The sequence below is a fragment of the Neopsephotus bourkii genome, unplaced genomic scaffold (assembly GCF_033783945.1).
Source record: "Neopsephotus bourkii isolate Nb327-2 ecotype Australia unplaced genomic scaffold, CSIRO-AGI_Nbou_v1 NB_1760, whole genome shotgun sequence".
Lineage (NCBI taxonomy): Eukaryota > Metazoa > Chordata > Aves > Psittaciformes > Psittacidae > Neopsephotus > Neopsephotus bourkii.
Window position 1 is genome coordinate 9,543,613 of NW_026902234.1, and position 576,716 is coordinate 10,120,328.

The following is a 576,716-nucleotide window of genomic DNA, read 5'->3' on the forward strand; positions in this document are numbered from 1 at the left end:
GGACCTTGCACGCACTGCATGGCTGTTGGGTTTATGACTAATCCTTTGTCATCAGCTGATTGTTGCCAATGCTTCTTCCAGTTCAGAGGCCACAGGAAGCTATTTCCACCAGGCCATTCATTTGTATTACTGACTTAATGTTACTTTTCTGACTAATGGTACCAGGTTATTCTGGGAATTGATGTATCAATTGACCTTTTATCAATGGTCTAAAATTCAGGTTACTTTCTTTTGTCTCCTTCATTCAGCAGCGGCCCCCAAACCAGTTCTTTCCTGGGTTCAGGGTCAGTTTTGATTACTGCAGTGGTAGACTATGGCTTGTGACAGGGAACATGAACAGCAATACCCCAAGCATGTCAGCAGCTCAGCTCAGTGTGACTGTAATACAAATGATTTTGAACTCGTGCTATGACTACTCAGGGAAACAGACTCTCCATCTCCACCACAGTACCTTCACAGCTCCTACAGCAAAGCTTTTCCAGAGGGTGAACGACCTAGGCAACCTCTGCTGTTTGAATTATTAGTCTTTGCAAGTATTCCTTGCTGTGGGAAGATTTCAGTTTAATTTGTGGATAAGATCATTCGTACTCAGAGCAAAGGTAGCAGAGCTGTATCCAAACAGGATACAGTCTTTACTTGCCATGGTATCACTGCAGTTCTGTGATGCTGCGGTTAGAGGGAGGGGGACTAAAAGTGCCATAGCCCTCCATTGGCATGCTGGGAATCTGTTCAGGGAGCGACATGCAGCCCCTGCAGCCCTCAGTCCATATCTCAGCGTAGCTGAGATCAGCACTGAACTGCAGGAGCGCCACTACTCCTCTGGTGTGCGATACCCTGAGCAGCTTGCAGCTGTAGGAGCCCTGGACACAGGCATTGGGCAGACTTAGGTTTCCCTCTCCAGGAGCAAAGCTGTTGAAAAAGCAACTGGCGAGACTGATCGTGAGTTCCTTAGTTCTTCAGAATTTAAGATTGTTAATCCGTCACTGAAGAAAAGCTTTCTTATTGCACCACATGACTGCTAGGTATTTGAGATTTCAGGTTGAGCAGTTAGAGAGCAAAGAGTAGTGGGGAAATAGTTAGAGACAGCCAATCTCCTGGACCTTCAGAGCCAAGGGGTTTCCCCTGACTCTTTGAACCTAGTTCATTTATTAGCTGCTGGGGAGCAGCAATAACCATGTGTCAGTGTTTGCCAGAGTTTGTCCCCAGTGCCCTTCTCCAAGAGGTGGGGCTGGCATCTCTGCAAAGCCATGCAGAGGCATGGTGTAAAGCTCTTTGGCTTTCCAGGAGCAATTCTAGGACAATGAGACAAACCAGCGCACTGTGGGGGCCCTCAACAACATGACAGGTATAGCACAAATTGCCCAGAATAACGGGGACCTGTACTGCACTGAGAAATTATTCTGTGAGGATGAACACCAGTGAAGCACAGGCACCTGGCTGTCTCCTGTCATACCCCTGCAAATTGTTGGGATTTAGAAGGTTGGAAGAAGCACCAGGGTGTTTCCTACGCCTGGGTGAGGGCAATCCCAGGCACAGCTACAGGTTGGGCAGAGAATAGATTCAGAGCAGCTCTGCGGAGAAGGACTTGGGGGTGTTGGTTGATGAGAAAATGAACATGAGCCAGCTTCAGTGTGCGCTCACAGCCCAGGAAGCCAACCATATCCTGGGCTGCATCAAAAGGAGCGTGGCCAGCAGGTCGAAGGAGGTGATCCTGCCCCTTTGCTCTGCTCTCGTGAGACCTCACTTGGAGTATTGTGTGCAGTTCTGGTGTCCTGAACATAAAAAGGATATGGAACTGTTGGAACAAGTCCAGAGGAGGGCCACGAGGATGATCAGGGGACTGGAGCACCTCCCGTATGAAGATAGGCTGAGAAAGTTGGGGCTGTTCAGCCTGGAGAAGAAAAGGCTGTGTGGAGACCTCCTAGCAGCCTTCCAGTATCTGAAGGGGGCCTATAGGGATGCTGGAGAGGGACTCTTCATTAGGGACTGTAGTGATAGGACAAGGGGTAAACGGTTAAGACTTAAACAGGGGAGATTCAGGTGAGATATAAGGAAAATTTGATATACTGTGAGGGTGGTGAGGTACTGGCACAGGCTGCCTAAGGAAGCTGTGGCTGCCCTATACCTGGCAGTGTTCAAGCCCGGGTTGGACAGGGCTTTGAGCAACCTGGTCTAGTGGGAGGCGTCATTGCTCATGGCAGGGGCTTGGAACTAGATGGTCTTTACGGTCCCTTCTAACTCAAACCAATCAACGATTCTATGAGCAGAACCCCAAATACGCAAGGGGACCCCGTAGCTGGGACCCCGGCAGAAGTGGGAGCGGTGGGTGATCACTGTTGACCCGCGATACGAGACTCTCCGTACAATACCTCCGGCCCCTGTTGCTGAGGGACCGGTGCTGCCACCTGCCGGCCCGGTGCCCTGTAAAGCCCGGAGGAAAACCCTTACACCTCCCACCAGATTTCCCTTCTCCCCCGATTTCTGCACTGCACAAATTATCCTATATTATCTTTTCTTTTTCAGACTTCTCTGGGACCACGCATATCCCAAGCATCCACACAGCATCCAGCGTGTTTTATCCTGGTTTGTAAGATAAATAGTAATAACATGTACTACACATTTAACCCAGCAGATTTTGGAGAAAATACATCTGAGAGAAATGGTAATTGCTTTTTTTCCATCTCAAGTGCTTGTTTTAGAAGTAGTGCCTCCAGTTTTTGGCTGTGCCAGTACTGTTGGGGCACATATACTGTACTGCAGTCTTGATTTTCCTACTTGCCCAAGTTTGCACCTGCCTGAGATTGCACCTGCTCCCTCCTGTTTGCACATCAGGTTTTCTTATATGTAGAAAAAGGACAGTGAAAGAACAGGTATGGTGCTTCAAGCATAACATCAAGACATGAGATTGTAAGCATCCAGACTTAGCAACAGAGAGATGCCCCCATGCCCTGTAATATAGTCCTAACCTGAATGTCCTATTGTGACTGGAGCAGTTTGCGTTTCAAGACATGACAACACAAATCCACAACACAAGCACGTACTTGTAGTATGAGACTAGATATCCAGGATGGCTTCCAAAAAGATATCTATCTTCCAAAGAATATCTTTGTGGGATAACCTCCACAAAACCCATAGAACTGCAGAAACTGGATTTTCTTCTGAAGCATTCCAAGGCTGGGAGGATGTAATTTCTCATCATTACAGAAAAAAGCAAGGATCACAATCACTGAGCTCCAATGATTTTGCTCAAAAAACTGTAAATTGTAAATCATCTATGAGGGATGGCACGTGTGGGCAGAGAGCTCCTGCTTTCTTCTGATGAAAAATATTCATAGTCAGAGAGAGTAAGTTGATGCAACACATTAAAAACCTCATTTCCTTAGCCAAAATAGAAACGGCAATGTGGGTATGCCTACATTGCAGCCAAATTCACTACTATAGCTCCAAATAGTTCAGACTTCACAATACCCACTCACAGGCTTCTGCTGAGTTAGCAATAGTAGAAGGTAAAGATACATTGACTCAGCCCTCATCTCTCTGCCATAATCTGGGTCAAATGAAGAGGATTTTTTCTTTGTCTTACTTATGGGAAAAGGTGTCAAGGAGAAGACCTTGAGCATTCAGCCAGGACACCATGGTATCATGTGCACGTGATTTAACTGATGTCGTGATTACTTGACAACTGGCAACTAATATCTTAATATCTTATTGTGCATTTTTAAACAAAAACATTTGGATGTTACAAAAGGAAGCATGGAGTCTCAAAGGAAAAAATGCAAAACAGATATTGACAAAACCCCTACTATGTTCACCAGACTTGGCCCACGATTATTCAGTATTTCTGATAACCTCATATAATCAGTCTTGATAAAGACTTTTGAAAGCCTGCGTAAACTGTGCAAGCTTTTTCCCCTGCTTAGGAAAACATCCAAAAAACTGTAATCAAAGAGGGAGCTTTTCCAAGGTGAGACTGCTTGGCCAGGCATCAGATAGCAAAAGCATTTTTATGGATCAAAGATATAGCTCATGAGGGGAAAACACACTAGAAATGAATTCCACATTTCTTCATGACAATATGATATGGCTTGATATATGAAATGAAGAAAGACAAAAGGTCAGTTAAAAGAGAAAGATGAATGAGGTGACTCTCACAAATGGTACAACACGTAGGACCCGTTTCTCTAACACTGGTTGTTTTACGATGCCTTGTCTAAGTGGGTTGTCTCACCCCACTTGGTTTGTGAGGCAAAGTAAATTGCTGTGGTGAGGTTCCCATTTCTCTTTACTGACCACAGAGGAAACCCAAACAGTTTCCATTCCCACTGCTTCTCACAGGATGTTGGGCTGAGGTGCTAAAAGCCCACCCACCGCCAGGTTTTTTGGTTTTGTTTTCTGCAAAAAAAGGTGGACTGTAACACAGGCTAGAATGCAATCCTGCTAATTCAGGTAAACCAGGTCCAAACTGGAGGCTGCACGGTTAGGCCCTCAGTGCACCCTGGGGAACAGTTACTTTTACTGCTACATTTGTTGTCATGTTGTATTAACACAATTAATATGCACAAACAGTAGATGCTAATCTACTCCTCTCTTAGAAGACGCTAATTTTTTTTGCTGCAATCAGAACCCCAGTTTGTCAAGGTCATGAATCATCTCATTCCTCAGCAGTAGCTGATCTCAGAATGTGACCAAACCAGCCTCCATTTACTTGTTAATAGTTAACAGTTTATTTCACGTGCCTGATAAATTCTGGGTCAGAACTCCTGAAAACATCTGAGGGCTCAGAGTTAATGTTTATTTTATCAGGGTGAAAATATGAACCACTCATTACTGTAGCTTCTTGTGATACAATTTTGTTTCCATTGCAGCCCCTTTCCACAGTCACCTCATACCCTGACTGCACCCCAAAGTCTCAGTATCCCACAGAAAGGACAAATGAGCCATCATTTTGATTCCCTGAAATGCCACAGCTTTTGGAGTAATATTTTAAAACAAGCTGACCTAAATCTCAATTTCTGTTTATATGTAACTGCAGTGGTTTGGGGGCTGCTTCATAAAACCATTCTTTTCACAAAGGTGAGGAGGCTTCAAGTCAGAAACTAAGCACGCATGCGGGAGCTCTTCCCTGGTAAATGCTGCAAGTGTCTGAGAATTAGCAGCTTTGGGACTTTCTGATTTCCATTAGTCTAACAGTTTTTTAGACTTCTGGCCTCCACAAGGAGAGAATCTCTAAAATGTAATCATGCACTGAGAAAAAACTATTACTTTCTTCCATTTTAAACCTTCTACCACAAGGTTGTAATGGTTACTCTCACTTTTGCTAGCTTTTCATCTTTTATAATGGCAATTTGAGGACAGAGGTGATGAGGTAAATGTTTTGTCTGGAGAACAAACTCCAATTCCATTCCCTGGACTGCCTAAATTCTTTCATTTGAAAAGGCCTTGAGTTTCAAGTTGTTACAGTTCTTGTGCACGTACAGAGGGTTTCTTACAAATCTTTTCTCTGTCATGATCACAGAATGTACTTATAAAAAATATAAGCACATTGCAGACTTGTGTGGCCTTATCCATCAAAACACAGGCTGTGACCTGAAGCTCAGTGAAATGGAGTGTTTTTTTTCTATCCACTCTGAAAAATGCAGCTCACAGGTGTTTGCCATAATTTCTCCATTTGTACTCTATTGGGTTTTATTTCCTTTTGTTGCTATCCATTTTCTGTACATCTACAAATTAGCTAATTATAACCCTAATCAAAAACTCATATCAGAATTTAAATTGAAGTCCACCCTTCTTCACTGAATAATTTAGCATAGGCTTCACTTAGATATGCTTTTAATTGTTAATAGTATTACTAAGTGCTAAGAAAATACTTCAGCACTCAGCTGACCAGAAATGCTCAATGTGATCAGGTCCCTACTTTGCATTTCACTGACAATAGACATCTTTTTCTACAGTCACTGATGTCTTCCTGTCTTCCTTCCCATACAAGAGGATATTCCCATTTATTTTTCTTCTACTCTCTTCCATTCTCATTTTCCATGCACCTATTCTATGATGAAGCTTTTGTTTCAGTATCCTCTCTCTTCTCTTTTGGTCAACCCCCACCTTTTAATTTCAATTATTTTTTTCCATTCAGTTTCATCTGTCTATAGTAAATTAATTTTCTGCTTTCTCTTTTTTTCTGATTTATGAATAGAAATCTTGTTATGTTATTTCGTTGTAATCTCATCTGAGCTTTAGAGAATGACAAGCTTCTTTTTTGAATTAAATAGGAACAAGCTCACTCCAATAATAATATCTTACATTGTCATCGCCAGTATGTTCTAAAGTGTTCTTTAGTCTGTTATTTTTATTCCTTAAGCAGACAAGCTTTGACATAGACAGGTGTTTGAAGTCAATTAGATTATATCATATTAAATCTGGAATGAGTTTCACCCAGCACTTCTGTTTAAATTAGGAATTTAGATTAAATATCAACAAGCACTAATAATTCCTGCAACTTCCTCTATCTCACAGGAGCCGTTTTCTCAGTATGTTAAAAGGACACATATAATTCACACTCTATGAAAAACAAAATCTCATAATAGACACTTTTTTCTTGAGCATTTCCATTCTTCCATCCTTTATGGTTCTGAGTTTTCTCTCTGATTTGAGAGTTTCTTGCCTGGATGTGAAGGAAGGTCTGGATACCTTGTACACAAAGCTGCTGGAACCAATCAATGATGTCAGTCCAAATACAGAACTGATTTGCTCCCGTAAGCAATTTAAGAAATGTTTTGGTGAAGTTGGCATAAGAGTAAATCAGCACAGAACATGGTGCTAAGTTTCTGCAATGCTCTGAAGATGAAAACATCCTGACAATACTAATTTATTACTGATAAATAAATAACCAAAGAAAGGCAATTTGTGGTTATGTTTACCTCCCGCTTGTCATTTCAAATGGAAAAAAAAAACAAGACAGCAATTCTTCAAATAATGTTTCTGGAGCTGAAGCCAGACCAGGAGGTACTAAAGCAATTACTTCAGCAGCTTGCTTTTATAAAGGGTATCACCAGCAAGAAGTTTCATTTCTAGGTAACTTCCCAGGCTTCCAAGAAACACGGCAGCACCTACAGTCCAGAAAGATGTCAAAGCAATACTGTGCAGTTCATAGCAGTTCAAGAAACAAAGTGCCAGAAAATATACTTCTTCAGCGAATACAATTTGCATCAAATTTTGCCATAACAGAATGACATGGAAGATAATTACATTATAGCAGGAGAAAGAAGCTTTCCTTTCAGCTGCAAACAGGAGACACCATTTGTCAGAGGCAATTTTGAAGTATTTTTGCTCTTGAATTTAGAGCAGGTTTATGTCTATATAATTAGAAGGGAGAATATTTCTTTGAGGTGGCTGAAGGTCAAATCCCATCATGCTTATTTATACCTTGGCTATGAATAGTTCCACTGATCTCAATAAGACTTCTGGAGGAGTACCCAAGGTGAGTAATGATGAAAAACTTGATTAATAAAAAAAGAAAGGGCAAAGGCAAAACAGAACAGTTTCATAAGATCAATCAACAGCAAATTTCTAAATACTGAAATTGAAAATGCACTTGAAAGAATGACACAGAAATTAATTCCCAGAACACTGTGATGTAAAAGGATGCACTGGGGAGTGGTACACTTTTTTGATCACAAATATATGGCTAAAGACACAGAAAAATAAATACTGAATGCAGCATCTTTACGTAAACTCTTCACAGGATGTTACAGTATGGCAGTTTTTTAAATGTAATGGTGTTGCTATTATGCTCTGTTCAAAACACTTTTAGTAAACCTTAGGGTTGTTTTACTGGGCTTTAGTGTCTAGATATAATGTCTAATATAATGAAAGACATAGTATGTAATACAGTGAATGTCCAACAGACTGTTAACCTAAATATGAAATACTCTGTGTTTTTTGTCTCTTTATACAAAGAAGCTAGGAAGTCTTCTTTCATATTCTAGGAGGGAAAGATTTTCTGTTAGAGAAGTAAATGTTACTAACAAAATCCTCATAGCATCCTTTTTTCTAGTTCTAAACCAGGACTAGAAAAGGATTTGAAAATTTTATACAGTAAGTTTCTAATCTGAAGACTACAAACTTAAGCAAAAATTTCCAGTATTACTCTCCAAATGCACGCTGGTATCAATTATATTTGCATATTCTAAATTCTTCTTTGATCATCCATTCTTAATCTCCAGGTCCTATCTTCATACATCTAAGTAAATAGTGACTGCCTTTATACTCCTAATTACATTAGAGTTTCCTTTCTGAGTAAGTTATCTGTTATCCACCAATAGCTGGTGCAACCCTCATGCAGGGGCCAGACATAGCCAAAAGAAATAAGAGCCCATGGAGGGGTTCCATGTTTTTAGGAGAAATCACTGTGATAAAATTAATTTCACAGTGATCAGTTTGTGCTTTGAAGGTTGCAATATTATCTTTCTGTAAGGGATAAAAAGAGGGCAGCTGTTCCTATTGCCAAATTCAGTCAAATTCTTTTGACCTTTGACAAGCGCCTGGAGGAGAAGTCCCACTTCTCTCTGCATACTGCCAGAGCGGATAGGGAGGAGTTCAAAGAAGAAGGAAAAAAGGGGATTGCAATGGCTCATTCAGCCAAGAGGTGAAATAAAGGTGTAGTAACAGGGCTAGAGGTAGGACAATGTGTAACTCCTGAATGGATGTGATTTTGGCCTGAGGCAAAGTTGTCAGTGACAGTCTTCAATGGCCTTTTCTTCCTGACCTGGAACAATGCTGACAAGCTTGGCACCATGAGAATTTCTTCATAAGGAATAGGTATGGATTACAGCCTAGAAAAATGAGGGTATAAAATGCAGAGTTTGTACACCTGAATGTCAATAGCTATGAGCTGCTCTCAACTGAAAATAGGTGTGTTCTGTACATGTTGCTTTTTTCTTAATGATTCACATGATGACAGTATTGAACTTACAAATAAAAATCAAGTTCTTTCAACTGTCACAAACCTGCATTGTGAAAATAACTTCACATTTAAAGAACATCACTTGCATTCATTTCAGCTCACATGTCATTATTAGTCACTTGGACAGTGTCAACTGATTCTGCCACACCTGCATAGATTTCCCATTGTGGGCTGCCGCAGTCCATAGGACTTCTCATAGATACATGGGTCTGTTTATCATGAACAAGAATCTTGAAATTCTCTCTTACTACCAGTTAACTTACTTGATCCCTTTCATAATGCTCAAAAGAGTGAAAACTTAATACATCTTTTTATAGCCTGTAATTCTGTAACTTCTTATAGGCATATAGACATCTGTACACATCCCATGCACAGTCCTCCAGGAACATGGTAGACTGGTAGGATAGCCTTGGGTTCTCATGTGTTGATGAAGTCTGACTGGACCTTAGAATGTTACAGTTAGTTAGAAAAAAATCTATGCAGAACTTACATTTTGTGCACTTTCCAGAACTTCTTTCACTGTGATCACATTGAATCGCATTTGCTTACTTTCTGATCAAGTCCTCAATCCTACATTTCCATGTCATTTGGTGAGTATGCCCACACTGAAATTCACCACCCTGAAATATAAGAAAAAACTTTTTTCTTTCATATAGCAGAAAGTCTAGAAAAAACTAGAGCACTGATACCTTCATACGGTGAAACATATCAATCTACCTAGGCAACCAAGGGACTTGGATGATTTCATGAATGGGAAGTACTAGAAAGGAGTAGAATTGAGCTGGCTCATGGTGTGGACAGGCAGGGCTGCTCCCTCCACATGGTGCCTGCTGCCAGCTGTCCACAAACTCGGATTCCTTGTTGAAGGAAGCTCATTGGAGTCCTTGACTCACAGTTGAGCAATGAATTCTAAAATAGCTTCTTGCAGAAGACCTGATGGAGAGTTCCTCCTGAGCCCCCATTTTCATCTGCATTGCTAGCACCTGTCCATAAGGAAAGAGTTTACTGCAGCTTGGTGCTTGGTGTCTGTATCTACAGCTCAGGTTGCCTTGTGGTTTCTAAGATTTTCTTTTCTGTTGCCTGTAACACACACAAATTCTATTCATCCAAGCCAGCCTTTTTTTTGCGATAAGGATGTTTCAAGCTAGTTGATTTACCTGTCTTGTTTTCAGTGCACTGTGATTTGAGCACCTACCAGGCAGAAGTAATACAGCATTATGCTTGTTCAATCCTGGTGAAAGAAACAAGTCCTACAACTGAGCTGCTCCAAGAGCTGCAAGGTTTGAAGAGGGACAGCAGAGTAGGGACACAGAATCAATCATAGAATCATAGAAACATGGACACATAGAGTAGTTTGGGTTGGAAGGGACCTTCAAAGGTCACCTAGTGCAATCCCCCTGCAATGAGCACGGATATCTTGCCTAGAACTACATCCAGCCTGGCCTTGAATATCTCCAGGGGTGGCACATCCATGACCTCTCTGGGCAACCTGTGCCAGTATTTTACCAACTCCATTGTAAAACATTTCTTCCTCACATCCAGCCTGAGTTTAAAACCATTACCCCTCATTCTGTCACAACAGGCCCTGCTAAAAAGTCTCTCTCCATCTTTCTTATTGGCCCCTTTTAAGTATTGAAGGACTGCAAAAAGGTCTCCCTAGAGTGTTCTCTTCACGCTGAACAACACCAACTTTCACAGCCTTTTCTCACAGGAGAGGTGCTCCATCCCTCTGAACATTTCTGTGGCCCTTTTCTGGACCCTCTCCAACAGGTCCATATTTTTCCTTGATCAGGACATCTAGGTTGTGAACTAATCTGTAGGGTGAAGAGGAAGAACCTAGTTTAGGATAAATATGTAGACACAGCAGTGGCAACGTGATGAATAGCTCTGTCAGGCTTTGTAGCCTGAGAGTGCACTGTAGTTAGGGCTGTCTGGAAGATGATGAGTGTAAATATTTCTGTTTAATGAGCATGCATGCTCATTTGCTCATTTAGAAGAAAGAAGTCATAAAGGAAGGCAATAAGCAGAAACAAAACTATAAATTGCTGTGCCTCACAAACTGCTACGTCTTCATAGCTTTTATAGTGACCTCATACCTTGCAAAGGGGTGCAACAAAGAAACCACTGGAGTGCCAGCACATTTTGAGGATGAGGAATAAGCCTCCCTTATTTCAGGTCTCTTTTGTTTGTAAGGTCTCAGCTAGGATTCACTAGATAACTAGAAAACAACATGCCTCTATTTCATGGATTTGTCTGTGTTTAAAAAGCAGCATGTTTTGTTCAGCAGTTTGTACCTCCTTTATCATTGAGGGTCCACTGAGGTCCCCTGTGGTATCTTCATAGTGCTCATCGGGTCATGGACGTTCAGTATGCCAGAAGACAGGAAGACAGATGCTGCCAGAGGAGGAAAAAGAGAGACAGACTGAGGTGCTCAGCACCAAGGCCACAGCTAACCTGTGGTATGTTGGGGGCAGCAGTTAAAAGCTGGCATGACATATAGGCATATACCTTCAGCCACTTGCTCAACTTGTCTCCAAAAGAAGATAACCTCAGCAAAAATCAACCCTGTTCTGTGACAAACATTTCACCCCAATGTGAACTTACAAAATACTGTTAGCCTGGAGAGCAAATGCGGCCCATGGGCAGGACAATGTATATAAATACCTAGGGAAGGCTGGCATGGAAACAAATAATCAGGCTCTAATTTTCTCCTGCAAAATTAGGTAGCTTTCATACTGTGTGAGACTAGAAAGATTGAGTTATCCTGACACCAGTACAGTCATTATTGGCTCAGGGTTTGGGCTGGCATCCAAGGTTGATATTCCCATTCTTGAGGGGGCTTTACTTTAGCACAGAAATTGAGAAGAAAATTTATGTGTTGTCCACCTCTGTAAGCTAGCCTGAGCATCTGAACTACAGAACATCTGGAGACCAACCATGGTGACCATGCCGCCACACTGTCAGAAAGGCTAATGAACAGCTTCACTGTAATTAAATGGTGTCCTCAGATGCTCTAAAATGAAAAACAAATGCACCCCAATGTGTATAGCCTGCATACCTGTGCTACCCAGACAGTAAAGTATTCTGTGTTCCTTCCACATTGAGCAACTTCTGACATGCTTCATGCCTATACTTACTGTGGTGGAGACCTCCTACTATAGACAACTCAGTGATTTGGGGAAATTATCTTGCAACAGGTCTATGCATCTGAGGGCTAGAGACCAAATTACAGGCTCTTAATGTTTTCCCAAATGTCTTCACATACACTCTGTTATTATCTATATTGCATTACAGGCTAGCTATCATGAGCCATTCAATTTGAACAACAGGCAACTTAAATTGCACACTGTACACTGGAGCGCATTTGTACAAGGAAACGTCAGCAGCAATAAGCAGACACACTGTGCTGTGCCTAGGGAATGTGCTCTCCTGAGGTCAGTGGAAGTTCAGACTGCTGAGGACTTGAGTCTTAAAGGGCTTACCTCAGGAGCACTTCTATATACCTGGAACCTGTCCACATCATCAGTTTCCTAAATTCTCCCAAGGATCTGAAACAACACATAGTACCATCCAATCACAGGTAGTCAAGGAGGCCAACAGCTGCCCACGTAGCCAAGAAGGTCAACAGCATCCCAGCCTGTATCAGAAATAGTGTGGCCAGCAGGATGGCAGGGAAGTGACTGTCCTCCTGTACTGGGCACTGGTGAGGCTGCACCTCGAATCCTGTTCTGGGCCTCTCACTGCAAGAGAGGCATTGAGGTGCTGGAGCAGGTCCAGTGAAGGTTAACAAAGCTGGTGAAGGGTCTGGAGCACAAGTCTGATGAGGAATGACTGAGGGAACTGGGGTTGTTTAATCTGGAGAAGAGAAGGCTCATGGAGGACCTTATTGCTCTCTACAACTACTTGAAAGGAGGATGGAGCAAGTAGGTGGCTGGGCTCTTTTCCCATGAGAAAATGGCCTCAAGCTGCACCAGGGGAGGTTTAGACTGGATGTTAGGAAAAATGTCTTCAACCAAAAGGGTGCTGAGGCATTGGAACAGGCTACCCAGGGCAGTGGTGGACTCGTCGTCCCTGAAAGTATTAAAAAACTGTGTAGATGAGACCCTTAGTGACATGGTTTAGTGGTGGCCTCGGCAGTCCTTGGGTCCTGCATATCAGTTATTAACAAAACCTAAAATCCCAGTTGCATTTTCACCCTGTTATTGAAACTGTTTTCTGGCCTATCTTCTCTGCATCAGTTAGAAACTATTGATACCGGTTTTGAGTGCCAGAAAGAACTACATTTCAGTAGCACACAAGAATAACTCAAATAGAGCAGAATCTTGGTAAAATACAGAAATAATTGTTGTAAGTGCTTTAACTGCTATGATTTGGTAGCAGTGTAAATCAATAAACATACTGAAGCTTTTGGGTATTTTAGTAATATGTGAACAGCAAATCAATGCATAAGGTGAGAGTACATGCATGGAGTATTCCTTTACTGGTCTAGATCTTCATGGTCAAAACTTTTTGATACAAGATTACTCTTTTCTCTTTCTGAAATTCTATGATTCTGTGAAATCGTGGCTGCCACTTCAAAAGGGTGTAACTTATGTTGCACATGGGAATTATGGTGCACAGTATCCATGCAAAGAGAATCTCTTCATATTTTCATACCAGGCACCCAGAAGAAATCTACTTGCTTTGCATTACTTCTGAGAAGCACTTTGATTGAATGAGTTTCTTTTCCCCAGATCTGGGATTCAGATGGGAATCCAGGTAGGACATGGAAATCTGAAGTGCCTGCACACACCACAGCAAAATAGAGCCATACAATAATGAAAGTGAAACACCCTCCCTCACGGAGTATTTCACACTGCCCTGAATCTCGTCCCACATAATGTTACTTTAGAGTCTCTTGCAAGAATTTTTTTTTCCTCCAAATAATTTAACATCCCCTCTCTTTGGGCATCTTTTGGGCAATGTTTGGTGGGTATCTGATTCTGAGCTGAAATCATGTATCACCAGGTACAGCTGCAAAACCACAAACCTGGGAAGTAAAAGCAGAATAAGCAAAATTAACTGGGCATGACTTGAAAAAAGAAAATACTTCTACACAGCTATTCCTTTTGAACAGCTAAGCAAAAATCATAGCATCTCATAAATGCGAAGCCTAGACTGGCTAAAGGAATCCCAACAGTTTCATCATGAGGCATGTGAGAGTGAGGATGTGTGTTCATTTACTATGAAAAATGCTGTTCATTTGTTATAAGAGTGCTGCAATCTGAACGCTTCCATGTGAGGAGGAAGAGGAAACAACCGGTCAGCTCTCTTCAAAATCCTGTAAGAGTTGTTTCTTCTCTAGTCTACAGATTCACCCTTTTCATGTTTCCCAGGGTCTACACATTATGCCTTTCATTGCACCAAATTCATAACATGTTTGTGTCCTATTAAAATGTTTTCCCAGATATGCTTGGTGCAAAGAGGATTGATGCAAAAACGACAGGTTAGATCTCTAGGTGTTTAAAATGATTTCAGTTCTGTCACCTGAACTGGAATTAAACGACAGCAACTGTGAAGGTGGGTAGACCTGCCACTTGGAAAATAATCCCTGGTTTTTGCACACAACCCGGCTTCTTTCTTACCAGGGTTTGACTGGCTGTCACAGCTCCGCGGAAGATCGGTGACTCCAGAGCAACTTTTTACCTCTCTATCTGCTACTGCAGAGGAGCCGGGAGACGCGGGCTTTCTGCCTGGGGACCGGGAGAGGCGGGTGACTCTGTTACTCCGTCCGGAGGAGCTCTGGCATTCTGGGGTGCAGCAGCAGCCTCCGAAGGCCCAGCGTGGTCGAGCTCCTGCCCGAGCAGCAGCAGCGCTGCCGCGGGGGGGAACGGGGCGGCCGGTACACGGCACACACCACCCGGCCGCTCCGGGGCAGGGCTGAAGCGGCGGCCCGGCCCGGGGCGGGGGTTAGCGGGGCTCCTGCCCGTCCCCTCCCCCTGGCGCCGGCGGAGGGCAGGGGTAGGAGGAGCCGGAGCTGGGTCCGGATCGCGGCGGCTCTAGCGGAGCCCCCGAAGTTTGCGCTGCCGGGGGAGGGCGGCCCTCGGCCCGCCGCTTCCGGGGCTCCACCGCGCCGGGCAGAGCGGAGCGGGCCGGCGGGCGCCCAGGGAAGGGGGTGGGAGCAGGCGGGCCGAGCCGAGCCGAGCCGAGCCGAGCCGAGCCGAGCGGAGCCGAGATGAAGAAGCCGGACGGGAAGGTGGTGCTGCTGGGGGATATGAACGTGGGCAAGACCTCCCTGCTGCACCGCTACATGGAGAAGCGCTTCCAGGAGACGGTCAGCACTGTCGGCGGCGCCTTCTACCTCAAGCAGTGGGGGCCCTACAACATCTCCATATGGGACACGGCCGGTGAGATCCCCGGTGCGGCGCGGCCCCTCTCGCGGGCTCGGTGCGGGGCAGCCCGGAGGGCACCCTCCCTCCCCGGGCTCCGGCCCCGCGGGCTCTCGGTGTTTCCCGGCGGCAAGGGCCCCATAGAAACTTGCGGGGCGCTTGCCGGGCTGCCCCTCTCTTATGGGTGCTGGGGACACCGTCAGTGTTTCGGTCATCCTGCGTGTGGTTTCCTTTTCCCTGATTTTGATAGGAGCTGTTGAGGGGACAAGGTTGGGTGACCTGGCTCGGTACGGTGGTTCGCCTCTCCGAGAACCGGAGCAGAGGAGATGGAGAAGCGAGCCACGCTCCGCAGCGGCGGAGGCGGGGTACCGGGAAACGTCCCTTGGGTGTTCGGGACTCAGTGCGGTGTGTCGAAGCTGCTGTAAAATAAGTCGGCTAAACTGAATGGTTTGGCAGTAGGACAGACTCTGAAAAGAAACACATTTCTGACGAACCAAAAGGGGCCTTACAGCTGCTAATCCGTAGTATTTTCGGATCTGCTTTGCAAAACGTGGATGTACAGAGAAGATCGGGATGCCTGTTGGCTTTCTTTAGCCTGAGTAGATGGCACTGACTGCAAATTCAGACAGGAGTTAGCGAGGTTACAACTTCTGCGCATCGCTTCTCGCTGCATGCTTTTAAATGTCCAACCGCGATCAGCTGGTGCCGGGCTCAGACTGACAAATGAGCACAGCTCGCCAACCCTTCAGACGTGGCTTGCTCTTTGAACGCAGCAAGAAGAGCTCGGCACATAAGGATTTAATGCATAGCGAACGTGGGCTGAAGCAGTTTCTGTCTGGAAGAGCAGCAAGGGGTTGTCTGGCCCGCTGTGTTGTGGCAGGCAGCATCTGCGGGATGCGGGAGGGAGCGCGACTTGTGGTTTGGAGCTCTGGAGTGGAGGGGGGTGGGAGAGCATGGGCTGGAGAAGTGGTTTGTGGTCTCAGTCATGTGAATATCTTGCTCTTGGTTATTAAGTCAGGAAGTATCATGTAGAGGGCCAGGCTACACTGAAGAATGAGGTCTCTGAATGTTCCTGCCTGTTAAGTTGCTTGTGGGAAAAATATCTTGTTTTCCTGTTCAGCCGCATTTTGTTGAAATTTTTTAGTGGCAACCTAAAGAATGTGGGTCATATATTCTTGTGAAACTTGGGGAGCTACAGCATCGTGCAATATTCCAGTTTCCTCTTGGTGACATTGGGGAGGGAACTTCATTCGCTGCGTCACTTCATGTCACAATCTAGTCCAAAACGACTTTTCCTGCGTCAGGAGTTGAGGAGGAAGGGGGAAAGAAACTGCCTGAAAGTTGCACAGAAACTTTTTTTTTTGGGGGGGAGGAGATGCTTAAGAACTTTGGCTTCTTGTGTTCCTTGATCTGTTATTATGATGAAAGCTCTCTACCAGCAGCCCTGGTTTAGATACACTTTCTACGTGCTTTGTTCTGTTCTTGAGAAAAATCTACTTCATGTAGACATTGTCATACCCTACTGTGGGGAGTCTCCTATGGGCAACTGCTGCTTGTTTCTAGTAAGGCCGTCCCATGTGAATCATTAGCAGTGGGCTTTATTTCAACAGAATTATCTTGGTGAGTTTGTTCTTTGGTGATTTTCCTTATGCCCTTCTGCTTTTTGTTTGTTTGTTTGTTTTTATCATATGTGATAAAATAAGTCTCTCCAAGGCCTCTTCTGATTTTAGAGCCTTTCAGTTGTTTATTCTTATTGTAGTATTCTATTCAGTGTTAGTTGAGGAAATACCTGAAACACCCAAGTGATACGTGTCTCAGGGCAGCACAAGGGTTCAGGGCTCATAGCCTTCTTAGCAGCCAAAGTTCTTCCTGCACTCTGGAGCAGGGCCCTGTGATGATTCTGCTGCTTGTTCAGTACTGCAGCAGAAGTTCTGGCTGCTTCCTAAGCCTCGACAGGACTTCTGTGACAGGATCGCTGAAGCCAGTTGAAAAGTGTTGTTGAGTTGCACTGAGGGCGGTGTAACACATCTTCCTCAACCTTCTCTGAAAGAGACATACCTGTTTTCTCCTGTCCTGGTGGAGGAGGAAGGGACCTTGTGGACACTACAACTCTAATGATAGGTCAACAAGGGCATTCAAAAGCTTGCATTATTTATTGTATTTTTTATTTAATTTGTGCAGACCTCACACTTTTGCTGGCCACAACATGCCTGCAGTCCTTGGTTTGTGGCTCTTATCTCTCTGTGGTGTCACTGTCTTATCTCTGCCAGGTAGCTACCAAGTAAGGTAGGGGTTTTTTCGTAGTAAGACTGAGTTTAAAATTTAGCTCTTCTGCCTGTCTGTTAACCTGGCATTGCTTACTGCTGAATGCATATGAAGCAGTAACGAGGTGATCAAATACAGATCCATTGTTTTCTCTAACTGTTTGTGCCTAAACTTATAGTGGAATCCAGAAAGAAAAGATTATCCAGGAGGTAAGAAATTATCTACTATGACAGAAGTATGGTTCAATGTTTTCACCCATCTTACCTACCTAAATACTGAGTGCCAACATGAGATGTCTGTCTTAATACTGCTGTAGTAAGTACTTCACAGAGTGTACAAAGCAGAGATACAGAAGATTTGGCCTAGAAAATGAGGGGATACCTGGTCATGACTACTGCACTAGTTCAGTACTCTGGTAAAATACACAAACATGCAAGAGTAACTGGAATACATGTTCTTTTAAAATTTTCTTAGTTCATGATTATCAGCATTATTTTGGGGACTGTTATCTCCTTAGGAGTCCCATGTATTTTTTTGTCAGTTCAGCTAGGATGGTTATTTGTTATTCTGGTCTGGGTTAGGAAGCTGGCTGAAACAGTGTAAGCTTCAATACACTAATGTAAACTACATTACTATTCCTGTAATAGAGTTTTGTTTTTGCAAGATTAGACTTTAGTGATTGATCAGTATATCTGCAGTAATGGTGATGGACCAAAAATTAAGTATGCATAGATATTAGTGCTACCTCAGTTTAATTGCCCATCTTCTGAATTATTTAAAGAATGTGTCATTTTTACCCATCACTCTGTTGATCTTGCATTACTTCTCACTCTGTTATTCAGAAAAATCTCACATTTTTTTCCAGGAAGAATTAATTTTGCTTACCAGAGCACTTAAAATGCATGGTTCTGTGTTATCACTCAATAAATCACAGAAGAGCACACTGGACCTGTTTTACCAAGTTAGGTTTGAAGTGCAAATCAGTCTAGGGAGGACTCTTCTCTTGGCTCGACCTTCGCTCCTCTTCTTATCTTGGGAAAATCAGATGCCTACTCTAGTGTAAATTTTTCATGTTCTTAGCCATAAGTCTTGTAAAATGGGTGTGCAGAAGTTGTCAGACTTGATTGTTTCTTCTGTAAATGCACATAGCAAATAATTCAGCATTTCCAGTTTTCCAGTCTGATTCCAATCTGAAATTGCATTCAAGTCAAGGAAACAAGCCACAGATGGAAGAACACTTGGGGCAAGTATCATATGCTTGCCATGTACTTTGCTTTGTTTTTTTTCCTAGCCATCTGCTTTTGACTGTTTCTCCATTGCCAGAGGCTTGGATAGTTGGTCTACTGTTGTATTCTTGGTGCAGAGGATTATTTATTCTGATGCTACAAATTATATTTGCTTCTTTCCTGTTTGGTCAGTTAATTCAAATGAATAATAATAAAAAAATAAATCCATAAACTATAGAAGAAGACAGGAACTGTAAACTTTTAGCCTGTTCTAAAGTCTGCTAGATAGAGACCTAGAAGCATCTGAGCTATGCTTTGAGACCCTCATAGTAGTATGTTTGGAGCAGTATTTTTCTGAACCAAGGAAGGTAAACAACAGTGTCAGCTAGAAGAATTTTCTCACATGGAAGTAGTGGAGGCTGGGATGTCAAAGCTGTATATATGTATATGTATGTGTGTATATATAACTTCTAGGCAGTGCTGACAGCAACTGTGTAGTAAACCAAGACTTCCTACTGGGTGTTGATGGCATGTGGCTCTGAGCTAGCACTTTTATCTCGGGTAGCGCAAACACATCCTGAAGTTCTGAGGGTCTCAGTCCTGCTCCATCATTAAACCTGGAATACTAATGCATGGTGGCTGCAGTTAACAATGTTGTGGGAGTTTTGGGTGTTCAGGCATATTTTCTGATGCCTTGGTATTTCAAAGGGAAAAACTTGTTTGTTTGTTAGATTCAGTCTCTTCAAGTTGACATTTGTTTATCTGGCAGATAAGTGGTGCCTCCAGCAGCAAGTTTTCTTAATTATTAGTGGTCCCCTGTGTTGCTGGCTTAGTGTTAGAGGAGGCAACTGGTAAGTTAATGACAAGTGTTTAATAAAGTTCACTTCACGATCCTGTAATTACATTTTAAGAAAGAGGCTGGGTTTTGAACTTCCCAACAGATAGTCATGCAGCATTATAATGGGGAAATATAAAGGTTAGAAGGGAAAACAAACTTTGCTTCTTTTCCTTCCTTCTCATCTTGAGCAAGCTGTCTGCATGCAAGAACTGACTTGACTATTTTCTTCTGTGAACATTCAGCTATCAGTCCATATTTTTCCACCCTCCACCCCTTCATTTTGCACCTGGATATTTTTTTTTAGTGGCTTTTTTATTTGTGGAGCTAGTAGGGACAAAGGAGATAAATATAGCCTGGAAAAGCCTATATGAAAGGCTTCTCTGTGACTTGGGTCAGCTGCAGCGTATCTGCGTAACAAGTGCTTACATTTCTTGTGACTGGTTTGCTGATGTCTGATGGATCAGTGCTGGTGAGCGTGTGTGAATTGCTCACAGTTTCTGATCTTTGATTGTCAGTGTTGTGTTGGCAACTGCCTGTGCTGAGCTTTCTCAGGCTACGTCTGAGTGTCTGGCTGGTAAGAAGTGTTAGGTACCTTCCTAGCTCAGTTAGGCTTTGAGGTTTTTTGGATTTCTTGAGAATGAGGTCGGCCCCCCAGGTAGGCTGGTCTGTCAGCTGCCCTGGAGGCCAATGCTCTCCTGCGTAGTGAACAATATACAAGTTTGCTGTAGGTCAGGAGGAAGTATGGTCCTTCATTGTATTGAAACAAAACAGAGTAGAATTAAATGGCGTATTTTCCTCACAAGTGAAGACAAGTAGTTACTCTGATATTCTGCTGATTTTGACTTTTGGAAGTAGAGGGTTACAACAGGGGAAAAGAAACTACAGATGGGATGATGAGGTGTGTTAGTCAAAGCCGAAGAGGACTCTGAGGCATGTGCTTCTGAAGCTGATGAAATAGGAACAGAGCAGCAGTTGGGATGTGTGAGGAAGTATCTTTAGTTGAGGAAGTTGCTTGTTGGAAGGGTTTAGAGGCTCTCACCTCAAAAAGGGGATAATCTATGAGGAAGGCTGCTGAGTGTGTACTTGTGCTCGAGAGGCAGGGACTTACCAAGATATGAGGTGGAAATTACAGGAAATAAGGTGCCTTAAGTTTGTTGCTGGTGAGTCATGGTTTTGTCATTTGTCACCCAAAGACTTTGAGTTTTTGCAGTTTGCATTTGAGAAGATCAACCTGCAGAATATGATGTTGGCCTCTGTATTAGTTGTTCATAGTTGTTGCATGTAAACCAACCACAGCTGAAGACCAATGCACCATACACAAGTAGTGAAACTTTCCTGGGATTACTGCGTACAGTTTTAGTCCCCACACCTTGAAAAGGAAATGATAAGAGTGAAGGTTCAAAGGAACAATATAGCTAGCTGCCAGGAAAAATCTCTTGTGTACCTGGGGAAAAGCCCTGAAGAGATTTCACTGTCGGCAAGCTCTGTACCTAAAGCCTATGAAGCAGTTTCAGAGGCAGGAATAAAGGTTTAGCTTTAAAGCATCCCTGGAAGCATGGTTTTGTTGTGTGAAACAGTGCACTGGATTGCCTTTTTGTTTTCTGCAATGCATCTTTCCTGGAAAGAGCAGAGTAACTTAAGAAGTGATTAAAAATATGGGCAGATAATGGATTGTGTGGAGGAAGTTTGATTTTCTCTGTCACACAACTAAGAAATACAGTGATACAGAGGCAGAGTCAAAGGTAGTAAATTCACTGCTGCTGAAAGTGCTTTTTGTATGTAAATGAAGTAAAAGTATAGAAATACCTTGTCAGAAGAAACTGTCAAAATTATACATCAAAAAGAAATGGGAAAAGTAAGACACTTTGTTTATTCACCTGTGGCTAACTTACTTTATTGAAGGAGGAATTTTGTTTCTGATATGTAGCTTTAGTACAAACTCTTGGGAAGGTAAACTAATGGGGAGGGTGAGCCACTTTATTATACTTGGTGCAGTCCTAGATAAGTGTCATGTATGAACCTCTGGAGTAATTTATGTATTCCAGCCTCGAGGTTAAATCCCCACTTTGCATGTGGTATTTAATAACAGAGTGCAAAGTGACTGAGCTGTTCTAACCTAAGTGTGAAACTACTTGACCATTTGGTGAGACTCTCTCTGAATATTATCAGTGACCTGAGAGGTCTATGTCTGGCTAAGGCTCTCCAGTGTTGTGCCATGGCATTGCGGCTTGATAAACATTAGCAGCTTTGGAGTCCCCAGTAGCACCTTAGCTTCTATAATAAGAGAGGTCATCTTTGCTTTCTAATTTTAGCATGGAGGGAGGCCCGAGTTTCAGAGTCTTGTTGTAAAAGGGGGGTGAGGGGTTAATATTGACCATTTTCAACTGCCTAGTCTCTCGTGTACTTGTTTTTCTGTGAAAATTTTGCTTCTTGGCTTTGGCTGATACAAATGAGTTTTTACAAGTCCTTGAATTGATTGAGTACATCTATCCCAAAGCCATGTTTTAAAGCCCCAGATCCTAGGTTGGAGCAATACTGAGAATCTTTACAAGGAAGAGTTCGTGCCTTTGGCATTGTATCCGTTCTTTCCAGCTTACTGAAGGTATCTCTTTCAAAATTGACTTGACAGCTGAAAGGTTAGTTTAAGTGTTGACCGCCTGCTTTGTGGCAATACTGAAAATATATGAGGGAGGGAGGCATGAACAGGAAAAATGGTTAGTCAAGCAATGTGAATGCAATGGCAAAGCTGCTGACAAAAAATTGCAGACATATGGAAATTAATCTTGCTGGTGAATCAGGAGCCGTAGGAGAAACTGTAGAAGATTTCAGAAGGGTGTCCAAGAGCTAAATTATTCACTTCAGTAAAACTGGTCTCCAGTTGGGTATGTACAAAGGCATAAATAGGTGTTCTGCGCAAGAAAACAAGTTATTAATGCCCCGTTGCACTCTTCAGTTTGACTTTAGGATTTGTGAAATGTAAACCTGAGCTGTCTAAGAAATGAACACTCTTTCAGCAGTGTGTGGGGAAAATACGTCGACGGGATGTGATGATTTTTCTTCCCTGTAGTTCTCTCTCTAGCTGAGTGAATAGCACTGTGCAGAACAGCAAAAAGCTTCATTAGCTGTAACGTGGAGGTGATTGTGTACAAAGTAACTCATGTTGACATAATTCTGGACATTTCTGGGTACTAGGCACATTCCTTAATGGAAAACAAGTAGCTACTTAAAATTAGTATTGTATGCTTAGGTAGCTGAACCCAGGTGGTCTGGGTTGAGATGCTTTTTTCTATTGACTGTGCAATCAACTTTTACTCCTTCCTTGGAAGGAAAGTCACAGTGGACTTAAAAGCACAGGGCAGGTAACTAGCTGTTAGCTGTGTGGTTTTATATTTGCTTCTTTGAGCACTCATGTATGGTGAGTACTTTTCTTATTTCATTTCACATGCACATACATGCTATAGTGCACAAATGTCAATGCCAGGGAGACTCATAGCCAGCTTCACAGTGCCTTGGCTGAGCTGCTCCTGATGCTTAAGTACCTTTACACATTCGCATCTTAGATCAAGTTGTTTTCATTGCTACAGTTACTATCTTGTGTTGAAGCCATTAGCCATATGAGCTTCCAAGCAATTTCTCCTGTGGCAGTCTACACTGTCTGAACTGAAGATACACTTAGTAATTCCTCATCTGTGTCACATTGTACTATTGCAAAATACCCAAACAAGTAACCTTTGTTTGGGTCTCCACACTGAGTCTGTTGCGGATGTATCTAGAGTCATTAAAAATTATGGAGCAGAAAGAATCTTTTCCTCTCCCAAGTCTGAATGATTTGCTTTCTTCCAGATGAACACTGGGTAGAACATCTGGGATTCCACTGAAAGGCATTAAACTTGTGATAAATTCCTTTTCCTGAGCCTGTCATATTAACTAAAACTTCTTTTGTAGAACTTGAAGATAAGCCTAGCACATGAGATTTTTAACTTGATGATTAAGCTTATGCAAGGGGTACTGCTGAGAGCAGAGGGTGGTCAAAGGAAATGAGGTGTTTTTTTTTTCTCTTAACTTGAATGAATTCTTAACTCAAGTAGTTTGCCATCCTTCATCACAGGAGAGCCAGGATAACATCCTTTAGGACAGCCAACTCAATAGGCATACAAGATTTTCTAATTTGACTATCCTACCTGGTTATGGAAAAAACCCAAATTTAGGTGAGAACTTCTTAACATCATTTTTAAAAGGATATAGGTCATCAGATGTGTTTGTGAATCTTCTAGTGTATCTTTCCATTGCTTAGGAAGCAGACTAGAATTGAAGTTGGCTTTGCATGGGTGGCCAAGGAGCCAGTTATGAAAGAGCTCTGCTGACAGCCTGAAGACCTGTGTAAGCTTGAAGTTAATGTTTATAGTGTTTTGGGTCCAGAAGAGGGCATTAAACGGTTTGGAGACAAGTCTTACAAGGAGCAGCTAAGGGAATTGGGGTCATTTAGTATGGAGAAGAGAAGCCTCAGGGGCAACCTTATCGCTCTCTGCAGCTACCTGAAAGGAGGATGTAGTGAGGTAGGGGTTAGTCTCTTCTCCCAAGTAGTAAGTGGTAGGACAAGAAGTAATGGCCTCAAGCTGTGCTAGGGAGGTTTAGACTGCATGTTAGGAACAATTTCTTCACAGAGAGGGTGATCAGGGATTGGAACATGTTGCCCAGTGAAGTGGTAGAGTTACCGTATGTGGAAGTGTTCAAAAACTGTGTAGAGGCCGTGACATGGTTTAGTGGTGGACTTGGCAGTGCTTGCGTAATGGTTGGACTTGAAGATCTTAAAGGTCTTTTCCAACCTATTTGATTGTGTGATTCTATGATTCTATAAAGCAAAAAGAAGGAAATATGTATTTGAGCTTTTGCCTGTTTACCAATTCCACTGGAGCAAGAATACATTTCAGTCTAGCTTATAGCATGGTGGAAACTTCATGTAGAGGATTCCAGGTGGAGAGACATTTGAAAATCTTTATTCTCAAGCAAGCGAACATTTGAATTAATGTTTCTATCCTTTGAGTTTGATTTTGTTCCACGCTTTCACAAATAGGGTTATTTTTTTGTTTTGCTTTTTTTTTTCTGTTATGAAAATACCTCATCATGTCCTCAACTACAGAGAATGTATTGTCTTTTTTTTCTTCCCTCCTGCTCTACAGGTTAATGAGTTGATGAGTGGAAGATTGGAATAATTTTGTCTAATAATGATTAAGCATCTGGTGTAGATACTTTTGCCTGTTCCCTCAGCCTCTCCTGTTGATCCACTGGCATTCTTTCTTTAATCTGTTACGTGATTTAATATTCCTAGCCACTGTTTTTGTGCTTCAGCAAAATCCTACAAAATAAGAGAAAAGATGATGTCCAGCCATTCAACTGCTCTTATATACCTAGTTTAAAAATGAGTCTTCAGTACTGCTGAAATAGCAGGATATTTTTGTTTTACATTCTGCAGCTGATGACTACTTAGGAATTTTTAGTCATGTATAATATTCAGCCATAGATATTTAAATACTTGAGATTTTATTTTTCTATTAGTTATATCATTATCTGTAAAATGAAGGATGGCTTACTTAGATCTTCAGGAAAATGTTCTTCCTGTAAAAATATATTAACTAGAATCCCCAAACAGTTTTGGAGGCATGGCAAGAGAAATGAACATGTGCTTCACATGAAGAAGGCGAAGCAAAAGTTAGACAGACTGAAATAACCTTTAAAACAAAAGAAATGCTTAAATGCTGTTCATTGGCTGGGTAATAATGAGGAACAAACACCCCTGTGTTTCTCTACACGGAGTCAACCAACTTTCATTTCTGCTTAAGCTCACGTTCTTAATCCACTCAATGACAAAAGTATAAAACATACCTGTATGGAGTTGTGCCCTGGTTACAATGACCTTCAGTTGAGCTCCTGCTTCCCTTTCCCTAGGGGATTTGGACTAAGTGACTTTCCTTTCTGGTTATGCAGGTTACTTCAGGAATGGGACTGAAGCTTCATGCAGTTAAATGCCTTATGTTGTGAAAATCCTCAGAAGTTCAGTGTGTCCATTCTTCATAATGGGGTCTGTGATCTGGACATACAAATCTGTTGTTGCTCTCTTCTTAATTGTTTGAGTTAAAAATAAGGCACTCTGTTGTATTTTAGAGTGTTTTATAATCTATTATTTATTTGTTCCCACTTTCTGGCTGTCACTTCCTCTCAAAAAAAATCCCAAACAAGCAAGCTTTTGGTTCATTTGGAAGAGGGAGAAATTACCAGAATCTGTAGTGGTTTATAGGGCTTTTTAATTTTTTGACTATGTAGTTGAGACAACATCTTCCAAGCATCATAAAAAGGCTCATCAAATTTTGTGCATTGTTGCAAGGGAAACATAGGTATTTTAAACCAAGCCCATTGGTATAATGAGAGTGACCCCATCACCCCCCCATCCTGATACTGGCTGTTGCTTACTTAAAAAGGAAATCTCTGATTTTTGAAACTGAAAATATTTCAGACTAGTCATCTCGTCCAGCCCCTGCCAGTATGGTTACTTCTTATTTTTATGAGGAACAAACACTCCTGTAAGATTGTCTTTAGGACATGGGGTTTTCCTAGCGCAGCAGATAGCTGTATGTATCACATTTAGATTGTTTCCCTTATATTGTTTCCTGTTTTAGCACCGTGGGCCCTTTCCACATTAATAATAATTAGTTTTATCTCTGAAAGAGATCACGGCCAATATACTTGGGTCCCTCTGTATATATTGTAGAGTTCCAGTGTCTGTGCTGAGCAAAGCTGTGCTGCTGCTGTGGAAGAAGAGGATGGTCTCTGGCTATGGGGAAGGGTGGGAAGGTGCAATCCCAGGCATATGTGAATGGATTGTGCTCAAAGTCTTCCAGGCTGATTACCAAAGGCTAAAATAGCTGTTGCTTCTGATGCCCTAGTGCTGTGTTAAAAGCATGCTGGAGATCCCTGGAAATATCTGCAGACTGAGCTTTTCTCAGTGTCTTAAAACTCTCTGGCTGGTGACCTGAAGTGGAATGCTGTGTGAGGGGAGGGAACACTGGGCTCTGTTATCCTGTTGCCACTGCTTGTGCTTCCCAAGTATTGACAAAAGATGGAAGGAAGTGTCATTGAAGTGGGGCTGATGGAAAATAGGTACAGCCATAGCTAACATTCTTGTAAGTGAAGCTCTCCTGTGGGTCTCTGAAAGAGGAAGCAAACTTACTGCATTATGATATGACTCTCCTTGGGTGTACACAAAAAAGTTCATAGCTGCATGTTGGTGGTTTGGTTTCTTATACTTGGGAAGAAGGGATTTGAAGACAGTCAGGCGGCTAAAATACGTATGATGTGTTTGGGGTTGTAGTGGTAACATGGAAAATGAGTGATTCTAATAGATTAGACCATTTAATTTTATTTATGGTTGATTACAGTCTTAATGCAAAGAAGATCTGCAATCAGTTACAATGAACTATTTTTCTTCTCTAAAATGTCAGGCCTTAATGAAGATGTTTATTAAGTTCATGGTATTTCTTCACTCAAAAAATGGTTGGTGTGTTGTATTGGTTGACTTGGTATGTATCTAGTTACTGTTCTGCAAAAAATCCCATGGGGAATTATTGATTTAAAAAACCCAACCAAACAAACAAAAACCGACTCCAAACCAAACCCCTGTAAAGAGATATCTAAGTCAAAACCAAAGTATCTAATGAGGAAGTTGAAAAACTTAAGTAGAACAGGAAGCGATTCTTGTCTGTGAGGGAACAGGCAGATGCTGATTTGCAAACTCTTCACTGGGACCTGGCAGGAATGCCAGAGAAGCAGTAGCATTTTGGAGTGCTTATTGAGATATGTTTAGGAGGGCAATCTCAACTAAGCCCAGCAAGCTGCTCACTCACCCTCCTCCAGTGGGATGGGGGAGAGAATCATAAAAGTGAGAAAACTCGTGGGTTGAGATGAAGGCAGTTTAATAGGGAAAGCAAAAGCCGTGCACACAAACAAAGCGAAACAAGGAATTCATTCACCACTTTCCATCGGCAGGCAGGTTCAGCTATCTCCAGGACAGCAGGGCTCACCCATAACAGTGAAGACAAACACCACTACCCCAAACATTCCTCCTTCTTTCCCATATATATATATATATGCTGAGCCTGAGACCATATGGATCTGGGATACCAGTGGTGCAGTGAGAGGCAGAAAAGGCCTTGACTCTGTGCAAGCACTGCTCAACAGTAACTGAAACATCTCTCTGTTACCAACACAGTTTCCAACACAGATCTAAAACATAGCCTCATACTAGCAGCTATAAAGAAAATTAACTTTATCCCAGCCAAAACCAGCACACCAGGTTAACTTGCCAGCTCCTTATTGAGCAATATAAAGCATCCAGTGTGCGTGGAGTGACCTCCTGGCCCTGCAGTGCCGGTTGAACTATGTTCAAATACACCTGGCTGTGCATTCCTGCCTGAGCTAAGGACCTGCTTCTTGGTTTGAAGAGCAAACTTTGGGAGGGAGTGTGGGCTTAGAAGATCTCTTTTCTGAGTGACTCTGAAGGCAAGGGCCTGATAAGAGCCTCTGCTTAGCAATTGTGTGGAGAAGTGGGCTCATCTGCAGTGCCTGTTCCCCTGTGGAAAGGAATTGTAAATTTAAGGAAAAAGTATCAGTTTTCAGGTACTGGAAAGAAAAAAACATCTGCTTTTAGTATTCATCCTGTGGAATATGAATTGCTTTTCTGTAGGAGGGACTTTTCTTTGAGGAGATGGATTGGTGTTCCAGTGAGCGTTACAGCTGAAAGGCTTTTTGCACAACCCAGAGCAAGGTGTCTCGCACGGATGAGGCTGTTCTACAGCCCTGTCCCGTAGCTGGCCTCTTTGTTACCCACTGCTGAGTGATACTTGACCGTCAAGCTCTGCTGCTGCAGTTAAGTGTTCTGTGCTATTGCTTCCTGCAGAACTCTCCACAGTAAATCCGAAGGGGCTTGGGTTTTCTGTCATAATTTAACTCACAAGCACCCTGCAACATTCTCTTTTCCATAGAGATGGTGTTGATGCTGGATTTCAGCTCATGTTCTGGTGGAGCATTGGCTTGTAGACAGGATGATAATGTCCCATAAATCTGGCATGCCCTCATTTCTTTTGCCAGACTTTGGTGTTGAGATAACACATCTTCCTACACAGCTGTGAGGTTTCAGAGGGAAAGTGGTCTTGTTTTTTTTAGTTTGTGTTTCAGATGCACTCAGGATATGCTTGCTGGTCTGGTGGGGCTATACTGAATTCTGTTTATCTTCTACAAGGTTCTGCCCTTCCAGACAGCTGAAAATACATGAAGTGCTTGATGCTTCTGGGGTATTTCCTTCTCTTAAAAATAAACACAGTACATTAAGAGACCTAAATAAAATGGGTAGTTTGAAAACAAGTCTTATCTAGCTAAATGAGAAAGTATGTTAGGGTTGTAGAGGTGTCAGTGGGATTTTTAGCCACAAATAGGTGGGGTTTTATCCCCCCCCCCCTTTTTTTTCTTCCAGTAAGAAAGGTTAAGCTAAATTCATTTTGGGCAACAATATATATTTTGCAAGGTCCATTGAGTTGGTAGTAGATGACAAACTGAGCCCTTGGTACCTCATGGTGTCCCACAACCCATGAGCTGTTCTGAAGAGTATACCAAGTGTAAAGAGGAATGAAAGTAGTGAAGAATTTCAGTAACCTCCTAGCTTTGGTGGGACAGTCCTGGTTATAGAATAAAATGGAAAGATTGGAGAAAAGAGCTACAGGTATGGTTAATGGTTTAGAGGAATCTGCTAGGGGCAAGGAGCCTGAATATGAAAAAATGTTGGTTTCTCTGGCCTAACAAGAAGGTGGTTAGGTTATACAGGAACACCTTTTAGGGAGGAGTGTTGAGTTTTTCTGGGTTTTGGGGAATGTGGTGGGGTTTTTAGTGGTGATGTTGGTTTCATTTGGGTTTTTTTAAGAAGATACTTCATGGAGCTGAAAGTCTACCAAAATTCAGAGTCTGAAAGCTGACCTATAACAAGCTAATTTGTGGGATATCAACTTTTCTTTCTTTGGGTGCTTTATAGAATATAAATTTCTCAGTCGCAAGATGAAGGCTGAGTGAAATTCTATCATCTTCATTACGCAGGAGATCAAGTGTAGTTCTCATTCTAGTCTTATCTCTGCCCCTGCTCTGTGACTTTAATTTTTTTTCTTTTGTTTTCTCTCTTCTTTCCTATGTTAAGTTGTTCTCTCCCTTCCCTTGAGTGTGTCTGAAGGGTCTGTCTTTGGGAACATATGGAATGAAAATAGACAAACTACTGTTCAGGGCTGGATTTAAAAGTTTCTGGGAAAATTTAAGCTGGCTCATGAGTGAGTAATAGAGGATTTGACAAGATGACTGATGTTTATTATAGTTCAGCTGTAGGTGAGTGAGTAATCAGCTTTTTTTGATACCTCTGTGACTCTACGTGCTCTGCAGGACATAACAGATCGATCAGCACCACCGTAAGCTGTTAGGCATCATTTAGTTTACCTGCCTTTAGAAAATTAAGCTTTAGCTTAAAAGCACATTTCTCCATATACTATCACACTTTTAACTGTCAAAACCACAGCAATTTTTTTACCCATGTTTCGGTCATAGATTCTTTAAAGGTATACTGTGAGTAAAGGCTGTGTGTCCTTTGAGTCATTTCTTCAGCACATCAGAAAAATGTTGTGACTAAGCATTTATTGTGGAGCTTCTATCAGCACATACCTTGGAAAATAAACCTCTTGAAGGATATGAAATAAAACAAACCCTGTAGCAAAAATACCCTCTATTTTCTGTTTTGCCATTTTTATTAGACAGGGTTTTCTGTGTGCCCTTTCGCTGAAGAAAAGCGTTATCACAACAAGCACGTATGCCAACAAGCCAACTTCTTCAGATAAAGCTCAGATGATCCTGTAGATCATTAACTACATCTTAGAGTTCAGCATGTGATGTGCAGCACATCACGCTGACATCATTCTTGCATAACCTCTCAGTGTGCTATTTGTCCTAACAATAAAGGGCCCATTTAAGTGAACTTCTTTGGAAGAATAGTTTTATGTGAATTGTGCCAAAGTATCACTTTTGGAATGTTAATTGAATTGTTGTTTTAACAGTGATTAAAGAGTTAGTTGAAACTGCTTGACCTTTTGGTATTTTTGACGTTTGACAAGGAAAAGTTATTCTCAGAAGGGGTAGAGGTGCCAAGGGGGTTGTTCTCCCAGCCAGCCAGGTCTTGAACAGGTTGTACTATGAGTCTAGGTGTACATAGCAAAGAAGAAAAAAGGGAACACAGTCAAAACAGAATTATGATTGCTTTTTTTCTGATGAAAACCATAAAAGGAGAAGCAAATTAATAATAGTTGCTGCTGTCATTTATTTTAGCTGGCTGTTAAGATGACTTTCCTTTTGCAAAGGCTGTAAACTAGGAATAAGCTTGAATCTGTAAAGAAATTTTGAGAGCATTACTATTAGCAGAATTGTTAATCCTTGTATGGGAAGGCTCATCTTTCTAGCCACTTCACCTGCCTTCTGAATTTTAGGGCAAAATCTTTTACATCATATTTTCTGGTACCTGCTGAAACATGCCCCACAAATCTTATTTATGGCATATCAGGTATTTTTAGTTTAGCTATTGTATTTAGATGGGAGGGGAAAGAAGTAGGCTAAAAGAAATTTGGCTATAGTTTTTTTTTATTGAATGTTTTACTATTCTTACTCATAGAGTATAGTGGATTTTCCATTTCCAGTAAGTAAATACCTGTTCTGGGTTCAGGACAGGTATTTAAACCACAACAATACCATATTTTTCTTTATTTCATACGCCTTCCAGTGATTCTTCTTGTTTGTAAAGATTCTGAATGGATTCCTTTCCCAGTCATACTGGTGGTGATTAAAACTCAAAAAAATTGAATTCATATGCTGCCTTTGCATTAGAACAAGCAGAAAGAACAAAGCCTCGTAAAGGATACAGGGTGTGGTGGTGTTTCTTTTCTCTCTAGTTCGTCTTTATGCTCTTTAAAAACTTTTCCATCTTTGTCCTGCTTTCCATATCTGTTTCCATGTCTGTTTGTTTTGGTTTTAGGGGATTTTTTTGTTGTTTTGTTTTTTGGTTTTTGTATTAGGGGCTAGAAATAAATGATTTGTGGTTTTAGTGCCCTCAACTCAAGCAAAGGAAGTAAGAATGAGTTTCTTCTCTTAATGCATGCTGGTAGTTGCTGGTGTGCACTAGCCTTCCAGGGAGCAGTCCTCTTCTCTTGGCAGAATGTTAATAGTTAATTTAGATGCCTGAAAGGATGTTGGCTTTGTTATGTAAAGGAATGGAAATAAAGGATGAGTTTCTTTTTTTTTCCTCCTTGAATATTGCATTGGAGACAGGACCCCCATTAATAGGCCTTGGTGCTTGGTAACGCTAAACATGTCATCCATTTTTTCTTGAATACTAGTGCAGTCTCTCCTTTTATTCCATGGAGAATACATTAATATCTGTTAAATATTCGTGCATAAGTTTGCATGGGACAAGTGGTTATCTTCTTAAGATAAAAACAGATTAAAAACTTATGCCTTTTGATGATTTTGTGTAAGAATTAATGATTTCAAACAGCTCTTCAGTTATTCATCACTGTGTGTTTTTCTCGCTCTTGATTCCTGTTAGAATTCAGGTTCCCTAATAAAACACATCCCAAAATATATGCACCATGTTATCCCAGCCACTTCTGAATCACTGATGGTAGTTTAGGAGACTTCTAGAAACAAAACAGAACAACACAACACACCAAAACCCAAAATAATTCTCTTTAATATTTGTATTTGCACAGAAGGGTACCCCTTAATCTCCCAGGATAAAAGCTGTTCTGGTACCATAACTCATAAATTTGGGATTATAGTGGCAAGACATGTCCTGTTTCATTAAGACCTTTATCTGCCTCTAGTTAGATAAGTAGTTGGATTTTCTCAAGTAACGTATCGGGCTGTTCAGGCAAAGTCAGATCTGTGAAATAGAATGTTTTAATATTTGGTCAAATGCTATTCTATAATCTGACAGTTGATTTTATAGGATTTCTGCATGTGAATTCAGCACGGACTATATTACAGTGACATAATGTAATGCCACTTTCAGATATCAGGAAAATAATCTTACATTCCTCCTGTATAATAGCATACTGAACTCTTGAGATCTGCCTTTCATTCAGGTGTCATGGCATTAAACATATTAGAAAGCACCTTCTGCTTCACTGTTTATGATTTGCAAAGCTTTCTCATTTGTGGCAGACAGTTAAATGTATTGCTGGTTCCTTTGGATCTGGGACTTGCCTCCATTTGAATATTGTGATCTTTTTTATGAGGAGATTATTTGTAGCGTTTGAAACAAATGTCCTGTATCCATTTTTGCCCCCCTGGATGCCAGCCTCTAGGGGAGGAGGAGAAGAGCTCATGCAGTATATTTCTTTTATCTGCATAAAAGCAGTAGTATAAATACCTAAATGCTGTCAGGCTTGGATCCAAGTAACTTTGGACATAAGCTTGTCAATAACCTCTATTATAAGGAGTGTGTGCATGTGTGCGTGTTGGTGAGACCATGTGTGCAACATGGTGGTGCTTTTTTGTGTGTTCATGTTTTAAATAGGAGTGTTAATTGTAAAAGTGTTTTTGAATAACCCCCACTTTCTAAGACCAGAACTGAGGGAATTGAAGTAATTAACAATTAATGATTATGCAGTGGGTAACTTCTAGACATTCTGGTCACTGATTTTTGTGTCCAAGGGAAACATTTGTTAGTGGAGGCATGGTATTTCTAGTATGATGATTAAAGCTGACTGAAGGACAGGGCTCAGTTTTATCAGGATTTCTTGCCTAAGTGAGAAGTGAATGATTACTCCTGTTCATGTGGCTTTCTTGCTCACACAGAATTGCTGTTTTGCAGAAGTAGATTTACAAGCCTAAAACAATTCATGTTTGTAGAGTGGCAATGTTTGCAGGGTCTTGGGAATTTCATATTCCTTCAGAACTCAAAGTATTTATTCATTAAGCTTAAAATACATAGATTTAAGGGAAGAGATGGTCTCTTTCACCTTTTTAATCTTTTATTATGAGATAGAGATACTTGCCTTAGGAATTGAGAGTAAGCTCTGTTTAGACATGGAGTGGGCTTGTCCCAGTTGTATGTTACATTGAGCCCATGTTCTTGACTGTTTCTGATGGTTTTTCTTTGGAGAGCTGTATTAAAGAATTTTCGTTTATTCATTGTTTTCTTAAACCATGTGGTTGTTACTTTCTTCCATGTGTAGCTCTTTCTACTTTAAAACATGAAAGTGAAGCCCTTTGGGTATAAAGATCAGTATTTTGCTATGTTTATGGTCTTGGCCAAGACATCCCTATATCTGATTTTTAATAACTTAAATAGAAGCTCCTGAATTAGGGCACAGTTCACACCTTGAGTGTTGATCCATATCTAAGTATAAACAAAATAAATGTTGCCTTGATTTTTAGTAGAGCTAGAGATATCTTGCATTCTGAAACTTCAATTACACAAATATCTTCTATATTGTAGCGCTGTGAATGTATAATAGTAGGTGAAGGTGGAGCTTAAATGAATTTTCTAGTTGCTCAACTTTTAATTGTTTTGGTGGTTGGGTTTTTTTGGGGTTGTTTGGTGTGGGTTGGTTTTGTGGGTGTTTTTTTTTCTCCCCTCCCACAGACTTTCGTTCTTCGGGGAATTTTGTCTTGGAGGAAAACCAAATGTTGGTGTTTTTCTAATGGATCAGGAAATCATGTATTCAGATAGCTTCTGGATATATAAAAATTGAGCGCTCCAGTGCTTTCTGGCTCATTTGTTTCAACTAATTCCTACTTATGTCCTCCGTGTTAATCCTTTGGGATGGAGAGCTTTATTTTTATCCCCAGGTAACCACAGGCATAGTTTGCTTCTTAATAAAGCTCCTGACTTCAAGGTAAATGTGATAAAGCCACCTAGAAGAAATAAATACCAATCTTGAACAAGGTAATGAAGAACTCAAACTTCATCATTGTCAGATCTTGAGAGCCTGACTCACTTCTGGGCAAGGAAACTTCTGAAACCTTTAAGGACCTTTATTGTTTGTTCTTTAGTAGTCAGTATATATCTTGGTGTACGTGCACAAATAGAAATCTCAGTTCCTAGCAAAGTTGTTTCCCCTAGTGCCCTTTAAAGGGTCACAACTTTACTGCTTTGTCTGCAAACAGAGGGAAATGTTGTTCCCTTTTTAAAAGGGAGCTTGTTTGTCTGCTCTTGTGATCACGCGGATGTTCCTGCTGAGGCAACTCAAGAGCATCAGGGTCACCCTTTGAACCTTTATCTACTGCAGCTGGATCCTCAACTCTAATTTCTTTCTAATACTGATTTCTGTGCTGTGTCATGGGTGTTATACTTTCTGTTTTCTTTCCTATTTTAGCAATCTCCTTAGGGCACAGTTCCTGTCTCTCTTCATGTGCACTCAAGTTCAGACTCTCCTATAAAGGAGAAAGAGAATTTGAAGGCAAAACCTAACTGATACCTTCTGTTTGTGTTAATTCCTCTCTACTGTCCAAATTACAGTCTTGCTTAAATTACAGTGGAAATCCTTGGAAAATACCTGATTTATAGACTGGGAACTTTCCGGACAATTTTGCTCTCTTGTTCATTTTTAATGCAATAGTAGTGTGCTGCTTTTGCTCACTTTTGTGTACTTTTCCACACTACATATTTACTTTAGGAACTCAAAATTTAGAACCCCTCTCAGACTGCAATATCAGAGTAACAATTTTTTTCATTACTTTCTGGAAAACCTTTTTAGCTCTTTAGTATTTCTGGTGTCTTATTCCCTCAAGACTTAAAGGAACATTCCATTTTGCATTCTTGTATGTGCTCAGCATCAGGAGATTTAAAACTTGTTCTTCCAGGAGAGGATTTCTTTAAAAGTGTGTGTGTGTGTGTGTGTGTGTGTGTGTGTGTGTGTGTGTGTGTGTGAAGTTACACTACTTAAGAAGTTGTGGTGCAAGCCTTTGAAGAGGTGGTGTATAAGAAACATTCAAATCTGGAGGAAATCTTTTGCCCTCCTAAACATCAATAGGAACTTCACAGGCTACTCTGGATACCACACTTAGGGATGGTGGGCAGGAAGAGAGCACCAAGGAGGAGACTGGGGCAATGGTTGGCACTGCTGCTTTCAGTGGGTCCCACAGCAAGGAAGGGGAGAGGATGCTTGGTCAGGCTGTGATCCCATCCAGAGAAAGCATTCATGTGGGCTGCTGTCTTCCAGCTAGGAGGCTGGGTGGACTAAAGCCTCAGCCTTAAGTTCAAATCCTTGCACACTTTAAATCTAGTCTTGAGTATTTATAAGGCTGGTCTCTTGCAAGGTCTACTTTTCCCTTCTTTCTCCCTTGGGTTTCTTATGAACCATCTGGTTCTGAAGTCTATTTGCCTCAAATTCTTTGATTGGCTTGTGGCAACCATCATAGGACTTCGAAAATGCTTGGTGACTGCACTGCTCCTGAGTGGGTGAAGTCTCCAACAAGACTTCAGAGACTTGCTGGAAGAGCCTCTGAAAAGCTAATAGTGCTGCAGGTAGAGATAATGCTATAGGGTAGTTGAACTGCTGTACACAAGGCAAGATACAAAGATGAAAAGAAAACTGGAAATTAGGTTTGGGTTGCTTGACTTCAAGAAATTTCCCTGATGTTGTGCCTTTTGTGGTTGATTTGATTCTTACACTTCCTTTGATAGCAAGTTATTTGACAGTTCTGGAGCTCTTCCTTGTTACCTTTATTTTTTGAAAGGGTGAAATCCTTTAATTCAGGGTTTACCATTTAATTTAGGTAATTGTGGAAAATGTATGTGGGGAGTGGTACCAGATGGGTCCAGGGAGAGAAATAACTGGCCCTTACGAAAGGGGTGGCTGTTCTCTTGCAGTAAGTTTTTCACCATAATGTCTGATATTATTTTGCCTGACACCTTAGGGACAGATAAGCTTTTAGTTTAAATACTTTGTGTAGTTTTCAGAGTTTTCCCCCACCTGGCGTTGTTCCAGCCCTTAAGCAGCAGAAGTGATGTGTACAAGGAAACTGTGCTGTAAAAATACATTATGCATGTTTTCTGCATGTAGATTGTGCTGTGTGGGTGAGCAGGAGGGACTATACATAATTCCTCTGACATAATTAATCCCTTATGCAAGGTAAATTCTTCTTACTGTTTCCTTCCCCCTTTCAACAGTATCGTAGTTGTAGAAGTAGCCAGTTTGTAGTTAGAGTTTAAAAGTGTAATGGTTTATATTATGCTGTGCAAGACTAGATTAGCATACAAATTCCATAAAACAAGTAATAGTATTGTTCGAGTACCCAGTTGCTGTAGCAAATCATTCTGGGTGCTGGATTTTATGGCTCAGGCATCTGAAGTGGGAGGATGGAGGAGGATATATGTTCCATTGTGGTTTCCAGACTGCAGTATAACCAGGGTTCAGATGAAAACAAAGTAGGTTGCTGCACAAACTCCTACTGAAAAATTGGAGACTTTTAAAGACTCAGTTGCAGTGCAAGTGAAAGCACAACTCTGAACCTGAGATTGGAGGAGAAAGTGTAAAAGCACTGACCCCTTCATTGTAACCCACTCTCTCTTGCCTTTACTTGTTTACACCTAAGCAAGGTCATATCAATTCCTCCCCCCCCCTTTTCCTACCTACCAGCTCATTAGTTAAAGTATTTCTTTTGATGGAGGGGGGAACAAGCTGAAGATTATACAAAATTGCACAGTAGCAGTTCTCACACTTTTCTGTACTCCGTTCATTGAATTTCTGACTTCTGCAATGTCATGTAACACTTACTGCCAGTTCTTCACTGTGTGGGAAAGTAAACTACACAAGGATTTTTATTTATTTATTTATTTATTTATTTTTTATTAATGTGAAATCCTCATTTTCTGTGTTATGAGAAAGAGTAAATAGTTGTTCCTGGGTTAATTTCTCAGTATTAGGTCTGAATTTAAGACATCGTTCATACCCTTTTTCTGTCATTCACCAGCCTGAGAGATTCCACAGTTTATGCAAAAGCTTTGCATATTTCTGAGCTTCTTTTTATACCTCCTTACAGTATACTCTGAACCTTTTCAAATCTATTTCTCTGGCAGTTATCAAAATTCCATTCAGTGTTAAAGCTATGGCGAGCTTTGAATTTCATGTTCATAGAATCACTGAATGGTTTGGGCTGGAAGGAACCCTAAAGACCATGTAGTTTCAAACCCCACTGCCATGGGCAAGGACATCTTCCGTCACGTTGCTCAAATCCACATCCAGCCTGGCCTTAAACACTTCCAGGGATGGGGCAGTCACAGCTTCACTGTTCTAGCTTGATGTTTTCCAGTTTTGTTTACTGATAACGATAAACACTTTGTTTTCTGGCCACTGAGTCCTAAAGTTTGCCAAAGGACTTACAACAGTTACTCAGAAGTTTGAAGTTCTGTTCCTGACTGGAGATAGGCTCTACGTTACTTTCACAGTGTGCATGTGCTGATGTGTTTTTCCAATATATGCTGACCTGTATTTTTCAGCATGAATTTCTTTTATCTTTCCTACCCCACGGCTATTTATGAGGATTTCACAATGCTGTAACTTGTACAGAAAATTACAGAGAAAGCTTTGTACAGAAAATTAACGTATCTACATCACTTCCAGATTTCCTGTAGATGGAGGCTCTCTGCAAAGAGGTTATAAAAGAAGAGCTGAGAAATGATGATTTTTAAATGTTTAGAAGAGTAATGTTGGGTTTTTTTCTCCCCTTGTTTAGTGACCTCAGGTTGACTTTGATGGCTGGTTGAAATCTAGCGTGTTCTGTCTTTTTCTCAGTCAAGTTTTGGGGAGTAAAGTGAACATGCTACAGTAAATTCTACATGTAGCAGGTATTTGGGGAAAGTTGCAGTTCTTGATAGCAAAGGAAACACTTTGTCTTCTGCTTGATTTCCCTTAGTCCTTTTGCAAGTACTGAAGAACATTGTTTGCTTCCCAGAATTTAAAGAAGAGTCAGTTTTGTCTTCCAAGGAGCAAAGCTGAAGGAGACCATCAAAGCTTAGCTGAAAGTGCTGGTAGATATTTGCTGAGTGACAAGGAGGAAGAAATGTTTGTTATTAACTGTTGGTTATTGAGTGATGGTTGGGGCAACGTAAAATATGAATTACTCCTGAAATGTAGTTAGGGTTCTCTATACTGTGTATGTTTAATATCCTTAAAAAGGGTGAGTACTTGTGATGGGATAGGTGGATATTAATACATACAGGCTGTATACAGCAGCATTAAAGACAGCTATTTTCCTCTAAAGTAAATGTACCTGAGAACTGTGGGCATGTAGTATAGGGCTTACAAAATCCTTCAAAACCTAGGAAGAAGTGGATTACTGAATTTCATCCAGATTTCTGAACTGGATATACTTGGAAGTGTACATTGAATTTATAGGAGTAATAAGATCTAGCAGAATTTGAAACAGTAGAACTTACTTCTTGTGTATAAATTATTAAATAGGTGGAATGAGCCATCTGCGGATGCAAGGGGGGTAGTTGTTAATGTGTCATAAATAAACTAGTATGCAGTTTAATAAAAAAAACCCCAAACCTTTTTCTGCTGTCTGCAACTGTGAATGTTGTGTCAGGCTTGCTCACTCGTCTTTACAGACTCCCTGATCTGCAGTTGAGCACAGATCTGCAGCACAGTTGCACTCTCAAGGGAAAGCAGAAGAAAAAAACTGAAAATGCTACTAATAACACTTTTTTTACCTTCACTGCTCCATCCAAATTGGCAAAATTTGCTTAAAATTCCCTTAACTCTCTCACTTAGTTAATAACATAGCTTGCAGCACACTGACTTATTGTTATGTTTAAACCTTTGCCAGGACGGGAGCAGTTTCATGGCCTCGGGTCTATGTACTGCAGAGGAGCAGCTGCTGTGATCCTCACGTATGATGTGAACAGCCTCCAAAGCCTGACAGAGCTGGAAGAAAGATTCTTGGCGCTGACGGACAGTGCGAGTGCTGACTGCATTTTTGCTATTGTTGGAAATAAAGTTGACCTCACCGATGACTGCGCTTTGCCACCGGATGAAAATAGACCTGAGAAGTCTGTTGCCAGCTGCAGCTCGAAGGTGCGAAAACAAGTCTGTGCAGAGGACGCGATTGCGCTCTATAAAAAGATACTGAAATACAAAATGCTAGATGAGAAGGATGTTCCAGCAGCTGAGAAAATGTGCTTTGAGACCAGTGCAAAAACAGGATACAAGGTAGACTACCTCTTTGAAACTGTGTTTGACATGGTAGTCCCAATAATTGTACGTCAGAAAGCTGAGGGACCTCCGCAAACTGTAGACATTACAGACTACAAGCCAGCAAAAAGGACAAAATCTGGTTGTTGTGCCTGAACCATTTACATGATGTAAGAGAAGGGGAGGGATTGTTCTCTCCAGCAAACTGAGGAGTGACAAGTGCTTGCAGTTCACCAGAAAGGAAAAGTCAAAGAATAAATAGACTAAAATGGTGTCTGTGGAAAAAAAGAAACAACCCAAAAAGCAACCAGCCAAACTAATCTGACCATTAAAGATTTCTGGGAAGCTCTGTGTATGAAAATGGGAAAGTGAGTGGAATTATAGAGGAAGACTTGCCAGTTTCCAGGGGAGCGGATCTGAAGACAAATGGTGTATTAGTACAATTGGTACAAATGACAATAACTTGAACAGTTTTGAAGGAGTCCGATTTTTACTGACTTGCCATTTCATGTTGCATGTAAATGATCTGTTTGTATACTCTCGACAGCTTTCACATGATTGTCATCCTTCCCTTCGCGATTCTGACTTTGAAAGATTGAAAACCCAGTACTTTTTTATTCTTGAAAAAAAAAAAAAAGAAAAAAGAAAATCCAGGTATAATTTATATTTGTAGCTAATAAATCAGTTACAATCTTTTTATGTCAGATGACAGTGTAAGACTCAAAAGCTGAACTATTAAAATCACTGTGGATACATACTATTCATTTGGAGACTTTATTAGTGTGAATTCCCCTTTCATAGTGGGCTTTCATGTATTAACAGGCAGCATCACAGCTCTTGCTGCTCTAATTGCAAGATGTAGGAGGAAGTTTTTCTTTCCTTTTTCTCTTGTAATTCTTTTTAATGTGGATAGCAAAGCTTTTTTGGAGAAGGAAGTGATTTTCTATTTGTCTGCATTTAGACCTCTTTATGGTGCCAGTAGAATGCCACATGTTGAATACCTGTGTTCTGTCTCCTTTCCAATTCCTCCTTCGTGTTGCTCAAGGCTGCAGCTTTGATGTTTAGCAGCTATGCATGACATTGCCATCTTCCTGGAGGGAAGTGAGGACTTGCATTTTCTGATGTGAAACTGGCTAATGCAGGAGGAAGGAAAGAGAAACTGCCTTTTGTGGAGTAGAAAGGCACATGAAGGAGCACTAACGAGGTACCTGGTTTCTCTCCTGACTGCAGTAAAAAGGAGAGGCTAATACTCAATACTGCTCCTAGAGTTTCCCGACTCTTGGCTATGAAGCAGTATGTGATGACCCAGGAGCACACACTGAGACGCCTTAACCACAGTGAGGAACTGCTACTTTCCACCCCCATATTTCCTCAAAACAACTCCCCCAAAACCCCAAAGATGCAGCTCACATGTTTCCATTTCAACAAGTTGTTGTATGGGGACTCTTTCATCTTCCTACGGATGATGTGGGCATAATTTTCTGAAACTAAAGGGTTGGTTGTTCTTATGCTTTCTCACTGACTTTCTCTGTCCCAACCAAATCACAGTTGAGTAGTACGTAGGGGGACGATTCCTAAATGAATAATGAATAAAATTATTCCTAAGAATATTAATTATTTTTTTTCCCCAAAGTATATCTTCTTGATCAACTTGCTGCAGAGAAGTAGGTTTATTTTCTGCTTTCAAGCTTATGTGCAGTAACAAAATTCTAAGGCCAGTGTCTAGTCTTCCCTTGGCACTGGGAAGAGACGAAGAGGCTATAACCTCAGTCTTGTCTGTGACCAAAGCGATTTGCCAACACATCTGGCTTTGCTGCATCTATTGAGAGCTGAACTTGCAGCACACGCGTGTTGTAAGGTCAGGCTTTTGGGTCATGTACAGCTAGAAGGTACAGAACAGGAAAAATATCTGTAAATATAACATCTAATACTTCTTAAGGTATAAATACTTGCAGCTCAGTTGCACCAGTGTTTGATTCGTATGAGATATGAAGGAATTCCTAGTCTTTCCCAAAGCTCCAACTTGGGTGTTTTCACTGGAAAAAAAAGAGGACACAGGAACCAGTCTTGCATGCTGTGCTTTTGCCCTTAGGGCTACAACTGTCTGGCAGGATGTTCCTGGCTTTTTAGTGTTACTGGCTATTGCTCCTTGAGAAATGCCTGAGTTATAGTGGATGTCACTCTGCCAGCCTGTGAGAGAGATCAGAGGGTTACACAGCAGAACCTGAGAGGCTGCAGACTATGCAGGAGCTGATGATGGGAGCTCAGGAGATCTGGATTGCTCGATGTGGCTAGCCCCATTTCTTTACTACTTGCAGAAGTCAGATTGTGCCTTTGAGCAAAACTTGAGGGTTTCTGGAGTTTGATGTAGGAATTTTCTTTTAATTATTTTACTAATTTAAACTCTGCTGTAGCTGAGTTCCACTTTAACAGCCCAGTGTTGATGCTCTGTCTGGTGCAGAGGTGCCTGTGCATGGCTGCAGGCACTATTGGAGAGCACAGTTCAACCCTCAGCACTGGAATTGCCTAGATTTGTTGTTGTTTTCTGTTTAAATGGTGCTTTTAATTTATTTATATTTTTTCACCCCCCCCACCCTCCCCCCCCAATATAATTTTATTGGAATAATTCAGCTTGGCTCACTGATGGGGAAGAGCAGTGAAGCTGCAGAATGGTCATGCATGGCCAGGACTGGCAATGGCAGGTGAAAGCAGCATCCCATGTGCTCTGCTTGCCCTGCCTGAGAGCGGGACCTTGTTTTACAAGTATTTGTTTCCCTTCACCTCCCTCAGTTATGTTTGTCTGGATTATGTGAAGTGTTTGAACAGTGAAATAGATGTTATTTTTGTCCACACTGGGTGAATGTGAGCTGTGGGCATGCTGTGCCTGAGATGATGGCTGGGCCGTGCTGTGACCTGAGGCGGATGGAGGGGTGGCGGGGTGAGTGGGTGCTGGGCTGGCTGGGGAGGCTGCATCCTGCTTCCTGCCCCTTGCGGGCAGCGATGGTGCGAGACTGCGGTTGCTGTTGGCTCCTTGCAACCCCAATAGGCTTCAAGTCTCATAGGTACCACCAAAGGAGCCTGAACCCCCCAGATGCTCATGAAGCAGGTAGAGCTGCTTGAGGCCACATGCTTTGACTTTAGATGCCCATGCCATAGAATTGTAGAATCAACCAGGTTGGAAAAGACCTTTAAGATCATCAATCCAATCATTATGTCCTGCTGGGAAGCACCACTGCCTGTTTTTACTTTTCTGCTCATGGGTCAGGGATTCAGTGATGTTACTTGTTCTCCTCATCCAGTGTGTCTTGTACCATCTGTGTCTAATCCCCAAAGACCATGAGTCCAGGCCCTCACTCACCCTGCTGGGTGTGGGTGGCCAACCCTGGGGGTGCAGCTGGTTCCCATATGGTTTATGGGTTCTGCTGCCACCTGCACGGGTACCATCAGCACAATATCAGTGACCTTCCAGCCTCTCTTCTGGCAGCAACCTACTACCTTGTTTACTGCTTGTTTGCTGATTTTCTGTTTCTGGCAGCCACAGGCAAGCCCAGTCATGTAAGGTGTGAATGAACTTGGCTGTTCTGGTCAACACACTCTGAGGAGATAATTGGTGTCAACTGACATTGATATACTGATGCAGTTACCTGCAGCAGGGCAATGTAATCTGATTCACCTTCTCCAGGCTCAGCAGCATGCTTTCAAACAGGGAAGTGTAGGAAGCAAACAGCATACTTTGAAGCAAAAGATTTGACGTGGTCAGACCCAGGCAAAACACTTGTGGTTTTTACATCCTAGGCTGGAGCACCGTAGTTTAGTAAAAAGATTGTTTTGTTTTGCTGTAGCTGAGTTTTTTCCAGTATCAAAATATTTAAACTTCTTGGGAATGGGTTCTGGGATCACAGAATCATCAGATGGTTTGGGTTGGAAGGGATCTTCAAAGATCGCCTAGAGGAAGCCCACCTGCCAGGGGCAGGGACATCTTCTGATCAGGTTGCTCAAAGCCCCATTCAACCTGATACTGGATGGGTTTAGGCCACAATAAGATCTTCCTGGAGCCTTCTCCAGGCTGAACAACCCCATCTCTCTGACTTTTTGTCACAGGAGAGGAGGTAAACCTGCAACTAAGAGGCAGCTTGAGTCAGTTCCCCTCATGCTGTGCTCTGGGTTAGCTCATCAGGTGAAATTCTCTGGCTGCTGCAAGTATTCCATGTGTTGGTGTGCACGAGCAACCTCCCCTTCTCAACACAGAGATTACACAGGCTTTTGAGAAACATGGCTATGGGAACACAGACCTGAGAACATGACGTGCACAAAGTACAGAAGTTCAAGTCCACTTGGCACCTTGTGGGGTTTTATGATTTGTTTTTTCTTGTACCATGCCCGTGGGTTCAACTCAATGCTGTGCTGATACTGCACTGAGCAACTTATGTGAGCAAGAGAAAATTAAGAGGCAAAACTGCTTGAGAGGAAGACCTACCTGCTAAAGTTTTACACTGGAAAAAATAAGCTGCATAGGAAGATTAGGCAATGTATTAGCTGTGAGAGTACAAATAGTTTGCTTCTGTTGTTGATGTAATTGGTTTTTCCAGATTTGCATAACCTCCACTTGAATTCTCTTAAAATACTGAATGTGCTGGAATGGTACGCTGTCCAAATCCCAAGTGGTAACTGTGTTCATCCCACAACCACTGATTTCTAGCAGCACCGAGCTGAGGTAAGTTGCTGATTTTTGGGTGTTTGTTACTGCCCTGCGTATTTAAAAGAGTTGGCAAGCATGGAGTAAATCTGGCTCAAGATGACTGCATTATTTTCTGTTCTAAGTATTTTATTTAGCTGAACAAATAGTGGTGTGATTACTTTGTTTGGGGGCTGCCTTTCAGAGCTACAGCGTAGCCAGAGAGCTCATTTCAAGCTTAGGTAATTTCTCTTTTTATGGATGTATCTCATCATATGTGCAACTGATCAAGGTTAGACAGTATGCTAGCTAAGAATTTTAACTTCATTTATATTTCATCTTTTTTTTTTGCAGAGGTAACACTTGGGAAGTTTTGTTAATGTTGGTTTTCTGAACATTGTATAGCATGAATAATACATTGCTTTAATCTGCAACATTGCAATTTATTGGCTTAAATTGTTCTAACAACAAGATGGAATACTATTGCAGTAGTTAAGCTTAAGCAAGCAGTTTTAGAAACACAGCTTCCCTCTTGGATCTTTTAAAGTGTCATGAAATAAACAAGTGTATTCCCGGTTGAACAGTTTGAATTTCAGTGGAAGGAGCTTTCTGGCAGTGTGCTTCTAATTCCTTAGGTGCAAACAAAGCAATTCAACAGAGCTGTCCATACGCATTGTGCAGAAAAGCACCATTTACAAAATGAAAATCATCAACAAATAAAAGTGTAGAAAAAAACAGGTTTTATTTATGATACAGTGAGGATGGAATGTAAGTACAAAAGCCAAAAGCACCTGAAGCAGGAGTGAGGTGAACTGTTGAAAAATCAATTGCCATTGCTATAACAATCTCTTCAATTTTAGGTTTAAGCATTCAGGTATATAATCAGACTATGCCAGCAGGAAACTTGCAACTGATCCATTCCCCCACTTCCCGGTCTCTTGCAGTGGTGACAGGTAACTTTGAGCTAAATTGTTTCTGCAGAAGGAAAGAGTTAGCCATTCTGGCCATTTATCAAGCCTGGCATGCAATAACCTGGTTCTCTATGGGGAAAGATGGTTCCAAATGAATGCTTTGCTTTCTCCCCCCTGGCTGTGTGCAAATCGGTGGTGGTTATCCCATTGCTGTGTGTCCTTAGCTGCCAGGACAGCATGCCTTTTGACAGACAAGTGGCAGTAGGGGAAGTTCTGTGTTTAAATTAAAAGTTATGTGGCATCGAGCAACTTGTTCTCCTGTAAAGCCCACCCTATGTGCAATAGGTCTTCCAGCAGTAATGGTTAAAATCTGTTTGTGATGAGTGGCTTGCTTTCAGAGGAGAAAAGCTGCAACTGAAAAGCCAACCAGTGTCACCTGCTATGTGGATAGTGTGACACGGATGGATGTCCACAACATAGCAAGGAGCAAGAGACCTTTGTAATGATGCTGAGGTATGTCTAGAAAAAAATTACCAAGCTTGTAAAATGAAATGGTGATCTTCATCATTTAGTCTCCTAACTGAAATAGGAAGAGTTGTATTTTGTGGTCACTATTTTTGGGAGGCCTGTGGGCTTCTCTGCTCTTGCCAGTGGTTAAGTGCCAAAGCATTGTTAGGCTTGGAAAAAACCAAACACAACAGAAAGATAATTGTTTTGGGTGTGTTTGAAATACCCAAGCATAAAATACTAAAATCAAGGTTAGGTTTCAATGCTGGACATGAGCACCTTCCAAAATAGTTTCAGTATTTTGCAAGAGTTTCTCTCTGTGAGCACGCTGTGTTAATTTATGGAACTGGAGCTGTTAGTGTTTACTGTTGTGACAAATACAGTAAATGTACAAGATACATATATTCTCTTAAAGTAAATGCAGTTGGTATCTGACCAAGGTAACCATTTATTACTGAAGTTTTTTGGTATTTCAAAGCTGTGAGTATTCGTAGCATTTGGCAAATGATGTTACGTTAGAATAGCAAAATGTATATATATGCTATATAGTAGGAGAACACAGCATTAGATCTGTGTGTTAGACGTGATTTGTGTTACACTTAATTTGCTTTTACAGACGTTTTTAAAAATTAACTTTCCATTCAGCTTTTGAGGTAATAAGTTAAAAAAGCACCAACATGATTTATTCAAATGTCTAACTATCACAGAAGGTTCCACTGTGAAAGACTTCTATAAGTTTTTCATACAGACTTGACATCTGCTGATATGGCTTCGGATCAGTCCTGCCTTTAGTGTATCTGCCGAGGGCTTGCTTTGGAAGGGCTGGTCAATCGTAGTGAGCCAGAAGCTGTATTTATTGGCGAAGTAGTGACAGGTTCCACGTGCTCCATTGCACTCGATGAAAGGAGTCGCTCTGAAATCTTCTAGGCAGCTCCCAGGAGAAACCAGCGACTGGCCTCCACCTTCATCACCAGCAGCAGTGTGCTAAACAAGACAAGGAAGGCAGCGTTCAGAGTACACCCACAGGCAGTGCTGTCAAAAACTTACATGTGAGAAAAGAGAAAAGCCACTAGAATTGCTCCTAATTCATAGAATCATAGAATGGTTTGAGTTTAAAGGGACTTTAAAGACTATCTAGTTCCAGCCCCTCTGCCATGGGCAGGGACACATTCCACTCTACCAGGTTCCTCAAAGCCCCATGCAACCTGGCCTTGAATGCTGCCAGGGATGGGGCTCTTCTCTCCAGAGCAGTCAGCTAATCCTGCAGCTAAGTAAGGCTTAAGGGTTTGGTTATGCTTTAGCTATGCAAAGGAGTAGCTCCTTGTGTTGATGCCACTTTAAAATCTTCTGGCAAACATCTTTTCTATAGTTAAGATTTTCACTGTTGAAAGTCTTAGCACTGGAGAATCATTTAGGTGGGAAAGGCCTTCTGGGGGTCATTTCAGCCAGTCCTGTGCTCAAAGCAAGGCCGACTCCAAAGTTGCCCACAGTCACTCAGGGCGCTGTTGAGTTATCAGTACCTCCAAGGGTGGCACAACCTCTCTGGGCACTGGTTTTCTGTTTGATTACACTCACTGAGAAAAGCTTTCCACCACACATATATCTAACTTGAATTTCCCAAATTAAAACATCTGTCTTACTGCATTGCACATAAGGAACACTGCGGAAACAAAATCACCTTTTACGCAAATAACTAGTTCCCTCTGTGGCATATTCTTTGTCAGCAAATTACACCAAAACCATGCATCTTTAGGCCACTCAACTGTTACTTTTGACACATACGGTGGTAATGAACTGAATGTTACTTTTCTTCTGTCAAAGGCACTGCTAAAAACCAGACATTTCCTCTGTCCCTTTTAGAGCTGTACAGCTACTTTTTAAGTGAAGCTGTCTCCTTTTCTGTTAAAACCTGAAGGAATTTGCAATATAAAAGAAAGCAGCTGGAAAATAAAGTTGCTAAATAGTTTTATAGATGTAAGGGGTAATCTGGGCACAACTACTATGTTTGCCTGCCTATGTCTTAATAAATACCACACTCTAAAAGTGCAAGCTGTAACTGATTTGGTTTGTGCTGCAAGAGGTCCGGTGTGTTTGTATAAATGAGTCAAAGAAGTGGCCACCTTTTAACAGAGTAAAGGACTGATCTCTGGCTGGAGTTACATGTTGCTGAGGTTTAGCTGTTAAACGGTTTAAAAGAAAACCCCAAACAACTCCCTCCCACCAGAACCCCTTACCCAGACCCTAGAACTGCAGCCTCCAGCTGCCTTACAAATCTACATGACTTGCTAGGCTATGAAAATCAGAAGCAAAATTGTTCTAGCACCCCTCTGTAAGAACGAAGTTGGTAAGGAGCAGCATAAACTATTACAGCTTTGAGGCCTTTGCAGTTGGAGCTGGAAAGCAGTTAGCAAAAACTGCACATGCTATTTGAGCCCTGGCTTGGGAGCAGACCCACTAGAGAACCTCAGGATGAGTACTGGCATTCCTCAGGGTACAAGCTCCAACTCTATGTCTAGTATCTTTTCTGGTATTGGCCATGGCCTTCCATCCTTCTGCAATGCTTATGCCACTGTATAGGATGTTCCTATACACTGATGTTCCCTTGCTACCTGAAATCTGGCCAGAGTCTGTGATGACTCCCTTTGGTACTGTACCTTCCTTAGGGGAAAGAGGTGACAAATGTAAGCCAAGGAAGTAAAACAGTACGTACTCTGAGATAACCAAAAGCATGCTGTACTTCTTTCATAGTTGCCTAAGAAGCAAAAATGCATTCACCAAACACTTCATTCCCTCCAAATGCTAGCTGGGAATACATGAACTCTTCTCACTCTGTGCTCCTTAGTGCCGGCACTTTGTCCTGGCAAAAGGTCTTGCTAGGGTGAAACTCTGCTCTTAACAATGCTTGGTGTTTACACAGGGCTTTGCAAACATTTAATTAATCCTTAGCATTCTTGTGAAGTAACTATGAGATTGGTATCAGGGTTTTTTTTATAGAAGCAAAAGAAAGGTCAGACATAGGGCTGGTCAAACATTTAACCTGCACTCTTAGGTTTTTTGGTTTTGATTTGGTTTTGTGTTGTTTTTTTGGTCTGTTTTTTTTTTTTTTTTTTTTGTAACTAAATGACAAATACCAGATTTCCTTTACCTTATTCTCTGAAAAAAAATAAATTTGTGGCTTTTGACAAACAAATGGTTTGCAGGTAAAAATTACTATTGTTATTCTATGATGTTTTCTGCCAGAGAAATCTAATTACTTTTTTCCTCAACCCTGTTTACTTCAGCATTTGGTCCAGTCTTTAATGGGTTAACAACATGGGCTTACTGTTGCAGATTTTGACTCTCCAGTAATGAATCCAGTCAGAAAAAAAAGCATCTGTCAGATCACTCACGAACATTCTAGCTGCTCTTTACCCTCCAGTACTTACATGACACCTCTGTGCAGTCTCGCAGGAAAAGCAGGTCAGGCACTTCAGCAGGTCTTCCACTGCACACATAATGCTAAGCTTTTCTATAACCTCCCATTTCTTAATTATAAGACCACAAGATCTAAGAGATCCCATAAGCCATGCGATATAGAGCTCAGGTCTTGTTGCCATTAGAGATACAACACTGAAGCTTAATTTTAAAAACAACAGGAGGCTGGTTTTCCACTAAGTGGAAACCTTTGGCTTCTAAATCACAGAATGGGTTGGGTTGAGATCAGCTAGTCCCAACCCCCCTGCCATGGGCAGGGACACCTTCCACTAGACCAGGTTGCTCAAAGCCCTGTCCAGACTGGCCCTGAACACTTCCAGGGATGGGGCAGCCAAAACTTCCTTGGGCAGCCTGTGCCTGTCTCTTACCCATGTATAGTACAGAATTTCTTCCTGACAGCTAATCTAAATATTTCTTTCTGTTTAATGCCCCCTTGTCCTATTACTACTTGCTATAAAAAGTCCCTCTCCAGCTTTCAAATCTTGGACCAAACATCAATGATTTTAAGTTTCCAAAAGAAGGCAAAAGGTTGATTTTTCTTTTTTGAAATACAGATCAGCTTTACTAGTGATGTACATAAGTAACTCCTAATCTTTAGCTGTGGAAATGCTTTGTAGGCTACAGTTGCACCTCAGTGCCATTTTATTTGTCAATCCATATCTGTCCCTATGTTCTGCTCTGAAGCACTATTTTGTACATGTAGCAAGGACTCTAGCTGCTGTTCTGACAAGAGGCAATTTTATCTGCAATTCACAGAAATTTTGTTTCGCCTCTTCTGCTTCCTAGAAACTAGGAAGTTTAAGTAGTTTGTAGTTCTCTGGCTCCCCAGTATGATGCTTGGTTTTGGTGGTGTTGGCTCTAAAACAGAGCAGCCTTCTTAGTATCTAAGACTCAAACACAAAAAATGACACTGGAGAACAAATACCATAAGGAAGGAATATCCGATCCACAAACTGCGCCAGCCTTCAGGGCAGTGAGGAATAGAAGCTTCTTGGCTATGGACAGCAATTGCCACAGCTGGGGCCTCGCAAACTGAGCACCGACTGATATATGGCTTGATTTCATCTTCTGCCACAGGCATCATTGGAAGAGGTGCTGTAGTTGAGAGCCAGTAGGATTTATCGTTTCGACTTGCATAGTAACAAATATCACCAGGGTTACAGTAGAGGAATGGCATAGTACTGAAACGAGCCAAACATGAGCCAGCCAGCCCTGTTAAAAAGGGAAGAGAAAAAAATAATAGAAATGATGGCAATCATTGACACAGAAGACAATGCATGTTTTCAGTTTCCTGCTCTTTCCTGAGTATGTTGGTAAAACCCTGAAGTCCAGACTGTTTCACTGGCTTTAGAGGTCCCCTTGAGCAACACTTGAGTGCTCAGGGGCACTTCTCATTCTGGTGTTTCCTAAGCCTGTCTGCTCAAGTCCCAGCTTCCTCTAAGAACTATTTTATTCTTTTGTTATTTTCAGTCAGAGACATGGAATTGAGGCTGCCGTCAGCAACGCCTGCCCCACGTACCTAGATCCTGGTTGTGTGCTTTCTCTTGTCCTTCAAAATACAGCAGGCTGTATCCACTCCAGAGTTTGTTCATGCCAACTGGGCACATTGGCTCCTGATCGGACTGGCTGTGCTTCACCAGCAGGTAGCCCATGCTAACGCTGCGACCTGGCATGCCTGGCAGCCCGGGGCTACCGGGGCGGCCTGGCTGACCTTAGAAGAAATGGGGAAAGAAATCATACAACTTAGTTTGTGCTCCCACAAATGCTCTGATATTCCAGTTAAGCTGCTGATGAATAAAACTTAATTGCATGATAACCCTTCTTATGGTAAGTTATTGTTAAAAGAGCTGTAGTTGTAGGATTACAGCAGTTGCTTTTAAATAGATTGGTGCTGGATAAGGCTCCCTGGTTTCTAAGGTGGTGTATTTTGCTATCAGATCCAGGAAAAGTCACATTATAACACCCTGAATTTGAGCATACTTTCTATGTATGAGCCTGTTTGTTCCTTAAAATGCTTTCTTAGTCCAAGATTAAGCAATACTTGTTTAACTGCTTGTGTTTGCTTCATATGGTTACAGCTATGCTCTGCAAATACTTTTTTCTCCGTGTACTTAGCTAATTAAGATAGTAATTGTTCTGCTCTTTGATTGGATAAGGACACAGGTATTTCTTCTACAAATATGTTTCTTTAAACATCATTTACACAAATATCACCTACCCAACCATTTGTTTTCATGAGTGTAACTGCTAGTAAAACACTAGGTGAAAATACTTAACAGAAAATCAATATAAAAATACACAGATTAAAAACCAATATAAAAACACAGATCAAAACAAACTCACTGAGTGGACTGACATCTACATTTATCAAAACTTATTGTGAAAATACTGCTTTAAGATAACTCTGTTAAAAGTAGTTATATGTCTCTTGTGAAGCTGTGAAGACAAATTTTCTTTCTCCTCTCCTCATCCCCATCCATTGAGGCAGAACTACAGAATGATTTATGGCAGTGACAGTGGAAAGAAGGAAGAAGTGCTGTGCAACATTTTTTACCTTCAAATCCTACTGGACCCTGAAACCCTGTTGCTCCTTGTTCACCTCTGGAGCCGGGAGGAGCTGGAATTCCACCCCTGCCCTGGAGTCCTGGCTCTCCAGGTGCGCCTCTGAAACCTTGCACCAACAACGGTTATAAGCACAGTGACTACACAAATATCAACATGCTATCTGCTTTGTTAACACATGCTCTACTTCTGTGTGTTTGGTCTTACATGTCATGTTTACCAATTTACGCTAAAGGCAAGATCCTGTGGTTCTTGCTCAGGCAAACAGCACTGACTTCATTGGAAAAAGTTCCTTGGATCAAGACTATATGAGCAGCACAACCCTGATCTTTCACTTTTGCTACCATCATGCATGTCTGATGAAGCTAGTAGCAAGGAGCGTACTGCGTTGGATCCACGTATCACTAATGCTACATACTCTGTGCTGATAGCACTTCCATAACGATGTGCACATTTCCATCAAAGAAGTTCAATCTTGATTTAAATGAGATCCACATCTGGTGTTGCTTTGGCTATGTGAGTGTTGTCAAAGTTTCCTCGTGTTTTGCTTGGGTTCTGAATGCTAGGAGGAGGAGGAAATCCAAGCCCTAGCTTTGAAAGACCAAAATTTGACTCTCCTTTCTGACTTCCGGAATTTAAAGTAGAAGAGAGCCAAAACAGTTCCCTGGTGACCTGACCTCACTAAGGGGATCTGACCTTTCACTCTGAGTGTGCAATTCCTACCTGGATCGCCTGGTGGACCCTGAGGTCCCACATCTCCTGGGCTTCCTGGAGGTCCTATATTTCCACGGGGACCTGGTGAACCTTGCTCAGCAACCAGCCTTGGAGGAAGAGGGGACAGCCCAGGGGAGCCTGGAGGCCCCTGAAAGCCTGTGATTAGAAACAAGATGAGACAGTTTGTTTAAAAAAACCCTAGTATTTTCCTTAACATGCTTTCATCCACAGATATATAATACACACATATGTGAGTAAGTGACTGTGGTCAGCAACCCTTGGACAGCACACAGATAAGCAGAAGGAAGTGAATGATGCCACTGCTCCCTCATTTATGCCACAGGAAGTTGGGAAGTTCCCCCCAGAGAGCAGACAGCTCTCTGAGGCACAGCACCATCTTTTGGTGGGCTTCAGGAGGCAAAAATACATGCTGATACAGTTGAAGGATTTTAAAGATATTTCTAAATATCCAGTATGTTGACTCTGGAGGCTTAGTTTAGATCAGGACTTCTGTTTTTTAATCCTGAAAGTGACTCTGATTTTGGAGCTTGTACCTCATACAAAATAAACTGATAAAGGCAAAAAGTTGACTACTCATGTTAAATTCAGGCATCTGCCCGCTGGAATTTGCCAGACACAGAGTCATGCAGGTTGTAGAAGACTCTAGAGGTCATCTAGCCCAACCTCCCACTCGAAGCAGGGCCAGTTAGATCAGCTCTGTGGAGCTGCAAAATGAGTAATTTAGAAAGGAGTCATGCATCTGATTGCACTTACCAGTTAGTCCTCTATCCCCCTTGGGTCCAATAGGTCCCAAATCACCTGGAAATCCTATTGGGCCCATAAAGCCGATGACACCTTGTTCACCCTTCCGACCTTGAATGAAAAACAGAAGGTGACATTACTACCTTTCAACACAGATTGAGTGTAAAAGTCATGTTATTAAAGCTGCTGTAGCATAGGAGGTTCCCCTGCTCCTGGCCAAGATCAGCATTTCCCATCCTTACCTTTTGGCCCAGGGTAGCCAGGAACGCCAGGTCTCCCTGATAATCCAGGATCCCCTCTACTTCCTTTTGGGCCAATTTCTCCACTCACACCTGTTTGTCCACTTTCTCCTTTGCTTCCTGGCGGAGCCGGTATTCCAGGCTGTCCCTGTAGTCCTGGATAGCCTATTTAGAGCACATATAGGTTGTAATCAGTTTACTCTTAAGACCTGGACACAGGGGAAAATAACAGTACTATCTAATTGTATCCCATCAGGTTTTATTTCCTTAATTTAAGTGGGGAACTAATGCTTAGCTCCCCAACTTATTCAGCACTCCTGCTCTGAAACTGATATACTCTGCTGCAGTGGCAGAGGAGTTAGAGCATGAATCTCTCACAAAGCAGTGTCATCTCAAGATGTCAGCAGAAATGAGGTGCCTGCTGAGATGCATCCTTCAATGAGCTCCTCCTTCCCCAGCAAGTTCCCCACTTCAATAGATGCATCCCTGCTTCATCCTAAATTTTCCAAGTAGCTAGAGAGAAATCAAAGAGCAGTGAGTGCCTGACTCAGTGCCAGGTGGTAAGTCAGCCAAGAACTTACTGTTCAGTGTATCTTAGTGCTTCAGCTGAACATCTGGATACAAATAACTACTTCATGCTTTCTTGGGAATTATGGGAACAGCTTCTTTTTCTAGAATTACTTATTGCCTGAAGCTAAACCTGGCAGGTTTCTCTTCAGTTACCTCTGCTACCTGAGAATACATTTGGACCTTGTTTCTGAAGAGAGAGGGATTTACTAACAAGGGTTTTGAGTAGGGCATCACTTGTGCTGCCTGTTGAAGTTGGACCAAATGCAAGATGCAGGTGGCAAAATAAGAACGAGCCATGCCTCACCATTTTGGCTGGGAGATGGTTCATGTTCCTGCTCTCCTGACTGCTTCTACTTTTAGTTTTAGATCCAACAACTGCCTGGGAAGTGGGAATCAGTATGAAGTGTTAGGCCAACTAACGTTTATTTTCCATTTGGAAACCTAGGTATTCTGTTGGGTTTCATTTGGTTTGCCTATTGTAGATTTTTGCCAAGTTTACATAAAAGTTTCCATGCATCATATAAAGATGGTAGTGTGACATTTGCAGCTTCTGCTACAAGCTCTTCACAGTGGCACTACAGTTTGAAATGAATGTGCAGTCCAATAAGCTACAGGTATATCAGCCTCTAAATATAGAGAGAGACAAGTGTCTCTTTCATATGTGTGGGAGGCAGGCTCATAGCATGGACTTGTAGAGAGAAAAGCTAATACTTCCTTAGTAGCTTAGTTTGCATGGGAATTTCACATAGGAAAGTTTTATAAATGATAAAAAAAAAATAATTCCGTAGACCTGCAAGTCTGCCACAGACCTCAGATTTTAAAGTAGAAAATTAGCATAATCCTTCGGAAAGTTGTTAAGAGAACTGTGGACAATTACAACTGTTTGCATGAAAATCAAACAATTCCATCAGGACAACCTGGAGGAACTGCCTTTTACTTTCAAGAGGTCTGTCTCTATTATCTTATACACCATTGAAGATAGGCTGAATGAAGATAGGCTGTATGAAGATAGGCTGAGAAAGTTGGGGCTGTTCAGCCTGGAGAAGAGAAGGCTGCATGGAGACCTCATATCAGCCTTCCAGTATCTGAAGGGGGCCTATAGGGATACTGGGGATGGACCATTTATTAGGGACTGTAGTGACAGGACAAGGGGTAATGGATTCAGACTTAAACAGGGGAAGTTTAGATTGGATATAAGGAGGAAATTCTTTCCTGTTAGGGTGGTGAAGCACTGGAATGGGTTTCCCAGGGAGGATGTGAATGCTCCATCCCTGGCAGTGTTCAAGGCCAGGTTGGAGGAAGCCTTGGGTGTCATGGTTTAGTGTGAGGTGCCCACGGCAGGGGGGTTGGAACTAGATGATCTTAAGGTCCTTTCCAACTCTAACTATTCTATGATTCTATTAGTTCTGTTCAACAATTATTCATGCACTCTAGTGTTGCATTTAATAGGGATATTTTACTGAATCAAGACAGAAATAACAATGAAACTACTGTTGCTAACCCAGTACTTAATCTTCTATTGTTGTCTGAGGGCACAACCTTGTACATAAGTCTTTTATTCTTGCCTGAGGGAAACAAGGCATGAATTACCTGGCACTCCATCTAGACCTGGGGAGCCTTTATCACCAGGATGTCCTGATATATTTGAAATCCCAGGAGGACCTGGAGGTCCTTCCTGCCCAGGAATGCCAAAGGGTCCTTGGACTCCTGAAAGGAAGAGAAGAAATAATCAGTACTACAAGGAAAACACACAATTGCAATTATAAGGACTCACCTCAGACTAAATATAAAAAATGGGATTTTCAAAATGGAAAACACCTGCATAGATCCCATTCTCTGGAATACAAACCTGGAACACCTCTGTCTCCCTTCTGACCCGGAGGTCCTTGGCTGCCTTCCACTCTGCTTGGCTCTCCTGCTTCTCCTTTGTCACCCACTGCACCTGGGAAACCTGCAGAGCCGTAACCATCCGGACCTGTTGTGGGGTTGTTAAAAATTAAAGAGGAAAGCTGAGATGTTTCTGTATGTAACAGTGTATCAGCAGCTAACATACGTGTATAAAGTATGTGAATTTACTAAGTACGTGAGGAGTCTGTAATGTCTAATTGTAAAATGCCTCAGAATGGGAAAAAAAAGACCTTGAGGCTTTAACTCAATAAGAGGAAAAAAAAATTTGATTTAAAGTTGAGTTCTAATCCATCTGTGTGGCAGCACATAGGGTATGAAGCTGTTTGCCAGAGCCCACAATACTGAAGAAAATTCCACATTGGGCTATGGAATACAGTTAAGAAAGTCACATTGCAAAGATCTCACTCACCAAACTTGCAGCCAACACAATGCTATGCCTATGAACAGGCAGAATAAGAGTCTTACTTACCTGGTGATCCTGGTAAACCCTTAGTGCCTGGTAAACCATGCAGTCCACTGATTCCTCTTAAGCCGGGCAAGCCTGTTTTAAAATTGCATTCATGATTATCTTAATAGTTTCTACGAGTCTGTATATATTTCTAGGCAAAAATTTCAAATCCTTGGATAAATACTATTCTGTGTTAAAATCTTGTGTATTATATGCAAATTAATTCATTACAATAAGCTTACTATGAAATACACCACACCATGGTTTTGCGATTAGCAAAATTATCTACTATCCAATATTATCCAAGTAATAAACAAGATTATTACTTTTTAAAATATCTTTGATCTGTCTGGTAGCATGTCATTAGTTCCATTCTTGCTGCCATGAGTTTTTTAATAACCATTTAGTTTTCTGAAATCCTCAAACCAAGACAATTATGGCATAATTTTAGGCTCTAAATGTGATTATAGTGAAGCTCTCTTCAGGAGAAATTCATTCTCTGTAATTAAAAAAAAAAAAAAACAACAAAACCCCAACAAACCCCTAACAAAATGTATAACAGCTCCTGCTGCTGTTACAGGTAAAATTTATCCCATCTATTTGTACCTGTCAAAGTGTTAAGCATGATGTTAAAGCTAGACAGGTACTTCTAATCAATGGCCAGAGCTCTGGAGGACAATTCAACCTTACAATAAATAATGTCTCTCTCTCTTTACTGTCTACAAAGGCATCCTTCATAACCATATTAGCTTAGATTTGATGCAGATTCAGATAGATGAATCCTAGTAAAAGCAGGGCAATTTCTGGCTATACTGTAAAAAAAAAAAATCTGCTTAATATATTAAGGAATTAGGTGTCAGCCAATGAGATTCTGTATCCTGTGAATCAAGCAGCTTCATCTTAAACTATCACCTGTATTTTGATAGCAGAATTCTGTCTGAGCCATAAGTCACTTATTCTTAAAACCAGACATTGGATCAATTCACGGTTTTTTATAATGACGCAGGATAAGCATATTGTTTGCTATCTAATGCCACATTATAATATTCTAATACTGTATATCACTGCTCTTGCTGCATGTAAAATATTTGTTCTTTCTTCCCAGTTGCCATGAAAAATGGGTATGTTTCCTGAAAACTGCTTTCCTGGTTGAGGGAGGTCATGAGCTGTTAAAGTGAGCTCACGTCCTTCAGAAGCCATAAATCAGAAAGCAGCCACGTGGGTCTTCACTAATGCACCTGGACTTTATGAGGAATAAATGTTTACTAGAGGGAACTCTGCCGCTCTGAACTGCAAAGAGCCCCCTTTCTTTTCCATCCCAAAGGAACGATAGCAAGTGCTCACATTAAAAAGACTGAATAGTTGAAGCTGCAAATACCTGCTTGTCCTGGTAAGCCAGGCCAGCCGGGAGTTCCCTTTTCACCTTGAAATCCAGTCATCCCAGGGCTTCCTTGCTGTCCTGGGGGGCCAACCAGTCCTGGCAAACCTGCGTGACAGTGAGGTTATTGCTCACGAGTGTCCTTAGAGCCAGCCACCCAAAACATGCACTTGTGCTACCTTCATTCTCCCAGGAAGCAAAAATAAGGCTTTCGTTTCCTAATGTAATTGTACGATACTGCGCTGCTTATCCAAGTGGAAGAGAACTAAAGAGAGTAAAGGTAGGAGAAGCAAGGTATAACAGAACAATTCATTACAAACTTTAGGTTTTTACAACCTTTCTGACAACCGCAGAAATACAACTGGCTCCTCCTATTAAAATGATAATTTTCTTCTATTACCAGTTACGATGAGTAATTTAATGTATGTGCACCTCAGCTGCCTCTTCTGCCACATCTGTTTTGCCTTTCCGACTGGAAAGCTGTTCAGACAACTGTTTCCCATTGAGGAACCTACTGAAACTGCTCCAGTCTTGGCTGGAGTTTCTAACCCCTCTAATTATATGAGAAATGTGGAGCAACTGTTCTGAAAGAGCATTTTCATGATCCTCTTGCAATAAGACATGTTCTTAAGCCCTGAGTTTATGATACAGCCAGAGCCAAATCTGACTTCAGTTCCCCCAGTATGCTTGTACAGTCAGCCAATGAGCCTGGCTTGAAGGCTCTGTAACTGGGTCCTAGGGAGTACTGGATTAATTTTTGACAGAAAAGGGTATTGAAAAGCCCTTTTTCTTGAAGTATTGGGACAGCATTAGAATACTTGAGTATGCCAGCAAGACAGTTCTTCAGACATGATTGCTGTAAAAACCGTATGAAGCAGAGGTAGGCTTTTGAAATTTCCTCTTAATAAGCTCTACCGTGAGTTCCACATCCTTTTCACTGCCCTTTACCAACTTACAGAATGATCAACATATTAAAAAAACATAATTATTTTATTTCAAGATAAAAGGTATTTTTTTTTTCTCCTCTTAAAAATTTTTATTTTTCTGCGCTCTAAAAAGAATATTTTACCTTCCTGTCCCACAGTACCAGGGAGACCCTGAGCGCCCTTCAGGCCTTCAATGCCAGGGAAACCAGGATCGCCACCTTCACCTTTTTGTCCTGTGCTTCCTCTTGTGCCTGAAAAAGCATGAAGCCAGTATATATTCTTTTAATAATCTCCGGACAATCCTAAAAGCTAACAAGCATAACGTGAAATTGGCTATCTAATACGTCCTGATCTTGCCACACAAAGACATTCTTCTAGTCAGGGTGCTTGCATAATCTGGGAGAATGAACAGTTGTCTACAGCATGCTGGCCAAACCATCATTAAATTTGTTTTTAAAAGTAATCCCCAAATTATGTGGAACATGACACTGATGTTCAAGTGTGCTGCATGTGCAGGGAAAATTTAATACATGACCTAACCAACCCAATCCAAAATTGACCTGGCTCTGCTATCCCATCTTCCATAATTATTTCCTCTTCAGGAGCTCTCACGAGAGCACAGGTTCAATAGGCACCAAAAGACTATGGTAACCCCCCCCTCCCTCCCTCTGCGGACTTCAGTATGAAAGAAGTAATACATGCAGAGCAAACTGTGAAATTAATACCTGTTAAGCCTGGCACACCAACTTCCCCTTTAAGGCCTGGCATTCCTGGCAAGTTTATAGTTTCTCCCTGCTCACCTATTTCAAGCAAAAAAGAACACATGAGTGTAATGCTTTAATTTAAACAGCATTTCCTGTTGTTCTGAATGAATTGCAACCTCTGAGGCCAAATTCAGTAATATTATCTTTCTAGAATAAAAGAGGAGTAAATTAAAGAAGGAAAAACATAAAGTCTCTAGAACAACCACCCTCCCCGCTATGGATGACTTCATCCACGGACAGTACACGTTGCATGAAATTAACAGTATTAAACTTTTCACAGCCTCCCACATCTACAATACCATTCTGTAAGACTGTATAAAGGCTCTTTGACACTGAAGACCCCCTAAGACTCTTCAGAACTTAATGCTGAGCATTTGATGAGCAATGAATACAAAGAGGGCTCAGATAAGAGAATTAACTCACCTATTTCACCATGTGAGCCAGGAGTACCAAAATGGCCTGAAATTCCTGGCATACCCTTTTCTCCCTGTCACGCAATTGAGAACAGGTATCAGTTAGTGAAGACGAGGATATATTCAACTTTCTAGGCAGCGCAGTTTGGAAATACTGAAAAAAGGTTATCAAATTTACCATTTTTGAGTTTCTAAAGTACTTTATAGAGAGTAATTTGGCCAAAGTCAGTTTAACTGAACCAGTACAAAACCAATGGACAAATCATATTTGCAAAGCCTTAAGTCTGAAACTGAGGACATCGTATTGCACATACATGGTAGTGAGTCCTTGTGCTGGTTTTGGCTGGGGTAGAGTTAATTTTCTTCATGGTAACTAGTATGGCTTTAGATTTGTGCTGGAAACTGTGCTGGTAACAGATGTTTGAGTTACTGCTGAGCAGTGCTTACACAGAGTCAAGGCCTTTTCTGCCTCTCAGTGCACCAGTGAGGAGGCTGAGGGTGCACAAGAGGCTGGGGGGGACACAGCCAGGACAGCTGACCCCAACTGACCAGAGGGGTATCTCAGACTATATGGCATCATGCTCAGCATGTAGAGCTGGGGGAAGGTTGGGCAAGGGCCACTGCTGGGCATTGGTTGGCTGGTGGTGAGCATTTTCATCACTCATATTTCTTGGGTTTTATTACTTTCTCATTGTTATTTTCATTTTCATAACTATTACTATAATAATTATTATATTTCAATTATTAATCTGTTCTGAAACCCATGAGTTTTCTCACTTTTACCCTTCCAATGCTCTTCCCTCATTCTGCTTTGGGGGAAGTGAGTGAGCAGCTCTGCAGTGCTTAGTTGCCAGGTGGGCTATTCCACAAGAGTCCTGCAGACCCTGGTTAGGAAGAAGTCCTACTGAAATCTAAGGGCAATGCTACCTGAGAAAGGAACACAGGGTTTAGCTCTCTTAAATAAATGATCTGGGTGAGCAGGCATTTTGGAAAAGTCTGTTTCTTCCATTGTAACTTATTTTGCATCCAAAGTGAACCACAGTGAATGATCCTCTAGGAGCTGAGATTCTTAGACTCTTTTACTGTTAGATGAGTGACAGTGACTTATTTTTGGAAGTGGTACCATAAGTCCCAGGAGAAACGGAAGAGCACGCTCAGCATTGAGAAAAATTTTACCAACAGCTACAGCAACAGCTAGGTCTGCAAGGACCTAGAAGGAACTGTGCATTGGCAAAAAGCTGGCACCTGAAATTTGGATGTCTCCCAATAGAAGATAAAGGACTCTGCTTGATGAACACTGGAGGGATCAAGCAAAAATATTTGGCCGGTTTATTAAATTTTTATTGCATTTTTATCTTTTCACTGTAGCTGTTCAGCACCATGTCAAGGGGTGAAAGCCACTCCCTAGAGAAGCTGCATGACAGCACAAGGACACCTTTACTCCCTCACAGGCATACACTCACCCTGATTCCCGTGGTGCCAGGGAAGCCTCTGATGCCAGGAGAGCCAGCTGGACCTGGATACCCTTTCAGACCTGTCAGCCCTTTCGCGCCAATGTCTCCTTTCACACCAGCCACATAGCTGGGATGCCCAGGGGACCCTGGAGTTCCTGTCTTTCCAGGAACACCTGGCATTCCCTTGCTACCTGCAGGCAAAAAAGAAGTAAAATAGAAAAGATGTAAACTATTAAAGCTGAGGAAGGCTAAGATGCAGTTGCTTGTAAGAAGCTTTCAAAACAAGTCACCATAATGTGTTACTACAAAAAGGGAGGCACACACGCACACAGCATAACCCCACAAAGCTTTCCTTGGCTCTAAACACAGTAAAATGCATCCAGGAGCTCAGCTTCTGCTGTCAGAGACTTTGCTGGGAGGGGCTGCAGCACAGTGGAATGATGAGTGGGGAATATTTAATATGGTAACTGAGAAAAGACACCAACCAATAATCCTGAATGTACTTGGGGTTTTTTTGCTGTGACCACTGACCTTTTAAGCCAAAGAATCCCTTTGTGCCCCTTTCTCCAACATCTCCTTTTTCACCTTTAACTTCCATCATCATGCTGGGCTTGAGCTTTGGGGGTTCTCCTGGGGGTCCTTGATCCCCACGGTCACCTAAGGGGTGAAAAACCAGCCATGTAACAAAAAGCTAGTCAGTGGCACTGTGGTGGAAAAAATGAGCAGAAGAGTAAATTTAGCAAAAAAGGGTTTAATAGGTAATTTTGCACAAACTAAGGAAAATCCACGTTGTATTGACCTATCTCAATACAATGTGGCATCAGCACAGTCAAGCATTAAAAACTCCAAGAAAACAGTTAAACTTTTGTACATGCAGTCCTGGGAAGCTGGACCCAAACTCCTTTGTGATAGATAATTTACCTCTCAGCAGTTCAGTTAGGTATCATGTGTTTATATGAAACCAAAAAGCACACTGGAGAACGCACAGAAAATTAGGTTAGTTCCAGTGAAAGGGAAACTCTCAGTCAAAATGCCTTGGGCAAAAGAAAGAGTTTGGGTTTGTTACCAGTTATTTTGTTCCTTTTCTTGATTTGAAGGTTACTGGTGACAACAGTAAATAATATTCTGAATAAAGGACCTGAAGAGACTGACTGCATTGATTGTCTTTAGTTCTTTGTGGGCTGGCAGAGACAGGCCATCCATCCAGACTTGTCTCCTATGATCATACACTGTCTTACAGTTCTTCACTAAGAAGTATATTTGCACTTCTCTTCGCAGTGGCTGTTTTCACACTTGCCTTTTGCTCATACCTCCCCTGAATTACTGGGAGCATTGTTTTGCAACATTTAAATTGCAGACTAGAGTTTCTTAAGTACCTATCTCAGGGTCCCTAGAAAGAACATTTTGGTGTTGTGGTAAAGCGCACAAAGAAAAGAGGACTCAGTTACACTTTTCATTTCACTGATGATGGTATCAGCTGAAACTTTACTGAATTTTAACTACTTAATTGCTTGTTTTTCTGAGTATTTAAATACCTTTACAGTGCAACTGGAGAAAATCTGAATCTTTTCCCCCAAACACCTTACTCTTCCTGAGAAAAGGCTCTGTTAAGATCTGCATATGCCCAGAGGTGCCACTATCTGAGATCAGCTGAATAATGAGATGTCTGTCTCCAACCTTAAACATGTAAAGATTCACAAAGAAGTAACCTTTCCCTGAGCCTAAAACTCAGGCCTCTCAGCCAGAGGCCCATGTGTGAAATAGGTGGAGGAATGTCTGAGCTAAATTTACCGTGTGAAAAATGTGTCTTCGTTATCTTTGTGTCCTTGTAAAATTGTTCTCCAGATGTGAAAAGCAAACACACTGCTACCACCCATAAGCAAATACCTTTAAAACCACGTGCTCCTTGTGAGCCTTTATCGCCCTGAGCCCCCAGTGGGCCAAATTCTCCTTTGATTCCCTTGATGCCTGGTCTTCCTTTTAGGCCTGTCATTCCTTTGAAACCATCAATGCCAGGTGAACCTCTTGCACCTTTAAAGAAAGAAAGGGAAGAGAACTGTTACCTCAATCAGATTTCTGCAAACTAAGCATCACATGACTAGAGTGGTGTAAAAACTGCGCAGCAGTATCTGTTTCTGGGCGCCTTGATATCTAGGTCAACCTGCAGCTCTGGGTCAGGCACCCAAGGTAGAGAGGAGCAGGGGCACATTGAACTGCCGCAACTAGCCAGCAGGAGACGTAGTAGAGATGATCAGAACTTAGTGTCTTCTGAAAGTTCAACCCCTCTCCTACATGTAAGCTAGAGAAAGGTACCTAGTTCCTTACAAGGTTTTTAGTCAGCCTGTTCTTCTACATGTAGAGACACAAATCTTGGGTTTAGGACTGGCTGGCCCTTTCTCACTACAAAATCCCACACTCCTTTTCTCCAAACAAGAGGATGCTGTTTTACACAGGGCATGCTAACATATAGATCTTAATTCCTCTCAAATGAGAGGTGATCAGTACTCCAGAGTTGTATTAGGAAAAAAACCTTATCTTTCCAACTGGTGAAATTTTAACATGCATTTACGGGCATGTCCCCCTCCTTTCCCCGCCTTTGACTGGGCTTGACATGGAGTTCAATACTGTTGAAAATCCCTGTAATCCCTGTGAAATGTAGACAACTTGCATTACACATAGCATTTCTGGGACTGGCAGGTGAAAATCTCACCTTCTTGATACTTAAGATTAGTATCCTGGTAAAAGTCAACATCAAGGCCTTGTGTCTGGCATTGCTCAGTATAAAACAGCTAGCTTTAAAAAAGTTCAAAGCAAAGGTTTGGGTAAAATCTCTAATTTCATTGACAGCCAGAGGGACTGGGACAAAAGAAACACTTCTGGACAGAGAACTGACTAAATACTGTGTAATTTTTAAAAGGAGAAGTAAAACAGCCACTTCCCTTCTGAGTAGGGCTGCATGTCAGAAGCTAGCATTTTTTGCCAAGCACAACACAGGGGATAATGGTGATTTTGGAATATATTAGGCACATGATCCTAATTCTTCCATTTTAAACAGAGGTAGCCCAGCAGAGAAGGTGTCTTGTTCATCTCAGCACACAACTGGTTTAGGCAACACTACTTTTTTCAAAGCAGCTGTGCAGAGCTCACCTTTGTCTCCTGGAAAACCATCCATTCCGCTTATGCCAGGGGGACCAGGCACACCAGGCACACCTTGTAATCCTGGATAACCTGTTTCGCCTTTGTCACCAGACAGACCTTTCATGCCCACAGGGCCAGGAAAACCTTGCTCACCATCTTCTCCCCTAGCACCAGGTGGACCTGTCATGTGAACATGCAAATAGGAAGATTAAAAAGTGCTTGGACATAAATGATGATGTTCATACAAGGTAGCTCAAGGAAGAGAAAACTGCTGTCCTACCAGCTTTGTGTTGAGGGGAGAACATTAGCACTTTTTTCAGAAAAAAAACTGTAGACATGATTACAAAGACAAAGCAGCTCCTCAATGCAAATCACACTCCCTACCAGCTTGGTCCTTTACCCACTCCCAATAGGACCTTTTCCTCCTTTTCAGGAATTAAGCATTTCTCCCATAACTACTCCCCCATTTGGTAGCTCCATTCTCCCAGTCTGCCACCAGCAAGCTCTGACCTGGCTTGGTAGGTGGCTGTATAACTAAAAGCAGCAGCTCTGCCAGCGAGGATCATCATCACCCCTACTTTCCACCTCCGATACCAGTACAGTGCAGACACATTCTCTGGCTGGGAATAAAAGCATGGCATGTGCCACAATCCCAAGCTTAACTTTCTGCTGTGGAAACCATACAGTTGTCCTGCCACAGAGAACTGGCAGGAGGAGGGACACAAGACAGGAATACTTCCTCACCAATAGGTCCTTGAGAACCAGGCCCGCCATCTGGCCCAGGGTTTCCTGGTGGCCCTGGGAACCCACGTGTTCCTGGAGTTCCCGGCAATCCCATCAAACCAGGGAGACCTTGTGGCCCTGGCTCTCCTTTGGGTCCTGGCAAACCTGGCATACCATCCGCTCCTAAAATACCATAATCATGCGTTAGAGAGCATAAATATCTAGAGAGCTTATTATCACCACTTCTGTTTATGCACTAGTCTTTCAGGGTATGTTTTTCCCCTGAAAATTCAGTGAGAGCAGGAAAAGCAAATAAAAGACTACTCATTAGTTTTAAAATGATTCACATTACCAATATTGATCTCAATATTTGTATTGGAAAGTTTGACTGGCTCTTTCAGAAGAATGGAAACAATCTGGCACTGGGCAGATATAGATGGGACAGGTCTCTTCCACTTTTAACCCCAGTAATTCTGTAATTCCTGATCTCTCTCTTTATCATATATATCTTTGTAATAATCAAATCAAGCAGCTGACTGAACCACTGAAATAATGTTCTGTATCTTTTCTAAAATGTGATAGGCAGGAATCAGAATATTTAAGGCAGATAGATTCTGTTTTGGGGTTATTGCTCAGAAATCTTCAAGTAAGGTCATTACAAGGCATTGTTAGAAGATTTGTACAAATTCTTATGCAAAAAAAGGCCTTGACATGACTTAGTGCACTTGGTGACAATTTACATCTCTATAAGGTAAGAGCAAAGGGGGTGTCCAAGATTTAAAAGCCAATTCCTGCTTTGTATTTAGATTGGAAATGCAGAAGCATAGAAGACCTCAAGAGTACATGGCACTTAACATCCAGGCTAAGTGAATCTGCTTCTCTTTATTCAGGTTTTACGTCAGTGTGGGTCCATTGCCTTGACTACAGTTAAATGTGCTTTTATAACTAAGGTCACATAAGGTGAGTTTTCCCAACAACAGAATACAAGTTTCACCTCTTTGTTCTGAGGGGCTAGTAGTACAAGTGGCATAGAAGATATAAAGGAAGCACTAGCCTCTTCATGTGAAACTAAAAACCCACATCACATACAAAAAATTCATATGCTTTTCTTCTGGAGTCATTCTTTCAGAACTGTAAAATAAATCAAGAAGAGACAAACTACTAATACTTTTTCTTTTATCCATGCTTACTTTTTGTTATTGCTGAAAATTTAGCTCTACAGAAATGCTTAGGAAGAAGGAACAAAGTCACACAATTTTCTTTCCCTTTCAATTCACATTTTACCTTGAGTTTCTTCCCCTTTTCAGAGTGATGTTTTCTGCCTTTTTTCAAACTTGCCAAGCGCAACAGACCTGTCTTCATCTTTTTTTCACTCTGTGACTCTACTGAAGGTGAAACCATTTCTCTTCACTTCAAACAATTTATGTAACATGACACTCTTCTTTGTATTGAAAATCATAAGAAAAGTCTCCCAAACAGGCTCCTGTGACAGACCTCCTTGCTTTGAGTTAGTCACACAATTACTACTCTTTTTCTCACTCCCACAACAGGGCAAGGAGGTAATCAGCATATTGGTAACACTTGATAGTGAAGGGATGGGAGATCATCAGGCACTGGGATTTGATACTGGGGTCATCAGTACCTCCAACACATCCTAAGACAGTCTCTTACTACTCTCACATTCCTATAATTGGCCTACATTTATATCATACTCTTACTTAAACATTTCTTTATTTGAAGTAGTTTTACCTCTAGCTCCTGGTACTCCTTGATCTCCTGGAAAGCCTTTCAACCCTGGGAAACCAGGAAGCCCAACATCCCCTCGGGAACCTGCTGCAGCACCTAAAGCATCGCCAGGTAAGCCCTTCAGTCCTGTGGCTCCCGGAGCACCAGATTTTCCTGTGAGGCCTGGGTGTCCCTGCAGTCCGGGTAGACCGTTTGGGCCCCTGTCTCCCCTGGGCCCAGTAAAACCTACAAATAAAACAGGGAGTAGGCATCACAGGGTTCACCATAAATGTTGGAGTTCAAATCCTAGGTGCACCATTACAACACCTTTTATATTACTGTAATTTCCCCTAGTTCTTAGCAGAAACATGCAGAATCAAAGTGTTTTTATATATATGCATACATGCTTTTAAACTACGTAGCATTTATAAGAACATTCGACCAAATGTGGAAATTGGCAGTTATATAGAAATAGTAATACTAGTGTTTTCCTACTTTCTGCATCATCATTCTGAGTATATTCCATTTGGAATCTGAAATATCTTGTTACTGAATTTATTTCTATGTGAATATCATGGACTTTTACTGACACATTCACAATTTTGCACTATAAAGCAGATTTTGAAAGATTTTGGTGTCTGTGTTATTTTTCATCATTACAGAAGTTGCAGGAAATCCTTTTGGATTTGAAAAATAGTGGTTTTGTATAATAGTTCATTGTTTGAACATGGAAGGGAAGATAAATGAAAATGTATCTGGAACCAAGTTTCTGTGTTCCAGTAACTGTAGTGAAGAGGTCAAAAGTATATAAAGAATGACAAGTTTTCAAGATACCTGGAGGACCTGGTAAACCTTCCCGACCTGGATCACCTCGTGTACCATTTAGCCCTGGGAATCCCATTGGACCTGGATCACCTGGGAATCCTCTTGCACCTTTTGCACCTAAATTATATGAAAGAAAGTAAGAAATTGTGTTCTGAACAAACAAATCAGAAATTGCATATAATATAAGAAAAGGCAATGGTAAATATCACCATGTGTTTCTGGATGCAAAGATGAGATATTTTTAATTTAATGGGACTATACCATAGCTCTTTAGCAGTATTCAAGTTCCCAAGACATGGCCAAAAATCTAGGCTGAGTGCTCTTACAAACATGGATTAACCTGACTTAAAGACTAATGATATGGAGACTACCAGATGAAAATGACTAGGCTCACAGACTTTTAATATTTTGTAAATTAAGGTTTTTATCTTGAAGTCAAAAGGCAATGTCAAAGAAGAATGCTCAACGGAAACAGCCGCAGATGAGATGCTGTAGCAGAAACAAATTTTTCCCCTTCCTGGCTAACCTGATCACAGAACAAGAGCAGAATGATTTAGATAACCACAAAACAGAAATGTAAGGCTAAAGGTTAGATCTAATCATCCTGGAAACAGAATACAAATTAACTACTCTACTTACTATATTTATGACAGTACAGATGTATAGTTTCAGTAGTAAAAGCAGGGCTGTGCCCTGTAAAAGTGTTTCTCTGTCACTGAACTCATGTTCATACCGAGTTACCTCCTGACAAGTAAAAGTAGACCTCACTTCCTTCTACTGTAGTATTTGACATTTTGGTAAGGACAAATATTAGTTTCTCAACATCTGAACACCTGCAAGCATTGCAAAAGATTCTTAAGTTTGTAAAATTATACATATTTATTTTTTTGCAGTAGTTTTACTACACAGAATCATAGAATAGTTAGGGTTGGAAAGGACCTTAAAATATCTAGTTCCAACCCCCTGCCATGGGCAGGGACACCTCACACTAAACCATGCCACCTAAGGCTTCGTCTAACCTGGCCTTGAACACTGCCAGGGATGGAGCATTCACATCCTCCCTGGGAAACCCATTCCAGTGCCTCACCACCCTAACAGGAAAGAATTTCCTCCTTATATCCAATCTAAACTCCCCATGTTTAAGTTTTAACCCATCACCCCTTGTCCTATCACTACAGTCCCTAATGAAGAGTCCCTCCCAGAATCCCTATAGGCCCCCTTCAGATACTGGAAGGCTGCTATGAGGTCTCCACACAGCCTTCTCTTCTCCAGCCTGAACAACCCCAACTTTCTCAGCCTATCTTCATATGGGAGGTGCTCCAGTCCCCTGATCATCCTCATGGCCCTCCTCTGGACTTGTTCCAACAGTTCCATGTCCTTTTTATGTTGAGGATGCCAGAACTGCACACAGTACTCCAAGTGAGGCCTCATGAGAGCAGAGTAGAGGGGCAGGATCACCTCCTTCGACCTGCTGGTCACACTCCTTTTAATGCAGCCCAGGATATGGTTGGCTTTCCGGGCTGTGAGCGCACACTGCTGGCTCATATTTATTTTCTCATCAACCAGCACCCCCAAGTCCTTCTCCTCAGGGCTGCTCTGAATCTCTTCTCTGCCCAGCCTGTAGCTGTGTCTGGGATTGCTCCGACCCAGGTGTAGGAGCTTGCACTTGGCATGGTTAAACTTCGTGAGGTTGGCATCAGCCCACCTCACAAGGGTGTCAAGGTCCCTCTGGATGGCATTCCTTCCCTCCAGCGTATCAACTGAACCACACAGCTTGGTGTCATTGGCAAACTTGCTGAGGGCGCACTCAATCCCACTGTCCATGTCAGCGATGAAGATGTTAAACGAGACCGGTCCCAACACCGATCCCTGAGGGACACCACTCGTTACTGATCTCCAGCCGGACACTGAGCCATTGACCACAACTCTTTGTGTGCGGCCATCCAGCCAGTTCTTTATCCACTGAGTGGTCCATTCATCAAATTGATGTCTCTCCAGTTTAGAGACAAGAATGTCGTGTGGGACAGTGTTGAACACTTTGCACAAGTCCAGGTAGATGACATCAACTGCTCTACCCCTGTCCATCAGTTCTGTAGCCCCATCATAGAAGGCCACCAAATTGGTCAGGCAGGATTTCCCCTTGGTGAAGCCATGCTGGTTGTCACCAAGCACCTTGTTGTTTTTCATGTGCCTTAGCATGCTTTCCAGGAGAATCTGCTCCAAGATTTTGCCAGGCACAGAGGTGAGACTGACTGGTCTGTAATTCCCCGGGTCATCCATTTTCCCTTTCTTGAAAATGGGGGTTATATTTCCCTTTTTCCAGTCGTCAGGAATTCATTGTCTTCCAAGATCAAGATTATTTGGTAAAGCTCTTTCTTTGAAAATAATTCCTGTGGAATGCTTTGTTTCCCTACCCTCCTGAGCTCCTCAAAAGTTCCCAGCTCAGGCTTGAAGGTCAACAACATGCTTTAGCATTTTAAATGTTGTTGCTTAGCATCACCATGAATTACAACTCATTTCTTTATTACACTGAAAGCAAATTTCTCTCTTTGAGAAACCAAAGAAAACATCACTTGAATTTTGATACTTTTCTCCACTTCAGTTTTCTGAATTTCCATTATTTAGCTATAATTTTTGCAGTTCTAGCTGTTATTTGTGAAGGGGAGAAGAAAACCTTTGAAAAAACCACAATTAAGGTGCACATAAACAGCCAATGCAGCATGAATAGCATTTTCGCAGTGCCATACAGGACTATTGTTCTCTCCCTTATATGAACAATAACTTCTCAGAAAGCAATTAAAAGGAAAAATCCTAGGCTTTCAGGTCTCAGTGAAAAATTCTAATGTACCTCTTACCAAAATAGCATCTTAGTCCTGTTTCCCATGTGTAATAACTGACTTCATTCATTCTGTTCGGTATTGCACTAATTAAAAAGCCATTCTAGAGAAAGAAGGCAGCAAATAGAGAATGCAACTACTGCTTACTGCATATTTCAGTAACTCATTATGCAGTGTTAGCTGCTGTTAACATGTTATGCCAAACAGTATTAGGAAAAGGTTTTATTTTAGACCAGTGTTTAGTTTGCAAGCTCTTTAGCTGTACCTTCAAAACAGAAAAACATTTTATTCCACAGCGGTCACATAGGTCTTGAGACTACTGAATAACAAGGATGTAAATTAGGGTGGGCTGTCTATGCTGCCAGGAATTTTAAAGAAACACAAGGACATGAGGGTGTGAGACTATAAAGATGACTCCTTGCTTGATATACTGGGTGCCATCAGCACCTTGTACACTGAGAGACTTGACTGCCTATAGCAGAGCTCCATCCTGGCTGAAAAAGCGGCAGGAAATCTTGTGGATAAAACCACATCACTCTAAGGAGACAATGAAAATAGTGTAAAGGAGGTGTTGGTGCTTTTGAGTCAATCCAGAGGATGTGTGTAGGAATAATGACGCAGGGAACGAGATTGACACAAATATGGCAACAAGAAGCTGTGAAAAGTTGTAAAATGTGTCCTGTTCCCACTGGGTTTCCAGCTTCAGGACTCACTCAGGCTGAAAGGTGGCTATAAACAGAGTTCTGCCCTGGGCTCAGCAAGGGATCTTTTCCAGTGTTTGGAGGGAAGAGAGGGAAAACAAATCTTAAAATTACTAGAACATAAAAGCTGACAAAGACAGACAGAGATTTGTTAAAGAGCTAACCAAAAGTACAAAATATAGACCACATGAAAACAGTGTCACTTGTTTTACAACAGTCTTACAGCTAGGAGTTATATCTGACTGTATTCACTGAGATAAAAACTGTATGAATGAAAGAATAAACAAATCATCAAAGTAAAAAAAAAATAAAGAAAACAATTACAAAGATGGCAAAGAAAACAACCTTCAGAAACATTGGTCCTAACAACAAAGTAAGGCATTAAGGACTAAGGAAACATAGGTTAGAGATACACATCATCTTTGAACAGAGATCAAATGTTCCCTTTTAGAATCCATTAGTCTGTGATAAATCGATCCATCAATCCATGCATGCCATAATAAACCTTATGCTGGAAAAAAACCCCAAACACTTGACATTAAAATTTGTAGCCCATATCTCTGACATTGGCTAAAGGCATGGAGACACAAGAATAGATGCATCAAGAATTTTACATTTACCAAGCTCTGAAAGACCCAGTTATAGTTTCTGTCAGTACCTTTACCAGCCGGTCATGAGAAGGATTTACTGAAAACCAGCTTTATTGCTTTGGCTGGGAGTACATAAGCTTATAGGAACTACCAGCGAAAGTTCCCTCTTCAAGGTCAATAGTTATGACTAATCAGCATCCTTGTCTGTGTTTCTCTCAATTCCATCTCACACAGTCCTTCAGACCTTGTCCCCTGCACCATTTCCTCATTCTTTTGGAAAGAGGTATGGAACCCTCAGTGCTGGGGAGGCCCAGGATTGCCAGATGGTCCCTCTGGGCTAGGATAGACCAGCTCTGCAAGGAAGGTGTGCATGGCGGCAAACAGTGCAACTGCATTGCTTCAGACAACCTGGCCCATTACACTGTGCTGCATTAAAGATTTCAGGGTCACACTCGCTGAAGGAGCTCTGTATATCACAAGGGGAGGAATATTAAGAAGGATCTGCCACAGCTCTCCACTGCAACCTTTTATCAACCTGCTCCCAAAAGACAGGAATTTCCATGTGAGGTGTCCAGTCAGCTCTGGGAGACCTCAGTATACTTTCTACCTATAAGCCTGTAGACTCCTTTTGTATACCTTCACTTACTTGCAGTGGAGGATAGCAAATGGGCTGTCCTTTCTGTTTTCATCTACTAATGGCTGACACTCATTAGCAAAGGCAGAATTAGCTCGGGAACAGTGCAGCCACCTGGGCTTCACACTGCTTAGGTCTCTCTGCTGGCTTTAAGTTAACATTGTCCTCCCTTGTAATTTCTCCTAAGGTTCAACTTTAATCGATCTGGCAAGATCTTCCTCAAAACATAGTACATGTGCAAAAGGAAGGTGAAGGCAAAATGCTACCTGTGGCTCCTGGCAGTCCTGGACTGCCTCGGGATCCCTGTGGTGGCCTCACACAGCCTGCACCTGAAAGCAAAGAGGGCTGGTTAGTCACACTGTATGTGCTCATACGTTGCCACTCATCAACTCTGTGCCTGCAGTTGAGACAACCTCATTAAAGCAGCTGAATGAAATTAACAGGCAAAACCCTAATATTAAAAAATATTTTATTCTCCATTAAAAAAAAAATGTAATTGGTCATGGGTGGCATTTTCCGGAGAGCTCTCAAGTTGCTCTTCTGCCTATTGCCCAGGGGCTACGGTGGCTTGCTCCAGTTAGACTGGTATGGGAAGGGTAATCAAACCTCATGGATGACTGTTTTTCAGAATAAGAGAGGAACTTTGTTTTCCTGTGGGCAACTTAGACTCCTGAAGCAGTCAGATAAATTTTGGTACAAATGAAGGGTTTTTTTTCTATGTATGTCAAATGGTACTGAAAACCTTCACTCAAAGTTCTTTAAAAAAAAGTTGTTTAAATTTTCTTGGGCATCTAATTTCTGGGACTGTTGTTAGAGAGTGCATGGCAACCATTATTTTGTCACAATAAACACTCAGGAGCAATGAAATAAAGAATTTCTGAATTGCACAGCTAAAACTGCAATACTTTTAGAATATGTTCAATTTAATTAAATTACTTTAAAGCTATGTACAGTATGTGCATGGATATTTGTGACCTGATGTTCAAATACTTTACAAATAAGAACATCCAAAACAATGACCAGAAAGAATCAAGCCATAAGAGCAGCATAAGACTAAATTTTAAAATATAATCAAGCAGTTTGTACGTACAGTACCTGACCATATTGGCTCAGTTCCATCTCCTCTAGAAAAGTCTTCAGTGACCTGCCCACAGTCTATGAGCAAAGAATGGTAAAAGGCAGTTATTATTTAAAAGAGAAAAAATGTAAAGTGCTCTCAATTCCAACCAAAATGTCTATTACAACATCAGATAATGTATTCACTTACGTATTATGCATACCTACAACACAAACTATTTGTTATAACATACTGGAACTCTCTATCCATGTATTAATTTGATCCAGGCCTGAAACCTAACCCTATCAGAGTTAGGAGGCTACATGCCTCATGCACTGTGTAGAGTTGGCAGGTGCCTGCCTTGGCTTGAATATTTTGCCAAGCATTTCAAAGTAGAGCAATAAAAGCATGAGCCTGAGTTCTTGTGAATGTACCCCTGGCATTCTTATGCTGGAAGCTGCAGAAGTACTATCAAGAGCTCTGAAGGATGGATATATGATTTTCTCTGGTCAGTTAAAAGATTATGCTGGATGGGGAAGACCAAAGAAAACCACCTGTGAGTACTCCAATAGCAGGATATTGCTCCACTGCCACCAACTGCTTGAAATCTGAAAGATGTTACTTGCTGGCACTAGCGCATTTGTTCATACTGTTTCAATACCTGACATGAAACTACTGAGACTTTTGAAGTACTTCCTTCTTTAATATTTCTGGACAACTAACACATGCGATCCCTTTTTACCCACATAACCCCCACCAAATGCTACCTTTTCAACAATGTGCTGTACAGATGCTTCACACAGTTCAGTAATTATCTCCCATGGCTCTCATGTAAATAACTGCGATTGATGTCTCTTACCTAGTTGGCCAGGCTCTCCTGGCAGACCGGGCAGACCTGGAGGTCCTGGGCTTCCATCTTGTCCATGGTCACCTGGAGGACCCCGGTACCCTTTTGGACCAGGAAATCCTTCACCTGGCAGGCCTGCTTCTCCTGGAAAGCCCTTTGGGCCTAATTCACCTGGATAACCAGGATCACCAGGGAAACCTCTGACAGCATCACCCTGAGGGAAGTGAATGGATGTGGTCAACCTGACATTGCTGAGAAACAAAAAAACCTCAAACGGTTGAACTACGCTCGTGAATAACATAAGCAGAAACTCCCCAAATGTTGCATCCCAGCTCTTTAAATCAACACTGCAACTAAAATTATTTTTTAAATAACCTGATTTTAATTTAAACCCCATGTCAGAAAAGGTATGAGAGAAGCACTCTTAGAGGAAGCATTTCTCTAAAAATGTTGGCCCATGAATGGCACTTGGGCAGTATGAATGAATCACTGCTGTGGAGAGGCCTACTGACCTTTCCGAAAAGCTGCAAGTGGATTTTGGGGAATCCACATGCATCACTAGATTTGTTCTGGTGTGCCATTTACTTCTGAGACCTTGAGGAAAGCTGATATAAAATTGTGCCCAAATGGGGGTATATTTTTAATTTGTCTGTTCCTTTACTGATATTTCTACACTACTGAATCTAACAAACATCACTAGAAAATGTTTCAATCCTCAAAGTAATATAAAATACTCTCTTTAGTTGTAGTAAAAAGTATTGTAGTCCAGATTGGATGATATGGCTTATCTTCAAATAACGCATAAGAGCAGTTAGCTAGCTGAGGTGCTATCAAGCATATATATGACAACACAACCTACATTTTGAGACTGTAAAATTGTATTAAATTTTGCTTTTCTTTAACTCAGTTATAACAAAACTGCTGAAGTTCAGTCACACAGAATCTCTCCTAGACAATGCTAGAAGGAGTCACTAATGAACCACTATTTATCACAAATAACAAGCTGACCTAAATGGGTCATACACTACTACGTAGTTGGTCAAGCAAAATGGAAAAAGAAGTGAAAGATTGTTCTAAAAACCCTGAGAGTAAACCTGATCTTGAATATATCAATAACCAGCAAAGCCAGTCTAGTTGTGCATCATTATCTGTGAGAGAAGGATAGCCTGGTGCTTGTAACCCCTCAGAATTAAATGCATTTGTAATTGAGTCTGGTGGAAATGATTTAGCTGTATTTGCTGCTCACCGGAAAGCCAGGCTGTCCTGGTAAACCATCTAATCCATCTCTGCCTGGAAAACCATCTCCACCTCTGATACCAGGCAGCCCGGGATCTCCTCGAATTCCTTTGGTACCTAAAGAAGACCTTCTATTGTGAGATCAATCTCTCTCATGAAAGGTATAAATAGTCGCAAAATACAGGTGATATCAGTTGTTTTGTTTTTTACTCTACCTTTAGTAGTTATGTATAAAGAATCTCCCTTTTCTCCTTTAGGACCAGGAAATCCAACTTGACCCGAAAAACCCTGGTGTTACATGCAATGAAATAAAGAAGAAACAGAACCACTTAAGAAACAGAAAAGCTTCTGTAAATTATTCCTTCTTTAGTAATCCCATGTATGTGCCTGAATGTTTATTAATACACTTTAACTAGGACCAAGGTCTTTGTGGCATGGTAGGGGAGCTTCTGCATGAGGACAGCCCTGGGAGAGCTGCGGCTTTTCATGACATGCAGTCCTGCAGATGACTGCAGCTGCAGAACTGCATTGGAGAATACTCAAAACATTACTATCTTGCTATGTGGAATGAAGGACTGAGTGGCCCACAGTTAAGCCATTCCACTTAATGCCTACTCATCCAAGTTGAGCAAGTTGTTAGTTTGCCCTCTCCGAAGTGCATGTCAGTGGGCTTTATTGCAGCTTCAGACATTCGGCAACATGAGGGCAATCCATATTTGCAGAGAAACCCTGACAAGATAAAGCTCCCTACAAAACAAAACAGAACACAATCCAGAAGACAAACAGATCCTCACCAACACCACTACTCTGGCTCCACACCCAGTGCTTGCTCTTCTCTGTTCTAGGACCCTCCTTCTCCAAACCCTAGCTGACTCAGATCCAGCCTCACAAGAGGCCTTGGCTTAACCAAACAAGTTAATCACACTATGCACAGTGTATCATCATTATTCCTCTACTTGCCTTTTTCCTCTTCCCTTTGAGTATTGGATAAGGAAGATCATGAGGGGAGAGGAGGGGCAGGAGTAAGGAGAGAGGGGCAGGCATGAGAGGAGCCCATGAGGGGCAGTTGTGAAGGGAGCTTGAGAGGGGCAGGTGTGAGGGGAGATCCAGAGGGGCAGGTGTCAGGGGAGCTCAAGAGGGGCAGACATGAGGGGAGCTTGTGAGAAGCAGGCGTGAGGAGCAGGTGTGAGGGAGGCTCGAGAGTGGCAGACACGAGAGCATCTTGTGAAGGGCAGGTGTGAGGAGAGCCCGTGAGGGGCAGATGTGAGGGGAGCTCAAGAAGGGTAGGTGTGAGGGGAGCTTGTGAGGGGCAGTCGTGAGGGTGCAGGAGAGATGGCCTTGAGGGTTGAGGGGAGATCATGAGGTGAGAACAGGGGTGGCCGTGGGCCATGAGGGGTGGCCATGAGGGAAGATCTTGAGGGGAGATGAAGGATAGCTGTGAGGGGTAGGGTTAGCAGCTATACACAGTAGGCCACTATGGCAGGTAGATGAGGGGTTCCTGTGAATGGAGATCATGAGGGGCAGTCATGAGGGGAGATGTTGAGGAGAGATGTTGAGAGGAGATGAGGGGTGACTCTGAGTAGAGATCATGAGGGGCAGTCATGATGGGAGATGTTGAGAGGAGATGAGGGGTGACTCTGAGTGGAGATCATGAGGGGCAGCCATGAGGGGAGATGAGCTTGCCCTCAGTGACATGGTTTAGGGGTGGGCTGGGCAGCTCTGCATAGCAGTTGGACCTGATGATCTTAGAGATCTTTTCCAACCTGGTTGATTCTATGATTCTACGGTAAATTGCTCAGTTTTAACCATTAAAGAAAATGCTGCAAGCAACTCTTTGGCATCATGGAAACAACACTGTTAAATTGACCTGCAATTCTCCCTGCCCACCACTACAAAAGAGGACATCCTCATAGCTGGCAGTGGATTGTGATTCACAACACTATTATAGGGCTGAAAATTAGCATCATCTTTAGATGTTCAGAAGAGCCTAAAGCACTAAATGAAAACATTATGTTTGCTCTGACATCTTTGTATAAACAAAATCAGTTTTGAGTCAGATTTACAAGAATTTTATTCTAAAACCTTGAGAGATGTGATTTCCTGAAGTTAGTTCCGACTGCAAGGAACCACAATGCAACTGGCATACCAAACAGTACAGCACCTCTCAGTGTAAGTAACAAGCAAGTGATTATAAGCAAAGCTCTTTTCTTGGGGTTATTGAATACTGGTTTTTAGGAAGACAATGTAATGTAAACAATAACCTTGCATTTCATCATTTTGATATAGTGTCTTATTAACAACCATAAGTTACTACTGGAATTATTACCCTTCCAGATGGTCAGGTCTTACTCAGTAGTACAGTAGCATTGTTTAAATGGGAAGTGGACCTTGGATTACGTGGAAATCTTTCACTTTTCCTAAAACTGCATATTTTGACTTCCATCCTAGCAATTCCTTGCTTTCAGTATTTTGTAGATAGCAATCTGAAAGCAACTGAAGTGGCATGGAAAGAAAGAAATCATACTTGTTAGCATTTTTCCATGGAGAATAGCCTGGGGTGTTTTCTTGCGTAGTTTTGGATTATTTTTTTTTTGTGTGTTTGGGTTTTTTGTTTTGGTTTTTTGTTTTTGTTTGTTTGTTTGTTTGTTTTCTAGTAGGCATATAAAACAATGCAATAAAGTGATAATTATCTCACTTTTGCTCCAGGGTAGCCAGGAATACCATGTGGTCCTTGATCACCAGGTTCTCCTTTCCTCCCAGGCTGGCCAGGAGTTCCTGGAAAGCCAGGAGGGCCAGGGGGACCAGTAGAGCCCCTTCTCCTTTCCTCGTCCAAAAGGCATGTACTGCAATCCCCTTCTTCACCTAAGGAAAGGATTGGAAAGAGAAGAAAGAATGGTCTGTCACCATGAAATGGATGTTCAGCTATATCCATTGTATATATAGACTTGAGAATACTTGAGTAGCTTCTGAAATACTTGAGAGAAATACTTCCTCTTTTTTGTTTGTTTGTTTTTTGTTACAAGAAGCTAACATAATGCTTCCTTGTGTTAGCCGCAGATCAAATTCACCAGTCCACAAGCATGTCATAGCTTTATAAACTCAGACTGAATACAACGGGAGCTTTACACAATGCTGCTTAAAACAGCATCTGTTACCTGTTATCATAACATCTATTGAGTTATCTGTTGTAACCTACCTTTAGGTCCTTTTTGTCCTCTTGGCCCAGGGAAACCTTGTATGCCAAATCTACCTGGTGTCCCCTCCTGTCCTTTTAACCCAAAGAGAGGACCTAGAAGTTAAATAAAAACAGCAATTGATCTACTGTAGATTTACTTTTATTCCCTTTCCTTCCTGTTCCTTTGAGCTGCACTGCATCTGCCCTTTTCTGTTCTCCCTAATGGAATTTACTGTCTAACCCAGCCTGTTATTATCTACCCCTTACTCTCTTCCTCTCTACCTCTTTTCACAGCTTCCCACACACTTTCTTAGCTACTTCCATCTGCAGTGGCAGATGATGCTTGCCATTCTTTCCTCTTTCTCACCTTGAATTCCTTGAGCTTCTCTCTTGCAGCACAACTAACTTTGCAGTACCACAGGCTGCCTGCACTGGATCACCTCTTGCACATCATTTTCTCTACTTCTGCTCTTGCACTGCAGTGTTGTGCTTTTCACAGCACAATCTCAGTCAGAAGCAGCCTTTGGAGGTCACCTGGTCCAATCCTCTGCTCAGAGTTGCAGCAAGTTGCTCAGGACCCTGTCCAGCTTAGTACTGAGTATCTCCTAAGACGGAGAGTCTACAATCTCTCTGGGTAACCCGTTCCAGTGTCTGACCACTCTCATGGTGAAAAAGGTTTTCCTAACATCTAAGCAGAACTTCCTTTGTTGCAGCTCATCACCATTGCTTCTTGCCCTGTTGCTGCCTTCCTTAGTGAAGCATTTGGTTTCATCTTCCCTATGACCTCCTGAGAAGTAGGGGAAAGTAGCAGTAAGATTCCCCTTAGCTTTCTTTTCTCCAGGATAAAAAAAAAGAAGAAATTCAGCTCTCTCAGACACTCCTGGACATTCATATCTTGCTCCCAGCCCAAAACAAACCTTTTCCTTCAAATTTCACCAGGAATGTCTAAAATCGATGGAAACCTTTCCTTCATTGAAGAGCACACAACACCTCTCCCTGTGCGTCCTTCCTGCCACACATTTCATTTCATTTCATTTCATTTCATTTCATTTCATTTCATTTCATTTCATTTCATTTCTATTTCTTTCATTTCATTGCCTCCATCTACTTTCTCACTTTGGCTTGCCAACCACTTTCATTAAAACAAGCACAGATGTTCCTGTAAGCTGTCATCTCTATGCACTTACCAGGGGCTCCAGCAGGACCAGGTGGACCACGGAGTCCTGGTGTGCCATGTTTACCCGGAAAGCCAGGCGGGCCTGCCTGATAAGCAGGAGATCCTGATTCACCTTTTTCACCTTTCGGTCCCATTTCTCCAGGTAAGCCTGGCTTATCCCCATCCGCTGGAACAGAAGCAGGGAAGAAGTTCAAAACAATTTCTTAACAACAGTGCTCAAGGAGCTGTAATGGAGCAGAAGGGAAAGTTCATGCAACTGTATCTAGCATGCAAGAAAAAATGGAGATATTTAGCACAGAGTAAAAATGGTAACTGCAGTTTTCACTTGAACAAATCTACAGGAGTTACTGAAGCAAGTTTCCATCATCATCTCCAGTTGTTTTGTCAGAGCTCCATCAAGGCTGGAAGAAAATGCTTCTCTGTTTTTTTGTCCCAGCAGTTAGTTATCTACCACTCTGCACGCATGATCCACAGTTCACACATAAACTTCCCACATCCCTGACAACGTATCAGTTGAAATTCACTATAAAGTTAAGCTGTTGGAACATCTGTTGCTGGGATATTACCATCAGAAAATCCAGGAAGACCAGGCAGCCCACGCTCTCCCTCTTCTCCTGGGTCTCCCTGTAGTCCAGAAACACCTGGAAAGCCTGGGTCACCTCTTACACCTGAAAGACATCGCCGTTTCACAAACCACACGTTAGTGTGATGCTGTTTGTGACCCATAAATGCCAACTTGTGTCACACTGCAAACTATTCAGTTCTTAAAAAGTAAAGATTAGGAAATTCAAGGACTTTAGAATATTAGAGTTTGCACTTGTTTCTTAAAGATAGTTTCAGAAATGCAAAAATGTGCTACCTCAGGCTGCCTAGGCGGAATAAAGAAATGAATTTGAGAGATTTTTGTAAAGCCCAAATATATCTGGGAGCTGAAGATGGCCTGTGACAGGAAGAAGAACATCTCTCAGCTCTTACTAATACTCTGCTAGAGCTAAATTGCTCCTGGGAAGCACAGAAGACCATCTCTCTATGATATGTGAGCTTTATGCTTTCCTCTGTTCCTCAGTAGATAAAGCATCTGCCTGGGCCTGCCTATTGCCTGTAGGAGGTATCATGCTCTTGCCAAAGGTCAATGACACTAGAGGACATATGGTGTGTCAGCCCCTTTACCTGTTTCCTCCTCTCCCTACACAGTCTTTCCTGCTCCTAAAAGCCTGGCAGGGTGTTTGATTTGAACAATATTTTGGGCCTCTTGCTCCCATTCACTGGGAGAAAGGGAACCACTCATTGTTAGGCTCTCTGGCTTTCTTCAACAAGATCAGAAAACTCAATGGTATAAGGAGAAAGGCTGGGACAATGGTCTATGATCATCTTTGTTGTTTGCTGGCACCCTCCCTGAAATAGTTTTCATCTTGGCAAACTGCTATCACCTTCTATGTGTTTCTAGTCTGGCCAGCCATGACTGTGTGGCACAGCTGACAGTAGGTGCTACAAATTTAGTGAAAAGGTCACAAAATCAATTTGTCAGGAAAAAATCCTCTTCTATTCTTCTTCTATTCTATTTTTTAATGTTGATTTTTTTTTTAAATTATTTCTACGTATTAAAGAATGGTCTCTGCTGTACTGCCATTGCTGCACTTTATTCAGTCTCTGAAACAGGATACAGAAGACACTCTCTCATTCTTGCTTTCCCTCGACAACAGTCAGGCTTTTTTGCTTGTTCTTCTTTCTGGACACAGGAATGCATGGATGCCTTTTGATTAGCAATCCAGCTTCAGCAGGACAGACAAAAAAGCCACCTGCCTGCAGAACAGTGATCAGAGCACTCTCTTGGAAGGCAATTATACCTTCTGGAACAGTTCAGCCAACCAGTCTTTTAAGGAGTCAAATCCTCAGAATTTCATGCTTTTGATCTATGTAGAAGGTAGTAAAATGGAGCTAAACAAGCAATCCAAGCAAAGAAGATGTACCTTTCCTTGGGATGTGGGAAGGAAGATAGGAATCTGGTCCTGGAAGACCAATGTCGCCTGGCTCCCCCTGTTAACAGAAATTGAAGTATCACATCTAAGCACATTATTCTAGATAATTCCTTTTAAAATGCCCAGGAAACCCAAAGAAACAAACTGAAATGACCTTTCAGAAATCTCTGAGATTTCAAGTTAACCACGTAACTGGTTCTACAATGATGAGAAACTCAATTCTTATTATATGACAGAAAAGAAAGCAAAATCACATTTGTTTTATTGCTCCTGGCAAATGAAAGTAAAGCAGTACCTTGCCTCCTGGAGGACCATAGCCACCTGGTGGACCATCAAATCCTGGAAAACCCTGTAATACACATAAAAATAATTGACTTTTCCTTATCAGAGAAGGAATAAAATTACTTGCTTTCTCTGATGTTAGTGTTAAAACTATGCAACAGAGAGGAGCAGTTTGTCTCCCTGTGGTCTGGTAATATGGGTAATACCATTAAGTTTCCTGTTTTGATGTTACATGTCTTGGACCAAGCCTAACTCCCATCAAAGGCCAGAGGGACCTGCTGTGGCACAGGCTCTTTCACCCCTGGCAGTGGTGCAGATGGAAGGAGCACCTACATTCACACTGTTCCATGGAGGCTGCAGGATGGGGGAGCAGAAAGGGGGATCCCTTCCATGCCAGCTGACCCTGAGACACGTGGGTCAGGCAGCCAGAACACACCAACCTGCTGCAAGAAGACTAAACGAGTCTGAATCATTAGGAGTGGACATATTTTACATGGAATGTAAACAGTGAACAGTGAAACAGCACTGAAGTGCACAGGTCCCTTTTACTTTTCCAGGCAGCTGGAGCCTGTTTGGCCAAAGAGGGATTTCCTGGCTGAATGAGAACTCAGGACCAGCCCTGAGACACCTTCATCCAATTCTCCCACCCCTGGGCATGCTGTACCTCAAAGGAAATTTTTCATCCCTACCTCAGCAAATGTTGTAATACTTAAGGTCCTGCCCACTTCATTCTTTTAAAAGTCTTGAAATCCAAAGCACGTGAATTAAAACACATGTAGTAAAGCACAGTACCTCCTACATGAGAGACTATTTCAGCTGCTGGGGTGCACAGAGCAAAGTGCAGATTTCAGTGGTGTTGATACAAAAGAGGTGATCTCTTCTGTGTGCCTTACTTGGCTCTTTGACAACTTTTGTTGACTCTAGAAAATGTTCATAGGTACTCCGGAAAAAGGCTAGTGTTTAAAAGGTAAGCTCTTAGAAAACAGTGGCCAGATCATCAACTCATATCAATTAACACAGTTTTACTGAAGCCAATAGATTTGTATAATTCATAGTAGTTAGATTATAAACCGGTTTATTTAAAATCCCGTATCTCCCAAATTTCACAGAGCTTGAACATTAGTAAATCACTCTGTAAGTCACTTAATGCAGTTTTAAAGCATTATAATACCACAGCTGACAGCAAGATGATCTTGAGGTCCTCTCCAAACCAAACCATTCTGTGATTCTGTGGTTCTATGTCACAAACTAAACTGCATGCTTCAAAGTCCTTTCCATAATGGCAACTGTACACCAGACCATGAAAAAAGGAATCTCTTCACTCCGGTGTAAAATCTCTACACTAGGTGGAGCTGGCGGTCTTAAAGTGAAACCAGCAACTTCCTAATTAAATGCAGCTTCAACTGTGCGCAGGTAGACTTAACCATCCTTCCTTCTTTCTTGAGAATCAAATTACTCAAAAAGAAACAAAAAGATGGTTGTTGTGAACAGCACATCTAGTAGGCTGTTCCCTCTTATTTTACAATGATACTCCATCAAAACCAATGTATCTTCTGCTAAAAATGTTGCCAAGATTCACCCTCAGTAAGGGGAAGTCACTGACCATTTCTGACTGGAGCATGAACCTATGTTAAGGTCACTCAATGGGCTTTAATGGGGTTTGCATCAGCTTCTCCACGTATGTATTACTGATAGCATATTCCCTTCCACACCAACAGGTTTTGTGACTGGACCAAATAGCTGTTATTTTTCACATTTCATGTACTTTCATGAACCATGTGCTTCATGTTATAATTGTTATGCCTTGGTGGCAGGACAAATCCTTACACAACTAAGTATGGAGAAACATGGAAAAGTCATGCATTTGAGTACACCACAGCTATTTAAATACCTCATGGAAGTGATTTCCTCCATCAGCCTTTTTCTGAGACCAAACAGAAAATATGAGCTCTTCTCTGTCTGACAGAATGCTATTTTAAATGTTTGGGTGTGTTTCCATGGAGACAGAGATTTATCTGGTACTTTTATCATTTTTCTTTTCTTCTTTCTCTTCTTCTTTTGTGATATTTAAGTCTAACCATAAAGCCCAACTGCTATTCAAAACAGTAAGTTTCTGCATGTCAGAATAAAATTACAGAAATCATGGTCACAGTAATGGGAACAATGAAAATGACACCTCCCTGTTGTGCTCTCAAAACAAACTTTAATTATAGGGCCATGTTTTTTTTTCACTGATGAGAAAAATAACTGACCCAAAACTACAATGATGGATGAATCCAGATGATATTTGTTAGGCTACAGCTGGTGTAATTACAGGCAGGGGTTGTCCTCTACAGTTTACTTTTTAGACAGATTGTCTACATATGTGTTAGAAAAACAGTCTGGTATGAGATACTCACTCTTTCTCCACCAAGTCCTGGAAAACCATTGATGCCAGGCAGTCCCTATGAAGGCACAATACAATTAGCATAATAAAGTGTCATCCTAACATCCTAACGGTGAAGAACCATTATTATTCCTGAGATAGAATAAATCTGACAGCTTGAAACTCCAACACTAACAGTCAGAGTTCAGATACTTTTTCAATAATATTCATGTATGGTGCAAACAGAAGAGGTCTGAAATCTAATCTGGTATTTGATTTTTATCTCTCAATCAATACATTGTAAATTGACCATGAAGATTTTAAAAATGGCTGAGATTTTTTTCAGATACGTGCTCAGTACTGTTTTCATGCTGTTTAAGTATTTTAGAAACACTGCCCCTCCAAAAGCATCCATTGATGCTACAAGGTAGTAGTATTTAAGCTATTTTTTTTTTTTCCTGGGGTCACAAGTAACCAGAACCAAACTCATGTTTGTTAGCCATGGTCTGAATAGACCTAAGATGGAAACAGTGGAGTAGAGTCTGTGCTGAGGACCAGCACAGTAGCTCTGGCTAGTGAGCGCAGCTTTACATATAAGAAGTGCACAAGGCTTCCCAAAGATGGTACAGGCATACCTGTGAGTCCCAGAGAGGCCTCCTCCCACTAGAATTTCAAAATGGCCCTTTTGCTTTCCTGTATCAGGTACAGGTGGCCACAACCTGGTGGGCTGAAGAACTATCATTTCTATAGTTTGTTAATCTGTGTTTTGCTCCTGAAGGCAAAGTCTCAGCTTGAACTTGCAAATTCATCTGGGTGAATTTTACCTTTAATGAGTGACTCACCCTTTGTCCTGGGAAACCTATTACCCCTTCTTCACCTTTTTCAGGGACACGAAGGAGTACACCCTAGGAAACATTATAAATTAGTTTAATGTATTTCTTCATTATGTGCAAAAAAATTGTAACACTGTTTTATGGAAGCTAAATAGGAACAGAACATCATTGTAACACATGGAGGATCTAATAATAGCTTAATGTGAAAGAACTGCTGTCCTTAAAATTAAGTGTAACATGCTTGCTTTATTACAACAGCAGGAGCAGGCTATTAGGGAGAAGACAGTGTTTCCCTCCTACCATCTCTTTATTTTTTCTGTTGCTGCAACTCTAGAAGAAGAGCCAAAGCAATTATTCAGCTATACAACTTCATCAAGCAACTCAGCTGATGCCCAAACTGTAGCTTGAGAGAGCTATTTGGCAAACATCGACATGCTGCTATCCATTCTATAAAAAAACCCCCACCAAACATAGAAGGAAGAAACACATACTCCCTTCTGCTACATCAGCATAAAAATCTACAGTTTTGCTAATGTAGCTGACAAAATTCTACATGTGTAAAATCTGACCGACAGCTGAAGAACTGGCTAGCAACTGCACATAGAGGGCATCAGGGCTCACACCGTGACCTTCTCCCACAGCCTTGTGGAGAAGCTGACCAGACCATCTGAGAAAATAAAGCTCTGCAAAATGCTCAGTGGGGCATCCTTAATTGGTAAAGACTGTATTTTAAACCACTCTGGGAAGTAAAAAGGCACCATTCAATGGCAAAGCTATTTAGACAGTCTACAGTCTAACTGAGTAAGTTAACTAAACCATTCAGTCAAGCCTGGTTGACAGATCTAAATGATACAGTAACACATGGGATTACTGTCCACTTACTCAACAGACTTATTGACCAATGATTCCAAAAGTCTGTATGTGGTAGAGAGTAGACTGAAAAGGATTGAGAAAATTTCTGTATATGCTTGTTTAATGAAATTTAGTGGAATTTTTAAACATAAAAGCTAAAAAGTACTTGAGGGAAAACCTTATTTTGGTAAACCACTAACAGAATGACCGATTGCACTGTGGAGTTCACTACATGTCATTCAGCTTTGCTAAAGCATCAGAACTGGTGTCTCTGCTTATGCTGCTCCATATCTATACTGCATCATTTCAATGAAGAATGCACCAACAGTAACTCAAATATTATCTGTTTTTCTTCTTCTCCCATTGACTTACTGGAATTCCAGCTTCCCCTTTTTGTCCAGGGTCTCCTCTTTCACCCTAACAATAAAGAAAAAGTATTCAGATATGTTAGGCATTCCCCTTTACATTTCAGTGACTTTTCTAAACCACAAAGTGACAAATGTTTATCAAGAGTGAAAAAATACCACTCCTGTCCTGTTCTTTATCCATACACTTGTCATATGAAATGCTTTTTTTCATAAGAAATTTTTAAAATTTGCTCTTAAAAAAAATATTTGATGTTTTTTCTGAAAAGTTTTCTAAAAATGTGAACACCTCAGGGGGTTCCCAGGCTTATCCAAGAGATGTCTGGGTGGTGAGTGCCTGAGTATTGCCTATAAATAAATGCATATTCTTCCATTTTTACCTCACAATTATCTATTAATTGTCTCATCAAAAGTAAGAGTTCCTGTTAGGATCAGACAAATCATAGCCTAAAGTCTGCTCACTATATTGATGATATCTCCACTGAATATAAAGGCTCTCTAAGAAGTAGCTCATATACAGACATTTCTGCTTAGTCATGGAAATTCCAACATATGCATTACTTAATGCGGACTGCAGACCATCAAAAGCATTTTTAGATTTTTCAGTGTCATAACAATTTACTTATCTTACTGCAGAAATTCCATGAGACAAATGGACTTTCTAGCTTCAAATTTGAAATGAAAAAGTACTGGTCTGGCTCTCATACACACACAGGGTATGAGAAACTCTGCTCCCAGCAAGAAGCAATAGATAAGAATAAAATACATCTTGCTGTTGAGAATTTCTCCAATATGTATGAATAAGCCTTAATTGTAAGTATACAAATCTCTGCATCACACAGATAAGCTATAAACAAACACAGTAAATCAGATAGCTTCCCTAAATATATGCTTCTTTTAAAGCAAGAAAATGTCACTCACTATTATGAAAAATAAGATATTAGATGATTTCTCACCAGGTATTGATGCTTGTAAAATGAGGAAATGTGAGTGATGGCCACTAGTCGCATAGTTAAACAAAAATAGTAAGTTTGCCTAAGGCACCTCTAGTCTGTGAAAAGTGCTTTCTGAATTACTTTAGCTACCACTATTTCAATAAATAGTTCATGATCCAAGCTATGGGAAAGTAGTAGATTTCTCTTTTGATATACTAAAGTATTCTACATGCTATATGTTAAAGCACAATTGTACAGTATTTCAGTTTTGGTACTGCAGAGCTTAGTTCCTTGTGTATTTTGGCAAAATACCCTGTAGTTACCTTGTGTTTGTCAGAGGGGACACCCATCAGTTCTCTTGTAGGAAGCCCAGGTGGACCTGGAGGACCAGGAGGGCCCTGCAGGAAAAGCATAAGAGTACATTTATTAACAGTTGTAATACCTTGCCAAGCTGTTGATCAGCACATGGTCTAAGGAACTGCAACAAAAGGAGCAATGCAGATTTGCCCCTCCTAGCTGTATGGTTCTAAACCTCTGAATAAATTGATGGCAAGATAAATTTATTTTGTGCTGGGATTAACACATAGCAATACTTGCTCTTGCCTTGTATGTTTCCAGAATGATGGTAAAGATTATTGTTTTATATAAAGCGGTCATGCTTTATAAATTTCAGAAATGTTCCCTGTGTTGGTGTAAATGAGGGCAAAGCAAGATCAAGACATGTAGAACTTAGTCCAGCTATGACATTCCTTACGGAGATTATCATCACTTTCAAAGATACCCGTTTTTCTCTTATAATTGCATGATACAACTGCAAATTAAGAGTGTATTTAAAATAGGTTCCTTTATAAATAGCAAATAACAGCAACCTGCCCATTAGTAATGACACTAATTCATTAGCTTTCCTTTACCTGTTCACCTTTTTCTCCATAGAATCCAAGGCCCCTGTTACCCTGCAAAAACAGTAAGTCAAGATTTACTTTACGTATGACTCAGTTTTCGAATGTAAAATTCAAATTTAAACATGCTTAAAGGCCTTTTCAGGCTTGCAAGTCCTTAGGACACCACTGAACTGCAGTAAAATAATAGTCTAGGTTCACTTTCAAGGTGTTTTATAGATTAAAAGTATTTTTTAGAAATAAACATTCAGAAAGACAACTTTAATTAAAATCTCATGCTACCAGTGCTACATAAAACAGCCTTAGAGTCATTCACTGAGTAATGTTGTGAAAAGATCAAGTATTTCTTTTGCAAGTTTTTTAATAGCACTGAATGTTAAATAAAAACACCTAAGTGGGCTGGAATAATGAACTCATATTTTTTTCTTTTGTGATATAGCTGAATACTGTTAAGACTGCAAGTGTTCTCTGTTAATGGGAAGCTGCTGTAATTACAGTAGCAAATTAAATGTGGCTCTAGATGTGGCTTAATCTCTTTAGGGTAGGCGATCCCAGTGTAAGATTAACTTCTTGTGGTATGCAGCCAACACAGAGAGTCCTGTGCTACACAGGCTTTAGTGCAGCCTGTGGTTCTTTATTTTACTGCTTTCAAGTAGGTATTGGATAAACCTCAGCAACACAAAATCAACATAAAAAATTCTGACACAGACTTACTTGTGGTCCTTGTGGTCCTGGGGGCCCTGGTGGTCCCTGGAGAAACACAATAGGGAAAAGCAAGTTACTTGTCAACTTTCTAATCAATGCATGCAGGACATCAGCTATTTTATGTCCAAAATATAAATATTTACTTCTCAGCTTATTTATTCCTGATCTGTATCCCTCAGCTTTGTGCTATCCTCTTCATATTAGCTGTGTTTACTGTTCTTAAAAATACCCTCCTAAGTCACATCACGATCTTCCCTAACAGAGTAACACGTCTCCCAGTTTAGACCTAATGAAATCCCATGTTAATTTCAAATAAGAAGAACTTGTGCTTTTGAATCCTGACCTTGTAACATTTTAAGCTGATACCTAAAGTTAAGCATGTCTTCACTGGACTTCACTGTGCTTCACTGGACTGATGCCCTGGTACAGCACCCATCTGTAAAGGGAGCTGAACTAACATATGCATCTCAGATTACCTATTTGGTATTGTACCCAATGAAATCAAAGGAAGATAGTGGGAAATGAAAACATAACATGAACAGAAGCTGCCAGAGTCTTACATGAAAAGCTGGAGGAAAGCCTCTAATTGGAGATACAACCTGCCTTGTTTCAGTCAGCTATGGCAGCAGGCTCCAAACGGCTCTGCACATTAAAACCTCCATCAGATGTAAGAAAGGCAAAAAAAAATTATGAAAAAATTACTTTTTTAATTAGTTTTGGTTAGTCAAGTAATCTGTGAGCTGCTGACACATCTACTGGGCACCTCTCACAGGTGAGTCACAGCTTTAGAGACAGTAAATATAGTTGGAGATATTTTGCTAAAAGCTGGAAATGGTGGGCATCCATCTACTTGGGAAGAGTATCTGAAAGATGGCAACCAGAGGGGTGCCATCATGAGCCTCAGAAAATGTATGGTTTATAGCACTCCGGACATCCAAGACAGCACACTGGGAATATGAGTTATTGCAGGCTGGGCTCCTGTATGGAGCTCATGAACGCTGTGGGTTCACCCTAGAGGAAGAGTTAATAAAAGACCAAGGAGGTCCTCCTTCAGGAGGACCAGAGGAGAAAGACAAGATGCAGCTTACACCAGACGATAACACAGGTCACTGCAGAAAACAACTTTGGAAAGGTTTAGCATGCTGTGGATGTAATCCTAGAAACATATGTTTTTTTGGAGGGGGGTGTGCCTGACAACAGCTGTGGAGGCTGTATGTAGAAAGCCCTGATTAGTTCCCTTTCCTCCCCTCAAATCAGTGATGTGCAGGTCTGAAGTGAATTTTGTCAAAATAAACAAAAAAGCAAATGCTATAAAGTTGTCTTACAGGAAAATAAAGCAAGTGTAAAGAAGATGAAACATATTGAACATCTGCTTCTTACCCCTAAAATTATTAACCATGGTCGTAAGAAAGGTAAAATGGTATCTGGAGAGAAAACAATCTTCTCTATTCAGCAAGAGTAGTCAACATCAATCTGTAAATGCTGATTTTGGAGAAAATGACTATAACTAGTTTAAAAATAAAACTGTATTCTAAATACTAATGAAGACTGTTATCTATCTATCCAATCTCCTATGGGAAGTATGGAAAGCTAAATATATATTCTTTATGATCACTAAAGATAATATATTTAGGTCCTGATATCTTTGATAACTGAGTGTGTGGGGGATGTAGACTGGATAGCATTGAGTAATCTTTACAAACAAGACCCTTTCAAGGAGGTTAAAGAAATACAATATAAATCAAAAGCCTCTGGCAATATGGGGTGAGAAAAATTATCTCTCTTTTTGCAATATTCATTCTTGTAGAATCAGTGTCTCACAACACTTTTTAAAAGGTTTTGCCTCCAAGGACACCTACCTGCTACTTTTAACCTGTTTCTCTATCCATTTGGTAGGTTACAATCCAACATAATGGAACTTGCTGAGATAATTCTTTTGTTAGGTTTTAATTTTCTCCAGAAGATATTTTAAATATACTTACTGGTCTTCCTCGCTCTCCTCTTGGACCAAGAGGTCCTTGAATACCCAGCGTACCTGGAGGTCCCTTTAAATAAAAAGAATGCCCAGCCATCAACTAATGCTCTGGTATCAGTTACTGTTGACACTTTATCACATTTGCTGTAGTACTACTTACTGGAAAACCATTGAACCCTGGCTCCCCAGGTTCCCCCTAAAAAAACAAAGAAGCAAAAATGTGATAAATGCTATATACAAAAATAAATTAAAAAAAATAATTTCTCACTATTTTTTTTCTCATTCCAAAAACTAACCATAGCATACAATGCTACACAAACCCTTACGCACAGATGCATTCAATTCGGGTGCTGAGATAACTGAATGTGGGCCACATGGGTTTTATGCTTTATATACAGAGCATATATAGTTGCATGTATAGTTGCATGCAATACAATAGGAGAATACAAAATTGGCTAAGGAAGGTATGGATCTAAACTACCAGGCTGAAATGGATAACAGGCCACATTTAATTCTATTTTGAAAAATCCTGTCTAATCAGTGGCTTAATTAGGGCTATAACCTTAGCTGAAATACAAGAACAGTTTCCTATTTCATGAGTTGCATGGGAATTACCGAATCGTTTTGATTCAATTCTGAGTCACTGAAAGCATTTGGAACACACTGTTTTCAGTGACCACATATTTTAACTGCAGTACATGTTGAAATGTTTTTGGAAATTGGACCCAAAACTGTTCTAGCACAAAGATCTTCCAATACCCATAAATAATGCGGCATTTAGTCCAGACGCTTTCAATCACTTTTAATAGCATCCTAGCTATCTGGTTAATTTGTATTTAGTTAACAGAACAATTTGTGGAACCAAATACTTTCTGAAATGAATACAGGTGTCAGTATCCACCCTTGGGCACAATATACTTGAGCAACTCTTAATCATTATTACTTAATTATTCCTTAATCATTCCTAATTAATAACAACTGCAGATGTAAAGAGTTTCTGAAAGCAAAAGAATTAATTAAAAAACATGGGCAACTTACAAATATATCAACAGAAAAACCTATTTTGGCATTCATCACTGACACAAAATAGACATAAACGATGTTAGCAGATCCCTTCTGTGCTGAGTACAGCTCAGATGTAGCTTTGTACATCAATTTGTCACAATTTATTCTCTAACACTGTATATGGCCCATTATCTTTACCTGATACCTTCAAATTATACAAGCCTATATATATGAGAAAAAACTACAAGTGATTACAAAACAACCGTAACGATTAGATACAGTAGGATTAGACCCCTAGGAATACTTTGGGTTTACTAATTAACTAAATAATATATTGAAGTATATTTTATCCTAAGTCAACCAAACTCCAGCACGAAAATTATAAAGAAAGGATGGTAACAGTAAACAGAATAATTCTGTGGACAAAATTATGACAAAAGAGTGATTTGCCATGCATGATATAAAGGTAGTCATTGAATAAAGAGGGCAACACTTAACTACAACACCAGTGCCTCTGCAATCCACCGGTAGGCTGGAATTCCTTGCAAATAACTGAGGGGACATTCCCCCCCCCGCCCCCCCCCCACCTGGATATCAGATAAGACTTTGTTGTAACCACAGAAAGCAGAAGCTGCCTTGCAAAGCCTACACAGAATCAAAGTGTGCCTCTTGTGTCGTGTCTGTCAGAGTGCAAGAAAAATTCACTTTCCACTGTTTGTTTGTAAAACTGTACTGAGCATGAATAACTCGCAGGAGTTACAGACATACCCTGTATCTGCTTGTGATATCCGGTGGCAGTATATAGGGTTCCCCCTTCTGGCCTTTTGGCCCTTGGACTCCCTAGAGGTGAAAAAAAAATAATAATTAAGTAAGCTTTCAGATCATATATGTTAACACATGAACAGCTAAGAGTAATGAAAAATATCTGTTGGGGTTTTCATGAGTATATACATACACCATTGTTTAGAGATGGAGACTATGCCCAGCTTTGGAAATTCACGGTTTAAAATCAAAGTGTAAGCCCTCACAGTACATAAGAGTGACTTTCCGATTCCATGGGAGGAATCCCCCATTACCTGGGAGTGGTATTACACAGTAGCACCTACTAGATAAAGCTGCAGCAGCAGCTCCCCAGGGGCTGACATGTGCCCTGGTAAATCTAGGAGCCCCTGCTCACCTCAGCATAATCTATGTATCGTGCCAGGAAAACCAGTACTTTGGCTATGGGACAGGGAAGGAAAAAATTACTTTCATCAAGAGTTGTCAGTTTAAGACTATTTTACCCCTGTTGGATAAGGATGTACAGGTTTTCCTGAAGTATTCTCCCTGCAATACCTACATGACAGATATAGCTCTGGGCAGACCTCCCAGCCCTGGCTACAATTCAGTAACTTAGCATAGCCCAGTGTGTCCATGGTAAGTCCGCATGTATGCTCTGCTGGGCCAAAAGGGAGCTCCATTAAGAGATGTCCCATTTGCTTCCAACACATGTGACTAAAACTCCCTTCAGCAATGATTTTACCTTCAGGTGCTCCCTTACTGCCAGCTACTTACAATGGTACCAGGGAAACCAGAGAATCCAGGAGTTCCCGAGTCACCAGGGTCACCTACTGTCCCGTTACAGCCATCATGACCTGGTTTCCCCCTTGATCCTGGCTGCCCTGGATGACCCTGTTGAGGGGAAAAAAAAAAAGTGTTTATCTATCCATCTGTTTCTAGTTTTCCTTTTCCTGTAGTCACACAGTATTTAGACATTCTCACATTAAGCCCAAGGCTTGGATCCATGGGAAACTATGATTTTCAAAGACAGAAACAGACAGTGCCTTTTTTTAATATAGCTGCAGCTTGAACCAGATGCCCCAGACAGCATGAAAAAATGAGTAGTGAAGGACCTTTCAGAAAGGGTAAGAAAGCTATGCTCAATGCAGGCTCTGTTAAGCAAGAGAGCTAAGCCAGATGAGGCTGCTGTACAGGGAGCCACTAAGAACTGGGATTTTTAAGCATTTTAGTCCTTCACACTGGAAGAGTGGGAAGAAAGGTTCCTCACTGACTTTGAACAGCTTCCAAGCCAGGAAAAAACAGTCAGAGATGCTTTTTGGAGCTAGTTTGAGTGTTGTGATGAGGATTTAAGTATGGAAGGAAACAGCAGGCCTCAAAGCAAGGGAGCGAGGTGCACTGCAGAACCTCCACACCTGTCTCAAGCTGGATTTTCATTGCTGTACCTATATTCACCTTAATCGCTGTTGCTTCTGGCTTGCCCTGAGGCTGATGAGAAGCAAGTATGCCCTTGATCAGCTCTTTGTTCCAAGGGATTCAAGTGAGAAAACCCAGAAACTAACATAGGATATTTTTCTCTTTCTCTTCTATATAGAAGAAGAGTTTTCTCTGCTTCTGCTCCCTTGCTTACAGGAAATCTGTCCATGTCCTTACGTAGCTCTAACAAGTTCTGGCATTCCTCACCTCAGAAGACACTGAGGCTTGCCACCATCCTCTCTTGGCCTCTAGCCTCACACCCTAACACCATGTCATTACAGTTCATACCTGTACCTATATCTACCTGCTGTCTGATGGTCAGTGTTAGTCTCGGCCTGAGAAAACTGGTTGAGTTTGGTGAATGCAAATTAGTGGGAAGGGCAAGGGAGCTTGGGGACAGGACATAGTGACCATACAGGTTCAAGTACTGTCTGAAGGTATTTATTCCTCACAGCGCAATGTGCAGAGGTTGGGAAGGCAGTGCTGAAAAAGAAAACTTGCTCAGGTAAGAGAAGTGGTCCAGCCACACCGAGCTGCACAGCGATTTACTCTCCCCCTGAGGATGCTTAGAAAAAAGTCAGTGTGACATGGTGAGATGAACAAGATCCTTTGCTTCAGGAGTGTTAATAAAAATGGGAGAGTCCTCTGCTTTTCCTCTGAGAGTGAGAAAGAGGGAGAAGAGAAAGATTGTGAGAGAGAAAGCCCTGAATCTCAATAGGGAACTCTTCTGGAAACAAACAAGGGTGAAAGCAGAGTGGATGTGGATGCGTGGGCTGCAGAGTGGGGCCCCGGTGTCAAGGAGCACTACAAAGGAAACCCAAGCCTGGGAACTCTGTCCAGGGATTCCAGTGACTCAGATTTCTTTGTTATTTTATGACACAAGATGTAAAGAAGTGTAAGCTGGGAAAATACTGTGCTGTGAACTTTACCCGGCTTTCCCCTTTGAATGTTTCAGCTTCACGGACCTGGTAAATTTGTTCAAAGTTTGACACTCTTTAGTATTCTGTAAGTTTTTTTAAGACTATCTCAAGCATGCCACATGAGCTATAACACAAATAGCAATGGTTAGTATTCTTAAAATCATTGGTCTTTCTATGTGCTTTTGAACTCTGAAATAATTACGGGATGACCCACTGATGTCCTTTGCTCACAAGCTTAAGAGATGTGAAGTAGTTATCTCCCAGCTCTTCCCTACAAAAGAACATACTTAGCTGGGTAACCTCCAGGGACACAGGAAATTTCCATCCTTTCTTGTCCCCTTTGCAAGTGGCTTTCTACATAGGACAAAGCAAATGGACCTTAATTATCTGAGGGAATGAGAGGAAGCACAGATCCTGAGCTCTTGTCTAGCTGCAGATCCAGTCCAACAAATGCCCTTAGCTTAAAACTGTGTATATGGCTGATGCAGAACTTAGCCCAGCTATTTCAATTAAAGTACAAAGGCTTTAAACTAGCTTGCAATATTTGCATTTGGTGATTTCTTAAAGATGAGGTAAACAGCTACTTACAGGCACACCATCTGCCCCGGGGAATCCAGTGACTCCTCTTTGCCCCTAGAATGAAACAGCACAATTAAAATGGTGCTCTGCCTAGTATATTGCTTGTTAGCTAAAATATCTGCCATTCAGAAGTTACCATTTCTCCTTTGGGTCCACTTATTCCTGGTTGTCCTCTTTCACCCTTGTGACCTTTGGGACCTTGCACTCCTGGGATTCCCATCAATCCTGGTGGACCAGTGAACCCCTGAGATCCAAGAAGTCCTGGCTGGCCCTGATAAGAATAATAAAAAAGCATTTATTTAGGGACAGACATGAAGCTGGATTAGTTATCGCTGCTACAATGGAGTCAATCTCTTGAAGACAAAATAAACACAGAATCCCTTTCCGTTCCAGTAGGTCAGACTCTTTGATGAATGTCATCTGGAAACACCACAGAGAGAAACTCCAGCAACAGTGCCCACACTGCACGTGACAAAATCAATGTGTGGAAATTCACACTCAAATCAAGATTCACTACTTGAATATTCATGGCCACTCTATGGAAAAAAAGTTTTTTCTTTGGAATAAGGCTTCTCAACAGTGATTCTCACTAACCTGCAACATAACCAATTAATACTCCAAGGAAGTAAAATATGCTTAACTGTGAAATTGCTTAGTGGCTGTATTTCTTACAACTGGAGTCTGCCTCTTTGGGGATGACATTTCTATTTATCATTGGAGCCTGAAAATGATTAGATGTGCATACATCCACACAGGTGGAGGAGCTGCATTCAGGGCTCCCTTGTCATTCTCCCTTCCAGAGCTGGTTCTGCTCTTGGGGACACTTCAAACATTATTTAAAAGTAATCCCCTGCTGACTGCCAACATCACAAGGCTCAACTGGGGAAAAATACTTTTGAAAGAACACAATGTTGGTTTAAGTAATGGGTTGTGACAATATGTCTGAGATCTGTGAACCAAAGTTTGAAAGCAGTTCCAGACGTAGTGTTACTGAAGGCACATATGTTTTGCATGCTCTACACTACACAATGCACTAATGACACTCAGTAAATTGATGCATTCTTTTCTGGAAAAATATGCTTCAATGAAGCAAAGCACCATTTACCGAGCTCTAATTAAGACAATTCTAATGAAACTATTTGTAAAATTAATTTAGATTTTTCACAGATTAGTCTACACCAGCACCAGTATCTCACAAAGCAAGAATTACAGCAAAACATGAATAAACAGATACCTATTTATACAAACAAGCTGACAAAAAGAAAACAACACTGTTTTAGTGCAAAATACTTACAGTCTTGCCCATGCCTGCAAAGAAAGAGCTAGAAGATGAATAAAATCCCTGTCCAGGAAGGATAATACTTCACTTAATGCCATTGAGGTGGGAGAAGTGGAGGAGGACAGTGTGGGGCCTTGAAAGAATGAATCTGAAGATACCCTTATTTCTTTTTATTCAGGAAGTTGCAGGACAGATACTGAGAAATGCTTTATTGACGTAAGGTGATTTGTTAAATTCTCATACTAAAGGATAAACCCATTTGAGACACACTTTCAAAACTTAATTGTCAACAATCTGTCTATAATTAACATTTATCTAGGCTACAGTTGTCTTGATAGTGCAACCCCAAAACCAAAAGAGTATGACTGAAACACAGCTTACTTCTAGTTTTAGACACAAATAGATTTGCCACACTGCTTTTGTGGAAAATGGCTGTCACAGCAGTTGGAGCAGGTTTCTGTATTTTAAATCTTACTGTATAACATCAAGCGAGTCCATACTGAGAAGCTGATGCAGCCAAAGTACAAAACTCAGTGTAATTTTTTTTATTTTTTTATTATTTTTTTTCTTGCAAGAAGACTTGGAATGAGCCTGAGCATGAAGAATGAACTGCACAGAGGTCTTGGGACAAGCCACCAGGACGGATCTCTTACATTATGGATCTTTTGCTATATTGTTATAACTATTTTGACAAATCTGATTGTTTAGGAGCATTGCTAAGGGACAACAGGGATTATTTGAGTGTTTGAGCTGTCAGCATGAAAGTGAACCTCTCCGAATACAGCCAAGCCCAAGTTTATATAGCATCCCTGCTTCTAAACCAAGCCTGCTCATGTGGATTCTCAGGCACTAGGAGGCCAATGCCTTTTCAAGCTAACAAACTGAGAAGCAACAAAGTTTATATTAACACATATAAAATATAATATGATTTGTGTTGGCAGGAGCTATATGCATCTGGTATATGCTCATTTCCTTGTATCAGCCATAGCTGGTTATTACAGATGTATCTTTCTCCACATCAGTAGTTTTCAGGTTTTAAAAAATCAGTAAATCTCTTGAAAGTAATCATATGAAGGTGCAGATCCTTGTCTAAACAGATTCACAGCAGACGTCCTTTTCTTAGTTACCTGACTCAAATGGAAATATGCTGATTAGAAGCACTAGAATGATGATTTAAGTCTGAGCCAATAATCATCAGTGTGAGCTCCAAGGTCAGGAAGATCTTATATCACAAAGAAGTCTTTTCTGGCATCATGTTTTCTCAACTTTTCTTACTGTGGCTCAGAATTTAAGTATAAAGGAATTAAGAGAGAGTACATATGTACATACACCATGAAAATGCCTTTTTTTTTTTTTTAGGGAAATAATAGATATTTCATCAATTTAAAAAAATTCACATTGTGTTCTTTATTGTTTTTTGTAAAGCAGTATCAATTCTTATGCAACTATCAAAACAAAATATTCCTTCTTATCATAAAGCCTTAAAACTTAATTAAATACTTAAGCTAGCTTGTTCTTCCCCATACATCTAAATGTAGAAAGGAACCTTTAAAAAGGATAAAAACATATCTCATACACCTGCAAAGAACACAGAAATATTATGCAAGTCCAACTGTAGAGACTTAAGTTGGCTTCAGTTTCAGTTGGAGATGTTCTGAAAACAAATGCGTCACTATTCCCACAAAGAATGGAAAACCTGGATTCTGTATCCTGAAAATGCTGCTTCACTTTTGAAGTACCTGAAAACCAAAAGAAACCAAATAAATTCCAAAAGCTACTCATAAATTCCAAAAGTGCCCATCTGCACCCCTTCTGTGGGCAGGAGGCTGCAGGCAGAAAGTGTGTAAAACATTTAATTGCAACTTCTGATAAAATGCTGGTTATGTTCAGAACTGTCAAATCTATGGATGGCTTTCTGCAGGGGCCATGAAGAATTGTAATACTTCAAAGGTGGCATTACATGGAACATGGTTACCTCTCCAATTCCTACACCAATTAACACTCTCCCACTTCCAGTCCCATTTTCTTATCTGGTGTGGAGAAAGAAGTAAAAAAGGAATGGAAAACACAAAGAGACTTAAGCAACACTGGCAGCCCGTTCCCCATGCTTTCCTGGTAATTATCTGGTCATTTGTTTTTCAAAAAATAGGGGTTATTTAATATTACTTGCAATAAAGACAAGAGCATTGATCCTTCTGTGACCAGTTTATCATGAGACTAAAGTCAGACCTTTCAGGGGAAGTACTTAATATCACGGCAATGTTCGTGTAATTCTTCAGCCCATTAGTAATTTGACTTTGTTAACCTTCATTAACTTGGACTTGCCAGCTTTTAATCTGCTTTCTTTATGTTAGATCTTTTGTTGAACAAGTATGGCCCTTTTTCATTAGTAAATAACCTAAGAATATTCTTTTGCAAAGGTCATTGAGGAGATTTAAGCAAAGACAATCAATTTGAAAGGCTCAGTCAAGTAAAGTATGACTCAATTATTATCAGTTACCAAGGATGCTGGGGAGAGACTCTTCATTAGGCACTGTAGTGGTAGGAAAAGGGGTAATGGGTTCAAACTTGCCCAGGGGAAGTTTAGATTGGATATAAGGAAGAAATTCTTTCCTGTTAGGGTGGTGAGGCTCTGGAATAGGTTGCCCAAGGAGGCTGTGAGTCCTCCATCCCTGGCAGTGTTCAAAGCCAGGCTGGACAGAGATTTGGGCGACAAGGTTTAGTGCGAGGTGTCCCTGCCCATGGCAGGGGGTTTGGAACTAGATGATCTTAAGGTCCTTTCCAAGCCTAAGTATTCTATGATTCTATTGGAGTCCCAAATTCCCCTCTTTTGAAACATGGTACTGCTCTGCTGTGCTTCTGGAGGGTCAGAAGTCCTAGCAAATTCTCCAGACCTGTGAAATTGTGTCTGGATTAAACTTCCAGATCAAAAAACCCACCAAAACCCCAATAAAAACCTCCAAAAGGCAAGCCTAGGGAAGCATGCTATCCATATCTGTCATATTTTAGACAACTCACAAAGACCTGTCTTCTGTGCCCCCTTCCTTAAATCATAAAATCAATGCTCTAGAAAGGTGAAAGGTGCTGTCTGGCAGAAGGCTTCCCATTTTGATGAGGTGAATTGGAATTCTTCCTGAATCCAGAGCAAGGAACGATTACTTCGTGTCACAATCATGTCACTGGATTTACAGGCCAGTGCTGAAGGGCTTATCACAGCATGCATGGCAGCTATGGCACTATGGCCAGCATCAATGAGGGAGCATGTGAAAAGGAAAGGAAAAAGTGGGCTGATGGAATATCCTGGACACCAAGAAGAAGTTTTTAATTTGTTCCAAGAAAACTTCCATAACTGTTCAGATGAATCACAAAGCTCCCAATGCCAGGATGCATTCCTAAATAGGCAGTCCCTGCTTTGCTCTTCCTGTGACTTCAGATGACTGGAAGAGGTCTCACACAATTCATGTGGCTGGCCCAGCCATTTGCAAAAGCTATTTACAGACAGGAGCAAAGGTTGGAAATTTAGGAAGCTGTGTGGAAATCTTCCCAGAAAGTATTTGTAATGCTGTATATACATTGCCACTTGTCCAGTGACGTGCATGAAAGAACATGCTGTCAAGGTTGTGACTGAATTTAATAACTGCGTTTTGCAATTAAGTCTCAGTGGACTTCAGAAGATCCTGAACAGCCTTTTAAATCTGTACTGAATGTTCATGCTTTGCAGCCCGTTCTTTTTCCAGTTCTTTTAGGATCAGTCAAATGAAAGAGAAGTCATGTTGCAATAGTTTCTTCCATCTAATTTACTGCTAAGTTTACAACAAAACTGGTAGAGGAGGTTGCACTAATTTTGAGATCAACCAGTTGTTTGAGGTGCCATACAAATAAAAATACAATAAAGGATAGTACTGGCTCCAAAGGTTTTAAATACAAGCACATAATCACAAATTGCTGAGAAATCCACGTACCAGCGTGGAGATACGAAGAAAGGAGAAAACTGTTGATTTGCAGTATAGAGGAGACAGGATCAGAATTAATTACTGGAAAGCTTCAGAGTCATTGAGCCCATTTCTCCGTATTTCATTACAGACTTCCCTTTTGCAACTGCTTCTGGTATATGGAATGTGATGATTCAGTATTCCCCACACGAAAGCGATCCTTGTAGGCCATCATTTATTTAATAGTGGACAAGAAGAAAGGAGGTTAATTCCCTGACATTTTTAAAAGGTCATTGGCGAAAGGACAAGTCCACTTCCTCTGGGAAGGGTGATCTGACTGTGACAGACAAGTGGGAACTGGGACTTTTTGTAAGTTGGCTCAGCCAGAAATGGTCCTTGTAAGAACAGATGAGGAAGGGATGTGACAGCAAGGACCTCAATCAGTCCCACTACAGGGAGACCAGCAAACGGAACAGAGAGCAACTCACCAGGGAATAAAATCAGTTATAAGGAAAATGAGCAACTTTTGAGCTGATTAAAAGGGCTAACCCAGGAAAAGGCATCCCTGCAGGCATGCAGGAAAGACACAGGGAAAGTTTTAAAAATAGTGCTGGCTAAATGTGGAGAATAGGATGTAAATGTAGGGAATCTGCGGTTCCCTAAGGTATCTTCCATGGAGGTAGGCATCACTGAATCCAACTAAAAAATGTATGAACTTAAATGCTCTCATCACCTCCAAAAACATGAACTACAAGCAACAACCTCAAGAACCTTGTTGTGGCACACTGAGTCAGACTGGTATGGGCATATCACCGGGCATTTCTCCTGGAGCGTAAATCCAGGAGTTAATGGATTGAACATATTAAAGGGGAATACGTAAGTGAAGGATTTGGGGTTTCAGCTCCATGCAATGTATGCTTTGCCAGAAATCCCTCTGCTATGGGGTTGAAAAGCTTTGGGCTGGGAGGCAGAGAAAAGCAGAGCACATGGAGCATCGTGCTGCCATAGCTGAACTAGGTCAAGTCAGTGACTGCTCCTGGCAGCCCAAGACTGCCCAGTATGGACAGATTTCCAGAGGCTCATTGCACAACAGCCCCTGGCTATTTACAGAACCAATCTCAAATCAAGTTTAAGACCGTAGGAGATCCTCTCCATGGCAAGGATACGTGTGCAGTCTTCCTTTCCTGCCAGCTCTACTAAGATAAAATTTTTGCTTACCCACACTTCCTGGTGGTCACTGGAATAAACCAAGGTTAAAACACTTTGCTTTCAAAGCTTCACTGGGTGCAACATCAGCCACCGACGAGCACACCTTCCATGACACAGAAGACACTGGTACATTTCCACACCATATATCATTATGCTGTACATTGATAATGTAGTCCGAATGGTTCCATCCACCCCAGCAACTCAAGAGTTCTGTTTTAGTTAAGATTAAAACCTTTTTGCACTTCCACCTGAAAAAAGTAGGTCAAAATAATCCACGGAATGGTAGAAAATCACAGAATCATTAGGATTGGAAGGGACCTCTGGAGATCACCTAGTCTAACCTTCATTGCCAAGGCAAGGACCACCTAGAGCAGGTTACATAGGAATGTGCCCAAGTGGGTTTTGAATGTCTCTAGGGAGGGAGACTCCACAAACTCCTGGGCAGCCTGTTCCAGTGCTCTGCTACCCTCAACATAAAGAAGTTCTTCCTCACATTGAGGTGAAACTGCTTGTGTTTTAATTTATGGCCATTGATCCTTGTCCTCTTGCTGGGCACCACTGAAGAGTCTGGCACCATCCTCCTGTCACTCGCCTTGAAGATATTGATATGCATTCATGAGTTCTCCTCCCAGTCTTCTCTTTTCTAGACTAAACAGGCCCACCTCTCGCATTCTCTCCTCATAAGAGAGATGCTCCAGAGCCCTGACCATCCTTGTGGCCTCCACTGGACACTTTCCAGTAGCTCCTTGTCTTTCCTGTACTGAGGAGCCCAGCAATCCAGATGTGGCCTCACCAGGGTAGAGTAGAGGGGAGGATCACCTCCCTTGACCTGCTGGACACAGTCCTCCCAATGAACCCCAGGATACTATTGGGCCTCCTGACAAATATAAATACAAAGGGTATAACATAGCTAATGCTAACCACTGGAAAGAGAGATTATATGGGAGAAAAAATCCTGAAGTTTGTGCAGGCTTGGTTGTTAAAACATATTATCACGTCACTTTATATTTGTGCCTTCAGAACTGTAGTAATGACTATTTTCTAAAAGACAGATACCAATCTCAACTTGCAGCTAGCATTCAGAAGCTCTTCACTAGATGGCATCAGCCATTGTTACTGCATGCAGCTCCCACCACCACAGGTGCATGTTTCCAGACCATGTTATAACTTCAGGAAATCTGATAAGGAGTTCAGGTATGGTTAAAATATCTTTGTGTGAAGGCAACAGCAACAAAAGCAAATGCCTGGCAGTGAGATAGCTGGGAAGGTACAAATGAAATGGGATGAAATTAATCATGCAACCAAGTAGCATGACTTCCTAAAGTGCTTGACTCATTGTTCACCCTTTATTTCATATAATAGGAAGGACTTGGTCTTCTAAGAGAATGAGAAAAACTTGTTTATTTCTTCAGTGGATTGCTAAATTTACATTTAATGTCACAGGCCTGCCTCTTCTCAAATTTATGTTCTGAATCTGTATTTACTGTGGGGCTGGCATTAGCTTCTGCTACCACATAGTTACCAGAGTTAGGAAGGGGTGGACTCCTGCAATCTAACTTGAATATTGATAAGCCAATGAAGCAAACCTTTCTCGTATGCCTTAAACTATGTGACAGTCAATTCTTGACAGAGTAGCACTGAAAGAGTCAGCAGTCTTAAAAGAAAAAAAAAGTACATAGCTAATGGTTATTTCTATTTTTAATTTATCTTTTGCTACTTTAGAGGTTATTTAGCTGACTTTCACATCCAGCTGATTTTCTCAGGAAAGACTTTCCTTCTTACTTGTTAAAAAGCTTTTATTTATGCCAAAAAGTTAGCAAAAAATTATAAAATTCATGTTAAGTTAAAAATAACTAAAAATTCAGGCTAGTTCAGCCTAGTGGCATGGTAACAATTTGCTGCTCTTTCAACTACATTGTCTGGACATGCGACATTTTCTCTCAGGACAGTGGTGACCAAATGACATTAACATTAATTCCAGAGCAGTGATTCAGCTTGCAGAAGTTTTGGGTTTGCTTTTTTTTTTTTTTTTTTTTTTTTTTTTAATTAAGGAAGGAATAAACATTAAATCTTCATGAAAAAAAAAGAACTATGAGAGGATTCTCTTTACCAGAAGCCACAGCCCTGTTCTGTAGTCAGTAAATGAAATAAGCTTGTACTGTTCCCTGTTCCCACGGTTTGATCTAATTCGTGATCTTCCAGAAAGCTGCTATGTCACCCAAGAAGATAAAACATGTGTAAAAGAAAATATACACTGGACTATAGGTCAAACACTTAAGAACCAGTTAAAAGTTTCTTCATGTCACAAAACACATAGGAGTATACGTCACAAGTGCTTTCTGTGCTTTGCAGAGCTGCTGTAGAAAGAATGATACCAGGACCACGGCAATTGTGTCTCAAAGAAAAACATCTGAAAGGGCAAGTCCAGACAAAACCTCACAAGGATTTCCATGTTAAGTCTTCAAGAGGTTATTGCATAGAGGAGAGCAGAGGAAAGAGAAGATGTGGGAAGGAAGTGCTGGGCAGAGGGGAAGGGTGGTTTTGTTTGCAGACTCAGTAAAGGAATAACTCTGAAAGTCCAAAGCAGCATCTCTGCTGAAGTATGGCTGCACAAACAAATTGAGAAATCTGGGATCAGAATTAAGCAATTAACCTGATCTCATTGAAGATGTGACTGCTCATTGCAGGGTGGTTGGATTAGATGACCTTTGAAGGTCCCTTCCAACCCAAACTATTCTATGATTCTATAACACATATATTAACAACTGCATCTGTCTAGTGAGCATGCTCTACTGAATTATGGACTTATAATGACTTGAAAGGCGGCAAGCATTTTTAAAGGATTTTTTTAATCTATATACAGTGTAGTCATTCACTACACTGTGATGGTAATATGTAATGGTATGATATATCCCAATGCACGTATTTAAAGTGGATATTCAAACAAATCCACCCTGAATGCACCCGTTTTTCTTAGCTGTCTACAAAAGGAGCTTAGGTCCCTCAGTCAAATGCTGATCTCCACATCTTTGCTTTCTAAACAATACCCCAAAAGATCAAGTCCTGGAATTGTGGATTTAGCAGTTAGAATTAATACTGAAATAAACTTGAGCATGAAAACTATTCTGCATGAAAAAGGAGCTGGATATAAATGCAATACATTTACTAAACTTGGCAGGCAGTACATGTCAGAACAGTTGCTACTGGTGGTGCAAAATAATAGGACTTTCTTGGAAGTTAGAAATATTTCACTGATCAGATGATAATCGTGTGTGCTCGAAAGTATATGCATTTATTCCAAATATATCATCTGGACTGTACCTTTCTTCCTTTTTGGCTACTCAGATAAATTTGCTAGGAGCCACATGAGTACTGCCACTCCTATACAGCTTCTTAGCTAAGTTTCTATAATTTTATTCAAGAAGTAACAAAATTTCTACCTACATTGGGCACTGCTAAAATTTTGATATGGGGCTCTGGTGATATGTAAGGGAATCACAGGGAAATCTTCAGATCTCAGAAACCTGCAGAGCTAGCAGAGCTGCAGCTGACCACATACTGTGCAAACTAGACAGATGCTTTGGGTTAGCATGAGCCGAAGTGCGATTAACGGAGCTACTCACTGTATGTTGGTTAAACTGCGAGTACCAACCTAAGATAACTATAAACCCAGAAAAAAACTATGTCTATTGATATGTAAATACTGTCCCTCTGACTTCCAACCAAATAGCATCTTTAAGAAAGAGTTAACCAGAATAACTTAGAGATGTTACTTTGGATCAACTTGAAGTTGAGATCATGAGCTAATGATGTTTCACAGAACACTAAAATGACATTGATTTATCCTTGCAAAACATTCATTACTATTTAATTAATTGGAGAAGGTTAGTTTGATAGCCAACCAAAAATTCACCAGAGAGGAAAATCATCTTGCCAAATTTGCTCTTACAAAAGACAAATATCAAGATGATGGGTGTGGAGCAAGGGGAAGCAGGAAACTCCCAGTTACCCGGTGATAGCTGCTGTATTATGTTCATGTAAAAGTGCAGACATTGGTGATGGTACCTATTAAATGTCTGACTGAGCATTTTGAGGAATGGTGAATGCCTCACAGGTTTTTAGCACAATGAGCATGTTTTCAGAACAGAAGAAATTTCTGTTCGTTCAGCATGGGTTTTGACAGGATTAAAAGAGCCAGACACTTCCCAGGACACAATACAATGCAGTGCAATCCTCCTAATCTGCTAGTATCTGCACCAAAGATCTTTTTTTTTTCATTCTTTCCATTCATTCCATTCATTTTATTACCCTCACACTATGTAAGACTTTTTTAAAATCCCAGTTCACACAAAATGCTAAAAACTTGCATAACACAGTGGCTCGGATATCTGTAAGCTTGCTGCTTGGCCAGCCAGGCTCCTCACAGCGAGACAACAACCAGCACCTGCTTGCTTTAGAACATTCAGTCATAGACTCAAAAGCTGATCTGCCAGCCCAACTGCTTTCAAATGGGTTTCAGTGGTGTGTGGGAGTGTTCTCAAGATCCTTAATTCAGGAAGTTGAACACAGATGTTTTCTGTCAGTAGGCGTTGGAGGCACCGATAGTAACATCTGTTCAGTTTTTTTGTGAGAACATTTTTTTTTCTGTCCAAGAAGGATTCACTGTTGAAACTTCCAAATTGTGCAACTGGCGAAAATGTTAAGCTCGTTAGGGTCCATGAGTTTAGGAGTACGTGAAAATTAAAACCCCTGCAGGAGTTCAGTTTATCCTATGCCAGGTTTTCCATTCTGTGCTCCTCTTCTGTTTAAACAAAAGCATAACTATTTTCATGGTGGGAACAGCTATCAAAACTGACTTGATCATACAAATATAAGTTACTACTGGCTGTTTAAACTGTAGAAATAATTTAATTCTTACAGAAGCACTAACTTTTTAGTTAGTTCTATAGTGAGATACACTCTCCATATGGGAGCCCAGAATACACAGTCTAGCAACATGTGCAAGGGACTTGGTGTAGACCTTAAACACCCTCATGCTCCGGTCATGGGAATTTACAGTTTAGGACAGTTTCCGAGTTCCCAGCAAGGCCAGATGATTGGCTCTAAACCACCAGGAGGGATGGGGGGCTTTAAGACACATGTGTGCAGCAATATGAAGAGTCATTGTTGATGCCGAATAAGAGACATCTTTTTCTCTCCTAACACTTCTGGACAGATGGGTCTCAAGAGCAGTGGGGTGCTGTGAGATCATCTGAATGGAGTTCGCACAGTTGTTTTCTCAATATGATTGGCTAATCTTGATGTTAGTATCATTGTGGATGCTCTAGAAATTTCAGCAACTGGGACTCTGCACCCATATGCCTTCCAGTGGATGTGGCTTGTTAACAGTGTTCTAACACAATCATTTTGATGGTCTTTAAACTGAGCCTGGCTTCATGTTGGGTTTGTCTCCAAAACCAACAAATAGTCTAAGTAATCTGTAAGAAGTCTTGCCATCTTCAGGTAATAAATAGAAATACTGAAACCTGACAGCAATTGTCTTTTACACAATACAATTAGATTTCCTGTCTTTTGTATGCAATGATTAACAGAAGGTTTTTATAATCTGACAGTGCTAGATCAAGCTGAATAATCTAGGCAATGTAAATGATCTGGGGAAAGTATTATAGCAACCAAGTACTTGTAGAAGTCTCTGTGATCCCACACAAGTCTATTTTTATTTTTTTTTTTTGGAAATCAGGAAGAAGGCAAGTAAAACTATTTTCCTTTGAAATATGAAGGAAATAGTTCTATGTCAACAACCTGAAAAGAAGTACTCTCTTGAATATAGCTTCTGATAAGAATCCTAAAGAGGGTTGAGAGTGGAGTACAACACTTGAACAGGAGTTATAGTTTTCCAGATCCATTATGAAAGATTTAGTTTTTCTGTTATACTCAGTTTGAAGTAGCAATAATGGGGGCCAGGAGTGCCCACACATCTGCAGCTTCCAAAATGTCATCACTCATGGGAAAGGATGTTCTGGAGAACATCAACAGCAGAAAGTTCCACAGCTGTGGAAGGAGAAAGCCTATTTATCATTTCAAACGTTGATTTCAAAAGCTACTGGAATTTTTTTAACCATTTATTGTAGTCAGTGTGGGCTACTCAGTTGCTTCAGCAGAGGGTTGGGATGAGAATCAGAGCAAAGAGTTCTGTTTGATCTTTTACTCCTTTTCATTCTGCAGAAAATGGGGGAGCAAAGGTACTATTAAACTGTAATGGCAAGTTGCTTTCACTTGAAGGACATGCCACTTGTCTGACAGTTTTTGACTTCCCTCTCCCCTTTCTCCATGAAAAAAATGTTTCAACTTTAACTCTCTTACCTCTCCTGCATCTGTGAGAACTTATCATTATTACATGGCTTCTAAAAAGCCAATGCTAGTTCTCCTATGCAAATAATGCATATATTTTCTATTGTGGTTTTTTTTTTGTCAAGAGACAAAGAACACTTGTTACATGAAAGTAAACGAACTCTGAGCAATATCCTTATTGAGCACTACAACACTCAATACAGACTAGGATAATGTGGATGGCTAAATGAGTCACTATAGAGTACAAACTGGTAACCCCCAAATTACCTGGACAATAACCAAGACTAACAAATATAAACTGCTCTAACTTACCCTGCTTGAAAAGGGGGGGATTGGACGAGATAATCTTAAGAGGTTCCTTCCAACCTCAACCATTCTGTTTTTCAGTGAAATATGGCAATACACCTAATGTTCAAAATACCTTAAGATCCTGCCATTTAGGTGTTTGCCAACACTATTGCTTAGATTTTTTTCCTCTCTGTGATGTCTGAAGGTTTTTTATATGTCTGTGTATATATTTATTCTCCCTCTAGTTTGCTGTCTTCAGATTTCTGTGTATCTAACACAAACCATAAAGCCATCTAGTTTCTTCAAAACATGTAAGGCGAGGAAGCCACTGACATTCCTTACTGGTAAAAACTGATAATTACTATGAACTATTCAGGAAAAGTTAGCATTATTAAAAAAAGCTACATGCAAGTTTATAGCTATCTGTCCGTGGATACGATAGCTGTGTGCTTGCCACAGACAGAATTGTGTATATGTGAGTTCTCCCATACTTTACAGCTTAGGTGGGTGCAGTATTTACAATAAAAGCCAGGCTTCTGGTTCTGCAACACTTTGATAACCTCAGCAAAAACCCCACCAGACAAGTCACTCTATGGATTCTACTGCTTTATTCAGATGTTGCAGTTCTGAACTAGATTGCTAAAGTTTCTGTTATTTGTTTCCACAGGAAAACATTAGTGAGCACTCCTGAGACAAACTTACTTTATTTTGAACACAGCCTGATACTTCACTACTCTTTGGCATGAGAAATAACTGACAGAATGTGGCTGTAAAAGGAGAGATTTGAAGAAAGAGTCAGAGAAAGAAAGATGATGGAGATGCTCAGCTTCCTGTGAATACTTCTGAGTTAGGGCCATACTTTTCTTCCTACTCCCGCTGCCACCTCCAAGAAACCCATATCAGACTTTGGAACAGATATATGAGAAGAATGTAAATGAATTTGTCTTAATAAGGCTGACAGAATTTTCAGAGGATAAATTTCCAGTAACAAGCACTGTATTAAAAATCAATGAAAATTTATTTCTAGTCATGCTGGTTGGGTTCGTGCAACATTAGTTCCATAAATGTTAAGCCAACTGCAATGAAAAAAACAGAAATCTGCCTATTTGCATGTTCCTTTGTGTCTTGATGACTCTTGATGATTTTATCTATCCAGTTGCTGCACATATTAGGTACCTTGAAAAGATAGAACCAATTCTAAAAGAACATAGTTTAATAACCACATGGGAATTACACATGTCAGGAAGAATTTTAACAAAGCATCATAGAGAAAGCATTTGCATTATTAACTATAATAGATTGTGGACAGAAAAAAAAATCAAAACTATTTCCTTTCAGCATTCAATAGAACTATTTTATTCTGAAGAGAAATATGGCTTATTATCATTCCCCAGTTAATTTTGGTTATTTATAAAGGCCTGTCTAGACACTGAGATACAGATGTCTTAGATTTTAAATTATCACAGAAATGTAAATACGTTTATTTATTTTATGCAAAGTAGTTATGAGATTTCTGTAGAAGTCCCTCCTAGACTGAACTTTCCTCAAAAAATTCAGATCTTAGTATGAAGAAAAGCTATGGGGTGGAGGGGGCTATGAAATGCATTTTGAAAATACAGGAGAAATGTTAAGGAAGGTATCTGGAAATACATTTCAAGATCTAGTAAAAGATCAGACTTAGTAGACTGTTTTTCAGCTGTTTAACTAGGTATCTTGCTACTTCATTCAACTTGTATGTTAGAGAACTGATGAGCTCATTACCCAGTTAATAGCTAATCCTTGAAATTAGCAGAAATCAGCAATGATTGGATAAAGTAGCTAACTGACAACAGGGCACTACATTCTCTATTGCACTGAGCACACCGTTGCCCTAGACTGCCACTGACATCAATAGTAGAACTAAATAGTTGAAAGTAAGAAATAAACACCTGAAAGTAGTTGGATCAAAGTAGGAAATGTCAGGGAAAGCAACAGCAAGAGTGAGGAAGACCCTGCCTCCACCAGCGTGGGCAAGGCAGGGATGCCCACAAGCTACATTCAGCCATTCCCTCCTTCATATGCTATTACTGCAAGGCTGTTTGGTTAACTGTTTCTAGTGTTTTTCAGTTTGTGCTCTTTATAAAGAACATTAATTACTTTCATTGATATATAAGATACACCTATCAATTTGTACGTTTTTAAGGAATACAGGTTTTGACTTTGAAAGAGAAATGGACACTAAACCCTACACTGACACTTTATTCACTTTATCACTTTATTCACTACAGATGAACAAGTCAGTAACATTAAGGGACCAGAAGAAGTTTCAGGAAAACAAAAGAAACCTACAAACAAAATAAGAAATCGTGGGGGCAAGAGATGTTTCATGAAGTCATGCTGGGGGACATCAGCATTTCTAAAGCATTGGCAGCCAAGTGCCAGCCAGTAATTCTGTTTAGAGATGTTAGAAATTATGTCTGAGGTGGAGGGCAGTTGGGAAGACATGTGAAGCTACACATAAAGACCCGGGAAGAAAATTGAGAGAGGCGGACTTGATGCCAGAACACCTCCATCTCCCACAGTGACAACGCTGCCAGGGAACCACGCTTCAGCTTCTGAAAAATACAGACTTCTGATGGAGTGTTCACAGGCTAAAAAAGGGAACTTACTGGAAAAAAAATAAGTATAGATAGCCTTTTTGTTTTGTTTTTGCTTTTTTTCCACATTTTCCCTAGACTAACAGTAGCCAAACTGTAACTTTGTTAAAGAACAAATGACTATAAAATTTATTTTTAGCTTAATGTTTGCTTGACATTAGAGTGACTGCAGGATAAACAGGCAAAACTACTGCCTTCTCATTCCTCAGAGTGCAATTGCATATAGATACTGATGCTGGTTTGAGACTGGTCTGCGCTAAGCTAACAGCAGTATCACTCCTATGCAGTGAACTGAAGATGGGAAGCACCTGTTGAGAACACTTCCCTCCAGTCAATGCTCAGCACCTCCTCAAGCTCATCTCTCTGAAGCCCACGTGAGTCCACTTCCACCCTTTGCAGAAACCGGGGTGGGTGTCACAGTCCCTATCTCACCTGAAGAGAGTTGCAGGTGTCAAAGAAGCCCTTCCGAAATTAGATGAATTTCTCTCAGTTTGCTATTTCCTGATTATTTTTATTAGACTGCTTCAGCAACAGCAGCAATCCTTCCATGCAGAAATAATCAGGACTTCTTTTACTTCTGAAGGAAACTAAGGAAGTGTCATGAAAGAACATTTCAGAAGACAGTTTTTGTGCAGCTGTTGGCAACCTCATAGAGGAAATGCAAAAGGTATGTGTTGGGATAATAATACACAGTGACAAAAATATAAACATGAAAAGCAAGGCCATGACTTAATTTAAGCCTTGTTCAGTCACGTACTAGCTAAAACATGTTTCCACCCTCATAATTAAAAAAAACACCCAGAATTTTAAAACAACTGAAGCCACACAGCACTAGGACTTCTTGCATTGTCCCAAAGATGTGTAGTGAAAAAAATCTCATAGTTAAATCTCTGAGATTAAATAGAAAGAGTTTCTTACATCCAATCTAAACTTCCCATGTTTAAGTTTTAACCTGTTACCCCTTGTCCTGTCACTACAGTCCCTAATGAAGAGTCCATCCCCAGCATCCTTATAGGCCCCCTTCAGATACTGGAAGGCTGCTATGAGGTCTCCACACAGCCTTCTCTTCTCCAGGCTGAACAGCTCCAACTTTCTCAGCCCCTCTTTGTACAGGAGGTGCTCCAGTCCCCATCTTCGTGGCCCTTCTCTGGACTCGTTCCAACAGTTCCATGTCCTTTTTATGTTGAGGACACCAGAACTGCACACAATACTCCAAGTTGAGGTCTCATGAGAGCAGAGTAAAGGGGCAGGATCACCTCCTTCGACCTGCTGGTCACACTCCTTTTGATGCAGCCCAGGATATGTTTGGCTTTCTGGCCTGTGAGCGCACACTGCCGGCTCATGTTCATTTTCTCAGCAACCAACACCCCCAAGTACTTCTCTGCAGGGCTGCTCTGAATCTCATCTTTGCCCAACCTGTAGCTGTTCCTGGGATTGCTCTGACCCAGGTGTAGGACCTTGCACTTGTCATGGTTAAACTTTGTAAGGCTGGCATCAGCCCACCTCACAAGCGTGTCAAGGTCCCTCCGGATGGCATTCCTTCCCTCCAGCATATCAACCGAACCACACAGTTTCCTGATCCCTGAGGGGCACCACTCATTACTTGTCTCCAGCTGGATATTGAGTCATTGAGCACAACTCTTTGTGTGCGGCCATCCAGCCAGTTCTTTATCCACTGAGTGGTCCATCCATTAAATTGATGTCTCTCCAATTTAGAGACAAAAACACTTTTACATTACTAATCACGTATTTTCCTAAATCTAATGGAAAATACATGTTAGGTTATCAATTAGTATCAGCTCCAGATTTAAAAAATTGATGACACAGTTGATTTGAAATTTTGGAAAATAAATTAAAAAATGTTATTGGAAAGACTAGATTCTAGCTGGAATCAATACACTTGTTCCACATCAGGTGCAGTAGATGGCGGGGATTTAAGCGCGATGCTCTGGGCAGACGCAACTATCAGAAGGGCATCTTGAATGTCAGTTTGAGTGGACACAAGTCAAAGAAATCTGAGAATAACTCCAGCACGTCCTCATAGCAAAGCTGATTATCAGAAAGTTACAAACCATGGGTACACCAGAAGCCACTGAATGGACTAAGTGAGACGTGAAAGATGGGCATTTCATGACCTTCAAGATAAGCCCCCAACATTGTCTATCTTTTCAGGTAACTTTAATACTGCATTACAGAGATTGTACAATATGATAAGGCTTTTCTGGCAGAGCTGGTGCCCTAGAAGTCAGGAAAACTGGCTACATCTCATTGCCCTTCTATTTCAGCCTAAAAAATGCCAAGTATGAGTTACTTCTGGTTAAATTAAGCTCATGCTAATTTCTCGGCTTAAGCTCATGAGTTCCTTTTAGGGAGAGACAGGTGTCATGCAGAGCAGCTGCTCTCCTTGCTGTCTTACCTAAGGACCACAGGAACCCAGTGGGAAGGTTGAACTGTAAAAAGAGACCAGTGACTTTTGGTGGTGCCGATTTAATGGGACTGCTCTAGGGAAGTTGTCCTAAACTGTTACCTGCTTCTCAGCATTTAGCAGAAAAGTTTCTTTAGCTTTCTCTGGGAGACAGAGATGGGACATACAACACAGCCCTCTCCATCCCACTCTCTACTGAGTGAATTTCCTTTTGTGAGGGTGGAGGGAGCCTTGAGCCTTGCCTAAGGGAGTCTTTGGTGCCACTCTACAATATTAGCTCTTCCTTCCATTGGTCTTCATGTGGACTGAGAGGAGGTGAAGTAGCACTCACTACTTGTACGCCTACAATCCTAGTCAGTGCTGCCCATCTTCCTCAGATAAAGAAGACTTTCCACCTCCATGCTGTTGATCTGCAACAGGCTTTACAAACAAATAAAATTAACAGCTTGCATGCAGTACCTGGTTTTCTTTAAAAGTTACGTAAAAACACTTGGATAGATTCATTTTAATCCCCTGCATGAAGACTACAGACTAAAAATGGGCATAAATACTATGAAAATTGAATGTCCCAAGGCAACTTGCTATCACAAGCACAAAATACAGAGCTCCTTGTCTAAGTTCTCCTACATCATTTCAATCCATTCTTCCTCATTATCTCCACATAAAGACTATTCATTCATGACAAGTTGGTTTGGTTAGTCCAGCTCATTTTCCATCACTGTTCACATGCTCTCTTCTGCTTCCTGCAAAATCACTTACAAGCTGCAGTCACGTCAACGTTTTTGGGTCACTCTCATGAACTTGCTGAAAAATTTGTCTGTGCTGCCCGACGCCTAAACTCACCAAAATAATCATCATAATGTCTGTACATGGTGCTATTAGTTACACATTTGGAGCTATAGCGGAAGAAATAAGGGCTAGAACTTTTGCTAGTAATTATAATCAGATGCCTACAACAATCACTGTGGTTTTGCCTGATCACCGAGTTGTTCCTCAGACAGACTATCCACGACATGAGCAGGAAATTCCCGTGAGAACAGACTGTGGAAATGAGGTTCAAACAGTGCACTCTATTGGTTTGAATGGATAAAATAAGTTGTTGTGGGTATTTTTGTCAGTTTGTTTTGACTATGGGGTAGCCAGAATAAACTGAATACACCCCGATAAATAACATACCTTTTATCACTGTAATGTATTAATTTTTGCATTACTGTACATTTTTAATATTTAAAAAGTTGTGGATAGAAAAAATTTATTGGCGACTGATACACACATACTAAGTAATTTTATCCACATTGTATTGGTAAACAATTTTCTGACACATCTGTAAGTAAACAGACTGTAAAATTTATCTCTAGACAAATATCAATGTAGATGGATAAACAGTCTGAGAGAGGAGGTTTCCAAAAAATCTCAAGCTGTCATGTAATGTTAACAGGAATACAGTGTGCTCTCAGCAGCACTACTCAGAGTGAAATGTTATGCCCATGGATGGTAAAGCAATGAATAAGCTGCTGTTAGTCCTGGTCATGAAGCACTGTGTTTGAAGGCTGGACATGAATGCCAAAAAATCTGTACAATTAAGTGCCACTAGTCCTACAGATCCCAAGTAGGCAACATAAGAGCTTATCATTCTTCTTGATGTGAAAAAAAAGGTGATACACAAGCTCAACTACTGCATACTTGCAGCTTTTCTAGATCTGCAGGGTTAAACAAAGCCGGGAACATAAAGCCACACAAGCCACCCATTCTGAGGGTGAACTCTCCAAAGACAGTTCAGCACTTGTCTTAAACCCAGAGCTGTTCAGAATTATTTTGTAGTTTGCTGAATGTTTTCTTATCAGAAAACAACAATCTGCCAGAAAGGATTTTTTGAATGGATCAGTTTAGAAGACCATGGAGAGGGAGGGGGAAAGGGGAATGACACAGAATTCCCAATTCCAAAATGGGAGTTTCAGTCAAAATGACAGAAGTCTTCTGTTAGTTCATGGCTATAGCTCTCACAGGAGGTGTGGGAAGCCCAGGTTCACAACTGGAGCACAGCTGCATTGCCATGTCTGTATTTCTTTTCCTAAACGTGTTTTTTCCATCTCAGTCCTTAAAAAAAAAAATAAAAAAATCTCAGTTTTGCCTTATTTAGGAATAAAGTATTGCAAGTCTTGAAAATATTTCAGGTCAGCAAAACTGGCTCTTGTTAACATTTGTTCTGCCATATGCTACCCAAGAGCAGGCTCCTTGCTTTTATGCTGCAGGACAGCATGTTTGGATCTTGCTGTCTCCTGCCTTTTACACCTGCTATGCTGTGAATGGAGTCAATGTCACCAGGCTGGCTCTCCTGGCCTTATTCCAGCCTAAGATTTCCTCATGCTGGAGGGAACCTCTTCAGCTGCTTTGACAGCACAGCTTTAATTCCTATTTTCTTTGCTGCAGTTTTCCAAAAAGGGGTTGAGCTCAAATTTAGTCTTCCTTATTTTTCATCTTCTTCCAAACAGTGCAGCTTCCGACCAATAGGGCTTTGATAACTAACATGAAGGAGGTTAACAGCTTGCTTACTCAATTAAATGAGCTTTTATTGTAACTTAACCTTTATTTTCCCTAATCTTCATGTGAATGGAAATGCAAGCGTACACGCTGCAAATCAGAACTCAGATTTAGATGTCTTTTTTTCTGAAAGTATTAGTGAAAAAGAAAAGGGTATTCAAAAGGTAGTACAGACTGAATACAGCACTGGCATAGGCCATTCACTGGCTTGCAGCAGTGGATGCAGAAAAGGTTTCCACTGCAACAAGAGACTGATCGTGGAAGTTTGCTACAATAAAGTTCCCTTTGGGTCAACTTCCAGCCATTTACAGTTTCTTTATGCTAAAATCTCTGATTCATAGATTTTTCTGCTTTTCACTATAAGATACTCTTAATTTGGAATTATTTTAGCTTTCAGTACATAGCTATAGCTGCTATTTAAACAGTATGTTGCAATACACTCTACTGCCTTGTCATCTCTTTCTAACTCCACTGAGTTCAGTTACACCACTCCAGTACTAGACCAGTGCAGCTGAACTGGGAACAAATTTGGGTCTAACATCTAACAGATGTGCAATGGGAAAATTTCCAATGTCTCATTTTTTTTTCTTAGAAAGCACTTTAGAGTAAAAGCTAGTTTAACTCCCGTTTCTCATAGCTCATAATCTCTCACAATAATAAGCTATAAGAATAACATGGAAATGAAAGAAACCACACTAATATAACAAGAGGGAATAACAGCCCTGTGTAAAATACAAACTATTTCACATGCTTGTTCCTATCCATATTATATAGAATCCTTCCGCTGAAAGCATTCCAAGAATGTGCCATTTACCATTAAATCAATGAAGTCAAAGAGCATGGGAATGTACTCTGAGATCCCAGAAGAATCTATCCAGATTGCACTATCAACAACCTGCCATGTAGTGCAAGGTTGAGACTGAGCCCAATACTTTGTCCAAAAGCTGGGTGATGATTCTTTCTGGAAGGATCAAATGCATGCATTTGAAGAGTATCATTTGTGACTGTCTCAGGAAACTTAAGCAAAGTTGGAAAACAGTGCTTTTTCTTTCAATCTATATGCAAATGTTTACTGCAAACAAATTATTTGAACTGTTCTAAAACAACCCTCTAAAATAAAGTAACTGAAGCTTACACAAATACACAGCAGAAGCAGGAATTTTGCTGAGTTATTACATACTCAGCTCTTTTTTTCCCCATGCCTCATCTAATGTTAGGACCCCAGCTTCTGATATAAATATGATTCTTGTATAAACACATTCTTTCCAACAATATTCATCTGTTTCTTTGTGTCTAAGAGAGTATGAAACATTACAGAGCTCTCAGCACTTCATTCTCTCTCTCATTCAGCAAGCAAAAATAAATCTTTTTCTGCTGGTGTATAAGATGCAGTGCCAGGAGCTGCAAAATCCTTCCCTTTTCTAGTATTGTCTACTGCACTCAAGAACTCATTGTTAGCCACAGACATGAAGAAATGTTAAACAAAGTTGCTACTGCATAATCACATCCTCTTCCATGAGCTTTTGCGAAAGGTTTAATATTCAGCTGCACTGGAAGAATATACTTAGTGAGATTTATGTAGCATCATAGCTGGACTGCTTGCGTAGTTTCATTTAGAGCTGCGTCAGCATCTAGCCAGGCTATTTAAAACGCTTCTTAACAAGGCAAGAAATCAGATTTTTCACATTGAATGCTCTGGAGTTTTCACAGGAGAGTGCGGAGGTCTCTACTGCTGCTGGTCTTTAAAAGAAGTCCTTATACATGCAGGACTGAATTCAGCTCCTCCTTTTCAGTTTGGGCTACATTTAAACAGAATGATCTAGCCTAGCTTCCCAGCTCCTGGATCCACATGCTTACCCCACCCATCTCTTTGCTGTGTATCAGAATGAGACGCAGGTGCTCCTTGCCTCGTTTTCCCCTTCCTCTGCCCCATATGCTACTGGAACAGCAGGAAGCTCATGAAGATGGAGGAACAGAGCTTGGAGGGGTACCGGCACTGCAGGGCTAGCTGCAAAGAGGACCTGCAGTATAATTCAATTTAGACACCAGTCTGACGAAACAGGTGGTATCAAATGGTTGCATGGAGACAAGAAGCAGAAATTAAGAACACTACCAAGATTCCATACTTAAGATAGCATATTAAAACTGCAGAGCTGAGTAGTTTAAGCCTCAGCTCTATCATAGCTTTCCTTCTTAATTCTAGCAAAGCTCTTACAGCTGCATCCATGGATGACCTCTGCTTTCTTCAAAGTCTCTGTCTCTGTTGCTTCAATAGGCAGCATGTTCTTCAGTGGCAAAACTTTTTATTTACAAAACTTCAGTGCATATATCCCTCTTTTCAGATTAGGAACAAGGTTTTGTGTGAATAATCATAGAATTGTAGAAACATACAATGATTTAGGTTAGAAGAGACCTTAATGATCTAGTTCCAACCCCCTGCCACGGGCAGGGACACCTTCCACAAGACCAGGTTGCTCAAAGCCCCATCTAACCTGGCAATAGAATAGCTGTAACTCAGTCTGTCATACTAATTTGGAACTGTTCATTAAAAAAGTCCATGATTATCTTATTTATTATTTAATCTTACAAAGGAAACTTCACTAAAATGATTTGCACAAATTACCTTCACAGTGAACTCATTATTAATTGCGAGAGAGATTTGTTCAACAAAAGCATGATTAAGCAGTCTTGTGCACACACACATACACACATGCACTTGGAAAGTTCTTCATGCCTAGCATGCAGGTGTCCACTTTTGTGGAGGAGGGGAACCACAGTTCTTTCACATTTGCTCATCATCTTTACTGTGTGCCTGCTGAACTTCACTCTCTGGAGGTCCACCTCCAGGGAGGGAAATGTGATACGGGCAGCTTTCTGTATTTAGATCCAAGAACAACTGAGAAGCCCAATGTTGGTTGAACTGAGCAGCTTTCTGTCTACTGCCATGCCTACAGCAGCCTTGAAAATTCACACTCTGCATAGCAAAGGGCCATGTTTGTTTAGCAACTACAAATCGGCTTATACTCCACTGCCATTTGTAGAGCACATCAGTAATACTGAGCCAAGAAAGTGTATAGATGAAAACCAGAACCTGCTCCACTAAAGTATCCTTTTCAGAGCTACATTGCTCTGCCTGCAATACAACGCTTTGCACAAAAATGAGGCTGTTTTTTTCTCTTTAGTAAGAAAAATGTACTTTTATGGCTGAGTTCTCCATCAGGGTATGCTTCTGACACAGGGAACTAAAAAAAAAAAGATCTTTTCCTGTTTCATTGTCTGTGTATAACACCATGTGCCAAAGGAAGTATGTTTGGACATTATTATGCAGCTTGCTGAGAAACTATCTTAAACCTGAGGTTTCTTCTTTCCTACTAGCCATTATGATTCCTTATCTCAAGCATTCAAACTATTTGCTAATTAGCCTCTCTGCTGTTGGTGTTTTTTTTGTGCTTTTTGTTGTTTTACGAAGTAGTTGCTATGAAAATAATGATAACTTGTGGACATGAACATTTCTGTCGATTTTTTTTTAATACTGAAAGGGCCTATCTTTATTGAGTAAGAATGTTAATGTATCTCTGGGAATAGCCTTGTAGAAAGCAGGTTGAATTTTGCTGTGAGACTGAAAAGTTGGTGCAACAAAAAACTAAGTAACCCTTCCTGTGACTAATTGCTACCAGCAGTTATTACTAAAGACTGATCTATACTATTAAAATGAGTAGAAAATAAACCCCCATCTTACTTCACATTATATAAATACATTAGGCATAAAGACTTCAATTATTTTTATTGCAAGATCTATTTTCCATTTATCTGCTATCTTGCTTGAGCCCTAAGCAAACCCCAAACATATTAAAAAATGCTTGGCCATATGTTAATGTATTTAGGGTGCTTTTCAGACATATCCTGTCCACAAAATTGCCAATGTGACTAAAAGCTGAGGAGAAAAAACAGTGTGACTTGTATGGGGGAACAAGAACCTTTGACAAGAGTTGTGCAGCATTTTGCTCTGGCTAGCACTAGCATTGCTCTGCTAATGCACAGCTGAAATTCACAACTAAAACATGGAGATGGACTGGATATTTCTTTTTTAAAAAGGTAGATGGTATCAAAACCAACTTCTAAAATCTTCCAACAGAAACATCTTTCCATCTGCTGCTATAGTTTCTTTATCCTGAAATTGTTCTCTGGAATTTCCTGTTTACTCTTAATCTCCTAATTTATAGATCACGTCCTTCAGCACCAATGGAGGAGTTTATGTAATTCCTATTCACTGAACTCCTTCATTATGCTCTTTTAGAACAAACTGTATTATTGCCTTAATGTGTGTAAGTTCAAGAGGTTTAGCATTTCTTTATAATGAGTATTTCTACAAACTTCAATTTAATTGCAAGTTTGAGCCTCTTACCAACAATTGCCTAATTAAAAAAGAAAATGAAATTAAAACTTCTGGAGTAAAATCTACAGCATATGTAGATTTAATGTCTCCTATTTATTTACCCTCTTAAAAAACCCTTCTCCTCCCCACTTCTGTGTCTGATCTCAAAGTACAGATCTGCCTGGGGCAGATCCTCCAGTGTGACACCTGGGAGAGCTTTAGGTGACCAACTCAGAAAGGAGAACACTGAATACTAGCATAAAAAAAAATTCCCTTTCATGGAGTCAGTAGGATAGGCAGCCTTTCCATGGGGCAAGCTTTGGGGCTCATCCCTGGCCATACAGTTGCTTATTGAGCAGTGAAGAACACGATTTGGCTGTTCTAATCCCTCCCCCTCTTACTCCAGACACACTTCCTTTACAGAAAGTTCTCTATAGCAAAGGACAGGCACAGAAATACAGCCTGTGCTGTCCTTCCTAGGCAGTATTTAAGGAGGATGGATGAGTCACATTTTCCATCTCACAGAAGTACGCACTTCCATCCTCAGCCTGTCCAGTGTCGGCAACCTTCCTGTGGCCTGGGAAAAGGGAGGAAGAGAGTCCTATATTCCAGTGCACACTGTTGCTCCTCTCTCTGTCACCCAGGAAGCCTTACAAAATCCACTTCTAGAATGGCTTTGGAAAATTGTGATTTAGTTTATTTACTAAAATAAGATTTATATCGTTAGGTCCTCACTGCATTTTTAAGTGGTCTGTTGAAAATCTTCCAGAAGTTCACTTGGGAACCAAACTCATTTTAGCTTAGCAGAAATGTCTTTTACTACAGTATGTAAGCAGCAAAGGCTATTTACTGCTGACTGGCCACACTCAAGATGCAATTAAATAATCCTCATTCCCCTTCACCCCAGCATCTCAGTCTCCTTCCCTGAAATAACATAGTAGGAAAGGCCCTCTTGCTCCAAAACACCACTGAGAGAGGGCTGGGTGCTCAGTGCCCATGGCAAGAGAGGCTGAAATGGCACTGAGATGTCTATTTAAACAGCATGGTGAGTGAGCTGGCCAGTGTTGTACTTTGCAGCCTAACCTGGCCCTCAAACAGAATATTACACTGACAATGTCCCAATTCCTTGTTTCCAGCAACTATATTCAAACAGAGAGACAAACACAAACACAGCAACTTCTGCTCCACGACAGCTTACTGAGGATCATATCCATCATGTAAACATTTACACAGAATGGACTTAAGTTATCCTCCCCTTGTGCAACCCTGAGTTCTGCTGCATTCAGACTACTCTCCTTTACTGCCCAGCTCACTGTTCCCTCCTGCTCCCCACTGCTCATCTCCTCTTCTGGCCTTAGTCCCAGCCATCTGCTGCCAGTTCCTAGACAAATCACATCCACAATTTTCCTCCGTCTGCTTCACCATCCACTCCCACACCCTCTTGATGCCTCTTTGCCAAATAGCCACTTGGCAAGAAGAGCATCTTCAGGTTCATCAGGTGCACATTCCTGGAGAGAAAAGCACCATCTAAAAGAGAAGGGTGTGGTTGGCATGGGGATAGCCAGGGAGGAAAAGAAAAACAAACAAGCAATGAAAGCAGGGTAGGAAAGAGTATACAAAGAGATTCCTTGGTAGCACGGGTGGCCACATGGGTTTTGGTGAAACTTAAAGAGTGAATAAACCACCCTGCCTTAATTGTACTTAATTACCTGGTCCTAAAAAAGTAGAACAAATTAAAGAACAACAAGGGGAAGGTGGCTGGAGTACTCTGATTTCATTTTTATGGGCTGCGAGATGCTCTAAAATCCGCCACTGAAAGCCAGCCAGAAACATGAAGAGCTAATCTGAAGACTTGCGTTTTTTTTTTTTTTCAGCAGAAGAAAGTGCAAACCAGACTGAAATCAAAACACAGCTAATTTTCAGGAGACACTGGGTGGTAAGAAGCAGTTGTGTTTTGTAAGAATAAGCCATCAAGAAGAAGAATGCATCTTACTTTGTTATTTTTTTTTCTAAACATGGATTTGAGGTCGATAAAGGCAAATGACCTCACCTCCCAGTAGAGATAAAATTCCATTCATACAACTGATTAGCTAGAAGACAGTCCTCATCATACTAAAACCATTCCAAACACCCACCACCCCCGAAACCTTCCCACAACCCCCCACACCACCCACAGTTCTCAGTGCATTGGAAAAGTAGCTGCTGACAAATGGGAGAGAAGACCGTCTGCTGAGTTTTCCAAGTGTTATGTTTTGGCTATTTATTGGCATGGTTACATTGCAAATGAACTTCTCACTTGCTGGTATGTTCCAGCAAAATTCTGACCTAAGCAAAGGGTGCCCAGTCATTTTGGCCAACTGGCAGGAGTTGATTAAGATCCTTGATATTTTTACTTTGTTTTGACTGGCTTTGAAAAGGCAGTCCTGAACAGGCTTTTCGCACTTTCTGGAACCTTAGGGAGTACAGAAGGTACCACACTGCACGTGTAGAAACTGCCAAGGGTCCCCCTAGTGCTGTGCAATCACAGGCTGCCACTTACGCATTAATACCTCCACACCCTGATTTACTACCCAGCTATGTAGACAAGATACACTGTTGTGCAAGCATTCCTTCAAAACTTTGACAAGGGAAACTATATATAAAAACCAAAGGAGTACACACATATTTCTGTAATTCCTGTGAATTCAATAATTTTCTCATGCTCTCCACCTTTTACCAGCTACAGACTGCAGTTTCTGGCACTTTGGTAAAAATATTTAGAGCCTCCTGGATAGTATGAGGTTCTGACTGCAGACAGAAGAAACCTTCTAGAGACAGAGGAAGGGAATTGTCATACTGACTGAAAATCCTTATAGCATTTGTTGCAGATAGTTGTATAGTCCATGCAATAATCCTCCACATCTTTGGCCTTAAATTCTTTAAGTATAGCTCCCACTAACAGGAGTTACTTGGCAATAAAACTTGCACTAAATATTGAGCTGCAGTTTCCAGATACATACACATTTATCCAATGTTAGATTCAATGTTAGTGAAAAGACATCACAGCAACAACATAATACACCATGGAAATGAACAGCTGTCTCATCTAATGACCTTTCTTGCCTCTGAGTTTTTGAAAACAAGCATATAGAGGCAGGTAGGACACATGAAGTAATGCCTATGCTCTTCTCAGTATTGATAAGCTCTGGGCCAGATGGTCAAAGTTCAGTTGTGGACACTGCTTTTCAAGAGTCAAGATGAAAACAATAAAGAATGATCTGTAATACAATAAACTTTTCCTACAAGTAATAAATGAACAAGTCATCTCTCCCCAGACTACAGGAGCAAAGACTAAGTGGGGCATAACAGCAGAGATACCAGCACATGCCCTTCAGATATGTTGACAAGGTTGCTGGAAAGACTGTGGAGTCTCCATCACTGAAGGTCTTTAGGAGAAAGTCAGACGCATCTCTGTTGGCAACAGTAGCAGAACTGGCATACCTTACAGTTTACTAGGACATAAACAAGAAAGAAAGTCCTGTCAAATGTAATCAGTGCTTGTAATTGTTGTGCTATCTACACAGTCTCAGAGATAAAGGCATCCATGTGAGAGGCACTCTATATACACAGCGAATAACAGTTTAGAGAGCTTTCACTGTAAATAAACAAGAGAGCTGAAGGAGGGAATTGTTGACATTTTCTTTACTAAGGTTGAGAACCTCAACAGTGGTATTAACCAAAAGACAAGAACCTAGTTTCCAGAAATACTCAGTATGAAAACCCTGGCTCCAGGCTCCCTAAGGAGCCCTCAACTCCCAGTTAGCCGCTTCTCAGTAAACAAGCGTGATGACCAAAAATGACGCACAATGGATAAAACTCCATTTCAAAAATCCATTTTACTTAGGTAACTAAAGAAAACTGAGCTCTTGAGAGATTCACCTTATATGATTAGTTTTCAGCAGACCAGGAGTCTGTGCCTAAGCCAAGGGAAGTAACGTTTCCTGAGAGCCCAAGGCTGCAAGAGGAAAGCTTGCCTGGAGGTTGCAGGAACTCCCAAACCTCGTTTCTACTCATGCGCTGGCTATGGGCACAACTCAGACATAATTAATGAACTAAGAGAAAGACAGACAGCTGGGCCAAAATCAGTCCTGATTCACTCCAGTAGAGTGAACTATGAGTTGAAGGATCAGCTCCTCCTTCATTAGCTGGCTTCTAATCCACCTCAGCAGCAGGGACAACTTAATATAGTGGGTATATGGAAGAAAGAAGTGCTTTTTTATGCCATTTTTTGGTCGTAACTTCTCACATACTCCCATGTTACGCAAAGCTGACACTGAGGCTGTCAACTGAAAACTGGATTGAAGTACCTTGTGTCCCAGCAGGCCTGGGAGCCCTAGAATAGTAAAAAGTGCATATCTGGTAATGAAAAAGTAGTACTTACATGTTGTCTAAAGAAATCTTATTTCTTTGGGGACAAAAAAACCCCAACAAACTATTTTGAAACAATGTTTCTGATTTTCATTTGTTTTCTGAGCATAGATCACTCTAAAAGGTGAACTGATACACTGTAGTAATGCCCAATTTCAACCTGTGTGTTCTTGATTTACATAGTTTATTGTAAAGTTTAAAACTGCTTTAGAAGAAACATGTGCCGGCAAAGGAATGAGGATGGAAGAGAAACTACCTACATGGCATCTGACTAAAACTGGTCCGAAAAGAGGAAGACATGGTGTGCAGCAGGTCAGAGAGTATTATTCCTCTCTTCCACCATGGAGCTTCACTGGTTCCTCTCCAGAGCACACAGAAACTACCAACACCTGTCATCTGTACAGCTCCCAGACCTCACTTCAAGCTCCTGAGTGGATGTCAGTAGCCCTCAAGTTTTGTGACTGCCTCCTGGTTCAATAGTGAATTTAGCAGAGGTGAAAGTGGACTCTACAGCAAAGGTCGCATGCACAAGTTCTACTGAGTTCACCTGAGTTTTGGGGGTTTTTCAGTTAAGAAATCAGAGTGGACAGTTTTAGCCTACAGGAGAAGAATGAGCTCAAGTCCAAAGTAACAGGGAACTTGTTTGTTTTCACTCTTTTTCTCAGTGTATCTTCTTGTTTGGCAGCACTTCACTGTGCACCCTAAAAATTGGAGAAAATCTGCCCTACTTTTGACCTGTGAGACTATAAATAAATGTAGACAAAACACAGACAATAGCAGACAACTGCATATTTTTACATATATTACATGAAATTATAGCAATAGTCTTCTTCACAGAAGTTATTTCTTCCCTTAAGCTCTTGATAACTTTCTGCTTAGTGAAAATGGTTGTGTGTGTGGCACTTTAATGACACAATCTGTAAGTACAATAGCCTAAGTTTAAATAATGCTTCCTCACAAAGTTTCAGACACACAACTAAAGAGTTAAGTAGTTTCCATGTTTATTTTTCCTGGATCCTGTTCTGAGACTATCTTCCATAGCTGGAAAAGGTCAACATCCTACCATTAATACAACATTATTCCCACAAGTTTCTACAACAAAAAGAAGTTTTCATAAACAAAAGCCATTTTTTAATGTGGTGCATCAAGAGCCATGTTTACTTGTGCTGTTATTTTGCCAGTACCTTATGGTTTAGAAAAGATAAGGCTATTAACGGAATTTAAAATACATATTTTTTGATCTTATTCCACATTAGGAATGAAAGAAAATGTTACTAAACTGTCCTCCCAACTTCCTCTCTTGAGAGGTCAGGCAACTTGGCAATCTATCACTTCTGAAAAAGAAGTATACATATGTATGTTTGAAGGAGCCATGGCATGTAAGATAAATTAATACAATCATTCAAAATTTTCTGAACTTTGAAAATAAATAATAATTCTATGTCATTAAGAAAACAGTTTGAAGTATTTTATAGCTATTACAGTAAAGCCCTACAAATCTTCTCGTAATCAAAATGCTCAGAGGAATTTTTGTACTTTGACTTTTAACTCACTTTGTTCCTATGCACTGGTTGGCAAACACAATTCATCCGGGAAATGCGCATACATTTATAGTATTCTCATTTCTCAGCTTTCTGTGATACTTCAAGAGAGTGTTCATGAAAGCAGTACCAAAGTACTTGCATGACATCTGGTTAAAAACATAAAAGGACAGAATATTGATGAGAAGTGAGGGTTTTTTTCTCCACATACAGTTTTCAGCTGTGGCACCTGTTTTAATTGCCTTTGTTCCCAAAGTGTATGATTCACATCCCTTCTCTCCAGAGAAATAAATCTGCAAAACTGGTATGTACAACCCAGAACATTGATCCTGCTATTTCGTCCCTTTAATCTTGTAAATCTAATGTGGAAAGAATGCATTGGAGTGCTGGTATCTGAAAATGAAGGTGTGGTGCATGGAATGAAGTATGTGACGATCTTGAACTCTGAAAACTATAAATTGTTATCTGTTAGTTTACTTGATCTGCCTCTTTATAGCATGCCCCCAGAAAACAATCAGTGAGCTGGCACATGGAGTCTAGTTTTAAATGAGAAATGCTCCTGTGAAGTTTTCTAACATGAGGGTAAACAGAAATCTGAAGAGCCAGGGGATTCTTTAACTCTCCTGGCACTGCCCACACCGTTTGTCTGTGCTGGTTCATGGTATAGGTCTGTCCTGGTCTCTGGGCCTGTCTCCTTGGGCACGTCTTTCTTTGAAGGTCTCTTTTTCCTCTCCATGATCCACTAAAGAACAGGATTTTGTGACAGGGAAGCAACTTTGTCTGAAATTTGGGTAAGTTACAAAACTTTGTAAAGCAGCACATACTCAGCAAGGGTTTTTACATTCTGACATTGAAACATGGTAATATCCCATTGCTTCAGAGTGTGCCCAAAACCTCACAGCTCCTCAACAGCACCAGGCTTAGTGAAGATGGAGCATCCCATGCTGGGTCTGTGGCATATCCCTGCCAATTCCTTATGTGGAGTGGTGTCAGCCTCACAGAGGCCTGGGTGAGTGCCCACCCCAAAGATGAGGAGCTTTGGGAGGACCATTCCTATAGCTCCTCTTCCAAACCAGCCTGGGATAGATATGAAAAATGAGAGCAGTTTTCCTGTCCCTCCTCAGTCAGCATTCAGGCAATGTGGAGCACGCCCAGGGACAGCAGGCTGGATGGAGAGGTCAGTATAGGCTGTCAGCTGGAGGTGTCGGAAAAAACAGAAGCAAGGTTGTGAAAATGACTGATAATGGGAGTCAGAGGAAAGATGAACCCTGCTGGCGCAGGAAGATGGGGACTCAGAGCACCAGCACAAGAAGGGGCTGATTTTTTGAAGACCGACCAACCAACCAACCAACCAACCAAACCAAAACCACCACCAACAAAAAATAACACCAAAACCAAACCAAAGCAAACCAATGGGCAACTGGTGAAAGAGGAACTTTATGGACAAATGGGGATGCAGATGGCTGTAGTTTAAGTACAGAATAATGCATAAAGGGAATAGCAGCTGGAATAAGTGCAATTTTAAACGTTTTTTAATGCACAATTCTGGATTACAACAGAGATATATTACACAGGATCGATGACTGTCAAGCAGGTTAAGATTTTGTACCTGAATTTGTGCTTCCATCTAAGAGTTATTCCTTCTGTGCTGCTGACTGCCCCCTCTTCTGAAGACAATGTGGAGAGCAGGTGAGGAATAGGTGGTGACTGCCACCTTAGCTGAAAGATATTCACTGGGTCTAATCAAAGGAGTAAGATGAGGCAAGTTCCCCTTGAGAAGCTTTCAGAAATGCGCTGCTCTTCTAATTTCTTGCAAGGGTCCCTAGGTATCTCATTTAATTGAGATACAGAATATTCCAACCAAAAGAAGAGGGGTAGAACACAGAGAACGATCTTGTAAGATAGTGATAAAAGTACCAGCATCCTGAAGTGGTTACAGGAACACACATAGTAGCACACAATGTAAAGTAAATTCAGTGCAGTTCATATTATTCAGGCTCCATATCCACCAGCCACAAAGTAGTAAAAACACGTAACACACTAACAGCAACAGAAGAGATTACATCATATAAGGGACACATCTGACTCTGGGTTTAAGAGAATCCAGAGGAGCACAAATGTTGGGCTAAAACCCAGTGAGAGCCAACAGACCATTACAAGCACCATGGCATAGTACAAAGGCATATACACTGTCCATAGACTGAACTGGCCTAAATTTAAGGATCATAAACAAAGCAGGGGACTGTTTCACAGCCCCCATCAGAGTTTATTCTTAGCATATGTATCTGCCTGAATATCCAAAAGTCAGATAGGAAGTAAATGAAATTCATCAGTCATCAGCTGGCCAATGCTCCTGCATCCTGGAGTGTTTACGGTTGTGCAACATTTCCTCTCACAGGGACAAAAATACTTGGTTACAAGACAAAATGTTTTTTTCAGTCACTGGTTCTTAACAACAGTTCATTGCTGAGGTTTCCATTGCTTTGTCTCTGCTTACCTCATGACACTTTAGCATATAAATATTAGTAGCTCGTTTGAAAGACTTGCCTTCTCCTTGGTTTAGATATCACAATGTACACTTCTGCAATTTTTCTTTCTGACTACCACCCTCTCTTCCTTCCAGCTCATCCTAACCAACTCAAGGAAACTTCTGCTTGTGCTATGATTACACCAAAAGCTTTGTGCCCATGGAAGGAGGCACTTCTAAGAAGGAAGTCTTGACGCTGTTTTGCTTTGTGGAGTAGTAGATTCATATCTCCGGATGGTTTTATCTCAGTTCTCCCCTGACAGTCAAATTTAAGCAAAGATGGCTATTTCCTATTTCCACTAAAAGAAACTGAAAGGTTCTCACACAAGGGTAAGCTGAACACTTAAGAATTTCCCTCCTGGACCTTCTGGAATGTCTTCGTTCCTGTTGCAGCTTTGATTTAAAACACCTGGGTCTTTCCCTGGTCAAACACAATAAAATCCATCTGCGATGTTCCTGCTTTCTTACGAAACACGCTTTGCACCTCTCCTGAATTCTTAGATGCTTAGTTAGCTCTTAAAAAGCCAAACCTCACTTCGCGCCAAATTTCAGCTCCAAAAGCTAATCCAACCAGCAACCACGATAACAAGCAAGCAAACTAGAAATGCCCTTCTTGCAGAGCTTCAACCAAATTGTGTCTGGTGGAAACTGCTGCCATCTCTTTAGGAAGCACACAGCTGGGGTGGGATGCTTCCCCCAACTTTTTATATGTGCCTGCTGCTAAAGGGATTCATTTGCAGCACATGCTCAAAGGGTATCATGTACTCACTTAAAGATTCTGGTTAATTGACAGATGTTCTACGATCCTAGGACTGACTTGCTTTCCCACTGAGTGAATTTTGAGGAAGTTCTTCCTTGAACTAAATGGCTATTTAAGGGGTAAGCCTAAGTTTGACTTATATTTCAATTCATGATAAGAATAGATTATAATACATGATAAAACACAAGCTGACCAGTCTTCTCTACGAAAACTGTGGTAGATGTTTGAATAAACAAACTGCAGGAATAGAAGAACAATTATAGACTAGGTACTGAATTTCATTATGGGAATGTTTTTAACTGAATTGCTAAAGAACTCAGACTCCACCAGACAGCCCTAACTGCATACACTTCCCGAGATCTCCAACAGAATTTGGTTTAGAGAGTTAGGAATATGGAAGAGATTTTACAGTATGAAAGATCTCTACATCAAAGATCTCCTCTTAAAGCAAAGGATTCACAAGTGGCTGCAAGAGTGTTCCAGTGATTGTAAATACATGGCAGAGAAGTATGTTTATCCCACAAAAATGAAAAGGATTCCTGTTGATTTAGTACACAGAGGCAGGAACGCATTTAGCTTTACAATTACGCTTATTGCAGGAGAGTTTATTCAGCCACCCAGGGCTCTGATTTACACACACAAACCTCTTTGAAGTCAGTTAAGTCACACAACATATATAAACCAGTATAGGTCTCTGTCTAGGACTAAGAATAGATGGAGAAGGAAAATCCTTACAGGGGAAGGCAGAATACAATGTCTGTGAGGGGGAGAGTAAAAAGGAACCCATTCTGCAGCTGTGTAAATGCACCAAGCCCACAGATTCAGCAGACAGTATAATGATGTGTATTTATACCAGAGTGTTGGGGCTTTTTAAGCAGATAAAAATAATCTCTTTTTTTTTCTTTTCTTTTTTTTTTTTTTTTTTTTTAAGTGCACTTACTGGGAATGGTATTTAGCGTTTATTTAGTTTTGGTAAGCATGAGAGGAAAAACAGTCACACTTAGGTAGGACACTGGCCTAAGCTTCTAAATAATTTCACAGGACTGAAATTATTTAGAGGCTTTTGGATGATTAAATGTATATATGCTTGATACATTTAGCAGTGGCTAGCACAGACTTTTACTTAATAAAACTATTACTGTGACAGCAATGGGTATCTCTGATGGCTATACTGACTTTACTAGAGAATACTCCTGTGAGTAGCAGAGATATGAGGCCCTCCACCAGGGGCTGGACATGCTGGGGATGGAAGGGACAGAAGGGTCTGCTTCCCCTGATGGGGAGGACCTCCACCCCCCTGCATGTTTCCTGTCCTGTACCATGTAACACAGTGGCACACAGGCTGAAGTGTCCTGCTAAGTTACCAGTGTTGGCTCCTTGAGGCAGTGTCAGGGTCACTTTTATGGGTGGTCCAAGGGCACCCTGATCCTTCCTATGGGTGGGTGTTTCCTGGTGAAGCAAACCAATCATCCTCCTTGGCCTTGGTGGTAGCCACGGATCCAGACTAAGCCCAGCAGACCTGTTCTCCACTTCCATGTACCCAGAAAAACTTAGACAGCTTCAGAGGCACGATGGGGGAGGATGGCAGGCCAGGGGGCATGAGAAGCAAGCCTGTTTTCTAGCACACTTGATTGCACATCAAGCCCCAGAGGTGCTGGATCTTGCCCTGCATCTTTAACATCACTCCAACGCATACCGTTCCTCTTCTTAAGTGATGCTTAAGCCACTGCGCCAGTCAGAAAATATGCCACTACACGCCTGCTGGGCGCTGAGAAAATCGCCCTAGAGGTGTAGGGGGTAGCAGATTCCTGCTGAGACACTGACCATGGCAGTGCCAAGGCCAGCAGTGGGATGAGGGCTGTGCTTCTGACGGCCATGGCATGGCAAGTGTTAGGTACCAACCTGGGGCACCACCATCATGTCTCCTTTTTCCTCTTCCCTTTCTGCCTGGAAAAAAATCCTTTCACTTCCCACTGTGGATGAGCTGTGGCAGTACCTCAAAATGAGTGAGCTGGGCGATAGATGGGGACTGAGAGAAAAAGAGAAGAGGAGGGAGGCAATGGCTGCTGCTGCCCCAGCACCCCTGCTACCTGCTGAGGACAAGAAGAAAGCAGTGGGGTCTGGTGGCCTCCTGCTCTGCACATGGACCTCGCTCTGTGTATGGACCCATCCATGGTCGTGGGTCTACAGGTCTAAGTGGTCTGCACTTTTGCCTACAGGCACAAGAAAACTCACTTTTTGAGCAGAGTTTTCTGTGGTGGCCAAAGGTCTGCTGTTAGCAGCAGCTATATTTTATGCTGACATTTTTCATATGGCTTTACTATTCACCAAGTGTTTTCTTAGACATGGCTCCTCTCCTCAGGCTGCTCTGCTGTTCTTCTGGGGGGTGTAATGTTTTTCTCCAGTCTCCTTTGATGATAAAACTCTATCCCCCTTTGAGAAGGCTTTGTGGTCTTTCCCCCTTCTCTGTTCTACTGAGTTCAGGGTCTCCCTCCATGAACTTCTCTAATTTGAAGGCCATTATTTAATTGCCTTATAATAAACTGACTTCTTCCATTTTGCATTTATATTTCATAGCACATCTGCAGCCTTTGAGATTCCACTGCATGGATGTTTCAAACCACACCATAGGATCTTGGCAGTTACACATGACTTCAGAGATTTTATACACATATATCTGACGTACAGAGGAAGTAATTAAACCATATGGACCTCTCCCATACAGTAGGAAGAACAGCAGAAATCTTCTCACTTGATTTATTATAACCTTATGTCATTTAGCAAAACCAACTTTGCAACTGTTTGAAGGAAAGAAGCCAGCTGAGGAGGAGAAAGGACCTGCACGGGAGCTGTGGCTCAGGCAATCTGAGCCGTTTTGCACGCCTGTGGCTGTACAGTGCAGTAAAGACCTTACTGGCAGCACCAGGTATGAGCTAGAAGAGTGCAAACTCTGCAGTTTGGTTTGTGAGGTTTTGTAACAATAAGGAAAACAAACACATCTCTCCTTGGCCTCCACATTTACTTCTTCCTCAGCTCTGATGGCAGAGGCTAAGGAGGAGGGGCTGCAGGGGACAGCATCAGAAACTGTCCCTTGTCACACAGGGGGAACCCACCCCTCTATCCTCCAGCCTCGCTCTGTGCACACAGCCTGACGACAGATGAGGCTGGGCTCACGCAATTTAGCCTGTCCTGTCTGCAGAGCACACTGATGGTGAGGGAATGGCCCCTACAATCTCTGCCACTGTGCAAAGTCCCTAGCAAACATAAATAAAGTAAAATAAAAGCTATGGGAAAGGGTGCAAGATAGTGCTACACCGCACATCTGTGCCAAGCTTGTGGAGGAGCGTGCTGTGTAATGGAAAGGGAGTTAGTCTCACAGCAATATAGTGGTAAGGGAATACTCTGCAGTAGCAGTACAGTCATATTTGAACTTAAGAGCTTCCTGTGGAAAGTATGTCCTAGCCGGAAACTCACATGCCAGGTCTTGCCCTTGTTAAATACCATAATAATGAGTATATATGGGTCCAACACCCACAGCACTGTGTGGTGCCTTTGGGCTCTTTGCTGTTGGAGTCCTTATCCCCTGGAAAGAAGCTGTCACTGTGCCCCTCTGCATACTGCTACCTCTGCCATTAATGTGGAAGTGCTAGCAACGCTCTTGGCACTGTAAGAAGAGACCACACAGCCAGCTCCTACCCCAAGGATCTCACATCCTAACACAGCCAAGCACAGCCAGCTGTGAAGACTACCGCATCCCGCACTGCAGAGGGAAGAGCATCTCACAGAACCAGCTTCTCTCATTCCCCTTCCAGGCCACCAAGAAGGGAATTTTCTTACAGGAAGCCTTCACCATGAAAAGGGTGGTGAAATGGCAAAGGAAAAGGTGTTATGTAAAAAAAAAAGGTGTTACTTGGAAGCAGATAACAGAAAGGTCATAAAAGAAATAGAGAAGAAGTAAAGGAACTAGAAACAGAGAAAAAGCTAAAAGCAAGAGGTGGTTTATAGGGGGAAAAAAAGGAGTATTTGGATCAGAACAGAATAATACGGACACATCCAAGCCCTTACTAGACTGGACAGAAAGACTATATTGGCTGCTGTACGCTGAATGGACTGAAGCAATATGTGTACTGGGGAGGACAGCAAGCACCAGAACTTTCTCCTTCTGCTTTGACAATGTCCTTGGGGCCAAATAAACTTGCTTTTAACGAAGTTATAAAACTTGATAATATCTCTTCAATCAGTGATATTGTATTTGCAAAAATCAGTGTTACTAATAAAATAAGCAATACTTAGGCATAGAATTTCATCAAAAAACCATGACCTATATTAAAAAAAAACCAACAACAACCCCAAAACACAAAAAAACCCCAACAACCCTGAAGAGCTTTTCTTTACTGGCGTCTATAACAGCACTAGACAGAAAGGAATCCAATAGATTAATACAGTCTTTCCATAGGCAAATAATTTTAGCTTGTGGGAAAAATAAATGCAGCATGGATGTTTTATTTGTGTTTGCAGCTTATTCATTATCTACAGCTGTTCTCCATGCCTAAAACACAGACTTCTATTCTTCAAGATTGTCTTTCTGCATGCTCCAAAAGTGAATATATAATTTTAAGATATTTTAATGCTTGTCATCCTCTTCCTGATGAATGTAATGGAAGCATTTACGCAGACTTCAACAGACCTGCTCGTTACACATTGAAAGTACTTGTAAACCTTAGTACAAACTGAGGTAAATAAGGAATATTTATTCTCTTTAAGTGTCAATAAGAAAATGCTGAGAACGGGCTTGGTCTGTCTCAGCAGATACTATTAATGATGACTGACTGCCCATTCCCACATTCCTGCTCTCTCCAGGTCAGACTCAAAGGATTCCACTAATAGTTTGGTACTTACCAAAGCAGACAAAAGGAAAATGGGTCAATGTTACTTGCTCCCATGTGACAAAAATACAGAAAATAGAAACAAGCACCATTTGAGAAACTTGTAAAGCCTTGGACACATGTCATGAGAAACATTTATGCTCTCTTGAGTGTAATTTCAGTGCTAAAAGATGACCTGGATTATCCTCCTTGGAAGCCAGTGTGAGCTACCCAGTTACAAAGCATGACTATCATGCACCCACTGCACGTTGTTTAAACTCCTGCTCTCAGTAAGCAGGAATTGCAAAACTTGACCAAAAGCACAAAGAATATTTCTGTGCAGTAGTTGCACTGTCCACCAGAAGCCAAAGCCTGAAGGTATAGCCAAATGGACAGTATTTTTGTCCTAAACCAATCTTAACAGCACATTTCATTTCTGCAATGAAGTGTAACAATATGTGAAAGCCAAACAAAAATATCAATGATACGTGAGAATGTACTGTACTTGTACAGTCTTGTTTTATCTTTTTCAATAAAATTGTTCTTGATTCCTTGATGTGATTTCTCTTACTTTTTTCTCCATCTCTCAATTAAATTTGTGATATGCAGATGGCCAAATACACTCTTAAAAATGCTGCCCTCAAAATGAATTCCTAAAATAACAGTGAAATACCCTCTCAGTTTATCAGCAAACTGCAGTAAGATCTGTTTTCTTAATTGAGTCTAACAAGCCCATAAATCAATAGAATCCGTAGGTAAAGCAAGAGGAATCAAATGTTTTCTTTTCAACACAAGAGCTGAATCCACATAACAAATAGTTAATCCAGCACATTTATTTCAGTCGTAACTTTGTTTAATCTACAACCTTGGTACTCATTTTGATTGATTACACTAATTCTTGAGCTTTGTCCAACACTTTTGAATTGTTCTCCCGTCACACCAGCTGAGATTGCAAACGTTTTTGACACAAGCTCGCAGGAGAAGAAACTGCAAAGATCTAACCTGAATCAATGGACTTTAGAGAGTGAAGTGCAGTATTTGCACAAATGCTGAAAACCTGTAGTTATTTTGGTGGAGATAATGTATGTAAATATATATAAGTTTCAAAAGATGAAGTTAAAAATGTAAGCAAAAAAATAGTGCATGTGTCCTTTTGACTACCTTTCAGTCAAATATAATTATTTTTCTCCTGTACAGTTAATTTTAACAGATTTTGGAAGAATTTTGCTTTCAGGGGTGGAGCAAAAGACAATTGCACAAGAGAGTGCAATCTGTTAGCTTGGGATGGGCTTAACAATACTGTAGTCCTTTAGATTACAAAAACCTACAATTTTTAAAGATTAGTTTAGGATTCAAACAATGGTTCTTATCTGTCTGAATCAGAAATGCTCTGCAAAAGAAGAAAAGAGTAAAACTGAGGGAAAAATAATTTTTGGTCAATGTATATTTTGCTTGATTTGAAAGAAAGACTCCATTTGAGTTTATTTTACCCTTTAAACATTCTTTATTGTATTCCGAATATTTACAAATGAAAATGTGATTTTGGTGTGAAAATTTAATTGCTTTCCTGCATATATTCGAACAAACCACTCTGCTTCTTCTTACATAGTTTGCATTTTTCATTTGAAAAAAATTCTGAGGAAAACTTTTCACAGACTCTTCCCACATCTCAGATTTTGTGTAGAATGAATATATGGAAGCAGGATTCATTGCTTCTTGCTCATGGGAAAGTTATCTAACGTCCTTCCACCAGTTCAAAAAGATCTCTGATGTTGATTAAACATGTATAAACAGAGCTAAAAGAAAAAGGAAACATGCATGCTTCACTCAAAAAAATGTCAGGACAAATGTACTGAAGAGCAGCGATTAGCAACCAGCATGAGTACCCCACTACACAGTTGACTGATAGTCAGCGTATCCCAGGTTAAGCAATTTTCACTAAATAAAACGTTAGGTCATAAACTAGTCAGTAAGTTTCAGACTGACTCAAGTTCAAGTTCTGTCAAGCAAACCTGTACCCTGCCTGACTTCAGTAGCTAACTCTAAAGATTATGGGCCTGTTTACTGCTAACAGCTCATTAAATTAAGCCTTTAGCCTAAGATTTAGATGCTGATGGAGCAATATCAAGACCTTAGGGATTCCTGTATGCTGGCAAGACCTTGTAAGACAGAGTTTTGAAAGTATAAATGTAAACAAAAGTGTGCATTTAAAACTGTACCCTCAAACATGTGTGTAAAAGGAAACTGTACTCTTGTATCTGAAAGCAGAAATTGGCTTCACAGTTAAACACTTTTCTATGGTAACATTCTTCCTGTCTTTTGTAGTCACCAGTAAACTGCTCTCCAGTATTACTCTGACTAGAGAATAAAGGAAAATTAAATCTTAACGTACCATATCAGACTTGATTACAGTATTGAAAAAAATGAAGGTTGCCTTCTTGTTCATGCATAATGCTTATTAGTATTATAGGTATTTTGCTTTTAAATCTGCTGCCATTAAAAATATCTCCCCTCTGAGGGCAGCTCCTCTTCCTGGAAATTTCCAGAGACTTAACCTTGGCCTATAAAGCAATGTGAAGTTTTGAAGCATCATTTTTTGGTACTTCATATCCATTCTAGTGCAGAATCTGACAATACTTCAGAAGACATGAATAAGTTCGCTCCCAAACACTGGAGAGCAAATAGGACACTTTTCAAACAATTTCTGTCTTGGGATAGTAAGAACAAAAAGACAAAGACAAGCAAGGGCAGGCCGCTGCAAGGCACAAAAGCTTTGTGAATTTTTTGCTTGCATGATCACTGGGTTTCTTCTGGTGGTGAGTTCATATTTAGTTGTTTGCTGAGTGGCTTCCTGGAGCGGATGAACTGGCAAGGTGGCTCCTTGACATTTACTATGTAGGAGCTTGCACAACAGAGGAGCTTACATCAGCCTGTATATAGAGGCTTAGGTCAGCTTGCCTTCTCCTCAAGACCCCTAAGCACATCAGTCAGACCAGATCTTCCTGTTGCTACTTAACATGGGTAGAGCAGAGAAAAGTAATCCCAATCCCCTTTCAGTGGAGAAGTTAGACTAATAGAAATATCCAAGAGCTAACAAATTGTAAGCTCAGGATGCAGGCAGATGCTGAGCAACAGAAAAGAGACCACTCTTCTGCAAAGAGAGTGAAAGGTCTGTTTTTACTGATCTGTAGAAACATAGAATAGCTTGTGTTGGGAGGGACCTTAAAGACTACCTAGTTCCAACTGCCCTACCATGGGCAGGGACACCTTCCACTAGACCAGGTTGCTCAAAGCCCTGTCCAACCTGGCCTTGAACTCTTCCAGGGATGAGGCAGCCACAGCTTCCCTGGGCAACTTTGGCTGGAGCTTGCAGCAGAGAATGGGCAAAATTTGTAAGTGCTTCTACAACAATGTTTGAGATCTAAAAACCAAGGTTACAGAATTATACTAATCGGCAACAAACAACAACCCTGCTATAACAGGCATCTCATGCTGGTGAAATGAGAAAAATCAGCGGCATACAGAGCTGCTACGCTGTCTAATTTACATGGGTGACAGAAAATACAGATACGGCCACAGCAGTGGCACAGCACGCAAAGGCTAAAACAAAGTGTAACAGAAAAAAATACTGAGGGCAATGGGAAGCATTAGGGAATCCTTGTGAGTGGAAATAACAGAAAGGTAGGATTTGGTTTATATTTAGGACTCCCCTGTTAAAGACACTGATCACAAAATACTCAGTGAAATTAAAGAAGCTGCAAAACTAGGTCAAGTAGCAATACTGGCAAATTCCAACTACTAATGTATTGTCAGGCACAACGCCTCCTCCCGATGAGATAAGGAGATAAAACTTTTGATACAGCAACTGGCCACTTAGTGGTGAGCTCTGGGACCCGTAAGAAAGGTTGCAGCTCTGGGTTTAGTCTTGAGTGCTGCACAGAACCTGCTTCAAGAGGTACTAGTGGAAGAACTGCTCTGTAAGAGCTTCACAATATAACTGAACTTAATGCTCTAGTGGGATGGAGTAAGCCAAATAAAAACCTCTCAGAGATATCTAATTCAAGAACGGGACATATATAAAAATCACAAAAATAGTAAACACCTAAAAAAAGCAGTCTAAAAGGCAAGAAGCCTAAAGCAACCTGGAGGATTTTCAAAAACACTGTATTAAAAGCCCTGGTAATCTGTGTGTCACATATCAAAAAGAAAGTAAAACAGTTCAATAAAATCCCTCCATAGCTCCTAAAAAAAACTAAGGAGGCTATTATAGGGAAAAAGGTTAGCATTTAAAAAAATTGCTGAAATGAACATGAAAGCTCATAAAAACCAGATCAAGAGTAAATGGCAACTAGGATGGCTAAAAAAGAATGTGAATATTTTGCAGAAGATCATCAAGATGATAGTAAAAAGTTGTTTAAAGGAAAGTAAGAAACCATCAAAGGAAATAGTAGTACCAGATGATGCCAAAGGCTTATAAGGGGCACTCTGGGATGATAAAGCCATAGCAGAGAAATTTATTGACCTCCTTGCGTAGGTCTTAACTGCCAAAGGTGTTTGAGAGGGTCCCAAATCCAAGCTATTTTTGAGCCAGATTAATTTCAGATAAATATAAAAGTACAGAATCATAGAATCAAATCATAGAATAGTTAGGGTTGCAAAGCACCTTAAGATCATCAAGTTCCAACCCCCCTGCCACGGGCAGGTACACCTCACACTAAACCATCTCACCCAAGGCTCTGTCCAACCTGGCCTTGAAAAAGTATTAGATAAAATAGAGATATATATATATATTAAATACAAAAGTAGTAGATAAAATATGCAAGGCAGGTGTTACTAAGTGAGTGAACAGGAGCAGGTGACATTCGCCCGTGAATTCTGAAGGAACTCAAGTGTGAAACTGCAGAGCTGTTGGTCAAGGTGTGTAACCCATCATTACAAACTGCCACTGCATCAGCGGGCAGCTGCTAACCAAGCTCCCATGTGGAAAAGAGAATCAAGAGGAGACCCTGTATATTATGGGACAGTTTATCTGCCTTTCGTGCTTGGAAAAGTTATAGTCTGCCTTAAAGAATACAATAACTGAGCACAAGGATAAGCACGGTAAAGCAGGCCCTAGTGACAGTAATGTATTTGGATTTTCAAAATGGTTTTGACAAAATACTTCACCAAAGCGTTTTAAAATAAGTTCCCCAAGGTTTGCAAGAGAGGTGCTGTTATGGACTGAAGGCTGTTAGAGGGTAGGAAGAATAGTGCTTGTGGTCACATTTCAAAATGAAGATGCAACAGCAGTGGGACCTCTCAGACATGGGTGCTGGAACTGGTTTTAGCAAAGACTTCAACAGTGATCAGAAGGCACTAAACTGTGAAAAATCCAAGTCTAACCTCTCTTAGATTGTTAAATGTGATGTTAAATGTGATTGTTAAATGTGATGTTGGTAATGGAGGATGGGGAGACCTAGTGATCTCCCATGCTGGGAGATCCAGAAGAACCCCAACAAAGTGGGTGGGCAGATAAGCTTCGGTGTTGAAGGGCATCAGGAATGGTACTGAGGAGAAAACAGAGGATGCCAAGTTGCTGCTAAGCAAGACCTTGGTGCACCCACAGTCATGTGTGCTGCATACTGTTCTTGACTCTCACAAAAGAGAGAGAAAAATAAAGGGACTGAGGAATGGAGTGTTGCTTTCAGAAGAGAACCTAAAAAGGCTGCCACTCTTCCTTTTGGATAGGAAAAAGCTGAGAGGGAATATGACTGAGATTTACAAAATTAGGGAAGCAGCTAATAAAGTAAATGCTGAGCTGTTCTTCCCAAAACTTACAGTACTAGAAATAGGGTGTACTTGATGAAATCAGAGGGAGATTCAATTAGAACACGTTGAACAGTGATCTTACCTTATTTGAGTAGTCAACCCTTAGTGTCACTGGAAGTTGTGAACACATACACTTACAACAGCTTCAAAAAGGAATTAAGACAAATTCAGGGAGAAACAAAGATACTGAAGGAACATACAAGTAGGGTGATCTTGGGTACAAAGGAAATGGACTGCACAAAGTTGCCAGACCTATGTGCTCCCTGTAAATAGCATCTCCTACTTCTGGGGAAACAGCAGTGAACTAGAGGAATTACTGATCTAATTTGAGAAGACCCTTCTTATTTTGTAAAAACAGTAAAGTATCAGATTTCATCAGCTATATCAACTTACACTAACAAAGAGTTACAAAGGAGCTACTGCCATTATACCAGCTTAGAAGCCAGTTAATTGTGATGTTCAAGAATTACACTAACAGTTGATAAAATAGTTTTATTGGATTTAAACATTCTCCTAAGATATAAAAATGGAATTGACTTAAGAACATTTTAAGAGCTGTATTTTTTTACTGTTTGTTTGTTGTTTTTTTGGGTTTTTTTTAATTATAAAGATAAACTTCTTCTAGATCTATCCCATGTGTTAAGATTTAAACTTGCATGGAAAATGCTCATAAGTAAAGATCAGACACTAGACTTCACAATTCTACAGCACCAAAAGCAGACAGGAAAGCTCATTAGTGTGAGCAATAGAACAGATATCTGTAATGGAATTATAATGAACCCTCATGTCAGACTTAGTTAAAAAGAAATCTTTAGGCATTCCCCAAAAGTGGCCTTTGTGGAGGGACTTGAAGCTGTCTTTTCATTTCACAGTTTGCATTATTCTAGCCCCTTGCAAAAACAATGGCTAAGTGGCTCAAGCACTGTTAGATGCTTGACTCAGACAGAAAGTATAAAGCCAGATTTCAATAGAGTGCATTTTCTCACTCTATAGAAAGATCAAAAAGATTTCCACTCACTTCCACTTTCTACAATGCCTTCTAGGTTGATTATGAAGTGAAGTTGATTATGAACTTCAACAGGTCAAACAGTTGGCCATTGTACTGGAAGGAGTTACCGTTTCCTACACAAGTGCATTAATGTTTAACAGATTCTAAGAATGCATATATTGTACCCTGCCCAATATATGGTTTGTAAAGAACTATATATCTCAACATTTTAGGAGTTGCAAAACACCAAACAAATAAAAAAAAAAACCCAAACAACCCCCAGAAAATAAAAGAGGAAAAAGAAACCAAAACAAGAAGTTTTTAGTTTGTTAGGGTTTTTTTTTTTTTTTGTTTTTCCTTTTAATTCAGGGTTTCTGTTTCATTCAAAGCAAGATTTCAATACCATATCAGTGCTTCCCTTTTCTCCTTTCTCTCTTACTCAGGCACCTGGGTATTCCTTACAGTATTTTCTCAACATGTAGCTTAGGGAGAGGTTGTCGGTTGTGATAGAAGAACAACTTAGAAGAAGCTGTCTTAGGAGAAAATGAGATGAGCCTGTCTAATCATAGGGAGAAGATAAATCTGTTGTCTTTCCATGTTTTCTTGTCATGTGGATTTGAACACTCCTCTAGGGGCTTCACTTCTTGATGGAACTTGGCTGAGCTTTTCGCCATCTGTGAGAAGGGGAGATGAGGGTGAGGCTGGGCCCCTAGCTTGACTCCTGCAGCCCCAGCTCCAACCACCTGCCTAGTTGCAAGGTATGACTAAATGGACTGGATATTTGTATCCAGCTAACAGTAAATAGCAGCTCAGTTAAATTAAAATAACTAGGCTACAGTGAAAAAACCCAAAGACTAGAATGCCATTAGACACTAGAAAAGACAGAGCTTATGGAAGAAGTTCCTTTTACTTTTTTTTCTCTGAAGGTGTGAACTGAAAATTGAGACAGGAGGTGGAAATTTCAAAGGGATTGGTTGTGTGTGGCCCAGGAAAGACATTCCTCAGAGAAACTTCCCCGAACAACAGCTCAGCATTTGCTGTGAACTATGAAAACTATGTTTGTACATGGTTATCAGCAATATCCTATGATTCTCTGAACATTTTCATTCGACCTGTTTTCCTCCTGGGAATGAGGCAGAATGTGCCTTTCATGGGTGTCCTCACAGCCCTGGGAGCAGCACTGATGAGAGGCAGGAGGTTGTAGGTTAGCTGCTGCCTTTGCCTTGCTACAGCAGCTCCCCCAGCACTACAGCAGGCAGATGAAGCTTCTGCTGTTTCATCTTCCTGTTCCCAGTGGATTTCATTGAGCTGTGTCTGAGCCTAGGGAAAGCCGCAGGGCTGAGCTCACACACCTCTTTCCAGTAGGCCTGCTAGATGCATGCTCTAATTCATGCTAGGTGCCTTTTGTCCCTAAAACCTGCCTGTTTGAAACAGGATTCAACTTTCCTGTGCCTTCGTGCCTAATCTTATCAGTCCCAAGCCCACAGCAGCGTAGACAGAAGCTCAGGGCTTCCACTTGTCCTGCATGTGAACACCTGGCACAAACTGCCAAAGCCTGGCTGAATCCTCACACATCTACACATTGCCTCTCTGTCTCTAGCGCAGATCCCTCAGAAGGTATCAGTGGGCATATTTTGTAAAGAACACTTTTTTAAAAACAAAAGCCACTGGATTAAGACAACAAATAAAGAGAAGCATCGTTATTTAAATATCTTTATTATCTTAAATAAAGCCTTTATTTAAATGCTGTATCTTCAGACTGTAACTGAAACAACAGAAAATGAAGTAGAAGCACATATAAATAAAAAGTAGGTATCTCTTCAGACCTTTTCTACTTTTATAGTTTGCAACTGTATTTACCACTCCAATGAATCTACTTTGTTCAACAGCTTCTGATATGTATTCAGTAGCAGCAATCCAAAGAAAGTGGTTTTGTTTGCCTGGTTCTGAGAGAATATCCAGGAGATGGTGGGGCTGACAGCTGACTGCAGACCCTCACAGTGCTGCTCCCACCCTAGCTCCAGATGCCCTGCAAGTGACAGCTTTGTTGCACCTAAGACAGTCATTGAACAAGCATGCTCTGACAGAGTGCTTCAGGCACTCCTAGAAGTGCAAACATGCAATATATCTATTGTGCATGTAATGAGTCACTTTGAACAGCAAATGTGTGTCATGCAGAGATTTTGTAGGACATTTTGTAGAAACAAATATTCCCACTGAGCATTAGCATGAGACCAGAAGCAAGACCAACACTGTTCCTTAAACCAGATGTTTAACAGAGGTTGTGACATCTGAAGAGACGAGCAGACACAGAATACATGCAGTGCATGCTGACTCAGAATGAGGCATATCATTTCAGAGTTAAAATACGATTTTTGAAGTGTTGTAAAATTCTTTACATCACTTTCCCCAATACTCCTTCAGATCTTGCACAATTAACCACAAGTAGCAAAACATAATTTATCTTTTGTAACATTCTCCTTTTCTCCTTTTTAGCGTCTATTTAAAGGGAGGCCAATGTGATTACTTACTGAGGTTACTTACTTCCCTGGAATAAATCAGAGTGAGAGTGGTGAGCAAGTACATAAAATCTGGCCTTATCTTTCAATCTAGATACTAAGCAACTCACTGGGAGCTTCTCGTCAGTGGCACCTGACTGGTTCTCTACTCTGGTAACTCAGTATTTTTTGCTTTTCTAAACTATGCATTTACTTTAGTTACGTCTTTTGTCCTGTAGACTTGGCAGCTTGAAGTTAAAAGTTATTCAGTCAATAAGGAATGTGAAAAATATTTCACTCAAGAAAGTTGTAGTTTTGCACCAAGTATTTTTACAAACCCTAACAAGTACATCCATGCTTTGCTTTTAGAAGTTAAAAAATTGACACTGAAAAGGCATAGCAATGTCATGCTTGAAGCCATTTCATACAGCATCAGCTTGTGACTTTTAGAGCCCTTGGAGGGAAGTGGCAGGAGGCACTCGCCAAACTTCATGTGTGGGATGATAAGGGTAAGGCAGTAACAGCTGGAGGGAGCCCCACTGGAAGCTGTCTCAGGGGAGGACTTGTTTGTCCTCAGCTTCATGAGTTTGCCATTAGCTTAAAATAATGGAAAGCAGACCATGAGAGGATCATGGTCAGGGGATGGGAGTTATCACCATTACAGTACTTATGGCATGGTAACCTCAGAATCATCTGACTTCCATGGAGACAATGGGACTTCTGCTGTAAACAAGAATGTTCCTCGTCTCCCACCTACACTGTCACTTTCTTACTACCTCTTGACATGGAGTCAAGCTTGAGGAATGCAATGGGAACAGGAACTGATGTTTTGCTGCATGGAGGGAAGGCAGAAAACTAAAGAACCTTATGAGGTTTATGACAGCAGAATGAGCATATGACCTGCCACCACATCTCTTGCCTGACCTATTCTTAGAGATGGGTGGATGGAAAAGGCTGAGTCACTCTCTCAGCTGCAGAAGACCAAGCTGTGCAGAAGGAGCCTGCCAGCCAGGGCTCCAAGCCATGCAGGATAAGGAACTGCCCTATTTCTTGGAGCTCTTTGCAGCAGGTGGCTAAACTCCTCCACCCCATATCCCTTCCTCTGCCTCATTCCTCACTATTCCCTAAAACAAAGAACAGACTTATCAGCAACAGCCTAATGCCAGTAGTCCCAAGCAGTTCCCTTCCAGCAGAGATTTCAGGTTTTGCAGGCCTGTCTCTCTTCCGCTTTAATGGAAATCACATGTACGTGATAGCTTTTAATGAGATGCCATTTTGTTAGAAAGACTTCAAGAACATTGCTGAGTGATTTTGTCCATATTCATTTAGCACTGTCACAAAATCCAGTGATACTGTAGAACATAACATCCCTAAAATTTGATCTGATCAGCTTGCTGTGGCTATTAGGTCCCTTGGCCCTGATCTTTCAGAGAAGAACCTGCCTTATTTCATAACATTGCAATTCTTCAAATCTACAAGCTCTTGAGAAAGTAAGACAAAAAGACAGTAACTTTTTCCTGAAAAAGAATAATTGTTCGAATACTCCTAGCAGACTGATGCAAGTCCACCTTTACCAAACAACATTGAACACTGAACATCAAGAATGTTTTACAGGAAAAAATGTTACTTACACGGCTTCCTTTTTCAGGGAAACACTGACATCCTCCACTGCAGTCTCTGCCTCCACATGGTCCTGTGTAAGTCTTTCCACCCTGCAAACCAGAACACACATAAAATGAAAGTTAAAAGATATCAGCTACAATACCTGGCACAGCACAATAAGCTTTGATTAACAGGCTTGCTGGGAACTTGCCCAAGCAAAGACCAGGATCAGATCTATGACTTCCAGTTGAAACTTCTTTAATCTCTGCTTAGAAGGAGCCGTGAGTGGCTTTCCAGTTCTTGGAGATCAGCATCAAGAAATATAATGCTCCTGTATTAATTTCCCTTCACATTTTCAAAACATTGCAGCTCCATGCTGAGCAGTATCTTGCACATCTTTCTGACACATGCAACAGATATCGTATCACAGAAGTGCAGCTGCTTGGATTCTTCAGGGACAAGGACTAAATCCTAGGTCACAATGCAGCACATCCTTCCATGCATGCTCTAAATCTTTTCTATACTTTAAAATAGTTATGGGTGGACAAAAGGAAGATGTAAGTATCAGGTTCAAAATCATAAGCCAAACTCCTGCTCTCTCCTCTTCAATGACTATCTATTCTAGAGGCACCTAAAACTTGCTAGCAACCAGCCACTGTGAAATAGAAGTCAGACACAGATTAAGTAAGATGGCTGCAGTTACACCTCTCCTGCCTGTCCAGAACCACCTTGGCCTGGCCTGAAAATACATGGATCACAAAATATGCACCATTCTATATAAATCCTTGGATGGTCTTCAACAGGCAGGACAGCTCTGATTACACCTAGCACACTGCCTGCATGAAATGCAGCAGCCACAGTCACTCTTGTTCAGAAACCTGAACAGCAGAGATGCTGGGAATGCTGTGGTGTGACTTTTATAACTGTAACTTAACCATTAGGAATACTGTGAAGACCAGCCTGAAGCCCACCTAAGCCCAGGGTTTTGAAAACCTGAAAGTGCCCCATCAGCCTAGTCAGTAAACTGGGAAAGGAGGAAGGGATTTCTTGTTGCTATTTCTAAGCCTGGTTTGCCCCACAGTAAACAGTTAATGGAGCCAGAAGGAAAAGAGAGAAGGATGTCTGAGAGGCACAGCCCCTCAGTCAGGGTGGCTGCTAATTTTCATGTGCATTGCTCCTTAGACAAAAACCCAAGGCACCCCAACTGTAAGATACAGGTTCTATGTGGCTTGCTCCACTACTGGATGGAAGAACCCTGAATCCTTTGTTGCACTGGGGCAGGAAAAAATGGTCCCTTCACCCTTCCTGCCCTTTCATAGCTTGAGCTGGAAGGGAGGTGACGGTGGTATAAACAAGCCCCAAAACAAGATGGGTGCTCTATGCTGTTGCTTAAATAGGCTCTGATGCTGCTGCTCCTGCCTGTAGCCCTGACTCTAGGACCTAAAACAGAGAAGGACCGACATTGCCACACTTAGCATTTTTCACGTCTCTTAGTAATCCCCTACTCAACACCTGGGGTTGTTGGATCACATTTCTCAGGTACCCACTCCTGCCACTACACTACCGAGAACCTGAAAACAGTTCAGGGCTTTGGATTTCTCCCTGGGAGCCAAATGAATAAAAGATATGGAGTAGGTACCAGGCATTGCCTAAATTCTCCTTTGGTCATATCTGCACAACAGACTCTGCATTACTGCTACGAGAAGCAGTAATACAAAGTTCCCAATGTAAGCTCTTATACTTGTCATGAGAGGGTTAATGTCTGTATCTGAACTATTTTATATATCAAAGTAATTTCATTTCAGCTTTGTATTTAATTCTCACATTTAACACTGGGCTTTTCAAATTGATAAAAGAGGTCCACAGAACTGAAACCACGGCTGCTATTTAAAGCTTAGGTGTGTGATTCAGAAAATTATTTCATGGATGTAACAATGCTCTACATCATGCTATGAACTCTGCTTTATGTTTAGGCTATTATTTAGAGGAAATCATAAACCAAGACAGTTTTATAACCTCTATTGCTTGCTCAGGTTGGTCCATTTTTTAGTTAAATATTTGGATGGTCACAAACTCACTCTCTCTCTCTTATGTTTTGGTGGGTTTTTTTCTCATTAACCTATTTGCAGATGAAACATGCCTCTCCGTGAGTATCTTTCATTTCACAGTTTCCCTCCAAGTTCTTTTTCAGAAATTAAGGATAGTTCTGTTCATTTTTACGGATGCCATGCAGATGTAAGACCTGTGTGAACATATTCCTCTGCAGGATGCAGGACTTCATTAAGGAACACTGTGTTAAGTAGTGCTGCCATTAGTAAGAATAAATTCTGAACTTTTAGAGATCTGTTTTGGTTGGAGCTGTAACAGCCTAACAGTAACAGACTGACAGATACAGTAATTTTACCATACGAGTTTTCAATTATACTTACTGAGAAAACAACAGGGAGAACAATAAGTTTATTTCTTTATTAATTAGCAGAGTGACTCTAAATTTGGTAAACTGTTGCTAAGGGGAACATAGAGTATGAGTAGGAACTATGGCAAGATTATTTGTGTACTTGTGTATGAAAAAAACCCCGAGGTTGCTAATGCATATTTCAACTGGAATAAGTTCAAGGTCTATTGTTTGTGTACTATCCACCATCCAACATTCTAATTTGTATGCCATAACAATACCGGCAGCTAATGTGGGGACACAATTGTTTTCTTCCACAATTTTAGGAAGTTTTTTTTTTTTTAATTTTCTCATTTTATGTCCTTTTAAGCACATAGATTCTTTAGATAATCGAGAGAAAAATCTGGAAGATTCCAAAGGTAGGGAACATAATGGGAAAACATTTGAGACCAGCAATAATATATCTCTTCTGGATTATACTTGAGCTCTCCTTATTGCCTAATTTCCACTTCTTTACTTTTTGACTGCTAGTGAGATGACCCTGGAGCTTTTAGTCACATGTAGTGTTTTTTACTTTATTACCTATGAATGTTTATAACTCCTTGAAGGCAGATCATTGCACTGCCATAACTGGGAAGTTACACTATAAAACATTATGGTTTAAAGGTTTGTTTACATTTAAAAAACAAATCTATTCAGAATCCTTCTAAAACTTCATCAAAACCAATTATACACATGGGCTTACAACTGAGATGAAGGGAAATCACATGGACATGCATCAGTCAGTAATTAGAATGCAGAAAGTCCAGTTTAAAATTCAGTGATGGACAATGTAGTTTTAAAGCACCAAAACTATATATGCCCTGAGGAAAACAAATTTCTGGGAAAATAACACCAATGGTGACAACCAAACGTGGCTCTTTTGATATAAGATGGGTGCCTAGACTACTGTTTAGATCAATGGGGAGAACAACCAGTCCTAGGATACAATTCACCCCGTCCTGATCCTGCCATCTAAACTGATAAACTGCACCCTTCACAGAAAGCGCCTACTACTTTCTCTGAAACTTAAGAGGTGGGTGGAGGTGACTAGCTTACATGCAGACATCCATGCCCTGTATAAGTCTGATGACAGGGAGGTGAATCTCCTGATTTGATCAATATGCAGTTAAATGGTGAAAGCTTAAAGAACTATTTGCAGCAGAATGGCGTTCTAAGATTTGTGCAACAAAGCTGGAAGACTGGCAACAGTCCCCAGTTCTGAAGTTGTCTATTGAGAAAACATTCAATTCCAGGTCTTGGTCATGTTTTGGATGATCCCAATTCCACTAATCTCAAAAAGTCCAGAATCTAGGAAGAGTCTAGAAACGGGGTTTATATAGTCTAATTTTAAATTTCTGCAATATAGGCACAACATCTGGCTGCTATTATAGACCATCCAGAGAATCTCATCAGGTCTATTTTAAACATCTGAGCTAAACCTCATCCTAGAAGGGTGAGCAGATTAGAAAGGTAGTCTAGGGTAACTGGTTGAGATGTGTTTAAAGTGTAGATGTTCAGCTTCACATGAGAGGGATCCTATGCTAAGTGTCCAAATCTCATCCTTAAAGCAAGCTATGGCCTCTGATGGAACACTGAGTGTCAGAAAATCAAACACATTCTTACTGCTGGGAAAGCTGTAACCAGCAGCCTGCAAATGAGGGTGGAATGCATGAAGAAAGGGAACAAGGAAAGCAATACATGAAAAAGGGAGAAGAGGGTTTTTTCCAACTCTCTTTTTAATATCATTAAAGAACTTTGCTGGAAAGAATATAAAATTGATGGTTCAGGAAATGTGAATACTGCTTAAACACAAGCAAGATAAAACATGTAAGTGCCATGTATGTTTGTAAAGCTTTTGTATTATTCCAGTGTAAATAACCCTCATTTTTATTTATATGAAATCGCAAGTGTAAAATACTTTTTTTCCCTCTTGCTTTCCCCTTGTTTCTTTTTTGTCACCAAACAATATTATTTATGTACTTACACATCTTCAGCTAACAAAAGACAACTTAATTGCAGTTTCCTTAAGCCAAACTCTTAAAAAACTCAAAAGCATATATGCCATTATCTTTAAACTTTTTCCCACATTAATGATTTATTTATTACTGATCTTGGCCACATCTGCGTAATCGTTATCTCTGTGTGCCTATTCAAGTACCTTCACTTCAAGGGTTGATATTCTGACAAAGAACAAAGGCAACAAGAGGACAAATCTCAAAGTTCTATGAGTACAGAAAGCCCAGGAAATATAAGCCACTTCCTTACATACAGCTCAAAAAATTAGGGAAATTATAATGAAAATACTGCAACCTGGAATCAAAAGACTCTGCACACTGACATCTTCTTTGATAAAGTTTTATATGTTGCACTTGTACACTAACTTCCGTCCTGACAGCCCCATTGTGTTCTTTCCATCAATCACAGCAGCTCCTCTGAGCCAGCTAAGCTTCACCAAAGGAAGCTTTAGAAGGCTTGGGAGCTTGCTGAAAAGCTGAACTACGACCAGGGGTGCTGACATACTGCATGCCTCTGTGGTGTGGCAACGAGCAGCATGTTTGGACAACTCACGTGAGACTTCAGCCTGGAAGTCCTGAGGGGATTCCTGGCATGCCTGCAAGGCAGCCCTCTATGTCACTGCCACGGAGAACCAGACCGGCCCACACCTCCAGTACGGACCTCTGTTTCCACGTCTGACCTTCAGCTGTCGAAACTCACATTAATTTCAAGTTTGGTTTATATGGCCCTGACTTAGAAACATTAATTTTCTGCTTCCTTTGGAAGAAAAGAGAAAAAAATAAAGTAGGAGCATGACAGGGTACTCCTGCTGTTGATGAACCAGACAAAAAAGAACTTCATTGGTTACAAATGCGACTGAACAGTTGTATTTGCTCAAAACCAGCATTTTAGTCTTTAAAGAGCTGAAAACATTTGTTGCCTGGATGCCAAACTTATTTCTCTAGAAACACGTATAAACAACCATTCAAAACAAGCATGGAGAATGCTGTCAGTGTGGGACGCCTGGACTGTCCAGTGTTAGGCTTGGTCTGGAAAATGCTCTGTCCTCAACAGTTACAATGCCAAAGAAGGAACCAGTCATCTGAAACTGCCTGCTCGTAATCCAGTAGCTACTAATGCACCAGACAGTAAGACCACTGTGAAGACCTTAATTGGTGAGGGAAAGGATTAATTGGCACATTCAGAGAGGAAGGAAAAGATGGGGGTGTGGATCCTCTCTCCAACTGCTCTGAGAATTAGTTTGCTAAGAAATAATTCTTTCTTTCATATTTGAATGGGAGCCAGAACCTTTCTAGACTGGATGCATGGCAACTGGAATAATTTAGTGAGTGACCTCAATATCATATGACTGTTTCCACTTCCCACCAAAAGAAGGGGGAGCCATACACTTACACATCCTTCACTGAAAAAAAACCCACCCAAAACTGGAGAAGGAAATCGTCCCCAGAAGGAACACCAGAAGACTTACTATCAGCCACACTAAGAAAGCTGGTCTCCTAACAACTGCCTAATGTAGTCTTCCTGATCAAGTAAGAAGAGTGATGCTTGTTGCAACCATTATGATTGGTGTGGAGTTTCATATGCCACCTACCTCTTATAATGGAATGCATAGAGAAAACTGGGAGGCAGGCTGCCAAGCAAACAAGCAAATAAGCAAGTTGCTTCAGTTTGAGTCCTGATGGGCATGGAAACATCAACAGAGGAGGAGTATCCAAAAGCAGCACTGCTACCAGGGACTGGGATGCCTGTGCTCAATGTTTGGGATGAGGGAAGGAAGGGCAAGAGAATACAAAGTCTCTGATGCTGAGAAGACCCCAACAGACACAAACTTGTCTTCTCAAGTGTGTCTCAGCAAGTATGTTGAAGCCAACAACGGGAAACATGAATTCTGTACCTCTCAGAAGTGAAGCTATAACAGACTTTCCTCTTATGGGCTGGCTTGTGGCTCTTGATTATATTAACTTTCTGGCACACAGCCTTGCATAGTTTCATTTCAAAGTGAAACTTCACAGCTCTACATCTTCACTTTATTTGAGATACTATTTACCATCCCCTCTTTAAATTAAAATGTTCCCTTGTTTCAATCTCAAGACATTGCTTTGTAACAACTGCAGAAGTCAGACATGATACAGTGTGAACTTATTCTTCACATTTTCATAAAAGCATTTCTAATTTTGTGGCTTTCATCCAAACACATACTGACCCAGCAAACCAGATGGAAGCCAGAAGGAGCTGCTGTTATATAGTACGAACAAAAACAAAAAAAAAAAAAAAAGGAAGGAAGAAAAAAGTAAGGTTTTTAAGAGGCTCAGTCTGAGAGTAAATCTTAAAAAGCTGCCTAAATATACAGTACAGCTATTTGAATAACTGTCCACGGCTCTTGCGCGCTTGCCCAACTTGAGGTTATGTGCAAACAGTACACTTCTGAGCAAGCAGTGTATGCCATGACATAGGTTCCTGTCGAGAAGCCAGTGAATGGGGTTCTCCTATTTTACAGATAATGAAGTTGAATTCAGGTGCTTTTTGCCTTTTTATCTGTCACAGAGATGACTATATGCTATCCTAAGAAAGGGATTAGAACGTAAGATGCGAAAATCCAGATAAAGCTTTTTGAAATGTGAAACAATAAAAAATAGTCACCCCTAGAGAAAAAATTATCACTCCTACTTATTTTTGAAGAATCTGTAATGCCATAGGAAAGGGTATCCTAAAAATCAGCCACAGGTCTCTGCATGAATGTGCTGTAGCTCTAGGAGCTACTGAAGGAGGGTTAAGATGCATAGGGCTTTTCCAGAAAAAAATTTTCATCCAGAAGAGGAAGAACAATATCCTCTGGCACTTCCGCATCTGAGACAGGTGACTTAGTTGCCTAAAGGAATGACAGTTTTTGTCTTATTCATCAACCAAAGCTTAAACATGCACCAGCAAGAGAGAAGTAATGCTGCAGGCAAGCTAAGCTCTTTGAAGAGTGCAGCAACAGTTAAAAATACCTCTTACATCTCCCAAAGGGACAAATGTTACATGGTCATCAACTGACACCTATGGCCCACAGTGATTACAGAAGGACAATGAAAGTGTTGCTCATGAGCACTCCATTTTCAGCTTTACCAACTTAAGAATCAGCTTTGCTTGCAGAAAAAATCTCTCAGCTACAAGTATAGTAAGAGTTTGAAGATGAAAATATATTAATAAAGGTAACCAAAGGTACATACATTAATTATTACTATTAGTTAAGGCAAGGATATTGGATTCCCTGATTATGAGAGCTCAGGCACCTTGTGAATATGTAGATGCCTGAATTTTGGTGACTTCATATATCAACTGACACTTTGTTCAAATGTGAATTTTTAGCTAAATCTTACAGGTAAAAGATGCAGAAGCATCTGAAGGAAAATCTGGATTGGTAAGTTAAAATTTGTTTTGATATCCTCTTAAACTTGCTTCTATTATTCGTAAATGTGTATTATTTTAATATATTGTCTTATGAGACAACAGACTATTCAACTACCATCCAACACATCATTCCTCGTCTAAAAAAATGGTGGTCTTTACAGTGAAAGTGCTCGGACATCTTAACATGAGCCTTTATTCACAACACCCCACCCCTAGAAATGAAGTGCATCTTCACAGAAACTACCTAGGTGTTTTTAAATAGTACTGCAGGAATCAGAAGAAATGTTTTCTAGTTATCAGTGATAACGCTCTCTGACTTGGCAAAGTAGATGTTATCACTTGTTAGGGAGTCTGTGGTGACAAGCTATGCTGGAAGGCACAGTTTGTTTCTCTTTTAATTTTTATTGCATTATTTTAGTTTATGTGAAGCACTGTGCATTTTGTATTTGATCTGCACAAATGTAAAGGTTTATGCAAGGCACAAGTTAGTGAACAGTATTATCACCTTGTATGTGCAGTTACACTGCACTGTGGATCAAAGATATTTTCCATAAAGAAATGAGATAAAGACACTGACAGCTCTTAATCTGAATTTGGCTTTTGTCCAATATGTTATATTACTGGAATAAAATATCCCTTCCCATCCCTAAGAACAGAAAGGCATTTGTTCACAAACTAGTAGCATAATAATGAAACACAGCATCCACTCATTAAAGTAGCAATTTCTATATTTAACTACTTTTAGTTTCCAAAGTCTAGTCATTTTCAGTTCTGGAAAGGCATCCAAATAATGATATCATTTGCTTCAAACAATAGAAAGTCTGGATACTATTCTATATATGGAGTTTTTTTTTTAGTCTATTTATAAACCAAGCCAGCTATTTGACCTGTCTAGTTTACTCACCTACGTAAACTGCCAGACTCAGGAAACTTACTTAAGAACATATTATTCTTAGTGATTGGCAGACTTTAAAAGTTTTTAAATTATATTTCAGATCTGCACCTATTACACTAAGAACACACCAACCTGCCAATGCAGGAAAGATTTTTGCTTTTGAACCAGCAGCAATGCAATTGTATTAGCCCTGCTTATGAGGAAGCAACTGACAGAAACCAGCCATACAGCTGTTTGCATGGCTCTATCATCTGTATTTGTTCAGTGCAGGGCAACAGTACCAGGAATCCCCAAAACGTAGAGCATAACCACTGAGATTTTATTCCAGTTTCATGTTTTCTATAACTATTCTAAAATGCTTGACTGTGTATAAACTGCATTTATAAACTGAATTAGTTACTGAGTTTTCCTCTGAAGAATAGCTGTTTACAGCAATAACCTCCTGACCTGGTTTTTATGCATTTAAGGATCCTAGGAGGGTTTTTTTTTCCCCTTGGGAGGGGTGAGGTTGGTGATGGCTTTTAATAGCCTTAATCCTGTTGTGACTGCAGAATCAAGTATAGTAGAGAAAGAAAGAGAGATGAGTTTAAGTTCTTCCTGCAGAATTATTTACTAAATTGTAATCAGAAGTATACACCAAGAACTGGAAGTATGGAGCTATCACTGAGAGCATGATTTGAAAGGAATAGATTTCCACACATTAACCAGTGATGGCACAGACTGACTGACACTACCTTTACCACACATGCTGATGAGTAAGTCTAGTCCAGTACAACACTTACAGACCCAGCTCAGTTTTCAGAGTTGGCTGTTAGACAAACGACTGCTTCCACACTATTAAATGTAGAAACTGGCTATGCAATTTTTCAGAACTGTTTCTTGAGGCTTGACTAGCATTTCCTTAAAAGTAAGAAGAATTAGATAAGAGGTTTGAAAACTGGAATAAGAATTGCATTTGATGATGGAATAATTTACTGCTAAGTGCTTGGTCAGATGCAACACCCACAATTTCCTTTCTATTTCAGACATTAAAAAGCCCATGAGAACTAGGTTTCTTACTAACCCATTTCATTTTCCACTTTAGATTTCAAAACTTAACCTCCTCCCTGAGCCACCTTCTCTCTGCTCTGAGTTGATCGGTGTTGCCACTGGTAAAAACCATGGCTTTACAGCAGGTTGTTACTACATAAAGAAGGTATATTAGAGGATCTTGCATATCAGGACTATGTGAAAGGTTCACTATTTGCAATGAGGTTGAGCAAGGTAATCTAAAATACAAAAGGAGGTGTTCAGAAGAAAGATTGATCTCTTCCTTGTGGGTATAAAAACTTATAGTTAACTATCAGTGATAAGGTCCTTTCTCACTCATACACTTTTGATTAGCAACATGTCTTAATATATTTTGTCATGAGAGAAAAGAAGGGACCTGTGAAATCTCAAATTTTATTTTTTATTTTGCAAGGATGTCCCAATGTGCATAAGAAACACCTGAAAAATTCAAACAGAAGCAGCATAGTAAATCCTGCTCATAAAACTTACATGAGGTAGTTCAATTCCCACTTCTACCAAAAAATAGTTTTAGTCGCTTACTTACTCAGAAGAAAAAAAATTCAATATAGGTTTTGGACAAAAGCTCAGTATTTTGTGTATTTGTATGAGTAGAAACCTGCAATGGCCAAATTAAATTCTCCTGGATAGTAAAAAATAAATAAGAGCCAGGTTTTTCTCTCATGTTTTGTTTTGTTTTGTTTTGATACCTTCATACCTTTGTTTTGCCATACCTTTGTTTTGTTTTCATCCTTCATAAATTTCATGGGAGGGTTGGGAAATATTTTGGTGGGGATGGTGGGAGATTCAATTTCCTTCAAAATATTCCATTCATTATACAAAAGTATTAGCCTCACAGCAAAATGTTGGCTCAGGAGAAGATAATGTAGAATTTACATTTATGCAGAATAAGAAAAAATAGCTTATGTTTCCCACATGTGCCACTGACCTGTGACTTACAACCTGCTTTGGTTCAGTTCCACAGCTGGGCTGATTTCTGCAGTGTTGCAGAACTGAGTTCAATGCACTTTCCCAGAGCCGCCCAATGAGTCACTGGTTCAGCACGGTCTGGGACCCAAGACCTTCAGGCCTTCCAGTCCATTTCCCTAACCAACAGACAAATACTGTCTGTATTGCTGCAATACTGTCTTGTGGCTCAGTCTCCACACCAAAAATGCTCTTATCAAAATACAAACAATGAATTGCTGCAATAAGTCTTGTGTCTCGGTCTCCACACCAAAAATGCTCTTATTACAGTACAAACAACTAACATACTGAGATCATAAACAACCAAATATCAAGCTTCCTTAAACTGTCTTAAGTGATGTCATTTAGCTTTCCTTTCAGATCCTTTTCCATTATATGCTTGTCTTTTTTGCAAACAGGTCTACAAAAAACTGGAAATGTTCATGCCTCGGCAGTATGGAGTAGAATATAGACAAGAATAAAGTAAGGAATACACCTATAGTTCACTGTATCAGAAATTAGACAGGCTTGACTCTTAAAAGAGATAGAACAAACCCTGCAGTGCTCATCAAGCTCTAAGATCTTAGCAACTGCTGATGCTTTATTCAGAAAGTTTCCTGTGTAAGTTGTATACCCTTCCTAACTCAAGAAGAGTAACTGAATGAGAACTCCAGCAGAGGCAACCAGCAGACTGGATGTATTATTCAACTTTGCCATAAGAAGCATTCTATGAAACTCCTCATATGTGATGTTAGCTCAAAATGTGGATTTTGAACCAGATGTCCAAAACCAAACAATGGATCTTAGAAATACTTTATCAGCAACGGTGTGGAAATAACCTGGGATTGCAACGCTCATGCCAAAGGGTCATGGTAACACTGCCCCCCTCCCCCCCCCCCAAATAAATTAAAAATTTCAAGTTCTATCTCCCTGCTTGCCTCTCTGAATCTTCACAAATTGTACCTCATGCCTCTGCCTGGAGCAAAGACCATTAATGAGGCTGCTGATGTTCTGCGCGGGTACCACATTATTAGGGCAGTGGTCAGGCTTCTCTAAGCTCCCAAACATAAAAACTCAGTGGCTTTTACCTGATATAAGATGCAAGACTCTGCTAAACTCTAAAAGCCTGGTAGAGGAAAATAGCTCTCCACATGAGGAATCAGGTCTCTAGTGAACCATTACCACAAGAATGCCTCAACCACTGTCAAGACTGTTCTCCAAGGTCCTTTGCTCTTACAGTCAAAGAAACAGCTTCATTCTCAGGCATCAGAAGGTAAAAGAAGAATCACATAGTTGTCTTGTCTTTCTTTTCCCTGATCATGGAAAAATTAACACCTACGCCACATTTTCTGAGCGGGACAGATCTCAAATGCAGTAAGTTTCTGGAAAGACTCCACTGTCTCCTGTCCTAGCAGAATCCTCTCTCCTTCATTTACTTTTATAAGAGAGACTCAATGCATGAACTGCTGAAAGCAGGGTAATGTAGTTTCATTACTGCCTCTTTATTAGATCTCTCCTTCTGTGTTCTTTTTTCCCCAGCCTCTCATAAATTACTCCAGCTTATTTTTGAAAGGCAGGTCTTTTTCATTAGAAGGTAACAGTACTGACACACAGTGGATCAGTAATGCGGTTTCCAATCCTATCACACTTTGTCAGCAACAGCTGCTGTTCATGGATGGATCTCACTAAGCATGCATTTGAGGCGCTGAGCACTGACTGTTCAATGCCTACAAGCTGCATAACTAGAACCCCATTTCTCAGTCTAATGAGATGAGCAACAGTCCGCATAAAATTCCCACTCTATTTATACTGCATGGTTTGTAATCTCTCCCCTTTTGTATCCTGAAAGGGAAGAAGAGGGCTTCCCTAGGTGTCAGATCCTGGAACCTGTTTAACTAAACTGGAAAGATGCTTAAACAAGTCTTGGAGGAATTTACTCCTAACCTCATCCTCTTTATCCCCTTAGTGTGCATTTACACACATCCAAGTGTAATTCATTTTCCAGGTGTGAAGTATAATAGTTTTTCTTCTTGGTCTTTTTCCTTACTTTTGTTTCTTCTGATGCACTGGCTTCCATTCAGGCAACAGCTTCTCAGTAGCAGGAGGCCTCAGATCAGCAGCTTTGATTAAATTTCAGTTTTGCTGCTGAAGCACAATCTTCAGCCCAGTTGGACAATTCTCTGCAGTTCACAGTTTTCATGGCACCAAATGTTCACACAGTCCATTCAGAATATTTATTCTGCAGTTCTCACTTCTGATAACCCAAGCATAATATTTCAATTTCCCCAGACTTTTTTTGACTGTTGCCCATTATCTTCTTTATGCATACACATGCTCTCTCCTCTCCGTACAACACTTAGGTCACAGATCATTTGGAGATCTCCTAAGTAGTAGATTATAGTCAAACTGACATTAACCCTTATTTTGTAGCATTAGTAATTCCTGCTGTCCACTATTATATAGAATGCCAGCTTTAGTAGCTTAGGAGAGTGCTTCTTCCTACTGGTGTTCCTGTACTTCTATATTATACACAAGCCAGAGTTTGGAATCTAGGTCACCACTGATACAACTGGTCAAGATACTACAAATATGGGCATGACAAAAGCAATCCTTGAAAACCCTGATATAGTAATAATAAAGCCCGCTTATGGATTTCCATTCTATTTACGGAGAAAGAGTATCTATAGCAACAAACTTCACCGTATTTCTTGCGACTTTCTGATGTCCTGATTCTTCTTACTCATCTAAACTATCTTCAAAAACTACATCTAAACTACCTTCAAAAACTACCCTGCAGTGCAAACAGCCAGTAGATCTGAACTCAGTTGTCCCACTAAATTCATCTGTATCTCTTAATCATAGAAACTGATCCTCTTGTTGCATACTGGAGAACTTCATCGCCATTAGAAAGCGTGATGTTCTTGGTTGTGAATTCCTGCTACTATGTGAACTGGGATCCCATGGCAAATGAGAAAGTTTTTTCTGCTTCTGCCAATTTTATTACCTTTAGGTAACTAAGAAAACATTAGTTCTTCTGTTTTCCTCATTAAATCACAGCAGTAACATAAAAATCATGTAAAAAAACTACTCATAAAATCTCCCAATAGCAAAACCACTCATCCTCCACACAAGTTTAACTCCTATAGACGCAAACCCCAGTAAGTCGATCTTTCTAAATAACACAACAAATGTGACTATTACCCCATGCTGGTAAGAGCCTCTCTCCTGTCATCTTTTCCTAGGAACAAGAGACCTGGATGAAACATGACTACATGACTGAAGACAACAGTTTATGTCAGATACTTAAAACAAAGCAATACAATGCATTACACAAAAAAATGCTGGGTCTTATATTTTGACCAAAAATACACATTACTAGCCACCGCTGCTTCCTGTCTTATGTTTTTTAAACAATTCTATCCTTTAAGGGGGAGAGCAGAACAGTGCTGTCATGTTTTGCTGCGTCTATATTGATAGGAGTAGCTGGCACAGCTGGCAAGAGGAAGGTTAACTTGTTTCTCACTTCCCCACTACTTCCACTGCCCCCCATCCCAGGAAGGCAGTAGGGAAAAGGAATTGTTCTTCTGAATTGCACATCTGTCCCATCTCCTTTTGGGAAGAGACAGCTATACCTTATCTTGGCTGTTTTACATCACCCAAATGTGAAGGAAGGGTTTGAAGGAAGGAAGTCAGAGAAAAGACAGAGAGACCTCTATGTTCCATTCAGAGCACTGGAGGGAACTGCTGTCTATGTACCAGAAGAAGGGTGGGGGAGTTGGTGGTGGTGGGGACAAGAATGCTGTAGGTAATGATGAACTAGAAAAAACCCACTGATAGAAAAATGAAAATTTTTTGATGAAAAGGTGATCTTTGATGTGTTATCTACTCTACACTCTTGAACAAAACATTGAAGTAAACTCACAGTATTTCAGCCTGCAAACTTCTTGTCAATAGTGATTGTCCTCTGAGATCATAAAGAAAAGATGTGGCTGTCTAAGTTATTCATGCCTTAAAGATAGAAAGGAAAGAAAAACATCCTTTTTTCACTGTTCTAGGACACACTGCCCCTGGAAATAGGGACTTATGTCTAAATCTAGTATAAATAATGTCATTTGGTAATACTTGAACAATTTGGCGTTCCCCCTGGGGATCATAAATGAACACATGGGTTCTCAGAGAAGACACAAAGAGATTTTAATTACCTTATTTCGAAGAAGCTCTGCTTAAAGGACACAGACTTGAAATACTTGAGGGGCAAACTTAAAAAGATCTGGAGTTAAAGATAAGCATGCAAAATGGAGAGTGCTTATCTAAAGCTTATCTGGACTATCTGATGCTCTGTGAAATGGTACCAGAAATCCTGTACCAGCAAGCCTTCTGCCATAATTTCAGAACTTCTTTTCAGGCTAGAAACTCGATCTGTTTGGTGGCAATTCCTCACCTCTGGACTTTGTGTAATGCTGACAGTGCAGCATGAGAACACAAACCCAAGTAACTTAAGAAATTCCTGTCACGGAACTGCTACCCAGGCATTTCAGAACTCAAAAACTTCTCATGCAGTAGTGGGGGCTTGGACACACTCAGCCAGTTTCTCCTGTGAAAGCAGATGGTCTGAAGAGTATCTCTTTCCCAAGAACTCCCATGGACAATAAGTCTTCTCTGCAACCTAGAGAAGGAGCTTCATCTTTTGGTATATGCTAGCAAGGGACTAATGGACTAGGTGTTATCAGGCTTCACCAAACACCTATTTTCTAGCATTTTGGGCCTTTGGGTTAAAAACAACCTAGTTAGAAATGTGGAAAATGGTGCATACAAACACATTTGCAAAAACATAGGCAACTTCCCTGCAGTAGACACTGCCCTAATAAACTGTGCTGGTCCCGAGAAGTGGTAAAATGTGTCTATGTGGGAAAACAGGTTCCAAGACTATTATTTCTTCCTTTCTTATTATCTTCAGTAAGGAAAGAGCACTTAATTCAGTAAACCTGTTCCATGTGGCTGGGGCTCTGCGCTGATCCCTGCACCGCTGCACTTTCTGTATAGGACCAGAAGCACCACTGTGACAGCTGAATGGTAGTTGGAGACACCAAAGAAGGGCGAGTCAGCAGGCTGGCTGCCAGCACAGCAGTCACAGTTAGCACCAGCAGAATCAGCATCAGCAGCAACTAATGGCAAAACCAGTAGTGGAGCTCGGCATGGCATGACACATGTGGGGATTAGGTCTGGAGCAGGTTTGGCTGCAGATAGCACCCACTTCCTGTGAGACCTGGGCACCCACCTCCTGCAGATAGAGGACAGGGAAATGTCAAGCCACTGCAGCCATCATTCCCGGCTCCTGGAGGACAGTGTGATGCTGTGAACATACTCAGTCATGGCAGTTTTGCCTCCTGCTGTGGATTACTTAGGTTTTCCGAAGTGACGTATGATTAATTGGGAGGAAGAAAGAACAGGGAAGTGTAAAGATTTATTTACTTAGGCCCTTTTGTTTGATTCATTGTTCCTGTGGAGGGAAGTACTGCTCAATAAGAGAGCGTAATTTAGATGCCAGATTTCTGGGTGGAGGTTCCAACTGGGCAGTTTGTTTGGCTCTGCAGGGTTGGGTTTTTTTATTTGGTAATGGAGAGCTAAAACTAATTCTGACCTATACTGCTTCTTGCCAGAGAGGTTTCTCTCACGCTGAATTCCCTGCTGGGTTAGACATCAGTCTACCTGAATGATGTGGGCAGATATGGACCTCTGAAGAACTAATGCAGTATGAACAGGTATCAAATCCAGAAGCCTAGCTATCTCATAACATAGATGGACGTGAAGTGTAATGTATCACTTGTATAGCTCAGCCAGGAAAGGCTGCTATTGCAGTCACACAGTCAAACTACATGGCTGCCAGTGGAATACCTCTATGCAAAACATACAAATATTTGCTTCACCTTTCTGGCTTTGTCTGTAACAGCTTTTGTCAGCAAAACGTATACGTGTAAACCACAGATGGCTGGACTGAAGACCTGGCTAAAGATTGCTTAAATAGACCCTTACACTTAGGAGACTAAAAGGATACAATTGATATGGCACAATACAACACTGTCTATTACTTCGCAGTAATAAGCTTATCTGCAAACATTAAATGCCATAACAATATTATTCAGGTACATGCTTAGATAGTGCATGTTTTTGAGGTTTTAGTTTTGAGTGAGATCAGCTGAATTATGCTAATTTGTTTTCTGTATTCATTCAGATACATTGCTTTTTATGTCTTGGTTTTCCTTTTTGGAAAGAAACATCAGTGAAAACTGAAATTCCAGAGGAATCAATTCGTTTTTGGGGTTTTTTTTGAGATATAGCTGTGAAAACATGCAGAATTTTCTGCTTTCCCATAATAAAACTTCCTTGGCCTCTAACACCAGAACTATTCATTCCTTGGAGAGCAGAACATACTAATAAAATATTTACCATCTAGGAAAGACATTGGCAGCGTTTTTCATACCATCTGCATTTTGACTCCAGGACTTCTCAAGAGCTGAGTATGGGTGCTGCTTGGACAGCTTTCAAAAATTGGGCAAAGAGTGCTTGACATGCCATGCGAGGTGAAGAGTCCGTGAGCAAAACTGTTACTGATCCTCACCACCCCAGTGCACCTTGCACCGCATCTGCAGCCTGGACATGACATTACAGCTCTGATCAAAGCATCCTCCCTGCCCATATTGCTACAGTAGGTCCAAAAGCATTGTTTCTAATTTGCAGTGCTGAAACTCTGTTAGTATGTCAGTCACTTTGTTTCATCCCGAAGAAGCTCTGTTTCCATAACATAGTACCTGTGGTAGGTGTGGTGTGTGGTAGGAGAGAGCAACAGTACCAAAGTACATAAAAGCCTTTAGTTAGCCAAGGCAAAGTTGGGTAAGATTATTTTGGATATATTATTGGGTACGTTGGGTAAGATTGTTCATATTGAATTTTCTGGTATTAAAAAAAAAGTAAACTTACACAGATTTTTCCCAACTTTTACATTTTAGCTCTATACACTCAGCTCAGAAAAAGTTACATGAATGCAACATGCTTTCAATGTAAATAACAAAGCATAGAAAACTCAGTATCAAAATGATGGATCACTTGTGTGATTAATTTATTCTGAGTAGGAAAAAAATAATTTTCAGATATTTTTTCATAAATATGCTTGAAACATGGCTTCCTTTCTTTAGAAAAAAAGTAGCTTCTTAAAAGTAGAACACACCTTCAGGAAAACAGTAGCAATAGAGAGATCAGGCAACTTTCTTTTCCAGGCCTCTACAGACTCAAGGCGCCTGTGCTCTGAGACTTCTCTGCCTCAGGGAGGCTTGCTCAGCTCTGCTTTGCTGGGTAAATCTGATAAGACTGTGGGTTGGATTGACAGGACTGCAGGCCATGAAGAGCAGCAAGGCTGTTCTAGCTGTCTCCCAAGCACAGCTGAAGACTGCAGACACTACTGTAGCACGGCCTTCAGCATCAGATTGCTAGTCAAAATCAGAGGAGCATCAATGGAATATGAATGGCAGTTTTGGTGTCACTTTGTCATGTGATCTTAAGACTACAGCCTTTCCATGGAGTACTTCGTCTTGTTTCACTAAAATCCTTTCCTGCACTGAAGTTTGTTCTCCTGGTACACAACTGCTCCCTTTCTTTAGGACATGGCAATGCCTACCACATGAACAAAACAGAAGGTACCTCAAGCAGAGTGTGGAGCAAGTTCCTGGCTAGCGAACAAGAACATTATTCACTTGCTTTCTCATCTGCAAAAGATTGACACTACTGAGAGCTCTCAAGCCTCTGTTATCTCTGTGACTGATTCCTGGTGAACAGACAGCAGCAAAATGAACTTTCCAGGGTGTCTGAATATAAAATAAATATGGATTGCCTAGACTAGAGAACAGTACTATTACTACTTATCTTGTTATGACAAAACAAGTTAGTGTATTTGTCATTCTTTACTCGATAAATGGAAGCATCATTTATCAAGAAGCCACAAGGGGTATGTAAGGACATAATTTTCTTCCATTTCTCAAAACCAGCAAAGCTAAATATCTTCTCTATAAGCAAAGCATAGTCTAAAATTAGAAAAACAAAGACTGCAGAAAGGTTTCTGGGACTTAGTTTTCTAATTAAATAATGGGAAGAATGGTTCCCTCCATCCTTCCTGTTCACCCCCATGTCTAACTGTCAGCAGGTAGATAGAATGACAGTTGCAGTTAAGAAACTGGTGAGTTATTTATGAAAGAAATGGAACTTCAATGTTAAAGTAATATAACATGGGGGGCTGTGTATGTCCCAGACTTGCTTGAATGATGGCAACATATCTCACTTTCACAAGTGGGTATATCCTCTAAATTCACAAATGAAATTGAATCCACAAATTCAAACCTCTGCAATCACTTTTTTAATTCTCTTCCATACACTTGCTCCCATAACACCCAGTGTCCTCAGCTGAAGCTGCAGACATCCTATTGCCTTCTTTGCAGTACATCCATGCTAGCGGCAGCAGTAGAAATAGGTACTTCTGATTTTGCCTATGGGCATATAGTGACTCAAGCGAGCAGACCTGGAAGCTGCCACCTCTGGCCAGCACACACATACCACTTTGAAGCAATATGGCTATATGGCTATTTCATAAAATAAAATATGTTATGTCCATTTGAACTGGAAAAAAACCATTTGGCTCCTTAATGCAGCCAAGTTAAGAAGAGGTCAATCCTGGTCAAACCAGCCTGTCTACAGGTTGAGCTTTGGTATAAGAGATCAGGAGTCCCGTAACCTGTGTTGGCCCATGAAGGGAAAATGTTCATCAGCGCGACTCGCGAGACTTATGTGTAGGAAATCCCCAACAATAAAGTAGACAATTTCCAACATTCATGCTACACAGCTATCATAAAGATGAGGTGGCCGTAACAGAAAGACTGGGCTGGAGAGAAAAACATTATGACTTCTAGAGAGCAGAATTAGGAAACCTAAAATCTCAAGGAGCACATTAAAAAAACAAAACACCTACCATTTGACTGCTACTCTGAATCTTCTGACTGTACTAAAAAAGTCACACAGACTTCTTTGCTGCTGCTTTTTCTTCATCAGAAGAATGCAAAGTAGCTTTAAACTTATCTCTTATCTCTATGCTTGCTGTATATGGAATTTTCCAGAGGAATTTGTCTAACAGATGTTTTTAACTAGAGTTGGTTATAAACATGATGAAGTCCCAGAAGGGAAAATAAATAACAATGTTGTGACACTAGGAACCTAATTGTCATCATTAGTGATGATAAAAGATAACTGCCTGCCCTGAGCTGGAGTGTTCTGGTGGTCTCAGTAAAACCTAAGATGGAAGAAAACAAGCTGGACCAAATTCAGGGAAGCATAAGTATCTGTTCATATACCTTTCAAATTACAACACGCCATGATCAGTTATTCACACCAGTCATCAGTATCAGACTTTAGGAGCACTTGCTCCTTTTAATCTGGAAAATGAAATATCTGGAAAAAGATATTGCTTCTCATCCAACTGCAAACTGAAAATGAAGGGTTCGGGTTCTTGGACCTTTAACATGGAAAGTATTTACCTACAAGTAGTTCTTAGAGTGCTGAAGATAGTCACAGGGCAGGGAGGAAGAAGGAATTGGGCTCTCTTCATTCTAAAAGGAATTTTGTAAAGAATTCCCTCAGTTTTCTCACAGAAGAAGATGATCTGAACTCTTAAAATAAATGCCCCACGAAGCCTCATGTGAACCAACTTGTCAGAAAAGCCTGCTTTTCTACAGGCAACACTCTTAAAAGTTCCTACGGAACAATTTAATATAATTAGTTCCATCCAATCTGCACCACTCCACCACTGATGTGCTGTTTTTGCAATACCAGAAGCAAAATTGAGCATGACTGAACTCTTTTCCTGCAATGTCATGTAGCTGTACAAATAGTAAGTGGCTTCAGGCTACAACATCATGCTGCCCTTTGAGTCCAGGTTAGCCTCTGTGGGGTGGCTGCACTCTCGGGCCTCTTTGGAGAAGCAGTGAATGGACACTGTGGGTGGTAGGTTCCCACAGTGCTAATGGTCACAGAAAAAAATGAAGCCAGACATAGGGCAGGGAAGGAGAAAAAAGAAAGTAGGACCAAGAAGTGGAAATCTATTATATGCCCTCAAAGCTCAAAGGGAAAGAATAAACAAAGGACTATTATTCCTTCTGTTGCTGCTTTTTTTGCCTTTTTTTTTATAATTCATTTTCTCAGTGTTGTTCTTTCTTTTTTAACTTTAACTTCTTTCTTCTTCCTGTCTCCTGATCTTTCTTTAGCAAAAAAAAAAACAAAAAAAAACCATGTTGAGATGCACTCGGGCTTAAAAATGATTAAAACAACCCCACTGTACTTGTCCTCCCAAGCGTCCCTTTGTGTGGCGACACTTCCCTGCTTCCCTGCTGACCGTGGACCAGGGTGTTGAGCCAGGTAGCAAACATGTGGCATGTCACACTTCACCTCAGCAGGCATGCTACCTCCTCCACTTGACCCTGAATCACCGCAGAGTGTGAAGCAGGGGTGTCACACATCCATTCTTCAGGGAGCCCTCAGCTCCCTGTCCCTGGCACTGGGCGAGGGTTGAGTGAAGCCTGCCTCAGGAAAGCCTGCAGCAGACACTGATAGCTGTGAGCAGCAGCTTCCCCCAGTGGGCAGCTTGCCCCAGAGATGCATTTGAGAAAGTGGAAGGTATTTCTTGTTAATGCATGTATGACTGCAAGGAAACACAGCTAAACTATGTCCTGCAGTTTCCTTACAAACAGAAACCTCACAGCAATAAATAAAAGTGCCTGGGGATTTAACACACTTGGAGGCAAAGACCATGCTAACATGCACGAGCCAGCAGTATTTTCTACAGAATAAGTGGCTATGGATACCCGGAAGATCAGGGGCACTGATGAAACACCTCAGAGGGGCCAATTTGGTACTTATTGCTGCCTGCGCAATGAGGAAAGAGACACAGAGATCTCTAGAGGACAACCAGATCCAGCTGTCATTCCTCTCTAGAAAACCAATGTGCAATGCCCATCAAGTACCTCCTCACGTGCCCAGGCCTGCTACTGAGCCCTTCCATGGCTGAGGCTGGGAGAGGGGAAGCCAAGCCTTTTGAAAACATGACTTCTCCGAAGTATCCCACTTTGGACATCTTCTCTTGGCAGTACTTTGACAATGATGAAGGGGAAAACTTTGTATGAATGAGTTTATCAGGTCAACAATTTACATCAGCAAGTAAGCAACAAGATTTTGAGGTATAGAGTTTGCTTTTTTCCTCCATGTGTGGAGAAATTCTTGGTTTAGCAGCCAGCAAAAGGAGGGACAGATGTGTGGCATGCATTCGGAGGTATGAAAAGAAACGCAAGGAGTTAGAAATGCATACCTGACGTTTCAACTTACTTGAGAAGTGTATTTTACTGTCTTAGAGTGCAGAATTAGTTTCTGCAGCAGTTTGCAGGAGATCCTATTATTATATCACAACCATTAAATTTACAGTACTTGAAGAAAGGCTTCCTTCTCTTCCTTGAGACACCTCCCAAGAGAACCTGGCACTGGAATGCTTGACTCAGTAAATACTTATTTTTGGTAGTATAGCCTTTTTTTCCAGCAAATGTGTGACCTTTGGTTATTTTTGCAAAGCAAGAAATTTGGAAATATCTATCTGCATGTTATTCTTTAATAAGCTTAAAAAAAAAAAATAAAAATTCCCTAAAAGGAGACTTTGAAAGTTACTAAATTTTGTGAGTTATCAGAGTATAATTTAAGAAATTCACAGAAGGGATCATTTCCACGTAGAATTAATGACATATGTTATACAAGCATGTAGATACTGGGAAAACTTAGTTTGATTAGCCCAGTAACTCTGTCCCATGCAAAATAACCTTTCAGAAAATACCTTTTCTACACAGAAAGTAGGACCTCAGCCAGAAGGTGGACTCATAAGAATAGGTTTAAAATAGTAAAACCAAAACTGCCTTTACTGTGTGCTTCTTCATGAGTTCAGACAAAGATGTATATATTCCAATATACACTAAAATAACTATCACCAAAGATATGGGTTGCATGATATTCTTATAACATGGAGCCATCAAACAAGCTCTTGATTTCAAAAAGTGTAAACTCAAAAGAGGAAAGAGCCCTCAAAACAACTGTATTCAGAGAGATGGACTTACTTTACAACATAACACATGCCACTGAATGGTAATATTAATTTCATCCTTTCAGTCCAAGAATGGCTGCACTTTCTGAGGACACTGATTGTTTCTTTGCATTATTTTATCACAAATACCCCAGTTAGAGTAACATATAATCTCTTCCTATTCCCACTGTCATCCTTTTAAAGCTTAATTTAAAAGCCTGAACTGAAGAGAATTGTTTGTAAACAACAATTATCTTCTTCAATGGTTAGACCTCTTTTCCTAGGTATCAAGTATCACAGTTTGAGTTTCAGTCTTCACCCTGTGAAGCTCCTGTTAGGCAACACTGAAGTAAACAATAGAAAGAAAAGAGAAAACTCCACCAAGCTCTAGACCAGCTTAACTTAAAGAATTTAACATAATCTTAAGTTAATTGAAATAGGGTGGTAGCTTTTCTGATTAGTCTTAAGAAAATACTGCAGGCTTCCCAGAGTACAATGCATTCCATCCCCAAACGATAAAATTTCAAATGAATCTGCATCCATATAAAGAACAGATGCTGCATTACAGACCAATTCTTAATACTTCCCACCACTGCAAATTTGACAGTGACCACCATGGCTAGCTGAATTGGATTTAGATTTAGGATTTTTCCAGTGGGTAGAGTGAAACTGCACTGACTGATGAAATTTTAACCTTAGAAATGTCAAGTTATACTGCCCACAATAACAGCATCTTGGCCCAACTCCACATGCCAAATAAGACAATGAAGTTAACAACATCAGGGTAATATTACATTTATGGAAACAGGCCACCTGATGAATGATATGTATCTGAATTTCCTCATTTCCTTCCAAGGAAGAATTCATTCTGAAATGTAAAAACATGAGGGCCCTATGTGAAAATAAGTAAGACTGTTCGTTAAATAATTTTAAATCACCATAGCTATCTTAAGAGAAAGAAGGCAAGAGAATTGACTGGAATCCATTACACTGTAAGCAGTGGGCACACCAATCTCAGGTTACTACTTTCAGACTAGTACACATAATGGGACAAGAGGGCAAAGGTAGAAATTAAAGAAAAACAAATTCCAGCCGTCAGGAAGCATTTTTCACATGATCATCATAAATGTTGGAACGCTCTGTCAAGTAAGGTTAATGAGGCTAACAGCTAGCAGCCAAGGAACATAAAATTAGATGGCATCATGGGTGGATGACAAAAAGGAAGTAATTTCATAATCATCCTGAAGGCAAGAACGCTTCCGATGCTCTTTGCATATCAACATACGTACAGATCCACATTTGCCCTTCACTTACATCTGCAAAAAACAACAAACATCCCTAGTAGAATTACACAGCATCAGTGACAGGATAACCTCGTCCATGGGTTTTATGGAAGGTATGTAAGAAATGAGAAAGGAAGAGTTATTTTTCCTTAATTGGCTGTTATTTTCCTTAATTGGCAGAAATTCATTTTTCTGATTTGCTGTACTTTGCAAATTTCTTATATTCACTTACAGTTTTATAAAATTAAGCAATACCTAGGGAAAAACTGTTCTTGAAACTTATGAATTTCACTGCATCACTTTGACTTGATGCTGCATGGCATTCTGATTATGAATCATGTAGAAATTTCCATGCAACAAAATCAACACAATATACCTTAAATGGGTTTAAAATACGTATTTTTACTGCCAGATGAAATTTCAGTTAAAGAGCTGTGGGCTTTTGGTGATGCCCCATAATGACTGACTCTTTAGCAGCTGCGTAAGTTACATGGAAGAATGCATAACATTTTCACTGACAAAGTTAACTGATGTCATGAAGATGGGGCACAATAAAATAAAGTAGAATCTAGATTAAATACTAAAATGGAAGAGATGAAAATACATTTTAGCACTGCCCATTGCAAATTCTTATCTATAAACAGAGAAACCTGGGGCACAGAGAGTAAGAGGGACTCTTCCTGTGTTACTTGGTTCTCTGGCAAGAGGCATAACAGGGCTTTGATAATCCATCAGTTCAACATGAAGTCCCAGTACCACACTTCAATGAGAAGAGAGAATACAACATTTAGCTGTGTAAACTGAGTAGTACTGGACAAAACCAAGGAGGTCACACAATTTTCTTAGGTAAGACTAATGAAGTGCTTGGTCAGTTGTGACTCACAATTTCAAGTACGAATGGAAGAAGACTTGGAGAAAAGCCATAGGGAATGATCAAAGACTTGTAAAAAAGGATTCCTCAGTGACAAATTGCAGGAAGCTGATCTATGTACCTTCATATGAAGAAATGGAGAAGGGGTTTAAAACAATTATTTCACCAGATACTGTCATCAGCATTGGTAGCAAACATCATGGACATGCCATTCTGCCAGCTCCAAGTCTGGCTTCGTAATGCTCCAAAATGCAACAAGACACATCTTTCTCTCTCTGAGTACCTACATAATGAAACCGGTAATGCTGAGCTCTTTTATCTACCTTGCAAAGGTAAAACAAAAGCTCAGAGACAGATTTTAAAGCTAGATGAATGTGGTCTAACATCTGTGTTTGCTTATTGCAAGAATAATCAGCTACTGGAACAACTTAGCAAGGGCTGTGATAGACTCTCAGACACTGGAAAAGCAAAAAATACAGATGGGACGTTTCACTAAAATTGGCACAGTAATTCAAACATTAATTAAATTCAGGAAATTCTCACAGCCTACATTATAAATATTAGTCTTGTTTTATACATTCCATGTTTTTCTTTACACCAATATGCCATGTGAATCAAGTGTACTCTATTAAACTGACTGTACTTTCAACTGGTGACAGGCAAGGACTGCAAATGAGAGATAAAAAACCTAACAGTTTAGTACTGTAAGTCTTACATAAGGAACTGTAGTGTGGTGGACTGTCATAGGGCTGAAATGAGAAAAAAAGTTCCCAGCTGGCTGCTCGTATGATCATTATTTAAGTCAAACCCCAGCCACAACTTTACTGGTTGATAAGAAATGTAGGTGACCAGTTGGGGATATAGTCTTAACTCATCCTTCTAAGACCCTATTCAGAACTTCTGGTTCCTAGAAATTCAAACTTGAGTAAAACATTTCTCATCTCAGACAGCGACGTGACATACAACTGCGAAACCAGGAAGGCCAAAAGATGTACGCAGTGTTAAGTCACTCATTATTACCTGAGGGAGGCTTGAAAAGCAGAACTTCACTAACGATTAACATGAAACTCCAACTGTCAGCACACATGGGTAGCATTTCTATTAATTGTTACCCCGAACATTAAATCCAGTCAATCCTATTGTGTTCTGCTGCATCTCCCAGCAATCAACAGAAAAGCCCGAATGCTTACAGACTGATCCAAAGCATGCTCAAATCCATTGATTTAAAGGCAGTTTCTACAAATGTGCTTTAATCTCATTTTAAAAACTGAATGAAAACATTAGACCATTTGATAGCACCATCTTAAATTAGAATTTTCTGCTGAGGACAACATGCTGTTCTGATTAAATCTGGTGGCACGAAATGGCTCTCATAACACTACAGTTAATCATTATAAAATAGTTAAGCCAGGAAATTATTGTGCTCTTCAGACACAATTATTTAGACTTAAAGAAACTGGTCACATGTCCTCAATAATTAGACAGAATCCATGTGATAATATACCAAGATCTCACACTGCTAAGTCTTTACTAAGCATGCTGAATATACTCTTTGGAACATGTGACCTTTTGGGGCACATCTAATGCAGCACATAGCAATATAGCACAGAGATTCAAAAAGCAAGTCTCAAATAACCCACCCTGAGTACTGTATCTGGCCTGAACAGTGTGCATTGCAGTGCATTTGTATAATTTGCTAGAGGAATTCATTAGGAAAGCTCCAGCTGCAGAAACACAGGGCTTACTGAAAGTAGCTTTTATCTTGGCAAGGTAGCCTTCTTAGTAACCTGCAGTGATGTAAATCAGCAAGCAATAGCATGCTACTCTGAGTGTGGAAGGATATAACATTTCTTTCCCTGCTATTTTCAATGTTGAGAGGTGTTACAGATAACGTAATGCAACTGCAGTACGGATGTGTGTACTGGAGGAGAAAACGATTAATGGCCTGCTTATAGCCAACAGGGAGAACGAGTTCCTTCTCCCCCATATGCTTGGCTAGGTAATATGCAACTATCAGCATCATGTAGATTGAGGCATGGCTTACCTGCATCATGGCTGCAGGAAGAGCAACACTACAGGGATGGACAGGCAGTGAGTCCTGACTCGCTCACACTCCCTAGTTAGTCAATATGGTTCTCATGTTGGGGTTATCTTTTATGATGGTATTTGTGGCTCTGCTGTTGTGGAGGCTGATGGACAGTCTGACACTTATGCATGGGGAAGGAGAGTTGTGTGAGTGTACAGTGGCCAGCATTTCCAGATCCCCACAGGCTTGGTTGTGAGCTCTGTCCTGCAGCTGGACCCCTTAGGGAGCTGCTGTCTGCTTCTGCTTGTGAAATGCTGGAGCTTCCCCTTTCCTCAGGTCTCCAAGTTTTCTGGTATTTGTCTTGCTGCTTTTAGACATGCAGAGATTTTGGGAACAGATCATCAGATCAAAAGGTCAGAAGTCTTTCCTGCTTGTGCTCTGGAACATAGCCTTTGTGTACATTGCTCATTTGAAAGATGTAAGGGACAGCTGGCGTTACTACCCAGGCTCCCTGCAAAGGCTAAGCAGACTATATAAAATTACATTTGGTTATGAAGTGACAAGCTATGGCAAAAGTGAGCAGGTTTTTTAATCCAAAAAAATGAAAGAAAAAAAAAAACAACAAGCCAACAACCTTGTACTTTTATTTTAATTCACAATTTTCCCATGTCCTTTCATAGGAAAGCAGTACCATCTTTTGACAGTAGGCAAACTTGGAAGTAGGAAATACAGCAGAAATTCTGAGACTGAACAGCAAGACTTCTGCAGCTGAAACAACTTCAGGGCAATCAGACCACCAAAAGGCTACAGAATAGTCCCAGGCCTGGCTTCTCAACTACTCAGGAATCGGACTTTCCTCAAATAAAAATGTACATCTGTGTTTACAGAAAAGTTGTGAAGAGTGGGGGACCTCAAGATGCGAGTTGACTAGTCTTAGGATGGATCTCATCCATCTTTAAATAAAAAATAAAAAAAAAAAAAATCCTGTTTTTTCTGTATGTATATAAATGGCTTTGAAGAGTTGACATTTCTGCATAGATGAACGGATTACCATGGGGTTGCCCATCATCCGCATGCAGCACTGTAATCTCTCTACAGACTATGTCCGGCTAGGTAGTAAAACTACTTAACATGTACATTTTCACACCCCTTTATCTCCTGAGAAGGTTGAGCTTTAATCTCCTAAAATTAATTACGCTATTCTATGAAGTCATGTGACCCTGCCTTAATGGAACATTTTTTTAAAATGCCTAATGAAAGATTGGTAGCCTCAAGGCTAGAAGTGCATGGCCAGGGCAGATCTCAGTCTACCTATCATTCATAATGAATGATGACTGTACTTCAGTTCCTCTCCCTGTTTACAAGTTATTTGCTTTATTGGAAGACAGTGAATGATACATGACTAACACTGAAATCACCTTAAATGAAAATTAAGTACCTTGAAGAAGTAGTAAAAATGACATCATCCCTAATTTGAGATGGTATACTTCCAATGAGGCAGATGACAAGTCTGCAGTCCACCTCACGGAAACTGGATTTGATGCACAAATTGTTCCCAACATGCTGGTACGACGTTTCTGAGTGCCTGCGATTTGGTCTTAGTAACTGAATGTTTTTCCTTGGGAAAAAAACAACAGAGCTGCTGGTTCAAAGCATGAAGCCCTATTATGCAGCACAGGATCATGCAAGCATGTTGCTGTAGGGCTCACAGGGATTCCTTACTCAGACAAATTGAAGACTACAGTCCCAACCTTCAAAGAGACTTATGATCTAGCCTCAAGCTACCTTACTAATCATGTATCTACTCAGTGGTGACTATATGTAGTACTGTGTCCCTAAGGGACAATACAAACCTCAAGCAAGAGATTAAAGTTGTGAAGCAGAGCCAGTATTTTCTTGAAGTTCTCCAACATCTTAGACATAGAACATACCTTACCAAGAATGGCTACTATCTTATTCCCCTGAAGGCACAAACAGGACTATCATGAATGAGTAACAGCAAAGAGAGCTTCAAGCTGCTCATCTTACACAGAAAAATAATCAGATTAGTATTGGTCAGGGAATGATTGGATAGATAGTGTGAGATGTTTGGATCTCAGTTTGGTGGCATAAATTCATAAAAAGAAATCAATATTAATGAGAAATTTATTTTTTTTCTCAATCACTTCCCAGTCCATCTGCCATATAAATTTATTTAAAAGATCATTCCTTGTAAGGGATTCAGGTATAGTTTGATGTGTGAAAATAGTACCACATTTCACACTCTTTAAGCCTGATTAAGTCTATTTACTCATAGGAAAGGAATACTGATTCCTACAGTCCCTGGGTCACTGAAAGAATGGAGTTCCAAGAAGTCCTCTCCTTATTCTCTAAGACTAGAGCAAAAACTAAGCAGACTACCTTATAGAAAGCTGCAGTATTAATAGCTTCATAGATAAGGCAGCTGGGCTGTGAACTGCCAAACAAATCAAAACTATTGCCATAGGCAAGGACTGGAATAGAAAAGTAAGAAAGAAATCTAGACTGGAAGCTGGCACTGTGTAACTGACAACTGACAAACCCCAGTTCACACCAAATGAGGACAATTAAAATGCTCTGCCTTCTACTACTCACCTGTCCTAGACTTTATTCTAAAATCAGAAGGTAAAAACACATTTTTGCCATTCCCCTGATATGAGTGACCACTCCAGGTGGTCTCCAGTGAGAGGGAGACAGTTCAAGAAGGTGCACTGCAGTGTTCACACTTTCCAAGGACAGACCAAAGTACAGTCATAGAGTGCACCATAAGCCACCAGGAAACAAGCACATAGCCAAGCGCTACATGTTTCAGCCACTGTCCTTTCATTGGGAAGGACTATTTTTCCTAGTGCTTAGGCATGACAAAGAGGACTAGTAAATGGTGTTTTGATGCCCCTGCTTTTGCAATTTTGTTTGTGACCTGTTGCCATTCACATGCTTATTTTTGCCCTTTTACTTATATGATGTAGATATCAACAAATAGGGCATGATAATGCCATGAAAGATCACATAAAGCTTAAAACAAAAGTATCAGGAGGGATTTTGGTTTTCCTCTGCATAGATTTCTTATTTGAGTGGGTGACATGGCAATACAGTTGCAAAGCAAGCCACAAGTATTCAGAATGCTAAGACAATTTCTGCACATGGCTGCAAAATAACTCGGTTCTTCTATTTCATCCCTTCTCAGGTAAAACTACCCAATACACTGATGGATGTGAGAAATGAGAGTGGGTCCTTACTTCCAGGCAGTTCCTGTCACAGTCTGAAGCACACATGCTCTACATTAGTGTATTAAGTCGCCCCTGCTTGACCATCTGTACTATTTTTGCTGTCAGAAAGGTCCTGTGCGTGCCTGTTGCTTGGGCTAGGAAGCTTTTGCTTGCTTTGCTTCAGCAAAGATGTTTTTGTGCATGATGCAGGAATCAGTATACTGTAAGGACCACAGGCAGCCTCTAAGGGGCCACCCTGTTTTGGAAACTAAGGAGGGTAATTACTGTTACGGTCATGGACAGACCATGCCAATTGACCATGAGGGCAGAGAATACACCTGGGACTCTGTGGTTTACTGTGAGGGATGCAGCCAGAGAGGAAGCAGGCCACAGGCTTTAGCAAGTTAAGGGGTAACAGATGTGCTGGCTACCTCATGGGCATGCACAGAGGATAGAAGATTTGAATCATAGAATAGTTAGGGTTGAGTGACTTTATTCCTATCCCTTTATACCTACACTTACCACACACCTGCAAAGCACGTGGGAAAAACCCATCTTCAACCCCACACTGCGAGGAAAAGGCTTAAGTTTCCCTGTTCACTTCCTTCTTCCAGCCAGTGTCACTTAAGATTTTCCAAGTGTCATGCAAAGATGTTTGGGGCTGTTTCCAGCAGACTTTCTTTGGCTGACGGCTTGGGGAGATATGCAGGCTTCCCATGCTCTGCGGCCCCAGTGGCTATTCCCAGCCCTGCACATTCCTTTCTGCCCACTCCCTTTGCTGTGGCTCAGCCTGGGACACGCCAGCAGCCCTGGTGAGCAGCTCCACTCTCCTCCCAGCACTGCTCCCCACTGTCTCCGAACACATGTTCGGGGTGCTGTGAGACTCAGACCAGGTGGCTGAACATCAATTACGAGGCGGGTCAGCGGCTCGAATGTAAAAATGCCTTTCCTCATCTGTTTGCAGCATGCCTGGGGACTGCACAGCAGAGCAAGGAGAGCCAGCACTGTGCCAAGAGTGAGGCACACATGAGCACGGCTGGGAAAGCCTACTAAGTTTTCCCAGGTTTCTGCCTTAAGATATTATTTTGTTCCCCACGTTTGCAAGTGTGGGCAGGACCTGACAATGGACACTCCTGCAGTACAGGCGGTGAACCGCTGATTTGTACAGATGCTTGTTTTTCCTTTTTCTTTTATCACCAATGAGGAGCAGGTTTGTTTCCAATCCTGCATTTCCACAGGATCCCAGGCCATGCAGCAAGGGGGTGAGCTTCCTGCCAAGCCAGAAGCTGTGGCCTCCAAGGGATGAGGACCAAGGACAGGCAGAAGGGCAGCCTAGCTGCTCTGCTGCCATGTCAGGCACCAACAGCCAGAACACAAATTCCAGGAGCTGCATCAGATGCAGAGACTCAGGAACTCAGAGCTGTGCTTTGGGACAAAGTTTAAACCTAAGGCAATTAGTTGTTTTCTAATAACACACACACACACAAAAGAATGACACCCCCATTTCCTCCCCCCTCAAAACCCGCTAACCCCATTTGCAGAACAGGACAAATGGAAGGGTTTGTGCTGTATTCAAAAGATTTCACTTTGCCCAACATCCCTTTAAAAACAGCCCACTTAGTCAGGAGATAACTTTGACCAGCAAAGAACCTTTAAAGGCCTGGTGAAATATAAAAGACAAGTATAGTTGGAATAAAGAATTTATTACTTAGTTCCACCAGCCAGTGGTGAGAGGAGGTGTGGGCATGATCTGCAGCTAAGACATGCCAAAAATAAGCCAAGCCCTATTTATCTGAATGATCTTGACTTGCTGACTTCAGAATGCTACTTCAAAATAAAGGTTGGGATCATTTATGAATAAATAGGATGCCTGGAATATCCCAGTAAGTGTACATTCTGGGTAACTGATATGATCTAAATGCTCTTCTAATCTTGCATGTCTAAAATAAAGATAGAACTCACTGGTAAGTTTAGGTTGAAAATCCATTTTTTTCTCTTGACAAAAAGTTCTGTTCTGACAAACTCTGTCAGAAGAAGAAAAGCCAAGTAATGCCGCCCTTTGGATTCACACAGAAGGTTCTGATCAGTTTTGAAATCCTCTTTGGGCCTTCCAGAAACATGCTGATCTCCCTGTAACTTCCACCGAACTTTAAGCTCATGTCTGCTTCTCCAGCACACGCGTTTCCTGTCCCAGCCTTCCCCCAGCACCGGACCTGCCGTCCGCCTCCACCGCTGGCAGTGCCTCAGGCCTCTCTCCCCAGCCAGCCCCAGGGGAGCCCCGGGGCCAGCCGGCCACCTGGGCACAGGGCCAGCTCCTGGTGCAGCTGCGCAGCCTCCCCTTGCGCTGCACGGTGATGTGAAATGAGCTGTGTGGGAAAAAGGCCGTGAGAAGTGGGGCTTCCCTCTCGGCCCACCAGCGGATCACTGAATGCTGGGCCTCGGTGCTGACATGAGCTGTGGTCAGCCATGGGCCACCCCGACCTTGACCTGTGTTAATATCCCAGTGTAACCTCGGCCCGTCCCCATCGCCATGGCCCTGCCCTGCTCTCCAGGGCTGTCTGACTCCAGTGACCACCCCTGCACTAGGAGGGTGAGGGCCCAGCCTCTATCCATGCCTCTTGTCTTCCCTACCCACGTGGGGCAGCAGCCTAAGGCTGGGTAAGTAACGTCTGCATCACACCTCATTGCTGTGACGTACAAAAGCAAAAGTGAAAGATGGTGCAAAGGCACATGTGTTCAGAAGATTCAGCAGCCTTGTCAAACACTAACTGTCAAAGAGGGGAAACCATGCTGCAAAAACATGATGCAGCTGAAGGATGTACAATTACTCATGAAACGCAAGTTCACTTTTCTGCAAGAGCCTCTTCCTTGCTACACATTTCTAGGGGCTGAAGACAGGTTGCTATGCTTGCAAAGCTGTGATTCACTCCAGCACCTTAGCTTACAAATGGACAAAAAAGGGCACATGAAAACCAATCACGTCAGTCCTCAGTCACTCAGAAATATCTGCATCATAAAAATCACATACATCACTGTGAGCTGAGTCAACTGCTCCTGTCAAGCAGCTGCTGCCATTTTAAAGAAAGTAACTGTTGATAAACACCAGGAAATACTGCAAACTTCACTGTGTTTTTGCTCCTTAGGAGCAAATGAGGTACTGTGAACAGCACAAGGCATTTGTTTCCTAAGGGAGAAGAGGTTAGAGAACACAAGCTGCCTTCTTTGGCAAGCAAAGATATCATAACTGTAAGCTACTAAATTAACTTTGAACTATCCCAGGTTCTTGGATCAGTATAAAATACAATATAAAGAATGCTCCACTCCTTGACCAATTTTTGGCTTGGAAAAACAAAAGCAAAGAACTGATGAAGTCAGTCTGGTCTCAAACAAGGAATTCGTTACTGCAAGAAGAAATAAAAAAGATCCACTAATACAAGCTGTGCTCTTAACTATGGAAGTAACATATTTATAACAGATATGTTTGCTACACTGTAACTGAGTAAGCCACAGCACAGCTTTACATCTTGGGTAAGGCAAATCTGTTTGGACTTACAATTTTTTTTCCCACAAAATTTGAAAACTACATGCAATGGCTTAGTACCATAATGCATAAAGGCTTCCTGTGGTGCAGCTACTACACAGTAAAACCCAGATATACTACTTTAAAAGCTCAAGGAACAGCGATGCTGAATCTTTAAAACTGCTTCAGCTACTTTCTGATTAACTTTCAGATTAACGTGACCAAAAAAAAAAAAAAAGATAATTCTGCTACATGATAGTTTACGTTGCTTTTGTCTCTCAGTGTCAACATTTTCACCTCTGAGAAATACGGGACACTGACAGAACTCTATATCTTCTCCTACCAAATGCAGCATGACTATATATCATGTAATAACTCTTAAAAACTATTATTGCACTCTGTGTACATTATTGTAGACATTCATTAAGCATGCTTCTGATCTACTCACAAGAAAAAGTCAGTAAAGAATCTATGAGTGGTTTTGCACTGGGAGATTAACATGGACATGTGCATGAACCTCCTCCTCACTAACTCCGGGGAGACACAAGGCTTTTAGTGTAACCTGTCTTTAGCCCTAGAATGAGTAACTTGGATCACTCTTAGGATATAACTGCATACAAAGAATAGTCTCTCTAATTGAATCCACACAGATATAGCAGAAATGGCTCTTAAAGAAATCTTCCTAGGAAGAATGATTTATTAATAAGAACTTAGGATCAGTCCTGGTTTCATAAGCATGGCAACAAAAAAGAATTTCAAGGAAGAATTTGAGGAATAGCAAGGGAAAGAGACACTTAAGGAAACTCTTACTGATGAATGGAGCAGACAGCACACTAGAAAGAAAGGACCAGAAACAGGATTTTAAAGCTATGGAACATGACCACATTTCCATGTATGCAATACTTGCATCATACGATGCCTGACATCATACAATGCTGACACATGAAATTCTGAGTCTCATAAAAAAAAAAAAAAAAGTAAAAATTCCATTTTGGCAGCCATTGTGCTGCCCATCTATAGCCTGATACACGCTGTGACCCTCAGCATGGAAACACCACTGCCAGACCAAGGCATGGCTGTTGGTGCTGGTGAAAGTGAGGGATTTTGCCTTATATAGCTATCTGGATGCCACTTTCTTCACTCAGCACTTCTCACAGTTCTGTATCAGAGATGCCCCATCTTCACAGCTCCATGACTGAATGTAGAAGGAGTCCTCTATGAACTACCCAATAATTATTTCAAGGTTCAAAGAAATTTTGAATAAAGTGACCAGATGTGCTGGACTCTCCCCAAAATGCTGGGTTTTATTTTGCTGTTTTTGCAAGGTGTCACTGTTCTGTCTGATTTTCTTACAGAGCACCACTCTTACCCAAAGATGAGCCGAACTGCACACTTACTTAAACAGGCATAAAAAAGCCATGTCTGCCAGTGTGGAAATGCCTCAAATGTTCTAAAACAGTGATGTTTCTCTTTATTGGGAACTCCTAGGGAAAATGCAGAGCGGTTTTTGAAGTAGTGCACAGGTAAGGAGTCTGATATTTTCAGGAAGAGACAGATTCACTTTGTATGCACTAAGAAATGTGGCAGAAGAAATTGATATGTCAGTTTGACAACTCATTCCTGGATTACCTGGGAAGAACACATGCTCTACTATGCTCTATTATATTTTGCACACTGTGGTACATTCACAGTGGACATATCCAGCAGGATGGACTCAGTGATTACTCAATCTTGGCTTCTTTCAGCCTGGAAATCCTGGGTTAATGTAAAAAGTGCTCCCCTTTCAGTGAGAGGGGTTTCCAGACGGAATGAAACAGGACACACCTGGGAAAACCTGGATGCAGGACAGCCACAGAACACTGACACATTTTAACTCAGAGCAATAATTTAGATACCCACGTCAGCAACCTAACTTCGCTACAAAGTTGATAGGAAGAAGTAGGTAGTACTTTTGGTCTTGTCTTCTCTTTTTAAGGATTGTTGCTTCTCCCATTTTTATGCCATTCCTACTAATACATCCCCTCACAGTGTCACAGAACACAAGAGAATTATATCCTGTAAACAACTTCAACTGTATTTTTATTTCTATATAAATCTCTGTATATATGCTCTCCCTTAAAAAAGTCAGTTGTGATCTGTTGTTGGTTTTACAAAAATGTTAGTCTAACTTATTCTCTCTCAAATTTTTTTTATTTATCTGACAGTCATTCCCTTCTTTTCTGGGATTCCATTGCTCCCAATGGAATATAGCTTGGGCAAACAAACAAACAAACCACAAAAAACCACCCCCAAAAAACCCCAAAACCCCTCCCCCCCCCCCCCCCCCCCCAAAAGAACCAAACCTACCAAAAACCAACCACAAAACCAAAGCTATTTTCATTAAGGGGAGTTTAAAAATTTATACTAAGGGGGTACCAATAAAGTAATCATGTCACAAAACGACTTATGAAGAAGTGTGCTTTGGAAAAGACAAAAGAAAAAATAAATCAGCATTAGCAGAAGATACATTCTATCTGAAAAGAAAAACAATAAACAATCCAAGAATTATATTTCGGATGCAATACATTTGCAGGGACAGAAAGAGGGAGAAGAAATCTGCAAACTTGGCTGATCTTTGGGGAGTTAACACAACTTAATTTTATCTAATCCGTATTAATTCTTAATTCTACAATTTAGACTAGTTCCAAAGTTATTTAAGGCCTTTAACATCACCAGCCAGTGTATGCCAAAGAGTGCTAAAGATAACTGGGGCCTGATCCACACTCTTTGGCTGTGTCTTCTAGTATTTCCATTCAGGAACTCCTCTTCCTTAATTTCGTTTAAGCCTGCAACTGCCAGCATCTCCTCTCGCCTGAGACACCATTTCTTCTTCCCCAGTCCTCAGATACACTAAACATCCTTCTTTTTCTTCCTCTCATTTCTTTCTCTGCAGAGAAACATCCATCTCCCTAACAGCTAACAGCAGCCTCCACTCAAAAGCTCTGAGTTCTGCTCTCTTTCCCTCCATCCTGGCTTTCTCCTTAATCTCATTCCAGTTTCTTCCTATGTGCAGTTTCACTCATTCAACACTTGTCTCCAGCAGCTTTAACTCATTCTCACATATATGGCTGTCAAACCCAGAAGCTCTGCTTGTCTCATTACAGGCAGAACTGTGACTTTTAAGATCTGGTCCCACAGACTTTAGTAATTCATAGCAGCTCTTTTTTTAATATAAGCTAATAAAAACATTTTATAAGTTCATCAGTACATCAATCTGTGTAACAAATAGTAGAAGATTCAATGTGACAAACAGGATTACAGTGTGAAGAATACGACTGCCAGAAACCCACCCCCAATCACTCAGGTGGTGGTGCTGCTTCCCCCCCACACATACTCTGTGCAAACACACTTGCCCAGAGCTGCTGTCCCTGCAAGGAGCAAGCCCATTCCCAGGTGCCTATGCCAAACCAAGTTTCTATGAATACAAGTGGTGACTTGATCCAGGCTAAAGTTAGCTTTCACCCTTCTTCTCTTTTGGGGTACTGATTAGTTTAAACGAGTAACTTTCCATGCAGTTCACCACAAAACTATAGAAAGACCTGTGCTGGCCAAGGGAAGGGAGTGGCATACGGGTGGAAAATGGGATAAATATTTTGGTGGCAATGCTGTTCTAATTTTTTTCATGGAAACATGACCAAACTTCCTCACTCACATTCACTGTGGCTTTTCATCTCCTGCACAGCAACCACCTTAGGAGCTGTTAAATCATGGAATTAAGACTTCCAAGCAGGCAAATTTGCTCTTCAAGAGACTTGGGGGAAAAAACAGCATGTCGACATTCAAGCAGCCATGATCAGACCACATCTACTAAACAAGGTAGCTCAAACACCTCTTCAGTATGCCCCTAAAATTAATGCCTCAGACTTCAGTCTACAAACAAGAACATGAAGGAGAATGAATTAACCTATGCTACAGCTAAAGCTCAGGTATTACGCTACACATACTACAGCACAACTTTATAAAAATAGGAGTCATACCACAACGGCTGCTTTTTTATGTCAACTGATCCCAGTGATTTCATTACCAGGCTTAAACCACCTGCATTATCATCAGCCTGCTCTGGTTTCAGCAGCACACGGTAATATTATCACCCATTTAGTGCTACTCAGCAGAATGATGTTTCTATCAAAACATGGCAAAGAAAAGTAGCACGTGACACTGGAGGTCCTAGCTGCTGTCCCTTCTCATGGGGCTTGGGGTCCCCAGCCTGCCTACACTTGCTCAGCCATGATGTAAAGACATCAAGGAGCCACGCAGACCAACGGGTAAGCTCTGCGTGCCAACTGCACATGTGGCACAACCCCTGCTGCAGAAGCCCTAACATTTCCCACTGCTTAATTATATCATCTTACCATGAAGGTGTAACTACATTAGATATCTGGAAGAAGTGCAGTCATAAAAAGGGGATGAAAGTTACAGACAGTAGGATTGAAATCTAAGTAGGGTAGCTTAAGAAAAAATGTAATCAAGGTCCCATTTGCCCATGACCACGAAGCTTTACCCATATGTTGGTGGTTGACAAATGCAGCCACAAGGCCTGATCCAAAGCGTACTGCCATTAATGACAATTTTTCCATTAAAATACAGTTAAGCTTTGCAACAGGCAAACGTTGCACTCCCATATACGTTATCTCTCACCTCTTTCACATCCCTGTGATGATGACCCCAGCCACCTTGACAGCACCTGACTTACCTATTTTGGTTTTACCAATTTAACTTAAACAATTTATTTATAAACATGCTTCTATTTGTGTAAGTAATAGCCATAACATCAGCTTCTCAGTCCTCAGATAAGGTCTGTACTTCACTGAAGATACTTAATTTGCAGGTTTACTTCTCCAAAGTACTCTCTGTTATCTATAGCACTGCATTTGCTTTTCTGACAAAAAAGAAGCAGCTGTGGGGCTTGCTTCACTATTGCTTTAACAAATTACCCAATCTGAGCAAAAGTAACAGTGGAATACTTCAAACAACCTGTCACTGGAGCCTTACGCTTCTCTGCTAAACATCATGTTGTTGAAGGCAGTTATCTGTAAGGCTTGCAGAGATGATTTGTCGGTTGTTTCTTTTAATGGCATGATAGATAAGCCATCTGGCAAAGTTCCTCACTTTCTGGTACCAAGGAAACTGCTTTTTCCTCCTCTCTCCTTCATAAAAATCATAAGGCATTTTACTTACGGCATCCACTCGGCCAGCTGACAGCACGACTTCCATCAGGACCAGCAGAAGCCCCAGATCCCTGCAGGGAAAGGTGAGTAAGTACGATATTATTGTTTTAAACCAGCCCAAAACAAGCACGTGACCAAACTCCGCCGCTGAAGGTGACAATACGACTTTTAAATAGTTATTTTCAAAAGCCTACCCAGCAGGATTACTTACTGACAAACAAAAATACGTGCGCAGGGAAGCTGCGAGATGTCCATTTTCGCTCCTTCTCTGCCCGGGGGCTCGTCTCAGGGCTTCCTCCCGCCAGACGGCAGCTCCTGCAAGTCAAAGAAGAACCCTAACATAACGCCAGTCCCAACGCCGGAGGTCTCCGGGCTCGGGACGCTGCTGCCGGGGTAAGGAGCGGGCCAGCCGGTCTTGGGGGCAAAGGGGAGGGGGAAGGAAGGGTGTTGCGCCGCAGCCACCCGCGGGAGCCTGGACACCGACGGGAGGGCAGCGCCCGCGCCCCAGCTCCTTCCCAGCCCCAGCCCCAGCCCCTTCCGCCGCCCGGCCCCGCGCCCGTTCCTCACCGTTGCGCGCCGCGCCGCCGTGCCCTCTCGGGCGGCAGCGGCGGTGCGGGGCGAAGGAGAGGCGCGCCTCCCCCCTCCGCCCGCCCCCTCCCGCCACCCACCCGCGGCAGGAGCAGGAGGAGCAGGAGGAACTGCGGCCAGTGGGGAGCGGAGCGGGTGAGGTTGCGCCCTCCCAGGCAGGGTCCCCGCCCGGGGGGAGGAGAGGGGGCTGCCGCCGCCCATCGGCTACGGCGCGGCGAGTCCCTCACCCCCGAGGCATTAGAGGCGCCGAGGCCGGCACGGAGGGGAGCGGAGGGGAGCGCATGTGGGGCCGGCACCGCAGAGCCCCACACTGAGCCGCCGGCGCAACGCCGCTCCAGGGACAGACGGCGCGGTGCGGTGCGCGGCAGCATGCGGCTCTGGCTGGGCTTCGGGCTGCTGCTGAGCGCCGAGCTCAGCGCCGTGTCTGCCGCGGTGAGTACGCAGACGAGGGATCTTCTCACGGGGCAGCGCGGGGACGGGACGGGGTCTGCCTAACGCCTGCCCGGCGCCTGCACTGTGCGGGGCCGCGGCTCTCGGGAAGGCGGAGCAGCCAGGTGGGCTTGGCGGGGATACCCGGTTGACCCAGGGCGCTGCGCCCGCTCGGCGGCCCTCCGCGGGTGCGGACAGGGGAGGCCTCCCCCCCCGGACTGGCGGCGGGGTCCCGGCTACAGCCGCGGGACGGGCCCCGCCGGCCGGTAGCTCTCCCACGACTCTGTTCGGAGCGCCTCTGGCTGGGGAGGGAGTATAAATCTCTCACCCACCCGCGGCTTAAGAGTACGAGTTGTGTGTACGCGGTTAAAAAGAAAAAGAGTTTTCATACGGAAAAAAAAAAAAAAAAAAGGGATAATAAATAAATAAATAAACAAGTACTTGATTGCCTGTATCCCGGTTGCCGTGCTCGCTTCCTTTGACCTCCGCGATGGCAGTAGTCCGGAGACCAGAAAGGATCCTGACGTTGTTAATGGTTAAAGTTGAGTTTTGGCACTTCTCCCGATGGAGCAGATTGAGCTACAAATTAAAATCGAAAGCATGCAAGTAGTCTGCAAGTTTTGCTAAGGGAGCTAATTTTATCGCTGAGATAATAGCTATCCGCTGTCCTTAAGTTAAAGGACTCTCTTTCCTGGTGCTCCTGGAGTGTTTGTGCTGTTCCGTGTGTACCTCTGGGTAAAGGGCAGTGACATAATAATTTGAAATGGCTCATCTTTTTGTGTCTCCTTGCTTTCTTGCATTTGCTCTAGGTTGGTCCTGTCCTGGTGAAATTTGGGAGTACAAGAAGCTCATCAGTAGGCATGGGCAGATGGATTTTTATTGTGCTTCCTGCTTATAGATGTAGGATCTTGTACTAGCATTTTAACCAGTAGAGAAAGTATGGGAAAAGTTCATATTAAAATTTTTTCTGCTATTTCAGATGAGATTAAGTTCTATAATGAATTATAATATCTATGTGGCCATGGGGATGGTATGTATACCTTGAATCAGCTGAAGAAATGCATTGAACTTGTGATGCCTGATACTATCAGCCTAGGAGCAACAGATAAGGCTCTTACTGTGGCTGCAGTAAATCACTTGGTGATGCACCTCTGACATGATTCACCCATCACTTGGCATTAAGCTGATTAAGCTGTATTCCTTTCAGGATATAATTAATTTTCATTAATTAAAGTCTTTTGAAGTAAATGATTCACATTTGCACTCAGAATTTGGTATTCCTGGAGGTATAAATACCTGTTTGTGAGATCTGTTCCCATCTTGAGCTGTGAAGTCATTGGGTAAACCATGACTGCTGGACAAAGACAGAAAACTATGTAGGGAAGAGGTGTTAATTAGAAGACAGTACGAACTTTAGAATTAGTTGTACAATTTCAGGTCTTCTGTAGTAACTCTGAAGAGGCTCTGTTTTAGAATTGTCCTTGTATGTGCAGGACAGGTTGTTTTACTAATGCCCCACCACTGGCAGTGTTCAAGGCTAAGCTGGACAGGGCTTTGAGCAACCTGGTCTAGTGGAATGTGTCCCTGCCCATGGCAGAAAGGTTGGAACTAGATGATCTTTAAGGTCCCCTCCAAATCAAACTGTTCTCTGATTCTGTGGTTAAAGATTCCTTAAAATATAATCTGGTGCTTTTAATTACATTATGAAGTTATCCTCACAGTTGATTATTTCTATGCTGTGCTGACTGCAGATTTACAGTTCCTATTCAGCACCACTGGGAAACACAAGTACACTGTGGAAGCTGAGCTCCTTGAAGTTTTGTTGCACTAGATAAACTTTCAGCTGTACATGGGTGGCCTTTCAACCAATGTAATTCTGTTGGTGTTGTCCCCAGCTCTATGCTGTTGGCCATCAGTAGCAAACACACTCAAGGTGAAGGAAACTACTGTTGGCCTGCAGCATACCAGGGGTGGGTGGTGGTTGAGGGGTTTCTTTTTGGCGGTCCTTAAGGTAGGCTGATGCCTCTGAGTAATTGTGGTGGGATGGTCTGATCGACTGTACACCTGGGCAGGACTTCTCACTTCTGCTTTTGGAGAGGTTGCAGAGCTGGCCCAGTGCTCACGTTGTCCTCAGACAAATGTGTTCCCACTGTTTGAATTTAAAGAGTAGTCGTGTTAGCAGAGGACTCCATGGTAGGCAAGGTTATATGCAATGCTACTTGAGACAGTCTAAATGGAGTGACCACTTTTCTTCTGTATAAAGTGATGCTGGTTCCCCAAAACAGCTTGTATTAGCTAGATTTTTTAAAAAAACTTGTATTTGTGAAGCCACAGTCTTGTCGTGCTCTTAATTCTTCTGTGGCCTTCATCACAGAGTCTCTGAAGCTGGAGGGCACCTTGGAGATCATCTAGTCCAATGCCCTGCTTAGAGCAGGGCCAGCTACAGCAGGCTGCTCAAGGTATGTCCATCTGGGTTTTGGATATCGTGCAAGGATGGAGACTCCTCAGCCTGTCCGGGCAACCTAGTTGGTAGTGCTCCATCCTGTCACAATAAAAAAATGTTTCTTCATATGTGCTTTGTGTTGTGCAGGGGTGACTAACTGAGACTTGAGACCATGTCTGTGAATGGAAATGTAGCAGAAGCAGCTCGTGCTTGTGTTGTTGGTGGTGATTCTGCAGTGTAACAGAATCGTCAGGCTGGCAGAGTGAAAAATTGGTTTTGTCGCTGACATATCTGTGATTAAATACATACAAGGAGATTTGGAAGGACTGCTCTCTCAGAAGCTTTGACGTAGCAAAGCCAGCCTTGAGCCAGCTACTGTCAGGATCACGTGCCTCAGTATTGGAAAGGGAGCTGCTCTCTTGCAGCTCCCACCGGTTGTAATCTGGCACTGTAAAACACATCCAGATGTGGCACTGGAAGCTCAGTGTTTTTTAAATTGACCAACTATAATTAAAATATTAATTATAGCCTGATGGGGGTTTGTACTGTTCTGTGTTCTTTTTAGGAGATTAACTTTCAAATTGTAAGGAGAATAGAGTAGAAGAAAGGGCAGTGGATTTAGATGTTCCCAGGTTTGGCTGCGAGACTGCTCCCATGAGATGGTTACAGGAGAAGCTTGTTTTGATGGATCTCTGCAGGGGCTCTTATTTCTGACACTCTTCAGGCTGCCATTTCCTTTGAAGAAAGTCCATTTCCTAACATTAGTAGTGCTTGGTTGAGAGATGACAATGCCACAGAAATCCTGGTTTCATGTTTCGGTACCTTGTCAATGCTGCTGCAGCTCAAGCCCCTGTGCTTCCTGCAACAGAGCAAGATCCTCCAGCTGTGCTTGAGCCCTGGAGCAAGTCATCTTCCACATAGGTGGGCTGGCTGCCATGTACCCCTGGGGGAATGATGCAGATGCCCTACCTGGGCTTAGCAGTCTCTCAGAGTTCCCAACCATCTCCCTTTCCGCTTTTAGTGTTGGCAAAACAGGAGCTGGGCTAGAGCTGAGAACAGGCTCTGTCCAGCGACTAGGGGAAGTCAGGCCAAAACACTGATAGAAATATGCATAATTTTTTCCACAAAGGCAGTGCTGATTCCACTAGTGCTATTTGTGCCGAGCCTCTGGTGGCAGCTGGGGATGCGCTGGTGGGAGGCCAGGAGGTTCCTGTCCCTGGGCAAGCCCTGTCTGGGGGAGTGGTGCCCTGTCCATAGCCAGGCAGAGGCAGCTCTGCTGTATCGCTCTCACGCCTTCCTCGTGTCAGGCCTCCTATTTTTAAATTGTATTTGGGACTGCAGTCTGACACACATAATTCTAGGCCTAAACAAGAAGAATAAATTGCTTTCAACTAATCTGAATAATTTTTTTGTTCCTTTTTCATTAAAAAATGTGGTTTATTGAGATGAAGAGGTACAGAACACATAAACCAAGAGCAGACAAAAAAAGCCCATAAAACCCCAAACCACTGGGGCTTTTGGCATGTGGCTGAAGAGAAGCCATATGACCGAGCCTGCATGACTGGCAGTTCTTCACTTAAGCGTGCTTTTACTAATGAAATAAATCTGCGTTGGGCACCTGCCTTCTGCAGCTATTGTGTCTAGGGCTGACAGCTGTCTTTGATGCTGAAAGACCTGTCACCTGAGGCCATTTGACATCTTTGTCCCTGAATGTCCTCAAGGGCTTGTCAATACCAGGAAGATGTCCAAAAAACCTTTACAGGTTTCAATTCAGGATGGAGATGAGGTCACTTGAATTCAGAAAATGTGTCCAGAAGGAAAGACCCAAATGACTTCCTGTAAGTTAAGCACCTGTCAGGCTTGAAGGCCTCAGAGGGGAATGGCAAATGTGTTTGGTTTTGCCTGCTGGACTACGGCAGGATACAGGAGGGTCTGAAGAAGTACAGCACTTCCCTTTATTCCTGTTGGAGTGAGGTGGCTTGGTGGGAAGAGGTATGAACCTGGGCTATCCAAGAGTGTACCCCAGAGGTCTATGAGAGCTTGGGCAGGCAGGTGGCCTTCTAGCCTGTAGGAAGGGGCACTTGCTGGGAGAGCAGTGGTTGTGGGTTTGTTTCTTCAGTCCCAACGCCTCCCCCCAGGAGAGTTTGATCAATATATATCCAGAGCAAAATGTATAGGCACATCTGGGAATGAAGGGGCAGGCTGGGTTACTCTGGGGAACGTCCTTGTCCTTGCTGTTCTTCCTATCCACTTCCCCTCTCCTGGCCACCTTTTGTACAGCATCATGCACAAGGGTACTGTGAGAGAAGTTAGGCTGCTTTGGGAGCACGTACCTGTTTCCCACTGACTGTGTTGGAGAATGCAGTTCGTGGGCTGCCCTGAGCAGTCAGTCCTGGCTCATCGCTGTGAACTTCGTTCCTGGAGCCAGCTGATGAATGTCAGCACATGCAAGTGCGTTCCGGGATCGTTATTGCAAGTAGCACAGTTTTCATTTCTGAGCATTTGTGTGTATCAGATGCCTGCAGGACTACTGCAGTGTTTTGTTGCAGCTCATCTGCTTGGCATATATAATCCTGGGGTACAATTAGGCTATGTAATTCCTGAGGTTATGCTGGATATACTGTCAGCTGCCTTGGTCAGGTAGACAAAAGTATTATAGCTGCTGCAGGCAGCTAAGACAATTGTTTAAAATGTCAGAAGCCATCTCTAGGAATAGGCTTATGAATATTGTTCTTTTTATAGAACTAGACTAAACAAAGGAAGATTCAACAACCTCAACATGAGAATAAATTGACTTACTTCATCAGTGTTTAAAAGTTGCATAGTGCTCCCTTCCCAGACTTTCCGTTGACTTTCCCATCACAAAGGCCCTTAACACCTTGCAACATTTGGTCAAAGGGAAGAATCTGGGCATGGACTATGACCTGATTTGAAGAGCAGCCTGTGCCTTTAGCAAGTAGTTGAGGGTGTGAAGTACTGCAGCAATTTAATGATGTTTGTGGAAAGATAAATTTTTTATTTCCTTGGATTGTGGCTGGCTGGAATTATTCTCAATGATTTAATACATCAGAAAAGTAAATGGCATTAGCCCTCCCAGGAGTCTTTATATAGCAATATCTTGGACAATGTGGAAGTAAAATACAGAAAAAGTTAAAACATTGTCAACATGTCAGTTGCTACTATTATACCATTCTAATATGAAGTGACTTGCATTAAAGGAAAAAGCAAATGTTCTTTATGAAGAGCATAATTAGATAGTGCAAAAAAACATGGTCTGATGTTACTCTGGCATGTATAAATAGATAAAGGATGATTAAAGATTTCATCAGAGAAAAATTGTGCCCATTATAGCTTAAAGTTTTTATTTAGTATTGGGAAAAACGTATGTATATAAGTAGGCAGGTTCAAGTAAATGTTTCAAAGACCAAAACCCATACTGTTTAATCTTCCTTTATCTCTGACATATTCTCTCACAAAAGGAGGAAATTGTGTGAACTTTCTAAACAGAAAAAAAGTACACTATTATATGTTTAAAAGCACTTTAGCTTCCAGTTGCTTGTACTTCTGCTATACTCTTTTTAGATCTGGATTTACTTATTACCACTTTGATTGATCCAGTGTCTCGAATATGGTTTTTTTTTTAGGAAACTTCTTACTTTGTGCCTGCTTCCATTGCATTTCCAACATGGGCAAAAAACATTGTAAGCCTTAAGGCTGTATTAGCTCTCCCTAGGCATAGGAACCTCTGATTTGCCAAGTCATAGAGTGTCTGAAAGCTTGTAAGCTTGTACTTCTGGGTTCCAGTGAGAATTGCTTTTATACTATGATTCTGTGATACTATACCTGTACTGGGGTGTTTCAGTGGCATTGGTGAAGTTGTGGTACAAGGTGCTGAGGCATGGGAGCAGGCGGCAGGTGCCGTGGGAGCCAGTGGTCTGGGAATCTGCTCGGATGCAGATGAGTCAGCCTTGCCTCACAGCCCACAAATAAAACTCCCTTTTTTTTTTTTTTTTTTGTGGCCTGGATTGCCTTAGAGTAACGTAATAAAAAAGCCATGGACAAAGATGAAATAAGGGAAGCCAGGGAAGAGCTGGAAAAGGATAGGGTTGGTTTGTTTTTTTTTTCATTTTTTCCTTATGCTACCTTCGTGTCAAATGGGTGCTGTCCTCACACATATTCTGAAATAAATGGCATAAGATTTTCCAACAGTGTGCCAACTTAATTCGTAGAAAATATAACTGTGTTTCTAGCAAAATTACTGATTTTCATGGAATTTTATGTAGGCTGGAGGGTTTCTTTGGGTGGATCCAAGAGAAGAACTGCTAAACATCCTCTGTTCCCCTCCTTTCCTCTGCCTCTTCTCTCTACGTGTGCTCCTGCTGCCTTCACCTTTACTGCTGCTGGCAGACAGCCTCTTGAATGGTCTGAGGAAGGGTGTGCATCTTCAACAGAACAATGTAAAGGACAAAACACAAAGTGCTGTCAAGTGTGTGGAGTAAACAAATTGCAAAGCAATAATTAATTTTCTTTCATCTTTTTGTGGCTTTCATCTGCTAGTAGTGATGACAAAGGTGGCATTTTGAGATGAAGGTTTTCAAGATGGCTCAGAGGGAACTGGAGGAAGAAATTTCACAGCTAGAAAATAAACACAAGAATTATTTTAATACACAGGGATTAGTAGGAAGAACTAGAATGTTTTCATTAAAAACCTAGTGAGTTAGATCTTTCATATTCAGAAGGGATACAACCTTTTACAGATAAAGCATGGGACAAACTATGCATTATTCTGGCTGTATGTGACAATGTATACCTTAGAGAACATTTCAAATGCTACAGCCGGGAAGCAGAAGTAAGGTCTTGGGTGGGTAAAGTTTGTCACCTCAGTGAAGAACCCTGTCCACCTGTTAAAGTTGGAGCAGAAAAGATGCTCTGAAGAGCTCGATTTTTCAGATTCCATGCTTCCTCTCTGAATAGAGGTGAGATAAAACCCACAAGTCAGTTCTAGATGTTGAACTGCTTTAAAAGGTGTCAGAGGTCTGGTGGTGTTCCCTAGCATTTGCTACAAGAACATGGCTTGAGGCAATTAACATTTCTTTAACATTTCTTGACATTCTTGAGGCAATTTACATTTTCTCTACCACCTTTAAAAAACAGTGTCCAGCTTTTTTTTTTTTTTGCCCATGTTTGTCTCTGCTGCTCTGGGATTTATAATCTCTCTGGCTACAGAGGAGGTCTGTGGTTTCACCAAGGTGCTCAACCTTCCTTCTAGCCAAGGTGTCCTCTCATATGTCTTCTATGCATGAGGATGTTGTCTTAACAGTGGTCGTGAACCTGGTAGAGCATTTCTAAATGGTTTAGTGGGTGAATGTGTTCTAGTTCATCAGTATAGTTGCTGCCATTCTTATGTGATGATTATTTCTATAGATACTCGTGTTGGAAATTCACAGTGAAGTATGTTATCATTTGTGCAAATAATCACTAACTTAGGGGAAAACAGTTTATTAGCTGGTTCTATTTTAACAGATAATTTATGGGGTCCTTAATTTAGTGTATGGCTAGCAGAATGAGACAGGTTTGGGTTTTTTTTTTCCTTGTTTTTTTTTTCCTTCTTTTTTCTTCTTTTGTCATGACAAATGTTTTAGTTGTAGCTAAGGGATAAAACAAATTAGCCCATTTTCACTGGATAGCTATGTGCTGACTAGATATTTGAAGTCTTTTGGTCTTATTAGTCCAGTTATTTATGTAGTGGAAGAAAACTTGTTTTCTAGTCTACTGAAGACTTCTGTTTGAATATTTGATAATCTAAAAGCATTGAAACAAATCCTAAGATTGTAATGAAACCCAAATAAGGCTGAAAAGTTACACTGGTATGGACTTATGGAGCTGTAAAGAATTAGAACAAAAGTCTGAGGAAAAATTAGTGCATTAATGGTTTGTATTCATAGTGCACATATTAAGGGAAAAATCAGCTAAGTGAGGATGAGGGTAGACTCCAACATTCCAGGAATTTTCGGGTTGTGCTTGAAGCTCTGTCCCTTTTATGGCAATGGTAGGTCAGTTATCTGCTAGCAGAATAAAAAAGGATAAATATTGGCTGCCATAAAGCCAAAAGGCATGTGCAAGCAGTATTCAGGGCCAAAACTCATAAGACTTTAGCTGTAAATACATGTGTAGCTTTAACAGTTTGTAAGAACAGGAAAGACAGACTAAAACTGCTTAAATGCTTGTAATATTGCAGCTTTGTTTGGGGAAATTATGATTTTTTTTTTTCACTGAAGCTATCAGATTATTTTTCTTTAGCTGAATTCTATTGACTGGGGCTGTATCTTTGTTAAGAAGAGTTCAGGTTTTGGAATCAGTGTGGAAATATTTGGAGAAAAACAAGGAATAACAAGAGGTATAAATGCAAGTGAGAAGAAAGTAAAAAGGTTAAAATCATCCTAGGAAATCTGTCGGTTTTATCCTTTCTATTTGTTTTTTAAATGGTACAGTGACTCTGAGGAGTTAAGGCTGCGTGACTTATCCCAAGCGGCTGGAGCAGAAACCAGGGTAGGAAGCATCCTGGAAAACAGGGATTAGAAGAGATTGTCAAAAACCTGGTATTACAAAAACAAGTCATGAGAGAGGGAAAGAGCCAAATGCTGGAGCCCTGCACTTAGTTTTGCTTAGCTGGAGCACAACTGTGGGAGCTGACTGGCTCCTAGCCCCTGTCACCGTTTGCGAGGACCCCCAGCCGGCAGTCCCAGTCTGGAAGGTCTTCTGCTGATCATTACTGGTAAATCCCAGCGGGGGGAGGACTCAGACATGGGTTCTGGAGCTCTTAATTCTTATGCAGTGTAATCCTACTGTCTGTGACTTTCTATTGCTATTTTAAAACTTGCTTCCCATTATGGACTTCGGTGATTCAGCAAATGTTGTACCATTTGAGTTAAATAATGTCTCAGCTCACGCCCTTGAGAATGCCAGAATAGTAGTCCAAATCATGCAGAAAAACAAATCCATCTTGCTGGGGACATGCCTTTGAACATGTGCTTTGATTCACACTGGTCAGACAAACAGTAGATGCTGAGTTTTGATGCATTTTCCAGGAATGGTGTGCTTGGTTGGGATGGAGCTTGTGATCCTGAACAGACTGGACACGTCATGAGCATAGAAAAGCTTTGGATAATAGCCCTTGGGACCTGCAAGCAGGCAACTACCAATCTCAGAGTGATTCTAGCTCAGTGCCCTCTGTCCTGTCAGGTGCAAAGTCATTTCCTCAAAGTTGCTACTGATTTCAGCTTCCATTTAATTCCTTTTAGAGTAGTTAAAGGGGCTAAGGATGTGGAAGGATTTTTCTTATATCAGCAAGGAGACCAAAGAAGATGATGGTGACAGGGCAAAGCCTGTAAGAAAACTGCTTAGGTCAGGTATGAGAGAGATTATTTTGTGAGGATGCTTCTGTGTGCCACGATTATAAGGCTCATGTTTTCTTCTGAATGTCTTCACATAAAACCCTCAAATGATCAAGCTTAGCAAGTGATTGCCTCATACCCACCAATGTCATCTTTGCAAAGGTAACATACACACCTATTATAAGGTGTCTGTTCTGAACTCCTTCCCTACATTCAGAGACACTTTCTCATGGGAGCTGTTGGTACTGGAATGGACTTGGCAATGTGAGAGCAAGAGGAGAATGTCTTTGCGATCCTGTAGGTAGGCTATTCCTGGATGTTTCCAGGCCCTCAGAAACTACAACTGCACAAAACTCATGTAGGATATTATCAAGCCTGACTGAACTTTTGTTAAGGCCTGAGCTGACACTTGCACGGTTCCCTGTGCAGCTTGAAATGAAAGCCAGCATATTATGATTTTGGTCCAGAGTTTGCAAATTACTAGTTCTGTGCACACTTTTAGTCACTTGTATGATGTGAGACACATCTGTGTCTTGATGGACATGTAAGTGTGGGCTCTATTTCAGCAGAATGCATTTTATATAAGTTTAATGTAGATATGTCAATACCGTTTATTTTATTAAATAGTCTCCTGATAGTTAAAGTTAAATAGAATTATCTTAGCTTATAAAAGAGAAGAGCATACAGACCTTACTGCAATGCCAAAACAGCCCATGTACTCAATGTCTATCTCCTATTCAGCTAGGTTTATTTTTGCTGGACTGTTACCCTGTACCATAAGGCCCACAAGCAGTTCTTTGTTTTTGTAAATCCCCATTTATTATCACAGATTAAAGTCTGAATGTTTCGTGAGCAGAACGTGGAAAGTTCTGCATTTCCCTCCATGTGCTTGCTCAAATGCGTGCCATGATTGCAACAGTAATGGGCAATTACGTGGGACGGGTTTGCAAATGGCACACTGTGTATCTATACTGTCCATGAGAAATGTGTGAAATATATTGATACGGGAAGATGCATATGTGGTTATGTCATGTCCTGTGTTGTTTTTGATAACACCCCTAGATTTCTAATAAATGCAGTTCAGCTGCCTAGAAAATTCACAATTCTAAATCCAAAGATATATAAATCATATCAAATCAGTCACAAAGATGGAGACTGACTTCCCTCTGAAGTTGCACATATTATTGGATAAAGTATTGCTGAAAAGAATTGAATGTTGTGATGTACTTAGAACTTGAGCCTCTTATATGAGTTTTTCTGTACCTGAAGACAACTAATGAATTTATGGAACGTTAGGTTAAATATAAAGTTTGGGTACAACTCTAGTTAACACAGAATGTATAATATTGCACATGAAGCGATCTGTTTCTTGTTGCTATTTGCTGTGTTAGAAAATGTAAAGTGCAGAATTCCTGTCCTTAGATTTATAGCATTAGATGGAAGCTGCCAAGAAAGCATTTTTAAAAACTAAATCACACCATGCTAAAGGCAGAATTATGATGTACCTTCATGATTAACCAATCTCATAGTTGTTGCTGGTGTTGGTCAGTGGTCTGTGTATTCCCCTTGGTACCAATTATTAATCCCAATACTAAGTATTAATAGCTCAATATCAAGTGAGGTAGTTCATAGGAATTAGTTATTTGACTGAATTTTGGTGCTGACTTCAGTGTCTGACTGGCTGCAGGAATTATTCAGTGACCCATTAAGTGTAAAACAGGGTCTGTCATGGAGAAGCCTGATCTTAGACAGGTGTCTGCTTCTTCAGATTGGTTATTTGCCTGCCTGTGTTTGGAGGGGCAGAAAAGGAATGGAGCTCTAGAAGAGTGAAGGCACTTTGCATATTGTGGTGAAATACTGAGGTATGAGCTGGGCAGAGAAATTACTTACAGGTATGTTGGCTGGGCAGGACCAACAGCCGCACTTAGTTGTCCCCCCATGCTTTCCCATGTGTGCTGAGCTCCCTGTGGGATAGGTGGCTTTCAGCCTTCTTACACCTGCTTTACTGTGGTGTGTGAAAAAGGCATATGGGTTTTTTCTTCCCTGGCTATTGCCTCTTGCATTTGAAGCAGGAGCGTGGCTGAGGGTTGGGCTTGCCAGTAGCAGGGGTGTGCTTCTGCAGGACGAGCGGCTATACCTGCTGCCCTTCATCCCACAGGAGAGGCAGAGGAGTGTGCATCAGCTGGTGGACTGCGCATCCCAAGTCAGACGCTTACTGGTCATACCTGCTTCCTGTGAGCCTGAGGATGACCAACAGGGATCCCACATTCTTGGGCTATCCTGCTGGGGTGAGAAAGATTTGACCTCCAGAGGAGCCTGAAGTGGTAGTGCTGCCCTGTCCCTGCCTGGTGTTCCTTTTGAAGCTGAATTCTCTGGCTGACTACAGTAGGCAGCAGTAGCAACTCCTGTTGCATCCCCTTCAAAACCTACAGGCAATGAGAAAGGTGAGGGAACAAGCTACAAAAAGGTGAGAAAATGTTAATAAGATCTATGAGTCTTTTCTTACTTTTAGGGTGTTTCAGTGTTTTGTTTATGGCAGGAAAAATTACTTCTGTTGCTGAAGAATTACGTGCAGAGAATTGGGCTAGTGGTTTCAGTCAGCAGAGAAAAAATTAGTTTTGTCAGCTTGGTTGTCTGAGAGTTATTTGAAATTAACAGATTTAGAATGGAGGAAAAAAAAAAGAGGCTGGTCAGAAAACGAGAAAGCAGGTCCTGTGCCTGTTTTCCTCTATTTCAACCAGTGTTAATCAGTTCCCTAGACTGAAAGTCCAATGTCATGTCTAACCACTTCATTTATTTCATATGTTTTGATGTTGGGACTTAGTGATGATGGGCTGATATCTAAATTTAATTTAAATAGAATATGTGAAAATATATGCTATTGTCCAATGCCAGGAAGCTGTTAAAAGCTTCTGGATGTGTTGACAATGAGAAACTACCTAGGTGTATCGATCAAGGTAAATTAGAAAGGGAAAAACGCCTCCTTATGCTCTAGGCTGAGTCATCAAAGAGAGATTTTTTTTAAATAATGAAGACATTAACCAAGAGACATCATCCCAATTGTTGTCAGAATACAAGGCAACTTTTTCTGCAGAGTTTGGTTTAGTATTTCTCACTGTTTAGTAAACACTTCAGACTAGCTTCAAAGACTCTGGATGTATTTCGTGGTACCTGTTTTTCTCCTCATTGTAACTCTTAACAGTGCAAAAGAGACAGTCTGGTAGTCTTTTAGTCCAGATGTGTTGTTAGGGAACAGGGACTAAGAGTGGGAGGTTGGCTGAAACCCATGAAGTTTTGTGGCAGTGACCAGCTGGTGTATTGTTTCTTTATTTAAGGACTACTGACGGTACAAATCACAGCATCTAGAATCTCTCTGAAATGCAGGAGGACATGTGTTTGGGGCAAAAAGCAGCCTAAAACGTTTAGGAATAAAAGGTGACATTTGTTTTTTTGGTCTTGTTTCTTTTCCCAGGCCTTATAAAATAAAAAATACAAGAAAGGAAGATTTTGGAAAAAAAATCAAAAGAAATGTAATAATGTATTTTTGTCTGAGAATAGGCAGTAAAATAATTGCTAGGCTAATGATAAAAACATTACCGCTGGACTTGTTTATCAGAATTCTTTCTAAAATTATAAATAGTTTGAATAAACAACTTCATTTTGGAGCCTGCAGTATCAGCCAAACACTGTTCCTGTATGCTGTGGTCTGTACTGTTCTCAGTCCTGTGCTGTGGTGTCTATATGTTGGTATATTATATTTCTTGACTAAGATTTTTTTCTCCAAAAGCATCTTCTTTATTTTTATTACAGAATAAAGTATCTGTGCACATGCTTGTTTCTGAAATCTTCATTTTTGTTTACAATTTAATGATATTGATGCTTTCTTTATCTCTTTCAGCATTTCTTTTTTTTCTTTTGGTGCCTACTCACAGAAGTATCTGTTAATAGAACCCCCTCAATATTACATGTAATATTCAAAGGTTTTTTTATAAATCATTTCATGCAAACATATATCTATCACTGCACACTCTTTTTAAGCCTAAGGGATGCATTCTGCATAATGTAGATAAAACCTCATTTTGGTAAGCACCTACCTGTTGCAAATATATATGGCTTTTTTTCCTCTCTCTGCCCCTCTCTCCCGTCCTCATTTTCCTTTTGTTTTTCATCAGGAAAAGTATGGGACCCCCCTACCCTTTCTCCCCAAACCATTAAAACCTGCGGGGACTTCTCAAATCTAAGTCAGGACCATGGATCTAGGTAGATAATCAAGGGAGAATGAGAGGTTCCAATGAAATCCTACCCCTCTACTCTGCTCTTGTGAGACCTCACTTGGAGTATTGTATGCAGTTCTGGTGTCCTTAACATAAAAAGGACATGGAACTGTTGGAACAAGTCCAGAGGAGGGCCATGAGGATGATCAGGGGGCTGGAGCACCTCCTGTATGAAGACAAGCTGAGAAAGTTGGGGCTGTTCAGCCTGGAGAAGAGAAGGCTGTGTGGAAACCTCACAGCAGCCTTCCAGTATCTGAAGGGGGCCTATAGGGATGCTGGGGAGGGACTCCTCATTAGGGACTGTAGTGGTAGGAGAAAGGGTAATGGGTTAAAACTTAAACTGGGGAAGTTTAGATTGGATATAAGGAGGAAATTCTTTCCTGTTAGGGTGGTGAGGCACTGGAATGGGTTTCCCAGGGAGGTTGTGAATGCTCCATCCCTGGCGGTGTTCAAGGCCAGGTTGGATGAAGCCTTGGGTGAGATGGTTTAGTGTGAGGTGTCCCTGCCCATGCAGGGGGGTTGGAACTAGATGATCTTAAGGTCCTTTCCAACCCTAACTATTCTATGATTCTGTGATTCTAATTTCTTTGCCCTTGCCAATGAAGTTGGCATAGCTGATATTCTGACTCAGTGGCAAAATACTTGTTTTATTTTTTTTCCTCTTCTTTCAGGTTAAATTTTGAACTTTTTTACTGTGCAGTAACTAAGGTTTCCCAGTTTGCTTTGTTCTGTGGTATGTTCATCAACCCTTTTCAGATGTGAACGGGACAGGACATTGAGCCCTGTCCAAAGGTAGGGTGTCTGTTTCAGAAATAAATCTGTATAACGATGCCCCTGGACATACACTGCCATGCCACAAAACCCTTGTGGGCTTTAAGTTTTTGTCTGAAGGTTCCAGTGTGATTGTTAGTTTTCCAGTTATTCCCCTCATGTTGCACATCCACCTGCTCCCTCACATACAGCAGAATTGTAGACAGGACTAGGTACTGCATCCTGAAAGGATGGGTCCAGCAGATTTGTAAGGAGCTTGTCCTAGAGTAGCCTTTTGGTATTCTTCTTTCTCTTTCCCCTTTTTCATTTCCCGTGTACAAGGAAGTGTTCTCCCTGAGCAGCTTTAGCTGACTGCTTAGTTACCCTGGAACAAATACCATGGATCTCTTCTCCATAAGGCTGCTCAGCTGCTTATCTCGTTCCACTCCTAGGATAAGGTTATCTTCTTGCTGCTGTGGGGGACTGAGAGAGATGCCGCAGGCAATATCAAGTCGAGCTGAAGGTGAACATCGCTGCCTGCATATGTGGGAGCAGAAATTCAGTCCTTATTTTGCCACAGGCTGCTTTGGCAGCCCTACGCAGTATTTTAGTTTTCCTGTGTCTCCCTTTCTCTACAGTGAAGTAAGAAAAACAACATCTTGGTCTTCAAAGTAGAATATAAGTCAGTTGTGTCATACACTGTGACCATACAAAGCCTGAAAGTATATAAGAAAAGTAAATTTGATAAAGATTGAAAATTATTTTTTTAGAATTACTAGCATGAGAAATAAAAGGAATGTGCATGTCCCAAAATTTGGCAGTGTACTCAAACCCATCACTCACCATGTAACTGTGTTGTCTAGCTTTTTCCTGTGTTGATCCTTACTGTTCTCATTTTTAGGTGTTTCTACAGTAACTGCAGAGACAAAAACTTTAAATAAAGAGGCTAAATATCGAAGTGGGAAAAAGGACAGATGATAAAGAAGAATTTTGTCACAGGGTTCAGGATAGTGCACCTGATTAGCTGTAAATTTTCATTTGAAGCTTTTACTTTTGGCTACTTCTTCATGGCACTCATGAAGAATAAAATTGTTCCTAACTTTACTTAGAGTGCATTTAAAAGCATATTTTCTAAATTGTTTCTGCTTATGACCCCAAATCAGAATTTTTTTATTAATTTATTTTTTACCCCCAAGAAAGACAAGTTTGCACAGAATTACTTGGAAGAGTAAAGGTAATGGATTTGAGTTTTAATATTCAGTGTAGAGGAAGAAAATGAAAGTAATTGGACAGCTTTAAACCCACACATCTTACAAGGCCTGTCAGTTTTCTAAGGTAAAATCAGCCAAGATCTTCATATTAAATTATTTTAGTGATTAAAAAAAGTCTTTTGGAAATGGAAATTTTAATTTTTTTTCTGTTTTTTTAATGTGAAATTTCTTTACAGTGAAAGAAGGGGAAATGAATGAAATAAATTGATAAAGGAAAGGCTTGGCAATGAATGGTAAGCTTTGGATTGTTATAAGTAACTACAAAAATTTCAGTTTCATAATATGAGAGTATGTTACCTGCTCTCCTCTTCCCCCACTGCTAATTGAAAATGAAGGGGGAGCGATTTAATTCTTCGTGATTAATTTTACAGCACTGAACAAGATAGGGAGTCGAGGTTGTTCTCAGCTGGATAGCAAACAGTAGAGCTATTCTTTTGGTCCAGAAGCCCTGACCTCGTGGGGAGAAGTGATCCAACTGCTTCCAAAATTGGCACATCTCTATACTGTAGTACTTTGTCTCTCAGGGATACTTGATGTGCAGTCCACCAGCCGAAGTATGGGTGAGATAAATGTGGAGTTCCAGAATAAAAGGCATTGAACTAAACCTCATCCCCAAAGTTTTAGGAATCTTTATATGTGTTTTATTTAGAAAAAGCTATGTCAATATATTTTAAGAAGTACAGCAGACAGCTTCTGTTCTTCATTCTTCTCACTACTTGTAGTTCCTGATGGGCACCTGAATACTTTACCTGTCTTAAATACACTTAAGGAGACTAAATCACTCAATTGCATCATTATGAAAGTAAAGTTTTCTGTATTCAGGTGCTGAAAGCTGAAATGGTGTTGGAAGTGCAAAGCAAGTATCCAGTCGGGTTTGCTTTATTCTTTTTTTCCCTTGAAAATGCAATGTGTTTGAGATATTCAGAAGAAACATTGAATTTAAACATGGCTATAAAGTTGAGGGGTGGATGTGATTTTACTTTTGTGGCACTAATTTTTCTTGTAGACAATTTTCTTTGTTGAGTCCAGAATACAACAGCTCCCAGCTGCTTGCCCCAGTAGTTTCAGGTAGCAGTGAAGTAAGTATTGCAGAACCTATTGAAGTGGAAATAGATCTAAAAGAGTAACAAGAAGAGGAAGCCTTCTGAGCAAACCTTCATTCAGCCGTCATAGTAGCACTAGGAGAATAGATTGATCACACTGGCAACATACTGGGGGTTAAGGTACTTGGTCTCTATTGCAAATGCTCTGTGATTAACTTAACAGTGTTGGACAGGATAGGGAAGCAGACTGGACTGATTTGCTGACGGATGCTAAAGAGACTGGATCCTGGAGGGCTGTCAAAAGAGGCATTTCCACTCCTTTTCCTCATGTACATCAGCGTCAGTGTTCATTTTGTTGTAAGCTGGAGCCTATTTCAGCTCGTCTGGTTCCCAGAGCTGGCTCCTGGTAAGGCTGGCTGCATGACGGTCAGTGTTAGCACAGGCACAGGAGAGGGAGCGGGAGTGGGGCCAGACCGCAGCTGTTAACAGCAGCAGGGATTTGGGTTGTGCTGCAGGAACTGTGTTAACCACAGCTTCAAGGTGTGGTTTCACATCAGAGCTGGACTGGCCTAGAGGAGGGGTGGAGGGTGAGTGCGGCTGACCTTCTGGTCACAGCCAGCTATTAACTGGCTTCCCAAAGCTGCAGCCTTGCTCCCACTCTTGTCTGTTTGCTTTCGGAGAGACGGTGGCCATTAAATATGTTTGCATGATGTATAGCCAAATGCACTTCCCTCTTACCACTGCCCCTATGCTGACATAATATTAACATAATTTCCCACAGAGAAAATGCTTAGAGTGTATTCCGTCTTAATAGTCAAGCTCTTGTGCAACCTAAATATGGGCCCCTTTTGCATCATACTAGCCTTTAATTGCTTGATGGATTTCACAGGATCCCATCTTGTTCAATACGCAGAACAGACTGTGCTCAGTGAGTGAGGGAGGACGCAGGGTTATATTTTTTGGATTTGTTTCTTAAGTTTAAGATCTCATGATCAAGTTGTGCTTTGAAGGCAGAACAACTGCCTTCAGCTTCTTATGAGCTTCCTATGGCTTTTATCACAATAATACCCTAATGCTTTAAAAAAAGAACACGCTGATTTTTAGGAGTGAGGCAGAGTATTGCTTCAGGTAGCCATTACACCCCATTTTGTCTATGTGATCCAGTGTGATGCTTGAACCATTCCTGAAGATCTCATAGCTATTTGCTTACTGTTTGTGAGAGGAAGCATAGGGAAGGTAGTGTCAAAAGTACCTCCTAATTAGCATGCAGTAGCATTTCATAGTTTGCTTTTAACACAGTAACTTCAGCTGAAGCCAGGTCTTTTGAGATCTTTGGTCTGAAAAAAGATCCAATGCCAGATGCATAGAAAATGGGAAATGTGTAATTAGTGATTGCCTGTGAAAAGTGTGGAAATGATTTGTGCAGTGCCTTCAAGGGATTTTGTGGTAGAGTCAGGGTCTGGATTGGGTTCTCAAAGGGACCACTCAACTGCCTTAACAATTGTCTTTGCAGTTGTCTCTTTGCAGTTGTCCATGTCAGCTTTCCATGTATCTTAAGTACCTGTAGCAACCAAACAGAAATCAATGGAAGGAGAAGGTTGTAAATCTAGAACCTTCAAAAATCATTGAAAGAATAAAGTGAATTGAAAAAAAAAAAAAACAAAAAAGGGAATAATTTTTCCATTTTGACTGTTTCAAGAAAGAAGGCTGTGAAGTGTAGCTCTGCCACAAGATCAGTTCCTTGCTGCTCTCAGTTATCCCATCACTTTCTCAAGGTGGGAGGAAGGTGTGGTATTTAAAATCCTTTCTCAAAGGCATCATAGTTATTACTGAAAGCAGTGGTGAAATGGAAATTAATTTTTCTATGTCTTATCCAGACTACTGTTTTGTGCCAGTAAAGAGACTGCACTCATTGCTTTTTTCTACTCGTTTTCTCAGCACAGTGTCTTTCCCCTGACTGTATTATTTTCCTTTACAGTATCTATTTATCTTATCTGTCATCCTGTTTTCCTGACTCTCTTGTCTTGATAGTCCAGTTCCAGTGTGTTTGACTATCACCTGTAGTCTTACCCTTCTCTCTTCTCATGAAGCCACTTGACCTTATATATATTGGCAAGGCTATGAGCTTTGCATGTAATAAGGGAGAAAAGTGTATGCAGCAAACCACAGGTTTTGATGTTAGCAAATTATGTACTTTAGCATTGTATGTACTTGAGTATTTTGCCTTTTAGCTGCTGGTGAGCAGGCAGCTGCCGGTTTACAAGCTGCTTAATTTGTTTGATTACATCAATGCTTAGTCTGTGCTCCTCTTTTGGTGTTCCTTTCTCTCTGTTGAACTATTGCCAGATGCAACTTGTATGTCTGAAAACATGGAAGAGTTGATGAAACAGTTGCCTTCCTTTTTCCCTGAAAATTGTTCAGTGGGTTTTTACTTTGGTGGGATTCTGTGTTGTGTTTGTCAGTGACCCCTTGGATGCTTAAAATTGCCATGAGAAAATTGAAATGTCAGATGCTGCAGGACTTCCTTTCAAACCTGCTTTCCATCTCATTACTATAAAGCTTTTAAAAAGCTTTAAAATATAAAATATAAAGCTTTTAAAAGCTAAAAGGTTTGTTGAAACAACTGGAGAATGATAAAATCTATGAATTCAGCTGAAGTAATGGTGAAACAGCAACACAGTTATTTTTAGTTTTTATGTACACACAGGTTTTTGCAACCTGTTTCAAATTATCCATGGTAATAGAAAAATGTGTATTACTATTAAATGTATAAAACCTGAAGTTCACCTAAGCACATTTCCCCTTAGAGAGTATCTTTCTGAAGATCAGCTTTTTGGCACCATGGCAAGTCATGTCCTTCTGCATATAGTCCCTTATATGCACTGTTGGTAGCAGGTAGTCCCAGCTGTCTACTGCTGGCAGTGAGCACCTCGAAACTAATTGTAAAGTCAATGTGCATTATAGGTGTATTAAATACACAAAGTATATTATGAGATTATTCTAATGATCTGTTTAAATTAGAAATATATATATATAAAAAGTCTTAGTTGTCCAAAAAGTTCATTATATGCCTTTCCTGAATAAAGTAATTTGACACTGTCAAGCTGGATAAGCATTGTGATGTAATTTTATATAGCCCTTAGGACAAAAAGAAAGGTTTTGTTTTCGATCTGACAGGCTGAGCGGAAATACAGTAGAAGAGAGAAATTACTAGGCTTGAGTATAATATTATGGCAGGTGTTTTATAGCTTGTACATGCAATAATTTCAAAGCTTATGAAGCTTAGAAAGCTCCCTATAGTTTTGGAGAGTTTCAGTTTAGGTCTTGAACATTGGAATTAGGGCTGTGCCAAGATTAAGAAATGAAGAAGGAAACCAGAAAAAAAACTGACAGCCAAAAGTTCATGCTCCACTGGAGTTCTGTGTTCTGATTTTGCTAAATGGGATCATTAAATATTGACAAATAATTGCAGGTAGGTATCACAGAGTAAACATAGAGTTTAGTAAGAATGACTGAAAAGTTTTTTTGGGTAGCTGCTTTAGCTACTGGTGGTGCTTAAATAAGAACTGTTTTCTTTTAATTTGAAGTGAACAAATATTAGAATTACATCACATGTCTTTTAAACATTTATGGGTGTCATGACTTCCCTAATGCATAAAACTGCAAGGAAAAAAGGTTGTTCTTTTTGAACAGCAAGATTTAAAATTCTCACTGTTGGTATTTCATTGGGATTTAGGACCTTATCTTTTAAAGAGTTTTGCTTTTAATATAAGTGAGTAATTGTTTTACATTTTCAAAGGAATAATAATGACATTGTGGTGCATTCTAGATAGTTCGGGGTTTAGGAATGTGACTTTTATTTTAAGGTTGCATGGGATATCCCCAAGGCATTTCGCTTTTGACCTTTAGATGAAATAAGTGGATGTTCGCTTTTTGTAGAACGGACAGAGCCTGCTGGCGGAGTGTAAAGGCATTTCTTATTTAGCACAAAGTCAAGCTTTATGTGGAGAATTAGATATACAGATTAAGCAAAATGAAGTAATGCAAATATAATGCCAGTCTTGTTTTCACCCTAAATAAGTTTACATTCTTAGACTCAATCTGCTAATGTATGTCTGTGTTATTAGCTATGCCTTTAGCTCCTTTGCTTCTAGTTTTTCATTCATAATTTCATAGCAATAGAAATGCCTGTGCGTGTATGTGTGAGCTGAGGGACAGGCTTTATTTATTCCAAAGTCATGTGGTTACCTGCCACAGGAGATAGTATGTATGTTTGTTTTCTAATTTTCACAGTAGAACAGCTTTGATTGTAGCCGATAGGAAATACAAAGATGCCTAGATTCCAGTGTCTGCAGTACATGTATCTTATCCTGTGTCTTCCTGTTATGGTGTCCCTGAAGGGACTGTATGTGCAATGGTTCTGTGTGGCTTTAATTTTTTAAATAAAGTACATGTGCTGTAAATTGATTTTATATGTTAGAGAAGGCAAAATAAAACAAGTGCCAAACACTTGTTTTTGCAGAAGATGGAGGGATTTATTGTGATGCTCTGTAATCTGCAGAAATTCGTTCCTGGATGCCATCAGCTGTGGACTCTTGCCAGGTGGTTTGTCCAGCTTTCCAGCAATGGGATATGCCACTGAGGGGTGGCCAGATTTTCTCTCGACAGCTGTGAGTGTTGCCTTGGGCAGTCCTGCAGATGAGCAGTGACAGAGGTTCCCTGTCCTGGCTGGGGCTGCAGCCAGCCCTGTTAGTTTTGCTTGAACAATGTCTACCACAAGGAGGAAAGGCAAACCCTGTTTCCATTTATTTGCAGCTATTTGACATACAAAATAGGTCAGAGTGATGTTGAAACATCAACTTCCATTTTCAAGCACTTGGTTTAGATGTACCAACAAGGATGACAGAGCTTGCCAACCTTCTTCCTCTTCATCACCTCCTCTCAGCTGGACCCACGTAGCGTGGGGGGAAGTCAAGAAAAAAATTTATACAGAGAAAGTATTGATCACTCTCCCATAAACTGTTACTTTGAATCCTAAGTGGCATAGTGTGGGGTAGGGTGTATCCCAAGGGCAGAGTGTGGCCTCAGCACTAAAGTGCAGTGCATTTGCTTTTTCAGGAAAGTTATAAATGAGTTTCAATATTTAAATAGATCATTGCTCAGTTAAAAATTTTTACAAATTTAGATCAAAATTTGAATCTTGCACAGGCCTAATTTCATTGCAAAACAGGACTGAGCCTGAAAGGGATTTCACAGAAGCAAGGTCTTTTGAAGAGCAGCTATTTCTAAAACTCTTGGAAGAGGCTTGAGCTCTGAATGGCCTGAGCTAAGTTCAAATGATTTCTTTGTTTCACTGAGCCTCCCCACCTCCCTAGTTTGAGCCCCAATTTGTATTTAGATGAAAGAATCGCAGAGAAAGTTAAAACTTGCAGGCCACAATAGTGCCTGCAGAGTTGCTTTTGTGGGTGAGAGATGGCTCCAGCAGATGAGGAGAGAAAAGAAGATGCCTTTGTGCAGGCTCTGGGCTTTGCGGCTTTCTTTTTGCTATTTGTTTTGTAGATGCACTCTTGAGCTTTAATGAGCTTTCTATACTGCTTGCTTCCAGTGCTGGGCTCTGGGGTTATGAAGAGAATGGGTTCGCAGCTCTTTCCCTTCTTTTGATTTTATCAAAGGTAGAAACAAGGGAGGGAGAGGCATTTCCCTTCCCCGTATCTTTTCAAGTTGTAGAGGAGAGGGTATCCAGGGTGTCCACTTTCTATGCTAAGAAAATTGGACTGGGCACCAGTTTACTCTTTGCTGGTAAGGATGCAGAAGAAGGTGTTTGTCCTATTTGTTTGTCTTGTGGGATTTTTTGTCTGGTGGTCAGTGATACTTCCATTTTGGAAAGCTGTGGAAATGCTTCTGTGCAGGTTTTCAGTCTGGTTTTGCTTATGGGAAAGTGGAAGGGGGAATACAATTGTAAAATAAAATTCTCACCAACCTGCTTCAAACTATAAGTGTATGAATTTGGAGAAAATTCTTTTAATGAAGTGTGCCTGTGTTAGAATAACCAGGTGGAAAATTGGAAGCAAAAGCATTGGCAGAGCTCCTTGCTCCTTCCATGGTGGGGGAGCACAGGGACCAAACCATGGCTGCGTAAGGGTGACGATGGGAAGCAGTGTGAATCAGATGCACCCAAAATACAGTTTCCTGTTTTATGGAAGCAGTGAGTTCAGCGATTCCCCTCTCTGTGCTGGCTGCAGTAAAAAAACATTCTTGTGCTTTTCCGAGTATTTAACCTGTAATCCAGTTAAAGTTGTGAAAATAGAAAAAGCTTGGAGTCCATAAAAGGAGATAATTTGAAGTTAATAGGGGCAGCTGTGTCACACAGAAATGGAGGAACACATGCCATTGTGAATTTCACTCTTGTGTTCTGCTCTGTTAGATTAATCTGCCAATTTAATTCATGTCTGTACTAAACAAAACTTTACATGACATAATAGAAATGAGCTTGTGTTTCTGCCTTGTTCCCTTGGCTCTTTCATAATACTGCAGCTTTCTGCGAGCCTGAGAACAGCAGGATGAGCATCCGAATGAGTTGTAAGGCAGGAGACTGAATAGTTGAAGCTCAGGAGTTGATTAAAAGCTTGGCCAGAATGCCCACCCCCTGCCTCTGCTGTGCTCCCTGATACATATTAACCTAAATTGGTTAAATATACAACTTGATTTACGAAGCACAAAATTGCTTTTGCAAGTGAAAGCTACCTAAACCTGTAGATGTAGGATATGTCATTGCCTTGATTTTTTTTTTTTCTTGAGTTAATAAGTTAGTGTATTAGTTACTGATTTTAATCTAGGGTGCAATAAATGAAATTCTGTGCATCTGGGTATGTTAGATGGGGCAGGAGCATCAAAATCAGGTGGGCCATGATTGCCCCTGAAGTTCAAGGCTGATGGATTTGACATCAGGGAACTTCACATGTGAAAAATTTATCCTAAGCCACTTGAAACAGAGATTAGAGAGGAAGCAGCAGTGCTTAGGTGGCTGACAGCCATGATGGAGCTCACCTGGGAGTCTGGATGCCCTTGGTGCTTAGTGCTGTGCTCTCCTTCCCCTGTGTTGGCAAGTGGGGGCATAGGGCCGCAGTCTACCTAGGATAGACCTGTTTCTGTTCAAAGGGGCTTCCATGTTTTTGGCTGCACACAGAGAGCAGCAGGGGACAGAAGTTAACCTGTGTTATGTCCCCTTGTTCCCTGAATGGGGATCTTGTTGCTGAAGTAGGAAGGAAGTTGACAGTGGGGAGGGGAAGTTGACTGTGATGGCAGTGGTCCTATAACCCTGTTTTTAGCACTTTTCCTCCAGGTTCAATGTCTCCATTGTTTTTCTGCCTTTGTGCACATTTTGTACATCTCTGCAGTACAGAGATGTTCCTCACACCTTCCTGTCCCTGAACTCTTCCACTTGACAGCTAGTTCTCCTCCTCACCAGCTCTCTTATCCCCCATCAGTTCCTATGCTGGCTAAGCTTCACACCCCCTCCTCTCCTTCTCCCCAGGGCTCACTTCTTGTTTCTAGAGGCTTTTTAAAAATAATCCGTGATTATCAGAGATCTACCTAGATAGGAGCACAATGTGAAGATATAATATATGGGAGCCCTAATATTTGCAGTCTCGCTATGCTGACCAAATGTGACTAATACTTGGAAGATTAATGGTCAGATGCCATCATTGATCTGTTAATTGAAGATGGCTTTTGTCTTAATCTCCTATATTGCAACATGTTGGAGATGTGCGTCAGTAGATGTTTACAGCTGAGGATTACTGATGTTCTTCCAGACTGCCTTGTGTATGCTCAGTTTTGAAGGCTTTGGCACAATTGTTCCACTGTGAAGTTTAGAAACATCTGTTCAGGAATGTATATCTTTCATATTGCATTTCTGCAGCTGCAAACAAAAACTTGGTACTATCTCTTACTTTAGGGATAAAGTAAAGAACGTGCTGTACCCATGTATGAGTCATGGTTCATTTATTTTCTATGAGAAATTTTAAATGCTGTATTGCATGACCTTTGTCATCTTTGTGTACAGTGGAAAAAATATACCAAGCCAGGAATATCAATGAAAGTCATCTCAATAACCAAAAACAGGCAAGTAAGTTCCCATTGGGTCCTGTTTTTTTTTTCTTCACAAATGGGTCTTTACTGTGGAACAAATGATGGTGACTGCCTGAGAATTTATAAGCTGAACAAGCTTTGAGATCATACAGCCTCCTTGACTAACCAGCATCCTCTGATCTTACATCAAAGAAATGGGTCTTTTTTGGCAAACTGAGTCTGGAGTGAATGTGTCTGCTTCTATGTTTTGAATTGAAAGTATATTATTAATTTCTGGTTAATACAGGTAATGCATTTATTGCAAGTGGTGCTTGTAGCTACACTCTGTTTGTTTGGTGCTGTGCTGAAAGGTGGTAAGAATTCGAAACAACTCCACACCTAGACCTGACGTGCAGCTAGGACATGTAAGAAAAGGTGCATCTTCCAGGTTGTTTCCCTCCCATGCTTCAAGTAGTGTTATTACCCAGTGCACTGTGTAATGCAGCAAGCATTTCTCAGCCAACCCCTTTCCCCACCAGCGCCTCAGTTTCTTTTTCATTGAGAGTTAATGTTTGGCTTGGTGCTAACGTAACAGCTTACTACAGCTTGTGCTGTGGAGCCCAGCATGCGTTGTAATGGATTAGATGCAGGTCTTTAGAATAAGAAGCATAATGTGTCTGCTGTCCAGGAATATTTGTGGGGGTGGCAGAGAAATCAGAGTGGACAGACAATAAGATGCTCTTTCATTCATGCCACAATTTTTGTGGAGTTTCATAATGCTAGTTTTTGTGAGTGCACATTTTCCTAGTCTGTGTTCTTGTCTTACAGTTTTTATTACTTAATACGCTGTTTATTAACATACATCCTACAAAAATGATCCCTAACATAAAGGTACAGTGATTGCCTGGTTTGGGTTTGTCATAGGAAAATAAGCAAGTCAAAAAGAGTATAAATCCAAAAAGGGAATAAACCTCTAGGAAGTATTTTAGGAGTATTGGTGTTTAAGATCTGATATTCTTAAAAAAAAAATAAATTTTTTTTGGAAGATGACTGTGAATTAAGAGTTTTCATAGTTTCTGAAAGGGGAAGAAGTTGAAAATGGTTGAAAGAATAAGGGTGAAGTTGTTTCTTTTCGATAGACTCAGGGATGGTTTGGCAGGATCCTGTTGGAAACAAGACTAAACAATTATTGTTGTACCTTTAAGCAGGATAAACTATACAACCGCAATGGGAAAACCAGAAAGCATAATTGGAAACTTGTTGAGAGCTTCACTGAAGAAATGGAATGAGTTGGAGCGCATTGCACAGAAAATGGCAGTGAGGCCGGATTATTTAGGAACCATTATAAATAAGTACCATGGGTATGTAGGCAAGAACTTGGAAAAGGCAGAATGTGATAAAATGAACTGGGGCCATAATAAAGAGAGAATACTCCTTGTGCTTACAGGCAGTAAGAGAAAACCAAAGGCATTAAGTTGTGCCTTAGTAATTGGAGCTGAAGACCTCATGATGAGTGAGGCTTATATGTTCAGGTGGTTAACACATGCATCATCAGGCATCTGAGCTATCTTGGGGAAGGAGCAGGCTAGAACCTACTTAAATTAGATGCATATTTTAAAATCATTTGACCCTCATGACTCAGACTCATGGCAAGGCTCACAGTCTAGTTTTTTTAAGCTGCAGAGCCATCAGACGAAGCAGTCTCTCTCTCCTGCTCCTGCCCACTCCCAGGAGCTTACTCCTACTCCTGAACTCTGCCCCTTCGTCTACTGCCATGGGAGTTCATCCAGTTACGTGGTAGAACAGGGCAGGGAGCTGATTTGGCTCAAAAACGTTGATGTTTTAAAAATCCTTTGCTATGTTAGTTTTTGAAAAACGACTTTTACCAACCCAGTCCCTTGTATGCTGGTAGGAGGGGATTGGTGAGAGGTCTACTTTTGATGGCTGTGCTAACATCGTGCTGGTGGACCTACAGCACTGCCCCATGGACTGAAGTCTGAACTTCAGGCTGTAAGAGCTACTGAGGTGTAGTTGTATGTTACACCTGACCCAGCTCTATCTTACTCCTAGCACTGTACTTCTGTTGCTTCTGTTCTTGCTATAAATGTTTGTCCTACTCTGAGCCAGTTCAACTCGGTAGCCTGTAAAAAGAATTATTCGTTATAAAATAGTCTTCTTTTTTTTGTGAGGAATAGGATAATTCCTTGTAGTAGCAATGATTGTTTGACAAATTGACTGAGACAGACTCAGCTTCATCTTTGGCGAGTAGGCTGTTGCAATCTTACAGTCACTAGCAGTTATCCTTAAGAAGTGATGTATGGACAGAGCAGCTGTGATATCTGCTTCTGTTTGCTTTTCTTTACAAGGTGGGGAAGGAATACCCGGGAACTTGATACAGACTAATCAGTTTTTCTCAAGTCCTAAAAAAGATCCCTGGCTAACTAAACAGAGTGGAAGCACCCATGTAAATAAACACCCACACAGCTCATGCTGGCACCATCCGTGTTAAATCAGTGCACTGGCTCGGTACCACAGTTGACAAGTGGTGAGTGGTGAAGCAGCAGATGACAGTGAATTCAGTAATGATTTTAATGTGTCTCATCTACTTCCTGATGCAGATGTCATATGCAAATGCCTAGTCAAATGATGGAGAGAGACAGTAGCATACAGTCCTCCATGGGAGGCTTGTGTATCCTGTCTGGAAAAAAGGGTGGGCATTGTTCCTCTGAAATGAGAGGAAAGAGAGAAAGCACAGGTCTTGAGCAGTATAAAAAGTTGTTGAGAAGTGGGTAAGAATAAACTCTCTCTGTCCTGTAGGTAAGAAAGGAACCATTAAATTGCTAGGAGAAGGATTTGGGTTGGTCATTAAATTGGTAAGTTTTAAGAAAAAGCAGACAAGCACTATGAGGAGTGGGTGTAGTTCATCCTTCCTTGAGACAGCAAGTGTAGTAGCTTCTTGGGCTCCTTTCTCAGATATTGTTTTCTAGGTTTTTAACTTAAAGAAACATTGCAGTTAACTGCTAATACATACCAGCAGAAATTCAGCATGTAGACCCTGTGCTACAAGATACCCTCAGAGAAATTTGTTTTGCTTCAGAGGAAGGACTGCTCAGCAATACAAGATGTCCTATAGTTGTCTCAAACAATGGCAATTAAATTCGGTTTCAGTGTGCATCAGTGAATACCTGGAAAACTAATCAAACCTATTCACATGCCATAGTCATGTGGTTTTCTGCTCCCCATCTCCCCTTTCATAGGATGCAACAGGGAAGTCCTTTTCAAAAACCCTTTTTCGTTTGTTTGTTTTGTTTTTTGTTCAAAGAAGGAAGCCATGGAAGATTGTTACAAGAAAGATGGCTTTGTTTGGGCGCACTTTGAGCTGAGTGAAAAATAAACGTACAACAGGTTTAGGGGATCTTTAGCTCTTCTTTTCGGGTTGTGCACCAGATGGAGAGCCTAGCTGCCTCTTCCTCCTGACCTTTGGTTTACATTTTCTTCAAATCTCAGCAAAGTGGAAAAAAAAAAAAAAAAAAAAAAGGAAGAAACATTAGCAAGGATTTTCCTTCACTAGAGAAATAGGAGGATTTAAAAAAGCGCTTCACAGAAAGGTCTTACCTCCATCTGATGCTTTTCTTTCTTTGTAGCTAAATTTACTATTTTCTCAGATTCTTATTTTTTTGTGTAACTGTGAATTCTTAATCATCTTTGAGCCTGGATGTGCATGGGAGTTATGAGGCAGTTTGAGAAACTGAAGTGAGTGTTAACTGAACTGAGTAAGGACTTGTTTAGGAGCGGGGTTTTAATATTTCTCAGGACCAGGGATGTGTGTTGCTAGCATGCCAGTCAATGTCAAAGGAAACTCCAGCATCTTTTGAAAGCTCCTTTCCTCACCCATCTTGCTTGCCCTCCCACATAGCACTGCTTCTCAGCACTGCCTGCATTTGCACAAAACGTATGTATTGGGGTAGTTAAGCAAGAAGACAGAGCCGATATATTGTTCTCCTTAATTCACTTAACATATGACCTTGCACGTATCTGTGACTTACATTAAATTGCATGAGTCGTGGGTGTACTATTTTGGGTGGGTTTTTTTAAGCAATCTATTTGTTATAAAGATAATGCTTCCCCTAGTGGGAAAAGGAAGACTGTATTGTTACAGTGACATGTCTTTGTAATTTGAGATGCCATTTCATTTCAGAGCTTAGACTTTGTGTATGTAATTATAATAGTGAAAAAAACAGATCTTTGTTATTCTGAACTGCAGGCAAGCACAGTCCAATAGGGGGTGCACACAATTATTTTATTTTTGTAGTAGTTTTCTTCATTACTTAGAAGCACCAAAAAAAAGGATGAAAACTTAGTCTGAGTTACAGCTAGTGACTCCATCTTCACCTTTCCTGAGGTACCATGGGTTAATGCCCTTGTCCTGGCAGTCTTTCCAGTCCATCCCCCTTTTTCACAGAAACAAAACATTCCCTCTGACTTTGAGCAATTTCCATCCTCCCTCTCCCAGTACGGAGAGCCTCCTGCGGACTTTGTTTGCTGCTGCTTTTCTCCCTCAGTCCTGCCTGGTTTATAGATTTGTTGCTTTAATTCCTTCATTAAAATACAAGTGTGCCATGATTTGTAAGTATCCTAAATATCCCTGCTTGATCGATATGGCCTTGTGATGACTTCACTGTTAAAGGAAGCTGTTTCTCACGCAATACTCCTAGAAATCAGGGGTCAAAAAGCTGTGTAGATAAGTGGTGACTAACCATGTTTAAGAAAATTTCACGGTGTCATTTGAACCAGCATGGTTAATACTGTGTCAGAGTTTACAGCATTTCCTGTTTTCAGTGCTCTGTAATTGTAATCTAATCTCTTCTGGTTTGAAGGGGAGATTAAATCATTGCCAGGGAATAATTTTCAAAAACTGAAAGTACATGAAAAGTCAGCTGGTTTTGCTTGAAAGTGAAAATACAAAGTGGAGTAGGCTTCTATTTTGAAGTGAAAGTAGAATGACAAATATAACAGTATTCAGCATAGTCACTTGTTGTTTAAATAACCTCAGATGCTATTTTTAATAGGTAAAGGCAAAGACTTTGCAGAAAATGCATTTATGTAATAATTTGTTTCTCTAATGCTATAGGTATCATGTCTAAGTCCTGAAAGTACCATTCAAGAATTCTGAAGCTAATGCCTGTAAATTAAATTTATTTTTTAGCCATTTTACTGTGGGATATGCACTTTTAGGAGTTATTATAAATGAAATAAGATATTTGATGCTCAGACAGCTAACATGCTGCCACCATTAATTTAGAATAAGTGGATTGAATTTGATAATCCTGATAATCCTTCATTAGACCTATATATGACTCTCCTTAAGTATGTGTGAAGCTGCTGTTCGAAGTTATTCTTACTCTGCGTTTTATGCCTCATCATATTTCTCTCAAGGGGTACCTTTGCTTTACTTGATAGTCATTTAAAATTAATTTACTACATCTTCAATTTTAAAGGTGGCTAATCTTGAAGAGCAAACTGTTTTTGCCTGAGAATTTGCTGTAGTTGCTCCTGCAAAAGCCTACCTGGGGAAGGAACTGTTGGGGCAGTGTCACTGGCTGCTTCTGCTCTTCCTTCCCTCTTGGGTTGAATCTTAAACCATTCAGGAGTTTACTGAATATAGGGCACACAACTGGAGAGAGATAAAATGGAGTGTATATGCAGTGCACAGAATGTGCAAAGGCACAAGCCTAGTTTATTAATTTCTCCCTATTTCCCCATGAAGCCCTTTTCCCTGTTCCTAAAACTTTGTATGTTCATTGGTGTGAAGGTGACAGAAGAGTGGAGGTCTTGAGATATTTTTTTGTCATGAAAATGAGCAAGGCCCTGCTAAAAAAGGAAAAATTAATGGCCATTATTCTCCTCTTAGATATGAAAAAGATGATAACTGCTCTAACTGTAGGAAAAGCTACACTGAGAATTGGAGCTGTACTGAGACATCTGAAAATGGGGTTTTTTTTGGTCCTTTTACTGTTGTTTTTAAACCATAGGAATGCTTTAGTGCCTGAAAGTTTTATTAGTCTCCAGAAAACTGGTGTAGTCTGTAAAGGGTACATTTCCCCACTCTTTCATTCTAGCTTTCATACACTGAGGGATTATAGAGGGGATGCTATTTGTACAATCTCTTCCAGCTAACTTCCTCCACCTCTCAACCATCAAGTTTCTTTTCAGAATTAAGCATCCTCAGGTTGGATCTAACCCATATCCTAATTTCGGCAAGACCCTGCATAGCATAGATCTGCATCACCCAGTGCAGATATGATTGTGGATCCCATTCGAGAATCATCCAAATACAAAGAAGTCGGGATTGTCATAATTGGTCACTAATGCACTTAGTATTATCATAGACAAGTGAGAAAACAGAGTTGTTAGTAACAATTAGTACAGACCATGTCAGAGAGAGAAAATGAACCATTTTTTGTAAGAGGAAATAGGTGTACCTAGTATGTTTCAGATGTTTAGGAAGGGGGTCCCATGGTCACAGTTTGTCCATTCAGGTGGGTTTGCACAGCAGAAAACAGCATCACCTGTTCCAGAGCTGGATTTAAAGAAGTCCCCTTTGTGGAAGGAGGCACAGTAAGTGGCTGGTTGCAGTTACAGAACCAGGCTGTTAGCTAAAAAGGTCTTTCCTAAATCTGCTCCTGATGTAGGAAATACGAATTCCCGTTCTGAAAGTGTGGTGCATATGTTGTATACATTTCTATTCTACATTATTGTGAGTGCCTGTCACTTCTGGGAGTAATCTGAGAAATTTCTAGCCATTTTTCTGAAAGATAGAGGTGAAACTTTCTCATATTTTTTCCCCCTTTTAGGAATATTTTCCACACATGTGTTTTTCTCCACTTCTTATTTTCAGAAGCAGGTTTTGAAACTGGAATTTATGATACAGCACCTCTGTGGTCTGAAATCTTATGATTGTGCAACTAGTGTACTGACATAAATCACATCTATGAGATGTGTTTATACATTATAATCCATACCACAACTTACTTTAAGAATGGTCATGCACTAAAAAACTAAGTAGCAGGCTCATGAATTCCCCATGCATTATTCAGGTTACTGGTCTTGCATTTACATTGGTAGAACAGCTCTTGGTCATCCAAGTGGTACACAGTTAAAGAATGCTAATTGGCAGAGTAGACCAAAACCCAAATGTTAATGGTGCTGCATGGCTTTGCAAGGTGCAACAAATCTGTTGTATTACTGTACTAGTAAGCTATAAAGTAAAATAAAGACTCCAGGGACTTGTCTCAGCGTGAAATATAGGACATGCTTTGTCAGGGCACACCACAAATTGACAAGAGCAGTGTTAGGATGTGAGCTGGCAATGTGTCTGTCTGCCTGGGTGTGAAAAAGAAGCCAACTTAAGGATTCTTCAGAAAATAAGAATTTGAGCATTTTACAGAATTACAGAGTCATTAGGGTTAGAATTGACCTCTGGATAACATTTAGTCCCATCCCCCTTGCCAAGGCAGGGCCACCTAGAGCAGGTTACACAGGAACGTGTCCAGGTGAGTTTTGTATGTCTCCAGAGAGGGAGACTCCACAACCTCCTTGGGCAGTGCTCTTCAGTGCTGTCTCACCCTCAGCGTAAAGAAGTTCTTCCTCATGTTGAGGACCCGGAGACCAGTTTGATTTGTCCTTGAACTTTTTCACTGCCATCAGTACCTTTAGGTCAACTTTTTACTGCCAGTAGTGTCTTCTCATCAGAAATAATCAAAAGCTTTTCATGCCCCTACACTTGTTTATTAAAGCATCTTTGAAGTTTTCCTGTGGTTCAGGTATATAAGATGTTTCAGGACAGGCTGTATACATATTAGAAGTCACACTCAAAATGGAAAAGACCGAAAGAGTTTATGAGGGAAGAAAAGTGTGTAAGTCAAGGTTCCTTCTGAGTTGTACATTAGGAAGAATTCTTTCGTGCAGTATTTGAGATTAATCACCATTGTTAAGAGAAAACAAAATATTCTTTATTTATATCAAGTATTTAATTTTGTGGTTTTTTTTTTTGTTTTGTTTTTGTTTGTTTGGTTTGGGTGTTTGGGGTGGGGTTTTTTTTTGTTTGTTTTTCTGTGTTTTGTTTTTTTTTTGTTAAAGGAATATGCTTTTTTCTGGATGAGGATGAAATATTGCAAGACCTGTAATTTTTTTTTACATTCTGTTACTCTTCCACAATGATTTAAAAATTCTGGAAATAATACAGATGATGTTTTTCAAAGATAAAATTCAGATTCTTTTTTCTGTACAAAATGGTAACACATAGCCATCTAAGAGGAAGGAAGGATGTGAAAAATAAGACCAAAGGAAGAAGGTAGCTATCCTAATGAGTATAACAGAATCTTCTGTGGTACTAATTGCCTAATGTTTCCATCTTCCCACAGATGCTATTTTTGTATAGAGTTTTTCCAAGGAATGAAATGGTGGTTCTGTGAACTAAAAAGTGATATGAATTACTGTTACATCAGGCCTTGATTTGAGTAGTGTAAAAGTATTCATATTTTTGATATGTGGACATTTTATGAAGACTATTTCAGTACATTCTGTGATGACCTGCTTCTGAGCTAAAAACAGATTGGGGTTTTTTGCAGTTAAAATAACTGTCTTTACACAAGCAACAGCTAACTTTGGTTGTGATATTTTGGCTCTTCAGAAAGTCTGCCAAATGTGCAGACATGAGGTGACTTCATAACATGCTGGTTTTAAGCAAGAATGTAACATTTTTCACACATGGAGGATATCACTGATACGTTGGATGCATATATATTAGGAATAAATACCAATGAAGAAAGGATCCTACACTGGAGGTTGGGGAATTCATGTTGGTCTTGTTTTATTTGGCCAGTTGAAGGCCTCTTAGTTCTTAAAAGCTCACTGACTGGAAAATTGGACAAAATCTAATCATACTAAATAAACGGGTGCCCAAAGTTATGCTTCTAGAGCCAAATCTAAATGAGTAACAAGATCTTTCAAACCCACCAGCACTTCAAAGTTTGTGATCATATTTTTAGGTGATGTGATGCATGTGACTGTATTGGAAGAACCTGCTGTGGTGGTTTGAATCTGCTCAGTGCTTTGTAATTTGAAGATTTTGAAGCTTATTTTGATCTCTACAGAGGAAGTACTATTACTAATATGAATGCTGTTGCTAAACTAAACTTTGCAGGTGTTTTTCTGTTCTCCAGTAGTGTTTCTCATGGCTTTCATTTTTTAAACTTGGATGATGCGAGTGTTGCTTCCCTCCAGCAGTATTCTCAGTTGCTCAAAAGTTGTTGGATGTTCAGAATCTCTTAAAGGCCTTTTGACTCACATGGCCTATTTGGCATCAGTTTTATCTCTTTTTTGAAAGAATTGTAGGAAGGAGTCAGATACTATGGGTGCATATCAAAGAAGGAGAACAGCTGTCTTTTCAGTCTGGGTGCATTTTTGGTTTTGGCAAACAGTATCCATCTTCATAGCTGTTCTGTTGCTGCGTACACTTTATAAATCCTTGTGGGGTATGTTCCTTCCAGGAGATGCAGTGGCAGGAGTGTATTTGTGACAACAGATGCTTGGATGCTGAATTCTGTTGAAGTTTGTTGATTAGAAATTAGTTCTTTTTTGTTTGTTTGTTGGTTTTGGTTTCTTGGGTTGTTTTTTTTTACGTTCAAATTTAAAGGAAAGCCAGATAGAATAAGATTGCAGTGTGTGACCTTAACTCTGTTCATGTGGAGATGCCTGCAGGTTCTGGAATCCAACTGTTCTCCTTCTCAGACCTGCTGCTGTTCTTTGTGCTGCTGTATTTGTCAACCAGAACTCCTAATCCCACATTTCAGTACCTTTTTCTACTTTGCTTTCTCCAATTTGAGTGTTCTGAGGGGTGCCAGCCTGGTGTGGTGCTTATAGTTTTGTTTGTGTGTGACAACAGGGATGCAAACTTTTCCATTTCTGATGACTGAGAACTGCTGAAAGTTGCACAGTGTAATTATTAAAATCCTTTTATATAAAGTAACTTCTGTTTCTTTCTAGCACTAAATAGACTTTGATGAGATGTTTTATCTTAATGGGGTGGTTTTCAAAGCTAAATTACTTTACTTGAAGATCAAGTAAACTGTTAGAGACAGGGAACAATAAATATTGTAAAAATGTAATATAAATAAATATCTCCTTTAAAGCAAGCACCAGTGAAATTAAGGGACTAATTCTGTTATAAGACTTCTGTTTACATTAAGTGTGGTTAAAATATGCTAATGGCAACTATCAAACAAACTGAATCTTCCCTAAAAGCTTGAATTATTTAATATTCGACTTTTTTTTTGTTTTGTTTCAACTTCTGAATTATATCAACTAAAAAATGACCCAGGAGCAAATCCACATTACCATTATCCCTGTGCAAAAAATGTGAGCTGAGCCCAAAGCGAGTGTGAGTTTGGCTTAAAATGAATGTGTTTTTTTTTTATAATTATCCTTCAGTTTCTTTTAAATTTATCTACTGTTTTTGATCTTTAGATTGCAGATTTCTGATCTATGAGGCAGTTGAGGGGATGGCACTTTTTCAGCTAAAAAAAAACCCAAAACAGACCCCCAAAAAACTTGTTAATATACATAAACTCACATAACTCCTGTCTAAAAAGAAGTGCTAAAAGTGAAAGACCCCCCTGGTACTCATGAATACTTGCAACACATCTTTAAGGCGGTACTAATAAGTTTAAGGTTATGTATAGGCAGCACTGATGCTGTTTTGGTTGACAAGACACTTGTGATAAGTAGATGCAGTGATTTTAATGACTTCAGTTTTCTGTAACTTTTCACACAGTGTAAATATGAAATTTTTGAAAAAGTGTTATTTAGATGTGTGGTTAAAAGTGTGGTCTGTTCTAGGGAGTGATTTGGGAATACATCTGGTGCATTAAGGATGTTGCCATGAGAATGACATGTTCTGAACTTTGAGTCTTAATATGACTTTTGCAGATGTGCTGGCGTTGAAAAGCAGTCTCGTGATGTGATTTTGGGTGGTTTTGCTTGCATTCATCACTTTTATTCCTGTTTTTTTGAGGGCATTTATTGCTCAAAGTTGCCAATATTTGCATTTCGTGGTGTATTGGAATTGTTAAGCTGAGCATTTTTTTTCATTCATGCATCTACTCGGACTATTCTGAATGAGCTAGGCAAATTTATAGTACACAAACAGCTTTAATTCCAGCTTAGTCCTTGTCAGTTAGGACTGTGTGAGTCTTCACAGTTATTTTGTACATGACTTGAGGTAAATTTTCATTACCTGAGGATAACTTTATTGGATTTATGCTTGCGTGTTTGTGTTGGGAACATACTGCACATTGCAAGGATGCATACTTAAGGATGCAGGATAATCAGAAACGTTAAATCTCTTTAGCAAAATTACATACTGTGTGTACTGCTAGATATACTTTGGATATGTCTGCCAGAGGAGTTCACAGGCTGGGAAGGCTCTAGGAAGGAGCCTTGGGAAGCTCCTTTTCAAAATCTCAGTTCCCTGAAATTTGCAGATTATGGCATAAGGCCATGTTAGTAGTGACACAGTGTGTGATCATTTTTTGACAAATAAGAAGCTTGGCTAAGCTTGCAGTCATATTACAGTTAACTGCTATTGGGAATTCAGCTAATATCCATAATGATGTGAAGTTGCTCAATCTATTTTGAAAAAAAAAAGAGGATGCTATCTTAAAAAAAAACTATGTGATTCTATGATTCTATATAAAATGGGATTATTAAACAGAAGTCATACAAGAATAGAAAATGGAAAGTATCTGTCAAATTTATTCAAGAAGAATTTAGATCAGCACAACTTTAGGGATACTTTGAGCCTCCTTTCATAATACCAATAAAAACTGAAGTGGAAGTTACGCTATCGGAGAAGGGAATATGATCAGTGATGTTTAATTTTAAAGGTGAAGTCTGGGGATCTCCATTTCTTTCTGTCACAGTAGCATGCAGTAGCTCATAAATATATCATTTATCTCAGTGCCCAATAAAATGGTGACTTTGCTAATTAAAGTACTTATGAAGCCTATGTCAATCTGAACCCCCATCAGACTGTTCCTGGATAGTTTAACCACTTGTGGTGCTGTTTGCATTGTTTTGCCCTCCGTTGTGGCAGCATTTTTCGTTTTACTTACCCCAGCATGAAGGTAATCTAAAATGGGCCATTAAAAAAAAGTGGGCGAGGAGGGAGGGAAATCACTGTATTTAGTCATTATGTAGGTTAATCGCGGGATGGGTTTGATGTGTGCTAGTGGCAGCGCAAAAGTAGGGCTAGGGCTGTAGAAAGGAGAGGACAAACCTGTGGCAGGTCCCACCAAGACTGGGCTCCATGGCTTTACCTGTTGTGAACCTGCCTTCCAGTGGGTTGCACAAGGAATGGCTTTTCATGAGTTCTTGGCCTTTGCTGTGTCCTTCATCTTGCTCTTTGGGTGCCTTGAGGCTCTTACTGGCAGAATTTCTTTTGGAAGGGCTCTGAAATTTATCTGAGCCCTCTTCAGTAACCCATGCTTATTGATTTCAGAAAATTTGTCTACATTTCTTTGACATGGAATGAGATCTTTAATATTGACCTTTTACTGGATGGGTGAACTTACTGGTTTTAATTCTAAATAGCAAGCAAGGACTTTGAAACCCCTTTTTGTCTGCTTGCTTTTTAGTAGTAAGTGTAAGAAGTCTTACAGCTGAACATTATCTGGCTGCTTCTTACTGTTTTTAAATAAACTCCTCACAAAATATTTACAGCTATATCTCAATGTTCATCAATGTTTGCACTTCTGCTGACCTCTACATGTGGAATGCAGGTTAGGCAAATGTTTAATTTTACTCAGCTATAGCTTTTCCATCACTCAGGAAGTTGCCATATAAAAGAATGGATTTTCAGCTTCTCTTCTAAATCACGTTATTTCCGTTTGTGCAATGAAAGCTATTTACTTTTCTTTTTGTACTTAATTAGTAAGGCATTTTTGTAAACTGTCAGCTATTAAACACTTCCCTGGATGCTCATGAAGTATGCTTTTATTTACCAAATGCAGTCAGCAACTGAAGTGGTACAATAAAAATTACATTGTATGCTTTACAAGAGGAAAAAAAATCAGTTTTTGTCAGCTTCCTGTCTAGTCAACAAAGAAACATGAAAGAAAGAGAGGACTGACAAGTTTGTTTCCTTTTGCGTCTGGCGAGTGCTGCACACTAAAATAATATTTCCTGTTGCTATTTTGCTGTAATGTTCCAACATTTAAATTTTTATTAAAACTGGATTTTCAAATGTCAAATTTGAAAAATACGGGTTTGATAAAATCGTGTCTGTTTTTCATTTGGGCCAGACAAGTAAATTGGAGTACATGTGGGTAGTACTGATTCTGCCTTGTGACTAGTTTTTAAAAATGCCAAAGGAATTTAATTAACTAGTCACATCACTAAAAGTGAGTTCCACAGCTGAAAAAGAAAAAAAAAAAAGCTGTTTGATAATCAGCCTTCGTTATTCTTTAGTTACTGATTTTTGAGACAAATTGCTCTTTAATAGATACACTTACTTGCAGTGGAACATGCATGTGGAATGTCACAATCCAGTTGTAAGTGAAAATGTTTTCTGGACTAAATTGCTGATTTGTACAGGAAAAGCTGATATTGTAGTTTCTGCCAGCATGGATATTCTGGTGTGTTTACGTAAGAGTTGAATTCAGAGCAAATTAGGGGATTTAGGCTCCATGACTTCATAGCAATAAAAGCTACAGTGACGACTTCCATGGCCTTTCTCTGAAATCCTTTATGGCATAGCTAAGAACTGGATTCAACATGAGGTGTAACCACCTCCAGTGTGGATTTAATGGGGCAAAGTGTGAGATTTAGAACATGTAATTTGCACCCAAGTTCCCTTTCCTTCCCATCTAAGTTTGATGTTCATTGGATGAAGGAGGAAGACAGCAACATCCCGAGAGGGATCCAATCCATCCACTCCCTATAAGCCTAATGCACAGTTCTTGAAAGTCACAGTATCAAAGTATGTTAGAGATTGGAAGGGACCTCAAAAGATCCTCTAGTCCAATCCCCCTGCCGGAGCAGGAACACCTAGATAAGGTTACACAGGAACGTGTCCAGGCGGGTTTTGAATGTCTCCAGAGAAGGAGACTCCACAACCTCCCTGGGCAGCCTGTTCCAGTGTTCTGTCACCCTCACCGAGAAGAAGTTTCTTCTCAAGTTTAAGTGGAACCTCTTGTGTTCCAGTTTGTACCCATTGCCCCTTGTCCTATCATTGTTTGCCACTGAGAAGAGCCTGGCTCCATCCTCGTGACACTCCCCCTTTGTATATTTATATACACTAATAAGGTCACCCCTCAATCTCCTCTTCTCCAAACTATAGAGACCCAGCTCCCTCAGTCTTTCCTCATAAGGGAGATGCTCCACTCCCTTAATCATCTTAGTTGCCCTGCGCTGGACTCTCTCCAGCAGTCATACAAGTCACTCCTAGCTTTTCCATCCCAGTGTGTTGATAGTCCTTCCCATCAGGTAGCAGAAGACATAGAATCGTCTCTGTAACTCCTAATTCTTAGAGTTGCAGTCCATAAATTAAGTTGTGGTAAAGCTCATCTTCATTCTTTTTGATGAAGTGAGGTAGAAGGGAGTCATAAACCATCTTAAACTGGGTGTTGGCTTATGACCTACCTATGATTTGAGGGTTGTTTCTCAATTATCTGTCAGGTTGCTGAACTCGACAGATGGTTTGACGATTGCAGACTGGTTTGGTATTTTTTCTCCTGTTTTCTTGTCTCTATACCATTTCTTAATACACACCATTTGGACAAGTCCCTGAGTATTACCACTTAGCTAGTGCTTCTCAGAGAGGAATAAGGAGGAAAGAAAAAATGTGTTTTTTGACCTTTAGTTGGTCTTTGTACTTCTGAGCAGTATTTGAGTCTTCGCTTCTTTACAGAGCAAGGGCTTTCATAAAACCGTGATCTTCGCATTTAAGATATATGTATCTCTTGCAAGTTGGGACTCTTGAACAGCCATGGCCATCTGAGGTCTTTAAATACGGAGTAATGCATTTGAAATGTAGCTAGAACTAAGTGAGGTGTTTCTGGGGTGTGCAGTCTTTAGGGGAAAAGATACTGTTGTGTCCTGAAGAGAAAGCAGGTCGTAGTCAATGGCATCCTTGAGAGCAGACGGAATTCTGTGGCCTGTTAATAAGGAGCAGAGAAAGCAATGCCTCCCCTTTTTAGCAGTCTAAACAGAAAAATGACTGATATTTTATTGCAAAAAATCATTAGTTTAAGTGAACTGAAGTTGTAAGTTGGAACTTAAGATGCCCACGTAGGTTGTTGACTAGTGATTTGTTAAAATATTGGAGATAAAAGCATAGGCTAAACTTCTGGTCTATAAATTGTGGTAGGGTTATAATACAAATATGCCCAGAACAGATTTCACTTTATGTAATACACTTCCAATTTTAGGCCTTCCTGTGATGCTGCAGTTTCTAGAACTGGCTGTCTGCAACAACTGGCTGAAATCTCTCACTAGAGCAATTAAATGCAGCTTTTTTACTGTAGCGGTGGTATTGCCATAGGATGAACCTGTTTGGAAGAGCTTTGAGATCTGTGGGGAAGAAAAATGGGCTTATAAAGTGAAATTTTGTGTATATTTTGGCTGGCTGTTAAGAAGACTAAACATGCTACATGCTTTTTAAATCCTGTGTTTGGCAAGGATTTTGAACTGCTGTGGTTACTCTGTGGTTACTGCTATTTCAGAATACCATAAGGTTCTTAAAATGTACCGGTTAACTGCTCATTGACAGTCTTGCTTGGTTGAGTCCGCTGGTCAGAGTGAGACTGTCACCTCCTCTTCTTTCCACTGTTACTGAGGAGCTAAGTGACCTAGCCTCCTATCTAGTGTTGTGAAGTGTATACAGTGTATTTAAAATTGTTTATATTAAGCATTATTAATTCATTATTTAATTATCAGAATTTTTGAGAAGGTTGAGGTTTCTTTTAAAAGAAAAGGTAACTTCATATGAAATGAGTGTTGATTTATTCAGGAAATAATTTAGACAGTTCTGATAAATTAATGCAATAAAAATTGCATACAGTCTAGTAAAATTTGATAGTGTTCAAATAAGCCATCTGACCAGAGTCCTTCTGGAAGGATTTTAATGACAAGTTGTATACACTTGCAATATGCCATGGAGGTCATTGTGGACTTCCCTTAATGCTTTCCTTGCAAAACCTGCAGCAGATCTTGTTAACAGAATGCTGCACCACCTCTCGTCAGATGAAGTTGTGCATTGAGGACGTTCACGCCATGCACGTACAGCCTCAGGGAGCAACCTGAGGAATGGCTGCCAGTGCACACGCAGAGTCCTTGCTGCAGGTACTGCATAGCCACTTAAAGCTACGTTGTTTCCTAAGCCATGAAAAAAATCAGGCTCTGGGAGGGCTGAAGGGTAAGGAAGTAGTGTTGTGGAGCAGAGGACTAAGAAGGAGTATATGGACACCATTCATGCAGGGTGTGTGACATGGAAACAGGCCTCCTGAGCAATATTGAGCCCAGGGTGATGGTGTTACCTGCATGTACACACAACCTTTTCCACTGGTGAGGAATCACACTGCAGGAGGGTGTTCAAACTTAGAAGTCTAGCTTCCTGTGTTTTTCTCACATCTTGGTGCATCATCTCAACTAAGAGGGTTTCACCTCTCCGTTTATTTAGTCTAGGCAAGTATGGCCAAGGAAGAAGCCCAGTGCTGTGTTGTTTTAAAGTTGTTACTTTTAAATTTATTTGTTTATGTTAGAGCTCATGTTTATCAGTTGAAGGAAGGGAAAGCACTGCTCATGGACTTGCTGTAAATATTTGCAAAATGGTTTCACTGGCTTCCTGCATATGCCTCCTGAGGCATCTAATTTGCCTTCAGGTTTACAAAACTGCCTTAAGGAGATCTGGAGTGCTGGAGGGCTGCATCTCCCCTGCAGATTTGCTCTTTCACTGCACTCCTCTGAGAAACAGGGTCTTGCAACAGCCATCCGAGTACTGGTTATTAAAGGGAAGACCTAGGCATGGCTGTAGTTTGTGTGGGAAAGAGATGGCCTCTCCATCAGGATGATGGCCCTGCAGCTGCAGGGATAGTCCTGGGTCCTTTGTGGCCCATGTCAGTGTGCACAGGCTGGCTCTGTGAGTGGTTACTGCCATGTCTAGGCTGCTGTACTGAGTGTAATGCTTGGTACCTAAAACAGTGGTTGTACATTCATGTCTTGCTAACCATGGGTGAGGAAGCAGGGCAGTTACATGGCCATTAAGAGGGATATTTTTTCTTCTCCACTTCCTGAGAATTTGTGCCACAGCAAAGCAGCTTTGCTTGTGGCCACACTGCTGTGGTTTGTCCTTCTTCCAGTGGACTGGCCTGTGAGCATGAGGGCTTGCTCTGGTTTTGGCAGCCACCTCTTCTTGTGTGCCTGAGTGCTACTTAAAGAGGGCTGCTGTGTGTGAGAAGATGGAAGGAGGGAGTCCCCATGGCAGTTTCCTCTTGGCCTGGTCTTGCTTCTGGCTTGGGTCAGGGGAAGTGCTGTAAGGTGTAGGTTGTTCAAGAGGGGTTTCATCGTTTGATGGGCTGGTGGCCAGCGCTGCCTCTCCCTCAGCCTCTGGCTAGTTTCTGTGGCATGGTGTGGCATTTTGCCTGCCCACTGGAGCATTTTGGGGCAGGCTTTTCAACCACATTGAGCATCCATACATGGGCTGTTGGAGCAAGTCCAGAGGAGGACCATGAAGATGATAAAGGGGCCAGAGCACCTCCTGTATGAGGACATGCTGAGAAAGTTGGGGCTGTTCAGCCTGGAGAAGAGAAGGCTGTGTGGAAACCTCATAGCAGCCTTCCAGTATCTGAAGGGGGCCTACAGAGATGCCAGAGAGGTGCTCTTCATCAGGGACAGTAGCAGTAAGGCAAGGAGTAATGGGTTTAAACTTAAACAGGGGAAATTCAGGTTATAACTTTCAGATATAAGGGAGAAGCTCTTTATTGTAGAGGGTGGTGAGGCACTGGAACAGGTTGCCCAAAGAAGTAGTAAATGCTCCATACATGGCAGTTGGCCAGGTTGGATGGGGCTTTGAACAACCTGGTCTAGTGGAAGGTGTCCCTGCCTCAGGGCAAGGGGTTAGAACTAGATGATTTTAAGGTCTCTTCCAACCCAAACCATTCTATGATTCTATGAACTTATTATGGGTACCCTTGTTCTTGTGAAAATGGGGATGTGTGATGAGCACCACAGGCACAGAGGCCAGAGAAGCTCTGAGGCGTTTTTAGAAAGCAGGTAATCCCTGCAGATGTGGGTTTAATGAGAGGACAGCAAGGAGACTGCTGCCTGGCCTGTCCCGTCCCCCGGCATCGCTGGAAACCACTGGCAGAGACGGCTGTTACGGGATACCATTATAATGACACAGTTTCCATCTTGCCAGGTTATTGCTGGATCCAGCCTTGTGCCTCTAGTACATGCTGGATGTGATTGTGAGGATCTGTCCTGGAAGGCAGCAAGAAAAACAAACTCTGTAATTTGTTTCAGAGTCTGCAATCTCTCTGCCTCCTGAAGAAGAATGAAGTTTGATGTTTGGTTTCCCTTTAGCTACTGCTAGTTATACTAAAAACATGCGTTAGTAGACAGTGTGTTTGGACCTGCTTAGTGCAGGACAAGGAGCAGTTTGCTTTGTACGCTCCAGAGTAGCTGCATATGAGGTGGATGGTAGGTTCTATACCAGCCACAGTGGCTCTTCAGCATATTTTCCTTAGATTTTTTTTCAAGTTAGCAAGATAAGAAAAGGGAGCTCCTCACCTGTATTTCCTGGATCCAGTGTGCCCATTCACAGAGTAGAATAAGGTGGGGATTATTTGCAGTGTTTCATAGAATCATAGAATAGTTAGGGTTGGAAAGGACCTTAAGATCATCTAGTTCCAACCCTCCTGCCATGGGCAGGGACACCTCACACTAAACCATATCACCCAAGGCCTCGTCCAACCTGGCCTTGAACACTGCCAGGGATGGAGCATTCACAACCTCCCTGGGCAACCTATTCCAGTGCCTCACCACCCTAACAGGAAAGAATTTCCTCCTTATATCCAATCTGAACTTCCCCTGTTTAAGTTTTAACCCATTACCTCTTGTCCTATCACTACAGTCCCTAATGAAGAGTCCCTCCCAGCATCCCTATAGGCCCCCTTCAGATACTGGAAGGCTGCTATGAGGTCTCCACGCAGCCTTCTCTTCTCCAGGCTGAGCAGCCCCAACTTTCTCAGCCTATCTTCATACGGGAGGTGCTCCAGCCCCCTGATCATCCTCATGGCCCTCCTCTGGACTTGTTCCAACAGTTCCATGTCCTTTTTATGTTGAGGACGCCAGAACTGCATACAATACTCCAAGTGAGGTCTCACAAGAGGGGAGTCCTCGCGTCATCCATTTTCCCCTTCTTGAAAATGGGGGTCATATTTCCCTTTTTCCAGTCGTTGGGAACTTCACCTGACTGCCATGATTTTTCAAATATGATTGCCAGTGGCTTAGCAACTTCATTTGCCAGCTCCTTCAGGACCCACGGACGGATTTCATCAGGTCCCATGGACTTACAGACCAGTCAGTCTCACCTCTGTGCCTGGCAAAATCTTGGAGCAGATTCTCCTGGAAGGCATGTTAAGGCACATGAAAATCAAGAAGGTGCTTGGTGACAGCCAGCATGGCTTCACCTAGGGGAAATCCTGCCTGACCAATTTGGTGGCCTTCTATGATGGGACTGCAGAACTGATGGACAGCGGTAAAGCAGTTGATGTCATTCTTGTCTCTAAATTGGAGAGACATCAATTTGATGAATGGACCACTCAGTGGATAAAGAACTGGCTGGAGGGCCACACACAAAGAGTTGTGGTCAATGGCTCAATGTCCGGCTGGAGACCAGTAACGAGTGGTGTCCCTCAGGGATCGGTTTTGGGACCGGTCTTGTTTAATATCTTCATTGCTGACATGGACAGCAGGACTGAGTGCACCCTCAGCAAGTTTGCCGATGACACCAAGCTGTGTGGTTAGGTTGGTACGCTGGAGGGAAGGAATGCCATCCAGAGGGACCTTGACACGATTGTGAGGTGGGCTGATGACAACCTCATGAAGTTTAACCATGCCAAGTGCAAGGTCCTACACCTGGGTCGGAGCAATCCCAGGCACAGCTACAGGTTGGGCAAAGATGAGATTCAGAGCAGCCCTGTGGAGAAGGAGTTGGGGGTGCTGGTCGATGAGAAAATGAACATGAGCCTGCTTCAGTGTGCGCTTGCAGCCCAGAAAGCCAACCGTATCCTGGGCTGCATCAAAAGGAGCATGACCAGCAGGTTGAAGGAGGTGATCCTGCCCCTCTACTCTGCCCTCGTGAGACCTCACTTGGAGTATTGTGTGCAGTTGTGGCATCCTCAGCATAAAAAGGACATGGAACTGTTGGAACAAGTCCGGAGGAGGGCCATGAGGATGATCAGGGGACTGGAGCACCTCCCATATGAAGATAGGCTGAGAAAGTTGGGGCTGTTCAGCCTGGAGAAGAGAAGGCTGAGTGGAGACCTCATAGCAGCCTTCCAGTATCTGAAGGGGGCCTATAGGGATGCTGGGGAGGGACTCTTCATTAGGGACTGTAGTGATAGGACAAGAGGTAATGGGTTAAAACTTAAACATGGGAAGTTTAGATTGGATATAAGGAGGAAATTCTTTCCTGTTAGGGTGGTGAGGCACTGGAATAGGTTGCCCAGGGAGGCTGTGAGTACTCTATTGTTGGCAGTGTTCAGGACCAGGTTGGACGAGGCCTTGGGTGATATGGTTTAGAACAAAGTGTCCCTGCCCATGGCAGGAGGGTTGGAACTTGATGATCTTAAGGTCCTTTCCAACCCTAACTATTCTATGATTCTGTGATTCTATGACTTGTGCACGTTCAGGTTTTTAAAATGGTCTCAAACCAGATCCTCTCCTACAGTAGGTCTAAGGTCTTCATTCTCAGGGTCCCTGCGTCTACCTTCCAAGAATTGGGTGGTGTGGTCATAGCCTTTGACAGTGAAGACTGAGGCAAAGAAGTCATTCAGAACCTTCAGTTTACCATAATCAGTTTAGCTGTTGGTACCACCAGTGAGTGTAACACCAGAGGATCGTACTGGCACCTGGAATTGTTGTCACTTCTTTGAAAATATAACTGGAAGTAGAGTTCTTAAATAGGAAAAGGATACAAAACCTACTGGACCAGTACTCACTTGGTAAATACAATGTTCTCTGCTTGCTGAAGGCTAAGTATCTGGCAGTCTGTGGAATTAGACCTCCTAGTAGATAATGTTGATGGGAGGCCGTATATTTTAATGATAACATAATTAGTTTTCACAAACCAGTTATCTGCTTTGAGGTGTGCAGAACTGAGTGGTATAATGTGATATTCTGGAAATTTTCACTGAGTAAGCAGATACCTTTATTGTTGCCAGAGCTTCCTGTAAAAGAATGTACGTAGAGGAAACAGTTGCTTTAAATGTCATTTATGTCCAAATATGGAACAACAGGAATAACTTTATATTTCCTGTGAACTGACTAGAAGCCCCCTGGATTTGCATTGCTTTGTGAAAATGATGTTCACATCACCAACAGGAAAGTCATGTTCACAGAGCAGCTTTCAGGGGACTCCCATGACCCTATCTCCAGGACAGACCCCCGGGGAATTTGGAAAAGAATGTCAGAAATGAGGTCCCAGCAACAAAACATTTCAGCTCCAGCAATCTGGTATTCTTTTGACTTAGAAGACGTGACTCTTTTGTAACACTTCACTTCTTTTTAGTGAAGTACGTCTGACTGATGCTAATTTACAAAACAAATATTTTCTGAAGTAATTAATATTAAGATTTTAAAAATTAACTAATACTCCCTTGAGTAGCTGAAATCCACTGGATGTCTCCGATAAGAATCTGTGGTCTGTCTGCAATTTTTGTATGAACATCCTGTATGATTCTGGTAATACTAAAAACAACAACAACAAAACAACCCTACCCTGTTCCCCCCAGCCAAAAGGAAAAAACCCTGCCAAAAACTACAAACATCCCCCATGTCCCAAGAGCATAATGATTTTTTTTTTAATTATATTCTGTAGAGCTTTTCTTAAAATCAGTGTATTTTCTGAAAATTGTACACGGCTTTAAAAATTGTTGTAATTAGTTCAGATTTCATCATGCAGAGTGGTATTTCAGACAGTAAGTTGCCATTTCTTTCAGCTATTATCTGTATGGTAATTTGAAACTCGATTGAAGTTTCCCTTGGACTAACAAGGATTCTTAGTTTATGCTCTGACATACTGCTGTCCATGAAGTGCCACGCTTTTCCACTGGGTAGGTTTGTTCAGAAGATGTTTCATCTGGTCTAGAGATACTTCTAGAAGGTTTCTTAGGAGAACAGCTCTGCATTGACAGAAATGAGTGGACACCACTTCTGCTTCCTTCTGTCCTTCTCGTGTACATCAGCCTGAAGCCAAAGGAGGTCTTCAGGAGAATGAGCATTTTAATTCTACTTATCTGTGCAAAGTTTGAACCTTTGGAAATTACTGGGTTGCACTTATTTCTGTTGCTTAAACAGAAGCATCTGGTGCCATTTGAGATACATACGTAGGCCAAGAAAATATGACTCTGGACGTAGGGGAGAGCCATTGCCACCCTGGCCTGGGACATGGAAGCAGGTGATATCCCATAGGTCATTTTGAATGCTTCTGTTCTTCTGTGCTCTGTGAATACTGGGCTTCAGAAAACTGAAATGACACAACCAAGGACTTTAAATAGCTACTACATGACAGAAACATCCAGAGGTTGCTGACTAGAGCTGACCTGAATTTGGTGACCTAGAGGGTGAAAGCTGTAAAACCAATAAGCCTTCCCTTGGTTCAGGGAATTCCCTGAACCATCATCATTGAAGTCTACCCATCATTTGCTGTGGAAAAAAAAAAAAAAGAAAGAAAAAAAAGATATTAAGATAAGCTACCAACTGGGTTTGGGTGTTTTGGGTTGTTTTTTTGTTTTAGGGGTTTTGTGTGTTTTTGGGGGTTGGTTTGTTTGTTTGTTTGGTTTGGTTTGGTTGGTTGTTTTTTGTTTATTTGTTGTTGGTTTTTCTTCTGGTGGGAGAGAAAAAAGATTTGGGAGAGAAGGAAAGCTCAATCTTGAAACATGACCAGAAGGTCAAAGGAGGTGATCCTGCCCCTCTACTCTCGTGAGACCCCACTTGGAGTATTGTGTACAGTTCTGGTGTCCTCAGCATAAAAAGGACATGGAACTGTTGGAACAAGTCCAGAGGAGGGCCGTGAAGATAATAAAGGGGCTGGAGCACCTGCCGTATGAGGGCAGGTTGAGAAAGTTGGGGCTGTTCAGCCTGGAGAAGAGAAGGCTGCGTGAAGACCTCATAGCAGCTTTCCAGTATCAGAAGGGGGCCTACAAGGATATCAGAGGAACTCTTCATCAGGGACTGTAGCAATGGGACCAAAAAGGGTAATGGGTTTAAATTTAAACAAGGGAAGTTCAGGTTGCATATAAGGCATAAGTTCTTTACTGTGAGGGTGGTGAGGTACTAGAATGGGTTGCCCAAAGAAGTGGTAAATGCTTCATCCCTGGCAGTGTTCAAGGCCAGGTTGGACGAAGTCTTGGCCAACATGATTTAGTGTGAGGTGTCCCTGCCCATGGCAGGGGGGTTGGAACTAGGTGGATCTTAAGGTCCTTTCCAACTGAAACCATTCTATGATTATATAATCATAAAATCATAAAATGTTTCCTTTTGTTGGTTATTTATTGACATCTGACATTGATGGGTTTACAAATGAAGTGAGAACTTTGCTCCATTTCTGTTCTTTGCTGTAAGTCCTGAAAAGGAAGGCAAGGCAGATGTTCCTTTTCATGAGAGTGGAATTTCAAATCATCAGTCCAGGACACCTTACTTTGTATGAGCTCCTATAGGGGAACATAACTGAATATTGCTAACTTGCTAAGGCAGTGTAGATTTTTTTTGTTACCCTCTTTGTTCTAAGTGTAAATCAGAAAATTTAGTTTTTTTTTTAAGTTGTTAATGGGATGCAAAATCAGTTAAGAAAAATGTTAAGGTGAACTGGAATAAAGCAGTGTTTCTTCTAGTGGTACTTTACACACAAAAGAGCAGTTTGACTAATTCAGTGCATTAATATCCAAAGGGTAAAGACAAGAATAGCAGTACAGCCAGGGAGCTATTTTGACATTCTGAAGAGAGAAGAAAATATGAGAGGAATGCAAGATAAGTGTCCTGCAGTTGGCATCACCTCCCTATTTCTGTATTTGGTGGGATGTGAAACTTGAAGACATCATTGATCTAGCTCTCTTGTTACAGCTACATGAGTTATGCATACGTGTGCTTAGGAAGAAGTACAGCATTTGCTACAAAGGGATAAATTTCCATTGGCTGGCCTTCCCTGTCCAGACTAGGGTAGCATAGGGGTGAAAGGGTGTGGATTTTGTGGAGGGAAGACACTGAGACTTGAAGCTGTCACTGTCAAACGCCCATCTGTTGGCATAGACATTCTTGGTGTTTCAACTTGAAACTGGTATTTGAATTCAGCTCAAATTGGGGTTCGAAATAGAGCAATGTGAATGGGTAATTTACAATCTTTAATCAGAAAACATCATCAGTTTAAGTGCCCTTTCTGAACAGAAAATGCCATTTTATGATGAATAAATCACAAGATGAAATATGTGTGATTACTTTTTGAAGCATTTCAGACGTGAATTAGAAACACTGTGAATAGTCACCATTTACCTGTTCACAGGATTTTCAGTCATTTGAAAGACACTGGATTTTAGATAGGAAAAATTGACTACATTCCCCAGAATGACAGTTTTAACATGGACAGAGTTAAGTGTACAGTGAGACTTTTATTAATTTTCTTGCTTAAATGTGTACTTTAAAGGGTAAGTTTTGAACTTGATTGATACCTATGCAATTAGTCTAAACTGGTAGCCAGCTCAGCAACTGAAACTCAGCAAGCAGAGCCTGAGCTGATGCTGTGGGAAAGAGAACTATGATTTGTCTTGAAAAATGCACTTCTGTAAGAGAGTGGAATGTCCAATAACTGACTTGGCTTTTGTGTTTTTTGGGAGATTTCTGTAGCCTCCCGAAATGGTGCATTTCCAAATACGGCAGTTGTTTGCCTCCTAGGCTACTCATCTGGCTGTTCCAAGCAGTAGTCCTCTAATGCCAGGAAAGTAGCTAGACATGGAAAAACAGGGCAAAATGCAACCAAAGTCTGCAGCTACGATCTGAGAGATGTCTTACAGGCTGCATTGCAGTGCAGAGTTTCTTCATTTTGCTACCACTATTAGAAGCCTTCTCAGCTCTGTCACTGACAGGGCTTAGTAACCCTAAAGCTCTGTACGTGATTCATAGAAGTTAGAGGTCTGGGTTGGGGTGCCCATTCATTAGGCACACTTTTTTAACTATAAGTTAATAAGATAGTAAATGAATAGACAAACACTTGGTCTGCATGTAGCACATTTGTATGCACAATGTTGAAGAGACATAATCTTTTTATAGTTTAATACTGATTTGCTAGCATGATTCACTAAGCTTATCAGTTGCAGACAGTCTGGGAGAATGAAACAGAACGGAAATGCTTGTCAAAAAATGAAGCCATTAGTATCACTAAAATGAGCTTCTGCTTCTGGGCTGAGTGATATTTTGTGGGTGGAATAAGATAAAATGAACTTCCTCAAGTATTATATGAGAGGCTAGCCTGTGGTGTAAGGAAGCTATGGCTATTTGAAAAAAGCTTACCTACTATGTAAAGTAGGTGAGGTATCAGGGTGCACCTGACCAAAATCTTTGGATTAGTCTGTAACTGCCTTCTAGACAAGGGATAAGGAGCCTGCCTTTTCACACCCTGCCTGCCCCCTGCCCCCCCACCCCCCCGCAGATTACACTTTCTGCTCAGCAACATTCCCCTTCTGTTTTGGCACTTGGAGGACAGCAGTGATTGCTCCAAATGCCAGTGTCTTTCTGGGGAAGACACTGTTTCAAAGAGGATGTCTGGGAGATAGGACAAAACTATTTCTCTCCCTTTGTCTCATCATTTCTAGTCATGTATGGCAAGAAATCATGAACTGAATTCTTCATAACATGAAACTGATTTTAAATCATAGAAGTTTAGAAATAAGCAATAATTTTGCATAGTTTCAGCTTACTTACCTTGTGATGATTATTTCTTCAGGGTGAAGTTTCCCACTTAGGACTTGATGTGTAGGGTTCTTAAGTCATTCCTAAGTGAGTACAAGAAACGCAGATCTCCTTGTTTGCAGTTCAAAAGATATTCAACTAAATTTCTAATGATTTCTGAGGAATGAAGAGCTATTGTTATTATCCCATCCTGCCTGTAAACTCTAGCCCTCAGATCCTCCCCATACACTTTTCATTTGTAGCCTTGTTCTTTTGCATACCCCATGCTCAATCTGCCCATTTCAGTCTCCAACACTTAATTCTCCAAGGTGTGCTTCATCTATATTGAAAGCAAACACCCAAAGTAGATGAGATGGATTCCAGCACAGAAGTGTGCATTTTTTTTGCCATTGAGTAAAGGGAGGCTGCAGTGACTGGTACAGATATTTGTACCTCCACTGGTTTAGGTGAACAGAGACCCTGATTCTTGTACCTGCTGTAACCATCTTCCTCTAACCCAGTATCATATTGCTTAAATGCCCCTTTGACCTCCTTAAATTGACCTTTGATCCACAAGCTTTTTGTAGTCTTGCCTTCCCATCTTCCCAGATGACCAGAAGGAAAAAGCTCTTATTTCATCCCAGTATATGCAGAATTGTATCACATCCCTCAGATTCAAAAGTACATTTAGTAGCTGAGGATAATAACCAGTAGTGGCTGTCATTGTTGGTCAACCTTCCATGTACTTGCAAAGGTTACAGTCAGTCAGTGATAGTGGGAGATGATGATAGTGTAAAATAAAGGCAGAGTTTTGTAGGGCAGGTGGCATAGCAGCACTAGCCTGAACATCAGGCCTTGTGCAGCTGTGGTTCCTGATGCTCAGTACCTTCTTACCTTCCTTGTCTTTGGTTATTCTGAGACTTAAGAAACAGGAAAAACAGAATATTACAGTGTCATTTTTGGAAGCAGAAAAAGAGACGGAAAAGCCCAAGTCCATTCTTCTGGCCATGCTAAACTTAAGAACAAACCCCAACTTAAAAATAAATAACAGGTTTTTGTTGGTTTGTTTTTTTTTTGTAAAACACTGCATGCTGAATAACAGGCTGAAGGAAATATGTGGGGATTAACTTGAAAACAGATGTTTATAATGATTCAATGACGTATTTTAATTACATTCCCAGATGCAATTAAAACAGACTTCTTCTGAATTTAAGGGATGTGTTGATAAAACTGATAACATTCTACATGATGATGAAGGAGGAAGAATGAGCTGCAAGCATGAGTCCTCCAGCTGTGATCTTATCAGGTCTGAAAAACTAAGAGAGGTCACACTGGGTCATTTCTTTAAACGGGAGGCCCAATGTTTTTCCAGGCATAACCATGTAGCTGCAAGGAGTAAAGTTGATTATTCAGTGGGTGGCACTTTTCCCTTCTGGTCCGTACTGAGTTGGCATTGCAGCATGAGTTGGCATAATTTTCTGATCTAATTCTCTTTCTGCAGTAAATAATAAATTTTCATCTTTCTGTGCATTTGTAATATAACATGGCAAAGTGCTGTAATAATGTAAGAGAGAAAATGTGGTTATTTTTATGTGAATGTGGAGAAAGTTTGACTTCAAACAACAAATTCAGTGAATCTACATTTAAAAGAAAAGTATCTCAACAAAAGCAACATTTTTTTCCAGGAGCTGGTACCTTAGTTTTATCGGACAGCCTTCAATTCTTTTTTTATTAATGTTGCTATATTATTTAACTTTCTGGAGTGATGATGCTTATTGGTCTCTCATTGGAGGTTTTCCAAATTCGGAATAGATTAGGCATATTTTTTTCTCAATTTCCCATAAGTACTGAGGTCCCAGTAGGCTGTGGAGCCTGCAGGTGTGGAGGGACAGGTGCCCAGCATCTGTGCTGAGAGCTGACTCTGAAGAAGTGCTGTCCCTGACTGCTTCCTGTTAATGGCTTAATGAAACTGCTGAATTATCTTGTGTGCGTTGGTGCAATATTCAGTGATATAAATACTTTGTTTGTTTTCCTCCCAGTTGGTTTCTGAGAGGCATGACAATAGCAAAAGCAATAGACTGCTGCGTTACTCACCAGTTGCTTCATGATTATGAGGAGGAAAAGTGGGGAGTAGCCCAGGTGCACTTAAGTGTACAGAAATACTTGGTAACAGAAAGTGACTGAAAGCTTTTACACTTGGATCAGTTAATCTGACTTCTCTCAGATGTTAGAACCTTTCAAGTTTTGCAAAAAAAAATAATGAGTGGCTTTTTATGTCACTGAAGTCATAGAATCATAGGATGGTTTGGGTTGGAAGGGACCTTAAAGGTCATCTAGTTCCAAGCCCTCTGGCCCTGTCAGGGATACCTTCCACTAGACCAGGTTGCTCAGGGTCCTATGCAGCCTGGCCTTTGAACATTTTCAGGGATGGGGCATCTGCAATTTCTCTGGACAACCTGTTCCAGTGTCAAGTTTCTCCAGTGTACAAAACGCATGAGGTGGTGCTGTTATAAGGAAAGGCTTTCAGAAAACAAGGATCTCTATAGTGTCTCCTGGAGAATGAGTTGGACTGGTTATGTTTTTATTGATGTTTTCTATGCATTCTCCTGTTGCAATGAATGCACTTTTACTTAGTGGAAGGTTTCCCATCATAATGACAATTGCAGTTAGTCATTATAGAGGGCAAGAAAGATAAAAGATCACTTGAAATGTGGTAAATGCAAGAAATAGGACCAGAACCCTGAAGTTAGATGTTGCCTGGCCAGTAAACATCATTAACAACTGCCTCAATATCTAATATTTGCCATTAGGAGTAGTTTACTCTCTGAGGGGCTGCAGTTTGACTTGATTTCATAAAGTACATCCAGGCATACTTCTTGATATAGTTTACTGTGGTAATTATACTAATATTTAACTTCCTGTAAAAACTACTTTTTTCCTATCTGAAGATTGGCAATTACTGAAAAAAATAGTAAATCAATATTAAGAAATCTCATGGTAAAAACCCAATGGCTATAGATGGTTTTTATATTTGGAAAAGAAACACAAAACATATTCTTCAGTTTGATATTTTTCTTAACCGTAGAAGATAAATCATGAACTGAAGCTTCACCATCCCTCTCTCCTCAAAGCAATGGCACATATTTATAGAGCTTAAGTATTCATGCAATATGCAAGCCATTTATTAACAGAGACCTAGGAGATGCTTCTACAGTTGAATTGATTTTGTTTTGAATATTCTGTTGGGCTTTGAATGTGTGACTGTAGTATGTTAGAAGAGAACCTGCTTCTTTTAAATTGAGACGTTCATATTGCTAGATGCAGAGTATGTGTGTATTATACAAAAATTAGTTATTTTTTAAATGGTGACCCTAAAGACAATGATTTAGAAGTAATATAAGTTTTCTATGGTTAAAAACTGTAGCAGGTATTTTTCCTCTTTTACAAAGGCATCTCTTATTGGACGTGGTATGAAACCAGAAGCGTACATCTATATAAATTTAACAGTGTTGCATTGGGCTTAAGTGAACATTTGCCGTGCTGACCAGCCTTGCACTCAGCATGGTACTGCTGACATCCCTGGCTTATTGTGATACGTTCTGCCTGTCATCCAGTTCAGACAATTAATTCTCAATTTCTCTTTCATTTTCAGGGTTGTTCCGGCTGTGGAAAATGTGACTGCAGTGGAGTAAAAGGGCAGAAGGTGAGTAAGTCAGCTCTCCCTTCTTCATTATCTTGCTTATTTAAACCACATAGTGTATTATCTACTGGGAGGCAGGTGAGCCATTGGTTTCAGTGAACACTCTGACACGGAGTGTTTCCAAGGTCAAGCCACATGCCCTTCAGCAGGATTTCTGAAAAGTGTCTGCAGCAGCTGAGGGCAGGAGGACAAAGGGTGGGAGATAGATGAATACCCTCACTGTGGGGTGAAGCTCCTAGTCCGGTGCTTGGCTGTGCCCTCCTTTTTTCCACATTTAGTGGGATGCTAACCTGGCACTCTCACCTTTCCTACACCTCACCTCCAGTCTTTTCAGTGGATAGCAGGGTTGACATCCTGAGCACCTCTGGAAGCAATGCTAGCAGTTTAGTTCCAAAATGCTCCCCTCAATGAGTTTTGCAGATTGCTCTCCAGGAAGTCTGTGATGCATCAGAAGCAACTCACCCTGACCAGGGTTAGGCCTGGGAGGCAATGACCTGGAATAGGAAGAAGTAGGTTAATAATCAACTTAAATACAGAAAAGTATTGCACGTCAAGTTAAAAAAATTGAATACTTAAAACTTTTTGACAGAACCTTGCAAATGAGTTTTAAAGTTCCCATTCAGCTATCCAAACTTTCTGTGTGTGAAACAGAAAAGGCACTTTAGAGGCTTCTTTTAAAGTAGTAAGAGTGAAGAAAAAATACAGTGTACTTAAGCATTCCATGAATTCCTGCTGTAAATTACCTGCTTTTGTAAATAGCATAGACATTCAATCACTCTCCTTATCTTTTCCAGTTTTGCTGTAGAGATTTCAATCTGCAATGTTTTCTGTTGTGCATGCACATGTATTGTATTATCTACCATTATAAATTAGTGCAATCCAAAGGTTTTATCATCCTGTGATTGCAGTGAGAACATTTTTCAGGTAAGTTGTTTAGGTCAGTCAAAGGAGTGTTTTGAAGATGTGGGGGTTTTGTTTGGTTTTTTGTTTTTGGGTTTTTAAATAAAGGTACAGCTGGTGTTCTACATTGTGTCACATGTGATAGCTGCATATTTACTGATGAAGGTTTTAAGAATGTTTGTTGTTGGCTTTTCTTTAGTGTTTTCTAGAACAAGGAATATAAATTACTTAATTGGAGACCCAAGCAAAGATAATTTTCTTTGTAACAGAACATGGATTAATTTGTGAGACAGATGAAAAGAGATTCAAAATTTCTTTTAGATGTTTTAAGGGCCCACTAGTATCTGTTTAACAAGAGGCAGCTATATATTAAAAATAAATAGCACAAAGATTTGGGTAAGGTCCGTAACTCTGAATTTATTCCTTGATGTCTTGATCTTGTTTTTCAGTAACAAGTACAAGTAAATCATTGTAGAATGAGAGAGAGATTACGTTATAACTCTCTTGTTGAAAGCTGTTAGTTTTCACTTCTTAGAGTATGCCAGCATCTCGTAACTAGATAATTTAAAAAAAAATGTAGTTTGGGGAAATAACTTGGCTTCATTTATTTCTGGCTGAAATCACAACTCCTTGCTAGAGCTGTTGCTGGCATTTTTCATTTGCATAGTCCGGAGTCTCAAAAAGTTCTCCTCGAAGTAAATAGATCCTTATCTGATATGCTAGAAGCCAAAACTACCTCAAATTAATGCAGGCTATTTTAAAATGTGGAAGAGAGAAAATATCAGTCCATAGCAACAGAAGTCACAGTAAGTTCCAGATTTCATGCAAACTTGTCCAACAAGTCAGTGTACGCCTTGCTCTTCCTAATGGGTTTCCATCAAAAACTTCTCTAGCTTTAAATGTGTGCGTAATGGTATATTTACGTATTTTCAGACTGTGTAGGAAATTTAATTATTGACATTAGAGACATTGAGACAGGTGAATAAATAGTTACACCTAGAAAACAATATTTAAGGGAGGTATTTGAAGGTTTTTTGGAGTGAATTTAAAAGTAACTTGATTCAGATGATAATGCTTGCTCATTCTGAGGCTTTCAAATGCATACTTAGGATTTTGAACAAAAAAATGACTTTTATCTAAAAATGTCCGCCCCTGCCTTTGTTTCAGCCTAGTGCAGCTTTTCATCCGATTCTTTGCATTTAATGCCTTTTTGGAATAAGGACTGCCTGGTACCCAGTCCCATGCCTGAAGACAGAAGTTGGTGAAGAAAGCAGGGGAAGCATCCTTCTTGCTTGCCACTGAAAAATTTCTAGAAATGGTTTTTCCACCCAATGCATTTGTCTTTGAAACCTATCTCTCTAAACACAGTTCCCATTAACGTGCACATCAGTACTGGGACCTGCTACCTTAGAAATATACATAAATGTTGCTTAATCAGAGAGGGATAGACTGGAAAGACTGATCCTTGCCAAGATCCAGGCCAGAAGAGGGCTGCCATGCCCAGCTGTTGTGGTACCCCAGGAGACCACATTAGGGAACATCTGCTCTCCACTTCTCATGTAGCCACTTGCGTGGGAAGTAGATATCCATCCTGCCCAACACCATCCCCAGCCAACATGTTGCCTACACTGGAAACCCTTTTGATCTGTCTTCCATGTTGTGCAGAACTGCACAAATGCTGAAGGGCCTTTTCCAATCCACCCACACTCTTCAGCAACGTAACCACACCAGTTCACTACCATGGGAGCTTTAGGAACTGCGGAAGTGGGTGCTGGGTTTACCCTTTAATGCCTTAATTATTAACATCTGGAGATACATTTCTTTCCACACACAGTGTGGGAAGAAGTTCCAGACCCTATGAATTGGGGGTGGGATTTAATTAAAATACAGTTAGCCAAATAATCATATTAATGATCTCACCACAAAAAGTGCTGAAAATAGTATTTGACTTAAAAGCTGTTAAATTCCCAAGAAATATTGCCCGTCAGCATTTCAGACATGGAAGAGTAAGTTATATTGCCATATTTTTCTCTCTCATTTGAGAATCTTTTAGTCAATATGACCATTTGGATGGCCATATTTAGAATACATTCAGTATGTTCTCTCATTAGACTGTTTCCATGAAAATTGTATCTCTATGCCAGACTCCTTTAAGATGAGTCATACTTTATCAAGGGCATATAATTGACAAAGTCTAAGGGCTTTTCATCCCTTTCAGAAAATTTCAGAAAGTGAGTGTAATTGGAACAGATGGTTCATATCCCATAAAGCCTTTATTATTACACTGAACATCAGGCTGTTATTTTAAGCTATATAGTGTCAAGTATCACGTATTTACTGAACAATAGGTGCAGAAATTTTAGAAAAACATAATATTGCTAAAATAATAAATAATACCTTGGTGTTTTTCGTTAGATAGATTAGCTGAAAACCTTCATTAGTTTCCTCTTACACTTTCTGTTTGGTTTTCTGCATAATAACTTGACTGTTCTTTCCAGCCTCACAAGTGTGAGATCTGTTTGAACTGGTTAGTTTTGAATGCTTGTCTACATTTTACTGAGTTACTCAGAAGCAGGCAGAAGCTGTATTTTCTCTTTTATGCCTACCTAGATTTTGAGAACAATTTCAAGCAGCTGTGGAGATAAGTAGTGCTAGCCAGTAATGTGTGTAGAAAAAGCATGTTAAGCATTTAATTACCATTTAGAACAAAGACTTTATAGAACCGAGTAAAATTCTCCATGCACTGGCTTTTTCCAGGAATGTTCGTTCTCTCATTCATGACCATTTGCACTCATTTTACTCCATATCAGAAACATGTATACACAGAGGCAACACTGGAACTTTGCTGTAACTAAACCAGAATGATTAATCTTCTAACACTTATCAGTTAGAATGCATTGAAGTATGTCTTCATTCTTTAATATAAATATTTTATGATGATTCTCCTGTCTCAACTTTCAATTATCCGTTGAAAGTTCAAGTCACAAAAATCTCAAATGTGATTTTTGTCATTGGACATGAAATATTGCACTTAAAAAAAATTTATATCTGCTGGGACATTCTGGAAGAAAATAGAAAATAAGAATAGAATTAACTCATGTAACTGCTGGTTTTGACATTTTTTATATGAGATGTAAGAAAACTTGTGCAAATGATTTATACTGGCATATTTTTGTTTGCCTAGTGCCTTGTTCTGAGACTCTGTCTGTATTATACCTACATAAGAATTACTTCTGTTTCCCTTGATGAGCGCATCATCCCTGTGTGGATTGACTGCATTGACTGTGGAAGTACACAGACTGACTTTGCTTGAGGTGTTTTTGGGCCTGGCAGCCAGGTGGCTCTGTTACTGGCTTAGGCTGACAGTTACTGTGACACCTCTGTGGTCACCCATTAACAGGATGAGTCTTTTCTCGCCTGTGCAATTCTACAGTCTTGAAAGTCATGCATGATTTTCCTGACTGCAGGAGATTGTGCAATGGTGAGTTGACTGTTCCAGTGGACTGTGTCCCTATATATATTTGGTTTGGCTTGTTTTTTTTTAAGGTTTCCCAGATTGGGAAGGCCTTCAAGGCTTTTCCTGTCATTTTAGGTGTCAAAATGTAGAGCAAAAATATTTATGATATTGATCAGTTAAATCAATAGAAAAACCCTTGTTAGAGAGAAACTCTGACAGTCAATGGGATAATCACTATTAAGTAATTCTGAGTTTCCTTTAGAATATAGTAAAGAGCAACGAATCAGTTCCCTTAGTGGAGCAAATCAATAATCACTAGATCTGTGCTTTTCATATTCAACCTATGCTGGCAGCATCAACCCTTTTTTACCAAGAATGTTAATTTTTCAATACTTTCCATTGGTAGTGTTTGGTTTTAATAAGATCTTCCATAGTTTTGCTCAATGTTTCTATTTAAGTGGCTGCTGTGGGAACTTAATCTCATTTCCAGCACTTGTTCGTGGGCAAATTGGAAAGATTATGAACTGAGGACACTAAGGCAACTACAGTTAAATAGTATACTCCAGAAAAGGTCATAAAGTTGACAAGAAGGGTGACAGTGGGAGGAAATATTGTGTTTGCAGCTTTAGTTTGCAGCTAGTAGTTAACATGAAGTCATCTAATGATTCCTGAAAGGGGGAAATCAGAAGACTGTAATAAAATAAGCAAATATATTGATCAGCTGCAGATCTGATATCCTACAAGGATACTTGTGGCTCTTGTTTTTGAAAATTCGGCCATTGTCACAATGTTTATGTCACTTCTGCAGTGACGTTAGTATATTTTTATTGATTTGCCCTTCATGCAGAGGAAAATAATGTTTTTAATTCAAATCAGGGAAAAAGAATACCTATGTTTCATGAAGAAAATACGTAAATAATGCTGCTATTCTTGAAAAGAATGAGACGTCAAAAGACCTTGAATTATACTGAGTGGAATATGCTCAGTATTGAAAGTTTTCTTCACTTTCCCAACTGTAAACTGCGAAGTGGATCTGTCAGATTTTCTTAGTTTAAAGTTGTCACTAGGACCACTTGTCTCAGTTGTCCAAATAGGACTGAATGTCTGTAGCAACATTTTCTATATTAAGATGCATTTTTGCACTCAGTACAGTATGTATCTTTGATTAACATGAACTAGTGGATTACACTGATGAATTTACCTCTTTGGAAAGAGTGCTATAAAAGTAGATATCCCAGTAATACTGTGTGATGGGGTATGCTCATATTTAGTTTTCAGAGCTGACTTCTAAAGGTTTTCACAAACTGGTATGTCAGTTGGCATAATATGATCTTTTAAGCAGCTTTTAAGTTGCCAGATGCATATCTTTGCTTGTAAAGCTGTTGTTATAATAAGCTCAGGCATTTCTTCATGAAACAAAACATGCTTTCTGACCTCACAGAGTTTGATTTTACATTTGTACAACTGTTACAGTATGCCTTCATTATGATTTCTTGAAGGATTACAAGGCCCTGTTTTGATACGAAGCATGTAAACCTCTGGTGAGGTCAGTAAAGTTTCCCAAATATGAGATCAAAGCAAGACGAGAAAAGACCTGTAGGTCACCACTTCTCTGAAATCCACATGCTCTGGAAGTGGAGCTGCTACAATCCCTGTGCAATACCCACATGTAGTTTGGAATCTTCCCCAATTTAAAATTTTGTTCATGCAAACAGAAGCACACTTCCATTATATATATATACCAACTACACAGTGATCGTTAAACTTACTTTGCAGCATGCAGTTTTTTAGTATCTGGTTGTATGCATGACAGCACCTGCAGTCGGTATTTGTACATCGTTCATCTTACTGCCCACTAATGTTCTGTGATACTGACAGGTTTTTGTGGGTGTAGATTACAGGTCTGGGACAGCAAATGGCATAGCAATCGGTATAGCAGTAGCAACATCTTGTAGTTTATCCCTCAGGCTTCTTTAAACCATTCTGCAATTCAATTTATATTGTGTTTGCTGGGGATCTCAGACCAAACAAGCTATTATAATTGATGGTTCTGTGATATGTCAATTCCCACACAAAAACTTAATACTTGAGGCACTTAATAATCAGTCTTTGCCTACATTTTCTCTGTAGTAGTATTGACAAGAATTATAGATAACATAGCAAAGAAAGTTCACCTAAATGGTGACAATAATTATTAGCTTTCAGTAACAGGCAAAATGCTCTTCTATATCATCTTTAACAGGAGAAGAAAAGCGAAGTTAAGGTAAAGCCAAGGGACAAGCAACTTAGACTCCCATCTGGAAAATCATGTTTCTGTCCCTTAGAAGGTTCAACTGTAACTGGAAAGGCAAAACCTACCCATAAATTTTGTAGCTGTTAATGAAAGCATGTGCCAGCTTCCACTGCAGTTCATCTGCAACATTTTAAAATGCTTTTATATGCCAACAAAAGTAATTCTTACCAAGGTTTGGGTCGAAGTTGAAGTATGCACAGTTAAAGTAAATACTGAGTTGAGTGGGTGAACACAGGCACTGGTATCAAATCAGATGTCCTTTCACTCTTTTTTCATTTGACACTGTTACTGACTGTAAGAAGATGCAACAAAACTATTTCATGGGTAGCTATCAGAATACTAAAAGCCTTGAGGGGGTTTGGTGACCCTTAGTTTTGTTAGAACAGTTTGCTTGCCTACCAAGCAAAGATGCTGCAGAACTGCAAAAAAAAATGGGTTTAATGGAGGAGAGGGACTAGCACAGAGGGGCAGTCTAAAGTGCCCTCTGACTCCAGTGTCAGCAGTTGAGTGAAGAAAAGGGAAGAATACCAAAGGCTGATATTGTGGAGCAGTGAACAGAGAAGCTAGTGCTGTATGCAGCACCTGTAGTGAGATCTGTGATTTAAGGATGCAATTGCAGATCTTCAACTCAAACTTCCTTTCTGTCTGAAAGTGTGGAGATGGAAGCTGCAGCTTCAGTAGAAACACACACATCTTCATGCAACTCCTCCAGACGGATCTCTTTGGGAAGCTTTAGGTATTCAATGCAATGAATTTATAGTGATGCCAGGGTGTGGGAACTAAGGGACACTGCTCACCTCAGGGAAAAGGTAGCATTTGTAAAAGTGAAATTCTCTAGATGCAGAAGAAGTACAAACTTTTGACAACAAGACTGTCTCTGCACCCTACCCCTCCTTGGGCAGGCGCGGTGAGCAGGAAGGGCCGGGAGGATCCGGATGCCGGTGCGGGTGGCGCTGGGGGGAGAGACCTGAGCCGTTTGGCTCGTATCATCCTTCATCCTGCAGCTGTGTCACTTCCCCGCTGGCTCCTCTGGGTGGCAGTCAGACATCACGGAATTCCTGTTCTCTGGCGGGCATCCTTGCCTTTTTCTTTTTTTTTTTTTTTTTTTTCCCCCTCTTTTGTTCTTGTTTGGGGTTTGGTTTTTTTTTTTTTTTCCTTTTTAGTCAAAAAAGGAAAACCTTAAGGCCACTTGCTAAGCAGGAGATCAGCTTCTGGTTGGCATTTACTGAAAATGACGCTGCAGCAATATCCTGCACAATATCAAAATAAGGAAAATATTTGTTTTCATGATTATTAATGATTACTGCATCCTTGTTAACTTAATTGATTTAGGCTGAAAAGCCTGGACGTACTACAAAAAAATAAATATATTGTAGTGTCTGTTCTGCAGTGGATGTGGTTGAGTAAAGAGACTCCAGAAATTAAAGTGAAGAAACGATGATTTACACTTCTGAGGTACAATGTTATCTGCCTTCTGGTATTTTCATAGAATCATACAATCACACAGTCCTTTAGATTGGAAAGGACCTTTAAAATCATTGAGTTCAACTGTAAACCTAATGCTGCGAAGTCCACCATTAAACCATGTTCTTAAGCTCTATATGTCCATGTCTTTTAAATACCTCCAGGGATGATGACTCCACCACTGCCCTGGGAAGCCTGTTCCAATGCTTGACAATCCTTCCAGGGAAGAATTTTTTCTTCATATCCCATTTAAACCTCCTCTGGTGCAACTTGAGGCTGTTTCAGTTGTAGAGGGTGGTGAGATCAGAAGCCAGAATATTTCTTCTAGCTTTTGAGGGAAGCAACTCTTTTGCGACATTAAAAATATTTAAAACTTTAGAAATGCCATTTCTAACCTAACCCCAAAAAGCAGCTAGAATATTACTGTCTCAAATAGTACTGTCTGTAATGTACTCTCTAATATGAGCTACTTCATTATGAGAACTTTATTGCCGTCTGTACTGTCCAGGACGAGCTTCCCGTGTTTTTACTATTTATGGAAGAGATTACTTTCTGTAAATATGTCCATGACAGACCTTTGCCAAGAGAATAAAACTTGCATGTAACGTCACATTTCATTGCAGGTCTTGGGTCTGAACAAAAATAAAGTAAAAAAACCTGAAAAGTTCAGGACCTTTTTTTTTTTTCCTGCTGTTTCATCTTTAAATGCAAGCCTTTAAACAGTGCCAAATGCAAACAAATGCTAAATAATTTTCACTAATGAATAAGGAAGGGTGTGGAGCATTTTTACCTCTTATATTCTTGGACCTTCAATGCTGGAAGTGATTTAACACAATGTGCAATAAAACAAAGGAAGAGTTACTCAGACGTAATGAGTTCAACAGATGATTAGAAGGGGTGGGAAATATAGCACCCTTTTGATTCAACCTGTTTCCAGGTGGTAGAATTTCCTTTTTTTTTTTGGGGGGGGGGGGTTGCTTTGCAAATTCATTTGTCCTTGAAACCTCCCCTTCCCTTATGTTTTTTTGAGGTTCTTCTATTCCCCAGGGTGGCTGTAAATGATGGGGAGGAGGCTCCTTGACCCAGATCTGATTAAAAGAGAAAAAAAGGTTTGGAAAACCCCATACGTACCTTTGGTAAAGGGTTTGTATGATTTCCTCCTGAAACATCATGAGAGCTGTATTTTTATTTTTACTTTTTTCCTAAAAAAAAATCAAGAAAAATTTAAATGTAAAGACAGTGAACCACATACCTTAGTGTTACCTTGCCAAGCTTTGTGCAAGTGGACTTCCACAGTTGAAAATAAAGTTCACCGCTCGTCTGTTGGCTTCTGCTGTCTTTTAGTATCGTCTTCATATTTGTCCTTCATATACCATGCTCTCAGTCTTCCCAGTCTTGCTTTGAGGTAGACCACTCCTGGCTTATAAAATGTTCAGACTAGAGGTCATACATTCTATCATTTGTGAGTGACTGAAAGGTGCATGTGCCTCAATAAACTTCAGTCAGTTTTTCATTTTTTTGTCTATTTTTTTTTTGTTTGTAATGGAGGGAAAACAAAATAATTTTCTTTAAGTACAAACACGTTTCTCCTCAGCATCCTGGCTACTTCTGGATCTGTAACTGTTTATCTACACTGGAGTCAAATATCACACAAAAAGTGTGTCAGCCAAAGACACTCACATATAAGGAAACACTGGGAGCTTAAGTGTGTGCATGGCTCAGGAAGTCCTAAAAAGTGAAATTTGGGCACCTCCATTGAAAAAACTGACTACTGCAGGTGGAAAATGAGGAATAACTATGGGGTGAGCAAGAAGAAGAATTAGATGAAGGAGGCTTGGTAAATTATGTAGAGAGGGGCTATTACTTATATCTGGTTTAACTGATATTGTACAATGCTGATAAGCAACCAGTTGCTTGACTCTAGTTAAATGGATGCTGAGTGTGCAGCCATGACTGGCTTTTGCATGTTGATTTTACTTCCCTTAGCTTATTTTACTTAATTTTCATCTTCTAAATCAAATTCACACACTGTATATCCACCGATTTACTTGCACACCAATTAAGCACATATATACTGATATGTAGAGAAGAGGATAACCAAAGATTGTTACTTCTATTTTTATACTCCTGGGAAGCACTTGGCAGCTTCCTGAGGAATGCTCTGTGCAGCCATGAGGTGACACTGAAATATGCTTTCAGCCTTAAGCATTCTTTTGTGTTTAGGAGGCAGAGGCACAGGCTCAGTCCCTGAACTGTAAACCTGAACAGCTTTCTAATTAAATGTTTATACAGATGGATTCACTATTTTTGGGTTCATTTTGTATCAAGCTGCACAGGTTCCCCAGTGTGGTAAACTCATGAGGCCCAGGAAAGACACTTTCATAGTAGGAAGAGTGATCTTTTCAGGGAGTGAGAGACCAGAGCTGGGTGAGATGCCATCATCTGGTGATCAAGAGTACAGCTTCTGCCCCACTGTATGGGGCTTTTGCACCATTAAGTTGTTGCTTCTCAGAGTTCCCACCTTGAAGTGCAGCCTGAGAGCTGGTTTAACTGACCGAAGGAGTCCCACAGGTGAAGGTCACCAGGGAGGGATCAAAGGGAGAAGGAGAGGGCAGAACTAGCATCATGTCAGAGCCTGCATGACTGGAGAGTGCTGTTCCTCGACAGCTGTTTGTCAGCATCTGCTGTGTCTGTGTGTAAAACAGAGCAACACTGTTAATGCTTGGAGTTGTGCAGGGGACTCATCCAGCCCACAGCTGGCCTGATTGTGGAGCTGTGCAGGTGATGTAGAACTGCCAGGGCTGCTCCTTCTTTTAGTCATGCCAAAAAGGCTGGACTCACGTTTCCATGCAAGTAAGTTTTCTCAGATACTTCCTGGCAATGCAGGAATCCAGATTTTGCTGAGTCTACCCCATCTTCCCCAAGCCCTCATGCCCCCTGATCCTCTCTTCTACTCTGCATACTGTCAGGAACACAGCCCCAAAACTTCTGGGTGAGCCAAGATGTTTACAGAACTCCTACACAGATTCTTTGCATGTCTTCATAGTTATGTTTGTGTAATTAGTTACTCGTTACTTGTGTAGCTCCAGAATTATATAGCTATAGTGCAGATAGACTGTAGTGCTGAAGGATGTGCTGTGGGAATTTTGTAATGCTAAGCATCCATGGTGCATTTGAGGACACTCTTGCTCTGTGAGCATATAGCAGTACTTCTGTTTGACTGATATCCACTTCACACTTTCAATAATATACTGAAAATGGTAAGTGCAGCTGAGGACAAACAGATGATATTTATCGTATGTGTTTATTTTAATCCTGAGAGATATTCAGGGCCAGTGCTCCCTCTGGTGGTTAAAAATACTGCTTTAATAAAGAATTGAATATTGCCCACCTCTGTCTTCACTGATGTAACACTGAACCAATTACAATTCTGTAACACATGCTTAAAACAGTGTGGATAAATACAGTGACTTCAGTGAGCTACTCGGATCACACAGCAGTGTTTCCCACTGTGCAGTGTAATTACTGGTCTAACACCTCAAAGCCAATTCACTTCAGCACTTGGAGTTATATCAGCTGAAGGAACAAATACAGAGCCTGTATTCACTTCTCATGTGGCTGGGTAGAAACCTCTGGGTAGAAACCACGTAGCGCATTGCAAGGCTGTTGTGAATCTCTGTAGATTTTACAGGGTTATATTGGATCATCAAGGCATGATGAATGATTTGGATGGTGGGTTTTCTTGTCAACAGTTGTGTCTGTGTCTGAAACTAATTTCTTTCAAAAGCAATGTTTGAGACTCTTTGTAAAATCAGACTTGAGGATAGGAATAAAAATAGAAAAGAATGCTGAATTTGCAGGCCCTATTTCTCTCTTTGGAAACTGCATCCTCAGCTTTCATCTTGAAGCGCTTGCATTTCTTTGGCATGCATGTTCTTGGTGGTGTTTCAGTTCAATGAACATTAGGTTTTGGGAAGAGGGGAGTATGTGTGTTTGTGAGAGAGGAAGTCTGCTTATAACTATGTTGGAGTCAGCGGGAACATTGGTCTGAAGATGGCTGTCCAGCAAGGTCAAGCATTTGTTGGCTCCCAGCTCAGCTTCCCTTGCAGTGAAGGCACAGCTGAGGAGCTCTGGTGGATGAACTCCAACAAACCCCACTGCGCTGGTGTGAGAAGCTGCTCTCGCTGCCTTTCCGCCCTGTGTCCTGCATCACTATGTCCTCCTTGCATCAGCTGCCTGTCCTGATGAGCTCCTTAGCTCCCCAAGGCCAGAGCAAACTTACTAGCTAAAGGAAACTGAGTAAATTTAGTGAGCTGAACTGGTACAGTGGAGGCTGAGAGAATTATACCAGGTGATGTAAAAAAGAAGGAAATAGCACTATGCCTTTAAAAGAAGAGCTACCTTTGCTGGGTAGATCACCTCAGCTGCCTTGTGGCATCTCTCCGTAAGACTTTTATGCCTTTTCAGCTGAAGGGCAGGCACGTGCCTGTCCTGCTGTCTCAGCTTCAGGGCAATTACTGGGAGTGGCAAATGAAGCATCTTTCAGATGGCTTCAGGAAGATCTGCACATTGTTATTCACCATATGCCTGAGTCTCTGAAGAGCCTGGGAACATTATATTCATATGGGCGCAGACACCCTGTGAGCCCACACTACCTAAAATCTCCCGGTCCTGCAGGCCCTAAGCAAAATAATAGCAGAAATAATTTATCATGGGATGGTGATTGTTTCCTCCCCCCCCCCCCCCCCCAGCATTTGATTTATTACAGCTGAATCTTCTGAAACTGCTTACTTCATGTGACTCTCTTGCTTAGAAGTCTGCAGTTGTTCCATGTGTCAAACAGCATTTCATAGCAAATTTTGAAGGGCAGGTGCCAGAAAACATATCAGCCCATGCTGTTATGCTCTTAACAGGTTCACCCCCATTTAGAAGTCCATTCAGTTGCTTTTAATTTGAACTATATTGAATGCAAAGGCATTTGGATACGTTTCACAAAAGCTGGGCTAACACAGGCATCTTGCTTACTAAATGAGTGCAACAGTGACTGGGTGCTTGCTGTCTTCTTACGTAGCACCTCCACCTTTTCAGCAGCTGAGTGGCAGAACATTAATTTTTGTGAGCTCAGTAATGAATTCTCCTTTGTGCTTTCTGACAGTTTGTATTGAATCAGCAGAGGTACAGATGACTTGCTTACATCTGTTTTAATTTTTGAGTCTCATGAATTGATTTGTAAGAAGCAGAAGCTCTTTCAACATTACTTGCCAAGATTTTGCAGCTGTGAATACTGGAACTTGAACAATACATAGCCCTTGCAGTCAGAGTCTCATGCTCTTCATGCATCACAGCTAGAAATCTCAGTGCTGAGGGAAAAATAAGTGAGTAGCAGCGGTGATCTGGTGCTTGCCAATTTATTCTGTGTGGATGCTTAATGAGTAGCAAACACTAGCTCTTGGGCTGCTTGATTGGAACACTGAGTGAAGAAAAGAACTGGGCAAGCAAGCAGGGAAAGGATGCTGCTCAAGTATTTCCTTGCAATGCAAGGCATTTTCAGGACACGCTTATGTCTGTATTGCACAGCATAATAAGCAATAGTTTCATCTGAGCTTGAAGTTCCAAATAAGATACTGGGTAGGAAAGCAGCAGTGCAAATGTTACTACCTCAGTGATCTCTGCGGGCTAATCTGCCGGCTGGCATTAGGACACATGGAGCTCTGCGTTCACGTGCATCTTTACAGCTCCTAGGTGGTAGAGTTTCTGTACTCTCTTGTTCAGTGTAGATACTTAGAGAGTGGTAAAATTTTACTGTAATTTAGTGTAGTTTCACTGATGCCAAGAAATGTCTTATGGTGGAAGTTGGTACTAACTGGAGCAGGACTACCAAAATAAGACCTTTGTTCATTAGCACTGCTTCTTTACTTACAAGTTTTGACACACTAGTTTTCTAAGACTGATAGAAGAAGGCCCTCTGCTATCTGGATTAAAGAAAGGGACTGGAATCCAGGGGACATCTCTAGGTCTGTTACAGGGTTGTGGTGAAATAGGTTGTCATAACTTCTCTAAGTTTCTATTGATGACATGGAGAGGTAAGGTCCCATTAACTGTGTAGCATGGGACTGCACAAGTTTGGGCTACTTATTCAGTACTTACTTTTGGACTGCTTACTCAAACTTACTTTGCAGTAAAATGAAATGGGAAGGCAGAGTAGAGGGAGAGGTGTAAGCAGGATGAAAGTCCATGTTCCCCTGTTAGAATAACTGGCTAAGGTTGCAGGTTGCATGCAGGGAGGGATCCAGCAGCTTTCACACATGCAGTTACCTTTATGTTTCCTTACTTCCCTATGGCTAATCAGAGGCAAAAAGATGAGCTCAGTTCTAGTATGAGAAACCATGAGTCTGCAGTATTTGGGACAGCACAGCCCTTTACAAGCTCAGAAGTTATGCTCTCCAGGCCTTGGGATGTCCAGTAACTTGACTGGATGTCCAGAAGTCCTGGACAAACAGCCAGTTATTTTTATTTTGGGCCAAGCAGTTCAAGTCAGTAAAGTAAAATGTTTCTAGGGAAACCTGGATGTATCTCTGCTCAGAGCGACTTGGTATGGTCTCGGCTCTGCTCCTGCAGCTATGTTTCACCCCTCACATAGGGCAGCCTGGGAGGTTGAAAACAGCCTTGAGAGAGCTGACTCTTAGTTGCCTTGGAAGCCCAAGTTTGAGTTAACCTCCTTGGCAAGCTGAAGTGGTCATTACCTTAGTGAGTGATTTACAGGCATGTTAAGGCCCTTTTACAGGGCCAAAACAGTCTTAAGGGAGCCTTAGACTAAGTGAAAATCCAATCTGTAAACCACAGTTTTATCTTTCCTTAAGAACGGACGAAAGCATATTTCCCGGTGTTTTGTTCGAAGTGTGTTGAAATCCTCTGAACTCCTGACTATAGAAAGTATTAGTTGAGGTACACATGACTCATCTTCTCTGTGGGTGTCAAAATAATCTTGTTTCCTTTTCATTTGCACATATTGTGCTTTTCTTCAGTAATGGAAAATCCTGTTCTATATACTTGAGTGTCTTCTTCCTCCTTAGTCCATCTCCCAGGAGGTCATGAGAGCAAGTGCTGAGGGTTCAGTGTGAAATCATGGTCTGAAGTGAGACAGCATCTGATTTTGTAGAAATACTCTTGTTCATGCAGTACCAATTATCAAACCAAAGTATGGGTTTAAGAACCTCAGTAATGTGTTTACTACTTCAAATAGCCTTCAGGTTTTTAATTACTTAAACATTTATCCTGGATCCTAATACATTCCTCCTTAAAATATTATTCAGAACAATTTGTTACTTTAGAACTTGGACTTTGTACTTCTTACAGCTGACCTAGAAATGTATTTCTTCAGCTGTTCTCCTGTTTGCCTTGTTTTGCTGTGTTTTGTGGTCTAACATATTGCCTCGTACTTGGGTTACTAGAAAACTTTATTCTCAACCATGACAAAGAATACTGGAGAGTAAAGAGAGGAGATCATGTCATTTTGGCACTTCAAGGAAAAGCTGCTTGTTTGCCTCAGAAGATACCTTTTTACTGAAAAATATATTTTTGTAGGAGGAAGGGAAACAGCAGGAGATTCTTTTCCTGGCAGGATTGTTTAATAAATGAGTGCTATTTTGATTTTACTTTCTCATGCTCTTATCAACTCAGCTATAGTTTTCTCCCCTCTTTTCCTCCTTGGCTCTACTCCTATCTGTCAGTCACCTCTCTTCTCCCCTGTCTCTTCGTCATCTTAACAAAATCCTTGACAAGGAGCTAAAAACATCAACCCAATAACTCTCATCTTCCAAAACTGTAACTTGCACCATGTCTGTAGGTCATCACTCAGTTTTATCTGCCGGCATAATACAACCTTTTCTTTGCAGGATGCCTGTTATACCTATATATATATAGGTATAATATATGTTATACCAGAGAAGTGAGATCTCCAAGACTTAGATGTTCTTTTCTTGTGCGCTCAGTCCTCAGGTGACCCCTGCAAGTTACCAGCATATTTCTGGGAATCTCTATCCTGAGCAAATAAGAGAAAAGTTTTTTGCTATTTACTATCCTAAAATCCAAATACCCAATTAGCAAATAGCAGTCTTATTTCTCTTGTTGTTTTGCAGAAAATACTTAAATATTTGTGTAGCTTCCTTTTGTTTTCCTGTTTATATGCTTTGAAAATTGGTCTGTTTTCAGTTTATAAACTATTAACAGGTGCCATGGTTTTTTTTAACTTGTATACCTTTTCCTTTTTGCCGTCAGTCACTAATATTTTATTCATCTAATGTTCCCACATTTTTGGTCAATGTGAAGTGTTTCTCCCTGTTTCACACCACCTAGAAAGGACAACTCTGGTTACTTCCTACATGGAACATTTGGCTTTTGATTTGCTGTTTTCAGGCTCCCCTGTGTGCAGACTTTGCAGCTTTTATTCAGGCAATGTTTCTCTTGATTTCACTGGGAGCTCCAGTATAGTGAATCCATAATAGCTGAAATATTGATCTAGAGCGTGGATTTTCTGCCTCTAGTTTTATCTAATTTAAATACTGTTAGAGACAGCACAGAAAACTCAGATGTCCCATACAACATTAAAGAAGAACCTAAAGGATGACACGTACAATCTGTAAGTTCAGCTTCTTGGGAAGATCCTGTATCTTAAACCACTCTGAACCACCCTGAAATTCAAGAATAAGTGACAAGCCTGGTGTCCTAAATCTATTGTTGTGAATGATGTATTAGAAGAAGAATTGTATCGGTATTCATACAGTAGTGACTGAACATTGATATTTGCGGTTTTCAGAAATTTTATTGCTGATTTGTGGTGTTAGATTTTCTACCAGGATTTAGTGGTATCTCTGTAGGAATGCAGATAGGTCTTATTAGAAGGAAAGTGTCCTTTCTGATCCCATGGGAATAAACATGTTATGAGCAAGAGCTGTTTGGGGAGACAGAAAAAAGGTTTCATTGACATTCAAAGAGTGTTTTTTTATTGTGCTACACTCAGCTTCTGCCAGCCTATTATTGAACCAGAAATTTGTCTTTGTTTATAATAATCCTTTCAAATACCAGCATAAAATGTTTGCTGTCACATGTTGATTCTTACCACCTAGCAGGTTTCTTGAGCACAGAAATGGGGAGTATGTGGGTTGCTTGAAGAAGTGGCTTCAGTTGTTTAGTTGCTAATGAGTTTTCTACTTCCCTAGGGAGAAAGAGGCTTGCCGGGACTACAGGGTGTGATTGGGTTTCCTGGAATGCAAGGACCTGAAGGTCCCCCTGGGCCACCAGGGCTTAAGGTAAGAGTTTAAGCTTTAGTATTTAAAACACTGATTTCTCTAAACTGTTGTCCCTAAGAAAGACAAAGCTATCTCTTTTACTTTGCAGGGTGATACTGGAGAACCAGGACTGCCAGGAACAAAGGGAACAAGGGTGAGTTCTACCTTTTTTTCAGTTCTGCTCTCTATGTGTTTATCTCTTTAAATTTTCATGGCTGCCTTCAAGATAAGGTTAGTCTTTTCTTTGAGTTAATGACAACCCCTTGTGCTGCAGTAATTTCAAGATTCTTGCATTTGCCTTTGAAGTTCTTTCTGTACTGGGCATTCAGTACCTTGCCCATTTGCATTTTCACCATGTACTTACCACTGCATGAGGAGCAATTTCAATACGTCTTGGATATCTTTCTGACATACCAAGAAGCTTTTTACAGCTTGAATATGAACCAACCTTATTATCTCATGCAAAATTCTTATTTACGTTTGCCATCTAAACTCCCTCAAGCACTCCAGCAGAGAAGCTGACACACCCATGAACATATAACATGTTAAAAATATTCATAAGATGCAGAGCCTGTTTAAAGCCAGGGACAAAGGACTCTTGACTTCGCTAGAAGAGGCTCTGAGTATATCTGTCACCTTCCCGTTGTCATTTCTGTTCAATGTGGCACTTACATAACACTTATTTTAGCACATTATATTAACCAGGGCCATGTCTTTTGGGGGTTTGTGAAGCGCCAACCTCATTCTGAGCATTTTCACGTTTCATAATGTGATGGTGAAAGAGGATTCAAATGATCTAACCAGTAATGATGCATACATTTTCAGCTATATCACCTTGTCCACAGATTTTCAAAATGCTGTCTCAGTTTTGTTCTGCGTTTGCCTGAAGATGCTGCAGCACATCGATTTTATTGAATCAACTGCCTTTTCTGAACTATTTCAGAGGGGTTATTCTGCTAGATCCAGAAATCCTTACTTCAGTCCATGATGTTCATGATACCCCGGGGTATCCTGGGTATTAATGTAAATTTGGCATCTCCTGAGAAATGTGTTTGTGTGCCACAGTGCAAGTAGAGTGTATTTTAGCAATTACAAAGTTCTGGAAGATACCAATATTCTATCTGAGCACAGTATTCCCATGCATCTTTTCAGCTGCGTAATACATGTATTAGAAAATACTGCATGATTGAATAAACTGGTAAGATGAAAATGATGTGCCAAATCAGACTCCTGATTCATTGCACTGAAAAGCTGTTCAAGGAGAGAGCTATCTCAACCCACAGTAGGCTCTTTGAGAATAAGGATGAGTTGCTACACTGATGTGGAGTATGAAGATAGAGAAGTGTTTTACAGTGTGTTAACAGCCTCTTCTGCTATGAAGAGGTGCTTACAGTAAATTTCATTTGGAAATGCTGGTTGTAAGAAGACAGCACCTCTGCATTTCTTTTTATCTGTACATAAGTCCCTGGTCCAGTTCCTATTGAAGGAAATCCATACTGCTGCTTAAAAAGTTAAAGAAATATAAAGAGTTGTTTTCACTTATTGATTACTTAGGTGCCGTATCTGAGAGGTTTTGAAGATTAGAGCTGTATTTTCAAGGAAATTTAAAACTATTACTGTATTTTGACTGCCACCACTGGAGATGAGACTTGGGCTGCAGCTTGTCATTGCTGTTTTATGGGTTTGCCATTTCAGTTCATGTTTTTGTCAATTGCAGGGTCCCCCAGGAGTATCAGGCTTCCCAGGAAACCCAGGCCTTCCTGTATGTATGAAGTATTTTTACAAAGAACTTCAAAGTTCTAATTGTGGCATCTGAGCTGGATTATTGCTAATATTGCTAATTTCTTTACTTCCTTTTCATGTAGGGAATTCCTGGACAAGATGGCCCTCCTGGTCCACCTGGCATTCCAGGATGTAATGGCACGAAGGTGACATTTACATATGTTTATAACAGTATCTCTGTTTGGAAATAAAAACATCCCTCAATCATATGTTCCCTAAACAAAACCAATTTCTCTGTTCCCCTTAGGGTGAAAGAGGTCCTGTAGGTCCCCCAGGTTTACCAGGGCTGACTGGGAGCATAGTAAGTAGATTCTTTCATGCCTGATTCACTTATTTCAACCCTTATTCTTGAAATGCAAATATAGCTATATGAAAAGCTATAGAGTGTAAGTTGTAAAATATGCAATACTGAAGAACAATAATATCAAATATGTCTTTTTCCACAGGGACCCCCAGGACCTCCTGGAATGAAGGTACATTTTACTCTGTGTTGATATCCTGCTTTTAGCAATAAGAATTAGGGTGAACTCTACGCCCTTGAAGACTAGCAGTCCTTACTTAAGGACTGAAAAGTTATACCACCATATTTCATTTTGTACTCTGTTCTGCAGTCCCATTAAACAAAGACAGCAGGGAGACCTCCAGTTAATAACAGTTGAACATATGTGTTGTTCCATGCAGATCTGCAATGTGTGTTACATAGATTACAACAGGAAAAAGTAGTACATATCATTAATTATGTGTAAATGGTATGTGTAAACTAGCTAACTAGGTATCTGAATGTATTTTGTGAGCAGGAGAATGAAATATTGAATGTCAACAGAGAGCTTCTTTAAAGTAAACAGACACAATTTGGAGCTGTGAGCTAAATGTGAATCTAAATTTAATCTTGGATTTGTAATGGCATGGCTACCTGAAGTTGTAAAATGCTCTTTTCTCTTTATCTGACATGGGAAGAACCTACTTTATAAGCACAGAAGTACTCAAATGTTTTTTTCCTAAGCATGTATGCATAGGTATGCAACTAATGAAAAAAAAAATCACAGTGTTGAAACCTTTCACAAAAATGCAGGAAAAAAGGGATCTTTTGCTGTAAAAAGAAGAAACGTAAAGAAGTGGATAACGGTCAGAATAGTTTTCTAAACTAAGACAAAAGAGGATGCCATAAATGGATTTTATGTCAAAATATGGTATAAGACCAAAGATCTTAGCCAGGAAAGGGGATTGTGAGGTTACTGCTTCTCTCGGCAGCTAGGTCAGATATTCCAGTTGTTTGGTGACACTGTAGTAGTGGTAGATTTAGCGGGAAAATCTTTACTATTACCCATTACAGTATAGGAAATTAAGGTATGAAGGTAGATTTGGTACTGGAATCTCTTCAGATGGCTTTAAAGGACATTTGGCAATTGAGGTCTTAACTTTAAATATCTCTTGCTATGTTTCAGCTGAATTTAAAAGAAGGTGACTTTTTTAAGTCAGCTTTCCAAATGATTCCAAACTTTGCATAGCTCCAACTTTCCTCTCATCTCAGTATTGGTGTCTTTGAATGTATTTGAATGGATCTTCAAGTATTACTGTTTTTCCTTTCTTATTACAGGGAGATCCAGGTGAAGTGATTGGTCTTTTACCTCCTAGTCTGCTAAAAGGTGATAAAGGCTTTCCTGGCCAACCTGGACTACCTGTAAGTCTAAATGTTGTTTGAACAGCAGTGAGCTTCAGTTAAAATTCTGTCAATATTATGGCATTTCCAAATAAATATCACTTTTTAATTATGCCATTTTAATTTTTCATAGGGTCCTCCTGGAAATCCAGGATTTCAAGGACCAATGGGGCCACAAGGGCCACCAGGAGAGCCAGTAAGTTTCCTTTCATGGTGATTTGCACTTTACTGATAGAGTTTTATTATAGGAAAGTTCTAGAAGGTGTGTATAGCCAGAGTTTGTTGGAATTTGGGAAAGATAACCTGTGGTTTCAGGCTTCATGTTTAACCTCCTGGATGCTACCATGAATAAATAGGTAACATAGGTTTTCAACAGCAGTTGCTCCTACAGTGATCTCTTCGCAAGAGGCTTGGAGGGTATTTGTGTGCAGAAGGGGTTGTAAACAATTATTCCTCTTTTCCCCTCTTCCCACAATTTATAGAAAATGAGCCACACTACTAGACAGATCTAAATCAAAATGTTTGCCAAGGTTGTACTTATGGACAGCTACAGTAAGCAGTACTGTGGAAAGCAGAATATCAACTGTCTGTTATTATGGAAATTGCCAAATGCTGAAGGCACTTCAGCTATTTGACATTTTGACAGGTCTAACAGATATAATCTATGTACTGGATGCAGGTAACTTTAGCAGCAATCAGTTATTTCTATCTGGTGAAAGTCAGCCCAGTGTTTCTGGCTATTAAATTGTGGTATGTGAGATTTGTTACCCTTCTGAAGAAACTGAAAGTGATATAAAGGAAAATGGTAGTGCAGTTCAGTCATAATTTGCACTTGCTGATGTGACAAAGAAGTTTAATGAAAGAAAGGTGAGGACTAATATTTAGCCTGCAGAGCTGGGAAAAAATAAAATAATCAGCAATAATTTTATTTTACAGTGTAGTGCCATGGACTTTTTTTTTTATTGTCTCTTGTCTAGGTGCTGAGTAGACATTACTAACTGCAAAATAAGGTGTGATGAGGTATCTTAGACAGATTCTGTTGGATTTTATTATTTGTGAGTTATGTACAGTAGCAGAAAAGGATTTTATATCTTGGTCTAAGGGAAAGATTTGCATTCTTACTCTCTTTATAGAATAAAGCATTATTCCACCTATTTTCCATTATATGTATGCTAAAATGTACTGTCTTGTAGGGTCCCCCAGGGCCACCAGGACTCCCAGGCGAGAAGGTAAGCCTTTTTATGATAAAGATTAAGTCTATTTATTTGTTATTTGGCATACCAGATCCCCCAAAATCTGGAAACTAATAGTCATAAAGGACTGGGTTTTTTACACTTTGGGATCTATTTATGTCTTAATGGACATCTGTTAACTCAGTTGGTCAAATCAGTAGTAATTACAACATTCTGTGATTATTTGACCTCAGCTAAGAATGTCAAAATTTTTACTAAATTGTTGAAGAAAAGAAAAAGAGCATACTGACAATAAAATTATTTGATAAATTTCTGTCTAGATTTTCACAAATTGCTGTGATACAGGACTTAAAAACACAGCAGGAGGTTTAGGAAATAAATACTTGGTTCACATGTGCATTTAAAAGACATATTCCACCTTTTATATCCTCTCTTTGCTTTGTGGTGTACAGAATATCTTCATATGTGTGTATGCATGCATGTATGCACTGCTGATAAAAACTGGCTAAGTACGTGTAATTTGTATTTTCAGGGCTATATGGGCTTGGGCTTTCAGGGTCCCAAAGGTGAAAAGGTAAGTCTCTTCGAAACTTCTAGAGAACAACTGTCAGACATATCCTATTACTTTGTTTAAAATAAACAAACTGTTGGAATCAATCCATGGAGAACACTGTAATTTTTGGAATGCTTGAGTAAATCTGTAATTTACACCTAAATGAACAAAAGTCATGAACAGTGAACGGTTATAGACTGTGTTCATTATGATGTTATAAGTGACATTGATTTAGCTCATTATCCCCATCTTCTTCCCGAAGGAGACACTAAAAAAAATTTGTGCTGTTACACTAATTAATTGAATGTGTTCCTTGTATTTGTATTAATAATTCTTCACCCTACCAGGAGATTCAGAGGTTTTTCTTCAGGGCAGTCTCTCTCTGTTATCCATTATATAGCTGTGTCTCCTATAACTGTGATGTAACCCTTTCTCTGACGGATTTTGCTGAAATAAGCATTAAAAAAAAAAAAAACATTTAGCTATATTTTTAAAAGTAAGTGGTAATTCTCTTTAATGTTATTATCGGCCTTAGTAATGTTTGTTCTCAGTGTCAGTACTGTTTTCAATGGACTGTCCTGGATTTGGTGTTGACAGGGAGAACAAGGGGTAAGGGGTCCCCCAGGCCCCCCAGGACCAGCACCACATATGAAAGAAAAAGGGAGTGAAATTATAAGAGGAGAAAAGGTAAGACCTTAAATGATTAATCTTGTTGTTTTTTTTCATTAAAATGTGACTGATAGGAATTAGCGAACTAAAGTAAGACAGGAAAAAGTATAATAAGTCACCTACAGCAGATTTTCAAATGCTTCTTCCTGGTTTACTTCATGAATGAATTTTGATTGTCTTTCTAGCAATTTCTCTGAAAAATATATGATAAATGCATAAATAACTGCATGAATAAGTAATGCATACAGCAGAGGACTTTCTGAGGAAGGAGGATTGATAAGCATAGTCCTGTAAACACCAAATATTCTGTAAATTTGAATTAAGTAGCTTGTCCTGGACTTTTCATGGGCAGAATCACATTTATGGAATCTGAGTGTTAATTAATTTTTCAGTTATTGAATTAGGCAGTCTAAGCAATATATACTACTACAATGAACTAGCATAATGGATTTACGTTTTGTGTTTCTCTGACTTGCACATCATACTATTAGGCATAATACTTGAAGTAGCAAACAGGGTTAAATGTGCTTTTGCTGACTCGAAGAGTTAGATGATTTGCAACCTAAATAAATAATGGTTAAGGTCTTGCTTACTAATCTACTTTTTTTTCTTTTTTTTATAATTTCATTAGGGTGATCCAGGTGAAAAGGGTGAACAGGGAGTTCCAGTGAGTATTGTATAGATTTAATTTGTTTTTATTACTATTAAGATTGTGAAGAATCTGATAATGGCCCTGAATATCTTTATAGCTGTTGGATAAAAGCAAATTTACTTTAGAATTTGGCAGTATTTTTAATCTGGTGTGTATTTATTTTGCAGGGATTGCCAGGTTCAGGTTTCAAAGGTGAAAAGGGTGAACCTGGGAAGCCTGGTCCACGTGTAAGTATGCTCAACTTTATCAATACTATAAGTACAGTCATTGTATTGTTTCCATAAGCTAATTTAACTTCATAACCGTTAGCAAACCAGCAAATCTGGTAAGTTTCAAACAGGCAAGTTTTGCTGTTGGACAGGTGTACAAGTCAAGGTAATGATAACATACAATAATGTATGTAACATGCTTTTAGATAAACAAAACCACCTAACAGTAGCTTGCAGTGCTGAAGGCAAAGGCAAGACTCCCACTGATCCCAACTGAAGCAAGATTAAATCATTCTGAAACACAAGGAAAAACAAAGTAAAACATATCACTTTGTTGGGGTGACTTTAGCTAAGTGGAACATGTTGAATTTATTGCAGGTCTCTTACATGTAATCTACAAAATAAGCCTGCTTAGCCTAAAGGTACTATTTCTTATAAAGAAGACAAATGGAGTAAAAGCTTTAGATGACTGGAATATGTTTGCTTGCTGGTTTCTAGCCTGATTGTAGATGCTTGAGGCCATAAAGTCTGTTACATTTGCCTGTTCTGATCTATAGCATAGTCTTATCCATAGAACTTCTACTTGAGTCATGCTGTATCTTTCATAGCTGAGCTGGTAGCAAAACCATACATTTTCTACATGCAAACATATTTAAAGTGTTGCATCTCAAATTGTGGTTCCTCATAAACTGTTAGAAAAGGACCAGCACATGTATAGGCGTTGAATTGTACTTTAATCTGAAAAAGAGAGAATCTTGCTCTCTTCTGTACTTCAAGGACAAATGTTCCATCATCCTTTCAGTAAAGATATGTGATGGGATTATCCTTGCTGTGTATGAACTTTTACAGTAAATCAGGGCTTGAAAGCAGGAAAAGTGGAGAAATGTTAGCCTAGAAATTGTAGAGGAAAACTGTTCTTTGAATTGTTCAAAAATACAGCCTTCAGTTTCTGCAGAGTTCCCTGAAAAAAGTTCCTAGGATATTTTGTATATAATTGTTGCTGTCCAGGGAAATCATAGCTACTTCTGAAATTGAGATAAGGTTTGAAAGATGAACAGATGAACAGACCTGATATTCTAGTTTCATGGAATGAAACTGTACGATTAATTCCAATCACAGTGAACATTTGAAGATTCTTGTGACTTTACAGCTCATTTTTTAAATTAGTTGTTTAAAATCACTTATAAACTTCTTTATAAGATACCATAGCTGCACACTTTGGTGGCCTGTTCATATTTGTTTTATCATTTTTATCCTTCAGTTTTATTGTTCCAGACAGAGTTTTTTGACCTAAACTGATGGGATTATTTTTCAGACTGAATTGCATGCGCTATTGCTTTGTTCATTAAGTATATACATTTTCTCGTTTCATGGGACATACTCATACTGTTTATGATACACATACAGTCTAAGGACTCTAACACTAACTGAAAGCCAACTTTTGGTGGATTAGGCTACAAACCTAGGTGTCAGTCCCTTCATGGTCCATAGGAAGAGGAAGGGAATGCTCAAAAGTAGGTTAGTCCATCTAGGTCATTTATCACTAATCTGATCTCCTCTATAGGCTAACACAGTGGTCTAATAGTGAATCATCTTGCTCTGGAGGAAGAAGTGTGGGATTCCAGGTTATCATATGCCTTGTGATTTGAAATTAGAGCTTTCAATTTGCCACTAGATTACCCGCTATCTGATATAGAACTGCTCTCCAAGCATTCTGCTGAAACTGAGCCACCAAATGTCTATGAATAAAGGTTTTGTGAGGTTGGAGAGTGTATGTATAGAAAGGGATTACTATGAAGGGAAATGTTTCTGGGTCTGGTTCCAGTTTCCTGTGCTGTTGATAAATTTTTTCTTGAATCCCCCTTGACTGGGAAATCCATATGTTAATTTCTGGATCTGGGAACAGATTTGCAGGATTTTATTTAATACTGCAGCTTGTAGGATGTTGAGTAACATAGGCACTAGGCAGGCACAATTTGCCTGCTTCGTACTGTTTGCAGTTATCTGCATTAGCACACTTTAATTATTGCATTAAAAGTGGTTGTTTTGTTCTAGTTCTTCACCTGCTGTATTTAGAAATTGCATGTGTGGCTGTCTGTTTAAGTAGAGTGGAACTTGGTGTTTTACAGGGAAAGCCAGGAAAAGATGGTGAGCCAGGACCTAAAGGAGAAGCCGTATGTATTTTACTGAATTTCCAGTACTGTTTCTTGTAGCTTGTGTATTATAAATGATAGAATTATTCTAGCCTTCTGAGTTGTTTACTTAAAGTTGTTGCTTTTGGTGAATTAGTGACTGGTTTGAAAATTTAAAACTTCGATGCTGCCAGGACTAAGATACAACTGCACTTGTCTTTTCTGATTTTACTGTCTTCTGCACACAGGGTTTGCCTGGTGGGTTTGGGATTCCAGGACGACCCGGGGAACCCGGTGCCAAGGTGTGTAGTAGTGGCCTTCACTTCCCATCACATAGAAAGAGAAGTTAAGAGCTTGTATGGCGCATTCATAGATGTGCATTAAAGCAATAAATGCATATTAAGCAATATTAAATGAATGTAACCAAGTTGTAAGTAAGGTCATCAATCAGAGTCTGAGAAAAGTAAAAATTAAGGTAGTGTAGGTATCCCTGGTTGAGATCTCTGACGCAAATTGATTAATGCAGGCTTTATTTTCATAAATTCTTTGCCCAGCCAGCATATGTACAAATGTACTTTCCTAAAAAATCCAGTTTCTCTTTACATAGTGTAAAGCAGTATAGGCCTCCAAACTAATTTTTTACTGCTTATTATAATGGTCCAGGTACTTACCATTTGGAATTTGCATGATTCTGTATCAAAGTTTTCATTAGCTAAGGAAATCCTATTTCATGGGGAAGAAAATCTGATCTGTATTTAAAATGTGCATTGTATTTTGATTTAGGGTGACAAAGGTGAACGAGGTTTTCCAGGACCTCCAGGAAGAGTAAGTAAAATAAATTATTGTTTTATTTTAAACTTCAATGAAACTGTAAGTTCTCTGAAAGCCAAAGAGCTCAAACAATGAGGAAATAGAGACTGTGCGTGTTCTGATCTCGTTCTAATCAATCATGTCCTAATTTTCTCTTAATGAAAACAAAAGTTGGATACAGTTCTTTTAAATATGTTTGAAATTTGGGAAAGGAGCTGTGAAAAATACGACTTTCAATTATTTTGTACTGTGAAAATAATAAGCATTGATAATCAATAGAAGTATCCAAAAGAGAATTCAAGAGTAAGTCTGTCAGCCTGCAGTCTGTAGTTTTTTAACATTTCAAATAAAAAATGGGATTAGTCAGCAAGAAATAGATTATTGATGGTGCTGCTTCCCCAAGAGGGGGGGAAATTCCCAACATCTGCTGATTTTATTTTAAAACTTATGCATACTTCCTGAATATTTTATTCTAAATATTAAGTATCCTATATGTCAATCTCAGATCAATGTTAGCAGAAATTACCAGAACAGAGTAATTTAAAATTAAAGGTAATACAAACCTAATGGATCAGCGCTTAGACCGCGCTGTTTCTTGGCATCATTCTTGTTCAGAAAGGTGCAATAAAGCTCTCCACTTAATCCTACTACTTATGTGAAGGACTTTTGGTAGAACAGGATATATTTTTCATGGTAATTCCTCAGCAGCTACAACCCACCCACAGCAGTTGTCACACGTCACTAAAATTGCAAATATACCAAATCTGTGCAAAATTATTAGTGCAGACCAAAATGGCCTCTGTACCATCAGGTCAGGAAGGGAGAGGTACAAATGAGGGCAGAGTTGTATGTTTCTAGTGTCCTAGCCTTTGTCCTGTGATTCAGGTTATAGATACTGGACCAGTAGATATGTTTGGTGAAAAAGGAGAGCCTGGACTTTCAGGTTTGCCTGGGCTGAAAGGTCAAAAAGGTGAAAAAGGTATGTATTTTGTCTTGTCTTTTTGATTGAGTTATGATTTTGGTTTTATTACTTAATTAAAATTAAATTAAATTAAAATTGCACAATTGCACATAGGAGCTCTGTATGACTTTATGTATGTAATTTCTTTCAGGTTATTACGTTTGATGGTAATTTGTAGGACTCTTTTCCTCATCATAAGTAAAACTGCCTTTCAGTTACAGATTGGAAAAAAAAAAACTAGGATCTGATTTTTATGGCAGTTAAATAATGCAGGGAGATTATTTAAGATGGAAATCAGTAGTAGCAAAAAAGAGGATAATAGAGAATCTTGAGACTTCTTTAAAAATGTCAGTAGCTAGATTTTAATCTTAAAATTTGGCTTCCATAATTTATAAAGTACTTCAGTAAACAGAAATTATCAATCACCCCCTTTCCCATTTTCCCTATTATAGACCTTTAGACTATTGAAGACAGACCAGTGGAGATGGGTCACAGCAGACCTTTTTGCCTAAATGTATTGTTTGCAGATATCTGTAGATTATTTAACTTAACCTTTGATTCAGGACATGCTAGCTTCTAATGTGTACTTAAATAACATGTGCTAAAAGTTCACTGATGTTGGTGTTTCTGACTTCATTGCCTAATTGAAAACCTCTCTTTCTAAAGGTTTCCCTGGTATACAAGGAATCCCAGGACCTCCAGGTATGAGTTTATGGCCACTGATCACATTTTTCCTGTGTTGTTCTTGGGTGAAAAGTCCCAAGAGATGTTTTCTGTAGCTACTGCCAGTTACTTGCCTGACTTACAGAATACCCAGGCAGCGGCCTCCAGATGTCTAATCATCCCCTTAGACCTTTCCTGTAGATTGTTCTCATGTCTCTGATGTTACCCAGCTTTACCCTTTGTGTAGAGCCGTGATAACTTCCTGCTTAAATTGAAGAAGTACTGTGCACAGGTCATAAGAGATAGCCCGAACAGTATGGCTTCACTGGGCAAGACTTATTAAATGTGAATATATGAGTGGGTATATGCATATGTACCTATGTATGCATACTCATATATAATTTTTATGCTCTCACTTAGCTCACTTAAGCTTTATATGTGGTTGTATGAATAGAATTAAAAAAGCTTCCCTGGGAGAAATAATGGCATTTATTTCATCAAAGTCATTCCTGAAAGCTTCCCACTTTTTTGTCAATTGCTTTAATAAGAGTTATTTCTTTTGCCTGCAGATGTTGCCAGTTTCATAGGCACCAATGCTTTACTTACCTGTCTTCCTCACATTAAGACAATGCTGCTGTTTTTATATATCTACATGTACCTGTGTTTGAACTGAACTACAATATTTGCTTTTTTAAGATCAAGCAAATCATCTGTGGAAACCTGTCTGTAGTGCACCCTACAGAGATACTGCTATTACTTCCTTTGCTTGCCTTTTCTGTCTTGACAGTGAGCTAAATATGAAATTAATGTGAGCCAGGGACAGATAGTTTCTAGGAAATTTTTCACAGTTTAGGAAGGAGATACTATATACTGTAGGCTGCAATAGTCTCTAAAGAATTCTGTATGACAAGAAAAGAAGAATGTTAGCTCTTAGTCTGTCATTACCCTGCAGAAATTGAGATTTGTGTGACTTTCACATCTTTCTGCAGTGTTGGAGAAGGCTGGAAATGGTTTAGTGTTCATGTCTAGTGATCAGTTATGAACTGATATGACATACTTCATTAAAGTATGAAGACCTGTGTGACAAACAGGTAAAAGGAGCTCTTAAGTAGGCTTTTTCCCTAGCTACTTAACTGCTTTTTATTGGCCGTTGTTTGCTTATTATTCCTACAAACAGTTTTAGTTTTAGCATTATTGAAATTTGCCAGCATTGTTGAATACTTATTTACAGAAGTTCCTAGATTTGCTGTCCCTTTCTAGGTCTGTTTAAGATTTGGTTTATTATGAGACAACAAGTGTGTAATAGTTTCTAAGTGTAATAGTTAAATTAACTCCTGTGTTGCCACTATTACTACCCAGCAAAAGTTGTTTCAGCTAAATCTCGGAAAGGCAGTTAGTACAGAATAAGTGTGTTTGTCTAGGGACCAAACTGAAGTGAATTATTCTGAGCTGTAGTGAGTATGTAATATCAATTTTTTATAAATCACCTATAGTAAAACAACAGTCCCTTTTTTATTGTGCACTAACATTTCTCCATTTATCTCTGAACCCTAATGGAGGCCAACGTGTTGTTAATGTTACTGTCTTTTCACTTGTCACTTCTTTCATATATGTTTTACTCTGTCCAAAGGTCGACCACTGCCAGACAGGGTAGGATCACCTGGTGTCCCTGGAGAGAGAGGTGAAAAAGGTGAAAAGGGTTCTCCAGGATTCCCTTTGCCTGGACCCCCAGGAAGAGATGGTTTCCCAGGTCCCCCGGGGCTGCCTGGCCCACCAGGTCCTCCAGGCAAAACAGGTAGGTAAATCATTCAGTTGCTTTTCACAATGAAGATCCAATAATGCACACTGCATGCACATAAACAGGAAAAAAGCAGCAAGATTATAAAAGCTGTAATCAGAATGCATCTACATCATGGAATAAATATATCCTAGCTGTTAATGGACCAAGAAAAAGCTGTTCCATGGTGCAGCAAGCTGCTTGTTTCCTTACTAGGACAAAGATTCTTTGCTAAACTATTTTTTTTTTAATTTCTTCGAAAGTTCATTGTGGACTGTCACAATATAACCAAATAATTGACCTTAATGTATACTGGTTTCCTCTGTGTCCTGATGTACCAACCTAGAGATATTTATAGATCTTCAATTTAAAAAATAACAGACACTAATATTGTTCTTAGCATGAAAGATAGCTGTTCAATATCACAATTTACAAGTCTGCAGTTCCAATCTGTGTAACAAATTGAACACGTGTAAAAACTGCAGCTTGAGGTACTAGCCTGCCAGAAATTTTTATTGCAAAAATTATCTTACAGGAGAGTCTGCACACGGTTTATAAAGGTAAATGAAAAGCTAGTAATGATATCATAAATGTGTAATAATTAGTAATAATAATAGCATTATACATCTATGTATAACTACGTCTGATGATGAAATAGAAAAGAGAAAAAAGATTTTTAAGGATTAAATTGTTTTGGTTTTGCTCTGCCACAAAGTAATGAAAAAAGTACATACAAAAGTGATCTGTGCTTAATAGCTCCTTACAACTGCTGTTTTAACTCTTTTATTGGAGGAAAACTTTTGCTATAAGTGATACTGATATTGTGAGTTATATCGTCATATCAGAAAGAATGATATACCTATTACAGTAGTTTAGGTAGTCTAAAGCTATAGAAAGGAGCATTAATCTCTGTGGAATTCCTAAACAAAAAATATTTTGTTCAAAAACAGTTGAAGATGCCCTGTTGTTGCTGTATTTGTTGATGAATCCATTTGCTAATGAATCCATTACCTAGAAAATGGAATTAAATACCTAAATCTTGCCTTGGCCTAAAAATAAGAGCAATTCCTGGTTTTCAGACAACATGTTTCTTTTACTACTTAATTCAACTCCTTCCCCAGACACCTGAGCTTTCTTCAAGTACATAATGGAAACAGTTTGTTTTCATTTAGCTGTTGTTTGTCAGACTTTATGTTAGCATTTTCAGTACTGGCTTTGGCCAAAATGATGTCATATTGTATCGGGTCAGAACCTGTGCCATATCATCAAACAGAAGCAGCACAATTTGTATTCTCATATCAAGTCTACTAAATATTCTTATTTGTTACCTTTCAGTTCCTAATATTACGAAATTTCTTGTTTTCAGGAAGCTTGATCAATGTGAAGAAGTTAAATAAATGTTAGCAAGCTGCTCTTTATCTAGAAAGTTTCCTAAAATATTGGGAAAAAAAAAAGTCGCAGTACAAAAACCTCTACTTAATGAATTTCTTCAGAAGTCAATATTCTCCATTCTCTTCACGGTCAAAAGAGCAATTTTCACAAACAGTACTCTTAAGTCAAAACTTAAAAGCAGATTGTATGTGAAAGTTGTTTGTAACCTTATTATGGTAGAGCCTGTCTTTTCTTTGTAATCCTTGGGGTTTCTTAAGCAATATATGTGGAATCAGAATACAGAATCCCAGTTAAATTTGTCAAAGTAAATAGAAAAGTAAAATGTTATCCTAACTTACCACTCTTCAGCTGAGCTATTCATAAATGCAACCCTATAATGGAAACTGGAACTTGTCCAATAATATTCTTCATTGTATTTCCATTGCAGATGGAATCGATCAATGCCAGCAGGGGGAACCTGGTGCACCAGGTAGTCCTGGACTTCCAGGAAGAGATGGATTTCCAGGAGAGATGGGAGAGAAAGGTAATACTATTTTAAAGTGATTGGTTGCAAATGCTCTGTACTCTGGAGCTTGGGTATGTAAAAAGGCTGAGCAAGTTAGTCTGGATCCAGAGAAAGCATGCTTGAAGTTAGTTAAATACTTCATGGACATGGAATACTTTTCTTGAGTTTCTTGTGAGTAAAAGAAGAATATTGTGGTTTGAATTGTGTGACACAGACTGCGTTTACATTTCTGTTAGCATACACATTGCTGTAAAGTGATAAAGGATAGTGCAGGGATGAGAAGGGAGCAGGGAAGAGAGAAAGGGTTGAGTATAGCCCCATTAAGTGTAAATTGAACTGTTCGTGGCAATTGAAGGTGTGAATTCTGAGATAAAGAAGTAGAGAGGGGCAGATGAGTTGGGAATGGAAATGGTTTATGAATCATTGCCATAAGTATAATTGAAGCTAAAATTGTAACACCTGTAAATAGCACTGTCAACCATGGGTTTTAACAGCATTGACTAAATGGACATATAAAAAAAATGAGCTGCATTCATTTACACAATGGTTGATCCTTCCTAATCTCATTCTGCTCACTGCTTTTCTAAAACTGAAAATTGTAGTTAATATTAAGGTTCTCCTTCTTCTGCTTTAATCTGTTTTTCTGTATGCAGTGTATATTTCTTTTTTTCTTAAGACTTAAGTTGATTTTCATTCCATTCCTTTAAAATTTTTTAGAAATTTGAATATAACTTTGCTTTTGCTCTTTGAAGGATATAACTAGAAGTAGCACATTTATTTTTATTCTTCCAACATGAAGTGTATTAAGTTGACATTTGCCCCTGAATCCACCTGCTTGCAGTTATCTTAAATCTTTTCATTGTTATTCATTAGCTTTGTGGTGTGATTTTTTTTTTAAGGTGACAAAGGTGAATCTTGTGCCTTATGTGATAAAGTAGGACCTCCTGGACTTCCAGGACCGCAAGGACCACCAGGGCCAGCAGGTAAAAACTCATTAACTACCTGAGAACTACACAGGCTAAAATCTAAAAATGTAGCATATATGATAAAATTAATTACTTTTTGTTCTACTAATCAAATTACTTGTGAAACTAATGAAAGGAGCATGGAATATTCCTATTTTGGGCCTGATTTCAAATTTCCAAAGCAATCAACAGTTACTAAGGAGGCAAAAATTTGCCACAGGGAGGGTCTTTGCAAACTGTGGCCCAAATATTTTCATAAAAGATTGCGAAAGTTAAAAATAATCTGGGAAGCATTTGCCCTGTGTGCCCAGGCTTGGCAGTGGCCCATGCATACATTCCAAATCCTAGCATTAAATTCTGTGGCAACAAAAATTTAATTTTTCTGCAATCACATGGGAGAAATTCCACATGCAAACATGTTTGTTTGTTCTAGTGGCTGTTGAGAAAAAATAGTACGGTTTAGGTAGTTTCAAGACTGCAGTGGTTACATGATAGGTCTAAGTAGTAAAGCAAATTCATTCCTAAATCAGATGAATCATCAACTTCTGAATTTATGAATGCAGACACATATTGCACAGGAGCATGTGAATCCGAACAAGCTCACTGACTTTAACAGCATTATGTTGATGTAAGTGAGATAGAATGAGAGACTTTGAGGATCACAAAGGATTCATGAGCCATTTGTAAATGCATGTAATAAATTTAACTGTATTTTTGTCTCTGTGATAAGGTTTTCCAGGGCAAGCGGGTTTCAAAGGTGACAGAGGCTTACCTGGACTTGACGGCCTTCCAGGGGTACCTGTAAGTAATGCCTTGCCAAATGCTATATGCCCTATGAGACATGTAATTGGAAAAACATGTGATCATCAGTGTGGAGGTATAATAGTTCTGTTTAAAAGCAGACCAGCACAGTGATATGATAAAATTGAGGAACTATGCCTAGGAAAATAAAATAGGAGGCATGATTGAGCTATGAGAGGAAAAAAGAGTGCTCAGAAATGGGTTATATTTCTGTGTTTGCCCATCCTATGAACTCAGCAGGGCACCTGAGCTGGCTGAACAAGCTAAGCAGTGGAGTTGAGTAAAAAGTAGGGTTCTTCAGGAAACCGACGTAGGTCTGCCCTGTCCTTCTAGTGAATCTTTGCAGTAATTCTTTGCTGTTATGTACATATATATTGAGAAACAGTGCCATCTAGTGTAGTGTAAGCAATGTAATATTCGCATGCAATATACTTTGGCATTTTGTCTGAGTTTTGGGAAATATGTGCAGTATGTTCCATAAAGTTTATTTACTTAGTTGGGAAGCTAAGTAGTTTTGAAGAAATAAAGGAAGTCTCTGAAAGTGGGTAGTATCTTGACAATATGATAACTTGTAAATTATGTAGATGCAGCACAACAGGACTCTTAGTGAGGAAGGCCAGATATCAGAAGCACAGCACTTGTCTAAAATGTAACACAAATTACTCCTAGATGAGCACTGTACTAGTACAACTACATTTGATCTTGTCAGAATTCACTTGAGTGTCCCTACGTACAGTGTGGTGTGCTGTCAAGACCTACCTTAGCATACACGTTCCTGTAGTATAACGTGGATTTTGACACCATTCCTAATGTAAGTAGACTGAGTTTGTCAGAGTCTTCCCAGACTTCTTTTTCCAAAAGCTTTTTTCTTCTTCCAGCTGATCACTTTTGGGAATATAACTTCTCAGCGTTATTCATGTGCACTAGCTTTAACACACAGGGGGGGATGCACAAGCTCTCCCTCTATCACTAGTGGTAAGAGAGAAGCACCTTCAGAAGTTAAACCAGCCCCTGCATGAATTCCTTCTTCAAGGAGTCTGCTTCTCTCCCTTGAATATGAATAAAGCCTAGCTTCTTAATTTCAGCCAATGAAAGTTAGCTAAGATGGAGTCCATTCTCTATTTCTACCATGATAAATAAGATGATGTTACTCAGTGACTGAGTTTACTATAATATCAATGGGATCCTTGAAAGAAACAGTGGAGAAAAATGAAATACATCCTAATATATTTAAATTTTCTTTTTTGTGTCTAGCATTTCTTCTCAGCACATGTTTTGCTACACCTTTATATTTTCCCTTTATTGCCTTTTGAGTTCTATTCATGTCTTTCATCAGACAAGGACTGGCTGCTGTTCTGAATTCTTTTAAGCTTGTTTTGCTCCACAGGGTTCAGCCAGGTGGTGATCCAGCATTAGTTTAGCTTGGAAAAACTGCATAGAGACCAGCCTCGCACACTCACATTGCTTAGAGACATGCCAGAGCCAGATTCTGATCCAAGACCCACCAAAACTAATGGAAAGATCACCTTTGACCGTGTTCTTGTTCAGGTTTAAGTGGAGGGCACACATCAGTCATAATCAGGGGACATTGCCCATGAAATTTGTGCTTTACTAGCCTAGTGAGTAGCTGTGATTCACTTGAAATTAGAGAGACTGTTTCTGTGAGAAAAGTTCATCTAAGTCCTAGAAAACATTTAGGGAAAAATTTGAGTTCTGGAAATCCTATAGGTATATTATTAGGTAGATAATTTCTTCCAGGATTGCTTAGAAAACTCTTTTCTGATCATGTGAGTAGTATTTTGATAGTACCTACTGACTGTGATTGTTAATTTTACAAAATTGACTAATGTTAGTAGTGAAGGGGAATGTGGGTTTGTGTCCACTAAATGTCATAAATAAACTACCCAGGGAGAAGCTTTTATCCTTCAATTAACCTTAGCTCTTGTGAAAATAATGTTTGAGTTTTGTGTAAGACAATCAAATTAATTTCATAGATAATCTATATATTTGATGAATAGTTAATTTAAAGGTTTTGAAAGAAAATAATAGAGGGCTTGTATAAGCAATTTAAACCTCTAAGGTTGGCTGAGTTTGTGTACTGAAAGTTTGTTATTTTCTTGTATTAGTACTACTTCTGCTGGTATTGTAAATTATCATGGAAATGTAGAGGTACATTTTTTGCATTTGTATCAGGGAAGTAGGTTCCGCAGTGTTACAGAATTCAGCATTTGAAGGTTGGGGCAGACACTTCAACTCTGAAAATGCCTTTTTAAAAAGCCTTATTTATGCCGATGCTGATATTGCATAAATACGCATAGCTGAAATCCAGTATTGAAAATTCAAAGTATGCTTTTGGTATCTTGGCCTGCAGGTTAGTGTAAGTGGTGTCAGTTTATATGTACTTTCTAAAATATGATATGATAAATGACAAAATGGTCAAGACAAGAGCTGCATTAATTTCTTATTCACACTGCTGTGTCCTAGATTATATTCTCATTTGGCCTTCTCAATTGAAAATGTAATGGTCTGCATGATTTGGATCTACTCTTTAATTTCTAAAGGTTTATTTTCTTTTGCATCAGTTGAAGGGTTGGTAGGGCAACTGATGACATCTGACTTTATGAAATTTCAGGGTCCCCCCGGCACTCCAGGACTTATGGGCAGCCCTGGGGCAAAAGGAGAACCAGGAGATTTTTCTTATGATTCTATCCTGAAAGGTGAAAAGGGAGATCCTGGTTTCCCAGGACAACCAGGTATTCCTGGAAGAGAAGGATTACCAGGAAAAGATGGATTGCCAGGTCTCCAGGGTCCAAAAGGAGCACCGGTATGTGTATTTATGTTTACATACTGTCCTATAGATTCTGTCTTTCAGATCAAAATTCACATGTTTCTGTGCCTTATACATGCTTTATGTTTATTTGCCTCATTTATTGTTCCACATCATGTCCTTACCTTGAGTAGTTCATTCTTTCTCAGAGGGAGACTCCATTTTCCCTGGAACTAGTGGGGAAGAAGGTCTTTCAACAGCAGACTATTTTAGATTTTGACCCTTTTTTGCTTGTCATGCAAATAAGTGATCTGACTCAGATGTATTCAGCATGGGGTTGCTACTTTCAGGACTGTAGAGCACGGATACTTCCTCCACAAGGTTGTGGACATAGATAATAGTTTTGTTCCATTCTCCCTTCTCACAGCTTAATAGAGAGAACTAATGTGGATGATTTAACTGATCCCTGGAGATGATTGAAGGAATGCAGTTATCCAAGTAGATTGTTAAAGCAGGGTTCAACTCTGTTCTAGCATACTTCCCTTCATGTGGAAACTAATGCTTCAAAGTCTTGCAGCTGATACGGATGTGGGGCTGAAGATGAAGCTCCCTGTGCTCCCAGGTCTATCACTGGGAACATACCCTCCATGGTCCAATTAATTGCATTGCATACTAGTTACAATTTCCATGTGGAACCCAGTTTCCACTGAACTCAGTGATAGAAAGTCCACTTTCTTTAGTATTACAGATACATGTGCTAAATCCAAGTTACAGAATATTCAGAGGGGATGATGTGTTCAGTCTTGGCGATCAATCAGACAAAAAGTACACTTATACTTTTTTAAAATTAGGGTACAGTTGGCTTGAAAGGAGAACGTGGTCCCCCTGGCCAACCTGGATTCCCGGGAGTACGTGGTGAAAGAGGTTTTCCTGGCCCTCCTGGGGTAGGCGCTGCAGGGCTACCTGGTGACAAAGGAGACAGAGGCTTTGCTGGAACCCCAGGTTTACCAGGCCTTCCAGGTAATGCTATAACATGCTTTAAAAAAAACCCCAAACAAATAAACCCAAACAAACAAAACCCAAAACCAGCATTTGTGCCCTGTAAGTAATACAACCTGCAGGACCACCAGCATTTAAGACTGAAATAAGAAAACCTTTTTAATTTAAATTAGTGTTTGCTTTCAGCAGGATAATTGCTAATCTTTGAGAGCAGGTTTCTTGAAGAATTTTTTTAGGCCAAATGGAATGGTTTAGCTTCATCTTAATTATCTATGAATCTTCTACAAAAAAACTTCCTAATAAGACAGTTATAATGGTATGGGTGGAGTACTATTGCTGGCTAGGTGAAACTCCCATGTTTAGTTTCATCAGTTTCTGTAGTTAATCTTTACATTACATCTTTACATCTTGACATTCACAGGAGCAAAAGGCGAAGCAGGACGAACTGTAACACTCCCCGGACCTCCTGGCGCAGATGGCCTTCCTGGGCCACCTGGTTTCCCTGGACCCCAAGGTACAGTAGCCTGTTAATCTTTGATGATCATAATGGCTCTGTTCCCCAGAAGCTGGCCTTTGTGTTAACGTTTGTCTTGTTTTCACTTGCAAAGGTGACAAAGGGGATCCTGGGCTTCCAGGTAGACCTGGCCTGCCAGGAGAAAAAGGGGCTGTTGGGCAGCCAGGTATAGGGTTCCCTGGACCTCCAGGACCCAAAGGTAAGATAAAATTATCCACCTAACACTGTTGTTATAACTGGAGTGTGAATGGAGGCATGCACTATCATTCAGCCATGGCTGCATGAGATTTGGGAGGTACAGCAAAAAACCTCCGTTATGGAAGTCCACAAGCACCACAATAAGCATACTTTCAACACACACTTGCTTTGCTTTGTGCAGTGATGTCCAGATACAGTATCAAGGCTACTCCCAGAATAGAAAGTGATATAGTGCAACATCTTACTTTGCAGCAACTGAGGTTGCTGAGAGATGAGATAACCTTTCTGAGAAATGAAGTACCATGTGTGGTTGGTCGAAAAACCATGCTGATACAACATTTTTGGGCCAGAGATAACTCTGCTGTCTTCCAGGTGGCTGAGAGTGGTTTGGTTAGAATACCAGCTTGTTCAGCACAACTTTAATCTTCCCTGCATGGCCATTGTCAGAGTATCCATATAGGTTAGAAGGAGTCTAAATGTTTTGTATTTTGGGGAGATGTACTTAATAGTACTGTTACTAATTTAGAACTGGATGACTGGGTGACGTGGTTTAGTGAGACGGAATCTTGGATGACATGATTTAGTGTGTGGTGTCCCTGCCCATGGCGGGGGGGTTGGAGCTAGATGATCTTTATGTCTTTTCCAACCCTAACTATTCTATGATTCTATGACTGAGCTTTCAGGAGCCACCTAAATCCCCAGGGTTCTTGTTTGTCTTCATTATTATTTCATTTATTTGACTCCACACACCAATGAACTGGGAGGATCAGGAAGACATAACAGGGAGAAAAAGCAAATCTTTACCTGTGACCACCTCCAATTCTTCTGGATTGGTGTGGAATGAGCCTGAACAGAAGAGGCCTGTTGCATCTGGAAAGGGATTGCTGAATGGTCTTTGATGCCAGCAAGAAAGGCATGGCATATCAAACATTTCTTTCAAGGACCCTTCCTTGAATTCAGCTCTACCTGTTGCCTTTCCTGGGGCTTAGCCTAAAAGCTGTATTTTCCACTCCCCAAGACCTTTGCCTGGGAGAGAAGCTTCATCTCAGTTTATTGAGCATATGCTGGTGTTGAGTGAATGGAGGATGTGAGTAGTCTCATTAAAGGCTTGAAGAAACAGCAGAGGACACTTACAAGCAGAGGCAGTAATGATGTGAGTTTTGTTTTGTTTTGTTTTATAGGTTTCCAAGGTCAGCCTGGCTCGCCTGGTCTTCCGGGGACTCCAGGAACCCCTGGCCTGGATGGCTTGCCAGGTGTACCAGGTTTACAAGGTCAAAAAGTAGGTGTCACCTACTGGTACTGCTATTTGTGACTGTCCCTGCTAAAAAGAGTGTGTGTAAAGATCCTGCTCTTAAAAAAAACAAGCCAAATCTGGCCAAACTGTCCTTCTTATGTTTCCTGCTATGCACACAAAGGAACAGAGTAGATGGATGAATGCTTGACATTAACACTAAGGGGCTTACAGCTCTCCCCTGAAGTCATGTTTAGTGGTTTAATAGCTTCTGAGTGATTTAAATAGTCAGTGAATGAATTCTTGGTTTTCATGTGTTGATTCCTAATGTGTTGTGTTTCTTTGGCTAGGGTGAACCTGGTGTAGGTATCCCTGGCCCTAAGGGATTGCCAGGCCCCCCAGGCCCAGCTGGCATCCCTGGAGAAAAGGGAAGTCCAGGACTGCCTGGTTTACGTGGTGAGCAAGGCTTTCCAGGCATACCTGGACAGCAAGGATTCAGAGGTAACATTGACAGAAATATATTCAGATCTGTAGTTGTATTTCTTTTAAAGTTACTCCCTCATAGATGCAGCAAAAAGCATATTCACTACTGAGATGTTCTGCTGGTATCTGCCCTTTTTTCTTCTCCTTATTTTCTTCTACCAACCACCAGCAACAAATGCTACCAGCAGAGAACAGCCCTTCCTCCAAGCAGAGACAAGGAGGCATTATAAGCTCAAATGATGCCCTTTTGGCCAAGTAGCTCCAAACACCTTGTCTAGCATCTTCAGCACAGATTTCAAATGACATCGGAGGACACTTGTTCTCTGTCTCTGTCTCCCCACAGGTGACCCAGGCCTCCCGGGACTGCAAGGCTTGCAGGGCCCTCCGGGAGCACCGGGACTGGGCCCACAGGGATCACCAGGACCCGCTGGGCAGCCAGGACCACAGGGACCACCAGGTGAGAGGAAAATACTCTGCTTAGGAGTGGGCTTTTGGTATAAGTAGATACTGGTGTTGGTAAAAGCATTGCTTGTGAACTGTTTTGTGGTATGAGGTTGGTGGGAGTGCATGGAAGGGCATGTTGGTGGGCTGCTTCTGTCTGGTCCAAAACACAGGGTGAGGCCTCCAGGAAACGCCTGCCATTTTGTTTGTTATCCTCAGGTCATTGGTAAATAATATATATACAGTTAGAAAATGAAGGCTATTTCTGCTGTCTGCCTTTGAGTCTTCATTCTTCATGCTGTGTAATTCCTGAACCACAGGTGGACATTATCAGATATTCTTGTTAACCATGTTGACCATGCTCTATTAAGGACTAATCCTGTATCTGCTTTTTTTCCTAGGGTTTCCTGGAATAAAAGGAGAAAGGGGCTTCCCTGGTATCCCAGGTCTAGATATGCCAGGACCAAAAGGGGATAAAGGTAGCCCGGGCCAGCCTGGAGTACCAGGGTCTGTGGGGTTACCTGGCCTGCCAGGTCCACAGGGGGCCATTGGACTCAAAGGATCAGCAGGTAAAGAACTTTTCCCTCAGAAACCATCCTCTTTGACTAGTCTTTATTAAGTTTTGGGATCATGCCCTTTCACTCAGTCAGGAATTGACCCAACAAAGAGCCCAAGCTTGGGAAAGCACACAGGCTTACATTAGTAAACCAGCTCTGTGCACATGTAGTTGAACTGCTGTTCAAGTCCTTTGGTGGGTCAAATCCAGTGACTTGCAGGGACTAGCTTTTAGCCTGTAATAATGAAAGAGGATTATTCTGCACAGTTTCAGTGACAGAATGGGAGTTTTAATAATGCTTTTCTTAATGACAGCATTGTTTACTGTAATAGAAAATTTTAAGAATCTATCAAAAAAAAATTACAGTTTTATTCTGGTTTTCATAACACTATTTTTTAATATTGTTTTCTCTATCAGGCTGTTTTAAATCATCTTCTATGTCCCATTTTTCCTTAACTAGTACAATTCCTAATATGGCAGAGAGTAAATAATTCTGTTTTGTGTATTTCTTTACACTGATTGCTTTATTTCTGTTATTCACTCTTCGATTTCAGGAGCCAAAGGAGAAATGGGAGTTATGGGAACTCCTGGATTGCCAGGAACTCCTGGACCAGTTGGAGATCGCGGGTTGCCTGGTGAAAAAGGTAAGAGATTTTCTAAAAATCAAAGCTGTAAATCCAATTTTCTTGGCAGAAGGCAAGTCTGGAAATCACCAAATCGCATATGCTTGGCCTAAGGAATGTTTTGCATCAAGTAACTTCCCTGTAAGTTAGAAATAGAAAGCCATATCGTAGGAGCAGTCATGTATTTGAGCACTGAGCCATGATTTTTTGATCCATTCTTCAACAGTGTAAGGGTATGCTAGGTGCTGCAGATATTACTCCAAGGAAAACACTGTATTTGAAATTATAAAAATCCAGAAGGAAAGTGTTATTTAAATTCTTCAAATAATCACAGAATCACAGAATGGTTTGGGTTGGAAGGGACATCAGAGATCATCTAGCTCCAACCCTCCTGCATAGGCAGAAACACCTTCCACTAGACCAGGTTGTTCAAAGCCCTGTCCAGCCTGGCCTTGACCACTTCCAGGGATGGGGTAGCCACAGCTTCTCTTGGCAACCTGTGTGAGTGCCTTATCACCCTTATAGTGAAGAATTTTTTCCTAATGTCTAATCTAAATCTCCCCTCTCTCAGCTTAAAGCCATTTCCCCCATCCTGTCAGTACATGCCTTTGTAAAATGTTCCTCTCCAGATTTCTTGTAGGGCTCCTTTAGGTACTGTAAGACTGCATTACTGCCAAACTCCTACCCCTGTTGTTTTCAGAGTCTAAAATTAATGACTGTGAGGCAGGAAAAAATATGTCAACTTTTTGACAGAGCTGTTGTGAAGCCCTGGCATAAAAGTCTTGATATTAGATAAATGAGATGTTCCAAAGCACGGTATTCGGTGCTTAAAATCTGAATGAATAGCTAATTTCATTTGTTCATGTTTACTGAATATTTTATTAATTATAAATGTTTATGCCACTATAATATTCTGTGCTATCCCTTTATAGGTAGCCAAGGTTTCAAAGGTGTAGTTGGACCACAGGGTGATCCTGGTGTCAAAGGAGATAAAGGTGAAGCCGGTCTCCCAGGAAAACCTGGAACAATGGACACCATGGATATGGTTAGTCTCAAAGGCCAAAAGGGAGATCAAGGAGAAAAAGGTAACTTTAGTTTCTAACTGTGGATAAGTGTAATCAACACTATATACTGTTAGGCAACAATGCTTTGAGTTCAGTTGTACCTTAGTTTTTGAAATAAGATTAAAGTATTTCATACAGCAAATGCAGATACGTTTCTGGTATCTTTCAACTCCATAGAAATGAAGATTAATCACAGACAGAGAAAGGGTTTTGGTTGGATGGAAGAAGTTCCATTTGCCCTTGTAAAGTCCTTTTTACCTCTTTCATCTGAATACTCTCAAAAGAAAGGAAATTTTAAAAGTACAAACCAGAGCTGATCAGAGAAAAGCTGTCTTTCATGTAAACATATAGTGGAAACACTGTTGTGGCCATGAAGACCAACTGATACTGTAAGAAAAAGTGGGTTGCCTTTTTTGGCATGTGTTTTTTGTGACCTCAAGAAATTTCAGGGAAGACACATCATATGCCACCAATACCAAAAGATCAACTTATATCACTTTAGAAACATCTGCAAATATGCAGGAGAAAGACAATCAACTTTCTATTTAGAAACTTAATGATGGTAGAGATATTAGGGAGTTTTAGACAATGCATTCTTCTTGGACTTTTATTTTCAGCATTACATGAACATTTAGTTGTTTAAGATCATTTTCTCTCTTGTTATTCCTTTCAAAGAAAAAATAGTGTATATTTTTTACATTTTTATTTTTTGTCCACTTTATGTTGTGATTTGCTTTTTATTAAAAAAATCCCGTAAGAGTTTTTAAATAAATGATAACTGTTTAGTTAAAATAGAAGTGTAGGGCTTAGAAGGGAGCTACTGAGATCATGAAGTTTTCCATTTCCCTCAACCAGGCCCTTCAGCCTTTCATTATAATTCATGTTTTCTGAAATCATGATCATCCTTGTTACCCTTTCTGACTTCTCCCCAGTTTGGCTGCATCCTTGTTAGAGCACACTTTGCTAAAACAAGTGAAGCACTTCAATTTGGGTCATGCTGAACTTAAATTTCCTTTTCTTGAAACAACAGCAAACTTAGTTTGTGATTAGTTACAATCCTTAGTCCTTTACTTCCGGACTGGTGCCTATGCAATTGTTTTTTATTTTGATACATACTTTTGACTTCTTATCATGTATGTGGTGTATTGCGTTTTTTAAATTTCATTATGTTGATTTCAACTTTAGCCCCAACTCTGCTGCAGTCAAATTCTGTTCTTTTTAAGGCTTTCCAGTTTAGTGTCATCCATACGTTTCATCAATTTATTCTCCCTTGGGCCTAGGACAAATCACTTGAGACTCCTTTTCAGTTTGGCAGTGATTCACCAATAACTGTTCTATGTTATATCTGAACTGTGGGAACAGGATGATTTCCTAGGCTATGTACCTTTTATGACTATGTCCTGACTACTTGTCAGAATGAGACCTGGGCTCATGTGTCCTGGTTGGGTCTCAGAAAAGCCTAGGCATGTGGATAGGAAGTGTCTCCAAGCTTGAACACCCTTGAACTGCAAGGGAGGGCAGGAGCAAGTATGGACTGCATCTGTCTCTAAGCTAAGATGCAGCCTCTAAGAGTATTTGGTGAGGCTCCCAGCCTATAAAGGTTTCACCTAGATAAATTTTCTCATTTGTTCCTGATCTTGATATATAAGGTTGTATGAAAAGCTTTAAACCAAATCCGTGTAGGTTGTTTTTCATTACTTTCTTATCTACTGCTGAAGTTGACTGATTGATAATTAGTTTTATTTTCTTTCCAGGAATCCAAATTAGGCACACTGGTTACATGCATAAAAAGAAGCCTTTGCTGAGAGATTCCAATGCTTGAGTTCTTTGGTTTCTAACTTCATCACTCCAGCACTAATAATGAGTGCTTACTAACATCTATGCTATACCTTTTCCTGGCCATACAAAGTCTAGGGATTGGCCTGGCTCATGCAGCGTGGAAGTTTAGGTTCCAAGCAGATCCCAGCCTTCTATTTTTGCCGCTATTCTGCCCATCTGATCATCTTCAACCCAAAGATATTTAGTACCAGTAGAGAAGAATAATCTAGTTATTCTCTATAATTTTATGATCTGCCTTCATCTCTCTAGGCATGAATATCACAGTAATGCTTTAAAAAGCTTCTAAAATACTAACTGTGCAGAAAAGACACAGTATTTTTATGGAAGACGATCAGTGATGTTTAATGAAAATAAAAGTTTTGGACATCTTGGGACCTTTTGAATCAAATCTGCTTCCTTAAAAAACACTTGATGAACTATTTTCAGTAACCTGTTGCCCTCTACTTATATGTGACACTAACAGAAAGGATTATGACCAAAAAGCATGGACCTTAAACCTAGATAAGAGGCACACTACAAAATAAGAGGTGAAGCTTTCTGAAATGATGAAGATGCTTTAATATTAGATAGGACTGAGGGAACAGCAGATTTCTGGCTGTGAAGTGGTTGTTTGCATGTATCTTTTTCAACAGCAGAACAGTCAAATCAATAATTTCTGTTAACACCTGAGTCTGGCACTTCTGAAGTAACTCATTAATCTGACTCAAACACATGTTCAATTGCAATTTCATTTAAAGATGTAACTTGCCTTGTAATTTGCACGGACACCTATAAAATTGTAGTTGTTTACCGCCTTTCCTCAGCACTGGTTTAGTAACTGGAAAGTTGTGTTTTACTCAACTGTGACTTTACTGTACAACATCTTAAGTTTGAATTCAGCCATTTCCTTATTCAGTAGAAAGAAGCAACAGTGATCAAAAAATAACTGGAAGGACTATTATATGGCATTACAGTAGATTTTCATAGAATAGAACTGACCTCACTGTGTTTGCTTTCTTGGTGTCCAGGGGACCATGGACCAACAGGAGAAAAAGGGTTACGTGGGGAATATGGAGAACCAGGAATTCCAGGGAAAGATGGTGAACCTGGTACTCCAGGACAGCCAGGTATGTCTGAAGCTAGCAACAGAGAGACTGTTCATCAGGTATTTGAAACCTCATTAATTAATGGGACTTTTAATTTCTGTGCTGTCCATAGGACCAAAAGGTGATCAGGGGCCCCCAGGATTCCCAGGGGATCCAGGAGTTCCAGGACAAAAAGGATCGGTTGGTGAAATGGGTTTGCCAGGTACTGACTGCTGGGAATTTCCTGCTATTGTTATCCACAAATTAATATAGAACATTATGAGACCTGTATAGGATATTTGTTGGAGTAGATCTACTAAATGGTTGCACTGTTTGCAATGTCTGAACTTTAGACTTTTGGGACACTGCTTTTTCAATCCTATTGTGATATAAAAATAATAGGACGGTTTCCTAAGTTTCTACATGAGAATCATTTAGCTGGATTTATAGGATTTGTGTATTTGTTTCAGGCAGGCAGTTTTCCAAGTGATACCTGTTTTTTCTGTCTCTGTCTCTGCTAGTATGTGAACTGCATTAAGCTTCTTGTGTAATTACCACCTTCTAAAATGTTTGGTGTGTTGGTGTGTACTGCCTTTTAACTACAGACTGTAGTGGTCTAGGTCATTGTGAAGGGGATTGGTAAAGAATAGAATGGAGAAGAACCTATATCTCAACGCGGAAACTTGGTCTCTATTCAGATGGCCTTGTGCCTAGATATTTAGGAAATCAAAGGTGGAAGACTGAAATGGTAAAGTGGGACAGAAAAATTTCTACAGCAGAGTCCCTTTGTTACTGTTGGCCTGTTAGATATTCTTCAAATCAACATAAAGTTTTATTCAAATCTTACTTTTAGCAAGAGCTCTGTTTACTCTGAATTCAAGATTATGATCTTCTCTTATGGGAAGAGCTTACCTTCCCATAAAAAGTCCCATTTACTGAGTGAATCTCAAAAGTTAATTTACTACCTATTTTTAGTGAGTTACATTGCTTTTCTACCTCTGAATGACCAAGGTAACACTGAAAAATCATTGTCAACAGTGCTAAGGTGACACTAGTTCTGATATACCTATTTTTCCTTTTCTCTTACTAGGAACACCTGGAGAAAAGGGTCTCCCAGGAGTACCAGGTTCACCAGGCACACCAGGGTTCCCTGGGCAAAAAGGTGAAAAAGGAGACAAAGGAGCACCAGGTTTTCCTGGAATTGGCTTTCCAGGGTCTCCTGGTGAAAAGGTATTTATACCCCTAAGGATTTAATAGTCTGTCTCTACCAGATACCTTATTTGAAAAGACGCTGTTGGTCGTATTTTCGGATGTACTTATTTAAATACCCGTTGAGAAACCTGAAAGGTGTACATATGTGCAGCTTTAGGTGCATTCTGTTTGATGGGACCACTGTCTCCAAGATTCTTGCTTATTCTGTCTCTTTGGAATAGGCTAATTTACAGTGCTAGAAATATGGGTGAGGGGAAAAACGTTTTAAAAATGCTAAGTAAATAAAGTGAAAAGGGCTTTTTACAAACAGAGCAAATAATCACACTGAAATAGTAATTCTGTACTTTGACAAAAATACTGGGAAGCTGAAAAGAACTCTAAAATGCTCAGATATTACTGAAGAGAGGACTGTATTAATACTGTCTCTAAAGTTAATCTAATCTCTAATAATGTCCTAACAGGATTCTCATTTGTTTCACATTCTTTTTCCTAGCTATACAATGACACTAATAATGAAATTATAGGTAATACAACTGTAAAAATAAAACCAATCTGGTAGCAAACTTACTGAAGACTTAAAGATTGTTTTGAACTGAACCCAGGACAATAAGCTAAGAGGCTAATTTGGAAGAGACTTTGTGAAAACTGTCATAATAATTCATAGAAAACTGTTCATTTTCATGAGTAATATGTGTGTATTAAGCAGTTGCTATAGAAGTCAGTAATTCTGATATTGGAGTCTCATGCCAAATTTAATCCTAAATTACTTTGTTTATAAATGGAAAAAATTTCTTTATACGTCTGATGGTTCAGAGGAGTGACATGTACCATTGCTAACAGAACGAGCTGATTCATAATCAATGTGTGGATTTTATAATGTGTATTGCTTCTTCTAGGGAGAACCAGGAAGAACTGGTAGTCCAGGTTTATCTGGAGATAAGGGTGAAAAGGGTAGTGCAGGAATTCCTGGAATGCCGGGTGCCCCAGGTCCCAAAGGATCCCCTGGCATAGCAGGATTTCCAGGCAAGTCTTTATGCTTTAATAAAACATAAATTGCCATGAAAAATTCATGTGAAACTTATATGGAATATACTGCATATAAACCTATGTCTTCTTCCTTTTCTTTAGGAAGCCCAGGCCGCCATGGAGAAAAGGGTGAAAAAGGACTTCCTGGTTTAGCTGGCATTCCAGGTTTAAAAGGAGAACCAGGTAAAAAAAGAAATATAAAACACCAAATGCTACTTAAATTATTGTTCACCTCCAGGTAGTGGCTGAAACAAATACGGTGACATCCTACATTTGTTTTAGCTCAGCTATTTCCTGCTACATTTGTTCATAAACAAAATAAGACAGCTCTGTTTCCCAGCTAAATCTGAGTCAGTGTAGTGTGGGACTAATACTTCTTTTACACTGTTTGTAGAAGACATTTTACCACCTTCCACAACACTGGTTGTTGCAATAGCAGGTATTTCTCTTGTTTCTGAGTTAATTTAAAAAACAATAAAGTTGATCCATGGGCCTAAACCTCGATCACCACACTAACATCATTCAACAGATGTTAAAGAGGAGTAAGTCCATTGCTGTTATGAATATAACAACATTGTTTAACTTGGAGTCTTATGTTCTTAGTTTACTGGCTGCAGGACACATCATCTCATTGGAAAATGGGCTGTGCCGTTCACAAGTCTTTGCTGGAGTTCCTGCACTTTAAACTCACTGAAATTCATTATAATTAGCTATATCAAAATTGGTAATACTTGAGACCTGTCTCAAACTGACTTAATTCAGAAGTAACCTCAAAGAAAAGTCACAGTGAAATCATCATGCAGCTTCTGCTTGGTCTCTGTGGGAGCAAAAGAATAAGTGAAGTTTTTCTTTAGAGGGATAAAAGGTGTAATAGAAAGTCTGATGAAAGTGAAATAAAAATGGGAAATTTTTTTTCAGGTGAACCTGGCCTTCCAGGTCCTGCTGGTTCCATTGGACAGAAGGGTGAGCCAGGTTATGATGGGATTCCAGGTGCAGCTGGCGCAAAGGGTGAACAAGGTACTGTGACTCTCGTATTAAGGTTATGGGGTTCAAAAATACACTGAGACAGGCTACACAAGAGTAGCTGGTAGGGGTGTGTGCTGGGTTTGAGGTACTTTGAATGGAACCTTAGAAAATAAAGTTAGTGTGATGTCTTGCAAGTTACTATCATCCATCATTGTAAAGACAATCATTTAGATGAGCAACTGTGTTTAGTCAGTGTAATCTTGTAAGAATTTATTTCACAAAAGCTGGCAATACCTCAAAGAATTAGTATGTTTTGGAATTAATTTCAGTCTTCAACTTTGCTGTGAAATGATGGAGCAGGCTTGACTTTTCTTATGGTAGGGTTTTCAGTCATATGGGACCCATTTTCCTAGATACAATACCAATATATAACAAAGTCTCTGCACTGAAAAACTTTTGCATAAACCATTTATTTAGATTTTATACTTGCTTAATAAATTTTTGTTCATTACATGTTAAATTTAAGTCTGTCCCATCTTGTAATTTTTTTCTGCTTCTCTATTACAGGTCTTCCAGGTAGAGGGCTTCCAGGATTTCCTGGTGCAAAGGGAGATAAAGGTAAAACATTTCTTTAAACAAGTAACAAACTTCCCTCACAACATAATATAAACATATTTCTGTAATTCAGACATACTTTCTACTTCATTCTTTCACATGCTGTACCTTTTCAGAGCAGGCAGAAACTCTGAGAGGTTTAAATACTTTCTGTTGCAGTGACAGCATCTTGGACATGAGTTAGCTATGCCCTAAAATAGGTAATTATTCATAGTGTGGAATTTACTGCAAGCTGTGCTGTGATGAGGTAATATAAATAACTCATGTATTTGTGTGCTGTGCTTTTGACTCCCAAGTATTCCTGGTTTTGTACTAATTTTGCAAAAATCAAAGTCTAGTGAGGCTGTCTGCACCAGACAGCTAAAGATAATAGTTTCATGGCCAGGATACTGCAGTGATTTTTTTACCTGAGTCTGTTGTGCAGCCCACATGCTATTTTATTCATTGCTAAAACTGTTATTCTGTATAGCTTGGTATAGCATGTCTAAGCTATGCATGGGAGCATGGTGAAGAGGTGCAAAAGGTAGCAGAGACCTGATCAGATCTTCCTGAAGATTATTACTATGTGGACTCTGGACTTACTAGCTATCACAATTTCAAGACCACTTGTGGTCTTTGCAAAGAGTGTCTACGCTACGCTGTGATGTGAAAACAGCTGATTGGCTTGAGTTAGTGTTTGCTCAAGCTGTCTGTAATGCACCATGCTCCATTTGGTGAAATAAGTACGTCCTAGACACTGGGCTGCAATATCAGAAGAAACTGTTTGAAGAAATATCAAACTGCTACTGATAAAGGAAATTGTGTACGATTAAAGAGTTTTCAATTTTTAAAATCCAGAAAACAAAAAGATTGAACTGGCCCATTTATGACATAAACACGACATGGCAGATTTTTTATAACTTACATAGCTTGAAATTCCAATACCCTACCTCACTCATTCTCCCTGTAAATACAGGAAACTTGTGTGGACAATCAGAAGTGGTAAACCAGAATTTTAATTAAATTACCATCTTAGAGCAATTAACAGCCATTAATTACTGAGAAAGCCTGATATTAGGGAACTTACTTAATAAGTAGATATTTTCTAATCATGGCTCAGTAAGGCATGAGGAATGCTAGATTATAAGAGCACTTTTCTCACCTTATCCATCTCATTTTGTCAGCACAGCTCATTTAAAAATATCTGGGTTCAGAGTAAATAGATATCCAGCTGCCATCATTTGTGTTCCAAATGTATTGTACTTGAAAATAAGTAAGTCCAGGATTTAAAGTCCTTGTTCTGTTTAGGCAAAAAGACAGGGATATTTTTCTCTATACATTTTATTTGTCTTATTATTGTACTTATACCAGCTAATCTATATTCTTTTTAATCATGGACTGAATTGCAAATTTTACCTGTTTGTACAAGCCTTAAAGTAAGGACTATGTGTCTAAATCTAGATGTTAGTAAAAAGAACATTCCATTTTCCTCCAGGATCAAGTCCTTTTGTGCTTAGTCAAGGAAAATATCCATTACTCATCTATGACAATAATAACTGTAGCAGAGTAAGGGTTTGAGGGCTTTATATTCCTATTGGAAAGACTGATAGAGAGATGCTGAATGTTTATCTATTTTTAGAGTGGTTTAAAATAGCCAGTGATCAGTTTAGCTAAGAAAAGGTGTCAGTCAGACTAGTCTTTTCCTTATGCTTTATGTCATAATGTGGAAAATAATTTTCCAAAGTTTTGCATTTTTATACAAATGTATAAAGGCAAGGTCAATATTTTCTTAAGGAATAAAGCTTACTGTGAGTGGGTAATAAGGCAGAAGATTTCAGTAATTGTGATCTTTTCTCTAATCATGTTTTATCTGTGGGTTGTTTGGGTTTTTTTTAAATCTTAGGTGCAAAAGGTGATGTGGGCTTTCCAGGATCCCCAGGAAGTCCGGGGATCCCAGGCCTGAAAGGAGAACCAGGGTATGCTGGTCCACCAGGCCCTAAGGGCAGCCAAGGTTTTCCTGGACTACCAGGAAGTGCAATTGAGGGCCCTAAAGGAGACAGAGGACCCCAAGGCCAACCGGGCCTTCCAGGTAATTCTTTTATCTTTGGTGTTAATGTACTGCTGTTAATCAAAGCTCAACTAATTAATTAATAGTATAATAAATATTGCATATACTTGTTATATCCTCTTCTCACAGGTCAGAGAAAAGTCCCCTTCATATTGGCATTATGTCCTAGAGCAGGCTGATTTCATGTCCTTAGGCAGTTGGTTTTATCCAGAAGTCTTTCTTCTAATGCTGAGAAAAGTGCCTCCCATTTCCATGTTTCCTTCTGGGCTTTATTTACTATTTTAAGGCTTCTATAGGTATATGTTCCTATATCCTGGAGTCTTAACATGTTTAAAAACAGGCCAGTGTGACCTTATTTTGACAGTGAATGGCTCTGTGCTAGAGGATAAGGAGGAGAGTAGAGAAGAGCTGCAGTATGTCTCTACCACTTGCATACCTGAAAACATATCATCTGTTTTGCACATACAGAAAGCTCTCAAGTATTTTCTGTCAGCCACAGGCTGATAAATGATGGGATGGGGAGTCATGTGGACATCACTGCAACAGATTCTCCTTCTTATTTTCCTGAAATGTCATGATAATTACTTTGATTATGCCCATTTGTAGATTGAAACAGCTTGTCCTTCATCAGGTACTTCTTTGAATGAATTTTGCCACTAAATAGTCTCTTCTGGTTTGTAGGTTTACCAGGTCCAACAGGGCCACCAGGACCCCCAGGTCTGAAAGGGGCCAAAGGAGAGCAGGGGAGCAATGGCTGGCCTGGGACTCCTGGGAGTCCAGGAGTCAAAGGTGATCTGGGTTTCCAGGGACTGCCAGTAAGTTACTTTCAGTACACTCCAGATTTTCTGAAAGCTGGTTCTTGTAATTAATGGATATATTAATCATAGATGTTTCATGTTCAAAATAACGATACTTTATGCTTAAAGTGCCTTTGGGACTCCCTGCTGATGACGTGAAGTCAGTTTGAAAACATTTCAATTCTCTCCTTTTAAAGGCTGCTTACCAATAAGCCCCAGTGAGCTAATGAACTTAATAGAAATTTATAGATAGTGAGTGGGAACATACAGCACCCAGAATATAATTTATAGTGTATTAACAGTACAGGATGGCTGCAGCACTTCCATAAATCCTGCAAATGCATTAGTAGTTAATTTTAAAGTTTTCATATTTCACGATAAATTGCCTTCTGAAAATACCTGAATTGTTTGGGTTTGTTATGAAACCTTTCAAATAAAGTGCACTTTTGGTACTGTCAGTGATGAAATATAGCTGCTGATTTAGAAATACAAACAGGCAATGCTATTAATACATTGTTGGTATATATTATTCATTTTCCCTAGTGTAAACCAGTCCCTTTAGTGTATATTAGGGAAAATAAAGTAGAATAGGACAGTTACCTAGAATAGCTGGTCTTCTATACTCTTTCACTTAGACTGTCTGCTGCCTTTTTCCACACTGAAAAATATGTCTATATTTTAACTTTTGATTTCCTCTTTCCTACTAAGAAAATAATAATAATAAAATTTATAGAAGAAGGAATAAGAAAGTAGGCAGATATGACTAATCAATTCCTGGCCTACAAGGAGAAGGAAGACTCAGGAATAAGGTCCTGATGTGAAAAGCAAGATACTGATAATGGACTTAAAATGTCAACATTATTCTTGTTAATGCAAAGATCTGCTACATCCTTTTCTGCATCCAGGATTCACTTTGTAGAGACATTAAGGGTTTGATTCAGTGTTCTAACACTAGATCTTGGCTTTATCTTTTTATCTTTGAGACCATACCATACCAGCTTTCAAGGCAGTAAATTTCAAAATAATGTTCCAGTATATTTCCACTGTTTTAAGAATTTGCAGTGCTTCTGCAGAGAGCCAAGTTTCTATATGCCAGAAAATTCTAAAGTTTTCATGGGTCGTTATTCCAGTCCAAGACTGTTTCTGAAGAATGGGAAATGCCAAAGGATTTTGACTCTGTGCTTTCAATCAGAAGAAAATGCTTTGCTGTCCTTGTGCCACAATGTATTGGGTTGTTAAGTCAGTGTGAAATGCTCCAGTGAGAGTTATTTCAATATTAAACTTCCTCTGGTGATATATACTATGATGGATTTCTAATGTCTTCATGCTCCCCAGTGTGACAGGCTCCTGCCCTGATTACAGTTCATTTGCTTGTATTGGTCTCCAGGTACATGGTAACCTATATCACAAAGGAGATTTTGTTACAACATGGGTGACACAGCCTGTCCAGAAATCCAATTTAAAAAAAAGTGAATGTGGAGATCAGAGCATGAAATACAAATCCCATGGGTTTTCTGTGCATTTTAAAGTTGAAATGAGAAAAGAAACGCTTTCATAATTTTAATGAACTGAAATAGTTTTCTTTTGTTTGGAACAGATCCAAAACAAAATGTTGTTTGCCAAGCTATATATAGTGGGAGGGGGAAAAGTTCAGGAATCTGCATACTGTTGTGGAAAATGTATTTTGTGGAAATCTTCCAATAAACTTTTCTTATAAATTATTACATTTTATAATTATAACCTAAAAAAAAAGAGGCTATTAAAAAAACCCTCTTATAGTGAGATTCTCTGACTAATGGCTGTCTTCTGAATGAATGTTAGCCCTCCTGTTCTGTGCTAGAGAAGCTCACATGTTATGATACAAAGAGAGGACTATTTCTTTAAACAATCCTATGTACTACGACTGTGTGGCTGAAGGAAACTAGGGAACCTTACTTCATTAATACCTCTCTTCACTGCTTCAGCAGTAGCATTTCTTTTGTTTAACTTCAGTAGACTCATTATTGACATCCATTTTTGAGCAAGTTATCTCCCTTTATAGTCAGTGGAAAGAGAAGTTTTTAGGGAGCCATTCTTCTCACCTTAGTATAAACATCTAACATATATCAAATGAAAAATCACTCCACTGTGTGTCTACCCTTTTGCTGTCCAAATATGATGAGGTGAACCTCATGCCATCGGTATCATTTTTCACTGAGTACTCAATTCACATCTTCAACCTCTGATCAGTGGGTTACTTAGCAAAGGGACTTTGTGTCTTTCCTCCACCTGTGTTCACATTTTATTAGATAGGGGACTGTCACTGCCATATTGCTTCAGCCAGGGAGAAACTCTAAACTAAACTTACAAGCTTTTTGCAGATGCTCTGCAACAGACAGAAGAAGAAAAGGAAATTGACTGTCATTTAAGTTACTATTTACAGTGTGTTTTGAAATATGGGCTTGGTTTTCCTTGAACTGAGGCTATATAGTGAACTTGTTACCATTAATTTCAGGAGAACAGTTTATAATAGTGAAGGCAGAAGGAAGAGTTCACATTGTATTTGAAGTGTTTAAGTCCTTGTATATTTTAGCCCTGTTGAGAAATAAAAATCTTCAGAGGATTATAAGTTGTTGAGCACATTCAATTTCATTCAACATGTGAAAGTAGAAGGTTTCAAATCTGATAGGGTCTAGAGTGACCCCATTCAATTATATGACTAGCCACTGCCTTGTGGAACTGAACTGAAATTAGCATTTTCTGAGCTTTGTGCTTGCTGATGTTTTTCATGACAATATATACAGTCTATGGTTGAGAACCTTTCTATTAGCTATACTGTTAGTGTGGCCTTATTCTGAACTAGTATCTTTGTAAGGCAAAAAATAGTTTAGTAAGAACAAGGTGTCACGCTTTTTCCTAGAAGAGAAGCTTCTTATCCAGTCATGATAGAGAATAATCATTCCTTAAAGTTAATGGCTTTCCTCTCATTAAACGTGCTTTTTATAGGTTTCTGAAAATATCCAGGCTATTTGAGAGTCATATCTTAATAGTGTAGGATAACTATATTTAACTTTTTCTTTTATACAGGGTAGTCCTGGTTTACCAGGTGATATTGGTCAAAAGGGTGATCTGGGACCTCCAGGAGTTCCAGGTGTTCCAGGTGAGAAGAACATTAACCATGTTCCTAAAAAGCATGTCAAGATGTCACATTCATATCCTTCCTCTCTCGAAAAAGATGCTCAAAAGTATGTCGACTGTTACAAATTACTGAAACAGAACATTGAAAACTGCATGAGGAAGCATACAAGAACATGGAGATTTTTCTCAAGGTTTTTTGCCTTTTGTCTGTTGTCTTGCTTTGTTAATTTTAAGTGTATTTAAAGGTATTATTAACTGAAGTAAGGCAAATTTGGTTTCAGTCATCATTTCTTTGGTTACTTAGTGCTGTTGTTTGTATCTTGTTCTTGCAAACAGTTAAAAACTACTTGTGTAAATAAAGTCATGGCCTTTATATGGGTGGTGGGGTGGTGACCTTTACATGGTCATGGGGTGGTACATGATTATTCTGCACATATCCTTCCAAATCAAGAAGATACTGGATTTTCATGTAAATATTTCCTTTGACTTCAGGTCCAAAAGGATCTCCTGGCTTCCCAGGCCTTAAGGGTGAACGAGGTGACCAAGGTCTCCCTGGATCTAAAGGTATAATATGCCTACTTGCTTTTTTTTATCCCAGATGTTGTTAAAATGTAACTAATAATGGTATCTCCTTCCCCTTTGTATTCAGTGTCACAAGTTAGAATATTAAACTATATATCATGGTATCAACATCTGAATCACAGAATCATAAAATAGTTTAGGTAGGAATGGACCTTAAAGGTTATCTAGTCCAACCCCCCTGAGTTGCTGAGAGCCCTGTCCAACCTGGCCTTGAACACTTCAAGGCCCACAACTTCCCTGGGCAACCTGTTCCAGTGACACATCATACTCTTTGTAAAAAAAAATTCTTAAGTCCAACCTAATTCTGCCCTCTTTCTGTTTAAAATCATTGCCCTTTGACCTGTGACTATAGACCCTGGTAGAAAATCTCTCTCCATCTTTCTTTAAGCCCCCTTTATATATTGAAATGCTTCGGTCAAGTCTCCCTGGAGTCTTCTCTTCTCCAGGCTGAATAACCCTGGGTCTCTCAGCCTTTCTTCAAAGGGGAAGTGCTCCAGCCCTCTCTAATCATCGTCGTGGCTCTCCTCTGGACCTGCTCCAACAGGTCCACGTCTTTCTTGTACTGGTGACCCCAGAGCTGGATGCAGTATTCCAACAGAATAGAGGGGAAAAATCACCTCCCTCCACCGGCTGGCCATGCTTCTTTTCATGTAGCTCAGAACATGATCGAATTTCTGTGCTGTGAGCACATATTGCTGGCTCATAGCCAGTTTTTCATCTATCCGCAAGTCCTCTGCAGGGCTGCTCTCAGTCCGTTCATCCCCCAGTCTGTATTGATATTGGAGATTGCCCCTACCCAGGTGCCGGACCTTGCATTTGGCATTGATGAACTTATTGAGGTTCACACTGGCCTATTTCTGAAGCATGTCAAGGTTCTGGTTCATGGCATCCCTTCCTTCTAGCTTATTGACTACACCACTCAGGTTGGTGTCATCTGCAAACATGCTGAGGGAACTGCAAACAACCTAAGGTCTCTGCAGCTATTTCATTCAGTCCTTGGGAGATCTGTTTGGATGGAGACATCAACATAGATAGGCTGTAGTGCTTCTGTTTGGGTTTCAGCTACAGCCTTGCAGTTGTAGATGCCTTTTTCATTCCACAGGTCACAGTCTTCTTGCAATTCTTAGAAAAATAGTCCACTCTAAAAATGGTAATTCTTTTGAATGATGTCATCCTTCTAATTGTAATTCCCTGGAGGCCTCAAGCTTCTGGGTAGGCTTGCATAGCCATCAGTTGGCATGACTGTCGGGGCTACTGGGGAGCAAAGCAGGGAGCAGCCCAGGAACTGGCAAAGTGTGAAGCTCTTCTGAGAAAATCGTTGCACAACCTGCCAATGTCGCTCCCATCAGATGCTACTCCCTGTTTGCACACCCTGGTCACAGAGCTTCTTGTCAGAGCTACATCTGTGGGCCTGCTCTGTCCTTCCTGGTTGGACATGGGAATGTAGGAGGTAGCAATATGATTTTCCATATGATATGTTACTGGAGGCTTGTCAGTGGCATAGGCCCAGCCTAGGCTGTTTCCCCCATTGCGCCTTGAGCTCTGTTGTCTTCTACCCTCAGTCGGTTTTGGGTTCGGCTCCTTAACAGGTATGACCCTGCTCAATGCATGTATAAAGTCTTGGACACACTGATATCTTGTGTGTATAGGTTTTGTCTGTTTTCTGACTCTAAATGGTGCTACAAAGTAACATTGTTTTCTCACTTTTTATTGTACAATACTAAATATGTGATTTCCTCTGTTAACTTTGGCAGGTTTACAAGGCCCACCAGGCCCACCAGGTGCGTTTCAGCTTGTTAAAGGCGATCCTGGCTTACCTGGCCCTGTAGGACCAGTTGGTCTCAAAGGATTCCCAGGACTTCCAGGTCCCAAAGGGCAGCAAGGTGAGAGTCTCAAACTTGAAGTAGAAACACATTTTAAGTAATGTAAAAATAGACCAGTGGTACGCTAGACACTAGAAGATTTTTTATATAATATTGCATAGCTTTTTATAAGCCACTTAAAATAGTGTCAGCAATGAGGAGGAGAGTCCATCATTTTGGAGCTTATCCAAAAGAGTCCCAGGAACAGATGTGTTCCTGGTGATTTTCGTATAGGCTCTCACTCTGCAGTCAGCACATCAGTATCTGAGATCAGCTGTAAGCAGAATGACTGGCGACACACTTCTCATCCGTTCCCCAGAATGTATTTGTTAAGGTATCTTCTGTCTTCAGTGTTGAATCCAAACTTAATTACTGTCTGTCTCTGGGAGAAGACAAGGATGAGGAAAAACACTTGGATCCTGGAGTGAAAAGTGCTTTCTTCCTGAGGAAGCTTGTTTCATAGTCCTAGATTGCAATTTTGTAAAGAAAAGGTAAACTGCAAAAATTAAAATCATTAGAGAATGAGTTTAAGAGAATAAATAAGAGAATGGAGCAAAGGGTAAGACAAATGAAATGCTAGCACAAGGACGCATGTCCTTCAGAATGACAGGGCATGGTGAGTAGGTGCTCAGAGGTGTTCTTAAGCTAGTAATATTCTGATGGAAATCTTTGGTCTTGATTGTTTTATGAGAAAATAATAGGGAATTACAGTGGAATATAACTAATATCTTGTTTCTGTTTAATATAATAGATAATGGAAGATTGCTTTTGAAGGTTTGGTTACAACTTTGTAACTGCCGTCCATTAAGAAATAGCTATGAAATAATCCCAGTGATTGAACGCAGCATGGGTTTGCTTGTAAGGGATGTCACTATTCTCTGTAGTCATTTCAATATGTGAACACAATATTGCTTTTTTTGAGTAATCAGGAAAATGACAGCTGTGCCTAGCTAAAGCGTGTCATGTGTCACAGAAATGTTGCTATGGTGCTGATGGTGTTAACTTCTTTTTCCCAGTCAGAGTTACTGAGTTTATGTAGGACTCAAAGCATCCCTAGAAATTGATAAAGGGAGGACATAATGTATGTCTGAAAACCTGTTAGGGAAGAAGCTAAGAGAATACTGTTTTTCCCACTGTTTCTGACGCAGCTTCTTTATGGTTTGTTTTAGTTTGAATCATATGATAAGCAGAGGGGGAAGAGATTGCTGCCCTTCCTTTTCATATTCCAGGAGAATACTAATTATTTTAGAAGCACACTCTCTTCTTACTTCTCTGTGCTTCTCTATTATAACCAGTTTGCCTGCAGTAACCCACATATGTGCTCTAGATATTGAAATATATGCACTGAATCTGCATGAGTTTAGTTTATGCTGAGGTGTGCCTGTGCTATGCTGAATAAAAAGGCAAAATGTCAGAACTAACAGGAAGTAATATCTAGTAATAATTATTCCTCGTTTTTCAACAGGGGTGACAGGACCTTCAGGTGTACCTGGACCACCTGGTAGTCCAGGGTTTGATGGTAAACCTGGGCAAAAAGGAGAAGCTGGTCCTTATGGTCCCCCAGGTAAATCCATGAGTTCTTCAAAGACTTGATTCCTTCATATAAAAATCACATAGGAGACTAGGTGTGAATGTGTCTAATTTACCTTATTTAGTTATATAGGCAGAGTACTGCTGTCCGAGAGTTAAAAGGAGACTCTCTGTATTGTAGGGCCCAGAGGATTCCCTGGTCCACCTGGCCCTGAAGGTTTGCCTGGGGCTATGGGCCCACCGGGTGCGCCATCTGTCGCTCACGGCTTCCTTGTTACCAGACACAGTCAAACCACTGAAGAACCAGCATGTCCATTTGGAACAAGGCTAATTTACCATGGCTACTCCTTGCTTTATGTACAAGGCAATGAAAGAGCACATGGCCAAGATCTGGGTAAGTAGAGAACAGATTAAAATTTAATTAGAATTAATTACAAACCAAATGTTTCTTTCATTTATAGAACTGTATTGAACAAACCTGTAAAATTACTCTGGGCTAGCTGGTAGTTTATTATGCCTTCTAGGTTGGTACAAATAATGGTTTGGTATATAGTGGAAACAGTGCCAGTTTACCTAAGAAAGTCTTTGTCAAAGCCTTTGATGTGGTCATCCATAGTATCTTTGTAGTCAAATTAGAGAGACATGGGTTGGCTAAGTAGATGATAAGGTCAGTGGAAAATTGATGGGTCCATCAGGTTCAGAGGGATGTGATCAGATGTGCAAAGCCTGAGTGGTGCTTGTTGATTAGTGATATCTCTCAGGAATTAGTACTGGGCAAATGCAGCTCAATGATTTTATTAATGACATGGGTAAATGCACTTTCAGCAAGTTTGTAATGTGTAATGCCAGACTGGGAGGAACAGTCGATTCCCTAGTGGACACAGCTGCCATTCAGAAGGATCTGGCCAAGCTGGAGAAAAGGGCTGAGAACCTAACAGAGCTTAGGAAAGGCAGATGCAAAGGGGTACACCTAGAACAAAATAACCTTGTGCAACAGAATAGGCTGGGTACTATGCTTCCAGTGGCAGCAGTACAGACTGCTGCTAGAAAGCTGCTTTGCAGAAAAAGACTTGGGAGTCCTGGTAAGCAACACTGAGTGTGAATTATCCATGTGCCCTTGCAACAACAACTACCTATTCCCTCTTGCCCAACTTACTGGCCTCTATTGAAAAGAGTGCAATCAGCAGATGGAAGGAAATGATTCTTCCCCTCTGTTTGGCAATTGTAAGACAGTTGTGGACCCAAGCACCTGTTCTAACTGGTAGGGGCTTGGGATAGGTGACTTACAGAGGCCTGTTCCAACCTAAGTTACTCCATAATTCTACAGGCAAGACTAGGCTACTCCTTGCCTTGCCCTGTTCCCTCCTTAGGAAGAGAAGTCACTTCCTCCGAGAGAACTGGTCTCTCCAGAACAAGTGAAATCTGCTTTTTTACCTGCTCCTGGAAATCTTTGCTTGGCAGTTGGGAATGGTTCAACAAAAATGGGTTAACAAGGAACCTTTCACTTGACATTTCAGGCACGGCGGGAAGCTGTCTTCGTAAATTTAGTACCATGCCTTTCTTATTCTGCAATATCAACAACGTATGTAACTTTGCATCAAGGAATGACTATTCCTACTGGCTATCCACTCCTGAACCCATGCCAATGAGTATGGCTCCTATCACTGGTGATAGTATCAGACCATTCATCAGCAGGTACAGTTTTAGTTCTGCTGTGTTTGTAAAATGAAGAAGCCTGTCAAAAGTGCGTATGGTACATTATTTTTTTGGGAAAGGCTTTTAATCTGTACATTTTCATTTCCTGCCTTTAAATTTAAAGTTTGAGTTCCTTTGATGAAGTGTTTCAAAATGTGCATGTTCTCAGTTTAGACTTTGATCAAAAATAAATCCATTTGGCGAGAAACCCAAACAAATAAAGTAGTTTATTTTGAGTCTAATGCAAATGAAAAGATTTACATTGAAATGTTGTTTGTAAAAGTTATGATGTACTTTGAATGAGAAAAAGTTTTGAATTTATTCACAATTCTTGTCCAAAACACTTCTGGTTTTTTTATTAGCCATAGCTAGAAGCTTTTCAGGGCTCAATTTTCTTTTGTTTGAAAATGGGAGCATTTTTATCATTCATTAGGCTGCCGGACTTCTTCCATTGTTTTGGCAACACTGCTTGAATACAACTATTGTGTGAATTAAAGGAAACAGTTGCAAAATCAATCATCTTTTTTTTTTTATAATTCAGATTCTTAGCTAGCATAAACTGTGGCACGTAACTGTTCTGCATCAATCCAACATGTCAAACTTTTGGTCCATTTTAAATTTCAAGACCTCTAGCAAAAACTATCCTGGCATAATATACCCACTGCTGAAGGCAGAGGTGTGAGAAGAGTGTGGTGAACTGTGCCACTGTCATTAGATAAGAATCTGACAAGGAATATCCAATCTATAGCTTAATTGATAATTGTTAGATATAGGCATTACTCTGATTCCTATCATTGCTTCTAATCTGTATCAGCTCTTGCTGATCCCTCTTCCGCCATGTAAAGTGAATGGGAGTGGAGATTGCTGTTATTGTTTTCTTGGGTCTGTATAAACCACGCAGGAGAAAGGACAATTCAAGTTATCAGTGGGTTGTAGACTTGACATCTTGGTATGTTCAAAAACTATTTGTCTCTACTGCAAAACATTTGATATTTATTTTGCATAATAGAATCCATCTTGTGTCTTGTACTCTGTACTCCATTTTCGGCTTAGTGCCATAGAAATTGGTGTGCCTTGAAAATGAGTAAGCAGATTGAGGGCAAAACTCTCAAGACAGGCTATAGTTTTTGTTGGTCTTATTTTTTTGGTTGTTCATTGGATGTGAAAGGAAGGGGCTTGACTTGCAGCAAAATTCAAATGGACAACCTCTGAAATTCATGTTGCTTTTATGCATTCCCTATCAAGCACCCAAAGTAGCCTTTCACAGTCACTTATGAAACTCTTTCTCAAGGAGGTACCCACCAACAGTTTGCCTTACCTTATGCAGATAGAGTAGCTTTTGCACCATAAAAAAGTATATGTGTGTGTTTTCATCTTTTAACCATAACAGAGAGTGAGATAATTGTAGTACACATTTTTAAAACCAGCAAGGAATCTGAGAAGGCTATTCTTTCCATTTATTTTATTAGTTGAGGTTTTTAAACCAGCAGCCTTCCCTGTCCAAAAGTTGAAAAGGTGTAGAAGTGTCACTTGCAGCCTTGGGTCATGGGACTCCTTTTCATGTAAGACCTTCCACTGAAATACCAGAAATCTCTTGAAGCAAAGCAGAGCTCTGGGAACAGGAGCACCTTTACATTCTTCTTTTAACTTACTCTTTCATCAATGTGTTTCTCAAAATAACTCTCTCGCTTCTGCACTGAAGATGAAGGCAGTAGGTATGAAAGCAGTCTTCACAAATCAGAAATAGAGGGCTTTAATTCTGGATTCCTTTGCTTCTGTACATTTTCCAGTATCCAACTTAATCCATTTTGCACTTGATTCTTTCCACTCCTCTGATAAACAGAATCAGACTGTTTAGTTCTGTTTTGAATTATTTTCATCATTGCTAACTGCAGTAGCCAGTTTAGGCGTTATTAAAAAAAAAATGGATTTTAGCTACCAAATTCTTTATTACCAGCTCCCATATTAAATTTCCAGCTCAGCTCACATTTGTTATGTTTCTCCTGTGAAGGCATGATTGGTCAGTGGATTATTCAGTAACATAGCAGTTCTGAGACACAATGAATTTGAAGTAAACTGGTGCTGCACATCTTTCTGGAGAGTTGCTTTCAGATTCATTGTTCAGTTACTTTGCTAAAAAATCTCTTAGTGGAGATAAACACACCACTGTAAATAAAAGCCACTTATTGGGAAGAGTCTGCATTAGATTAGATTAGCCTTGTAAGACATTTTCCAGAGAGATTGCTTTCTCTCTGGAAGTCACTCAGAGCTATGTTTTAGGATGGTGAATTGCTATGACTCCACTCTGATCACAGTGGACCGCTTTTAATTGATACTTGCTGAGTTATAACGTTTGTCTCTCATATTCATGACATTGAGCACTATTAGAAACTGCAATACAAATGGGACTAGAAAATACTTAAATATTCAGATAAGAGGTCTCTTGTTCTTTGCTCATAGGAAGGCTAATAGGAATAAGACTTAAACTGTCCCAAAATAGAAAAATGGTTGTTTTTCTAAATGAAACATTTTAATTTTCTTTTTTTTTCTGAAAGTGACAACATTTTCTAATACAAGATCTCTTTAAGAAAGTAAATTCTAAAAAAATAAGTAATATTAATCCTCCAGTGCATGTAGCTCATTCACGCCTTGGTCTTTCTAGATGTTCTGTGTGTGAAGCTCCTGCTATGGTAATAGCTGTTCACAGTCAAACAATTCAAATACCACCGTGTCCTGAAGGCTGGAGTTCACTTTGGATTGGTTACTCCTTTGTCATGGTGAGTGCACTGGGGCATACTCTGAGCTGAAGAAAAGCATTTGTTTCAGCATTTTATCTACACTCCTGCTCTGAGAAAGTTAATATCTGACTGTGCTTTAGGAGGGCATTAGACCTCTATCCTTTCTGGTGTCATTAATAAAGATTCTGGCTAATTACTAAATGAGAATGATACCGTGGCAATTAGTTGTTCACTTCTGGGGAAATGCACACAACTTGCTGGCTCGTTTGCAGCTCCAGGACAGAATCCAAGTGCTGAATAAATGAAGAGATAAGCACAATTTTCCATTGTCCTTTTACATTTATGTTGCACTAGCTTCCTAGAGTGGTAGCATGTCACTGTTTGTCCTCTTCCCATTTTTTTAATGAGTAGGCCTTCAGTTTTCAAATGGCATTTTTGACCTTTTATCCAGTTTCTTTACCTGTATCTATACTAGTAAAATAAATAGTGCTAAAGAGTGGCCTGGAAGAGCTGCTCTGTTAGTCCTTCATAGTGTTTTTTTAGCATGCCTGACAGCAATGTCATGCTCACAGCCTGTGTCAAGAGGCACTCTCCCAGGCAAAGCCTGGGCATGGTCTGAGAAATAACATGGATTCAGAGCTCTTACCAGTTGGCAATAGGAGAGAGGCCACTGTGATGTGGGACAGGAACTGGGTAAAGCTATTCAAATATAAACAGTACCAGTCTGTATGCCTTTTGGGCAGAAAGCTGTCCTTGGCCTGTTGCTAGCAGAGGTAGCTTGGGTCCTCCTAATAGTCTTGTAGGATTTCTGTGCCTACAGGTGTCCTGAAGTTGATTTTGTTGGTGTGTTGTCTTGCCATTAAGTGAAAGAACCTAATGCCACCTCTGGTTCCTTCAGCTCCACCTTCTTGCTTCTCCTTAAACTAGTAGTTCTCTGACTGATGCTTTTGCATTTTTCTAGCATACCAGTGCTGGTGCGGAGGGTTCTGGCCAGGCCCTGGCGTCTCCTGGTTCCTGCCTAGAGGAGTTTCGCAGCGCTCCCTTCATTGAATGCCATGGCCGGGGCACCTGCAATTATTATGCAAATGCTTACAGCTTCTGGCTTGCCACTATAGAAAGGAATGAGATGTTCAAGTAAGTTCATGATTTATTTATCAGTATTTGAGATTCAGTCAAGCCATGTCTGTGAATAAGAGAAGTATTGTTTGAATGTAATACATGGTTCAAGGATGGGTTGCACCCCAACCTCGTTAGTATATGCAGTTAATGATTTTCGTAACAAAAGAAATTGTAATAGCTTTTGAGGAAATTAATGACTGTATCTTCCTTTAGTGTTGTTTGTACCTGGATTTTGCTTTTCAGAGTAATCTAACAGTGTTTGCATTTCCACTATGTTGGATTGTATTCATGGAGTTGTAACTGGGGTAGGCTGACATACTGGTCAAAATTAAGTTAGAATACAGCATTCTGCCTGGTGAATGTTAACACATAATATAACCACTTGAAATTTGCACAAGTGTTGAACTAAGTGAGCTGCACAATTATTCACTTTCCCCTAATATTGGAGGAAGTATGTCTGAGTAAAATGCAGCTGAAGGCAGAGGCTTTAGGTATTTCTTCAGTCCTGCTGCAGTTCTGATTTCAGGAATTAAGTGGTAGTAGGCTTTGTTCTGGTCTCCTACACATAAGTATTTTTCAACACAGTCTTAATTTCTGCCGTATGAGTTTTACTATTATGTTAGCATATAGACCAGTTCCCAGGTCTGCACAGTTTACCCGATGGGCAGACATTCCTCTGGAATGCTGGCAAGCACCGTGTTCTGCAGCAGTCCAGCCTGTTGCTCCTGGTACCCTTCATCTGGTATCCTTCATCTCTTCGTGTCTCCTAGATCTATGAATGCTTCTCAGCCTGTCTCATTCAGAATGAATCGGGTTGCTTAGCCGGTTTTGACTATGTGTCTATGAGATAGCTGTCAACTGAGTAGAAAAATTGAGCACTGGGAGTGATTATCACTGGGGCTGTGATAACCTCATCAACCAGAAAACCTACTGAAAGAGTCCATTTGCCCATTTGCTTACACTGGGGTAAACACTGACTCCCTAGAAAAGAGGAAAGCTGGTCAGAGGAAAATTCAGAGGAGTCAGCACTGTATTCATTGAGTCCTATCCAGAGACCTGTCAACTTCATACCCTTTTCTGGAGACAAACTGTATTTCAAATTAATAAAATGATTTCAGATCAGGGGACCTGTCCTGCCATCATGATTCACAAATACTCATCATTTTCCTATAAATTCACCATCTTTTTTGAAAAAAAAAGTGTTAAATTTAAACACACTTGTGCCTGAAAGCACTTTATTTCAAGCTGCTAGGAGTAACTCCTTATGATAGATTAGAAAGTAAAATATTTTGATTTGTCTTTTCCATAGTATATCACTTACTTTGTCTTCTGGCTTTTCACTTTTATGTAGTCACAAGTTAGCAGAAACTCATGAAGAGTCAAATGTCTTCAGTTTCTTTGCCTATTTTTTTTCTACTACCTAAATTCCAGCATGTTCTTAAATTGCTGATTAAACAGGTAGCGTCTTCTGGTTAGGAAAATATGAAGCCTTGTTACAGTAATGAATTCTAAACTGGAAGTGGACGATGTTTAAGACTAATCTTATGACAGTTTGTGACCAAAAGTGAATATACATTGGAGAACTTCAGGACATCTTCTTGATTCAGCACACCTTAAAGAGGCACTTGGCTCCATGCAAAGTTTGTGTTGCCAGTTCTAAACTTGAAAACTGACTGTTGATATCAACAATTGCTAATGGGTCTTTTTATTTCTTTTTTTTTAATAGGAAACCTACTCCCTCAACTTTGAAAGCAGGGGATCTGCGCTCAAATGTTAGCCGTTGTCAAGTCTGTATGAGAAAAACATAATGACTTTTGAATTTCAACTAATTTCACACAATATGGTGCTATTCGTTTAACAGCAATGAAGCCTAGACATATATCATATGTACCTCATTGTTGTCCAATATGAAAACAGTAAAGTGCCTTTTAGGAACTTGCATAACTAACACACACTGCTTTACTGGCCCTGTCCTTGCTGAAGAAGAAAAGAGACAACAAAGATAAGCTTCAAACGTTGACATGCCAAATGGCACTTTTGATCAAAATATATGTATTTTTTATATAAATGCAATGCACTGATAGAATAAAAAGTCAGCATTTATCCAGAAAAAATGCAAAGGTGCTAGGAGGTATGCAGTTCTGCCATATACTGTTTGACCCCCCTTTCTCATTTTTGTATTATATATTTAGATACATTTTTCTTCCCCAGATAAGTTTGTTGTTACCATTATCTAGGTGTCTCAAAATCCCAGACTCTTGGGTATGTACTTATTGTTCCTGTACAAAGCAATACTAATGTAAAAAAGAGTTTTGGGATCACAGACTGTGGTTAAGCAACATGTAACCATCTTTTCACAACATAGAGTGCCATCCTGCAAACCTTTGCTTCTGTTTGTAGTCTTTAGTGCTGTTGGTTTTAACAGGACTACAGCTGTAAGAGATTGCCAATTGGTTTCCCAAATAGGCGAGTTAAGTGTTTCTGCCATGTTGGTACTATGCAGCTTCTTTATGCAGTAGAACAAACTTTCCTGTGGAATAAAGAATGATCCAGCAATGGTAAAAAAAAAAATAAATAAATATTTTAGTAATTTATATAGATATCGACCGTTAGGCAAATCAAGCTCTGAATTTATCATTTCAAAAAGAAGCTTGCCAAAGATTTCTTCTTTTCAGTGTCATAAATTAGGTGTTTAATGCCAAAATATGATGTGAAGTGTTCATTTTACAATAGGCCATTTCAATGCTGAAGTTGCAGAGACTGAACCCAGGTTAACAGCTATTTGTGTTTATTATAGTAAATCCTGCTTTAAGCTTATAGTCTTTATTCTGTATTTAATATTTTTCAGGGTTTTAAACACTACTCACACACTGAATGACTTGATTTTGAAAAGCATAAGGCCTTAATTTTGTTAATATTGTGCCAAAAAAATCTTCAAAGTGGCCTCAGAAATAATTCTAAAGAATTTCTATGCAATTATATCATTGTTTGAGCACATCTGTGTCCAAAAGTGTTTTAGAGCCTATTACCATGCAAATACCAAAGGATTCTTTACAAATGCCAAGGCCTTTGTGTAAATTCTTATATGTGTATTTCTTAAGAATTCAAGTTTGTAATAAAACTATTTCTGTAAAAAAAAAAAAGCAGAAGAAAAGAAAAAGTTTTTACTAATTTGTTATTAGCATTCATTTACAGCAATGAATTAATTTTTAATAAGCCACCAATAAATGCACAAGCTTGATGCAATCCTAGATTATTTTTGTTTTGCACATCTCTCAGATGTACAAAGCATCTTCCAAAGGGGAAAACAGGACACTGTATCAACACCTCTATTGCTATCTTCTGAGAACTGGTACTAATAGACAAAACAGGGGTTATGTGTCTGTTACTGAAATGTGCTTGATGTGACCATGTTACAAAAATCTGCTAACCTCATCCTAGCTCATGGGAAGCAATCAAGTTACATGCATTTTTCACTCTTTCCTGGAATTTTCATGTACAAAGCAGAATTGAATTATACAGGAGAAAAATTGAAGTATCTCATACAGTTGTGCTTGTTAAGTGGGCAAGGTGAATCTTGGCTCTGGTTGGTTGGAGAGGAAATGGTCTGTGATACGTTTTTCCTTGGCAAAGGCACAGAAATTGTTAATGTTTCATGTTGTTTTCCAAAAATTGTGAAGAGGCTGCTGCTGCTGTTCTGAGCTCACTTGCACTTAAAATCCTTGAGGATTGTCTGGCCAAATGGCTGAGGAAGGCCTCTGTATAGAAATTGGCCGCCTCCTTTGGCGCTGATTCTTTACTCTCATGGAAGTTTTGACAAATGATCATTTTATTTATAAATTAGCATCCTCACAAAAGTCCCTTACCATAGTACAAAGTACCAGAGTCTGGTTATGTCTAATCAGCTTGAAGCATGGTTTTCCAAAGTGCCACTTGTTATTCAGAAGAAGAGGAGAACACTATGCTAAGGACGACTCATTGTGGACTCCAGGAAGAATTAAGTATTCAGCCTGCTCTCAGAGGATCCAGGCTGCTGCTCAGGCTTTTTAATTGCACTCTACAACTTGTCTCATGGTCAGCTAAGGATTTAATTTTCTTGATTTGAATTGTTGCAGAACTGCCAGACAGTTGAATTTATAAAGTCCTTCATGTATGTCTAAATGAAACCTGTGCATAAGAATGCAGTTCCTTTTGCTAGTGAAGGGATTGCTCCCTGCAGCTGGTCATGTACTAACCTGTGTTTTCTCAACTAGAAGCCTTTTGGAAACCAGGTAATTTGAAAATGTTCAAAACCTGTTTGAACTATAGTTCGATGTCTTACTTTTATAGTAATAATAATTTATTCCATGACCTCCAGCTCATAAAAAGACCTAAACCATTGTCATGCTAAAGATGCTATTTCTACTTAAGTCAGTGAGTAAACGTTTCAGTGGTTATCGAATACCAATCAGATCTCTTAAGAATATTGTGAACGCTGGAGTCTGGTGCCCTGGGTGAGGAAGAGCCCATGTACTAATGCGGAAAAGAAGTGTGAAACACTTTCTTGCTTTCACGGATCTGTAACTACCCCATATTCCATCATTTATGGCCAGCATTGTGGCTATGTACCATTCATTGTGTGAACAGGCAACTGCAAACACATCATTTGTTAAAATTGCCTTGCATAAGATCAGATTTCAGGAGAAAGCTTTCCTAAAGAAGTACATCTTGTTTGGTAGGCCTGTCTGTTTTTGAATGCAGTACTTGAAGAATAACTTTCATGACCCAAATAAATACATTTCTAAACCAGGAGGTGGTGCCCTTGCTCTCTTTATGGTAAGATTGGAACTAACAACTACACTAACAAATGCCTTGTTCCTAATCCACTAAAATGTCAAGCAGCCTAAGAGTTCTCTGTTTTCCCAAGTCTCTGTCTCTTTTCTGACATGTTCCTTCTGAAATAGGAATGGAGCAGTCTTCAGCTCAAAAAGAAAAGAAAAAAAAAAAACCACCACACACCCTATACATAAACAAAATTAAAATAGAATATAATGGAATAATTCAATATATATTTTGACACAAATGATCTCTTAGCCTGTGTGTGTCTTTTCTGATAGATGTATATTCAGTTTATAATTGTATCTTTTGTCCTTTCCATAGCAGCAACTTCCTTGATGAAACACTTCTTTCTACGAAATGGTACTTCTGAGAACAATATCCCCTGAGTAGGCTCTTAGAAAAGTGGTTGTATTAAAGCCATGCCTTTATATGACTGAAATCATCAAGCTGCATGACTTCCTCATAATTCCTTTCCTACTTTTCATGTTTTACAAATCCTGGGTAATCTGCAATAACTACACAAGGCAGAACATCAAGATGTAAAACGGGCAGGCACGTGGGTCCCAGAATACCCACTTAAACCCAGTAAATAGGAAATCATAGAATCATAAAACCATTGAATGGTTTGGGTTGGAAGGGACTTAAAGACCATTAGCTCCAGCTACCACTGACAGGGAGACCTTCCAGTAGACCACGTTGTCTCATTCAACCTGGCCTTGAACACTTCCAGGGATGGGGCAGCCACAGCTTCTCTGGACAACCTGCCAACAGTCAGCCTCTGTTTTCAGGCTGAGGTAAGACTAGAAAGAATTCATTCCACCCATCCGTTAATTACAGTATAGTTTATTTAGTAAGATTAGTATTAATTGTGTTTGTAATATTGGGGGAGGTCTGTACAGCATAATTATAAATAAAATAATAAAATGCAAAGTTGTATCACTAACAGCTGAGCAAGAAGGACCACATGTTCTTTGTGAAAGATGTACTAACATTCAGAACAACCTCAAAAATTATTTAGAATCATAGAATGCTTCTATGATAATATAATTTCCTGAAAGTGTAATTTTTTGTAAGTATTCTCTTCCTTCAGAGTGTCAGAAGAAAGTCCTTCAAAAAATGCTAGGAGAGGGTGTGTGTGGTTTTGGTTATTTCTCTCTAGCAAACAGCATGCTTGTTGTGTTGCTTGAGGTGTTAATACCTGTGGGAGGATAAATCAGTATGACTTCTCATGAACCCAGAAAAGCTTCCTATGGTAAAGATATTTCACCCAGCCAGGCTTCCTGACACCACCTTCTGTCTTCATCTCCCACTGTAGAGGATGTTACTCTGAGCTGAATTTTCCTACTTACATTTCACTGTTGATTTGTAAAGATATATTCATTTCCAGCTTCTCACTGTCTTCAAATAAGACAGAGCGTTGCTTTTCTGTAAACAATCAAAAGATGTACAAATGTCTGAATCTTTTAGTTTTGCATACGTTAGAGAGCTGCCTTCATTTTCCTCTGGCTATATGCAGTCAGCTATATTTATTATAATTGGCATGCAGAGGACAGAAGACTTGACAGGGTGAAAGCTATAGATGGAACATGATCATTTGACGCTCTGTCAGCTCCCGTCTTGCCTTAAGAAAACATGTTACATTTAATGCAGAATTGTGACAGGCTTCATTTGTCAACTCAGCTCTATGAAGTATGATTTACTCTGTAGTAAATAAACATGTAAAATGACCTGGACAGGGGAGAAAGTCCTTGTAAAACAGTTTAAAGAGTATTGATCAATCTTTATTATGCTTAGTGCACAGCTATTAGACCAGTGTTACTCACTGTATGCCTCTGCTGTAACGTACCTCTCAGGCTTGCACCATAGTGGTCATTTCTCCCTCTCAGTTCCTGGAAGAGGTGCAAAGTGGAGAGTGCTAGCACATGCCAGGTGCTATCTTCTGCTATCAAAGCTTTTGTTATCTTTGTGGGCTAGTAGCTGGCAGTGGAAGGTGTTGCCCACTTCCTATTCCCTCTAAATAATTATATCATTTTTTCCAGCCTAATTTTGGACATGAAACTTTGAGACATGATCAAAGTGGCAGCAAAATTACAGGGACTTGAAACGCAGTCACAGGAATCCCATGTCAAGAATTGTTTCTGTGTACCGCTTTCAAAAATGTATCTGGGAATCCCCACACTAGCTGTGCTGTCAGACACTGACTGACTTCCCAGGCAGTCCCAGTGAGTATCAGTTTATAGTTCTATTGAGATCTATATTACCCTCCTATTACCTTAGCATGGATGTGCTGCAGTGTCTGCAGGAACTCTTGATGGGTGAGGAGATGAGCACAAGAAGTGAATGACCTCTTGGTAGCTCAAGAGGCACATCTACAAATGGAAGGACTGTTGCTCTCTTTCACATAGACTGACTACAGCTTTTTCACAGATTCTTTTACCACCCTTGATCAGCAATTGGGAACTGTTTACCATCTCTGTTCAAAGTTAATATCTGCCAGGCCCTGTAGCATTACCCTGAACTAAGGAAAGGATCTACCCCAGGGCAGTGAAAGATATACCCTTGTCCTACTCCCAGCCTTCTCTTTCCAAGTAAAAAATACATAGAAAAGAAGTGCTGGCCTTCCAATAAAAATACACTGCAGCTTTCATTCTCCTGTTTTCAATGGCAAATCTTACTTCAGGGATAGATGGTGACCTCTTTAAAATGGGAGGGAAAAAACTGAAATGGAAATTTGAGAAAATAATCTCTGGATTCTATATTCACTGTATAACAACAGTTGCTCAGAGTAAAAAAAGCAATATCTGAAATGCTATGAACACCTACAGTTATGAGGGAATTTGAGGAATTCCTTATGGGGATTTCTAAACAGGAAAGCTACAGAAGTTATGAAGACCAACTTAAAAAAAAATACAGAATCACACTGGCTAAGTTGAACATGACCTTATACGTTTGAAATAAAAATCAGCAGATTCTGAAGGTCACCGTGACTGTTAGTGGTGCAAACCAGAAGCACAGCACTTCCTAGAGGAAGGCACTGCAAGCTGGGGATCACAAGTACGAATAACTCTGCAGTGGGAATGACTGGGGTTCTGCTCATATGAGGTGCTCTGGAGCCCCTGCAAAGGTTCACTCACAGTCACTTGCTTTTTCAGAGACCTGACCTAAAAAACTGAGTTGGACATACTAGTCAAAGCCTGAGATTGTCTGAAGGGACATTTGTGAAGAGGATCTGTTAACTGTGGCCAAGCACTTGATTCACCACTACAGAAAAAATGAGCTCTTCTGTGCAGTTTTGGTACCACTGTTATTTTGGGTATTTTTTTGTCCTCATCTGTCATATCAGATGAATATATCCAACAAGAGTATATTCATAACTATTAACAAGAGGTAGATTTCTTTCTAGAAACACACAGTACAGTGGAAATTGTTTAACTTTTCCTTCTCTTTTTCAGGCAAATTGCAGAGAATCACAGAGAGAGAGAGAAAAATTTTGTAGTTGTTTGATCTTGCAAGGCACTGAATATGACCCCTCAGGAATGTGTAGGAGAGGAAATGAAAAGCAGACGTGGGAAGCTGAAAAAGCTGCACTTCTCCTCTATCATTAAGTATATAATAAGGTAGATTACATCAGTTGTTGGCCTAGTCTCCCTGGTGAACAGGTGTCATAGATACAGCACTGTCTAATCAAATATTAACTCATCATGTGGCAGCAAGTACTAGGAGAGGGAACATGTAAGATCATCTACCTCCTTTCACATGCAGCCAACTCTTCCATGAGGCACTAAGGTTCAGCAGAGGACATTCTTGTCATTCTTATGGAGTTAATCTAATTTTATATAGTTGCATAGACTTGTGACAATGAATTTTTTTCTGCTTCCTATAACAAAAGTATGTTGGATGCTAATATATGAAAAGCCATGAACTCAAAGGGTGACATTTATATATGTATCTATAAAGTTAAACCCTAGGAATACAGTAGTAACTGTCTCCAACCGTTAGTTAGAATAAAGTGACGTACAAGACTTTTGATTAATATCTTTCTACACTGCAAATAAATACCATAGCTCCCAGTTTACAAGCAGCAAAAATGGAAATGAAATTACATGTAGTTAGTTAGAAAAGAAGCCAGTCCTTAACTCCTGGGTTGGGCCTGTCCCTGCTGGATCATGGTCTGCCCCAGAGTGGGCATTCCTGAACAGGGGTGGAAAAAAGAAAGACTTGTTTGTTTTTTTGAATATTCCATTGCATTTTTTAGACTTTATACAGCTTTATAGGGAATCCAGAGGGTTGCAGTAGTTATAAAATTACAGCTGGATCAGATATGTGGGTATTGTACATAAGATATCAACCAACACAAGAGAAGGTGCCTAATGAGTCTGTCTTCCGAGTGACTTTCCTGAAGAAGAAAATCATTAATATATGGTATTCAAAGTAGAAGCAAACTAATGATAGATGAAAGGAGGTAAGAATTTTCTTTTCAGGAAAGACAGTGTATCACTTATTCTCTTTTCCTTTGGGGTCCAGGAAGAGTCAGGATAGAAGGAGAAATGATGGCTAGGAGACAATATTCTGGATAACTAGTGATCCTGACATGTGAACTCTGATAGGTGTCCTCCTCAATCCATTCTAGCTGTCTTTCTTCTGAGATCAGAAGCCTAAAATTGTTTCACACAGTTTCAAGGAGGGCATAAAAGCTCTCCCTGTTCAAGAGGGAAAGGACTTAGTAAATCTGGTATAAATTGACTGTAAAGAAATTCAGCCTGAAGAACCCTTTATAATCAACAAAGAAGGGAGATTTGGAGCCTGGGCTGGCAGAACTGAAGAACTAGGAGACTTTCCATCCCAAGCTTTGTTAGCACGTACTGAAAAGAAATGCACAGTTGTACCTGTAGTTTCCTATTATCAGATATTACTATTCTATGTTCTGGTGGGATTATGGATTATATATCTATATAGATATACATAGATATATATAGACACAAAATATATTTTATATATATATATAAACCCAAGAGTTTATATATATATATATTACATCTAAGAACTATTATCCCATTATCATATATCGTACTATTTGTCCAAAACATATTAAAATTAATGTGACAGAAAAGTGAACCTGATGTGTAAGTAGTTTTTCATTATTTAATGAAGGCAGGAGATGTGCCAAGAGCTGAAGAGATCCAGGTGTGAATTTTAGCTCTGAATCAGCTCCACCTTGAAGGGAGATACAGATGCACACCATTCCCTCTCCACTCCCCTTGCTTTTGGGAAGAAGCTCAGTGGCACAGGAAAGGGGGGCAAGCTAGTAGTGAGCTCCGTTGGATTCATGATATTGGCACTCAGTGACTTAGGACTGGTGGTTATGTTGTGGGGTAGATTTGCTCTGGGGTTGTGACATGGCCAAGGTGCATGGTCTACAAACACAACAATTGCCTCACTGTGCAAATACTGCTAGTGTCACTCTCCATCTGCTCAAGTCAATGTTAGTCCACAAGAGCAGAGCTGTTGAGGCTCGAGCACCTTGAAACACCCCTTATGACGTATTTAAAAAGAAGTGCTCAAAACAAGCACTGCCTGGCCACCTGCTGATGGCAAACCCTTGTCAATTTATTTGAGATTAATTGGAGATGTCTGTGTGGGTTCTGTATTGCATCACCTTCAACATCTTTTGGACACCTTAATGTGACAGAGCCAGTGAAAGTAAGCAGTCTTTGAACTCTCACTTCTGGAAAGGAGACCAGTAAGAGCTTGTCATCAGTTTTTATTAACACTAAATATTTTAGCAAGCTCCTGCCATTTTAAGTATTGTGGGGAAAACAAAGCAGTCATCTGCCTCCTCTAGCAATTTTCGTAACTCATGAGACTAATCGTTCCTGTCAGGTAGCTACATAGCTTTTTTGTGCTTTATAGCTGACAGCCTTTTTGCATTTGGTATTGAAAGTAGAGGCTTCAGCATTATGCTACAGAGACTATCCTACATATTTTAATCACTTCCTAGAATCATTCACCTTTTGAAAGAGGCACAGCTCTGCACTGCAAAGCACAGAAAGGACAGTGTTGAGTCTACAGATTTCTTACCCTCCGGAGGATTTATTGGCAGAAGTGTAATGCTCTCAGTGAGAGGCATTGAGAACAGGCTCCGGTGTGGTCTTGGTGAACTTGTGATCTTTACTTTTATTTCATTCTCAAGTGTGTGCTGTGAGTTGATCTAAATTATATTTTTTTATTAAATAACCAAATCATTGGTGGGTCCTGGAGGGCTTGTTACAGACAAAGAAACACAGAATAGGAATATTTCCTATTTTTTGTAAGAAGAAGTGGAGACTCACTGCCAAGAGATTCTGCTGCAGCAAACTTGTACTGGTGGGACAGGTTTAAGCACTTAATCCTTTTGCTGCTGCTGTTATAACAATACCTAGAATATGGCAGCACTAACAGGATGTTTTTTATAGAGATTAAAAAGGATTATTCATTTTAGTGACTCATCTCCAGCCAATCCATTGTTGAAAACTGCTTCTGATTGTACAAACGGTATGTTTTCCTGATAAAACGAAAGCAAACTGAAGAGACCTGTTCCTTTTCAGCCACCAGATATTCTGACTTTTGCTGTCTGTTAGAAATATAACAGTTAAAAATCCCAGGAAAGTCTAGTTCTCTTCAGTGTGTCACATGTGTTAGCCCAAGCATCTGTTTCTCCCTGTCCCCTACTCCTACAGATTATTCAGACACAAACACCACAACATCACATAGTGTCTACCCCTCTGTTTTGTTTCAGAGTGGTGTAAAGTCTGTGTGTCAGTCTGGTCTTGCTTAGAAGTTAATTCTGGGAACAATAGGCCCAAGAATATTTTCTGCAACAAAAGAAATCCTCTTTTGATAAGGTAACAAGAGCAGCCTGATGAATGCACAAGAGCGAGTAAAATGCTCCATCAAAAGATACAAAGGTATCTTGCTTTCTTACAGCAAGGCAGGAATTGTGGTGCTGAGTAAGGCTCTCTACTCTCATATTTCTCTACTACATATACACAGATTCTGCCCCTTTGCTAAGGGCAAACTATAAACTTCTGACTGACTTCATTTTCTGTCCTCTTAGTCTACTTGAAAGGGTTTAAATAGTGAGAACAAACAGCAAAAACCTTTACTTTAAAAACCCTACAGCTTGGAGTGTCTCTTTTAATATTATTTTTTCTGGCACAATAAAGGAGCTTCTTAACCTTTTGCTTAATAACAAGGGTTTCTCTGTGAAAAGCTTGCACTTCATTTTTTTCCTATGTGGGATACTCAATATGCTTTCTAAGCACTACTTCTAATCTTTCAGTTTTGTAGGTCTTCTTTTAGCTTGGTACCTGCTACTTTATGGATGTGAGTTGCCAGAAATCTTTTTGAAACATACAAATACATACATTCAAGATAACACTTTGAAATATATTCTCTAAGCAACTAATTGTACCCAGTAACGAAAGTAATTCCCTTACATGGTAAACACAATGGGCTTCAGTTAAACATCATGGAGCAAAAATTGCTTGGATGGACAATTTTCCTGTGAAGCAGGAAATATATGTTCTCTTGCCATCTTTGACACTGTGCATACTGCCATCTGGGTGTCCTGAGAAAGCACCTGGCTTGCTTCCTTACCTGCTGCTCTCACCCTTTCTCAGTGGCCACATCAAAGTGCACTATAAACACAAAAATGTCATCAAATGCCAAGCTTTCAACCTTACATAATGCCACTTGCTCTGGGCTTCTGCAATGTTATTGATCATCCCTGATTTGCAGGTGGAGGACCTGAGAAAAAGATGCCCAAGAGCCAGGGACTAGAGCTGGAGCCCAACTTCTTCACACACTCGGTGCTACTCCTAGGCCATGTCCACAACCCCTGCTGCCCTTGTGTCCACAATTACTGTCAATTACTGCCAGTACTTTACAGCTGTATAAAAATACTCCTTCTGAAACGTTGAAGCATCTTTAAAGATGATATGATAGTGCTACATTTGCTCAGCTTTCCAGTACAAGACAGACATGGAGCTTCTGGAACAAATCCAGCTCAGAGGTACTAGAATAAGTAAGGGTCTAGAGTATCTCTCCTATGAGAACAGGCTAAGGGAACTGAGTCTGTTCAGCCTAGAGAAAAGAAGGCCTAGGAGGGATCTGATCAATGCATCTAAAATCTGAAGGGAGGGTGTCAAGAGGACGGGGCCAGACTCTTCTTGGTGGTGCCAGGCAATAAGACAGGAAGCAGGGGGCACAAACTAAAACACAGGAAGTTCTACCTGAACATGAGGAAGAACTTTACTTTGAGGGTGACTGAGCATTGGAGAAGGTTGCCCAGAGAGGTGGTGGAGTCTCCTCCCCTGGAGATAGTCAACAGCCACCTGGACACAACCCTGAGCAATGTGCTCAGGTGACCCTGCCTAAGCAGGGAGGTTGGACTAGATGATCACCAGTTGTCCCTTCCAGCCCCAACTGTACTGTGCTTCTGTAACAAAATGATTCCCACTGCAGTGCTAACCCCAACTGAATCACTGCTAACATTAAAGGCATTATTTCTGCTCCACTTTCTTTCTCTGAGCCTAGGTAGCTGAACGCTGCTGAAGTGCCTGCTTTTACACATGTTATTTGAGAAGTGTCTGTGTGTAGGTCACTAAGAGTACATTAGGAATGCAGTGACATTTGTCATTCAAACCATCGCATCAACCAAGCCTCTGCGAGTGTTAATTATTTCACAAGTCGCTGCACTCAGTCATGTGTCTCAGGTTGGTGTGTTGCCAATGAAGCGTGATTTTTTTTTGTAATGAGTCAGAGTTTTCTTTCCTCACCCATACCCTGTTAGATGGGATCACGGTCCTCACATGCTTCCAGAGGGATGTGAAGACACACTGAGTAACAAACAAAAAGAGGTTAAAATTGCAAACTGCAGCTGTCCTCTGTTTTCTGTCAGATTGCTGGGGTTCCTGCTACACTGTTCAATCTTTCAGGAAACTGAAAGGCAAGAAGCTATTTCATTGCCCACAGGAGCTCAAGGAGTTTTGTATTATAGTCAAGTAGCAAGGAACCGTTTCAATTGGTGCTGTTGCCAGGAAGATCACAGTATAGTTTAAGTCTTTGTCAGGAATCCATGAGGTTTTTGCTTACCATAGGCTGAAGCGTGAACCGTAAACTGAACTAAAAATTGATATAATTTCATAATGTATTATAGAGAGACCACATGGGATTTTTCTAGAATTTAGGAACAAATCATCTGTAGATGACTGCTGATGGCTTAATCTCAATTTCATTCTGTGAACAACAGGACATACTGCCAGCTGGGGTTTACTAGATACTTCCAAAGCATCGTTATTTCCAGTTAGAAATGCTATCAGCTGTGAAGTCAAATCCCACAGTGGAGGCTGCTGAGACTTTACACTCTGCCAGAGTAAAGGCGCTACCCTGATCGTATGCAGCCCAACTGGAGCCATGGCTATGACAGGAAACTGAGCAGAGACAGGGCAGCCTGGAAACTATGTCCCTGGTCATTATGTTCGTTGCTGCTATAAAAAGACTTTAGTCAATTATGAATTTTGTCAGAGCATTCTAATACGGGTAGAAGGAGAAGGTCACTTTGAAATTAGCTCATATTTATTTGTCTGTCAATGCTCATAAGAAATTATACACATACACCAGATGCTAGACTGGCCATGCCCTTTGTTCATTACACAGGCAATTAAAACAAAAAGAAGAATGTCCAAGTGGTAGAGTTTTAATAATCCCAAAGATTAGCAACTAATCCCAAACCATAATGAATTTTCCATCAGCATGACTTGTAGGTCACTGTCACTATAAATCCAATCCAGTGAAGTCCATTACCCGAAGGAATGCTGATAGACTGCAGAAAAACAGAACAGAAGCCAGAGTCAGTGATGGAAAAATAAAAGTAATAGAACATTGCCCACAGGGTGCTGTATTGACAGCCCATAGATGGCAGTGTACTCAACTATGTCTCATACTCCACAAAGAAAATGATCATCTTTTCCATTTACATCACTTTCTGTTCTGTCATGTCTTAATAACACCAAGTCCTAGTACCACATGGCTACTAAATCCTTGTCTTAATCACAAATGTGCTTTGAATGACTGTTACGCGCATTGGGTGAAAAGATATGGACTTCTGCTTAAGTGCCTGAATTCTGGAAAAATGGTTCCACCTCTGTGACCCTATAGAGAAACAGCTGAATGAAGTAAAAAAAATCCCCTGGGCAGAGCATGCCTTTGCTCAGTACGTTATATGAGCTCTGCCAGCATAGCGTTAAGTACCAAAAAGTCTGTCTTAAATTGCTCTTAGTGACTTAGGTACCTGAGGCCACAGACCATGGAATTCTGAGGTTCTGGTGCGGGTGAAGTATCTTAAGACCAAACTGTGAACTCGAAATGTTTGTATAAAAGCCAGTTTATCTGGGAGGGAAAAAGAGTCAATGGGATTATTTAATTTATGTTGTGACTAAACTGACTGAAATGAAACCATGACCTGAGTGAGCATCTGAAAGGGTATCAAAAACATATCCATGTTAACAAATGAATATTTGACATTGTCTCCTGCAATGTTATAGCCTGTATAGGTGGGCAAGTAGATTGGTAAGAAACCAGTTGGGTGGTCAGCTCAGGGGGTCATGATAAGTGAATCATTTTCTGCCTGGAGCATGCAGCAGAGTAGGTACCACAAAGTTTATCCTCCAGCCTGTGCTGCTTAATGTTGTTATTAGTGACCTGGAAGAGGTCATGGAGCACACTCATCAGGTTTGCAGAAAATGCCAAATTAGAGGTGGCCAGCCAATACTCTCCATGGAAGAGCTGTCATTCAGAGGCTCCTAGACAGGCTGGAGGGGTGGGCCAACAGGAACCTTTCAACCCAAGAAGCCAAACACAAAGTGCTGACCTGGGAAGGAAAAATCCTTTGTAATGCTAAAGGCTGAGGACAAACTGCCTGGATAGAGAGTCTGAGGAAGGAGCTCTGGGGCAGTGAGCTGGGTGGGAGCCAGTAGCAAGCCCTGGCAGCAGAGACAGCCAGCAGCACAGAATCATACAGTGGTTTGGCTTGGAACTGACCATTTAGTTCCAACCCTCCTGCCATGGGCAGGGATACCTTCCACTAGACCAGGTTGCTCAAAGCCCCATCTGACCTGTCCTTGAGCACTTCCAGGGATGGAGCAGCCACAGCTTCTCTGGGAAAACTGCCAGTGCCTCATCACTCACACAGTAAAGAATTTCTTCCTAATGTCTAATCTAAACCTTCCCTCTCTCAGTTTAAAGTCATACCCCCTTGTCTTGTCACTACATGCCTTGTAAAAAGTCCCTCTACAGATTTCTTGTAGGTGCCCTTTAGGTACTGAAAGCTGCTCTGCGATCTCTCCTGAGCCTTCTCTTCTCCAGGCTGAACAACCCAACTCTCTAGGCCTGTCTTTATAGGAAAAGAGCTCCAACCCTCTGAGCATCTTCATGGACCTCCTTTGGACTCACTTCAATTTGTGATGCTATTCCCATCCAATTTATCTGGTGATAAATCCTGGCTGGGGACAGTAACCCAGACCTTTGCATCTTGACCACTGGCATAAATCAGCATTGATTATACAGACTCAAAAACGTTTAAATATAGCAGAGGCTGTTGTTCATTTTTTACTATGAATGGCAAATTTGTCAATAAAGTATTTCAACACTTCTTAAATATGGAAGAAAGAACCAAATTAAAGAGTTTTGGGTTTTTTTCCATCACTACCGTTCACCATCAGTATCCTGTAATGGACCTGAGTGTGACTTAAAGAGCATACTTTGTTTCTAATTTGTTCTTTTTTAAAAGTTCTCTTATAATTTCAAATTTCGTTGGTCATTCCCTGTGACTGGTGACATTTCACCGATCCCTTTAGCTACCACTATCTCCTCCCTTTTAAAGTTAAAATGTATCATTGCTGACATTTTTCTTTCCTTCACAGATTCTAAATATTTATTTTGAGGATTTCTTTATCATCCTGCATCTTTTTTTCCCCCTTCTTTTTAGTCCTCTGAATATTTCCTGATTGCTCAATCATGGTTTTTAATTTAGCATCCAAGAACTAGTTCTGAAGCATTTCCTCCTGTACTTTTTCAAAGCATTTCTCGCTCTAGATATGCAATTCCAGTTTACAATGTTGCCAATTAGTTCATACATTTAAAAAAATGCCAGTTTAAAGCTTGGTAAAATATAATGCTGATTAGTAGCAGTACTGCGGTCAAATAGGTTTAACCCAATAATGATCATTAATATACAGGCAAGCATAAATATTCTAAATAGCAGTGAATATTTGCTTGTCCATCAAAAAAATCTCTGACATGGCAACTCTCTTATCTTCACTTTCTATGGATACTTTAAGGTCTCCGTAGTTAATTTCCCTAACTCTTCACCCAACTACTTGCACTTTTTCATACTCCCATGAAAAATGTCTAATGTCATCCAGTTGTTGCCACCACCTAAAAAAATGAGGCCTTTCTCCTAAATATTCCTAAGGTAGATAGTTTCCCCAGTGCAGCTAACACATGGACAGGGTGACTTGCTGGGGTGCCTTCCAATGTCAATGTACTACTAATTGGGCTAATATCCTGCAGTACCTTCAATATCTACTTCAGCATTACCTGTTCTCACGGCTTCCAATTTTGTGAAACATCTACCCTGTCATTTTTAATTGCTTCTCACTGAATACATTATGGAATATAAAAGCGTGTATACTTCAAAGACTCTTGAACCTGGACAGCACCATCACTCACAGAAATGGGTTTCAGGTTTAGAAACACTATCTGATGTCTATAGCCAGTGGAATCCCATAGACCCACTGCTTTATACAGCAGTGCTGGTTCCACAGCCTTTCTGAGCCACTAATTACTGAGATAATTCTTGTTAGCTGGTGCAGCTCAGGTTCCTAGTTAAATGTAGAGCAGGAACCTTGGCAATAAATCAAATCAGACTCCAGAATGGAGAATCATAGAACAGTTAGGGTTGGAAAGAACCTTAAGATCATCTAGTTCCAACCCCCCTGCCATGGCAGGGATGCCTCATACTGGACCATGTCACCCAACGCTCTGTCCAGCCTGGCCTTGAACATTGCCAGGGATGGAGCATTCACCACTTCTTTGGGCAGCCTGTTCCACTGCCTCACCACCCTCACGGTAAAGAACTTCTTCCTTATATCTAACCTAAACTTCCCCTGTTTTAGTTGAAATGCATTACTTCTTGTCCTATCACACAGCACTCTGAAAAATGAAAACACTCTGTGAAGACCCTCCAACTTTGATCTCACCCTTCTAGCATAAACTTGGTTTAGACAGTGATACTGCACAATGTTGTCATTCCTTCCTCAGCCTGATTTTCTTTTTCTAACAGAACTGAGGTCCAGGTTGTACAACCCAGGGATCCTTTCTTCATCAGCTTTCCAGGAAAAAAGCATTGGAAAACACAGAGCATTGTTCCCGTACAGACACATGCCATATTTTGATAGCCCGTGATGTCTCCACCACACACCTGGGCTGTACCTTTTCCACTGGTTATGATGCCTTCAGTACTCTGTGCTTGAGCTGCTGTTTCTTCACCCCCTTCCCATCAACTACTTCAACTCACAGGCTGAGAAATTGCACTCTCAGCATTTTAAAATGCTCCAGTAAGTAAAATATAGCACGTGTAGTAAATCATTGATCTTCATTTTTATTAACTTGGTGCTAGAGGTTCGGAATAAGAGACGAGTCTTCTGAGAAATAAAAAAGCAGGGGAAGTAGGGAAAGGTGTGCTCACTCCATTACTGACTGTGTTCCAGAGACTGACACACCACTGGGTGTAACCCACAGCAGCTATAGGAACTGCTGTAATTTAAGACCATTTCTCAGGGATTTTCCACTGGCCTCAGATCCTTCAGACTTATGAGCTCTGCAGTTGTTCACTACTCTACCTTGGAAAACTTCTGTACCAGGCTTGTGAAAAGAGTTACCTATTTTGGCCCTGACCTACCTTTCTTGGGTTGAACCAGACCTCTGAGGATCATGCAAATTCCCTAAATTCTGCTTAATTATTTGTGTATATGTGGGAGGGGTGCTGAATTAGTCCATTCTAGTTTCTTACTTGTATGTACATAGAATCACATAATCATTGAATAGTTTGGGTTGGAAGGGACCTTAAAGATCACCTGGCTCCAACTCCCCTGCCATGGTTAGGAACATTTTCCACTAGACTAGGTTGCATGTGGTATCCATGGATGTGCAAGGATATGTGCATGTAGTTTCAATTGCTCTAAGATGCAGGTATTAAGCTAAGCTCTACCCAGTTGAGGGTAAAAGAAAGGAAAAATAAAGAAACAGTGGACTGGACTTAAGGGAAAATGAGCTCTCCAGCTGTGAGCCATCCAAATGTGTGCATCAGAGACTTCAGATTTTGCTGAACTTGTAATCAAGGTTGTGCAGATGCCCATGGTTTTGATGAACTGGACAATATGTGGTGAGCAAAGATAATGGTAGATGGGAGAAAGAAGAAAGCTGAAAAATTTCTGATCTCAGTGACAGAGCGTTGTTACTTGTGGAAAAGCATATGGGGTAAGCCCATACATTTGAAAGAATCATTGAGTAGCAGTTAAGATCCAGCCACACAGTGTCATGCTTTGAATAAAATTTTTAAGTCAGATCTTGTGGGAAAGAGAAGGGTGTCCTTGTAATGCAAAAATGCATAGGATGTGGTATCCAATGTAAAGGAAACCAACACAGACTGAAAATAAACAAGCCACCAAGCAAAAGACATAAAATGAAAACACCCGTACTGCCTACTTCATTTCAACAAGTAACATAGGCTGAACCTTACCTGAAGGATGCATTTGTAAGTGAGTGGATGCATTTTTAATGCTTTTATACCTCTTCTCGTTCAGAAGGTGCACTCCTCTTTTTCTGCAGTCTCTGAGAGCAAGTGCTTTCCCGTTCAGGCTCTCATTCCCAGCTGAGCTCTGTGTCTCACTGTTGTGCAGTCCTGTACACTTGTACTGCATCTAATGGTGAAACAGCAGCACAAAGGAGATGCCTGGCAGTGGCCTTTTACTGTGTGGCAGTGCTGTAAATTGCAGCAGAGGTAAGGAGTGGCTCTAACCTCTGACTCTGACTAGCTACCATAGAACAAAGAACTTTGTTTTGCCATTTAAATGCAGCATCTCTACGCTGACAAGCTTTCCTGAAGACTTTCCCAGTACTGATGTGATCTGGAGGGAAGATCCTAGCACCCCTTTGGGCCTACTTGCTTGTATATCTTCAATGTGTGAGTTTCATAGGAAAAAGAATATTGGCAAAGTTTTAAATTACTTACATAGGCAAATTAAAAAAGGCACAGAGAATAAATAAACTAAAGTCTGCCTACTGAGACCCAGCAAGTGTCTATCTTCGCTCTGACAAAGAGATAACCTGCAAAGCTGTGCCACCTGACTTAACTAATTTGCACACTTGGGACAATCCAGGAATGTACTAAAGAAAGACATTTCTCCAAGAGACACATCTACAGTGATAGGTAAAATATGAAGTTATCCCTATATATTTCATAAAATTGCTTGTTAACTCAAAAAGCTGCTGCATAAAGTTACTTTTGTTATTAGCTGCGGAAACTTGATGACTATCAAATGCAGTAACACAGTGACTTTACTTCTAAAATTGCAAGGTCCATATTGCTTGGGTCAGTCCTATTAAATCAGAGCTCTTATCAAGGGAATTTAGCTACACCTTTAATACTCCTTAGCATACACCACTGAAACCATTGTCCTTTATTATCCAGAAGCAAACAATGCTGATCATTTAGCTAGATACTGGACAAAGCACACGTCTGTCAGAGCCTTTGGCTCTAAGCAGTTTCTGGAAAAAAACCCAGACACTATCTGGGAACACATATTACCTGCATGAAACACTCCAAGTGGCGGAATTAAGTAGCTAAAACCAATACAGCTGAAATTTCCTGGAAATATGGAAGGCAAATGGCTTGAACAGTGCTTCATTCTGCATCTGCACTGATGAATCTGCGAAGTTTTGTCGTATATGCCAGAAAGAAAAGCCAAGTAAAGTGAAAGAGCCCATGCTGATGTCACAGAAAAAGTCCTCATCCTGGAGCAAAGGAGACAGATTTGTTTGTTAAGGAGCATAGGAGTGGAAAAGATCTCTGGATCTTCAGTATGCTGAATGGAAAAAAAGACCCGGGTCCTTGTAAAATATTACTGCAAGGATGCCACCTTCTTAAAAGACACTATAGCTAAAACAGGTGATTGTACAAATCAAATCTGCTTTTGCTTGCTGTGTATTTCACTAAGTTTTAAGTGAAACTTTGCCCTGGACTTTGAATCCTTTTAGTACTGAAAAGGCAGTACAGCTATGCAGCTGGACAGTGGGGCACAGTCCAGTGGATGTGAACTCAGGCAGATGGAAAAGATCATGTATTTAACCAAATAAATCCAGCTTGGTGGAGTATTGTGGAGCAATGGTTATTCTCACGAGGGCCTGCACAACCCAGGATTAGAACTGAGTGAGACAGCCTTGAACTCTTTCTGACTCAGCTGAGCTGGGGAGGCCTGGAGTCGAAGAAATGTAAGCAGAACGCTGAAACAGGAGCTTGCTGGCCACAAGGAATGCACCGCTTATCACAAGGCATGCACCCTGCTGTTGTAGAGATATGTGTGTAAAACTTAGCTTAGCCAATAGCAATGTATAGACAGGCGCGTGAAAGAGTATAGTGCTAGGTAATTAATACTGATTAGAAAGAGAGAATGGTCATACTACACACAAAACCAGCCTAAAATTATACTGATGAAGAATGGACTGTTCCCTCCTGCTACTTTAACAGACACAGGAATGGCTGCAGCATGAAAAACGTCTCCAGGTCACAGTGAACCTGGACACAGTGAAGAAAGATTATTTAAGACCGAAGGTTAGTAGATACTCCCACAGTGATGTTTGAATATGTGTCTAACCATGTAGTGAGCACAAACTTGCTTCCTATCTGCACTGTGTTGAAGACAAGCTGGGGGAGTGGAGGATGCTTGGGCTTGAATCGACTATGAATTTAGGCATAAATTTGCTCTTTACTCCAAACCCACCCAAACTGAATCAGGTTCTTGAGCTCCAGCTTGGGAAACAGGCTGAAAGTGCGCACAAACCACACACATGAGGCTGCTACTTAGATTCTTTAATAGACTGGTTATAAATATCACATTAGCATCATGTAATCGTTGTCACTTCTGTTATCCTTAACTGGGAAGAGAAAGTATTGGGAATTGTATTTTCAAGGGACTTCTCTGCACGTCAGCTGAAACTAGTTATGTTACACTCAGGCTTGTGTTAATGTGCTGCTTGTCGGCTGGAGCCCAGACGTGCAGTCAAAAAGACTTTGTCAAGCCCTTGGCTCTGATGGGGGAGTGAGGAGCAAGCAGGTTATTTCTAAACTTTAGCAGCTAGCCTGTGTTAGCTCACTTCTACGTGCAGCCTGAACGCTCCTGAAATGTCTGTCACAGGACATAAACATTTATGATTTTTTAATGCCAAATCCTTGGGCTCAGAACCAGTTAAGCCTAAATGAATACCAGCTATTATTCTTCACTATTTCAGCTTAAAGTAAACTCAGTATGCTTAGTTATTTAGCAATCAGTTACTTCATGCTTTCAGTCTGTGAGAGGACAATCATGCCTGTCTTACTGGTTCACAACACCCTGCAGACAATCTCAGCTCCTGGTGTGAAAGAGTATACAGGGGCACCCATATTGGCAGATGTGCCACTGATGTGTGACTTCTGATGAAATGGACTAAAAAAACCTTTCACAAAGGGAAAGAAAAAACAATTTGAAATAAGGGAATGCCAGAGGACTCTCATCCAGTATATTCACTGGTGTTAAGACCTGATTCTTAAGCTTTGGGTGTAGCTCCCTGCTCCACAGCCATGTCTTTCTTGCTTTCCCATTTGTTCTGGCTTCATGCCTCTGTTTCACTTCTTGCTTCTATAACATACTTGCATGGCATACAGACCCAATGCCATAAGCTATATGTAGCTACATGACATGAAGCAGCAGACCATTTTTCTGAATAAAGGCCATAGATTTTATTCTTAAGGGGCTTGAGATTTTGCTAAGGAAATAGCTTTGTTTAGCAAGGAGTTTGTGCAGCCAGTTTCAAATCACAGAAAAACTCTCAAGATATTTGTAACACCTTCTTTGCCTTTTGCTTTGCATTGGTATATTCGCACACATAAAATTATCAGCAAGAGGTGTTTTGTGTTTTTTTTTTCTTTAAGCCAGGAGTCTTTTCTGCATGACGTGTTTGGAACTGAGCCAAACTTCAGTGTTATAGCATCAGTGATTTTACTGGGGTAAATACCATCTATTTTCTTTTCTGAGAGACTTTAGATGGCAGTCCCACCCTTCAAGGCTGCTTCATGATCGCACCACTCTCTCAAAGAGGACAAGTCGGGTTACAGTGCTCACTAGATTAACCAAACATAAAATGTGAATGCAAGAGTTCACAATCACAATGAGTAAATGCCCTTGAGAAACAAGAGCTCCAGTTTAACAGAACAACAAATTAGCTTGTTATGAATAACATTTACAATAACTTCACAAGTAAAGCTGCCATTCTGTTCTGCGAACTGTATAAGACGCAAAGTCACAAGGTGAAACTACCAACTGCTAGGAAAGAGAATAAAATTCACTCCTTTGCATCAGTGCTGATTAGAGATAACGACTATTGCATTTCAATTGGTGTTCTTTTTAACCTGCTCTTGCTCAGCTAAAGGTCCTTTTCACTGATGACAGTTTTATAAGATACATCTTGCAGGTGCTGGACTGAATTCAGAAAGCACAAATCACTCTGTAGACTAAGAAGAAGGTGAACCTATTCAAGAACGATCTTATGGTCTTTTCAAACCTAAATGATTTTATGATTCTATAAGGAGTCTTTGATTTCAAATGAGAGCTGTGATATGATTAAATTTTCTCATATGTGTATCTGTTTGCAAGGTTCAACCTGAAGCATGAAACTTAATGCATGATTTTAAGAAAGAAAAAAGGAAGAAACAGGTTTTTGGTGAAAGAACAGAGGAAATAATGCCTTTTAATGCTTTACTGACTTCATATATCTTTCTACTTAAACTATGTGTATTGGTTAGTGATTTTTAATTTGTGTGTGTGGTGGAGCGGAGGTCAGAGTTGCAAAACCAAATAATGAATAAAAATAAGAAAGAATACATTTCATCAGGTGAGAAAGCATAGTGACAGAGGTGCAGAGTCTGGTGTTGAGAAGCATCCAGAAGGCAAGGCAACAGCAAAACTCTGCCTCTGCCAATTTTAGGTTTGGAAAGTGAAGGGACAGATTTTGAAAGCAGGATGGATAGCAGTTACATGAAGTCCTAAGCAAAGACACACAAGAGACGGTGGTCAGCAACATATTCTTCCCCCCTTCCTCACATTGTGATCTACTTCAGACAGCTTAGCTCAGAAAAAATACAATGTTTACTATGCTTTTGCATGGCTTGATGTTGTAAAAGCCACACATTTATATCAGGAGCAGAATATCTGTCCAGAGACCAGACTTCACCACATTTTCTGCATCTGTGTGCGTTGGCCTCAGACTAAAGAGACTGAGCTCGTCCTCTGACACCATTTCACACCTATGCAGATTCTGTTTTATTCTTGAAGGTCCTATTTGGAGCTGAAATTTGAACAATGCACAGGTCAGGAAGTGCGAGGAAAAAGGTTTTCTGAGATACAACTGAAGGGAAGGATAAGGCAAACTCATTTAAGCAGCAGCACGTCATGGTCAAGACAGGAAAAATACAGAGACTACAGGGAAAGCTATTAGATCCACAGGCACATGGTCAATCTGATCTTAGCACTCAAGAACAAATTAAAGGATGTAATGAGCCTCACCCTGAAGTGATAGGTGGGATTCAGTTTCAGTCTAAGATGCCCAAATTGTGGTTATGGTATGTAGATGTCACATACGGGCCACTTGTCTAAGTTCCTGCTACTGTCATCAGAAGTTTAGTCAATGGGATCTGGAGAGAAATTCAACAGACAAGTTGCTTGCAGCATGATTTAGCTGTCTAAACAGAGATATCTAATGCCAGTTGAGATGTCCTAGGCTGTGCCATCTGGCCTACAGCTGCCACTCCTGGAACAAATAGGGCAAACAGATCTGCCGGCCCACACAGATGTCTCAGATACCTGCATGCATCTGAAATGGATGCTGGGCATTTCTGTCTAAAGGTACATATGAACCAGGTGAATCAAGTCCTAGGCACCTATTTTAGAATGAACCTCTAGAATACTCTCCAGGGTCTCCTGAGTTTGTTTTAAACCTGTTATGATTACCACAGAGATGTTAATTTCAAGTTAGCCACTATCACTACCCTCTCAGTTGCACATACAAACAGGCTTCTACTGAAGCCAAGGCATGCAATCTAAGAATGATACTCAAGATGGTACTAGGGGACAGCTGCTGGTACTTTGACATACTGTTTGGTTTTAATCAACTACAAATGGAGGTAAGACTGAAAAGGTTGCACTTTGGTATCTGACTTTTAAACATCTAAAAAGAGGTGAAGTGAAACCCACCCTAGGGAACTAGTTCCAGAAGAAGAATCAACACAATTTAGGTCTGGTCTACACAAGAAAAAATATTTTCCATGTGATGCAACTTTATCAGAATGATTTCATACTGGTATGAACACTTTTATTCTGGGACCTTTTTCCAATTTAGCTTATATTGCTTGAGAAGAGGCTGAAGGAAACCAGATCCAGGATAAGTGTGCCTGTGTGGTATAGCTCATAACATTTCTCTCCAGAGAAAAACGCTTGGGGTAGAAGCAGAGGAAGAAGAGAAGGGCTGGTAAAACCAGTGTCATGGGGGAGATTAGTTAAACCACGGACAAGGGTAGTAACAGGAAGTCTCATTTAAGTTCCTTCTGATTGTATAATAGTGATGATAAAACGTGTTCTCCATTTGCTTTGTTTTTAAATGGTTTGTGTTTTTATACTTACTGGCTGTTCCTTTCATTGTGAGCCTTTTGTTTGATACAAATTGTTTCAGTATGTCTTTGAACTGAATGTTTGAACACACGGCTTAATTCACTTCCATTTTCAGGAAGAAAATATCCCAAGCACTCAAAAGCATTTAGAAATAACTCCACACTCATAAAAAATTAAAATCTTTGCAAGTGCCTGGAGCAGGAAATGATGCTGGTTTGTAAGATGTGCAGTCTATATGAAAGCCAATTGTGTATTTCATTTACAATGAAAGTATGTAAGAACAGTTTGTTGGTTTAAAGCAATTTTAACTGAATTTGTTCTTTTAAATGACTTCTATCCTCAAAGCTGCTAATTTTTGCTGCCACTATCAGCAGTCTCCAATCCTGCAAACACTTGTGCATGACAGGACAATTGCCATAATCTAATTTACTTCAGTGGAACAACATAGAAATGTTACGTCTGACAGTTTTTGCAGAAGCAGGGTCACAGTATTCCTGCTTCCTGACTGAGGGACCTAACTTCAGTTGCTTGCATGGTGCATTTAGGAACCAGATCAGAAGTTTTCTTATATTGGAAAACAGGTAAACTGATCTTAGCAACAGACCTTACTGTAAATGTTCTGAAGAGGTTTCTGATCTTTCGTCTTATTAAAATGTTTGTCAAACTTACTAGCCAGTTACTGCTCACTGTGAAGCAACCTTTCTTCTGAAAATGGCATGGATTGTGGTCAGATGAGAACTGATGTCATCTTATAGTTACAAGTATGCTTCAAGATGTGTATCTGTAACCATGCTCAAAACAAGGAATAGTTTGTGTTACCAAAGACCTGTGGCACAGTTACAGAAAAGGATTTTGTAAAAGGTATTAAGAAGGAAGCAGAGAAGACGTTCTTTCAATATCTAGTTTGCTGTGCCTTGTTTCATGAGCCCTTCAACTTTGCCACTTCAAATGAAAGTTGTCTTTGTATAGGGTTGGTTTTTTTTTTAACATATAATTTTGCTGACACAAAGCCAATCCAATTATTCCCTCCTAGGAAATGTCTGAATCACAGTCTTCAATGTGCAAACACGGGAAGCCTAAGTCACCTTTACCAAGGAATCCCTTCTATGGAAAGTCTGGAAACTTTAGAGTGTTATTTGCTATATTGGCTGAGGTATTCTTGTTCCATTAAAAACAGATGCTATTCCTTAGTATTAAGACAGATTAATTTCACAGATACAATGGAATCCCATTATACCAATCTGGTTTTGTTTTTAAACAGGCATGACGCCTGGTTATAATATAACTGTTTTGATGTGCAAATGGAAATCTGAGAATCTGACTTTCTTACACTATATGTAAAAGGTGGCTATATTTGTAGACTCTAAAAGTGGATTCAACTGTACAAGTGTTTGAATACATACCATCTGTGTTAAACATATGTTCTTTTTAGGCCTGAATTTGCCACTGCCATTATTTCTTTGAAATGACTATAATGCACTTCAAACAGACCAGGCATTTCAGAATTCAAGATTGACAGCCCTCTTGTAAAAACTCAACACCTGTTAATTGTAACTTGCTCTGAAATTAACGAACAAAACAAACAAACAAAAAAGGATTAATTGTGAGATGAGCCACTTCCCAATGCTGTGAGGACAACTTAGTGTGGCCCAGGGTAGAGCTGTGCACAGATTTGATCTTCAAAAGTGGCGAGAAAGGACCTTGGGAGCACAGGAACAAAAGGCAAGTGGAAAACGACGAGCAGCCTGCGGTATTGTTGTCACATCTGGTCACAGAGACGGGAGTGAATGGAGAGCTGTTTATAAACAGCTGAGCTGTGGCACAGTTCTCCTGCAGGCTTTCCAAATGAGGTAGGTTTTCAGTGAGTAGAGGCTTAGTTACGGAATTTAGTTCTCTTTCAAGAACATCTGTGGCTTGCTTTTCTAATTAGAAGGGCAGTCCACAAACAAACTGCTTTTTATGCTGGGAGAAGAAACAATGTCTCAGAAAGTAGCTCAGAGCTTTTAGATGCAACCGCTCACAAGGGGGAAGCATAATCAGGCAGCCGTGCTTTTCAGAACAACCACATCACTTTTTGATAGTGTCATGTCACTGAGCCCTGACAATTACATGTGTGATGTAAAATGAAATGTCAGTGGGTCTTCCATTTATTATACTCCATCATAATTGATAGCCTGAGACTTTCCAGCACTGACTTTGATCTTGCTGCTTGATTTATGTGAGCTGACTCTAGTGCCCTGGAAAACCTCGGTTGAAATCAGTAGGGTTGTGGAAGGGTATGTATATTTGCCCTGCAGCTCAGGCTGCAGGAGAAGAAAATAATTTTATAATACTGAAAATTGCTTTTTGGATTTGCTACTATGAAGTGCCTGGCTAATGTACTCAAAATTTTCATTTTCATATATGTGCCTGTTGGTGCATAACTGGAGAATATGAATCTCTGGAACACTGGGTTGGATCACCGAGTTCTTCCCAGCCAACTCTTCCCTGACTTACAGGGCATTGAGACTAATGAGTAGATACAGAGATCTGAATTTAGCCCACAAAAATATATAAAGGAGAGGAAACCAGATTGTAACAACAGCAGCAATAAAAAATAATAATTATTTCATATCAAATGGTTGAAAAAGTTGTCACTATTTTCCCAAAGTAGGGAAACTCAGGTCGCACCTCTCACAGCCTGTTCATATTCTCGAACTTCTTCCCTGATGCTTCTTTAAGATTTGTGGCAGCTTATCTCTTGGTGACTCCTTACTCAGAACAACACCAAGTTGTCAATTTATAGACAAGGATGCTGCTTGTAGGTCCTCCGAGCCCCAAGAGAGTATAAATTTATTTATTAAATTAAAATTTAAATTTTATTAGCTTCCCGGACAATGTCCCTGTATTCTTCCTGGCCTGGGAAGAATACAGGGACATTGTCCGGGAAGCTAAGGATCAGGTCAGGAAAGACAAGGTCCAGCCTTGCCAGGAATGTCAAAGGTGTTTGTCCATTTTGTATTTCTTTCCCTAACCATTCTTGTTTCCTGCTTTTCAGGAACCAGAATCTTCACTCTCCAATCTGCCCATTTCTACCTTTCCACTTCATTCCAGTCTTTGGCCAGGTCCAAATCTCCCTTCACGGGCTTGTTTTTCCTGTCCTTCTTCCCAAGATCTTTCCTTCTTTTTGCCTCTTCCCCCTGCCTGCAGCCCCCTTCCCACCCTCACCCTGGAGTCCTTTCCCTAACCTGGCCTCTCCTTTTCTGCTCTGTCCAGGTAGAACTGAAGTCTTGCTCTGCCCTCTGCAGCTTCCACCTGGAACACATGAAGAAAGGGTGGAATTTCTAGACAATCAGCTATAGATTTCTGAAGAGGTGAAACCACTGTTTTTCAAAGCCTTGTAACTGGACCATATTGGCTGGAAAAAAGCAGAAGTTTTTTTATGTGTAAGCCACTAATCCCCACTTAGATTTGTTTTCTGTGAACCTCTAGATATAAGAGCAGGCTTTTAAATGCACAAAAGGCTCACTCTCCCCCACACTCACTCTTGTGTGGGGCTGGACCTTGCCATGACAAATTTTCCACGGAAATTCAGTATCCAGTGTTTGCCTCATTCTGAAGTGTTTCACACATGTAGTTGGATGATGACAGATCCTACAATGGGAAGTCTTGTTCAGAGTATTCTAGAAAGTGCCAGCTTAGCTTCCTAGCAGGAGTTGCTACCAATCCCAGTAAGTATATAAATGAAAAGAAAAATTAAAAAATCTTTTTTTTTTCATTTTAAACACCAATTACTGAAAATTCTAGTAAAATATGTTACACTGACACTGTGTTTTGGTGTCACCTCACCCAAGTCATAGTTAAGGCAGCTCAAAAAACATACTGACTTTGATTATCTCCATAGCAAATTCAGACTGAACAAACAATCATAAGAGATAAAACTGATAATAAATATGACCAGCTTTTTATTATTTCTTTTTTATGTGAAATTGGAGGAGGGAGAAAATAACAGGCTGAGAAATGTTTCATTTCTTCTTGTCAGGGTGAAAGAAAAGAAAAATACACCCAAGATGGCTCTTTAAAAGTGCCATTTAAATGAGACCACTGTTGAAGGAGGTAATTATTTTTTTTATCATAAAAGCTTGACAGCCTCCTTTTAGGGTTGAAATGCAGAAACAAAATGAAATCTTTTGTATGATAGATTGAGTTTAATGCACAGCAGTTTTCTGAGTGGGAAAAACAGAGAAATTATTAGGTTATTTTTATTACTTTAGCTAGAAAGACTGGATACTGCTGCTATAACTAGTCACTGGGGTATAATTAATAGCCCATTTGCTAATAGAATATAGAGCTTTAAAGGCAGATGCTCTTTGGGATTTCAGTTATCTTGCTGCATCCTAGAGGGTTGCAAAGAGTGTGGACGTGTGTGGCAGGGACCCCGTTGTTTCTCCTGGACCCTACACAGTTAATTTGAGTTGCTCAGAGAGACCTCTGCTGTGCATAGGCCTAGGCAGAATATGGGGCCTGCCTGGCTGCTGCGGCTGGGCTGTGAGCCCTTTGGCAGCCTTCCCACCAGGGTGTGTGCGCTCGGCCGCCAGCTGTGCCAGATGCCAAGTCCCAAACTCAGCTCGGCAGTCGGGATAGGTGGGGCTGTTTTGCAAGAGGAAACGATGAACCATTTTGACCATCCCAAGCCAGATGGCAAGGGCTGGATGGAGAAGCGAAGAGCAACCCAAAGCCTTTGTTTGAGCTCTGACCTGCTGGTACACGGTAAAATCTGTGGGTGCCACAGATGGAGTGTGTCTTCATGTCACCCCATCAGAGGTAAACCTTCTTCCTTGTCCACTTGCATCCACGGAGGTGTTCTTTGCTGAGGCTCACCCAAGGTTAGCTGACAGCAGAGTAACTTTCCAGCACCTCTGAGTGTTGCAGGTCTTTACAAGAAAAGGGGTGCGGAAGGAACCTGGTCTCACTCCAGTTGCTTTGCATGCATGTGCTGGTCCAAAGGGAAAAAACAAGCAAAGTTAACCAGGAACTTGAAAATAATATGTATAAGAGACTCCCTGACACCTAGTCCAGTGCACGTATTATCCTGGTTTTGGGATATACATCATCCTTGCAGAGCCAGATTCAGGTTACTGTGAAGTTCAAGCTGTCCCAGTCTGTGTTGGAGATGGGGGTCAGTCTCCCATTAGGCTAAGAGTACAAAGACCAGAACCATGTCTCACTAGTATTGTCTCCTCTATTTCTTATTTTACGTGTAGCTAGGAATATGGACCCAAGTACTCATTTACATGTTCCTGATTAAAATGCTATTTACCACTGAAGGAAAGAACATTTAAGATAATGAGTGTGGGATATATTAAGAAAATAAGTGCAATGAAAGCTCTGAAGGCTTCCCGTTTTACCCAGAAAGGATGCTAAGAGGGTGAAAATGTAATCTGTTGTGGGTTCAGTGTAATCTTTGAAGATACCCAGTCTATTTCTCTACTTCTCTGACACATTCTGCAGGATTCCAGAAATATAAGATTCAACAGTCTCCAGACCTTTTTTCTATTTTATTCTGAATTGTTTGCAGCAGTGTAGATGTCCCTATATGCCTTGTATATCTGTTTTCAACTTTTCTCCCTGAATCCCTGAGACTGCAGTCAGCCAGGGAAAGGACATCCACATGAGTTCCTTTCTCCTGTCCCGTGCTGCCTCGCTGCTGTCCGTGTAGATGTTATTTCACAGTTTCTATTTACCTTTCAGGCCACACAGAGAGAGTAACGCTGTGTATGTGGCTTTTCAGAGCTACCACAGCACACTCAGACATACAGTGAGTTTAGTTTCCAGAGCTTAACAAATGACTGCACACCAGCGGCTGTGGTAGCTACTTCTGTACATTCTTAGTCTGGAGCAAATGCAAGATAATTCGTCTAATCTTAACTCTTTATTACTGCAGGCTCAATTAAATCCAATTATCTCACATTTGTGAGATTACACACACACAGAGGATTATTGCTGCTCAGCTGATGGTGGAGAATCTGACAACAGCTGAGCTCAGCCTAAATATTTCTTACTACTCTTAAGGGTAATTTATACTGCTGTCTGGAACTCCTCTGAGTTTGTTCCCATAAAGCTTTATCTCCAAGAGAAGGTGGTATGCTTCTAAATGCCAGCTTGTAGGCTAAACTGGTGACAGTGGAGGAAAAGACCAGGCTCTGCAGCAAATGGGAAGTCTTAGGCTCAGGCTTACATGATACTCTATGCATTGAAAGGTTAGGAAATTCCCTTACAGGAATCCCAGGCCTTGCACAGCTAACCAGAATTCATCAGAGACGTTTCTAGGGATGATGTCGTGCAATATTTTTCTGTTACTAGTTGATGTGTTTCAACAGGAGAGAAGTTAATGCTCCTATCTCCACAACATATTTACAGTTAAGTTTCGGAGAAGCTTACAGCTAAGCAGGTACACAGGATGAAAAACCTAACCAGAAGAGATGGAAGAATTCAAAGTACATGAAAAAGAATAAGTCCAGTAGGAAGTGTCAGTGGGGGAGAAGGGCACTACAGGCAATCTCTGAAGAGACAAGGAACTTTCTTAGAAAACTAGGCCAGAAATAGAAGGACCATTATAATATGGCATATATTCTAAGGCCTTGATGAGTAAGATATTTATAGAAAAAGAATTGCATACATGTGATGCTCTGCCATCTGAAGCTTAGTGACTCCCAGAAATCTGCTAGTTAGGCAATCCATTATTATTCACATGATAGGAGCACATGATAATGATTACAAAATGAGGTGCACACTCTTGTTTGGGTGCACAGTCTGGAGGGCAAGGTGAGCACAAATTACCTTTCCACATAAAACAAGTAGCTGGTGTTTCAGGTAAGATAGTAATGGCTTGTTATGGTATTAACTATAAAAAAGAGATCTTCATCTATTTCCCTCAAGCAGATTTTATGGCCTTTGAAGAGCTAATTTTGTATCGAATGATCTTGAGTGCCATACTGTTAACACTCCAGAAAAGTATTCTAGCACCTGCTCTCACACAGAATTAGAGCTACTTATACTCCTAAAAAGAAGACCAAGTGAATTATACTATCTGCTATTAATCATTTCACATATATCTCCCATGATATTGTAAATATTCAGCAGTTTCTAGTCATGCAGTAATAGGAAGAAGTAATACACTGCATTATGGATAACTTCAATTTCAGAATAAGTGGAGGACCAAATGTTTGATGTCTATACAACACAAAGTACTTGACAAATGTATGCTCCCACAGTTTTGGTTATCGTTCAGTGATAAAAACTAGACAAGAACAAACTATGGCCATGTGAGCTTTCTAGTAAAGCACCCTTTCTGAACACTGAGAGGGACTGTGAATCAAGTTGCTCGCTCTTCATGTTCAGTGCATACAACAGGGATTTCAATAAGGTCAAAATCACTAAGGTAAACCTTGAAAGCATTTGCTATTTATAAATCACTGAACTTCGAACAAGTACACATCATACACTGGAATCTGACCTTAGCAGAAATGTAGTCTAAAGGGGACTGAAACTCACACAGTTGTTATACCAGTTCTCACACAATATCATATTTAAAGCACATTCTCCTAGGAGCTTCTCCAGTGAATATGGTTTATAGGTCAAATAATTCAGCTTCATATATCATAGCCTTAAATATACAACTTCCTTAAATGTGGGTGGCTTTAGAGAAAAACAAATCATAAAGGAAGAAATTGGGAAATCACATTTATATCAAGGTAAGATCAAAACCAGCCTGAGAGGGATGATTCTGGGGTCCAGTATAGTCAAGTTACCTCCTCCAAGTGGCAACACTGGGACAGACAATTAAGATGATTTTACAGTTTAAATTCAATTCTATCAAGACTGAAATAAGCACAGTACTGATTCTTTTACTGTTCGTATTTACTTGTAAAGATGCTTTAACATAGACTTTTCCAGCTGAACTCTGGGAAGTGTCAGACATTCTGTGCCTGCTTTCTGTGGTTTTATATCAGATATGCACTGAATCTGACGTGCCTCATTAACTTCAGATATGATATAGAGTCACAAGGTGCACAGGTGATTTTAGCTTCACAAGGTGCACAGGTGATTTTAGCTACACAAAACTGTAAAAGTCAGGGCAAAGACATTTGAAAGTCTGTATTACATGCAAACCTTCAAGCTCTTAAGGCAGCCCTGGATAGGAAGGTATGAGAAGATACCCTTAATGCTGGCTGTGCTGTGATAACAAAACAGCTGGGAGGGAAGGGGAGCTGATATTGTCTTCAGTTGACCTAGATAGATTTGGAAGAGGACATATGCCTACAGCTTCAGCCCGGGGTTATAAATATGGGATTAAGTTTCCATTCCTTTATGCTACACTTCCATCTAGGAAAGCTAAGTTACCTCAGTATTTCCACATCAGTTGTGCACTACTGATCTTTGCCATAAAGGCTGAATAGCCACATTTTCTTTCCAGAGCTGTCTGTCTACCACTTATAGGTCACCCATTAAAGTGAAACCTTTAGTGAGTTTTTCATATAGTAATTGTATTTGGGGATCAAATCCTTTTGGTGGCAAACTATTATTCCTATGATTGGCACTCAGTAAATGAAAGGTATGTTTCAGATTTTGGAGACAGATGAAATGTTCTATGATCCTCTTAACAATCTATCCAAAATGTGGATAATAGATAAAAAGAGAAATGCTACAGCCATGGGAAAGATCAGTTAAGCTGCCTGAAAGAAGGAGAAATTATGGGAATGAAAGAAAAGGAACAGAAAAATATATTCTTCATGGGACTGCCTTCAATCTCTTAGCAATGTCCTCAGCTCTCTTCATGCACAGTATGAAGCCCAGCTGTTGATCAGCCACACAAACAGAATGGATGTGACTCTTACACCACATTTTAACCATGCCAAAGTGACTGTCAGGAGGCACACTCTACATAGTCCTATAGAAAGGAAAGAGGGACGAAATAAAAATAACACTAATTTAAAGATGTGCTCATATGGGAGATGGAAAACTGGTCACATTGGACACCACAGTGAACAATTAGATCTTGTGTGTTCATCTAGTGGCGAATCCTGGCAGCTGATGCATTCTTCTGTTTAAGGAGTAGCTGCTGAGTGACAGAAATCTGGGTTAAGATGCCAGAGTGAAGGAGTCATTTTACAAACTTGGCCAGTTAAAATGTAAGAACTCCCTACAGCGTATTTAAGAATCTTCACAGCCTTAATTTACTCCAGTCTTGCTGATCAAGTTCATGTCTCCTACCCACAGGTACTAGCTAGAAAGACAAATGTTTTGATGGAGAGCTGAATCAGGAACAAATCTGTTGGAGTTTGCTGCTTTACTGTTACCATGCAGGGAGCAGGCTTTGGGAGGATAAAAACAGCAGAAGAAACACTGACTTGTAAAGTATCAAGATAGGCTGAGAAAGTTGAGGCTGTTCTGCCTGGAGAAGGCTGTATGGAGACCTCATAGCAGCCTTCCAGTATCTGAAGGGGCATTATAGGGGTGCTGGGGATAGACTCTTCATTAGGGACTGTAGTGATAGGACAAGGGGTAACAAGTTAAACAGGGGAAGTTTAGATTTGACATAAGGAAGAAATTATTTACTCTAAGGGTGGGGAGGCACTGGAATGTGTTTCCCAAGGAAGTTGTGAATGCTCCATCCCTGGCAGTGTTCAAGGCCAGGTTGGACAGAGCCTTGGGTGGCATGGTATAGTGTGAGGTGTCCCTGCCCATGGCAGGGGGGTTGGAACTAAATGATTTTAAGGTCCTTTCCAACCCTAACTATTCTATGATTCTATGATTCTAAGATGTACCTTTGCTTCACAACTTGGCCATTGTGTCAAATTCTGTTAGAGAAACTAAAAGGACAGGGCAATCTTCTGATACTAGGCCACCTGTGGTAGATTTGATAAACACCTGAGGCTAAAAAGAATGACTGTCCATGCTGAAATCTGGAACCGAAAGTCAGGCAGTCATTTTATTAATGATATTCCAGGGTAAAAGAGTCCTCACATAATCTTTTTTTTATATCACATTATACTGTGAGCAATTGTGCTGAGATTCGGGAAAAGATGAAGTAATGACTATAACAGAGTGGATTTTGATTTGGAGGTATAATATGTCCTCTTTCCACTAATAATTTAAAGGGATAAAATTTACACTGATTTCACTAGGAATTTGCCCCATGTAGCATCATTTAAAGCACTCTGGGGTTTGAGCCTTGGACATTTGGAAGCACTAAGTTCATAGGGACAAATTAAGCTGTTCACTTTCCCGAATTTTGCTTTATTTCTGTAATTAGAGGAGTACCTGCCACCTCTGTCCCTCTTTAAGGTTTCAGTTTTCCAAGGTGATTATGTCTTTCAGAATCTGTGTAGAGGTGACCTACCACCTGAAACACACAGATATTATTTTTATACTGACAGGAGCAGTCTCTGATCTTCAATACTGTGAAATATTCAGTTGTGAAATGACCTATACCCTACTGACATGTGACTATATTTATTTCTCAGTCAGCTTTCAGTGTCAAATGCTAAATGCAGCATATAAAGACATTAGATGAATCTGCATTATTTTATGGAAGAATCTGGGTCCATAGCCTTTTAGTAGCTTCACAAACACAGCAGTAAGAGAACCACCTTGTTTATTTGTGTAAGATCTATGAAGTTACATTACTTGATATAAATAAGCCCAAAGTTGCAAAGGTGGCAAGTGTTCATAAATGCCCTAAATGGGGGCATACCGTGGAACAAGGAGTTCTCATGGTCAAACCAGGTCTGGATACAGTGACCCAGGATAGATAAAATCAGTTTATCCAGCACCAGGCTCTGAAGAAGCCCTAGTTCAGAGGTGACACTAGACCCTGTGCTGGGATGGAGTTGCACTGAGAATTCATCCAACTGTCACCTGGTATGACTGGTACTGTCTCATGCTAATATTACCCATGGCTTTTTGCTCATTTTAGGAATATGTAGGTGGTGTAAGTGCATAGGTTCTGATGTGTGCACTGCATGCACTTTTAATTCAAGAAATTTTTTTCTTTTCATCCATGTGAAGCTCACGATGAGCATGAACTAGTCCCTACCCATTCTATGGCATGAAGTGGGCACAAGCTTTCTAAGTGTTTCAGAGCTCTAGCTTCAAGGGAAAAAGAGCTGCCCTGATGTTTATAGGAGCTGCTTTCAACCCAGCAATGACCATTAAACAGGTAGCCACATGGAAGACGATTTGGCTGAGTCTCTCTCTCTAGTTCAGTAACCAATCCTCAGCCCAAGTGGTACTAGCCTTGGGCTGAGGATTATGTCCACCCAAACCAGGGCTAGCACTGGTTTAATAACTAGATGTTACCTGCCTTAGGGAGGGCAAATGAGAATCATTTGAAACAACAGCCAGGCAGTGGGAATGATCAGGTCTCCAGGAGCTGAACTGATTAATTTGTCCTTCGGCTGAGAAGCAGAGACTGTATTTGTGGCTCCCAAGAGGAGTGACACCTTAGAAGGGGTGGAAGGAAGAATGGCTCTGTCCTAGCCTTCTGTAAACCAACCTTCAGAAAAGAGCACAAAAAATATGTGCCATTTTTAGAGATGCCAGCCTTCCAGGAACTCCTCAGGCAGTGTTTCTTTACACTGCTCTTTTTAGGGAAGTCTTTATCCCACATGATGCACCGAAAGGGAAAGAAATATGCCTATTTGCCTTATCACACCAAGAGCTCAGAAGCATTTCTGGTAGTTGTGTATGCTTCTCGCCCCTCCCTGTGAGGCAGCAGAGCCTTACTGTCTAACCAAAAATGTCTGTGTGGGCATACTGAGCACCATCTTTGGCCCCTTCCTTTGGACACCCCAGTTTGGAATTGTGCCCTGTGCTGCAAAGACCAATTTACTAACACTCTTGGGTGTTTTTCTATTTTTGGACAGCTACAGAAAGTATTATGTTTGGGATTTGTTTTCCTCCACCACCACAGAACTGTGAAGTTGTTCTTTTGTTGTTGTTGACTTTCTACATCAGTTGAAGGAATTAAGCAAACACGCTTTATTTGTCAGTCTGGCAAATGGAAAGAAAGAGGAAAGAACAAATCCAACATCACAGGATGCTAAGAAAATTACTTCTATATTTAGCCTGGTACATTTTCAGACATGTAAACACCTCTGTTAATCGCAGCCCCTGTGGCAGTGCTCTAGGGATTATTGAATTGCTTGGAAAGCTGGCAGCCCTATATGGCATACCAGTGAAGGACTTGACAAGGCTAATTGTGTTCCAAGTTGTTTTCAGCACCAGTGGGAAATAAGGTCTGTGTCCTGGATGTACCGTACAAACTCAGTAGTACTGACGGAGGAAAAGAAGGTGGGAAGAATGAGGTGCTGAATATAGGTAACAGGATCTATAAGCATATGACATTTAACTAATATATTTGGCCTCTGGAATTTGAAAAGCAGTTGCATGTTTAAAGGGAGTGAGATATACTATCTAGAGTGCCTATGTTTCCCTTGGAAATTTTAAATGGCTGCTAGGTCTTGAGAACATCCTTCTACATCTCTTCCCTGTAACAGTAAGAATACAAAATTCATTATTAATGAAGTTTCCCCTCTAGACATGGAATTTTTTATATCCAGGGAAAATATTTTTTCTCCTTCATACACTTATGAAGTCTAAATTTTATGTCCACAAAGTTTCAAGCTCTAGTAACAGCACTTCAGGATTGTTATCACTTAGAAATTCCCAGTAGTAGCAAATGATTTGTAAATACCTTTTTACTTGTCTTTCTGTCTTCAAATGTGGACTTCCACCTAATCTATTTCTTGAGAGACTTATCTGCTGTCCTGTGAAGTGTTCCTTAAGGAGTACTTAATTCAAAACCTGTGCGAGCAGGTGAAACTTTTGCGGTGTTTACACCTGTTTATCTCACATTTAAAAGGGGTTCTGTCCATCAAATTCAATATATTTAATCAAACTATTTTCACAGCATTTGGAATGCATTCATCAACCATTTATGTGACCCTCTGGGTTCTGGTGGGAGGAGGCAGGTAACCTTTTATGGCTTACAGCTCCTGGAAAACTAGCTTGCTTTCTGTGCTGCAGGAACAAACATGCCATAAAAACACCTCATTGAAGCAGACTTAACAACATTTTCTCTTTTTATGAGCATAGCAGTAGATCTGTGCTAGGTCTGGCTTTGGTGCCTTGTTTTTCTCTGTCATATGTTGTTAAGCATACAGTCTCCTGCAGAAAGTATGCTGTTTCTTCTTTCCTAGGGCATATCTTCCAGTCTTACAGTGGCAATGCAATCTAAGATTCAGATCATACTCAACTGTGCTAGCTCTTCAGAGTTGGTGTTATGAACCCTCTCACTGAGGGTTTAATAAGAGGAAATTTTGGGGAATGCAGTCTCAAAGGGAAATTGTTGGCATCATGGGGCTCAGGAATAATCTGTCCAGCAGAATAATAAAAGGGAAGCCAGATAAAACGATGAAAGGACATGAGAGGAGAGGAGGTATGGAGGAGTGGAGGCTTGGGGAAAATAGCCAGGAAATGAAAGAAGGTCTGGAAGCATATCAGAGGTGTGATGGAAAGAGATTGTGAGGAAAACCATTTCCAGAATGGAGAAGCCTGGGAAAGGAGTATGAAGTGGTATTAAAAGGAGTGATGCATGGTCTGGCTTGGGGGCAGGAGCAGACTGAGGCTTCCAATGGAAGCACTCTTCTTCTAGCACTCTGGGCCAGAAAGCAAAAGGATTTTTCTGTTTGGCTAACAAGCAAACTATACGCCCACCTTCCTAAAGATATTATGCAGCCTATTGTTGGTACACTTAGAACAAGTTGGTAAGGGTGTTACTTCCCATCAAATTTGTTTAGTTATATCTGGAATGGGCAGGTCTTCAAGGATATATGCATGCCACTAAAAAAAAAACCCAAAAAAGAGTACAGTGTGTTCTCTGGCCCACCAAGCCAGTGTCAGTGAAATGACAGGGATAAAATCTTTCTTCTCTCAACTAAATAAGCTCTTCTTATCCATTGTTTCTACTGGAAACAGGCCTTTGTCTATGCTTTCCCCTGAATCATGCTTGAATATTGTCTGGCAGGAGCTAAACTATGTGAGGAAGCCTACCAAGAGTGTGTCTTGTCCATGGCTCTGTTTCATTTCCCTGCAAAGTCATAACCCCGAAAGAAGGATGTCTTGTTGTGGAGAAATTCTTGAGTAATATTTTAGCTCTGACAATGAATGTGAACTTTTCAAGGGATGTTCCCAGGCAATGTAGGTTTTCCTGCTTTCCACTATGCATGGCATAAATGGGATCAGCACTTAAAACCTACACCAGGATGAGCATAGGGCTGGTCTCTCCCCTAGCAGAGTGATGATGACCAATTGACAGGGGTGCCAAGTCACCAACAGAGCCTTGGGAAGGTGCCAACGACTATGATGATTTTTCAAATAAACTTGAAATATGTAAAAAAATGTTGATTTAGGGATGACAGATTCAATATAAGGATAGTCTCCTTCTGTGAGGATCCTGAATATTTAGAAATGAGTTAATTGATGACGGAGAGGGACTAGAGAGATTGGCCCCAAAAATGCTAAAGTAAAAGTTCATTATTATTTTGCTATACTATCAAGAAATTAATAGGTAATCTGCATTGGTGTCTGTCATAGTGTAACCTGCATCATGGTTTCCTGATGATCTAATCTGGTGTCATAATTGGAGAGTACATCTATTCCACATGCCCTGTCCTTTACATAGTCATGGGATAAAAGGGCAAGGAAAGTAAATCATGCATCTCTTTGCAAAACAGAGCTATGTTGCAGCCAAAGTACCTGTGCAAATCCATAAATTGAAGAGTACTCAAATTTTCCATTACATCCTATGCAGTTGTAGAGTATTTATTTTTGTTATTGTGAAGCTGAACTTTTTAAGAAAGTAATAATAAATAAGCTCATAGAATCTATTCTGAGAGAAGCTGTAACTATGAAGACCAAGAGCTGCTATGATTAGTCTGCAGACTTCAGCACAAAAATGGCAATATATTCTGCCAACAAACAATGTGCTGTTCCATTGCTGTAGGACCCAAATTGCCATCTGTGTCTCCTGCAGTGTTCAGTGTCCCATGTGGCTAATTAGCCGGCATATGCCATCATGTGAAAAAAGGAATTGCTCCATCTTGTTGGAGGGGGTTTTGTTCAGAATCTAAGTTATCTACACTTATTCATCTCAAAGGTTAAGTGTCTATTATGGGGAACGATAAATATTCTGAACACTACACAGAACAAACAGGACACATAATCTTGACTGTAAAGAATTTATCTAATTTAGACAAAAAGCTTAGGGGGCAGGTAGATAACTAATACATTATCAAAACTGCTTCAGACAGAAAACTGTTTTTTCAAGGAGAAACCATTCACAAGAAATTCTTGTTTTGAACTGACTCAATTTCAGGTAGGAACTGACCCCAAGTTTCAGTTCAGATATTCTGCTGCAGAGTCTTGCAGAAGTTATAGTTATGCTGTTTGGGGGTTTCTTTCTTCTTTGTATGTAATTAGCCTTCATAAACTGGACTGCAGTCCCACAGATGCAATCTTATCTCTTGTTAGTAGGAGACTATGTGCTCTTTCATGGAAGTTGTAGGCTGAACAATAAGCCATGTTTAAGGAGAAGAATATATAGCAAATCATCTGTAACTTCCAGTGGAATAGAAATATTTCACAAAAAAAATGATTCACAACAAATTTTTACAGGGCAATTTCATTTCATTGGTTTTGTCTGCCTTTGCCTTGTGGAAGGGCTCTGCTTTGATGCCAAATAGGCATCAAGGAGCCAGAAGGGTGGGGGATTTGTAGTTGAAAATATGAAGAGAGGAGACTGGTTTCTGAAACAGTTGGAGCTGACAATATAGCTAATAATGTGTGGCTGTTTCTTAAAGAATTATAACCTGGCTGATTCATTCAACTTCTGCTGAATCTAAAAGGTTTTTGAGATAAATACATGGTTGCTTACTTTAGCAGTACGAGTTTGCCTAAATAATTTTTCAAAACTTAGGGAAAGAGAAATTTGGCCTGAGACAGCTATTCTGAAGTCAAGAAGCAATGAAATCCTGTATAGATATATTAGCCAACATTATTATTGATAATTAATACATATTCATTATTATTATGACTAAACTCAGATCCAGCTATGGCTAAAATGCTTCTGCTGCTGGTGCTCTGGGATACAAACCACCGTTTTCCATCCAGAAGCTAGGGGCAGTACTGAGCCACTCCTGTCATACACAGAGGATCTGCTGAAAATGAATTCCAAATTAAGCCCTAAAGGCAGCAAGGAAGGTGGGATGCAGCAGCAGACCTCCTTTAGCTGCAATCTTCTTGTTACTTCGTGGAGTTAAGAAGCTGTTCCAGGAGGGCTGTGAGCTTTCCAGCTGAATCCCATACATGAAATAATTTCTATTGTTTGTGGTTTAGAAAGTAATTATTAGGCCATGCCCAGAGAAAATTCAGGATAGATGTGAGAACTCTTTAACAATTTCGCTGTGAGCAGAGCAAACTAGATCTCTGTGGAGATAACTTTAGGTAAGTCCTGCTGACTTTCTGCTGGGCTTTCAAGTGCTGTTTGCAAATTCAGAGCTACAGTAAATTTGTAATAATTCACCTCAGCAGCCCCCCTCAGGTGCTTTTATCCCAAGTAGTTTGCCAGCTTTCTTAAACATGCTTTACTGTATATTGACACTTCAGCTTTTTGGGTATTTCTGTTCTTTTGCACTAACCACTCCTTAAAATGGCCTGTTTCCCTGGCACTGGGAATGAAACTGGAACAGCTTGTCCTGGCAACTGTTGCTAGTCTACAGTAATTGGATGTATTAAAAATAAAAACAACAACAAAACAATTGTTTTTCCTCATTCCTTCCCAGTAGAAATCAATTAGTCACAGCCTTTATTTAGCACATGTGACATTTACCTAAGCAAAGGCAACTGGTGAGCCAGTTATGTGTAACAGTCCTGGGGAGCCCAGATCTTACTCATGCTTCAGGCTTTGCTCAGTTGTCCTGCTTGCTACCAAGGGCTAGTCTTATTCATGGCAGTACAGGATGTTTCTGGAAACAGGACAAACTGCTATGGGATCCTTATTGCCATGGATTTGAAGGGAATTGGATAGGGGAACCGGATATTTTACTTGCCATTGGGAGTACCCTCCAGCAACACGCCATGCAAAGAGCTTTCCCTTGTGGGCTTTATGCCAGGGCCACATCCTCAACATAAACTGCCACCTTCAGTGCTTGCTGGCTGCTGTCCATCAGATCTCCATGTGCTTCTGCCCATAAGAGGCCTTCAGCAATAAATCACACATTTGTTCCTCCATCAGGGGGTACCTGCCCCACTTCCTCCCCATCCTCATTCTGACAGAGCTTATCTTCAGGCTCCACAGAGAAGTGGGGGATCATTGTATTTTCTTGATAAACACCTGACTCATGACATGTGGATGCAATTGTCTTGGGAATACTGCTCAAGTCGGGTCAAAATTCAGCAGTGGACAAAACCAAAAAGGATAATCAGTAAAGCTTTGGTTTAGTTTGTGTGGTTTCATTGTGGTTGAGGCAAATCTCACGGAAGGCTAGGGGAATTCCTGCAGGTATTAATTTTACTTCTTGGGCTGAGGTCATCTGGAGCTACATCACCCACGTGTGACAGAAACAGCTTGACCACCTGGCACAAAGCAGATGACCTTTTGATAAAAAACATGCAGTTTTGACTCCCTAACCTGCTTGTATTGGTATGCATTTGGGCTGTAGTATAGTTGGGGTCTAGCTGCCTGTCCTGCCACAAGCCACATACCCTAATAACTGTTGAATTTCCTTCCCGCAGACTCCTGCCATTGTTGTAACTCCTGCTCATCATTTTCTTTGCATTTATTACCTACATCTAAGAGAAAATTTAGTAAAATTAAATGTTTAATTCAACTTTGAAGTATTTTCTCCAGGTTTCCCTTTGCTTCAATAAGGAATATTAAGAATAATTCTTGGTTTGTGGCAAATTAAATTGTTCTTTTTGTTTTACCACCATTACTGTCACATCAGACATTACCTCTGTATCAGTTATGACTGGCCTTCTATGTTGCCTGTGTTTTGTGTGTTGCCTCTGTTTTGAGGTGTGGCTTCTGTCTGTCAACTGTCTCACTCAGAAAAAAGCTCTTTCTTTCCTCTGACAGTATCTTGAATGAAAAATAATGCTTTCACCTCTTATTTTCATCTAGGCATCACCCTGCTCCTGCAAAGCAAGCTATTTTGGTGCATACATTCACATGAGAATGTTCTTTAACTCTATCAGCTGGTGATTAATCATTGCTGAGGTTCAGAATATATAAAAAAAATATTTTTAAAAGATACAGTGCTATACATAAAAGCCTCCAAGGGTGACTTTGAAGTCTGAAGATAATTATTTGGCAAGCACCGTGGGGTCTGCTGACAGGGTTGGTTAAAGAACATATTGTGCTAATTTGCAGTTACACTAACAGAGATAAGAAGCATGAACTACAGAACTGAGTACAATCAGGGACATGTAAATGGGACCTATGTTATGTCTGTCTGATCTCCTGAGGTTCTGGCTCTATTTTAGAGCATTTCTTTATTTAAAACTCCAGTGTCGGAAAGAGAGATGTGTTGAATGCTCCAAAGGAATGTGAAAGCTGGAAGACTTGCCAGAAAATGAGTTTTCCCTTGAATGCTTGATACACGATTCATCTATTGTTACCTGCTTTTCCTCTCCTGTCTAATTACAGAACGTATGAATTTTAGTTCCCATTTTAACACATCTATCAGTGTTAAAGACTTTATTGGATGAATTGATAGGTTCTGAACTTCGTAAAGTCTCCACAGGCAAGGGTGTAGGTCAGCAAATAACTGTAAGGACATTGGTCTTCTAGTTTGGCCTTACTGAGAGTACCCAAGATGAACTTTGGTTATTTGTGTAGGAGTGATTTAAAATACCTGCTCCATTTTTCTGCCAGATGTTATTACCCCAGCAGCAGAGGCAGCAGAAAGGGTGATATAGCCTTCTCTCAGCTACAGAGGTCATAGCCTGGTGTATTCAGTGAAACTACAGTAAGTCTTAGCTTTTGGGCAGTAATTTCTGGCCGTGTGCACAGGCAGCTGAGAGTAACAGCCTCTTAAATTATTCCAGCGTACATTGCAAGAACCCATTTACAGGTTCTCTGCATAATCTCGGGCCCATATTTGCTGAGGTGTGTTTCCCTTCATGAAGCTTTGTGTACAAGCTCTATGTTTGCACCTATGTACATGTGGTCATTAGGCTTCTCATCTGTGCATGAAACTGTAAAAAATCACACATGAAATTGTCTTGCATCCAGCATGGGAGGATATCCAGAGTGCCACTGATCACAGTAATGTCCTGGTGCCTTTAGAAATCCTGTTTGTCTGCCTTTGTAAAGTACCTGATAATGGCACCATGCTGCAGCAACCTGGCTGGGAACCTGAGATAGCAACTCAAAAGTCAGACATTTCTCCTTCACACCAATGGTCCACAACATGCCAAGCTTTGTATGCGTCATCTAAACCCCTTGAAGTTTCCCTGGAGTTCTTAGAGAAAGCAAGATGCTTCTTTTTCTCTCCCAAGAGCAGGGAGTTGCTGCCTCTCCCTGATGCTTGTCAGGACACCATTTCCAAATCCCCCCCCCCCCGCCCTGTCCTGCTGCATGCCACTCAGGAGCTCCCTTGTACCCCAGGTTTGGCATCTGTGCTGCTAATTCCTGCTCACCAGTGGAGCTGTACTGTTCAGAAATCAGTTCGATTACCAGTATCTTTGGAAAATCTCTCATGGCCTGAAAGTTTTGTGGGTTAGAAGGCAATGTCTATAAAACTGGGATATTTGTGACTTTGTTTTTTGTTTGTTGTTTGGTTGTGGGGTTTTTCTTGTTAAAGGGTTAATGATGTGCTATAATCCCATGTAATCATTATATTCTTATTGGAATTAGCTAGTTCTGTTGTTTGTGCTTACTAAAGTATAGTATGCATGCATGTGTGCCAGGACAAAGATGCAATATCAATGGAATCGCATATGAGGTTTAGCAAATAGATACCAGAATGAATAGTTAACAGGCATGTCAATCGTGACATGTGAGCCTCCACTCAAGTTCATATGTCTTGCAGCTGAAGTCACATAAAAACTATGGTTAATATTAGCCAATCTTGGTTAAATCTTAGTGATCGTGCATGTTATCAGATCAATTAAAAACCCAGTCTGAGCACATTTATCCTCAGGTTGGCATCTGGAACTTGAGTTTCCTAGCAACATCTGAGAACTTTGAGGCCAGTAATGTTAGAAGCTTACTTTAACCCATAATGACACCTCCTTATTCTTATGGGGATGACTTTTATCAAGTCTATTTTCTAGTTATGATTCTTTTCCTCAGAAAATGAAGACTATTCACAGGGTCCAAATACATACTCAATTTTGAAAGGGTTGATGTTTCCTTTATTCCATATAATTTTTTTGCTGCCTTTTCCTTGAAATGTTTCTGTTCCCCTCCCTCTACCCTGAAGAATTCTGATAATGGGTTTGGGTGAAGTCATAAAAAAATAAAAGTAATGAAACTCGTGAAAAATCAGAAGGGTGTCTGCTTTTTTTTTTTTTTGATTGCTTCCTTCAAATAAGGTCTGAAGCAATTTAAGCAAAACATGATCTTTTCTTCTTCCATTAGTGATCAGTTATCAGTGGGTTATATATGTGTAGAGAAGTTAGTTACCTTACCATAAATGCAATTTCCACTCTTATTCCTTAAATTTACCTTGATGATAGCCATGCTACACTGTATAATGTGTAATCATGACAAAAAAATTAAAATTATCTCTAAGCACAAGCTGTAGTTCTGATTAAATACCTTTATTACTTGAAGCTTTCAGCCCAGTTTATATTTGTTTCCCTTCTTCTCTTTCCAGATTGAAAATATTGCAGTAAATGAAGACTCAGAATCTGCATTTCTTCTTAAGAGCAATGATCTTATGAATGTTGTTGACTCTCTTCTAAGAAAGAGAACCAGTAGCAAGAAATCTGGTACTGAAGGCATTTTCCCTCATATCCCTTCCCCCAGACCTCATTCATTTTCCACTCTGAACCTGTTTGTAGTGACTTTTATACTTCAGTTCCATACTGGGGGATGTGTGTGTTTTCGATGTAACTGTCTATACAGAGGTAGGTATCTCGTGCCTGAGAGCATTTCAGACATACTGTTTCTAGGACTGCTGTATACCACCTGCACCAGTTTTCAGGGAAGCTTTTCATTGCAAGAGAATGTCTATGCTGCACAGTGGTCCACTGTTCAGAAAGCAAACTTGCTTTCTAATTTTCTAGCTTGCTAGCTCAGTAGAAAATTGGCTCTTGAGAATCAGTTAATGATAGATCATATATCTGAAGTTGGCACTGCATTGTGGAGTGCAGCCACAGCCTTAAGAGCCTTTAAAGGATGAGTGGCTATTACCGATCTATAAAACATTATTGCGTAGCAATTTATTCCACAAAACCAAAATGATACACGGAGAAACTGTATTCATTACATAAACAGCACACTTTAAAAAACACGGCTGACATTCTATAAGGAGCACACATGCAGGAATGAGAACTTTATAAAACAAATTGTGAAAGGAACAAACTGTTACAGTCTGATGTAATTTCAGTAATTTTGTAATTGAGAATTTCCACCCACTACGCGTGAAAGGAAAAGTACACATAGTCCTGCACACCCATTACGTTTTTACTTTTTTGATAGTGGCAAGCATGTTAGCTGGTGAAATGATGGCTTTGGGTCCTTTCCATTATTCCTTGATTGTTCACAGAGTTTTCGTTGGTTCCTAAAGTTCGGAAGGAGAAAATTTGAATTTTGATTATTAATATCAATTCTAATGGGAAGAAATGAAAATTTTAACCAAAACAAAACCATCTACTTAATTGAGGCATTTTTTCCCCCAGCAAGAGAAAATAAGTGTATTGGGAGGAAAACTGTATGATAGCTTACAGATTATTTCTTTCAGATAGCAGAGATCTAAACTGTCCTTTTGAATATAATTACATATGTGAACAATCAGTGAGACCTTCCAAGGTTTTCATTGTTGTAAAGTTAATCTTTCATCTTTTCAAACACTTATTTATAGATCCAGATCGATTACAAGAAGAATAACAGCAGCTATGGCCTCAGTTGTAGACATTTGAACTAACTGGTAGAAATGTGTACGTGTACATGTACCTATATATACAAATACACACACCAGTATTCCAGACACACACCAGAAACTTCTGTACAGCTAAAAGTAAAATCAAACTCATATTTTCCAGTTCCATTTTTGAACCTAACTTTTTATTATGTTGCAAATTTTACTGACTTACTAGGTTCAGATACTGCTTATCATTCAAATTTAAGTTATTCATACAAACCAAACCTGAACATCAGATATTGGAAGGTCAGTTTTTGGTACTGTACTTCTGGAAGTGTGTACTTCTGGGGTGTGAACCAGTTGGAAGGAATCTGGATGAACACAACAGGAATTAGCAGAGGTATAGAAAACATAACCCATAAGAAAAGATTGAAGGTACCTAGGTAGTTTAGTCTAGAGAGGAGCAGACAAGCAGAAAAAATGTTAATAGTTTCAAATATCTAAAAAACAGCTATACTTATTTATTTTCCAAGCTGATGGCTGAAAAAGCAAGAAGGAATGATATTAAACTGTGGTAAAGGAGAGACAGAGACACTAGGAAACACACTGTAATTGTATGGCCAGAGAAGCACTGGAATAGTGCTGAAATCTTGATCACCTGCAGATTTTAAAGAGTAGGTTAGAAAAACATCAGCCAAACACAGACCTTGGAAGGGCTGGAAGAGGGGCAGGGGAAGGAGTGAAAGCACTCTTTTGAGAATCTTTTGAAAACTCCCTGTTTCTGGGTGACATGATTTCACATCCTGGGCTGTTATAGTAGGGCATCACACTCCCTTCAGTATCCTTTCAGGCATCCATGATGGCCACAAGATACATTTCATTTTCTGGATCAGAATGCACCAGTGCAAAAGGTTACCACCCCATGTCGCTGCAATCATTTCTTTGTTCTGTCTTTTCAGTCAGCTTCAAGAGTGGCTTACATGGATGCTCCAAAATAACTTCCGTCAAAATAACTTAGTAAAGATCTATTTGAAGTGTGTATGTTAATCTGGCTATCTCATTTGGCTGAGCAGCTTCTGCTAGTAGGTTTCTAGCAAGATCAGTGATAAGGAGGAGGTGAGGCTGGGCTCTTTGGTCGAGCATATTTTACTTTGCCCTCTTTGGACTTTGCAGACATTTCTCTGACCATAACTGTCCCTGTTAATCTTGCTACTTTCCCACCTGCCATCCTTTCAAGAAACAAATCTCTTTACCATTTCCTCACATCCAGCTAATTTTTAAATAGTTTGTATTTTGTTGGACAAAGCTCATTGCCAACCTGATACATTCTCTAGAGAGGCAAAGGAAGGGACTGGGAGAATCTGCATGCTGTGGGAAAGATCAGGTTTGATATCATCTAAGGAAGGTGAACGTGCACAAGTCCCTGGGACATGATGAGATGCATCAGTGAGTTCTGGGGGAACTGGTGGATAAAGTAGCTAAGCAGCTCTCCATCATATTTGAGAAGTCATGGCAGTCCAGTTAAGTTCCCACTGCCTGGAAAAGGGGAAACATAGCTCCCATTTTTTTAAACAGAATAAAGAAAGACCTGGGGAAGTACAGGCCAGTCAGTCCCATCTCTGGGCCTGGCAAGGTCATGGAGCAGATCCTCCTAGAAACTTTGCTAAGACATGTGGAAAATAAGGCAGTAATTGGCGACAGCTAGCATGGCTTCACTAAGGGCAAATAATGCCTGACAAATTTAGTGGCCTTCTACAACAAAATTATTGCATTGGTGGATAACAGAAGAGGAACTGAAGTCATCTCCCTAGACGTGTGCAACGCATGTGACACTGTCCGGCACAACACCCTTGTCTCTAAACTGGAGAGACATGGATTTGAAGGATGGACCACTCAGTGGGTGAGAAATTGGATGGATGGTTGCAGATGGAGTTGCAATCAGCAGCTCCATGTCCAAGTAAAGACTAGTGACAAGTGGCATTCCTCAGGAGCTGGTATTGGGATCGGTGCTGTTTAGTGTCTTTGTCGGTGATATGGACAATGGGATTGAATGCACCCTCAGCAAGCCTGCTGAGACCACCAAGCTGTGTCGTCTGGTTGACATGTTGGAGGGAAGGAATGCCATCCAGAGGGACCCTGATATGCTTGAGAGGCAGGCCCGTGAGAAGTTCAACAAGGTCAAGTGCAAGGTGCCAATCACAAATACAGGCTTGGGCAGAAAATGGATTGAGAGCAGCCCTCAGGAAAAGGACTTGGGAGTTTTGGTTGACAAGAATTTCAACATGTGTGCTTGCAGCCCAGAAAATCAGCTCTATCTTGGGCTGCCTCACTATGAGGGTGGTGAGGCACCAACACAGGATGCCCAGAGAAGTTGTGGCTGCCAGATCCCTGTCAGTGCTCAAGGCCAGGTTGGACAGGAGTTTGAGGTACTTGGTTGTCCAGTGGAAGGTGTCCTTGCCAATGGGAGATGGGTTGTAACTAGATGATCCTGAAGGTCCTGTCTAACCCAAACCATTCTATGATTCTATGATTCATGCATCACGGTATGTACCTCTGACATTTTTTGCTGGACATGAAGATAATATATGTCAGAATAAGTTCCAGCCAGTGCAAGACTGACTGAGGTTGGAGGCTGTCATTGTCCTCAGAAAGAAATAGGGAAGGTAGATAATGTTTTACCATTGTTTTAAATATTATGCTCATTTTGATATATAGCCTTTCCGGCAAACAGGGTCCATTCTTCAGGAATTGCCAGCATGAAGCTGATAATACATTACACACTGCAAAATCAGTCCAAGAAGTTACAGTGGTAACTGGCAAGGCCTTTTCTTCTCAACTGCCTGTTAATATTTAGAGGATAACTTGGACGTTTCTGTTCTTTGCTAGCTGAAAGTCAGCTAGCAAAGCTTTAGATTCTAGGGAAGAAAACAGAAACTACTAAGAATCTCATCAAATGAGATTTTTGTGAGACAAATGAGACTTCTATGAGACAAATGAGACTTCTCAGACTTATATGCTGATAACCCAAAGGGTCTCAGAAGTTTTGTGCTTCACTTTTTGATGCCTGGATTCCTTTCAATGCCTAAATTTGAGTCAGACCAGCAGAGCCAAGCCAGGTGCAGCCCCTTTCTGTATTGTATTGGGAGAGCAAAGCACCTCAGAGGTGAAGGGGGTTGCAAATGCCTGTGAGCTGGGCAGAAAGCCACCCCAGGTGGCTGCTGGAAAATGCAATTGGTGGAGGTGCCCTGAAAAGCCTTGTTTTCTCCTCAGGCCTGCACTAGCCACTGGGTTGTTTGGAATGGTGTGAGGCTCATACAGATCTTCTTGAAAACGGATCTGAGTGACAGGCCACAGAAAGGAGATAGAAGTGAGAGGGCAGGCAAGGGAAGGAGGTCCTCATCAGTGAGTGAGGCCACGTGGGAGCTAGTGTGAGCCTTATAGTTGTGATATGCACCAGGGGGGCAGCCAAGTATCCCTACTGCAGGCAAAAATGTGAGTGCTTCTTCCTACCTGATGCCTCTGAGTGAATCTGTAGTTACCATACCGCTGTGGACTCATTTTGGCCAGAGTTGGAAAATACCTTCAGCCTTGTGTCTCCCACACCCCAGAGCTATCCCCTGTCTGTGAAGTCTCTGGGTGGAAAGAGGAAGTTGGTTCCATCACCCTCTCTTCTTCTAGCTACATCTGACAGGGGAAGAGTCCTCACCTGCTCTAGTTTTGAAACAAAGGTAAGAAAAATGTCCAGGAGTGGGAATCTTGAGGGAGATAACTGAACAGGGCACATACATCTCAGAATATAAAACAAAAGCCTTTCCCAAATAACCCTTGGTTGTCTTAGGTGTGTTCATACTCAGTATGTAAACTGGTTTAGGTCATTTTGATGTACTTGTTTGCAGTATTTCCTGTGCTGGCCTCTTCGGAGGAAGCACTGTTTTGCAGGACTGGAGGGAAAATACTAATGAAACAATTTGAAGTCATCGTATCCTAGTTAACTGCTGTGTCTTTTTTGAGACCATGTAAAAGAGAAGGGGTACAGCTGTGTTCTTGACAGTGATAGTCTTGGTATTACACAGGTATTTTGTTAGGGACCTCATGAAAGCAGACATGGTTAGCAATACACTGCAGACTGATAAGCTTGAGTGCATGGCTACTAAAAGGCTAAAATAACCCCAAAACTTTCTTCCATTTTTTGAGACCTTGCACCCATCTGCCGTATCTCTTGTCCTACCTAGCATTTCTGGACCTTCTAGACATCCCAGGTGTGTGTAAGCATGACTCACATAACCTCCATCTGCTCTGTGATCCATGTTGGGCATAAGAACCTTACATCACTGCCATGAAGCCAAAGGGCTCTCTGCAAACTAAACACACTCTTGGGGGTGGGAGGGTATAATGTCATCTTAAAAGGATACTCCCATCTGAAGATTTTATTGCACTTACATGTAACTGGATGATGCAAAGGTCTATAAGGGTTTGTATCCTTGTTAAAAATGAGTATGCATTCCAAGCAGCAGAACTTTCTATAAGAGTTCTTCGAGATTTAGAATTGTCGTAGAATTTAGCATGGCCCTGATCATTCTTGAATTAAAGATTTGAAGTTGCCCTTGTTTTTCATACAATCACTTATTTTATAATGAAACTTTGCTAATTTTACAGGAAACACTGTATCTTGGCCTATCTTTCTGTACTGAGTATCTGCTTTCAAAGGCAAACACGTGCCAAGATGCATTTCATTCAGACTAGTTGAAATCCCTGCCAGATACAGCATCACACTAATGAAGATCAATGCAATTTCCCTGGAGTGTTGGAAATATCTATAAAAACGGGAGCTAGTTTCATTCTGTAAGTCCTCAGTTTACAGGGTTTACTTACAATTTAAAGATTTACCTGCATTAATCTAATGAAACTTAACAAGATAGTTAAAAGTTTGTCCACAGTTTCTTTTAAATAGTTCTTTCTATCAGTAAAACAGTTCTGGAAACACAGTGTGAAAAGGTAGAACTTAGAAATCAATGGTAGAAAAGTGTGTGGCAGAGGAAGTAAGCAACACTGTTATTAAGAAGGACATTATTTTGCATGTATACTGGTCAGAATAAAAAGACATTTACCAGAGCAAAACCTACTATCTAGAAATACAACATTGCCTAAACCATTTCAGCAACATAGCCAAGGAGTAAGTGAGTTCAGGAAATGAGAAGTAGCTCTGGTTTAGCTCAGGAAAGCCAGCTCCTTTTCTTGAAACAATTTCATAACCCTTCACTTGCATATAAATTGCAAGTAATAAGAAGCTTGTAAGAGTTGTACAGGCATGCTTTGTATGATGATCAGCCTCCTCCCAGCTGCGGTTTTCAGAGGCAGGGGGGAGCAGTAGCAGCATTCTTCATAGGATTGCCATTCACACTTCAAACAGGACGTATATGGGAACTAGAATAACACTGGTGCTGTTCTGAATGTATATTAGAAAGTACCAAAGTGGATATAATTTATCCCTATGGCATCCAGATGCCATGGAAACCCACCTCATATAAGCCAGGATGGCTTTTTTATGATTTAAATTCCATTTCTTCTGTCCCACATGAAGCATATGAATTACCACCAAGGGAGAATTCGCATATAAACTACCATATGCTTCTTAGCAATTTCAAGCCTTTTCCAAAATGACAGTAAGATCATTTGTATGATCCCTGTGTACATTTTCAATCACTCAGTTGCTTCAAGAAGAAGCAGAAAACTCCTTAATGTAAAACTTTATGTAAAGCTCTCTCTGACATTTTAGTGTGAACACTCCTACACTCTCACGCAAAAACAGATTGCATTGTGCTTTCACTGGATGGAGAAGTGGCCAGGACATAGAGCCTAAGGAAGATACTATTTCCTTACAGAGTGTCTAAATAGAAGGACCTTAAAATCTTCCTTAGTGGTTTAAGCAACCTTTTGTTAATCTCTTTTTGTAGCATAGTTCTCAATCTTGGAAGGTTCCCACTCATTGTGAGAAGAGAAATAGAGGATTCATATACTGAAGAGGAGTGTAAGATAGCTCTGCTGTTGGAAATCAACTTTAGGAGCAAAGTTTAACCTGAAATTTTTTAGAATATGGACAAGCTGAATGAAAAACTGAATTTTCTTTAATATGCTTAAAGTTTACTGAAGACCAGCAGAAGACTTGGTTTTTTTTTCAGAGGCAAATAAGCAAAGTCATTAGAATTGTTTGAGTCCTCCCATGAAGTTTCTGTGGTTGAGTTCCATGTGTTTTCTTCATGTTGTAGAAGACAGATGTTATCTCTCAATCCCCATCTTCAGCTTCTTCACAAATCTGAAATGAATCTTACTGTGTTGAAGCTTAGAAAACCCTTTTCCCCAAAAGTATTTCTTGTTAGCAGATGACTATTCCTTGCTACCTCTGCCTTCCTGTGCTATTAGGAACATCCCCCCCGTATTGCCTGTGCCTTCCTATATCTCAGTGCTACAACTCTTGCATAGAATCATACAGAACCATAGAATGGTTTGGGTTGGAAATGACCTTAAGATAATCTATTTCCAACCCCCACCATGTGCAGGGACACCCCAGGTCGTTCACAGGTACTTTGTTTTTTCACGATCTACAGCAATCTGTGTTTATATAAATACTTGGGAGGGGAGAGGGGGAAGTGAGTGTCATGCTTAATGCTCTGGAAAACTTTGATAATGACAACTATATGTTTATTTTCTTTAAGATTGGTCAATAGCTATTGAAGGTGCAGTGGCGGACTGTCAGACCAGTTGAAGCTATATTCTACAATAGAGTTTATTAATTAATAAACTCATATTAGAGTTTATTTAATATTATTATTAAATATTTACACAAATATTTTCTTACAAGTTCTGAGACTAACGTGGTGTGTTGCTTACACTATATGTTTTGCCTCCAAAGACTGTTTTGGTAAGAGCCACTCTTTCCTGCTTTGCTACTTTATTCCCCTATAATTACAGAGGAGCACATGAGTAGGCTACTGGGTTAGCTTTGGATACTATCACCACTAACCCGTATGAAGTTATTACCCCAAAGAGGGGGAGCAGAGCAGAACATGTTCCCACACCTTGGCTGTTCCAGTTCATGCTTAATCTGCTGATGGCAGTGGATTCACATTAAAATGTCAAAGTACAAAGCATATGTATTTCTGCCTTGTTTCTTCTGTGTCAATGATGACCACCAGCAGAAGTAAAAGCATCTACAGCACAGAGGAGACCCATAACATTTTCACTTGCTCCAGCTGTTGAACAGTGAATGCGATTATCTGCCTGACTAACTGCAGCCAGAGATAATGCTGCAAGTTGTACAGATATATCTGAACATGCTTTGAAGTAGCTACCTTGGATACAGCCTGTGAAATAGCTGAGGTGGCACAGAGTCCAGTGCAAGCTATGTTTCCTGTTATTTATTCAGCTTCTCAGGTGGTTTGCATAACCCAAGCTGAGTTGTGCTGCCATAGCTACGTGGTAACATCACTTCTCCTAGTTTCAAGTCAAACTGGCCTTGTGTGCATGAGCTCGTCATGGATCCACACAAACAGACCAGCTCTGCCCTTATTTGTTTGTACAGTGGGGTTTCAACTCCCCAGTGGGACCTTCAGGCACTGCTGCAATAGAAATAATAATGAATCATTAATAACTTCTGCTGAATCCTATGAAAACTATTCACTGTGCAGTTTATGTTTATTTATTGCAGAATAGGTAATGCAACAAAAGTCAACAAACAAAATTAGCTGTGGACTGTTCCGCTCCAATTCATTGAACGTTTTCTTCTGGGGATAATTATATCTTAAAATGAAAGAAAATTAAGTGCATTTGCAGTTGGAAAGATTCCCCTTGCCTTCAGCAAATATCTTCTTTAAGTGGCTTTACTAGTCCTGGTATTGCTTTACTATTAACACAGTACTGATAAAGTGTCTGGAGAGAGGTGTTTGTTTTTTTCAAAATAGAGTTATGAGATGTCAGAACCAGTTATGTTCTGTCCTTCTGGTAGTATTTCTGCGTTCTTTTGGCACAAATTCACACTAGCCTCCACCAAACAGCTAGATGGAGCTATTTCCTCTCTAATTAACAGGAAACTAAGAACTAATTTAAAATGTTTAGACCAATACTTCCAATGAAAATATTCTCTTTTTTAAATAAGATAGCTCTGAGCAAGAAATATGTAGGAAGGCTTTGCATGATTAGACCCAAAGGCCTTAGCTCGAAAGATGTTAATAATGTGCATGTGAACAGAGCTAGTTCTGCAGTGCATGGACTATTGACAAAGAAGATAAAATGAAAGAGAATGAAGTATAACTTGAAGGTTTTCTGACAAGCAGTATCTCTGTAATTTATATAAATACATATACAAAAGATTGGATAGAATGATATAATGGTCTTTCTTTGTCTCTGATTCAATGAATCTAGACAGATGTCAAGTACATTCATTAGTGAAGATAGCTAAGATGCTGCTTGTATGAAGCTGTGTTGAAACAAGCCAGGTAGAGGTCTATAATCTTAAATAGCATGTCCAAGAGAAGACTAAACATTATCTTGAAAATGTACAAAGCAGGACAGCAGTCACAGATGTTCACGCTAGCTACTCTTGCTAAATTAGGAAAATCTACTCTAGTATGGATATAATTCGTTCTATTAACCCTCAGGAAAAGAAGATGAAGGAAAATGGAGAACTATTTGCCTTAAAAAATATACATAGTAAAGATATGCATCATTTATATAAATGTAATTAGGTATTACGGTTTTTGAAAAGTAAAGGTAACTGTAATAAACAAAAATCTGATAGTGTTTACTCTTCATTTTCCCTTTGTAATGCATACACTTCTTCCGGGATTGTACTAAAACCTCTTAGAATCAATGGAAGATTTTCCCACTGATTTGGGGGAACAAAAAAGAGACTACAGCACGTAATGATTTTCACACACAATTCATCAAATTTCACTCTTGAAACTGTGCTTCAGTCAGCAACTAAGAGATTCTGGTTATAGACAGAGACACAACTGAGCTGTCTGCTTCTGCTTTGTTCCACAGTCTATCAACACCATAATCTGGCAGAGGGAACAGAGTTGAAGTGATGCTTCGTGGCACCCACACATCATCTCAGCTTCAGAGCACAAAAATGTTTTCCAGAGGCTCCACAAGCTCCTGCTAGTTTTGCTAAGACCTGGAGCCTATCGTCCCAGGTGGCTGAAGGGTGGTGGGTATACCTGCTTTCTGTAAGTAACTCCACTGCCATGGCTGGGGATGGAGGACTCCAAAGTGGACCCTGGGATTTTCTCAGCTGTACATGGTACCATGGACTTGAAGGAGTCTGCCTGAGCTGTGCGATGCAGTCTAATGATGTTACAGTCAGTCACAATTTCTATCCCTCTTTGCCTGGTTAGCTCCAGCTAATAGTAGTTATTATTTGTTGACAAAAGCTCCTACTGGAAAGCTCTTCTAGGATCTCACTGAACCAAAGATTAGAAACCTTCTAATCTCCAGACATAACTTATTAATAGCCAGTTTATACTTACCTGCTCTCTTACAAGTATACCTGAAATCGCAGATAGACCTCCCTCCATGGTGCTAAAGGTTCATTTTGTGGCTACATTAACAAATTAATTTCAGTAATAAGACTGGATCGGCAGGCAGAAGCCATGCCTAACAGGCAGTTTACTTGGTATGTGATTTCTTCTGGTTGAATGCTCCCACTGCACACGTGGTTCAAAGCTTTCCAAAAGAAATCTGCAATTTAGACCTTTTCTTCTTGAATCTCAGGTTCCTCTCCGAAGTGCCACACCATCCATCTGTCTCATGCAGGTTCATACCACTGCTCACAGCAGTTTCAACACTGCTATTATCTGTGTAAGTTCAAACATATGAAAGTATCACTTCTGCTCTTTCTCATGCTGTTTTTGCATGACACCACCTGAAACTCCATCCACCTCCCTCCTCATGGTCTGCACAGTGCCCTTCTGCACTGTGTTGCAGGCAAGGAGTGAATCCTGTGGCTTCAGTAGGTACCCCAGCAGGACAGTGAGAGCAAACTGACACTTGTACTCCTGAAATTCTGTCTCTGTTCTGATTCTTTTGCCCAGGCTGGGTTAGTGTTGAGTTGAGACTACTGGGACTGCATCACCATTGGGATGACCAGTAGTAGGTATGACATTTCCCATTGCAGTGTAGAATTTCTCTTGTGAGCTGGTGCCAGGACCTTACCCTCCTGACATGAAATTTTTGCAAGCTGGTATCTTTATTCAGAATAGCAGCTGTAGCCTTATGGAGCCTTATAAACTTCAAAACCTTGTCTGTGGCTAACCACTGTGGGGTCACAAGTCCACCATATGTGGGATTCAGTGAAGCTCTCCAAGATGCTTCCTACATAGACTGCAAATATTAGCAAAATTGTTGAGACCTTTCCAATCCAGGGGTTGCGGAATTGTGTGTGCGTCATGGAGGAGAGGAGGAGGGCCCTTCTTCCTCATCCAATTCCCAGGGTATAGCAGCTATGATCACCTAAACTGAAAAGGGTATCATCACTTGTTGTTCAGGACCAAGGCAAGCCAAGATGCCTTGACAGAATTCACCAAAAGGGCTCAGGATACTCACTGCATTCTGCAGCTCTGGCCATGAAGTCAGTTGGGTTCTGGCACCATCTTTCCAGGGTGAACAAGGGTCATTCAGGGCACTCACGGTCTGTAGAGATGCTGCATATCCATGTATCACTTGATCATATGCTGAGGACTACACTACCAAGGATGGGAATGCTTCCTTACTTCAGGGGGCTTCTTACTACATGTGCAAGTCGCGTGCGTTTGGCCAACACACTGCAAGCTGGAGTACCGCACAGAGCATCAGTAGTGTCAGTGCCCTCCAAATTATGGGTGTCTGCTGTGTCCTGCAGGGTTCTGGGAGAGCACATTTTGAACTGAAACCGTGAGGGACAGTTTCTTCAAAAAAATTGTGCACAACCTGTTGTACTCTGCACACAAAACATCCAGTACGAGATGCATGCTTGGGATGGTAACTGCTCCTTCACTGATAGAGGGCATCTATGAGACAAGATGTTTAAATGTCCCTATCCTTTCCAGAAATGTAACTTCATAATGGTAATTAGAAGGTTTAAAAAAATAATCAAAAAAATATCTTTAAGTTTGCTTAGTCTTCCTTTTCCTCCAGGAGAGGCTAGAGGCAATTTCTATGTCCCTAGGCGGGGCTTCAGCTGCTTACTGATAGCACTCAATGCACTATCCCTTTTCAGCAAACATGTTAGCTATGTCTCCACCAGCTCTCTCTGCCTCCTATGTTTTTTTCTGCATACCAGTATGTCCTTTTACTCAATAATTCTAAGAAAACCACCCCCACCCTCTGTTAAGGCGAATCTCCTGCCCTTACAGGTCTTTCCTTGGAGTACTGCTCTGGGGGATGTAGCAGGAGAAAATACAGGCTGCTCAGGTGAAAGGGGCAGAGGGTGGGCATGGTTTTTGGTGCTCAGCAAAGATCTGACAGGAGAAGGGGGACTTGAGGGTGGTTTGCTTGCATGTGGCACTGCAGGGAGCTGGCAGCAGGCAGTGGTAGGAGGGAAGTTTGTTGAAGACTTGATTAGTTCAAGTTGCTTGGTGGATGGGGCAATCAGTAAGTGTTGGAGTAGAAGACTATCTGGCTCCGAGTGGCAGGAAGGAACCCCTCAGCAGGAAGATTCTCCTCCTGTGTCTGACAAAACTCTCTCTTACTCTTCCTTCATTCATTTCAAATTTTAGGAAAAAATCTCCCATCTGTTCTGTGCCTAGGCTTTTGCCTCACATGTTCGATTCACAGAGAGACTGAGCCTTCAGCCTTACAGGTTGCCCACATTCCTTGCCCCAGAAGGACTTAAAGCTGGAGTCTCAGACACTGTGCTTGCCCTTTCACACATGAAGCACTTAGTGGCTAAGCTTTCTGCAATGACACAGCTATTCAAGGAACCACTGCTATACTCTTCCCATGCTATGATGGGCCATCAGTTCCTACAACCCACACTTCCCTCTCCAGCAGCTTGCTCTTATCCCTTGCAAAAACTCCTGTACATGCTAGGGTGGCCCAGAGTTTTACATCAAGATGAAATACCTGTACCTAAGCAGAAATAGCTGAGCACAGGTGACTTAATCTCCTGAGCTTACAGGCCCTGTCACTTGTAAGGAGATCAACATGGCAGAGGGTGGGAAAGCCAATACGGACAAAAACTGCATAGGAGCAAAGACCAAGAAAGAGAGAGAGGGAAGACTCTGTGAATCTTCTAGGAGAATAAGTGGGTGTCTAATACTATGAAAGACAAGAGAAAGAATGAAACAGTGACAAGTTTGGGCTGGTGACCCAGGGGAAAGGTAATTTGCAAAAATAGCAGGGACATAGCAGTTGTTGATAAATAGAAAGGCAGAGATGGCATTTCTTCCTTTGCATGGCAGGAGAGATGCCTTATGAAGTTGTGGGATCTGTGGAAGTGTCAAGAGCCTACTCACAGCACAGATATTTCACATGACATCTAGTGGCAATGTGGCCCACACCCTGGCTTGACATCCACTGTCTTCATGGAGCATTGGAGCAGTTCTGAAGTGGCAATTTTGTTTTAGTTTCCTCCAATGGGGAATTTAACTTGTGCACACCAAAATCACTCTGCTGCTTCAGTCAAGATGCTGGAAGAGAGTCAAACAAGGATGTCTCTTCAAAACTTCATGGCTTTTTCAAGTCACAGTGTCAATGTAGACATTTTCTTACACTCTCTTCTCAGCCTTCAGATGGTGAGGGAAACAAGCTGAGACTTGATGCTGGTGTCCTGGCCTTGTAGCTGAGATGAGGCACTGTAGATTGGTGCAATATTGGTCTAGTTTCCATGTGTGCTTTCTCTTCTGAGGAATTCAAGTATAGTGATGCTTATTTACGTCTGACCCACTCTAATATTACAGTTATTATCTGGGAATTTGGAAGCATCTATAGGTCAGGAATATAGACACAACTTTTAAGCTGCCTCCCCTGAACCTACTATGTTGCAGTACAGCTGGATACCTCCTACTGTGTCCAAAAAGTCTAAGGGCAATGGCAAACCTACCTCTTTAATTATATGTAGAGGTTCTTTTTTTTTCTCATTTAGCAGGACACAATTCATACTTCCCCCAAATCTTATAGTATTGAAAAGATTGAACAGAAGTAATCTAAGCAACTTGGGACAGTAAACTTATCCCATTGGATCTATGCACTTTTTTCATTTGTCTCCTTAAGTGATACTTCTGGAACTGAACAAAGTGGAAAAAATGGACTGGATTTTTTATTTCACCAAAGTGTAACAAAGGACTGTGGTTTAAATCAATTCTGTTTCCTTTCTTTAGGAGAGAATGTGCAAGACTTTTCACATAATATAGCATAGTTTAAAGCAAATCTTTGCTACAAAATTATAATTATATATATTTAAAAAAACCCAAAACAAAACATGAAATCTTTCCAATTTGTTGTCTGGTATTTCCTCTTCACTACTGTGTATCTTCCAGTTGGATAAGCATCAGTGAATCATCACAAAGATTTTGCCTGAGGTTCAGCTGTGTGATCATGTTTAACTTTGTTCCTCACAACCTGAGGGATTAGCAGGACCATAAATTAACCATTTTATCTACTTCAGCCATTAAGCACAAATATCCAAGTTTTTTATACTTTCTTATACTTCCTGTGTTTTGTTCTTCTGATGCATTTCTTTGGAAACAAGATACTCCAATTTTTCAAGATGAGTAACGGCTGAGATTTTGCAGACTATCAGGCACCAAAAATCTCCTGAAATACTTGACTAAAGATGTTTACAATCATACCTGCTTAATCCTAAATCACTCAAGTCCCATTTCTGTATATGCTAGAAGAACCTTTGGTCTAAGAAAAGGGTGACAGGAAACCAGATAGCCAGGTATGTGAAGAAGGTAAGAAGGCATTAACCAGGCCTGATTGATGTTGTGTAAAACAAGGAAGAGTAAATGTCAGTTCAGAAGGACAGATGAGAAATTATATTACATATTGCCTGCTTTTTGCCCTGTTAACAGTAGGACCTGGGGTGAAGAGTCCCTGGAATACCCATAGGCCTTGCAGGAAGCTGCCAGCGAAGTCCAGCCGCACATGCACTGTGCAGGTGAGGCTCAGAGACTCCACCGTGAACATGAGGAAGCAATTTCTGGCATGCAGGCAGTCCTAGTTGATTGGTAGAGCCATAGGAGATATATCAAAGCAAATCCAATTTTAAAAACCCTGTGTTATGGATGCCCTGCTGTGCCGGTAAGAGTAATTTTTGGTGTCCTTATTTTTCTTCTCCCAATTTGAACAGCATAAAAACCACATTCCAATGTAGCTCATGAACCTGCCTGTTACCTGCTCCTCCCTACCTTCTACCACAACCCTAGCTTGTAGTGGCAGTGGGGATTCCTGTTATTGATTAGTCAATGAGAAATTAAGCTTCACTTGATTTGGATTCCTATAGTTTATCTACATTGTCATACACACAGAAACATTATGCTTGTCATCCTTCTCTTTCTCCTATTGTTTGTAACACTTGTGTTATTTCCTATGCTAAAATGTATGATGTTATCGGATGTCTGTGGAATTGAAGTGAGCATGTCTATAAAGGGATATTCTACATAACTAGATGCTTCTCTGAGGTGTGGGTGTATACTGACAGAACCATTTGTGCATCTGAGCCTTCTCTGGTTCCTTTCAGACCCCTTATCATACCCAACATGCTGCAAGTGCTAGAGTATTTTTGAATTTGTAGTTGAATACTAACCATTTCCTATTTCTTGACTTAGATAACATGGTTGGGGATCAGGTGAGGAAAACAAATGGTGAAGATACTACGCCATAGGGAAAACAGAAATTTAAAAAGATTTTAAAAGTTGTCAGACTAAAATGGGTCATTCTTTTCCAGGCAGAAGCCTATATCAGATACTTCAGGAAAGGTTGCATCTAATATCGACACAGCTGGTTTCTAATGCTGATGATGGGATTCTTTGCTGATCCATTAGTGATCTGAAAAATTTCCTGTCTTTGTGTGTATCTGAAAAAAGAGTCCTAGAATGGATCAGGCTGGTCTAAAATAGAAAAGCAGGAAGACATTGCTTCAAACAGAAATGTTAGGATTAACCTTTGTAATGACAGTGATAAAAAACAACAGCTGTGAAACATCACAATCAAACATACCTGTAAATTAACATATCTATACTCTGTTAGGGAAAGTATTCCTTTGTTTTCTTATTAATTTTTTTCTTTCTTCCTTCCTTCCCTGTACCCTCTCCACTCCTCTAAACAAGGGATCTAATCACGGTAGAGAGGGCAGGTAGGAAAATAAAGAGGAAGCAGCTAGTGGAAAGGTATGGCTGGGTAGTTTGGCAGGCAAATTAGCCAGGTGATGGATGATACTCAAGAATGTTTGCATTTTGCCTCCTAAACTACTCTCCCTGAAGTGGTGAACTAAAGAAGGGTGGGCTGATTTTATTTTAATTTGAATTGCTCACATGACCAAAGTTTAATTCCATCAGACTCTTTTTCTTGTCAGCTTGAGCTCCCTACGATTCTATCAATGAATATTCTATTTTTTTCCTTGTATATGTTTTATACATGTTGCTATTCAGCTTTTTGAATAATTAGAGCAAGTGTAATGACGGATGTAAAAGTGGAGAAAAATGTATGCTTACTCTTCTTGAATTTCATGCTACCTGCTAAAGTGCAGTACAAAACATTGTCTGTGTTATAAAATCCAAACATATCCAAGTAAATTATTAAAGGAGAACTCATGCCCCCACATCTCCATACACCCAATTTAAGCTTTAGGGAAGATCCTAGATAGACATTTGATATATACACTCTGCATTTGATACTCTTTTATTCCTAATGAAGGATAAAATTCAAAGCTGCCATTAGGTACCAGGTAAAAAGTATGAAAGAGCAGGCAGTGATGGGCATAGTCTTTCTTCCATGGAACAGCTGTAGCAGGCTGTAGATAGAGGGTTGCACATCTTTTCCCTACTTTCCATGCCAGGACTAGACATTTTGCTTACAGCCTTAAAGCCTGTGCCCTCCCTGAGGGGTTTCCTACCAAAGGGACTCACAGTGGAGGCTCTATGCCTCTAAAGTCAAGGCTTTAAGGCTAAGCTAGGCCAAGGGTATTAAGCTGCCTGCTCAAGGCATCCTCATTGCTCTTTTTGTGGACTGGAGGTGAGGATGAGTAGAATATGGTCTCTGAGCAGTTTGGCAGAGGCAGCGTGCTTCTGCTTTTTCCAGCTGGGACCTCAATATTCATTTGCACAAGTGAACAGGCCTTTGCCTATTTCAGATTGTGCAACGTGAAATGCATATTCAATGACAAAACTTGGATATTTACAGTGCAGTCCCACTTTGCTAATTAAACCTGAGTTGTGTTAAATTTATTTTGACAGTACACTTCTTCTCCCTGTTATATTTGTAACAGCAGGAATCCTACTCTTTGGCTAATAGTTCCACAGAAACATGCAATTACGGAAATTGCCTATCAGTCTTCATGTCTCTTGTCATGGCCAACATAGTGAAAGCACTGAAACTTATTTGTCCTGGGTGGGTGCCATGGAGGCTTTCCTGACCCTCCAGGCAATTGCAGCCAGCACAATTTGTGTGTCAGGGAGGGGACAGAGGCATAGCTACAGATGTTCTTAATGGCTGTCAAACTCCTCAATTCTATTTAGAAATATGCACTGTTCTTCCTGATCGCTTGAAGTAACACTTAGAGTAGACTTAACTAGTTACCTAACATAAGTGAGAAAGAGAGTAGGTGTATGGTGTGAATCCATAGCAGATATGCTATATGATTCACAGACTAGATGTTAGACAGGGTAGGAAGAAATTATGTTTCTTTCCATCTATCAGCTAACTGTGAGAATGTTAACCAGAGAAAATACACCTCAGTGGGAGAAACTGGAATCTACAATAGTTTATCCATTGTGACTCATTAAAGAAAGATATAAGCAGCAACATCTGGATGTGTAAAAGAGAAGAAAAGGATCATTGCTTTTGCCAGAAGAAAAGCTGACGGCTTCCTCCCATCCACATCTGTACCTTCTGTGTCTAGATTCACCACTCCTGGGTGCTCTTTGAACAATGGTCCATAAGAACATTCATGGAATTCACAAGATTCCAGAAAAATGTTTGAAGGTGCTATCTTTGTCCATTATAAACAACATTTTAAACTGCAGCTGAAAATACAATGCAAGCATTCATTAGATGCCACCTCACCCATGTGAGACAGGAAAGGGTTGCCTTCTCTATTTTGCAAAGAAACAATAAACAACAGCAGTTATTAATACTCAAATATAAAGCTATGTCATCTGTCACAATGGTTGAACTGTGACAAAAGGCTAAAATGCAGTGCAGCTTTCCTTTGTACAACTGTCATCTTCTTCCTTTTAATACATTTGCTATTTAAAAATGAATGAGGAATTCAAGCTAATAAAATACAGGAAATTATTCATGTAGGCTAACCACAACTTCATGAGGCCAGTCTCTCTAGACACTAAATGCAGAGAGTTAGGATGAGGTACCTACTAAGGGAGACATACTTTCTCTCTCCTTGTGTCCCTCTCTCAACTTTGGAACACAGGTGACCAACTGCACATGGCTTATAAGCAGTCTGGAGAAGACTGCTTGTAAGAACAATGCTAAATGCTTGAAGTTACACAGGAGCTGAGACCAGAGGTCAATGCAGACCTTGAAGAAGAAAGGCAAATTGCAGACTCCAGCACCGGGCTTTCACATCCCCTTAACACTCCACAGTGAAGCAATGAGATCCTTGGTCAAAACAACCTCCTTCCCCCTGGGACCAGCTCTCATGTTCCTCTTCTCCTTGGGTCTCCTGTGTATGTGGTGTGTACTTTATGACTCTTGGTCATGCAGATATGCTATATGGCTTCTACTAGCAGGAAGACCAATTACCCTGGAGTAATTTAGGGAATAATGCTAAAATTAACAGGGAGATGCCTTTCAGAGTGAGATAAGGTGGTTTTAAGTTATTTTTCATTTCAATTGAAAACAAATTCTTATAGTATATGAGTCCCTGACAACATAAGAATTAATCACCCAAGCACCTCTACATCTGTGGTTCCTAATCCTTGCTGAATATGCATTACCACCTTAGGCAAAACAAGACACTTGAAGGTTTAATGTTTGATATAAGCCCTCAGCTGACATTTATCAGAGCTGGTCAGGTGCCTATTCATTTATTTTTTTTTTCCCAATAAAAGTACTTCCACATTTTAAGATAATTATTTTAATTATTTCCTCTAATGAATTAGCTGATTACACAAGTATTTCACAAGGTTTTTTACTTTCTTCTCTGACTTGTTCACTTTTTCTGTGTGTTTGTCTTAGTGAGGAAAGAGAGCCAGGACATTGCAGCCAACATAAAACTGCAACCCTTTGTTTTTTTAGTATACAATGATTTGCTCAGTGCCCTGGAAATTTATTTCCATGACAGCCTTCTTGAATGGCATATTTGCCATTTTGAGTTTACTCTGCGTGTGTTTGCGTATGCATTTGTGAGTGTGCGTGTGTCCTGGCAGGGGGGTGTGCCTGCAGGACAATTCCCATTGACGGGAAAGGTGAGGAGGAGGTACTTAGGAGATGTTATGAAAGACCTACAAGGAAATAGCAGTGGTAGCTGCTAGAGCAGATTAATTGTTAATGTTTATAGCTTAAAAGTTTTCAGAAGCCCAGCTGTTCAGGGTATATGTGTGTGTACGCATGCGTGTGTGTACATACGCGTGTATGTTTATGTGTGCAAATATGAAGGTTAATGACTCACACCCTGTTTAGTCAATGAATGAGTAAAAGTGCCCAGGCTTCAAACAACAATTAGCAGAGATGCCTAAGAAAGTCCACCCTAGTAATCATCACCCAGAATCCGTAAACAGTGAAATTTCATTTGCTTGGGACTTTCTGACGTCCCTGATGTTATCATGGGTGCTTATGGGGTCCTTTATGATGTGACAAAGAGATGCACTGCTTCTTTCTTTTTTCTTTTTTTTTTTTTTTACAGTATTATCACACATGTTTACAGGTGAATGGTAATACTGCAGACAGCAGACATTGTTCTATTCCAGAAGCTGTGTAGCTGGTCTGAAATAGCAGCAGTCTGGTATTCCCAGAAATGACCTGTATTTAAGGAAACAGTTGCACAACTAGCCAATATTCAGCTTGGCATGAGAACTCGTTTTGTCTTAGTTTCTGAATAACTGATGGAAAAATTTCATATGGAAAAAACCTCCCTAACCGAGACAAGCAGAGAGAGAGACAAACAGTTAAAAATTAAATAAAAAAAAAAAAAGGCATTAAGACACTCCAGCTGAGCACAAAAAGAGTGTAATAAAATATTATTTTGCAAGAAAGAAAAGAAGTCACATTTGTTTGATTTTCACCCCTTCTCAGGAGCAAGAGTTTTCACTAACAAGCCAGAAGGCCTAGGTCTTATTCTTTCCTCTGCTTAAGTGATTTTGCATCTGGACCTCCAGCTCCACAAGTAGTGTGTCTGAATACTCTGAAACAAGTTATGCATTAACTATTAATATCAGTCTCTCTAGCTGAAGCTGTCCTAATTATATGGGATCCTGAAACATGCACTGAACCTGGTATATGAAACCATGTACAAACTCCTAAAACACCCAGGAATTTAGTCTTTCTGTACCTATGAGTATCTAAGCATTTGTCTATAGGGAGAGGAAAGGAAATATTTTCGGATGGAGGATGAAACTGAGCTTCACATTCCCACATCTTGTGTATCTGAAAAAGTAATGGAAGATATTTTCTTTCCATGTCATTTCGCAATCAATGCCTACATTTATTTTTTCTTTCCGATTCTCTCGTTGGTTTTAATTAACTTACTTGGAAATAAGCAAAAGTTTCATTTGTTCTAAGGTTTTGGCTTTTTCTTTTTCACTTGATCATTTCAACACAACAAATGGGATATTTTTATTTGTTCATATCACAGCATTCCCCAGCTTTTGTTCTCAAAAGCTTGGTTGCACCTGTTGCATTTTCCTTGCTTAAAACTGAGCAAACCAGTGCTCACTGCTGGCTGACACATGTGGTCCATGACTGTGTACAGAAAATAGTTTAGCCAACAGTAGCATCACACTTTTCAGAAGTGGCTGCGGAGAAAGGGCAGAAAGGACTCATCCTCAGAGCTCTGATGTCCTTACTTAGAGAAAGAACAAAAGCCAGACTAAAAGAATTTCAATAATTCATTGCTGCTTTTTAGCAAAAGAACTTTTATAATGTTAAGATTATATATTTATATAATAAAAATCTTAAAATCTTTGTATAATAAAATATTCTCATATATATACATATATATGAGAAGATTTTCAGTAGTCAGCAAACGCCAGCTAAATTTAGGTTTCTTTCTTCTCTGTCACTTTGCCAGGTTTAATCAGAGACTAAAGTTCTGACATCTACAACCCTGGCTTGAAAGGTTCATGCATAAGGAATTGTGGCAAGAACTGCAGGTTCTGCTCTGGCAAACTTGGCCACATGCACTCTTGAACCTGGCAAACCAAGGAAAGCACAGGCAGAAGGTTTGGATCTGAGAAGGCCCACTAACACTGCAGATGTAGAAACAGTACACTCAGGTAGTATGGAAGTGGTTACCACCCAGAATTTTAGTCCACCTGCAACATACCAATTGCTGTTCACAGGGGGATTAGGTATGGTTGCACATGAAAAGGTTAGAAGTTAAGAGGACGGTATGTTCCTATCAAATGACATTACCAGCTGCAGCTCTAAAACTTGGCTATGAGGGTTCTGAAGTCCAGATAGACAAGTTTTGTACTGCTTATATGTATAAGATACACAACATCCAGAAGTTCATCTTCCACTGTCTTTATTTCAGTAGTTCCACCTTCAAGCATAAGGACAACAAGCCAAGTGTCAGTGAATATGAAGTCTTTATGAGTTCCCTTCTAGAAAGACAAAATTCAACTGTAGCTTGTGCATGTGTGTATGTCTGTGTTTGTAGAGATGAGATAACAGCCACTGTCATTGTGACAATAAAGACATGCTTTGCTGAAATCGTGGTTGAGGGTAAAGGTTTATTAAGAGCTAGGGGAATAGGGCTGTGGGGCAAAAGCCAGACATGATGTGGAGAGGACAAGGCATTCCTCACCTAAACAATTTTCCTCAAAGCCTCTTTCCACACAGAATTTCCCTGACAAAACGTCAGAGCTGAGCAGCAGCGATGTACCACATATCACACAAGTGTTAAAAACCTAAAAGAAGTCAAACACATGTGCAAATGAAACCTACTGAACCCACATTCATGGAGGCCTCTCATACCAAATGGCGCTACCCTTGGAAAGAGGGAGATGCCTTACCCCTTATAGTCATAAATACCAGCTTCTGTCCTCATGTTTTGTCAAATAAATATTCAAAAATGGTAGGAAAATTTCTTCAGCATTCCTAAGTGTGTAGACTGGGTATGGCTGGGGCTTTGGGAGTCTACCCAGCCCATATAATAGATGTATTTGTAAAGTACTGACTAGGTAACTGAAGAGTCATGGCACACCTCAGGCTTTCACAGCAGTACAATTCCCTCTTCAAGCTGCTTTGTGTTATGATTACGCATATTATTTTGCTGTTAGCAAAAGCAAATTAAAGTTATAATAGGCGCACCTTCATCAACATCTGACCACCTCCAGACAGCCGGCAGCATGAGCCATGCATGCCTGTTGATCTGTAATTCCTTGACTCTCAGCAGCTGCTTGCCCTCCTCCCACCTTTTCCTCTCAGGGCACTTCCTACTTGAGAAGCACCTATGTCTGCGACACACTTTTGCTGTCACTACTATTGAGCTTGATTTGGAGAAAGCTAAGGTTCGTAATGACTTCACTGCCTCAGTCTTCACTAGCAAATGCTCTGACTACACCACCCAAGTCCTGGAAGGCAGATGCAGGGACTGAGAATGAAGACCTTGGGCCCACTGCAGGAGAGGATATGGTTCAAAACCATCTTAAGAACCTGAATGTGCACAAGTCCATGGGACCTGGTGAAATCCATCCATGGGTCCTGACGGAGCTGGCAAATGAAGTTGCTAAGCCACTGTCCATCATATTTGAAAAATTATGGCAGTCAAGTGAAGCTCCTGATGACTGGGAAAAGGGAAATATAACCCCCATTTTCAAGAGGGGAAAATGGATGACCCAGGGAATTACAGACCAGTCAGTGTCATCTCTGTGCCTGGCAAAATCTTGGAGCAATATTCTTCTGAATGGCATGAAAAACAACACACATGAAAAACAATGAGGTGGTTGTTGACAGCCAGCATGACTTCACTAAGGGGAAAGCCTGCCTGACCAATGTGGTGGTCTTTTATGATGGGGCTACGGATCTGATGGACAGGGACAAAGCAGTTGACGTCTTCTACCTGGACTTGTGCAAAGTGTTTGACATTGTCCCACATGACATCCTTGTCTTGAAACTGGAGAGACATCAATTTGGTGGATGATTCACTCAGTGCATAAAGAACTTGCTGGATGGCAGCATGCAAAGAGTTATGATCAATGGCTCAATGTCCAGTTGGACACCAGTAATGAGTGTTCAACATCTTTGTTGCTGACATGGACAGTGGGATTGAGTGCGCCCTCAGCAAGTTTGCAGATGACACCAAGTTGTGTGGTTCAGTTGATGTCCTGGAGGGAAGGAATTCCATCCAGAGGGACCTTGACACGCTTGAGAGGTGGGCAGATGCCAACCTTATGAAGTTTAACCATGACAAGTGCAAGGTCCTACACCTCGATCAGGGCAATCCCAGGCACAGCTACAGGTTGGGCAGAGAAGAGATTCAGAGCAGCCCTGCAGAGAAGGACTTGGGGGTGTTGGTTCATGAGAAAATGAACATGAGCCAGCAGTGTGAGCTCAGAGCCCTGAAAACCAACCGTATCCTGGGCTGCATCAAAAGGAATGTGACCAGCAGGTCGAAGGAGGTGATCCTGCCCCTCTACTCTGCTCTCATGAGACCTCACCTGGCTTATTGTGTACAGCTCTCCAACATAAAAGGGGTATGGAACTGTTGGAACAAGTCCAGTGGAGGGCCATGAGGAAAATAGGAGGACTGGAGCACCTCCTGTATGAAGACAGGCTGAGAAAGCTGGGGCTGTTCAGACTATAAAAGGCTGCGTGGAGACCTCATAGCAGCCTTCCAGTATCTGAAGGAGACCTACAAGGATGCTGGAGAGGGACTCTTCATTAGGGACTATAGCAATAGCACAAGGGGTAAAGGGTTAAAACTTAAACAGGGGAAGTTTAGATTAAACACAAGGAAGAAATTCTTTACTGTGAAGGTGCTGAGGCACTGGAATGGGTTGGCCAGGGAAGTTGTGAATGATCCATCACTGGCAGTGTTCAAGGAAAGGTTGGTCAGTGTCTTGGGTGACGTGGTTTACTGTGAGGTGTCACTGCCCGTAGCAGGGGTGTTAGATGATCTTAAGGTCCCTTCCAATCCTAATTAATCTATAATTCTGTATTAACATAGGTCACGTTTAACACAATTTTGTGGCTAGGTTTGAGGTAGTAGTTCTGAGTTATTTGAGAAAAGAAGGGTAGAAACGTGAAGCAATGTACTAAAGTCAGTTTCTTTACCAAACAGTGTGATGGCAGTAAATGCTGCATCTCTCTTTCAGAAATGTCATAAGGGATGTTCATGAGATCAAAACCAGAGAAACCAGTTCTTTAGTAACTAGTAAATGGAGCAGTAACCAAAATTTGAATTATAAAATGCCGTGGTGAATATAACATATAAAGGGCAAAAAAGTACTGCCTTTGTAAAGAAAATGTGTATTTGTGAAAGCCCAAGAGCAGATTGAAAGGGATGGAACTGGAAAAAAAAAAAAAAACCAAAGAAAAAAACAAGAATTGCATTTTGCATGAAAAACTGATACTTGAGCAGTTCGGATGCTGTCAACTCCTTTGTGAAATGCCAGGAGCTCCTGGAGCTCCACACACACATCAGTGGACTTCAGCACTCAGAGCACAGTCTTGAACCTTGGCACTCTCCACCCAAAGAAATAGCCCTGACTCTACAGGACTGTCAATCTACCTCCTTCCCTCCCTTGTTCTCCCTCTCTCTCTCACACACACACTTATTTTTGTCACAATTTCTTGTGATCTTAAAGAAAGATTCCCACTGAATGTTTCTCTAGGAAGGCATAACATTTGAAATAAAAACTGAGTTCCAGTATAAAAATGTTTTGTTGAAGATTTACAAACCATTCTTAATAAGAAGGCATGCAGCTCTGAGATCCAAAGTGCTTTTATTAAAGCTTGTCACAAAATTTTTATAACTGTAGCTACGTATGACAAATGTTACCTATTTTGGATTAAACAGAACTTCTAGGGATTGCTGGAATCAAAAGTGATTGTCAGCATGCAGCAAAAACTTTTTTTACCATCTGAAGTGTAACAAAAATTTCTGTTCATAACATCAGTAATAGAAATCAAATAATGCTAAGATATATAAGAAGATGGTTATGTAAACTGAGAGTATGCCAAATGATGGTAGTCACACCTAAGAACAACAAATCAAAACAAAACAGAGACTGAACTGTAGTTTTGTGGCAATGAGCTAAAATCATGAGGATTGCGCAGAAACCTTTGCATCATGAGAGTGTGAGATAGTTTGTACTAGGAAGGAGTCAAGAGGGACTGGGAGATAGTAAAATATTGGAAATTAAATAGAGTATATAAATTGGGAGATTCCTTTTATGGGTCTCGCAATACAATAGAAAGGGGATGACCTGTGAATTTGAGAAAGATGTTTAAACATGATTTAAAGGAAATGCTCTTTATGCAATGATAAAATGATAGAAGATAATTGAGGCAAAGGGCTTAGCAGGATTTGAAAAATGATTAGACTTTTATACAGGCAATAAGAACATTCATGGTTAATTAGAGAGGATAAGAAATATACAGGTTATACCTACAGTGTGTTATGGCATAAGAGAACTACCATTTACTGGGAGTTAGGTGGATATTTCCCCCCATGGCTAGATTATTCTGCCCCTGTTCATTCTGGGGTTTCTTTCACCTTTTTCTAAAACATTTGCTGTGAGACTCAGGGTGCCAAACCAGTTTGTGGATCAATGTTGTGTTGGCAAATGGTTATTCCCATGCCACAAAGGCAGTATGGTTAGGGAATTGTATAAGTTTAATTCTAAGATGTGGAACTGACTCTGGGAGAGATGAGAACTTGTACAAAACCAGTATTTTACTCTGCCCAGGTGTGTCTGTTCAGGCAATGAGCAGAGTTGTTGAGGCCCACATGATCTTGGGAGCTGAAGCTTTTTTGCCCTCTGCTGAGCTTGGACAAAACTGGCTGATGTCTTCCCAAAAAAGTCTGGTATTATCAGCAGGGGATGTTTTGTCTAAGAAAGGTTTTTTGAAGACGACAACCTGAGACTGCGTCAAATGAGTATTAGGTCAGGGCCCAGCTGGAACTGATGGATGTACTCTCTGGCTGCAGAGGTGATGATACCAGAGGATGACACCAACAGTTCACTGTCTTGTGGACCTCGAGGTCTTGGTTTCCTGAGCTCCCTTCCAGCCCCAAAACGCCAGTGCCTTATCTGTGAAAGCAGGGAAGAGAAGAACAATATTTTCCCACCCCTCACAGCAGAGCTGAGGTCTGATGGCAGCACTTACCTGGAACTGGGGATTGGGAAGAAATCACTGATCTGATAACATACATGGTCTCAGAGATGAACTGAATAATTAAAAAAGGATGAGGAAGTTATAGCCTGATTCACACCAAGAGATGAAATTCCCTGCTTCTGCAGCAGAAGTTTCTCTTAGATTTTCAGGGAAACATACTTGTAGGGAAGACTTTATCCATTGACCTCAGTTGTACAGCATGTACAGTGGTTGCTGTTGTCACAGTTCTGAGCAACTGATCTACTCTCAGTAATGGTAGGATGAAGATCCATTAAGGGCAGCAGAAGAATATAAATCTTTTTTAAAAAGCTGGGAAATAATTTCAGAGAGTGCAAGAAAAAGAAATAAAAAAGTAAATTACTATCTTTGCTAAGCCTGTTTATATTCAGTGTTGTCAAGCAGATTACAGTAAATATATAAGAAGACTGTATGCCTGTTTGTGGTCATTCTATGGGTCTTGCTGAAGGATGGAACAAGCTTAGATATGGTTGTTTTACCAGCAGTCTGTCTTCCCCTGATTTTAAGATTGTTCTTAGCAGATTATACAGGATGTGAAAAATTCAGACTGTTGTTTCTGAGAAGCTCTGTTCGCTCAATATTTCGTGTTTCTTTTGTGGTCAGGCCTAGAGAGCACTGTCTTCTGCAATATTCTGAAGAAAAGGTTTTCAACTCCAAAGTTCTTATGTCAACAAAGAATTTCTTTTGTCTTAAATCTGCACTGTAAAAGTAATGTTGATAGCAGATGCTTGACCTTAAAATTACTTAAATTCTTATAATAACTTTAAAAATGTGAATGTTCATGTCTTATTTATAATAAGTGAACTATGCTGATCCCAAATGTTAATGTAATACCATTCTCAGTTGTCGTAATAATTGGATACAACATTACAAATAATCTTTACAGCTTAAACTGTGTGGATACACAGTCAGGATACAGGTGGTTTAACCAAACTAACATAAAATGTTAAAATTAAATTGTTTGTTTTGGTATAGGATAAGCTGACTGATACCTACATATGGAACTGGTTATATGTGTAATGTATAATTTTTTATTTAGATTAAGGCTTAAAAATCTGACAAGAAAAATATTACATCTTGAAACGATTGAAAAGTAACTGTGATGTTTCTCTGCACATTTCCACAATACTATCGCATATTTTGAAAGTTCTGTTTTGTTTCACTGGGAACATCTAATTGATGAACTAGTTCTTCTGATACTTTCTTAAATAACAATTGAAATTTTGGGATGTGTATAAAAATTCACAGCTATTTTTTAGTAATTTGTGCTTTTCCAGATGAAATCCATTATTCCATGATATAAAAACTGTGTCAGAGATTTATTTTTCTTGCTTACATACTTTTAAGAGCTTTCATTGTGTGTCTATACAATTTATATGTTTCTGGCAAACAACATGTTTTGCAACAGGCAGAGATTTGAATATCTTTGCAACAGGATACAGAGATTTTTAATGATTCAGTTACAAACGATGTGGTTGAGAGATGTCATATCCCCTCATTTTTATTTAAAAGTAACTGAAATAGGGCCAAATTCAGAGGCAACTGTTTTCAGAAGTGATGCTTTCTGTTAAAAAGCAGCTCAAATACATCTGTAAAGGAATTCATTAAATGATCTATATATATCAACAACCACAATACCTTTTAGGCAAAATTTACACACTGGTATTATTTCCTATCAGAAGATATTATTTTTTTGTGCTTTCTAAAAAAAATGCTAGCAATGCTACTAGTCAGTTTTAATGCTGGAGAAACCTGTTAATAGTTCCAGGTTAGACCATGATATGGTCAGTGGAAGAAAAAGGGAATATACTCATGTTTATTAAACAGCCACTTGAGATAATGTGAAGAAATCCTCTGACACAATTCTGACCTCAATTACACTGCATGAAACCAGAATAATTCTGGAATTAGTTTTCAAATAATTCAAGGAAGTTCCAAATCAACGTCGCAGCATTTGGTGTAAAACTGTCCAAGACTTGTCCTGTCACTCAGCTTTAATCTTTCAGGTTGTTCTGAGGTTAAATAAATTCTTTTAAATCTCCTTGAAATTGCTTTAGAAGTTAAACTAAAGTTTATACTGTCATCACCACATTTAATAAGACTCAAGCCATTGCTTGTTCTTACTGCTCAAGTTACAATAAACGTAAAAAATCTCATAATCTGTGAGGAGTGTGACTTGTCTCACTGAATAAGATACTGCTTACCAGCAGGAAGGGTATCAGAGCTTTTATCAAAAGATTTTGATAATTTTCTAAACTATCCTTTTAGCTATTTAAAATGCTATTTTAACCTTTATCTTTTAAACACACTTTTTTCAAAGTCTTTTAACATCTTTGTATACTCCATTCTCATGATTTGTCTTTAGCGTTCGTTACCCAGACTAATGATCTTTCAGTGAAATGGGAGAATCTGAAAGGAGAAGAAAAGGTCTGGAGGGCAAGGGAGAGGGTAGCAGCAGCTCCAGAGAGTTGCAGTTACATGTTAACATTGAGTGAGTTAGTCTGTGTTTGAATGGTTTCTGAACCAAAGGTGTGGAGATAGATGATAATTTCCCAAGTTCTTTTCATACCTCTTCATGAGGGTTTGGCCATATTAATAGTAATTATACAAGACTGTTTCTGTGTATAAGGTTTAATAACAACATAATTACACACATCAAGCCATTCCTTCATCCTTTCACTGGTTAAAATATAACATGCTTTTCAAATCTGGGCACCTTACTTTGTCTCCTACAGAAACAAATGTGAAGAGTCTCTCAGTCTTCGTGAGTCCACCTGAGAGCCTTTCCTGATGAGAGCCCGTTCTTCCCCAGAAAAAAGGTTAATTGGCTGATCAGGTAAAATGCAACTTGCTGCCTTGTTTCAGGTTAATCCTCAGTGCAGCTGGCCTTGGCATCGCTGTGCAGCACCAGATGTGGTGCTCTGCCTTGCCCTGAAGACCTGCAACCCTGCAACACAGCAGCCTGGCAGCTGTAGTCCTGGAAAGGAAGGAGGTAAGGTTCCCATGGAAACTTCCAAGTTCTTTCTCCAGGAATGCCTGCATATCCATCTATGTGCATATACCATGTTATTTTTCAGTCTGACATATAACATGTCTGTTCTCAGTTAGCAATGACTGATGTCTTCATATTTTATTTTTTTTTTCAACAACAGTTATACGTGGCTCAGCTCTGGTGGTAATTCTGATAAAGATGATGGTGATAAGTGTGCTCATGAAAGCACAGTGAGAAGTAATGCAGGATATACTTTTTCTATTAGGTTGAAGGGAGGTAGCTCTCTCATTATATGACTCTTTTATTACTGCTCATATTGTGTAAACATAAATGCTTTCATGTCTGGTTGCTTTGTTCATCATGTGGCTGTTCATATACTTACACAATTTCTTAATTAAAAATTGCAAAATCTTTACAGTTTCACCTCCCTGGTCCTGTCTCAAAATTAACCTGATGAAAGAAAATGCTGCCATGCCAGCTGCATGCTGTACATGGACTTGAATAACTAATGTGCTCTCTGTTGCACTCTCCCTGCAAACTTGTAGAACAAAACAGGTTGAACAAAAGCATCCTCATTTGCCTATGATTTTTTTCTATTTGCCATGGAAACTCTGGTTTGCTTGGTGGTTCAAGCACCCAGTGCTGATACTGGAAACTCACAGGACAGTTTTATCTTAGAAGCAGCTAATTGGGGATCAAGAATTTCTTCACTCTTTAAATATCTAATACTAAAAAAACCAAATAAATATAAAAAATTAAAATTATGTTCCTCTGAACACTGGAATACTAAAGAGGAGGCAGCTACCATTTTCAGGAATTCAAACGTGCTCTTTTGATTAGTACTTTCTCTCCCCAGAAAAAAGCATTATTCACCAAAAAAACCTCTGCCTGAAGGCAACACACACAACTGGGTTTCTCTTTGCCTCCTGGCATTGTACTTACTTTCTGACTGTCTCACACCCAGGTGCAAAATAATTCAGTACTACCAGATCCTGTTTCTGCAAGCAAGCCCCTGGGAAACTTAACACTTAACATAGCTTTGGTTTTGCACCTTGCTTTGTTGGGCCTTATCTTAGTACTGCAGCTGCCACTGACCAAAGGATGTTTAATTGCTGCCTTAGTATACATTGAATGAAGGATGTTTACGCATTACCTTTAAACACAGCTATACCTGATGGTAGGTTTTGCTATCTTCCAGCTGGACTTAAGTCTGTTCTGTGCCAGTGTACAAGTTGCTACACATTAGTCCATGTGACAGGAGCTCCCTATACATTGGACCACCAGATCTGTAAGATCCCTCATTTGACTGTGTTGTGTGAAGGGAGAGGCTTTGATGTGAAGTTGAAGCCTGGGAGAATTTTACTTTTTCAGTGTATATTTGAGATCCTTTCTGTGTCTAGTACAGGACCAGCTGATCATAGAAGAAGCTGACCAGTTAATTTGGATAGAAGATAAACTGTGAATAAATTCGTGGTTAGAGCCTTTTTGGTGGAGAAGGTGGGCATCAGATGCTGGAATCAAATCAGACTTCGTGAGCCTGTACAATGGACCTCTGTGTTTCACTTTGGTAAGTCACCAGACGTACTAAATAAGTTAACACTTGAACACTTGCTTTATGCCATAAAGAAGTAATATTTCATTTTCACTCTGAACTGCAAAGAAAAGTCACCCTCAAAGATGCCAGGTATACAATAAAGTCTAAGTGACCATACAAAGGGAACCACACTTGGCTTCCTGGGAGAAACATCTACAGAAGAGATGAGGCACAGCCCTAGGCATCTCACCTCTTCTGCACTCTTCTGTGGGGATTCTCTCTGGAAACTGGTGAGCAGTTGATCAGTAGTCTTTCATTCTTACCTATACCAGAAACAATTGCCTACACCTCTCCAATCCTGATGTAACATTTACTGAAGACAATAAAAAAAGATTTGATTTCAGGCTTGAAGAATACATGCCTATCCAAAATTCTGTCTGGCTTTTACTGTCTGGTTTAATAAAAGGTATTACATATTCTCATCAAGGTTTGCCTTACGTAGCTTTTGGCTGTTCCTTCTATAGCAATACAATTAAAGCTGTGCTTGGCTTATAGAGACACAGGATTAAGGACCTATGCCCCCTTACAAGTGCTCCTCTTGGACTTGAGCATCTGAATGTCCATAAGCACAGCTAGGCTCTGAATGTGATATTAAGTGCAAGACAAATGGTGTCTAAATAAGTGGATAAAAAATCCTAGAGAAGCTCCTCCTCTGTTTCAACTGTAAAATGACTTCCTGTAAAGATTGTTCTGTATATCGCTTCTTGTTTTAAGTATGTGCTGTGAAACACAGAATTACATTCTCAGTGAATTTATATTTTAGCTAGAGTTCTGTCCCTAGTTTACCACACTATAATTAGACTGAGACGTATCATTTCTGTTTTCATCAACTAGGTTAACTATTAGCTGTCACATTTTCTCTAGAAATGTACATTTATATTCTATGTAACTACTCTCCTATGACAATATCACCAAGAGGAATTGTTAGAATTCATCCGCCTGGGATGCCAGCTTGTTAGATACCACCAGCCAGAGAACAGTGTAGGTTCAGCAATAGAAACCTTCCCTTTAAAGTCTGTCAGGTTCCCACAGGTTTCAGTTCTGACAGACTTGACCACGCATCCTCTGCTGACAGCAGAAATGCCACAGCTGGAATGCTTGGCAATCCCCACCACTGTCCCCTCTGTGGATGTACTTGTGCTACCACTTTTTACCCTGTTCCAGCTTTAACCTGGGTCATTTTGATGGATGTAGGTCAGGGACTGACTATCCAAGCAGCTCAGCAAGCAGGTCTCTAGGATAGTAATCGATAGTAGCCTGGAAGTGACAGATCTTAAATCTGGGCTTTTCACTTCTACCCCCTGCAGGTAATAGGAAATGGGGACATAATCATTGAAGGTTTTGGTTGTCTTCTCCTTATTTGGAACATTTTTGCCTCTGAATCCTCTTCAGCAGCTGGTAGTCTAGTGGCAACATGTGCTAAGGAACAGACATATGAATTTGTATAGGAAGGGATATAAAAGGAAATACTAAGTGTCAGAATATGGAGGTTTTATTTTTCCAGGCATTTATGAGATTATACAGCTACAGAGGAGGACTGTTTTCATGCTTCCCCTGAAATTCTTTTCTGTAGCTCACTGAACTGATTCATTCATTCTGTGCAAAACAGAGTGATTACAGAATTTTAAAGCCTCTATCTTTATTACTGTGGGTGTACTCTTCCCTTTCTTTTTTGTTGCTAAGATAAATGGGCAAAAAAGAATGATTTCTGTAATCTGTCTTTTAGTACAGAACTCATTATGGGCAAATATTAACCACTATTTCATAATTTTTAACAGACAAAGCTTTATCTTCTGAGGTGTAAAAATGTGTGTCTTAAGGAAAATGTCTTTCCTTTCTTTCTGTAGGCACTGTCACTGACATCCTGCTGCCTGGAGATCAGAGGGACCCAGATTTCTTGCTGCTTGACTAGCACAAGGGCAGACCTACATAGAGACTGGCAGACACTTCCTTGGGAGAAGCTGGCACCTCAGGCATAGTGGGAAGAGTGAAATGGCTGCTTACCACCTCTGTGTTCCATAAGTATAGTAAAAAAAGGGGGGGGGAATGAGTGGTTCCTAGAAGCAGCATTTTCCAGACCCTGCTACAGTGCTGTAGAGAAAAGGAGGTGAGTAGGCAGGTGGTAGCATGTGATGGTACCATTGGCCTTCTGTACTGAGGACTTACTGGGAGGTCAGCACAGGATGTCAGGGAAGGCGGCTTACTGGTGGCACTGGTTCACAGATGCAGAATATACTCTCTCTGCAGGTTTTCTACATCTGAAGAAAGGTCCCAGCTGGGTGAAAGGGAGGTACAGAGCTGACTGCTTTGCAGCAGTCTGATGCCAGCCACTTGAGCTAGAGCTGCACTGCCATGCCCTTCAGCTTTGGCTTATATTGGAGGAGAATGCATCAGAAAAGAGTCTCTCTTCATGCATTCTCATTTCTGTTTCCCTTCTCTGACCATTTCTTCTTTCCTTCTTCTTATGCCTGGTGGCTGTTGAGACAACACAGTCAGTGTTGGCAATGTCTTTCTCACTGAGGTTGCCTAGAAATCGTAATATATTTCATTATTTAGTGAAAAGTCTCAATGTCTTATATTAATTTTGAATTGTGTAACAACACTGAATACTTCACACTAGTTTACTATGTTCATCAGGGGTTCTCCAAACATTTTCAGTGAGAATGGCAGGATTTCTATAATTTCTATAATTTCTACTTCTCCTAATGCATAGCGCGGTAAACTGTGAGACATAAACATGGAATTTGTTCGTTTCGTTAAGCAGTTTGTTCAAGATCACACTAGGGTCCACAACCTGGATCACCTGTTGAGTCAAAGTTGCAGGATGATAATAGTGTTGCAAAATGGCATCACAATCTTTTTTCACTGAAAGCAGTCTAATGAAAAGTATGTAAATGTTTGACTTGTGCATCAAATTCATTGTCCTTTGGTAGACAGGCTGGGAGAAAAGTCACCATTCTGAAGCAGGAAGTCTGTTCACACTCACATCCACCCGCACAAACTTGTCTTACCTGTTCAATACCATGAAAGCATAATGCCACTGAAGCTTTCTGCCAACAAATATCCCCAGGATAAGGCTGCATACAAAGTCTCTGCCATTCATGAAATTCTCTAAATATTCTCTCTCATGTGCAATATTTCAAAGGCATAAGAGTAAGAAAACGTGTGCTATTTTACAAGGGTGAGTGAAATGCATTTCTTTTGCCTTGTGCTTGAGATGAAATGAAACCAGGCAATTAAATAAGGAAGTCTGGAGCCCATTTTATGGCATCATATGTGGCTGCAAAAGAGAGAGTGGTAATTGCCATTGGTGTGTGATATCCTTTAGCAACCTGACTCAGAGAATATCTCTGCATCCTAGAATGCCAGTGTTTTATAAAGCCTGCAGGCACATCAGTCCTCAAGATGAGAGCTCACCCCATTAAAGCATTTAAAATTAATTTTAATCCAGGGAATTCAACCCTGTCTTTAAGCCTTTACAAACAAGTTTAAAGCTGCCATGTACCATAAATTCATGGTGGTCTGCAGAGGTTTTTTTGTAAGCTGAACAAAGCATGACAATTACATGAGGGATTTAGCAGGGCCCAGTTGAAGTGTACAGATAATACACTTAGAGAGGAGTTCTTTCTACCTTTTATAATACCTACTGTATGTATGAAGTCTAGAGAAAAATGTCAGTGTGATAATAACTCTCCCTTAAGTTAGGCATGTTACAATGAAATGACAGTGCTGCTCCTTTATCTATATGACAATGAAAGAGCAAAGTAGGTATCCTGTCCCATAGCCAGTGCATTGTAATATATGCACAGTTTGCTATATACCAGGATGCTGAAATTTGTCCTGTTCTGATGTAAAATATGGGAAATTTTGTTGCTGCTTGACTTTATGTGTTCCTTCTTACTGAAGTGTGCAAACAAATATTGCATGCTCATAGCTCTGAGACGAAATATGGAATTTCATCTCTTGCCCATTTAATTTCACAGTTGCAAGACATTGTACTGATAACGGCTAATATGCAGGCAATTTTTAGCAGTCTTCCAGGCTGCTCAATTTTTTTTCCTATTCAGCCTCTATGTTCTTATGTAGCAAGCCAGTGTTGGATCCCACCTCCTCTTTGCCAAAGACTCTGAACTTCACTACCTGTTATGTTTCAAACAAGTGCTCTGTGCTCTCACTGCTGCTATTTCGTTCTGTAAACACGTCATGATTGGTGCTGAGACTCTCCCCTGGAGCCGGCACACTGACACTGCTGCTTCTTGAGCTGACCCTGGTGATGTTGCTGTGATGCTGTGCTCTTTGGCAACAGTGTCTTGTTGGAATCCCAACGGCAGCAATTCCACTGAGGGTCCAGGCTGAAGCACCATGTGCTCATGGGGCACTGCTTGCCATCCCACCAGGTTTCCTGATCAGCTCCCTCCAAGGTTACATTCCATCCCTGAAAAGTGAAATGGTCCAAGATAACAGCTCCCCCCAACCCTGAAGTAAAAATAGTGGTGGTCTTTTCAAAATGTGATCATTTTTTGACCCTAGAAAAAAGCATCAGAAACGAAAGAAGATGGATGTCTCTTAAACCTCCTTCCCTGGAGAAATCTTAAGTGAACCCTTATGCTCATTTATTTTCCGTTGATATTTACATGCTGACTCCAGTCATAATTAAACTGCAGCCTCCTTAGGGCAGAGACTAGCCTTTTGTTCTGTGTTAATTAGCAGTTTGTGCAACAAGGCCTCTGTGACTCCACTTCTGAGTGATGCAAAAGTCGATGTGTTCTATTTTTCAGGTTTGGGGGAGGCTCTGGCACAGAGAGAAGATTGGCAGCTGGTTTAGATTCATAATGCATGCACATTAGTTGAATGCTGCTAAAATGATAAACAGTTATAGTTCAGTTGATGCTAAGACTTGACTGATCATACTAAGCATTTTGAGTTAGTAGTCTTCTGTAGTCTAGTCACTCCCATCTCTCCAGACTTTATTTCAGGCTGTGTGCACAGTCAGTAAAGGAACTATACATTGATTTACTCCCAGTTCATGTTGTCAGTGTATTCTGTATTGGTTAGGTTTGGAAACATATTTATTTTCCTAAGTTAAAGCTTGGATTCCTGGGGGATTCCAATGGGCTGCTAACTTTGTAATGGCTGCCAGTAGCAGCTACTGACCAAGTCCCTTTGTCTTCCTGCTCAAGTCTCTGGGTCAATTAGAAAACAGTAGATATTTTCCAGAGAATTTTACAAAAGAGCTACAAAAACTTCTGTGAGGTTAAATAATAAAAAAAAAAAACAAACCAACAAAACCCAACAAAAAATCAGGTACATTTCAAATTTTCTGTGCAATACAAGAATTGTTTGATTCTGAACACTGAAAAGTTTCAGTTGCTTAACTGGTTGGTAATAAAAAGTGAAAGAAGGAAAGAAGGAAATATGTTATGTGAAACTTTTATTTTCAAAGTCAGTTTTTCATTAAAACTTTTAAATCATCTGTATTTGTGACAAATAAAAACCACATGGGAATTTAAGTTATTGTTTGTATAATGTGTCAGAGAAAGAAATTTAGAGCTTTTTTCAAGCATCAGAGAAATGTTAGGAGTTCCCAAACTGTCACCAGTCCCATTAATCACCCAGGATTTTTATGTATGTAATTCTAACCACGCTAAACAATTAAATCAAAGTTAAAGTCAGAGCTTCCTTCTGAATATGCATACACAGCATCCATTTAAGTCAATGTGGGGACAAAATTTAGCTCTTCAGCCTTTTAACTGATAAAGTCTTAAAATAGCTTCACAGGCAAGAATTTCCTGGCAAGACTAGAGTTTTGTAAATCTAAAAGCATGCAATCATATTTCAATGTAAAATAGCATATAAATATCAGTCTACATCTTGAATTGTAGCCAAATGCAACATTATATCAATCATGGCTCAGAAGTGCTATATACAAAATTAATGCTTTGTCAAGTTTCTGTATCAGTACATAACAAACAGAAATATGCACACACATATGTATCATTGTATGGCATTGGAAGCTGCCATTGTTCTTTTCGCCTCAGCTATAAGCTGTTTTGGTAAAAGCAACATAACATTCAACTTTTAAAGTCAGAGCAGGATGTAAGTGGAGAGTATTTCAAGGAGAATTTTTTGTCTAAGGACGCTTTCTGTTAAACTTCTTGCCACTGCATAGTGCTGTATCCCTCCAGCAGCCACATGCAGTTAATGGCTTCCTCTAAGAGTCAAGTTCTTCTGAGTTTAAGAACAAAAGTTTTGATAAAAGCCATTTAAACCACCCACTCCTTTGAGTAAATCTCAAAATCCAGTAAGAAGTCTTAACATGTCAGAAAGTAATAATACAATTAATCTTTTTTAGAACCTTTTCAGTTCCTATTTGGCTATTACACTCAGCCTATGTAGATCTGTCCTTATTTAACATTGCATACAATATAACTTTTCATTTCCTCTCCTAAACCTGATGTTTAGTGTTATGTATTGCTGGAGTGCCATCCTGGAGGAAGCTGCACTTCAGCTGTGGAGCAAGTGATTTCTCTATAGATGGGATCTGAAGACAAGAGCTTAGTGACTGATGCCATGGAGAAAGCAGAAGCCTTGTTGGGATGCAGCCCTGAGAATTATGTTGTCATAGTGATAAATCAAAGCCATCTCTGCAGGAACATTGTGAGCAGATGTTAGTGGCTCTTGTCAGGGCCAGAGAAGAGGGCTCTGAGGCAGTCAGGGTAATAGGAGCCCAGACTAGTGATTTACCTGTATGAATGAAAAACAACAGAAGGCACCAAATAGACGTGGGCTCTGAGGCTGAAGAGAGTGATGATGATAGAGTACCTACAGATAAGTAAGCTTTCTTTCCTTGACAGAGGTTATCTGAATATACATTCACATTCTGGGTCTGTATGTAAAATCACTGGAAATATTTTTTTCTCTCTGTGGTCAGTAATACCCATAAATGTCCACAGCTTGGGTGCTCAGAGTCCTGGAGAAAGAAGGAGGCAAAGACAAGAGATATCAGTGAGACCTTTCTGAGCTGTAACTGACTAGGAAAGGGAGGCATAACTGAGGAGACATAAAGAGATTCCTTCAACACTGATGCACAATCAGCTCCTTCAACTCCAGCCCACCCCTTGGTGCTGCCTCAGTTCACTGCTGAAACTTCTCAGGTAAATCAAAGCTAGTGGCAGCTACTGAGCACCACTCAGCAGTGTTTCCAGCATGGTTTCACAAATGGATCTGCTGCCTGTAGAGAATAAAAGGATAAAAGACATTGCAGGTTCCTGGAGGTAGTCTCTCCCAACTCAAAGCAAGATCAGGCCTTTGATTAATCAAACTTTGGATATCTCCATGGTTGGACTGCCCACAGCCTCCCTGGGCTCCTGTTCCTGTGTCAGGCCATCCTTATGCTGAAAATATTTTTCTTGTTGGGAATTGCCAGTGTTACAGCTTGTCCCCATCACCTCTTCTCCTTCCACCTTCCCTCTAGGAAGAGTCTGGCTCCATCTTCTCTATATCCTTCCATGAAGCAGCTGCAGACAGCAGTAAGGTATCCCATTTGTCATCTTCTATGGATGAGCAAACCCTGTTCTTGGAAGCAGCAGGGCAGAGGGCTGAATCTAACCACACCAGCCATCCTCAGCTGTGCCATCCCCACTAGTAAATCAGAGCCCATAATGATGCCAGTGAGGAAATAGCATTTTGTTTTCACTCTGTTCACTGAGATAGGACTTCTTGTGAGCCCTCTTTTTAAAATAAGTTTCTTATAACAGAAAAGGCTCTTGTATCTGTAAGCAGGTGCTTATTTTAGAGGCAACCGTTCTCAAGACACATATTACAGAAAACCTGCTAGCCTTTCCATCAAATAGTAGAAAAAAAAATATTCATTCTCATAATTCCTGCTATTTGATTTTTTATCCAGCAGAATGGAAAAACTGTCTTTCAGTGAAAATTAAGTTAAAGCAGAATTTAATTTGTGAGTGTCCTATTCTTTTCTCCTGGTACTTTTTAAGTTTTCAGAGGAGAGAGGTTTTTGCATTCCTGCTTTTGTAAAACAATATGTAGCAACACACCAAGAGCCCTAAACCACATAAAACCAAACTGGATTTTTTCCAGTTTTTCTCCCAGGTAAATTAACACTTCTTGAAAAAGCAGTATCGTCTTGAAAAGTCTTCCATCAAACACAATGGTCACGGTTGCATTCCATCTCACACACACGTGTATCTATTCTAGCATTCAATATTCAGAACACCATAACTTCCTTAAGCAAATTGAATTCATTTTATGGAAGAAATGCGAGTTCTTCTGTATTGATTAGTAAATCAGTTATGTTGGAAATTTGTCTGCCAACTGACCTCATTTTAAATACCAAGGCATGGAGGCTTTGCTTCATCTTTCACCAGTGCTTATTTAATTATGTTAGTTTCACTGAGGCTTTCTTGTTTTACTCTGGTAAAAGCAAGAAAAAACCCCACAGGTTTATTGAATCTGAATGCTTGAGAAAACAATGCAAACACAGATGACGATTCATGCCATTTATTAGTGTGCATATGCATGCACAGAATACACACAGAAAAGGGCTAGGGTAAAATTGCCTTTCAGTAAAGCCCAGGTGAGAAAAAACCCTTAACTTAAATAAATGTGTTTTTTTATTATTATACATCTTTGAAAAGGAATTTTCAGGAGGTTTAATAATTAAAGAAGCGATAGAGCCCCTGCATGCCAGTCCAAGCCCAGCTCGTGCATCTCCCCCATGAATGACTTGGGACATTCATAGTTTGTCACTGTTATGCTGGCACATTATCATACGCTTGCTGATCTTCTTTACCATTTAAAACCCCTGCAAATGTTTCTGAGAAGGACACTTCATAGCAGCACATGAAGCAAGCAAACCACTGCCCCCCCATCAGTGCTGAAGCAACAGTTACATCCCTGAAATAACCAAAGTTAGAGGGTTTTTTTAAACAACTTTCAAAAAATATTGGTGGGGTTTCATTTGGTTGTTGTTTTGGGGTTTTTTTAACCCAGGATGGTGGCTGCCACAGCTCCACAAAACTAAACCAACATAATCAAGGAAGCAATCAGTTATAGCTACGGGTCAGGAATAAGTAGCAAATGCAGGAACCTCTTAAATCAGCTGCCACCTGGAAAAAAGTTCCTGTAACTATATCATTGTGTGATGTGCTGGGGGAGTAGAAGAGTATTTTTATGAATATAAGTGCAGTGATTCATGTGTTTGGTGTTCTGGAATGTGTTGAGCATATGGTATTGCAGGCTTTATGTAAGTGACCTTGTGAGTTTGTATTTTTAAATCTATTATGGAACAACTAATGAATAGGTTCTGATTTCTCCTTCCTACTGGTATAAATTTGAGTTTCTGGTAAGTACACTGTTTGGGGCAGACCTGCAATCATTCCTGTAGGACAAGCATATGAGGAACGAGGAGTTCTCCACAAGAATATCTTTTGGGAGATTTTTGTTCCTGGCATATACTACCTTGTTTTTTTTTCCATGGGAAGAAACGATGTGAGCCATAATAGCAATGCAGAGATATACTGTATACAAAGTCTTATTTTCCAGGAGTGCAAATAAGCTAGGAGTTTTCCTGGTATTCTTGTTCCTTGTCAAAGATGTAAGGCTGTGACTATACTAGTGAGTGACACGCTGCCAGGGAGCATTAGTGGGTGAAGAAAATCCCTCATCCGTGATGCTGTGCTGGTGGGTGTTTCCACCATGGGCTTTTGGCCTGGCGTCCTGTGGGTGCTGTGCTGAAGAAAAGAACTTGGTCTGAACTTCTCAGTTAGTTTGGTGACCACCTCAGTAAAAACTTGGTACCTACACATCAGGGCCAGCTGAATCTTTCTACTGAGTTTTATAGTTTAGCAATAAATACCCTGTGTGTCACGGCACAAAGCATTTTTCATGGGGACCCTAAAGGCCCTAACAGTATATTGTAAGCAAATATATATCCTCTGTATTATGCTGAAATTCCTACACTAGGCATTTAATGGTTGCATACTGTGTTTAACTGGCTTATATATAGTGCCCTAGAAGTGTGATCTCCATTTTTTTTTCACTATAAATAGTTAATGTGAAATATTAGATCAAATACTGTTGAAGCCTTTTAAGTCAAAGGCCTCAATTAGTATTTTGTGGAGTTCTGGACTGCCTTTGGTGACACATATGGTCTGCAGGGCCTCAGATGCAGAAATTGATCAGAATAGCTCTTCCAAAATAATTATTCCTCTGAGCCATTCTGCAGGCACTAATCCAAAATGTAAATGAGCATGTTCCAGAATAATTACTCTACTTACAAAGCAGGGTAAATATCCTAAAATGAAATAATTTCTATTCCAAATTAGACTCTCTTTATCGAGGAGTCATTCTAGAATATAGGAATAGAATAAAATACGTAGACTGTGTTAAGATTTTGATTATTCATAATCCTGATGTTAGTCATTTTTCTAAAAATTCTTGTATTTCTACATGTATTTCAAGGACGTCTTCAAAGCTAGATGATTATTTCAGATGTATTTGTACCGAGTAAAAAGTAGGGTTTGATTTTCCAGGTTTGCATGTTTACTATGGAGATAAGGATTTTTTTTATAGTTTCAGTACAGCACATCCAATGTAATGAACTAGTTTACGTGCTTGAATGATAAATTGAATAAGGCCCCATTTAGATGAGCATTTATTTTTGTGGCAGAGCGAGTTCACAGGTCGTATCTCCTCATTCGTACGCTCTCCCATTGTACAGCTGCGCAGTGAACCAGGCTGAGAACTGAGAACCCAGAAAAACACCCACAAAAAAGTGCATCTTTATAATCTGTATTAATTCCTCACTCCACTTTGGTGCCCTGATTTGGCACCATACACAGTTGTACTGCACGTGGTGTACAAAGGGAAATGAATGGCAGGCTGGCAATAACAACCCATTTTCCTTTTATTTCCTTGGAACCTTCCATTGCTTTATCAAAATGTAGAAAACTTTCTGCAGCTAAAAGTGATAATGAATAATTTCCAAAGCAAAAATGACTGTGTGTGCTTATCCAGTTGCTGTCAATCAGTCCAAAGGCACAGTGTTGTGAAAGAGGGTCATATTCCTTCGTCAGATTTCAGTATCTATATTAATTAGTGTTAAAACTATGTTAGCTTATTTTTTTTCTTGATAAAGTACTATGCTGACTTGTCAGTATTTTAGTTCTTTTCCCAACAGCCTCTAAGAGTTTGGTTCAGGTCTCTACAAGTAGCATGGCCTGCTTGAAAGTGTATTATAACACCAGTTTTAATTATTTGCATGCAAAGTTAAAATGCAAGAGAATAATTATGCCAAAAATGTTCTCTTGTCTAGACAAAACCTTTTAAGGATGGCACAATGTGGAAAGGCTTCTGTACTTGTGTTCAAGAAACTCTGACACCCACCATGCAGAACAAGAATCCTGAGGACTATGCCTCTGGGACATGTCAGACCTGCTGGTTATCTGTATGCGTGCACCAAGACTATTAGTTTTTGACAGGGTCAGACTGACTGCTCACAAGCTACCAACTGTGTACTATGTGGAGTAAGGTCAACCTATCCTGACTTTACATTATACCTTACTTTTGCATCAAAAATGACAGCTGACTAATATAGCCTTCTTCAACTGAGACAAAAATTGTGAGTGGAAAAGACAACTGGTCTAGAAATCTACGGATATATCAGGTCAGACCCCACTGTAAACCTAATTGCAAGAGAAGCCTTTCAGATAGAACAGTCAACTGTGAAAAGAACCCTGAAAATGTCCTCTCAAAGGCATCCTGCTAATTAAAGAGCTGAAATTCAAGCAACACAACCTTAGGAAATGTTTCATGCTTATCTTTGTGCATGTGCCAGATTTCTGAATGCATAGCTTTTCCATTGCCAGGGATATGAACATGGAAATGTCTAATAAGTAAGCTTTGAGCCAAGCAGAAAGGAGAGAGCCAAAAAAAATCTGGCTAACCCAAGCCGCTTTTTGTTATTTCTCTCCAGAAGACATGTATAAAGCACTAAATTTTAGGACAAGGCAGTGTTAGCAGGAAGAGCACAGTAAAAAGCTGGGGCCAGTAAATAGTTATGAAAAATTGTTACTGAGCAGACACAGAAGCCAAATTAAAAATAGGATTATCATCACTTCATTAAGAGTCGTATTTTTTAAAATGCCTGCAAGGCAGTGCTTCTCTTACTTTTGCCCTAAGACCAGATTCTGGTTCTGCACACAGTTATCCCCAGACAAGCACACACACTTACACAGATAGCTTTATTTTAACATGTACATATATCCTGAACAGCAGAAATTGTACATGTCATATCTTGTGAAATGTATTCTGTCCACAAGCTTAAGCAGCCTTCACAGGAATGCAAATACAGGCTGTGTAGTTACTTCCATGATTGAGTTCCATGAACTGGGTCAAATGATGGGTGGCAGCAGGCCAGGGTGTGGAAGTCATGTGTTTGATGTGCATGTTTGCGGCCATGTGATGGGGACATCTCAGGGCACTGCAGATCCCATGGTGGGAGGGCATGAGAGAAGGGACGGCTGTACTACTGGTCTGTGAGATGCCCTGTGGAGACACGATGATAACTGAGTAAGTAACTGGCTCTCTTCCAGCTGATGAATGCCAAACAGCAGCTGTAGCCTGAAGTAGAAGAGTAACCATGGCACTGCTCTCTATATGCATCATGTTGTCTTGTTCAAGCAAGCGAGCATCCATGTACAAACACAGGGCTGATGGCTTCTGACCTTTAAATCATACCAGAAAATTCTGTTCCTGCTCTGTCCTTATGTAGGGAGTTTTTGAAGGGAGAAGATAACCTTATGGCCACATAGAACTTTGAGAGTGTGGACTTTGTTACAACTGCCTGAATATGACCTGAAGTGAGGAGGGCATTAGATTACCTAATGGAGAGGCCAATGTTCTGAAGGGAACAAGAGGTAGATCTTGAAGTTGCCTTCCTCCTTTGAGGATGAGATGTCAGTAAGTGACAGTAGAGAAAAAGGCTGAGACTGTATTTGGGAACCAAGGATCTCCCTAACAGATGCTGGGGCTGATTAACAGAGGTACTTTTTGGTCTTGTCTATGTGATGGCCCTCTGACCTGTTTCTTACAGTAAGAAGTGGGTCTTACTGCTGTTTCATATTTACTGAATTATTCATTGCCATACTTTCACAAAACTCTAGCCAACAGTAAGCATGGTAGAAACTTCCTGTTCTTATGATAGGAGCCACAAGAACACACCATTACAAGACCAGCTAAGCTGTAAAAGAGAATTTAGGGATCAGAACCCTAAAAAAGTCAAATGTATATGTCCAAACCTGCAATTTTAGATTACCATGTAGGTACTGCCTTGACTTGGACTCTCCTTGATGAGAACTGTGGATTTTCCTCTCACCCTCTGTGAACACTTCAGTTCTCAGAAGTGTGATTAAAATCTAGCTGCTCAGCTTCACTGCACATAATTACCCAGAGGATCCTAATCTATTAAGCATTATCAGAGCACACCTACAGCATACCAGCACCATAGGGATCCTCAAGCAATGTTATTGTTTCCATTTCTTAAAAATCTGGATTGAAGAAGTGTTCTTTCATAATTTGGTGGTGAGACCATCTACTTGGAAAACCTACTTCAGCCCCCTCAAATCAACATCTATCTAACCATGTCATTCTCTTCCAGCTTCTCTCCTCCACCAATTAAAGTTATGCCACTGTACAGGATTGATTGCAGCCTTACTGGGGGATGAGATGGAGAGACATACTTGTGATACTGCATCTCAGTGTCCATAGCACTGAGCCGAGAGCACGGAGTCCTTTGTTTTTCAAGGTAAGTTCTGTATGTCATCCAGTAGTTATTTTGTTTAAAACACAAAATCAAAGCTTGGAGAAGGGACTGGAATCCAGATATACTCTGTTGTGCCTTCAATGATAAGCCAAAGAGTAATCATTTTGTCTGTATTACATGCTTGGTCTCTAGCCCTGCTATTTCTGTGGTAGTCCCTTCTTCTCCATTCACTGCAAGGTGAAACTTATGATGGCTTTCATGGACACCAATACCAGTGATAGCTGAAAAAAACCCTGAATTAATCTGGTAGCTTCACAACTTGCCTTATGCTGCTGAGAAAGGATAGAGCATGTTCTTCCCCGCAACCCTCACACACATTTGGTAGGACAAAAGGCTTTTAGCCTGAACCACTCACAACTAGTGGGAAAGGCTAGGGAAGGAGTTGGACTGGAGAAATGATTGCAATTGACTTGCCTAGACAAACAGAACAATGAAACAGGAGAGACAACCTGTGCTGATGGAGAGGCTGTAGAGAAATCCAGAAAAACCAGTATGATAGCAGAATTTTCCCTGTTAGCTGTCCCTGAGCAGGTTTGCCTGAAGAGAAATTAGGTGAAAGTTACACTCCATCAAAAGCTGAAGAAGTGGAAAAGTCCTATGACACAATCATCTCAGAAGAAATTCTCCCTGCCAGCATTTAGATTGAAAATACTAAGAACAAAATGAGCTTGAGTTGCTGTGACTCAAAGAGATACCATAACTTGGCTAACTTTCAGTTGCTTTATGCCTTCATTGCTATCCTGCTGGAGAAGGTGAGGCACTAACTTGCTTGGATTCCTTGGGAAAAGAAGACATCCCAAGTGTTTGCACTGCTTACATGGGGGAACATATGGTGAGGTGGAAAGATGGAGCACAGCCATCCAGGGAGTACATTTCCAGGGGCTGTACAAGCAGTATCACATCACTGCCAGAGGGGCACATGCCTCAGGGCAGTTGAGTTCAGGTCATTTGCCCATATTCCCTGCCAGCAACCTTCTTTCCTTCTCATATCATGGGCGATGAAGAGCCCTGGTTCTGCAGAGATGACCTGAAGGGGCAGCCTGGAGATAATATAAAACTGTGTTGCTTCTGCTTTCTCTCACAGCTGTCATGGCTTGTTCCTCTATTTGCTTTCAAGCCAACAGCAGCCTCACCTGTTGTCAGTATTCAGGCTCTCAAGCTCTTTAAGCTCTTTACTGAAAGATGCTCCCTAATTGTCAGCTGCAATCATGCCTGAGCCACAGCAGTAAAGGTGCAACTCCAATAATAGTATGCAGAAATTATACTGAAGTGATAAATACTTGAATGATTAGTCATTGGTCATGTGATTGGCTCTGATAAACTGAGCTAGTATAGCATTGCTATCTTCATTCAGGCTTTGAAAAGAAGGAAACTGGTTGCTGCAGAGCCTAAAGACAAACAGCTGCCACAAAGCCAGACCCCTCCACTGGGTTTCAGGAGGCTCTGTCAGTTTGGCCTGCCTTCTGAAAGTGCTGGGGGGACACCTAGGCACAACCATTTCCTGGCCCAGCCTGGAGGTAGACCCTAGGATGTGTCATTTCTAGATTGCAAGGTAACCTGTTGCCCAGTGAAACTTGGAGCCCCACTTAGTTGTAACATTGTAGTTTTTATTCTCTAACAGTCTTCCAAAGTTATTGGAAACATTTTTTCTGTTGACTGCTCTGTCCGTGGATACCTCCCACAAAGCCAACAGAGACCTTGTAAATACAATGACTGTGCTAATGACCGATTAATGAAAGTGAGGGCCAAGTTACCTTGGCATCAGCTTTTGGGAAACTAGCAGTAGCAAATATGATATTTACTTCCTCACATTTCAGTGTGTACGTCCCGTTGGCTACTTAGATTGGTAGAGAATTGAATTGCATGGTCAGCTGGAGTATGTGGTCACATCTTCCCTCACTAGCTGCAGCAATCCTAAGTCTCAAACTTTGGTTAAAAAAAAGGATGCTTTAAGGCCAAATAGTGAGCACTTCCTTAGAGCTGTTAAAATGCTGTATTTCAGTATATACATGTGTGTGTAGGAAAATGTGTCTGTAGTAAAGACAATTATATCAGCACTGTAACAGGAAGGTAGATGGCCTTTCTTCTTTGAATACAAGTAGTCCTTTAAGTAATAGCATGGTTGCATAACAGCATGGAAATTTAAAGCTGATCTCTGTTTGCTCTAACAAATATAAGGCTGGCACCCTGTCAGTTATGACTCAAGTAACACATTATAACACTTCAACCATATTGAACTGTGCGTCACCAGAGGAGTTGTTTCGTAGTCTATTTTCTTACTTATGGAGGAAGAGCAAGTAGCAGAATGGATGATTTTATTTCTTTTGGTGACCTGTTGGTTTCCATTTGCTTTGACCAGGATGCTTTGTAATGTGATACGAGTGAGAGACTGACTTTCTCACAAAAACACCCTACTTGAGTAACAGTGTTGTTTCTAGAGAGTAACTGCACTTTACACTGTACTCTCTACTTTAAGCACTGGTGAGGTAACAAGGTCATAAAAATAAAAAGATTTAAGGGTTTTAGTTTCACAGTTGGCCAATGTGGAGAAAGTAACTCCCTCTGTTTTTCTCTCTACTAATCTGTAGAGGTCTGCAGTCACTGTTACTGAAGACCACTGACCAAGCGATAGAGCTGGAGCAGCTGTTATTTCATCCCCTCTTTACATGTGTTCAGTAATATTGCCCTATCCTTTATTAAGCTTTGTGGTACTCTGAAGCAAGTAACACTTGCAGTTTTGATTACTGTGTTGGTGTGGGGTTTTTTTTCCCAGATTCTATTTTAATCTTTATTTTCAGAATTAAGCAGCTTCTCATGTTAGCCATTTTATCTTTCCTTTGAATAGCAAATCTTTTTCATTCACTCACTTATTGTCACCATTTAAAAATCACTTTTCCTCTTTTATGTTGCAGGATACAATACTCATGCATGTCATAGCTGGCTGCTTAATCTGGTGTTCAGCTCAATATACAGTTAACCTCTTTTATTCAAAGAGAAGCTGAGTAGGTATCCTCCTTTCTTCTCCCTTTGGTCTAACAAAAGCTTTCGCTCTCCTTCTCTGTATATTTGAGATAATGTAGTTCCCTTTTCTGCTACCAGAAGATGCGATTGATATAAAAATGTTGTGATTTCTCCCTTGCTTAGCTGTTTGAAACAGAACTCTGTGAGCAGTGATATTCTCTGTTGCCCAATAGTTATTCAGCAAGTTCTCCTTTACTTATGGAAATCTTACAAGCAGCAACCTGAGAAGGTAAGCCAAACTACAGAACTTGTCCTAGGCATTAACAAACAGGTAGTCTTGTCTATAACTGCTTTTAACTAAATGTCTCCAGAAATCTCTTTTTCTGAAGTATCATGAAGGCTTGAAATCTTTAACCTCATTAAATTAGACATAGATGCAAAACGGGCAAGTGTTATCTTTGACAATGGAATTTCTGGATCATTTAGGTACTTCAAATATTTTTGTGTAACCTTAAGCTATAAAGGAGGCTACTCCAGCTTGTCAACAATATAGAAGAAACATATGTCTAAGATAGCTTAGTTTTTAATACTTTGGAAATCAGTGAAAGAATCAGCAGTTACAGTACACCACCCTGTTTTCAAATATTGATGCACTCCTTTACAGTCCCAAAGGTACTACAGGTAAATGATGATAGAAATAAAAGTCAGTTTTTGCATAGCAATCTGATGCAGAATAAATGTGGATTCTTGACACTACCAGTCCCCAGGTGTTGTGGTTCAGAGGATGTTTTTAAAATTGACTTCAAAACATTCGTAAGTGGTTGTTGCCGTTGCTGATAATGTGCAACAGTCTCTCAGTCACAAACAAGCCTGAAACTTATTAAGATCTCAATATGATTGACTCCACCTGAAGACTGTCTAAACTTTGACTCATGTTTAGAAAAAGATGTAGCTGGGATGTCCCAGCTGCCCATCCTGCTCAAAGCTCCAGACACAATACAAAAGTGGTTTAAATGGGACTGACATCCAATCCTCCACTGCTGCAATATCCAGCAGGATATATTAATGTATGATTAACATAAAACCACTACCAGTTTCTGTTTATGACTATAGGACAAACTGTAAACAGAGGTAATTGCGATATATGCCCTGCTCAGCCACTGCTGGAAAAGGGATAGAATAGTTGTGGGTGCAAGCTGCCTCAGCTCTCACAGCTGAATTGACCAGTAATGCAAGCCTGAGAGCTTTTAGGAGTTGTGTTGTAAGTTTATTCTACCAGAGCTGGAGGTGTTCATTTGTCTATCTAGAAGTTCCGCTCAAAGAGATCCTGAGTTCCAAGATCAGCAACTAAATAAGCCCTAATTAAGCTGGAATTAGGGCTGACAGTATATTTTAGAGGCCTAATTGTTACAACCCTTGTATAAAGCATACAAATGTATGGGGTGGGTTAAAAAAAAAGAGAAAAGAAAAAGGGCAGTGAAAGCTTTGACATCAGCTGAGCTTGCAGGTGACTCAGGTTTTTCTCCTGCTTCTTTTTATCTTTTCCTGGGGTGTCCTGTCAAGGCTGTAAGCTAGCAGCTTTGAGCTATGTCCTTTCAAATCACACCTACCACTCATTCCTTCCTTACTTATTCATTGCCTCGACACTCATTCCTTCCCATCTATCCATTCGCTAATGTCATTCACTACCTACTTCCAAATTATCTCCCCATCTACTCACCAAATGAGGGATTCAGATAGCTGAAAGGTTTTTTTTTTTTGTATTTTAAACTTATTTTTCCTATACTCTGGAGGGTTTCCTCTCAGAGGTAAAGCTGCAGAAACCTGTGGAACTTGAGAACAGTTTGCTTCTGGCACAGTCTTCTGTCCCCAGAAATGCCTCAGCGTACACAGCTTTTGCCACTCTCCATTTCCCTCCCTGTTGCAATTCAACAACAGAAACTCCATGGAAGCAGGATGAACTTCTCTGTTCCCAGGAGATTTTTCACTCACCACACTTACAAAGCATGTGCTGGGCTCTGAAATGCTCCAGACTAAATTACTGGTGAAGGTTAGTCACAAAAATAAAACACACACAATGCTTTTTATTAATCATAATGTTTGAGCTTAAACATTTTCTGCAGTTTATCCCCGTCAAAATTATTTTATAGACAAAACCCAAAACCTCCAAAATATAACTTTTTAGACTTTAAATCCCAACATCAGCATTTTATGTGGTAAAAGGTCCAAATTATCTCTTATCCCATAGCATTTTCCAGTGCTGAACTTATCCTGCAATTCCAAAACTTTAGATAATATTTCACAGAGCTTTGTAACACCATACTTTTCTTTAAACCATTTCCCTTAAATACAGACGAGTCTTCATCTTTTTAATAGATGTTTTCTAGCCACTATTGCTATAAAGATGCCCAAGGCTTTAAAACAGACATAAATGCAAAGAACTGCAAATTTATCACATGCAAAATGTGATCTTTAAGCCAATCTCATTATTTTTTTCCTGACTTATTATTCTGTCCTGCTGTGATTAGCAAAAGTAAATAAAAAGTCATTAAAACTTCACATTTTTTTTACTAGCAGCCTTGAAATGTAACTTTTTTTTTTCTTTTTTTTTTTGTTTGCTAAATACAAAAATCCTCTCAAGGTCGTGAAAATCTCAGCTGTGGCCCACCCCTCTCCACCTCATTTCTGAGCTCATTTAAAAATGATTTTTCATTTCCCACTTCCAAAGGACATACCTGGATAAAATGAACAGGGCAGTAAAAATATCATCTGGCAGCATATTTGACCTCGAGAGAAATTTTCCTGGAGATTGAAAAAAAAATGATAGCTAAACCAAATTTGAATAAAACAAAAGAGTACTAATTATGGACTTGCTGCCACCATTTCATCTTCCATGTGCAAAATGTAAATATAACCCCACCGAGCTGTGTAAAATATCACATCTGAATTACAAAACGGCATGTGCCATAACCTTTTGAATAATCATGTTTGCATAGGGCTAATGCATTGAGTGACTGAAGGCAATATGTCTGTCATTGTGAATGTAATGGTACGCCGTACATCTGTTGACAAAATGCATTCATGTTTACCGAGCTGGACCCTGGGTGCTTTATGTTTCTAGGTATAAAGTATATCTATGTTTACAATTCCCTCAGTGCATAAGTATGTTAATGAATCACATTCTGTGACCATGGGTAACATCTAAAGATGACTTACAGGTGAATAAAAGCAAGTTTTTTTTAAAAATGCCCTGGGAAAGGAAGAGCTAGATTCATTCACACCTTTCTGTTAGTGTGATGTCTGGGCTATGTTGCTGGACTTTGCTCTGGTCAATGGGCTTTTGCTTGCTGTGGAAGTTTCCTCACCAGTACTACCTCACACACATCATATAGCTGCCTTGGGTGGCCTAAGGGCAGAGAATAAACCTGTCTTTTCTATCTTCATCTCCCATACTCAATGGCAGGCCTCTTCTCCATCTGTTTTCCTCTACTCTCCACTGACTCTGTGACAATTGCGGTACTACACTATGTGCTTGCCTCTACAACACACATATTGGTGAGTATAGCAAAGCTTGTATCCAGCAACTCCATTTCCCCCACTGGAAAAAGATAAATCAAAGCAAACTGGCCTGTAGAATCATTGCACCAGGTAGGCTGAACTGAGCTGATCATCTTTTCCTTCAGGGATCACCAACTCGCTACCTCTGCTTACAGCTTTGCAAGACATGGGTTTTGACTTTGTCCTTGGACAAGAGCTGTTCTTGTCAATAAATACTAATAAAAAAAGTTCGCCAGTTTCTCATTTTTTTCTTGGGTTTCTTTCTTTGTTTCTTCTTTTCTTTTTTTTTCCCCTACTGGAACAACAGCAGGAGGAGACACTTTTCTGATAATTTCATTTTGCTTTACTTACCAGGCCTCAGTTACACACCGAAAACTTCTAAACCATAGGCTGAAACTTTGAGGCAGCGAAGAGTTTCGAGTGAAATCTATCAGCCTTTGTCAAAGAGCCCCAAGCAGACCATATGCCAACAGCCATAGGAGCCACATGGTGGGCTGTGCAGGGAGCAATATCCATCTGAAGTAACCCAAGCTCAGCACCTTTCTGGGCTTGGCCAGTAGGTAGGGAGGTCATTTTTAGCTTGCTGAAGGGAGCTACTGCTTCTGGCTGCTGGGGAGAGCCCAAGCAGGAGTCTTGGCTCTGCTCCCTGGCTGGACTCACTCACAATGAGCCCATAAAGGCTCTGCCAACTCCCTGCTGGTGTCTGGCTGCTGGCTGGCAGATGTAAATGGCTCCTTAGCTGGAGGGTGACCATGGTATTCAAAGCCAACACACATACACACACAATGAGTATTTTTATTCCCTCATATAAATTGTTAGACATTTGCTGCCAATTATTTGCTAGAAGTTAAGGCTTAAAAGCCCACTGCAGTCCTTTTCTAGTTGTTACCCCTGCCCTCAAAATACAGCATTAATCTTCTTTTGTCTCTGAGCAGTTCACATTTTATTACTTATATTTAAGGTGATAACTGGCTGCTGATACGTCATGTACATGGCAGGAAGAAAACGTTTGTTTTCCCAGGCAAATGTTTTACCTCTCACATGTGTTGTCCTGCTAGCAAAAGACGGCCTGATTCCCCAAAGAGCAGAGGTGCTTAGACCTAGCTTTGCTTGGGTCTCAGAATGAGCATGGTTTACACTTCGGCATTACCAGGAGTTTTACCTGAGACAAGGACTGCAGGAATAGGCCAAAACTTGTCCAAAAAGTGAAGAGAGCAATACTGTCCTTCTCTGGCACATCTTTTAATGCCTAAGGGCATTAAACATTATATGGAAGCTAATGTTTGGATTAATATTTTGTTGCTTGTAAAATCAGCCATTAGCAGGGACAGGAATTTGGATGTTTCCACTTCCCACAGAAAACAGTGAAGAAACCTTTAATTAATAAGACATTTTGCGTTGCACACAACATGACTACTGCCTTGTTTCCCTGTTTAAAAGCATCTCTCTCTACTCAAAGTACCTTTTCCTTTCTCTCTAAAATCTAAGTTATGATGTTTTGACAGAGCTTCTGCAGATTTCAGGAATTAATTTCCTTCAAGTTGTTCCTGTTCTTCTTGGCATTCTTCTAAGATGACAATTACAGAAGCCTTTTGTTTTTGTTTTCTTTCCTATTTTTGCTGTCAACATACCAGAATGCGGACAGCAGCTTTAGAAAGTATACTTAGTGTTTTGACATGTTAAAGATACCCACTCTTAGAATTTAAAGGCAATGGGTTGCTGAATCCGCAGCTAACTTGTAATTTCATACATAGTATCCTCAGGGTCTGCAGAATTTATTTCAGCTCGTATTTATTGATTCTTTGTTTTCAAATGTTTTGTTTCTGAGAGGGAAGGTGGCTTTCTCAATCTGTTTATAGTGCTACTACTGCTGTGAACTTACTGTCAGCCAAGTACTTAAAACAATACACAAAACATGCAGGCAAAGCTCACTGCAGGGAAAATATTTGATTCCAAGTCTGTGCAGACATGGAAAGGAAAAGGGACTAAACATTGCCAAATAACTTAGCTCTGTGCAATAATGCTGTACATAGGTGTAGTCCCTAAATGCAGGCTTCCTTGCATATGGTTTCTGTTGTTAGTAATCGAAGTGTCTATGTTCTCCAAGCAATACCATTTTTGGCTTGCATCAGAGGCTTTTGACGAATTTAATGTTTATCATTTTGTAGTTGAGTTAGAGATAAAACTTACTTCCAAAATGATCTTTTTACTGCTCCAACATAAATCCATACCTGTACCTCACAACTATTCCTGGGTTTTATGCTTTGATGTCACTCATTTTAAACCTGAAGATGCAGACAGTAAACAAACTTAGTGTCTGCTCGGTATTGCTGCTGAAGGCTTTTCACTGCAGAAACAAGGAGCTCTATGAATTCACTGTGAAAAGGAGGGGTTAATATATAATGGAAGAAGCCCTTTATTAATTTAAGCTCTGTATCAGTGTTCTGTGCTGTTTATACTGCCTGAGCTTCTTCTGCCTGCCAACCGTATCTTGAAGCTTTGAAACATCAGAAGGGATGTCCGTAACCTCAGTAGCATTACTCTCTGATGGCATGAGTGGAATGTTGGCCCTGCAGAGGGAAAACACGTCTCCCCTTGTTAAATCCTACTGATAAAGCAGTGCATGAAAGCCATGGATACATCTCATACATAAATGGATTTGATTTGTTTGAACCGGAAACTATCACAGCTCATTGAGCTTTGATTACTTTACCAACAAAAATGTGAAGAGTGGAATCTGTGAGCCAATGCACAGTAGAAATGGTACGCCCTCTTGCAGAACGTGTTGTAGAAACTTTTCTTTGCATTCTTTCATGTTGTCTGAAGGAAATAAATAAATAAACTAAACTTCTGTTCAATTATTTCACCAGCTGGCTTTCAAAGCACCTGCCTGTTTAAATGTGAATTGTAGATCTCTAACTAACGTGTAAAATTCTTGCCTACAATAGCAAAAAATATAAGAAAAATGTTCAGCCAGTTCTTCATCCAGCACACCTTGAACCTACTCATCCTACAGTTAGACAACTTGTCCAGAAGGATGCTGAGGGATAGTATCAAAGGCCTTAGTGAAATCCAGGAAAACTACATCCATAGCCTTTCCTTCATCCAGTAGGCAGGTGAACTTATCATAGGATACAAAATCAGTTAAACAGGACTTTCCCTTTGTGAACCCACATTGATTATGCCTGATGATTGCATTGTTCTTTAAATGCCTTTCAATAGTATCCAGAAGAATGGTAAGTTTCATGCCAATAGTTGGTCCATGGTACAGACAGTGCATGCACAATGGGTGGCTGCTGGAGGACCTTGAGCCCATGCTGCAACTGAGGTGCTCTGGTGGTGGCCCTCTGTGTTCCTTAAACCTTGATTCCCTCTGGAGGGGAGCTGCTCTGAAAACCAGTGGTGTGCTTGGTTATACATCACATCTCTAATTATAAAAGGACGGCAAATCCATGTCAAGACCAACCTCCTTTGGTACATTAAGTAACTAACGTAGAAGTACAGACTTCATTTTCATGCTCCTCAATCATTCCCTTATTAGCCTTACAAGCATGTCTATATATGTGATATAGTCCATTAATTTTCCAAAGTGTATCAATAATGATATTATAATATATGCCTTATAAATAAGCGCATAATAAATCATGCAAAATCAAAATTACACACCTGGTTCCTAGTTCATAGTAATGTGTTTACCTTTTCCAGATCTTCTAAAATTAGTACTGGGTCATGCTTCTAAAGTCATATTTTCACTGCAATGACAGATCATTCCACTATGTCTATGGGACTGGGTGCTGCTAGGTGGTAAGCACCATTGAAATGCAATCCATTGACTTCTTTCTGTTCATGACATGAAAATAAGATAGGGGTATTTTTTTTGCACCTTGTGGAATTTATTGTGCTCCTGTAATTGTCCCATAATTATGTAGAATATATTATTGCAACTAAGTAGTGGAAAGATCTTAGAGTTCAAAAGATAAATGGACATGTTTGTGGGAACGTAAGGAACAGGCTGTGTGATTTGAATGGCAATACTCAATAATTTATGATCTTGTAAGGTGATTTTGTTTTAGAGTTCAAACTCTCTTATTTTATGCCAGAAGTCTTTCAATATCATTATGTGTTCAGAAGCCTCTTAAATATCTGGAAGTTGCTGGGTTGAGGGGGTGTCAATTTGCAGAAAAGATACATAATTTCTTCTTTATTATTATAATGTCAGAGTTTAATACAAAATGTATAAAGCAAATAAGACAGTATAGCTGCAAGGTTTAAGTTTAATAAAAGTAGCATACAAAAACATTTAGCTACTCTAACATGAGTAGAAAGAAATCTATAGGCAAGAGACAATCTGTAATGTAGTATTTGACTTACTATGGAATGATTCACATCAGCTGTATGTGAAGTACAGATAGTAGATATTCCAGAGCAAAGCACACACTGTACCCTGGACTGTAAAATAGCAAGAGTCCTTAGGCCAGAAAGAGCTCATGAGATAGGCACAAATGCTTTAAACACTGTTACGAACAGGGGAGGACAACCATTCCGGATTTAAGCTTGCTGTAACAGTAGCCCCCATGCTCAGTGGAAACTGATGCCTCTCATGTGACGAGGGGTAACCTTCAAGACTCTGACATATGCCAGGCAACTAGATGCAGAATGTAAAGTGTCCCCCGTCAGCTCCTCCACATGATGTGTAATGTTGGTACCCTTTAATTGAATTTTAGTGATATATTTTGTTTTGCCACTTCTCAACTCCATGCATTTTTCCCTTCTAAAATCTAATGCAGAATTACTATCTTAAGGATATATAATTAGTTTTTTCTACCCAATGTGAAGTGAAATATTGATGTAACAAAGTAGAAATGCTCATCAGAATTCACTTTATCTCAATAATTTTTGTCAGCTTTTAGCAAAGAAACAAGAAGAGAGATAAAGCTTTCTCTGATGGACTTATGTGGCAGATAGCTAAAACACTTCCTAAAGAATAATTGAGTGAACTGCTATTTAAAATTTTTAAGAATATAAGCAGTAGCATTACAATAGCTGCTCAGCTCCAAAGACAGCAAATAAAATTCCTAGTATGTCAGCTACAAACTTGCTGGCGGTCAGGAGGAGGGGGATTAGACATTTCTAAGCTTCCTTGCAGAGATAGTCACTATCATGCAAACTGTTATTCAAGTCTTTGACCTTAAGACATCACTTCAATTTTATTTCAGGACAGTTGAAAATAGTCAGATAAGCTCTCTGTAAAATAAAACATTTTTAGATGGTAATCAGCAGTAGATGAAAATTATGCCACTCCTAGACTGTGTCATAAGAGGCTGCAGGAAATTGTTCACGTCTGGTTATTGGAACCATTTAAACTGCTTGCCATAAACCTTCATAAATAAAAAGTCATGGCACAGTCTGCAAATAAAATGTTACTAACAGAAATATCTGATCCTAACATTTTTGGAGCTCTGTTCTCGTATTTTCCTTGCTATTCTTTTTATTTGCCCAGATGCCAGTTTGAGAGCACAGAATATAAGAACTTACCCTCATATTTCAAGGCAATTTAGCTTTCTCTGTCTTCCTCCACTGAAACTGCTGACTCTGTTAACCTCCTTCTGCAGCCCTCCTGAAATGACCTCATGTATGAAACATACATACTTTTAAATACATTAATTTCTTAACAGTTATCCTTCTCATTACTCTTCATCACAAGCTATTTCAGACATGAAGCTGGTCTTGTTTCTACCAGCCACCATACTCCTACAGGATTCATTGGTGAGAAATTAGTCTTTGGCAACATACATGGGCACCATCTCCTTTCAAATATATTTTTAAAAGCAGTGAAAAACTACTTGTTTTTCTATAAGCCCACTCTTTATCTGAACTTATAGTTTTGTTGATCTGGTACCTTTCAGAAGACAATTTGTCATCCATGGGGAAGTGAACATAGCAGTTTGGTTTCCTAGGGCTTCTAACTGCTCTGCAGTAATGATGTTCTTGCTGCCACAGGACCCTATCCAATGAACTACACTTCAGAGAGAAACTGCCGAGTTAATCCTTGAAGACTGGAAAAATATTCTCAATAGGTAAGTCCTCAAGTGCAACAAAACATGGGAACAAAAATTCTCTTCCCAGAATTCCAGCCCTCTGATTCTAGATAATTTATATGTTTGTTTTCCCCACTCTTGATCACATTGGGTAGGTTCTGAATGTGCAGGTTATTTTGAGTAAGAGTGGATGGGAAGAGCAAGAATTTGTATGTAGACCCTCAGGGGAAAAATGAATTCACTAAACTGTTGTCTACATCTGTGTACTTGTATTTACAGCACAAAGTCTTTAGCAGATACAGATTAATATACAGTCTTCAAAACCTAGGAACTGTTCTGATTTACAACAGGCAGGTACCTTGTCCTTGAGCATCTTGTTTTATTTGTTCTCCTGGATCCTTACTAGTATGTGGAGATTTACTTTTAATTAATTTTAGTAATATGCAGTAATCAAAGTCAAAAATTTATCAATATGACTTTTAGCAAAACACACCCTAATTTTTGAGATACAGACAACCCTTAATACCTTACTGAAGCTGCTGGGAGCAAACAGCATAGCGTTTCATAAAATGGTCCAAGGTTTTTGAGACTAAATGACCCATTTTATGTCATTCCATATTTACTGAAAACTGTCTTACGTAGTTGCCTACTCAGTTTCATGACTTATTCTGGGGAAACAGACATACTATTCTTAACGGTTAATAAAACTGTGGTGAGCTTTTAACTGATACCTGAAGAGGGATTGGTGGTCCCCATTCAGTACATTCAGAGTTTGTAAACATAGCTTTTAACACAAATCTAAACAAGTAATATTACTTTGTGGTTAAGCAAAATATATGCATTTGTACAGTCTTGTTGATTTTTTTTATTAGTTATAAATTCAGAAACACAGGACGTCGTATACTTTATATGGATCTTATTAGTTTTAAAGTTGCTGGAAAACTGGCTTAAACCCACAGCTTCTAGGTATTTTAGAAATAGTTCTCACTGTTTTTCCATGTATAAGGGAATATAATTTCTGCCAGCTACCTCCACATAACAATTAATTTATTTCACAGTAACTTTAGCTGCTGCTTGCAATGACCTTAGCTATATCTTTAAAAGCTATCTGGTCAGGCTTGCCAGTAATGTTTAGCAGGTTTTAATTCCTTTGTTTTATTTGTGGAACCCACCACCCTCCTACAGAGTTTTTCAAGGCCTACAAGAATAAACTGATATCTATACATCAGAAAAGTTAATTAAAACAAAACTTCTTGCCTGAGACAGCCCAAAATCCATAAAGGATAATCTTTGTACTCCTTGGTTGGCACAACTTACCTTTAAGAATTAGACAAACAGCTCCTAGAGCTAAATATACTTTTTGGGTTTTTTTGAATGGCTTATGAATTTTGGTGTGTCAGTCTTTGGCAGCCTAGTCTGAACTGTTGTTATAAGGTACTAATGTTTTAGAAGGGCTTGTGTTTTCTAGTCTTGATTAGCCTACTGTGAGTATCTGAAAATTAATACGTTCATGGCAGAAAGTACTCCATGAAAACACTGAATGTAGGTACTCTTTTCCCTTTTTCCTCCTGTCACCCTGCTCTGTGACATGTGGCTGAGAGTAAACCTGCTCAGATCTGCTGAAAATTTCTTTGTGGTACCATGCTGTGTGGTTAAACATAGAACTGAAAGTCTTGCAGATAAAGTCTTTGTAGTGTGAAATCATGGCCCAGGAATCACTTGTCACTCTAGACATGGTAGGTCTTCCTATTCCAGAGTTTGGAAAATCATTCTGCTCTGTTGCTTCCATTTCAAAGACATTCATGGTCAGGGGTTGCATACTCGCATTGCTCTGCCTCTGATGCAGGAGGCAAAGTCTTGCACATCATGACATCTTATGCTAGAAGGCAACCTATTTCCTCTGCAGCTTCCCTGGTAAATTCAAGACTGATTAAGTATTTCTGGAGCGTCATTCACTATCAAATGTCCCCTATAGGAGGCAGAGTACATGAAGAATTACATAACGCTTTTAGCAAAAGATAGATAACACGTGGGGCATTAAATGACAGTGAAAATCATAACCTTGTTGAGAAATAACTTTTCCTTAGGTATAACTAAAGAAGAGTATTTGAATGACTCTGCCCACAAACACTACTTTCTCAACAGTGTTCACAGGCATGACGACATTCAGAGAAATCATAAATGTTGACTTCTTTTTCTCCATCGAATATGACTTTTATATGTTAACTTAGATATTGTACTTAGTTGTACCCTAGTACAGAACGGGATAGATTGCAGTTCACAACTATGTGTGGGTCTAAAGCTAGTAGAAGAATAATTAGCAAAAAATTAGGAAATGCTGATTTGTTGGTGCTGATTTTCTCCACAAGAGGACATAAGATCATATATTTTTCAATTAAAGAAAGTCACTTTGCTTCTAGTCATAATCCCAAGAGTGTTTTGCTAACAGAAGTCTAACAATATCCTCACTGTTACAAGTTAGCAAATTACTTATGCTTTTTATTTATGTGGATTGATAGGGCATCTGGGAAATGATTGTTCATTAGGAGAAAGCTGACATAAATACGTGAATTTTTATTTTAAGATATGACAAAAGCATTGTGCACGCTGATGACATTAGCAATGATTTTAGCAGCTATCTGATTAGTATATTTAATTACAATTTTACGTACTGTTGATACTTGTGCTATAAATAACGGAATTACATGTGGGTCACTCCAGTGTTTGGTTGTGGAATTGTTTACTTGACATACTGATGTCATTAAATTATTATTCCAGATCACTGGGTAATCATGGTGACTTTTCACAAGAAGGAATCATCTTGTCATTGACTCAGTTTCTAATTCAGTATCTGAATTCCTTTAGTTCCAGATCTATTTTGAGCAAAACATACAGAGGGAGTACAAGTGTATTTGTGTTGCTTACATCTCTTTGTGTGACATTTAAGTATGAATAACTTGTTTTGGCATTCCAGTTTTTGGATCCTGACCTAAAGCCCACTGAAAGCAAAGGAAGGGCAGTCAGGTTGCTTGATATTGAATAACAAAAGTGGGATAGGAATGAGTAACTGGCTTGAAGTCCATGTGTTTCCACTGACCTGTACCCACACTGCTTCAAGTTAGTCCCTCTTACATAAGAATTGCCTTGAATGAGCAAGATGTGACAGGCCAGTGCAGAACCAGTGAGTGAGATAGATAACAAATCATCTGTGGTGATGATTAAGACCAGGGCTAGAGCTTACTCCCTGGCTCTTGCTTATTTAGCCAGGTGTACTTTCACTGACCATCCTGAGGTCTGGGTTAGACATTTGCAATAGTGTCATTTGCTGATGACTCATTTGATATTGCATGAGCAATATATGTAATGGATGTAGTCATGACTGACAGTTCATAAACTTTTCATGAAATTTGTCCTCTTGTTTGTATTAAATGTTATGCGAATGAGAGCTCAATGTGACTAATTTGATTAATACTAGGTGAAAAGCATGGCTGTGTTAGCTAAAAGGGGAGTATGAATTCAGTTTCACAATAGCTCAACTTCAGTGGTAAAACTAGTTTACTGAGTTCTCACCCTTTCTCCTCCCCCCATCTCAGTCGGTCATTTTCTGCCCCCAGTTGCTCATTCCCATGCCCTGTCCCCTCCAAAACAAATGTTATTTTTAATCCAAATCAATTCAGCGATCCACTTTAGATTGCAGTTCCACAAACAGTTGTGTTGACACAACTGTGGAGGTGGTACAATATGGAAAGGCAGGAATGAATGGTTAGGGACAGCATGTTGTGAAATGACAGCTTGAAAGTGATACTTGGAACAGAAAGACTTTTTGGACCTATGGAACCATTATCATAATTACACATCAACAAATCAGAACATAAAGGTCAGTAGAGAAAGTCAACAAAATAAATCACCATGTCTTCGTACAAACCCGAAAGCTGGGGAGTTCTGGTAATCTGCCTTCCTCTGTCTTTAGTTCTGCCAAGCTGAAGCAATAGCTGAAATGCTCAAGACTGTCTTGAATTGTAAAATGGGTTGCATATGTTGTTGTTTTCCTCCCTTCCACTCCCGGGTGAGTTTATTTTTCACTTTTGAATGTTTATGTCAAACTCTGTCATTCTACTGAACATTTAATTCCTCATTCAGTTTTATAGTTTACCAGTAACTAGAAGCTATCACTGGGGAAAAAGCATATTTTAGTTATTTGATGTGATCCATATAAACGCTCCAAAAGTAGCAGTAAGAGAATTGCAAAGAATCCATTCTTATCTCAAATTCAAAATAAAACATTAAACTGTGTACCTTAGAACAAGTGCTTCTTCTCAAAGCCATCTCCAAACAAAGTACAGTGAGGTTTGTAATTGAAAAAAGCAAGACTTTTATTTTCTTAAAGAGTTTGAATGGAGGGAACTCAGGAGAAAGCACAATAAAGCAGGCAGCTGTATAATGGACAAAACAGATCCTTCCCACATCTCAGTGCTTCTGTGGACCAAGTTCTCCTGTTTAGAGGTTTGTACTTGGACATATCTGTTAGGAACAAGCTGATGTATAAATGTGAGCAAGTGTCTCCAGTTCCTCAGTCTTCTTTGCCACACAGCAACTGAGACATGGGCAGGATGAGTGGGAAATGGGCAGTCTGGGGATCAGGGCAGGCATGACTGCCAGAATGACCAGATGCTGCCCTTCAGAAATCCACTGCCTGTCCCTCTGCTGTGAAAGATGCAGACAGCTTTTCAGTCCTTCAGAAAATCTTCCAGTAAAAATGAGAAACTATTCTTTTAAAAAAACTATTCATACAATCAAGAAGAAGGGGGGAAAATATTTATCGTCCTTTTGAGTGCTAATAGCCCACAGAGACACTTGGGATAAGAGGGAAAGGCAAGCAAATAGAAGGAAACATATCAAACCCTGATTTTTTTACTCAGGAACGTAGTGGGAGCAGAAAAGAGACAGTGTCAGGCAAGCTTGAATGAAAACATATTTGTAAGAACTTTTGCCTCTAAAATCTTTTCTGCCACATATTAACAACAGAGCAGGCTCCCCTCTAGACAAGGCAAGACAAGGCCTTAAAATTTTCTTTTTCTATTGTGGTATGTTTATTGGTTGCAGTAATTCTATGATATCTCTTCAGTGGCTTAGAGGTGCAGAGTATGTTTTATTTCTGTATCAGTAGGATAACAAAGTGTGCTCAGCAAACTGCTGAACTGCAAATCTGCTAGGGTTTTTTTCACTGGAATTTCTTACCTAACCCATGGCAAATGAGTTTTGGCAGATCTATCATACAATGCTATCCTCCCTCACTCCATCGCTCCTTGACCTGACTCTTGGCCGGTCTCCAGGAGCACAGAGGACTTCCTTCCCCTGGCCAGCCCTGGAAGTCCCCTTACCTTGCCCACAGCCCAGGAGTCTGTCTGGCCCTGATTCCCCTTACTGGGCCTGATCCTGACAACCCCTGACTCTGTCTTCCCAGTCTGGGAATCACCTTCCTCTTAATTTCTGCTCATGTGATGTGTTGGCTGAAATAGTCTCTATTTTTCACCGTTTCCTTCAATGACTCTGCTGAACTTCTACTCTTCCTCAGAGGCTGTGAGCACCTAGTGCACCAGCTGAGCTACCCAGGTATCTCTCTGCAAAAGTAACCACTACCAAAGCTATCCATACTTCAACATGAGTCTAAAAATATTACCACTCCAATTGGGTAGATACCTCCATACCTATTGCCTCTGCCTAAAGGCAAGATACCTCCAGGATTTTCATTGCTGGGAACCCAGACACAGACTTAACAATTTCCTTTTGGCTGTTTCTATGCACTGTGTACAGAAACCTGTGTGTTTCACAAACTCCACAGGTTATGTGCTCAAGCTTTTGTCTGTTCTGTGTCAGTTATCTCACACTTTCAGGCTAAAGAGCTAGGCAATGAAAAGTTGTGCATGATGGAGGAGCAAAACCCTCTTCTGAATCAGAAAAACATTTTTTCAACTGGAAAGAGCAAAGTCAGCTGTTACAGGGCTGCGAATTCAGAAGCCAGGCAGAAAGCTGAATAGCCCATAAAATTAGGAACCACATAAGAATTTTGTTCTCTGAATAAAAATTCCAAAGTATTCTGTGATATCTGTGGATTTCATAGTTATGACTAAATTTATTGTCAAGATTTCTTTGCACCACAGGACTTCCATATCATAGAAAACAGGAGTTCTGGTTCTCCAGAGGAGGAATTAAAACATACAGTATCTAAGGATGGAGGTTCATGAATAATTTTCCCTCTGACAGTGATTCCTCTCTAGCCACTTGCTTCCATTTCCTCAGTGGTATTTAGCTCCTCAGTTCTGCCAGTGGAGACATTGATAAGATTTTCCTCAATATGATCATCAAAATGTCCTAAGCTAAGAAAAATCCTTCAAAACAAGAGTCTTTTCAACCCAGATTATTTCACTAATCTGTTTCAGAGAATGGCACAGAACACTCATCGTCCTGCAACATAGGCACAGCTAAGGAGGTGATAAATTGTGTTACAAGGGAGGGAATGAGTAACTGGGGTGAGAAAGGATGGAGATCTATTAAACTGGTTTTGCCACCAAAGAAAATGAAGTCTGGAACTATGCTACAGCCCTTGTCTGAGTAGGGCTGGACGATCTGAAGATTAGAAGGCACTGGTAGCTGACAGTGGCTCATCTATATAAGGATCCTGCAGAACATGCTGCAGATCCCGTGCAACAGTGGGGAATTTAAATAAACAAAAAAGTGGTGTTAAAACAAGGCTCCTAAGGTTAAGTGTAGTTTGGTTACAAAATTAAAACAAGTCTATCCTTCAACAGCAAATTGTCCTCATATTTTTCTGGTGGAAAAATAGAACAAGGATGGTCTTTTTTTTTTTTTTTAAAGAAGTATCTGTTTACACATCTAGGTTGGTTTCGCAAGAGATTTGTGAGAAAATCACAAACAAATAAGAACTGAGACCGATTGTGAGATTTTGAAGCTTTACAGGGAAAGTATTATCTGGGCTTGGCTTGAAGAAGGAGAGTTTTGTTTGGTATGTGTAGGTGTATGCTCTTAATGTATTAGATGACTCCTTTAAGTCTATGGTGTTTTCAGCGTAGGTGCTGATTAAGAGCTTAGACTTCTGATTACTTTATAAGCAGTCACGGCAGTTTAAGATGTTTACACCTGACATGTGGCTTGGTGGTGGAATCATCCTCCAGCACAGGTGTTGTGAGGGATCTTGAGATGTTTCCTAGTTACAGGTCTGGTCAGGTTAGTGCCCTTGTGGATGCCTGTGGCAAGGCAGGGGGAAACACTCCTGAGCTATCCCTGCTGCCTGCTGAGCTCTGGGGGCAAAGACCTTCTGCTGAGAATTAGTAACAAAGCTAATTATAAGCCCCAGTTAGACCCAGAAATGATTACCTCTAGCACTGTACAAACCAAATTAGCTGCCAGAGAGCCTCTGTGCTTCCCCTGCTCTTCTCGTCCCTTCATTACACTGAAGTGAAACATGATGGGATCTGGCTCTCATAGTTTAGGAAATTAGTGTACTGAATGCTAGGCTTGAACTCAAAAACTTTTAAATGTATCTGTGATGATAATATGTAAACCAGAAAGAAATTTCTGTGAAATAATATTAATACTTTTATAATATTAGCTTTGCCGGTGGTAAAGTGCATTCAATTCTCAGCATTTACACGGTCTCTAATAGACCACAAAATTGTTGATTGCTAGCTGAAAAGGAGCTTAAAATGCAGACTGATTTGCCATAATTTATTATTGGCCATTCTAGGGAAAAGCATGGAATTAGCTGAATACTTCTGTCACTAATAAAGTTATACTGAAATGGGATTCCATGGGATTCTGCTATCTTTCAAATAATATTAAACACGCTTTTAATAACCTTGCACTTTTAATAACGTTGTGCTGTTAATAACCTTCTACTGTTAATCTCTGCATGTGGAACTATGAATTAAGAAGTCTTTTCATGTACAGGGGCAGAACTTCATTTAAAGACCTTGATGGTGCAGCAAGCAGACTGAAATAAATCCACATTGCAAACAGTCAGCTAATGGACGTGGAGATCAAGAAGGACTTGTGAAGACAGAAGCAGTGCGTTGTCAAGTCTACTTTTTGCACAATTTCCTACAGAAAATATATGTATTAAAAGCAGGAGCGGAGCAATACATGAGAGGTTTGTGCAAACTAAAAAATGTAAATGGTAAAAATTATCAATGAGGTTGATGAAATAGAATTTGGTCAGATGGAAAATGAAGATTAATGAACTCTGATTAATCCCATATTTAATTGTGAAAATCTACTAGCTTGGTGATACTAAATATCCTATTCAGTATTTTTATCTCAATTTTCAAGCCAAAACTTATGCTGGTTTTATAAACACTGTTTGTTCTTATCTTAATTTACCATTCATGCTGATCCTGATTTAACTTGGATTAAACTAAAATCAGACCATGGTACTGGTGACTTTTATTCTAAAATTCTTCCTGCAGCTTTTTTCTTTTATTCTTAAGAGCAACACTGTTTTATTTGAATTGAGTAATTGAAACTCACTAAAATAATACGGCTCACTCAGCTAACACATCCAGTTGGTGTACCCCTGCCACACAGCATGGACAGATCGCAGTACTGGCAAAAACATTCTTCTGGCAGCAGTCCTTTCAGAAAAAAAAAAAAAGAAAAAAAAAAGCTTTCTTTTTTATTTTTATTTTTACAAGTCGGGGGGGGGGGTTACACAGAAAAAAGAAGCACCTGGTTTTGAACTACAAGCATGATTTACAGAGCAAGGTGATTATTGGTAATTATTTCATAATTAACAAAAAGTAGACTTTCTTCCTGCAAAGCCTTCTGTTCTTGTGTCTTTGGCCCATCCCAGTTACAGCACTATTACCAGTGTTTTCATAACAAAGTAGTAGAAGAGCATGTACTGTTCAATGCATTTATTTCAAGCCTGACACTACACAGGCAGAGCTGCGGAAAGAGGAGAGTCACGCCCTTCAGCCACATATTGGCAAGCCATTCTGTCTTACAGCAGGGCCTGCTCCCACTGCACAGCTCTGGAGGAGTATTTCTGCTAAATAAAGGGAGCAAGGTCCAACTCCTGCTCCTGAAGCCCAAGTTGCACCCGAAGGTTTATACCCTCACTACCCAGGAAGAGCTCATCAAGCAGGATGGGCGTCTGTGACATGAAGCACATTCTTCTGTAATCTCTGCAATGCTGTGGAGTCCAGGACTTAATTACCCTTCTTCATACTAGAATTTCTTTTAGAGGAAGAAGAGCCACCAATGTCTATGATCAGGGGCCCAGTGCTCAAGTTCTGTTTATGGGCCTGTTTATCTTGTCTATGGGTCCTTTCTGTCCTTAATACAGTATACACACGCCACTCCGTTCTAGTCTTACAGAGCTTGCTCACATCAGCCCGGGGCCTGGAACATTGCTTGAATTGGAGCTATTTAGATCTGAGGATATATGAAGCATCTAGCAGTGAGCCACCCAAACAGCTACAGATCTCTCAGCCAGGAGAGGAAATGGAGGAAGTGCATTCAGACAGGGAATGAGTCAAAATTGAACAGTGAAAAAGGCTCAAATCTTCTTGGTTGCAAAACATTGAAAAAGTGTGTCATGAATATGGCAGAAAACTTCAAACAGAAACATTTCAGTACCTGTTTTTAATTCATTTTTCTGCACATCCATCTAAATACACCTAGAGACTGCTCAGCTGAATGCTAAGCACTGATAATTGCATCAGAAGTGAACAGGAACTGTACTTTGACCTTATAAAGGCCTAGAATTGCTAAGTTCTCTGAAAAATACATCTGGAAAGCATATTACATGAGGGAAACAAAAGATTGGTTTTACTTTTTTCAGCATCTCCACTCACAACATGTAAGAGGAAGAAAATAATACCACTAGGGCGTTGGGAAGATAATTAGTATTTGCAGAGAAATAGAGTACTACAATGAGAGCACAACGGAAAAGCCCATGAGAAAATGAGTGATTCTCTCTGTTCAGTGCAGCATTCAGATGGTGTGCACTAAATAATGGATGGGGCACATGTTGAGAGATGAGTCTAAAAAGAAATATTGAACAACTACCCACTCACTGAGCTCTGTTCATCCTTTCCTGATCCTGTTATCTGCACCTCCCATGATGTATCTAAAAGGAAAATAAATGCTGTCTGACTTTGGAGCAGCTGGGTAGCCTTAATCACACCTAATTTTAGCTTATAAAATAAGGTGCCTCGTCTGTGCTTCACCTATAGTCAGTGGAAAGAGATAGGTACCTTAAGAAGCAATTTATCACACTACCTCTGACACCCATGTTAGAATTGGGTGATCACTGTCTGGTGGTGTCTATCTCTTTTCCTGGGCACACACTGAGGGAATGCAGAGAAACAATTTGGTTCAGTCCTCCAAGCACTGAGATGACTTCAGTGTTTAGATTAATCCCGCCCTAAATCTCAATCTGAACAGCACAGTGTGCCATCCCAAAACAAGTAAATCATTTTAACTGCCTTGTTTTCCTTCTAGTTTTCTATGAATCATGATCTGGTTTGCACTGCAAAGTAAAGGTGCTGAAATTTGCATTAGACTGTCACTGACATGGTGCTTCAAAGATGCCATTTGTGGGGCAGCTGGAGAGTGATGGAGTGATGCCTGATTAGATGTAGAACAGCTGCTCATGGTGACTGGTATTGATTGAAGAAGGATCCCTCCCTTTCCCCGTGTCACTGTATGTATAAGGTTCCTTCACAGCACATGAGACTGAGAAAAGTACATGATTTAGAAAGAGGTTGTTTTGCATTAGGAAACAAGCATTCTTTCTCATCCTGGAAAAACTATTTTAATCATTCATATCACAAATCTGACCTTTGTGTTATGCCAGGATGAGAAATCAGATATACTGCATGAACCTGTTAGTAAATAATGCAGACGCGGTGAAAAGAAAAAATGTATTTTGTGATTGAACATGTATTTAATTTTAAATCCAAGATAGAAGGGAAAAATAAAATCTCAAGGCAAACAAAGCTGGTTGCATCTAGATGGGGTGGGGGGGTGGGGGGCGGTGGGGGGAAGAGAGAATCTTCCAGGCATGATTTTTTAAGAAATTAATTTATTGCCTTCTTGTTATTCAAATGGAGCTCTGTGAGAACTTACCTCTGTATTATGAGGACAAGTGCCTTATAAGCTTCTGAGTACTGGGTTTCTAGCTTTGAAATGACAAATAACTAGCCTAGATTTAAATAGTGTTTGGTTTTCATTAAACCATTTCTGAGCTCAAATCCACTTGTATTATATCTGCTGTTCCTTCTTTTTCCTGGATTGCTATTACATGGCATCTTCTCTGAATTAAGATGATGTCCATATTTTTGGGGGGTTAAACTGAAAAGCTTACTTTAAAAGGACATTTCAGATTCTGTAGGAAAATACAGAATAAAGAGGTTAATTAATAGAATGCTCAACGATCAATCATCTTCAATTAAAATTTGGCTATAGTTAACACAGTCACCAGTCTGTGTCAGTCTCTGCGCTCCAGGGACAATCAAATACATAATGCAAATCCACCCTACTTCTCTTCATAACATTATTATTCATTCTATAAAATTTCCATGGTAGGTGAAGTTCTGCATTTTATTTTCTAACAGCAGCTCAAGATAGCAGTTTTATGCTGGTTCTTTCATTTGTTTTCTTCATTGACTAAACACTTAGGTTTCTTGTACCACTGACAGGTACTTTGCCACCTGTTTACACTGAGCAGTTCTACTGCATCTTATAATCAGTGCTGAAACCAAACGAAAAAAAAAACTGACCAAAGGAGACTATCAAAGATAGGTTTTTGGTGCTCACTGTTCACTAGGCTCTAGAAGCCACCTTAACAAAAGACCAGGCAGATTCCAACTGTCATCTCCAGTATCTCTAAGAGTAGAATTGCCAAAGATGTAAATTCTCTACTTTTAGCTATTGGTAAGACGTTGGGTTTTGCATTTCTGCAGTTGTAGATATCTCTTCAGACTGCTGAAGAAACACTTTCTAAACGCTGGAATTTGCTTTATGTCTTTCTGAAAGTCTGTGAGGTGTATCCTACCTGTTTAATGTCTAAAACATGTAATGGTACTCTCTATACTCTCATCTATCCACAGGTTTGCAAAACTGAATGAAAAGGCTTTTGTACAATCCTTCCCTCAGCCTTTATCTACACGTATTTATATTACTTTGCCAATTTATTAAATTACTGAGTTGATGCCAGATGTACGATGCAAACTGCAGCCTATGAACAGACAACTTCGTCTGGGTTTTACCATGCCTTACCACCATTGTAACACTGTCTGCAGAAGTACTCTTGTGAGTGCTCTTTAACTTCTCTTGAAGTCGGTCTGGATAATGCAAACCCCCAGAGCTATTTCTGTGGGTAAAGCTATGAGTAAAAGGCAGAAATAATGAGCTGAGGAAGGACTATCTTTGGCCAGGACAGCTGCTTGAACAACTATTTGTGGCTGCAGAGCATTTTAATGTGGAATAGTTTCAAGAAACTAAAGAGCTGTCAAATGTTGATACCTGTTTATACTACTTAGAATTCATTCAAGAAGTTTTCAATGTCTAGTATCTTCCAGGAAGGTTAATGGTCAGTCATCTCACTTGCCATCAGTAAACAAGTAACTTGATTGCTATTTGCAAACCTGAGGCAAAGCTTAGAGCTATATAATGTTTTGGTTTTTTAAACTTGCGTTTCTTAAATGTGGTTTTGATCAGTTCATTTTTTACTTCAGCTTTTGAGAGTGTAGCAGTGAAATATATGATTATTAGACATAGGGAGCACATTAGATTAGATTGATTTTAATAACACTATAGTTACTCATCCATCCTATCTTACCTAATACTCTCTTTCTGAAAGGTTGTTTAGAAAGTCAGATATTTTCATTTACTGGCAAGGTCTGGACTGAAGAGAAAAGTTGTCTTATGCAGCTAAATTTAACCAAAATTCACAATGCAGTAGCTATAAATCAAAACTAAGTAAACAATTTCTTTTTAGTGCATAGACATTTTTCTCCATGCTTCGGGGCCTTCATACTGATTTCTTTTATGTTGACCTTTGCTCTTGTCGATTGACTCTTCTATCACTATCTCCCAGTTTTCAGCAGCCGTTCATGCCACATATACTGTTCTTTCTTCAGATATTCCACAGTGTTTCTTTCTTCTCCTCAACTCTCCTTCTCTGAAAGCCTTGAGGAAACATCTGAATAAAACTCCAAGCTAAGAATAAGTTATCTTTTTTTTTTTTTTTTTGTCCCTTGAAAAGGCTTAGAATTTCTAGAATGTGCTCATTTAGCTTGCTTCCTCTGCTTTTCTTTTTCCTTCTTTTAGTTTTCCTTGCACAGTAGTCCATGTTAAGCTGCATTACTTTTTATTTAATGAGCTAAAATGTTGGGCCAGGTAAGTTGGGGACTTTAAGAAATCTGCACTGAATTTTCTGCATATATTAATTATTACTTTTTTTAAGTGTAAAGCAGGTGAAAGACAGCAGCCTTATCTAATTTGATAAGGATCTCTCCTGAAACAGCCAGGAAATGTTCCAGTTTTCACATCCTACCAAGCAGAACTCTGTGAAGTACCTCCTATTTTCCTGGTTTGAGCCAAAGTATGTTCTGAGTTGCTAAACAGGAGAATCAGTGTACAGCTAATATTATTCCAAAGTAGATTACTGAGTGACATTTTGAATTATGTATTCACACTATTGTGCCTAACCCCTTTCCAACATCTAATTGTGGTTCCCTTTTTGTGCATGTTATGTAGTTTTTCATCTTGACTGAATTCTAATTTTATCTGAACCTTTGCAAGTATGTATTCTAATTATAGAAAAAAATAATTTTTCATTCATTTTGAAACTAGAACATGTTTTCAGCAAAATGTTTCCATTTCATAAATGAGAAATTGCAACTACTCCTGGCTTTGTCACTCACAAAGATTTTATTAGTGTTATGGTTTTGAGTATATTTATGAGATGCACATTAAATTTATCACTTGTTTTCTGTAGTTCATAGTAGCACTATTGCTAATAAGACAAAAAAAACCTAAAAAATATATGCATAGATTTTTAATACAAGACAAAAATAAGATTTTATTCTAATGTTAAGGAATCTTTTCTGCAAAAATAGATTATTCCCATTATTAATTTATTGGAGCTATAAGATGTAACTCCATTTTCATTTTATATATTTTAAATGCTCCCACTCTACTTCTGATTAAACACATAATAGGTATTATTTTAAAACTAAAGGAGCTACCAAGAAGATAGCTTTCTAAATATTTTTTACTTAGTACTGAAAAGGAAGGACAGTGAAACACAAATGATCACTTGAAGATTTAAATGCTTAGTTATTAAATAATGGAAAATGTAAAGGAAATAACTAATTTTAAAATCAATTTGAAATCTAATTCCCTGTTATGTCATCAGTGATCCAGGCATACTATGATTTGTCAATGAAAAATTCAGCCTCAGGTTAGGAAAAAGAACTGTGTCATTAGTTGCTACACCTTTTTTACACTGGTTTTCAACAGAGACAACTTGATGCAAGCTGGATAGAATGCATTGTTTTGAACAATTCACAAGTTATTTAAGTTTATTACAGAGGTTTAACAATTAAAAAAAAGCTTTTGATGAAAGAATTATCTTTCAGTATGAGTTAAGAAATTTAGGTCTTGCTATTCCTACAGTTCTTTTGTAAACTTCACCTAAAGCTTTCTTATAACTAGAATTCATCATTTTCATCGTAGAAAACAAATACTGCAAAGTCTTCCCAGTCAAATGGGACAATGTGCTGCCGTTCTCCTGCAGCCAATAGGACCTCTGCCAGAAGAGTATTTCAATTGAGTCCAAAGCATTGGCAGCCTATGGAGATGAATAAAAGTAATGGATAGAAAACTACATTATAGTTTTAAGAAGGTTGGGGTTTGTTTTTTGGTTGTTGGTTGGTTGGTTGGTTCTGGTTTTCATCTGCCTGTGTTTTAAGGAATGCTGCCTCTGATTTATCCAAAGCAAAGCCTGGTAAGGTCCCTCAGATAAAAACTTCTTCCTCTTCTAAATGTGAAGAGAAAAAATTATGTGATGTTCCTGTTAAAGGAAATGGGTGGAGGAGCACTCCATTTTCATAATGAAAAATGGAGAAACCACTTGAAACATGTTAAATACGTCAGCCTAGAGGTGCCTACTACCTAGCCAACAGAGTAATCATGGATGGTCTACAGAAATATTTTTTTCATCATAATATTAATTTCCTTAGTGTTTCCCTGTCAAACCATATTGTGTAAAGGACACAAGGCTTGCTGTAATTCACGTTGTATCAACTGACTCCTTGGGGAGAAGAAATTAACATATTTTCTGCTATGCCTCAGATGTACAGCTTCACATTGCTATGGTTACACTGAGAGCAGAGTACCAGACCCATGTTCTGGCTTGGGTATGGCAGCACCAGCTGCAATAGCAGTAGCTGTATTTACATGCTATCACTTGGAAAAAGTATGTGATATCAGCTGAAAATGCAACATAGCAGCAAGCGAATGCTTTAAAAAGAGCGTAGTTGAGGAAACTTAGAATAGTATATTGCTCCTGCTGGCTACTCTGGCTGCCCTGCTTTTCTGGAAGAAATTGTTGCCCCTTTGTAAAGCTGAGAGAACAGGCACTGTGTCTACTCTTCAGATGCCACAGCCTCCAGCCTGGCATACTACCTGCAGTGGCCATCAATCCCAATTACACCTGATGGGCTGGACTGTGGGTCCGTGCGGCTCAGAAGCAAGCACCCTGTTTTTGCTCTAGGCAAGGTAACCTACACGGAGAGGTGCTGGGGGCACTACCTGCTTAAATTGTTCCAGCATGAATCACCACAGGTTTCCTGGAGGCACCCTCCTTTAAGGCACCTGTATGCAGTTCCCTTGCTATGGTTTATAAGGAAAATAGTCTTTTGCTTAACTCTTTTCTGAGGATGAAGTTAGCATTAAAGAGCCTGAGGTTTGGTCGTCAGTATTTCATGTGGCAAACAAATGGTATGTGCGGTGACCTGGACAATCAAATCACTTTCACAGAGTGATCACATGTATTTTCTCAACTCTTCTGTCTTTCAGCACCTTACCAGCACAATAACTCTTACGGATCCTCTTCCTGAGAAGGTTAGTATGTTCTTCTAAGAAGACCAGTAGTGTAAAAGGTCTATTGCATAGAATCATAGAATCACAGAATGATTCTTAGTAAATTGCTGAAAAATAAGACACAGAACAAAATTAAAACTGTCATTTTCTAGATACTCTTATCTAGTTCATTTCTTCTGGCAAATTAATCCATCCTATTTATATTTTACATTTCTCTGTAAGAAGTGTTACCTGAGTTGCCAATGTGGTCTTAATACTAGACTGTACAAATTCTGACTTGTCTGAGGTTACACTTAGAACCAAACAGTACACCTATTAAATTTGGGAAAGAAAAAACAAAAAAAAAACCCACTCATTGTTTCAGTGGGTGATAGCCCTTAAACCAAGATAATTCAAACTGGTTGATCTGCACCAGCATAAGTATGTCCTACATAAAGCTCTGCTCTCTAGCAGAAGTAGATGGGGGAGCTTGCACAGTAACTGTACAATGTGACTTAGGACCTCTACACAGTTGTGTGATGTCATTTAATCTTGTGCTTTCCATTGAAAACTAGAGGAATGGCAAATGAACTGTAGTGTTTAAAGAGTGTACCTGTAGCTGTTTTGTCCTTTATACTTCCTTTTTGCCCTGACCAAGGTTACAACTGCTTCAGCAGAATGGCACTACAGAACATGTGAGTGGCAGGGTCACTGAGCTCAGCATAAATTTTGATGAACTTAAAATAAACTGTCAGGTTTCAGGCTGACATGATAACACGTGGACTTGCATTTGATCCACCTACCTTCTGGCTTGGAGGTGGGTTTTCTGGCTGAGCAGTTGTACAGGTCATGACACTGCTTATAATGGACTTTGTTTTGTAAACAGCAGCACACTCTGATAATGTTTTAATCTCCTAGATCCGCAGTATCCTCTCAGGAGAGGCACCCCTCTGTTTTCCTCCATTACCTCCTTTAATCTTTCTTAGGTAAAACTGGCTTGGTTAACAGAACCTGGCAATACATAGCTATGGATCATACTAATTTCAGATACCACAGACAGACCTGGAGGAGGCTGAATTTCCACAAGCTAAGGTCTCAAACTGGGTAGCAAGAGTGGCCAATGTTGGGCAAGATAGAGCATTTCCCAGATGCAGTTCTCTGTTCCCACCTTTACTGTGAGGTGACAAAATTATGAATGAAGTTGCTAACAGCCATGAACTAAAGAACTGAGTATCACTGCTGGTTTATTTTGACAGGTCTAAAAACTTTGGTGTTACGGCTGCTTCCCAAAAGAAGTAGCCCATCTTGCAGTGAAGTGAGTAAACTCAAAAGAGGGGGAGAAAGTTAGACCAAAATGGATGGCTGTGAGCAGGAAGCATTGCAGCCATGCCAGCTTAAGCCATTCTTTCTCCTAAGTTGGAGTCCTGTGTGAGCATGAGTCAAATCCCCTAACTGTGGCAGTATAACCATGGAAGATACCCAGCTACAGCACCTTACTGAGGCTCCTAAGCAAAGCCTAGAGTACGAAAAACTCCTCTATTTAAAAATTAAAATAGCTAACAGAACTGAACCTTTTCAAACAGGAGTAAAGACAGGTTAACATCTAGAAAAACTGCTACCTTACAGCTACGCCTTAGTGAGGAAACCTATGTGAAGACTTTTTTTAGTAACAGTCATCTTTCCTTAGGTAACCTTTTTTACTTCCCCATACTCCCTCTGTGCTGCTAGAAAATTCCTAAAGTTCTTTAAAAAAAAAAAAGGCATCAAAATGTGCCTGGATACTGGCTTGTCACTCAGTGATAGCAGTCATTTCAGACATTCACACACTCAGGGAATTGCATACGTAAAATCTACTCACTCTAGTATGATGAGCAGAAAACCAAAAAGGAATGGTGCGAAAAAAAGGGATAGAAGAAATGTAGTGATTTCAGTAGGCATACACTGATTGTGTGCTCTCTGTCTAACATGTAAGGATAACCAGCCTTTTATTTTGTGACTGTGGGTCACCAAAACTTGACTGAGTTTTTCATACTCTTGTGATTCCGTTTTCCATATGCAAAACTGACAGGTCTTAAAATATACGTAAATATGTTACTTACAAAGACAGACCAGTCATAGATGTAATGAATCCAAATAGATTTAGCCTTAGCTCAGTTCAGTGTTATTTTCCAAGCTCCTCTCTTCACATTCGAGAGTCTTGCATTTAGAGCAGGCTGCCTGAGGTCATAGACAGGATTTAACGAGTGCAAGCCTGCTTAAGGAGGCCGATTTGAACTGAGTGGATACAGAGCCTTATTTATGACACAAACATAATCTGAATGAAATTGGTTTATGTCTTGTTCAAGTTTAAGAGTACTGTGCTGCCCTTATGCAATATTTGCATTGGAAAATAAGAGATTCGCATGGGAGTGAATCACTAAAATTATTCACAAGGCATTACAGGATTTTACAGTGGATCTTTCATAAGGGAATCAGGATGGATATTGTGGCATTGACTTAAAAATAAAATTTGGATGCTATATGTGAAATTTTACAGAAAGGCTGTCTCATCATCATTTTGAATATATAATATATAATCTCATACCTTTTAAATAATATCTTTCAGTCCAGAAAACTTGCAACCTGTCTATCTGCGTCACGGTGTTAGTGTAGGCATTGAACATGGAGAAACGATTTAGGCAGAATGAGAAAGCAGTGTTTGGAGCACATAAGGTCATCTCTTGAATAGGAGGATTTTCTGCTAGCAGCTGCCACTGTTGAATCTGACCAGTAACTGGAAGGCATCATGCCAGAAGCTGGGACATAAAAAGATCTTCAGGCTGGGGAGCACAAAATTGAAATGGAGAGAAGCTGATCAGCTTCTTTTCAAATTTTAAAGATAGGTCAGAGAGGTGAGTGAGGCAGTAATTGATGGGGTTGGCACTTCTGGGTTTGTCTACAGGGGAAAGCTGCACTGAGGCAAATTTAATTAGCTTTGAAGCCAGTATCGTTGTAGTGCCTGTCCATGTTATGTACCTTCCTGTTATAGGACATTTTTCATTTTCAACCTGTCAGAAATATATTCAAGATAAATGGGAGAAATCATTCTTACTCTGTCATAGAAGTGTACACATGAAAGTCTGCTCTGGTACAAAGTTAGGACCAAATCCAAGCTAAGAAAGATTTGTCAGAATAGACTTGCCAGGAAACTCTCTTAACTCAGGGACAGCCTATATGAGCAAAAGTGCTTTACCAATGTAACATGCACCAAGGCAAAAGTGCAAAATAAGCTGTACCACTTTGTGGCACAGTAAATACGTTTCTCCTTCGGCTTTTACCAGTATTAAAAGGATGCAAGACAAAGCACCTCACTGGCCATTTGTACAGCTGTCAAGGATACTTGTACCTTATACCTCTATGTCTACTTAAATTTACATCTAACTTATTTTATACTACTCTATTCTCAAGACTAGTACTGCATAAACCCACCATCAGCCACACTAACGCAATGCTGTGCCTATGCCATGATTACTAATGTTTTAATGCAATAGTGAACACATAGAAGAACACAGGTAACACAAGCTTTTGCAGACATACCATAATGGAGGTAACTCTATTGATTCGGACTTTTCTATACTGTTAAAAAGATTAACTATTTTTTTTAACCACAGAGAAATCAAAATGATTCTGCTCTCCTGTGCTAAAAACATAGTCAAGACAAGGTACTTTCATTTTGTGTGAGGTGAATTTCCAAGTTCAGTCCCAGGCAAGAGGACAGGGCTCACTTTCCTGAACTAACCTTGTAGTAAAATTAAAGTATCCAGCACTTGGCTGTGCTTCCAGTTTGATGTATCTGCCATATACTGGTGATTCTTATACAAAAATGTCATGCTTGCTTACAAAAGACACTGAATTCTATATTCTACTGAAATTCACTGTGGACATCTGTATCTAAGACAAGTCCTCTGAAACAAGGAGCAGTATGTCCAGAGTGTTTCATTATCCTCGGTGATGCAATTTGCATTTGGAATAATCATGTCTACACACTGTTCTGGAATTGCTATGTCTACACAGCTGTTACAACACTGCTGATTTGCATTCTTGGAAGATTCCACAGTTTATTGCTTTGCCCCTTTGTTTTTTTCTATGCTGGTTATTGTGAAAGATCCCACCAGAAGGTAGTGGAGTATTTCCCACAATTTCTTTCATTTCATCACAACATTCAAAGTGAGCTCTGTTTCAAAGGACTGTCAGGCATCAGGCAAGAAACACTGAAGACCACTGGGAGGTTCCTGGTGCTATTTGTATATCTTCAGGGATGGGGACACGTGCACATCTGAAGCTGAGCAGAGACAACTGACTAAACTAATGCATGAAATGGTGAGGCTCAGTAGTGATGCAGAACAGGAACAGCCAGCAATTTCAACAGGGTTTGGGAGTAATAACTTTCAAGAGCCTTAAATGGAGAAATTGTCCCAGAACTGTAAGAGTGGAATATGTCATAAGCAACTACTTTGGCACGGTGAAATGAACTCATCCGTTTTCATCTGAAAGCTCACCATTCTCATTTGGTAACCATTTCTGCAAAGAGAAATCCATAGGAAAAAATGGTCAGGATTACTGTGAAGGAGTTATGTGCAACAACTATAAACTGTCTGCCTTATATGAGTTGGAAATACACAGGTATTTATTGTTGAGTTTAAATATTTGAAGGTAGTTATTTGTCTTTATGTCATTAATGTGATTGATCAGGCTATTCTTACTTCAGACTGCACCTAACAGAAGGCAGCATTTTCTTTGTGATGTAGCAAAGACAGATGATCTCCATGGGAGACTTACTAATATTAGAACGATGTGATGGGTAGGTCCAAGAAACCTACATTTTTAGAAACACTGGGCTTTCTTCTTCTTTTTTTTTTTTTCCTTAAGGGCAAATATAGAAAACAATAGTGTTATGATTATCCTTGTTTGTCCAAAAGACTTAGCATACACATACACCCATGCTTCTCCTATTTATGAAGCCTTTCACTGGATGCTTAACTAAAGAAAGGCTCATTTATACCCAACCAAGTAGGGTGATTTTAGATAGCGCATTAACAATACTCAAAAACTGGATGCTTGATTGGTAATATTTGCCTCATTATTTCCTCTGCAGTGTTATGCAGATTCTTTCACAACAAAGTAAACAGAGAAACACTAAGACATTTCAAGTAGTAAAAAAAACAGTGATAGCGCATTCCTTCCTCTGATCATGAAGGCAATAGTCAGGGATGCCCTACAATTCAAATGAGCGAAATGAGTGCAGATTTGTGAACAAAATTGGTGCCCTCTTAGGACAGGAGTAGGGAAATTCATATATGTGAAAGGTTTCAATATATCATACACAGGGATTTTACTGAATTGTGCAAAGCTTTTTATATAGTCAAGAAATGTTACAAGAATCACTTCAGAAAATATAAGTTAGATAGGGCAAAACAGCAGGGAAAAATATTCTGTGCATCTCTAGAAATACACTATCCTGTTGGGTAGATAAATGGCTTTACAGGGTCTTACGCTATGCATGATTTATTTGTTGCTTTGCAATGTGGAATGTGGAAGAACAAACTCGTATGTGCAAATTGCTGTTAAAAGGTGTTACCTCAGTAGATACGTTGTTTGAGAAAGGCTAACGCAGAGAGCTTTGAAAAAAAGATATTCAGACTTACCTGCTCTCTATCTCCTGCAAAAGCTGTTTCTGAAGGATCGTGACCATTTTCCTCTACTCTCTCTCTTCTCTTAATCATGCTAAATTTAACTTTCTTTCCATTTCTCCATCTTTTTGCCACTTGCCTTGTGTACACAAGATCAGTAGACTTGCCATCCCTTGATTTCCTTTCCTTCTTGTGTAGATCAGAGAGTAAGCACTTGCGACCATGGTTGCTGCAATGTGTCATGGCTAGGAAAGATAAAAAGGAACAGGTAGTCATCGCCCAAGAAATAGCCTTAGTGCTAAGAACAGTAAAATACTGCTCTTTCCTTAACTGCACAATATCCATGTGAAAATAGAGCACTATCTTTGCCTGAAGATTTTTTTTCTAATACCTGTAGGTCAGTATAAATGAATCTGTTAAATAAACAAGATTCTGCACCCACCAAATATTAAAAATGCTGAGAATCTCTGTAATTATTGAAATATCTTTGTAGCCAGAGTTGGATGATTTGTTTTGTAACACATCAGTTCAAAGCTGAAGGCATAATGAAAATATGCCAGAAAATTTATTCTATCATTTTTTTCTATCCTGTATCTGCTGCCACAATAAACTTGCTTCCTACTCATTAAGCCCCACAGGGTTGCCCTGTTGGATACGTATAACTGAGGTACATGGTAGAAGGAAAGAGAAAGGGAACAATGATGAAGGGTTGTTCTGCAGACTTCGTTGGAGATTTGTTTCACATTCACAAGAAGTGGGTCTGAGGTCTTGTGCATTAAGGCACTTTAGTATTCAAGTCCAAAATGCTTTGCTTCTACTGTGAGATCGTCAGAAAAAAAAATTTCAGTGTCAACTTTCATTAATCAGTAGCAAAGATAGACACTAGCTATTCAAGGAAGATGACATTGGTGAGGAGGCCATATGTATTATAGAAGCAGGGTTGGATGGGCATCTTGCCATCTTGTACCATGATGTACATAATATCCCTTGAATGCTCTTACCTATGAAAGGTAAGAACAGTCCAGGTAATCCTGGAGGCCACATAGATGTGCAAAAGTCTCCTTGAAGACTCTGTATAAAATGGCAATGTACGTGGATTTCATAACCTTTGACAAAGCATCTATCTTGGTAGAAATGCTGTATATTAGATATAAAGGATTGTGTCTTTGTAAGACATGTCCATGTATTAATTCTTAAATGTATTAGCTCTTACCAAATTCGTTAGAAGAAGCAGTATGATCACAACCAGAACATGAAGGCTCCAGTGCAACCAATATTGAGAGAATCAGGAGTTAGTAGCTGTCTGTATAAACAAAAGAATTCTATCTTTTACAAATGCATCAACAAATTCAATTAATTTTGAGATCTTCACCACTCAGATAGGTGGACAGCCCTTGGCATAATGTTTTATGCTTGAAAGGATATCAGAGGTATTGAAACATTTGGCATAGCTGCATAATTTGTAACAAATGATACATGTCTAAAGACTTGCTGTTTGCTTCAAGTCCTTGGTTGTCAGAGATATGTCCACAACAAGAACCTCTGACAATGTGCTTGGTTAAGACTTTGCTGCTTTTATTTCAAGGCCTGCATGCCATGATTTCTTATAGATGGTGATAGGTAGTGAGAAAATTTGGCTTGTCCACAGTTTTGTTGGCATAAGCTGCATTAAAAGAGGGAAACTGGTCAATATTGCAAATGCCTTAAAAAATTTTATTTGATATGTTTTTCAATCCCTACAGCAGAGAAGCAAAAATCATCAATAGGAAAGGTATTTTCTAATACTGTAATTTCACTTAAACATTGTTTGTAATGTATTGTTATTTCTAGAGGTCTACTACTTGATGATCCAGGAAGAGTACACTCTTCAAATTACAGTCTTAATATCTGCACTGATGATTATGAGAAGAATTTCTGTAAGGCCAAGAGTGAATTTAAAAACCTGTGTTGCAAAACCCACTTTCATTTTAGGTTTTCCTGTCTCTTCACTAGAGCAGAATTCTCAAATGCAAAGGAAAGTATTCACTAACCCACTAACCATAGTCTTTCTGAAGCAATCTCTGTACGCAGCTAGTTATTTGTACCAAGTCAGTATGTTGAAATCTTTTGCCAGATTGATTGGTAGGTTAACATGAGTTACCTGAAAACAGCTTCAGCATATCCCTTTAGATAGCTCTCTTATGGATCATTCATGCCATTACAGTTTTCCTATAACGTAGAAGAAAACAAATTAATTTGAAACTTTAAGTTTTGAATACATTTAAAATCCTTAAAAATTTAAAGATTAACATTTTCAAGTGTAGTAAAAATAAAAATAATATTTAGCTAAAGCAAATAAAAGACAGCAAATTAATTTAATTAATAGTTATCTGAATTAGAGAATGCTGTCTTGATTTATTTAGTCTGACTCATATGACATACAGTAAACAAATATTTACTTATTATTTCAATGTAAAGTTGTTTAGTTAAGAATTTTAAGTTCTTTCATTAAATTTAACTAAAAATAATTTTTAAAAAGCCTCATAGAATCATAGACAAGCTTGTAACTCTGGTAAAGAAAATGAATAGTTTTAAATGATTTTTGTGTCTTGAAGATTCAGAGGCTCAGCTGCTGCTTTTCTTCATGATTATATAATCAACTGTTATTTATTTCTTTCTTATTTTCAGTTAGGAAAGGAAAATGCAGTGTGGATGGCCAGATGTACAAATCTGCAGTACAAGAAACTGGATCAGGACTAGTCATCCTGGGCTCCTTCTATTGCCTGTGGGCAAAAAAAAAAAAAAGAGGAGAAAAAAAAAAAGAGAGAGGCAGCACCTTAAGGCATACTTCATGCCATCCTAATGTAGGCATTTAAACCAGGTCAGGTTCATTGAGCTCTGAAATGCCTGGTTTCCTCTGTGGATGAGGGCATGGTCACCCTAGGTAATCACTACCTTAGATGTGGATATCTATGTTATCAACTAAGATGAGATGATTTCCACTCCATGTAACTTTTGTGACTAAGAAGAAATATCTATAAAGAAAGAAAATTGCTTTTATAAAAAGGCTTCTAATACAATGATATGGGCTAAAGTTCTTCCTCCACGTTCCCTACAATGCCCTTGATCCTCTAAAACTTAGACTGAAATTTCTATCACAACGGAAAGCATGTTATAATACTGTGTTATCCTTCATCCTGACTCATGAAACCAATTGTTCACTGAACTTAAAACTAACACTTGCCAAGAAGTACATAGCAGTGATCTAATTAACAGAATTCAGAGCTGGTTAGCATGTGTATTATAATTAGTGCATACAGCAGTACATGAGTGTATTAGTATATATACACATATATGTGTATAGACACATACTAACGGAATGCTTAAAAACAATTATATATAATTGTAATTAAGGGAAAATGAAAGCCACATTCATGCAAATTAATAAATGTCATAAATTAATACATGCAGTATATTGATATGCAAACTAATATATCTATGAAGGCATAGGAATAAAGACAATATGAACTTGTCTTTGTTTTATTCTGAATTTCTACAGGACTAGTCAGGATAATAGAAATCCTAGTGATAACACAGTTCCACTGATAGCTGTCGTAAACAAAAAGCTTTCATAGAATATTTCTGGTTTGCATTTAGAAAGGAAAACAGAGTCTGCATTGCCAAAGCATCATCTATTCTGACATTCTCCTGAGTGGATGGTAAAAAGCATCTATTAATTTTTATACTTTTTTTTTTTTAATTGGCAGGGCCAGATAACTTGATTTAAAGCTTTTAAAAGGAATGCTGTACTGCTGGTCATTGGCAAAAAGCTTTGGCATACTGTGGAAGTCCAAGAGGCTTGGAAATATCTAATGCCATGTGGATATTTCAACAGCATAAACAGGATGACCAGGGTAACTGTGGATGAGTTAATCTGACCTTGGTTCTGTGTGAAAGAATGGAACAGCTGAAATGGGACCCTGTCCACAAGGAAATAAAAAATTGTAACATAATTACTGCCAGTCAACATGAATTTATGCAAAACAGGTTAAGTTAAACAAACTGCATAGTACTTCTATGAGATAAGAATTTTGATCATTTGACTTAAGAAAGGTAACTATGCTGACAAAACAATGTCTTTCAGACTTGTGTTAAACATTGATACCACATGACACCCTGATTAAAACGTTAACATCAGAACAAAACCAAGAAAACATATATTAAATGAGACTAAACGGTATAACTCAGAAATTAAATGTGTAATTGTTAGCTAAAAGTTGACAACTGTTGCCACTGTGGTGCTACAGAGATCGTTTCATGTCTGAGACACTGTTATTCAATGGTTCTATTTATGGCATGAGAAAAACCCCCATAAACTAAATTCTAGTAATACCTCTAAATTATGCAAATAACAAAAGGAGGAGAGAAATTGTGAGGACAGATTACAAGCAGCAAGTGATTCAGACAACTTTCTATCTAAGAGGAAACAATATGGGTATTAATATTGCCAATTAAAGACCAGTATTTGGGGAGGAGAACATACAGATTGCACTTGCAGGACTAAGGAGTGTAATGCCTCTAAAGAAATGGGAAGGCGATGGCTGATGGAGAATTTTTTAGTGTTAAATAGCATGAAGTTGGTTAAAGTGATCCACAGTTTTACTCTGAAGGGGTCAGAGGTAGTCTTCTAATGGGTATAGTGGTCAGATCAAAATAAGATCTCCACAGAAAAGACAGAAACAATGAAAGCTACCACACTACAAACACCTATTGCTGTTTTGGATTATATGAACAGAGCAATTTCTCTGGGATATATTGCAAATACAGTAGATGAAGAAATGTTAGCAGGTGTTACATACATCTGCATAAGTAAGGCAAAGAAGAACAGCGGGGAGCTTGTGTTTGGGGAAGCAGGAGTTTGGCTACATTATTTGTAAATAAGTTTGCACAACTTCGCTAGCCCTTGTCCAGTTTTTGTTTGGTTTTGGTTTTGTTCTTGTTTTGGTTTTTGTTTTGGGTTTTATTTTAGTAAGCACAAAGCAAGTCTCAGCGTGAGAAAGCTTGAGACAGCACTGAAATTTTTGAGACCTTTAATGGGAAACCCATCCTGACAGTGTCCTACTTATTTTCCTGTCTCATGGCCCCTAGATATTTGCTGTGTGAGAGGTGGAATGCTCCTCTGGTTACCTCAGGAGCAGTCATCATTTGCAGGGGAGGACATAGCTCTCTGTCTACCCACTCCCACTCCAATTCCCCCCTATTACTCTGGTCTTCCTTCTCCATGAGCAACAGAGAAAGACACTAATTTTCCACTCCTTTTTTCCTTCCTGAAATGCTTTAAAAGGCAAAGACGACAAAGGATGTCTCTATGTCTCACCCTGCTCTTTCAGTCTCCAAACTACAAGAAACCATACACAAACACAGTTTGATGTTGACTTAAGAAGCTATAGCAGATCGCCTGCAGCCAGTCCCAGTCAACCCTGATCTTAGTCTTTTCTAGTCTCCAGGCTAGGGTTTCAGACAGGAAACAGGAAAAGGGGCCATGCATAGTTTCATTTCTGTATGGAGCCAGACCTGAAGTTTGAAGAAGCTGCTTGGGGTTTACTAACCTGGCTGGGTTAGGTAGGCTGCTGGAAGGAAGCAGAGATGAAACTGAAGAGATGTAAGTGGGGAGATGCATATCTGTTTGTATTCCTCAGTGCCTCTGGATGAGACAGTAGTAATGGCTGATAATGTGACTGGTGCATTAGGTCATCTGGTGAGGCAGAAGCCCTCATGCTGCCCTGCAACACAGGCATATACCCTACAAAACTAAAGGTGCAAAGTACCTTTGATGACTCACAATCTTAGGGTCCTGCACCTTTCCTCTCTGATCTGACATGTGATCCTGTATCTGATCAGTAAAACCAGGGCTTTGTCAATCAGCTGCACCAAGTACCTCAGTTCCTGGAGCAGAAGAGCCTGCAGCAAAAGCGGGTGAGATGTGGGCCAAATAGATGTGTCAGGCAGGACAAGAGTACAAATCTCATGGTTAATGCATGAGATTTGGGCAGACTGGGAACAGAGAGGCAAATGTGAAGCAGGACTGACATCAGGGCTGGAAGTCAAAAAATCACTTAATCTAATAATCACTGACATTTGCAGGGAATGTGAAGATCAATATAGATGAAAAGGGATAAAATGGATAGGTTATAAATAAAGCACTGATGAATAACAGCCCTGTCCCTCAGCATCTTCACCACCACACTAAGGATACCATAGGCTTCTGTTTTTAATCCCCTTTCTAAATAGCCAGTAATTCTGCCCTTTCTAAAACAATCACCCAGCAGCTGCTGTTTTCCTTCTTTCTCTACCATCATCAACACACTGGCTGTGAAGAAGAAGAGGGAAAAAATGAGATGTCTCCACTTTGCTCCCCCTTAGGTTTCCTTGCTAGCTGTGCCTGTCCCACAGCTGCCACACAGTGCTTGGCAATGAGCAACTTTAAGGTACAAATGTCTTCCAATTTTCTTTTTTTCAGCAAAATTGTCAGGGTTTTGCCCCATAATGCCTAACATATTTCCTCAAGTTTTCCAATAAATTCCAAAGTAGTTACATTGTATCAAGACAGGCAGGCAATCAAATGCATATAAGCATCTTGGCCATCTAAAAGAGAGGGGGCAAGTGCTCTAGTGTCCCTTTACAGCAAATGGAATGGGACAGTTATTTTCTAATTGGAAATATGTCATATATTTTTTTAGGCCATTGTTTTGTCCTCATTATAATACCAGCGCTACACACAATTGTACATAAGAGATATTAAACATATCTTGAGCACTTCTTTTAAAATTATTTGAATGTTTGGTTGAATGAGCAGAGCACACAAAATTGAGTCCATGCTGGCATTAAGGTTCTATGCTGCCTACTGAAGCTCTAAATACACAATGTCCTATTTTCTTGTAAAAAAAAAAAAAAAAAATTAGTAGTTGAAATTGTACAAATCAACACCTACATTGTGTGTCCGCATATTTTCTCCTCCAATATTAAGAGGAAAATGAACCCAGATTTGCTATATTGTGATGAAACCCACTGTTAGATTTAAGATCTACCTAAAGAAAGGATGAATAACTGTCCCTTAATCACTTTGGAGGAAATCTAGCAGCTAAAATGCATTACTTGACCAACATTTAAATAGGTATGGTTTGCTGAGATGAACACCACCTCAACAAATATGAAGGGAGATTCAATCCAGCTGAGTTTAAAGCATCCGTTCACTTACCCCATCAGTTATGGATATAACTTAATGGCCACTGATGGCCTGTATAGGAAAACTTCAGTATTTTAATTTAGTTCAATCACAAGTTGTGTCTGTGCTGCAGAGGACGTCAGATCAGTGAACTCTATACAGTTTCCTTTAAAGCCCATGCTGCTATAGCAAAGACAACTTGAGTTGTGAATAGCTACTCTTAAGTGACTTGTTAAGCCTGAGGAAAAGTATAAAATTTATGCAAAAACCCCTACAAAACAGAACGTGCTTGTTGAGAGAAAATAGGCCTTCTGGGTTGTGATGGTTTTCTACAGATGTATCATCACTTCTGGAAATGCAGAATACAGCTGCTGCATTCATGTAAAATACCTGTGGTCTAACCAGCACTAAAAAATTTATAACAAGGGGCAGAATACTTTTTACTGAAACTAATGAACTTGAGACGAAATATTGTCAGTTCTGCAGTTATTTTCAAAAAGAAAGAAGCCTCATCAATTGTGTGTTCCTGGGTCTTGCTGAAACAATTCAGAGAGAATGGTTTGTAAGATTTTAAGACTTTTTGAATTATTGAAATCCAACTAGAGGCAAGATACCTGTTTAAAGTGATCTGTTAATGTGATGTATGTGTGCAGCATGGTTACAAAGCTGAATGTGCACATGGAAAAAGCAAATCACAATTAATTATAGACAGTCTTTGAAAGTGAGAAACTGAGCAACCTACTTTCTTCCCCCAGCTCAAAGTAAAAAAGCTACTAAAAACAAGAAGTCATTAAATTGGGTTGTAAAATTATTTCAATATTATCAGTCTGAAGGACTGGTTATGTTATGGATGTCTGAGTGTGAATGTTTTGGAGAGTGTGATTTTTAACTTGTTGGTATTTCTTTAAATATAGCCAACACAGGAGGGTGGCAGACAACTGGGTTGTTTTTTTTTTGGGTTGTTTTTTTTTTCAACTTGCTTATCCTGCAAGAATTTCTAGATCACTTACCCAGAGGCATTTTTCAGCAAATGTTCAATTAACAGCTTGACAGCTAACTATCGACTTTAAAACTATCTGATCTTTCCACAATCAATAAATTGCATCTGTGTAATTTATACCGCTGTGAAGCAGTTACACGTTTAGCCCATTTGTAGTGCTTATGTGTTTCTAAACAAAGCAAAGAAGGTCATTTTGTCACAAAGAGGAACACCTTCTCAGAAAATTGTTGCCGAGAAGGCTGTTGGGTAGATACATTGGCTGGGAAAGGTAAACCAAAGGCCAAACTACAGTACAGCCCAGGGATCCATCACCAGGTCCAAGTGAGTTAGGCAGAAGACATCTCTGTTAGCAAACAAATTCTGAAATGAAAGGCCCTTTCAGCTCACTGGAGGCTGGAAGAAAAAGATACCCCTCAGGGGCTTCCTTTCTTGCAGGTCCTTATGCAACTCCAACTGAAGAAAGAGTTGTCTTTGCTTTGGTCACCATAAGATAGTGGACTAAATCTTAACTCACTGACCACTTCCATGACAGCTGCTTTCCAGAGATGACAGCAACTCTTGCAACATCTGCATGTGGAGTTACCTTTAAAAAATCTACTTCCATAGACTTGAAAGATTTTGCAAGTCAGCAAAAAAAATACCTCACAAGAGAACTGTTTAGAAATGAAGTGAGGCACCCAGAAACATTCCCTTATTGTATGATTAAATGCAACAGATGAAATTAAAAACATGTTCATTTGCCATGATTACCTCATTCTCTTCTGTTATATACACTGTTCCTTTGCTTAATCAGCAGTTTAACTGAAAGCACACTCTTCACTTGTATTTGATTTTGTGGTCTCCCACTTCACTAACTGAAACGTAATGTTCACATGAATATTTTATTAACATTAAGTGACCATTTTGTTGTGAGTCCATGAGCACTCAGCAGAACATGCATGAACCTTTTCCTCTTCTTTTTGTGGAAATTACTCAACAGGAATTCTTTCAGCAAGTTATTATTATTATTTAGACATATAAATTGCCTTCAACCACAATAGCACTTGCTACAACAAGGACCTCAGAGATACCCATGACTCCTCCTCCTACCCCACAATCCAGCCATCCATGAGAGAGTCTGTATCAGCAGGTGTGGTGTTAAGCCATGATGCCCACCAACTGGGAGGTTTTATTTAACCTCTCTTTCAGGCCCATCAAACTGTATGAATTTGTAGTGCTGACAGTTTCGTACTCTTGTTGTTGAACAGTTTGTACTCTTCTTGTGAATCTTAATCTTTCTGAAATTAATAGTTGCACCCAAGCTGTATGTCTGAAAAAACAGGCTTCCAAAAATACATTGAAAAAGATACTCCCCCTCTTCCTTCAGCGGACATGTTGCCTTTTGTGCTTTCCCCGTGCATATGAGCCCACCAAAATATGGAAGATTGACATTTTTCAGTTCTTCTTTAAATGCTGAGCATGCCTGCAGCATCCACCAGTTAAGCAACTGGCAAGCAGAAGCCTCTGCTTGTCAGCCACATGGTTCATGAGGCTGCAGAAACACCTTTCTCCTATTTGACTCCCCACATCAGCAATCTTCCTCAATCTATTGTATACATAAAATACATACATTAAACAAAACAGGAGGCCCACCATTAATTACTCATCTACACAATGGGAGCCTGGGACTCCAGTGGGTTTCCCAGACGCTGTCTAAATAGTGCAGATAGATGATAACTCTTCTTAAAAGCAGTGAGCCCAATCTGAGGGCAAGCCTTCCTCATTCAGTTCACATAAAACTTCCACTGAAGGGGTACACTGAATAAAGCAGGCAAGGTTTTCCTCCTTAGTGACTCTATTTCCCCAAACATCTCTTTAGCTCCCTGGTGGTCTTGTGCACAGATTAGACCAGTACATGTTTTGCGTGAATTGCACCGATAACTTATCCCGAACAGTAGTAAGTGGTGATTTGTAATTAGAGTTTTATTGTCTTTCTTTTGCACAATCTGATAAGCAGACAGAAAAAGAGACCAAAAAACAAAAAAAAAAAAAAAAAAGAGAGAAGGCTGTTTTTTCCCTTTCAGCAGTAATAAACCTGGGGCTATTTATAAGGTGTATATATAATCGAAATCCAATAAAACAGGACTGGAAGTAAACATGAGATCATCTAGGCTATCACACTGCCCTGAGTCAGGACAACTGTACTTGTGTCATTCCCGATAAATATTTGCGCAGCTTAAAATGCTCCAGTGATGAGCACTCTATAAAAATCCCTTGACAATCAACTCCAGGACTGCATTACCCCTGCTGTTAGGACAATTATCCTGATGTCAAGACAAATGACAGAGGAAGTTATGCTCCCTCTGAAGTTTAAAAAGAAGAAAGCAGCAGCAAGACAAAAATGAGTTACTACCTAAAGCAGATGCAAAGGCCAGCTGAAACAAAGACAAACAGCCAAACGAATTGTAGGGCAGAGGGGAAAGCTGAATGCCTGGGATTGTTTTGCTGGGGAGCAGCCTCTGAGAGCAGTAATAAACAAACAGAAGGGAGGCTGGAGTAACCTGCCTGGGGAAAACAAGTAAAACAATGTATTATCTAACAGGATGGCACCTGGAAAGAAACAGAGTCAGAAAAAGAAGACCAGAAAAAAGTCCTACTGTTGGAGTCCAACTGTGTTTGGGCAAGTCATCTGTAAATATTGCACCAAAGAAATACTGAATTCTATCACTGGTCTCTTCTTAAACAGAAATACCCTGAAGGACCCCAGATCTTGGCTATTTATGCTGGTCATGAAGGGAAGGGGCGCGGGGTGGGGGGGGAGAGGGAAGGCAAGGCAAGGAGATGAAAGAGGAGAAAAGGGGAAAAAAGGGGGAAGAGAGTAAGGCAGGAAGGCAGGCAGGCAGGAAAGAAGGAAGGAAAAGAGGAAAAAAAAAGAGGAAAAGAGCATCATTTGCTGTGCTTCTCAGACATTTACACGTTCTCCTCATATGCAAGATGTGTATAGGTTCTATCGCTTTATGAATACTTTTCTTTTTCTTCTTGTTTTTTTTTTCCTTAAGCCAGGATTGGTTATACTCTATCAGGTTGTGTGTTTTTTTTTTCTTTAAACTACAACATTTTTCAGATTCGTGACCACTCCAGAAGGAACGAAAGACAGCATTCCCCCCAAAAAAATCCCCCTCCCCAAATCAATCCACCCTCCTAATTCCCTCCCCCTCCCCTACCCTTCCCCCCCCCCAATTTAAAGGCTACCTTTAAAGCAGCCTAAAGGGGCTGCAGGGCAGAGGGGTGGGAGGAACAGTGACAGCGGGCATCGTCCCCCCTCACCGCCGCCGGCACGGGCAGCGCCGCCGCCTCAGCCGCCAGCGGGCGGCAGCAGCACTAGCGGCGTCCACCCCTCCCGGAGGGGTCCGGAGAGGGGGAGTTGTGGGTGCCCCGGGGCTATCTTCGCAGCCTGCAGCATCCCTATTTCCGCCGATGCGTTTGAGAGGCGGGAATTGGGGTGGGAAAAGACACCATCAATTCCAAAATAAACCCACCAACAAAAATAGATGTTCCAGGAAGAAAATCCTGGCTATTGCGAAGCGCTGACGCATCTCTGATCTCAGCCCTCTGTGCGTGATTTTTACACCGGCAGCGGAGGGGCGGGAGCGCGGCAGGAGCTCGAGGGGTTGTGACCCCCCCTCCCCTGCCTGGGAATGCCCCGGAAGGTTTAACGAAGGCAGTGATTTCCACGGGAGATGGCAACCGCGCGGGCGGGGGCTGGACCGAGGAATCCCCGTGTGATCCAAGTCTGTAGCCCGGGGCACCGGATGCCTTGGGACACGCTGCTGGACCAACGCGTGTTTCCAAAAAGGCCTTTTTTGGGGTACACCTGCCACACAAGGAGGAACTATCTTCCTCTTCAGGTCCAAGATCTTTTACTCAGTGTTTTCTCCAGCTTATGGGCTGCAGGGTTATGAACTTGAAATACAAGTTTTGAGGAAGAAATTATCTAAATGCAGAAGAATATCCCAAATCTTTCTCAAAAAAAAATAAACTGGAAATAAAGAATGTTTTAGGTTTTCTCAGCTTTATTCCCCTCCCATGTAAGCTTGTACAAGCTAATAACATCATTTGCAGTATCTATTTAAAATAATTAATAGAAGTGTTATTAGCCTCAAGAATTACTGAATATGCACAAAGCTACATAACTATAACCCCAATTTATTTAAATTGGAATTCTCTGGAAATTCTCTGGGGTGATATTCATCAAATCATATTAATGGCTTGGGTTGGAAGGGACCTTAAAGATCATCCAGTTCCAACCACCTTGCAATGGTCAGGAACACCTTCCACCAGACCATGTTGCTCAATGTCCCATCCAACCTGGGCTGAACACTGCCAGGGATGGGGCAACCTCAGAGTCTCTGGGCACTCAGGCAAGTAATTCCACAGACAAGTATTTTTTACTTTTAAAATAAGTATTTTCAGAGTCTATGGTTTCTGAATACCTTTCTCTCATGTACAAAGACACTCATAATTGTTTTCAGAAAATTGCCAGCCCCAAATTAAGGGAATAGGGCAACTGTAGCCCTTAGAACTACTCTCACTATAAGAGGGATAATCCATGCTGTTAGGAGTTACTACATTGACACACTATTTTATAAAACCATCTGGAAAGGCTGTCAGTCCTCCCCTCCACATAACACAGACTTCACAACTGGGGGGTAGCAGTCGTGGCACATGAGCACTCAAAGGAACTGAGGAAGGTGAGAGAGAAAGAAGTTGATGGCAGAGCTCTTACAGTAAGGTTATGAAATGTATAACCAGAATGACACTGTATCGGAAGTATGCAAATAAATGTACAAGGGAATAAACTGCCTTCACCTGTAGAAGTTCAAGGACATTAAAATATAAATCACTCTAGTTTGTTGGGACAGATAACTGTACTCCTGATAGTACAAGAAAGTGCTGCTGACGCACATAATCTTCCTCTACACTTTTTTCCCATGGCTTCCCTAGCACCAGCTCTCTGATCCTGGCAACAGGTAGAAGGCAACAGCCAAGCCAAACATCCCTTTCAACTGTTACTCCTTATCCTGAAACTGAAAGGTATTTCAAACTGAGATTTAGGCTAAGAACAAACAAAAATTCATTTTTAAAGGATTATGAAATTCAATCTACTCATGCATCCAGCCTCTCAGAAAGTGTTTTATACATAGCCTGGATGAGGCTTTGGGCAGTGTTTAAATACAGCTGCATATTCACAGGACCTGGTGCTCCAATCCCCCTAATGTGGTGGAAAAGATCCCTAGATCCTGTGGGTGCTCGGCTTGTAGAATGAAGCTCCCACAGGTAACTAAAACCAACTGGATGCCCCTAAAGGTAATACTTTTGTCCAATCATTTAGCTACTGTTCAGGTGAATAGTATTTCCAAGCAAAATTCACTGATGGCTTTGAGGAGTTTGTTGCCTGCAAAATATTGTTACTGGTCACTGTTTATCATTCATCCATATAATCCATTAATCAAACAATAAAGTTTAGATGCATTTATACATAAATGAAATTATTTTATTTTATTTATTTTTTCTGGCAAAGCTCTGTTTGATATATTAAGACTAAACTTCATAATTTTCATAAGCATAGTCTATCATTTTCTAGGCATGCCTCTGCCACTTCAGGGTGGACAGAGGTAATATTTTGTGATTGATATAAGTGACAGCAAATACCCCTCACATCAACAGTATATTTTGATAAATCTGGACATTACCCAGCATAGTTTATTTTTCTTGGAGGAAAAGGAGGTGGCTGAAGCTAGGTATGCTGGCAAAAGCATAGTTTTGCAGCCAGGAAAAGCGCTAGTATTAGCACTGCTTTGTTAGTCTACTTCATATACTAGGAACACATTCTCAGCAGAGACCTCGAATTCCAAGATCAATGTGGTGAAATAGAGATGGGGCAGGATGATACAGCAGAAGAAAGGGAACAGGAGAAGTAAAAAGAGATAACTTTTTCTTTCATCATGATGGAATTACTCTGTGGAGATCATTTAAGCAAACATCCTCTGGCAAATCTATTGCAGTTACTGAAGATGCTAGTGCCCTGATTTATCTCCTGCTATGTTCTGCCTGAAATTACCTGGTGAACCAAGAGAGCATGTGCTATGCTCCAGCTAACTGTCCAAATTCACAACCTGCTGCATCACTGAAAACCCACTTATGTCAGAAATTAAAGCTAAGATGCTACGTGTTGCATAGGAATGGCTGAAGCATAAGACACGCCAGCCTGTAGAAACAGAGACCTGTAGCTGAGAGGTGGGATGGACAAGTGGTGTTAATGCTTTCATTTCAATTAAATGTCCCTGTAATTACATTTAAAAAAAATGGAAAAAATTTCTAGGAGAGATAGTTTTGAAAAGCAATTCAGAGGAGTTCAGAGAAAATTCCGAGTAAGACAGGTCACCTGTGTAAGCTGGGGTCATTTGTTCAAGAGTGTCAGTCATGAAACAATAGTACTTTTTAATCTGTATTTTAGGCACACCTGAGTCCCACTTCTTTTGCTCTGTAACCCAGTTATGTTTCAAAAACAAACAAACAAACAAACAAACAAAAACACACAACAAAAAACAAACACCCCCAAAAAAATAAACACCCCCAAACCCCCTCCCCATAACAAACCAAAACAAACCAACAAAACCCAACCAAACAAATATAATTATGGGAAAAATAATACTTGTTATGAATTAGCCACTGCTAAAAATGAACTGCTAAAAATGCTCCTTGTATCAATGCCATACAGAAATAAAAAGTATGAATTCCAATCTTTAATTCTAGTCTATCCTAGTGCCTTTGTCCTAGAAATTGCTTGCAAACTTAGTTCTGCTGCTGTAGCCAGTGTATCAAATGTGTATTGCCCACAGAGTCAAGAGTAACAAACTCCCTTTGGTGTTTATGGGCCCAGATCACTCAGTATGGCAAGTTCAGGTATCTCACTCCCCTCATGTCTTCAGTGGCGTGAGTGGATAGGCTGGCCCACTACAGCTGTAGACAGAAAATCAACTATTCACAAGTTTTCACGAAACTTTCCTCACTGAGATCTCATTTCCTCATTAAGAATGGCTGGCCTCAACACCCAGGTTGGATGGGTGGAAAGTGTCCATTGCAGGGTGGCTGGAACTGGGAGATCTTTAAAGTCCCTTCCCACCCAAGCCATTTTATGATTCTGTGATTCTAAATGATTTTGTGATTCTATCTGTTATGCAATCATTACGTATAATCTAAACCTACATTCACCAATTCTCTGCATTTTTCCAGATACAGAAATCGAGGAACACTACCAGGACAGTAATGTAATTACAGTAATGTAATTACCAGTGCTGCTCCATCCCTGGCGGTGTTCAAGGCCAGGTTGGACAAAGCCTTGGGTAGCATGGTTTAGTGGGAGGTGTCCCTGCCCATGGCAGGGGGGTTGGAACTGGATGATCTTAAGGTCCTTTCCAACCCTAACTATTCTATGACAGTAGACTGTGAACATCCTTTTCTGTGTGTGAGGAGTTGCAGAGGTACAGACAGATCACAGGTACCCTGCTCAAGGTCACCCCCTGAGTCAGGGGCAGCTGCTCTTCTCTTGGTCCGGTGGAGGGGTCTGTGCCTCAGATCTCCAACTTCTCCACATTCCACCCCCCAAAAATAGTCAAACAAAAAAAACCACAGGTAACTACTACCTTGCATGTAAATGTTAATATTCCCGCATACGACCAAGGGAGGGGTCTTTCCAGCAAAGCTCCTCGATTGCAGCATACTGGTATTTACAGTGGACTGGTCTTTTCCAGTCACCCCCTCTCCCTCCTTCCCTCCCTCCCAGTTACAACCATTGATTTCTAAATGGTTCATTATGTACCAAACCGCGGTGAAGTTCAGGAAGGACAGAGTAAAGCGGAGCCGTGCGGTGCTAGCCAGGCGTGCGGGATGCGGGTGGTCCGCCCCGGTCCCCGATATGGGCACTGTCCCAGTCCCGTACAGCGACAGCTGGAGGCGTTGATTCACTTTCGCCCTTTTTTTTCCCACCCTTTTTTTATTCCCCCCCCTCCTTTTTCCTTCTTTCCCCCCTTTGTTATATCCTCTCTCCCCCCCCCCTTTTTTTCTTTTGTTTTCTTTTCTTTTGTTTTTTTTCCCTGCTGTTTCAGTTTCATTGCAGATCAACAAATGAAAGCGTGCCCGGCGGCATGCGGGGAGACAACGGGAGTGAGCGGAAGGACTCTTGTGTGGCCCCCTCCTCACTCTCCCTCTCGGCGGCATGTGCGAAGGGGCTCCCCCTGGCCGTTCCCGGCGATGTCGGTGACACACAGCCCTGGCTGGAAGTTTCCAGTGCAGCCTCTTCCCTTCAGCCTCTGGCTGTTATTATTGCTGCCAGCTTCGTGAGGAGGGCGCCGCTGCTGCCCTCACCGGGGGGCTACAGCAGGGCTTCCCAGCGCCGCGCTCTCCCTCAGCACAGGAGGATGCGACGGGCGACCCCTGCCCCGCCCTGGCTGCGGCCCCTTTCCCGCTCGCCGTCCCCCGGCCCCGCTGCCGTGGGTCGCGCCCCCCCCTCCCGTCCGCCGCCATTCCCATCGTTCCGGCGGGCTGGCTGTCCTAGGGGTCCCGGGTAAACAAGCACGGGAACCCGCGCACACCCCACGGAAAATGAGCAGGGGTGGCAGCGGGGGCCGCCTCCTCCGCCGTGCTCCTCAGCGCGGCCGCGCTGGTTTCGTGAGGAGACACGGGCGCTACCCCCATCCACCGCCACCGCGAAACCCCCGGATGAGCTGATGTGTTCCGTTAATCCCCAGCGCCGGTCATCCCCGCGCCCTCCCCCGCCTCGGGTGGCGTTCCTCCCTGCTGCGGAGCGGCCGGTAACCCGAGGGGTTACACACGACACGCGGCGGCTCCGCGGGTGTTTCGGGGCGGGGGAGCAACATGATGCTGCTGCGTGAGGCGGGGGTCGCGTGGGCGCCGCGGGCTGACACACCAGGTGTAGGAGCGCGCGTACGGGGGAACCGCCGTTGCGTGTGTGTGCGAAGAGGGCTGACGCACACACGCGTGTGTGTGGGTGTGCGGGGGGGAGCCGGCCGCACACGCGGGCCGGAAGCTCTGCTCTGGGGGCGACAGCACCTGATGGCCGCCACGGTGCCCGCCCGTGTCCCGCCCGCCGGGGCTACGATGGATGGCGAGGGACAGCACCGGGTGAACCGGCGCTCCCCGCCACGCCCGCGGCACACTTGGGGCTCCGTGCACTGAAAGCAGCGGCAAAGGAAAGGGGGACCACGGAAGGCGCTGCCCCTCCGCTTGAAGCAGGCTGGAGGCTGTGGGCGGGAGGGAGTCCGCCGCGGTGAGGCGGGAAGGGGGCGGGGGGGCGAGGCTCCAGTTGCCCAATGGCTTTGCGTCACTTCGCACCCGAGATCCCGCCCCGCCGCCCCATTGGTGGTCAGGGCCGTCCTTTACGCGGCGTGGGGGCCAATGCGGGGTGGTGCCGGCTGCGGGTGCGCTCCGCCCCGTCTCGGTGTGTGAGCGTCTCGGTGAGGCGGCTGTCACGTGTTGTTTTGCTCTTTAGTTGGGGCACTCGGTGCGCGATGTGTTACTTACGGCGAAACTCCCGCCGGCGACGGCAGCACCAGCAGCAGCGGCCGGGGAGCGGCAGCGCCGCCGCCGCCGGTACTCGAGCCAGGGAGAACGCCTGGCAGCCGCCGGCAGCACCCGCTGCCTAGAGGCGACAGCGGAGGACCCTGCTGCGGCTCCTGGCAGCCGTGCTCTTCCTGCGGAGGAATAACTTTATTTTACCCGCTTCTACTCCTTTCTCTCTCCTTTTTTTTTTTTTCCCGCGGCGCTCGGTCCCCAGCCCCGCTCGGCGGCAGCGGCAGCAGCAGCGAGAGGAGCCGGGCAGCATTGCCGCCGTGGGGTCGGGGATGGCGAGCCCCGCCGTGCTGGGGCTGTTGCCCCCCGTGAGCTCCCCACCCGGCCCCAACCTGAATAACAACAACAACAACAACCAGGGCGTGAGGAAGTGCGGGTACCTGCGCAAGCAGAAGCATGGCCACAAGCGCTTTTTTGTGCTGCGGGGCCCCGGCGGGGAGGAGGCGGCTGGCGCGGGGGGCGCCCGGCTGGAGTACTACGAGAGCGAGAAGAAATGGAGGAACAAGTCCGGGGCGCCCAAGCGGGTGATCGCCCTGGACTCCTGCCTCAACATCAACAAGCGGGCGGACGCCAAGCACAAGTACCTCATCGCCCTCTACACCAAGGACGAGTACTTCGCCGTGGCGGCAGAGAACGAGCAGGAGCAGGAGGGCTGGTACCGGGCTCTCACAGACCTGCTTAACGAGGGAAAGGTGGCCGGTCAGGGATCTCCCCACCGCCACCTCTCCTCCCCCTTCGCCGCTTCTTGCAGCGCGGCCGCTGCCTCCCTGGCCGCCGCCGGCGAGGACCTCAACTACGGGCTGATCACCCCGGCATCTGCTGCCTACCGGGAGGTCTGGCAGGTGACGCTGAAGCCCAAGGGCTTGGGGCAGAGTAAAAACCTTACCGGCGTTCACCGGCTCTGCCTCTCAGCTCGCACCATCGGTTTCGTGCGCCTCAACTGCGAGCTGCCCTCGGTCACGCTGCAGCTGATGAACATCCGCCGCTGCGGCCACTCAGACAGCTTCTTCTTCATCGAGGTGGGGCGCTCGGCGGCCACCGGCCCCGGCGAGCTCTGGATGCAGGCGGACGACTCGGTGGTGGCCCAGAACATCCACGAGACCATTCTGGAGGCCATGAAGGCGCTGAAGGAGCTGTCCGAGTTCCGGCCCCGCAGCAAGAGCCAGTCCTCCACCTCTTCCTCCTCCGGGGGGGCTGCCGGGCCCGGCGGCAGCGGTGCCTCATCCACCCACCCCATCACCGTGCCCGGCCGCCGGCACCACCACCTGGTCAACCTGCCTCCTAGCCAGACCGGCCTCCTCCGCCGCTCCCGCACCGACAGCCTCGCCGCCGGCGCCGGCACCAAGTGCACGCCGTGCCGGGTGCGGACGGCCAGCGAGGGCGACGGCTGCCGGGTGGGCTCTGTGGCCGGCAGCCCCATGAGCCCGGGCCCCGTGCGGACCCCGCTCAGCCGCTCGCACACGCTTAGCAGCGGCGGCGGGGGCCGGCAGGCGGGGAAGCTGCTGCCGGTGCTGGCCAGCGGCGGGGGCCTGCAGAGCAGCCGCTCCATGTCCATGCCTGCATCTCACTCGCCCCCCTCTGCCACCAGCCCCATTAGCCTCTCTTCCAGCAGCGGCCTCGGCTCCGAGGCTGCCCACCCGCATCACCCACAGCGCCCATCGAGCGGCAGCGCCTCTGTCTCCGGCTCCCCCAGCGACGCCGGCTTCATGTCCTTCGACGAGTACGGCTCCAGTCCGGGCGGCGACCTGCGGCCCTTCTCCTCCTCCTCCACCGCCAGCAACCGCAGCAACACCCCCGAGTCGGTGGCCGAGACCCCGCCGGTGCGAGACCCAGGGGGCGGCACCGATCTCTACGGCTACATGGCGATGGAGCGCCCCCCGAGCGGCCGCCTTTGCTACCGGCCCGGCCCCGACGCCGCGGCCGACAGGGGCCATCGGAAACGTACTTACTCCCTGACCACCCCGTGCCGGCAGCGGCCAGCCCCGCCGCAGGTCTCCTCTGCTTCCCTCGACGAGTACACACTGATGCGGGCTACCTTCGCCGGCAGTGCCGGCCGCCTCTTCCCTTCCTGTCAAGCTCCGGCTTCCCCCAAAGTGACCTACACCCCCTACCCCGAGGACTATGGGGACATCGAGATCGGCTCCCACCGCAGTTCCGGCAGCAGCAGCACCAACCTGGGGCCGCCGGCAGGGGGGGGAGGAGGAGGGGGAGATGACGACGGCTACATGCCTATGACCCCCGGCGTGGCAGCAGCCTTAGGGCAGGGAGGCCGGGGTTGCGATGATTATATGCCTATGAGCCCCACCAGCGTGTCTGCTCCCAAGCAGATCCTGCAGCCCCGGGCGGGGGCGGGTGGCGGGTCCCCCGGGAACAGGAGCAGCTATAAGACCAGCTCACCCGGGGAGAGCTCCCCTGATGATAGCGGGTACATGCGGATGTGGTGTGGCTCCAAGCTGTCTGTGGAGAGCTCGGATGGGAGGCTGAGTAACGGTGACTATATCAACATGTCCCCTCGGGACCCCCAAAATGGGCCCCAGGCTCCCTCCCTCACTCCCCCGGACTTCTTCTTTGCCCCTCCGGGACACGGTTCCAGTGAGCCCCCCAAGCCAGGCTGCTATTCGTACAGCTCCTTACCCCGCTCTTACAAGAGCCAGGGCCTGGTGAAGGACTGTGACCAGTATGTCTTCATGAACTCCCCAGGGAGGACGATCCCGGAGGAGGTGGTGTGTGGAGTGGGCCAGTTGCCTGCCAGCACCTTCGCCCCCTCCAGCCACACGGTGCCTTCGCCCCTGCGGCACAGCCGGACCGAGAGCTTCCTGAGCCAGCGGTGCCAGCGGGCGGTCCGGCCCAGCCGCCTCTCTTTGGAGACTTTGCGGACGATGCTGCCTAGCATGAACGAGCACCCTCTACCGCCCGAGCCCAAGAGCCCCGGTGAATACATCAACATCGACTTTGGGGATGCTGCCGTTTATTCTCCCCCGTCACTGCCTGCGGACAGCCCGGCCTCCTCCCTGGGCTCAGGCACGGGGCAGAGGCGCTCCCCTCTCTCTGACTACATGAACATTGACTTTGGGTCACAGTCGCCCTCGCAGTCCGGCATGGTCTCGGTGGGCTCCCTTGAAGCGCTTTCACCAGGCTCCTCCTCCAGCACCAGCCAGCCTGAGGGGCGCTACCTGAAGGCGGCTGTGGGGGTAGCTTGTTCATCCAGCCCGTCCGATGGTGGGGATTACACCGAGATGACCTTTGGCATGGCAACCACCCCACCCCAACCCATCGTTCAGAAGCCAGAAAGTGCCCGGGTCACCAGCCCCACGGCGGGGGTGAAGAGGCTCACTCTCTCTGGGGTGGAGGCTTTCATTCTCTCCAGCCCTCCCCCAGACCCAAATCGGGGGGCTAAGGTCATCCGGGCAGATCCGCAGGGGCGCAGGAGGCACAGCTCGGAAACTTTTGCCTCCACCACCACTGTGACCCCTGTGTCCCCCTCCTTCGCACACAACCCCAAAAGGCACAACTCGGCCTCCGTGGAGAATGTGTCCCTCAGGAAAAGCGAAGGCCTGGAGGAGGAGCAGGGTAGCAGCCCCATGTGCCGGGAGACCTCGGCTGGCTTCCAGAATGGCCTCAACTACATTGCCATTGATGTGGTGGATGGGACCCTGGCAAACTGTGACAAAGCCAGGTCGAAAACCAGGCATGTCCTGAACGGTGGCATCAACCGGGTGGAGATGAGCGCCTATGCCAGCATAGACTTTCTGTCTCACAACCTTAAAGAAGCAAGTGCTGTGAAAGGTGAGTAGCTACATCTGACAGTGCCTGCCATGCGTGTTTGTGCTTAGTGTTTGTTCCTCACTGCAGGGTTGTGTTTTGTTGGGTAGAGCCCTCTCCCTCCTTGCTTCCTTAAAAATCTCTTTTTCCTCCAATATGTCCTGTAATAAACAGTCTTGGAGGAACTCACTGGCTCTTTACATGAGAAAAAGTTTAATTTTAGGATATTTCTTCACATTTGAGTTCTGCTGTGCTATTATTACTACAAGTGTATACTTTTGGATACCCCAATAGAGACTAATGTTTACACAGTTACTATGTTTGGGCTGTACTTCAGAGTTTTCTTATGTAAGATTTTGGAAAGTGTTTGGAAAATATGACCAAAATAGTTTATGTTAATGCAGCTTCTAATACTATTTTAAAATGTAAAATGACTTAGCCCCCCCCCCCCAAAAAAAAAACCAAACAAAAAAAACCCAAATTAAGTCATTAGCTCTCTTGCTGGGAAGGTCAATCATGCCAAAATGGGAAGGATAAATTTAATATTTAGGTTTGGAAATATCTCTTGCAAAAGTATCAATAGTAAATCATGGTGAGCATGGAACGTGAATTAAAAATAAGTAATAATTCTTTCCAGAAGTCACTATATGCATGAGCTGTTGCATGTTGCATCGCACATTCACACATTTCCCTTCAAGGCCTGCTCTATGGTGGGCTGTAACTGTGTCCCAGCTGTCAGCTGAGCCCCAGCATGAATGACCACTTGGTTTGTTTTGCTTTTATACCACTGCAAGTGACGAGTGTTTCAAGGCAAAAGCAAACCAAAGAAATGGGGAGTTTAGGGTGAGAGAGAATTTAGATTTTAATTATGTAGCTGTTCCTTTGTGGAGGTGCCAGTTACGCTGTGAAGAAAAAAAAAAAAAAAAAAAAGAAAAAAGAAAGAAACAAAGAAATATGCACACACTCCCAAAATAGCAACCTGCCTTCTTTCAGGGAGTGAGAATTTGTGTGCAGCTGGGGGCTGGTTGAGGAAGGCACTAAAGAGCCAGCCTGTTAAGGATTAGAATGATGAGACGCTGTAGGGATTCTCTTTGCTCTTGAATTTATGCAAGACATGGTACTTCGACCCTGTATGCATTCATAGATGTGCTGTATGTTCACGGGGCTAGCTAGTAAGGTGACATACTCCAGGAAACATAGCTTCTTAGAGGTGGATAGTCCTTGCTGCTGTAGTCATGGTGCTGATGGGGGGCACCAATAACAGCCCAACAGCGACAGTTTGTAAGAACCACTCGCAGTTTGTTTTTTTTCTTCTGTGTTCTGAGTAGCTAGTTGATTTTGAAGAAGAAAATATTTTCTCTTTTGATAGGAAGTACAGGAAGATGGAAAAGATGAGAGAGAGAGAGAGAAAGAGAGAGAGAGACACCGTTTGCAGAGCAAGCTTTGCACCTAATTAAGGCGAGCGGATTGCTGAATGCAGTGTCAGTTTGTGAGGATGATGGACGCTTACTATGATGGACTGGAAGGGCTGAGGGCAGAGCATTACTTTGAGTCTGTTGCTTTTAGTTTTGCTGGGGTTGATTTTGGGCTTGACCCGGACTGATGTGGGTGCTTAGCCTTGGGCTGGTGCCCCGGGCACCCAGAAATGATTGTGCCCTTTGCTTTGCAAACTGAAATTTGTTTTTTCACAGAAACGAGGAGTTTTTCTTCAGCTACCTACAGCCCCAACTGCAAACCGAGGCCCAGGTTGGGAAAGAGCTATTTCCACAACATTCCCCAAACTGCTGACCTTAAGGAGGGGGGGAGAAGGGGCGGCGGGCACCGGCTACAAAGAAAACCTGGAGTGGATGAGCAAAAAGCAGGAGCGAAGGAGACAGTGGGTGGGATAAGCAGGGGCAACTGGCTGCTGTCCTTCCTTCCCTCCCTCCTTCCTTCCTACTTTCTTTCCCACCCAGTAAAAAGGAGAATGCAGTAAACACGGCCATGTTAATTTGGTACACGGTGGTGTACAGAGGAGGGGATTTAGTTCTGCTATGAATTTGTTGAAGGGTGGTTATAGGCTTGCTTTATTTTAATATTTAATCTGCATGCCTGTTTATTTCTCCTCTTTCCCGTAAGCTTTTAAACACAGAACACATCAAGGAGTGGTGCAGGGAAAGAAGCTGGTTGAAATTTCCTCTCTCTGTAGGAGGCAAGGCTGGCTTCTCCACCACCCTGTTCCCTAAGAAGTGTGCATGCCTGCTGGGTATACTCAGGGTTGGGGGACTTGGGGAGCAACAAAGCCAACGCGGGGAGGAGAAGCCTCACCCCAGCATCACACAGTATTAGGCACCAAAATCAAGGGGTCAGGTTAGTTGCACCTGTGGCAGGCAAACTGGAAAAGCCATAGCATGGGGGAAGGAGAAATGTATCACAAAGGACTCGATTGGTGTAAGCTGAATTGAGTCATTGACTTCTGCAGGTGTCCTAGTTTCTCTTTTGGTTTTCATTGGGATTTCACACCAAGGTTTGTTTACAGAAGGACTGTCTCCACTCCGTAAAAAGATCACTGAGTATTCTACCAGCGTATTTGAATTTCGAACATTGTGATTTGGGAGACTACAAAGAATGCCATGTTTTACAGAGGAAAACATATGCAATTTAAAGAAAATTGTATTTTGAGCATAGGCAAGATCATTTTAACACAGTAGTAATTCAGGTAGATTTGAGAGAATGTAATTTTGTAAAAATGGTTTGCACAAGAGATAGCTTATATATATAATCAGCATTGTTTACTTTGTTGTTTGCACTTTTTCAAATTTTGTTTTTAACTATATTAGCAAAGTGAGAAGCTTTAATTCTTCAGAACTTCTTCAGAACCCAAGAGAGGTTTCTAGCGATTGTAAAACATTGGAAAATTCACATACATTTTAATATTTAGAACAGGAGAATGTCAGAGATGCAGGGAATACAAACAGACTCCTTGTAATCACCTCAGCAAATTAATGATTTGTGTAAAATACATGTAAAAAACACAGTTTGAAATGTGCCTGAGGATCTGTAGTAGTAGATGTGTTTTCATGTGGGTGTTCTAAGGTAAATTATTTGTATTATTTAAAGGTGGCTGGCTTTCCCGTGTAGCTTGTTTCTCTGCTATCAGTAACTTGCCTCTGTGGTAGGGAGTGCTGTGCTTTTGGAAATATCTGTCCGTGTTATTCTGTCATGGCAAGAGCAAATGAGTGCATCCACAACTGCTGTCAAAACAGAACAATTAGAAGGTTGCTTGAAATTACTGGTTTGTTCAGTTTTACTGTGTTCTGAAAGTGTGCAAATGTTTAAGAATTGGAGAAACACTTGCCATCATCTGATGTGTAAATAAAGTAATGCTGTTACTGGTTGGTTCAGACTTGTTACTTGCTGGTAATTAGCCTTTGTTCTTAAATGATGACTGCTTTTTCTGCTTAAAAAACATATGAACTGTGTATGGTTTTCATTATTTATGGAGAAATTTACAGTAATTTTTCTCATATAGTGTAAATTATTTATTCCAGTATATTTATGACAGATTACACTTAGTAATTATGTGACTTTTTATGGTGGATCTTAGTTCTATTGAAGTCAAATGGGAGTTTTGTCTCTGGTGGGGTCAAGATTTTGCTCTTTGTGTAATCCTGAAATTCTTAAGTAAAATTCCCATTAAATTTAGTGGGTGTGTAATAGGGAATTTTTGCTTAATAGAAGACACCAGACTTGGGTGGGTTATCTTTAATTTTGTTTTCTGTTAACAAAATACTCTGTAACTTGTGAATGTTTCTAGCAGTTGATCTAGTTTTCTAAAATTGAACAGATGCTCTGTGTAATGGTGCAAAAGAACTTGAGGGTTGTTTTCCGCCTGTGTTAGTTTCTTTTGTCTTGATTTATTTAAAGTCAAAATCTGTAATACATCTACTTAAGATCGTAATAAGGTGATTTTTGATAATAATGACACCCCCCTCCCTTGCCTTGTCAATTAGCTCTTCTTTTGTGAGGGTTTTATGATTGCAGCTAAACAATAAAAAGCCTATCTTAAGAAATCTCTTCTGTGTCTTTCTAATGGCATTTTAGATTATTGAAGACATAACCCTTGTATTGTTTTTCTTTGGGATTACTTTCGCACAATGAATTATTAAGGGTTCCCTCCCCCTTCTCTAATATGCCAACTGTCCTGAAGTTTTGGTTCTCAGAGTAGCATGAGAATGTTTGTCTTTTTAACAAAACATGTATTCATTTTAAAATGGCTTCTTAAAAGTACTAGAAGAACTGTATGCTGTGTTAGAAAACTATACATCTTTTAAAGTTCTTTTTTTGAATAAAGTGGTAAATTCTGCAAGAACATTAAAATTAACAGCAGAAAGAACTAATACCCTAATACCTTACATAGTTTGATTTTATATTTATATGTGTATATTTAATTTTTTTACCTCTTATGCTTAGAATTAAAAATTTGAGGGTTTGAGGATTTTTTAGGTTGGGTGGGTTTTTTTGGGTTTGTTTTGTTTTGTTTTTGTGGGGTTTTTTGGAAAATTTTTTTTTCCCCCAACCTTGTGAAATCAACTTATTTTCTCTCAGGTTGCATTTTACAGCTAACCAAACCAAAATAGTTAGGTCTGAACCTTGAAGTGCCACTTGTGAAATGTAAAATGTAAGCTGAAGTTATCTAAAATTAAATGAAGCCTTTGATAGTTTAAATTATGTTTATTATATGGATGTCAGCTTTTTACAAGCAGATAGATTATTAAAATGTATAGCATCTATTAGACTTTTATTTTGCTTTATACTTAGTGTTTAGCTATACTGCTCCTAGAAAGAATGTCATGGTTGCTTTGAGTCATTTAAGATAAATTGTTATAGACCAAGTTGAATGGTGGGTTTGTTCTAAAATGAACCAGTACAGTCATTGCTCAAGGCAGAGGAAGTGCTTAGGTTGATGATTGCTTCTGATTGCTTGATTTCTTTCAAGATAGCTACAGAGGCTAACATTTGCTTGTAAGTAAAATGGATAAAGGAATGTCTGAGTATTAGGACATGTTTTATGTGGTGGTTTTGTTTTATTTAATAAAGAGAGAATAACATGGGTTTCTTTATACTTGATTTACTATTATTTTTAAATAGCATTAATTACACTGGAATGCTGAAGCAGTTTATCAGTTGAAACACAGCAAGCATCCACAGAAAAATTAAGCTAGAGTTTGTGTATGTAATCTAACTTCTCCCTATTCAGCAGTTCAATGGCAACATAGTGGGGTATTTTCTGTTTATATTGGGTTTTCTCTAAAACCCCATTAATATGTTTCTTTTAAAGTAATAAACACCTAGAGAAATGGCTGTATCTGGAGTCTTCTTTTCTCCCCCCTCTCCTTCCCCCCCCCCCCCCCCCCACCATTAGTTGAGGTACAGTATGCTTTTGTACTGGTTGTCCATATGTTTTCTCTGTCTAGGTGCGTTGTGTATTGGTCATTATGTACTTCATCAGAGTTTGTGGAAATTTTAATGTTATGTTGGTGTGTGTAATGGCAGTTTGAAGTGGGTGTAGTGACTGATGTGATAAATTAGGGCTTGTGGTTATAAGGGTTTCACAACTCTTTGTTTTTTTTGTTGTAGTTTCTTAGTGTTTGCTTAGAAGTGATCTGTGTATACATGGAAATCACTAGCATCCCTTGAGTTTTTAGAAGAGTGTGTAGTGACCCCAAAGTTCAGATATGTTTTATTTGTGTGTCTGTTGTCTGGCATGTGGCTATTTTTAAAGTTTTTTGTGTGTATGTATGTAGGGGGTCAAGAGTGGCAGCCTTGAAAGGCCAAGTTCAACTGAGCAATTGCCTTGGTGCCAGCTGTTGGAAAGGCTGGTTTTCCTCTTGCAGCTTTTCCAAAGGAAATATTTTCTTGTTGTTTTGTTTGTTGTTTTTTTTTTACACTTACGTTTGTCTCAACTGCATTTAGCTGGCCAGCATGTGAACATTTGGGGTTAGTCAGTCGACCAGGTGCTCTGGAGAACCAGCAGCAGTGTGCAGAACCGGCAAGGGAAAGATGTTCCCACATCTTTCAAATGCAAGTTACAAAGTAGCATGAATTTCCTCCCTGCATCTCTGTCTGCTACAGTGGAAACCAGGATTACTGGTTTAGATTGTATTTGCAGTTTCCACACAAATTTGGGTAGGATGCATCCCTTAGGTTGCAAGAGTCTGTATTTAAAACAAGTTTTTAATCCTTAGTTATTATGTGCCTGATCCAAAGCATGGATAAATTAATGTAAAGATTGCTTATGACTTTATAGAGGCTCACCTGAAAAATACACTTTATGGAGTGTTGAAGTGCTAGCATATATAGTAAGTAACATTTGAGGCTCACTGAAAGACAGCAATAGTGTGTAATCTCCTCTGTGTTGCCAGTTAGACAGTAATGTATAATTTCCCTGAAGAACAGGTGTGATCACAGTGACTAGTCCTGTATGTGCATGCACATTTGCATGGCATTGTGCTGTTGCTTGGTAGCTGGGGTGAAAAACTGGCCACTAAACCAGCAATGTTTAGGAAAGATGTGCAATCTGATCAGGAGAAATCCTTGTGAAAATAGATTTAAAGGGCTAAATATGCGGAGTTCTGTTACTACCCAGGTTTTCTTACTTTCACAATTTATTTTTTTTTCAAAACAGATGTTCTGAATTTATTATCAGTGATTATGACCCAAAATTATGTATAGGTGTAAACAAAATAGTGATTAAAAAGATTCACTTCTTGTGCGCAGTGAAGGGCAGTACGTGCTGGGAAGAGATATGTTAGAAGTTAGCAGTAGGGAAATACTTTCCAAAACAAACATCTTTGATACTAGACTGTGTTTTTGTTTGTTTTTCAAATCCAGATTTGCCTGCTTGAGTTAAATGGAAGTTATTTTAGAGTGTTTTTTTTTTATCTCAGTAAATCAGTCACAGAAATAGTTAAGAGAAAAAAAAATCAGCCCTAGCTTCAAATATAAGCTCCCACCTGTGGTAGTAACATCTAGATTGCAGAAAAGTAATGCAATAGCATGATTCCATAGATCAGGAGTGATTCAGTGTTTTGTTTACATTATTTGTCAATCTCCTCAGCATCCTAGAGGAGAACACTTCCTTCCTGGCAGATGGCAGCCCCAGGGCCATGCACCTGCCATTACAAGCACTGTGCACTAGTAATCTACCCCAGCACTGCTGTTAACAAGAGGCTAATGATTGGAGACTGTCTGCCTGACAGCCTAAACAAAATAGGAACATATTTGTCCTTCAGCAAGGGTCTGAGAGACCTTAGGAAGGACAGTCAGGACAGTATACTGGAGAACTATAACGGAATTTAATTTAGACCTGTTTGGTAGTGTTTGCAGTGTGAGCCACTTTTAAGATAATGATGCTGCAGAAAGTGAATGATGTCTCAAAGAAGGGATTTTCTGTTTCTCTGGCAGAGTGATAGCTGACTTAATAGCTCCATGTCAATGGGAGGAGGAAAGCTTGTGTGATTTAGCTGGCCCTGCCACAGTCCTCTGCAGCAGTGTGCCCTTGTCGGAAGGAGGGGGTCGGATATACTTGTGTAGGGCTCTGTCCTGTTCTGGCAAAGGGGGCATAAGCAGTGTTGGAAAGTCAGAATGTCTCTTTAATTGTTTGAGTGGTGTGTTTGCCACTTGCATAATACATTCCCATTTCAATAATTTGATTTCTGATATTATATGTTTTTATTATGTCATTAGACCAGGATCTCTTATTTTATCTGTTGTATGTTTCCCTTATAAGCTTGTGTGTTTGGTTTTCTTCCTTGAAAAGAGTGTGGGCGATATTTCTAGGGGATGCTACCCAAGGCGAGGGTATCTTTGAAGTAGGCCAGGATGTTCTTTGCTAAATTTAAAAACTACCCAAATATTACCCAGAGTTTGTAGAGTATTAAGCAGGATTACATGACGCACGGATTAGACATTGTTGAGCAGCCTGTTTTTGTTTGAAGGGGTCAGAAATGAAGCCACTGGGGCTTTAGTGTGATGCCAAAATAGCAAACTTGCTGATACCAGAAACAGCAGAAGTTTCTTAGAAACAGTAGAGCACAGTGGATAATTTTCCAAGCTTTTTCAAGTGGTGCTTTAGTAAAATTTGTTTCACACATGCTGTGATGACAAGTGTAAAGTATGGAACTTAACATTTTACATTACCGTTGGGTCTCAATTTCCAAGTCTGTTTCATAGGTACTTTACAGTAGACTAAGAACAACACTCTTAAGTGTGACTTAAGGCAGAGGACTGTGCCTCTGTTCTGTCAAAGACAAATCAATAAATCATTCCAGTGACAGTGGGGAAAATCATGTCAATGAAATAAGATCTAAGCAGTTTTAGATTTGCCTCTTGTGCTGTGTGCTCCCAACAGGAGCAATATATAATTTTAAAACAGTGCTTAAGACAGTCCTAATATTCAGTTTAACCCCTCATTAAATTGCATAGCAGTGGCAAGGTAATGTATGGAATGAGACTTTGGAATATTTCCTTTTTTAATTTTTTTTTTTTTCCCTTTGGAGCTAGACTTTTGCTTACCACAAGTCAGAAGATTGATTGAACAAGGCATCTGACATTCTTTTGGGGAAGAGTTAGGCTTAACTCTTACATAAGAGATGGTAGTGTTGAATAGGTGCTCTAGAATGAAAAAACAGCAAGTACGCAGGCTGCTCTGCCTTCACTGATGGAGATAACTGAGGCTATAGGAAGTTATTTACAATAACTGGTAATGTTACATTTTAGCATTATTTAAAAGAAGTAAGAATAGAATTTACAAGTGGATGCAAACTTCATCAGTTTTTTAGTGAATTCAAAACCCCTTTAAATCACCAAGTTTATTGCTTCTGCTACTGTGGTCTCTCCAGTGCTTGAGTTATTCAGAAGTTACAGTGTGAGTTTATTCTCTAGTCTTTCTGCCAGTTTCTCGAAAACTCCAGTGAGTGGCTTTAGATGGCTTTAAAAGAAGGCAGACCAAATGTCAGGTGACATGTCTAACCAAAATTTTCACTGATACGAACTTTTTACAAGGGAATTACAAGGTTTGGATCTGGACGGTGGAGGCAAAACCTTCCTGTAAGGCAGTTGCACTGGGTTGTGTTGTAATATCATTTGTTACTACAAAGTAAACATTTAGAAAAGTTTAAAGGAGGGTGGCTTGCATCTTTTATAGCAGGTTCCAGTCCTGAGCAATTATTTCTGCCAAATTAATGAAATATAACTATGGTTTTTTAATGTAAAAAAAAAAAAAAGTTACACTTTTGTAACAGTCTTGTACACAAAAGGGATAAAGATTTATGATGATGATAATATTAAAGTTTTTTGTGAACTATGAAAAGTCACTATATTACAATTATTTACAGCAAATTAGTTTTGATCTAGCATAAAGCTTTCAACATTTTTGTTTGGCTTTGGGATCAAGCTTGTATAACTTAATGCAAGGGTACATAATTCCCTCTGATGTTACGGAATCAGTGCTCATGACTTTAATAATAGTTACAGAGAAATGACTGTATGGTGGAGCATTAGGAATAAATATATAGATAGATAGATATAGATATATGATGCATAGGTACAGAATACTTGAGAGAATTGACCATAAACTTAAAATGGTTAGCACATAAGACTTTATAATCCCAACAGTGTGGCAGTTACTCTCACAGGTACCAGTGAGAGATTCTAACATGTATCAATGAAGGCTAAGATAATATTGCATTTTGGATATCTAAGAAAGGTAACTTACTACACTGTTCTATTTCAGGATCTAAATGTCAAATGAAAATCCTGTCAAGACAGGCTTTTAACTTTCACCATATCTGGTGTATTGTTAAATAAATAGTTGATTGCATGGGTTCTAAATAAATAAATCGGTAGTGTTGAATATTAGCCAGTAGGATGATTTCCAGATACAAATGCACCACTGTATTTCAGCACTGTGACTTCTGGTCCAGGTCCTCACTCATTTTTTTTTATTTATTTTTTTTTCTTGTTAGTATGAATGTTCAAGTGACAGTGAACTGAAAGCTTTGAAATGTATGGTAACATGACATAGTGCATCTGTTATTAAAAAAGTAAATCAGGACTTGATAGAGAAATAGCTGGACTTTTGTTATTGATTTGAACTAATGAACTAGAATTTGGCCCCCAAGAAATGAATTCATGTACTTTTATTTTCATAGATATATACTTGACTATGATAGACAGCGGGAACAGTAGACTTGGATCTTGAAGCTTGAGTGAGCACAGCGAAACTGGTGTGCCTGAATGCAGAGGGAGCTGGCCTGTGCTGTGAGTGAGCTATGTAGGATGTTTAGGTCCCACACTGCTGTTTGATGGACTTGTAGGAGGTCATTCAGAGAATCTTCTGCAAGTCTGAAATTATTCCCCAAGTCTTGACTTTGCTTCATCAGTCACAAACATGGCAAGATTTAATTTGCCATATTGGCCATGAGGATGCTATGTTGTCATGTTAAGAGAAAACACTGCAACATTTTCTGTTCCTCTCACTCCTTGGTGGATGTTTTCCATTTCCTTTGTACTCACAGATTCGCTGTTGTCACTTTTACAAGTTGATAACATTTCAACTGTGCCATTTAAAAAAAAAAATATATATATAGAGAAAAAGAGTTATTTACGTGATAATTTTGGTCATAAAGACTCAAGCTTGTATTCTACTTAATTTTACTTCGTCAAAGAGTACAATTGCATTGATTTTCACTAATAATTTCCATGTCATAGCACAGATTACTCTGTTTTCTTACCCTAAGTATAGGACAAGCAGAATGCTGAAGTTTGGTTCAGGATATTTTTTGTCTATTTGTGGTTCTGGTTGTTATTATTTGTAAATAAAAAATAAATAAAAATCCAACCACCCCCTCTTCATCTCCCCACTCTCCCCACCCCCCCAACCCAACCCAAACAAAACCACCCCCAAACCCACACCAAAAACAAACAAAACAAACAAATCCAAATCAAAACCCACAGAAAAGGTGTCTGGTACTTCAGAACATGTACTTGGAAATAGCAAACTCTTTTGGGTATTGATGCATAGGAGACAACTTTAGATTCTCCACTGTACTCTACCTTGAGTGGAATGAAGTGTATACATCTTGTCCTTAGTCAGGTATCTTAACTCTGAAGACGTTCTTAGTGTTTCCTATTAGTTTGTTTTAGACACGAGCCCATTTATCAGGCACTGATTTTTAGCTTGTCGTCTTGAGGCATTTTCGCATGCATTTTTGTAAAGGGCTGCCTGAGCAGCCGACTCTTCTCCATTTCACTCTGGAGGCAAAGTTCTATTGAGTTCTACTGAAAATGGCAGAACAGTAGACAAGTCCTCTATTGAAACTGTATGTTAAATTTCTAATTTGCAATCTTTTAATTTTTTTGTCATGTAAACCTGTTGTTTTATTGGAGTGTGAAATAGCTTTATCTTACTCATTAGTGCAACTGTGGGTTTGTGTTTATGTATGTGAACCTGAGCAAGATCTTAATTTTGCTTCTGTAGCCAAAGAAACACTTCACACTTTGGTATGTCTCAAAATATATTAGCTTGTTATTGCCTCAACTACAGAGAAAGCTGATTCTTACCTGGAAGAAGGAAATAAATTATATTTGATCTGTTAAAAATAGCACTGTGCTAAAAAGAATTATATTTGGTAGTTGTTAGTAAATTCATGAGCAGGAAACACTTGTCCAAATTTCGTGGTTTAGTTTAGGAAAAACACTGGAAATAAATGCTACCCAAATAAATGCTACCCATATTAGTACAGGATGTAGCATAGTGGGGCTTTGACTGTAACTGAGTGAATAACATTACTATTTGTCCTTTAAGTCTAAAATTCTGTTTCCTCACTGGATTAGACGGTACTGGAGGTTTTTTTCTCCTAGTATGTGTATTTCTCTTGGTGTATCTGGTGGCACCTTTCTTAAACTTCTTTTCTGCTTCTGTAATGCGGTAAATTTCAATTTGACAGAGGTTTCCAAGATTTTTCATGGCAGCTATGAGATACTAATAAGGACTCTTGGAACCATTTCTCTTTTTTCATGGATTGTCTTAGGTCCCATTTTCCGTCATTTGTGACCACATAATATCTTTCTGGAATAGTAATAATGAATTACTTCAATTAATTTTTTTAATGTACTTTAATTAAAAATAGCTACTGGATATAGGGATCTCTGATATAGTATTAAGTAGTCCATGGACTATAATTTGGAAAGCTGTAATGTGGAGGAACATTTACAGCCTGTTCATACTGGGTTTATTTTGTATGTGTTTTATGGCAACGGTTAAGTAATTGCCCTAGTCTTGTTCTTTCTGTATAGGAAAACATAAAGCGTCTCTGTGGTCTCTTGTCTCATAGGTTGAATTCAGATTCTTTTATTATTTCTTTTTAGTTGACATTATTTTATTATTTTTTTTATATGACACTTGGAGAGCCTGAGGTGTCAAAGTGGAAGACACAGTCAAAGTAGTTATGCCTTTTATTAGTGCCTCAGATTGGTTGGTTGTTTTTCTCACAAATAGGCACCGTGTGATTGCTACGGAAGAGTTTTGGTAGGATTGTTTAGCATAGATGGGATGGGACTGTTTCCAAGCCAAGGGAGTATATTCCAGAGTAGGCTATTTATCCTTGTTTTTCCTAATAGGTTTTGTGGAATTCATCTGTGCTGGGCTCCTATTTTTGTCTGATGGACACAAGAGTATAATTAAAAGGCAGAAATATCTTCATCTGAGGCTGTAGGTTGACCACAAGACTTCAAAATCTTAGGGGACCTTAATGTTGATGTTCTGAGTGAAGCTGCTTAATGCCTTTTGTGTTGCAAATATCAGCTCAGGTGTTATCAGTGTGTTCTAAGGGTCCATTTTCCTGGTTTAGGTTCCCACATGTGGTGGGTTTTTTTTCATCTAGCCAATGTTCTTGCACATTATGTAGAACGGAGAGGTTTGGCCCAGTCTGTAGACATCTCGTTTGCACCTTGTTAGTAGCCTACTGAAACAGTCCTCTTAAAAATCTGGCTTCCATAAGTAGTCACTGGAAGGATACAGGTATCTTTTAAGTATTGAAGAGACGGGTTAAAGCCAGACTTTGAGACTGGTGCAAACCTGCCTTCCCTGGCTATAGGGGAAGCCTATACGCTTGGCATAAATAAAACATCTAATTTTCAGAGGTGTGTGGCTTGTGAGATCAAACTTTGTGTGGAGTCTATTGTAAGCAGAAGGACTTGAAGTGAGACTGATACTCATGTGTGGATCAGCTGACATAGCTAAGTATTCCTGCCTGACCTGGACTATACTCTAGTTAAGTTGATGAGGTATTGTACTTGCTCAGTAAATGTGAAAGTAAAAGGGATTTGTGTTTTCTCTAGCTATGCAGCTGTTGAACTGTTGGCTGAATGATTTTCAATATATTTCCTGGTCAATCACAATATGTGAAATATGCAACAGAATCAGGGCCTTAGCATTTGGAAGCAAACTTGGGCTTTGAAGGCACAGATGTACTGGGCGAAGATGGCTTAGGCAAATATTGGTATTTTGCAAAGTATTTCTTCATGCATGTTGTCTGCAATCTTTCCTTCTCCATTCTTTGCAGAACATCCTTCCTGAGCAGCATCTTCGCTTTATAAAGCCTCACCTACTACACAGTATCCCACAGGAAGTTGCAGTTCCTTAATGCAGTGCCCTGAAGTGCTTATCACACTCATTGGAGGTGTCCTAAGCAGTTTTAAAGAGCTGGGTTACTGGCAATAGGAGAAAAATACACATAGGTCTTTATGTATTGGAAAATATCCCTGAAGTCTAGGGGAATTCTCTGCTGCACATCATGGGACTAAAGCCAAACTCTTACAAGTGACAAAGATGGTTTTTCATCTGTTTTATAGAAATAGTCCTGGTAATGTTACTGACTTTCAGAAAGATGTGACAATGTCAGTTATATAGTTGTTTGGTCAGATATATTGCTATAAGTACCATGTATATGAGGTACTGGTGAGCCTTGTCAAGGAAATTGTCATTGGTTGCTTATAAACATATTTATTGGCAACAAATCACCGGAGCCATAAAACAAAACAGACACCTGTGTGAGGAGAGTACTTGGGAGAGGAAGGAAAAACAGAACTGGTGAAACAGTAGAGTACAGCTCTGTGTAAATATTTACTGAGAGCTCTTGTAATTACAGAAGAAAGTACATCCTGCTCTGGAGTTAGCAATATTGCATATAAATGATAGTAATTTTTTGGTCTTTTTTTCTTAAAATCTCTGAAGCTTTGAGAAAAGTGCTGTGAAAGCACACTGTACTCTGACAACATAGTATCCTTCATGTTTTAATAATGTTTTATTTTTTATTCTCCATGGGGTAGGTAAAACTTTGTACTGCTGGTATCACTGCTGGAAAAAAAATAAATAAGTGCTGTTTTCTAAACTGAGATTTAGTGCAACTGATTTCCCATCAAAGTGTTACAAATGTTTTCAGGTAACATACAGCATAGTTTTGCTTCTTCCAAGAATCCTGCAGGAACTGCTGGCCAGCTGTACAGGGCTTTTCATCCCAGTTTTGCAGGGTTGCATAGAAATGTTTGGGCACTGTGTTTTTGAGCCTTTCCATTGTGCTTTCGGGTTGTAGATGAGAAATATCCCTATGGGGGAATTGCAGTTCCTGTTGCTGTGTGTCTCACTATATAAAGAAAGGGCAGCATTTGATGATACATGAACTGAACCTGAAACAGTTACATGGGAAGAAAGACTTCAGCTTTGTTGTGAGCATTAAACTAACATGTGGCAGGTTCAGAACAAGCAGAAGGAAATTCTTCTTGCAGCCTGTAGCTGAAGGGAGGTGAAGTGCAGGAGGTACTTAATAGGTAAATCATTAGAAACTAGATGAGAGTTTGGGGAAGCATCTCTGCTTCTTTGACCCACTTCCAGAGGAAACTGTATTAGAGACTTTAGCCTGCTTCAGTGCCGCCATTTTTTTTCCTGTATTGCTATTTCACTAAATGATTTGGGGGAGGTTAAGAGGATGGTGGTGTCTTTTTATCACAATACATGAAGTTTGCAACTTCTTACGTAGCTTCATCTTTCCCTCTGTCTATAACTGACTGATTCACAGTTAGCACACAATGGTGCAAATACAAAAAATTGCTAGAAAAGCATTGACAGAAATTGAAAATCATCCTTTAAAAATCTTCTATCTTACTGTCAGATGCTTATAGTTTTAAGTGGGGTGTGACAACGAGAGAAAGCAGCAGGGATCACATGGCCCTCCTGTGCATGCCAGGTTGTTCCTCTTAGCCTGTCCAGGCTTTCTTTTCTGTCCCTTCACTCCCTGTGTATTTTTTCTGTGGGAAGAAGCATCTGTGGACAAATCTCCTAACTTGAAAGTCCAAAAGCTGTAGCAGGCAGCCTCATGCTTCGTGTGTGACCATCCAGTGGGCTTAGATGGCAGGTTAGATGCAAAAGTGAATGTATGTAATGCCAGGGGTGTTTCAGTGTTCTTGGTAAGCAGTCTGAAAGTCAGTTTGCGAAACAGGCAAGTAGCTGACTGTGAAAGTTGACGAGAACCTTGTGTTTTAAGGCATTTCTGAAGGATAAATGTCTTCCTCTAGGACAGAGGAATGCTCCTGTCTCCATAAAGACTCTGTAAATCTGAAACTGTTTTGATATTAGGTGCCTAAGCCCTTTTGGCAATGACGGAGGCAGGGATCAGGCTTTCAAAGAAAGCCTGGATGAAGTGTTTCTGTTCCCCTGCTCACAATATTCACATGGCTGGAGCACTCATCCAGGACTGACCAGCATTGCCTGGCTGAAAAAAGTCTCAGTTCCGCCCCTCCCCCCGCCATCCCTACTGTGCCTTAGCCATATATTCTTTGGTAGAGTTGTTTAGTTCTTTCTTGCTGAAGCTGTTTTCATGGAATAATTAGATATCCACTGTAATGGAAAGGGAGAATGGACATGACTTCCCACAACTTACATGAGTCCTTATCTCTGTTCCCATTAATATTTAAATTTTTAATATGAATAATTCTTCAATTTAATCACTGGGAGAAATTGCTTTTTCTCCCCAGTGAGAGAGAGGAAAATGCTTTTAAGCTCTTTGAGAGCACTTTAACATTGCATGTTCAGGCATGCGGATGGAGGTAACCTAGTGGCTCAGAAAAAGCCATTGGACTTTGGTATTGGCCACTGATACCTAGAATGGCAGCCAGGTTCTTGCATGTGGAGCTAACCAGAAGAATGATAATACTCCCCCCACTATTACCTTCCTGAAATGAGTCCACCAACACTGATGGCTTTTCAGTGTGCAGTTATGTGAGCTCTTCATCCTTGTCAGACCTTGTTGCCTTTGTTAATGATTATTGATACATATTAGAATAGGGACAGATATGCCTGTGACATCCCAGTTCAGCAAACTTTAAAGCAGCTCTAAAGGTGTGTGAAAGGATTTGGTCTCTGCTTCTAAAATGAACACCAAGTTATACCTCAGAGGCTTGGTGATCTTTCGTAACTTGTAAACTTGTAAGACTGAATTTCATAACTTATTCATCTGAGCCTAACATGAAATAGAGCAGAAAAAATGTTGCTTAGAAGTGCCTGTTTCTTCTCCTTGACCGTAAGGAGCTAGAATGACTAGCTCTTCATAGGGTGAGTAGGTCAGAGATGCAGAGATACACACTGGGGGTGGCAGAAGTTAGCTGAGTATTGCCTAGTTTATGCTGCAGGGGCAGACAAGCTAATTCAGTTGTTTTTGTTGTGTCTCTGAAGATGAGGTTGGTAGATCATTCAGTGTATTAGTCACCAATCCCTTCCTCCCTTGCCCTTCATCACTTCTAAGGTGAGCATGTTGTTTTGTGAAAATATTGTCTCTTAAGCAACTTCTGGCCTCACTTTGTATGCAAAGTAATGTTGCTGGAGTTTGGGTATTGCTGTCAGTCTGTTCCTGGGAAGAGCTGCTTCTCCTGGTCATGTGGTGGAAGGAGGTGTAAAAATTAAGCCAGCTGCCTAATAGAGGCCACGTTTGCAGTGTTGGGTTTTGAATCTGCACTCATAAAGGAATGGTATGATGGGTGTAAGGTGGGAGGCAATTCTATTTGCATGAAAAGAACGTGACTTCTTGTTCCACAATGGTTAAATCCTGTGTATGCGAACTGTTGAGTGGCTCTCTGGCTGGCTGCCACAGACTAAGCTTTTCAGTCGCAAATTTTCTATATAGTTTCCACATCTGCTTCAGCTTGTGCATTTCTGTCCCCCTTACAAACTCCCAGTGGAAAACCGAAAGGATTGAACATTTTTTTTGTAGTATTTTGTTCGCTCTTGGAAAACAGCTTGGTTTTGTTTAATTGCGTTTAATGTTTTTGAATGGTAGTATACCCAATTTGCAAGGGAGAGGATAAGTGAACACATTTCAGATATTACTATACTGAGGGGTTTTTTGTCTAATTTATTTTATCCCTAATCATGGGATTAAATCACGTCTTTGCAAACTTGTTTAATAGTAGACAGTGGCTGTAGCTCTGAAATTAAGAGATATAATAGCAATTGTATTAAATTAATCCTGGAAAAATGAGCATGTCTAGTTTCTTAATTTTAAATTTGAAGTGCCTATTTTCATTATAATTGATATGGGAAATGTATTTCTGGACCGACACTTTAGCTATAAATTCATTATCATGACATTAGTAAGTTAAATCCTTTATTTTCCACCTAATTAAGTTTTAATGTTTAGTTATTCATACTACAAAATCTTAAGAAGCTTGACAAAGTGATGTGAAACAAATTATATCAAATTCTGAAATCAACTAAGCATAGCCCTCCTAGTCGTCTGTACTTCTGCTGTAGACTCAGCTGCTTAAACTCTAGTGTAAGTGTTGCAGGTAAAAGAAGTGTTAGTTGTATAAATATATAGTATCAAGTACAGATTACTTTGATTTTTCAGTACCTGTGGATAGAAGTTGACACTCATTATGAATTATGGAGATTTGTCTGTGCCATCAGATGAACATTTTAGACTCTCATGCATATGGTAGGACAAAAAAGGAAAAAGAAGTACTTGCAGGTGCTGACATGTACCGTCTTTTTCCAGATAATCTAGTGGTTTGTTTCCCACAGTAGAAGATAGTATCTTTCCCCATGGTTATCTTAATGCAATTCAAGATGTTATGATTTTTTAACTATTTGACACAAGAGGTTAAAGTACTGTCAAGCTCATTTTAATACAGAGAATTGTGCCCACAAAATCCCTATTTTACTACTTTAAAGACATTCAGTGATTTTTATTTTTTTTTTAGTATCAGTCATGAAGAATCTGTGTTGACCTGATGCTTGCTTTCCTAAATTCATAAGCCACCAGAGACGTATTTAAATAACAGTGTGTACTGTTTCTTAGTGGAAGAACATACCAGAAGAGCTTAGTTACTTGGGGCAGCATGTCTCCAATTGTGATCAACCATGACTTGTTTAAAAATATAATAACAACGTGTCTTTTTCATTTCACAGTTTATTTTTTTTCCCCATCAAATGTGGAATCATTTACTTTGGATGGATATTATTCATAGTCTTTGTAAACTGTTAGAGCACACTATGTTTTCCTGCAAAGTGTTGGTAAGGTGAATGCTTAAGTTGATCGAAACCTTTTCCTGTGATGATGGTCAAGCTCAGCTTTATTTGGTATGAGCAGTCCTGCTGCGCAGAGCTCAGTTTCCCTGGAATTACTTGTGGACAGCCATAGCTCAGCACATGAGTTCTCCTATCTTTAGCAGGGTTACCTATGTGCTTGATATTAAGTACAGTGTTCATTAAGTTTCTTAATCAAAGTCAGGTCAAGATTTGACTCCTACTGTACACCTCCCCAGTAGCATGCCAGGGAGCAGGCACACTGCATTTGCATTGGAGTGCTTGGCCAAAGTTATGACCTTATAATATGCATATGTGCATCCTACAATCCCTCCTGTAAAGAAGCCCTCAGAGATTGCAGTTCAGACCATCTCCTGTTGCTGTTGATGCCAGGCTGGCATGGGTTTATCACCATGGGACCCATGCTGTCCCTCCTCACCCTCTGCCCCTGCTGCTTACCTCCCTGCTCTGCTTATTGGCTGATACCAACTGCTCTGAGCATAGGGAAGGTGCTGCTGAGGTGCAGGGCTACAACCTGGGCAGGTACCTATAAGCCCATCTGCTGCAGGGTGCCAGGTATGATGCACAGAGCTGGAGGGTAGGGAAGGCAGTGCAGCTTTCTGATGGGGGGACATTTGTCTTTGCCCAGCCAGCTGCCTCACCCAGGACCCTGCATCTCTTCCTGAGGGAGGTGGCGGGAAGCAATTACCTCTCCCTATAGGTAGAATTCAGTTCCTTGGGCTATGCCATCTAATGGCCTGTCATTATGCCCACAGATGGACATGTTCTTAGCCTCCAGATTCAGTTGTGTCAACAGGATTTCTCTTCCAGGAAAAGTTAGTGGGATCAGTGCCTTAGTCAATCTGGGAGGCAGCATGGGGAGGGGAAACAAAGGGACAAAACTGCCGAGTGATTTTCCTGGGGTCAGGGCAGAAGCCTGTGGCGGAGCTGGGGATTCTGCATCCAGTGCCTGATCCGCTCTGGCAGTCACGCTACCAGTGGAATAAATTTGCTGGTTATGAATAACCAGCAATGTGTTTTGTCATGTACTATCTGTGTGCTTGTTAGCATATGAGAATTATTTTTAGGAATTAAGAAAATTTTTATTCATTGCTTGCTGACTTTGAAAATTAATATGCAGAGTTGATCTTCTTTAATTGACTAACCATCATGTTCTCTTTACAGAATGTTTAACAAGTCTTCAAGTATTTGGTAGTTTCCTAGCAATTTTTTTGTGTGTTTATGTATTCCCCAAGAAGCACAGGTGGAATCAGATGACTTCAGGTAGTTTTGGAAACTCAGTAATGATCACGGATGCTTTTCTTGATAAAGCTCAAAACCAAAAGGAAACTTGAGTATTGTCACAGTGCTGGACTTTGTATTTTGATTTGTGTGTGCCCATGGACAATGAGGTTATCAAAGAATATATTAATAACCTGTAGGAATTTTGTTTAGTTCCTGGGTAAAGACGATGTATTGGTAGTGTGACTTGTTGTGTAAGTGGAATGTTGACCTGAGACTTGAAATAAATAAAAGATACTAATCACTGAAGCAGAAATTAACAGCAGTATTGATTTCTTGTTTGTTTATAGTTTTTGGTTTGTTTGGGGTTTGGGGGTTTGGTTTAGGTTTGTTGTTGGTTTGTTGTTGTTGTTTGGTTGTTTGGTTTTTTTTGTTGTTTTGTTTGTTTTTTGATTTTTCACTTTAACGTGGAACTTGCGGTTTATTTCTTGCAAGTAGGCTTCCTCTGAAGCTGTCATTGCTATTATGTGGATCAAGTGGTAGCAGTAGTTATTTTTATTTTCTTGATTCAAAGCTTATTCAAAACCGGATTCAGAGTTTATTGAAGTCAGGAGAAAATGTTTCATTATTGAAAACTGTGTTTTGGGTTTTGAGTTCTAGGTCAGCATTAGAGACTCACTGGATGATGTGTTTATTGCATCATAAGCACTTAGGCTTGTGCCCATAGTCCCATTGTCAACTAGAAAACCCTGTGAACCAAGTTTGGAAGTGCTTTGAAGCATCGTCCACTTCACTTGCTCTGGTTTAATTCTGCCTGGAAAGTACCTGTTGTGCTGTAAGAACAATGGCAGGTTTACTCAGTTGCTAATAATCCTCACTGATGATTGCCCTAGGCTGACATACTTCTGGAAACATGCTTGTTTGTGTTTGCATGTACAAAAACATCTTCCTCTGATTCCCTATCTGAAATATGTATTTCTTTATTGTTATTTTTTTAACTTTATTTTGCTTTCACTATCATGTGGCCACTTCTGAGAACCTAAATTTAGTTGTCACGTTAGTACCCATGTGGAGAAGGAAAGCAGTAACACAGTTTGCCTATATGATACATTTATACTGCTTCCCTGAACAAAAGTTGAAACAAAGTGATTTGTTAGCTAGCTCTTCCTCAAATGAGGGGTCTCTGGTGCTTTTGCAAGGGCATCCGTCCTGCCAAATGCTCTTGCGCACAGCCTTACTGGATGGTTATGGCAGTTTTGGGCTCCCTTGATTGCATTGTAAGCCAGTTCAAGTTTTTAATCTGAAACACCTCCCAGCTCAAACAATGAAAGATCATTTTCTGAAGATTAATGATAGATTAATGGGTAGATTTGACTTGGCGTCTGATCAGAAAAGTGGCAGCAAATAAATGGCAATGAGTGGGGGAAATGAGATGCTCTCCTTTTGGTCTCCTTTTGGCCTTCTTTTGGCATGCTATTAATTCATCTCAAGCTGTGTCATGAAATAAAATTCTAAGTAATATCCTAATTATCTGATCATGTAGTGGCTCCAACTGATTCCAGCAGGACTAATTCCTTAAGTAAACCATAACTCTGAGAGATTCGGTGGCAGTTTAACAACTCTCAACCATATGCCAAGATGTCAAACCTTTGGTTTTGTGTAGACTTGAAGGAAAAGCCTTTGTATTGGTTTATCAGAGGCTTACATGGGTTGAAACTTGCACACGTAAGCACTATGCTTACTTTGACATCCAGGTTTTATATATATGATTTATTTTGGTTTTATGGTCCCAAAGATACTAAAAATACACAAGAATACCGAGTAATTGTATCAGTACTTTCAAAATAGATGGGTTATGTACTTTATAGACTTTACTAAGTAACAGTGTTAGCTCCCATAATGTTTCAAATAACTTCAATTTTTAGGAAAACCTGTGTAGTACATCTTCAACCATAATATTCGTCTAACTTGTAAATTGCGGACAACAACATACAACAAAAAAATATTTCTATAAACTATTATGTGAACTAGACATTGTGAATAGCACACAGTGTGAATGTAATATACCAGCCTGATGTTGTATTGGAATTTACCACTTAGTTGGCACCTTTTGAAATGAGGTGTCGGTGTTTTGTCATGTAAAATGTACAGTCACGGTGTTCTGTTCACTACTGTTTGTGAACAGGTCTTTCCAAACAGTATGTCAAACAGGAAACATCTACACCATAAGCAACATGCTGAGAAAAGTTTGATTTTTTTATTTATTTTTTTTATGATAGAGTTGTGAGTTCCTCAGTATAATAATGTCCTTTTATGGTGGTGGCACATACTATCCATTAATACTTTCCAGTAAAAAATCATGGAAGGAGTCAGCTGAGTTCTTTAAATTAGGGTGGGTTACTTTGTAATCACCTTGACTATTTAAAACAGCTTTGTATTCAGCAATCCGGAGAAGATTCCTTCCATTTGCACACCTACCCACTTTTATACTTCTGAAATAAAAGTTATTTAGTAAACCACATAAGTCAGAGATGGTTCCTTCTGTTCTTTGCTTATAGGTTTTTAGACTATATAGTCTTAATGTCTGGGAATAGACAGCTGACTAAAAAAACAGTTGATTTTGTGCCTACTTTCTGCAACCCCTCTTCTTTTGCGCAGGTGAACACAGTGATGGGCACAACTTGAACTGGGGGGGTGGTGGTTATGTTGTGTTTTCTAACCAATTGTGTCTCTCGTGGTTTGCTGGTCTGAAGAGCCACAGCCAAAAAGTTCCAAAAAAAGGAGGTGGTGTTGGATTGGGGAGTACACTTCTGCAATATCTTCTTATGTATACCAATATAAAAGCAGTTATTGCATAGCTTCTCCTACCCTCCCCCATGAAACCCATTCTAAACAGTCTCCCTATGGTATTTTTGGTGTTTCTAAGTTGTAAGTATGATTATTTTTTTTTCAGCTTTTATTGACTCTATTTCATTTTTCTTTTCAGAATGAAGGAGTTAGTTTTCTCACCATGACCTCAAACAACAGAGTACAACATTCAAGGAAGCTGCTCGGCATATACCTTTTTGTTTGTTTGTCTTGGGTTTTTTGTTTTGGTTTGGTTTTTGTAACTGAAGCTGCTTAAGGTTTACTTTTCATTGTTGTAGTTATTGTTGGTCCGGACAGTTGCTTAACTGTTGTGGACTAAACTGTGCAACAAAACCTGGGAGGAAGTGAGAGCAACCTGCCTAACTTATTACCAGTCCATGGCATCTACGGTATCATTTTGCTGCTGTTGCGACAGAAGTTGGAGATGCTCTTTAGTTCGTAGGAACTTTTCTGCCAGCCTCTTTAACTAACAGCCAATGCCTTCATTTCTTTTTTCTGCAAAGATAAACTGTATTTATTCTTCGGCATATTAGGGGATTCTGTAACACCTGCTGAAGCAGTAAGATCTGGTATTTACTGGCATAATTTCAAGCCTACCACAGTACTACCTCAGTTCAAAGTAAAGCCGGATTTACAGTGTTGGTGTACGACAGTTTTCTCCCTTATCTCTATGCTGAGTCTCTCAAGAATGGTCATCAGCCTTACTGAACTTGCAACGCGTACAGCTGCTGCTGATGGGTTGTGAATCACTGTCCGCAGGGTTTACTCCTCAGACAAAGCCTAACCAGGGCACTGAAAAGTCTAAAATGGGATGAAACGCTGTGGATCGGACTTGGACAGAGGATTCAGAGTAGTTAGAAAAATATAAAATGTGTAACTGAAGCAACGTAAGTTAAAAACATCCAACTGTATTGGGGGTATCTCTCTGTACCTTTGACACACTTGTTTAATCCTCTCTATGTAGGTGTTTATGTAGGTACTTCAGATTGCAAAAGCCTTTACTCCTATTTACAAGCTCACTTTTGTCAGCTAACTGTTCTTAGCTGCGTTTCTTGTAACCAAAAATCCACATAAGCATGCTAGGAATGCAGGGATGATAATGGGTATCGGGCAGATTCAAGCGCTAATATTAACACAGTATTATCTTGCCATTTAGAAAGTCCTGATATTTGCCTTTTACCAGGAAAGCACCATTGTAGCTGCAGGTGTTATTACAGGGAAGAAGAACCACTGCAGTCACTTACCTGAGTTCTTTTCAAGGCTACCTTGAAAATCCAAGTGATGTGGCAGCTACTGTCACAAATGTCACATACAACTGTTGCACCAGACTAGCAGAATGTCATGCCACCTTGTTTCTCCTTTGATAAGTTTGTTTGTATACATGTTAAGGGTACCTCCCCAGTGCCTGCTGTGATAGACATGTATTACTAAGTTATGATTGGGTGAGACTTTTTTGCTTTAAATCATTGTGCTAGGTGGAACCTGTACTTCACTATTAACAATGCATTTTTATTTCCGAGGAAGATGAGAGTCAATGTCTAACAAGTATAATGAATAGCAGTGTGGTCTTCCTGCTTACATGCTGAATTTTTAGAACTGAGGATTGTACTACAAGACAAAGATGAATGTAAACTAATTCCTTCCCTACCCCATGACACACTTTATTTTTCAGTGTAATTTTTGGGGTCTTAAATCACAGCAATGCATAGACTTATACAATATTAGATCTAAAATCAATTTAAATATCTGATCTGTTAGAATTTATTTTCTTTTTTTAATAACAATACTATAAATGGTTCTAAGACATTCTAAAATGCTGCTTGTTGAAGTCTGGAACCACAGAAAAAATCAAATAACCTTTGGCATTTTCTGTCTGATTTCCCCCATAGCACTGAGTGTGGTACCTGCCGAGTTCAATGTTCTGAACTTCTATTTTGAAGTAGCCCTCTGTATCAGTTAAGAAATCATGCCACTAAAACAAATAGCTGAAATGCATACAGCAACTTCAAAACAAAAACTTGACCGTATAGTCAATTCTTCTCTATCCTGTATCTTTCACAAAGGCATATGCAATACTTACATTCTTAATTTAGTTTACAGAATGGAACCAAAATGTATAAATGTTATGTTTGCTAAAACTTCACGATGTATATTGGGTCTTTGTACATTTTGCCTGACTTACCTTAAATTTAAAATATTTTTTGCTATATAACCTTAACAGTTATTAAGCAGTGTTTTCTTTTGGGGTACGTATTGTTTCTGGATATCAAGATGTTAAATATATTTCTTGCTATTGTGATATGACAAGAGACTTAACTTATCTTGCTGTGTCTTCCAATGTACACGCTGTATATAAGGATAAATGTGATGCTGCTGGAGACCAGAATAAATGGAACTAGAGTAGTGTACTGTATTTAGTCTGTATTGATCATGGATGCTCTCCTTAATAGCCATATGCAATAAAATACATTATTTATGAAAGGAATAAAGTATTTCTGTGCCTCTTTTCTCTAGGGGTAGGGTGGCTTTTTTCTGGTTGTTTACATAAAATCAGTTTATTCTCTTCTAAACAGAAACATACTTCTCTGAACAAATCTTACTGCTCCGCAAATAACTTACCTGCTTTCCTTTTAACATTTGTAACACATGAAAAGTCATGAAATAAGTTTAAATCTTGTTTAATAATAAAAAAATCAGTATTATAAAGGCAAGGTCTGTATATTTCAGGAAATAACTAGGAGCAGAATTTGGTCTTAACTTTTTAATTCCAGTTTTAAAAGTGGGTAGAAGACCATAGGAGTCCTATTTATAGACTATAGACTATAGCAGCCTATTTCGTGGGAACAGACTTGGTCTATACATGCTGTATAGTCACACTGGTACAAGGTGAATGGAAGCCTAATGCTCTGTTTGGTTATCTTCATCTGCTGACTTGTATTCAGGGCCTCCAGGGTGCAGTCATAGACACCATAGGGTCACCATAGCCTGACCTGCTCCTGGTCAGTAGGAATGTCCCTTATACATGTATAAATGACTCTTTTTCAGTGTTCCTTGTACCCAGGTAAATGACCTGTGTGAGGGTGCCTGACTTGTTCATGACAGGAATTGCGGTGATGAAGGGCAGAGGACAACAACAGCAGGTTCATATAAACACTTGGATGTCCATTCAAGGGTCTTGCCTCATCTGGCTATATCTACCACTAAGTGGGCTGGTACTTTCATGGTTTTCTTATGTTTGGGGGATGGCTGAAGGACTGTACTCACGCAACTTTGTTTTAGAAGGACAAAACGTGGCTCATTATGGCAAGATTAGGTTCTTTCTCTGAAAGGAACTTGTGTGGAAAAGAGCAGTTCTGCCTGTTGCTGCCATAGGATCATCCTGTGGCTGATGCAGTGTCCATATAAGCCACAGAGTGCAGATGTAAACCACAGACAATGTATATGCTGCTCAAGAGGGAGCATTCAGTTCCTTCTCTCACCGTCCTGTTTTAGCTGCAAGCTGAGCTAGGGGAAGCAAAATGATACATTGTGGATCTTAGGGTGCTTACATCCTTGAAGAAGAAAAGCAATTGCTTTAGTCTTTGAAATCGCTCTGGAAACATAGAGTATCTTCTCCTACTGTCAACAGGGTATGTGGGTGGGACATTATGATACCCCAGAAGGAGAATGATAAGACATCTGGAAATTCAATGTCAGATTCTTTGGTGGGTTTAATTTCTGATAATCAAAGCATAAAAGGAAACCTTTGGATACCCAGCCCACCCACAGCACAGGTTGGTGTGATGTGGGCTGCTTCCAAACAGAGCAGCTTGCACTGGCGTGAGTGGTGCTCAAGTGTCCTTGTTCAGTGACTGCTCTTCTCAAGAACCTCAAAGCAGTCCATGACTTTCAACCTCCTTTGGAATCTTGGTTTTCTTTTTGTGGTACAGGGTTCCGGGAAGGGTTGGTACAGGTCTCTTAACTTGAGCACTTACCTGTGCCCTGGTGCTTAGATGCAATGGCCTACTGAAGTAAGAGGGACAGAAAACTTTCAACAATATAGATCCTTGGGTTATGGGGTTTTGTTGTTGTTGTTGTTGTTGTTGGGGTTGTTTGTTTTTGGTTTGGTTTCTTTTTGTTTGTTGGTTTCGTTTGTTTTATTTATTTATTTATTTTTTATTTGTTATTGTGATGTGTCCAATCTTTACGTCAGACCAAACACGTTTTACAATGTTTAAGCTAGGGATGGGGAAACTATTGCCTGTGGGATGCATATGATACAGAACATTGCTTCATATGAGCTATGACCTCATAATTTTTTCCATATTATTAGGCAACACAGTGTCATGTGTTGAGCTTATGGCTGCCACATGTTTTTGCAAAGCCTACCTGGTCATCACTATTTCTTTACAGGGTCTGTTTGCATCTTCTCTTTGCTCCTCTGTTTAAAATGAGTAATAAACACTATCATAAAAATGCATCAGTAAGTGTTAAACTGAATGTAAAAGTTATGTCTAGAAGGTGAGGAGCACTACTGCCAAAATACTGGCTTTTATACAAGAAAGAATATAAACATCAGGCTATGTTTACATATAGTAAATGGAGAAGGCAGAAGATGGAATGAGACACACCTTGAAACATCCATTAATATGAATACAAGGAAGGTCTAGATAAAGGAACGTGATTTCCTGACTTGGAAATGTGTTTGCTGCAGATGGACCAGTCAGATTAAGCTCCCATGTTTGATAGGAGTTAAACATTAATATGTTATTCTGTCTCAACCTTTGAAATTTCTGCTACTGCTCCTAAAAATGCTTTTCCTTCTCTTTAAATAAGGGACTTGTCTGAAAATGTGGGTGTACCCAACAATGCAGTTACTACTTCCCGATTCATTCATAAGTGTGAGTAAGCTGTATTGCAGAGGTGAACATCCAGGTCTACCATTCTACCTCAGACAAATTATGATGTGGGAATTTTGCCCAAGCAAAAGGGTGCAGATTTAGTTCTTGTCATATGACTTAGATTTCCCTCCTTGAAAAGTGAACTGAGGTGTACCTGCCCTTAATTCAAAATATCAGATCAAATTATTAAACGTGTATGAAAGGATGAATTTACTACGTCTCCACCAGAATATTTTTGTAAGAAGTTTGACCTTAAAACAGTGGAGTTAATGCATTCTCCTAATTCCTTTAAAATTTTCTCTTTCACCTAGGCAGAATGGCTTTTTGGACAAATTTGTACACTAAGTGACTGTGGAGAGGTCTCCCAGGTATCCCTTATGAGGTCTCCAAGGCACAGTCTAAATGTGTGCTGCTACAAAACATTATGACCGTAATTGACGGAGAAGTTACCCCTGGGGAAAGAGAAAAAAAAGGGGATAATTTCTGTAACATTGTCCCTTCACTGGCAACTGACCTGATTTAGATGCAGGTGTTGAAGAGAAAGAAACTGATGAGACTCGTTACTCAGTTAAAACTCAGATCATTTGCTTGGGAGTCCTCTTTTCCAATTGCAGGTGAAACTCCTTATTCAACATGATGAATCCAAACTATGATCAACCTCTGGCAGTTACAGGCAGTATCATTTTGTATCAGGAGACACAAATGCTTTCCACTTCACAGGAGAGGAACCATCATGTGTGACTATCAACCCCCTGTGGGGCCTCCAAGCAGGACTCCCACTGCTCCTCAGGCATCAGGGGTGAAGCTGGTCAGTGTGACAAAGCAGCCTGTTGTTATCAAAAATGTTGTCATCAAACTTTTCACTTTCAGACAAGCATTGCCATCCTGCAAAAGGACCAAAAAGTGGGGGATGGGGATGTTATTATGCCATTACTTCAGCTGTGTGATAAATCTGGGTAAAGCTGTCACGGTTCATGTGAATGTGTATATACTTAAACAGGCTATGGAGATAGGGGAGAAATAAGGAATGCAGCAACACCACAACCATGTCTATCATTTTCCTTAATCTGACCCAGTGGTAACTGTGAGATGTTTACCCCTTCCCTACTGATCAGTGATTGCCTTGAATTATCTCACACTTGCCATGAGATCAGGGCGTAAACACAGAGACTGGGAAGTAAGTTCACACTGAACTCACCTTTAGTAGGGTCACCCAGATCACCTACGATGGACTCACCCGGTTGCCCTTTTACTGCTGCCAATTTGCAGTTTAAATATCACAAGCTGTTGCACAAAGATAAACCCTGGGGCCCCAGTTTCAGTGGCTGCAGATTAGGAATATGCCACTATTGCATTCATGGTGATTTACGGCAACTGGAGCTCTGACTCAGCATTGTTTAGGAGGTTGTTGATGTATTTTTGATATTTTGGTTTTTAAACCTTATGACCGCTGAAGGCTTTTCTGTGTTGTAGTATAAGATTACCTTTGAGCAGTACCTCAAGAAATATAGTCAGTTATTTACCATGTCTACCAAGCTGTTCCGTATAAATATATTGATTCCTAAGTGGGATACATGAAGAACATTTTTTTTTCCCCTAGAATGCCAAACCTCACAATGACTGCCCATTTTCTCAAGGCTAAACTGCTTTTAAATGACATGTTTTTTGTTCCTATTCAATGTGTCAATGCAAGCAGAGAGGAATTTTCATGCTAGTCTGTGCCTTTAGCCAATAAACCAAAAAAGCAAGCCAATATTCATTTCAGCTGCAGAAAAAAGAATGTTTCTTTAAAGGTTTCAGAACAGTAAAAGTTAAAATTTAATCTTATTTATCTAAAGAACAAATATGGAAGTGTTTCTACTTTGAGTAGAGTCTTTTCTCAGTAACAGACTTGACAAATGAGGAATATTTTCCTTCTCTGCCTTTGATGCAGCATGATTAATATCCAAGTGCTAGATTCTATATTATTTTAATAAAATAATGGTTTTAATATTTCACAGGAAATACTTGGACTGTATAAACATTTCATTACTTTATTGACTTTGTATTTCTCAGAACGTAACAGACCCCAGGATTTTCCTGTTCTAAAAGAATAAAGGAAATGAGATTTCTAATTGAGCAGCTGTAGTCTAATGCCTTCAAAACCAGAGATGTGGTTCAACAAAGAAATTCAGGACAGCATAATTTTCATTTTGGAAACCTGCTCTTTTGTTGTTGAACAAGCACACTTGGTATGTGATGTATTTGGAGGACTTCGTTGCTGAATTACACCTTGATCTTGTCTCTTCATTTACAGACATGCAGACTGGGAGAAACAACCAGGGGTCATGCTCAGAAGAGCCTCATTTATGTTTGGACTTGCCTTTACATTCTCCAACCATTAAACTGTCTGCCTTCTGACAAATCCTAAGCTCCAGCAATTCTGTTATTTTACACTGTTATTGCCCTCAAATTGATGGGTAAAGCAACAATATACCAGTGATATATCTATACAGTGTGAAGTGCATCACTGCTCTGTGGGTGAAGCTCTCTCATGCTGTTCAGAGAAATGCTCTGGTTCTCCTCTTCCGCAGAAGCAGCATTACATTTTTTACAATGGATACTGTGATAATGGCCTAATTATACTTGTTACTACACAACAAATCTCATGTTTTGTGTGCATTCAAATATAGTTTGACGGATGTTGGTGTACCAATTGACATATATTTGGAGGATGTTGGTTAGTTGGCTTTGTTTTGCTAATGAGTGGGTGACTTTTACTTCTCCTCTAACAGAGAATATTTGCAAGGTGAAAATCAGTTGTCCCCTGAATGAAATCAAAAATTCAAGTGGACCTCCAAATTATCTCAGCCACTAAGCCTTACAGCTTGAACTGCTGCTGTGTGCCTCTCTTGGCACATGCATTTATCATACAGTCTTAGAAAAGTAGAATGGTTTGGGTTGGAAGGGACCTTAAAGATCTTCCAGTTCCATGTCCCCTGCCCCAGTCAGGAACACCTCCCACTAGACCAGGTTGCTCGAAGTCCCATCTAGCCTGGTCTTGAACACTGCCAGGAATGGGACAGCCACAACTTTTCTGGGAAATCTGTGCCAGTGTGTCACCACCCTCACAAAGAAGAATTCCTTCCTAATACCTAACCTAAATCTCCCCTCTTTCAGTTTAAAGCAATTCCCCCTTATTCCACCACATGCTTTTGTAAACTGTCTCTCTCCAGGGAGGGTCTTGTAGGTCCCCTGAGGTTACTGGAAGGCTGATATACTGTCTCCCCTGGGCCTTCCCTTCTCCAGGTTGAACAAGCCCAATTCTCTTAGCCTGTGTTTGCAGGAGAGGTGCTCCAGCCCTCTAATCATCTTCATGGCCCTCTCTGGACTTGCTTGAGCAAGTCCACAGCCCTCTTACATTGGGGGCCCCAGAGCTGAATGCAGTACTTCAGGTGGGGTCTCACAAGAGCAGAACAGAGTGTGAGAATCACCTCCTTGACCTGCTGATCACAATTCTTTTGATGCAACCCAGGATATTCTTTTAGTGCAACCATACAGCCAATTCCTTAATCTGTGCGACTGAGATACAGTGAGGGCCAAAATCTTTTGAGCCCCAGTCTCGTGCATTAATCTGCAAGGTGGCTCTTGGACAATGACTGACTTGAGGAAAAGTGAGCCTTTTTGTACTTTCCTTTGCATTTCAGGTTTTTCTCGAGCCTTTCAAGAGAAGAAACAAACTTCCAAACAAGCTAAGGAGAGAGTGGTGTTATACAGGAGAGTGGTCCATTGTACAGGAAGCACCATAGCTTTTATGGTAGTGGATACAGAAGCAGTGTAGAAATGGATGCTGTCCTCCCCAGCCACTGGGACAGGGAGGGCTAATGGGATGGATGCATCATCTGCTAGACTCTGCTCAAGCTGCTTCCGCTCTAACCAGCCACACCAGTGGGAAATGTCACAAACCAACAAACTCAGCCTCAGCCAATTCTTTCCTCATTTATGCTCTTCCCACTGAGAGAGGGGCAAGAATGGAACCTTTGAGGTCTTTTAGCGGCTTCCTCAAAGGTGACTGGTGGAGGAAAGTAGCCCCTGGCAGCACACATAGCTTCCACAAACCAAGGTGGGCCACTCGCCCCTCTGCTCACCCCTCCTCTCCCTGTGTGTGTGGTGCAGCCATCTCTCAGATTGTGTCTGGCTCATTTAAGGCTTTATTGGCTGCTTTGCTGCGCTTTCAGGGATCCCTGGCTTGATTTTCATGCATGCCTCCTTGGCAAGAAGCCAGCATCTTGTTTACCTCTTAAAAGAAGATTCATTAATATGTTTTTCCTGTTCTAGTTTATTTGTGTGCTGTTTACCCTGTGTAGGCAATTTTGCTGTCCTAGTCCTTTTTTGTTGTTGCTGCTGGCTGGGGAATGGGGGAGGTTTGTTTTAATCATTGATATATTGGTGAGTTAAGTAATTGTTTGCAAAATGAACCACATACTGTTTGTGGTTTAAGGATTTCTTTTCTTCCTTTTTTTTTTTAAGTTTCTGAGCCAAGTTTTGCTAGCAGTTATTTTTATGCAGCTCCACTGAAGTCAATAAAATTGCTTAGTTATTACTGAGCATTGTATTACATCCACTGTAGTTTTCTCTCAGGCCTTATTTAAATGATATACCCAACACTGCTAGCACCAGAGGCCCTGCAACAGGACTAGATGCAGTGTGAACGTTAGCAAATGAAGTCCCATATTTCCAAAGTGCCAGGATAAAATTATCTGAGAAATGTAAAAGAAACAATACTGAAGATCTCAACCTGCATTAATATTTCACTGCTGCTCCAAAATCGGTGGTGCTATTTTAGCAGAGAAATCAAATTCAGGTTTTTGACAGTGTAGACAGGCTGATCAAACACAGAGGCGAAAAAGTAATAATTTCACAACTTTCACTGCACTATCCTACAGAGGGTGTAACATTTTTGTATCATTTTGTAAATGATGAGATGACAATGAATTTAGCAGAATTCCTTCCCTTTTATTACAGGCACCAAATGAGTTTTCAGGCTCTCTGTGGCCAGTTTGTATGTTCTGGAGGGACTCTGAAATGAGAAGATGCTAATGAGGGACTCTGCTCACAGTGCAGGTAGAATTGCTACTTTCAGGGAAGGGGGGTGGCTGGCTGGGAGCCCATCAGGTTGAGAGGAATCAGGGAGGCCAGATGTCCAACATATTGCAGGGGCTTACAATAGCCCTCACGTGGTTATTTAAGCATAGGAACTCATACAAAGCAAGAAGCGTAGCACACGCTTTTCCATTCCTCAGTCCCAGAGCTTAATTAAGTTTGTCCCACAAACTGTCATTTGGGGATGAAATTATTTTAATCATTTAATCAAATCCGTTCAAGGTCAGATTGAGAGAAGGAACTAATGAATACGCTTTGGAAGAAAGACACTTTATGTTCAGTGCCAGTCTGTAAGGGAATGTCTGAGATCAATTTCCTCTTCCTATAAAGCATAACATTGGGGCTTAATAGATTTATGTTTTTCAAAAAGATCTCCTCTTTTCAGGACAGAAAAAATATGATTGTTTGGATCCCTGAAAGAAAGGAAGTGCTTGTCTAATTAACACCCTCATTTGCTTTCTTTTAAGGTAAAGCGTTAGGCAGTGCTGTGTAATGATCTTTTGTTCTGTTTTCCTCCCCTGCTAGACCAGTGAGTCAGGGTCAGCAATGCAATATTTTCCACCAGCCCTGTGACCACAGCAAGGAGGATTTTGAAAGCCAGTTTCCACATGCCCTCCTCAGAAGAGAGACACGTTCCCCAAAAGTGTAAGAGCTCTTTGTCATCCTGACTACCTATGTTTCAAGTTTAAAACCTGTTTCCTTGGTAACTAGACTTGCTAGGCTAGTCTGCTCACACCATGCATGCAAAGGCCACTGCATACCATACAAAGCTTATTGAGCCGTTTAGCAAAAACATTTAATTCATTAGATTTTTTATACTAATTTTAAAGCGCTCCTAAGAGATAAAAGATAAACTCTCTCTGCTGCTTGCCTTGCTCTGTAGGAAATCTCTTGTGATGCCAGAAGGTATCGTGATGCAGGACATTGACAGTCCTTTCATAAGAGGAAAGCTGCTCTTCAGCTGGACTTGCCTCTCCACTGCAATTCCCTCCTGGATTCCTTCCAAGCATGGTCAGCTGCAATGCCACTTTGCCGTACTTTTTCTGTCTATGAATGCTGCTGTTACAGAAGAGATTCAAACTTGGCTATTCATGGCATATCTCTGTGCTGTCGTCACATATCTGTATGACGGGCAGCTACTTGGATATTCCTGACTGGCAATTTGACTCTCCACACCCAGACAATGTACATTCATAGCATCTTGGTTGCCTGCCACCCAGCCCATCTGCTGGGTTGACTCTTTGCCCGTTTAAAAGTCAGTCAGACAGGGCTGTAGTTGCCAAGAAAATGTGAATTGAGGAGTCTGCATAACACTGCTGGCAGAGCATCTTCAGCAAAAGCCTCCTCCTTTGTGGCAGCCATCACTGCCAGATGCCTCCCTACTGTAGGTTACAACTGCTGACATTTGCGTGCCACTAAAAGAATACACAAAGCAGAGAAAAGGAGGAAAGAGTTTTCAGGGTAGCCTTGGCAACTTGCAAGGCAAGCTGTGCTGCTGCAGGTATTCGGCTCTCAGTACAACTAACAGATGCATGAAGCTTGCAGAGCATTAAAAAGTTACTCAGTAGGAAGGAAAGCACATTGTCAATGTACTAGGGTGAACCTGAGGAAGCCCATTACATTTGAGAAGTGAGCCATTGACCCAACTGAGATGGCTGCAAGAGGCCAGTAAAGGTACTTCTCCTCCTCTTACATACAGATCTATAGAAGATTGTTAGCCCTGCCTAGGGAGCTTTCCTGAGTACAGAGTAGAGATTCAAAGATGAAATCCCTTAAGATAGATCATCTCTCTCAGCCACAACCGGGTTGTACACTGAAGAGGATTAACTCATCTATGTGTAACCTTTATAATCCAAATCTGGAGAGTATCAAGCACACACATGGTTACAACACTGTCCATAAATGAGTTTGTCATTTCAAATCTGGTTGACCAGAATTATTTAATCTGTGAGGCTAACTTCTGTATCTGTCTTCCTTGCTTGGACAGCCCTCTTTTTCTGCTGAAGAGGCATTACTCTTGCTGCCCCTTATACCAGCAAACAGGTAGCCTTTTTCCATTGTCATATTATACTTCAAGGTACGAAAGAAATGCCTTCAGAGTTTGTCAGTGGGAATCTGCCTTATCAGTGGTTGTGGATCAGCAGCAGCCTAGCTAGTATTTCATGGATAATTTTCTTTTCTTCCCAAACTTAAAACATAAATAGACATGTGGGGCTAGTCTGAACTCCAGAATGTTTTAAATAATTATTTTAAACTAAATACAACAATTATCCCAAACCATGTGAGTAACTATGAGTGATCTGAATTACTTTCTTACGTTTCCAGCTTTTGACTGGTTGGGTGGTTGGTTGGTTGGTTGGTTGGGAGTTTTTTATTATAAAGACATGGCTTTCCTAGCTATCCCATGAAATGCAGCTTGGCATTATAGGATCATCATTAGTGCAGAGATTACAACTCTCTTCTCATGAACCTAAAGAAGGAGTTTGTGGAAAACACTTGAAACAAAGAATTGCAGTCTTCTTTTTCAGGGCTTGCTGCAGTGAAAAGGTGAGCTTTCAGGTATTGGGCAAGACTGTTTTTGTGATCACCTAACTCCTCTTCCACCTTCTGTTATTTTCTCATTATGATTTCTTTTGGCCAATGTCTAATCCCAAGCAGAGAACCCACTTGTCTGGAAAATGTACTGAAGAAGTAATGCCCCACAAGTCGTGTCTGATGCTGTACTCTGCTTTCCCTGATAGCTGCAAGTAATGCTGAGGAATCTGGTGCTCAAAATGTTGTCTCTGAGCCAAGAGTGAGGGACTACAGCCTGAGGGGACAAGAAGCAGATTTTATGTGCCTACTTGTCAGTTAATAGTGAGCCTTATGTTGTACAGTAACCACTCTACTTGCTCACTACAAGGGAATATAAAAAACAGTTAGAAGACAATAAATATCTGAAACAATCATAACAAGTCTTTCTTCCCTCCCTCCTCCCCCATACCTTCCCCATTTCCAGAAGAGCTAGGCAGCATGCTGCATCTCTGAACGTACATGGTATCAAGTAGTATCGAAATTATTAGGTGCTGATGCTTATGTAGCCTTTGCAAGAGCAATCTGCTGTTCTGTGGTGTGCTAACCATGTGGCCTACCTTTAGTGCCTCTCTCCCCACCCTCATCCCCTTTGGTCTTATACCTTTTGAATCTGTAAGTTGTATCCCGCACAGTCCTCTACTTCATCATCATGAAGTAGATGGTTGACTGCTTGTCCCCCAACCATGTCACTGATCTGCTCTCCAGGAGGGTGTGGTGGGGATCTAGGATGAATCTTAATGGGGACCAGGGCTGTAGGGACAGAGGGACTAGTGGGGATAAGGTGAGCCATGTTTCCATAAGAAAACCGGAAAGCCAGGTTGAAAGAGTTCAGTAAGCCGTGGTCTGAGAGAGAGAAAGAAAGAGTTGTGGGGATGAAAGAGGAGGAGACAAGAAGAGAAAGCAATGGAGGTGCAGGTTTCATGGTGGTGCTTTCCTGCAGTGTCTGCTCTGGAGTGAAGCCTGCCAAAACAGTCCCATTGTCTGAAAAACAGGTGTTAATAAGGAGAAACCATACTTTTATTCTCACATAAGGCCACCTGCAACATGGCATTTGGTAGTATCTGTATCCTGAAAAATTTGAATAGCAATGTTTAAACCCAAGTGTATACCCAGCTAGTTGGTTGTTAACAGATCAGGCTGTCCTGAGTACAGGAAGCAACACAGAAGAACAATTAGCATCACAGAGGAAGTACTTAGTATTTAGTCTGACTGGTACAAGGAAATATGAAAGGTCTTACTAAGAACTGCAAAAACAGTCAGATAGTCTCCTAGTGTTAATGTGCTGCAGTCCAGTGAATAAAGTTCCAGTCAGTGAAAGCAGCCTTTTAAAATAGCACAGCCTAATTCCTCACTCTTCTTCTGTGTACTCTACAGGGACTCTTGCCAGCAGCCAAACTGCTACATTTTGGTCCCAGAAAAATATTGCTCCCCTCCGCCCTTATTAAAGACTACCCAGAACTTAGCTGAGAGAAACAAATAGTCTTTATTTAAACTGTTCGTTAAAATCAGATTAATTTCTTTGGCACGTAGTTTTCACTAGGTCTTTTTCAACAGAAGTTCTGGTGTATCTACTGGTAGCCATAGATCATGAAAAAAACTATATGATCAGTCCTAATCTAGGTTCATTTCCCATTTTGGATCACACATTGTTATGCCAGTGTTCATAAAATGCAGCATTTTGAGTTCCAGATTGAGATACTCAGCATTAAAATAGTTAAAAGCATTTATAAACCTGTGTAACACATGTATGCTGCATAATCTCAGCATTATTCTATTTTGTGTAGACTCTATGGAGTCACTGCAATAAATATCCCACATAAGTAACATCCTCTTACCCATTTACAGCATGGCACTGTGGAAGATGCACTTCCAAAAACTGGCCAGTGAATTTGGAGGGTATAGCAAGAAAGAATAACCCCAACACCACTGTCATTCACAGCTGAGTTAAACTAGCATGCAGCACTGCCAGTGGAATAAGCAGTCTTACTTTCTCCTTGCCCCTGTGCATATTGCCCCCTTGACCCTATGCCATACCACCCCTGGTGCCATGCAAGGTTTCATGCAGCTGCACAGTGCACTGGGCAGGGAAATCCATCCAGGAGAAAGCTATGCCGGGAAAAGGGACGTGGCTATCTGAAACACGGGTCTGTTCCCTGCTCTGGTCAGCTCTGCATCAACACACACCTTCTGATGCCAGAACAAGGGAGAGAGCAATGTTGAGTCAGAATAAAATGAAGGTGATGGGAGAATGGGACTGCTTCTTTTGGCCTCAGTGCTGGACCAAAATGTTTGTGGAACTAAAGCTTCTGGGTGCCAGGTCTGAATCTCTTGAATTAGTGTAGCTAAACCATGAATAAAATCTTATTCTGGCAGAGAATTTTCTCTGGCCTATGGTAAGCAACACCCATTGTTTATTTAGTCAGGTTCCTGGAATACAGGCAATAAATATATTTATTTTTTCGTTGAGGTTTTTTGTGGAAGTTTGTGTAATAATGCCTAACTGTAGCAAGTAATTTCCAGTCTGAGTCAGAATGCACTCCCTTTTCTTGTACACCAAACTGAGATATTAGGGACCGACACATACATTTTGGCATATTCTGGGGGACCTTCATTGTCCCCATGAATTGACAGTGCACTGAAGTGGTCTCTTCTGGGGTCTTGGGTATTTCCCGCTGTGAAGCTTATGGCATGGTGTGTCTGTGTGTGTAGTGGGCAGGAGACAACTGGAGAGCAGCAGAAACTACTGCCCTTCTGAAGGGTGCTCTGGCTGCTGCCCTTCTCTGAGTGGTTCCACACAAAATCATAGAATCATTAGGGCTGGAAGGGACCTCTGGAGATCATCTAGTCCAACCCCCCCTGCCAAGGCAAGATCACCTGGAGCATGTTACAGAGCAACGTGTCCAGGTGGATTTTGAATGTCTCCAGGGAGGGAGACTCCATAAACTCCATGGGCAGCCTGTTATAGTGGTCTGCCACCCTCAGCATAAAGAAGTTCTCATGATCTTCCACTCCAAAAGGAAAATGAGGCTAGTGTAAGGGTCTGCAGTAAAAGATGCTATGTGAGGTGCTTGGATGGTTATGATTCAGACACACTCTGGCTTTAGCAGTGGGGTGTACATGTGGGTAAGCACAGCTTTTGCCCCACACTGTTAGACAAGAGCTGTTTGCTTAATGCCTCTGAGTGAGGTAACTGTGTATGAGGCAAGGTCCAGCATGACCACTCCTCAGTGGAAATATCTGCAGTTTGGCACAAAAATGGAAGTCTTACAAATGTTGCACAATAACTCAGAAATTCCAAATGAAAAAATCAATCCAGATTTCCTATATGTTGGGATGGACTATGGGTTCTACAGCCTGGGTAAGGGCTTAAGAAAGTGACAAAGAAGTTAGTCCCTGTTCATAAGAGTGCATAGTGTAGGGCGCAGAGAGCCCCCCATAAAAACAGGCTGAGTGATGGGTAGGAAGGTGGCCCAGTGAAGTGCAGGCACTGCACATTCATGGAGGAAATATGTTTGAAGACATTGCAAATGGTCTTGGGTTCCTGTAGAAAGCTCTAGGTTGACTTACATCAATGGGAGGATGGCTTTATTCAGTAAGAGTGCATGGCTATCTTAGGTTGGAGGAAAACACTTCGATTGATATGCAAAATAAGGGCAGAGGATGAAAACACAAATTCTTACAAAGTGCACCAGTCAATGTTAGGGTTGTGAAACACTGGTAATAGATGTACTACTGAACCATCGGGAAATAAAAGTGCTTTCCCACCTTTACAGCCATTTCCACCCCTCTAAAACCCTCTTTCTATTTCTTTTCTTTTATAGAGTCATGCGTTCCCACCCCACTCCCACCCCCTGACCTTTTGTTTTACTATATTTGAGTTGGGAAGCACTTCTTTGGTTGTCAGTGTTGCTTTCATTTGCAGTTCTGCTTTGTTTTGTAAAATCAGTCAGGAATTTTTCTTGATCCAAAGACAATAGTCTGAAAGGATTTCAGTAAAACCTGTGAGAAAAAAGACATCTATTCTTCCCTTATTCACTTTCTCTATCATTTTTCTTGTTCTCTCCTTGCCTTTGCCAATGACCATTAATTTGTCCGTTTAGAATCCGAGGAAAAGCCTGCCTTTATACTTTCCGAAAAAGCCAGTGTTGTTTTCTGTTCTTTGCAAGATGCAACATGTGCAATTTCCTTCCTGCCTCAAGGTCTGAAATCACCACAACAATGCCTTCCCCCATCAAGGTCTCAGAGGCTCCTCTGCAGCAAAACACTTGAACGAACACTTAAAGTTAAGCCTTTGCATAGCCTTATTGAAGGAGGTGAAGAAGTATGAATGTACCTTGAAATGCACAGAATTTTTGTATAAACATTCTGTAAATTTGCATTCAAAAGGGAACTGATGGATTTTTTTAGACTAGAAGTTGCTTTGTACTTGAAATGGCTTTTCAGTTGATAGCAAAATTTCACATCATTCAACATTCCATAAGAAGAAAAACTCTAAACTCCTGAAAGCCAAGCTTCCAACTGGAATTATTTTTCTTTTTACTTTTTTTTCTTTAATTCTCACAAAACATGAACAATTTAAACAAAATGAACCTGAACTGCTTTTTGACCCAGGAAGAAAAAGTAAGTCCATAACATGAAAATGAAGATATTAAAAGAAAATCTTTGAGATTTTGTTTGTTTGTTTTTCCTGCTTTGTGGTATATAAACCAGCCGAAAGGTTTGAAAATTAGATATGGTGACTTCTGAGACAGAGTCCAATTCCCCATGTTCAGCATGTTTGAGTTTGATGTTCAGGTTTGTTCAGACTGTTCTCTTCGAAAGGACAGGTTGCAACCCCTGCTCTCTGGAGCTGTAATGACTGCGTAATGTTTAAAGTACTGGAAAACCCACCTCAATATCTGTTCATTTTACCTTAGCATAGTCAGGTGTTTGTCAGGGATTGCTGTACATCCCTAGAGTTGTTTCCAGGATCACTGTGCCATCAAGGTGTCATGAAATCAGCTAAGAGGCCCAAGGAATGGAGCTGCCTAATGAAGAACTGTAAATATTTGTATCAGACAAATGCACTTAGAAATAAAGGAATAGCCTGTTTCTGACACAGGCAATTCATTAGGAAGCCTTCACACAGAGTCTTAAAGACCAGGCCCTTTGTCATCTGGATTAAAATTTCTTTGTGTTGCTATCTGGGATATAAATATATTTATTTATATAAATACCTTATTTCTCTTGCTGAGGAACAGCCAATTAAAACAAATTGTACAAGTATTTTCCACACTAAAGAGATGTTTACCTCTTGAGCAGCTGTTGGTGTGTTTTGGTCGTGTGTAAAATCAAACCAAACCAAAAACCTATTTAATTTCACATTTGTTACCCTGCTTCAAATCCATTTCCACATAGTGGCTGCTTTGTTCATCTGGCAGCATAAAACCCAGGCAATTCGGTCAGAGAAGGACAAGTGCTGTTGTGCTTCATCTACCACCTTCCAGATGAGAAAGGAAAGAGAAGGGAAAGGGGTTTTTTTTCCCTTCTAGACTGGCTTTATGTGAGCTGTATAGAGACATCTTCTGTTGACAAGTCATCACAGGTCATTGTGTGCCTTTATCAGTGATATGGGGAAGAATCTGGCAGCCTCAGATAGCAGGGCTTTGGATTGATCATCTGTCTCTTGATATTAAATGCTGGAACAGCCATCATAACTTCATCAGGCATCTCCAGTACAGTGACTTTGAAAGTGCCTTCAGGATCAGGGACCTGGGATTGGGGGTTCATAATTTATAATCTAAAACAAGTTTCTGGACACCCAAATCAACTGCTCTGGTTTTCCAAAGAGAGGATCAAGGTCCTTATTTGTCCCTTAAGAATGAAATGTTAAGTGTCCTCCTTCTGGGTTTTTTCTTTCCATATACAGGTACACAAAACCCTCCCTGTGTAACTCTGATAGCCCAAGTACTTTAAACACATACAAGCATAAGGAAGAATATAGCTCTTTCTATCTTATTCATTTTGCAATTCATACAGGCCTTACAAGATTTTTTTCTTCAAAATTTGGAGCCTGTGAGCCTCATCTTGCTTAGCTAGTTCAAATCTGATCTGAGGAAAGCCACCTTTAGTTTAATTTTTTGTTTGCATTAAATGTCTTCTTGAACTTTGGTGTGTGGGGCTGACCTTTAGAATTAAAAAGCTGTACTGGTGCAATGCAGGTAGAAGCTTTAAACAAGTGTACTGACAGTTCAGTGACAAGTGACTGGCTTGGCTGAGGTATACCTGTCACATTAATACTGCCAGGGGAACTTGGTGCTCACATGTTTGTTTGGGTTTTTTTCTTCCCCCCCTCTATAAATCTCAATTGCATAAATTTGCTGGGAACATTTACATCTACAGCTCTGGCTTCAGAAGACACCCAGCATTAAATGCAAAGGAGCTCAGTTTCTTTTTCTCTGGAATACAGGATCAAGAGAGGGTTTACGGATTAAGAATGAAAAACTAAATCAAACAGCAGCGGCTTATTCTTTAAAGTAAACAGAGCAAAGGCTATCAGTGTCATCCACAGCAGCAGTCAGGTGCATGCTGACAAAAGAGAGTAAAGAAACTTTTCCTACCAGAGGAAATTATTGGGGTTTGTTTACTTTTTACAGGGGTAAAGTGATCTTTTTGAAGGATGCAGGCTGATCTTAATAATAATAACAACAGCAACAGCAGCAATCCACCAGAAGGCAGACTTGTTTGCAATAAAACCAGTGAATATTATCCAGCTTATGGCCTTGCTCAGAAAAGTGCGGAGGACCTCAGGTTCAAAGACGTCAGTAGAAAATTAGGGGATTCCTTCAGAATCAAGCCCAATGGCAGGATGAGGCAGTGGTTTAGGGAATGACTCCCAGATTTATCATTAATGGGCTGCAGGCTAGGAGCTCCAGAACCTTGAAAAATTTCACCAGTGGGTAAAGCTATTTTGCATAGTCATGATAAAAGACACAGTAATTTGCTGGCCCTGATGCTGTTTTCCTCGCTTCTTTGTAGGAACAAAGCTTCGGTTTCATTTATGCCTGAATTCTGTCATCTCTTCTGGGTTTCTTGATCTGATGCTAGTTAGTATTCATTTAACTTTTGCTCCATCAGAGAGCATTGGTTAACTCCAATGTAAGAGTACAAAAATGGAGAGTGGCAATGACAAAGTCCCTTCTATGAAAATGGCAAAAATCTGAAAGAATTCTATTTTCATATAACAGCAGGTACATATCAGACAGGTATTCTAATAACTTATCAATGATAAAATCTTATCAGTGAGAAGTCAGTGGCTTCAGGCCTCTTAATCCTTTTTCCTATGCAAGGCTGTTACTACTGCAAAGGGAAGTCACTGGTCTATCCTTATTTTGAATCCTGTAGGTAATGTAAAGGTGACAAAACCTGTCTGAACAGCAGCATTGCAGTGATTTCTTGCAATGGCATCCTGCTGTTTCCTCTGGCTTCAGTGCCATGTGCAACAAATAATGCTGACTTAAATGAAGGTTAGGAAGAGTTGAAGGCAATGTGTATGCTGGGAAGTTTTGGAAGGAAGATGAATCCCTGAAGGACGGCTTAATGTCATATATTTGTCTCTCACCTCCAAAAATCATGTCAGACAATGGACACATTTATAGCCTTGTTGCATCCCCTGCTCCGAAGTCCAGCCTGGCCAGGTTGGAATGTAGCCCCTTGTCTCTATCTGCTGAAGTGCCAACAGTGTGAACCAGCCTGTGGAAATAGCATTGCACAGGGGAATTTTGCTTAGTAATGTTGCTCCATTTCTGTCATTATAACAAGACACCTGACTGCAAGTGGATAATTTTCATTGATTGCATTGGTTATCTTCTTATTAGTGCTGCTATTTTTTCAGAGTAATGGCAAGTTTTCCTGACATGCTGAACCAAATGAATAACTGCTACTCCTGAAGGGGCAGACTGCATCCCACCCTTTTCCTTCTTCACTTGTTTCTTTTCCTTCCCTGGTTCTTTCCCACATCTTCTCATTTCTTTTCTCACTCATAAGCATAATACCCTTCCCTTCCTCTCTAAGCTAACTCCCTCAGTTGAAAAAAAAAAGAACCCAAACCCAACCACCCAAATACAACCACCTGATATTTTTTCCTGTTCTGCTGAATTTGAGTGTCATTTTAGCGTACTGAATTCACTAAACTTCTTGGTTGTCCCTCCATGCTGCCGGACAAACAGCCCAGCCTGGCACAAGCTAAACAGCAGACATGGATGCCCATGCTTTCTGTTTTCCAGTTATTTGGCTTATCTTGCTGAACAAAGCCATACCCTGAAAACTTCATCCCGGTAACGTTTTTCCAGCAACATTTCTCCCATCAGTAAAGCCACTTTAAGAGGTTCTGATTTTTCCCGTTCCTCTGGCTATTCCTACTCGGTAATGTTTTTCCTACTACGACAGCTAATAGTTGGTTGTGCTTATACAACGAATTTGTGGATACATGTTGCAAACTGGATCACTGAGATGATCAAAAAACCTCTTCAGAAGTAATTAAGGGAAAAAAAAAATCCCTCTGATCATTCTGGTGATTGTGATCAGAGCACAGACCAAAGCAGACCAAAGCAGCACCTACAGTGCTTTAGTTGGCAGAGCCGGGAGGGTACCGAGCTGCAGCTGTGAGCCAGGTGAGTTTGCAAAGAGGGGAACAAAGTATCCAGGGACACAGATACGACAAACTATTTTACACTGCTTTGCCACCAGAGAAAACAAATGTCTAAGTTACGTGGATTCAGCTTTTTTTTTTTTTTCAGTAAAGGCTGCAGTGAACACAAGTGGGTAGTGTACAGCACCAGATGAAGCATAACCGCAACCACTGATGTAAATACAAATTTTAACAGTGACTACAAAAGGCTAAGGACATCAAGGTGACAGCTGTGTTTTCAGCTTTGATCATATAAATACAGAACTGGTGCCAGCTGGGAACAGTTCAGTCTTTCCTGGGATCCAGCTTTAACAAAGAAGGTACTTTTGTCATGGGTGCTTGTGGGCCTTGCCTGTTACACCTGTCTGACGTGCACCTAGAGGATATATAATAAAAGAACATTTCCTACATTTGGAATGAAAGAAGTGTTCGTCATCATAGCAATGATTACTTGCTATAGGAAAATGTAAAGTACAGCATGATACTCTCCAAAGTCCAGATTAAGGAAACCTTCAAACCTACTATCTCCTAGTAGTTCTTTGTCTAGTACTACGTCCACCCTCAATTAACACCACATGATGAGCCACATCACGCTGTACTTTATATGCTTGTATAAAATACAGTTGTCAGCTCAGATGTTTACATAAGATACAGATTTTTGTTTGTAAGGGATATATACACTGAAAGCTGAATTCTTTGAACAGCAGGCAGGAGGGAACATTGTCTCCCCAGGGGGTGAGTGGCTTGTTTATATTAAATACAGAAATAGTCCCCAGCAAGTTTCTGTTTATGTGGAGAGGACTCCACCTGAAAGAGATATTAGTAAGTCTCAAAATTAGATGAGGAGGGCCAATAACCCTTCAGGAGAAGTGTCAAAATTATCACTGATTGCAGATCACAGGTATCTGTTCTGGAGTAAAGGTTTGAGTATGATCTCAACACAAGCCTTTTCCTTTAACAGGATTTTCTTCTGAGAGTGAAACAAAAGAGTTTCATTCTAAGAATAGTGTGCATGTGAGCATCTTAGCAGTATTTGAAGCAAAGAAGAAAAATGCTTTTGAGTGGATCTGAAGTGCATACATATATAATCATTCTTTTTTATTTCTTTAAATCTGAATTTAAACCAAGTTATCAGTCTATTTGACTGATGCTATTTGAACCACAGTAAACAGGTTTTTTCCATAACTGTTTATGCATCTACTTCTGTAACTATTTCTTAATGTTTGTCTTGGGTTAAAGTTGATTTGAGGGTAACTCAAACACCCTTCTTTCCTTTGGATGTGGTGACTCTTAAATCATGGATTATTTATCACTTTTCTGTGCCATCACCATAGTGAATGTGTTTTGGAGGACTGAAGAGTTAGTGTTCCTTCTCTAATTTATTAAAATTATTTGAAATATAGAGCATCATTACAAATAAAATCTCTTTCAATAAATGAGTATTAGCCAGAGTCCAGGTCATGCACTGGTGCAACAGAGTGCTTGTGCTGAACCCTAGATATAACTGGAAATAAAGATATACTTTATCAATATACTAAGGTCTATTAAAAGAGTTAAGATTAAATTCTTGATCTGTATCTGAAACTTAGCAAAATCTTTTCAGAAAGCTTCTGTAGAGGTTAGTATTCATTTTGTCCCTGTTTGAACAGGTCTGTCTATTGTGTAGAAACCAAGAGCTTCCAAGGAGTCATAATAAGGTTTGTAATTTTTATGAATAGTGGAACCACAGTTATGACATTGTAAAAGCTAAAAAAGATCAAAGACACATACTCTGATGCTTTTGGATCACTGTTATATAGGTGGGATTCAGAAAAAAAGGTATCTGCAAGGTTATTTTTTCTATCTTTGAAGCTCTTGAAGAATTTCTTTGGCTATTTCCAAATGTGCTGCTTTGAACTATTGTAGGCATTCTTGGGCTGTGAGGACTTAGTTCTCAAGCCCCAAGAAACATGCAAGTCATCACCAAAAGCTAGCAAAGATATAAAGTATGTGCTATCAAAACTTCAAAGCAAGGAGAAAAAAAAAAAGCACCTGCAACTGTGTGGTTCACAGGAGATTTATTTTCCTAATGCGATTGATTTGACAAGGAGAGTGCATAAAACACTAAGGCTGTCACTACTGACAGAGAGGTGTGTTTTTCCTACAGAGTTACCAGATCACGTTAGCCAGCCCTGTGCAGAAACGTAATGGAATCAACATTTTGTTGTAAGGCAAGTGGGGCATTAACTGTGTGGATATCTCCTAGTTACTTTGGCTGATATCCAGTTTACTATGGGATTTCAGCAAGCTCTGTAACTGGAGGTAATCTTGTAGGGGAGGAGGTGCTTGAAAGCTGTTCTAGTGGTGACTGGGAGATCTTTTGCTGATGACTGGTCACAAGCACATCTAATACTGCTTTCTAGTTTGTTCTAACTCAGATCTTCCTGTGTTTATAAATATTTCATGTTAAGCACTTTGCTATATGTGAAAGCTTTGTTTGTGAATATAAACCCCCAAATGAGATAAGGATAAAAAGATTTAACAAATAGAGGTGAAACTGAACATTCAGGAAATAAAAGCAAATGAAGGTGTGAGAATAGGAATGCAGAAAAATGTACCCCATTTGGTCACCCACTTGAAGAAGCTGTTCAGTAAGGAGTTAGCAGGAAATTACAATATCTTTTAAACCAGTCAAAGAAAAAATTGATTTCGAAGCTGGCTTATCTGTGGTTTTGAATTTACATCCGTAGAATCCTGCTGGCTTAATCCAGGGATGTAAATCATGAATGAAATGATCCATCATATTTCTCCTTTTAAAAAAAATGCATGATTTCTCAGTTTGCATGATACCCCTTGCATTTATTTTTATTTTTCCCCTCCCAGGGTCTAAAGCCTGTATTTCAAAAAGGTTTCTATATGTTAGTAGGACTTTGTCCTTTTTCCCTTTGCCATAACTCACAATCAATCCTGAATCAGGATCTAACTATAATTGGGACTGCTTAATGAAATCAATAGCAGTGTGTTATTGCCTGTTTTACTTGCAGGGCTGCTTTCCTTGTCCCTTACTGTGCTGCTGTCCTGTGATTTTTTAATTTTTTTTTCTTTTTAATTAGGAGACTAGTAGCCAAAGATGTAAATTGTCTTGTTGGTTCCTTTTCTGCTTTGTCAAATTGCTTTCTGCAGGTAACAGAAAGAACTTCTTTTATTGCTTCTGGGTAGAGAGGGTGGATGAAACAAATGAGCGCAGGGGATTTTCTTTCATTCAAGGTTTTGTTCCTCTCTCTGGATACGTGAACAGTACCCCATAATGAAAAGTCTTTACTGCTAGTTTACAAAGGACCTGTTTCTACATGTACAGAGCATCTCCTCTCCTGTAAGGTCTGAAGAAATGTATCAGATAGATATGCCTGAACTGAAATCAAGTCATAACTCTGGCAGTCATTGTGAATAGTCATTAGTTCTGGGTGTTCATCTTCTTAAAAAGTTGGGATCAAAGATACTTAAAATGACATAAGGGAAAATCTTGGCCTTTAAAAGTCCAAGGATGTTTTGCTACCAACTCGACTGCAGTCAGGATTTGACCTCGAATATTTAATCTATTGAATGCCTTAAGTTCCACTATAGAGCAGAGGCTTTCCAGTCTTTCTCTAGTGACTAATGTCCCGAGATCTTGTAGATCCCTCCTGAAAAACAAAATGGAATTTAATTTTATTATCAGTTAGCCTTAGAAGCATTTAATTCAAATTCATGACCCTGTACTCATGTATTGACATTCAATAGCTAAATCTTATTTTAAATAACAGGTGAAAGTCTTCAGATCAGGCATATGGTACCTATCTATCTGTACAACTAGTCTCCAAATGGATCCTTCCTAGATAATTAACAGATTTCAAGGCAGTGACAGTGATAATAATTCATTCTAGAGTTCAGGTACAGACTTGATTGACTTTAATTTAAATATGTTAAGTTAATAATAAATTCTATAACTCAGGCAGTGTAGGAGCTTAAAGGCAAGCATCAGTTTGTTCCACACCTCCTAGCAGATTAGTTTTCTAATATATCTTTTTTTCTAATGAAATTGCAGTGGTGGAACTGTAATTTGGGTTATCTGACAAATGTTCTTATGTCTATTTACATTAGGAGCATCAGCTGAAACTGACACATATTAGGTATTTCCAAAATACACACCAGATTTATATAGCAACCAGAGAATGAGGCACTTTTAATTTAATGTGAAGACTCCTGCTTATCAGAGAAGTCCTCCCTGTCATTTCATCACAATCAGCTCCTTTTAATAAGTATGAATAGCTGTATTGATTAAGTAGGATCTGAGAATATCGTCTCCTACCACAAGGCTGAATGGTCCAACTGCATGGCTGTTAAGAAAAAACCTGTGGACCGTTTTTTCTTCCTCTGATTAGTCAAGGAGGAAAGTGTGTGGGGAAGACTTTGGTGCTTAGGAATCTCCAGTCTTTGAGAGTGTGCCAGTCACCACCACAATGGTGGCTCCTCTAGAGATACGGAACAGAAACGTTTTAGGTATCTGAATAAGCTTTTACTAGCAAATGTGGATGTTCTCAAGACTTGTCTTAGGTGCACAGTGGGTCAATATATTGACCATCAAAGAGCAATTTTCTTACTTGTTTTTTAGGCCTAACCTGCAGTTTTATATTCATCTGCAATATGACTGGCAGCAGGTAACTCTTCCGCACATGCATAACTCACTGTTTTTGTCATCTTCTGCCTTTCATGCAACAGAAAGAGGTACTGTTTGTGTGCCTGCTTTTGGTGGTAATAATGTGGAGCTTGGCTCTGTGCCAACAACTGCTGCTGAGCATGATGTTGATAATGAGCACAGCTGGGTTTTTTAGAGCTGTGTCTGTCTTTGAATGCCAGGATGTACCTTCATGGAAGTTAAACAGCAAACTGTTCTGTTACTGTGGCCTCATCTTATCCCTTACCATCCCTCTGTATGCACTCCTACTTACTAGTCCCAGAGCATCTTCTGTAAGTGTACGCTGTCCTATACTTATATGGTGGGCACCCTTTGATAAATTTAAGGACTTGTGAGCAAGTGCCCTATAAAAGATTTGGAAAGTATTTTAGTTATTGACAAGAGTAAAGGGAGTAAAGATAGGTAAGCTGGGGAAAACCTCCAGAATATAGTTTAAGAAAAAAATACCTAATGATGGGATTTTTTTTATAAAGGGAAGGAAATGCATCAAAATTTGATTAACACTTCTTTCAGACTTCATGCTTTTAGAGAACCTTGAGTATGAATAATCAAAACCTTATAACAGAAAATAAATCCAATTAATTTTTTACATTAATAACAGGAAATTGTATGATTCTTATATGTGATTCTAGCTCTAGGAACTTAGTGAGGACTGTGTCTTGGGTTTTCACTTTGCACCTCCTGATATGACCTGAAATATTTAATGAAAAATATTTGATCACAAATATACTTGTTAAAACAAACAGACAAAAAACCTGCCATTATGAAAAGCCACACATTTTCCTCAGAATGGTGAACAAATTGAATCTGTTTCTGATCTTACTGATGTGGGGTTGAATGTGTAGAAATTCTAGTGAATTTCTAGTGAGGCCAGGGAACTGCATGTACATCCATGCAAAACCAGGGAGAGATCAGAATCAAAGATATTATCCTTTTCTCTTTTAGAAAAGATTGCAAATACTGTCACTATGTACTATAGTAGTAGTTCTGAGAATCTGTGCCTTGTTCTCCTGCCTTTAGTGATTATTCCAATGAGCTCAATTAAAGCAAAGAAAGTTATTTAGCATTATGTTTACTAAAAATAGATCTGATCCTTATGGTCTTAGATTAAACTATGATCCAGGTGGTGAAAGGACAGACTTCTCTGGCATGATGTCATTACTGAGCTGTTTCTCTCTGAAGCTAAACATACACTAGGGAAAAAAAAAAAAAAAAAAAAGAAGTGATTTTGTACTGCTCAGGACCTTAAAAAAAAAAAAAAAATCACTATTGTCACCTACCCATGTTTTCCTGTTTCTCTGTCCACCTTCTTACCTGCCTACAATGTGGAAAATATTAGAAGTGAATAAACTTTATGTCCCAGTTTTATAGATGATACAGTTTTGTTCTGTCTTCTGATGGCATGTCAGCAAGTTATTGCAATTATTTCAGCATAGATTTATTTTTGCACTCTACAGCCTATACTTAAAGAAGCAACTTCCACTTTTTTTGTTAAGAAAAACCTCTGTATAATTTTATTCTTGTTTTAAATTTCTAGAAACCCTTTCCATAGTATTTTCCGAAGAACATCAGTGTGCATAATGCTAGAGCTGAAAGCATCAGATTTCTCACTGTGACAATTAAGCTGCTCTGTGATTAGCAGCAGGTTATGCAATAGAATACAAGACACTGCATCTACCATTTTGTTTTTTATCTCTGGGATGGCAAAGTAACCTTTTATATCATCAAGGACAGGAGCATCTAGTAACAAATATAGATCTGTGTTCCTAGAGAAAATACAGTTACCATAACTACCATTTTTTACAGTAACTAATGGGTATGTAACTTATTACTCAGTCCAAAGCTCTTTGAAGTGAAAATCTTTTTCACTAGAAAACATTCCTGATAGCTCCTGTATATAAATATCTATTATCAGTGTACTACCAGTGCTGTGAAACAAGATAAAAGAAACTGGAGGAAGCATCATTTGAAGAAAATAGGCAGAGCATGGTTAAATTTATGATATTAGTGAACTAGAAGTCAAGCTCTCAAAGACATACAAGTGCTTAACTCCTAATGGTTTCAGTAGAAATCAGACATTCAAAAATGTATTTAGAATTTGGGACTGCACAGGTTCTGTAATGAGTACAAAGAAACAAAATACATTAATATTTGAGATGAAAGTTTTGCTTTGACAGGTTTATTTCTTCAGTAGGTATTTATTTTTCAGCAGTTTCGTCATGCATCGTGACCTAGCATGATACATGAGTAGGATATGGCTTTTACACAAGACTAGATACATTTGTGTCAACATTTCTTATTTTTTGAGGATTTTTGTAACTTTATTTCAGACCTTTCTTGGGCTAAGCCTTAAGTGAAATAAACCTCAACCCAGGAACTGCATTTAATTTTTAAAATACATTCTGAAGTAGCTGGATCTCCCCTTCCTTTTAGATCAAGTGGTGACAAGGTATCAATGACATCTCTCCACTAGCAGCAGAGCAAAATCTCTTCAGCTGTGTTACTTTCTCCTCTTACTCTGATACCTCCTCCTCCTTTTTCTCCCACCACCCCCTAATCTGTACCTCTGGCTAAATGTTTGCAGGTTAGGCAATGAATGAGGTAGCATTTGCTCTCTAACGCTCTGTGACCTGATTCCATAAATAGTTTCCCAGGCACAGAGTCCAGCCAAGATCAATGAGATCATTCACATAAGCAAATAAAGATTTGTAGGATCAGGCCCTTGATCGCCTCCTCTCTTCTCTTGGGACTAATGTCCTTTCCCAGCACCACCATAACAACACTCTTTGGCATCTCTTTCTCTTATTGTTTCCTGCCAGTTTGCCAATCCAATCTTTTATTTCATCCTTTAACTTCCTTGAAAGCCCCATCTGTCCTTTTCCCAAAGCCCCCAAAGGCTGGGGATTTTTAAACAGTGAAAATTCAAGTAAAATTAATTGAAATGGTTGATTCCTTTTATGTTAAATGCTGGATGGTGATCTCTTCTCTAAAGCCTGATGTGTTAGCACACGCTTTCTCCAGAGGCTTTCTGTCCTGCAATGATTCAGCTCCCATGATTGCTGTGCCACCAAGAATTATCATCATCCCTGAAAAATTACTCCTCCGTTTGTCTGCATCTACACACACCAAGCACATAATTTTTACAATGGGTTGCATCATGTGATATCAGATCTCTAAAGAAAACAATTTCTTAGTTGGAAATATAAACACTGAAGACCTGCTTCATTTGTCCTCTGACTTCAGTGGGAACAGAATTAGGTCCCAAGACTACAACCACACAGGCCCAGAGGGACTGATTTACACAAACACTTCTTATTAAAAGAAATAATAAATTCCCTAAAGTAGTACGCAGAAGAGCATATAAATACTTAAATGCTTCCCCCCGTGTCACCAGTACATTATGCTCTGTTGTCTCCACTTAGTACTTTTTATGGTGAGCTGGGAAAAGGAGAGACTTTCCACCCCCAGAAAATCTCTCTGACGAGAGGCGTTTTAAAATGAGGACCTTGAGAGATCAGTGACTAGGGGGTCACACAGGAGAGAGCTCTAGGGAAATTTGATGGAAAAGGTGTGGAGTCAGAGAATGCGGGGAGAGGGGGCCATGTATGTCACAGAGCAAAAGTGCTTCTTTCTATTTTGAGAATTAGAAGTTGGGGCTTGCCATATTTCCCCCCCCAGAAAAGCTTGCAAATGATACTCAGCTGTCATTTAGGCACCTGTAAATATACAGAACTTCTAGCAAGGATCTGTGAGGACCTCAAAGGCCTCCCACACTTGGTCTAGAAGACTTCTGAAGGGAAGGAGGTTCTTTCTCAAAGACCAGGTGTTTTGGTGAGGTTCAAGAGGGCTGTCAGCAGATTACCTTGCCGTTATGCCACACCTGAGCATAGGCTCAGTGGATAGGTTGTTTAGGGCTGAGATGGGTGTCTTCATGCAGACTATCAGTGACCATGTCAGCTATCTTAATCTGGCTATATGGTTAACAGTCAACCAGCTAGACTCAATACATCTTCAGTTAGAAAACTCCAGCAAGTACATCTATAGACTTGGCACAGGTATTTTTGTAGAGATGTCATATTCATCCTGAGATCCTTTATGTGGGAAAATAAGAGCTGCCTCCCTGAACAGCCCATCACCCTGTTAGGCCAGTATCCCAGCCTTGCTCTTGTTAGTGTCTGTGTCACCTCCTGTGAGCTGTTCTTTCCCTTTATGAATGGAGATGGGATTGGATTCCATGAATGCAAATCCAGTGGGGCTAAATACCATGACTGATAGATGAAAAATCATCAGATAAAAGCCACAAGCTTTGGAAAGAGCTACCAAATCTAGTCTTGCCATTTACCTTAATGTGTTATATTTTATTCTGTTGCATTACCCCTGAATTGCTAAGCAAGTCCATATGATAGCATTATTTGTTACTGTTGATTATGCTGCTGTGTTTCAGTATGGAGAAGTAAAAAAAATGTGTAAAAATTCTGAAATAGCTGTTCCTGGGCTTACAACCATTATATTCCCAATGGACATGTTGACAAAGATCTTAATGGTTGTGAACCAGCTATTTCTGTGCTCATGGCTATTAGAAAGTCTCCACTGAGAAGCCAAAGGAGTTTATAATGGTCATGAACCAGCTATTTCTGAGTTCATGGCTATAACAGATTCCAAAGAAATGCCAGTGAAGTTTATCATGTTCATGAGCTGTGTGTTTCTGTCTCACAGTAACTATAAACTCTGCTGAGAAAGTGAAAGAGTTTGTAATGGTCACACATGAGCTATTCCTAGGCTCAGTGCTATTACTAACACAGATATGAAACCAAAAGTTCACGAAGTGGTATTTCTTTCGCCCCTGTCAAACTCCTTGTAGAAACTGATAAAGCTACTAATGTTTCTCAGAAAACCACACTCTAATTCACAATAACACCTCTCAGAGTACTACAGTGGTGCAAAGTCTCTGCTCTGCTCAGAGCCACTGTGGCAACTTGCCAGGAGCCTGAGGGCTGCAACTCATTTATATATGCATTTACATAAATTTACATGAATTTTGTGTCAATTTGTATTCTGTCAGTGTTGCAATGAAACCTATACTAGAGAGAATAAGTAACATATAGCTAACTGGCTAACACTAACACTGTTTTTCTGTTTTTCATTGTACTTCTTTGACTCATTTTCTTTGTAGCTTTCTAATACCAGTTCCTTAGCTGGATTGACTTCCAATCTTTAAGACAGTGTGTTTTGCAGGGTAAAGAAAAACTCTGTTTCATCTGCATTTGATGGCAGGGAAGAGAGTTGTGGCTTCAGCAAATTGCTTATGCTGTACACTTAGCAATCTCCCCAGACACCAGTGGCTAATATACATATTAAAGAGGGCAGCGCTAGCACAGTCCCTTGCTGACCTCCACATGTGAAGCCTTCAGAATATTCATGAGAGTTTAAATATACACATTAAAATCCTGAAAATCAGAATTAATAGGTCTTTTTCTATGAAAATGACTGCTAAGGTAGGGTTTTAGAGATAAAAATAACCTAGTGGACTGATTTAGTCATTTGATAGCAAAGGTCCCTTTGTGACAGGATCTATTAGGAATCAATTGACTTTGATGCCATTATGTACCTTTGCTTTCGCTTAAGGATGCACGGTTCATATAATGCTTCTTTATTCTTCAGTGCAGCATTCAACAAAGGTCAGTATGACTTCAGATAATTATCTGTATGAGCCACAACCTCATATTCCACTTTCTGCCATCCTTATGAAACCACTAGCTTTGAGATGAGTTCCCCACTTGTTGCTTGAGGGTATAACAATAATTTAAAGTGGGGATGGACTTAAATCATGTGTGGTTTTGCCAATGTCAGGAATCAACAAATAGCTTAAAGACTCAAGATCCCTCTGCAATTACCTAGGACTCAAATGGCTGATAGCACTTATTTAGGAAGCTTTGCTGGGGTAGTAGAAAGTGGTGGAAGAGGCTACAACCAACTGCGATCCGCTTGTTTGTAGTTGCTGCCAGTGCAGTTTATGTTGGCTGGTTAAAACCTGTTTTAAAAATGTTTTCAGTTTTCTGCTGCTATAGTCTAGTTGACATGTAGCTTGTGTTGGTGAACAGCTACTGCAATAAAAACATTTTTTTAATAACATTGCTCATTTGAGTGACCAGGCATTCGTATCTATGCCTGTGTCACTGGACTACTTGTAATATACCCTTCATGAGAAGTGGAAGCTTTAAAATTGCGGCTAAAATTACCGAGAAAAAGCATTAAACATACTGGTTAAGAATTTACTGGGCTGTTAAAAACTCTTTTGGTCCAAGACTTTGTCTAGTGGCATGGAAGACTTTCAGATCTATTCTTCTTCAGTGTAAATCAACAAGAATGGATGCTGGGAATGGATGCAGAAGCAAAAGAAAAGCAATGTGGTTACCATACTGTGAGGATATAGCCAGGGAGCCTTTAAGCCAATAGAACATACATATGTCCATGGGACTGGATAGGAAGCACCCAGAGGTGCTCGTTCAGTTGTTTGGTGTCATTGTGAGGTCTCACTCTGTCATCTTTGAGAGATTATGGCAGCTGGGAGAGGTTCCTGATAACTGAAAAATCTGTCCTTGGAGATATTCATAACTCAGTGGTTTGGTCTGTATGTTGTGCAAGAAATCTTTTCCTACATGTACAATTCTGTGATTCTACGTGCCTGCACAGAGGCATGCTTTTGGGAGTGTCAGTGTTTCAAAACACTTTATAGGGTATGTCTGATTTATCACCTCAGTGTAAGAAATTCCACAGGCAGACAAAACCGAACTGTTTAATTGTAAATTACATGAAGAGTAGCATTAGATGGAAAATCTAAATGCGTCAATATGCAGTGTTAGAGACTTGTGCAGATATATCGTTAAACTATACCTTGCTCCACGTAAACTCAAAATGATCTGCAGATATTAAATGAGTCTCACTGTCATTCTGTGGGGAAATGTCCTGTTTGCAGAAACAGGTAAAAAGAAGCACCACATGGCAGTGTGACTGAGGTGGTGGAATTAAGAAGGTTAGGCTAGGTCAGTGAGGATGCCAGAATGTACATAGAAGAAGCCAAAAGCTTGTGTTACGTGCCTCTGTACAAAGTGCAAGCCATGATAGGGTCTTTTGCTGTAGTAGATGCTGGCAACTGTGAGAGAAGAATGAGAGGCTGGGTAAGAGGCCTCTCCTCCCAATCACTGGCAGAGGTTTGTAGGCTGTGAAGGCACACACAGAGCCAGCATGTCTTCTGAGCTGCTGCTGTAGCTTTCTGCTTATGGTATGGAGGCTGTTGTGCCTTCTTCAGGCAGAGTGCCCTCCAGAGCTCCAGCTGAGTCAGTTAGGGTGGCTACTAGTCATGTATGCCGAGAGACTGGCCTTTTCTCTTGAACTGGAACCTGCAGGGGACTAGCTTTCCCCCATTTTAAAAGACATTTCAGTGTTGCAGAGGGAAAGAGAAGATTGGATTAGTCAGCCAGATGATCAGACATTCATAGTGCAATTATAAGCAATATAAGTGTTGATTAAACGTTGCACTAAGTGCAAAATTCAGCCTGGAGGAATCATTTAGAAAAAATAACTACCAAGGTCAGAAGAAATAATGTTCTTCTTCTTGTGTTGTCTGAAGCTTACGCTGAATTGAATACTTTGAAAAAAATAATAATGGATATGCCTTCATGTTTCAGATTGCTGCATAAAGCACACTATTGCTTCATGGTTCTGCTTTGTAACCCATACAAGAAATTTTACACAAGCAAGGGAACTTCTGAAAGAGATTAACAGCTGTATAAAGAGCAAAAGGTAAAGGCACCCAGCTGGCTGAGGGTCAGTTATGAAGTGAGTGAGTACTGTGCACAGGGCAGAGTTTTGACATGTGTCTAGACAGCTCCTTCTGTCAGAGCCAGGACGTTTCAAGACAGGATCTTCACTGGAGGTTTATGGAAATCTCCACCTGGCTCAGTAGCTCATGGATGGAGCAGAACTACATCTCCTTGCCGGGTCTGGAGCTCTGGATGTAGCTGGAGAGAAAAATGGGTTCCCTATATCTCCAGGTAATGATATGCGGAGGGTGACAGAGGACAGGGATAAAATTTTCATGTAAAAATAGTGTGGTTGGAATCTCCCCAGTTTCCATACTGATATACTGCTGAAGGCTGAAAGATCTGGCTAGAGCAAGGTGCGGAACAGGGGGTAAGCCAGGGAGGTACTGGGAGTGCTCTCTGACTCAGAGCAACATTTGAGTGACTTGATCTAAGCTACTTTTGCTGAATGCCATTTCATTTATCAAAGCCACATTATGGCTTGAAATCAAGGTCTGTGTACATGATAACAGCCAACAGCAGTTCACGTTTTATATACTCCTTTAAAACAAACAAACAAACAAAATGTTATATTTCTTTGGAGACCTTATACAGAAATGATCAAATCATTGCTGAAACATGAAAAGCTAAACTAGAAATGTATTGCTCAGGAGAACTGTAACTAGAATTCCCCTCTATGCTCAGCTTCTGGTATGTGGATATTGCCCCTTTATGTATGTCTACCAGGCTAAAAACTTGCTGTACAGGAGCAACACTTGCTGCTTACTGTAGATGTAGTGTCTGGGATAAATTGGTCCTGTGCAATGCAAAAGAAATAGAAGTGACAGGGATCTGAGCCTGGGCTGAGGCACAGTTCTGCATTTTCAGTTGGCTGACTTCTTACAGTCTCTTGTGGACTGTGACTGACCATTGACTGAGTGGCCATGTTCTCACAAGAAGCCAGGGTCCACCCACTAAAAGGCAGAAGCTCTCACTTTGTGGAAGGGGCAAATAAATGATTTTTCATGGATCAGATAGCAGCTTTTACTGTAAGACATATCACAAATTATACAGAAGTGTCCCTTAGTTGCAGTAGACTGTCAGATGGAGGCCTGCATACAAATGGAGCAGATGATTAAAATAAGCCTAATGTGATTCAAAAAAAAAAAAATCTGAGGAAAAATGTATAGTAAGAAATATGGAATTAGAGTAAAAAAATTTTTTTGCAAAGGGAACAAATATATTTTCATCCATTGTCATGACAATAGATCATTTGATTGTGATGGGAAATAAGCACTGGCTTGATGAGACAATGATACAGCTTCTGGGATGAGACTTTTCATATTGCACATGATATTAGTGTCCTTTGAATTAAAAAAATCCCAAACCTAAAGATTTACTTGAGAGGTGTTTTTTTTCATTTCTCTTCCCCTCTGGCCATGGATGCTTCAAGCTGTGGAAATACAAGACTGTTACTGATAGTTCTCGTCCTTATGCTATTGATGCAACTGCAGTACCCCATCATTACAGAAACAGTCACATAGGCACAACCAGGGGAATAATGAGCTGTAGAGCAAGGCTGGGAACTATGGCCTGGGACAGGGGTAGCAGGGGTTGTTTCAATTTGTTGTCATGATTGCACAGAAACGTTAGGGCTTTTACAAATATATGCTGCAGCTGAAAGGGTCTCAGAAATATTTTCCATCTCAGTCTTTCGTTCCCTAGCAGAGAGTTGCCAAGTTATCTGTTCTTTATGAATGATACAGAGAAGATGTCTAGCTGCTACTTCTATTTATTTCACAAAACGCTCAATGTTATTAGCATTTTAAGTTGGAATGATATGCTTTGTATGTGACAAAATCTATGATAGGAAGTTAAAGAGTTGATAGATTATTTGGTAAGAAAGGTTGCTCTTATGTGAAAATAAGAACAAATAGAAAGAGATTGCTCTCCTGTGTGTATATTAACTCTTAAGTTTCTGATTTCCAATTTAGTTACAGCAAAAGTTACGTTACTCTGTCTTATCTATGATCCTTGAAAGGCTTTTCAGGCAACCATTAATGTTTCTGAAGGATTAATAAAAAACAGAGGAATTGGTATGGATTTCTGGATTTTAGGATAAATGTTTTGCTTTGAGAAAAGTTGCAAACTATGGGTAAGTACTTCAGGAGCCAGTCCAATATTCTACCTTCAAATTCCATTCACATAATTTTTTGAAATGGCTGGAATGTTTATTTCAACATCTTGTGCAGCAGAAGAAATTTTTGTTGAGGTACATAGAGTCAGACCTAGTAAAAATATTGAACACTGAGCCGAAATTAGAGCAAAATTTTGTACATTGAAAGAAATTTTATGAATCACTTAAAGTGAGATATTTAAATGTATTAATACTGGCCATAAATCCAGTTTGGAAGAACATGTTGAAACTAAGGATAATTGAATTGTATACATGAAGGCAACTTGAATGTACACTTAGAAGAGTGTGTTTCAAAATAACACTGTTTTGGTGGTGGATTTTCAGTTCATGTGTTTGCTCTTTAGTTATTTTTCAGCAGTGTGATTTACCTAAGTAATTATATTTGTTGGGGTATTTTTTTCATTGCAGAGATATTTTCTTTTCCTAGAAAATATTGTATGTTCTCTCTAACAAGAATTTACCATGTTCAGTATTTTACAGGATACTGGCAGAGTACAACAACCAGGATAGTTCTCTGCAGTTCATTACTGACAGTGCAATAAAGTGCTCTGTTCATACTAGACCTCACATCACACTTGTCTCCAAAGTATCTCAGCAGCTCAATGTTTGAACTTATCTCCCTCTGAAAAGGAAGATTGTTTCTTCTTATGCTTGTACTAGTGTTTTATCCAGGGTAGCTTGTGATGTGTCAAGATATGAAATTTCTGCTACTTCCCTTAGGAGACTGCTTTACCCTAGCAGATATCCCTGGCAAGTAGTTTTTGCCTCAGATGCAGGCTGAGTGATTTCAAGTTGATAGCCTGAATTGTTTCTTCTCTATTAGAAAGCTTTCTGGAAACCTCCTGTATGCACCCTGAATGCAAAAAATTCATTTATTTGGAGGAAAAAAACATCTTAAGCAGCATCTTCTACTGAATGCCCAACAACATTACTAGGTCACAAGAGTATGGAAATTCAATGAGTGGTGATTCATGTGCCTCTGAGCTCCCATTCTGTCAACAGTTTCCGTACTGCTTAGCTGATGTAAACAACAATGAATCCGTGCTGATTTACCAGAGGAGAATTTGAGACTGCAGTGTTTTTGTCTTCCTAGATTTAATATTAATTTTTGTTTGTTTTCTTCCCCTTCTGTTACTTCTTTTATCTGTTGTGCCTAAAATAAGACCCAGGATGCAGCTACCCAAAAGTAACTTCCAGGCAGGACAACTGCTGATTTACTCATTCTGAGGCACAGAAACACAAGAAATATAAACACCGAGGATTAGGGAATCAGAGCATGCTTCCCAGATCCCGGATTTAAAAACAGGATCTTGGCTCCGCACCAAGGGAAAACATGAATGAGTAGCATCACCTATGCATTGACAGCCAAGGAAATGAAAAATGTGGGCAGCTGAGGACTAGAGACCTGGGGAGCTCCGAGTCCCTTCTGGCCCTGTCCCAGGTAGCTCTGGAGCAGCCTCCAGGTCTGTCTTGCCCCTGTGGAAAGTCAGAAGCAGCAAATACTATTTTCTAGACTGGCCTGTGATTCTGGACATAAAGAAATCGAAGTAGAAAACTGGTAAACATGCTGCGTTGTTCCTATGATTGCATGTTTGAGCACATTCAAATGAGAGTATCACTGCCCTGGCATCACTGCTAAGAAGAGATCAGAGAGGATTACAAAGTATTTTGACATAATAATAGCTAATCAGCTGGGCAGACTCAGACTGCCCTGATTAGTAGGAAAGGTAATGAGATTACTATTAAATAAATAAATAAATAAAAAGAGCAGGATACTCTGAGTGCCCACAAAAGCAGCTGTCAGGCTTTGGGAACATGTGATAATATACTCACAATTTGTTTTTTTACGGATTTCACCATCTATTTGTCTGTGAAATCTGCGGAATGTGGAGATCAAATGTGGGAAGTTCTTGGGAACCGATAGTGTGTGCTTGTGATGAAATAAATCCAGTGATGCGAGCATACCATGCAGCAAACTGGTTTCAGTTTTCCTGTTAGTGCTTGAGCAAAGCAGGAAGTAAGGGTGTTAAATATTTGCTATTGATCATTGGAACTCAATCTGCTGAAAGTAATCTGAGCGGTCAGTCCCAACGCTGGCTAGATTGGCTGTCACTTGGCAATACTGCTGGCAGATGAGGATGTTATTGATTGTAGTTCATGTTGTTTATACGTTTCTCTGAAATGGTTAATTTTAGCACAGTGGGAAAAAATGTCTTGCTACATATAGGACAGTCAGAATGAATGGCTTCATGGAATTTTTAATTACTTTCTTTTATACCATCATCATATTAATAAATGCAGGAGAAGTTTTTCTACTGTCAGAAGACTCTTTCAGTGTTGTTTGAAAATTATGTCTTTAAAAGCCAATTAAAATGGAAACTTCTGTGAAAAAGTTTTTCTGCACCATAGTGTATACTTTTTTTCTTCTTTCCCTTCAACAGCGAATGTGATCTCTTTAGTGGTGCACTGCATGGGGTATTCCCTTTGTGATTTGAATGCACTGTAGCTCCTTAGAGATGCATTCTTTCACCCTTGTGCAAGTTAAAGCATGCTGATGCTGTTTAGGGTACTACCAAGAAGCTCTAAGTTGACAGTATTGCTACTCTCGATTCATTTTACAAGGAAATTTACAGTGTCTCTACTGTTAGTATGAAAACAGCATCTTATTTTTTCAGTACCTCTATGCCCCTGCTGCCTCTTCCCGTTACTGTTGTATTTCAGCACCTTCTGATCACCGCTATCTGCTCTAGTGAATGTTCTAGTGACCAAATGTTCTAGTGAAGTACCATGATCCCTGACAGAGAGCGGAGGTGCAAGCTCACAGCAACCAAAGTCCATGTCGTTAGTAGTCTGGAGCCTGCTTGTCCTGGTTAATTACAAGGGTACTTCCTGCCCTGGTTCTGGCCTAAATCAACCGTCATTCTTCCAGTCTCTGGAAATGGTTTGGGAGCTTTATGTCACTGGGATCATTTCCCATAGGCAGCCTGTGTGTGAGCAAGTTCTTCTGGAGGCCAAGAGCATTCAGGTGTATGAACACAATCAGTTGTATGAACACAATCAGTTGTAGGCTGGTTGGTCTCAATGACAGGGTACAGCTCATGGCATGTTTAATTCCCTGATTCAGACATGGTGTCCTGTCATACCCCTCAGACCCCTGCTCACACAAGGGTTCAAGTTACTACTAATGAAAGGGAGTGCTTGGGTAAATAAAAACCACTTTAAAGGTCCAACTACTGTTATAAATGAGGAGATAACTATTGACATTTGTGACAGTGACAAATGTCATAATAGTGTCTATAGGATATAAAAGTAATGTAATAATATTGCTAATGTAAAGTCACCTAGGTTACAAAACCTTGTTACTAAACTTCTTGCCCTGAGGAAATGCAAATAAATTACTGAGTAATGCAAATAAATTCTTACTGAGTTACCTAAAGACAATGCAGACTGTGACAATACAGATAAATGACAGATACATTCAATAATGTCTCTGCTCATGCATCTGATCCCACCAGGAAAGAGTGGAGACAAATACCTTCTAAAGCAAATAAGAAACCAAGAGGGTTAGGTTGCTGTGATTTAGTATGTTTTCTCCAGAACAAAGAGACTTTCTGAGGCTTCAGTGAAGTATTTAGACTTCTAAGTTCTCTGGTGGCAATTTGCAGTAGGGGCTCTCTTTTTCCTTAGTTGTTATACATTTGCATGAAGCTTCTTTCAATGCTGATAAACACAATAAATCACAAAATTATTTAAAACAGACAGGAGCTGAACAAAATGATGTCACAGTTGTTTTTGCAGATGGGATAATTGGTGAAGATAGATGTTAAATGGGTGTAAATTAGCTGATGTTTTGGTAATAAATTTCATATTTGCAAGGTTTAGTTTTCTTAGTGATAGTAATATCAATATTGATCAAAAATATACTAGTTCAACAAACTGAACTCTCCAACACATGAAAAGGGATTAGCAAATGAAATGATTTATGAGCTCTAAGATGTAGCTCCTTCTCTTACTGGAAAACCTCAGCCTCCCTTCAAACATCTACCTTCCTCAAAGGATAACTTCTACACATATCCTTTTGCTTGCTTTGCAGGGACTATATCACCTACTGTCTTCTCAGTGCTCACTTGTATGATCTAGGTTGCTTGATGGAGGCATCAGTGCTTGGCTTAGAGCTAAATACAGGCTGACCAGCTGCTCTGAGCACAAGGTGTAACTGGTATAAATATGTACCAAATATATGTGACATATACATGAACACAGATATTTCTCAATACTGGAAACTTCTGGTGCTATGAGAGCCAAAACAAACAAACAAACAAACAAACCAAATGAAGGGGAAAAAATCATTTTAGATACAGCCATGCCTCTTGATTCTTTACTGCACAAGCAACAACCACTGTTTACTGATACAGGTTCTTGCTGGATCTGAGCTCATGCATTATAAATATAGTTTGTGTAAGGATGTAAGGAATAAACTGTACTGAGACAGACCACAGGAGTCTGGTAGGCTCCCTATCCTAATGTCTGACACAGTTCAGTAACTCATGATGAGAGGGAGTATGAGAACAAATAGAGTATAATGAATGCTCCTTTACCTTTCAACAGCAGTGGGCTATGGCCCACCTGGTACAAAGGTAGTATCTTGCCTCTTAGTAGCTCACAATAGGTTTTCCTTCTCTAAGTCTGCACAGTCAGCTTTAAATCTATGTATGTTTTTGGCTTTCTACCATCCTGCAGCTGCCACAAGTCCCTTAGTTTAATTATGTGACACATAAAAAAAGGAAAAAGAAACTCACTTGTCTTGAAGAAATATCAGCTTTTGTACTACAATATTTCCTCCTCAGTCCTCTATGCCACTCTTGTCTCCTAAGACTCCTGTCATATTCTTCTGCCTCCTTCATGGGCTGAGAGGTCACAGGCAAGTCAATTTCCTCTCATGGAGCAGCCCTTCCATACCCTTGCCAGTCCCTGTCTCACTTCTGCCAGCTTTTCCTCAGTCACCTCATTATTTCTTAAGAGGCTGGCCTGGAATTGTACAGTGCTTCCAAAATTCAGTGGTGCTGTGGTTTTATGCTATTGAGCATGGAGGACATACAGATTTTTGTAGGTGCAGATCAATCCTCATGTGCAGATTTACCTGAGAGCATGTCTGCAACCCCTTTCTTTTCACTTATCGCCTATCCCTCTGCTGTAGCACTTCCTGATGTGGTGTTTGCTGTCTGAATCTGGCCCTAGTAGGGTTTATTAGATAGTTTATGTAGGCATTTGCTAAAAGAGTGCAAATTGCTTCTGCTGCTGACCCTGGTCAAAGGAGATACCTGGTAAAATAGCATGGCTTCAGTAGAGATGGCAATTCACCATGTTTTTTACCTTTCAACAGGGTGGATTATCCCAGCTCCTATGCCCTCAAAACCAAAGTCAAACCAGGAGACTGTGAAGGACAGCTAAGGGAACAGTGACTAGAAACACCTGAGAACTGTTTTCCTGATCTAACAAAGTCTACTTTGCACTGATAAGAAGTAATCCCTGCAGGGAAGTGGCATGTGAGGTTGTTTTATCCACTGCAGTCACTCTTGCACAGCATTCCTATAACTCCCAGTTTTTCTGAAAACCTAGCAGAAGTGGGATCATTAACTATTTTTTTCTGTATCATATCAGCTGATGTTATTAGCCTGCAGTGCATTTTTGAACACATGTCCATGGAAATTCCCAGAGGGCTTACAGGATCTCACAAATTCATCCCTTCTTGAAGAAATTTATTTTATTGTTTCCTCCTGGGGATGAGTTTTGCAGTGCATCAAGGAGCATAAAATGATGACAAAAGAAAGATGGAAAGAAGTATGCCACTGCAGATCACATTATTTTGTTCTTAGTGCTCTAATGCAACTGTGTAGTGTTTAATTGTATTTACTGATATTTCCTGATACATATTTTGTTATTCCAAATGCTTTAATAATATAAACAGAGTATTCTGTGACTGAAGAATCAAGAGGTGGAATATATGTGACAAAATACAAAAGCTGCCAGAAGTACTACACAAATCACTTTTTTTTTAATTGTGATTTACAAAGCAAGCATATAAGTTGCTTTGCTACAGAACCTGAACAGCTTCATTCAGCACTTTGGTGTGTTTAGGCTAATTGGCTATTCTGGTCTACTAATTTGATGTTAATTCGGAAGCAGGTTTACTTTCAGTTAATTAATGTAAGTGTATATGAATAGCTTTTTTTTTTTTTTCCTTTTTTCTTTTTTTCCCCTCCTGCACTAGGAAATGTTACTGAAAATAGGTGTCTGCAGGTTGAGGGAAAACAGTAAGTGCCTGAAAAACCAGTCTAAAGGTAAAAATGTAGCCAAGAGTTAAATCTCTCTGTAGGGTGTTTCTGTGACATCTACCATTCTTTCTTCCTCCCTAATGCTTTGAAATTCTTAGCAATTTCCAGCTCTCAATTGAAGTAGCATTAAGCTATTAACATATGCTCTGATAAGAGGACCAAAACAATTGTACCAGAGGAGTAACACAGCATGCCTTCTGGAGTGCAGAATAAGTGTTACCTTCACACATTGGATCCATTAGGACACAGTGAGGTATCTAATAGCAACACATTCCTGTTCTTTGTCTCTTTTATGTGCATTTTCTCATACACAAATACCTACAAAAGACTCCTCAAATTTTCCATTGATCAGCCAATGCTTATGAGTGTGAGTCACTCTTCGTAGTTTTTTTAGGGGTCAGCTTGTGTAGAGTTCTCTACAGAGCAGGATGGGTCAGCTTTACAGTTACAGAAGCCTTGTTTTGATTTGACTTTTCATTTGAATTTATGCTTGTAACATCACATCTATAGGAGAATCTATTGAAAATAAAAGGGGGGAAAAAGGACACAGGAAGGAAGAGAAGAATAATAGATCCAAAGGGAGAAAACCATAATCCTTTCCTCCATACTATTTACATCATTTTCTTATCCCTTTTACTGGTCGTATGTGACTAAGTGCCAGGTCCTGCAACTGGGTCACAATAACCCCATCCAATGGTATAGGCTTGGTGAAGAGTGGCTGGAAAGCTGCTCAGCAGAAAAGGCCCTGGGGGTGGTGGCCAATAGCCAGCCATATATGAGCTGACAGTGTGCTCAGACAGCCTGGCCTGTACCAGGAACAGTATAGCCAGCAGGGCCAGGGCAGTGATCATCCCCCTGCACTCGCCACTGGTGAGGCTGCACCTCCAACACTGTGTTTAGTTCTGGCCCTTTCACTACAAGAGAGACATTGAGGTGCTAAGGCAGGTCCAGAAAACAGCAACAAAGGTAGTGATGGGTTTGGAGCACAAGTCCTATGAGGAATGGCTGCAGGAACTGGGGCTATTTAGTTTGGAGAAGATAAGGCCCAGTGGGGACTTTATCACTCTCTACAACTACCTGAAAGGAGGTTGGGGGGGTGGTGGTGGTGTCTTTTCCCAAGCAACAGGTACAAGACAAGAGGTAACAGTTCCCAGGGACAAGAGGTAACGGCCTCAAGTTGCACTAAGGGAGGTGAATTGGATTGGATATTGGGAAAAATTTCTTCACCAAAAGGGTTGTCAAGCATCGAAACAGGCTGCCCAGGGAAATGGTGGAGTCACCATCCCTGGAGGTATTTAACAGTCACCTAGATGTGGCAGTTAGGGATGCGATTTTGTGGTGGACTTGGCAGTGTTGAGTTAATTGTTGGACTTGATCTTTTCCAACCTTATCAATTCTATGATTCTAAAGTTTGGACTATGACAGGAGATCTTCTACTTCCCCTTCTGTCAGTCTTCCTGCATTTCAAGTATTGCTCAATAACTCTTTCAGTCAACATCTTTCCTTAGGCTTTTGATTAATTTGCCTGGGCTTTGGCTGTTTATGTTTTTGTGGCCAAAACATGCATTCCTCTGAGTGTCCTCCTCACAAGCTAGGAGAGTTTATATACCCTTTGATGAGGAAAACGGCAGCTTTCTGTGTGTTCTCCATCTACAGACAGAAGATGTTAGTATGAGTATTCTGTTCTTAAGCCACATAACACTATGGACTGCAGCCAGATAAACACCTATGGCAGCAAACAAGTGTTTTATCTGATGGGTACAGATCTGCCAGGAAAAGCCAAATAGCTCCAGCGCACACAGAGATCCTGGCTAAACTTGCTCTGACCTCAGGTCCAGGGTGTAGCTCTACTCTTGCACTGTAACATTTGTTACTACACCAGTGTTTGCAGAATGTAACATATTGGTCTTTGTGTACAAATGACACTTTGTACTTTGATTCATACACTTGGTTAGGGGCACATACAAGGTGTATCGCTTCTAGATGTCAAGGCGTTTTAAACTGAGAGAGGCAAAACCTCCTGAACCTGACTTTGTTGGGAGGTGACCCAGACGCTGCTAGTAGGGTTCAGCCCCCTCTGTTCTGGGGACAGGGAGACTGTTTTCTTTGTATGCAGAGTGTGCATCAGCTATGCATGATGAACTTCATGCAAAGCATTTTAATCAGACATCCAATCTTGCCTGGAGGGAAGAGTGTTTTTTACAGTGTGTGTATTCATTTAGCTCTGTGTTTCTGCACTAGTGGGTAGAAATAAATCTTTGTATTGTATTGTTTGAATAATACTAGAAATGCTGCCACAAGTGTTTATCATGTCCCTTGTTACTCTATAAACATAAGAAATTTAAAAACCAGACGTACAACTTGCAACCATTTGGGTATGTACATGTAAACAGGCTACTGAGCATGGAGTACATTGAAGAAAATAATTTTGTTTATTTAGGTTCTGGGTTGGGTTTTTTTATGACTTCTTAGACTTTTTGTTGTTAGTTGTGTTTCTTTGTTGTTGTTGTTGTTGTTTTTGTAATGGGTAATCTGACAAGTCATGATTACAAACAAGAAGATATCACTAATATTTCTCATACATGATTGCTGGCATAACCCTCTATATTCAAGCACCCCCTCATAAACATGTATATCTCAGCAGTGCTAACAAAATTCTCCAGGTGTAAATCTTGGCCTAGTGGTGAACTAAGTAAAAGAAGTTGCTATATTCCCTTTTCCAGACTATCTCTGGATCAACACTGTTGGCTCATGGTTTGTGGAAAGGTTGATCAGCTTCACAACATGTTCAAATGCCCTATAGTGTGAAAAACATCAATTTCCTTTCTGCCTACAAACTCAAACTGCAATCTCTGCTTCCACATCCAAACATCACAAGCATTTGTGAAGCTGGGATAAGGCTTGGGCTTGTTTCTGTTTCAGACTTTGGAGGATTTTCATCCTTCTCTTTGAACTTTGCTGACCCCATCAGTTCGAAGTGGACACTTTGAACATGAAAGATTTAAAAGTCTAATTAAACTGGCTGGTGAAGGACTGTGAAAAATCTCAGCAAGACTGTGGCAGAGGTTGATGAAACTTGGATTTGGTTTGTAATTTAAAAGGAAGGTTGTGTTAGGTTTAAAAACCAAATCAAACTCTTGCTCCCTAGAAGCTTGCATTTTCACTTGCTTTAGTTGTCAACGACCAAGATAAGGAAGGAGTGGAAAGGAAGCCTTGAGCAATCCTCATTCAGATGAACACAAACCCTTTCCTGCTCATCTTACTTGCTCAGCATCATGTCATGGCTTGCTCACAATTACTTGACCATCTTGGATCCCAGGCAAGACTACTTTTTTTTATGACTATCCTCTCCTACAGAGGCAGACTTCTAACAATGCCTCTCACCCAAACAGGGAATTGCTTTGCTGCACACTGTGGCTCAACATGGGCCTACCCTACTTCCTGCCATAGACCAGCTCATCTACATTGTTAAGCCTTACCCAGACTAAATTACAGGTTAAAATCCTACATGCTTTACTGGGCCATGAAGGTAGGGTTTCAAGATGCAATCTCACTTCTCTCTGGGAGAAAATGGGGAAGAAAGAGTACATTTGCTCACCATTGTCCTGCTCCAAGTCTCCTGCTTTGTGGGATGAAGGGAAGCAGGCACAGGCACCTTCCCTCCTGCCTTCCATGCTGCCTTGGCAGACAGTAGGTTGTAAGAAACTTTCATTCGGAGAGCTAATACTCAAATGACTGTTTTCATTTATTTTGGTGGGAACCTCAGTGAGCAGGGCTATGTATGTAAACAAAATAGCCTGAGCCCTTAAACAAATTAGCCTGGAGAAGAGAAGGCTGCGTGGAGACCTCATAGCAGCCTTCCAGTATCTGAAGGGAGCATATAGGGATGCTGGGGATGGACTCTTCATTAGGGACTGTAGTGATAGGACAAGGGGTAATGGGTTAAAACTTAAACGGGGGAAGTTTAGATTGGATATAAGGAGGAAATTCTTTCCTGTTAGGGTAGTGAGGCACTGGAATAGGTTGCCCAGGGAGGTTGTGAATGCTCCATCCCTGGCACTGTTCAAGGCCAGGTTGGACGAGGCCTTGGGTAATATGGTTTAGAGCAAGGTGTCCCTGCCCATGGCAGGGGGGTTAGAACTTGATGATCTTAAGGTCCTTTCCAACTCTAACTATTCTATGATCTATGATTCTATGATTCTAAAAGCTTTCTGTCTCAGGACCAGCATTTGCAAACACTTTCACTGTTCCTCCCAGAGTGACCCACATGAAAATGAAAGTTCTCTCTGATTTCTTGACTGCCTTCACTTACTGAAGCCCCTAAATCTGCTTAGTTTACATCAAAAATGTAACCGCAAAATCCCTTTTGATGGAATCTTCTTGACACATTGTGATCTTCCAGAAGGTGTCGGACATCCCAGGAACCCAGGCCAGATCATCAGGTAATAAGAAATGGCATTGGTGAATAACCTAATTACATCACTGAAATTGCACCTGATCTATATGCTACCAAACAGTATATTTCCCTCTTTTTAATTCCCTTCCTGGAGATGACTTAGACAAGGAAAAGCTGCATTTTGCTGAAGACTGAAATTTTTGGATTCTGAACTAGTTGCCGATTCCCAATGACAAACCCTGTGTGACTGGTGCTTTGGTCTGCTGCACAGCTCGAAACCCTGGGTCAGTTTTGGGTTTGACACCATTACATTTAATCTCTGGTTTCACAGCATGATAATGCTAAGGGCACAGCGTTTGCCTCTGCTGACTGCAGATAACAGAGGCTCAGCACTGAATTCTTATGTGCTGCAAATTGCTGCACCCCCCCCCCCCCCCCCATCTGATACTGTAGATTACACTCCCTACTCTCAAAAGAGTTTGCATTCATCTTCCTTGTCTCTTTTAGAGGTGGCTTGAGACATTTTTTTAGGTGACCAACTTTCACAGATTTACATTCCACTCCAGCTCTGATTCATCTGCTGCAGATCAGCAAATCTGAAACTGCCTGGCCAAGTCTTTATGACTACATCTTGCAGGGTAGGCATGCAAACTGCATAAGGCATGGATAGGGCTTCAGGGCTGAAGCATTCTGGTATTGTAGGAGCTGAAGGAAGAGAGTAATAGCCAAGAAGGCATTTGAGACTGTAGCCATGAAGGTGCTCACATGGAAGAAGGGAGAGCCTGGGTTCTTGTGCCTGTTCCTGATGCTCTTTATCTGATGACATTTACTTAAGAGATGCATAAGTAGTGCTGAGAAAAGTGCTTTTACTCTCTCACTGTCCCCTGTCACTCTTATTGCTGGGTACCCAGGCTTAGACTGGATGGATAGAAAATAGTCATCCCCTTGCTTGCTTCTATAGGAGCAGGAGAGTGGTCTGTGGGAACAGCTCAGTGCTGGAAAGAAGACAAAGTCTGTTCTAATCCCAGTTTAAGAGTTCTTAGGCTAGCTTAGGTGGGAAGGGTGACTCAGAGCATCTCTATGTGAGGCAGAAAGGCCTCACCACTGAACCTCAGTGGTGGCAAGCAGGGAGTGTCTCTGGAGGGTTAATGGGGTTCCTGAGTCTGAGTTTTGGTTTAGTTGCTTGGCTCGGCCACAGTGCACACTAAAGTGCTATTTCCCTGATGATGTGGTTCCTTCCCTGGATTTCCTTCACCTGGGTAGAGGCTAGTGCACTATGAGGTGGACATTACTCAGGTATGAGGTTGGGGCACAGCCAAAGCATGCCCCCTACACATGGGCACACAGAAGCTCCTCTGCTTGTGGCTGGGCAATAAAGATGAATGAGGCTGCCTGGGCAATGAAGCTGCACATTTACCTTAGAAGAAAACTGTACGCCTTCATCAGCTGCAGGAATTCAGTGTAGAAGTGTGTTTAAACAGGACAGAGGAATCTGTGCCTTTGTACTCCTTCCTGTCATGATACTAACTGTGGTATTTCTTTAAGTGAGAGTAGGCACCCAACAAAACAGCAGACAACAATGAAAGCAGCTGCAATCTCAGATTTCCTGATCCAGAGATGAAGATGGTCCTACTCCCAGAAAAAAGTCTGGTTTTGTTTTTCTGTATAATTTTGATGTCAACATTCAGAAAGCAGAGGCTAGTAACCTGGTTTTGCCTTTTGCCAGTGAAAGTCAGCCTAATCTCTGCCTACTCTGCCTTGGGTCTCACTTTCTTGACTACAGTGTGACCCAGCTTTCCGTTTGCAAAAAAAGATCAGTGTGCTCTGTGTCCTGTTATAACACCCTGCTGGGACATGGGGCCCCTGAAAGGGGAAGGCTCAGTCTTTCACAGTGCTAAAAAGTATGCCAAGTACAGTAACCCACACCATCTACTGCTTTCATTTAGTACTCTAATCTGCTAGCTGTCATCATATGCTTATTTTTCCATCCTTCGCCCTTCATTGACTTGATTGATTGAATCTGATGAGCAACGAGCCTCTGAGGTAGATGATTAACGGTTTGGATGGTTCTGTTTAGAAAGAAGCAGAAAAAATGCTCTTGAAGACTGACTTTGGGGTTTGATATGGCAGGTGCAGTGCCTCAGGAGACTTTTCAGGATAACCATCTAATGCAAGATAAGTTGAAGAGATCACCAGGGCATAGCAAAACTTGATATCACATTGCAAAGACTCCTATCAGTAAACATTTTAGGCTTGCAAGCAGTCGTTCCTTGTCTTTTCATTTAAAAAGCAGTCAGTGCTCTGGCCACCACAAAGCTGGTCACCACAGACCAGCATCTCTAACAATCCTCACATTGTTATCAGATATTGGATTGGCAATTGATGGTCTTGATGATCCTGATCCTGCCTCTCCACAACGTGTTTATTTAAACTGTATATTAAGTTCCTGAATGCATTCCCTGTATTATATTATTTTTATCAAAAAAAAAAAAAAAAAGAAAAAAAGATTTGCTGTCTATCACAACCCTAACCACTGCCTTTTCCAGAGGTGTATCCATGACCACAGAGAGATATATGCCTGTACTAGCTGGAGGAGGCAGAGACACTGACCTGCTTATTTAGAAAGGACAGATCTGACTGCTGATCCCTGGGTAAGACAGAAGGACTCAAAGTGTGGCAAGTGATGTGTTCCATTGTTCTGCCTTATAGCCATCAGCAAGAAGTCAATGGTTGACACAGGCAGATTTTATCTCCCTTTGGTGCTCTTCAGAATCACTTGCTGATCCTTCCTTGCCTGTGTGAGACGTTTAAATCCTGGTGTCCTACTGCCCAAAGAGCAGGTGGAACAATGCCTGGGTGAAGAGCAGAGGGTAGGTGGGCTGGGCTGCTGAAAAGTGCCTTCATCAGTGTGCCTAAAGGCTTCAGCCTAAATCCGTCTCCTAGGAAAAGAATGATGTGAACTTCAAAGTACTTCAAAGTAAGTTAGGCACTTAACTGCTCTGACTATCTGACATATTTAGAAGCTTTTAAAAAATGCAGTTAGGCAATTTAAGTACTTGGAATTTCTGACTGCTAATCTGGAGTAAGTTTATTTGTACAGGCATTACAACAGAGTTCAAGATCCCTCTTTTTACACAGTTTTCCACTTGTGTGAGTGAGTGAGTGAGTGTGTATGTATGTTCAGATTCTGGAGAAAACTGAGGCTGAACAGACCCCAATTATCCACTATTTGTAGCATAGAGTTACTTTTTCCTGAAAGAGTGGTACAGTTTAATCATAGCTCCTTTACAGTTCATGGCAAGAAAAGGCACTGATAAATTAAATTTACATCATATATGGTTCCCCAGGAACATCACAATGCTATTATCATCTTCAAACACTATCTTTTGTCTGGAAATTATGTTGGGTTTTTTTTTCTTTTGAACTTCAATTAAAAACTGTTTTTATGCCAAAATACCAATTTTATTAGCAACAGAAACCTCTTCCAAACACAAAACTTGCTACTACTGCTCGTTGCACAAACAAAATATTATAGGATCATATTTATCATGATATTCTTTCTGTAGTAGTGACAAAACACACTGGTAGGGTTGCCTGTGGGTCCCAAGGTCAGCATATTTAGTACATTTTTTTATTAAGAACTGGGCATTATACCCTGCTAAATTCCTTGAATACAAACATCCAGACTCAGTTTTATATTAAAGATTTCCTTTTTTTTTTTTTTTTTGTTTGTTTTTTCTATGATGATTTTGCAGGCTGGAAATGCAGGCGTTGACTAGTTTAAATTTTGCATGAAGTCTAATAAGTGTTCTGACTGAAAGTAAACAACAGTCTGAGTTGCATAGTTTTCTTTTTATTAGCTGACCTTGAAAGCTAATAAATTCATCCCGTATTTTTGTGCTACTGCCAGTTTGCAGCATACAGGAAACTAATCTTGTACAATAACTACCTTCCTGTACTCAGTTCTTAAATGGAGCCAAATGGATTGGTGGCGGAAGAGCTCCCCAGCAGTTCCTGTGAAACAGTGCTGAGCACAGCAAGACCTGACAGAGGCTGCTTGCTATTATTGACTTTGACAATGTAATTATGTTCTCATTTACCTCCCTAGCACTTAAGGAAAAAAAGAACCCCCCCCCCCAGTACAACGACTACAACAATTTTAATGTCAAATTAGATGTGAGATATGTATTTGTAACATGCTAAATATATAGCAATAGCTCTGCTTTTTTGAGAGGGTAAAACACACTAGCAGTGGCCATTACAGCACAAAGGTCTTTCATATGGCTCTGGCTGCTGCAGCAACACTTTGTTCCAGGCACAAAGGCTCAGTCTCACTGGTGAGTTAATAAAGGATCTGTATCCTGATTAGCAACTCGTATGTGCTTTTTTAGCAGTAAAACCAGGCTACCATTAACATAATATACTAGAGTATACTACAAATGAACCTATTATCACTTATTTAGGGGCTGAGCTCACTCTTTTGAGTTTAAAGATGTCCGTGAGTATTTTACATATTTATGAGTGGTTTGATCTTGCATGTACTGAAATCAGTTGCAAGAGCTACCAAAGACTGTTCTTGGCCAAATGTGTGAGCAGATCCCCAATGCATTGTAGTACCATGGACACATGTGGTCATATGCTTGTACAAAACCAATATCCTTAATTTGCCCCACGTGGGGAAAAGACCTTCCAAAGGGAGGTCCCCAATTCAGTTGAGTTAGGTAACTGGTCAATATGGAAATTAATGTGGAAAAGCTTTATTTTTTTGATCTGTCATGAAGTGTTCTTACAGCTAGCACCAGTCTCTCCAGCCCCTCTATCCCCCACCAAAACCAAGAAAAGGATCCACTGAAACAAACAAATTATTGAATATAATTTTTTAAAAACATGTTTGATTATATAGTTTCCCCCCCTCTAGTTCTTGATTATGACTGACTCCTGCTTCATTTGCCCTCTGAGAAAAGGTTAAACACCAAGTACGGTTCACATATTGCTCTCCAGGGAAAAAGACCATGATAGCTTCTGAGCTGGGGCTGTCATTATTGTAAAGCATTTATGAGAAATCACACAAGCTGCTCCACTAAAATGGATACACTTCTCTGCAGCAACTTATATTTGGGCTCTGTACGGGCTGCAGTTGTGAATACAGTTGGGTGAATAGGAAGGGACAGAAAATAGAAATTAGTTTCTGTGTTCTTTCTGGGTCTTCTTTTAGTTTGTGATTTCCTTTAATTTAAAAAAGATAACCAGGAGCTGAACTCCTGGAGTTCATATTCCATTTCAAATGAAAAGAAAATGTGTCTTACACATGCATGTCTTGGATAAAGGTTTCTGGATCTGTTAGATAAAACAGTTCATCAAGAAAAATGAGCAATTTAGATAGCTATCTTCTCAATTAGTCACCTAATGGACATTTGCTACTGCCTATAATGGAATATCCTCTGAAAAAACTCTCCAAAGGAGCAATTGCTGGCGTGACTCTGGAAATGAGACAGTTAATGATGGTTAGGAAGGCAGCATGTAGATAAAAGTGAAACATACACCATTAATTTAATTCAAATATGGGAATGTTTGCTGTTAAGTAAAGGTATCTACTATACACTGCTGGCTTAATCTTCACCCTTTAACCTTCATCACTGAGTATCTTTACGCTCCCAGAGCAAGTGTCTTAGATGCATGTACTTTGCTTTGCAATCAGGGCTTCCTTAATCCACACTCAGACACTAATGGCACCATAACTCAATCCCCATACAGCCTGGCTCATCCACATATCATGCCCATCCTGACTGAGACAAGGGCTCTGTAGAAGATGATATGTGATCTTGTAATTAAAGATATTGTAAAAATCAGATTGCACAAGCAGTGTTAGTTCTGGTGTTTATCAGCCTTTGCATTGACTTTTCAAGCTTACATTCTTTAAAAGGTACAAGATTTTTTTTCTTTCTTTTTGCTTTTTTTCCCCCTAACAATAATCAGATAAAACACCCACAAGAAAAAAGGAGCCCTTTCCCATAGGTATCTAATCAGACAGAGTAATACTGAGTTCTGATTTGGGATTTACCAAGCAAGGTTTGTACTCTTGGGTCCCTAGGTTTCTCTTGTATCACCTAATGAAAATGCCTGTGGCAACTATGAGACCTTAATGGCTGTTTAGGCAGCTGATTAGACTAGCACAGAATAGGACAATGTATTTTGCCACATGCTGCACAAACATGTCCTCTGGGCTCAGTTTCTAGTACAGAAAAGAAGAACACTGGTGACAGTCCTCCGTATGCATGTCTCCATCCCTGTTCTCCTCCTACCCAGTGCACATTCAACACAGCTCCTGTTCTCCACCTCAGTTTCCTTTTCTCCAAATCAGACTCCCCGTTGGCCCATCTTTTGCCAGCTTCTCCCACCCTTCTCCCACGCCTCTCTCCCCAGCTCTGTTCCTCACCCTCAGCTCACATCTCTAGGAGCAGGTCTTCTCCTGGTCTGTGACTTCCACTTGCTGCTCATCTACTCCTCATCTGGCACCATCTTCCTCCGTGCTTGGAGGCCACAAAGAGAAGAAGGAATGGGACCTCACCCTCTGTATCACAGACTGCCTCTTGCAGCTGAGTGAAGCAGCCCTCCTCGCAGGTAAAAGTCTTGTAGTGATCCCAGAGGTTACTTTGGGCTGTGAAAAAATGGAAACATGGTTTGACCACATGATGAAAAACCCAGTGAAAAGGGAATCTTCAGTCTATCCAAAGCTGCCTAACTTCACTGCAAACCTTATCAATCAACTCAGTGCAGTCTTCATAAATTTGAAATTTCCCAGATTCTTTTATGAGACTGAAAGTTTTCTCAGGGACAGCAAAAGACAGCAGAATTCAGCTGAAATGCATTTCAAGACTTCAGTCTGAAGTATGTGAAAGAGACTAGAGATTGACAGTAAAATGAATTTAAATTTATTTTCTAAATAGGGAAAATGTGTATTTCCATGATACAGTTCTTGGAAACTGTCAAACAATTAGTAGAAATGTGCCCCAATACTTTCATGGGGCAAGTGTATAATGTATATCTGAAAAATAAAAAATCCATGAAACTGTTTATGATTCATTTAGTAATTCACTGAAAACATTATCTTGTAGTGGGTATTTGGGCAACTTTAAACATAATTTGCATTCAGTTTCTGTTTATAATATTTCTAGAACAGTGTTATAGATGAGTACATTTGCACATGACTACAGAAGCTCTATTGTCACACCTGTCAGATTTATTGTACGCATGTGCAAGATGTTATTTATTTAGGCTTTCCTAAACATCTAAGTCACACATTTACCTGTTTTTGTACAACTCTGTCTTCATAGTTCATTGTACTTTCCATCTATGCTTTTCAAATCCTTGTTTAATCTGAATAGACAAGAACAGAACGCTGTGTTCTAAGTGGAACCCTACCAGGGAAATGTATTATTCTCATTATTATCACTGTCTTAGACACAGAGAAAACCTGCCGTGAGTGCTATTCTCAGGGCTTATTTAACTTCTCAGAGTCAGGAACAGAAAGGCACTCCCTTCCCTGTCTATCAAACCAAATTTTCTCTCTCTGTTCCATGTGAAACCACATCTGGGTGCATGAGTTTCTAATCCTTTATTTTCAAAGAATAATAGTTCAATTGTCTGCTGATTTGACTCAATCTTAGCGCAAATGAACAGTTTGGCAGTGGTATAGGTAGATTTTTTTCTAGCATCTCTGAATTGCTTAAGCAAACCTATGTATGCTTTGACTAAAATTGTGATGTAATTCCTAATTATTCATCAAATAATTCACATGAACCCTTAAACTCACTACCATTTATCCACCAGCATGGATATTTATTACTCCAAATAGCACCTAATTTATTCATAGAATCATAGAATAGTTAGGGTTGGAAAGGACCTTAAGATCATCAAGTTCCAACCCCCCTGCCATGGGCAGGGACACCTCGCTCTAAACCATATTACCCAAGGCCTCGTCCAACCTGGCCTTGAACACTGCCAGGGATGGAGCATTCACAGCCTCCTTGGGTAACCTATTCCAGTGCCTCACCACCCTAACAGGAAAGAATTTCCTCCTTATATCCAATCTAAACTTCCCCTGTTTAAGTTTTAACCCTTTCCTTATTTTCTTGTGTTAACTTCATACCATGAAAAGTATTTTAGCTCCTGAAAGACCCCCCAAAACCAGGGGATTCTGTGAAAAACAGACTAAAGGCTAATTGTAACAGTGAGCTAAGAATAAGTAAGAAGTTCTGTGACTCTAGACTAATGATTTCAGGTATTTAGTTAGATATCTTGAACTAAATCCTTCAGGTTTTTTGTACTTGACTTTGGCACTAGTGCAAAAAGAGCTTGAAATGCTGCCATTCCAATTTAGCTGCAGTCTATTCTCCTTTTGCTGAGTTGTACATGATTCAGCGAGACGCAGATAACCTGGCCTCTGTACTTTTCCCACTGACCCTGATTTGAAGGTACTGCGGCAGAAGGACAAATACATGTTTCTTCATCTATGCACAGTTAAAAACAAGTCTTTCTTTGAATGCTGAAAGCTGACTCTCTCAGACTTCTAAGATCTACTGTGAACTTAGCAAGCTGTCTGTGGCAGGGAGCTGATCTGTCACAACATTAGGATAAGCCCCATCTGTGCTCCCTGAAGCCATCAGTTTGGAGTTGCTCTATGTTAGTACATTTCTGCTTCCCTACTCCAGAGTTGTCCAAGATGTCAGATAAACAAGTATTGTGAGGGGCACATTTCTAGGGTTCTCTCTTTGGTCTGTAACTATCTCACAAAGGAAGGCTTAGAGACATTTGAGTATTTGAAGATCTGTTCCCTACTAGCACAGACCGTCATTATCAGAGATAAAATTTTAGCCCTTTCAGTGATAAAACTTTCACTTCAGGATCATTTTATCTCCTGATTTATGCTGCCTTCTTACTCAGGTCTCTTGTCCTCTCTTGATGTCTGCAAGGAAAGGTAAAAGCAGTATTTTTTGAAGTTCAATTTAGCTTCAAATAGGATCTGCAAAATCTATTTAGCTGCTACAGGACCTATCAGGTGCCCTGAAGGCAAAATTCTGATAACTCAAGAAAATAAATAAGATGCCATTGAAATGCACAACAGGTGATGAAATCCTAGTCACAGGCCATGGAGCAGCTTCAGAGTGGTTGCAAGGGTTAGAAAAAAAAAAGTTTACCTGTGAGTTACACAGGGGATTAGAAGGAAGAAAATGCACAAAAGCATACAAGAATTTTTATCAATATTTAGCTGAACTACACTTACTCTTCAAGATATCATAACACTTTCTAGAAGCAAAACAACATTCCCTTCAGTGTTAAGCACTGATATGAATTTATGATAAGGTGTTACGACTTTCTGGAATCACTGCAGTGAGTTGTGAATTATTCATGAAATTAAAAATCCTAACTAATTCACAGCATCAAATAGTTCTGGCAAGTGGCATATAATGCTGAAATTAAAAAACATACACTACATATTAATCCAGAAAAACCTTTCTTGTCCCTTAAATCACTGGACCCATACTGTTTTCCTCACCCTCAGGCATGCTAGTACTTTAAGCCTTTAGAAGGGAAGTTTTTTCACACATCAGGATTTAGATATTGTGATTCTCTGCTGTGAATAGATTGCACTATAAATGGCTCAGAAACCAGAAACCAAGAAGTTTTGGGAGAAAAAAACCCCAAAAGTAACCTGTAGAGATTCCCAATGGTTTTTACATATATATACTTTTTTTTTTTTTCTTCTGTAAGTAAATCACAGATACAAGTTTTTCTTTATTTTTTGTAATGAAAAAAAGTGCTAGTAGGTGCAAGGAAGGAGTAGGGAAATCATGTAAACAGTCTGATTAGTAAACACGTTTATTTTGCAAGAAAGTATTTACTCCGATTCAGTTTCGAAACCCCAAAACACAGAGAATACTGCCATTTGCTGCAAATTGCAAATGAATTCCACTTCTGCATATTTTTCATCTTAGAAGTGGATCATTTCCAATCGAGGTGTGTCAGCTCTCAGGTTAAATCATTATAATTGATCTTGTTGACTTTGCAGGGATTTTCAGGCAGTTTACATTTTTATGAATATTTGCTCAAATATGAAAATCCTGAAAGCTGAGAAACAAAACTGGGTAAATGTTATGGAAACTATTCAAATCCTTACACAGCCCCTCTTTCCCAAAGGTTGTATAGGCTGTCTTTATTTACCATCCCTTATGGATAAAAAGTAATACATATTCTGGATCTGTTCCATAACTATTTTATTCAAAGGTGTTATCAACTGCTTGAAAAGTAAGTGAAAGCTTATAATTGTAGAACTGGAGCTCTGCAGTGGGCAGTCAGGAGTAGCTTTTGTCTATTCATCGTTAGGACACTGGACAAAAGAAGAGCGATATCTGATTTAACAACAATGTCCTTATCAAAAGTCATGTCTGTGGGAGGAGCTTCAGAAAGCTAATACCAGATTCTTGACCCTTCAAGGTTTGTTCTTTCACACCTCTTCTTACTTCAGGGTGCTCAGTTTTGGGTAGAGATGGGAAAAAACTATACAACGTACCAACTAGTGAGAAGGAAAAGAACTTGGAAATACTTATAGGAAACAGTATACAACTGCCAACTACTTCTCAAAGTCCCCTTTTTGGTATAATGTCATAATGAATTCCTATGTGCTTTGGCCTAGGCTATTTTGGAAGTCCTGGGCTTCTGGGAGTTGTTCCTTCAGTCCTATCTAGGCCAGAGTCAGTAAGATGTGTATGTTGGTATAACAAAGCAAATCTAGATGAAGAAGCACCCCTGGCACTGGTCAATGCTTGAAAAGAGCAAGGAAAGGCTAAAAGAGTATTAGAAAAGAAGAGGGCTGAAAAGGAGTTATGGTAACATGCCTATTATGGGAAACAGGAGACCTTCCTTTCGCAGACACTGCCATCTGCAAGACATGCTTGCAGTGCTGTGGCAGGGACATAGAGACTGTAGTCAGCACCCCATGAAAAATGCGTGGCTTCAACAAGCTGCCCAGAACTTTCTCAATGTTATTTGATACGGGGATCTAACAGGACAGAATTTGTCAGGGAAATCAAAGCTACATCCCCAGCAACTCTGGATGGTACAGTAATACTGCATACAGGTGATTGCACTCAACACATGGTGGACTTCTTGCAGCTCAGTTCCCATGGCTTCATAGTCATCTCATTTCTTTTGCTTTCTTCTCCTAGAAGACATTAATAACACAGCAATTCTCACCCTTCAATAGTAGGTCTGTGGACAAATGCTACCTGGTCCCTGGTATTCATATAATGTGAATATGAAAATTTAGATTTCTGTATAAACTGCTGCAAAGGAAAAAATTGAACATTATTTATGTGCTATTTTACGATACAACTGCAAAGAAAACTAATTCTGTTAAGCATTCAGACTGTTTTGGGGAGAGTTGAAAGCCTTGTTTCAACTTCAAAATTGAAGCCTTCAGAAATGAAAACATTTTTATGTTTTCTGGGTAATAAATATCTCCCTGCAGAAAGACAGCTTACGTGTTTATGTATGCAATTACTGTCTTGCTGCTTCCCAGCTATCTATCTACCTAAAATCAACAGAACTTCCCAAATGTTTAATTTATCCTGGGAGAATTAATATGGAAATTATCACATCTGGAGTTATAGGAAATATCATTCTGAATCTATAGAAATGAAAATTGTCTTCACAGCAAAAAGACGAGGGAGATGCCCGCACTCACGCAGCTTGTGTAACCTAGCTAACATAGTCATGGCTAACAGTGTGCTGTGCAGCAGGACAGAGCTCAAATGAAAATCTTACCTGCACTCTGGCTAAAAGTCCGTCTCCTTCCTACAGTGTCTGGGGATTAATTGCTTCAGTGAAATCTGTACCTGTATTGTCTGCTTTCCTGTGTATCTGTAAATGCATCTTTAAACTGTAATTCAAATGTTCCCTAAGAGTTAGAATGGATAATTGATTTTCTAGTGTCTTTGCCATTTTACTTGCCATTTCTCAGCCAGTTCGAGAGAGTCAACATGTAAACAGCATCTAAAACTTTGTAAGAGTAGGGGAGAGAAGGAGGGATGGAAGAAAAGCAGCTGAAGAGCTGCTTTAGTAACTTAGGTGGCCATGTTTGCTGACAACTGTGAAAGCAGAGTTGTGAAGGGGTACTGTTCCAGTGAATTTAGAAAAGGTGGAAAATGCCCGCATCACTCCGGAGGAAGAAAAGACTTATGTAAACAGCATTACAAACCTTATGTAAAGGTTTGGAGCACCTTTTCTTGCTAGGGACAAATCCTAATATTACTTTTCACTTAACCTGTGTGGTACTGCAATCACACCTCATAGAACTGTCCTATAGGATGTCTATTTTATTCTCAACCCCAAACATTAGCCCTGTAGGTAATGGGAAAGATAAATTACATACAGAGCCTTGCAAGTGCTTTTGGTTTTTAGATTTTGTTTTGTTTGGTTGGTTTCATTTTCAGTCGTCTTATGCTTTAAACCCTGAACCCTGTTCTTGTGTAATAGTTTAGGCTAGTATAGAGAAAGCAATACTTTACCTCTGCTTTCTGCTAGCAAAAAAAATCTGCTCTCAGCAGACCTAAATGTTCTATCTAGTTCTTAACAGTGATTATGCTGATGATGACATACAGCTGTGTTGTTTTCCACTATGCTTTAGGAGTTCAGAAATGATAGTGGCAAAAATAATTGCAATCAGGAAGTTTGCTAGCCTGATGCCCCACCTCAGATTTTACATTACTTTTGGTATCCATGCTATGGCCAATGCTAAGAAAAGTAAGAACAGTGATTTTTGGCAGAACCAAATAGTTTCACTTTTGTTTTTCTATTTAGTAAAGGCCTTGCAGTTAAGAAGCATAATCACAAAGCTTCATTGACACTGTGATTTACAAGGAAATTAGATAAAGTTAGGTAGCAAATCGTTTACTAGAGTTGAGCTGCCACAGCTAGATTGACATGAATAGGTCAGCATGATATTCCTCTGTAGATATATCCTAAAATGTCAGAGATATCAGGCAAAATGCAGGGTTGGTATCTTGAGAGGATGTACAGTACTTCCCCTTCCCAGTGACCATAGGCCACCATAGTAGTTAATGGCAGCTTCTCATCCTGGTACTCAGTGTCTTCTCCTGTCCACAGATTTGATTTGACTTTAAAATAAATAAAAAAAAAATCTTTAATTTTCAAGTCCTAGAAGAAAAATATGCAAACTTTCTTAATATTTTTCTCCCCAAACAGTATTAGCTTTTACCTTCATAGTACAAATCTTAGAACCATACAGCTTATTATCAAAGTCTCTATTTACCGAAAATATTGTTAATGCCAATCCCACTGAAACTACTGAATATGTTCCTTTATTTTCTTTCAGTGCTTTACTTCTACTTTACTTCTAATCTAGATCAGTATGAGAAATTAACAGGAAGATGTAGAATATACAATTTAGAATTAATCTTTTTACACTAGCATTTTAATATTTCCAGGGAAAAGAGTGTTGCTAGTTATAGATACACAAAACCTTCTTGGCACAAACATAGTATTGTTCACCAGTGTGTTCCAATTTTAATTGATATAATGTGTGACATACCCTGAGCAAGAGTCTGTGTTTAACAGAAAGCAGACCTTTGCTACCGTGATGTGCAATTCTGCCATCAGACTACTCACCAGGAAATTGAACCATGCCATGGAAGCTTATTTTTACTTACTTGGAAAGATTTCAGGTGATTGATGTATAAGGAGCTGTTAGAGGTAGGTATTTCATTAAATGCCTCCTGTTCATTCTATTCTTGATTTGTTAGTGCCAAAATCTCACAGCTGGAGAAGGTTTTTTGTCTTCTTATTCTTTAAAAAAAGAAAATAAATTAATGATTCTAAAAGTTAAACTAGCTCTGAGCAGGAATAGTGAGCATATCCTCTTAACCATGGGCTCAGATATTCTGCATTGACTGCTGTTTTGACATTCTTGGATGGAAATCCATCACCTACTTAATACTCAAACATGATGCACATACTGGTTCTCTGGCGTGCCTTTGCCTATAACCATCTGTTAGGGTGGCATCATGCCCACTCAAAAAAACTCTCTGCCAGTTTCAAGAGGGCAGGGGTATCAACCAAATGCAGATTTAGAAAGATAGCTAACAAAATGCTAGGCATATCATTTTAGCTGCAATCCTAGATTGGGTCCATACATTTCAGAATAAGCCTTGTAAGCACATTATAATCTTATCTCAAACAGGGGGGTTGGAACTTGATGATCTTAAGGTCCTTTCCAACCCTAACTATTCTGTGATTCTATGATTCTGTGTCTGTTCATACACATATATACAAAGGTAAACAAATATCATTAGCTAGAAAATGACTACATATTCATTTTCCTCTGAAAGACTGGCTCAGACTTAAGGAAAACTCCTTTTCAAAACCCAGTCATTGTAAACAAATGGATTACTGTCTTTTTAAAAGAAGTAGGTGTTTCTGATACCTATCTCCCATTTAAATTCAATGCATTGACATCAGACAGCTACTGTAAAAAGTATTTGGAAGTTTTTACTTCAATAACAATTAGGCATCACTTGAAAGGTATCTGTTGCTGGGTTGCTCAGAAAAGCCATATTCTTTGGATGAATTTAGAACACAAAAATATTCACTACAAGTGAAACAAGTCAGGCTGTGTATGAATGTGACCATGGTTTGAATTTTGCAAAGATGGTGTCAAAACACAGGGTGTCATTTAGGACAAAATCAGAAGTTAAAATTTTCAAGAGTGTAGAACAAAAATTTTGGTAATGATCTATTTTTATTTGCAACTTGTAAGAGGAACAAGACTTACTGGTATTGTTAACACAGAAGACTTTGGTCATGCAGGTGATGATTAAGTAACAGCTAGTATTATTAATATTAAGACTGCTTATTTCTCCATCTGTAAAGAGCAGTTTACAACTGTAGACATATAAAATTCATACTCAGCTGAATTTAAAAGAAATTGTAACACATGAGAAAATAACATGGAGAAGTTTAGAAGTGGATGTGGATCAAAAGGAGAATAAGAAGTGAAATAGTGGGAAAGGGAGAGGAAAAATAAAGCAAGGATTGCCACAGGACAGAATGATATGACCTGAAAGACAGAAGCCAGGAGCCTGAATCTGATGTGGAAAGACAGAAGGTTATAAAAACATTGGGAAAGCAACCTTCATGTTAGTATAGAAAATAGGTGGATAGGCTCTTCTATGGCACTAGCAACAGAACATAAATGGGAAGATGAGGTGCAGGAGTTTGGGACAAAATGACTGCGGAAGCACAAAAGTTGTGAGATAGAACTGAAATGCCTTTCTTTTCCATTGGAGAGAAGATATGCTTCATAAAGTTTATAAAAGAGTGGAAGGCAGAAGAATGGGAAAGAAATTAGCACAAAGAGAAAAACTAGTCAGAATAATAGACATATCCCAACATGATGGGACTGAAAGTTTCCTGCCCAGGCAGGAAATTCCCAAGAAAGTGGATGAGTTTGCTCTTGTAAATCCAGTTATTCACCGACTAAGTGGATACAGGAACATTTCCAGTCAGCTACTGTGAAAGTGAAGTTTAAAGATTAAATGAGGATTCCTTTAAGCAGCTGCTATTGTTTGGTCTGTGAGATCTTCTCTGGAAACATTTATATGGCTGCCACTCTTTTACAATACTGTGTTAAGTCTGTGGTCATCATACCTGCTCATACATGTAGAATAGGCTTGGAAAAAACAAGGCCAAGATGTGATCTTTACCTGCTCTTTTAATTGGCCTGTGCATCTTCTTTTACACACTTCTTTTTCCTCTTGGACTAATTTTGGGGTTCCTTTATCAAGTGCTGACTACCCTAGATTCCATAAGTTTGTAGCAGCATATTATCTGTGTATTTGCTCTAAGGAAGGTGAATGGGGCATTTCAGATGCTTGTCATTAAGACAAAAATTACCTATCTACTTCAGATGTAGACTGCACATCTACAGGCTTCTAATATGGACTGTGACCTTGCTACGCTGTGAGCCATACAAACACAGAACAAAGAGATGGTCGTCATAACCCAGCAGTTATAATCTAAATGCCTCTTAAAAACAAGTATATGTCCCAGTATTTCAATAGCTGGGCTGGCCTCTGATTCTGAGGTTTTGTTTTTTGCTTTTCTTGACAGGAGACTGAAACCTGTATTTGTTCTTTGGGATGTAGCTTTTGTCCAGAGGCCCCTGGGAAAGAGGGTCAGGATTTGCTGCAACTTGTCAAGTGCCCCAGGTCTTTGATCCAAAAGCACATACCCAATGCTGACACTTCTGACTGATCTTGAATGTGGTGGGGTGTGTGAAAGGGTTCATTGCCTTTTGAGAAGATCATCTGGCTATGGAGAGGGTTTACAGACAGAAGCCCCGCAAGGGCACAGTGTCTGTTATCCATTGGCCCAAGGGTAAAAGCAATAAAGAGATTTGGTAAAGCAGCAGGTGTTTAAAACTTTCCTACCGCAGAGTCTTCACAGTGCGAAATATCCAGCAAGAATGAAACAAACATTGACAAATGCTGTTTCTTGTCTTCCCTTGAAGAGAACAAGTAGAAATATCTAGAATGTATAAGGGGTGATTAATTTGTCTTGATCCCTGAGAGGCATACATGGAATTCATCTATGAGAACAGGTACCATTAATCCAATACTATTTCTTGCTATAATCTATTTGTCTTGACCTATCACATCCTCATAAACCTATATTGAAATAAGTACTTGTTTCAATACCTATTGGAACTATTTGACAAAAGGGTTTATCAATAGAGGGAATTAAAAGCTGCAGCTGAGCAGGAAAAAATGAAAGTGTATCAAAGTTGGAATGCATAAATTTTTCCTTTGATGTTGTTTGAAAATATTTAGGAAAAGATCTGCAGCTTTTAGAAAAGAAACTTCTTCAGAAAGAGTAGGAAGTTAACATAAATGCAGTAAGATATGCCTTAAAATGATTATAAAGACAAAATGATTTCTTATATGTATGTGTATCAATACCCTTTGACATAGCTCTGCGTAAAGGTATTTGTGATTTGCATAGGTATATATTTGATTCACATAGGTTTGAAATTTGTAATCTAAAGTAAAATAATTTTATGTTTTCTCAAATCTTTCAAAGGACAACATCCTTAAGGTGAAAGTCTGTTTTTGAAAGATTAAACCACTTTCCAGATAAAGAGGGAAAAAAAGCGGGAGTCAGTTTTGTCTCTAAATTACAGTTCTGTGCCTTCTAACAGCTGCATAAATTTATTTCCCATTTGCAACTTACAATTGTTTATTCTGTGTCTGAAGTAAAGTATTAGCTACAGCTCTAGAAATGTGCACTGACAAAATGAGCAAGCTATAATTAATTCAATTCATTATGGTATTCCCATCTATAACAATGTATGTAGTTCAGTGTTTCATAGTGTTACAAGTAGAGTTTTTCATGCCATCTGAGAGGGCCATAACCTTCTGCAATCTCAGTCCATCGAAGGCTGGGAAAAACAGGATATAAAGTTATCTTTAAATGGGCACTCTCATGTGTTACACAATCATTCCTTAATGTTTAAAAACAACTTAGAAAAGCAGATCATGAAAAAGTGGTTGCACTGCAAAGCAAGCACAATTATAAAGCCTAGAAGTATTTCACATGGCTATTTGTAGCAGTCTCAGCACAGCAGCAAGCTATACATTAGACCCTGGGAACATGAAGAAGGATATATATCCCTAAAATGATTATAAAATTTAAGAGCACTTGGACTCCTGTTGGAATGTTGTCAGGGTATGGTATGTTTCTTTACTAGAAGGTGGCTGCCAAGCAGGATCACTGAGTGCTTAATCACCCTTATATTAAAGCTGAGACACATGAACTGAAACAGTTATTATAGGGAATAATTAGAGATCAAATTAAGAGCATTAGAACTGGCAACAAGATCAAAGCAAAACATTCCCTGTGTGAAATGGACACAGTGTTTCTCAGAACAGGTAGAAGTGAAGATTTGCAATGAAGATTGTATTCTTTAAAGAGAAAGTGCTTAAGAACAGGTAAGGTGCATCTGATGAAAACTACACAGAAAGAGAGTCAGATAACAAAGGCAAATACCTGCTTGCAGCAAATATGAGGGGAGCTGCACAACACCGTCAAGGGAAGTGGTTCCATTTTGAATAAAACCTGAAATTTTGCAAAGCAAAAACCAGCAAATACAAAACAAACTCTTTAGACTCTTAGTTTTAAAAAAGGAAAAGACATAGCAAATTGCTAGCGAGCCATACACAGAATATCACAAAGATCATCAGTTCAGAGACTTGTCTGAAAAGAGAAAGTATGTAACAATTCCCCACCCTGTGAGGAAAGTGACAGCAAAAGCTGATGATGTGAGGAAATCAGGAGTCAAGGAATATCTGGACAAGCTGGTTGCCCTTCATGTTTGCTAGAACAAATAGTTCTAGATCATCTAGAACTAATATAATTTTTCAAAGGCACAGTAATTGGCAATCTATTAAGATAATACCACTCTCAGCTGTACCACAAACTTGTGTATAACTGGTTTGTATTCTCCTTTCACAGATACAATAATGAGAAGGCAATGAAAAGATACTGAAGTTGAGAGTTTGCTTGTTGGTACTGTTTGGAAAGCTGTGAAAACAACACCTCTATCACAGTCCATGAGAAAGCAAAAGGACATGAATAAAATGGACATGAAAACACAACACCTGAAGATTCAAAGTGTGGGCCCCTGAGTCAGGCAGGGAAGGCGTACATTTTCACTAGAGGATCAGAGGAGAATTGGGATTTTGAGGTGTTAGTTACATGCCGTGTCCTACAAGATGGAGAGAACACTTTCCTTTCTGAGACTGTTGTTTTCCCTGCTCAATCGGGTTGTATTAACTGGTTGCATCAGGTGGCAATGAATGTGATTTCCAAAAATAATAAGGAGCTGGTGTAGCAGTGGATGCTGACTGCCGTGATACAGAACAGTAAAAAGCACAGCATCTAGTAACCCTCACCCATGCCATATAACTGGCTCAGGAAATGAAGACCAATTATAGAGCTTGCATGTGTCATGCCAGTACCATAATGTCTAGTTCTATTAAAATAGTAAAAATTTCATCAATATATATATATCAAAACAAATTATTTCAGGGAAACAATAACTGCAGTGGTACATACCGTGCTCCATACCCAAATCGATGCTGTTGAGCTGAGCTAACAATAAATCAAATCTGCAGAATCAATTCCTCTACTGGAAATGAAATCATTAGCATTCAAATACAAAAGCACATGCCATTTATATGATTTCTTTCGGCACTTTCTGTTTATTTGACTCTAGAATGTCCACTCTGGTATTTAAGGCCACTGTCCTCTTATTAATGCTTAATGTGGTATGTGAAGCAAAGTATCATGAATGAGGTACATCCCATAGCACTACTGGAAAAAGTTACGTTGCTGTTGTGTAGATTGGGTTAAAGAAAGACTAATAATGCTTCAGTACGTTTAGGGCTTCTGGAGTCAAAAGGCATGATGGAGGGGTAGGCAAGAGTAGTCTAAGAATTAACACTGAGTTGAGTAGGAATAAATAGGCAGATTTTTGAGTGTCAAGTTTTTCCTGAAGCATAATTTGTGATTTCTACTTTACAGTCATCTGCACAATGAAAGATGCAGTGCACAGAGCACAGAGACGGATGGGCTAGAGGATGGCATGGAGAGATCTCATCACAGTGCTCAGGGGGTAGGCACAAAAGCTTTACAGTTGGGGACCTAGGATCTATGGTAAAACTGGAGAGGGAAGGATATGAAGGAAGTTAGGGTCAAAATCAGATGGATGACAAGAAAGTAATAACAGTAACCAAACTCTTGCACTTGCTGCACAGCCTTCTACTCTGTGAAAAGTCTCTCTGATTGTACTGCTCATGGGGGGTAATGAACTGCTCCAGCAATTCTGAAATGCTTCTGGTAGGGATACACAGAGAAAATTGATCATCTGGCATAACCTCCAAATAGCAGGATAACTGTTGTATGAAACATCCCAGGTCAATCTTGTTACCTTCCAAACTGTCATGATCCCATTTAGGACTGATGTATTGTGAGAAGAAATCGAAGATAAAGGATATATTCTGGGAGGAAATACTCTGTGTGTAGTCAAATATCTCAGGAATACAAGAGAGCTTCATAGAGCTTTTGCATATATCTCTTTCCTGAAGCTCTTTCTTCCTGCAAAATCATTTATTTCTAATGAAATGCATATGCATGAGTAGCAGTACTGCAGTCAGATCCTGTGCAACTGTTTTAAATCAAAGCCTTTCTTCAGAAAAAAAAAATAATCCTTTTATTCCTAATCTCTGTTCTCAAAATGACTGCAGTACCTGATTTTTATAAAGTGAAGGATGTATTTTAGCCAACTAAAAATTTGGTTTTTTATAGTCTAGTAGAGACTCTTCTGCTTCTAATCTGCTGATTACAGACAGACACGGACTGTCTCTTGGACATGCTTTTTTTTTTTAGTTGACTGTAAAGGGAGTTGGTTCAAGTTGCTTAGATCAAATGCATGGTTTTTAGCTAAAATTAAGCTTTTTAAGCTATTTGACTACAAAGGTAGCAGGATCCACTGGACAAACCTGTGCTTTAGAGTTCCTAAACTAAACTAATGGTCATCCTGGTCGCACTTCTAAAACTGAAAAAGTAAACCTCTTCAAGCAGAAAACAAGGGGTTTAAGTAAAAAAATACTATTAAAAAGTTAAAGAGACCAGCTCAAAGTTTATCTAACAGCCAAAAAAAAAAAAAAAAAGAAAACTCATTATTAATTAGTTTTCATTGCAATAAACAAGCTAAGGGGTGATTTTCATTTCTTGATTTTTTTCCTTCAGAAAAAATAAAGCAATCAAATGAAATGATAAACTGGAGCAAAGAAAGAAAGGATTAGTGTGTTTTATCTTGTGTAGAAGTGAAGACAAATTCAACACCGGTATAAATTCAGAGGCTGTATGAAACCTAGCTGTATTAAGCCTAGCCTAGAATTATATGCAAGAGTGACCTACAGTAGTCAGCTCTGGATAGCAGCTGTAGGAACTGCACTCTGCTGTCTTGAATTTATATGCTGCAGCAGTCTTGACGCATAAGGCAGGTAGATGGTCTGAATATGACTCCTGCAGCTTTTCCGGATGCCACCCATATCTGCACTGCTGTTTGTTCCCAACCACATTTGACCTAGTACACTTACTGCTTTCAATATTCACTTTAGAAAAGAGCAAAGAAAACAAGATACATATATTAAGACAGAGTTGTAATACAATAAAAGCGAAGAGGCAGGTACCAGGAAAAGAACATTTCCATTTTTCTTGTTTTTTGCTAAGGCACAAGAGAAATGAGGGGCTGATGTAGTTTTACCTGAGCAGGGGAACGAGGCTGGAAAAGTCTGCTAATGGTATACAAAATTAACTCTGTGGACCTGCAGACTCTCCCTCTCTCCTTTCCCCCATGCACCTTACCTGACTGTGTATTGCTTTGGCTTCTCTCCAGCTGCAGCAGAAGGGAGCAAAAATGAGGGAATCCCAAACCTGTCTGCACTGCCTGGTAAGTCTGTATCTGCTGAAACTGGTTGGACATATTCTGAATTTCAAGTGCCCTTTGAGCTCTAAGTCTTCAGACACATGCAGGAAAAGCCAAGCTGATATGAGGAGTGATGTTGCTGTTGCTAATTGTACAACTTCTCCTTCCTGTCAGGGCTGAGTCACCTTGCTCGTTGCTGGACAGTTGTCTGTGAGGAATGTTCTTGTCTCAGAAGCACTCCAGCTTGGATAGCCAGAGAGTTTGAGTTTAAGCAGAAAAACTGGCATAGGAAAAGCAGGAAAAAAATAAATAGAAACCCTCAAAATATTTATTTTTCATGTAGGTAACCTTTGGTACCAAAATCAAATAGGTGGGAAAATATAGACAAAAACGAATTACAGAAGAATTCATTAACATAAGTGTTTTCAGGGAGAGAATAAATTCCTGGTGAGCAAGCAGCAGAAAAAGGCTACATCACTTAGCCTCAACTTCCTGCCTGCATTCTTGGAATGTAGATTCCAAATGCTTCTACCTGCCTGCCACTGAAAAGATGTTCTGCCCTCCTCATTTAGCATTATAGCTGTTAAATGATGTTTGGCATATAGTTCCCTACTACATATAGCTCTTTACTGAATAGGGTACATTTACTGAATACAGTAGGCTAAGCAGTGTGCCAGAGCATGGACCTTTTGAACATCCAGATGGCTTAATTATCAGCTCACTCCTTGGCTCTGGTTTGGACTACTCCAGCTAGCTTTCACAAGACAGTGCACTCCAAGGGTTGCTCTAAAAAACCACTTCATATCAGTCTGTGCTTCTACACCATCTCAGAAGTCTCAAACAACTCTGTATGTCCTCCTGTCATGCCCTGGATCATGCAACACCTCCCTGAGCTTCACTCAACCTGGTAGGCTGTAACACAACCCTCACACCATTTTCGAAACCTTGGAATTAATAAACACATTTAGAATAGTATTCATGCCTTTGGGTCACAGGGACACCACTTAGGAGCCAGAATGGATGCTGGGCCACACCCACTTAGGAGCCTTACACAGCGAGGGCACAAGTCAGCCCATGCCATTTGATTTTAGAGCCATGGATTTCTCCCTCCTTCATGTGGCAGCATGGAGATAGCCACAAAAAACAACTGCCGTTTCCCTTTTCCCAGCCTGAAGTTTATTATTGACTCTTAAATGTCCACCTGGTTTCAAAGGATGATTTATCTGAGTTTTGTCAGTAGAGGGGAGAAGGAATCAGCAGGTTATCTTAAGTAAAACCAGTACTGCAGTCAGGTAGCACAGCTCTAATTCATGAAGGTGGCTAGGTACTTGCTTTGGTCAGGTGCTTAAGCCTCTTCTCTCCAGGTGAATCCCCTAGGCTCTGCAGTAATGCTGAAGTGCTCCCTCAGTTCAGGTCCAAGGGCACAAAAACGTTCAGCTGTTTGTAGGGTATTCAGATATTTCACCTCTGCTGAAATCAGTAGATACTGGGAGTGATTACCTTGACAGCTGCTTTGCTGGTGAGTGTATCTGTACTTCTTTCAGACAGACCAACCTCTTACATAATATCATCCTTCATCACAAATTGCAGAAAGCACTGGAAAATTGGCATTTGCCATTTTTTTTTTCCAGCTCAGGAATAAGAACACATGAAAAATATCCTCATTCTAGGACAGATGTCACCATTTTTCTGGCTTTTTTTTTTTTTTTTATAGTAGCAGAATGGGTTATAGACTATTATTTTGTCCTTTAGCATTGCTGGTTTTACAGTTAATTGCTGCATAATGCACCATGGTAAAATAAGGAATTCATCTCTCACATTCATGTTACCCTGCTGCACTAGCAGATGTCCAGTTACAGCTGTGTATCCCTCTGCATTCCCCCCTTAAAAACATCCTAAGCCTTTCTGTTGCTGTTACACTTTTTTCCAAACAATACAGCATTAAGAAACAGTAGAAGCTTTGACAAAGAATTCTATATAGTCAGCTGTGAAGGTTGTTACTGTGAGACAAGTTACTGACAGCTCTCTAGCAAGTGTGCCTTCAGGTTTATTGGTGCCAAAAGTGCTGCAAAGTGAGAAAACTGGTTAAATGCACTCACATATTCTGACTATGCCAGGCTTTGCATTCTGCTGCACTTTAGTAATCAACAATTTCCTGTAATATTTGAAATATTGTTCATTTGGAGTATTTGATAATGCCTTTGCAACTTTGTGGGAAAATTTATATGTTTCTGGAAGAGCACAAATAGCTACAAAAAATACTGAAATAATTTATTTAGGCAGTTCAAGCATCTTTTGTTACCCACATTCCCTGAAATCGATGTTGTTGTATCTTCTTGAAACATGTTTCAAAAATGTCAGTGAAAGACAATAAAATAATTTGTTGGTCTCTCTCTTTCTATTCATTCCTTCAAATCAACAAAAGTTTTCATAGTCTTTAGAAGTGGAGTTTGAATATATTTATCGTATTTGCATTAATATAAAAACTCACTTATATCTTGGTGTGAATGCTGCATTTCGTGTACAAAGAGGAAAAAGGCTAAAGCAAAAAGGGTTGGAGATCTGTAATATAAATATCCATGCATGCATATATTCTGATACATGTTCTGACCATGTAAACTCAGTAATTCAATACATTAATGAAAGAGAAGCAAGAATTTGCTCTGTGCTGTGCTGATTCTTTGTCTACATGTGTTTGAAACCTCACATAAAAGGATCAACATCAAGTTTAGCACCCACAGACCCCACTGAAATCAAGGAATTGGTGTCTGTCTGCATGAGGTCTGAATCTGGATATCACAATCAACTTTCACGAGGCTCCTGACGGTGCATTTAGGTGATCCTGTTGGCTAGGATAAGAACTAACACATATGGTAGATACATTCCAAACCACATGTTCTCTATTTACTGTACAGCATGAAGTATGCAGTCCAGGATTGTACAACACAGGTAATTTAAGACATGTGTACCTCAGTGAATGTAAAGCTTGTGTATTTGATCTCAAATCCAATTAGAGCAGTTTGCTTTGATCTGTGTGGAATGCTGTAGCGTACATGTTATAAAACTGACTTCTAAAAGTTATTGGGGTAATAAACACTAATAATCTGGATAGTTTCTATTCTTGAGTTCCAAAAAAAAAATTGGACATAAGCGTTGCAATAGGTTATCCAGGGTGTGACTTTTAAAATTAACACAATTCTCACAGAATTCCCTGAGGTGGGAAAGTGACTGGAGGGAGAAGGACATGAGCACTCATGGCACCAATGCCTTTACAGGTGAGCTTGCTTCCCCTGGAATTCCTCTGTGACTGTCCAGACATCCAGACTGCAGTTTTACTTACTCATTAATACACTTCATAAGAATCTGCATGCAAGTCTAAACTGATGCAGACCAATAAGGAGCTTGACTTTGAGGATATTTAAAAGAGGGGGAAACAGAGGCAGGAAAGTGGCTTAGGCTGACCTAGGAATCTATATCTGCATCACTCAGAAGTCTACTCTGGGGAAAGAGGGAAAACTTCTTTTGTACCTCAGAGAACAAGTCTGAGTCACCAAAGTATCTCACAGAAACCACTAAAAAAGTTTACCCTCAGCCCTTTTGAATCACAGCATCTTTCAGGGCTGCTGCTGATAGAATCACAGAATAGTTTGTGTTGGAAGGGACCTTCAAATGTCATCTAGTACAACCCCTCTGCAATGAGCAGGGACATCTTCAATTAGATCAGATTGCCCATCCAGCCTGGCCTTGAATGTCTTCAGGGATGGTGCATCTGCCACTTCTGTGGGCAACCTGTTCCACTATTTTACCACCCTCATTATAAAGAATCTTTTCCACACATCCAGCCTGAATCTCTCCTCTTTTATTTTAAAACTATTATTCCTCACCCTATCGCAACAACACCTCTAATGCAGTATCTGACAATGCAGCACCTCTAGCACAATGAAGACAACCTCCTGCCTCCTCACGTGACCCTGGGAGATAGCATGCCAGCTGGATGACCTGAAGAAATTGAGTTAATGGCCTAACAGGCACCATCAGCCTCTCAATCTATGTAGACTCTTCCCTCGATCCCACTTCTATAAAAAACATAGGTAAAAAACGCAGGGCAAGCCAGTACCCTTGGGTGATCCCCTTTCTTGTGTTGTTTTTGTTTGTTTGTTTGTTTGCTTGTTTGTTTGTTTCACTAGGACTGGTTTGCCTCCAGAAAAAAAACCCAGACCCCCTAATCTACATAATTCTAGATGAAGCAGCTTAGGGAACACAAATATAGCTGAGATGCAGATCCTCTTAAAGTACTGTCATAAAAATGATGACAGTTCAATGCGACAGCCTCCACAATTTTTGGAGGGGTGTCTCATGCAGAGAAAGATTTACAAATCCGTGTGGTAGCAAGTACTCATTGTACTTTTTTTTTTTTTAATAGCAGATTCATATAGTACTTACATACCTGTGATATCTGTATTATAAAAATGGTTCTATGTATATGCTTGGCACTGACAAATTGTAATGGAGAAAAGATGATTAATTGCACAGCAGAACTCTCTGACAATTTGCTGAACCTGTGTATCACTGGCATAAATCTTTCTCCCAAGTGCCTTGACTATCATTAACTTGAAAAATCAGCCAAGCAAAAGCCTTTATGAGTGGGCTCATAGATACAGAGAGACATATTTTGTAGGTATGGTAGGCAGCAGACATGTGGGAACAGGAGAATACCTGCAGCGATGTGATTGGTCTTGCATATTTTTCAGTAATTGTCCGTTTCTTAGGGCTGGTATTTATCTGGACCCTTGTACTATACATATTATGTCTTGTTTTGCTGGGCTATGGTGGCTTGCTATGCAGATTTTTTTTTGTCTCACTTGCAAGTACCCTCAGATAAAGCAGATTAATTCATTTCCTTCTGTGGCCTCAAAGAACCCCTGTTCTTTCTGCTGCTCCTCAGGAATTCAGCATCCACAGGCTGCATTCACTTAACTACACTTTCATCTGAGTAGCAAATGCTAATTGCATTTGTTTATAGCCTTTTCTTCACTTGAGATCCTCAGTTACACCGAAGGTTGGGAACCTTCAGTCTGAGAGCTGAAATATACATTGAAGAGTCTTGAAGGAAGTTTTATGTTATAAACCTGTGTAAGTGCTGGAATAGAATTTGTTCTCTAAAAAAGGGCCAGTAATTAATGGCTTAGAATTGAAAACCTGGTTTTATATTTGGGAAGACTTCTCTAGGCCAAACCTGACTGAAATGAAAAGGACATTTGGCATTGATAATCTTTGCATGAAAATTGATTAATTCAAATGAGCTTAATTATATTAATAATTCAGGTGAAAAAAATCCAGCTGCAATTGCAGCTTGTGCATCATTTAGAGAGGCTCGTAATATGGTTTATTCATTGCAGTTCTCCATTTTTTATGTTCATGTGCAAGGACACTGGAATTCACTAGAATCATCTAAATCTCGATTCACTTCTGTTTTCACGTCTCCTTCGGAACCACCTTACTTGAGAAAATACTTTTTGTAAAAAATGAAGTGGTTTGCTGAGATGCAGAACATAAATTACAGTGTGTTTGAGATGTTTCAAGTATTTCAGGAAAGCAACGACTTTTTTTGCAAATATCTAAAGTGAACTTGCATTCAATCTGCTTCAGCTGAAAATTCAAAATTAGGAGCCAAGGCTTTTTTGCACTGATCCATTGCTTACCTACTTTTGATACAGCTCCATAAATGCCATTCTGTAGCACTGTATTTCCCTTTATTATTCTCAGATCAGTTTCTTGAGCAAAGATTACTCAGTCTACAGCTGCTTGTGGAAAGAAAACCTTTGCACAAAGATCAGCGAGAGTCCACTAAAATATGTACATATGTAGATGGAGAAACTAAAAGCTAATGTTTTCCCTTTTCCATATAAATCCCCTGGATTCAAGACCACTTGCTTCCAGGATGAGAGGAGATTGTCATTTAAAACATCCAGCATGTGTAGCTTGTACAGAGCGTCAATATGCTGTTGCCAAGGCTCAAGAATGTCATTGTTTTCAGGTAGCATCTCTTCATCATGTACACAGATCATTAAAAAGTGAGTGACTTCTAAGTCTGTGTATCACAGAGTTTACTCACTTCCTATGTATACTAAACAGCTGAGGTTTAGTTATATTTGTGTTTACTGGAGTATTGTGAGCAAAAACCTGTTAAAGGGGTTGAGTATAATTTTTGTAATACAGACCATTAAGTAACTAGGGGTATCTCCTGGTTAAAAATAGCATCAATTCAGTGAATTTCACTTTATAATAGCTGAGAGATTAATTACACGCTTTTATTTTTTATTAGGCATATTTTCTGCCGCTATGAATTAGATTTACATTTAAAAATATAGTGGAAAATATTATGAGCATGAATACACTTCCATTATTTCCACAGAAATCATCTGTAAAACTAAAAAGTTCAGGTAACTGCACCAATTTATCATCAGAGGCAATCATATACCACAACTATCTTAGTGTAGGTAGTTATTTGACTTTTTAATCAAGATTCAGGTAGGAATTTTTACTCTTTTCATCTTATCACAAACTACAAACAAACATTTACTTCAGTATTCAGCTAGCTCCCCTTGTGAGTCCCTGGGTTGCAATCAGTAATATTTTATTCTTTCATTTGATTTCTTCTACCAGCCAGCACTTTTGTTCCTTCTCATTTTATTCCTGCTAACAGCCAGCACATATAATTTCCTAACGCACAGTATGAACTTCAGTTGCATCTGAGGTTGGTCTGCTCTGAGCTCCACCATCTCACTGCAGGTTACAACGTGCTTCTAGGTTGTTGTCACAAACTCACTATTACTCTGTGGGATAAAACATTGAGACCTGTCAAACAAGTACTGCTGCAGTTAAAGCATTACTAAAGGTTAGATACTCTCTCGTGTGCATCTTGAAGGTTATAGCTAAGACATTGTAGATCCTGGGACATTTTGGCTTTTCTTCCTACCCACTTTTTTACAATACACTCTAGGACCCTCTTTCCAGTATGCAGTAGAGGACTCCTTAGTGACTTCATGGTGCATGCACACACAGTCATGTAACTCCTGTGACAAACAGGAGGGTGGAATGGGACACCACCATCACCTTTTGATTTGATTCCCTCTCCAGTGAGGCACCCTTTTCACACTACCTGCCATGTGTCTTGAGCTTCTGTGCTTATACTTTGACTTTCTGCTTTGATACACTCTAAATGACTACTAGACAGTACAAGGGCATTTTGGATGCAATTCATCTGACCAGAAGACATCAGTATATGATGGAAGGAGCTGTGGCCTAGGGGTGCCCACAGAATTCACTGCATTTCATTACATAGAAGGGAAGCCTACAATGTCTATTGCAGGTAAAGATATTGACAATGCAGGTGTCTGAAGTTCCCCTCCTGATACAACCATTGACAGAGGTAAATCACAAGGCCAGATTTACTGAGGAAATCCAATAAGCTGAGATGCCTTGTTTTCCTCTAACACCCGTAGTATCACAACTGATGTGTCACATACTCCTCTATCCGATTCTTGGCCAGTCACATCTGGGCTGTCCCCGTACAGAGTAGCAGGTAATAAAAAATTTTCTCATTTCCCATCTGTGCTTTTGCCAGAGTGTTCAGATTGCTTGTTCAGGAAAGCAAATTCCAAGTATATTTAAGCCTTCCTACTCTGATGGAGACAGAAAACATTTGTTTTACCCTTAGCTACTCATCTTCCTTCTCTGCCCATCTGAGGCTTTTCTTTTGCTGCCGCTGAGACTGAGAACAGGATGTGCAGCACAGCAGTTGCTGTTATGGGGTGGCTGTCAGCAGCATCACTAGCACTTGTTTGCCTCCTTCCCTATTCTCAACATGATTAGTGGAAAAAAGCCTTGCTTTTCAAGGTTTTTCTCTGGCTCTTCATCCCTGTGACAGTAAGAACCACCAAGATTTCTCTCCAGTATACAAGCACATTGGAGCTGGCTGGCTATATGTGAAAAATATATGCAGAAGGGCAAATGAAGTTATTTCCCTGAGGATACCCAGGGAATAGTGCAGCTATTGGATTTGTCACAAAATAGAACCAGCAAGTTGACAGTGCTTGTTTACTAACAGCTACAATACAGGAAGTCAGCATTCATCTCTGTATTTCTAACTCTCAGAAAAAATCAGAGAAAGAGAAAAAAAATTACATAGGGTATAGAGAAAGAGTGAGCCCGATGAAAATGCCCACGTGCAATATAATAATAGATGTCTGTAGCACTTCTTTGTTTTTTTAGAGGTCAAGAAACATAGTCTAGAATATGCAATAAGGTCTATTAAAAGCTATTGATTTTGGAAAGCACCTAGGACTTAAGAGTGACTTTAAATAGACTGATTTGGGGCAGCTGAGTTCAGGTGAGGTGGAAAATTCCATATTGTAAGGAAAAAGGAATTTCTGAACAGAAGCAACCAAACATTTAGAGAAATCATGATTTTAAAATGATGAGAGAAGCAGAGGATTAAGCACATGCTTGACTTTTTCTTTCCATAATACATTTTTTTTTTCCTTTGGAATCACTTGTTAGTCACAAAAATACTAGTATTTGGGATGTACATTCAACCACATGCACAAATACATATATACACACATATAAAGTCCTTGTTTGCCTTGAATATATTGGCATATTGAAGAGTGAATAATACATGAAACATTTACCATATCAAATTCCTTTAAGACTTCAGGAAAACAAGTGCCTGAACAAAGTAGATGAATTAGAAAACAGAAGGGAACCCTGTTCTTTTGATCTAAGCTACAATTTATTGATAGAAAAGCCTGTGGTAATGAAATAAAGCAGTTTGTTTCAATATAGTTGATGCACAATTCAAGTGCACTTTTAAACCAGACAACTAGAAATATATATTACTATTGGTATCTGCATGTATTTCAGTTAAAAAAAAAAAAAAAAAAGGAAAAATAAAGCAGAAGAATGCTGCATGTTTAAACTTATAATCCTCTTTACCCACAGAGTGGCTTAGCATGCAATCACCATTACTACTTGGGACAGGAAATACACTGAAGTTTTCTCTGTCTTTAATATTGCCCTGCAAGTACCCTCAACACATACGTGCATGTAACAGTTGGAGGTCATGCATGACTCCAGCACAGCCTGAGGCATCGCGTGCCAATTTAAACTTTGTCAGTTCTCTGTAAAAAGTTCAAACACTTCCAATGCATGCTACTGTACACCAGGTACAAAGGGCTTAATGCCCCAGGTAAATTATTAATCTTCATCTTTCATAAACAAAAATGTTCTGTATTTTTAGTAAACAGATCTGTAAAATGCAGAGGTAGTATCGTCAAAAGGCTTACAAACCCTTTGACCTTTGTCATCTTGGGCGTGGTATTTCCTCTCTACCCAGTGTCTTCATGTGAAACGTAGAGGTAATAATACTTAACACAATTACTTAAGGCTTCCACAGTGTTTTGAGCACGGTAATCTCTGTGTAGGCTCTTATCTGTTACAGATATGTTGCAATTAAATAACTCTTTACTATGCAAAAGGTTTTTCTGTTTATTATGGATTTGATATATGGAGAATAAAAAACAGTCCTCTGAAAAAACAAGCCTGCAGTTCCAGGGAGCATTCTGGAAACCAGAGCAAGAAACTTTGAATTATTTGAGTCACCTAAATCTGATAGTGGAGTTAAAATAATTCCTTGAAACTTGGCCAGTCACTTTTTTTTTTTTTCTCCCAGCTCCCTTCCATGCCCTCATGGCCAGCTCAACTTTATAGTCCCCTGATCTTTCTGTTTTTCTCTGTGGCATATTTTATCCACCCTTCCTTTTTGTCTTTCTCTCTCCAGTTTGTTTCCTTCAAAGGTGAGCTGCTGTTCTTCCTTAGGTTACTGGAGCATCAGTGGTTTATATTCAGGTCACTTAATACAGCAGCAGTTCTGTGGCCTGTCTGTGTAAGCATCTTCTCTCTCTCAGTGTTGTCTCTTCCTGCTACCACATGTACCCTGGGCCTGGACATCCCCCTGATCTATAATGTAGTATTTACAACCATTTCCATGAAAGGGATTTTGCAGTTCAGCTGTGTGTTTGCTTTTTTGATTGATATGTTAAGCTGTATGTTTGCTTTTTTTGATTGAGGTTCATAGTCATACTTAGATCTTTTCCTAGAGCAGTCCTCATCAATTTAGGTTCAGGTGAAAATAACTGTATTTTGGGATTTTTCACATTTATAATGTCAGTTTGTTTCTTTCCTGAGAAGCATTTCACAGATGGTGTTGTGAAGTTGGTTTCTGCTGAATTATTTTTTTAACCTGTTTGGTTTTCCATTTTCAAATGCCTTGCATTTAGATGCAAAAACCGTTAATTAAGAGATTACTGAAAGAGAGAGAAAACATGAAAAAGAATAATAAAGGCTGAGATCATTAGAATGGTTTCCTTGAAATAGTATAAAATAGGACAGAATTCAGAAACCTGTTTTATTCTTAACAGCATTCAAAAAAATTGCATTTAGTGCCAATGAAAGCTGCTGCTTTGGCAATACGGTGTGTCATTCAGTGCTAACAAACTCAGCTAGGCAAAAGCCAGTAACCTAGCTGTCAAAGGATACATTGACCTTTCCTTAGTAATCATTTCTTTCCAAACCTCTGTTGATTCAGGCATAGGGTGTTTGCCTGGGAACTGGTGGATAGATATTCCTTGCAAGGATAATATCTGGAAAGAGAGAAGTTTCAGTTTCATAATTAAATGTGAAAGCTTAAAAGACTCTACAGAAAGATAAATACTTTTTTTGTGAAATACATGTTTCTAGAATGAATTATTCAATACTAACAATGTAGACCTTGAAAATGGGGTACCTTCTGCAAATGTCATGTCTATCTAAATCTATTTTTACACACACGAGAAATACACACATATAGATGCAGATGCACAATCATGCATGCGTACACATGTACATGGTTTTGTAAAGATATTTTGTATTTTGCATATTTTGGTCCTCTAAAAAAAGTGAAACAGTCATTCTTAAGTGTATGAAAAAAAGGGGAAAACTCCAAAATGCTCAGCAGAATTCTGTGTAATCTTATCATGGGTTTTAACCTTTGCTTGATGTTTTCTTATGTGTCCAATGTATTACAATTTTTCAAGATTAGTGTGCAGCTAAATAGAAAATCTAAATGCATCTGCTTTGGCATTAAATATATAAACAAACTTGAGCAAAGTAGTTGTAAGGACAAAATTATCTTCTATGTTCTAAAATGGAACGACGTGTATGTAGAGTCATGCTGCAGAGCAAGATACTATCAGTTTTAATTAAAAATAGGCCAGGATGGTCAAGTTTTCCTTTTGATTGACCTCACTTGCTTTTCCCTGGCAAAATCAAAGCCACCTCAGTGTTTCCTAGTTTGCAGTATGGTCTGCTTTGCATTTCCCAACTCCCTCTTATATGTTTGTAACAATTTCAGACAAAATCAGTGCTTCCCTTCCTTAACTTTCTCCAGATAATCTGATCTTATTTGTAGGAGAAAAAGTAGGAAGACATGCTCACAAGCAGGCAGACAACTGAGCAGAAGGATTATGCAGCCCTTGGGGTCAGCAGAGTGTGCCTTTGTACTCTCAGGTTCTTGCAGAGGGAGCAGCAAGGGTGGGAGAGGTCTGTGATATGGTGCCTCACACAGGAAAGCAGCTTAGATGTTTTCGGGGAGGAAAGGGGGAGAGGCACGTGCAAGGTCAATTAAGTGGCTTAAAGGAGGTGGGTGATGTCAAGAAAGAGTTTCTTGGAGAAGGGAAAAGGTAAGCAGCTGAGAGATCTTAAGGGGGGTGCAAATAACGGAAGGAGGATATAGGATACCTGAGGAAAGAAGTCAGGGTGAAGGTGGTGGGTTGGAACCAAGGCAGAATGAAAAAATTGTAAGCTGTTTGATGCAGTTTTGTTACATTAAGTCCTTGCTAGATTTTAACAAGATGCTACCCTAAAATCAGAGCCAGGCATAAAGTTGAGCTGTACTGTGCTCTGTGCTCTGAACCCAAACATCCTCTAATGTGACAGCAGGCATTGCTTTTGAATTTGGAGCTTCAGTTAGAGAAACAGCCTGTACTACTGCTATTTTAACTGTCCTACGAGTTTTTAACCTTTTCAGACAGGGCTTCAGAAGCAGTTTGTCTTGTCCATTACCAATTTGTTTAGCATAAGATATACTTCTTCTGGATTCAGATCCTGAGTTGCCTGGACAATAGGACCTGGGCAAATGACTTACCCTTTTATGTCCTGGTTTCCACATCTTTTGAAACAGGGTTAATGATGCTTGCCTACCTCATGGGAATGTTGCAAGGATTAGGATGTACAGAGCTTTGAGAATGCCAAGTATGGTAGTTATATTCTTTTCATGGAATAAAATCAAAGCAGAAACAAAGCAGTTCCCTTGCTACGATCCCACACTTGAAACCACCACCCATCAACAAAGGATGACTCACAAGCACCCTGAGCCAAGGATATGGTGTTTACTCCTGCAGGTTTGTTTGCACAGAAAGAACGATCTATGCTGCTGAGTACACCTGGCAAACTACCCTCCCAGGACATATGAACAAGAAATGGCAGAGTCCAGAGGTGTGGCCCATGGCTGATAGGCAACCCGTATTGCATCAAGTCCTTTCACTAGGAAGCATAACTGAGCAGGAAACTGAACCAATGGCAAGTCATAGTAGGCAATTGCAGCAATGCCATTTGGACACCACCTTCAATAAACTGTGCTAAGGTTCGAGAGTCACAAAGGAATGTGAATTTTTAAGTCTTGAAACGTAAACAATTATAGTTGAAAGATGATGTACCTCAACTATTGTATATGCATGTACTGGTGGACTAGAGTAGACATTAGAAATCCCAGATTACTGTCAATAAACTAGAAGAGAAATTTCCAAACTGTATGATGCAGTCCTGGCAACTATGGTCTGTGCAAGCCTCATGTCTCGTGTGCTGGCAGGGTCAGCCACCACCACGATCAGTGGCAGTGAGGCAGGCGCTGCTGCTAGGAATGGCTGCTGGAAAACGTGCTGCTGTCAAGGGTAATGGCTGGGGGAAGGTATCTGATCAAGCTGGGGGGAGGTGATTCTGCCCCTCTGCTCTGCCTTGGTGAGACCCCACCTGGAGTACTGTGTTCAGCTCTGGAGTTCTCAGTACAGGAAACACATGGACCTGTCGGCAAGGGTCCAGAGGAGTGCCACAAATATTACCAAAGCAATGGTAATTTTTTTCACCTATGAGGAATGTCTGAGAGAGTTGGGGTTGTTCAGCCTGGGAAAGAGTCCAGGGAGACGTTATTGCAGCTTTTCAGAGCTTGAAAGGTGCCTGTAAGAAAAATGGGGAGAGACTTTTCAGCAGAAGCTGCTGCTCAGAGAGTTGGTAGGTAGATGTGCCATACCTGGAGACATTCAAGGCCAGGCTGGATGTGCTTCTGAGCTACCTGATCTAGTTGAAGATGTCCTTGACCATTGCATGAGTCTGCACGTCTGATGTCTACTTTAGTCCACCAATACATATGTGTACAATAGTTGAGGTACATCATCTTTCAACTGTAATTATTTCCCTTTCAAGACTTAAAAAATTACATTCCTTTGTGACTCTTCAACCTCAGCACAGCTTAAGTCCACTAAGTTTCTGATTATGATCCCTCTTTTATAGACTCTTAACCACAACCAGGTCTGCCTTGTCTGTATTTTCCCACTTCTACAAGTAAGTCCTCAGCCTCCTAGTAATAAACTCCATATAGCTCAGAAAAACTAGCATCTCAGTGCCATTTATTTGATTCCCTTATCACCCAATACTCCATTTCTATCCCACTTTTGCCCCATTTCTGAATATGAGATGGCGCCAGTATTGCCTTGGCTTGAGCATGTATTAGGAAACAAGCACAGGAGCTAAGACTTCTACTATGTATTCAGCATGAAGACGTTCTATTGCATCTTCTCCAATCCCATACCGTCTAGATACAGAGGTGCTTACCCTGGCACAGGTGACATCCTGTGCCCATATCTGCATATGTGACACCAAAAGTTTCCAGCTGGACTCAGGTCTCCCAGCAGTTCTTCCCACATACAGAAATGACAGCTGAAACTGCTTACTTCAGTGATATGGATACAGCCCAGTATTTTTGAACTAGAGGTTTGAGCTAATGCCCTTGGTCAAAATGTTCCTGCTGCATTCACATCCACATAAGTCAAGGCTTAAAGGAGTCAGCAAAATCATATGTTGTGGCCTTCTGCTTATCGCAGGTCACAGGTATAGACTGGTTTTCTTTTTTGTTATTGTTGCCGTTTGCTGATCTCTCAAAGAAATGATGTCTGCATGAGATCTGCTTGTTTTAGCAGCTAAATTAAAGCTGCTCAAAGATCCTCATGTGCCCTTGAGGAGCATAATGAACTCTGGTCTTGAGAGGCTGTTAAATGTATAACTCTCACAGGCATGACAAATCTCCTGTCTATGTTATACCCCAGACATACCAATACCACACAAAAAATTGCTACTACCAAAGCACAGAGACTAATCCAATTTTTATTTTTTTTTCCTGTCAGCATACTCTACCTACTACAGTAAATGTGATAGTCTTCCTTCGGTATATTATTCACATATTTAGAAACATATCTTTTAGTAAACTTGTAGATTAAGATAACTAAAAAAATATGTAAAAAAATGAATAATTTTTAATGAGTGATCTCTGTTCCTGCATATCCTTCAGTTATGACACCAGTGCCAAGAGTTAGTGCCCTCACTCTGGTCTGTTTCCAACATCCTACTTGTTTTCTCCAGTTTTCTGACTCTTTAGTTTCTTCAGGCCCACAGATAGAAATACTTTACACAGATTCCTCCTCTTTTTTTTAAGTCATTAATGTGTGATGACAACTTGAACATGCCTGTCACAGTGATGTGGTCATTGAAGCTAATCTCGTCAACATGTGATAGCAATAATGTTTTGATTTGTTTGTACTTAATTTATAACCAAAGAAAGTTTTTATCTTCACATGGAGAATTATCCCACCAGCTATGGGTATGCTCACTTTTTCCATTTAAAGGCTGAGAAAGTTGGGGCTGTTCAGCCCGGAGAAGTGATGGCTGTGTGGAGACCTCATAGCAGCCTTCCAGTATCTGAAGGGGGGCTATAGGGATGCTGGGGATGGACTATTCATTAGGGACTGTAGTGATAGGACAAGGGGTAATGGGTTAAAACTTAAACAGGGGAAGTTTAGATTAGATATAAGGAAGAAATTCTTTACGGTAAGGATAGTGAGGCACTGAAATGGGTTGCCCAAGGAAGTTGTGAATGCACCATCCCTGGCAGTGTTTAAGGCCAGGTTGGACAAAGCCTTGGGTGGCATGGCTTAGTGTGAGGTGCCCTTGCCCATGGCAGGGGGGTTGGAACTTGATGATCTTGAGGTCCTTTCCGACCCTGACTATTCTATGATTCTATGATTTTCCACACTATTTTTACAGTTTTCCAGCAAGACACAGGTAAGTTATAAAGCCTAGTCACTCCTGGGTTGGTCTTTACCAGGTCTAAACTAATCTGATTGCCTGGAAAAGCAAGGCTGTGTCTGCTATCTGGAGCCTTTTTTGCAAAAGTTGCACATGTGAATGTTTCCTTCTATCTTACTGTGTGCATATTTGCAGTATGTGAATGTGTGAACAGAACAGTGTGTGGATGTTTGAACTTTATACCTGTCTTTTGGCCCAAGCCTTCTCTTCTTTTAAATGAAAAACTACTAAGAATGCCGTATTTAGTTTAAATAGTCAAAAGGTGATTTGTTCCTTAATCAAACAGACCATTCTCAAGTCTTCTCCTATTAGTACTATTCAACTTCTGTTTATATTGAGGTCTTGTTTCTGTTATTTGTTTGTTTGTTTTGTAGTTGAACTGCAGTGGCAATATCAATCTGTAATGTTTTTACATAACTGAGAAGCATAACATATAAAATATAAACCCCAGCTTACAATACAGTTCTTTTAACAAACCAACAAAAAGTCTCTTTAAATGTAAACCAAAAAAGGCAGTGAATCATGAGGGAAGGCCACATTATTTTACTAGCAAAATAAAGTTAGTACAAGTGCTGGAATGGGTTTTTTTGCAACCTTAAACCATACAGCAATTCTATTTCGATGGTTTGTTCTCATGCAAACAGCAACATGCTCTCAAGGCTTGTGGTGACACCATTGTAATGTTATACTATTTAATAGTATGACTCCAGTGTGAGTTCAGCATCAGCCTTTTCCTATACAAGCTGGATACTTAGAAATGTGATTATACTTTCAAATTAATGAAAAGAATTGCTAATTGTAGTTATTAAGTATCTGGGCCCTATAACACGTGATACATTTATTCCTGAGACAAAAAAATATAGCCCTCGGGAAACTGGCAAATCTTGGAATTCTAAGAAAAGAAATTATTCTTCTTTCCTCGTACACTTCCCTTGTTCTTTTCTGAGGAGAAAAAGAAAAAAGAGAGAATATTTACATGCTTCTTAATGGACTATGTAGTGTCACTAGATAAACACTCACTGTGCTTCTAGCACAGGGGTGAGCTAGTGCACTGAAAACGGATTATCTTTCACCCTTGCTATTTAAAAAAGGACAGTGCATTCTAATTAAAGTTTGCACTATGAAACACACAAAGCTGTAAATGAATAGTGAAAAGAAAGTCAAAGCAGTGGTCTGCTTTGTAGCCCATGTTGAAGAAAAGTAATTAAAAAGACATTCCAGGTAGTCAATGCAACAGAAACTGTAAGGACAGTGGGAAAAGGGGAAATAATAGTAGTGCTCCCCTAGTGTAGGGAAACATGCAAAAGGAAAGGGGTAAATAATAATGGGATCTTTATTATGCATTAAAAAGTGGATTTTTATATAGGCTGCACTAAGGATGTTTGGTCATGATTAGCTGTTTCTCTGTGTCAGCTCATGACTGCAGGTTTCATAAGACTGGATTTCAGATTAACCTCTTTTTCCACTGAGGTTGCTCACTGCAGTCCACAAAAGCAACTTGTCCAGAATTAAAACCTGTAGGCCTCCTTTCATGAGGAGGGGACATTAATTGGAAATCATCAGGCCTTTTGTTTTTCAGGCCAACCTCACATCTTTTTCAACAATATTTTGATCTTTTTCTCTCTTGTCATTATAATTGCTGAGGAATACCCCATGGAGACGGGGTAATTTGCATGAATCCATTTGCAAGAAGGAAACTTTTGCTTATCAGGTGTGGTAAAAAGAAGCCCACTGAGGAAAAAAAACCCAAAAGAATCCTTCCAAACTATACTGGTTATTCAGAGAATTGTAACTTAAGAACATCCTCTGAATTTTAATTCTACCTGTGCCATACATGAGGGTAAGAGTATTCATTAGTTGAATAATATGCCTTCCAATTTAAAAGTACATTCTCATTCAATAGGTGGCCATCAATCTTCAACAAAGCAGAAGTGACATCTCTGGTCTTCCAAAGACTAGTTGTTATCCATAAAGAATATATCACTTGCCAGGTGGTATTTTTTAGTGTTCTCTCTCTGGACACAGCTGTTCTATGTCAAGCCAGTGATGTGTAACACATTTTTAAAAAAGCCTATTAACACAGTTGTCAGTTGGGTGTAGATGGCTGTGTACTATTGTCTGCTAAGTCTCCCCTCTCCTGCCCAATTAACTTCCTTATTGAGAGGGTGGAAATAAAAATACAGAATCGTTATGCAAAATGATTTAGTATTTACCTGGAAGTAGAGGGGCAGGAAGTTCTCAAAGATGGATGCAGCTCTAGAGACTAAGCAAAAATAGTTAAATCATCCACCATCTCACACAAACATAACACAGAGGAAGGCCAGTGTTACAGAGGAATTGTGTGCTCTGGAATAAATGAAGTTTATTGAAAAGAGGTGAGAAGTAGGGTGTTATTTAGAGGTAGTCTTTACCAGTTCTCAGGAACTCTGTGTAAACAATATTAACAACCTTAATTTGGAATAGTGTCAAACACAACAGGAAGCAGAAAGACAAAATGGCTTTACATATTTAATGTTTATTGACTTTTTTGTCAGGTTGGTCTTTAAGATGAATTGCTTCAAGATGAGCCTACAGATTTGAAAAAAAATTACTTGAGAACCCCATATCAGTCACTTTAGCCCCCTGCTGTTGTCCATTAGTCTATGCCCCCCCTAATTTTAAATAAAGAAATGTCTGAAGAGCAATTTCATCTGAAACCAAAATGCCATAGGTATAGCTGATGCAGTAATGAGCAGATTTTGCATAAATAAACTTGTTTATCCACAAGTCTGTCTGGAAGAGATCTGAGGATCCAAGTGAATATAAAAACAAGCAGCTTAGCTGTTGTTTTCTCTGGGCAAGTGTTTGTTTTTATTTAACATGAAAATACAAGGAACTACATTTTATTGATTTGAAATGGCAATTGCCTGCTTTAGTTCAACATCATTATTTTTTCACAGAATGTGCTGTCTTTGATTATTTATTTGTTTCTGGAAAATGACTGTGGATTTAGCAAATGTAATCACTACCTGGCTTCTTGGAAAAACATAATTTTTCCATGTACATTTAACACCTTCTTACGTAACTGGGTTAGCTTTTGTCTGAACAGAAAGTTTCTGACAGACACAGATTTTTAAATCTCACAGAGCCTTCTTGTAATATGAGCAGAGCATGTTCTGAACACCAGGGTCTGTGCCTGCCCATGCCAGTGCCCTGAGCTTCCCCCTTGATTCTTCCAACTAACCTGAAACACACACCTCAGAGCTAATATGGCCCAAAATGCAAACTGATTTCTTTGATATCACCCAGAAATCTGTGATATAGTCAGGCCTGGCTGGTTTAAAGGGATACAGCAAGATTCTTTGCTGAATATCTAAAAGGATGTTGTGGGTGTGAGGGGATGGGACTTGGTAGCTCTTCTTTCATGAAGGGGAGGTGCCCTGCTGTGCGAAGGGATGTAGTTTGAATGGGAAGATTACTCTTGATAAGCTTTGAATAAATATCCAAATATTTGAATGCATATTGAAATTGAATACAAAAGCCAGAGAGATGTTTTTGTGGCTAAATTCGACTATGACTTAGCAGATTTGCATCCCATCCCCAATTCATGGCCATGTATAGGTTCCTTTCCATTTATATAGCTTGATTTCTTATCTATCACATGCGAAAAATAAAACTTTTGATTCTTACCCTGTATTTCTTTTTGTCTATTTTCTGTAACAGAGGAGTATAGAAGTCAAAAAGATCTCAACAAATCTTCTAGCATCTCCCTTTGGAACAGCAAATACACAAACACTCCCTGAAAGATACTTGTCTAACTACTCATTAAAATCAGAATAAGAGCTGCTTTTTCTTCAAGAGCCATAAATTCAATTTATGAATCACTCTTTTTTTCTTCTTTATTTACAGCATGGGAATTAAATATGTTTCTTATTTTGTATTTGTAGAATGGAGTTATATTTCCTCAGAGTAATCTGTACACAATTTATTGAGTTTCATCAAGCAATTTCAAGTAATGTCTGTAATTAATTTAGACCATTCAACTTCTATTCCTCCAACTGCTTTGTAACTCGCACTTTTGAAAATATCTGAGAAAGTTAGAAATGTACTGAATTTCATTATCAAGGGATTAAATCCAGCTTTCCTGATTTAAACATCCTCAATTTAGGTGCTTATTGAAGTTGTCCTCCTAAAATACATGCCTATATTTTCACTAGCTACTGATGAAAAATAGCTGCCTTTGAAAGTATCTGGGAGAAGTTCCTCTGTGCCTAACACTAGTGGTTACAGTTTTTGCTGACAAATCAGCATTGGTTTATCACTTGATTATTTTTCAATCCTTACAAAGAAATTGACGAATAATGGTTTTTTGGTATTTCAGAAGAGTTAAAGAAATTAAACTGACCCATTTTCCTCTAAGTTCCTTTTACTTTTCATCAGTATTTCATTCTCTGCTTGCTTTTCTTCACTTCTTTGAAGTGTCTTCTGCTCGTAAGGACTGTGTTAACATTTCAGAGATCACTTTGTGTGGTTTCTTCAGCATTCTCGGGTGAAATTCATCAGGCTCCTACAACACAAATATATCCAGTGTATTTGGTAGCTTGTTACTTTTCTGTTCCAGCCTCAGCTTCTATCCCTTCCTTAAAATTAAATATTTTTGTTATCTCCCCTTTTTTGTGATAAGAGATTAAATCAACTGCTATTTGCTCCATTAATGATGTGTTCCTCTGTCTGCTCAAGATTCTAACAACTCTTTTCCATGCCTCTTATATTTCCTGACGTTTGTTGTACCCTCAGCTTTAGGAGGGGCTTCCTTAAAGACTGTATATTTATACCTCTGCTATTCCTTTACATTGATCCTCAGTTATATCTTCTTCTAATTTTTATTTTATACCAGTAAAAGTCCTCAAAGGGCCCTTATAGTATCCCTAAGAGCATGTCATGTGATTTTACTTCATCTCAGTTTATCAGCCTATTAAGACAGGAAACAGCTCCCTTTGTGATTTGGAATTTCTGAATGCTACTGTAAAAAACTACCTTGTAAACTTTCCATATCTCTACCTGAATCTTTGTCAAAAGAAAGAAATTGGTGGGTTTTGTTTCTGTTTCATTGTTGGTGGGGGTTTTTGGGGTTTTTTGGTTTTGTTTTTTCTTTTTTCTTTTTTTTTGGGGGGGAAGTGTTGTTTGATTTGGTTTTTCCAATCATGATTCTTTTAAATTCACTAGAAATATTAGAAGGATTTTGGCAGGGTTCAATATCGCCGATTTCCTAGTCTGTATTTCAGTCTTTTTTACATCCTCAATGATTTTTTCCTGTACCCGGTTTCTTTGAGTGAGTGGATATTTCTCATTAAAATGTTAATATGGCAGGGAAGAGAGCATATATGCAAAGACATGTCAAAGAGAAAATGAATACAACAGAAGACTAATCAGAATTAAAGAAAGGTATACAGATTTATAGAACACTTTAATACAAACCTGAGTCTTTCTTTACATAGTAGGTAGAAAATTGGAGATAAGCAGATGTTTCAACTTCTTTTGAACATCTGGTAAACTGTACAGTCTCTTTAAACTAGAAACCTCTGAGGAAAAAGTAGTGTGTTGAATTTCTGGCCCTTATACTCTTCCCTGAGCTATGAGCCATAGTTGTGCTTTCAGTTCAGATCAGGTTTCAGGATTTAAAAATAAAAACAAAACTGAAAAAAAACCACCAAAAATCTAACCCCACAACACTTTCCCTCTGTTGCACAGTTAATTTTAAATTCAGATACTGAACCTTCATTTATAGCAGACTGCACCTCTTCAGCATAGAAGATGGCTACCTTGAAATCACCTGCCCCTTCCCTTACATATTTTTGTGCACACTTATTATATAGTTAAAAGGCATAAACAAGGACATGCTTTGTTGTGCGAGTTTCTGGAATCTCTTGTTTTCCCTCCATAGTGCACAAACAAGTCATTTAGGTGGACAAAGTCTGAAAGTGAATCATAAACTTGTGTTGTTGTTTTTCTAAGAGAACTTCTTCTGGTGGCTGCAAGAGCAGAGGCCCTGTGTCAGGCCAAAGTACTGGCTTAGCCCCTAGAATTCAATGGTATTGCAGAGCTAATTTTTGTGGACAGGCTGACAAAATCTTCAAGTAGCTTTGTGCCAAGGATAATGATATTATGGCTTGGAGTGTAGCAGAAAGCAACATTAGACTCTGTTTTAAAGGGCGTAAGTAGACAGCTTTCTTTCTTTGTCATTACATTGAGAAATTTGATATAAGCAAACACCTCCACTCTACCTAAAAGCCATACCAGTGAAACCTTGGGTAAAGTGGTGGGTTTTCTTAACACAAATGAACTATTATGTTTCAAAAAACAATCTCTTCATTAAACAACATCAAAAAAGTTTTAATCATATTTCATTGATTAATTTGACAGAGACCAAGTCCTTCAGAACTTTGCACTTTTCAAAGATGCTTCTTGAACAACTTGAGCTTTGACACTCACCCCTATATGTTTAGTTCTATACTACACCCCTCAGCTCATAGGCCTGGGTGTGTACCTCACCATGGTAAATGAGACTAAAGGAAAGAAAAGCCAGGCATGTGAGTCAGACAGGCACTGTGGCATGCCCCACCTGATGAATTAAGACACAGCCAGTGTGCCTAAGAGTGCTAAGATGAAGCCAGGAGATAAAACAGCCCTGTAATTTGAGCTGTTTTAATTTGGACTCAAACTTTGATTTGATGTTTAAAATATATTCTTCAAATAAGGCTTCTTTTATGAGTCTGTTGAGTCATAGAGACCTGAAATCTATTTGCCTCTCTGCCACAGGATTTCTGCGTGGCCTTGGGCAAATAATTTAATCTCTCTGTCTTTATCTACAATTACCAAACGTTAAGCCTTCTTCTTGCTCAGCATTTTTAAAAATGAGAATAAATAGTGAGCAGAAAAAAGATTGCAGCTTAGAACAGGTACAGAAGACAGGAAGATGAAGATGGGAAGTAAATGGAAGAGACAGAAGAATGTGTGGGATGCAGGAAGTGGACAAGGATAAAAACACCCATCAAGAAGTGGACAGGCAGAGGGCCTCAAAGGTGGCTAGCTCATACTGAGCAGATGTGGTTCTGCAAGTCATTTGAGAAGGAAGGTGGCAGACGCACTAGCTAACATCTACTTGGAATAAACTGCATGTGTGTGAGAGAGAATGTGGGAGAGGGGGAGGATGGCCTGAGAAAAGCAACTCTCAACTGATCAAAGGGTGTCAGTTTTCTGAGGGTACAATGACCCTTTGATCTGTGACTTTTCCCATGGCTAACTAATTGGAGAATTGAAGGGTTAAAAGTGAATAAAATAACAGAACAGCACAGGAGTGTCCTAAGGCTTCAGACTAGTCCGGAAAATCTAGACACAAATTTCCTATGTAAATTAATAGCAAAAGGAGGAATTTTGCCAAGGTAACCCAGAGGCAAAAAAGCAGTTGAGACTAAATGTATATACATGCAGTGCCTAAGTAACTTCTGATATTGAAAACTGTTTTCAAAAATAAGTGTTACTAATTGTGTAAGTTAAAAAAACATGATTCACTCTTGCAAAAGTAATGAGAAGGATTAAATATCTTACGATTTAAGTGACTGCCTTATTCTTTGCATTTCCTTCTGTTTTTGCAAGTGCTGAGAAGTAACATGGTTCCAGTTTCACAACTTTTCTGTAATTATGATTTCTAGAAAGTAACTTATTTAAAATGAAAGGTGAGATTCTTACACATTCCTATAATATTTTATTTCAGCAGCTGAAACTATGGAAAAAAACGTCATTTATTGTGAACCTTGCAATATAATATCATGGGATATCATTAGCCTCCTTGGAAAATTCTACCCAAAATCAATCCCTCTTCTCTAAGTGACCCCCTCCTAGGTTCCTTATGTATTTTGAAAACTGTGATGAAACCATGTCCCTTAAAAAGCAAGAAAATTTTTTTTCATGGGAATTCCAAAGCTGAGTTTTTTATGATCATAAAAAATCCCGTAATAGTTAATAGGAGAGTTAGAATGTACACTAGACTACTTGGTCACATAAGAATCTTACTGAAATGATTCAAACATGGATCATCACCCATATTTAAGCACAAGAATCACTTTAGACTTGCAAATGGTCTGAAAGTCAAAATACCAAACTTTTAAATGAGATTTACAGAACTTAGTTATATCTCCAGGGCACTGTTGTTTGGACTATAACTCCCTTGTACAAGTTATATCATAAGAGCAGTAAAATCTGGAACTGTTGGGAATAAAACAGTCTCTGATAGCTTGTAAAAGCTTGAGTGAAGGTAATAGAAATAAACATACGTATAAACAGAAGTCAGTGTCATAAGACATGTTGTCTAGGTATGGGAAGCACTAATAAACACACTTTCCTGGAATATCATACTCACTCTTCTGAGGATAGTGATGGCAATCCAGAATTCAGCTTCCACTTTCAAACAAGCAGTTCCTTGCCTCATTGCTTTCCATTGCAGTTGAGTGTGCAAACATTTAAGTTCTTGGCAAAAAGAATTACACTACTGCCTGGTCCCCGAGATTGCCTCTTGCCCTTGACAACATAACCTTTTAGAAGTCTGCTGCTTGGCAGTTTTCTAACTTAACTTCCTCACACTGTACAAAAGAGCGTATGAGTTAGAACTCAGGAAAATGGCACTGACTAAGGTGCAAAATCCCACAGACCTGAATTCTCTAGACTTCCATAAATAAGTTACTGTCCTTCCTTCCCTGGGGTTATAAAGCCTCTGGTGAATCCACAAAGGGCATTCCTTTTGAGTGAATATACAGAAAAGATTAGTCGAATTGCAAAAGCAGTGTTGGTCTTTGTCTTTTTTGTTTTTTTCCTCCTCAAACTCCCACAAAACTAAGGAAATGGCACACAAAAGAGCTCAGGGAAAGAGTTATTCAATCATATTCAAACTTCAGTGGATCCAGGAAACATTTAGTTATCTTATTGGTAGAATATACCAACTTGTCAGCTCTACGAAATTTGATTTTCTATTTAGCTGAAGACAAACTAATACTCTGGAGAAGTAAGGTAAATTTTCAGTGCTTCTAACTTATCATGCATCAAGCTTGACTTGCAAATGTCATCATTAGAAGATGGGAGAGAGGATGTGAGTTAACATATTCAAGAAGTCCTTAATCTAAAAAGTCCAGACAGTGAAAATAACAAACAGAAACAATTTTTACTGATTCAAGTGCTGGCTTTTTTTTTTTTCTTCTTTTTTTTTTTTTTCTGGTTTGTTTATACCAGGGCTGTCTGCAACAATAGAAAAACAATTGATGATATTTGTTCTGAAAATCAATGAGAGGCTAAGGGTAGACACAGCTTTGGTCCCAAGGTAATCTGAAGCTGTTAAGAAGGAGAGAAGCCTGACCTGCAAACAAATCAAGTGATTTTAGAGCATGTGTGCAACATGAGACAGTGTTCATGGGGGACCACCAGCCCCTTACTTCCCTTCTCCTGGGAAATGCATGTTTGGGATAGTACAGATAAAATAGTCTGAGATGGTGGAGAACTTGGTTAGACCATCTGGTAAGTTACACCTGGTATTTTGTCCCAAAATACCATATGCAGAAGCTAATGAACATCTTTAATATGGTCAAGATTTTTAAAGACATTACTCATTCAGATCCAAAGCATTGATCAAATGCTAATAGCAAATGATACAATGGAAATGTCATTAACTGCATTAATGGAAATGTCATTAACATGTTGTTCTACTGTCATCAGTTTTTCCAAAGTTTAGGGGGGGATACGTGTCTGAAGGATTCTGGTAGCATTAGAGAGGTGCTTGCAAGTGCTTCTGGAGAATGGACAACCTTTTAAATTTCATAAGTGAAATAAGTGAACTAAGTTTAATTGCTCAGTGTGTGTGGCCTGGCTTCAAAAGTTATTTTCATACACGAGCTGAAAGTAGGAAAGAGGTCATTAACAGATTGGTGCATATGTCATGTCATGTTGTTGTGTCTGAACTCAGGAATTTTTGTGGAAAATAGAGAGTTGTGATTCTTGTTTTGAAATTTTCTATCTGAATTAAAAAGGAGTGCTCTGGGAAGAAGTACTCAATGGTCTGTGTGTATATGAAGGGAGTTCTACAAGAGTTTATAAACCTGCCTGACATGAGCTTTAAATGGATGGTCAAATTAAGCATTCTCCTTTCTGTGTTGCCTCTAGGATATGAGGCAGATGGTGTTTTTATGATACAATTACCGAATTAAACTTCAGTCAAAGAAGCAGTACATTCATTGAATTACCATTTTGCATGTTTCTTAGATGGCTAGTTTCATTCTCCGTACTGGGAGATGACTTTAAAACCTGCAGTGAAATTATCAGAAACTAAATTTTGCAAACATGCAGCCACCTGTGACAGCCAGATACACAGTTCAAATAGTGCCGCTCTTACAGTGTTTTAAACACACATGTTCTCATCACTCAGCTCTTGACATGAGCCTCTGCTGTAAAAAAAATGACTATAAAAATATGGCCATGGTTTGTTATTATCCCTTGATTTTGTTTATTTGCCTGTGAATTGCTTGTGGACAGGCTTGCCTCCTGTAACTTTTAATGGCACAGCAATTAAATCCAGTTGATTTTGTTGCAAAAATGTGCCTGATACTTTTCTTTCCTGTCCACTTTTGAGCTTTGCTTTAGTTTTTGTCTGGCTCATTGTCTGTCTTAAATATTATTTCAACGCTTTAAGGAAAGAGCTTGCATTTCCAAAGTTATTTCCCTCTAGAAAATAATAATAAACCCCCTTTCCCTCCTGGAGTAGACCACCGTTAAAAATTAAACACCAATCTTTGATTTTCAGTCTGTAGTGTATGTGTCAATAAAAAAGGAGTATTTGAAAAGGACTTTAAGAAGTTGCTCCACAAAAATGTTTAACTGAAGCACATACAGTGATTTGTAATATTTCGTAATCAGATATAGAGTTCAATTATTTCTGTTTTCCAGTCAAAGGCAAGTTAATGAGAAGTCCTAATTACCAGTGAATTCTTAAAGCTTGAAATTTTAGAAAAGCCAGTGATATAAAGCCATAGTCATGTCTGACTAACAGTAGTGTAATTGCAGTGGGAATAATTCTAGTGAACTAAATGGGTTCTTGCTTACTGTCAGTTTGTCTTCTCATTCAATTTATTCTGGCATCAGTAATATTGGGACTGAGACCTCCACTGAAAAAAAATGATGGAGGGCTTTTCAGGTTGCTATTCAAAAGAGAATGAAAGTTGAAGGTGAAGAGGGACATGCAGTGGAAAATTAAGAGAGGATCAAGAGTGTAGGTGGGTGGCAGTATCATTACAGAAAAAATCTGCTTTGAGATCTAGTACAGGCTGTGATTAGGTGCATGGCCTGATACCTTGGTCAAGGGTGAAGAAACAGATTTCAGACTCATCTTCTTCCTTTGTTTTTGGTAATTTCTTGCACACATGATTTTTTTCTTTGTAATACTGCACTGTGCTGAGTCTGGCTGGGATGGAGTTGGTTTTTCTCACAGCAGCCCGTATGGTGCTATGTTTTGGATATGTGACTAAAAAATATGGATAACACTCCAGCATTTTAGCCGTTGCTGAGCAGTACCAGCACAGTGTCAAGACTTCTTTTTCCCACTCTGCCCCCACAGCAGGTTGGCTGGGAATGTGCACACACTGGGAGGGAGCACAGTCATGGCAACTGACCTGAATTGACCGAAGGGATACTCCATAGTGCATAATGTCATGCTCAGCAATAAAAACAGGATAGAGGAGGGCGGCTCGTGTGGGATGTAGCCATTGCTCAGAGACTGGATGAGCACTGATCTACTTGGGGAACGCAGTGAGTGATTGCCCTTGCATCATTTATTTTACCCTCTTCATTTATTTCTTCATATTGACCCAAAAGATTCCTTGCTTTTGTTTCTTCTGTTCTCTCCCTCATGCCACTGGTTAAGAGGAGTGAACAAGCAGCAGTATGGGGTTTAGCTGCTTACTGTAGTCAACTCACCACAGAGTTGAAAAAATAATCTTGATCCTCTGCAGAGATATCTCCTACTTATTTCTGTGGCAGTTTTGCATTTAGAAACACATAGGGTACTAGGCTTGTTACAAGCTCCATGCATATATGAGGAGTCATCCTGCATCACAAGAAATCACAATGTGGAATCTGATTGTACCATGTATGTTTTGCATCATCAGTCACAGTGGGTGGGCTTGGGTGTTAGCTGATGCTGACTGATGCAAGCTGAACTGACTTGTCATCCCTTCCCTTGTTGAAGCACTAGCTTTTTATGACATGATGAATCTATTCATTTTCAAAGGAAGGAGCTGTGAAAGAAATAGTGTTGCATTTTCAAAAGCTGCTGGCTTTGACATGTGCACCAGGCAAGCTGAAATCATCGTGCTTAAGGGGAAGCTGGGGATTGTGCTCACAGCTGACTGCTGAGTTTTCCACAATCAGCATTAGGGCAAGCTTTAGTCCTGCACTTCTGTCACTGTTCATTCAGTATAGACTTAGTACTTAATGTCTCACTTGCAAACCAGTACCAAAGCCATAGAGTGGTTAGAAAATTATTCTGTCTTCATGTCTTCAGGCTGACAAGGAGAGTGATTCTTAAGTGAATGATGATGTTAGTAGGCAAAGTGGGGTCATAGCCATGTGCTGCTGCTAAGACGTCTTCGAATGCTGTGGATATTGTGTGAGAGGTAACAGAAAAATAAGGGAATAACGCAGATGTCTTGGATAGGGATGTTAGAAGTCAGGCTTAAAAGAAAGACATTAAAACCTATTCCTAGATTGTATTTCTTTGGGGCTGCTTCTCATCTATTCATGTGTGGTATTCTCATGTGCCTAGTAAGGGAGCACACCACCAATGTTTGTTGTTTAAATATAGGAAAGAGAAACATGAAACTACAGAATACCTTTTTAATGCTCCTTAAACCACATCAACTGGCAACAGAGGCACCCATTCCATTTCTGAGTTCAAGAGAAAATGCAGTATAGCACATGAATCAATAAACCCAAATCCACTGTAACTTTCAATAGATGACAAATAACAGTAGCAGAAATCCTTACTCGATAGACTTGTTGTAAAGTATCACCCATTAGTCTTCATAAAGTGCATTGAGTCCCCCAAATTTTAATGTAATACATGCTCTGTGGGCAAATCACAGGTTTGAGCCTGGCAGAAAAATGGCCAGTGCAGCTAAAATCCCACATATCTGCAAGTGCTGACCATGTGTTGGTCTGATTCTCATTTAATTGTATTGGTGTTAATCAAAAATGGCTTACATGGAGACACAGAAGTTATAGTGCTGTGATATATGTGAGATTACATTTTTAAATGCTTTAAATTCATAATACCTATTCCAAGATGCTATAAATCTATACCTAGTTCTTCTATGGGACATTTACAAATCTAATGTAGACATAGGTCTGATCCTTCAACAGAATTATATCAACCAGCATAAGCTGAGGATCTGTCATGAAAGGAAATTGGGTACCAAGTATAATGAGATCATTCATTGTGATATGGATAGAGACTGTGATATCACAACCATATTTTGTTCTGCTGAGGAAAGACTGGATCCATAAGAAAATTAATCTAATGGAGTAATTACAATCTGCTTACCTAAACCCTTCCCCTATCCAAGCACTTTCAGCTTGATTAGGAAAAAGAAAAAGGAAATCCAACTAAGACATGTTAGAAACAATTCCAAAATTATTTTAAATTTCTTTAGAAGGAAATATATATATTCTGACAATTGCTTATTTAGTTGACAGCAATAAGTCAGTGTAAAATTAGCCAAGCAAAACCCACACTTATTACTTCAAATTGAAGTTATTTTATTTCTCTATCCTTCCTCCCTTATCTTTTTGTCTTCCTGCATTCTTCTCTGATACCCATTCTCTTTCATGCACAACTTTCTCTCTTGCCCATTTGTTCCCCCTTCACAACATCTGTAGAAACAGCAAGAGAAAATCCTTGGAAGAGCATGAACAGGTTAGAGATTTTCTAAATAGAATGACTCTGAGCTTGAATCTGTGCTGTTTAGGCCTGCAAAATGTTCCCACTGACTTAGAAAGCAGAAGCATCAGTCTTTGGAAAAGCAGACAGGGCCTCTGTTTCCATAAAACTGTATATTACTCTCTATTCTGTTTTGAAAAAAAATGATTTAATGAGCTTCTGCAGCTGGCAAATCTAATACATTGAAGAAGACAGGAAGGTTAACCTGAAGATTTGACCCCCAAAACATGTAGGTACAGCAGATCATGCTCTCCTAAGAAGCTGAGCATCATTTACTGAGGTCAAACTAAGCATTTTGATTTTCAAAGCTGACTACCAAATACTTGGCAAAATACACTGGTTTTTATTGACTAGCAGCTCCTCTCTAAAACAATTTGTACAGACTTGAGAAATCATTAGGTCTGTTTTCTGCAAGTACGAATAATGAATGTGTTGTAAGAACACCTAGAAATGAAAGTGTGACAGAAATTTAATGAAAAGACATCTAAATCCTCATGTTTTGAAATAGAAAATAGACATTGGTAATAAATTTAATTTTCTTTCTATCTTTCTCTTCAGATATGAGTTTCAACCTTACATAATTCTTTGTCCCCAATGTATAACTGAAAAAAATCTACCTTAACTTTTGGACTTAAATGACCTTATAAGTAACTGAACAATGCTACTGTCTGGATCATGCTTCATGCTGGACCTTCACTTTGTAGGTGTTGGTGTTCAAAGCAGAAAGCTTTTTCTGGATGAAAGACAAAATACATTCCACACAAATTGTTTTCTGTTTCATAAGCCAAAACATTTATTTCCTATTTATTGTCTTGGTAATCATAAGAAGATAGTGATCCCATGAGCAAATCCCTAATAAACATTTGAAAATATGACTATGTTGGTATTTAATGATGTTTTCAAATAATCTCGCATAAAACACTAGGAAAATGTACTCAATCTTTACTTTCAAAACACATCAAAACTTTGATCTCTAAGTGAGAAAGAAAATGTGTGTAACTTCTGGCTTTACTTGTTCATCTTTGAATACCGTTTTGTTTTCCGATAGAATTAGGAGACAGGGTTTACATATCACACTAAATATCTAATTACATACTCATATGTATAATAAATAATTATGCCCCCTTTAATTTCTTTTCCTTAGGGCAACTGAGATAATAATAGCAATTTTTTGGTATATTTTTTTCAAGATTTGTTGAGAGTTGAAATGCCCTTGGGCTACATTAAAATTGGAGAATGACATTAATTTATTTCTGTCAAATTAAAAGCATTTGAAAAGGCCCAACCATGACATTTAATATCACCCTCACTGTATCTGTATTTTAATAAATTAGGGCTTAGTTTTTTCTCCCTCATGAAATAAATTTTAAAAGTTTATACTAGTATCATGTATCTCTTGTGATGCAGCTGTGAAA

General features: G+C 40.2%; 4 protein-coding genes and 1 long non-coding RNA gene across 9 annotated transcripts; 4 read left to right on the forward strand and 1 right to left on the reverse strand.

Moving 5' to 3' along the window:
- Positions 1-15,153: 15,153 nt before the first annotated feature.
- RAB20 (RAB20, member RAS oncogene family) lies at positions 15,154-40,689 on the forward strand. The gene is made up of 2 exons (XM_061377564.1): positions 15,154-15,348; positions 39,565-40,689. Exons 1-2 carry the CDS (start codon positions 15,177-15,179, stop codon positions 40,083-40,085), a joined length of 693 nt encoding a protein of 230 aa, XP_061233548.1. The 5' UTR covers positions 15,154-15,176; the 3' UTR covers positions 40,086-40,689.
- Positions 40,690-44,415: 3,726 nt separating this feature from the next.
- On the forward strand, positions 44,416-82,228 carry LOC133225320 (uncharacterized). 2 transcript variants are annotated; one of them, XR_009729099.1, is made up of 6 exons: positions 44,416-44,643; positions 68,001-68,181; positions 76,205-76,326; positions 78,708-78,842; positions 80,313-80,441; positions 82,039-82,228. It is a non-coding gene; the product is annotated as an uncharacterized LOC133225320 (long non-coding RNA). The 2 variants fall into 2 exon arrangements; XR_009729098.1 differs by lacking the exon at positions 68,001-68,181 and having other exon boundaries at positions 44,417-44,643.
- On the reverse strand, positions 46,744-186,008 carry COL4A2 (collagen type IV alpha 2 chain). Its single transcript, XM_061377573.1, has 48 exons — positions 185,888-186,008; positions 185,532-185,635; positions 185,331-185,391; positions 146,308-146,388; positions 96,383-96,517; positions 96,256-96,300; positions 94,049-94,165; positions 93,263-93,334; positions 91,650-91,685; positions 91,497-91,559; positions 89,524-89,559; positions 88,822-88,863; positions 88,234-88,308; positions 86,983-87,027; positions 85,768-85,830; positions 84,960-85,004; positions 82,574-82,627; positions 82,270-82,336; positions 80,866-80,967; positions 80,310-80,465; positions 79,144-79,236; positions 78,643-78,809; positions 76,163-76,235; positions 75,958-76,064; positions 74,724-74,925; positions 73,903-73,962; positions 73,074-73,136; positions 68,055-68,162; positions 67,245-67,466; positions 65,517-65,678; positions 64,782-64,952; positions 63,522-63,665; positions 62,166-62,291; positions 61,644-61,825; positions 60,191-60,254; positions 59,729-59,803; positions 59,147-59,254; positions 58,078-58,185; positions 56,721-56,792; positions 56,193-56,318; positions 55,934-56,050; positions 53,777-53,938; positions 53,547-53,645; positions 52,782-52,928; positions 52,051-52,167; positions 51,016-51,207; positions 50,422-50,708; positions 46,744-47,006 (listed from the first exon to the last, which is right to left on the reverse strand). The coding sequence occupies exons 2-48, from the start codon at positions 185,573-185,575 to the stop codon at positions 46,752-46,754; spliced, it is 5,148 nt and encodes a 1,715-aa protein (XP_061233557.1). The 5' UTR covers positions 185,576-185,635; positions 185,888-186,008; the 3' UTR covers positions 46,744-46,751.
- COL4A1 (collagen type IV alpha 1 chain) lies at positions 185,879-311,501 on the forward strand. 2 transcript variants are annotated; one of them, XM_061377574.1, is made up of 52 exons: positions 185,894-186,340; positions 241,455-241,505; positions 258,835-258,924; positions 259,013-259,057; positions 260,621-260,665; positions 260,769-260,831; positions 260,933-260,986; positions 261,132-261,158; positions 262,283-262,366; positions 262,479-262,541; positions 263,539-263,574; positions 264,071-264,112; positions 264,689-264,778; positions 265,392-265,427; positions 265,580-265,639; positions 267,751-267,795; positions 268,002-268,055; positions 268,537-268,578; positions 269,449-269,542; positions 270,191-270,226; positions 271,818-271,982; positions 273,784-273,879; positions 274,761-274,844; positions 275,557-275,627; positions 278,260-278,451; positions 279,246-279,414; positions 279,815-279,907; positions 280,002-280,106; positions 281,287-281,384; positions 281,687-281,837; positions 282,163-282,276; positions 282,662-282,829; positions 283,371-283,460; positions 284,372-284,524; positions 287,350-287,448; positions 287,540-287,629; positions 288,497-288,636; positions 289,515-289,645; positions 289,751-289,827; positions 290,563-290,661; positions 291,178-291,228; positions 293,108-293,293; positions 293,954-294,087; positions 297,136-297,208; positions 297,679-297,750; positions 299,523-299,651; positions 301,096-301,194; positions 301,342-301,554; positions 302,678-302,855; positions 305,518-305,632; positions 306,555-306,727; positions 308,439-311,501. In XM_061377574.1, exons 1-52 carry the CDS (start codon positions 186,278-186,280, stop codon positions 308,518-308,520), a joined length of 5,010 nt encoding a protein of 1,669 aa, XP_061233558.1. In that variant the 5' UTR covers positions 185,894-186,277; the 3' UTR covers positions 308,521-311,501. The 2 variants fall into 2 exon arrangements, with proteins under 2 accessions (XP_061233560.1, XP_061233558.1); XM_061377576.1 differs by lacking the exons at positions 291,178-291,228; positions 293,108-293,293 and having other exon boundaries at positions 185,879-186,340; positions 290,563-290,580.
- Positions 311,502-450,913: 139,412 nt separating this feature from the next.
- IRS2 (insulin receptor substrate 2) lies at positions 450,914-479,993 on the forward strand. Of its 3 annotated transcripts, none has more exons than XM_061377698.1 (2): positions 450,914-454,799; positions 456,467-458,827. In XM_061377698.1, the coding sequence occupies exons 1-2, from the start codon at positions 451,286-451,288 to the stop codon at positions 456,748-456,750; spliced, it is 3,798 nt and encodes a 1,265-aa protein (XP_061233682.1). In that variant the 5' UTR covers positions 450,914-451,285; the 3' UTR covers positions 456,751-458,827. The 3 variants fall into 3 exon arrangements, with proteins under 3 accessions (XP_061233682.1, XP_061233683.1, XP_061233684.1); XM_061377699.1 differs by having other exon boundaries at positions 450,915-454,799; positions 456,145-456,607; XM_061377700.1 differs by lacking the exon at positions 456,467-458,827 and adding an exon at positions 477,623-479,993 and having other exon boundaries at positions 450,917-454,799.
- Positions 479,994-576,716: the final 96,723 nt, after the last annotated feature.

Bases quoted from the DNA above. Each gene is read 5' to 3' on its own strand.
- RAB20 (XM_061377564.1), top strand. From the start codon at position 15,177: ATGAAGAAGCCGGACGGGAAGGTGGTGCTGCTGGGGGATATGAACGTG. The intron at 15,349-39,564 runs GTGAGATCCCCG...AACCTTTGCCAG, and splicing joins CTCCATATGGGACACGGCCG to GACGGGAGCAGTTTCATGGC.
- COL4A2 (XM_061377573.1), bottom strand. From the start codon at position 185,575: ATGGACATCTCGCAGCTTCCCTGCGCACGTATTTTTGTTTGTCA. The intron at 96,301-96,382 runs GTAACTTCTGAA...GTTTCATTCTAG, and splicing joins GTGGACCCAAAGGAGAAATG to GGGCAAAGAGGAGTCACTGG. The intron at 78,810-79,143 runs GTAGGTTACAAC...TCCTTTCCTTAG, and splicing joins AGGACAAAAAGGACCTAAAG to GTGAAGAAGGGGATTGCAGT.
- COL4A1 (XM_061377574.1), top strand. From the start codon at position 186,278: ATGCGGCTCTGGCTGGGCTTCGGGCTGCTGCTGAGCGCCGAGCTCAGC. The intron at 268,579-269,448 runs GTAAGTAAAATA...CCTGTGATTCAG, and splicing joins TTCCAGGACCTCCAGGAAGA to GTTATAGATACTGGACCAGT. The intron at 294,088-297,135 runs GTAAGTTACTTT...TCTTTTATACAG, and splicing joins TGGGTTTCCAGGGACTGCCA to GGTAGTCCTGGTTTACCAGG.
- IRS2 (XM_061377698.1), top strand. From the start codon at position 451,286: ATGGCGAGCCCCGCCGTGCTGGGGCTGTTGCCCCCCGTGAGCTCCCCA. The intron at 454,800-456,466 runs GTGAGTAGCTAC...GTTTTTTCACAG, and splicing joins AGAAGCAAGTGCTGTGAAAG to AAACGAGGAGTTTTTCTTCA.